This window comes from Saccopteryx leptura, chromosome 3, assembly GCF_036850995.1.
Source record: "Saccopteryx leptura isolate mSacLep1 chromosome 3, mSacLep1_pri_phased_curated, whole genome shotgun sequence".
Lineage (NCBI taxonomy): Eukaryota > Metazoa > Chordata > Mammalia > Chiroptera > Emballonuridae > Saccopteryx > Saccopteryx leptura.
Genome location: NC_089505.1, coordinates 162,014,176 through 162,590,891, shown reverse-complemented (window position 1 = coordinate 162,590,891; position 576,716 = coordinate 162,014,176). Strand labels below are relative to the sequence as shown.

The 576,716-nt window shown below is 40.0% G+C and overlaps 3 protein-coding genes and 2 non-coding genes across 8 annotated transcripts; 1 reads left to right on the top strand and 4 right to left on the bottom strand.

Annotated features, from left to right (window-relative positions):
- Positions 1-178,837: 178,837 nt before the first annotated feature.
- On the bottom strand, positions 178,838-384,459 carry HS2ST1 (heparan sulfate 2-O-sulfotransferase 1). 2 transcript variants are annotated; one of them, XM_066376723.1, is made up of 7 exons: positions 383,937-384,459; positions 215,606-215,844; positions 203,193-203,278; positions 191,522-191,660; positions 185,633-185,730; positions 183,135-183,292; positions 178,838-182,130 (listed from the first exon to the last, which is right to left on the bottom strand). In XM_066376723.1, exons 1-7 carry the CDS (start codon positions 384,058-384,060, stop codon positions 181,901-181,903), a joined length of 1,074 nt encoding a protein of 357 aa, XP_066232820.1. In that variant the 5' UTR covers positions 384,061-384,459; the 3' UTR covers positions 178,838-181,900. The 2 variants fall into 2 exon arrangements, with proteins under 2 accessions (XP_066232820.1, XP_066232821.1); XM_066376724.1 differs by having other exon boundaries at positions 178,838-182,127; positions 383,937-384,456.
- Positions 384,460-384,744: 285 nt separating this feature from the next.
- Positions 384,745-433,347, top strand: SELENOF (selenoprotein F). The gene is made up of 5 exons (XM_066376722.1): positions 384,745-385,087; positions 395,356-395,523; positions 420,810-420,873; positions 431,697-431,746; positions 432,489-433,347. The coding sequence occupies exons 1-5, from the start codon at positions 385,004-385,006 to the stop codon at positions 432,618-432,620; spliced, it is 498 nt and encodes a 165-aa protein (XP_066232819.1). The 5' UTR covers positions 384,745-385,003; the 3' UTR covers positions 432,621-433,347.
- A 67,845-nt stretch (positions 433,348-501,192) lies between these two features.
- Positions 501,193-501,268, bottom strand: TRNAS-AGA (transfer RNA serine (anticodon AGA)). Its single transcript has one exon. It is a non-coding gene; the product is annotated as a tRNA-Ser (tRNA).
- Positions 501,269-509,818: 8,550 nt separating this feature from the next.
- LOC136401634 (small nucleolar RNA SNORA33) lies at positions 509,819-509,948 on the bottom strand. Its single transcript, XR_010750656.1, has one exon. It is a non-coding gene; the product is annotated as a small nucleolar RNA SNORA33 (small nucleolar RNA).
- Positions 509,949-524,035: 14,087 nt separating this feature from the next.
- Positions 524,036-568,106, bottom strand: SH3GLB1 (SH3 domain containing GRB2 like, endophilin B1). 3 transcript variants are annotated; one of them, XM_066376719.1, is made up of 11 exons: positions 567,687-568,106; positions 552,515-552,656; positions 549,689-549,817; positions 546,168-546,301; positions 544,662-544,754; positions 540,838-540,924; positions 538,945-538,968; positions 534,347-534,436; positions 533,861-533,961; positions 529,358-529,583; positions 524,036-528,979 (listed from the first exon to the last, which is right to left on the bottom strand). In XM_066376719.1, exons 1-11 carry the CDS (start codon positions 567,756-567,758, stop codon positions 528,872-528,874), a joined length of 1,206 nt encoding a protein of 401 aa, XP_066232816.1. In that variant the 5' UTR covers positions 567,759-568,106; the 3' UTR covers positions 524,036-528,871. The 3 variants fall into 3 exon arrangements, with proteins under 3 accessions (XP_066232816.1, XP_066232817.1, XP_066232818.1); XM_066376720.1 differs by having other exon boundaries at positions 540,886-540,924; positions 567,687-568,104; XM_066376721.1 differs by lacking the exons at positions 538,945-538,968; positions 540,838-540,924 and having other exon boundaries at positions 567,687-568,094.
- Between the last annotated feature and the right edge of the window lie 8,610 nt (positions 568,107-576,716).

Genomic DNA, 576,716 nt, shown 5'->3' with positions numbered 1-576,716 from the left:
GAGGAGATGGTTTTGCAGTAGAAATTGGAGGTAGGGATTAGAGTAGGAATTAAAGTAGGAATTGAAAGAAATAAAGGTCAGTGCTTGCCCTCAAGAAGCTTGGCACTGTTGGAGTTCCCTTGAGAGGCTCTGGGGGACCGCCTCCCCCAGAACTGAGTAAGTCTCCAGGAGGCCGCCAGGGAGTGGGGGCAGGAGCGGGGGGGAGGGGGGCTATAAGAGGCCGAGCCGGCAGGTGTTCTGCCCAGGCTTCCGCTTCCAGAGCACCACCCGCTTCATCTCGTCTGGAGATTGGCATGTCACATAAAATCAAATTTGTAAAAAAGGTTTTTATTCCTTTAAAAATGTTTGAACATTACAGATATAGTCTAGCTCCCTTGTGCTGTCCCTGGAGCTCCCAACATCCAGGAGCTCTGCCTGGTCCATGCGTTTAAATCTCATGAGATCTAGCTGGCCAAGGCACACCTGGGTCTAGAGACCCCCTCCTGATGCCCAGGCCATGCCACTGTTCTGCCACCAGCCCTGACATCACTTGTATGAAACAGCCAGATAAACTATAACCAAAAGACCACATGTGGGAATTCAGGGAACAGAGGTAATCCTCTTGGATTGTTCAATAACAAGGTGGGTATTGAGTAGCACCTCCCATGGAAAGAGAGAGGGTGGAGGAGGAGAAGGGAGATGAGAGCTAGCAGGGACAGGCCATGCCCCAAGGACTGTGCCAGGTGCCTGACAGGTACAGATGAGCAGGAGCGGGAGTGAGAACAGAGGAGAAAAGAAGGCTGAGGAGAATGGAGCAGAGGTCAGGGGGGAGGAGGGATGCAGAGGCCGCCCCAGCCAGAAGTCCCAAGAATCACACTTACAACTGCTCAGTGTCTTCCTTTGTGTCACAAGTTGGAAGTCCTGAAGTCACTGATTCAACATTTTCTCAGAAAGTCATAATCAGATGCTTAAAAATAAGTTAATCTAACTGCTCATGCTCATACTGTGTGTTGGGCACTGTGCTCAGAGCCAGATGGGACAGAGGAGCCTGAGGGCCTCAGTGCGGTGTCCCTACAGCCAGTATCTTATTAAGGGACAGTCATCTACTGAGGGGGAAAAACTGATTTTCTACTAATATAATTAATATATGTCTTCTTGATGTTAAAAACAGGAGAATTATCTCATGCACTGAAAGATTTTTAACTTAATTAGAATTGCCTTCCATTTCACTTACCTTCATAACTGAATAGTGTTCCTTTCAAAGCACAGAGATAACTTATATTGATAGAGTTGTAAATTTTTATTCAAATTTTGCTTAAAAATCTGATTTCTCTGACTTGCATGTTGATGTTTCCCATGTTTTTGTTTCTGTCTTCTCTTAGAATTCTCTAAATCAAACCACTGCTAAATTATGCTATTTAGATAATAGCATAATTCTCCACAGTACAGCCACAGGCCAGGCACTATTTGGTTTCAGATTTTCGGCTGGCGACAACTGCTGGTCACAGGGTAGGTGGTGGCAACATGAAACCCAGAACACTAGCCAATAGAAACTTTTTCCCCCTCTGAAGGGAGCTGTCTATTCTGTTAGGTCAGGACCAATTCCATCTTGCAGATGCTTTTGAATCATAACCAGCTGAGTTACGGCACTGTGTTTATCATTTATTCCAGAGATTTTCGGCATCCTTAAACACTGACCCCCAAGCAACTGCCCCGTGGCCCAGCTCTTAATCTGGCTTTGACTGTGACAGCTGTTCACCTGCATTTTATTCTTACAACAATGCTAAATAAATTTTAAAAAGTTAAATTATTACCTCCATTTTACAAATGAAGGAATTGAGGCTGAGAGAGATCAAGTAACTTGCCTAAGGAGAAACTAACTGGAGGTCAGTGGAGCCACAGTTAGCCCGGAAATCCAAACCTTGTGTTCCCACAGCATACACCACTCCATACTGACTCCTCTAGAAAAGATAAACACATCTTTCACTTATATTCATATTTTAGAGTTTCTGCCAAAATGGCTATTTTTGACATCAGACCTACAAACTCAGAAGCACTGACCTCAGGTGACTAACTCTTGTGGTCACACCAAGGAAGCAGGGGGGTGGTCCACAAGGAAGAGCACTGATCTAGGAGAACTGGTTTGTGAGCCATGGCACCTGACACATAGTAGGTGCTCAGTAAACACACAAAGAACTGAGAACCGTATGTCATGTATGTACATTTGATTATGCCTTTCTACTGGGAGTTCAAGAAGGCACTTTAATTAGAGATTTCACACCTCATGCCAGCATCACAGGGGCTGTAAAACACTGTAGTATCACATCAAAAGCTTCCACTACTTACTGAAAAATCCATTAAACTTCCTTAATTGTATAGAATTTGGAGGATGAGGAAAATGTAGGAGACTTTTTCTCAAAGTAGCCTCTGCCTCTAACTGCTATTTTGTTCAACTTGTCTTCCCTTCTAACTTTGTCCCAGAAAAATCTCAAGGGAAATAAAATTAAGCTGTTTCCCAGATTTACTTTACAAAATTAGTCTTGGGCTGGCCTTCAACACTGCAAACACATTCTATGTGGTCACAAGGGAGGACCACATTGAATTCTTGGACCAACTGCAAAGCTTTGGGGGCCAAACTGAATGAGCGCAAGAAATAACACACAGGTGGGAGCATTGTATCAATTACTGGCTGCCATGCTGGTTTATCCAGGGCATAGACCTCTTTGTCTTGCCCTTTGGTTTGTCCTCACCCTCTGCTGTGATTGGAAATAATGAGTATTTGCTGCCTCTGCTTGGATTTGGCACTGGGGAAAGTTATTCACAATAACTAAATCAGGTCAAAGTTTTGCACAAGTTCCCAGGGACCATCATGAGCATCACTGCAGTTCCCAATCCAAATGGTCCTCCTCCACAGAGGTGGGAGGTGGCGAGGCTTTACTTGACCCACACGGCTGCCGGCTGTGGTGAGTCACCCTTTCTCAGGACCCATCTGTAAACGTTGGACATTGTCAAGGGCTTGGCTTCTTCATTTTCTTGGGAACGTAGAAATTCACTTTTAAATTGTGCATATTCATCATTCTGGAGAAATAAAGCATGTGAGACTGAAATATTTAATAGTCAACATTTCATAATTCCCCAGTCATATGCGGGACAAGATTTTGTTCTAAGGAACTGTAACACTCATAGACATGTGATTGTATAGGCAGCATTCAAGAAAGCTATCTTTCTTTCCCATAATAGATTTTCTTTCATTCTGTGTGAGTTTTCTACAGATTACTCCCAAGAGGAAAATCCTGCCTACTCTATCTTTTCCTTACAAGTGCTGTGGTGGTGGTGTTTTAAGCATTGCTGAGAATTTCCTTTGTATCTGAGTTGTTCTTGTCTTCTCACCCTTAAAGTCATCTTTTCATTGACATTCTCTCTTAAAAAATGATTTTAAAATGTAAAATATAAGAACTACACTAGATGTAAGTCTCCAACTCAAACTGATCCTGTTTTTTATTAAGTCACAAAAATATTGCATGGGTCCTGGAAAAATGGAATCTACAGGTTTCAACAGGGAGATTAAAGGAGAAAATTTTAGAGTCATATACCAATGTAAGTTTTTGCCAATAAAAATGTGAATTTCACGAAGCCTTCTTTTTAAATGTTAAAAATTGGGGGAGACTTAGAGGGACAGTTTATGGCCAACTTGTACAGATGCTATTCACAAATTCTCTTTATTTTCTATTTCACAAGAAAGTAACAAAATCTAAACCAATTCCTCTTACACAGATATTAGTCAGTGGTAACAAGTCCCAGTATGACGAATCCAGGTTTCCTGTGTCTAATTGTATGACTATTTCCCCAACTGATTCACACTTGCTAATAGAGTGTGACAAGTAAAACACATTTGGCTCAGTATATGGTCCAACATGAAATAAGTTTACAACGATGAAGCTCCTAATCATTTTTCTCCTAATCTACCACTGCTTTGGGGGCTTGTTGTCTTCCCTGTCATGAGTGATTTCATTGCACTGATCAGGGTAGACTTGACAGATTCTTTATCAATGTCAAGTGTCTTTGTGGTTAAGTCCAGTAATGCTAAAACAAAAGGTCTCGTAGATACTAGATATATGTTGGCATTATGGAATTCTCTTGCAGGCAATATTTTTTAGTCAACCTATGAAAAGAAAAAATGGAATGAAGGCTAAAATCAAAGGAAGATGCAGCAGAAATCTTGGCAGTTGTTTCTGCAGAAGTCAGACGATGTGATTGACATGAGGCCAATCACTCTCCCCTCCTCCACTCAAGTTAGAATAGAACAAAGAGAAATTACCAACAAAGGAAGCAATGCAATGATCTGGGGGGAGGGGACTGAATCTCAATAAGTTTTTAATTTCAGGAAACAGAGCTGTTTTGAGGGAAAACGGGACTGCTGTATGGACACACATATATCCATAAGTACCTGCCTACCCTTACCAATTAAACTCAGAAATTTTCCCCAGAGTTTTTCTTTTGACTTCTGAAGTTAATCTCTTAGGCTTCGCTGACATTATCAATTCTCTTAATATCTAATGGTAGTGAAAACTGGCCTAGAAAAAATACAATCCAAGCAGCTCTGAGTAAAACAGAGACTGACTGTTGCTAAGTTTGCTTTTGGTAAAAATAAGCTTGTACTGCCATCAATTTGTGCCTTCCCAAGCAGCCTAGCCATGACAACTTCATCAGGTAGAAGGTTCACTTTTCAATACATAAGAATGGCTATTCCTCAAGGAAATTTTCAAAGACCTCTTGCACAGTGAGACCTGCCTGCCCCCTCTCCCCTCAGATATAGAAAATGTCTCAATCACTTGCTAAATCTGCTGCTCTCATTGTATTAATCCAAGGTTGCAGAATACCACGATCCAGCTAACATGGAATGCAAGAGGCCTCATTGTCTTTTTGATGAGGACAACAAAATCCTCATCAAACCTATAAATGGACAGTGGAAAGAAAGGCTAACTTGAAATTGTTATTGGTTACACTGTCAAATCAGCAAATTAGGAAGAGCAGACGGGACAGCTGCACACTCAGAGACCTCACAGTCAGACGGTTCTCTGCATTTCACAGTTAAAGGTTGAAGCTCTTTCAATATTTGATCTGAGTTCTTTCCTTTTTTTGTACTAATTTAGAAAGTTGATACTTTAATGTAACTCACTGAAGCTAAAAATGTCCAGAACTTTTTAATAAGGTACCTTTCCGTATTAAACTTTGGGGTCTGTTTTCCTCCCGTATAGGCACTTAACTCATATGAACACTAATGGCAGCTGTGCACGAACACTGAGTAGGAAATATGCTTCTCTTTGTCTCTCTGTACTGAGCTCCAAAAGGGAAAAAAGAAAGAAAAAGGAAAAATAACTTTGAGACTGAATAACAGAGGTAGAGTTGTTGATTCATTTACAAAGATGAAATTAATACCTGATGTTCCCAAATTTCAGAGAACATACACCTTTAATAAGTAAGATGAGGAGAAAATTTCTAAATCATTTTGAATAATAACCAACCCATGCTTTCCTGAGAAATCTGTTTTCCATCCATCTCCAGCATATACATTAGACCCATTTTGTACTCGTTATGTACATAATGATTCTAGACAACATAAGACAATTTCATGATTTTTTTCCTTATCATTTTTACTTATCTACCAGTAAGCCAATTTATGTGGCTTAAACCACTGCTAAAGAAGATGCATCCGAAATTGTCTGTAATCATTACAAATAATAGCACAAAATGTTCACAAGAAGCTGTTTTCTTATCATATTTTCATTAAAACATCTTTTCACCTGCTTTGCTTTGCCCATGTCTGAAACCTGCGTTGTAATCAGTCTTATTAACTGAGAACATAAATATGATTTATTATGGTCTGATAATGGAAGCTACGTGGACCCAGAGAAGGGCTATATTGTCCTTTGATAAAATGGCTCTTTTCTCTCAAATGGAGAGCTCTATCATGAGAACATGCAGAATGTAGTGAGTGATTATTTCCTCAGGGTGAGTGATGGCAAAGCCCGACAGAAAATCTTCTTGTTGACCATGACAGCCTCTGAGGGTCCCCAAACCTCCCTGAGTTTGACAACCTGCAGACACTTTTGATGAACTGTATTCTTCTGTCAGAGACAGCCTGTCTGGCAGGAGAAAAGAGACCATTATCATCTGATCGGCTATTATTGTCTTGATCTTTTATAAGCAATCTCCAATGCACATGAATATAATATCCTTTCACACAAGCGCCAAGCATCATAGAAATGTAGTTATAGGACCCTCCCCCAATTATGTTAATGCCCTTTACAACATAATTAAGAGAGATACTTTGTGAGTGATAGGAGGGGAAAAAAAAGTAATCAAACTGTTTTAAGCATTTTCTCCGTATTTTAAAGACTTCAACCCAGAATAAGCAGCATTTATGGTAGATATAGGGAAACAGCTTATTTTGAAGTCTTAGCCTAAAAGGGAAAAAGAATTTTAAACATGGTTTGGTGCTATATTTTTATTAAACATACAAATGGCAGTGAGGTTTTCAGCCAAAAGTGATTATTATGCTGATATGACTTAGAAGAAAATGAGTAAGCCTTTCCAAATACCTGGCTGAGGGTTGCAGCAAGAACAAAGACCTATTAGTAAGAAATGCACTTACACAAATGGGTCCTCCAGTGAAAATCAAGTTCTCTAATAAATTTCCCTCATCCATTTGCAGAAGCCTAAATATGGCAAAAAATATATATTTTTTTTCAACTAGCAAATATATTTGCAGGCAATTCTTGGGCAATTAAATCTACTTCTTACATGGCTCTTGGGAGCCATCTCCATTTCTGAACAATAAAGGACAGCTGAAGATGGTGTGTGCTTGGATTTAGTGACACAATGTTTCTGAGCTTCCAGGTAAAATCCAATCAGACTAAGAGAGCAGACCAGCTCATGGAGGCCAATAGCTTAATGCTCATGCTCAGCTACTGGCAGAAGAAAAAGACATCACCCACCTGAAAACTTTGAATACCCCCAAGCAAAATACAATACTCAATTTTTCATTAACCTTCTGACATCTGGACTCAGAACATCCCGGCACTAATCACTAATGGGTTTTGCATTACCAATTAGTGGACAAAACTCACCAGCACTGGTGCCAAGGGTTAATCATTAGTTTCAGACCACTGGGTGGTCAGAGTTAGAAGGGCAGCCCCTGAACCCAAAAAGAGGATAAAGTGAGGGCCCGGGGTGTGAAGAGAATGCTCCTTATCAAGAAGAGGCATGCGACTGATAAACACTGACCTCCACATCTCTCTCGGCATCTTGCCTGGAAGTGGATTAAAGTATTATACAAGCATGCACGCGCACACATCTATGCACAAGTCTGGGCCCAGAATAGATCATCAACCTTGCCAGCCTTTCCTGAGTCTGTCCCATCAAAGGTAGATGAGACCAGAGGAATTCTCTCTCTCTCAGCACCTCTGTCTATTTGCTTCTCTAAGAATGACTTTCCCATGGGAATGAAAAAAATTTGCCATTTCAGAGGGAGTTGGGTTCTGAGAAGTGTTTGATCTCCCTCAAGGGATACGTCTCTGAAGTTCTGCCAACCCTCGATTATCTGTACAAATGAGGCTAAGAGAAAGTATGGAAAGATTCAATTGACAGATAATCTTCGAACTCCAGTTTGGTCTACATTTTACTTTCTTTCTGAACAAATGGTACCAGAACAATTAACAAACAAAACTGATTGGGTATTTCCTTTCTCCTTTTATGGTCAATTTTGTGGATGTCAGCAGAGTGAGGAAGTTGTCAAAACACTGGCAACAGGAGAGAGGAAAGGCAAGAAACAAAATACCCAGATAGTCTGCAAACTGGATAATCTGCTCCTGAATAATTGAGAAGAGTCTAATTTCAAAGATAATAAAAGCAGGCCCAGAGAGCAATTTCATCTTGAAAATGCACACCCCTTTCCCCCTAACCCCAAAACAGCTAGTAAGAAAGCAAATAAATAAACATAAAGCAAATAAATAAACATTTAAAAAAAAATCAATTTACATTTTCCCTGATCTAATCTACACATGTTCTAAGTTAAATTATATTCGAAAAAGGATCTGGGCAGGGAGGAGAAGGAAGCCCGGAAGACTTCCCTTATGTTCCAGCTAGCTTTGTTGTCAGGTTCTCCGAGCAACAGGTTTGCTTTCAAACTACACTGGCCTGAAACCGCAGAAACTGATCCACCTCATTTCTTTTTTTAAAGAAAAACCAACATCCATCAAAAGGATAATGATGACTCAGCACTCATTCATTTTTGGTCCCCAGTTTTTGATTTCTTATACTAAAAGTGCTCAAGTGCGTGTTAGGCTGAAATGAGAAGCTTTGCTAGCCCCAATTCTCCATGGTGCTTCCACTCAAGGCCAGCATTTAGAATTTTTCACTTCAGGGAAGAAATGCTCTTAATGAGCCTAATTATGCACATTTTTTGGCCTGAGTCATTGACCGACTGCACCTATTTAGTTCTGCTTTAGAAATGAAAATCTAATAAAGTAACTGGCAGTTTAAATGTCACAGAAATTTTCTCCAACATCCCAACTGGAATTATGAAAACAGGCTCAAATTCCTCTAATCTCTCTCTTTCGCCTTCAAATGCCACACTTCTAAACTAAACCATTTCCTAAGAAATTGCAGAACTTAGTTGGGTTCAGAGGTCGGGGCACTGGGTGGGGAGAGGAAGACTCTTTCTTCAAGTTGGAGGGGATTTGCTTTTTTCCTAACACTAAGGTGAGGAGGGCCGGAGTCTTGAGGCTGGGAATGTTCTGCCTCTTGCAAAGGAATTCAAAGGAGCCATTGTGTTTGATACTTTGCTTCCCAATTGGCCTCTGACAGCAACATCAGAAGCAACAGATACTTCAGTTCTACATCTGGAAAGAGGCATTTTTATTTTTTACAAAGAAAAAAAACCCACTCCTGAAGACATTGAAGCCTAATTACTCTACATCCCATAGCCTTGAAGATTGAGATCTCTCTGAGACTGTGCGATAACCCTTGAGGAATCAGAGCAGCTTCGTTAGGACTTGAACAGATAGCATTTCTATATTTTACCCTCAATAAAACTGGTATTCAAAGTACGTATCCTGGCTAAATGCTTTTGTCCCCCCAGCCACTGAATTGTGGTGATCATTCCACAGATTACAACAATACAATTTATTAAGCTACCAAGTGAAAAACAAACTCTTCACTAAAATGTAATATCCAGAAGTAGATGATTATGGGATCAGCTTAGGTTAATCACTGTTCCCCTTGCTTTCCTAGAAGATGTATGGATCAAGTCCTCATATTTATGCCAGGGCCTTTAAGTTCTGAGTGATCTGGATCTTGGCATTATAAGCCCATGCTAAGAGCACAGAAAGTATTCTAAGCAGCATGATCACTATACTTACAAGGTCAGGAGTGCTACACAATATCTTTTAGAAGAAATTTGCCCAATTTCTAGTGCTACTGTGACCAAAACAGAGATGAAGTAGGAAAAAAGAAGAGAAAAAGGCTAAGCATATCACTTTAGGAAGCACTCAGAGGCAGGAGGGAAGGCATTGGGTAGAGAAGGGTTCATAAAATCTTTTTTTTTTTTTTTTTGTATTTTTCTGAAGCTGGAAACGGGGAGACAGTCAGACAGACTCCTGCAAGCGCCTGACCGGGATCCACCCGGCACGCCCACCAGGGGGCGATGCTCTGCCCATCTGGGGCATCGCTCTGTTGCGACCAGAGCCACTCTAGTGCCTGAGGCAGAGGCCACGGAGCCATCCCCAGCGCCTGGACCATCTTTGCTCCAATGGAGCCTCGCCCGCAGGAGGGGAAGAGAGAGACAGAGAGGAAGGAGAGGGGGAAGAGTGGAGAAGCAGATGGGCGCTTCTCCTGTGTGCCCTGGCCGGGAATCGAACCTGGGACTTCTGCATGCCAGGCCGACGCTCTACCACTGAGCCAACCGGCCAGGGCCTGGTTCATAAAAATCTTTAACAGGCATAGTTAAGGGGGAAAAGACAGCCACCGGGACAGCATTCATTTCCCAAACTTTAGTCACATATGAAGAGCCCTAGGTAATTTCAGCTGTTCTGCCAGCCAGGTCAAATCCTGGGCCTCTCAGAAGCCATTAAAAATGTCTCAGGTTTTCTCATTCTGCTATTTTGATGGAAATTAAACTTGTAAATCAATAAGAACAGAACCAACTCCTTATAAAAGCTCTCCTTCTTTATCCTCTATTCCCCAATATACTACATATCTGATTTCCTACCGAAATGATTTAAGATTCACAATTGCAAATGAAAAAATTTCAAGTTTGAGATTTGCTTGTAAAACCACCTAAATCTCAGCTCAAGTCTCCTGTTGAAGGAGTACTTTAAAGTAGACATGGAGAATAAAAGTGTGCAGTCCTCTTATGCAGAAAAGAAATACGGAGGCATATCCATGAAAAGCTCATGAACTAGTCCTCAAAAGTGCCCTAAGTGATTGGCATCTCTGGGGAATCGGGTAAGTCTGTAGAGACAGAAGTGACATTATCAGACTTCTTCCACTTGCCCGTTCACCCTTTATTGGCACTTCTTTCCCTCTGCCCTTCTACGCAACATGTTTTCTCTTCTTTTCTTTTTAACATATGCCATCTGCTATTCAATCCTCTGGAGTTTTATCAGTCAATCCTCTGGAGTTTTATCATTAGTTATTCAACTTTATTTTTCCTATTGCATCTTTCTGTCACGACTTCTTTATTTTTATTATTCTGTGATAAGCATCTTATTCCTTTAGATCAGTGGTCCCCAACCCTTGGGCCGTAGACCAGTACTGGTCTGTGGGCCATTTGGTACCGGTCGGCAGAGAAAGAATAAATAACTTACACTATTTCTGCTTATTTATATTTAAGTCTGAATGATGTTTTATTTTTAAAAAATGACCAGATTCCCTCTGTTACATCCGTCTAAGACTCACTCTTGACGCTTGTCTCGGTCACGTGATACATTTATCCGTCCTACCCTAAAGGCCGGTCCGTGAAAATATTTTCTGACATTAAACTGGTCCGTGGCCCAAAAAAGGTTGGGGACCACTGCTTTAGATCACAGGCACAACACTAAAGGAGTCCTACAACTTAAGATGCTGTCTCCCATTATAGAAACAGCCACTCTTCCCTCCTCTCAGCTGCTTTTTTCACTCCACCAATTAATATTTTCTACATCTGGAGCAAGATGAAGAGATGTGTAACCACTGCTGGCCCATCACTGGTGCAGAAGTGATGGAAGTTGCTGAGAAACCCTAAAACCCAGTCAAAATGAAAGTATGACATTCCCAGGGAAGACCAGAACTAATATTTGTGACAACTGTCATCCAATCCCTGATTTTTAAACCCTAACCTTGAGACCCCAGGGAAACCCAGTGCCTCCACATTTCCAAAAGATGCCAGTCTGGTTCTTGATTATTATTTTTTTAAGTGTGAGGAGGGGAGAGAGAAAGACAAACTCCCACATGCACCCCAAGCAGGATCCACCCAGCAACCGCAGTCTGAGGCCAGCATTCAAATCAACCAAGCTATCCTCAGTGCCTGAGGCCTATGCTCGGACCAATCAGACGAACTGCGCTACCCTCAGCACCAAGCTTGAACCAATCAACCCACTGGCTGTACGAGGGGAACAGATGCAGATGGTCGCTTCTCATGTGGGCCATGACCAGGAATCAAACCAGGGATGTCCACACACCAGGCTGACACTCTATCCACTGAGCAAACCAGCCTGGTTCTTGATTCTTAACTCTACCTCTGGCTACAGAAAATGTAGCCTGAATCTTAATTTGGAGCAATCTCATTTCCAGTGACTTTGCAGTCACTTACACTTTTAAATACTTCTTTGGGTCTTCGCAAAAATCCTGCATTTTTATTCACTCCATTTTAAAGGCTTATTTTTGCTTTAAAGATTTATGCCAATTAAAATTACATTTTGTCATCATCTTGGAGGCTTCACATGGAGGACTGACTATGTGACTCTTCTGACTGGCCAGTGTTCTCACTAAGCCATAATCACAGCCTCAGGAGCACAGTAGACTCAGAACCATCTTTTTGTTTTCACATGAGGAAAACTATTAAATATTTAAGTAAAATATTTTGTAATAGAGCATGTCCTTATGCTAATAATCTGGCTGAAAGTTAAGAAGGTAGAATCCTCATACTTTTGTCAAATGACAAAGATTACAAGAAGAAATGAAAGTAAAAGTATGTAAAGAGCTACTCTCTTCTGGGATTGCCCTTTTTTGTGTGTGCAGACAGGCAGTTCTTGCTGATTCCTGTTAATGGAGGAGACATTGGCCAGATAAAGCCAAACCTTTAGTTTCAACTTCTTCCTTAATTGCTACTGGGACTATTGATAGCAGAAGTCAACCATTTAGAGGTCATTTGTCCCAATATAAAAATGCATGCGTTCTGATAGACACACTAAGCAATTTTCTCAAAACTGGGTGGACAGTAGCAATCCCAACAGTGATAACATGAAACTCAACTCCAACCACATAAACATACAATGGAAAGCTATTGTTCTTGTAACTTGGAAGTCCAAAATGCAGTTTAGCTGCACCCACGGCTCACCCAGCTGCTCAGGTCAGACAGTGTGGTCGGAAATCTGTTTCTTTCTCACCATCTTTTACCTCTACCTTATTTTGTGCTGGTTTTAGTTTGAGGCAAGATTTTTCTACCTGGTGTTAAAGAAAGCCACCAGCAGCTCCAGGCTTACACTGCCCTTTACCAAGTTATCCTGGAAAAAAACTATTTCTCAGAGATTATATCAAATCTCCAAAGGACTCTTAGGGGTATTGTTTGGAACCCTTGCTGATTGGAAAGCCAGACTATTTGATTGACAGCTTTACCAGAGTCATATTGATGTGGGAGGAGAAGATTCAAATAAAGAGGCTTTTATCCGAAGAAGGGAGAAGGGAGGCTGGGCAGTCAAAGGTGGATGTCCTCCAGGCACTGCTCTTCCAGACACTTTGAATCTGACTCACTTGCAGGGGTCTTTGGAATTCATTAGCATCCCTTGGTTCAATGACAAGATAGCATCTCACCTTCCCTCCACATTGTTGCAATGCTTCTTTTGTCTGAGTGGAGACCAGACCTCAGCACCTTATAAGCCCCACCACATGGATGAATCAGACCAGCTCAGCAATCTGCAATGGTTCCTTTATTGCCAATACTAACCATCATGTAAATAAGTAGCTACTGACTTAAGAACTCACAATTTACCCAATAACCCGTGGTGGGAACTGTGATCCCTCCGCACACTGTTAAAGAAGTACATAATTTAAAACTTTTCAAATGTGTATTTCCTCTAGGCATTCGCTCCTTCAAAGCTGTTAGGCTTTTATCATGTGAAGACTCAAGTAGAAAATATTTAGTTCATTCCTCATTGACCTAACAGAGAACAAACTCATTTTTAAGATGGTGCTAGCTTCCTGCCAAGAACATGTGGACAGCTTTGTAAAAAAAGGTCTGGCTTGGGCTGTTTGGGCAGGAAATCAAATTGCTCTTAGATCACACTCACCTCATTTAGTAATTAAATATTGACACTGACTGATCATCAGCAATTGTTTCTTCAGTCCCTCAGGAAGGAAATCTTGTCACACCCTCTTGTCCTGACTTTATTCCTATCTAGCAAGGGTCCTATAAAAGTGAAATGCCACGTGGATCTGCTGGCTTCAACATCTCATTACTGAAGCACAGAGTACAGTTCTCATCTAATGGAGAATAAGTATTTTAGGGGTATTAAATGCATTGGTCCTACTAAGCAAACCACATCCAAGATCAGGAGATTGAGAGATAGATACCTGCTGAGGTAAAGAGCTCAAGAAAATCATGTGATATATAATACAGTTTCATTGTATGTATTGGACATAATCATTATATGCAATGTGTACCACATTATGAAATTTTTTAGCATACCATGTTTGACTGTGTCTCAGGATATATGCTGAAATTTAACCTGACCTGCTTAGTTTAAATCAAGAAACTACCAAGTGTTCACAACTCTGTCAAAGGTACTAGACTAAGTGAAGGAGATACAAAGATAAAAATAATGTTTGTTCTCATAGTTGCTCACCTACACCAGGACATTATTTTTACAAATGCCACGTCTTACATTCCCACCTACTTTCTGTTTAGGCTCCACTACTTTGAACTTCTCCCCAAGTCCCAGAAAATACAGCTCCTTTTCAGCTTTCTACCTTCACAGGAGCTGTTTCTTCTGACTAGAATCTCCCTTCCTTTCTTCTGCCTAGACCTTACTAAAATGGCACCTCCTCAAGGAAGCCTCCTTGATTCATCCAGGCAGAGCTAGCCACACACGATCTCTGTTTATGAAGCATATTCAACAAGCATCTATACTCTACCATAAGCATTTGCACATATATTTTTCTCCCCTATTATTCTGTGAGCTCCTTAAAGGTCAAGATTCTGTCTGATTCATGGCTGTCTCTTTAGGGCCCTTGCCAAGTACTAGGTACCAACAAGATCCTAGTAGGATGTTGAGTCCTTCTGTAGAGAAAAGCTACATTGCTCCCACTGCGTCTCTGCTGCCTGGGTTTCATAGGCTACTGGGAGAGATACATAAATGCATACCCCAGGATTAGACAAACTCATCAATGCTACAATGGAGATTCAAACAATAAGCAATGGGTGGGAAGGGACTCAGAAGTATAGGGGGAAAGGAGAAGGAGGAAAGGGAGATAGAAGTGGAGAGAGAGGGAGCAAGAGAGTTGGAGGTGAGTCATTGCAGGAGGAAAACAGCATGAGCTGAGAGGAAAGTGAATGCAGTGTGTGAAGAAAAGAGAAATACAGGATCTTGGTGAGGAGAGGGAAGGGGATAGTGTGTGGAAGAACTGTGGGAGTAAGACACGAGGATGGCATGTCAGAAAGGAAGGCTGGGGTAGGACTGACCTCTGAGGGTTTGGATTGTCAGGCTGAAGAATGTGCATCTGGACTCTGCAATGATAGAGATTTGAGGAGAGGAGAGAGTGACATGGAGCCATCTGACTCAATCTGGTCTTCGGTTAGACCAGTGGTTCTCAAAGTGTACGCCAGGGTTGCACTGGTGCACCCTAAATTTCCAGGTGCGCCCTATGGTAGTCCAGAGAAATATGTGCCTGTTGGGGACCAAAAAACGAACAGGGTTTTGGGAGTTTAGATTTTTGGGGGACAGAGGTGTGGAGAATTGGCTGAAGCTGACAGTCTGCCCAACCCCTCACCTCACTTGCCTGGTTGCAAAAGGCTGTTAAGCTGTGGTGCTGGATTGTTTACACTACCCCCATGTTCCCCGAAAAGACTAGAGGCAAGTTTCTTCTATCTTTGGTGTAAAGTTAAGATGGTATGTATGGTGGGGGTTTTCTGCACTCAACACAATTAAGAGTAAAAAGAGAGGAATTCTTCAATGTATTGACGAGGAAATGAGAGTTTGCCTTTCAAATATATGCCCAAACATTGAAGAAATTGCTAGGACACATCAGGCTCATGTTTCTCATAAACACAGGAATGAAAAAACAACACATTTGCACCAGGACCTGCCAAATTTACTAAATCTTACAAGGAATGTATATATATATATATATATATATATATATATATATATATATATATATATATATAATATATAGATAAGATTATTTTTATTTTTAACCCCTTTTTTATGAATTCTAAAAAGAATAACTCAAAAAATGTAACATAAAAATGTTTTTTAATGTCAGAATAAATTAAATTTTGTCGTATTTATTTCATTTAATTACCATAAAAGCACGTTTGGACTTTATTTTTTTCTTTAATATTTGACTTAATTATTATAACATATTTCTCAGAAATTTGTATATAATGCACCTACAATTATTTGTAGGATTTTAAATGCACCCCGACTTCAAAAAGTTTGAGAACCACTGGGTTAGACCCATGAACAAGCTATGCAGACCTGGTGTCCAATGCTTCAGAACCAAAAACTCAAAGCACACTTATCAAGAACCTGACCTCTTAGCCCTGGCCGGTTGGCTCAGTGGTAGAGCGTCGGCCTGGCGTGCAGAAGTCCCGGGTTCAATTCCCGGCCAGGGCACACAGGAGAAGCACCCATCTGCTTCTCCACCCCTCCCCCTCTCCTTCCTCTCTGTCTCTCTCTTCCCCTCCCGCAGCCAAGGCTCCATTGGAGCAAAGATGGCCCGGGCGCTGGGGATGGCTCCTTGGCCTCTGCCCAAGGCGATAGAGTGGCTCTGGTCGCAACAGAGCGATGCCCCGGAGGGGCAGAGCATCGCCCCCTGGTGGGCAGAGCGTCGCCCCCTGGTGGGCATGCCGGGTGGATCCCGGTCGGGTGCATGCGGGAGTCTGTCTGTCTCTCCCTGTTTCCAGCTTCAGAAAAAATACAAAAAAAAAAAGAATCTAACCTCTTAGTCAGTTGTAGTGAAACACAGGCCACCCTGTGGGGATTGTAGGAGGGAAGGGGGTGTGGGGAAGGTAGAGGAGGGTAGAGGGAGGATAGATGGTGATGGAGGGAGACTTGACGTTGGGTGGTGAATACACAGTACAATACAAATGATGTATTATAGAATTGAACACCTGAAACCTGTATAATTTTGTTAAAGAACATCACCCCCAATAAATTTAATAAATTATAAAATAATAATTAAAAATAAAATATTAAAATTATGAAAAGAAAAGGAACACAGGCCATCCTGGATGCACCAGATGAGAGAAAAGCTTGCAGGCAACACGCCCTGGCATTCCTTAGTCTCCAGATCCTCCAGCATGTCAGCACTTTCTCCGTCTTCTGCCTGGGACTCACTTCCCCTGGAATTCTCATGGCTGTCTTTCTTTTCATTAAGATCTTGCTCAAATACCATCTTTACAGAAACCATTCCTAACTATGTCAAAAATAACACCTCCATAATTCTACCTGTTTGTCCTGTTTTATTTTCCTTCAAAGCACTTACTGATGTCTATTTGTTTTTTATTTTGTTTTTGTTTATTGGCTTTTTTGTTGTTGTTGCTGTTATATGTATCCTTCACTACAGGCATCATCAAACTTTCTATAAAGAGCCAGGTAATAAATATTTTAGAATTTGTAGACCATATGATCTCTGTTGTAACTAACTACTCAACTCTGCCATTAGAACACGTAAGCAAGATAAACAATGCATAAATAAATGCATGTGGTTGTGTTCCAATAAATTTTTACTTACTATAAAATAGGCTCCAGGCCAGATTTCACCATGGGCCACAGGTTGCTAACCTCTCCTTCACTAGAAAGCTCCATGAGGCCAGACTGTCTGTCTTGCTCACTCTTGGATTTCCAGTGCTTAGCTCATAGTAGGCAGTCAATAAGTAATCTTTAAAGAATGCATGAATGAATGGATTCCTGTGGAAGATAGTTAAGACTGTGTGATTACTACATCTATGTGAATATATATATTCCCTTTATAATGGTTCATTTAATGTGTCAACTTGGCTGAGCCACAGTGCTTTAGGAATGTGACCGAACAGTATTCTGAATGGTTTTAGAGAGAGAGAGGGATACACTGCTCAGCTTATTTATGCATTCATTGGTTGATTCTTGTATGTGCCCTGACTGGTTTTCAAACCCTCAACATTGGCATATTGGGATGATGCTCTGTCCAACTGACTACTTGGCCAGGGCACAGCAAGTTTGCAGTTATACCCTGGTCTTCAGGAATATATTTCTCAACATGGAAGAGCTTTCCAGGCTTGGCTCCCACCCACTTCCACCTCTGTATTCATTCAGCTTGAATGTGCGTACCCTACACAAGAGCCAGACAGTACTGCTCCTCATTCACAGGAGGCCAAGCTCTCCGAAGCTTCTGCACCTCTACCTAAAATGACATGACAGCGACCTTCTCACCTAGCTAATTCCTCTCCATTCTTTAAATCTCCCCCTGGGGTTCCCCACAGGACAGGGCCAGGTGCCCCTCCTGTAAGACATTACCTCGTTATAGCACATGCCCCATGTAAGAGTTGTTCATTTGCTTTTGTCTCCCCCAGCAAGCACCAACATCCCTGAGGGCAGGATTCCCTTTTCATTTCTACTCACCTCTTCCCACCTCCATGTCTGTACCAGACATGCAATAAAAGCACTAATGGGCAATTAGATCAAGAAACAAAAAATTTTAAGAAATTAAACCAAGTATAAGATGGTTTGCTTACTTAAAACTTCTGAGACTACAGCTTAGGATCACCCAAGGAAGATGCAAGGCAAATTTCCAGGGTATCAAGAATCTGCTCTGGGAGCTCTGCTTGGGCAGAATCTCCTGTGACTTGGAGAAAGATTGCTTAGAGTGAGTGCAGAAGGCGGGAAAGTACCACAGATACAAGGGGAACAAAAGTAGATTTACAGCTATTCATATGGAAAATAATGCAATAAATAATAAATAATAATATAAGAATAAATATTGTTTCATGCACTCACAACTGTAAACCTGCTTTGCTCAACCCTGCATACTTTCAGCTTCGCACCATTTTTCTTCTCAACCTTTCAAAACACTAATGAGGTGAGAATGGGGTGGGAGGCAAAATGATCAAAAACCAGCCAGAGCCTGGGCAACCACATTCAGCTCTCCCATTCCAGAATGTTCAGCTCTACCTATGGGAGTCATGTGGGAGCCCATATCTCTAATTTTTCAACAGGTATTCATAGGAAAACAGGATTTTTCTACTGCAATGAACAGACAACTTAGCTGAAGCACCTCTGATTCATAAAGTCAGGCTCACGTGGGCGACAGAGCTCTTACAGCAGCAGCATCCTTAGCAGATGCTACCTAACTCAATAGAATTTACTTCAAACAGATTGTAAGACTGTAGGCTCCCTGGTTCTAACACTGAGTGGCTCTAGAACTTTTATGGTACAGCTTTTATTTCTCAGTGCCTCAGTTTCTGCATCTATAAAAACAGGGTCAACAGTTCCTGCTACCTACCACTCAGGAAGGCAATGTGAATCACAGAGCCAGTGTCTGTAAAGCACTCTGCATTTCCATTACTTTCTCTCTGTGGATCTGAAGTAGGATTATTATTACTGAAAATGTCAGCGATCATCTAAAGGGGTTATTTCAATCAAAAGGCTTTCTTCAGAAACAGTTCATAAAAGAAAAGTGAAAGCGTACACAATCTCCTTGGAACTATCATAATTAGTCCCAGTAACAGTTGGGCCATTTTTTTTTTTCAGTTCATTTACAGTCAGATTCTACAAAATTGAAAACATCCAACATCTGGGCTGAAAACTTGTACAAAGCCAGAAAGCCCCCCAAACGGGCATGTGTGGGCTTCAGTGGCTTAGCAGCCAGATGTACTTTTTTCAACTACTCTTTTCAACCCTTAGAAAAAAAAATTATAATTGAATTTTTACACTTACAAAAACCCTTGATTGGTTTTCTTTCCTAATTTTTTAAAAAGTGTCTCTTGTTCTAATCAGTTGCAAATTTAAGACTCTCTTCAGCAATTAGAAATTTCTAGAAGAGGAATCATGTAAGATTTCATAAAAGCATTTGGGGTTCCATTTGTAACTGTGTAAACTTTTACAAGGACAAATAGTACTTAACATTTACTGTCCCTCCATTATGGATGGGTCCTGTTTAAAGCACTTAAAAGGTATTGTCTCATTCAATCTTTGCATCTAGTCCATGAAAGTGAGTACTGTTATCATCTCTGTTTTACAGGGAAAGAATCCAAGGAACAGAAAGATTAGGGAATTTGCCCAAAGCGCCATTAGTACAGAAAAAAGCAAAGTGTTTGGGTTGCATCTTGAGGTTTGAAGGGAAATTTCACTTAAGTCAACCCTAATACAGCAAGAACCTAAGTCAGTCTTTAATATAATAATGTTATCCCGATGAGGTTAAACCACTCTCTCTCCTGGGAAGAGCAGCATAGAGCCTTTAACACAGCTCTCAGAGATCAGATGGTTTGGCCTTCAGGAAACAATTCAACTCCAAAATTTGCCCCAGTTTCTGCCATCTTCTTTGATATTCTGGAGGAAGAAAACACACACACACACACACACACACACACTCATCCTAACTTACTTAAGCTATGGTGTTTGTGTTTGAGGAGCTGTTTCACTTCCACTGATTTTTAGCATGCCACCCAACAGCATCTAGAAGCTTCCTCAGGGAAGCAGGGGAATTTGCTGGTTGGCCAACCAGCCTTAGAAAATCTGCTGGAGGATCCATTAAAGAGCTCTGTGAACAAGGATAAAGAGAGCACATTAGCGTTGCCTTGTTTCATGAAAAGGGAACACACACAACAAAACCTGATTACAAAATCTCATTTTACAAACTCAAGGTAAGAGGCACTGTCTCAGGCTGGGGCCCAACCCCCACGGGGCTCTCTGCCATGTGCTCTCTGAGTGCTGGACTCTGAGGGCTGGGTTAGATAGAACTGGAAGGGTTTATGTGCACAGCATTTAACTTTAAATATTTCTTCATGGAAATTTACAATGCACATAATTTACATATTCAATACCAGTGACAATTTACTTCTCCCATCTGAACAGGGCTTTCAACTATGCCACTTGAACTAAATTAATAAACAGTAATTACAGAATGTTGTGTGAGCTAGCTGTTGATGTTGAGCAGATTCTAATCAACACCTTCTTTTAAGGGCCAATTAAAGCTGAATGTATGCAATATAAACATCTTCGAGTATTTAGACATGAACCACAGAACAAGGTAAAAAAAATAATCTGAACAATTAGACTAGGAATGAGCCAGTCAAATCTAGAGAGATGGACCCTTTTCAGCCAATCTCTGAAGTCATGTTAATTTCTTCAGATGAGGAGATTTTTGTGAAATGGGGAGGAGTTCCAAGGACTCATTAGACCAAACCTTATCTATTTTGAGATATCTCCAAGTATTTTTATTTTTCATATGCTTTAAGTTTCATGGTATTTTAAAAAAATTGCCTCAAAACACTTTTCTCCATAACTCATGTGCATCTCAGTGAAAACTTAATCTCCATATTTCTGACTTATTTATGTTTGAATCATTTATGTGTTATTTGGTATATAAGAAACCTTTTACTAGACCTCATCTTTGGCCATCCAGGCACTACACAAACACAGAGCATGCCCACACCCCTCTAGGGGTTTATATCCCAAATAAATAGAGCACCTAAATCAATGAGGAAAGGGATTAAAAGCTATAGGAAGAAGAAACCAAACAGCCTCTCAATCACCTATTGATCTCAGAACTAACTGCTTCTGCTTCTTAACATGGCAGTGTCCTGGGCAGGCTTCAGGCTCTGGGAACATGAGTGGAATGGGAGAATTCCTTTCATGTAAAAAGTTCTGGATAACAGAACTTCAATAGCGACTGAATACATGGTATTGGATGGGTTTCTTCAACAGTTGGAAGTAATTGTTAACCACGTTGCTTCCAAAATACACATCACATCTCAAGAGGTTGGAATGGGAGCAAGTTCCCTGAAAATAGCAGTATCTATGGCACAGAGGATGGCATCCCACAAGAAGTCGAGGGTGAGCCTAGCTCGAGCAAGTGCACCAGGACCCATTCACGGCTTTATGACTTGTAAGCCTGTCTTTCCCATTCTACCTTAGTCCCCAATGCTGAACCTTAGCAGTGCCCTCGGGATAATTGACTCCCACTTTTAGAATACACCTTGAACACCTTTCCTTCCTCTTTCCCTCCTTGCTACTCAAACCTCCCTTTTCTCTCTCCTGGGCTTGCTTCTTCGCTGTCTGTCTAACCTACACTCAAGGCTAGCCTCAGGCTTATCATCCCAGTGGTGCTCTCTCTCCTCACTATCTCTCTCCCCGCTCTGTTCTTCTATAATCCATGTTGTTCAAAATTTCACCATCAGTTGCTTTGCAGTAACACTCAGAAAAGCTAACTTTGGTCATTTACCCGTTCCATTCACAGGTATGCTCATCTTCCCCCTTAACTAGAATGCAAATAGTCTGAGGACAGAGATTTTGTACTTACATGGCTTCACCATAGCACCTAGCATAGGCATATGTATGTGAACAGGCACTAAGTGAATATTTGTTGGATGAATATGAATGCAGCTTTCTTTAAAGTCAACAAAATGAAAGTCTCTGTTTGGTTTCAACTATTTCCTTAGTAACATTTAGAAGTATAATAATATACTCTGTGCCAGAGATCAAAACTTTAAGACCATTCTTATTCACTAGTCACATATTAAAGTGAAAGAATTATGGAGCCATGGGGTTCAGAGGCACTGAAGAAATCATTTTATTCTTACTACAGGAAGGAAAAGGCCCTCACTGCTGTCACTCAAGCATGCCCAAGGTCTGGAAGCCAAGTTTCTGTGAGTACAAACTAGGTGTTCATGGACTAGTACTACAAGCGAAGATATCCCAGGCTCATCTGTTATCTTTGATCCACTTGACAGTTCCTTTCTTGTCCTCCATCTCTTCACACTCCATAGCAATACATTCAAGGCCATTCAGAATCTACCCTCAGTTTACTTCCCAGTCTTTTCTCCATCATTTTAGCAGGGTCCTTGCCATTTCCTGATTATGCCATGTGCTTTAGTACCATTAAATATTCATGCATGCTGTTCCCTCTAGAATCTCTCTTACCCCATCCAGCATACACACACACACACCCACAGCCTGGTAAACTTATACAAAACTTTTCTGATACAGGTCAAATCTTAGTTTCTTTTGAAAGCCTTTCCTGAACCACACAGGCCGGTCAGGTGTCTCCCTCTGAGCTTTCAATGGCCCTAATTAATTGTGGTGTCTTGGCCACTTTCCACTCCCATTGTCCCATGGGTCTTATATTTCCTCCTATAATCTTACATCCCTACAGGTTGTATGCTCCTTGAATTCAAATGTATTTCATCTGGGATCCTCTGCCTTTATAAACCCATGCCACAGTCATCCCTCCTGGGACAGCAGAGCATTAACTTTCTAGCCTGGGCTTCAGTATCAGAGAATACAAGTTTCTAGCCTTAGCTTTACTGCATATTAACTGCATGATCTTATGAAAATGCTCAGAAGTCCTGAGCCTTTAAGAGTACCTTCCTTGTATTGTTGTTATAAAGATTAAATGACTTACATGAGGACAGACACATAGGTCAATGGAATAGAATTGAACTGATTTTCTACTAGGATGCTGAGACTGTTCAACAGGAAGGAACAGTCTTTCAACAAAGGGTTCTGAAACAACTAAATATCCACATGCAAAAGAATGAAATTGAGCCCCTACCTCACAGCATATATAAAAATTAACTCAAAATGGATCATACATCTATATATAACAACTAAACTATAAAAGTCTTAGAAGAAAACATGGGAGTAAATTGTTATTACATTGGATTAGACAATCATAGTTTAGATATGACATCAAAAAACACAAGAGACAAAAGAATAGATAAATTAGACTTCATCAAAATGAAAGAATTTGGGGTGTCAAAAGACACTATCAATGTGAAAACACAACCACAGCATAGGAGAAAATATTTGTATATCATATCTCTGATAAGGAATTTATATCCAAAATAATAAAGAATTCTTAAAAGATAAACAATAAAAAGACAATAACAAATAACTCAACTTAAAAATAGGCAAAGGATTTGAATGGATATTTCTCCAAAGAAAATATACAGATGGCGTAAATAAGCATATGAAAAGATGTTCACCATCATTAGTTATTAAATCCAAACCACAAAGGAATACCACTTCACACTCACCAGGATAGCTAAAGTAAAAAAGATAGAAAATGATAGCTTGGCAGTTCCTCAAAATGTTAAATATAGAGTTACCATATGACTCGTAATTTTACTCTTACATAAATATCTGTCAATATCAAAAAACATATGTCCACACAAAAACTTACATACCCATGTTCATAGTAGTATTATTCATAATACAGTAGTCCCCCTTATCCATGGTTTCACTTTCTGCAGTTTCAGTTACCCATGGTCAGCAGTAGCCTGAAAATATTAAATAGAAAGTTCCAAAGATAAACAATTTATCAATTTAAAATTTTGTGGCTTTCTGAATAGTGTGACAAAATCTCTCTCCATCCTGCTCCTTCCCACCTGTGAAACATCACTTTGTCCCATGCATCCACAATATAAATGCTTCTCACCTGTTAGTCACTTAGTAGCCATCTCTGTTATCAAATCAGTTAGATATTTTGAGAGAGAAAAAAGAGAGAGCACATTTATATGACATTTATTATAATAAATTACTATAACTGTTCTTTTATTATTAAGTATTATTGTTAATCTCTTACTGTGCCTAATATATAAATTAAACTTTATCATAGGTATGCATGTATAGCAGAAAACAATATATATATATAGGGTTAGGTATTATCAGCAATTTAAGGCATCCCCAAAGGGTCTTAGAACATATCCCCTATAGATAAGGGGAAACTACTGTAGTCAAAAAAGTAGTAACTACTTATATGTCTATCAAATGCTGAAGAAACAAAACATCTCATCTTCATACAATTGAATATTCTTTGGCAATAAAAGGAAATAAGTACTTATTGCTGCTTCAACATGAATAAACTTTTAAAATATGTTAAGTGAAATAAGTCATATATTGAATTATTCCAATTATGTGAAATGTCCCAAATAAGCAAATCCATAGAGAGAGAAAGTAGATTAGTGGTTTCCAAGGGTTGATGGGCACGTGTTTCTATTTGGGGTGATCAAAATGTTCTGGAAGTAGATAGTGGTGATAGTTGCATAATTCTGTGAGTATACTGAAAGCATTGAATTATATACTTTAAAGGGGTGGATCTTATGGTATGTAAATTATATCTCAATAAAGTTGTTATAAAAATGATTAAAATTAATTTAAAATTTTATAGATTAAATGAGATACTTGGAACATACTACATGCATAATAAATGCTTGTTAATATAATAATGTATGTCGGTTGTTCAAATATTGTTCTTATCCTGCTGTAATGTACAAATTGATTTTTGGAAACTAAAAGATGATTTTCTTGAAGATAGGGACCATGACTTGCTTAGCACCTATGCCTTGTTTATTTCTCTCTCTAGTGCCTGGAGAGACGTTTGGCATAGATAAAACTATACTTAACATAACAATGTACAACATAACAGTAGACAGATTAAAATGAATGAGTGAGCAAGTGAAATTTTTCACAGACATATTTAGCACTTCTGTACTATACTGGTCTTGGGCTTAGACATTTTCAGGAAAACACAGACCAATCTGCATGAATGCTAACAGTTCTAGGCACCCTCCCTAGCTATTTGCAGCCCTGAGTTTGGAGTGGGAGAGAGAAGGGAAAAACAGATGAGTGAATCCCAGTGATTATCTTTGAGGTCTTACTTGGCCTGACCCATTCACTGAATTTCTGTCCTTCTGGGTTAAAATTCTTCAGAAATTAACAAATCCAAAATATCAGAACACAGAAAAGCTCAGAGTTAATCAAAATCCAAAGTTTTAAATACTTTTATTCTAAATCACAACTTTCACACAATAAGCTGCAAACAACCCTTTCTGAGCTCTTAACATATAATTTTGTAATTCCAGTTGTATTTACATAGGACTCCACTCTCCCTTCCTGTCCCCATGAGAAATTGGCTATCAGTGACAGCATATTTCACACTAAGCCTGAGTGTGGCCTCAAAGTCCTTCTCAATATAGTACTCCAAGAAACCACTACTGACTATTTGACTTACCTTTTGCTACATAACACATTGTCCCAAAACTTAGTAGTTTAACAAGCGTTTTGTTATTGCTCATCATTATTTGGGTTGACTGAGCCCAACTAGTTTGTTCTTCTATCCTATGTAATGATGCCTGAAATGGAGTTATCTGAAAGCTTAACTAAGCTAGACTGTCTAAGATGGTTTATGTAGGTGGCTGACAGCTTGTGCTGGCTTTCTGCTGGGACCTCATGGGGCCATAGACTGGGTGGGTAACTTCAGTTCTTCTCTACCTGGCCTCTCTGTATCACTGGGGCTTATCATAGCACAGCAGATGGGCTCCAAGAGGGGAAGCTGCCAGTTCCAGAACATCAGTCATTTCCACTGCATTCTACTGGTCAAAGTCAGTCAAAATGTCAACCCACATTCAAGTAGAAATAACCTCACCTCTTAATGTAAAGAGCAGTTTGTACGTCCTCCTTGAAAAGAAATTGTTAGGAGCCAACTTTTGAGAGCTCCTATAGTCTACTCTCTGATCACAGAAATTCATGGTCCTCTCACATGCAGAATATATTCCCTTCCTCCCTACATTCCCCCAAACTCTCATCGTATCATGGTTATAGCATCAACTCAAAGTCTGAAATTCTATTACCTAAAGCAGGTAGAGTTGTAGATGGTTCTCCTAATTTGTGGTTCCTTGTGTATGGTCTCTCAAGTATAAGGATTTGGGAACTAAAAAGATAAGTCTTTTGTTCCCCACACACCCAACATATAACAATGAGAAAGGGATAGGATGACCACAACAGACACCTCCATTCATAAGTAGAGGAGAGGTATAGGAGGCACATAAAAGTCATTGGTTCATAGCAATTTTGATAACCTCTAACTCTAAAGTCTGGGAACGTTTCTGGAGGAGAACTCAGTTCTGCTCCCTGAAGCAGTTTTCATGTCTGTTGGCTCTGCCTTCTGAGCTCTTGGCTTTCCCTCTGTATCATTCTTTCTTTTCCATTAGAAATGCTTTACGTTTGCAGTAGAATAGATTTCTCAATCTTTTTTCTGACCATTATAGATTGGGACCTCAGAGAATTCTTTTGATTTTGAACTATGTCTGTCCCTTTTCATCCAAGGTGATATAATTATTTTAAAATTTTTGTAGGCTTCTTATATATAAAATTATAATTCAATTCATTAAAAAACAACCCACATCCATAAATATTTCTGAAATAAGTTTCTTTCTACCTTGGGCTGAGGGTTAGGATACTATGAGAAAATGCCATTAAGACACTTAGAAACTCCTTTGTCCAGCTCAGAGGATCTATAAGACACAACCTTACATCTTGCTGAGGTTTCACCAAGGGTCTTACAACCACACCTTTGATCCAATCTTGACCCCCAAGGCCACATTTTACTGGCAGTGTCATGGAATTAATCTCTGCTTCCAGGATTTTGTATAATTTATGAATCTTCTATACACCGGAGAGGTTGGGAATGAGAAATTGTCTTATTTTCCAACTCAGCAGGTCCTGGGTTGGGAATGTTTGCTCCTGCTTCTGTTTGAAAACTAAACAATCCCTTCTCTAATTTATCTCTTTCTATCTGTACCTTATCAGGCACCAACTAAAAGCAATCACTTGGCCCTTCAACATTCTACCTGATAGTCTCCTCAGGAAAATCCACAAGTTCATTAGATATATATTTTACACCATCCGGGTTATTGTAGTGCCGCTTACTGCCACTACATAATTCAGGTCACCTTTCCTCTAGCTTCCAACACAATTTTCTTCCTGTTATTCCAGTTCATTAATGTTCTTTCTCAGGACCCTTTTGGTCTACATTCACTGCCTGGCTCCACGGCTTTGTGTTTTTACTATGGTAACATCTCACTTCTAGGTAAAAATTATTGTTTTAATAGTCTATTAATTTAAAAAATACTACTGCAAAATTTAGTAGCCTAAAACTATTTTTATTGTTTCTCACAGTTCAGTGGGTCAGAAATTTGGCTAGAGCACAGTAGAAATGGTTTATCTTAGTACTTCCTGTCCTGTGCTAGGATAGGAACATCCAGAACAACTTCACTTGTTATGTATGTCTAATGCTTCCATTAAGATGGCTCCCTGGGCTGTGAGATGCCTGGAATGCGTGGCCTGGGCTCATATGTCTGAAGCCTCGACTGATGGCTGGATTTCTGATTCTCCTTCATGGTGTCTCAGGGTCTCTCCCTGTCCACAAGGCCTCTTCACACCGTCTCCCTACCAGCACAGACAGGCTTCTTATATGGCAGTTCAGGGCTACCAAGAGCAAAAAGCACACACTTCCGGGGCTTCTTAAGGCTTAGACCAAAACTGACACAACCCTACTTCTGCTTGGTTAAAGCAAGTCAGAGGAGCAGCCTAAATTTGAGGGAGGTGGTTACACAATAGTGCGAATACCAGGAGGAGTGATTCACTGGGGCACCAATATAACTGACTACCACACAATCTACAGGAGTTGGCAAGGAAGATGAATTCTGTTTGCCATTTCTGACCTTTTGCTAGACCTATTTGTTCTAGTCTGGAGCATATCACATCTTGAAAACAGATGTGCGACATCACATTGTAACATTGCCACATGCCGGCTCTGTGACATCTCACACTAACGTGGCCTCGTCTTCCCCTTCCTTTACCACTAATCCTCACATATCCCTTGACAGACTCATGTAAACCATTAGTATTTGGTTTGCTTCCTTCGCTCATGTGCCCATAGAGCATTTGGAGAAAACTGTTTCAGATAGCCTCAGCCAAACATTTGCTATTAATAGCAGTTCCCATTCTTGGAAGGCCAACTGTTTGCACCAAAAATACAGGACAGAGACACCAGATAACCTGGATGCACAGACAGGGAGCATTGTGTCTCATCTGCTGTGGGGTAAATGGCAACGAAAAGCTCAAGTCTGGGATAAGATGTAAGGAATACTGAGAATGTAACTACTAGAAGTGCCCTTACCACAGAGGTAAGGCATGGACTACAGGAGTTTGTGAACTCTGAAAATTGCATGCAAAATTTTTGATATTTGTGTATCGTTCCTGGGAAAAGGCCTATTAACTTTCATCAGATATTTTTAAAGATTTTTTTATTATTCACTTTTTAGAGAGAGAGAGAGAGAGAGAGAGAAGGGGAGAGGGACAGAAAGCATCAACTCCTATATGTGCCTTGACCAGGCAAGCCCAGGGTTTCAAACCGGTAACTTCAGCATTCCAGGTCGGTGCTTTATCCACTGCGCCACCACAGGTCAGGCTTCATCCGATTTTTAAAAGGGATTCTATTATCCAGAAAAAGCGAAGAACCTGTTTTCACGTAGAATTATGAGACACACTTCTCCATTACTTAAAGACCAACTTGCAACTTGTCTTAAACCACATGTTCCCATGTCAGTGTGCAGAGGTGTAGGCCTAATAAATCATATATCTCAAAGGTAAGAGCCAATATAGCTCTTTTACTCCACTGCATAATCTTTTTGCTCCTCTTTTTCTTTCTTCTTGCCCTTATTTTCTTTCCTTCTCTGTATATTTCCATTTCAGCTCACATCCTAAATATTCCACCTATTTTTGAAAACATGGCAGCTATATCCCTGGGCATGACTTGACCTATTTAACATTTAGTGGCCTGTAACAGATAAGACATTATAGGTGAAAGTTTACCTCATACCCATGGAGTTACTTAATCTGAGATGAAAACTCGTGAACTATAATGAAACACTGGTCCATGTTTCAGTGTACCTTTTGTCTCACCCAGAAATGTGCTCTCCCTTAATGACAATAAGATAGAGTTGACTTACTTTGTAATATATTATTTTAATAAAATTATTCCAGTGATTTCCCATAATCTCACATGTGGAAGTACAGAAAATTTCCCCTTTAATTTACAGTTTTCTGTTTTGTATTGTGTGTATTCCAAATGGGACAGAGGGAGGAACAAGGATTGATTGTGCTATTGTCATGGAGAAGTGGGGTTGCTTTACATGGACGCAGCCACTCACAGATATCATCAACTACTCTTGCTGATTCAATTCCTTGAGTGTCAAATGAACCAGGAGCCCAGCTCGGTTCAGTGGTGAACACAAAGAAGAAGAGTGAAACAGACTGTCTGCCCTTGAGTTGCTTATCCTCTTGTGGGAGAGACAAACAAGAACATATACAAATAAGAATAGGTAGTGGAGCCCTGGCCGGTTGGCTCAGCGGTAGAGCGTCAGCCTGGCGTGCGGGGGACCTGGGTTCAATTCCCGGCCAGGGCACATAGGAGAAGCGCCCATTTGCTTCTCCACCCCCACCCCCTCCTTCCTCTCTGTCTCTCTCTTCCCCTCCTGCAGCCAAGGCTCCACTGGAGCAAAGATGGCCCGGGTGCTGGGGATGGCTCCTTGGCCTATGCCCCAGGCGCTAGAGTGGCTCTGGTCACGACAGAGCGACGCTCCGGAGGGGCAGAGCATCGCCCCCTGGTGGGCAGAGTGTCGCCCCTGGTGGGTGTGCTGGGTGGACCCCGGTCGGGCGCATGCGGGAGTCTGTCTGACTGTCTCTCCCCATTTCCAGCTTCAGAAAAGTACAAAAAAAAAAAAAAGAAAAAAAAAAAGAATAGGTAGTGGAGCATTAAACTGAGATTTTTTTTTTTTATTCAGTGAGAAGAGGGGAGACAGTGAAACAGACTCCCACATGTGCCCCAACCAGGATTCAGCTGGCAAGCCCATTAGGGGGCAATGCTCTGCCTATCTGGGGCATTGCTCCATTGCTCAGCAACTGAGCTCTTCTTAGCACCTGAGGCGGAGGCCATGAAGCCATCCTCAGTACCTGAGGCCAACTCGCTCCAATTGAGCCATAGCTACAGGAGAGGAAGAGAGAGAGAGAGAAAAAGAGAAGCAAGAGAGGGGGTGGAGAAGCAGATGGGCTTCTCCTGTGTGCTCTAACGGGGAATCAAACTGAGACATCCACATGCCAGGTTAATGCTCTGCCACTGAGCCAACCAGCCAGGACATTAGATTAGAGATATAACAGTCTTAGCTCTGCCTTCAATTGATATTTCTCCCTTGTTGTTTTTCCTAAATAAAGAAACCAAAAGAATAAAAGTGAAAGTAGAAGAAAGAGCCTCTCGCTCCCACCTCTTGTCCTGTTTCCCTTTTCTCTCCATGCACTTGTCTTCCTCTTTCTGCTCTTTGGCCTGGTCAGTGGACACTTGCCCCTTTGGGCCTCCCCTGCTCCAGCTTTCTGAACTATAACCCCCTTCCTCCTCCTCTTCCCCCATGGATCTCCTTTCGCCTCATTAGTGTGTGCTAGCCAGCTCACATGTCCACACTCTGTGCTAGGCCCTAGAGACACGGGGATGAATTCAATCATCGCCTAGAGAAAGCTTGTTTACCAAACTCTCCATCTCCCCAGGATCTAGCTCGCCTTCATATTATGCTCCTTTTTTATTTTTCCCACTCTCTTTCCTCAGACTATTTTTATTTCCATCTCAGCTACTGTTAGAGGCCTCCTATGAGAAGGAAATTATCTGTAATGGAACAGGAACATTAAAAGCCTCAGTTTCCTTGAAAATTATTGAACTCAGGAGGGGTTCATATTGGGTTATGGATTTTGGGAACTAAGATATCGAAACTTTGTTTTTCTAACCAGACTATTTTAACACTTGCCCTCTCTAAGTCTTTCTCAGATACAGTTTTTTAAACTTCATGCTGTTAGAATCCTCTATAAGCTCCAATTAATGTCAGATTATGAAGAAATGCCTTTTCAAATTTCTGAATTTAAACTAAGTATGTCCAAGGTAGGAAGTGTGGAAGCAGTCGACGCTCTGTATGGGCAGGCGTGAATGTGCGTGTGGGACAAGGCGTCACTCAAAGGACTCAGTTGGTCTGTGTAATCTACTGGTATGCTTTCCAGGTTCAGGGGCACACTAGTAATAGTTATCAGCTTTTGATCATTCATTTATTTACATAAATATATTCTTAGCACCTACCATGTAGGAGGCACTAAGCTGTGTGTTGGAATTATAATAATGAATAAGACAAACATGGTTCTTGCTTCAGTGGAATTTTCAGTTCAGCTAGGAATATAGGCAATCAAATATGCACCATAATTCTGATAGTGTCCTGCATGTTCTGATATCATTCACTGTATACCAGTCTCTGTGCTGGATGTGCTCTATTCTTATCTCATTTAATGTGCACACACCCCTGTGAGCTAAGCACTGTTATTCTTTTCACTTTACATATGAGGAAACTAAGAAACAGTAATGAAATAACTCACCCAAAATCACAGAGCTCTGCACTCAGTCTGTCAGACCCCATAACCAGAGCTCTTATCCACCACACTACACTGTCTCACACAAAATGGAAAGATAGTGCCCTGCTTGAAACCATAAACTGTTGTCAGGATAGGGGAAAAAATAAAAAGAAGCAACATTAGCAGTACCTTGAGCTACTCATCTGCAGAGAGCTCTCTTCTGAGAATTGGGAATAAGATAACAACATGTTTTTAAAAGGTCATTCTCTCTGACCTCAACCATTTTCTAATTCTAGTAGTGAAAGACTCTTTACAAAATGAATAAAAGTAACAAAAGAATTGTTTTTTTAAAAAATAGATTTTTACTCACTTCACAAAGGCTGTATTCATATTTCTAGGGCTTTGTCAGAAACTCAGGACTAAAAAGAAAAAATAAAATAAAATAAAGACTAGCTCCCCTTCCTAAGAAGAAAAAAGGGAGAAAGAGGAGACTACAGATAAAAGCATAGTTAACAATTCTATATCCAGCCAAGGTCAGTAGACTGACTGCCCAGGTCCAGAAAACCCCAACTGGAACCCAAAGCTTGTAAATGCCCCATATCTCACTCCCTGGGGTGTGATGGGACACATCTCTACAGCTGTTGTTACCATGTAGCAGGGCAGAGGGAAGCTGCTGGTCTTTGACTTTTCCCGGCAAGATTTACATTGCCAACCAAAAAGGACAAAATCTTAACTCTTAAAAAAAGAAGAGATCTCAAGAAAGTGAATCTAAAAAATAGTCTTCTGGCAAAATTTGCTTCATACAGAATTTTCTGCTCCACATTTTGCAGTTTATACATGATGTCTTAAGATAACTACTGCATGGACAGCTTGTTAGAATGGTGGGGCCTGATACCATCATTGCAATAACCAGCAGAGTGAGTTTTTGCAAGTCCTTTCACCTCCCTGGGTCTCAGTTTCCTTTTCTATAAAATGAGAATATTTGGACTTTACAATTATCTTTCCAGTTCTAATAATCTGTGATTATATTCCATGAACCCAAACTGAATAGTTCCTTATCCTGATCATCTTTCCAACAAGTGCATTTCATAGGAAACCAGTCTCTATGAGCATTCATAGCAAGCCATAGTTGTGTCAGAGTGGGTAGGTAGGCCCACTCAGTCTCGACGGCTTTCCTCATGCTGGGAGAAGTATGAGATAGGGCAAACTTCAAGAGAAAACTAGAGTGAGAGATGGTTTATAAAACTTCCTTACCTCGGAAAACAAGGTTCATATCAACTAACTCTAAAGGGAAGGAAATAATATATTATGATCTATGTCACGAAGATAATATTTTCAAAATATTAATCCTCTGCTGACCAGGCAGTGGCGCAGTGGATAGAGTGTCAGACTGGAATGCTGAGGACCCAGATTTGAAGTCCTGAGGTTGGCGGCTTGAACGTGGGGTCACCAGCTTGAGCATGGGGTTACCAGCTTGAGCATGGGATCATAGACATGACCCCTGGTTGCTGGCTTGAGCCCAAAGGTCGCTAGCTTGAAGCCCAAGGTTGCTGACTTGAGCCCAAGGTCACTGGCTTGAGCAAGGGGCACTTGCTCTGCTGTAGCCCCCCAGGTCAAGGCACATATGAGAAAGCAATCAATAAACAATAAAGTGCCACAACAAATAATTGATGCTTCTCATTGCTCTCCCTTCCTGTCTGTCCCTGTCTGTCTCCTCCTCTCTCTATCACTAAAATACAATAAATAAATATAATATTAATCCTCTATTTACTTTTACCTCTTCTAAATTATGTTTCATATCAGCCACTCTACCTTTTGAACACCGATGAAGTAGAAAGAGTGCCACTTCAGGGGGAAGAAAGTAATGATGTGTGTGTATGTGGGGACAGAAGGAGGGCTTCTCCCACCAGACTCAAGAGAAAAATTAAAATCCATTCTTCTAACCCTAGTAGATTGTGGGAAGCATAAAGAAACAGAGAGGAGGGCAGAAATGATGGGACATACATGCTGTGAACCATTTCTCTCAGCCAAAGTTCTTGGGAGTTAATTATTGCTGCATAACTAGCTATCACAAACTTAACAGCTAAAAATAGCATGCATTTATTACCTCACAGGTCCTCTGCTTAGCATCTCACAAGGCTGCAGTGAAGATGTCAGCCCTGCTGTGTTCTCTTCTGGAAGCTTGGTTAGGGAAGAATCCCTTCCGAAATCACTCAGGCTGCCCAGTTTTCATTTCCTTGTGATGGTAGAACTTAGTGCCCTTGTTCCTTATTGGCGAATGGTTGTTGGCCCCTCAGATTCTAGAGGTCATCCACAGTTCCTAAAGGTCATCCACATTTCTTGCCAGATGGGTTTTACCAACATGGCCACTTCATCAAGTCAGCAAGGTAAGTCGAATTTACTGGAACGATGGAATCTTACACAATGCAATGCAATCACAGAACTGATACTCATCCCTTTGCCATATTTTGTTGGGTAGAAGCAATCACAGGTTTCACAGATGTCCAAAAGTAGGAGATTATACAAGGGTATGAAAAACAGGAAGTGGAGATCATAGGGGTCACCCTAAATTCTGTAGGCCACAAATACCAACAGCAAAGAGACCTTTGTCTTTGTCTGAATCTCTGGAGAGAGATTTGCCTTGCAGAGTGCAGCCAGCTACCACCCTCTGATACAGCATGTGGTGGCTGTATCAGAGCAAAACCATGGTTAGCCTGAGAGATGGCCCAAATTGGTCTCCTGGAGTTTCCTTTCCTGTGTGAAAAGTATTCAGGAGCTCCTGGATGCTCTAGGGAAGAAACTGGAAAGTAACTGAATTGCTGGACAGTCAGCTTACAAAAGAGGTCATCACACTAGAGCAAAGCGATATGCAATGGCAGCACAGGCCAGTAAGCAAGTGGGAATCAGACGCAGACCTCAGAAGGCTACACAGCACCAGCTGGGTCAAGAGAGAGGCCCACAAGGCTGTTACCAAACTGAGAGAGAGCTCAAGTTTCCAGCAGCAGATGCCAGCTGGGCGAGCACTAACAATACAGGGGAAGTACAAAATCCAACAGGGCTGGTGAGGACTCAAGAGAACCACCCAGAGCCTGCAGAAAGACCTCTGGGACAACTCCCCATCACCATGGCAACAAAGTAAACTCCCCATCTACCATCTTGAGGGAAAGGATTCTGAAAGCCTGAACATTTACCTGAAAGAGATCATTTTGAACCAAAAGGAGACTGACATATTGTTAATTGGCTCATTTTAAGTTCACATTTGTTTCCCTGCTATCCCCGGGCTGGAGGATCCTGAAGAAAATTCAGTCAGTTATAGAGAAATAGAGAAATTACATTTCTTTGTAAAATTGGATTGTGTGAGTAAATTAGTAATCTTGCTACACCCGCTATGTAACAGGTACTATCCACATATGTTTTCACAGAGTTCTCCCACAATCCTATGAGGTAAGTGTTATTATAGTCCCATTTTACAAATGATGTTGAAACTCGGAGTGGTTAGTAATTTGTGCAAGGTCACACAGCTGGTAACTGGAAAAATTTGTTTAGAACCCAGAATTGCCTGATTCTAATTCTGATGCTCTGTTCACTGTATCCTGTATTAGTCAGAGTAGGCTAACTCCTGTAACAAACATTCCCCAGATCCCAGTGGTCTTGCACAATGAAATTTTATTCTCGCTCATGCCACAGCCCAGTGTAGGTTAGTGGAAGGGAGGTTGCTCTACATAGTCACTGGAAGACACACACTCTTTCTATCCTCTATCTTTACCCTCCTCTAAATCCTTAGAGCCCTCTCCACTCAGGCAGAAATTAAAGGAAGAAAGTCCGTAGAGGACTGTGCAGAGTGATTTTATGAGCCAGCCTAGAAATGATACACTCACTTCTGCCCACAACCATAGGCCAGAACTAAGTGACATGATGTCACCTAACTGCAAAGAAGGCTTGGAAATGTGTTCTGGGTGTGTGCCTAAGAGACAGAGGAGTGGAATATGGTGGACCCGTAGTTACTTTACCACAATCCCATATACTTGTAACCTGAAAGATGTATGTCACACCTTTCCCACCTCCCTCATTCAGAAGAGTCAAATTTTCCTATCATTAGATCTGAAGGTCAAAGTTCAGAAAATTAATCTGATGAAATGGTAAAGATAATAGATGTAACCAGAAAACTTTATGTTTGGCTTCATGATACTTTACATTTTAGCATGAGTTGTCTATGAGCTATTTTGGTTTTATACAGAGGAAGACAGCAGCTGAGGTCCATGACTGGCCTGTCCTCTGGGATCTCTGTAGGAAGAAAGTGAGCTGTGCTTGATTCTAGTTGCGTGGTGAAATTATAGAGTACATATGTTTGTGATGTGTGTAGGACTAGGACAATAGAGTTCTTGCAGGAGGAGAAATATAAGACAGCATGGTTGTTTTACTATTGTCGTCTTGGACTCACCCCAACTGCCTGGGAAGTCACTCAGAATACAGAATAATAATAGTTATATCATAACTTAGGATAGAAGTTACCATGTCATATTGAATTTTGTATTCCCAAGACCAGTAGGCATTGATGTGTGCTTATTGATTTGCTCTTACTAATAAATGTCTTTAATGGTAACTCTAGGAAGATGGGCTTAGAAAATATATTTTTGGAATAAGAGAAGTATGTACTTAAAAAAAACATTGATGTTTTGAAATAAAGTTGTGCTTGGTAAATGCAGAATTGGGACAAATAACTCTCCACTTAGGGATCATTGCCATGTGACTCTGACTTAGGATGAAATCTGTGATATGCCAGCTTGCCAGCTGTGCCTTCTGATACTCTTCAGAATTTGATGGAGGAGCTGAAGAAACATGATTCATGGAAGGGAGGCACAAGAAGGGCACTGGTCCCCTACCCTTATATCAAGCACAGTACTCTGTCTTGATTTCTCATACAATTGGGTTACTATATAAAATCTGAAGAAAGGATACTAACATTAAAGATGTTGGGCCTGACCTGTGGTGGTGCAGTGGATGGAGATTCGACCTGGAATGCTGAGGTCCTGGTTTGAAACCCTGGGCTTGCCCAGTCAAGGCACATATGAGAAGCAACTACGAGTTGATGTTTCCCATACTTCCCCATCCCTCTCTCTCTCCTCTCTAAAATCAATAATTAAAATCTTTAAAAAAATTATTTCTTAAAAAAAAAAAAGATGTTGGTAAACCAATGAACTAAACCACTAGATTTGCTTAGGCATCATATGTGATATAAATAATTTTGCCTATCTCTCTGTGCCTGAGAAAGAAACAACAGAGTCTGTCTTTCTCAAAGGCAATTTGGAGAAAAAAAAGAGCATGAACTCTGAAAACAGACAGACCTGAGATCAAAATATGGATCTTACTAGGTACGTACAGTAATATACTGATCTTATAAGATGGTTACAAAGAAGGAAGATTGCAGACTTAAACTGTAGGTACTTGGACTGCCCGATTCTAGGCTCTACCTCTTACTAGCTGGGTAACCCTGGGCAAGTTAACTCTACTGATCCTCAGTCTCCTCATCTGTACAATGGGTTTAGTAATAGTACTCACCTCATAAGCTTGTTATAAGGATTAAATGAATAAATATCTGTAAAGCACTTAGAATAGTGCCTGGTATATAATTGTACAGTGATGATAATTATTAGAAATAATTATTAATCAAATTCCAAGCATAGATTCAGACACCCAAAAGACATTGAATAAATCACAGCTCTGACAATTTTTACAGAAAATCACTCCTGAGAAAGTGTAAAACTAAAGTGAAGAAAAAAGAAGGGGACATAGATTGCTCATACAGGGTAAAAGAGTGTCTTTCTTTACAGAGTTAAAGATGAGTAGAAAAATAAATGCATAGATAAGCAAAAGAGTGAAGGTTGTTCATGTGCCTAGGGACTATGGATAAATACAACTGGGCCTATTCCATGTTCATAAATAGGCATTACCATGTAAGAGGAAAAGTGAAGAGGCCTGGCATGATGCAGTGGGCCTCATTCCAAAAGCAGGGCAGTGTCTTCAGACTAGCTCAATAAAATGCACATGAAACAGGGGACCCAGTTAATGTGCAACCCCTTTACAGGGTTTCCTAACCCACACACCTGTGCCTGTGTACTGTGGGGGTGACCATCCCGCTCAGGGCCAGACTGAGGCAGGCAGCCGAGCAATACTCAGCTCAGAAACGGAGCAACTCTCTAATTGGGATTTTTGCTTTTCAAACCAGCTCCCACATATTCTTTAAGGGGTAAGTGTCTGGTGTCTAGTTGTGCATTAAATAATAGACAAAGAGAATAGCATATATGTAGCTCCTACCCTCAAACACCTCAGGATCCAAGGCTCATCAGAGAATCCTTTTCCCAAGCAGCTCACCAGGCAATAAGATCAGATGGCAACTTTGCAAACTCCTGTTTTATCTTCTTAATATAAAAGCCAATTCCCTCCAATTATCCATTAGAGGCAAAAGAAGAAGAGAAAAAAGAATACCCTACAGTAACTTCTAAAATCCAAACTGATTAATTTCTCAAATGAATAATTTAGATCTTAGACATGAAATCATTTGGAAAAGAGCTTCTACATTAAGTAATTTCATTCTATACCTTTCAACACCAGCGGATGCCACTATTTCACAACACCTAATGCTTGTCCCATTGGCAACATGACTTCAATACAAGCAGTCAAAGGGAGAAAGCTGAGACTAATGGCAGAGCAGGGTCATCTTCCAGTTCTGAAGAAGAAAAAGCAGGACAAGCGATAGTCAGGACAGTTCCTTTCACCTAAGCAAATAGATCAGGGGTCTCAAACTCAACTCAGCATGTGGGCCGCAGAGCAAGATCACAGCCGTTTGGCGGGCCGCACTAGGTCTACAAAAGGCAACTTACGCAACACTTTTCTCACTGCAGTTGAAAACAAAAAAAAATCAGTACAACAAGCACAATCGTACATGCAGTTTACTCAGTGTCACAAAACGACCAGAAACTGTAGTTTGCATCACAACTGCTGTTAACTAAGCTAATATCTAGCTAGGATGCTAGAGAAATGAAAAATACAAGTAGGCCCCTAGGCTTACTTAATTTTATCCAAAATATTTTGAACTTCGTGGATTAGTCTGCGGGCCGCACAAAATTGTTCGGCGGGCCGCATGCGGCCCGTGGGCCACGAGTTTGAGACCCCTGAAATAGATCCTTATGGATGAACACTAAGGAATTTCTGTATTAATCTAGAAAGATTGTCTGGAGACTAGATGGACTATCTATCTCCAAAACACTTGAGCACAATAGAATGTATCTCCCAACCAAGACTTGGTGATTATATTTTAATCTGTCTTTAGTGATCAAGGTTATAATAAATGTAAATTGATATTACATGGTAGTTGTGTGAAAAATATGTCTATAACAGGTGTGTCAGATAAATGTACAGCATAGAGGTTAGGACTATGGGTTCAAATCCTGACTCCACCATTTACTACCCGAGTGACCTTGACTCATCTCGGAACTTCATGTTACTAATCTATAAAATGAGTATAATAACATCACTTATTTCATAGTGTTGAAGTGAGGATTAAATGAGTAATGTAGTATATATAACTTAATGTAGTATCTAACACATAACATTCTTTCTCAGTTGTTATTATTGTCAAATATTGCAGCATGGGTTGTTTATAAGACCACCATTATCTCCCTTCCATTTCACCTTTATGATTCTTTCCAAACCCTAGAGAAATAAAAAAGTAATTTTGTATAGAAACTGCTATGAACTAGTTTTTTTAAGATCCCAGACTCCACAGCCCACTAGAATTGATCTTAAGTCCAGTTATGCCCGATACTAGTTGCATAACCTCGGGCAAGAAGTTCAATTGCCTTAAATCTCAATTTACTCACCTGTAAAGTAGGTCTAATAATATTAACTTTTCAGAAAGAATTTACGAGGATTAAATGAAGTTCTGTGTTTAGAGCATTCAACACAGTCAACATTATTATTAAAATTAATATTATGAAACTAATAAGCTATACCTCTCTAGCTTCAGGATTTTTTTCTCTAAAATAAAAGTTAGACCAGATTAACTCTAAGATCCTGGTCAGTACTAACATTTTTAAAATTTTCTGAATCTATTGCCACTTTACAGATGCAAAAACTGAGTCACAATTCACAGATAATAAACACAGTGGTTTCCCAGAAAATTACCTTCACAGCTAGGCTCCAAATTCTTTATCCTGCTTTTAATTTACAGGCCTACCAAAAGTCTGGGCCTTTGCAATGTTTAGCTGGAATGTTAATTATGGGAAATTCCAGAATCCGTGGCCAAGAGACAAATTCTCATTTACCCTATTCTCTGGCACAAGGAACCCTCTTGCCTTCCCTTCAGAACACCAACTCACTTTCCAAAGCCCACAGAACCAAGGCCAGATGGCAGTGCCAGCTGGTCTTTGCTGCCTTGGGCCCTCCCAACTCTGCTAGCCTTCAGAGCTCCATCCCTCAGCCTGGGTCTCCTTGACCCACCCCAACTCCAAAGGGGGCTCTAAAGAAAGCCTTCTTTTATGTGACCTCCAGAAATGCATTCCAGACCCCTCTCTGATCCTGAGCCACAACTAACCAGGAAGAACTACAGGGTCCCTTGTTCCTTATCAGCTTTACCCACCATCCGTTTGTTTGAAAGAAATCATTTTTTTGTTTGACAACATTCTACTTTTGCTTTGCTTGCTTCCGTGGCGGTGGCATGTCCCGCCCTGTACCTGAATGAACATTTCGCCAGCTGACTCACTCGTTAGCTTGTTAGATTCCTCTCTGCACAACAGGGCAACACAGGACACTTGCAGGGGATAGTTTGCAGAGCCGGGGCTCCTGGAGGCACCAGCTGAGCTGGGTTCTTGCTTTCCCTGCCCTACCGCCTAGCTTCATGACTTCTCAGGTGAGCACAATTCACAGAAAAGCCATGGCTGCTCCTCGGGGGGAAAACTCTAAACACCTCCTCAGCAGTGTGAGGTTTGGGAAGACTAAGGTGCTGGGTATTCAGAGAGGGGTGAGGACATGGGTGGAAAGGATCTTAAACATCTTCAGAACAGTCACAAGATAAGGGGGGAAAATCCTCAGTATTTTAATTCCCTGACTCACCATATTCTTCTAGGCAATGACCTTCATGCCCCTGGGTAATCTTGAGGGGTAGGATCATTTTCAAGGGCAGTGGCAGTAATTAACCCTGATGGATGGATCAATGGGGAGATGGGCAACCATCAGACCACACTCAGAGAATGAAGAGACAGATAGGTGCATGGTTCTTGCCCCTGAATAAACTGTATGATTTATGCCTTAGAATACCCTCCGGCCTTATATTGTCAGAACAGCACATGACTTTCACAATGCTTTCAATTTACTCTCATTTTACAGAGTAAAAAAATAGCATTCAGGGATCAATGGATTTTCTTTAGGTTGTGTGGCCAGTTCAGCACAAGAAGGGATAGGATGGCTCCAGAGCTCTGTCCAGACGCTTTCCCAGGAAGTCACTGCAGCTGCTCTGCTCAGGACAAAAGTCACCAGGGTTTTGCCTGACATGTTCAAGTGGACCTGCCTTCATTTTCTTTCCTGCAGAGAACCAGTCACCTTGACAAGGGAAAATGAATTTTGCTAGGACACCAACCAGAGTCTTGGAAGCCATCATTTTTCTCCTCCAAGTATTCAACTCCCAGAGAGTCAAGCAATCTGCCTAGTGTAGCAGAAAGCCCTGTCCATTTTTATTTGGAGCTATTTAATACATATTAGCAACATGCTGAGCACTGTTCCATGATCCCCAAGAGCCTCCCTTCCCACTTTGGACTGATTTATGCTAAAACAATTCCACACCCTGGAGCTTCACTCCAATGCTGTCTGTGGAGCCTGCCTCATGGGACCCAGGATCAGTGAGTGTGAGAGCGGCGTCTCCTTGGCATTTCTAAGGTTAGGTGCCTCAGATGAACTCTAAGGCAGATCCGCTTTATGTCTGGTTTGCATGACCCTCGTCAGGTTTGGCTGAGGTTTCAGGGCATCGTGGTAAGAGGTGCTGGGGGAAGCCTAGAAGCTCTCTGCGCTGGAGATTAACCAGCTCTCCTCCCCAGTTCATAGGTGTTCTCTCATCCTTCTGGGGACTCACTGACTGGGCCTCGGCATCTGAGCACAGGGAGCCCTAGTTTGGAGGCGGCGCTCCAGTTAGCCCATGGTTTCTACTCCTACCTTCTGAATGATGTGCCGCTACTTAGACTTTTCATACCAACTCCTGCAGTCAGTTGTGCCATTACTCAGACTCTTTATTCCAAATTTTATTGTTATTAGAATTAAATAAGTTCGGTCAATATTATGTGACCTGGTGAAATGTGGTTTCTGAAAAATAAAAGGGATGTTTCCATAAAAACTAAGTAGAATAATTTGGAAAGAATTGGTGGGGCTAAAAACAATTGGGGATGGGCAAGACAAGTGTGAGGGGCTGGCGTAACAAAGCAAAAATTCAAAATAGTTCTGCATTCAAATGGTTTCACTGGTGTCTTTCAGTTTACCCCTTACATGAAAAGACTCTAAGCTGGAAAACGGAGCTTAAGAGTCATGGGGCAGTTTATGCAAAATGTCTGCAGGAGCCTCATCAGTGCATTCTTACTCAAAGAAAAAGCCTTGGCTCAATATTAAAAATAATAATAATAATAAAACGCTAGTGAATAAAGTAAATTTATTTATGTTAGGACAACATTTTAAAAATTCAGGTACAAATGCATACTTGTCTACGATTCTCTTTAACTGATTTTTTTCGGATAACCAATGACCAGTCTGAAAAGAGAGATTCTACTCTACTAGGAGATAATATGCCAACTTACAAAGTGCCCAGAGAGTGAATTAGACAAAAGAATAATCTGCCCAAACCTGAAGGCTTTCTTTTTTATTGCCCATGGAGTCTCAATTCAATTGTTCATTTACTGAGTTTATCAATATCCTGGAACACCTCCTCTAAAAGGTGCAGTATCAAGGACTTGGAATGTGAGGAGGAGCGAGGTAGATGGCAGCGCCCTTCGGAGGCTCATTTTGCATCTGCAGGCCTGAGCTTCCACTTTCCCCTCCATCTAGCAGCCTAGCCAAACTCCACCCCTAGCCCACTTCTCTGCCTCCATGCCACTGTGGCCCCTTGACTTTGCCTCTAGCTTTCTTTGCCTGGAATCTTCATTCCCATTCTCAGTTTGCCCCAAACCTCCCCATCCCATATGCCACCTCCTCCTTGGAGTCCACCCTGATATCTCCAGGCAGAAATGATCTCTTCCTACTTCAAGTACCACAGCATTGTTTATTGCTCCATTATGGAATTTACAAGTTTTTGCCTTAGATTTAATACCCTTCCTGGTTTTCAAGGCCACCGAGGTCAATGATCGAGACTCACTTATTTTGGCATCTCCACACTGCCTGGTCTGGGATCTTGTTTATAAGCTCTAACTTCTTTGGTCCCTAAAGTATTACATATAGAGACTTAGTAAGCACAAAAGGTAATCAAGAAAAAAAAACCTGTTGATAAATTATGGATATGTCTCCTTATCCCTAAGAAACACTTTTAATTGACTGTGCAAACTTCAAAGCATCTTTTATTCACCAGCTAGTTTGCAAGTAATACAATGAGAACTGCTAAAAGGAAAGTTCTTTTGGAAATTTTATTTGTTTGGAAAACTTACATTCTATGGAGATTTCCTTCCTGCTGGAAAACATCTGGATATAAAATGAAAGAAATTAAGTTTTTCCTCATATTTCTAGAAATATTATTCTTCCAGGGATTTTGTTTATCCTCACAGGCCCAGATGGAGAGGGATGGGACTGTGAAGCACATGATGCCTCTTTGGAAATGTGAGAAATCTAAAAGCATCATTCTTCCAGTTGCATTATAAGAGCTGTGAATCTACCTTGTCACAGTCTAGGCAACTGTAACTGTGAATGACCTAAGGAATTACCCAGGATGGTCATAATTCCAAATAATTGGAGTCCTGTGATCCAAACATAGGCATAGGTTCCCAGTATTGCATGTCTCTGAAACACCATCACTTCCAAAGAAAATAATTGCTCTCAGTAATGCTCTTTATGTTCTTAATGAGAATTGGTTGATCACCATGCCTATCCAGGTTGTGTCTGCACAGCTTTGACTAATGTCCATTGCTCAGTGTGCCACGGAAGTAAATTATGCCTGAGAGGAAGTTAGTTTAGCAGCCTTTGCAAAGTTCTTAGAGGGAAGCAGGGTCCCACAGTAGAAAGCTCATGGGCCAGAGTTCAGCCATCTCAGGCTAACATTCAGCTCTACTCCTTGTGAATTATGTGATTTAAACTGACAAAGCCTTAGTTTCCTCATCTGTTATATAGAGAAAAGAATATATGCTTAACAGGATTGTGATGAGAAATAAGTGAGATACCATAGGTAAAATGCCTTGTATCTAGATCATAATACAATAAATATACTGATAAATTCCTTACTTTGACTCATGTTTGTTGCTTTTAAAGCATTTGCATACTTAACTCATTTGAGTCTCCTAAACTCCCTGTGAGAAAGACAAGGCAAATTCTACAGGTTGAACTGTCTGAAGGGCTACTATTTGACTATTTATTTATTTATTTATGTAAGAGAGAGAGAGACAGACAGACAGACAGACAGAGACAGACAGACAGGAAGGGAGAGAGATGGAGAAGCATCAATTTGTTGCGGCACCTTAGTTGTTCATTGATTGCTTTCTCATATGTGCCTTGATCAGGGGGCTACAGCAGAGTAAGTGACCCCTTGCTCAAGCCAGCGACCTTGGACTCAAGCCAGTGACCTTGAGCTTCAAGCCAGTGATCTTTGGGCTTAAGCCAGCGACCACGGGGTCATGTCTATGATCCCACGCTCAAGCTGGCGACCTCAGGGTTTCAAACATGGGTCCTCAGCATCTGAAGTCAATGCTCTATGCACAATGCCACCACCTGGTCAGGCTTGACTATTTTGACCTACTAGAATGCGTTATGGATCCACCCAATATTTTCCCATTTTCTAGATAAGGAAGCTGCAATAGGTTTATCTTTTGGGTCAGTGTGTTGTATTCTACCAAGTGGTCTGTCACCAAAGGGCTGTTCAAAGTGCAAAGAACAAACACATGGGAAATAACCAGGACATTCCACAGAAGAAACAAAATGGCCAATATATGCAAAAAGAAAAAAATAAGGCGAAAATAAAATACTTTTAGTCCCCTTATCAAATTAGCAACTTTTAAGTGTTACTACTCAGAGTTGAAAAAGGTAGAGAGAAATGTATATGCTTATACATACCTGATGTGAGTACAAAGCAGTATATCTTTTCTGAAATTAACTTAAATATGTATAAAATTCCTAAAATAAGTCAAGAGTTAATGTCCAGGAATTTATCTAAAAATACATTCAAAAATTTGAAAAAAATCAAAAATGGTCTCTGAAAAAAGGTAAAGGACCAATTTTCAGAAATTGACTCAAGAGATAGAGGTAGCATTCATTTGACTCAAAGATGATGGAAAAGGATTTATTCTGCCATGGTCTGCACCATCCTAGAACCTGGTGGGGGAGGGAGCAAGTCTGCAGCTGGAGATGAAGAGGCCTCCACTGGAGGGAGAAAAAGATTGCAGAAGTGAGGAGGCAGACAAGGGCTGACAAACACAAACATGAGCTATGCATGTGAACTTTGCTGGATGGTGGCTATCATCTTTATCATTAGTCAGTTCAACTAAAGAACTGAGCATATACATATGGAAACAACATAAGTGTTCATGGAAAGATTAATGGATAAATAAAATATGACACACACATACACACACACACACAATGGAATGTTATTCAACCATTAAAAAAAGGGAATCCTAAGATTTATGACAACATGGATGAAACTTAAGGGAATAATGCTTAGTGAAATAAGAAAGAAAAAGACAAATACTGTCTGATCTCACTTATGTGTGGAATTAGAAAAAAAAACAAGTTCAAAGAAACAGAGAACAGATCAGTGATTGCCGGAGGTGGGGGGTGGGAAAATGGGTGAAGATGATACAAAAATTCCAGTTATAAGTTTTGGGGCCCTGGCCAGTGGCTCAGTGGATAGAGTGTTGGTCAGGCATATGGACGTCCCAGGATGGATTCCCGGTCAAGGCACACAGAAGAAGTGACCATCAGCTTCTCTCCCCTCCCTCTCCCCTTTCTGTCCCTCTTATCCTCTTGCAGCCTGTGACCCAATTGATCCGAGTGTGTCCCAGGTGCTGACAATGGCTCCCTTGAAGCTCATCAGCCTCAAGGGTTATAAATAGCTCAGTACTCCATCATGGGCCTCAGACAAGTGTTGCCGGGTGGATCCTGGTCTGGGTGCATGCAGGAGTCTGCCTCATTGTCTCCCTTCCTCTTACCTAAAAAAATAAAAATAAATCAATAAAATTTTAAAATGATAACTTTTGGGGGTGTAATATACCACACAGTTACTATAACTATAGTTAACAATACTATATTGTATCATTGTAGATTGCTAAGTGAGTAGATCTTGAAAGTTCTTATGCCCCCCAAATTAAAATTGTGTGAGGTAATAGATGTGTTAACAAAACTTATTGTGATAATTATTTTATAATATATACATCAAATTATTATGTTACACACCTTAAACTTATACAATGTCTTATTTTATCTCAATAAACCTGGAGGGGCTGCAGGTAGAGTTAAGAATATACTGATTCACACAGTGGCAAGCACTGAAGAGGCACTGGGACAAGGAAGATAAATACAGCCTCTCCTTTTGTAATAAAATTACACACAAGGTGCTCTGCCAGCCCAGGGAAGGACCTGAACTTCCCAGGAGACTTCACAAGAGAGTGGTTATTTGGGTTAACTCTTGAGTAGATATTCACATTTGGACAAAGGAGTGGGGCAGGGGGCATTCAAGAGAGAGAACAACAACAGCAGAAGTCTGGAGGTATAAGGAGCATGGTATATGCAGAAAATGGCCAGGACTTCTGTGTGAATGGAACATGATTCCATAGAGTAATGAAGAGTAAGGAGTGTAGTATCCATGAGAAATGGCAAACTTTTCATTACATGAGCTAATATTGTAAAAAAAATTAGGCCAGAAAATTAAGAAGAGGAAAGAACCAAGAGAGCAAACACATGGACAGCACCACCAGGTGTTCATTCAGTCAACAAAGGTATCTTGAGCCCCAGCTCTGTGCCAGGTACTGTTTCAGGTGCTTAGAGGACATCCATGAACAAACCAAAGCTGCCCACCCTAAAGGAGCTCACAGTCTAATGCAAAGACAGGCAGTTAATAATAAACATATTACACTGGGGAACAAAATTTTTGTTGCATCCACAAAAACACTTGTTCTTACCTATTTCGAGTGTGCTGATATCAAATGTGACATTAGTTTTTCTCTGTAAGCTAGAGTTTTTCTGCAATTCAAGATTTTAGGTTTTCATCTTATTGTAAAATTTTTAAAATTTAGTTTAACATAATGAAGTAGAATGTCTTCTTGGGCATCATCTTTGTGAAAATATAATAATTTATATAATGCAGTAAATACACTAATACATTAAAAGATATAATTGCATCAGAATTTGTCTACAATTTTGAAATAGAACATATTGATATTTTCTCTTTATCACTTAGCTTTGGTATTTTAATTATGATGTGTCTTGGTGTCGATTTCTTTGGGTTTCTCTTTAATGGACTTCTCTGTGTTTCTTGAACTTGTGAGATGTTTTCCTGCCTTAATTGAGGGAAGTTTTCAGCTATGATATGTTTGAACAAAGTCTCTATCCCTTGTTCTTTCTCTTCTTCTTCAGGAACTCCTATGATGTGGATGTTATTTCTCTTTATGTTGTCACAGAGCTCTCTTAGAGTTTCCTCAGACTTTTTGAGTCCCTTTTCTTTTTCTGCTCTGCTTCCGTGCCTTTATTTATCTTGTTCTCTAACTTGCTGATTTGATTCTCAGCTTCATCCATCCTGCTTTTAATTCCTTCCATTGTGTTCTTGATTTCTGATATTGTATTTGTCATTTCTAACTGATTCTTTTTTATTATTTCAATGTCCTTTTTTATATTTGCTATCTCTTTATTTAATGTTCATAATGACTATCTATTGTTGTTCCAATATCTTGGAGCATCCTAACAATCATTATTTTAAACTCTGCATTTGGTAATTTGGTTATATCTGACTCATTCAGGTCCTTTTCTGGGGATTTCTCTTGATTCATTCATGTTGCATTTCTCTGCCTTCTCATTTTGTCTGTGTAAAAGAACGTTTTGGCCACTGAAGTCCACTGGGTGTGGCCTCTGTGTTCCATAGGTGTGGTCTGTCTACAGGCCCACCAACCCTCTGCTGTTGCTGCCTAGGGCGTTCAGGTATGGGCATTGCCGGTGCCTGCCCACTGGGGCTGTTGCTGTGGTTTCTGCCTTCCTTCACAGGAGTGGCTGTGATCACGAGCTCGGGTATACAAGCCTCGGTGGCCTTGGCCTTCGCCCCGCCCTCATGGGTGGCATTATGCTTGGCCCTGAGGGCAGGGGTGAGCACCTTTGCTCAGCTGCAGGTCTCTGCCTGATTCCAGGCTTTTGCCCTGCCCTTACAGGAGGAGCCCACTTGTGGGACAGCTGTAAGCCTTAACTCCACAGGCCAGGCAGGACTGCATGCCCATGCTCAGTAGCGGGACTCTGCCTGTTCTGGGCTTTTGGCTCCCAAGTCAGGCCACAAGCCTTGGTTCTGTGGGAGGGTCAGGGCTGTGCTCCTGCACCCTTGCTCAAAGGCAGGTCTCCTCCCCTTCCTGGGCTCCTGCCCTTCCTCCACAGGCTGGATTACAGGCAGCCCACAGCTCGGCTTGACCACTTTTGCACGTCCCTCCTCCCCAGTTGGGCAAGACTGACCTCAAACCTAGGCCTCAGTGGTGGCTAGCCGGCTTCTGTAGTCCCAGAAGCTCCCTCCTTCTAAGCGACTCTGCTCTGAGTGCCACAGGAGAGCTTGTTTGGCTGGTGTCCTGCTTCCTTTTGCTGGTATTGCTGTTTTCAGGGGAAATATTCACTTCAGATTTGGGGAGACATTTGTCCCAGAGGTTAGGGTGGCTGTCTCTCAAAATGTTTCTCCCTGTGCCTCCTAGATTACACTCTCTTCCTGCTACTCCAGTCCTCTCCTCTCTCCCTGTCCCCCAGAGCCTTGGGTGAGTGGTTGTGAGGGAGGTGTTCTGCGCAGTCCCTTTAAGAAGAATCCTGGGTCTGAGAAATCAGTCTCTTTCTCACAAACAGTATCCTGTCTTGTTTCCAGCTAAATACTTTCCATACGCCTCTTCTAGGCTCTGGGGCTGCAGGCTGGGGCTTTGTTCCTGGGACTCAGGACCCTCCCCTCTCTGCTAAACTCACTCTGGCCACACGAGTCTCTCCTGGCTGCCGTTCACTCCGGGGAGCTGGGCAGCCCTCTCTGCGTTTTTGCTTTTCCTACCAGTCTCAGTGTGGCTTCTTTAGTGTTCCTTGATTGAAGAGTCCTCTTAGTTTAGTCCAAAGTTGATTTTTCCAGATGATGGTTCTTAAAATTAGTTTGTAATCCACTCTGGTTCTGGGAGGTAGAAGTGGTACGTCCACCTACTCCAGCACCATCTTGTTTTCTCCGACAAATGCTTCCTGCTGCTGGAGGGTACCAGAACACTTTATTTTACAAAATAGAACATATTAAAACACTTATTTTTAGTCATAAAATTTGCAAAAGCTTATTTAAATTCTATTCAGGCAAAAATTTGTGTTTGTAGCTCTTGCGTTTGTGTACTTGTTGAGGAAAATCTCATTTGATGCTCCAGCAATAGTCTGCTCATCACTAACAGTTCCAAGATTTTCAGGAAACTTATCAAGGTGACTGTTCAGGAAATGAATCTTAATGCTCATGTTACATCCAATGTTGTGGAAAGCCAACAGCATCCTTTGAACCAGAAGTTCATAGTTTTCTGCTTTTTTGTTGCCAAGGAAGTTCTTTGTAACTGCCACAAAAGACAGCCATGCTTCTCTCTCTTCCTTATTCATCTGCCTGGCAAATTCTTTGTCAGGTATGAGGGTTCAAATTTGAGGTTCATTGACTACACCTGCTTTTATCTTCTCAAAAGGCAAGGCAGGAAAAGCAGAAATAATATGTTGAAAGCATTCACTTTCTCTATTCAAAGCCTGAACAAACTGCTTCATTAAGCCAAGTTTGATGTGAAGTGGGGAAAAATGATTCTGTCTTGATTAACTACAGGTTCATTCACAATATTTTGCATTCCTATTTCCAGAGCTTCACGTTTCGGCCACTCTTTCTGTGTCCAGTGTTTCTCCCGAGCTCGGCTGTCCCACAAACACAGAAAGCAAGGATACTTCGTGAAACCTCTCTGTTGTCCTAGCAGGAAATTTACCATTTTAAGATCTACACAAATGATCCAGTTATGCTCCTCATGCTTCAGAAAGTTGAGGACAATTTTTATGTAATTCTTACTAAGTCATTCAATTCGGGGTGGCTAAACTGCTGAGGGGTTAATGACTGCTTGGCATCAGAAGAAGACCCTTTAGATTCTACAACCATTTCCTCATGCATCTTATCAAAATACACTTGTTTACCATGTTCACTTTCTTCATCCTTAGAAGAAATAAAACCATTGAAAACTGGAACCGGGAGTGTCTCAGAGTGTGGGATAGCTCGTATTGCTGAAGGAATATTAGGATATGCGATCATATGCCATTTTTTCTTGCCGATGCCCTTTGTATGGATCAGACAGAAATAACAGTCATTGATGTGGTCCTTAGGTTCATGCCAAACCATGGGAATACCAAAAGGCATTTCTTTGCATTTTCCTTTTGTCCAGTCATGAAGCATTTCCTCACAATTATGACACACAATATGAGGAGCCCAATTCTTGTCTTGATTGCCAAGGGGAACTTGAAAATAGGCAATATATGCACGTGTCACAAATGATGAAATATTGCACCTTTGATGTTGAAGTGTGAACAGCCACATATATAACAGAAGGTGTCAGGACTATTCTTACATTTACGCCTACTCGAAGAAGCCATGATTCAATCTTAAAACAAAATAAGAGAGTGCTTTTATCAGATAATAATTTTTTACATTTAAAAACAACTACAATTATGTAAAAGTGATGTTTGTAAAACATTAATTGCCTTGTGGTTATGTTCAATCCAAGAGTCGTTGCCCTTTAACTCCAATTTAAAAACCAATGCATGCCATTAACTGTAACAAAAGAAAATTAAAATTGCATAAAAACTAGAGCATACACTAAAAAACATATTTCAGATTTGGAATCAGCGATGCAGAAATATATAGAAACAGTTCTAAAACCCCATGCAACAGAAAATGAAAAAATAATTTTTCCCCAATGCTATTAACTGAAAACTATATAATAAGGTAAATGATAAGGAAGATAAAACAAGGAATAAAGCAAGGTAGGGGTTATCAGAAGTCCTGAGGTTGGAAAGAGACATTTTGCTGTTCTAACTAGAGCGACCCTATTGAGACGTGACATTTGAGTAAAAACTTGGAAGTAAGAGACTCAGTCAAGCAGACCTGGATGAAGAGCTTCCAGAAAAGAAATAAAGGTCCTAGGGAAGACCAGCAAGGAGGCCAGGCAGTCTGGAGTAAAGTGAGAAAGGGAAGATATGTAGGAGATGAGGTCAGAGAGCTAATGGGGAACCAGACTACATAGGGCCCTGTGGCCACTATAAGGACTTTGTCTTCCATTCTGAGTGAACCAGGACCATGTGAACAGGAATGCTCCAGTGCAGAGGAAGACTTTGGAGGTGTCAGAGGGAAGGGAGAAGTGCTGTAGTGATCACCTCAAGAAGAAGAGGAGGATACACAGGCAGCGGACTGGCTTAGATGGAGCATGGAAAGTTCATCTGTAGAAATAGGCTGCAAAGCCTATTGTCTGCACAAATAGTAGTTAGGTGGGTGGATATGGGGTGGGCATCTGTGGTCTTACTCTTCTGATAGCTTCAATTTTCCAGTGAAATAAGAAGCAAAGTCATTAGCTGAGAGTGACTATGGGGGTGTAGGGAGGTGGAATTAGTTAACTAAGAGAATGAAAGGACAAGGGACTAATGGAGGAGGATTGCCTGGTAGCATTAAGAACCCACTATAGGTTCATGGTCATGAATTTAAAGTGAGACAACTCTACACGGCTGTGTGTTTTTCTCTAGTCATATTCAGCTGTGTGCATCAAGGAAGAAGAGAGTTGGATTTTAAAAGATTGTGGTTTCACCAAACAACTAAAGAAATGAGAGAGGGGCAAGGGGGTCAAAGTATATATAGCACAATGTTATTATGATTAAGCATGGAATTTAAGCTCAGGAAGAAGAAGAATGAGGACATCAAAGGAGTGAGGAACAGTGAAAATATGGAAGGATCAATAGAGTGTAGTCCTGTTTGCCAAGAGATTGTTCAGGCTGGTGTACTTCAGAGAATGAGCTAGAGAGAAGGGAGGTAAGGGCCAAGAGGAAGTGTCTTAATCTGAGATTATAGAAGAGCTATCATTGCTGGCAATGACAGGGCACAGGAGTGAGAATCAGAGTCAGAGAGTTGGGGAAATCACAGCAGGGTGTGCCATGCTAGAGGCAAAGATTCATGGGTCATGGGTGTCTGAAGCCATGCTGTGACTGAGAAGCCCAGAGAGAGTGTAGAGTGAGGAGACAGAACAGGGCTGAGCCCAGAGTCTGGAGACTATACCTGACAGAGGGGAGGCTGAGCAGGGGCGGGCAATCAGGAAAGACTGGTGTCCCGAAAGCCAACAGAGAAACAATCTGAAAAAGTGAACTTTGCTGGCAGAGTCCAATTCCTTAGAGAGATCAAATAAGGTATGGACAAAACATTTTTTTTTAAAGATGCTATTCATTTATTTTAGAGAGAGAAGAGAGACAGGAGAAAGGCGGAGGTGGTATGGGAGTAGGAAGCATCAACAAGTAGTTGCTTCTCCTATGTACCTTGACCCAGCAAGCCTGGGGTTTTGAACCAGTGATCTCAGCACTCTAGGTTGACGCTATATCCACTGTGACACCACAGGTCAGGCAGGACCAAACATTTTTAATCAGACTTGGCAATAACATATCATCAATGAATTTATTAGCAGGGGGTGGTGTGACGGGGTAAAAAAAATCAAGACAAAAAATGTGGACTCTATTCTTTCAAAGAGTTCAGGAGCAAATCAACCTGATCGGTAGACTATGTCTGATATTCCCCTATGGCTATAAGCTGAGCTTGCTGACAGATCCCTCACTGAAAATGCAAAATGAAAAGAAAAAATACTAAAATGACTTCATCGCTTTAAATCATGGAGATCAGTATGTATGCATCTGTAAAACACTGTTGTCAAGACAACTGACAAAGCCTCACAGACCCATCCCTTGCTTCATTCACTTGTTCTGCACGAATGGGCGCCTACTTCTTTTCTCTGTTGCTGCTATTCAGTTACCTTAATTGACATGAGGACCTGTCCATTTAAGACACAAGTGAAACCATGATCAATTTTGGATTGGATCCTTGCTCATTTGAGGCAGTGATAGTAAAGAGGACCTGAGGTGATGTGCAAGATATAGGGATGACAATGACTCTACAAGCCAGGCAGCCCAACCAAAGTCCTAGTTGGGTCAATGATGAACTGAAGAATTCAGCCATTCCTTAAATTATGTATACAATTTAACAGCCTCTCACTAACTTATTTGAGAAAATAAGAATGACAGTATGAACCATCTACAACAATAAGATTGTTGGAGAATGCATTTTTAGTAACTACAAAGTATGCCAAGGAAAAACAAGGCATGAGGAATGATAGTTTAGTTATTTTAGCTGTTTTGAAACCTTCTTAGGTGCTTACTTGGTTTAAACTATAAATAAGAAAAACTTGTTTCACTGGTGTTACTGACAAAGAATTATAATAATCTGGTGACTTCCAGATGTTTAATAGAATTATCCTCTACATGTTATATGAAACACCATCACTGATATTAGACTATGTCTAGGGTAGCAAGGAATCCCAAGAAACTCAACAGATGAACACACTATCGTGGTATCCAGACTAGTTCTGCCTTGTTTCTACTTGATAGATCAGAAGGTAATGTAAATGGCCCAATATCACACATCTACAAATTCTAGGCCCAGGATTGGAATGTAGGTCTATTTGACTCCAATACTGATGTGAGTGAAATCCAGAAGAGAATTCCATTTGTTCATGTCTCCAAGTCACCACTCCAGACATCCACATGGGAGCTTAAGTACATTCAGAGACTTGAATTAACCAACACAGGTGAGCAAGTACTAAAACTCTAGACATGAATGTCTTCTATTCTAGCGTGTCTTCTGACTACACTAGTAGTCAGCCTCTTCTCTCAAGTGTGTTCAGTTTATGCAATTACAAAAAGGTGCACCAGTAATGCACCTTTTAAAATATTCTCCTCCCTCTATTTATGCCATTATCTGCACTTTCCAACCCTTCCATAATTGCCTTTAGTTGAACAGGTGAAATTTATTTCACTTGTTTTCCACCAGCTCGGCTCTTGGACAGCAGGACAAGTGGAACCTACTCACAGGCACTGTCCCGGCTGACTGGACATGTTGCTTACATTCTCTCCTTTTCACCTCTAGGCATGTGCTTCACAAGGCCTGTGGGGTCATCATGCTCTCCTGAGTCCATGTGTACAGGCCATTTCCTCGGACTTGTTAATTCTCTATGAGCACCCAAATTTTACGCAGAACAGCAACGGTCCATTAGACCAATTACATCTGCAACATTTCAATGGCTTCTGGAAGAGGAGGTGGGGCACAAGCTGTAATTTCAGCTTTTTTTGTGAGGAGTTTCAATCCTGTCAGGAACTAAATCATTTTATTGGTTTTTAATTTCTTTTTTTTTTTTAGTTGTCCCATTAAACTACAGAACTGGAACATACTCATGAATGGTTTCTTCCTGCTTTTACTTGAGGAGTTCCTGACATAACAAAAACTAGTAATTAACTGGCTCAGAGATGTGTACAATAGCCTCTTTAAATAAGTTGCAATGTGGGCACTCGCTTTCCCAGCTCTGCATTGCTGATCTGCCACAACGCACCCTCTATTAAACAAGCTGCTGCTTCACACCGGCAGCCCCTTGCTCTTGGCTACACTGTAGTTCTGCTTGAAAATGCGCTCTTCCCTCCAGTTTCGCTCCAAGCGAAGTCATCCCCTGTATGTGACACACCCCCTTCACAGTCTCAGCCAGGCTCTTCACTCCCCCGAAATTCAGTCTCACCAGGATCAAGGGGACATTAAGGCGGGTGGGGGCCTCTGAGGTCCATTGTAAATGTAAGTGCTCAGTCAAGAGGAAGGTGACCTTGGCATTGGCTCCCAGCGTGAGAGTTTGCTAAACCCCGATCTGTTCCTCCACTTTCTACCACCAGCCTTGGCAAGGACAATATCAGTTTCTTTCTAGAAATAGCATAGTCAGTTTAACAAATTAACTCAAAACCTCCAAACTGGTCTTCCTCCTTCGAAACTTGCCCACTTCTATCCACAGGTTCTTTTGTACAAAGTAGCCAGAGTGTTCTTTGAAAATGTAATTACAGTGCCTCCCCTAGGATTCCTATTGCCTTTAGAATCTAGGTCTAATTCCTAGCCAGGGCACCACCGCCTGCCACGTGCCCCCAGGCCAGGCTCACCACTGTCCTCACACTCACTATGCTCTCCTCCCTCTGCCCCCCAAAGCTCTGGGACCTCCATACCATAACTCCCTCAGCCTGCAATGATGGTTTGCACATGGCTGGTTACTTCTTGCCTTCAAATCTCAGTCGGAAGTCAGCTCTTCTGGGAGCCTTTCCCTGATCACGACACCCACAGTCATTCTAGAACAATCTTACTCTATAATTATAGCACTATCCTTGTAGGAGTGTTACACCCACAGAAGGTAAACCTCTCTTGAGCAGGAACTTCTGTTGCCTTGTTGTCACATCTACTGCATCTGGCACATAATAGATGCTCAGGAAATATTCTCCAATAAAGGTTTTTGCACTAGGCTTTGAAATTATATCCATGACCAAATCCCTGCCCTCTGGATTCCATGGTCTAGAGGAGCAAACAGATGGGAAAATAGCCTTGAACTTCAAGAACACTTTCACAGTGCAGTAGCCATGTGTCATGGCAGAATTCTGAATGGGAGCAGAGCTCTGCCCCCAAGCCAGACCACCATGATACCTCCAGAGCAAGGATGGGTGATCTTATCAGAGGTTTGGTACTGAAACTGAGTGACCGTGCCCTGGAGTTAAACACCAAACACACAAACTGAAAAGAAGGTGGTTCCTGGTTAAATACACCAACCCTGTTACTAACTCACCCTGCTGTGCAAATTTATTAAAGCAGTCTCCAAATAAACAACTCCTAAAACTAATCAGGAAGTGAAAAAACATAAAAATAATCCCCAGCCCACAACACACACCCATGAAAACAAGAAATAAAGAAAAATGTTCCATATAAAACCCGTGGGGCCAAACTCTGTCCTCAATTAGTGGAGCAGGCTGCCAGCTGAAGTCAATGGAGGTTTTCAGTCCAATAATAGAGGCAGGATTGGGGCCCACTATGTATTGCATTCACTTTTAGGTAATAAATCAGGAATGTCAAGTGGGTGTGCGTTGGCCTTGCTGACATAGTAATTAAAGTGAACAGCACTATCTTCCACGTTGAGATCCGCTGGAGCTCATAGCAGCAGCCAAGGAGGGTGTGTGTGTGTGTGTGTGTGTGTGTGTGTGTGTGTGTGTGTGTGTGTGTAGACCGCCCTGCATGGGCTGTATGAGCCATCACTTGGAGGGAGGGAACACTTCCAGCCGGCCTATGCCCTTCCCAGGACTGGATACATAATTCGTGGGGCCCAGGGTAAAATAGAAATGCACCATGTTCAAAAAATAATTAAGAATGTCAAAATGATGAGAGCAGAGCATTAAGGTGAGTCTGCGTGGCTGCACGGGTTGCACACCTATGACACTAGCCCTGAAAGTGGAGTTCTTCTGATAAAGACGCGGGGTTCAGATCTAAAGCTTTCCATCAGCAGCACAGCTGACAGTTTTTGAGTACTTTCTAGGTACCAGGAATTGTTCTGAGTACTTTATATAAAATAACCACATTTATTTTTCACAATAAGTCCATGAGATAAAAAGCCCAATTATCCCCATTTAATGTTGAAGAATCTGAGCTGCCCAAGATCAGGCAGCTTGTAAAATGGCCAAGCTGAGATTCATACGCACGGAGTCCAGCTCTCCTAACCACCTCCTCCCCATGTTAGTGCACATGCCATCCTATGCTTCTCTCTCATTCTGACAAGCCTCTCACCGCTATCTCCTTTTTTGAAAAAAAAAATATTTTTATTGAATTTACTGGGGTGACATTGGTTAATAAAATTATACAGGTTTCAGGTGCACAGTTCTACAATACATCATCTGTATATTGCATTGTGTGTTCACCACCCTAAGTCAAGTCTCCCTCCATCCCCACCTATTCCTCTTCTACCCTCTTCCACATCCCCCAACCCCTCTTCCTCCTGTAGTCCCTACATTGCTGCCTGGGTCTATAAGTGTTTTTTCTTTGCTTAAGCCCTTCACATTTTGGCCCATCCCCCCAACCACCATCCCCTCTGACAGCTGTCAGTATGTTCTCCATATCTATGAGTCTGTTTCTATTTTGTTTGTTAATTTTGTTCATTAAATTCCACATCTAGTGAAATCATATGGTATTGTGTTTCTCTGCCTGGCTTATTCCACTTAGCATAATAATCTCCAGGTCCATCCATGTTGTCGCGATCACCCCTATATTCTGAGACTGAATCCCCTCACAATCGTGGACTGTCGGAATCCAAATATCCACTTTGTGAGTTGCTACTTGTGTGGCCTTAACCAAGTTATTATTTTTGTGAATGTTGAACAGTTTGAGTACATATTTACACATCTGAATAAAAGGGATGAAATATAACTATCTTATAGTGTTGTGAGATCTTATGGAGTTAACTGAAGTGTCAAATGCATAGGAAATACTAATAAATGTTAGCTGTTGCAATTATTATTACCATTATTATTTGCAAACCTTATATAGGTGATTTCAAGCTAATTGCAGCCACTTGCTCTTCTGTTTGATGGAATCCCTAGTAATAAGGAACTATAACCTATTTTATATATTGTTTGGGAATTTACACATTAGCCTGACAATAGCAGTAATAATAGCTACCATGTATTGAAATGTACCATATATCAGGAAACTTACATAGATTATGTAATTTATTCTTTAAAACTTAATGAAGGGTTTCAAGGTAGTTAAACAGGGAAAGAATAGTCTTTTTAACACATGATGTTAGGACAACTGGAAATCCATATATTTATGTACAAAATAAAAAGGTAGACCCCTAACTTACACCATATATAAAAATTTTAAATGTATTAAACACCTAAATGTGAGAGCTAAACTATAAAACTCTTGTAGGAAACATAGGAGTAAATTTTCTTGACCTAAAGTTAAGCAATGGTTTCTTAGATATGACACCAAAAGTATAATCTACAAAAGAAAAGATTAGATAAATTGAATCTCACCAAAAATTAAAAGCTTTTGTGCTTCAAAGATAATATCAAGAAAGTGAAGACAACCCAGAGAATGAAAAAAATATTCACAAATTGTATTTCTGTTAAGAAACATATCCAGAATATATAAAGAACACTTAAAACTCAACAACAAAAGACAAATAACCCAATTAAAAATCAACAAAACATTTTAATAGACATTTCTGCAAAGAAAATATACAGATGGCGAATAAGCACATGAGAAGATGTTCAACATTATTAGTCATTAGGGAAATGCAAATCAAAATTACAATGCAATACCACTTTTATACCCACTAAGATTGCTAAAATCAAAAGGACAAGCAATAACAAGGATTGTTGAGTATGTAAAGAAATTAGAAACTTTATTGTTGGTAGGACTATAAATTGGCACAACTGCTTTGGAAAACAATTAGGCCTGTCCTCAAAGAGTTAAATATAGAGGTTCCATATGATCTAGTAATTTCAGTCCTAGGCATACACCCAAGAGAAATGAAGACATATGTCCATACACAATCTTGTGCACGAATGTTCATAACATTATTCACAATAGCCAAAAATAAAGAAACAATTCAAATGTCTATCACACATGAGATGACTAGATAAACAAAATATGCTGTAATCATACAATGGAAGATTATTTAGCAATAAAAATAAATTAAGTATACTGACACACACCACAAAATGGGTGAATCTTGGGGACATTGTATTAAGTGAAAGAAGATAGTCACAAAAGACCACACATTGTATGATTTCATTTATATGAATTGTTTAAAATAGACAAATCCATAGAGATAGAAAGTAGAATAGTGGTTTCCTGGGGAATGGGAGTGACTGCTAATGGTATGAGTTACTTTTGGAGGTGATGAAAATTGTTCTAGAATTAGATAGCGCTGATGGTTGCACACTGTCACTTTTAAAAAATAAATTTTATGGTATGTAAATTCTATCTCCATGAAGTTTTTATTAAAGACAAAATCTAATAAGATCAGTCTCATTCATGCTTCCTGTTTTGTGGACAAGGGAACTGAGGTTCAGAGTGGGTAAGTAACTTGCTCAGGGTCAAAGAGCAAGACAATCAGAGCGACAAAGTAAACCTCCATGCATCTCATTTGCACCTCTATGCCTTAACTAAACTGCCATCAAAGCTTTGGAAATTAAAAAAAAAAAAATTCCACCTCGAAAGAAGGGGCACCAGCCACAGCTGGCCTAGATCTGCAGTCACTTAATTCAATCCTTATTTTCAATCCCTTTACTGCCAGGGTGATGCTAGGTCCCAGGCAGATGGGCATGTGGTGAGGCACATGGGAAGTCTACTAAAGGTCATAAACCTTATGTCAGTGTGACTACCGACCCAGACTATGGCCCACTGGCTCTGATCAAGAAGTCTATCCCTACAATCAATAGTAATGGCAGAGGTTCAATTTAATTGCTCAAAAATCCCCATCCATCATTAGGACAGCAGAATGACAATACTGGCCTTCCTAGGACCTTGTCTTTCACATTCACAGGCTTAATGCAAGTAGATGGTCTTTTCATCCTTAATGATTCCCCAATGCAGAGCACTGAAGCTTCCCCTGAAGTAGTACCTAAGATATACTCCTTTTATTTATTATACATTGTACTTACTATGTGCTATATTTCATAGTTATCTGCTGACCTTTCTCTATGCCTTCCTTTGTGCAATTCTTTTGTGTGTGTGCAATTCTTTTTTATTATTATTTTTTTATTCAGTGAGAGGTGGGGAGGCAGAGAGACATACTTCCACATATGCCCTGACCGGGATCCACCCTGCAAATCTCCTAGGGGGTGATGCTCTGCCCATCTGGGGCCCTTCCTCCATTGCAACCAGAGTCATTTTTTAGTGCCTGGGGTGGAGGCCATAGAGCCATCCTCAGCACCCAGGGCCAACTCACTCTAATCGAGCCATGTTGCAGGAGGGAAATGTGGGGGGCAGGAGGAGGAGGGGTGGAGAAGCAGATTCCCTGACTGGGACTTGAACCCAGGACATCCACATGCCAGGACAACACTCTACCACTGAGCAAACCGGACAGGGCCTGTGCAATTCTCAAAGGAAAAATAGTGTTCTATTCGCTTTTAAATTTCCCACTCTATGGAAATATCTCCCCACCTATTGACAAAAATTCTTCCATTTTCTGAGTGTGTACTATGTGGTAGGCTCTGGGCTTTATGAGCTTGATTATATTTTGATTCTTCCAACTAACTTCACAGCTAGTAAGTGTTATTAGCCCAATAAATCTCTATGAATTTCTGTGAAAATTATTCTTGGTCAGTGTAAATATTTCTCTCTCACCCTGGCTGATTGGCTCAGTGGTAGAGCATTGGCCAGCATGTGAATGTTCTGGGTTGAATTCCAGTCAGGGCACACAGGAGAAGCAACCATCTGCTTCTCCGACCTCTCCCCCTCCCCCTTCTCTCTCTCCCTCTCTCTTCTGCTCCCACAGCCATGGCTTGATTGGTTCGAGTGCATCACCTCGGGTGCTGAGAATGGCTCCATAGAGCTTCCTCCTCAAATGCTAAGAAAATAGCTCAGTTCTGAGCATGGCCGCAGATGGGCAGAGCTTTGGTCCCAGACAGTGGTTGCTGGGTGAACCCCAGTCAGAGATCATGAGGGAGTCTGTCTATCTCCCCTACTGTCACTTAGAAAAGAAGAAAAAAAAAGAAAAATATTCTTCTTTCTGGCTCTCCCTGGTAAAGACACAGGCTTTGTTTTCACTGATTTAGATCTTGCTTTATACAGCAGGCAGAGATGCCAAGCAGGGCGGTGTCGACTTGACCATAAACACTATCTCTGGGGTCAGCTGCCTAAATTCCGATCTAACCTTTGATAGAGTTTCTATTGCTATTCTAAAGCAAAGTGAGAAAAGGTGTGTTTTTAAATTATGAGTAATTTAGTCGAATGTCTTTCTCTTTCTCTTTGGTAGAGGTTGGAATGTTTTTCCACTATTCAGGGTCATTTTTCTGACTAAGGACTAGAGCATCCACAGTATGACAGTCGGTAACAATTTTTTAGAGTTTAAGAGATCACCTTCAAATAGGACAATTGTTCTAATTGTTCTACTCACAATTAGATGGTTGAAGAATATGAGGTGTTTTACATATACCCCAAGCATTCAATGTTTAAAATCAGCTATCTAGTTCAGAATTCATAAGCCAGGGCTTGAAATCTCCTCAAATTCTTCCTGTGTGATGTCAGCCATGGACAAGATTCTGACACTTTTATCATCTCTCCACTGACAGAAGTCCTTTTAAATGGGCTTTTCAGTTTAAACTTTACAGTCAAGAACAGAATTGAAGACATCAGTTCTCTCTGGCACATACATAAAAGTAACTGGGCAAGGCATAACTCCCCATGGCCACCCCCTGTTGTTTTGCCCAATGCTCCGTCTTAGACTACTATTCGTACCCTGTGCAATCAGGTCACCACAGCTCTGAAGCTCGTGCCTATTCCTACCTCACCTTACCACCATCTGGAAAGCGGAGTTTTCTTGTTGTGGTGATGGGTTTTTGGGGGAGATGAAGTTTGAAGTTTCTATTTTTGTGTCAGTTTGGGCTTATGATATGTGCTTGATTTACTTTATTTCATATGACAGGAGGTATATGAAATGAGACTTCATTTTTCTTTAATAATTGCTCCTTTTTTGTACCTGGTCTCTCTTCCAGGTACATCTTGTGCTCCATCTTTCCTAATCTCTTTGTCCCCCAAGAACTCAGCACCCTCATGCTACTAACTGGCTACCCTGTGCCTACCCATAGCCCACAGAGAAAAAGGGGGAGAAGAATGGTTGATGTTAGTCAAGACCAGAGCAGTCTGGGTTAGTTTGGAGATGCCATGTGCTATTGGAAGCTAGAGTAACCCAGATGCCAGCCATGCTTCCACCAGATCTTTATGGGTAGGAAGAAAATTGTCGCCATAGTTGGTTCTCTCAGTAGTAGAGTGTCAGCCCAGTTTGTGGATGTCCCAGGTTCAATTCTAAGGGCACACAGGAGAAGCACCCATCTGCTTCTCCACCCTCACCCCCCTTCTCTCTCTCTCTCTTTCTCTCTCTCTCTCTCTCTCTTTTTTCCCCTCCTGCAGCCATTGCTCGATTGGTTTGAGCACATGAGCCCTGGACTCGGAGGATGACTCTGTGGAGCCTCTTCTTCAGGCTCTAAAAATAGCTCATTGAGAGATGGCCCCAGATAGGCAGAGCTTTGGCCCCAGATGGGGGTTGCCTGGTAGATCCCAGTCGGGGTACATGCAGGAGTCTGTTTCAGAGTACTTTTGCTTTCCTGAGAACTCATGAGCTGATCTCAACACTTGTGCTCATTCATTATATGTGGAAAATGTGTGGGGTTTGAATATGATTGAGCAATTAACTAGCTATGTGACCATAGGCAATTATTTGAGTCTTAGTTTCTTTGCCAATCAAATAGAGACAGTAACACTTACCTTCCAAGGTTTTTATGAGGACTAGGGACAACCTATAAAAGGCACAGTTTTGACACATGGTGTGCTCAGTAAAGGGTAAATAATTATGTCTATAAATATATATGAATCTTTATGCTTAATTACTACTGCAAACAATAATACATGTGATATGTCTCATTAATTTTGTTGTAGGTTTTGTTGAACTCTGATCAGTGGTGTGTTGATAAATACATACCACTGATTATAGATAATTACAACTGAATTGGGGGAGGGGTAAGAGGGAGCCTGGTTTGTAGCCTGTACTGACTTCCATGTGTCAATGCTCCGCCATGGCCACTTTCAGACTCCCAGTGTGACATGCCTGTGCATGGCATTGAGAAGAGATGGGGCAATCAAAAGCCATATGAGTGTCTCCAGCACATTTCTGACTATCATGCTCAAATCTGTTACAATGTGCTCAGGTGTCACATATTGATGTTCTCAAGTTAGTCACACACAACAACAAAAAAGAGGGAACATTGTATAAGGATCCCACTAAATCTAAAATAGCCTCTTGACAGGAAGCAGGGATTGCTCCTTTAAGTCCCCATATCGCCCCATATCCACACTCTGCCACTTCTTGTCACCATGGGTGTTCCTGATTCTTAAGAAGCAAACCCCTGGGAGTTGCGTGTGTGTGTGTGTGTGTGCCCGCGTGCGCGCCCTAACACGGGCTTTGCCACCCTCTTCTCTATCTACATAAATATGGATTATACTTGAGAATCAGCCTTGACTAAACTAAACTCTTCTAATAGCTTGTAACATCAATTTAATGGTAGATAAAATAAAGGAAAATTACATTCTCCTTCATTTAAACACTGTCCTTTTAATTGTTTTATTAAAAACTAATTTTCCCCTTAATTATCAATATATTCCCATCACCCTAGGAAATAAAAAGACTCTTTTCAGGGACATTTTTAACACCTGTAAATCCCCCAGATGTTAGAATGGGTTTATGAGAGCCAGAGAAGAAAAGCACTTGTTTTATAATCTGGCAGTTTCTTTGTTTGCTTTTTAATTTTTAAATCCTTTCGTTGTATTTTTGATTAGGACTAGATAAATAATGTTTGGATTTAAAACCCCTACTGTATAATTATACTCAGCATTCTTTCTACTAGTTTTTGAGACTCAACATTTAATGAAAATACATATAGGTCTCGCCCTGGCCGCTTGGCTCAGCGGTAGAGCGTCGGCCTAGCGTGCGGAGGACCCGGGTTCGATTCCCGGCCAGGGCACATAGGAGAAGCACCCATTTGCTTCTCCACCCCTCCGCGGCGCCTTCCTCTCTGTCTCTCTCTTCCCCTCCCGCAGCCAAGGCTCCATTGGAGCAAAGATGGCCCGGGCGCTGGGGATGGCTCTGTGGCCTCTGCCCCAGGTGCTAGAGTGGCTCTGGTCGCAACATGGCGACGCCCAGGATGGGCAGAGCGTCGCCCCATGGTGGGCGTGCCGGGTGGATCCCGGTCGGGCGCATGCGGGAGTCTGTCTGACTGTCTCTCCCCATTTCCAGCTTCACAAAAAAAAAAAAAAAAAGAAAAAAAAAAAGAAAATACATATAGGTCTCAATGTAAGAATCAAAGTGGTCATTTATAGAACTGGAGGAGGCCCTGGCAGTCAACTCACTCTAACTTTTACTTTGCAAATGAGCAAAATGAGGTCCAGCATGGAACCATGGTTTGTCCATATGAGACTGTATGGATTTTTATACAACTCTAGACTGCCACAGTCACCCCTGCTCTCCATGCCTTCATCCCTACACACACACATGCACACACACACACACACACACACACACACACACACTGGTATGTACAGTAACAAAATTCAGCAGAAACTAAAACATTGGATATGCCAAAAAATACAAAAGTAATAATATTCGTATTTATTTATTTATTCAAAAATATGTACTGGACACCTTCCTATATGTTGAGTATTGCCATTCTGATACAATATATTTTTAAACTTATGATCACTACTCTTTTTCTTAAGCTCCTACACTGTTAGTGTAACATGCAGTCCTCTCAAATGGAAATAAATATAGCAATTGTGTTCACCAGAAACTTGACCACAAGAGACCATGAGGTTCAGATTTGCATCGATATAAAAATCTGGGAATTTTTCTTTGTTATTTGTTTGTCTAACTCTGGACTTTATAAAGACAACAGAGGTTGAAATGATCAAGCCCTTGCTGTGGAAGAAGAAAGCCCTATCGTTTGCTAGGAAGTGAACTGAAAGATGATTATGAACGATGAATTTTTAAGTTTTTCCCCTTCAGGGGTCCCCAAACTTTTTACACAGGGAGCCAGTTCACTGTCCCTCAGACCGTTGGAGGGCTGCCACATACAGTGCTCCTCTCACTGACCACCAATGAAAGAGATGCCCCTTCCAGAAGTGCGGTGGGGGGCCGGATAAATGGCCTCAGGGGGCCGCATGCGGCCCGCAGGCCGTAGTTTGGGGATGCCTGCCTATGTCATGCCACCAGTGGAAAAAGAATGGTGTCTTGAATTAAACACCTCTAGGAACATGCCCACTTCCAATACTCATATGCTGGGTGAATTTCAACAAGTCATTCCCCTCCTCTGAGCCTCAGTTTCCTCATCTGAAAAAGGGGGGGATAATCCCCTTAGCCAAAGGCTTGCCAGATGATGAAACATAACCACGTATGTAAAGCTCCCAGCACAGCATTCCACAGGATACTCACCTGCACACCTGAGTGTCCTTTTCTTTTATCCCCTGATTCCCAGGTGGGAGGGGAGAAAGAAAATTCAGAGGGATAAACATGGGGAGGGGATGAATACAAAAATAAAGGGGTGAAGAAGTGGGAAAAGAATGGCTTAGATATGGGGCCCAAAGAATAAGAAAGGGAGAAACTGATGGTGAAGAGCAAGTAGTACTCTAAGAGCTCCTCTCTCCAGGTGATGTTAACACTCAGCAATTTTGAAAGAAGGCCCTGGGAATGCTTCAGGCCTTCTCTGACCTAATCTGAAAGATCGCATGGTGTCATTGTATCCTACTGGTTCTAAGCAAGTCATAGAAACAGCCCAAATTCAAAGAATGGGAAATATATTCCTCCTTGAAGTCAGAGCATAAAGCCAAATGTTAGAAGACATGCAATGGGGATATCATTGCAAAATACAGTCTATAATTAAGGACTTGGGACAAAAATTGCTGATTATCTCCCCATGGTAGAGTACCTAAAACATCCAATTACAGCTTGAAGGCCAAATGTGCCTTTGTCAACAGTAAAAGAGTCTTCACCTTGATCTCAAGTTGTTTGTTCACCTAGTTCAATCCCAGCATGCCTACTTTCTGCCATCCCAGTCAGAGGTTAGTAGATGACCTTGGCAAGGCCAGAAGAATAGCAATTTGAAGCACCAATCTATAAAAGGTTCTAATATAACACTTGGGCCTAAAAAAGTCTCTGGAACTGTAACAATATTGAGAAAATTTATCTGAAGTCCTCTAAGGAAGCATACTCTGCATCACTGAAACAAATGACTCAGTAAGGTTCCAGAGGTGGGAAATTATACTCAAAAAGGGGCATGCTTAAGTAACAACAGAGAGTCACTGAAATGCCTCTCAGAAGGATTGGCCAAGCTAACTCAAAACTTTTGCTTTTTTGGGTATATTATGCAAGTTTGGGGCCAGAGCTAATTAGCTTGTGAGACTAGAAAAGAGGAAGGTGTTCCCTCTAGAGCAGCGGTTCTCAACCTGTGGGTCGTGACCCCGGCGGGGTCGCCTAAAGCAATCGGAAAATACATAATGCATATCAGGTATTTACATTCTGAATCATAACTGTAGAAAAATTACAGTTATGAAGTAGCCACCAAAATTATTTTTTGGTTTGGGGTCACCGCAACATGAGGAACTGTATTGCAGGGTCACAGCATTAGAAAGGTTGAGAACCACTGCTCTAGAGGATCTTCACCTCTGCTCATCATTCAGACTCTCTTCCAAGAAAACATTAAACAGATAATTAAAGGTTAATATGCCACTGTCTTGTCTTTGGATTCTATATCCATTATTCTAGGCATCAAATCCCCTACTGAAGTAACTTTGGATCAAAGTTGGAGGATGATCCTGATGCTAGAACAATGGGCTTGAGACTCAGGGCAGCTCTGCCTTCTCAAGGCTTTGTTCCTGGTGTTTGCTCTGAACACTGAACGCTTTTATCCAATCTCAATCTACCTTTCCAATTTTTGAAATAGGGACTATAATAATACTTCTTACCATAGCCTTGTTGTATGAATTAGATTAGACAATGCATGTTAGTGGTCACAGAATACTAGAGATCACGTTATTGCTATTGGCAAAGTCATGGAGTGGTGTTTCCATTCCTCTTTCTGAACATTTGCATGGCTGCCTCACCAGCCACAGGGCAGTTTCAGAATGGCATAGCATTGATCAGTGTCACCTTCACCATTGCAAATCTCTTCCTGTCCACAAAGAGTTTAGCAATAGTTCTCAAATTAAATAAAACACAAAAGATAATCTACCATCTCAGAACACACAGTACTTGATATTGCAGAATAGGGAACTTGCATTCTCTCCCAGAGCCATTTTTTTCTACCTTGGCAACAGAGGCATTGTCAAGTAAATATACATTCTAGTAGGGGCAATGCCAAGCCTCAGTTGCAACAAAGCTACCAGCCAAGCCAATGGAGTTGTTAGGGATGGTCTCTTAAGAAAAGAACTAAATGTTGATTGAATGTAAAAACTATGTCATGCTTGAGCTTCACTTTTAAGTATGATTTTCTTTAGGATTTGGGGCAAGCCACCTTGTCTCAAATGCCTGAATTTTTTGAGAAGTCAAACCACCCAGTTTTCCCCTAGGAAAGATGAGATGGAACAAAGACTCCCCTGAAGTCAGAGAAGATGCCTTCCCTATCCCTGCGTCTCCTGCTTGTTCTCCCCTTTGCAAAAGTAAACATGCCACGAAATGGGGCGATACGTTCACGAACCGACTTTGCAGCTGCTTCATTACTCTGCTGATATCAATATTAATTTCTGCAGGCTTCCTTTCTCAGAGCATCAGGCTAGAGGTGCAATTTATATACACCCTGTTGTTTGGCGACAGAATTTGTGAGCCTACTCTAAGGCACCTCCCCTGCCACTTGCCCTGTGGCACCACACAGAAATCTGGTTCAAGCCCAAGACAGCAGGGAGAGAGGAGGGAAAGCGAAGTCAAGCCACTTCTCGAAGGCCAAATCACAGAGGCTGAAAAACAAGTACCTGGGTATTACGTGCCTGCCTCTCTGGTGTTTCGCTGCCAATTTCCCACTTGGCCACATGTGCACATTTAATTAATGTTCTGCTCATCACCTCCTGCAAGTCATTAATAATAATGCTCTGTAGATACCGGCCCGGCCCACCTCCGCCGAGCCTGCCGGAAGCACGCCACTGCCACCGTCTCCCAGCCCGTCCACCGCCGCCCGCCGCCCACCGCCCACCGGCTGCTCTTGTGGCCTTTCAGCCAGGTTTCATTCCATGAGACAGAGCTTAGAACCGACTCTGCTGAATTCATCTTTCAAGCGAGATTTCTGGATGGATCCATTTCCTTTCCTTCACCCACTAATGTTGTGGAGGTTTTTTGTTTTTTTTTAATTCTATTAAAAAATGCAATTAAATTTGTCTCATGGAATTTGCTCTTTAAAAATCCAGACAGCTGCTTGCTCATGGTGGCATTATGCTCTTGATTCTTACGCATTTTTTTTCTTCATCTCCATTCCATTACTTTACTGAGGATTAAAGAGAGGCTTACCAGATGGCAAATGCCAGGATCTCTTCCCACCCCCACCTCCCACTCGGAAGACTAGGATCATATCGGCCATAATATACAGCCCAGGTCCCTCTCTGCAGCAATTGTTTCATTTAAATTTGTTAGCTAATGCCCAAAACACAATTAAGTGGCAGGAGGTTAGGTATGAGAAAACCTAAGTACTGCTCACAGTAACTTCCTGAGAATATTGTAACAGCCCCCCCTCACCCTTCACCCCCACCCCGCACACCATGCCTTAGTTTCTTCATCTCTTCCATATCACTTGCTTCCTTCACCATTTCTCAGCCATAAAGCATTCATTAGGCTGGGAAGCAAATGAGGTAATGTCTGTGGTGAGATGGTTTGTGCGTTTCCAAAGAAAGACACCATATAAAAAGCATTCTGATTGCTAACAGTCGGGGATGCTGAGGATTTGGCCTGGCTGACTTTATAAACTATTTAACTGCCTGCTTCTTGCAAAAACTATTTTTTATCAGTTAATTACACATTTTTCTTATTAAATAACAATGTCAAAGCATTTCTTGCTATGATTAATATAATCTGCCTCTCTTTATTAAAAGTCCAGTTTGCATCCCTTCCTCTTATCCACCCTGATGAACTATTAAAAGCTTTATGACTGTTCAGTGACTTTGATTAACATTAACCCATTCTACTTCCATTCTATTCTTTTTCCAAAATCCTGAAATAGTCTTTCTCTTGCAGGAATATGTGTCTTGTGTCTAAGGTGCTTCCAAACAGTGCAGAACAGATTTTGCCCCAGAGAATGGCTTCCCTTCTCCTCTCCTTCCCTGGACCCTCCAGCAACAGGCAAATTCACAAGGTAGAGCAGACTTAAAGGCAGCCCTGAGTTATATCCTGCCTAGGGAGGAAACAGGAGGGTCAGAGAGAGTACACAGGTCATGTTAAATTTCAAAACAGGCACACATGATGTGATCGGAACTTGAGAAAAAGAGTAAGACAAGAAAAACCAATGCCAAAGGTATTCACTACAGTGTGGGACTCTTTTCTAATATTATTGATTATTATTAATTATGACTAACAATTAGTATTAATAATATTATTATGATTACATGCTTAACCCCTTGATGTGGAAAGGGGATATAAGGCATTTTATGTGGGTTCATGCTATGCTTGAATCCACAGAGAGAGACTAGAGCTTTGAGAAGAAAAACCACAGTTTTGAAGCAAAGTAGTTAACCACAGCAATTACAGGAATGGTAATAGAAAAAATAATTTCATGTGTTTTCTTTTCTTTTCTTTTTTTTTTTCTACTTTGTCACTTGTGCTAGGTAGGCAGCCTCTAAAATGGTTGCCTTCTGATAGTCAGTCCTTTGTGTAATCCCCTCCCTTTGAGTGTGGGCTGGCCTTTTTGATTCACTTCTAATGAATGGAATACTACATAAATGATGAGATGTCACTTCCAAGACTTAGTTACGAAAACATCTGTCTTCTTTCTTAGATACCCTCTCTCACTTGCTCACTCATAACATGGAGAGCCAGTCACCATGGGTTGAGCTCCCCTATGGTAAGGCCCAGTGAAAAGCACCTGAAATACAGTCAGTGAAAAACTGAAACCCTCAATCCTGCAGTTCATGAGGAACAGAACCCTCCGTTAACCACGAGTGTGCTTGCACGCAGACCCTTCCCCAGCCGAGACTACAGATTAGATTGCAGTCCCAGCAGACAGCTTGATTGCAACCACAGGAGAGATTCTCAGACAGAAGTATCAACTAATCTTCACCCATATTCCCATATCCCACAGACTGTGAGATCGTAAATATTTGTGCTTTTTTAAGCCACTACATTTTGGGATACTTTGCTACCCAGAAAGCAATAACTAATGCATGATGCTTCTCACAGTAAAATTAAAATGACAAGACATACTACAGTGATGGAGAAAGCGCTCTGCTTCCCTATCTTTTGCTTTTGAAGTTATTAATCAACAAAAACCCCTTTACTTGCTTGATGTGATGTCAGCATCTCAGCACAACTCTGTAAGTAGCCATTCTCAATTAAGTGGTTTGGCAAATGAGAGAAAATCTATGTGCCATCCTATGAACAGTGTAAACAAAAGACTTGGAGTTATAAGACCTGATTTCTATTTATAAGCCAACAGACTTTGGGCAAAGCATTTATACTCTTTGAGCTTCATTTTTCTCTTCAATAAAATGAATCTGTTTGGATGTTCTGACGTGCAAGAAACAGAATAATATACTAAATATTCTGAAGTAGACTTCTCTTTTCTCCAGCTGGCCATTTTTAGTATGTTGACATCTCCCCTTATGGCCACAATATGGTTATAGCAGTTCCCAGCATCACATCCTTCCAAAACCATGCCCCTAGATATGAAACGGAAGCATTCTTGTCTTCTAGTCTATGAGTGAGAATAATTTTCAAATAAAATCCCTAGCAATGTTCCCTAGACATCACATTGAAAAGACCTGGCCTATATGCCTACCCCTAAGGTAGTCACCGGCTAGAGGGATCCAGATGACCGTGATCAGCTAAGATCACCCCCATTTCACTCCGGAAGCTGATGGCCATCCAGGGAAAAACTGACAAAATCCGAGCTTCTGGCATATAAAATAAAAAGGGTGACATGGCTGTTGGGTAAAGGTATTGGTCCAGGGAGGCCAGGTTATGCTGGAATATAACATATATAGTGGCCTAACCTAACAAAATCGTATTTCTTGCTCACTCTACACACCCAGCACAAGTCAGCCAGGCCCAGCTGACGACGGCTTCACCTCATCGGCACCAAGGCTCAGCAGCGCCGAAAAGCCGGAGAGGCCTTTCCAGCTAGTTCACTCTCACTCACATTCCTTTGGTCAAAACCAGACAATGACCCCACTTAATGGCATGGGGGCTAGAAAGTGTATTCTTCCATGTACCGAAAGGAGGAAAATGGAACAGGAATGGCTTTGACCCCAGTAGGCAAACAAGACTGTCTGCAATAAAGCCTTATCTCTTCATAATGTTTTATGAGGGTTCAAACAAGCTAATGTATTTATTCATTTCTCACTCGTTAAACACAAAAGCTCTACCAAGCACTAGGCTAGGAGAGATCAATAAGACATAGTCATCACCCTCCTCGCAGATATAAGCCTGAGAAGGTGATCAAACATCCAAATGTCAGAGTTTGTTTGCCCTTTCCTTTCCCTTCCAAGTCCTAAGTGCTCATTTCACATATTTTGTCTTCCTATTATTGGTTTCAAAAATATTTCAATGCTCTCCAGACAGGTCATGATCAGAAAGGACAGAGAACTAATGTGGAGTGCAACGATGTCCAGGGATGCACAGCAATCATCAAGAGAACTCTATAGGCAACTCGGAGATGTCGTGGCTTCGTTGACCTCCCGCAGCTCACAGATTAGAAAAATGAGTTATTATTTTGTTTCTTTCCAAATCCCTTTTTATGTGGCTCAGTTGCCTCATGAAAAAGAAAACATTCCTGCTTGAGTCAATTCTAAAAGTTCCTTCACCTCCTTTGGCCAACATTGTTATTACTGCTTCCATCTCCCTCATGAGTGTCAGCTTCTTAAAGAAGGAGTCGTGATACTGTTAAGGTTGGCTAGCCTGAAGTTAAAGACAGACCCCACAATTTCAGTGGCTTCATGTAAACTGCACAATAGGATTGTCTGTTCAGTTCACGTCTCTACAGAGGGCCTTCTCCACACGGTCATCACAGACCAAGCTGATAGTGGTTTTGCCTTTTCAGCCATGGTTTCCAGGATGTCGCTGGGCATTGACAGCCCCACAAACCAGACAGGAAAGATCACAGACAGTGCATGAGAGAGACTCAGTGGGCTGACCTGAGAATGCATTCCTCGCTCCTGCCCATCTACCACTGTAGAGCCCCCAGGCATGACCACACCTAACTGTGGAGGGGGCTGCAAATGTAACTTAAAAGTATGCCCAGGAAGAAAGAAAAACAGATTTTGGTGCACAGCTCCACACTCAACCACACTGCCTCCTATTTTTTAACTTGGCAAAAGCTAAAATTATGAATTTTTTTTTAAATTATGGAATATTTTTATATAATAATGCACTCTTTAGCCTGCCCAGGCAATGAGCTGGGAGACAATTCATAAACATTATAGTGCAGTCAATGGTCAAAGACCTGACCCATTATCCCTGTGGTATCCCTCCAGCAAAATTCTTGGGCAGGCCCTCCAATTCTAGAAAGATAATCTTGAGAATACAAAGTGATCTAAAAAGTGATCATTTCTAATATAGGAACAAACCAACAAATGCTTCCGTAGCCAAGAGAAAAAGGCTGAGGAGAGAAGTGCTTCTCTAAGCATCTTGCTTTTACTCATTCACTGAACAAACAATTATTGACCATCCAGTGTGTGCCAGGCTGAGTACCCTGTGTGTTCCAGGCACTATGTCAGGTATTGACAGTACACTGATGAACCACACTGAAATGATCTCCTGAACCTTATAGTCTGGGTTTTTAAAAAGTAGACAGGAATATAAGAGTACATAGCATGATAAGTAAGCATAAAGGAAAAAATGGAGCAAAAGCAGAGAATGACAGCAGAGGTGGAAGGGATGACATGAAAAGTGAAGACCAGAAGGATAAAGTACTAGCCATGCAAAGACAGTGGACAAAAAGACAAGTACTCCAAGTACAGGGCACAGCACGTGCAAAAGCCATGAAAAGGGAGAGAGCTTGTCATGACTGAGGAACAGGTAAGTAGCCGGTGTGGCTGAAGATGATGGGGGGAGAGGTGGTGGGAGATGAGACTGGAGCAGTGGGCGGGTGCCAGATCGTGAAGAGTTTTGTCACTCATGATGAGGAATTTGAATTTGATCTAAATAAAACGGAAAGCCATCTGGACCTTTAAGTAATAGGATGTAATTCCACACTGCATTAGTCTGCTAGGACTGCCATGACAAGATCCCCAGACTGAGCGGCTTAAACACAGAAATTTATTGTCTCACAGTTCTGGAGGCTAGGAGTCTGAGCTAAAGGTATCAGTGGGGTTGGTTCTTTATGAGAGCTGGGAGGGAGAATCTGTCCCATGCCTCTCTACTAGCTTCTGAAGGTTTGCTGGCCATCTTTAGCATTCTTTATAAAGGGTGTTCTCCCTGTGTCTTCACACCATCTTCCCTTTGTGTGTCTTTCTTTCTCTTCACATAACATTTTTTCTATGAGGACACCAATCATATTGGATAGGCACCCACCCTACTCCAGTGTGATTTCATCTTAACTAATTACATCTATTTCCTAATAGGATCACATTCTGAGGCACAGGGGGTTAAGACTTCAACATATAAGTGGGGGAGGGCTCACAATTCAAGGCATAACATGCATGTTTTAAGATCACTCTCTGCTCTGTATGAATGGGGAGAAGGAGTGGTTAGAGTAGGGGTTGAAAGGCTGGTGACATTGATGACAAGATGAGAGATGATGTTTACCCAGGTTTGGTGTCCAAGAAGATTTAACATATATTTTGTTGCTAAAACTAGCATGACTGCTGATAACTTTTATTTCATTGGCGATGGACAAAGGAGAATCAAGGATGACTGTTGTGTTTCTGGCTTAAGTGAAAAGTAAAATCCTGATGCAATTTATGAAATAAAGAGGAATGGGGGATTAGAGACATGTCTTAGGGTAGAGCTTCATGGTTTTACTTTGGCTATGCTAAGTATGAAATAAACTTAAGTAGATAGACCACGTAGGCAGTTACATTTAAGAATCTCAAGGGAGAAGTCTGGGCTGAAGATATGAAGGTAGAGTCCTCAGCCTAGAGTATTGAAAATCACTCAGAATGGTTGAAGGATGGAGTTTCCTTCTCCCAGGTCATCTTAGTCCACAGTCAGCTCCAGCAGTGCTTGCCTTATCTTGGTGTCTCCATGGAGCAGTCCACGCCTACAAGAGGTTTTGAACTGAAGGCTCAGAAGCTTTGTTGCTCTCTCTCAAGGGAGGCACAGGGCTGAGAATCTTGACTGTTTAACATGCTAAGCTCTGATTACTCCATCTTGGTCTCTACACAGGTTCTATGGGTCCTTGGCTCCTGGAGAAGCTGAAGACCATGCTCCTTATTCTCTCCCAGGTTTACAAAAAGTGTCTGTTATTTACACCCAGGAACACCCACACAGCCCAGTGCACATATCCACCTAGATCATATGAACATTGGTGAACATGCTTGCACTCACCCCGTCCCTTCAACAGAAATGACCTAAAGTTTGTGAGGTTCGCATGTCCCTGGAGATGATCTCATTTGCCTGCTTCAAAAGCGCTTTGGTCTGCACAGCCTGTAGCAGCAAATTTACACTTCAAAAAGCAGACAGCTTTTTCCACATCTTATTCACTTAATGAGTGAGAATGTAAAATTAGTTCCGTTGCTGATGAGGACCTTGAGCCAAATGAAAAGTGTTCATTTGTCAGCATAGACTTACAGCCTGAGACATGATTATATAGCTAATCCAATAATGGGTTTTGATGCTGAGCATTTATTTATATACAGTATGTCTTGTTATCTGTTGATAATCAGGACCTACAATTTACTCTTTCTTGTGCATGTAGTGTGAAATAGCAACATCTTCCAGACATATTGCGTTTAAGTACCAACATACAAACACGTAGAAAAAGCACCATCATCAGCAAAGTATTTTATTTGCTTTATTTTAAAAAAGAAAAGAGACTCAGTGCTTGCATTCAGGCTTTTATATTTTTAAATATAAATAGTAAATAACATAGGAAGTTTTAGGAGTTCCATTTAAGAGTTTTTTTAAAAAATGAAAACAAGATTTTCTTATCCCCTAAAGCCTCACTCGTCAAGTAACTTCTTCCCAATTCTCCAAAAATTCTATCTTCAGGTTAAATCCCATACATTTTTTTACATATAATGATATAAACCAAAAAGATACATGGTGAAATTCTTCACAATGCCACCACTTCACTCTCTCTGGTTATCTAGATCTTACAAAAACTCCGCTGGTTGCAAAGATGTACATTATCACTGTGTGGGCATAAAAATTACTAATGATCTGAGGCAAAACCTGTCCTTAAGAAATTGTAACTTAAAATTAAATCTAAAACGACCACATTTCTATAAACTCTTTCTGGGACTACGTACTGTTACATTATACTGTCTCTTACCCTGTGGATGAGCGCAAATGTCTATCACTAAAATATAGGGACACTTTCAGCCTAATATAAACATAAAGTGCATAAAATCCAACACTTAAAACAAGAAAGCATTTTTATAGGTATCGTAGAGCATGATGCATTGTAACATTTTCTAGCTATAATAAAGCCTATGGGAAAGAAAAGGCACATCAGGATTAAGTATTCTGTTAATTGCAAATGTGTAGCACACCTGCAAAATCTGTGAAAAATCCTGCAACACTTGGGGAAAGTCAGCGCAAGTTTCTTTTCATGCTACCATCTCTTGGACGGGCCTAGAAAAATCCAGAACAAATGCAAAGAAGCATCAGAGAGCTGTCCCCTCCATGTGCCACTTTTCTCCACATAGTGGTCTCTAATCAAAATGAAGCAGAAAAGGACTGGTCAGTCCCATGATATATGAGAGGGAAGGGTGACAAGTGCACTTTCTAAGCTAAAATTTATTCCACAGTAAATACTTCAGTGTTGGTGCGACATGATGTTTTATTGGATTACACTAGTTTGCTAAAGAAATCACACTGGGAATAGCAAAGCTTGCGGTTTTGTGGGTAATGCGTTTGTAATATGAGGGCTTTACACGGGAAGAGTGTTGGACAAGGATAACAAGGCAAATTTGGAACTGGCTGAACGCATGCAAATCTATATTATGGTAATACTTGGCTGCTTAAGTCCAAGCGGTTTTTGTGGTGGTTGTGGTACCCAGCCTGGATAATTCATTACGTTCTGACTCAGGTGAAGGATAAATGAATATAGCATACATGACATTCTTACTTTCGTCTCAGAAACAAATCTTTCTCGTACCAGCCAGTGTAATCTTCAGAGTTTTCCTTATATAAAACACCTTCAAAAAAATGCACCTCAGTAAGATTTACACTTTATTACTCTAATGATTCGACAAACACTACCACAATGTGATGAAAGACAGAGCAGTCCCAGACTGATTGAGAGCTAATAAAAATCAGTACTGAAAACTGCAAAGAGCACCCTTATCATCTTTCTTTCATTTAGAGCTGATTACTAGGGGATTATAATGCAATCACAGCTATGTGTGAGAGGTAGCTATGGGAACCAGTTTTAACTGTTTATCTAGCCAAAGATCTTAATTTAAGTTTGAACACTCTGATTCATTTATATGTAAGACACCAAGGAGACAAAATGCAGAAGAAACAGATGCGCACTTGTTCTTCCCATTTAACTTCATAAGCTACCAGCCAATTTGTCTTTCAGGGACGAAATTAATTTCTGATGACAATGTGAGCAAGTAATAAACTAGAAGTTCCTGTCCTGGGAAACTTGTTAATGCCATGTAATGTTCTTGTGTTATTTGAGGGGGCGGGCAGATTTGCTCCTGGAGTTACAGGGACTTCTGTAACAGACTTGCCTTTGTCCCAGCTCTTAGTCATGCCTGCAGAGGTTTCTGACACCTTTTTCTAGAGGTTGAATTGGGGAAGTTCAAAAGAAACCATGTTGCTTACCATTTCTTCCTTCTGGAGATTTTTTTAAATTGCTCATTTTCCTTCATACTCTGTCCATGATTCAGATGTGCTGATAGCACAAGCCTCCAGCCTATGGCTTCCCGGCCCTGGAGTCGGGGCAAGGGGACTATTGAGATGGAAACGAACCACAGGACCTCCTTCTTGGAGCCCATGTTGCTAACAGAACGCGGCCCCCAGCACACAAGCATAGTCCATGAGCAGCTCAGTGCCATGCAAACGCTTCACAGAAGAACTTGGGATGTATGCGAGGGTATCCCGGTGATGGGATTAAATGGACACCGAGAGAGAAGAGGGCCAGCATGGTTGACAAAGTGTATACATGTCTACTCTCCGACAGGAACCAGAACTTGGCTACTACCTTAAAACAAGTCCATAAATGTATAGGTGCCCTCGTGTCAGTGATAATAACACTACTAGTACTGCTGCTAATAAAGGCAGCAACAACAACAATAATAAAAAGATAGCATTTATTGAACACTTACTGCATACCAGAGAACAAGGCAAATATGCTACATACATCATCTCATTGAATTAGCACAACAGCTCTCTGTAGAAGTCATTTTTATGGTCATTTTATAGGCTGAAAAACTGAGTCACATAAAAATTAACTTGTCAAGTGCCACAGCTAGCAAGTAGAAAATTCAACAGTTGAACTTAGTCTGTCAGACCCCAAAACATACTTTCAAACACTCTCCTAATCCATACCTTGACAGTCTTCTTTAGGTTGGCCTGTGTTATTTTCCCATCTCATTATGTATCCAGGTTTTTTAATGTCTCTGAACTACGTTCCTCCCTTAAACCATAACTTCTGTGGTCTGTCTTCCCCCTGCCCCCCACCCCCACCCAACCTCCCCAGCCCGTGTTTTTCTGCTTTCTGGGGAAACTCCCTACAGCATAATGGCTGTCCATTAACATGTTTTCCCAACCTCGCTCTCTCCTGTCCTCTGACAGTTTTCATATGCTCCACATGAAGGATCCTTTTCCAGAAATACTTTTGAAGAAAGTCTGAAGTAAGCTGAAAAGTATTACATTTTTCATCTCAACAGGGAAATGGATTTAAGAAAAGGAGAGAAGAGCCTGCAGGTCTTTCAGATTTTAAAAAGAATTCAACACAGTGCTGCATTGGCACCAGAACACATCTATCACAGAAACCAAGAGAGCATCTGCATGTACACGCTGAAACGGTTCCCTCCGTCCTTGATCACGATAATGACTTGGAGTTCCGCTGAGCTTTTCATCCGGAGGGACACCATGGCCCCTGCAGAAGCCAGCCCAGCCAGCGGCTCCCTCCACCACCATGGCCTGTCTCCTCCAAGCGGAAGGGGGAACAAGCTCCACTGGGGGAAAATTGAAAAGGACAAGCAAGTACTGTAAATTTTCTTTCTAAAGGCAACTAAAATAACAGTCCGACTGTCCGTATTTAATTGCCCCATCTGGAACTCAGGCATAACAATGGGGTCCCAAAGAAACCTTCTACGGGGCATCAATAGCAATAGATGAAAGAAGGGAAATGCTTTCAGGGCCTAGAGAAAGCCTTGCTCTGCGAGCACCAGGACATTTTACTAATTGCCCAATTTCCGGTTTCTAAAAACCACATCAGGCAACTGGGGGACATTCCTTAGCACAATTCTCCCAAGCTTTCTCTTGCCCTCAGGAGTCAGTACCACATTTGATGAGACTGAGTAAGAAAGACAGGCACATGCTCATTTGTGGTTTGGGGAAGAATGGGATCTAGCACAGAGCTGCTGCCTCTACCAAGTACAGACAATTGTGTGAAACAACACAGGTGGCGGCCTGCACTCTGTGGGTTCTAGAACCCAGAGTGAAAGTCACCCTCAGCAAGAGGGCACATTTGAAATTGCCTTTCTAGGTGTGTAGTGAATTGGCCCTGAGCTCGCCTCACACTTCACACGTGTTAGGAGGCACTGCTGTCTCTTCTGCCCAGAATTTATCTCTTCTCTTTTCCTCCCTCCTCCTTTCCCTCCAGCAATATTCAACACACATGTCCTCTTCTCCAGGCAGCTTTCTTTGAGCTCCCTGGAGTTAGGTTAACTGTTCCTCTTCTGTATTTCCATAGCATCGTATACTACCTTGGGAACTGTTCTTTCCATGTTGCATGAAAAATCGGCATCATTTATCCAACACATGTACCAATCACTGTGCTAAGTACTTTACACATAGATATCTGTTTTCATTTTTTATAATCATCCAAAATACTATTATCTCCATTTATAGATAAGAAAATTGAGCCTGACCAAGTGGTGGCGCAGTGCATAGAGCGTCAGGCTGGGATGCAGACCCATATTTGAAACCCCGAGGCTGCCGGCTTGAGCGCTGGCTCACCAGCTTGAGAGCAGGTCGCTGGCTTCAGTGTGGGATCATAGACATGGTCGCTGGCTTGAGCCCAAAGTTGCTGGCTTGAAGCCCAAGGTCACTGGCTTGAGCAAGGGATCACTCACTCTGCAGTAGCCCCCTGGTCAAGGCACATATGAAAGCAATCAATGAACAACTAAGGTGCCTCAATGAAGAAATGATACTTCTCACCTCTCTCCCTTCCTGTCTGTCTGTCCCTACCTGCCCCTCTCTCTGTCTCTGTCACAAAGAAGAAAAAAGGAAAAGAAAATTGAGGAGCAACAAGATTAGGATCTCACAACTAGTAAATGACAAAGCTGGGATTTGAAATTAGGACTTTCTGTCTCTCAAGCTCATGTTCATTCCCACTGGGTTCAGCACTTTGACACTGGAATCACAGTGCCCAGTTCAGTATCTTAGCTCCATCTAGTGCATCGTCAGGCATTTCTAAACCCTGACACACACTTATTGAGCCAAATGCCATTGGGGCAATGGTGGGATTCAGCCAGTTCACACCAGTTCGGCAGAACAGATAACTAATTTTTTTAGTTCGGCTAACTGGTTGTTAACATGGCACTTGTAATCAGGGTTCTCTCTAAGGTGGGTGACTGAGAAGCCACTCACCCAATGTAAAAATTAAAAATTTACATTCCTTACTCTTTTTTAACGTTCATCTGCGCAACAGAGTGTTCTAAGCACCCGTAGTAATGTTCATTCCATTCATAGATGAAAAAAATTGCAAGTGAGGACACCAATCAAGAAGCAGTATGAAAATATCTAAATAATAGTTTTAGTGTTTTTTGTCAAGTATTATTTAATATTTTTTCATTAATATTTTAAAACTCTTTCTTATAATGTAATCTAGTTTTTTGTAATCTTTTATTGTTCTTATTTAAGTATTAACTGCATGACATAATAAGCTACCTTTAGGTATATCATTTTTTTATACTTCAAAAGGTCATTAGGACAGAGACCCGGTTGTTAAATTATTTGAATTTCACCATTGCATTGAGGGGGATGTCTAGAGGGTCCAGCTGACCCATGTCAGGGTAACTACAGTAAACTGGCCTCGTTAGCCTGGCATTCTACCAGTTGACTATTCGGATTTGCTTGGGTAACACTACAACTGTTATGTTAGAAAAAAGAAAAATAGAAGCATTTATACAGGGTCCTTGTTGTCATGTTAACACGCTAGAAAATGTGTTGTCTTCCTGAATTCAGGTGTTCTTTTTACTGAATTCAGTCAAGCCAGTTCTGCATATTGACACAGAAGGTGTAACTTATAGCAATTCAGTTGCTGTGCCTCACTGCATAATCACTTCTGTCATCCACTGCTGTCCTTCCCCAGCAAGGCTGCTATTGCTGCTGCTGTGGAGGCAATGGCTGCTTATTCCCCCAAGAATGAGTGTGGCTGAACACTTCGGGTGCAAGGGTCGTGGTGGGCAAGCCCACTCTCTGTGGGGTAACAAGCATCCACTCTGCTAGAGAGTCGGGCAGCCCCGCTCATCCTTCTTCCTTCTCTACATCTAGAAACTCAAGTTCAACTATTTTGTCCTCATAAAACATCTTTCTGTCCTTTCCCATTTGTCCCTGCCACTGTCCTCCCCTAGGCCTTGATCAAGTATGTTTTGCCTTCTGCCTCCAACTACCGGTAGTCCAGATCTTTCTGCATACTACCAGAAAAGCATTCCTTAATGTGACTTGTTTCTCACCCCTCCTTACCTTCAAGTGCAACTGATGGCTCCTCATTGCTTTCATGATAAAATCTAACATTGATAGACATTCAACCTTCACCAACTGGCTAGAACGTACTATTCCAAACTTCTTCTCTCTATTCCCTAACTCAGCCCCCTGAACCACCCAGCTTGTCTTCTTACTGACCCCCGCATCTGTTCAGCCACCCATGCCCTGCCCTTTCTATGAGGCCCAGTCCTAATGTTTCTTGTGTTTGGAATCTCCAGTGACCTTTCTCTTAGGATTTTCATGTGTTTCCTATCCACCTTACAATCACTGATTTGCTGTATCATCTTATTGTGGCTGTATGCTGTGATTTAATTTTGCATGTATTTGTGTCCAGTAGACCCCTTGAGGGAAGAAACCATCTTAAGCTTCTACTTCTGCTTCATGAGGATGTAGAGCAGTTCTTGTTTTAGTGGCCGCTCTGACACTGTTTGGCAAGACTTGTATTTGGCTTTGTGCTGTCTGCATGCTCTTCACTCCAGGCAAACCAGAATCTTTGTAATTCCCCAAATAGATCATTACTGCTTATTTCCAGGTATTCACACAAGAAGTTCCTTCTGCCTGAAACTCTTAAAGCTTTCAAACTCCCCCTTCCTCCAGCTGTAGTTTTCCTGGAGAAGTGGTTGGCCTGACTTGGAATGTTACTTTTTCCAGAAAGTCCTTCATTCTGTAGGACCAGATCAGGCTCGGTCCCCCCAGCAGCTCTGTTAACTCCTCTCAACAATTGTCACACTGTGTGTTAGTTAGAACTTTCTTGGCTATATGTAATGGAAAACCAACTCAAGTTATAGGAAAAGAAGAGAATTTACCATCTCAGATAAGTGCAATGGCTAGCCAGGGTAGAGGTGGCCTCAAAGCACGTGATGAATTTACATTCTCCCCTCATTCTCTTTCTCTATTTCTCTATCTGCTGGTTCTGCTTCACTCTGTGTGGGCCTCATCTTCTATGCAGCAGAAAATAGCAGGTGAAGGTAGAATTGGGGGAGAGCCTGACTGTGGACAGTACTGGGTTTACATCATCCCAATGGCCTTGGAGGAAACAGAGTTGCTTTCTCCAAGCAACTACATATTAACCCCCAAAGAATTGATCTGATTGGTCTGGCTTGAGTTTATAGCTTTATTCCTGAGATAATCACTATGGCCACAGGCCTGGAGGTCAAGTCTGAGTCACCTGCTCCCAACTTCCTATGGTGTCATGGGGGTAGGAGAAAACTACTATGATTGTTGCTCTCCCCAGACCACTTGCAATTGAAAAAGAGGACTTCCATTAAGAAGGAGGAGCCTCTTACAAAAAAGGATGGGTAAGGGGAAGAATGTTGAGTAGACAAAAACAATATATGTTCACTATACAGCATCTTTCTGCCTCCTTCTTTTACTGAAAACTACTTTAGGATGTTATTGTGCCTTGGTCACTATATGTCCTTGAACCTGGCACATGGAGATGCTCAATTGATATTTGATAAATAGATGAATGAATGCTTTGAGTGCCAATGAAATACCGAGAGTTCTGGACAAGGAAACAATGTCATGTTCAAAAGCTCAGGTTTGCATATGGTGACCATTGTTCCTTTGTTTTCCTGGCCGGTGTAATAGTGGCTACAAATGGAGAATCTGCTTTGGCTGGCTGCTCAACAAATTCCTGAAATAGCCAAAGAAGAAGCCAAACCTTACGTGAGCTCTGGCAGGATGTGAGCCGAAGGTCAGACCCCTACCTCCTTAGGCCTGTGACCAGTGTGTACTGGATACACACTATCCACTAGTGTGCATAAAAACAACCAGAGCAGCACATTACAAAGGAAGAGGACAACAGAGGAGATGCTGCAGGAAGATCAACACAAAGACTTCGGCATTTCTAATCAGACGGGAGCAAAGAGAATGGGAAAGTGAATTGCTTATTAGACCACCCTGTTAGTAGTGCATGCTCACACCGTAAGAATAATTCCATTCTGAGATTATAACAAAATTGGCTTATATACCTCTGCTAGACAGTAATTCCTCCAGGAGGAGAATCCTATCTTTATCTCCATGTAACCCCCTCTGGGTAAAGGACCTCGACCCATCCGGACTTTTCACAAACTTAAAATGTATAAAGCCATAGCTGATGACATCTTGGCTTTCAGAAACAGAACCTCTATCTTGACTGACTCATTGCTTTAGAAGAACTTACTTTCTAATGATTGAGTCCTTCTACCTCTTTATAGGCTATGTAACTAAAGTAAACAAAAAGACTTTTAAAATCTATTTAAAAATGTGGCCCTTACCCATTTTCCTGTCATCTGCCAAAAGCCTATAGTATTCTAATAAATGAGCCCCATAACATAATAGCATGGTGACCATACTCACCTGTGCATTGTTAAATAATTCAGACCAAATACACACACACACACACACACACACACACTTTTTTTTTTTTTTTTTTTTTTTTTCATTTTTTTTCTGAAGCTGGAAACGGGGAGAGACAGTCAGACAGACTCCCGCATGCGCCCGACCGGGATCCACCCGGCACGCCCACCATGGGGCGACGCTCTGCCCACCAGGGGGCGATGCTCTGCCCATCCTGGGCGTCGCCATATTGCGACCAGAGCCACTCTAGCGCCTGGGGCAGAGGCCACAGAGCCATCCCCAGCGCCCGGGCCATCTTTGCTCCAATGGAGCCTTGGCTGCGGGAGGGGAAGAGAGAGACAGAGAGGAAAGTGCGGCGGAGGGGTGGAGAAGCAAATGGGCGCTTCTCCTGTGTGCCCTGGCCAGGAATCGAACCCCACACACTTTTTTTTAAAGAATAAGTTTCTTTAGACTCCCTCTCAAATATGACAGGAGAAATCCATACTCCTTAGTCTTAAATGTTCAGGCAGTCACAAGATAACTTTAAGAAAGTTTATTTTAATTTTTTTTCTTAAAGACTTTATTGACTGATTTTAGAGAAGGAAGAGGGCAGGGAACGAGAAGTAGTTGCTTCACTCTAGCTGTTTATTGGCTGCTTGTTGTATGTGCCTTGACCAGGCAAGCCCAGGGTTTCAAACCAGCGACCTCCGCATTCCAGGCCTGCACTCTATCCACTGAGCCACCACAGGCCAGACAAGAAAGTTTATTTTAATTCCTAAATTCCTTTAAATTTTTGATTTATCAATAAGTGAATCTTGCTACTAAATAATTGCTGATATTGTTATCTATTTTACTTCTCAAAGTCTTCTGTTAACATTACAGCCTGAATTGGTAACTTTTTTATTAATACCATTGATATAATTAACTATTAGCTATCTTTCCATCTGGTCAGCACACCATCATCCTCCCCCCATACTTCACAGCTTTGATTCATAAACATTTTTAAACACATTGCAGCCTTCTCAGACACAGCCCTAACCATGTACTCCTCCTTGAAATCTTCTGGCTGGGTTAAAGTTCAAATACTTTAGCCTACATTTCAGAACTTTCACAAGGTCCAAGCCCCCTTGCTAACTAACTTTTTCCCTCCCTGATGCAACATGGACTCTATGTTCACCTGACTGATCCATCCACCAAAGATGGCTCCCAAAGGCCTCCAGCCTCTTGGCCACAATGTCCTCTCTGCCTACATTGTTCAGTCTCTCTGGTCCACTAGTCCAGATCCTACTCTTTCTTCCAAGGTCAGAGTATGCCTCCCAGTCTTGAGCTGCCTTCCATGAAGCAGTGGGCCTACTGAGAGCTCATAGCCTGTGCAATCACAACCCTGGAGCACTGGCCTCTGACTTGGTGCATAGGTTCTGAACTGTGTGACTAGTTTCTGTCACCGCCAAACTTCCCTTGCATCTATTATCAACTCTGCTAGGTAATAAGTACATTGAGGGCAGAAATCTTATGTTATACTTGTTTGTGTTCCCTACAAAATTTAACCCAAAACTTTGATAGTTTCTTAACACAAATTTAATTTTTTTCAATTTCTAACTCTTTTCTTACATATCTGAAGGACTTTAGAACAAACAGTCTTCTATTTTAAACTACTTAACTATTACCTCTTTATTCAGGATAGGTATGAGCTTCAAAAATAGTGAACTAGACATAATCTAATGTGGGAGAAAAGAGCTACAAGAGCATGTACGTAATCTAATTTTTCATACCAGAAAATAAGCAGAAGTCTAAAATCAGAAACTAGAAGTTTTAATATATATTAATTAAAATTACTAAGATGTTCTTTGTAATAACTAAGTGTAACTAACAGAATCTGAGAACTAAAGTGGAGGATGGGAAATGAGCAACATTGCAATTGCACTGAATATTCCATGTTCCAGATCACGGCATCAACAGACACTATGCAAGACTTGGAAATCAATAGGTAGAAGTATACTGTTTAAATTTATAATGCTAACTATGGTAAGAGTTAAAAAGAGACACTTTTAACAGTGATTATCTGTGGGTAACTTGTTATCTTACATTACATTCTTTACAGATGTCTGCATTACTTTTCTAATTTAAAATAATTAGTGTAAAAGCTTTGGGTTATGAGCCCTTCAAAAACCCCTGAATCCCCCCCCCAAAAAAAATGATCTCTTCTGAAATATCTGTTTTTGACAAATTGGTCCATCCACCAAATTGGGATTATTTGCTTTATCTCTAAGGAAACCCCATCCTTGACTGGGGAGCCCGCTTTCACTAGGGTGTGTGGCAGAATGAAAGCTCTTAGAAAGCCCAAACGTTTTACATGGCAAGCTACCATCTACATCTGCCTTCTTTATCAATGTAGTGACAGGGACAATCAGCGTCCACAAAATTGTTTACCTGGTGCGACTCCTCCCTTTCAGGTGCACTGCTTTCTCATGTGGGAATGATCTCACTGGGGTAGATATGGACAAGACTGTAAATCCCACGTTGTGGAGATTAAATGAGGGTATGAGAAATTAAGTAACTTGTCCAGGACTTAAACTGAGATACCCTAACTTCACCACGCTCCCTCATCAGCTCACAGATGGGAGGAAGGAATTTTTACATTTCTCAAGGCAAGGAAATAAAAAGGCTACAGCATTTATTTACTGGATGACAATGAGGTTGATGAGAAAGCCATCATACTCCACCATGCATATATCTGCAAACCATTACTATCCAACTTAACAAAAGTTTAGAAGGAAAGAATATTCCTCCTCCCTAGCTTAATAGTTGGATTTCAAAAAACCATAGCATTCCTCTGTAAGTTGAAGTGACTTTACACAATGTATCTATTATACCCTTCCTCTATTATGCAGAGATATAAAAACATGCTTGATTTATTTGTTTGTTTGTTTGTTTAATTCAGTGAGGAGAGGAGGCAGAGACAGACTCCCGCTTGTGCCTCAACTGGGATTCACCTGGCAAGCCCACTAGGGGGCGATGCTCTGTCCATCTGGGGTGTTGCTTCATTGCTTAGCAACTGAGCTCTTCTTAGCACCTGAGGCAGAGGCCATGGAGCCATCCTCAGCACCCAGAGCCAACTTGCTCCAATTGAGCCATGGCTTGCAGGAGGGGAAGAGAGAGAGAAAGAGAGAGAGAAGGAGGAATGAGAGGAGTGGAGAAGCAGATGGGTGCTTCTCTTGCGTGCCCTTACCAGAAATTGAACCCAGGATATCTACATGCTAGGCTGATGTTCTATCACTGAGCCAACCAGCCAGGGAAAAAACATGCTTTCGACATAACCCATTTATAGTTATTTGTTAACCATTTATGTAGTTGATGCATTATCTAGACTTTATTCTGTTTTTTAGTGTTTTTAATTTTATTCTTTTGCTTTCTACCCTTGCAAACCATTCTCAGTTTCCTCAATCATCATTACTATTCATTTCATTTTAAAAGTTTAACTGAATAAAGTTCACTAAGTTTCTGTTATTTTCTGGGTATTTCATCTCCTTCTGTTATGTTTCTATTCTATTCTATTCTATTCTATTCTATTCTATTCTATTCTATTCTATTCTATTCTATTCCATCCCATCCCATTCCATTCCTTTCTATTCTATTCTATTCTATTCTATTCTATTCTATTCTATTCTATTTCTATTCTGCTCTATTCTATCCTATTCATGATTTTATCATATTTGAATAGTATTAACTTAACTTGAAAATAAATCTTTATCTTTATCAAGGGGACTTTTTTTCTTATTTGAGTGTGAGAAAGTTTTCTTTAATATTTTTATATTGGTTTGGTAATTTAAAAGAGAGATAGAAATGAAAGTATATTACATATACTCTCTAAAACAAAACTGGTACCCCTGAACAAAACAAACAAAAGGTCTGTCTAGAAAAATAAACTCATCAGCCAAGGCATGGTGAGTCATTTTCTGACCCAAGCCTCCCCCATTCTTACCTTCTTTACACTCAGGAGAAGATGGTTGTTTTTCTTAACTGAACACTTGAGGGGCAGCTACAAGGTGGAGCTTGCCCTCCTTCCCAGTTACCCACCACTTTGCAAAAATGAACAGTCTACGGAGGGCTTAAAGGAAAGAATAAGAGTAATCTAGATGCCTGATGGTAAAGCTGATATAGTGACTGGGTGGAAGAAAGTAAAAGCTTCCCTTGGCTTGAGCATGGCTGAATCTTGAGTGATCTATGTTTCCTCCTGAGGTTAAGGGCTTACAAACAAGAAAGGCAGAGGGGCTCTAAGAAGGATGGCTTTCTCCTCACAACTCTCACAGCCCAGCACTCCTCCTCATGGAGCCTGAAATCTGCAGCTAAAATTTTAATTCTTGGGAAAGAGAGCTGTGCCTTATTGAGCCTTCTAAATGTAAATAGCCTTGAAACACTAACAAATAAAGCTATTGTCCATATCCTCTGGGGTGAACTTATTAAATTGTCTTCTCCAAAATAAATTGTAAAAGGAAATGGCTGGACAAGAAAAGGGACATTTTAAAGAGTGGTGAAATTGGAGGGACATGCCTAGAGCTTCAGGCACTGCCCAGGGAAGGGAGGAGGAAGGAATCTGGCATTCACTGAAAGATTATGTCTCCCAGGCACTGTCCTAGGTACTTTGCATACAACCTCCTAGCAACCCCATGAATAGAGATGTGTTTCCATTTTCCGGATAAGAAAATAAAAGCTCAAAGGAATTCTGTACTTGACTGTGTCAAGTACTGTGTAACAAACAACCTCCAAATTTAGTGACTTAAAGTATTAATTTATCATTTTTCACAATTTTATGAGTTAACTGGAGCTCAGCTAGACAGTTTTAATGGTCTCACTTGGGCCTTTTAGATAGCATGTATGTCTGGAATATACAAGCTGCCTCACTTACAGGGCTGATGCCTGGCTGGGAACAGCTACAAGGCCAGGGACAGCTGGGTGCTGGGAAAGCCAGGCCTCTCTCTTTCCATGTAACTTTAGGGCCTGTCTTCCTTTGCATGGTTTCTCCAGCAGAAAACCCAAACTTTATGCCTGATAGCTCAGGGCTTTGAAGAGGAGAAAGCAGTGACCGCCAGCCCACTTAAAAGCAGGCCCAGAACTGACACGAAGTCATGTTCTCTATAATTGCATTGGTCAAAGCCAGTCACAGACCAGTCTAGATGCACCATCACCTCTCAATAAGGAGATGGCAAGGAACTTGCAACAATCTTTAACCTATAATATTGCTCAAGATCACACAGGGCGGTAGACCCAGAATTTTTGACCAGCCTGGCGCTCCTGGACCTGCAGAGTGTGAAGGGGGATAATGCTGTGATGAGGTCTCCAGGCTGTCAAGGAGTTCGGGTTGGGGAAGGACACAGAGCGAGGACAAGAACAATGAACAGCTTGGGGAGAAGCTGCTGAGCGAGTTCCCACGAAGGCTAAGAGTCCACTCTGGCCTGAAGAGATTAATAGAGTGTTATTTGTCTGGACCAAGGCTTCAAGAGCAGACTCAGATCTCCAGAGAAACTGATGGGACGCTGGGCAAGAACTTTGAATTAGTTAAAATGTCCGGTTTCCATCTTAACTTGAGGAGCCATCAGTGGCGGTTGAGGCAGAAAGATACTCACGTGTGTCCGATCCACTTCTGCGGGGTCCAGAAACACTAGATACATTCACAATCACATTTGTTAACCTTCCGCTTCGGAGCAGTCCTTTTTCTCCGTTTTCAACTCACTCATTCATTTATTCATACATGAGACGAGTTATTGGTGGGCATAGACTATGTATTAAACACTGTTCTGTGAGCTACAGATACAGCAGTGAAAAAAAAAAACCCAGAAAATTCTGACCTTTATGGAGCTGACATATTTTAGTGAAAGTGATAAGGTGATACATAAAATAAACAAGTAAATTATATAGTGTCTCATATGGTGCTGCAAATGTAGCTAGAATCTGAGTGTTGAGACAGGGCAATTTTATTTCAAATAGAGTAGTCGGAGGAGGCCTCCCAGAGAAGGTGACATTGAGGAAAGATGAGGGAGTGAGTTCTGTTTGTAACTGGGAGAGAGGCCCCCCTTGATGGGCGGGCAATTGTAGGCAAATTCCTGAGCAGCGGTGTGCCTGACCTACTAATGGGTTGGGAACAGGGAGCAAAGGTAGAAACATTCACTCTTTGATTCATTAACTTCACACTATTCGTTAAACAACTGCTACTCGCCAGCATTCTACTCAACATTGGGTGTACAGAGACTCAGAGGTCGCTACCCTCAAGGAGCTGACAGTCTAGAAAGGGGGACAGGCAGACTGAACTCCGCCCGGCCGGTGTGTGAAAATGTGGTGGCGGGTGTGAGCAGCGCCTCGGCAATCAAGCTGCTCAGCTGAGCCGAAAATGTCTGTTCTCAGTCCATCTGGTGATGGCTCAGAGAGACAAGGGTTGTGTTTTGTGCTTGAAATAGAATCTGCCAATATCTTCCAACATGACAGAATCACAATTTTTATTAAATGCAAATTTTATTTGTACACTTTAAAGCAAAAGTACGGAGTAAACGGCCTAATGTAAATCACCAGATGCCTATCACTTTGAATTAAGATTGCAGATACTTCTAACTACTTAATTATTTATTTTTAAAATATATTCCAATATTTTAATTATGTTCAGTTAAGTGTACTTGAATATTTGTGGCACTCTGCATTATTTATGTTCACAAAAAAGCAGCCTAAATCAACTTGCTCTGGCATTCCATAATTTGTGCTCGCCTATCTCTAAAACAGATTTATACGTAGCTATCAAATGGTTACTTTGGATATGCTATGATTTTAAATTTTTATCTGAATTTGATTTTAATGTACCACAAAAATAAAATTTATTGGTTTCTTTATACTAGTAAGTGTCTTATCCGATTATTCATATTCAATATTTGCAGAATACTAACTAGAGTGGCACATTCTTCAATTAAATACAAATATGTAGATTTCAAGTCACCTGTCCTAACCCTCAGCCCACTCCAGCCTGGCCAAATTCCTGGAAATAGTCTAGATTTGGATGAATTAAATTCTCCAGGGTAAAGAGTGAGGGAAACTGTAACAACTTAGAACAATAGCGTTACAAACAGGGAGAAGGGAGAAATTAGAAACCCTAAGGGAATTCACTATCCAGTAGCAAGAAGTATAGCATATTACTGCTTAAAAGGAAGAATCCAGATGGAAAAGCTTACACAGATGCAGGCTCTGTTATACCTGGCCTGAAAGATAATGAGAGCTGCCCTGCTCATTGGTATCTGTCCAATGTCTTTCCTTGCTTCTAAATTCATTTAAGAATCATTTCTGTATAGAGGATAAAAAATATTAAAGTTACAGTATTTCAATAACCCTCTTTATGTCCTACAAATCCAGTGGACAGACGCCCACTAAAGAGATTACAGCTTGAATACTTAATCCCAATTTGGATGTTTTTAAACAAGGCAAACCTGGTCTTAAATGCAATGTGCACAATTTAGCTAAGTATAAAATATTAATGCACAAACATGACTTTAAATATAGCCAGAGAATCTGGCAGGTGGAAGCCACCCAATAGCCGTCTCTGCACATTACTCTCCCAAATCAAAGGCTGGGTGAATAATGAATGTGCCCATTTCCAGGTCGAAAGTACAGGTGGCTTGTGACAGACCACCTCAAAGCCTGAGCCGGGAGAGCTGCTTAGAATGACACTCACTTCAAAAACTAGTTTAGCAGTTTTATTCAGAGAAGGCTTAGCCTCCCAACCTCTCTTGCTTTCCTCTCTCTCTCTCTCTCTCTCTCTCTCTCTCTCTCTCTCTCTCTCTCGGAAAGCAGTATATTTTCACTGCTCGAGGATGTGGTTCACACCCAGGGTAACATAGAACAGTGTTACAAGCATGAGCTCAGAGTCAGATTGGCTGGGTTCAAATCTCCCCCGCCCCCTTCCATCCCTTATTAGCTGGACCACCTTAGTTAAATTGCTTAATTTTTTTTGCCTCAGTTTCCTCATATGTTCATTTAACATAATAGTCATTATAGGACCCATGATATAAAGTCATTTTGAGAAATAAAAAGCACTTAGAACAATGCCTGGTCCATGAGAAAAAGGTTTAGCTATTATTATCGAGCTTAGGTCTCTAGGTCTGCTCCATGTGGTGGTGGTTTTGGGGGCACCATCTCTCTCTGGTTGGATGCCATTGTTCATTCTCATCTCCCTCCTTTTCCTTGCCCTTTGCCTTCCTCTTTAATCACTGTTCAGAGTAGGTGAGCTCAATAGATAGTTGTTGGGCATATAAATTCCCTGGCTACTAACCGCCTGCTGCAAAACAGCCACCACGTCCTCAGGAGACCGTGGAGTGAAATGCTCCTGACTACTTCGAGCACTGGCCTTGCACATATTTTGGTAGATAAAATTTTACTGAATAAAATACAAAAAAAAGAAAAGAGAAAGAAGAAAGAAATGAAAGGAAGGAGAGAGGTGGGTGGAAGGAAGAAGGGGAGAAAGGAGAGACAGAATATGTCCTCCTGTCCTTGGGGACACTAACAGTAATAATTGCAGTATAGCAATAAAAGGTGGGTAACAAAATAACACTGTCTTTTGTTAAACTCACAATCGAGATCTATTTGCATTTGACTCTGAATATGGCAATAAGATGGTACATTTCACATTTAAAATGTCTTGCTATAAGAACTTCATAATAATAAACACTTCTATTCATCTCTTTTATAAGTGGAAGTAAAATCCTCACAAGAACTAGGAATGCCAGTTAAGTAATTCCCAGGGGTTTTGTTTTTATTCAGGAAACCTCAGTAATTTCATCAAAAATTAGTCCTATTAAAATATCACAGTTTTAGCTTCACAAAAATAAAAATCATTTCTGCTACCTTGAGTTCCTCATTTCACTCTGACAGGGGCCCATTCCAACCCAGAAGGTTGAAGGTATGTTTGATTCTTGCCTCTCCTCCCTCAATAAGGGAATGGGGCACTAGATTGCCACATAGCCAGGATTACTGGATTCTAACCCCAGCTCTATGCTTCCCCAACTCCTTGACAAGTTTTCCTAATTATAAAGTAGAAATAATCTCTATTTGTTAGGTTATTGCAGTTTTTTTAAATTTCATAAAGTACTTTTGCATACATTCTCTCATTCATTGTTTGCTACCCTTTAGGGATAAGTGGTTTGTCTTCCATTTAAAAGTTAAGAAATAGAGACTAAAAACAGTGAAGAAAATGGTCCAAAATAATTTATGCAAATCGGTAGAAAAGTCCAGGTGCAAGTATTGCAAGCATCCATTCCTAGTGCCACTATCACAGTTCAGAATCTTTCACTTAGCCATTTATTTATTTACTTGTTCAACAAATACTTACTGAGTGTCAAATGACTGAAATATATATTGAGAATACAATGGTGAGCAAGAAAGATATAATCTTTTCCTCATGGAGTTTACAGTCCAGTAAGGAAGGCAAACATTAATTAGATAATCATAGAAATAAATGTTTAATTAAAACCACAGTAGTGTACCCGACCTGTGGTGGTGCAGTAGACAGAGCATCAACCCAGAACACTGAGGTTGCTGGTTTGAAACCCCAGGCTGCGGGCTTGCCCAGTCAAAGCACATACGAGAAACAACTACTAATGTATGCTCCTCCTCCCACTCCCCCCCCCCTTTCTCCTCACTCTCTAAAAGGAATTTTTAAAAATGGGAGTGAGAAGCATATAGGACTTGAAAACTCTATTAGCAAGATTTGGCTTAAATTAGAAAAAGAATCAGTGAGTGCTTCCTTGAGAAAATGAGTGTTAGTGAGTCCCAAAGGATGGAAGATGATTAGAAGTCTGCCAGATAGTATTAATGGCATATGCAAAGGCCCTGAGGTAGGAGGAAGCATGACATATGCAAAAGACTCAGAGAAGACTATTGCAGGAGTGAGACCAAAAGCAGGCCACATAAAGACATATGCCTTAATCTTAAGAGTGATGAGAAGATTTTAATTTCAAAATGATCATTACAACTACAGTATCTGAAAGGTGGGGAGGGCAAGACAAGAGAATGGAAATGGACTGATTAGGAAGCTATTGCAGTGTCCAGGTGAGAAAACACCAGCTAAAGTAGAGTGGTCACAGAGAGAAATTAGTGTACCTTAAAGGTATTTGATAGGCTAAGCCAAAAGGGAATAAGAGTGGATTAGGTGTGGGATTATTTTGACAGGCTCCCAACCGTTCTTCCTACAATCACTCTTTTCAGTCTGTGGACCATTCCATGTGCCAATGCAAAACAGTCCATCTTATCCCCAAAGGGTAGCAAAGAATAAATGAGGAAATGTACACGGAAGTGCTTCATAAAATAGAAGGCTCCTTTGGAACTTTGCCTCCTTGTAACCTGCTGTTCTCCCTGCCTATAGATGAGTGTCCAGAGGTAGGCATTTGACCCCAGCTGGGCTGATCAGATTCTCTACTGGCTATTTGGAGTTAGAACAAAGGGAACATTTATTGGACTCTGTAGATATATATACTGCTCACAAAATTTAGGGGATATTTCAAAATGAACATGAAGTGATAAAATATCCCCTAATTTATGTGAGAAGAATTAGGGGATATTTCAAAATAAACATGAAGCTATAAAATGTCCCATAGTTTTTGTGAGCAGTATAACAGAGTGTCTTCATATGATCTGAGAAACAGAGAAACCCATGGGGATGGATGAAGGAAGGGAAAGGAAGAGAGTGAGGAAAGAAGGAGCAGGAGAGATGGCAGATGAATAAATAGGAGCAGAATTGACATGAAGAGATCCCTACTTCTTTTCAATTTCCAGTTCCATTCTGGTCCTCGAGTCTGGTTGCATTCTTACCTTGAGTTCTATGTGATACTTTGAAACTCTTATGACAAATTCTGCCCTTTTCGCCTAATCAAGTTCAAGTTTGTTTCTGTTGCTTACAACCAAAGAACTCTATCCAAAACACTCCTTAAAACAACCAAATGCAGCCTGATCTAGAAGGTCACACATTCATTTATTCTACAAGTATTTGTCAAACCAGGCACTGAAAACATAGGCATAAATTAGTTACGATATTTGACTCCCAAAAGCTCATGTTTTGTTTGGAAAATAGTAAAGTAAATTTGAAAAAAAAATACACAATGCAGGGAAAGGCACAGAACAGGTGGTAGATTCAACGTTGAAGGGATGTGTCATGAACAGTGAGGTCACAAAGCAAAAGGTAGTGAACTTAACCTGAGAAAATCAAGGAAGAATGCTCAAAGAAGGAGATGCTGACAAGAAATATGGAAACATGACTAGTGTGGACAAGGGGGGAAAGCTTATCCCACAGAAGGAAGAGCATACATAAACATGAGAGGGATGAAACCACTCGGTGTGTGCAGGGAACTAGCGAGGGTTCCATGTGTTGAAGCACCTGGTTGAATAAGGTGACCAGGAGACGAGACAGGATTAGAGACATCATGACAAATTTTCAGCTCAGTGTGCTTGTCTCTGAAGAGAGAGAGCTCAGAGGAATGCTCATCTCTCTCGCATCCCAAGGACAGGGTGATGGCACCTGCCTCACTTTTCAGGTAAGAAAAATGGGCTCCAGCCAAAACAGAATTGCAGGACTTGCCCCTGGGATCATCCAGGAACGTGGGACTTGGAGCTCTGAAGTGCCATGACTTCTGTCTGTTCTTGCTCACCATCATAGAAAGCTTTAAAAGAGGACATAAGTTTTTGGGTTACTTTTAAAGTAACCCAAAGTCTGGGGAGTAAAATTGGGTTTCTTGGATATAGGTACAAAATTATTTAAAAGTACATCAAGATTTATCTGAAAAGAAAAATCCTTTTAAACATTTCAATAAATGCTTTTTCAGTTATGTCTGTGTTTGAAGACTAATGGGAAAAACAAACAGGAAAATACTTTGGTAAAAGGATTAAATATAATTAAGAGAATCTCATACAATCATGTGGCTGAAACTCAAGAAGAAAAGAGTAAAAGACAAATTCAGAGACAGCAGAAATATAAGCAATAATGAAAGCAAAGTAAAAAATGAGTTAAGTGTGTGTATATTTGTTCAAGGGGAACAAATATTGAATTTTGAAGAAAAAGTTATACTAGGATTAAATGAGATAGAATCAGATACCCAAAGCAAAATGTAAAAATAAAACTACCTTTTCTAGTTCAACTTTTCACTCAAATGGTTTAGTGGGAAAAAAGAAAGTATTTTCAGAAGGGAAACAGAGAAGGTGGGACTAAGAGTTTCCATTCTTAAATATCCCAAAACATCTATTGATAATTGCCTGACCTAAATTAAATTATTTCATCCTAGAGAACCAGATGGTCCGAGCTATTCTTTTATTTGGAGGATTTAGTGAAGTTCAAACAAACATTGCCACCACACAAAAATGTAATAAGATCAGGAGCAACTAGTACTTTCTCTCAGGCCATGTGAGGAGCTCTATCCTAAGACTCTGGCAGGCCAGCCTCGGTGCCCGGGTCTCGGCGCCCATCCTCGGTGCCCAGCCTCAGTGTCCAGCCTCGGTGCTCATCCTCAGTGCCAGCCTTCAGTGCCCGGCCTCAGTGCCCGGCCTTCTGTCTTTTTATGTTTGTTCTTGATTGCAAAAGAGTTCCAGTTGTTGGAGGACTTATCAACCTTTTCTTATTGGAAGCATGCCAAAAAAACAACAACGAAGCATCCCTCTGGTCATGGTCAGCACAGGGTCAACTAAATCCCACCTTAGAAAGACGTTCTGCACCAAAGAATGCTCAATACGATTCCTCCAACCCACCAAGCCAAGAAAGCTTCCCCCTCCTAAAGTCTTTCTCAGACTTTAGTGTGCATATGAACTACCTGAGGACATTGCTAAAATACAGATCTTCATTAGGTCTGGGGTGGGGCCTGGGACTCTGCATTTCTAACCAGTGCCCCCACAATCTTGATGCTGTGGATCAGACTTTGCATAGAGAGATATCTTAGAGGGTGGGTTCCCAAAGACCAATATCTGAGCAATCATGTACGAAACTTAAAACACGCCTCAGGTCAGGACAGGTGAATCCAAAGCATAATGACCGTGAGATATAGAAACTTTTGTAAAGCTTTTGTATCAGCTGCTACAACAATATCCCCAAAACAGTGACTTTCACAATGTGTCAGCTGGAGGTTGAGATAATCACAGGACTTCAGACGTGGACTTTTCTGCCAGGGCAGATAATCATACCAAAAAGAGGAAGAGAGCCAGAAGTCATTCAAATCTCTGGGTAAATATGACTTGCAGTTTGTTATCATGTGAAAAGCATGAGTGGCAGCAGCATTGTGATTTTTTTTCAGGATATAGAATCATTGATAAGATTGCAGTTGAGCTATCTCCTGCCAGCGCCCCCCCCCCATGCTCTACTCCCGCCCTTTGCAGACCTGGAGGGCTTTACTCATCTTCATCTATCACAGGGGGTCATGTGTGATTACACAAGTTAGATAGAAAGCTTGCAAAAGAATCATGACAGGGCAATGCACCTTTTGTACCACAAGAATAATGCTTGGGACAATGAACAGTTATTATCCCAGATGTAGGGTTCCATTTGGCATCCCTTCGTTCCTGTTTAGAAAAGGAAAGGTCACAGAAAGGCGACAAAGAAGCAGATTCCAGGGGAATGGCTGGGATCCTGAGGCCCAGGTCCTCTTGCCTTCCCATTGATCCTTCCTATGCCTGTAGTATCCTGGGCAACCCCCCACCCCACCCCCTTACCAAGAAAGGTGTCACAGCTCATATCATTAAGAGGCTTGGCTGTCTTCAGGCAATCACTCAGATATTTTTTTTTTTTTACCTTATTACCAATCGGCCTTTCTTAGCAAAGGTCATGAAATGGACAGGGGACGTCTCATCTTCCTTATAATCCACTATTTGAAACATTTCAATTAAGCTTCAGATCAGGCCCCAGAACTGAGGCTGTTTTAACGAGGGGAAGTAATGACCTTCTGTTGCAGGTGGTTTCTGGCACACCATCAGTTTTAATTCTTCTTGATCTTTCTGCACCCTTTGATAGCCGGGATCAAGGGTTCTCTTTATATGCTTCAAGCACATTGGAGGACTTTTAGGGACTCCACTGACACGGTTTTCATCCCTGCAGCCTCAGCCAAGCTGGTTGTCACCTGCAAGTTCTCCACGCTGTTCAATTTACCAAAGATTAAAAGACGGCTGAAAAGACAGGGCCCCTGTGCTAAACTGTGAGTGTCTGTATGTGTTCCCAAAGCAAGTGAACATCAGGAGGATTCCTCCGTGACAGTGGGCTAACCCCTTTGATGCGTGCTCCCCGGGAAGAAGGGGGCCTCGCGGAGGACGCAGAGCAGCAGTGTGGGCATGGTTAGTTTAATGGGGCGCACACTGGGGTGCGTCTGGAATTAAGAGTTTTGAAAGTTGCCCTGGTTTCATATCGGAGGGTCCTAGCTCTTGTGAAATTTCATTTCCTTAACAGAAACATGGATATTTTAAGGAAAGTAATCCTTTTAAAAAGGATTTATCGCATTTCTCAAACTGAATAAAGGGCAGGAAGGACAGATTAAAAAAACCCTCATTCTTTTCCAGTTTTGAAGAATTTTATTCATTTTTCTCATCCTTTAACAATTCTTGGGCCCTACTGTGTACAAGGCTCATTGTTGGGCTGTCACAGGAAGACAGCAATAAATAGGCCAAATGATCTCTGTCTCCAGGATTTACAGTCAATTCTGAGAGACAAATATTCAAAAATAGTTATGCAAATAATTGTTTAAGATGAGACAGGAATGCGCTGTACAGGAGAAGTGCGGGCTGCTATGGAGTGTGAGTGGAGAGAACTGGCCTGGTCTGAACCGTCACAGTTTGGTGCGTGTTCCCCGGAGCAGAGTGAGCTTGTCAGCTGGCGCCATGGTGAGGCCGGGCCTGGGAGAGAAGTGAAGCCATCTGGGCCTCGACAAAGCTCTTAGCAGGTGCTGGTGGGTGTGGATGTCAGCAACAAACAGCCTCGTGAAACTTTCAACATTTATCCCAAGAAATCACAGTTAACTATCCATGTACTTAAAAAAAACAAAACACTTTATTGAGGTTATGATTAAGATGTAAAAAGCTGTACATAGTCCATGTAAAAGCTGTTCATAGTCAATGTAAACAACTCAATACATTTAGAGATCAAATTATACCTGTGAAATCATCATCGCCATCGACATATCCACCAGCTCCCAGTTTTCTCTCACTGATTTTTGTTATTACTGTTGTTGTTGTTATTATTATTAGTGCGTGCTTACATCACAAGAACACTTATGATAATAAGAGCTACCTTCAGCAAATCTGAAGTAGATAGCACAGAATTGTTAGCTATGGGCACTATGCTGGACAGTAGGTCTCCAGAATTTGTCTTGCATAACTGAAATTTTGTTTCCTTTGACCATCACCTCCTCATTTTCTCCTCCCTCGGCCTCTGGTAACCACCATTCTACTCTCTGCTTGTTTGAGATTTCACATGTAATAGTATATACACTTTTGTGACCAGCAAGATAGAATAGCCTCGTAGCTAAATGTCCAGACTCTGGAGCCAGCGTACCTAAGTCTGATATTTAACTTGATCACTCAGTTACTACAATCTTGGGCAAGTCACTTTGCCTCTGTGTGCCTCCACTTTCTGTAATTGTAAAAATAAAACTAATAGGAATACAGACCTCATGAGCCTTATATGAGGATTAAATGAATTAACAAGTATAAAGCTTCCAACTGTATATACATTGTGTCCGTAATGTCATGGTGCACCTTTGACCAGTCACAGGAAAGCAACAAAAGACGGTAGAAATGTGAAATCTGCACCAAATAAAAGGAAAACCCTCCCAGTTTCTGTTGGATGATGTGGCAGCATGTGCGCATGTGCAGATGATGACGTAACACTGTGTATACAGTGGAGCAGCCCACGGCCATGCCAGTCGAGATGTGGACGGTACAGAGGAAAGTTCAGTGTGTTCTGTGGCTCACTAAATTCAAATCCGTGACCAAAGTGCAACGTGAATATCGGCGCGTTTATAACGAAGCGCCACCACATAGGAATAACATTACTCGGTGGGATAAGCAGTTGAAGGAAACCAGCAGTTTGGTGGAGAAACCCCGTTCTGGTAGGCCATCAGTCAGTCAGTGACGAGTCTGTAGAGGCTATACTGGATTGCTACCTAAGGAGCCCTAAAAAAATCTGTGTGTGAGCCCACATCAAACTGCACTGAGTAAGTATGAAACTGGGAGGGTTTTCCTTTTATTTGGTGCAGATTTCACATTTCTATCATCTTTTGTTGCTTTCCTGTGACTGGTCAAAAGTGCACCATGACTTTACGGACACACTGTATAAGTGTTTGCTGTCGTTATGAAGGGGAGCCAGACCTATCTCTTCCTCAAGGTTGCCTCTCAGGTCACTCCTTACCAGTGGTGGCCAGCCTCACGGGGCCCGCAGCCGTGAGCTGTGAGCCGTGAGCCGTGAGCCGTGAGCACAGCTTTGCTGAGACAGCCCCCTTTCCCTGGGCAGAGGACATGTCCTGCCACAGATCTGCTGCCTACTTTCAGCGTGTTCCATCTTCTACCACAAGGACTGTCCTCCCGCCAGGACACTGGGAATGGATCATTTGAAAGAAATGGCTCCCGGGGCTTTTTCATTCCTTAAGCTGTTCTCACTTGCACTAGACGGTTTATCAGGAAGGGTATCAGCAAATACTGTGTGCTTTACTGCCGTTAGACGGCACTGGCATTGAATTGAAAAAGCCTTAAAAACGGCCATCAATCATTTGATATACGTAGGCAGTGATCTATATTGATATGGCTCCAGCTACCATCTGAAATGGTTTGTCTTTCATTGTACCCTTTATATGAGGGTTATTACAGTGCACACCACTTACAACAGACATGGTTATTATGGACAATTGGTTATAGTGGACAAAAACTGATTTCCCAAACCAAACATATTAAATCCAATACATTTTTCATAGGTTATAACCGACAGAAACCTTGGTTTCAGCTGACATTTTCCAGGGACTTTAATTACATTACTATAGGACTCCAAAGAGGGAGAGAAAGGATGGCAGGTATCAAAATGAGGCCAGGGAACACCAGAGGTTTCATTTCCGACAAAATAATTATCCAAGGGTGGGAAACTATTTTGGAGTTAACCCCCAGAGTGCCCCTGCACAGGTGGTCAGGTGTCTGCTAGCAGCTCTCTGCAATGCCCCCACCCCAGTCACGGGCCCCAAGGAACTGGTGGCAAACATAAGTCAAGAAATGCCCAACCTGTCCAGCATAGCCCTTCCAGAAAATAATTGGGCCACAACTGGTCATGACTTGCCCATGAAGGTCACTGAATCAATGGACACTTTTTTCTTAATATACCCAGGCCAACAAACCTCCTTAAAGGTATATTTAAGAGGTTGAACAGAGGCAGAAGGGCAGACCTAATGGCCTCTGTCAACCATCCCTTAAATTCTTTGTTTCTTCCTTAAACCTAAACTGCGCAGTCCCCAAACTCGGCACTCACCAGGTGGTAGGCTGTCTTTTCTGGGAGCCTTCGCTTGCCCCTCAGAGACGTAGGCTCCTGAATCAGCAGTTTACTCGTTAGTTGTCAGAATGCAAGAGAACTGACACCCCGCAATGCAACTGCTCACCATTTACTCAAAGCCCACTCCTAGGCCCCCTTCTGCGCTTCCTAGAAGAGAAAACAGGATGAGTGTCCGTAAGAGGGCCAGATAAATATGACACAGCACTTTGGTCATTTGGAATGTGGGAATGTGGACACTTCCAACAATCAAAGGTTTGGTGTCAAACATGCGTTGGAATTTTTCCTCAACCCCACTATGACCATATCACCTGAGTAAGTGTCCCAACCTCACTGAGATTCAGTTCCCTTCTGAAAATTGGATGATATTGCCTACATCACATGACGTGAGACCGCTCTGAGGTATCACACATGAAGTCTTCTAGAAAGTTCTGGCAAAGAGTTGGCCCCTCCTCTGCCCCCATAGCAAGCTCATAGCATTCCTCTAGCTTACTCTCTTATCACTATTTCCTTATCTCTCTACATATCCCTGTCTTATCTTATAAGAGTCCTATATTCACTCATGAGTTCTGTGTGGACTAAGACTTTGATTCATCTTGGTGTCCCCCAGGCCAGGGGCAGAACAGGTACTTGTTAAAGGTTTGCTGAGCAAACACGTGGATGTTAGTTTCCTTTCCCGCTTAGGTTCCTTCCCTTGGAGGTGGCTAAGAAAGATCTCTGCTTCAGGGAATCTCTCTTGAGGGTTTTATTTCTAGGACTTTGAACATAATGTTTCCCGTTTAATAATGAAGCCCTTACCTCCCTGTTCTGAATTTTTTCCACCTTTTTTTATTCTCCTTCTCCAGTGCCACCTCGAGGAGGTTGGTCATCTGTCTGCTCTGGCATTTCAGCCCTTATGGAGTTTCAACCCTCCACATGCCCCTCTCCATTGCTCAGGCCCTGCTGGCCAGAGAAGGGAAGGCTCTTTGTGAATGCAGGGTAGTGTCACTGAAAGGGAAGCTACCAGGAGGCAGAGCGCTAAGTCTAATCCTGAGATTTATGTCATTAGTCCATTGCCTTTAAACTCCCTCAACTCCCTTTTCTTATCAGTAAAATGCCCTGCTCACCCTGCTGAGTCTGTGGGATCCGGTGATAGAAAGTGTGGGAAACTACTTTGGAAATTGCAGGGCAAGAGACAAGGATTTTAAGACAAAATTACACTTACCCTTTAAGGATGTTATTTGAATCCTTCACTGCTCAAATGACTCTTCGACCAACTGATCTACCAAGGTCATTCTTACATGATTGAAACTGAGCAGCAGAGTGGCTGTTCTTCATTACAGGAGCCTGGCACCTCTCCTCAGGCCCCTAGCTTGGGGCTATGCACCAAATGTAGATATCACAGGCTTTGTCCTGGAGAAGATACGCCCAGATACACTTAGCTGAATGTCCTGTTTGGCCACTTCTGCACCACCAACTCCACAAAATGACTTCCTTAAATAATTTACTCCCATCCTTCTTGCCTGAAGAGGTTTAGACTCTGGGGAAAGACAATGACTTGGGCCATTGCTAGAGGGGTGCTTCTCTAACACCTCCCCTACACATACCCCTCACCCCTTTTTCTCCCCCCCCCTGCCTCCTCCAGAGCCCCCAGGATCCAAGTCATGAGTTGAAAATGACCTTTTCAACTCTGTCACAACACCAGTTGTTAAATATAAAATTTAAACATTTTCTTAGGTTGGTCACAATTCAAAATGATTCAATTTGTGTGAGTTTTACAAACACATTACAAAGAAACATTAGTATTGAGTTCTTAGACATTTTCTCTGGCCCCTCCTGCATCTGTGGTTTTCCCCAGGAGAGACATGGGAGCAGAAATAAAAGTGAAGAGAGGTCTGGAGCGTTGAGTTTTAGGTTCTATTCCACTCTGTCCCTCACTTGCTGGGTAACACGCCTCTCTGTGCCTTGGCTTCTTCATCTGTAAAATGAGAAGGATAATAATAATGGTGCCCAGCTCAAGAGTTGCTTTGACAATTAAATGACTTAATCTGTGTAAAACACTTAGAATAGTGCCTGATATATAGTAAGGTTTAATAAAGTTTCATTATTATTATGATGTGCATTTTGGGAAAAATAATCATTCCTCATTGAGTCCTAGTGAAAATTAAATGAGTTGGATGTTTATAAAGTGTTTACCACAGTTCTTGGCAAAAAGTAAGTGTTCAGGAAATGGAAACCCCTACCCCCACTTTATCAAATCCTACCATAGTAGAAGCCCCAGCTGGAGCCCTGTCCTCCCCTTCCATGAAGACTTTCCTGATTAGCCCAGCTGCAAGGGAGGGTTCTCTCTCCTGGCTCTACATTCACACATGGAAGTTATTATCCTCTGTCATGTAACATAATATTGTGCACACACCATCCTCCACTCTAACTAGAAACTCAGAACAGGGTGTGGATTAAAATTATATGACCCTTACTCATCCTGAGCTCTTGATAGATATTTGGATTTATTAAATAAAAGAATGAACGTTTGCTGAAACTGTGAATTCAATAATTTAATGAAAAGATCATATTTAAGGGTGGGACGTTCTTGAGTTATTTCTTCCGAGCCTCCGTCCATTTGGGTGGTCACAGTTTCCTTTCCCTTAGGCTGAATAGTATGGGGGACTTCATTTTGAAGTCAGAGAAGAAACAAATAAATAAACTATAAGGGATCTGTCCTTCTCAGCCCAGGATGTAGAATCATTAGCACAAGTAGTTATTGAGGGTGAGAATATTTTTTAAAAGAATCAGGAAGTTCTTTCTTTTGGTGAATGAGGAGACACTGATAATAGTTCTAAACATTGAGGCCGATAAAAGCACTTCTTCATCAATTCACTCTCTGTTCGGGGAGAAGACTGTTCTTTTTTGCCTTCATTTTTAAGCTACTCTTTGCTGGGGGCCAGGGATTACCACTGGTTCGTGTGTGCCTCTTCCCAAGCCAGCCCTCTGAGGCCTTTCTTGGCCATGCTATGGGCAGCAGAAGGAAATGAGCAAAGCTCAAGTCAGTTCAGTTCACAGGTAGTAAACTAGGCCCAAGGTTTGGGGGAGAATGAGCTTGAGTGAGGCTACTGACTGAAGCTAGAACTGAGAGGTTACCTGCGGGTTTCACTGGGCCCTGACCTCCCCTGCCCCTCCCCCTGCAGTCCCTGCGGGGACTGAGACCTGGTAGTTCCCCAAGTGGATCCTTGGGACCTGGATGGCCCCAAGCATTTTCCATTACCAACTGCTGGCTTTTCTGGAGCCCCTCTTTCCCTAGTGGAACCTCTTCACAAAAGAGACCCTGGAGATAGGATTCTGATCTAGGCCTTTTTTCAAGCACTTGTGAAATCTGTCCTACACGTCACTTGTGCTCAAATAGACAACATATTTACATTTGATGTTTTGTTTTTTTGTGTTTGAGCATCTTTTGCATGTAGCCCCACACAATCCTAAATGTTTCATAAAGAAACAAATGATTCCTCCTGAATAAATCAGTCACAACTATTCTCAAGATACAGGAAATAAAGGGGTTGCGCTTTGGTTCAGTTATCAGTCCCCCACCACTGTACCCAGCCCAAGCCCAGCCCTCGGGGGAGGGCCTTCAGTTCATGGGTGGGCCAGAGAGAGGATGGGCTTGCTCGCTCAGCTGCAGCCCTCTCTGTCTAATGATACCCAGCGTGAGCTAGAGACACCTTTGTCCAAGGCCACCCTTCAGCCACCTCCGAAGGCTCCTCTGTCACCCTGGAGCACCGGCATCACCTGCAGTGGGTGAAGATGTAGAAAAACTGAGGCAGCGCCCAAAACTCTTGCTTTTCTTCAAGTACAAGCGGCAAAGCCTAGTAATAGAATTGTTTGCTGTAAGTATTGGGCCATACAGTACTTCCTCCTTAAAAGCTTTTAGCCAATCCATCTTCTCCTTAAATTCTGGCTAAAGCATTCCAGCCATAGTGTTTACCACATAGATTCCCTGGGGCCTCAGCATAGACCACCCCAGGAGGCTGGAAAAGCAGCATGATAATTACTTAGTGGAATAGATCAGACTACTCAGTTTTGCCAATTGAAGGGCATATGAATGATCTACCTTCATACAGTTGCATTTACCAACTTATTAATCCATTAAGTGTTCCATAATTTAAAAACTTCCTTGCTTTGTAAGTGGTAAGAATTTCCAGTTAAAGACAATCATTGTAATCCCAACACCCACTCTGTTCCTAATTAGCTCTGTAATTAAATTACCAATTAAAGTGAACTGAAAAAACTCTTCATTGGGTAAAATAAAATGCCTTTAATTATGATGTCATATCCTTGGTGAACAGAAGCAGAAATTTATATACACACACACAGGAAATTAAATATATATGTATCCATCTACAAATGTCATATTTTCATAGACTTCTCCATACCAGAGCTGCACACTCAGGCTACATGCCAGAGTGGTGACTCTCTCCCTGGTGTTTCTCCCAAGCGGGTGGGAGGAAGAGAAGGGACGAAGCAAGACAACTTCATTGGTTTAAGCTTGTCTCATGAAAATAATGATATTGATGAAATTTATGGGTCTTGATTCAAAAGCAAGTTGTACAAGCTACTTCCAAATGAGAGCAATAGAATACAAAGAGGCACTGGAGATGTGAGGCTATTCTCTAAAAGGCTAATTTCTGTCACACAAAAGCAGTTAGGATGGTCTATAAGATACAAGAGGGAGTTGGAGGAAACTTCGGGTATTGTACCTTCATGGGGTCCAAGGCTTGGGCTCTATAAAGCTTCAAGTGCCTTTTTGTGTTTTCCTGACACAGAACACAAGAGAGGAAATAAAGACCACAAGGAACAGGAAGGGAAAGAACTTTCTGTTTTTTCTGTATTTACATTTTACAAAATTTACCATTTTTCCCTGAGGGTGCAGAATCACTAGTGTGTTAATTAAGTTCACAACTGCACATACCAAGTCAGGAAATACCAAAAAAGAAAAGAAAAAAAAGTTTCATGAAGTAAAACTGAGTTGCTGGGATTGCCCATGGCACATAACGAAGTTATACACTGCCCTACTGTTCAAGCATTCCAAATTTTAAATGTGCCAAGTAAATCACTTCTTAATTATTGGGGAGTTTAATTCATTTCCCCAACTCTCCACTGCCTCCTCCATTCCATCCACCGCCGATTATTCTACATATCTGTGCTTTTCAGTGCATTACTTTTTTTCAGTCTTGAAGCTCGATTTTGTCTTGTATACTTCAATCAAAGAGAAAGGAATTTAGCACAAACATTCCAAAGGAAATTCTAGGAGGGCGATGAAACTTAGTGTGGAAATTTTTATCTCAAAGGGGACATGGGTTTGGGAAAGTTCTTATTAAGCAGCAGTTTTCCATAGACTTAAACTGAACTCTTGTCACTGCTACTGTAAGCATAATAAGAGCCACATTTGTAAGTATCCTTTGTATAGCTATATGCTTATAATTTTGAATGAGTTCTAGAAATAGAATCGTAAAGTCAGTTGGGCACTGGCTACTTTAAGGTTGGTGCATAACATGACTAAGTACATGATTCCCTTTTTTGCCTATATTAAAACTAAAACTAAAACAAAACAGTTCCGTGTATGTCTTGGCATTTCCTGGTGAAAACTCTATAAAGCCTAAAAGAGGATGTGGAAGAATAATGCATCCATAGTTTGTAGCTAAAACTCAGACACAATTTCTAGCGGCCAGCGCTTTCCCCTCACAGTTCTTAGAAATGATAGAGGGTCATGGCTCCCATTTTACAAATGAGGAACCTTAAACTATCGGTAAACAGTCACAGAAAACGATGGGTTGTCAGGCCACCCCAAAGATAAGAGCAAAACCAAGATCCAAACCCCTAAACTTGATCAGCCTGAGAAACTTATTAAACTTACTAAAGCCCTTCAGGCAGGGTTAGCTCAAACGTTAGAGAGCCAGCTCCTCTCATCACATCGGAGAGATGGTACATCTCCTCAGAGCATGTGATGTTCTGTTTTTGGCTGAGAAAGCTGTACCCTACATCACACAGCTCCGCAGCACGGCCCCTTCCTACAAACATGCTTGCTTCCCACACGAGCTGCCATATGTCTTACCCTTCATAAGAAGCTGGGTGTGAATCCATTTTTATTTTAGCAAGGACTCTGATTCTGTTCGTCATTAATCTTCCCCCTTTGTCTCATTCCTCATCTCCTGCCAAATGACTCTTCAAGTACTCGCTGAACTTATTTTAAAGGACAAAGCATTCCTGCACTCCCTCTGTGAAGAGATGCCAGGAGAAATGAAGAAAATGGCTGGAGGACTTTTTTTGGTTTACGGAAGGATTTGTGGACAAGCTTTCACATTTTAATAAATGCTTTTCACTAAAGGGAACCCATTAAAAAAATTTAGTGAAAGTGACTCTCGTCATCTTTCAGAGGACACTGGTCCTGTGACTCTCACGCTTTACTGTCCTCACAGATTCTGGGCAATGTTCAAAACGCAGCCTCCTGGGCCCAATCATCCCCATCTGGCCCAGGAATCTGTATTTTTGACAGCTCTTCAGGTAATCCTGGTGCAGGTGGTCCTCAGACCACACCTTGAAAAACATTGACCCGGTGGATATGTACCCACATCTCAAGGATAATTTGCAGCCCTGGCAGGACCAGGACCTGGCTTCAGGATATTGAAATGTTAAGAGGTCAGGGCCGAAGGTCTTGGGCTGAGACAAGGGGGCCAGAGATGTCAAAGGTCACCTGGCCACTTCTTTTCTGAGTCTAAAGAGGAACTTAGGTTTTCTTGTTTTCATGAGTTCCATACTTACCCATTAGCAAAATAAAGAGTGGCCTGTCCAAACTCTTTCTGACTCCTTCACTGGGTCCCTTAGAGCACAAGGCCTGTGTTCTTCCAGGGTTCGCTTTGCTCTTTGTATAGCTGTTTTCTTCCACTCAACTGTCAGTATTCAGCCTATACAAAGCAGTTTTCTTGTTCTGAATCACATTTTTCCTGTGTACCATAACTAATCGAGACTTTGAAAATCAAAATGGGAAGCACAACTTGTGACCTGAATGCAATATTTTTCCCCAATAACTAGAGCTCTTAATATGTAGTTTTGCTTAACAAGCATAGACACGGATTCACACGGATTACAATTTCTGCCCCATTCAATCACACAGAGTAGAATTCTTATAATCTGGCTTTTAATATTTTTATATAAATAATTCTACATTAAAAACACATTAAGATGTTTTATTTCTTAATCAGCTAATTTGACTGGGAAACAAAGATGCCTTTTATTCACATTTTCTTTGAGTCGTGTTACTGTAGTAAAAGTTCCCCACAAGATTTGGCCTTCGCTCACAAGTTTCACGGCTGCCAATTAGTTTCCAGAGTCGCTATTTTACAAAAATGCTTCTCACTTCTAAAAAATGTAATTGAATGTCTGTTCATCACAGAGTTTCTTGTGTTTAAGCCCAGGGTGTTAAACATTTTTCGGGTTGACTTGGGTCAGCTTTGAAAAATTTCAGACAGTGAAACTTGAGAAGGGACCCTGTGCTATAGTGTGTCTCTCACATCCTGTTGGTATTAAGTGGATATTTAAATGGACTTGTTATACCTCAAGACCACCTTAAAGTGAGCCATATAGTTTACAAGACTATTAATTAAAGGAGAGGATTGCAGGGGATGCACACGTATTTTCATAATCATTCGCATTGGCCCAGAGTTGCCCTTTAATTTTCAGACTAATTAAAGTAGCACGCTGAACTGCAAAGGGTGGATGGCTGAATTTCTGCAGAGATGCTAACACTGATGGAAGCGGAATGGTGAATTTTTCTTTCTTTAAAAAGGAGTAGGAGAAGAAAGAATTCTCCTGGGTGGACCTGACTCCGTTCCATTCATGGCTCCCTATTTGTTCCACTTCTGGATCAAGTTTTTAATTTAACAAGGCTGCATTTGGGGGGAGTTTTCTACCCCATCTGTTTGGGGCCAGAGTGTGCCCCACCTGGTGGTGCAATTGATTTTTGAATTAACTGGGCTTTATTTCAGAACAATAGAGTGATTGTTTAGTTGCTTCTAAGCACTAGGATTCTTGGAATCTGATGGGCAAAAAAATAAATCAGACTGCAGCGCGCTGCTCTCTGGGCTGCTAATTGCATTTGACCCATTATCCTCCGCAGTCCTGGTTCAAACTTTGACACGGCTGACTTGGAGTTTGAAATGTAAATGGAAGGGCTGCTTTTGCAGGTCATCGTACTGTGGAAAGTTCATTCCTGGAACACTCTTCAAGGCCTGGAAAAGGGAAGAAACAGATATGAGCAATTATCCCAGGACTGTGCAGCTGCTGGCATTTGGGGCTGGCAGACACAGCTCTGGACCGTCTCCACCAGCACTGCCCAGCGCAAGGAGCGGGACAGAGGGGGTTGGGCTGCCCGAGAGAGCAGCAGCGAAGGTGTCAACCGCCCATGTGTTCATGGCACCTGAGGAGGCTGGGACTGAGGGCTGGCCCCCTCCTTCCTCCCACAGCTCACCCTTAAAAAGCATGCTGCACCGGCATACAGTTAGCAACTCTTTGCTGCCTCTCCAGCTCTCTCACCACGGTGGCTGTGCCTTGCCACCCATAAGGCCTCTTTGAAAAGGGCACAGTGTTTATAAAGCTCCTCTCTTTCTTTACAAAGAAGCGTTCCTCCACTCTGGGGAAGCACGTCCAAAAGCAATAGCTGGTGCTGCTCCCAGCCTGGGTCCAACACAGACTGCGAGTGTTCACCTTCACCCGGGCTCCCCTGGAGCCGCGGCTCTCTCCTACGGGGCGAGCCCAAGTTGGTTTTGCAGTGACTTCAAAAACAGGTCCAGGCCAATGCTTCCAAGGGGTGAGATTGGGCCCGGAGAGAAGAGAAGAAGAAAAAGGGAGAGCACTGGTGAGGCAAGGGTGATTTCCAAGTCAGGAGGGGCACCAGGGCTCCGGCAGAGGAGCTGGATTCCAGCCCAGCTGTCCAGCCTGGGAGGAAACTGGTTCTGTAAAAGAAGGTGATGGAGTCCCCTAGAAGCAGGGCTGCTGTTGTCACAGAGTCACGTGAGCAGGACTGGCCCCCAGCACCGGCGTCTGTGGGAGTCCTGGGCACTGCACCAGGTAGCAGTCTAGAGAGAAGCGTCATTCAGGGTGGCATTCACATTCAAATCTCAGCTTTGCTACTTACTTACTGACCTAGGCCAAGGTACATAACCCTTCTGTCTCAGTGTACTAAGTGCTCACGTGGGCAGTAATAAATAGTAACTACTCAGAGTATGGTTGTGAGGCATTCGGTGCCAAAGCCTGGTGTGAAATAAGTGTTTGATAAGGTCCAGGCGATGTAATCATTAGCACCAAGGTCAGGTCCCATCTTGTTGCCTGAGAAAAGTTCAGGGTCTCCTAAAGAGGAGCACAAGTTCAATAGGCAATGTCAAACAGCACAACATCTAGGGAAGCCTGACTCTGGGCAGACCGAGCTCCCGGCTTGACGGAACTCCCACCCTGCAGAGGAGACAGAAGCAACTACACCCATAAGAGAACAATGGCGCTGGCTTGCTACCTCCTCACAGCCCTCTTGACCTTGTCTGTCCTGCTACACGGAGCTCTCCGCACTGACCGAGTGCTTCCCTGCTCTGCCAAGGCGAAAACAACTCCACGGCAGACTGGGGAGGGTTTCCTGACTGCCAAAGACCTTTGACTTCTTCCAAAGATGGGGCATACAACCCAATGTTGCTATGTGGTTCCTTTTTCTCAGTTTGAAATCAGAAGATAGTGATCTTGTGAGAGTTGAACTCTAGCGCCTGCGCGGCTGAGGAGGTGCGGAAGGCCCCTGCCATTGGCGGGGCTGCAAGTCATCCCACCCATGTTCTCGGCTCAGAGGAGGAGCGATGTGCTGTGTTCCGGGCAGGTCTACGCTGCACCTGGGTCCTTAAATTTGCCAGTAAATAGAAGCACATGGAGTTATTAATTAGCATTTATGAGTTCATTAGCATTCATAAGTAATGTCAACACAAGATGATGAACTAAGCTGGGTTGTTTGGGAAGAGGAGACGAGGGAGAAAACTTGTCTTTCCACTTGGATTCACACTCCTCAAGAATTCACACCCACCTAGGAGGCAGCAGCAATAAACACAAACACACAGGGCAAGTCAGTAAATTCCCTGTGTACGAGGGTGGCCTCTTCAGAGTTTCTGGTTCCCATTACTAATCTACTTCATACTGAAAGGATTTGAGATTCAGTTTAAAGAAAACACAGTAGCAATATTGCCATCCAGGGTGGCCACATGTGATTCTTTGTCATGAAATGTTCAAGGTGAAAGGAAACTCAGAGATCATGACAGCATCCTCCCATGCTTCACGTAAGGAAACCGAGGTCCTCCAGCTGGAAGCAGAGCTGGGTCTGGAAACACCCCTTCTCTGCCTCTTTTTCTCTAACTTGAATGCTATTAAACTGACCCATCAGACTTGGGGCTAATGGTCTGTCTGAGTCCAATGTTGTCACTTTGTTTAAACTGTCCTCTCCACCAAAAAGTCATGCTCTTTTCATCCTAATATCTTTTGGAAACCAGGCAGTGCTCAATTCCCCTTTTGGTCAATCTTTTAGTCCAGCCCAACAAGAATTATTGACAGTTGATGTCTGTACTTCAGTCCCTTCTGGGCAGGGCAACCAAGTGAATCACTTTGAGAAGCCCCTGGCTTCTAATAGAGACAATTATACTGGGCTCAGAGAATCCAGTTTACTAGGGACTGGAAGGGGCTTTTGCAGGGAGAGAGCAGCAACTGGGTGGAGGAGAAAAGAGATACACGATTAGAAATCTAAAGACCCCTGGAGGACTTTCAACTGTCGAATCTTCCAGCTATTAAGAAATCTGACCATTTTTATGCAGATCTACAACATTTGAATTAAATTTAATAGTGGTTTTAAGAGGTGAAAAAGGAGCCACTTTCTAAAGCTTCTCTCATTTTATTTATACCAGGTGTTTTCCTCGAAAAAGCTACTCACAAGAGGATGAGCCCACAGTTAAGGTTTGTAGTACTCACCTTTTGTTGTTGCCTTGTACAATCTTTTCTTCCTCATCTCCCCTTCCCAAGATAAACTTTTATCTAATTTCTAAAGGGTACTCTGTATCTCTCAACTATTATGTCTGATTTCAGACTTGATTTTTCAGTAGTAGCCCATCACAGCCATTCAACTCTGAGTCTCTGTCTCTGTGTGTAGTATGTAGGTTGACACCTTGGGCTATGTTGGAACACATTTCGCATTAGATCTATGTGGACTAGATGGGAAATGAGGGAAGACAAAGTGCTGACCTGGGACACAAACTGTTCAGTTCTTGGAGGTTTCCATGGATCCCTAATTTGGAACAGCTGGCTCAACTGGGATGTTCTGGTGACACTCTGTCTTTTTTAATACCACATGTCTGCAAATAAGCATGGTGTCCATGCTTATAGACTGGCTATAGTTCTTAATCTGATTCCTGATTATTTCCCAAACAATCATTTTGTGTACTGTATGGTTATTAGTGAACAAAACAACCAGGAAGCCAGATGTGACCTCTACCTCATATTTGAACTTTACCTACATAGAATGTTGGATTCTACTGGAATCTAGTGTTGACTTTTATCTTAGTCAGGAGCTTGTTGCCAAAGTAGTTCACATGTCTCCTTGTTTACTAAATACATGGTGGTTTTTCTTGACTTTCTTTACTTTTTCACCTATCAGTTCATCACTGGATACAACATAGTCTGGTCTTTAGAGTTCATTGCCTTCTCCAGGCTTCCTCAGGATACTAAAATCTTGGGTTTTGTGACTAGAATTGGGTGGCAGTCTTGTGTGGACACTCTGTCTTCAGAATTATCATTACTGAGTCATACTGACTCAGTAAGGTGGCACACACCGGTAAAGTTTTTCTAAGTTCCAACAATGTACAGGAGCTTCTAGATCAGCGGTTCTCAACCTCTGGGTCGCGACCCCAGCGGGGTCGCCTAAAGCAATCGGAAAATACATAATGCATATCAGGTATTTACATTCCGAATCATAACTGTAGCAAAATTACAGTTATGAAGTAGCCACCAAAATTATTTTTTGGTTTGGGGTCACCGCAACATGAGGAACTGTATTGCGGGGTCACGGCATTAGAAAGGTTGAGAACCACTGTTCTAGATGGTTAATTCAAAGAACCAAAGTTCTGCTAGAGCTCTAAGCCCACAGTTAATCAGCAACATTCCCTTTGGGCATTGCTGTTTTAAATAATTAGCGAGGAGGGGAGAATGGGGTAATTTTCAGCAATATAGAAAAGGCATCAGCAAATCAAATGCTGTAGACCCTACCAACAGGTAGTGACTTCAAGGATGTCTTTTCAGGAGCCATGTTTCCTAATATCTTCCAGACCTGAGATCTGCTGTTCTGGTAAAATGTTTTTGTAAGGTGTCATGGACAGTGACCCAAAAATACTCAAGAAGCTACATTTCAGGAAACTAAGAGAGGGAGCTTCAAGCAGGAGACAGAAGAAAAAAGACTGATGGACTCATTAGAACCTTATTCCTGACTAAAACCCCATCAACAGCTCCAATGGCTCCACATCACCCCAGCTTTATCCTGTTCCTCAATATGGAATAGAAGAGCCTTCATTTTTCTGAACCCTGCTTTACCTGACCTTATCCTCTCTGCTTCAGCAACAGCCAGCCTCAACATTTCTCACCCCTTACCTTTGCTGTGCCGGGAAAGTTTTTCCACTTCACCTGATCTTTTTCTCAAACTATAAGACTAATCTAACTTTGCATTACCATCCTTCTTCTCTGACCATCAGACTGGATAAGGCATCTTTCTCTATGCTCATTTCTATCACTCCATCTACCAGTGTTTGTAATACTTTAGTTAAGTGTCTTTTTCCTCCACTTGACTGAGTTTCTTAAGGACAAAAGCTATGTCTTATTTCTCTTTTTTTTTTTATTCCTTATACCAAGAACAAAGTCTAGGATGTAGAAGTGTAAATAATGCTTGATAGATGAATAATAGGCTTCAAACAATATAAATGGCCTATGGAGAGATGGTACATGCCATCCAACAGTCTAATCTGGTATATCAGAAATGTATGCACTAATTTTGAGCCAAAAGATCAGGCATTCTAAAAGACAAAGAACCGGAGACCCTTAGGTAAGCAGGAAGCAGTGCCCATCCCCCTTAGCCCCAGCCTTGCAGACACAGCCCCTAGGACTGCAGCCGGGCAAACTATGTCTGCAGTTGGTTTTAGGATTGCAACTGATGTCATTGTCTTCTTCTCATGACCATTTTAGATTCCCTTTATCCTCAGCTCTTCTGGCTTTGTGGCTTAACTGGTGGAATGACCTTGACCCTCATCCTTGAGGGGTCTGAGCCTTTGAGCCTCCTCTCAAGCCATGGTTGTTTCATTCATCCATTTACCATCAAAACTGGGTGAAAGAATATGTAAATATGCTGAAATGGTTCACCTGGGTGGTAAATATAGGTCTCCCTGCTCACATTGTGTAAGTCCAGCCCAATCTTTTCTTGGTTAGGGCCAAATCCTGCAATTTACATGCTAGCCCTTGGCATCTAAAGTCTTAAGTGCCCAACCAGTAGCCATAGCCTAGAGTTCATCTCCTTCTCTAAGCATTGTAGACTCTTGCTATGTCCCCAGTAGAAGTTTTCTCCCTTTGGAAATCAAGACTTCTATGCCTCCAGAGTCCAGAGGTTTGGGGAAGAAAAGTACAAATTCCCTGAGTGGGTTCCTGGGAGTAATGGTAAGCAAAGCCACACTGCTTTCACCCCTTGGTTCCTGGACCCATGTGTTCTTCCTATTGGAGCACAGCTCCATATAATTGATTTAGGATGTATGCTGCACCCTAGAGGACAGTGCCTGATCCTCACAGTTAACAGGCCTAAGGTGGGACCTTGGCTTTGCCTTCAAGAGGTCAGTCCATCGCTCCAGAAAACCAGCTTCTTCTAGGTAGTGCTACATGAGATAGGATAAAGACATCCCGTTGCCATGTGCCCTCTGGTGCACCTCGCTTGCCATAAAGTAGGTCACTTGGTGTGACAGGATGTGATGTGGGATCAAATACACTAAGCCTTTGGATGCAGATGGTGGTGCCAGCTGAGATTGTCCAGGCAGGAAAGATAAATGCTGGAATATTAGTTTTTCAAGGTAAAATGAATTGTTGTTTCTTCTAGCAATGTAGCTAACTTGCCACCAAGTGTCTGGTTGGTGATTTCAAAAGACAATGCCATATTAAAGATTGCTCTCATTTCAGACAGATTGGACATTTGGTAGCAGCAATAGCCATGTCAGTTTGAGGAGTGGGAGCCAAGCTGTGGACACATGTATAGCTTTTAAACCCACCACCATGGCTCCTCCATTTATGCACCCATTGTGCCAGAACTAGGGTGATTGATGGCAATGGTTAGCTGATGTCAACGGAACTAGTTACTCTATCTTCATGTTTGTTTAATGCCTCTTCTATGTTGGATGCTCTCTAGTAGGTGTTCATCTTGCTACAAAGATCTTCACACTGCATGCCCACAGGAATATCTTTTCCTCTGAATTCCTTATATTCCAATCTTTCCTGTCTTTTTTCCTGGTTCCTAATCCTTCAGCCACATCATTTTCCAATCATTTCTATATTTTCTATATGAGTTTTATATATGGTACTTTCATATTTTCCTCTCATTTACATGAGTTTATATATATTGTCTTTTTCAAGTAGATGAGCAAGCACATCATTTAAAGCCATGCTCATAGGTAGAATTTCTTCTATCAGTGACTTCAAGGTCACCCCTGAGTAAGGTTTTAGTGTAATAGCAGTCCATTTTTTGGTCTGCAGCCACATATCAAGTCAACACATTCATGACCCAAGCTCAGACTTTTACATTCTCCATCACCAGGTCCTAAGAGATTCCCATGTGGCCACAGGGATGCACAGAGAAAGAGGCAGTGCAGGGGTGGTGGATGATGACACGGGATCGGGACTACCTGATCAGGCAGTCTACTTGTGCCCTCTGGCCCTGGTCATGCCCAGCCTTGAGTGCATCCCTTCCATCTTGCAATGGATTCTTTCTGATTTTACCCACTCAAACTTATGACTTGTTGGGTCTGACAGAAAACAGTTTATAATGGACAGTTCTAGCCATAACCATTTGATGACTAATAGGCAGAGAACCAGAGCATGCCAGGAGCTGCTTTTCAAAATGTGTGTAGTCTACCCTGTGGGCCATTCCACTGAGCATAGTGAATTGGTGGGATTTCCGACCTCATGTGATATTTCCACTCTCTCATGTCCTTTTCTCTGAGATTTTTCATCCTCCACCAAGTGTCTTGGTAATTCATTTCTACTTAATTCTACATGGATTATAATTTCCTTCAAGTTTCTGAGAGTCATCCTAGCAGAATAGTAACAGCAGCCCAGGACCATTGCCAGATGTCTTGTCTCCCAGAAGAGTGCTCCCATATAAATTCTCTGTTATATAGCATTATATTCTACCCACCTTGATCCAGTACTCTCAGAACCCACTCCCTCAAATAATGTCCCAGATCCTGCCAGTACTTGTTGGCTACATCCTGTAGTTCCTTCAAGGTATAGTACCTGTCTTCCACTAGCAGATCTACCACTTCCCCAGCTGGGCAATGTTGTGATTGAATCCTATTTATTAGTCTAGCTGCCAGGAGAGGAGACAGAAGGGCAGATCTTGGAGGGAGGAAGACACATTTGTGCAAAGCAGAGGCCCCTACACCTTCTTCAAGCAAGAGAGGAATAATGCTATTCTTTTTTTTTCTTTTTTTGTATTTATTATTATTATTAATTTTTTTTTTTGTATTTTTCCAAAGTTAGAAGCAGGGAGGCAGTCAGACAGACTCCCGCATGCACCCGACCGGGATCCACCCGGCATGCCCACCAGGGGGCAATGCTCTGTCCATCTGGGGCATTGCTCTGTTGCAGCCAGAGCCATTCTAGTGCCTGAGGCGGAGGCCATGGAGCCATCCTAAACACCCAGGCCAACTTTGCTCCAATGGAGCCTTGGCTACAGAAGGGAAAGAGGGAAAGAGAAAGGAAGGAGAAGGGGAAGGGTGGAGAAGCAGATGGGCACTTCTCTTGTGTGCCCTGACTGGGAATCGAACCTGGGACTTCCACATGCTGGGCTGACACTCTACCACTGAGCCAACTGGCCAGGGCAATAGTGCTATTCATTAACAAAGTGAAGTGGGCCTCATGTATTGGTTCAAAGAGTTTATGGGAATCTGGACATTCAAGAAGTTTAAATGCATCAGCTTAGATGTCATTATCTCTTATCTCAAAGGCCTGCTCTTTTCAAAACAGAACGCTGCCGCCTCCCTTAGCATACCTACCTAGGATGATCATTCCACCTTCACTGAAACTCCACTAATATTATAGTCAAGTTCTACTCCTGATCTTCAACTTTAACTAAAAGAAATGAGGCCCATATTATATATGTCAGTGGGGCCCTTTGGTTTTCACACCAAGCCTTTTTTTTTTTTTTTCTAAAGATTTTATTTATTCATTTTAGAGAGAGAGGAGAGAGAGAGAGGGAGAAGAGGGAGGAGCAGGAAGCATCAACTCCCATATATGCCTTAACCAGGCAAGCCCAGGGTTTTGAACCGGCGACCTCAGCGTTCCAGGTCGACACTTTATCCACTGCGCCACCACAGGTCAGGCACTCACACCAAGCCTTTAATTGCTAGTTTATTGCTCCTTTTTTCCAAAGCAGCAATTGCCTTCAGCAATAGTCATTCAATGCCATTATTCTTATAATTATTATCTCCCCATATTTCTCAAATGCCTGACACATTCACCCACTAGTGCAGTACCTTCCATCAGCACACTGTTTCAGTTCACCACTGCTGCCTTGTGCCAGGATCTATTGTTGCTCCATCTAATCCTAGAGATGAGGTCCTTGTGACCAGTGGCTAGCAGGTGATCAAGCTCCAGAATCCCTTTTTAGCATCACCTGTCTCGGACCACTCTGGTACCAGCTATTTAGACTGGGTTCTCTAAGAATGCAACTTCCAATAAGAAGTTTATGAACAGGAAGTTTATTAGGGCATGCTTTTGGGAATCACCATTTTCAAAGGGAAAGCAAAGGGAAGGAAAGATGACCAGGCCATGAAGAAGTTAGGCAGTGATGTAGTCACAACAAAGGCCTTGGCGAACCTCACAGAGAATTCAACTGGTTTGCATTTAGAAATTCTCCCAAATTGGGGTGAATAGACAGAACTTTCTGCCCCTGGGAACCAGTCTTTGGATACAGGTTTCCCCAGCAAAGGGATATGACATTGGGTGAAGAGGCTCACATAAGCAAAGGCAATTAGCAGCTGGAGGATTAAGTCCTTCTGTGCTGAAGGGGATCTGGGTGGTATAGCCTATGACCATGACAGAACCCAGCTCTACCTCATATTAACTGTATGACCTTGGGTAAGCCAAAGATGTTCACAGGGTCTTAGTTTCCTGATCTGTAAAACAGAAATAACAATAATGCCAACCCCATAGTGCTGTCATGAAGATGAAATAAAATAATAATGTGATGCATCTTAATATGGAGCCTGGAACACAATGCGCACTGTGGCTTCTTGTAGCTATAGGAAGCTTAGCGTTTAGGTGGGAAGCTAAGGCTCAACTATAGGATACACAGAGTAGCTAAACTGCGGGCAGTGGAAGTGTAGAAGAGGGGAAGATTAAGAAAACAAAAAATGGCAGTAAAGAGGAGATGGTCGATATACATGGAGTTTTGAAAGGTACAACAGAAGAAAACAACTTCCAGGTAGTATAATAACAAGAGCCAAGGCCCAAAAAACAAAACAGGACATTTGGTAATGAAACATGTTGACAGGGGTGGGCAAGAGAGGCAGATGGTGACAGAAGAGAGAGGGCCCTGGAGAAGCAGACATAAAGGAGAGAGCCATGTTAAGGACAGAGGAAGCTGAGAACAAATTGGTGTAAACAGCCAACCCAGAGAGTAAAAGAGAAATGAACAAGAAATGGAGCAGAGCTCTAGGAAATGATGGTCTTCCAATTTTAGAAGCTCTAATACAAAGAGTATAGCTAGTGCTCAACTTGCGACCAGGATTGGTTCCGACAGACTGGTCGTAATATGATTTGGTCGTAACTTGAGTAGGCTATATGTACAGTACTGTGAAATAATGTTATAAAAATCTTTAAGTCAAAGACAAAGACAATTTCCTCTTGGTAGACACCTTGGGAGGGTTTGATGAAAAATATTCAAGACACAAAACACAAATTGCTGTATCGAGTCTGGGATAACAATTGAAATGGTGCACGCAGAGATGGTAGTGCTACCGGAAGCTGGTTCACACTGTCGTGTGCCCAGCTGGGCCATGCTTGCACTGCCAGATGCGGAGGAGTCGTGACTAGCGATTGTGGTCCTAAAGTCGAATGGTCATAAGTCGCATAGGTCGTAAGTCGATCAATACCTGTATTGCAGAAAAGCATAATAATTTAGGCTAGGCCAGCTGTGTTACTTCCTTTGGAAACAGTACAAATTAATGTATTAAGAAGCCCAGTGTTTTGCTATATTGTGAATGGTTCTGAATTAACGTCTGTTCACAAAATGCCTACTTTTCCAACAGGTGCACTATGAAATCATGTGCCCAACAACAACAACAACAAAAAAAACTAAAAGTCACTAACTTCATAAAAAAATATGTAATTGGCTGTTTAGGAACCTAGTTTATTATGATGCTATTTAATAATTTGTACTTATATATTACGTAGGGACATAAAATGAGTTATAAATGTTAACTCTCTAACTTGTACAATAGAAAGACAAGAATCATGATACTCCCCTTTTAACATTTACTGGGCTCCTACCAGCTAGGTATTGTAATAATGCAGACATTTGGCTACATGGAGCTGAATTCATGCTGTTTGAGGGCAGGCACTAACCAAGCAGAAATGATAGCCTTCCAAAATTAGGAACCATGGCTTCTCCTCTTTGAAACCCTGGGCCCAGCACTGCACCTGGAAAAGAAGAACTCTTCCATAAATATGCAGATTTTTAAAAAATTAAATACCCATAATTAACTGTAAGTTTATGTTCTGGTTATTAAAACCATAAACCCAGATACTGTTGATTTCTGAGCCATTACTAGTCTCTGGACCTCACTTCCGGGAGAAACCCCTATCTGGGCTCTTCTGTGTGCTCCTGTAGACCATAGGCATTGACCCATTCTCTGAACATGGTGAACCATGCAATTTCTGTAGCCCTTTGCATTTATTGAAGACAAGGTTGAGGCTAAGGCTGGGCCCCACACTAAGATTTCTTTTTTTTTCTTAAAGATTTTGGCCTCCATGAAGATTTTTATATTGAGCGGAAAAATATAATTCCCGATCCAGAAATCACTCCAAGTCAATATTTTCTTGTTAGCCTGGGTTGGGTGTGGGAAAGCTCCATTTGGCAGTTCTGATTATAATGAGGTCCCAACCACTATCAACTGGCCCACAGAAAATAGGAATAAATTGAGCTCAAGGCTTCTTTGCTCTGAGTCAGGCCTTAGGGTCTCATTGTATGGGTGAGACTACTCTCCAGCGAGATTCTTCACAGGTATCTGTTAATCAACCCCTTCTCACAGGGTTCAAAGCAAAGAACTGGAGATAAAATGAAGTCACCAATTTGCGCCTGAATCTTGTACCTTCTCTCCTTCAACATTCCAATGTGGATACCATTAAAAAGCTGCTTGCTAATATCTGGAAGGCATCTTTTACTCTCAGAACTAAGGCAGTGGTGACACCTGGTCCTAATCATAAAAGCAGAAGGTCTCCAAGCCTGAGGAACAAAATGGAACGAAAATGTCCAAAGTGTTTGACCCCAGTCCTGGCACTATTGCCCTTGGGACAGTCACTGTAGAAGGACCATTTCCACAATTGTTTAGGGTCAAAAATGACCCTAAACACACACTTGGCCAGAATACACCCTAATTAAGTCGTTGACCATTTCAATTACGGAGATTATCATTTCTCTTTACCTTTGCTCCCTAACTTTGCTCAGTGAAAGACTGTATAAACCTCCTGCTCTGTAAAGAGCTTCAAATGATTTCATGTAAACAGGGCACAGAAAGAGGCCTGGAAAAGTCTAAAGAAGGCTTGGCTTACCTCCTCTGAGAAATACGTCCTGTACCACTCAGCTGAAATTTACAGGGGAGAAAAAGAATTTCAGAGTTTCTTTCTTCTGCTTTTTGGAGGAGGGGTTGGCACAGTGTGTCTATGGCTGAGCCCACAGTTGTACATGAAAGTTAATATTTCCAGGGCCCTGAGTGGGATACCTTTCCCAGAATTCATGTTCTCAATGGGAAACTGAAATAGCGCATGAGAGTTACCCTAAGTAGATTTAAATAATTAAATTCAAAAATTCTCAAACCACTTGCTGTTTCAAATTTATTTCTTTAATAACAACTCAGACGCAGCAACAGACTGGATTAAGATTTCATTTATTCGAAATTTAAGGTATCTTCAGCTCTGGGTGTTGTTTTTAAGTATTTAAGGGGAAATTTGTGCATGGTGAAAATGAAGAGACTGCGGCTTTATAAATTCATTTCCTCTATTAGAAGCAGGGCCGTGCCTGCTGCCTCAGCTGTCGGGAGGCAGCCCTGACAGGCTGGAGGGCGTGCCTGGAGCAGACGACCCTTTGTTTCCCCAGGAGGGAGACTGGCCGGCCCCACACCCTCAGCAAGAACTAGTTTCTCAGTGGCGCCAGGCAGTTGGGCAGGATCATCGGGGGTGGTTTTTATGTGGCAAAGCAAAGCACCCTCTGGAATTCCAGGGCGACTTCTAAGGATCCATTTTCATCCGTGACCTCAAACCATGCCTTGTACCAAGCCCCAAAGATGGAAGGCCACTGTGGCCTGAGCCGAGGTCACCGACCTCTGAAATCACCCAGCCTGATACAGTCAGCAAAGCAGAGAGTGACTCCGAAAACAGGTGTTCCATGGCAGGTAACAGCCCCACGGTACTCACTATTCATGCTAACAATTTCACAAACAAGTGAGTTTCTTATACATTCATCGCTACCCCCAGGCATTCATATTCTTTTTAAGTACAGAAACCTTAATTAGATTTTGACCACAGACCCGGATTTGACTTACCCTGACAGGGTTTCCATTAGTGTAATCTGTGGGGGAATTCGCTGTTTTAACATCTGTGTGCCTGAGGCCTATCTCACATTTACTGCAAAACTCTGAAAAGCCTCCCTTGTATGGCTGTATGTTTCTTCATGCTCCCAATTTCACAGAAGTCATTTCAGCACCAAACGGTAATTAGCAAAGGGATGGGCCTCAGCTGACATGAATGCAATTTATTGTTTTCCACGAGGCCCCGAACCAAGCAAACAAAGAACACAGTCTAGCTGTCTGGCATTTTATTAACTTGTATTGTGCAGTGCACCTTACTGAAGGGAGATCTTCGGGAGAAGTGCAGCAGTTTGTGTGTGGCAACACACAGACTTTAGAAGAATATTAATTTCAGTTCAATTAGGCAAGTTTTGTGGTACCTCAGCCTGTAATGTAGGACAGCCACTTTTATAATTATCTTTCATATTAACTTTATCATCACCAGACTTCTGCATAAATGCAACCTTTCATCTTTAAAATGCCAACACTTCTTCCATTTTGGCAACCGTACAGCACTGCTAATTATTTGCTCATTATGTGTGGTTAACTGATGAATCATTAATAAATGAATGAATGGCTAATATATTTTTATGGTAATTGGAGATATAACTGATTGCAGACTTCCTTAGCTTCTCAAAACGGCACTGAATGAGCAGTGGCTGCCTAATTGTTTACAGATGAGATGTGTGCCCCCACCCACCATTCCCACAGTTGTGGTTTATCACTGGCGTGTTCTCATCAGTCCAGGGTGGTGGCTCGCCGAGGGCCAGTCTGGGCAGAGGGTAGTGGGCAGCAGCACCACTATTCTTCCTTTCTTGTGTTTCTGTCACCTCATTTGTCTCAGCTCAACTGACATGTAACCATGTATGGGCCTCAGAGACATTTGCTAGCAATTCGAAGACTCCTCGTGGGCCCTGAATGCCGAGGCACTGGCAGGGCCCCGGCTCTCACGCTTGTGAGACTACTCCGAGTCAAAAACATATAGAAGGTCAGATGCTGACACACCATTCAGCTGCCACTTGTCTTGCCTGGCTTGAGACACACAAAGGAACAGTGGCCAGTGGCCACCCAGCCTGGTGTCTCTGTGGTTGAGGAGCTAATGGACACCCTTCACTGAGTTTGGTTAGAAGCCTGTGTACAGTTTGCACCACTGACAGTTCAAAAAATAAAATCAACCAGAGATCCTTAACTCCATTCACTGACTCACCATTCCATGGCTGGTTAATGGGTTTGGAGAAACTGCTGCCTTATACAGATTACATCAATCATGCTGCCAATCAGTCACCACCTATAGTTTAAAAACAAAAGAGTCTGTATTTGTTGACAGTTCTCATGGAAATGAAAGATAGAATTCTGGCTAAATATAAGGCTTGTTCGGCTTCATACCAACAGACAGAAGATCAAGTTAAAAATGCAAAGGAGATTACCAATTCTTAATTATAATTATTTAACCAGGTGGGTAGCTTCTCCTAATGAACATTTTCATGAAAACAGAATAACTAATGACAGTTTTAAAGAAGCCTTTGTCTTCCCATGTACTAATGATCACAGTTACAAATATGCAGCGAGGCCCCCATGTACATTGCTAATGATAAGTAATTACGCACCAGGCGTGGGAAGCCAGCGAAAAGGGTCATGTTAATGCAAGAAAGAAAATTAAAAATGCAATAAAATAAGTTGCCTAGAAAAAGATTAAATAAACTTCTGCCTTCTCATCCTTCCAGAAGGAGAATGGTCTCCCCACTCTTACAGTGAAGCCAGGTCAAGGCATACGACAGCTGGTTACAAAGTCAGACAGTATGAGCAATCAGCTTGCTCTCTGCTCCCATCTCTATCTTTATCCTATTGGTTTGCAGGCAAGAGAGTGGCTTCAAAGGGCAGTTTGGGTCATTGGGAGAGAAGATAGGCCCCTGGAAAAAGGAAGCAGTCAGTCAACAAGGATGGCTGCCTGTCATTGCCAAATTAAACTGGGCTTTGTTATTGCTGATGTACCACTTGTTTAATAAACCATGTTGACAACTTGGATTTTTTTTTCTCATCTTCTAGATGAAAAAGAGAGGACAAGAGGGGTGCCTCTTCCACTATAATAGAATTACCTCTGTCTCTCTTCCCAGTGTCTGTTTCCCCACCAGGCAGCAAGCTCTTGGAAGGTGGGACTCTGCCTCTGTGTTACTAGACATTCTATCCTTCAAACCTAGCCCTGCACCACATACACTGAGCGCTTCAAAAATGCTGGTTGAGTGAATGAATGAGGGTTCAAAATAGACAACCTCAAAACCACGCAGCATTTTGTCAGAGAGAGCCATTTTATATCACTTCTGATCCCAGCAGCCCCACCAGACAAACACTTGGACCAGGTCAAAAGCCATGAGCCATTTCTCTCTCTCATTCTGGGCCTGAGAAAGGCACCAATTCTTCGATGTACCATCACCAACCAAAGGAACAGTGGGCTGTAAGATTCGTGCTTGGGGCTTCAGTAGGAATCCTGGCATTTCTATGAAGCATTAAAGACACATAGAATGGATAAGTGGCTTCTTGGAGAAAGAAAAGGAACTTGTATTTGGATCTCCAAGGCTCTTAAATAAGGGCAATTTTGATTCTTTTTTAAAAAGTGTCATAGTGAAGCACTTAAACCACTGAAGGTTTTTTTCTTTTAAACATTTCAAACTCGTCAATCTCAAGTCTCTCAAGACCTCACATTCCCTAACTCTCCAAGATGGTTAATCCCTCAGTGAGGGGAATCTAATTTTCTGCAGCTGAAGTCTAGGGTTAACAAGAAGGTGACCTTGATCTGAAGGGGGGAAAAAGCAGCAACACACGAGAATTAAACCTCAGCTGGATAGTTCGGATAGTTTTTCCTTTTTTTTTTCTTTCTTTTCTTTTTCGCCTCTGTTTTCTTAAGCACGTCCTTAGAAACAGTCGTAAGGCAGACCATCCAGGGCTTGGATATTTCTGCCTTGTTTTAAAACTCCTTCTAAATTCAGATGAATCACTTCCTTTTACACAAAATCTTCAACAAGGCCAGGCTTCTTTTGTTATCAGAGTGTTGTCATCTGCAAGCCTGCCTGACTCTCATAAAGCCACTCTGTACCTGACAGCCGAGCTGTGCGGGTGTGGATTTAGATTTGCCTTACAAATTGGGCTGCGAAAGGGCCTCTCCTGACGGCCTGTTCTGGGGACACGGGAGATGTGCACCGCTCAGCTTCTCGGGCAGGCCTCTGGTTTCTTAGGGCTTGCTCATTTTTCCTCTGGAGAAAGTTCTGACAGTAGCAGGGGCACTCTGCAAGCTTATTCTGACCCCCAGTGGCCAGCCCTGTCATCAGACCCACCTGTTCCCACTCTCTCACTGCCTAAGGTTCCCTAGGTCCCAGGGACCCAGGCACCATTGGGTTTTACTGACAAAACAAACTTTGGTTCTCACAAGAATCAACTGAATGAAATTTCGTAAGTGCCAGTTTCACAATTCAATTCCCTCCAAGCAAAGCCGACAGTTTCCCTGAGTTCTGCACTCCACATCTCTTGGTTTGCTGGTTGGAACTGCCCCCTCATGTTTCTCTTCCCACATACAATTGTATTTTAGAGTCAGTCATGGAAACAATTTAATTATGTTTGCGGGTCCCCACCTCATGCCTGCCTTGGTGCTAAGTTTGTGTTTCCAGGGAGCGGGGTGGGAACGGGGAGGGGGGTGCAGGTTCAAGAGCAGAGCTGCGCAGGGACCCCGCCCAGAAGTAGGCATTTATGGAGGCTGCTGTTCTGCCTGTCAGTCAAGCTGTTTCATGTTGTCAGCAACCAAAATCACCTGAAAGCAAGCTTTATGCCCATGAATAGAATGGACTGAGCAAACACCTCTGACCCTGGTGCTAGGGTTCTGGATTTAGCAGGCAAAAATACAGGACGCCATGAGACATATTCACCAAAATATATTTGTCATTTGTCAGAAGTTCACATTTAACTCGGGGTTCTGTCTTTATCTGGTAAGCCCACATGGTGAAGAAAGGAAAGGCTCTGTCTGTGGTCTTACAAATCAGCTTCTGACCAGACCCATGGATGATCCAGGGGCCTCATTGCCCCCTAAACATTAGGCGAGGATTTTTTGATTAAATAGGAAAATGGAAAGAACATGATTTCCGGCTGACCAGATGGTGGCGCAGTGGATAGAGTGTCGGACTAGGATGCAGAGGACCCAGGTTCAAAACCCTGAGGTCGGCGGCTTGAGCGCAGGCTCATCTAGTTTGAGCAAAGCTCACCAGCCTGAGCCCAAGGTCGCTGGCTTGAGTAAGGGGTTACTCGGTCTGCTGGAGCCCCCTGGTCAAGGCACATATGAGAACAAGCAATGAACAACTAAGGTTCTGCAACAAAGAGTTGATGCTTCTCATCTTTCTCCCTTCCTGTCTGTCTGTTCCTCTCTCTGTCTCAATCACAAAAGAAAGAATATGGTTTCTGGTGACTTCTCAGGAGGCTCAGACCTCTCTGGGAATTGGTCCATTTCTCAGACTTTCAGTCCTGTTCCTCCTCCTCTTCTTCCCTATCTCTTCAGAGGGGAGCGGGCCCCTGTCCAGAAGGGTTCCTTTCACACAGTCTTCCTGCCTCAGTGTCCTTGCTCATACAACAAGCTGTTGTCACAACCAAGATAACTATTTTTAGGGGATAAAAGATGACATTGCCTCTGGCTCTTTAAGAGATAGAAGTGGTTACATTCCAAACTGTTTGTATCTAGTGCAATGTAAAAAAGGTCAAAAACCATTTGTATTACTGTTATCTTCCATTAACAACAACAAAAAACAAAACAAAAAAGAAACCAGCTATTGCTTTGGGAATCATGTACATATCTCTTACCGGCAATTCTGCAAACCACCTCTGCAAGCTTGTCAGTTATACCAAATGTTAAATGGAAAATATTTGGCGGGATTTAAAATTAGACCCGCACACATTACTTACAGATGTTTCCATGAAAAACACTTGAAACTGAACCACACCGAGTAATAAACCCCACGATGGTGTATTTTTTATACCCCAAGTTAATTTTTATTATATAAGTAGCCATATGAAGAAGGGATTGCATACTGCTTAAATTAAATACGGAGGAATGAAATCAGCAGTATCCCTTTACAGCATATGGCCCAGCAAATCAAATTACAAAGCTTTCCACATCTCATTAACTGCAATGAGTACAGTGAGTTTTCTAATAAGTCACATCTTTTTCATGTGAGTGGTGAGCAGTGACTTATTGTAAGAATTCACAGGATGACCCTTGTGCTGAAATTAAGAACTAATCTAAAACGGGCAGGGTCATCTGGTCAAGACTGATCATAACATTTCCTCATTATTGTTTTAGTTGGCATTGAAGCATATGTTTTCCTGGTGCCCCAGCTGAAAAATGCCTTTGATAATTTCACTGACTGCAAATAACCCACACACTGCCATTTAATGAGTTCGGGCAGGATTAGCTGACAATAAAGAATATAGTATAAATGTTTTTATGAGAACTGATTTATTTTTTTTAGCTACACAGAAAGAAGAAGAAGTCTCGCGGAAAGGCGGAGCTGACTTCTCGCCTTGCGAGAGCCCTGGCAGGTGGAGGGCAGGGGTCGATAGAGCCGGGGCTGGCCATGACAGTGTCTTCAGGCCGCACATGGTGAAAGGCAAATACCAGCTGGAACCCACACTCAGATGTCGGGTTCCTCCTTTGCACACAAAGAGAAAAATGCTTCTACAATTGCTCATCATGTGGCCTTTGGTTGAGATGAATTACCAATTTACAACCTCTTGTGTTTGGAGAGAAGCAAACTGCGCTCTTTTGAGGCAAGAATCAGGAACCTAAAATCACTCAAGCCTTCTTGTTTATAAGGCCAGAGTGAGGCCAAAAATCCATTTCCCTCTGTACTCTAAGCCCTTTCAATGATGAGTTTCCCACCATCTGCACTAATAAATATGGACTGGTGTGTGTACAACGGTGCACTGAGGAGGAGAGGAGAGTGAAAGGATTTTAAATGGTTGCAAATTGCTCTCCTGCTGAGATAACAGCAGTTTGCATATGAGCCTCAGTTGTTACACATTAAGAATGGGCATTTGGCTTCTTTTCACACAGCTGCGAGAGAAGGGGTGGGTTTCTGAACAACCAGAGAGAAAACGGGCATGTTGTTCTTCGGTAGACAGGCTTGCTAGTGGCATCTTGCCCAGAAGCTCTTTCTTCACAGTTCCAACCATGGGGACTAGAGGCAGGATCCGAAGTCAGTTCCCTGGGCTGGAAACAAAGTGATCACTGGGACCCCGGAGGTGAGCCCTGAGATGAGGGGCAGAAGCCCCAAGGCTCAGCAGACACAGCAGGGATCCCAATTGGAAACAAGGCCAGAAAGTTGATGCAGCCCAGCGTGCAAGACAGTTATCTCTGAGGTTGAGGTGAGTTTCCCTCCCACCACCTGCACTAGTAAGCATGGACTGGTATAGGTATAGCCGGACTCTGAGGAGGAGAGGAGAAGCAAAGGATTTGTAAATGGTTGAAAATTGCAACCAAACTGCAAAGTTTGGGAGGATTCGGAGGTTTAAAACTGGCCCTCAGGCACCAGTGGCCATAGAGAAATTTGTCTTGGGAAGATGCAAAGACCAACCCTAAGAAGGTAGTGGGGGTGTGCAGGGCCTAGCAGGAGCACAGCGTCGGAGACACATGGGTTGTCCCCCCCACCCCCTGCCGCCCCAGGTAGAAAAAAGTAGCTCCTTGTCCTCAGAAGAATGTGATATACAATAGTAGGAGCTTCAGAAAGACTACCCAGTGGACTCCAGAAGAGCCACAGGGGCTGAGGAGCAGCCAGTGGAGGAATGGCCCCTACATCAGAAGTGCACTTTAGTAAACCCTGAGGAGCAGCGATGACCCTCTGGTCCCAGCCCTTCTAAATATATACATGCTCCAGAATGAAAACGTGGAATCCATGTCACCTACCTCCCCCTCAGCTGATTAAAACGTGGGGGAAGAGGGCCCTGGGAAGCTAGGAGGACTCAGAAGCTTTGAGTCCAAGGAAGAGATGAAGAACAAGAACTCAAACGGAAGAAGAGGGTCAGCCCGTGAGCCTGGCAGACAGCGGGAGCAGGTTTGGAAGACAGAGGCCAGAGAGCTCACTGAGGAGGGTTGAGCCCAGGGGACTAGAAGGAGCTACTATGAATGCCAAGCTTTCAGGAACATCCAAGACCAAATGTTGGCATAGGGATGAGGACAGAGTTAAACACATTCCCTGGTATAAAATACAATCCTGCTCACTAATCCCTGGGGAAAAGAAATTAGTAGTTGCCACCAAAGCAACTGTTCGGGAAAATTGCACATGGCTCTCCAGCGTTATTCTAGGTCTTCACAGTGAAACCCGTACTAGAACCTTTATCATCCAATTTCACTCTTCAGTTGTAATTGAACCTGCTGTCATCACACAGAACCTGACTACTTAACTGGAACCTAGACAAAGACAATCCCTGAGTATTGCTAGGTAACAATAACAAACTAATATTTGCACAACAAAGTGTTGCCATAACATTTCTTATTTGCCCTTTATGACTGCTGTGAAGAAGGCAACTTGGCTGTAGCTAGGAAGTCAGAGAGCCAGATCTCAGACTTAAGTCTTGCGATTCCCAGCCTGGTGTAATTTTTATTGCAGCAAGTAGCTTTCATGTACTGTTCAGATAACACCAAGATGCTCTGGCAGTCTGGGGAAATCTGCATGTTCTGCTCTTGAAAGAATGTATTCAAGGCTTGAGGCAAAGTTCTCCAGAAAGATCGTCCTGTCCTAACCTCCCTCCGAGTATGTCTGTATCTGAAGTATATGGGACAGGCCTCTGGCTTCATTCCTCCCTGACTGGTAACGACACAACAGTGTTGCTGAGATGACACTCTTAAAGTGGACGACTTCTAAGATCGCCCCTTGGTAGCCACTCATTGACTGTGCCTGGAATCAGAGCTTCTTATTGGTCTTATCCCAGTACTGTGGCCTGGCAGGTGGTAGGTGGTCAATAAATGTCCGATTACATTCATGCGATGACGGGAATATTTTATGGTTGACAGAGATCTCCACAACCTTTGGACACTATAAATGAAGGTATGATGGTTTTGATTCGTGTTCCTATGTCATTTAAGAAGCAGTTGGAGGACACAATTATAAACTGGTTACAAGCACAGAGAGCAAAGCCAGGGAGAGTGGATTTAAATCTTAACTCCATCACTACCCAGAGAGTGACCTTACATTACTTACCTTCTGTGCCTCTGTTTCATCATCTGTAAAATGGGAATGATAATAATGGCACCTACCTCAGAGGGCTTTTATAAAGATGAAATGAATTATTGTTTGAAAAGTTCTTGACATTTTGTAATTGCTAGCTGCTATCATAATTATCATCACCGCCATTATTGTCACTTGTGAGTAAGCACATAATACAAAGAAGACCTAAAAGTGGAAACAGATGTGTGTCTTTGTTCCTGTAGGAAAATGTCTTGCTGAAAATGCAGAGAATCCGTGGGCTGGCTGGAAGACAGTGCTCACATAAACGTGGGGCTATGCTGTGACAAGTTAGCTGCCATTAATGGACTGTGGGAATATTTGAGGTTCACACAGTCAAGGCCACACTTGAGGGTAAGGTGTTATGGAAGGAGAGTTTTCAGAAGAGTGCCTGATTTGCAAAACGCTAACGGCTGCCTCTCCCACCAGCTCCCTGCTTTCCAATTATGAGGAGAAACACGTGGCCCAGCACTGCTCCTCACACTGGGGTGTGACTGGGACCGCTCTTCTGCCCTCGTCAGCTCCTCCTGGCGTGGATGTTCTCATCATGCTCCAGCTTAAGGAACTTTCAAAACACTAGCATGGTGGTTCTCTTTTTTGCTACTGTGTCTCCAAAGCTGTAGGGGTTTAGAGAAGCCCCGAGACTATGTTGGCTTCGTCATCACCAGACTGCAGGTCAGCAGGGATGTCCAAGAGGGCAGAAACCAGGCCTCTCCCCGGCTCCCCACCCACCTCGGAAGGGAGTAGGAGCAGCAGGACTCGGCTCAGGGAAGACTCGGGGTACTCTGCAGCTGAGGAAACTTTAGGAAAAGGAACCTTAGGTCTCAGAGCAATTAGAGAGCAGGAATAGGATTGAAGTAAGGAATGAGGAGAGCTTTGCAACTTTTGTGATTTCCTCCATTTCACCATAGTGGCTTCCCTCGCTCCTACAGCCCACAGCACTAAAGTGATTTGAAACTCAACACATTTAAGCCACAGATTGATTTTAAAATTATTCATCATTAGCCATCTCACCACTCTTTACCTATCTCAACATCAGATGCTGCCACTATTGTCCAATTCTTTTTTAAGGGGCTGAAATAAAAATCTATTTGTGAATAGAGTTTATCTCACCAGTTGTAAATGTGTACTGTGGTTTGTTATTATAGAGTTTTTTAGGCCAGTATTTGCTTAATCTACCTACCCAGTTTATTATGTGCATTAGCACTTTTTAAAATATTTTATTTATTGATTTTACAGAGGGGGGTAGCGAGAAGCATCAGCTCATAGTTGCTTCCCTCTAGTTCATTGCTTGCTTGTGTACGTGCCTTGACCAGGCAAGCCCAGGGTTTTGAACTGGCGACTTCAGCATTAGAGGTTGCTGCTCTATCCATCATGCCACCACAGGCCAGGCACGTGCGTTAGTTTTTATACTGCACACCCTATGTTAGGTGCAGGAAGAAAATCACAACAGAACCTGGCATGGTTCTATTGCAGTCAATACCTTATCTGTTGTATACATTACCTTTTCTAAAAAAATTATTTATTTATCCATTTTAGAGAGGGGGGAGAGAGAGAGAGAGAGAGAGAGAGAGAGAGAGAGAGAGAGAGAGAAAGGTGGCAGGAGCATCAACTCCCATATGTGCCTTGACCAGACAGGTACAGGGTTTCGAACCAGTGACCTCAGCATTCCAGGTCAACGGTTTATCCTCTGTACCACCACAGATCAGGTGCATACATTACCTCTTAATGTTTTATCCCCACTCCACCCCACCACACACACACACACACACACACACACACACACACACTAAAATAAGTCTCTGAAGATATATCAGGAATAGGACAGTAAATTTACTCAAGACATGGCACTTACATAATACTATTAAACACTGTTGTGCCTGTTTTGTTTAAGTAAGTTCAACATCATGCTAATAAATGAATATTATATCGTTGGGATAGCCGAACCATCGCGTCATCGTTACAACACGAATGCAGACACAGACGCCTGGCTGCCAACAGCAGGTAAAGAACTTAGTAGCAGGGAGACCCTCAGAAAGAACCCAGACACGGTCATTAGATGTCTCACATGATAGAGCAACGTGGAGAGCTTCTCTCCACTCCTTACTTATCTAGTCACATGCAGGTTCCAGCCACATAACATATGTTTTTAAAATGTTTTTAAAGGAATGATGTAATGCAGGTGGGTGAGGCCAGGCAGGTCCACATTGGACTCAGGCCAACGGTAGATGAACTGCGGAGCCGGAAAGTGTTGGGCCATTCCCGTTTATTAGATTCTTGCAACGTTGAATGAGCAAACAGGCAGGGGAGAAACTACTTATCATGGCAGCAGGCAAACAGACAGCAAAATGACCCCTCGCAGTGATGGGCAAGCAATCTGTACCAAAGGAAAGTACCATAGCCTTACATAGGCTATGCACACGTGGCTCTGCCGTGTCCTCACACACTAATCATGCAAAGCACAAGTGAGCAAGCCTAACACGGCTGTTTTCCCAACAACAGATGATGTTCCTCTTTAAATTGTCCAGGCAATGATACAAAGGCTGACGTCAAAATTCCTCATGGCCTTCCCTGAGTGCAAGCACAGTGTTTGGAGAGAAAGGAAAGGGAAGAGGGAGGCCTACCTGCTTGTCTGTGCTGGGGTTGGGGCACAGCTCCTCTGGAACACAAGACAGGCCCAAATCTCTTAAAGCCAGTGGGAGCCCAAGGTAAGCTGCTTCCCAAACACTCAGCAAATAATAAAATGCTTTCAAAAGCACTTAAGCTGAAGGGTTAAGGTGTTAACTCAGGAGAGGCCTCTGTGTGTGAGAACGAAGCAATGCCACCAGGCTGGACAGGGAATGTCGTCAGAGTCATGCCTCACACAGCAAACATACTACAAGGAGGCCTCCTGTGCACAATAGGTGGCCATGTTGAGAACAATAATGATGGGCCCAGGAGAGGTCTGCTTGGTGCAGGATGGCCTTCAGATCACTTGGTTCGAATCAGACTTCTTCATTCATTGTGCTCCGCAGGCCTACTACAGACCAGACCTGCTGAGACAGGGGTCGGGAACCTTTTTGGCTGAGAGAGCCATGAACACCACATATTTTAAAATGTAATTCCGTGAGAGCCATACAATATGTTTAACTCAAAATACAAGTAAATGTGTGCATTTTATGTAAGACCAACACTTTTAAAGAACAATAAGTCTCTGAATTCTTTTTAATAACCTTGTTATGCTGTTGCTAATCAATGATGAATAAAGTACTTCTTACCATTAATGAGACTTCTGGTGCTGCATGGTTTTGCTGATGGATTGTGATGTGGTCTGGTTGATATGTGGTGAGGTTAAGCTTCATGCAGGCATTGAGACTTCCATCCATTAAACGTGATTGTAGGTTGGTCTTAATGTTCTTTAGCTGTGAGAAAGACTGCTCACATGCATACGTAGAGCCAAACATTGTCAGTATGCTGCAGTGTGTGGTATGTGACAGGAAGCGCATTCCAAGTTTTGACAATCAGCTGGTATGCAGGTTGAAGTTTTTTCATTCCTCCCCACTTGTGTTTGCTCAAAAACTCTGCTTGCTGTTGTGCAAGTCTTTCCAAATCTTCATTCAGTGACTTGAACTTATGACATGTCTGAGTCCTTCAGGTCAGCAGCTTGTAGCTCAAAATCTCTGACGGAGACACTGGGGATATAACTCAGGTCAGCGCTGTCCACTGCACACTAGTGTGGATGGGTGATGAACTTAAAAAGACAAGTGTGCTCATGAAATTCTCCAAAGCATGCTTTGAATGACTGCAGGAGATTAGATGTGAAGCCTGCTAACTGCTGGAGATCAAGATGTTGAGCAGGGACACTTGCTGTGCATGCATCTTTAAACTCTCCCAGTTTTTCAAATGACCTGTAGTAAACGACCTGTTTAAATGTCCGCGATGAATATTTCCAGCTTATTTTCAAATGCAAACACTGCTTGTTGAAGGTACAAGACTGTATTTCCAACACCTTCCATTTTCACATTGAGCTGGTTCAGATGTTCAGTCATATCCACAAGATAGTAGAACTTAGGAGCCACTCAGTGTTAGCTAACTCGGGATGCTCAATGTTGTTCATTTCAAGAAAAGTCCGAATTTCACACAGTCAAGCCGTGAAACGGCTGAGCACCTTCCCTCTTGACAACCAATGCACATTGCTGTGCAGAAGCAGACCAGGATAATTATTCCCAACTTCATCCAGCAATGTTTTAAACTGGTGATCATTTAAAGGTCAGGCAACAATAAAGTTGACCACCCGAATGACCAGTGACATTACCTCCCCAAGCTGCTCACCACACATCTGAGCACAAAGCGCCTCCTGATATAGGATGCAGTGAAAACTTAGAATGGGTCTCTTTTCATGTTCACGAAGAAGTGCTACAAATCCTCTGTTTTTCCCGACCATGCACGGAGCACCATCAGTACACACCGAAATAAATTTATCCATTGGTAGATTTTTTTTCTTTAATAAACTCAGTGAAAAACTTGAATAAATCCTCCCCTCTTGTTGTCTCTTTCATAGGCAAAACAGCAAGACTTTCCTCACGTAGTGTGTCACCGACAGCATACCTTGCAATCACGCTGAACTGGGATAAATGGCTTACGTCTGTTGACTCATCCAAAGCAAGAGAAAAGAATGGTGCTGCATTTATGTCCTTCACTTGTGTTGCCTCAATTTGATTTGCCATCATGATGGTACGATAGTGAACAGTTCTTGCCAACAAAGGCATGTCTTTTATTCATTGATTATCTTGTCTTTATCCGAAAAGTCGTCAAAAAGTTCATTGGCAACATCAAGCATGAATGTTTTGGCATACTCCCCATCTATGAATGGCTTTCCATTTCTCACAATTGCTAAAGCACCAGCAAAGCTAGCCGAATTCCAGTCACCTTGTTGGGTCCAAACACGGAGTTGCTGCTGACTAGCTTGCACTCTGCACAGTAGCTCTTGACATGCTTTCTTCCTGCTGTCCCCCGCTGGATATTTCAACACAAATGTAGTATGGCATGTGTCAAAGTGCCACTTTATATTTGACTGTTTCATCAATGCAATGTTATCATTGCATATTAGACAGACTGCAGAACCTGTTCTCTCCACAAAGGCTAATTCCTCTTTCCATTACTGCTGAAAAATACAATACTCCTCATCTTTTTTTCTTTTAGCCATCTTCTTCGTCAAAAGGGTTTCTGCAATTAGCTAGCTGACTATTTGATTAAAAGGAGGGAAGTTTACTTCCTGACCTCACAATGACCCGTGTACTTTACGCATTATCCAATAAAAATTTGGTGTTGTCCTGGAGGACAGATGTGATTGACTCCAGCCACCCACAACCATGAACATGAGTGGTAGGAAATGAACGGATTGTAATACATGAGAATGTTTTATATTTTTAACGTTATTATTTTTTTATTAAAGATTTTTCTGTGAGCCAGATGCAGCCATCAAAAGAGCTACATCTGGCTCATAAGCCATAGGTTCCTGACCTCTGTTCTAGGACCAACTTCTATATCTCACCGTTTGACACTGAGCTCAGGGCCATGCCACGACATTTTGGAGTGTGTGGACTGGGATATGCCTACTGGTATCGCAGGTTTTCATGTTACATCCCCTCAGAACCTCTGACATAGGCAGGCCTTGGAGACATCATCAGGCCCAGGGAGTTCTCCTGTGAGAACAATGACTTTAGTTCTCCATGACTACTCACTTGGTGATCAGTCTTTTTATAGCGTTGTTTTCCGATCAAACAAAGCATTGCCTTTAGTTTGGATTTTAGTCTCCAAACTCCCTGTAACTTCATCATGCCCTGAATGCTCATGTTCTAGCACCTGTGCCATTTGGCAGCGATGCTGGTCCAGGGGCTGTGCACCCAGGGAGACAGCTGGCACATCCTAACATCGTTCAGCACATGGAGGTCTTGTATGGTGCGGACATGGGAGGGGCTGAGTCATCAGCCAGTTAAGTGCCTCCCTGACCCATACTGTTGAGTCATCTGAACAGTATTCAGAACCATTGCTGTTGGCTCAGCAACATTTTAATGCTTTGAAATTTATCCTCCATCAGGAATATCCAGTCACTTCGTCTGAGATTTATAACATTCTTTGAAACAGATTTTATGTGTGTGTGTGTGTGTGTGTGTGTGTGTAAAAAATAAAACAACATAATTATCTAAAGAATGGGCAGACCTCTGCCAACCCAGGTGGACATGATGAGCAGAAGGCTTGATTTTTCTAATTACCCATAGCTCCTGGACAGGGGTGGTTGGAAGGACACGTTATTTCTCTCTCTGTAGTCATGATTGCTCTACTGTAGCTAATAAAACTCTAATTTATTAGGATAAGGAACAGAAGAGAAAAACAAATAATGGCTTCCACCAGCCCTTAAAGCCCTATGGGAATCTCCAATTACATTTGCCACCTGGGCTCTGCTAGAGTGCACGCTCGGTGAGAGTCGAGGCCTCGTGTGGCTGGTTTACCAACATGCCTCCGATGCCCTAGATGAGTGTCTGGTGCACTGTGGTCACTTAATATGTATTTGCTGAATGAAGCAATGAATGGATGGATGGGCAGATGAACAAATGAATGAACAACCAGGCCAGAGCTGTTTAGAGCAGCAGAGGGGCTAATGTCATAGTGGACAGATCGTGCCATCGAAATGAAATGACTTGGGTTGACTTCCAAGTCTTCCGACTGAACAAACTTGGTAAGTTGCTTTACTTCTCCAAGCTATTTCCCTACCATAAAATGGGAGTAACAAAAATATATATCCCTCAGGGCTATTTTGCAGATTATATACTAATATTTGTGTGAAAGTATTTCATAAAGTACAGTACCAGTTGGCCACACTCGAAACCTAAATGTGACCGTGTGGCCCACGGCCTTGCTCACGCTGGGTGCCTCACACTGCCTCTCACTTCCTCTCCAGCGGGGTGGGCCCCCACTGCCCTAACTGCGCTTCTCATGACTCAGGGCCCAGACAGCCCCCTTCCGGACAGGTTCCCTGCCTTTACCTGGCTCCTCTACAGTAACCTGATGCCAATAAGCTTCAGAAGTGACCCTGCACAGGGCCCCACATTTAAGGTTTACTGCTCTATGGTCACCAGCTTGAAATTCTTAATTCTTTAACGTTGTGGAACTGAAGTCCATGGGACAACAGACAATGTGCTTGGGGATGTGGGTCCTTGGCTCATATGGGGCACTGCTTTCACCACCTCCTGCTTCCTGGGACAGGTTCTCAGCTACCTACACACCTGCACTCTAGCATCCTGGGCCCTGCACAGCCTCCCTCCTCCCTAAGCCCTCCCAGTGACTACTGCCAATGTCACCCCTGGCTGAGACTTGGGCACAGGTATAGGAAGGGTTAGGGTGGGCTGAGCATGCCTCAGTGTCTGGGGGTGGGCATGAAAGGGGTTATCTCCATCCTAGGCTGATAGTGCCACAGTGTATCTGGCAGGTGACTTGGTACAGGCAAGCTTTGTGCCCAAACAGACCCAGATAGCTAACACCAACATTGCAATACACTTGTGAAGCACCTGTCTACCAAGGGTTGGGACACCAGGTCTCTAGAAAGGGTAGATGCCTGGCTCCACTTTCCCACCTCCGACTGGGGCACAGCCTATTGGTCCGGCAGCTAATGGGCCACACATATCCCGTGTCTCAGGGTGGGGCCCACTCCTGTGAGGGTCTACGCTTGCACCATGAGTAACCCTGTGCCTGGAGGAAGTGACATTAAATAGCAAATTAAAAACAACAGGAACAAAAACCATGACACGTTCTGCAGTGCGTCCTGGCTCCCAGATGACCTTTTTAAAGCATGACCTTGATCATATCATTTACTGGCGAAACTCCTTCAGTGCTTCCCCGTAACTTGGAGCATAAAATTCAAGCTTCCTGTAGACCCCTCCCCCCAGACCCTTTCTCCTCTGGCATGTGCTGATTTCCTCAGCTTCTTCCCTTCTACTTACCCACCCTTAACCTCTTCGTTGGCCATCTTGATACATTAGCAGCTTCCTGAATGTGCCTTGCTGCTTTCTGTCACATATTCTTCCCTCTATTACCACTCTCCTACCCCCACTTTTATTTCACTATGTCCACTCAAGCCTGACTTCCTTCCATAGCCTTCCCTGGCCACTGCAGACCCCAGGCTGAGTTGGATGCTCCTCCACTGTGCTCCACAGCACAGCCCTTCCCAGCTGATCCTTGTTGTGACCCTTATCACTCTGTCCTATAATCACCGATGTTCTTACCCAGCCTCTCCACCTTACTTACACAACCTGGTCCTGATAACAAGGCTCATGTCTTACATGACTTAGTATTTCTAGCACCAGACATAGAGCCTGGCACTTCTGGGGGCAACTGAATTCAGTACTGAGCTGGACATACTGCCTCACTCTGCCCATTCCCTTCAGTGCCGGCTTAGTGAGATGATCGGAATCAAACAAGTCAGTCACGTCAGCCACTTTCTCCTGAGAGAGGAATCTTGTCAATAACAAAGATGCCCAAGCACCTTTTAAGCTTCTTTCATAGACCTACCACTTTCTGACCACGTGACTTCAAACTCATAAAAACCTTTGGGTTTCAGCCCTGCTAATCACCAAATATCCACCACAGATAGTGGTGATAGAAAACAGTGGACTAATTTTCTTAAGAGACTAAGTCATTTTTTTCTTTTCAGCACTATCATGAAGCTCTAGCAAGTCAACCTCAGTATGTGGATCTTCCCTTCACCACCTTCCTATGGAGATCAATGTCCTGTACAATGGCATTCATGATCTTGGACCTAGAATCTCAACATAAACTATTTGATCATGTGGTCCAGAACCGCCTTACAGTTGCAGGAGGCCAGGTGCCTGCCCCTGATTCTAACCCCTGGGCCCAGGCTCCTTCCTGGCTGCCTACAGTCTCCTGTGCACTGGGAATATTATTTTTTGACTTCTAATCTCTTTTACCCATCTCTCTTTGAAGATACAGGGTCATCCTTGCTTCTGTTTGTTTTGTTGTTGTTGTTTCCTTCAGGATCTCTAGACCACAGTGTTATCCCTTCAATTGTCTGGTGACTCAGAACCTACCCACCATCACCAAACCAACACACGATTCTGTCGTTCTCTATTGTCATTTCTCACCACTGCTTTTTCCCCCTCTGAATGTCTATCAGGTGGCCCAGTGAAAATTGAGAAGGGGAAGGATGAGACTATCGGTAGCCATTAGTGATGAGACAATAGTTTACTTTACTATAGTATGGGGAAGCCAATGATAAAGAAATAATCTCTGTTGACATGCAGTATTGACACAGTAGCCACACAAACCACATTCAATATCTCTCTAAACCAGCTGCTACTTGCTTTTTGGGGCAATGTATTTGCTGCTAGCATGATTGGATAAACAGTGCCCTCCTTATTCCACCTCCATTAATGGATTAGTTAATAAACTAGTATGTTTCTGTTACAGGCAGAGTGCAATCTGCAAATCTGAAGCTTTCCAAATGGACTAGAAATGAGTAGTCACCTTGCTAACAGCCCTCAGGTCCTGGAAATGTCATTAAATGTTCCTTTCAAGGAACATACGAACTCCTAAGTGTGACCCACCTCCTCATCACCCTCTGCAGCAAGTCATCTCTATCCTTAAGGCTCGCTCTAAACTGGAGAAATGTGGCCAGGAGAGAGTTAGGCTGTTTAGTGTGATGCAATACAGCTTGCTCAACTTTTGCATAGCAATTCAGCAAACACAGTTTTAAGCATTCAATTCTACTTCTACAGCTTCTTAAAATTCCCTGCAATATAATTATACTGATGGGAATGCAGAAAGATAATTGCTTTTAGAGGAAAGTTTCTCCTTTGTTCCATGTTCATCTGGCTTCCAGAAATGGAACAAGAGCCCTTGAACAGCAGAAATACGCATCCATGTGTCTCCAGTTATCATTTATTTACAAAGATAGACCTTGACAAATGTAATTTGTTCAATAAAATTAAAAGGATGCACGATAATTCACTTAGACAAAGAGACTTGAAAGGGGACGTCATCGGCAGCAGCGCCGTCCATCATTCCAAATGATCAGCTGACTTTGAAGAAGTGGCAGGTGTTCCCCTTTTGGAATGCAGCATTGAAATAGTATTTAGGAGGGGGGGGGGAAGAAAGGGAGCTAGGGATTGGAGCAATGCTTTATTCAGGCAATAATTATACAAATTAGATCTATGAAAGCCAGAGAATGACTGTGCCTTGAACCCTGTCTGTGTGCATAGAACAATGGAGAAATTAATAATTAAATCTATTACATACGCTCATAATTCAATACAAAAGATACCTCAGTAGTTCAAATACTCCTGTATTTTCATTTGAATAAGGCTTTCACACATTCTTCTCATTATATATGTATTATATTTTAAATTTAACAGCTTATTTTGTTGCCTTTATGTTTGAATTAATAAGGGCACATTTTAATGTACTAATGGGGAATTGCATTAGCTGTCTTTGCAGACATAACTTTGAAAAAAACTCCAGTTTCCCAAGGGTGAAATCAATTTGCCCCATAACGTGTTGTCTCACAGACACATCTGGAATCTGGAAAGAATAGCTCCCCTCTACAAGCTTCTGATTCAGGCCCCCATATCTGCAAGAGGATCCCCACCCACCTCTGCTAAACTGAACAGACCCGTCAAGATTATCTTCTGCAACCTCTTAGCCAGCTAACATAGTTTTCATGCCTGGCCCCTATTATTTTTCCAGAGAACAAAAATCATTTTCTTATGAAAAAGTAAAGATTTATTTTGAATCCAATAATTCATTTTCCTTCTTTTGCTTTCTCACTCCCTCATCCCTCTGGCTTTCTTCAGATCTCTGTTTAACTCTACCTACTATCCCTAAACCATGGAGAGCAGCAAAGAAAAGGAAGTTAGAGAAAAAGAGAAAGTGGAACTTACAGTGGGTGACAGGGAAGAGGGGCCACAATCGCTGAGGTGCCAATTACTAGCTCCAGTATTACTGAGGTTCTGAGACAGGGGAAGAGGGGCTGAACTGGAGCACTGTAATCCAAGGGGGCAAAATGAGTCCACACAGTGGAGGCTCAATTACCTAGAAAATAGAGTAACTATATCACTGGAGGATCTGATTCTACAAATTTAACCAATGGAAAATATCCATCCCTCTGCACCCCCCCCCAAAAAAAAGACAAAGAAGTCAGTAGCTGAGGGAGAAAGAGAGGAAGCTTAACAAAACGAGATCGTGTTTTGGTGCAAAGCGGCTGCCAGCATGCCCGGGCACCCAGGCACGCGGGGAGGCTCTTGCCGCCACTGCCACTGCGGTAAGACAAGTTTCGTGCCTTCGGAGGCATGCCAAATCCGATGATGTTAATTGCATTGCAGATTTTTAGCATCATTAGCAATTCTTAAAATTACATTTACCCTGCTTAAGTTCTCTATTTCCAGCACAGAATACGGAGAGGGCAGGTCTCTGAAGGGAGTATGGGTTACAGAGAAATTCAATTGGACACGTTGGCTTCAGGTGTGCAGGTGGAGGCTGGCCAGCAGGAATTCACAGACCAGGGGAAATGCTTGTTTGTCTTATTTTAAATGCCAATTGCCAGGAGAATAAACAAAGCCCGCAGTTAAATGGGCCTTAAAGGAACGCTGGGAATTTTGGAAAGAAAAAAAAACCATACCGAATACGGTTGGAACTAGCCCTGTGGGTCCTATGGTGACAAGCAACATCCAAACACCCCGAGCGATGCAGTAACTTGAATTTGAAATAGTTGGTGCAGAAATAACCACTTCTCCCTTCTCCTTTTGTTTGTTTGTATTTAAAACAAATGAATAAAATCCAGATGAATTGGTGTTTTGCTTTGTTTGTTTCCTTAAAGGGAACATATTTGCTCATTAGGAAAGCTAGATAGCCAGATCCAGAAACAAAAGCCTAAGTCCATGTCTCTTTCTCCAGGACACTTCTCCCAACATCCCCCACCCCTGCTCGAGCATCGCAACACTTTGGGGAAGGAAAAGGGAGGACGTCCTAATAGGAGAGCAGAGGGCACAACCTGCCTCTCCCCGGCTTGCCTGCTCCTGGCGCTGGGGCAGGGCTCTGGGCAGCTGGGACTTTCACTGGGGGGTCACTGAGAAGCCACCAAAGCCACACCCTCAAGGAGTGGTCTCTACTCTGAATCTAGCAACAGAAAGGGGGCCGGCCCCTGGGTACTTTCTTTATAAATGTGTACCATACGATTAGATTACTTAAATTGCTAAGCACATATGTATATATACACACACATACATATATATGTGTGTGTATATATACAGTTCTATGTATAAACACATACATAGAAGGAATGTATGGCTTTTAATTAGACTGCCTTTTAAAAATAATTAAGCCAGTATTAATGAATTACTATTTAAGGCTGTTGGCAAGCAAAAGGGCCTCTTCCACAGAGCATTAATAAATTGAGTGATTTGCACTATAAGATGACTAGGTGTATATCAGTCACACTCACAGGATTTACTGACAAACGAGCTTAGTTCTCTGCTGAAGTTCCTCCTGCTCGCTGTCACAGGCAGACCTCAGAGCTGTGATAGGTGCAGGGACCTCAGCCGAAGAAAGGTTTGTTTCCTCTTTGACATGATCACAGCAGGAATCCAAGTCCATTTGCTCTGCCCATAGAATGACAAGGGGACCAACTGCAGAGCTGGTGAGATCCTCGGAGCTCTCTGGAGCACCCATGGGTGTGCTGCTCCCAGACTGAGAACACCGCAGACCGGCGTCCCAGTTATGCATCTACGGAGTAAAAGGAGGTATGTGCTCGTCAGCTCCGTAATATCGATAAGATGAAAACACAGATAGCAGTACTCAAATGGAAGGCGTTGACTGTGTTAATATTTAAACTCTTAAAATGAGTAGACACCTTCGACTAATAGTTATATGTCAATTTTATCTCAAAAAAAAAAAACTGGAAGGAAAAAAGAGGGTCATTCTCTAACAGCACATGGAGCATCTCTACAGGAAAAAAACAAGAATTTAAATAGGACTTTGTATTTTCTTTTTGACAGCCAGGGGTATGCAAAGGCCAAGGAATGCTTAGTTTCATTTTTAGGCAAAGGGATGTTTTATACAATCTCATACTGAGAAATCTTTACATACCCTATCGACTTTCACCAAAAGCACAGAGATGGACTTGCTACTGCTCACAGGTCCATTCCATTTGGTGTAACAGAATATTTCTTGAAAGGAAGCAGCCTGTGTGAAATCCCCAGGATACACCTAGGAAGCTGACACATCCCCTCCCCCAACCCCATTACACTACACCGTTTATCCCCAGTGGCTTGGCCACATCACGAATGCTTCCTCAAGAGTCCTAGGAGAAGAAAATAAGCCAGCTATCCTCTCTTTCTTACTATGGAGGAGCGGAGAGCACATTATGACCCATAACACAAAGGAAAATACTAATAATTCAGGGCAAGTCTCCTAATCACAAACACATTGGAAAAAGCAGATATTTGGCTGTCTGTAAAATCAGCTAGTAAAAGACTAGCGCAATGGCTTTGACTGGATCTCTGCTAACAGTTACCATATAGTAACCTTTGTTATTTGCCTGGAGAGCATGTCACGTGCAATGGTTCATAATCCTCACCACACTCCAATGAGATAGGAGTAGTATTCCCGTTTTACAGAACAGGAAACTGAGGCTCAAAAAGTCAAACAACTTACCTACAGTCCCAGAATTTTCAGATACCACAAGGCCTGTCAACATGGGCCCCCTGGTTCCTCTAACCCTTCTGAGTCCTCCCTCTCTCTTTTTCTTCTGCCAGCTCTTCACGCTCTGCCTAGCAGCTCTTTGGCCTCACAGCTGAGGCTAACGTAGTTGAAATTTCCATCAACTTCCCAGGTCTGAACTAGAATGGTGTAAACTTCTGGTGCAGAAAGAGAAACTGCCCTTACTCTCAAATTACTTCCAGATCTGACCGCCCTGGTAAACAGGAAAAGAATACCTGAAGTGTGCGTTCAGCACTAAGAAAGAAGGGACCGAACTTGGCTAAATTCATGATTCTGCAGAATCAGAAGGTGGATAGAAGCCTTGGCGTGGGGGTGGACCCCTGTGTGGCCTAAACTTGTGCCTGCCGGCCAAGCCCAGGAAGGAGTCCCCCTTCTGAGAACTGGTGCGGGGAAGGGGGCAGGGAACTGCACGGTGGGACCGAGGAGACAGTTATCTGGTTGGGGCCACGGGAATAGACGAGGTGTAAAAGGTGATAGAGACGTGGACGTGAGAGGACAGCAACTCACTTTGAAGAAGGAAAACTTTTGCCGCGATAGAGAGGCAATTGGGAATCTCTGCGGGATCCTGAGAGGGAAACAGAGAAGCGGAGGCGGACCCCGGGCGGCGGGGGCACGCGCCCGATGCCGGCTCCCCGGCCTGCCTCCAGGGGGCGCTCGCGGCGCCAGGGCCGGAGGAAAGGCCGGTCCCCTACGCAGCTGGCTGGAGAGCATCGGACCCTCGCCGAGCGCGTGGACAACCCGGGCATCCCGCAAACGCCAACTCCGAGGCGCCCGTCACGCTAGCCGAATTTGTATCGCGTCTGCAGTCTTTTAGAAATAGAAATATAGGGATGTGTTTTTCGCACCCCAAAGCCTTGTATTGCTGCCACTCAAGGAAAAGGAATCGTTAATAACACAGAGGGCGGAAGCGGGAGCGGGGACTGTTGAGGAACAAACTCATTACCCCTTTGGTGTTTAAAATGCTGAATTGGAAAAACCTAACACCAAATGGGTCACGACTACCATCTCTGGGCAAGACAATACCAGGCATCCCCTGGAGAGGAGCCGTGCTTTGATGGGAGGATAGGGTGGCGAGAGGTGGCCCGCGGGAACCTTGACCCGGAGTGAAAGCTGGAGAATTCCTCTCGAGTCCTCCCGGGCTGTGACAGTGCCTGGCTCCGCCACGATGTTCCTGTGGCGCCACCTAGCGTCCGAGGCGCAGACAACGCCCTGGCGAAGGCTGCAAAGATGGGCTGAGATCCCTTGCAAACAGTCCCGGGACCTCAAACTCAGGCCCCGACTTTAAAATGGGGCTGTCATCCTGTGGACTAGTAACACCCTTTAGCTGGGCAAAATGCTTCCCAAGACCCCTGTTTCTGCAGCCACCACACCTAAAGAGAAAATTTACCAGAATGAATGGAATAAATGACTCCTGATGAGACATCCATGAGGTGATGTCTGGTTTTTCCTAAATACAATGGCAAGTCGATTATTAATTCATCCAGAAAAAATATAGATGCTGTCATAGTATAAATATGAGTCTCCAGCAGAAATGAGCCTCAGAACATCTGGAAGGGCCACATCTGAGAAACACTGAACTAGAACTTTGGGTAGGACAAAGAAGAACCTTTACTGGCCCTGACCAAGTTTGGCTCAGTGGTACAGTGTCAGCTGGGTGTGTTGATGTCCCCGGTTCAATTCCCCATCAGGGCATACGGCAGAGGTGATCATCCACTTCTCCACCCTTCCCCCCACCCCTCTCTCACTCACTCTCTTGCTCTCTCTTCCCCTCCCACAGCCATGGCTCGATTTGTTCCAGGAAATTGGCCTCAGGCACTAAGGATGGCTGCCATGGTCTCCGCCTCAGGCGCTAAAAATTGGCTCAGTTGCTGAGCAACAGAGCAGCAGCTCCAGATGAGCAGAGTATCGCTTTCTAGTGGGCTTGCTGGGTGGATCCCAGTAGGGCGCATGTGGGAGTCTACCTCCCCTCCTTTCACTAAAATTAAAAAAAAGAAGAAGAATCTTTACTTTTCATTTAATAGGAAATTGAACACTTCCAGAGAAGAAGATTCCACAGTATAATGGAAAAAATAGAGATCTGGGAGCCAGAATACCACCTGACCTCGATTATCTATGTGACCTTGACCAGGAGCAAACAGTTTTTACTTTTCACAACGATGCTGTGAGGTCTGTATTATTATCTCCACATAATAGATGAAGAAATAGGTGCTCAAGGAGATTACCCAACATCAGACAGCAGGTCAAAGTCATGTCTGCCCAATTCTAAAGAGCACATTGCTGCCTGGCCTGTGGTGGTGCAGTGGATAAAGTGTCAACCTGGAATGCTGAGATCACCAGTTCAAAACCCTGGGTTTGCCTTGTCAAGGCACATACAGGAGTTGATGCTTCCTACTCATGCCCCCTCCTTCTACCTCTCTCGCTTCTCTCTAAAATGACCAAATAAAATCTATAATAAATTTTTTTTTTTTAAAGTATGTTGCTTTCACAAGACATTGAATCCCTCTGTGTTTTGGCTTATCTGTGTACAGTATGAGGGGGCTGTGCCAACTGGTCACTGGTCCCTTCCAGATACAGCAAATTCTTTACTAAGGTCTCCCTGGTCCCTTAAAACCCACTTTTAGTGCTCACAAACCCTGTGGTGATAACAAAAGAGCCTTTAAAAAGGATTTATCTACCTATAAAAACCATTGGATTTTATTTTCAGTTGTGGGCCAAAGAACACCAAAACAAATGTGTTGAAACATCAAACCTCTTTTGAAATTTAGGACCATAGGGGAAGAGGAGAAAATTCACCCGGGGCATGAAGGGAGAACTTACCGATCAGGGGCAGAAACCGGACCTGCAGGGCACTGCTTATCTCTTGAGCCACTGGCCTCCCAGGGGATAATTGCCTTCTGATAATTGTTTGGACTTGATAAATACATGAAATCAGGCAGCCAACAGTTTATCTAGCTACCAGTTCAGATCTGGACAGAACTAGATTAAGGAGTCAGACACATTTGCAATAACCCCAAAGATAAAGCCTTCCTATCTGAAGCGGTTTATCTCCCCTCAAGGGGCATGCTGCCCAGTAACTGCCGCCTCCAGAAGGAGGAGGAGAGACACACCGAAGGGCTCCAATCAGCCTGAAGCCTCTCCTCCTGCTGACCCGCACAGGTCACCTGCTGAGGGCAAGGGGGTGGCACTGTGCCCTTGTCCGGAAAGCCTGCGGAAATATGTTGGCAAGAGGGGAAGTGGGCAAATAGACCCCAAAGCGAAGGTCTGACTCTGAAGTCAGTGTTCTCCTGGGTTATTCCTCTCCCTCAGAGCAGCAAAGAACTTCCAAGTCTGCAGCAAAGACAAGTCCAGGAACTACAGACCTGATCTTTGACCCTGCTGGGCCACTAACTCTCCTTGTGACCAAAGGCAAGTGAAAACTTCTTGGGGCCTCAGTTTCCTCAACTCTAAACTCAGGGCTTGAAGCTAAATAGTCTCTAAGACCCAAATGAGCCATTTTGTGGACCTGAGTCAAACCAGCTGGTACCCTTTAGGGTTTCAAAGAGGCCACAGTGCTCCTTGAGCGGTCATCTTCCTCAGTTACAGCCTTCCTCAGTGCTCCTTGAGCGGTCATCTTCCTCAGTTACAGCCTTCCTCAGCCTTCTCCCAGCCCAGCAGACCTTGCTTGTTCGCGGGTCACATGGGGGTTTCCTCCATCCTCAAGCTCCTCCACTGGTCACAGCCGCCCCCCACCCCCACCCCGGCTGCTGAGGAGCACCAGAAAAGGACTGCTTCTTACGCAGCTCTGCAGGAAGGACCTTCGAGCGCTTTCTCTGGGTTGAGGACACACCTTTTATTTTCCACCTCTCATCAAGAAGTGAGACCAGCTATTGTCATTTCCCTCCTTCCACCTTCCACCTGCAGACTCTTCAGCTTCCACAGTATCCTGTGGGGGATGGCAGGAATCTTCCTCAAACAAGGTCACTTGGGGTCAGATGCTGAGCCAGCCTTCGGCGCTCGGCAGCACCCCTGTTCTCACGCTCCCGCCCTGGAACAGGGGTTCCCATTAGGAAGGCAAAGGACTCAGTGGGCAGCAACCAAAAGTCTTCTTCAGCTACTCTGAATCCCTGGTCTCTTTAGAAAAAAAAAAAAAAAAAAAAGACACCTTCAGGAGCCCTTTGGGACTCCATAATAGAGCTGTATTCCAGAGTGGATAAACTTCTAAAAGAGAGAATAAAATAAAGTACTGTATCTCCAAGGGCCTTCTTTCCCTCAAGGAGCTCCAAGTAAACCAGGAATCTTGCACCTTATTTTCCCTTGGCTGTAGAAGAGGGTAAGGAAAGAGGAGCACCTTCTTCTTCTAGAAGCTGAGGCAGTTCTGCAGTGGTGACAGAACGGTCCGCTTCCTCTGTGTGCCCCCATTGTGCGGGCCTAACAAAAAGCATTTATAGATTCCGATTAATTGAGTGGCTGCAACGTTCTGATGGCTTTATTTGGATTATAAAACTACTATAGACACTGGCAAAAACTGACCATTCCATCCCACCCTCTGACCAGTCATACCCCCACCCCACTCTCTACTTCCCTTCCTGCCCGGCCTCAGACCAAAGCAAAGGGAGAAAGCCAAGATATGCCCAGCAGCCTTGCATGCCTCTGCTTTCTGCCTTCCCTCTTAGCAGTGATTCATGGCAGACACGGGAGGAAACAGCATCTTTCAATTCTTTCTACCACTTGTCTCACAGGATTCTTCTTCTTCTTCTTCTTATTATTATTATTATTTGACAGGGACAGAGAGAGAGTCAGAGAGAAGGACAGATAGGGACAGACAGGAAGGGAGAGAGATGAGAAGCATCAATTCTTTCTTGCAGCACCCTAGTTGTTCATTGATTGCGTTCTCATATGTACCTTGACGGGGGGGGTGGGGGTGGCTACAGCAGTGACCTCTTGCTCAATCCAGCGACCTTGGGCTCAAGCCAGATGAGCCTGCGCTCAAGCCGGCAACCTCGGGGTTCTGAACCTGGGTCTTCTGTGTCCCAGTCCGATGCTCTAGCCACTGTGCCGCTGCCTGGTCAGGCCTACAGGGTTCTTATTAAACAGTGTCTTCAAACGTATGTGATGTCATGCTAGGAAATAGTATTGTCAACTTGCCATTTTCCATGAGCACTGAATTCAGTATAAATAAGAGCCAAATAAAAGCCACGTTGTCTTCATGCAAAATCTACTCTAGGCATGACTGGAAGCCTGGAGAATCACAGAGAGGGTTATGAGCCCCTAAAGATAATCAGATAAGACAACTTTTGCTTACTGGGCAGTCAAAGAGCTCTCCTGCCTCTCCTCCTCTGGAGTGATTAATCCAGGGTATGCTTCAAGAAGCCAACTCAAAAGCAGGGACACAAAATCATGGGGGTTCCCATTGTCAAAGAGCTGAGTCATTACCCTTCACTTTACATTTTTCATTAGTTCCTTTTCGAATGTTTTACAAAACACACAGATACATGACTTTTATCCTTGTTTTCATATTGAAGAGGATTAGGCAGGAAGAAGTGGTGAAGACGAAACTAGCCATGGGACAGGTCAAGTGCCAAGCACTGCGTTGGAAATTTGGCATTCTGCCCAAACCCTGCAGTCTGGCCAGTGGGAATGAGGGATAAGCATCAACTCTTCTTTCCCGTTTGAATAAATGCAATATTTGAAAACTGTCTTGAATTGCAATAACATATGGTGGGGCGTTTCCAAAGGATATCCACGTCTCTGAGAGCATCTCTTTCTTCTAGTCAGATAGACTCCTCTTCATCCTTTATTGCTTTGATCATGTACCTTCAGTGCCTCCACACCCTCCACACCCTCATTCCAAACCCCCTTCCGCTTTGCAAGACATCATTCTCAACAAAGCTTCCCTGATCCTCTCCTGTCTTGGTGGGCACCCGTATGCTTAGATGTCTTGTATGTCATCTGTCACCACTGTGTTGCAGTACTTTTTGCTTATTTGTCTGCTTCCCCATGTTACTGTGAGCTCTTTGAAGAGGGTAAGGAAAGAATACCACCTTTTTATGGAAAGAGAAGTCCCAGACGGTTGAGGCAGTTTCATGATGGTGACAGAATGGTCTGCTTCCTTTAGTGCGCCTCCACTGTGCTGGCCTCAAGAGAAGCATTTATAGGTCCCCTGAACCTACTGGTTGAATTCAGGGTCACTATTTGCCCAAACAATCCCTCAGTGTTCTAAGAAAAAAGATCCCGCTTCTGGAAGAATGAAGGCCCATTCCTCCTACCCTTACCACCCCACCTGTACACTTCTGGCCTCCCAGTAAGTCTTGACCAGAATAAGACTCCCTTGTTCAAATCAGAAAAAAGATATTCCTTCCTCCAGAAGATGCATCTCTACAGCTAGGAGCAAGGCTTGGCAAGGAGTACATGAGCTGCTTTCTGTCTTCACCTGCCCGTCTCCAGGCAACCTGCACAACTGAATTTGGTGGCCATGGTTGAGTCAGTCGCTCAGTAATAAGCATAGTGACCCGCTTCTCCTGACCTTTGGCTCAGTTTCCAAGACCTCAGGCTGCTTCCTACCACTCTCCACCTAATTACAGCCTCACATCAATTGAATAGTCCCTGTGTCTCCAAAGTCACAATGTCCCATGAAACCCAAGCATGTAAGCCAGAGCGGGAGACTGAGGAGGTCTTATTTCTTCCAGGCCCATTGCTGGCCCCTGTTCAGGCCTGGGCACATGGGCTCATTTACATGGCTGGTTTAGAGCCTTTGGCAGACGCAGTGCTCGGATAGTTTTATATGTGTTACTCATCATTAAACCTCCCCTTCAGGGTTTCTTGCTGCCTTTAGTTTGTGTCTCAATCTGGAGCAAATTTAAGCATAGGTTTAGACCTCTGTGTTTCCTTGGTTTAATTAATAATTCATAATAAAAATTTAATCAAGGCATAAGCTTTTGTGGAAGGTTATAAAACAGTTTTATTTGCCCTGGAGATCAGAATGACCACTTTCTAAATCTGTGAAATGATTCCCCCCCCCCCCCAAATGAGGAAATTTTACTCTCAACTGTAAATTTCAGCCGTTTGCCATATGTAACCACAGAGAATCTGTTTATTGACTTAGTATATTAGAAGTAGTTAGGCAGGAAGGAAAATAAACCCAAACTCTAGACAGGAGAAAGTGGGGGAAGGACGGGAGAGCTGGAGTGAGAGTCTAGCAAAATTCTAGCCTCAGAGAGCAGCAGGGAGAGAAGTGATGGAACCGCCTCCCCAGAGCAGAGGACAGGGATAGTAACCAGACAGGAGACAAAGAACTGGGCTGGCTGGGGACCACAACTAGTCAAGATCCTTGGAGAAACACCCCAAGAACCCAGTGAGGGAAGTGGAGCGCTGAAAGGATACCAGACACTGGAAGGGCTCCCCTGGGGCGTGGCACCCTGCTCGTTCAAGTCTGTAACATGGGACAGGCTCCCACCAGCCTGATGTAGCTGAAAGGAGTTCTTGCCTAGTGGTGGAGACAGGGGTTGACGAAGGCTAACACAAATCTCACCAATGGACAAAGCCAAACCACTAAGAAAGCAGCTTAAAAATGCAGATACCGCGGCAACCACGGTAAATGCCTTTCACGGCTTTGTAGGCGACTGCGAAGTGGGACCAGGTTTGGGGACCAGCGGTCCACATGACCTTTCAAGGATCAGCACGAATTCTCTGAGATTATTAAAATCCAGTCAAAAGAGGAAGGATCAAGTTGAGGCCGAAGATCTTGGGCATCTCCATCCATGGGTTCAGGTGACAATGTATAATTAGCTGTTTCCCCTGTGATGATTACCCTCCTAATGACATGTGATTAAGTGTGTGGTTTCCCCCTTCAATCTTAAAACAATCCGGAAAGCAGGGGAGGAGGTGGAGTATCAGAGAGGGGGCGTGGCCCAAAGCCGGGGCCACAGGAGAGCGGCAGGGGTGGGTGTGGCCTCTCCTGACCGCAGCGCCTGTCCTCTACCCTACAGCTTGCTTGGACAAGTCCTTCTCGAAGTTTCCTCCTTCAAGTTAGACAAGGCATGCCAACAGATTTGAAGGCGGAAACAGTTATGAAAGAGAAACCCTGAAGACCCCGACCAGCATGCGTTCAGGCTTATGAGGACAGCCCAGGACAACTAAAAAGAAATGGACTTCTTGGGGCCTAATAGCCACCAATAATTTTCCCATGTAGAAAAGTGACTAGATTGGTAGTATTAGCTTTAAATGAAAAGTCCAGGCCTTTCCTCATTCCAGTTATACCCTTCACCCCCAATTCCAGACTTCCCACACACCCTGGTCAGGTTGGCTAACCCATACCAGCACTTTAGAGAGGAAGTCCTAAGTGGAGTTCCTCAAGGACCTGATGATGTTCCAGGTGTGTGTACATCTGGGTATCAGGGATGTCCCTGGGCTTCTAAACCACAGCCTGAATGCACTGACTTCAGGGTGGAGCGAGTGGTCACCAGACAGATCAGTGATGCTCTGACCAGCGACCTGACTCACGAGGCAGGAGAGCGATCTGCTCCCATGGCTGTGGGAGAGCAGCCTGCCTGTCCTCTGCGTGGGCCTCAGCAGGAAGGACCTTGAATACCACGACCAACACCCAGATTAAAGGAGACTTAGAAAAATTGCCTCTTGACCATCACCAGTTAGCACTGATGTGAGGCTGGTGTCCCCAAGTTCCTGAGACTTCAAGGCCGAACTCTTCCCCTCACTCAGTGTCTAGGCCAGGAAGCTGCAGGAATGCCAGTTTTCAATGTGTCCTTCCCTTCCCAGATGTTTCTGGAACCCCCAAGCAATGCATCCATGTTCCAGAGATCAGGCTTGTGTGTCACTGTAAAACCAGCTGCCAGGGCCAGGGCCACCATCAGAGCAGCTGTAAAGCCAGTATCCACGGCCAAGGCCACCATCACAGCCGCCACCCGGCTCTTGCAGGTTCACATTGGATTCGGACAGTCGGTAAAGAAACAACGGAGCCACAAACTGGTGGGCCATAGTCTTTAATTCTAGCTTGCACCCGGCGGGCAAGTAAAAACATACACTGGGCTCCAAAACCCAGTCACATTCAGTGCTCACAAAGCCACTGACTTATCCGAGTTTCCTAGAATCAAAGGTTTCTAGCTCACCAGCCTTATTCTCCTTAGTTCCCCATCTCCTTCCTTATCCCAGATACAAACTCTACACAAACTGGCATCTCACTCAGCACTCCACCATCTTGGCTGCTTCTCCTGGCCTCCTCCACGTGGCCTTTCTCTGCTCTCCTCTGCTCTCTCTCTCTCTTCTAATGATAATCTCAGGAACCCAGAGCGCAAAAACCCGTTCTGCCCCCATTTTATATTGTAGCTTCACAACCTCTAATCCAATATACAAAGTAGGGAAGTACCTAATACAAAGTCACTTCTCTGAGGCATGATTGGATTGTACCACCCCACATCAAAAAGGGTGGGAAAGGCTTCATCCCAAAACCAAGCCCCAGGCTACAAGGATTCTCAACACACATTAATATCACCTGGGTGACGGCCTCCTCGTGAGCAGCATAATCTTTAACAAAGTGAGCATAATACATTTTATCCGCCCAACAGCAGCCCAGCCCATGCAGGTTCGCATTGGATTCGGACAGTCGGTAAAGAAACAGCGGAGCCAAAAGCAGATGGGCTGTCATCTTTAATTCTAGCTTGCACACGGTGGGCAAGTAAAAACACTCACTGGGCTCCAAAACCCACTCACATTCAGTGCTCACAAAGCTACTGATTTATCCGAGTTTCCTAGAATCAAAGGTTTCTAGCTCACCAGCCTTATTCTCCTCAGTTCCCCATCTCCTTCCTTATCCCAGATACAAACTCTACACAAACTGGCATCTCACTCAGCACTCCGTCATCTTAGCTGCTTCTCCTGGCCTGCTCCACGTGGCCTCCTTCTGCTCTCTGCTCTGTTCTCTCCTCTAATGATAATCTCAGGAACCAAGAGGGCAAACTCTCGTTCTGCCCCCATTTTATATTGTAGCTTCACAATCTCTAATCCAATATACAAAATAGGGAAGTCTCTAATACAAAGTCACTTCTCTGAGGCATGATTGGATTGTACCACCCCACATCAAAAAAGGGTGGGAAAGGCTTAATCCCAAAACCAAGCCCCAGGCTACAAGGATTCTCAACACACAATATCACCTGGGCGACAGCCTCCTCGTGGGCAGCACCGTCTTTAACAAAGTGAGCATAATACATTTTATCTGCCCAACAGTCACTGATCACATTGCCCTGGACCGAGCTCCACTCCCTCTAAGTCTCCTATGGCCCCCCACGGGTTGCTGGCTTCCCCATTGCATAGACACAGGCCCCTCAGCTATTCTCCCAGAACATAATGAAGACTAATCTGTAATAGTGCTCAAGGTGTTCTGAAAGCTTAAAGATAGCAGAAGAAAATTACAAAATAGAGATAAGAAGCTGAAACTCTGGAGATAGGGAGCCCAAGCTGTCCTTGTCTTTAGCCCTTAATTTGCCCCTGCATTTCAGGGGCCGTCTACTTTCCCCCAATTAAATGCTTTGACTGTGGTCCCTCTACTAGAACCTGGGTTCCCTAGGACTTTCAGGGCCCAACGAGAGATAGAAACATCGCAGGCTGGCCTCCACAGCAATGCAGTCATCTCAGAGATACAGTTCTACATCCAGAAAAGTCACCCGTCATGTTATCTCACAGAGCCATTTACCCCTCTGTGTCTCAACTACCGCCATTCCAAGTAGGCTATACTTGAACATGACTGAATGCCCATTACAGCACTTCCTCCCAATAAGGCACCATTTCCCCCAGCAATGAATCATAAAGTTGCAGTGAGTATGTCTTCATGTCCAGCTGTCATGTTTTCAGAATTGTGGGGGGCCACCTGAGTTCCAGCAACCCCCTCTCCCACTTGCAGTGCAGCAGAGCAGGTGGTCCGGCCTTGTTTCTGCTGCCTGGCCTGCTCCTGCTGGCAGTGGGGAGGGTGCTTTTAAATGTTTGTGGCTTGATAATTTTTGGACTCACTTGCAAGGGGAATGTAGTCTGTCTAAAATTAAGGGTCAGTGATATGGGGCGCTAGCTTGGGATTTCTTGTTTGTTTGTTTTAAAGCCATAGTCTAGCTCTTCAAGATTGCTATCGCAGATCTAGAGGGCTCATAGCCTTTACTCCCTGTTTAATCCTCCCCATGAAGCTTGGATGAACTTTGTCCTAATGGAAGGGACCATTGAGATAGGGTGGCTGGCTGGTTGCTGCTGAGTGCTGGGGCCATTAGGCACAAGGCCTGGCTGGAAAGCTGGCCTGGCTTGGGGGCTGGTTTCTGTGCTGGTGTTACTGGTTACAGTCCCCAACGGGGCGGCTCTGGGCTCTGATTCCTGTCAGTGAAGTGCGGTGGTGTAGTGTTTGGTCAACTTCAAAGGCCCATGCAACTTCCTCAGATCTTTATTTCATAGTCAACCCAAGTCTGATCCAAATGTGGGGGCTAGGGGCAGGGAGGGGCAGTGCAGCGTTCAACTTAATTTACTCTTGGCAAAACAGATCTTCCCAAGTCTCGGAGGGTGGGGGGAGCAGCTTAGACAGACGTAAACAGGCTCTGAGGCCCTTTGGACATCAAATAACACTAGCAAAACAACGCTTAGATGAGTTAAGTGTAAATCAATCAGAAACATATGGACTACATTTCCCTGGAAATACACAGGGGTTTACAAATTACAGGCACAGGGGTTTGGCAAAGGCAGTTCAGGTTTTGCCAAACCTAAAATGTTTGGAGAAGATTTAAAGAAAGTAGACTGACCCAAAATGCCTTCAACTCTGCCCATCCCTGACACTGATAATATCCCACACAACCACAAGCATTTAAGTGCGTGGGTTTTAAGAGATTTATATGTTGAATAAATTTAACTACTCACAACAAGCTGAGATTTTTTTCCAGACGAACGTTCGTAGAAAGCTGACACTGCCCGTAGCTGCGCTCCCAGAAGGGAGAAAGCATCTACCTTTCAAGTTTGGCCAAGGAGCTATACCTACATGTTTAAACTTGCAACAAAATGCACTTTTCTGAGCTTTGAAGTCTATAATTGCATATTCATGGAGCACAGGCTCTTCCCCAGGTAAGTCCTTGTACGACTAGTGGAATGAGGGCATTTGTTGTGTGTGGGGAGAATACACGGCTGCACGGTGACACTCCCACATGTGGCAGGGGGCCATGAGGTATCCTGTCTCAAAGGAAGGTTATCCCACTGGGACCAGGGCACCCAAGATCCAAATGTTTAGATTTTGAGACTCAAATTGAAAGCATAAAAGATTTGATGGACCTCACCTTGTGCGAGAACAAGTTCCCGGACTGGCTTGGAGACCATCAGAGCAGAAGAAAAATGGAAAAACTCTGACGTGGGGTCCCTGACAAAGTCCTACTGCCATTGCATCCACCACCCACACTGTGCTGCCTCCTGGAGGGTGGTGGGAATGAGCAGAGAGGAGGGGGGACAGAAGACCGGAGGACACTGCCCTTCTTTCCTATGCCACCAGGACAGCAAACCCGAGGAGGAGCTGGGCCCCGCAGGAGCGGGAGCAGCAGACTGCAAGTGACTCCTGGTTTGGCTGGATGGAGAGACCTGTCACCACCCCACAGAGCTTCCCCAGCCCAGGAGTAGTGTGGGATGGCAGCAGAATTTCCCTCAGCCCGTTCCTCAAAAGGGGCACAATCGCAGTTAGGGAAGAGGCCTTGCAGTGGGGAGAGTGCAGCCCCCGACCTCATGGGCCACCGGCTCAGCATGGGATGGGATCCTGGGGGGCTGGTGTGGACAGAGGACCTGGGTGGGAGGCCCTCGTTCCACTCTCCCCCCGCCACCACCACCATCCATGCTGCCATGGCAGTAATCAGCCATCCACAATGGGGACGCAATCCCCAGGGATATAAAAACCATCCAGTGGTTACTGAAATTGTCAGCCACCAAGCAGAATGGAGATTTGAAATGGAAATGACATTGACTTAAACAAAAAGTAATGTTCCTTGCACATGTGTGCTGTGGTCCGAGATTCTTGCCTTCTCCTCACGTGGGTGAGGTCACAGAGTGGGTCAGAGGTACTGCTCCAGACAAACCCTGAGTTCTAGGGGGCAGTCAAAGCTTCCTTCCACCTCACTCCGCCCTACGGAGGAAAGGAAAGGATGCAGATCTTCACGGAAAGGCTGAGGAGGTGAGCCGGTTGGGAGAGGGTGCAGGTCTCAGGTGAAGGAACAGAGGGGGTGTGAGTGAAACTGGCACACATGGACAATCCCCTTTATTGTTTCTCTCCTATGCAATCCCCAACAACGGGGGTGGGGCCCAGAGAGACAACCTCGTGCACCCCCCCCACACCCCCCGCCCCTCAGAAGGAGCGAAGGCCCAGGCAGGTCTGTCTTCAGGCTTCCTGAGAAGCCGGGCCTGCCTGTCCTGTCACTTCCTGGGGGCTGGACTCTTCCTCCTGACTTCGGAGACTCTCGGGGTTAAGGCTGAACAGGGCCAAGAGGTGAGGAAGCCTTGCAGTTGCCTCCAGTGGGGAGACCCGTGCTGGTGTATCACTAAACAGCACAAGACTTTGGTTTCTAGCCCTGGAAAGTGCAAATGATAGCAATGAAAATATAGAGGATATAAAATTGTTGGGAGCTTTTTCTCTCTTTAAAAATTCTTGCTCCTGCCTGACCAGGCGGTGGCGCAGTGGATAGAGCGTCGGACTGTGATGCGGAGGACCCAGATTCGAGACCCCAAGGTCACCGGCTTGAGCCCAAGGGGTCACTCTGACTGCTGTAGTGCTCCTGTTAAGGCACAGATGAGAAAGCAATCAGTGAACAACTAAGGGGTCGCAACAGAGAATTGATGCTTCTCATCTCTCTCCCTTCCTGTCTGTCTGTCTCTATCCCTCTCTCTGACTCTTTCTGTCTCTGACACACACACTCTTGCTGCTATAGTGAGGATCTCTGAGATGGGGTTATTTTATTTTTATTTTTTTATTTTTTGGCTTAGGTGCAGTTTATTGGTTTTCTTTCAGAGTTCTTCTATAAAAGAGAAAAGTTAAAATCTATATCCCCAGCAAGAGAAAGAACAAGATGGGATTTTTTTATTTTTTATTTTTTTTTTGTATTTTTCTGAAGCTGGAAATGGGGAGAGACAGTCAGACAGACTCCCACATGCGCCCGACCGGGATCCACCCAGCACGCCCACCAGGGGCAACGCTCTGCCCACCAGGGGGCGATGCTCTGCCCCTCCGGGGCGTCGCTCTGCCGCGACCAGAGCCACTCTAGCGCCTGGGGCAAAGGCCAAGGAGCCATCCCCAGCGCCCTGGCCATCTTTGCTTCAATGGAGCCTTGGCTGCAGGAGGGGAAGAGAGAGACAGAGAGGAAGGGGGGGGGGGTGGAGAAGCAAATGGGCGCTTCTCCTATGTGCCCTGGCCGGGAATCGAACCCGGGTCCCCCGCACGCCAGGCCAACACTCTACCGCTGAGCCAACCGGCCAGGGCCAAGATGGGATTTTGATAATTATACATGTTGGTGGCTGACAGTCGCGACAAACAGGCCAGTCCAAAATGAACAGTAAATTGTCTTGCTCTGTCCCTAAAGATAGACACTGGAATTTGTTTTGAGGACAGAAACTTTCTTCCTTCTGAGGCTTCCCTTTAGCGACGCTATTTGTGGGTGTCAGTCACTTGCCTCCTCTAGTCCTGACCTTGGCAAAGCCCTCCACAGGCAAAAAATATAGTTTACAGTGGGGTGTTAGGACCAGAAAGTCATCCTCAGTTAACAATTCTGGGATGTCCATCAATAGGAAACCACTTGAGAGTCAATTTTATTGTAAATAAGAAGGGGTAAAGGCTTTGATTGGGACTTGAATTTGGAAATTAAACCTCAAAACTAGGAAATTAAGCCTCTTAAATCTCATATTTAATACAACTTAAGTTATTATAAATATGCATTAATTTTTAGACCAAAGAAATGAATCATTTATTTTATCTTAGTAGTTTTTAAAAAACATTTATTGATGAATCATTTATTTAGAAATAAAATTTTCTGGGTGTTACGGGGTGGAGGGGAGGAGAGGAAGGGTGTTGGGGGAGGGGAGGGGCACAAAGAAAACCAGTTGGAAGGTGATGGAAGATAATTGGACTTCGGGTGATGGGTATGCAACATAATCAAATGTCAAAATAACCTAGAGATGTTTTCTCTGAATATATGTATCCTGATTTATCAATGTCACCCCATTAAAATTAATTTTTAAAAAAGAAATAAAATTTTCAAAATCTTTTCATAATATTTTGCTTTACATTTTACATTTATAGCCAATCACATGAAGTGACATTTTTATAAAAGTATGCAGGTGCTTTATAAATTTTCCCAAAGTCTTCCATAATTGTTTTTTTACATACATTTTTCTTTTTAACATGCCTCTGGGGTTACTATCTCTGCTGAATTTTTAATTTTTCTATTCTTAACTGACACACCTTTACCACACCCCTATTTTTAACACCTTGCTAGGATTTGAGCAATTCTACAACTTCATTCTCCTCAACACCATAAAATCCTCCATCTTGTGCAAGATCTGGAACTTGATCTTGAAATAGATTTGCATAGTTTTCATTGCGCTGTTAGATGTTTGTAATAATCCACAATCATCAGGAGACGAACCCAGAAGGGATTCATGGCTGGGAGAAGGGTGACGGTGGATGTTGATGAGCAAACAGTTTTGTGTTATCAACACTTTCTCTTTCCTATGCAACCTTGTGACTATAGAGACTCAAACAATGAATATTTGGGTAACATCTATAGTTCTGTTTATTAAAATTGGGGGAAGAAGCAGTATATCTCTACAGGAAAGGTTGTTTTGTGGGGTCCTGTTTTGGGGGCTATTTTTAATTTTTTTTTAAATGTATTCATTTTAGAGAGAGAGAGGAGGGGAGAGGAGCAGGAAGCATCAACTCCCATATGTGCCTTGACCAGACAAACCCAGGGTTTCAAACCAGCGACCTCAGTGTTCCAGGTTGATGCTTCATCCACTGCACCACCACAGGTCAGGCATTGTTTTTGTTTTGTTTTGTTTTAACTCTTCCCATTGCTTTCTCCTTCCTCTGTTGGCCTTTTTGAGGAGGACATCTGGCAATGTCGGCCTCTAGTCGCAGCCTTGAACTTGCAGTTTAGAATACTTCCTGCAAGGCTGCCTGAGGTCCTCGGCAGTTCTCCAGGTGGGAGGTTGAACAATGATTGGAGGCTAGATTTCTGTAGAAAGACTCATCATTTACTTGGGTGTCCACGGAGCCAGAAATAAAAATGGTGGGGACGACAATAGCAATAACATAGCCAGTGTCTATAACAATTAGAAATAAAGACTGTCATCAGAAAATACTTCTGCCTGGCCCTCCCCTGCCGCCCATCCAACCCACCCTGTGGACTAGCGTTCCCTGCATCCCTGGGAAATCTCAGGCACCCTAAAGCTTATCCTTTCAGTCAAGATAATTGACTCTTCTGGTCACTTCTAATCACAGGAACAACCACAGTTCTGGAAGTCACATGTCCAGTTCCATAAAACAATTGAAAGTGCCACTCACGGCTCCTATCCTGCAGCCCGGGCCTGCTTTGGGCTGGACAGTTCTAGAGGGAAGGGCAGGAGTTGGGGGATGGTGGGTGAGCCCAACTTTTCTATTTCCTACTTGTACATTTCTGCTCCTCTCCCTGGTCCTCATGGAATCGGGACTTGGTCACTGGTCACCGGCTCTTTGAGAGCGAAAGGAAGACCGAGAGGAGGGGGCACAAGGATGCCCCAGGTTGCACATGGTCGCCTCGGACCTTGGTGGAGAGCGACTCTGTCGTTTCTGGTCCAAGTTGGGACACTTTTGAGAGTGAAAGTAGATGTGCTTTATAATCACACAAGAACAACAGATGCCAACTAAGGCTGACCTGGGCAAACCCGACAGGAAGTCAACCTATTTAAGATTGCACTTTGGCCCTGGTGGCCCCCTACCCTGGCAGGTGCCCTGGGCAGGCTCTACTCCTACTGTGGGCCTCTGACTGCTAGGTTTCAGGAGGTTGGGTGGGAAAGTAAGTCTGACTCGGAGGAGAAAGAGCAGGAAGACTTGTTTGGTTATAAGTTCATTCTCCAACCCAGCATCTTCCAGCAACAGAGCTGATGTTTCTATCCCTCAACTGGTTCTAAACCTACATACAATGCAGAGGGGTGCGATTAATTGGCCCCAGTGGACCCTTGCTGGATAGCTCGGTTGGTTAGAGCTTCATCCTGAAGCACAGAGGCTGCTGGTTCAATCCCCTGTCAGATGCATAGAGGAACAGATCTATGTTCCTGTCTTTCTCTCTCCCTTTCTGTAATGCAGGTGGCCAACGCCAGGCAGGTTCACACTGGATTCAGGCAGATGGTAGAGAAACTGTGGAGCCAAAAAGCAGTGGGTCATTCCTGTTTAATAGAGTCTCTCAACGATGGACAAGGAGACAGGCAGGGGAAAGCCTCTTTTCACTGCAGCAGGTGAACGAACAGCAAAACGCCCCTGGCAGTGGCGGGCAGGCAGTCCTCAGTCCTCCCTGAGTCAGACCACCCATGGCCTTACAAGGCTATGCACACTCGCCTCTGCCACGTGCTCACACACTAATCATGCAAAGTGCTAGCGAGCAAGCCTAACACAGCTGTTTTCCCAACACTTCCTCTCTTTCTAAAATCAATACATTTATAAAAAAAAAAGGCCCCCATGGTTATCATAAGTAGAATCTCCTGATAGTCAAAATTCTGAATTCTCAAATCATCTATGGTGAGAAAAATAAAAGTGTGACTCTGATCTTTTACCAACTATGTGATTTGCTACAAACTACTTCTCCAAAACTGAGTCTATTTCTCCCTCCAAGTCCCTGTGTCATAGGGTTATTGTTAAGGATTAAATGAGATGGTGGTGTAAGTCCTCAGCATGGTCACTATTTGAAAATAACAGGAAGGAGGACAATGACAGTTGTTATTTTTTTATTGTTAGAGAAGGATGGTAAAGGGAACCCTTTCTGTGGTACTTTCAGCTGAAGTCAGATGGCGAGTGCCCATCTCTTCCGTTTTCACAGTGAGATGCTGGCCACCAGTGCAGGGTGTGCAAAGGGTGAGGCCCAGAACCAGTTTCCAGTGGCTCGCTGCTCGCCAGAAGTCTCAGAGGCCAAAGGAGTGGCAGACATTGGAGAGAAAACTTCTTTCGAAGGAAATGTTGTGTGTGATGTGCCACCCCAGCCCCACCAGCAGAGCTCCTGACTACCTGAGGCCCCAAGGGAGGGTGGCCAGGAGACTCTTCCAGGTCTAAGAGGAGCTCCGGTGGGGCGGTTGGGCCCCGAAGAGACCCGGTGGGGGAGTGAGCTCAGAATTCCCGAGGCAGGAAGGGACTGTGAGCAGCTGGGTGGAGCAGTATGCATCACCTGGGTCATCAGAACTTCAGATGGCAGAACTCAGGCTGGCAGAACTCAGATGGCAGAACTCAGAACTCAGAGGCATGCATGCACAGAGGGGAGAAAAAAGTGGTCCCCTCAGGAGTCAGGCAAATTTCAAAGACAGCTGTGTTGTGCCCTTCCAATACAAATCATGTTCCAGGCGAGGGGCAGACAGGCCAGCCAGCCGCGCCAGCCAGCCACACCCACCTGCTCTGCAGAGGAGGAAGGGCGGGGCTGAGAGCCGGGAGGAGTTCGGAGATATTCGGCGGTGATAGAACCAGGGCTCAGCTTGCAGAGGAGGATGCTGAAGTCGGAGGAAGGGCCTAGGCCCTAGAGGAATTTATGATACAGTAACTTTGGCAAGGGGAGAAACTTGGAATTTTTCATATATATGTCTCTGGCTTTCAGAGGCTGGCCTACAAATGGGATGTTAACTACAAGAGAGGGATCAGCAGAAGCAGAGGAAAATCCAGGTTTTTTCCTGCTTTTGTGGCCTGTAGGATAGTTCCAGGGTCAGCCCACAGTTTCTACTTGGCCCCCATCTTGCCCCTTGGTCAGAATGTCATACCAGGCAGAGGTTGCATCCAGGTTCATGAAAGCATGCAGAGATGTTACACATGGGGCGTATTAGCACAAAATGTCCATTGAAGCTACAATCACCACCCCATCCTCAGGCCCAGAGGTGGATTTAACGGCAGGCACACCGGGCACACGCCCTGGACCCCGACTTCTGAAGGGCCCCACAAAACCCCAACTTTACACTTTTTTTCTAATGACAACAAGTTTGGTTTCATATGTGCAATTTTAACATTAATAGTATTATTTAAAAATATGGTTAACATGTATTTTTATTTTCCCTTCCTCTCTCTTTTTTTTGAGGGGCCCAATATTTTCTTATGTGCCTGGGGCCTCAACTGACCTTAATCTGCCTCTGCCCAGGCTTTATTAGATTTCTATGGCTACTGTAACAATTTCCACAAATTTAGTGACGTACAACAACATAGATTTACTATCTAACAGTTCTTCAGGTCAGAAGCCTGAAATGGATATCTCGAGGTTCAATCAGGGTTGCGTTTTTTTCTGGAATCTGTTTTCTTACCTCTTTCACCTTCTAGAGGTTACCCATATTCCTTGGCTCATTGCCCCTTCCATCTCCAAAGTCAGCAGTGGTCAGCAGAACCTTTTTCACATCACATGGCCTGACGCTAGTTATTCTTCCTCTTTCATCTTTTAAGGAACCTTGAGATTACACAGGGCCCACCTGGATAATCCAGGATAATCTCCCTATTTTAGGGTCAACTGGATAGAAAATTAATTCTGCAACCTTAATTCTCCCTTGTCCTATAACACAACATATTCACAAATTCTAGGGATTAGGACCTCCCTCTAGGGAGGTCATTATTCTGACGAGCACACTCCCCTCAACTCTGCCAAGTGGTGGGGGCAGATGTGCACGCACGCACGCACGCACGCACAAAACCTACCTAAAAAGTCCAAAAGAGGAAATTTGAACAATGAGCTCACTCATATCTAGCAGTTCTGCATCTGTTATATACGGTCCCTCTTCTAAATAAGACTGATTTTTACTTTTTCAGACATCAGAGATTCACAGCTTGCTGGTTTTCAATCTTATATAAAGTTGGAAATGCTTTAACCCAATTAGGAACAGCATGTCGCATTCAGATGTGATCATAAGCCAGTTATCTATTTATTTCCATCAGGCGTCAGCTGAGCAGAGCCTGGATGCCTGTTCTCCCCGAGGTGTGCCGGGGGCTCGCCCAACCCCCACAGCGGCAGCTGCAGGGTCTCCGAGCTGCTTCCTAGCAGTGGAAGTGTTAACTGCATGATTAAAAATCATGAGAAGAAAGAAAGATTTTATATTTTTAAAAACTCCACAGTTATCAATCCTTATTATAAAAAACACATGTGCCTCCCCTTCTGCAGTAGATGTGTTCCTGACTGGGTATATGTAAATCAAATTCTTTATAAATTGAGTCATATTTTAAATGCACTAGGGGAGCTGGCTATTTAAAGGAATCCTGCTGTGAATCTTTTTGTCAAGCCAAGAGGCTGTTTGTGATGCTAATTTTCACCCCTTAATTTGTCTGTTTTGTAGGTGTAGATTTTCATAAAATCCTCCAAATTCACAAACCAAAGCAAGGCACACCTGTATCCTATTATTTCAAGGATATCTTTTTCAGAAGAGCTCAAAGAGCTGTCATGTGGATTATCTCATTTATCTTCCCAACATTCTTCCAACGGAGTTTGGGTTAGTCATTATTATCCTCAAAGGAGGTGTAACTGTCTCCCAAACAGCCACTGCATTGCAGGGGGCCCCATGAAAGGAGAAGTGTGCTCAGCTGAGAACTATTGATTTTCCAATTAACAATAGGCTCTGTCCTGGGAGAAGTGCTTTGCGAAGTTTTCTTTAAAGCCCAGAATATGCATTTTTGCTATTCTTTGACACTGCTGTCCAGATAGAGAAACTGAGGAACAGATAAATTAAGTGTTTACAAAAGTTTTAAATGTTTACTGAATGCCCACTGTGCGCAAGACATGGTTTTGGAGTTGGGTGGGGTAAGTGTCAAGATGGCTGACACCAGCCTTGACCTAGAGCTTGCCACCTAGTGGTGGTGATGGGTATTGACAATACCTGGGATGGAACATTAGGAAACAGGGACTCCTTCAGAAGCTTTCTCACAATTTTCTTCTCCGAAGCTTAGAAAAACAAACTTCTTTAATCCTCACAACACTGTAAGGTAAAGTAGGTTTTGGTTTTACTTGTTGTAGCACAAGGAAACTTAAGAGATTAGTGATTTCCAAAAGTCACATGGCAATTAGATGAAAGAGCCAAGACTTAATTCCAAGCCTGTCTCATTCCACAAGCATGTGCTTTACATGTTGCTATTATTGAACATAGACACAAACAATTGGCTTTGTCGGTGTAGTGGCAGGAACAATATATTCTGACTCTCAAGATTAAATAAACTGTCCCAGAGGGATGCTGTCTGAACCAGGACTTGAAAAATGAGAAGAATTTTTATTGAGAATTGGGAGAATAAAATGGGCAAAGGCATGAAAGAATATATGAGTAGTCCAGTGTGCCCAGGTTACTAAAGAACTATGGTAGTAGACAAGGCTAAAAGGGGATTGAGGGACACATCATAGAAGGTCTAAATGCTTCATTAAAGGAGCAGAAATTCCTTCCCACAGTGGTGGAAGGCCTCTGAGACTTTACGAAGGAGGAAGCAAATTATCTTGGGGAGATGATTCTGTTGTCACTGTGAAGAATGATCTTGAGTCACAATATCAAATATTGATTTTTAAAGTTAGTATTTTCTCCTCTGACAGAAAGTAAACAAAATCTGTTGTACATTACCCAAAACCCCAGGAGAAAGTGGCAATCAGAGCTGGAAGTTATGTTGCCTGATTCCAAGACTAACCTTCGTTCCCTTTTATTAAGCAAAATGGCTGGACCCTTGAATACAAGAAAGGTTCTGGCCAAAGCCATCACTAGCTAGTCCCCTCCTCTGCACCCATCAGTGCCAGACAGAGGACCGGGCTATGGGCTGTATTTCTCTCCACCCTCTGATACCTTCACAGGTGCAGAGGATGGGGATGTGTGGCCAAAATCTAACTCTTGCCTTTTAAGCTGACTGCCCTTTAAGGCATTTGTTGTAAGTCCTTCTTGTTTTCTGTCATAAACCACACAACAACAAGCTGCAGGGCACGACAGGCAAACATAATGATACTGAACTTTATGTCTTCTTCTAAAACACAAGTTCTTCCAAATGGAGTTCCAAGGTCTTTGAGCTGCAAACCCAGAGAAAGAGAAGATGGTGCCAGCTGGAAGAGTCTGAGGCAGGAAGAAAGCTTCATGTCTCTTTACCATCCATACCTACCCACCAAAGTTTGTAAATCATATCCACCCTGCAAAGCAACTATGCAAGGCCATGGAGGAGGAGTAGAATTGAAATAAAGTGTTTATGTTCCCTTAGTTCCTACTTTTTGGCTTGCAGCATAATTCTTGCATTTGATAAAGACCTAGGGGCTGCTGAAAGAAAGGAAATTTAAGTATAAAAGCCATTAAAATCATACTGCTGTTTGCAGTAGTGGGCTTGGCATGCAGCCTGGGCCACCCGGGCTCCAGAGGCCTAAGTGACTGAACGGGAGGCTCAGCCTGACTCAGACAGGTCTGATCTGTCAGTCAGGGCGGGGCTGGGACACCTCCCTGAACACAAAAGGAATGTGGGGGCTGAGGAGAAGGTGAGTTGTACAGGGGGGTGGGGAGAGGCAGTAACAGAGGCTATAACAAATTAGGGGTCTCTGGCGAGTTCAGCACAGGTGCCACCTATGAAGTGATATCTCTGGTGAAAGACTCTTCTCACTTGCCACCGGGCCACCCCTTTGTGCTTGAGGATGCTGGACTCCCAGGCAGAGGTTTATTCCTTTGGCTCCAGGCCTTGTATATACTGCCTTCCACCCTGGGAAGGTTGGACCCACTAATCATGGAAAGCTTTGAACCCTTCTTTGCAGAAAGGCCCACAGTGCATAGAGGAAGAGTGTGCGCACAGTAAGCCACAGAGGGCAATAAGCGGGTAACAGGAAGGAGGGGCAGGAATACTGGGAGACATCGAGACTTTGCTGGGTCCTCCCACTAGATCGGGGCCATGTCTGCTCCATGCAGTGCTTGGGAGGAGACCTAAGTTGCTGAGCACCTCCCGCCACCCTGGAGCAGACCGGACAAACTCCTGCCATGGCGGCTGCTTGCAAAGGCAGAGTGTGCACCCGGGGTCTTCGGTTCCCTGCTAGAACCGAAGAGCCCCAGGAGAATTCAAAAGACGCCTTGGCTGGCCCCAGGGAACCGAGGACTGGGGCTTGGCCTGTGCCCACTCTCAGCTGTACTGAAAAACAGACTCAAGGCACCTACAGTGATTTTCTGAACACCAAAGCTGGGAATCTGGTTACTCTTCAGACAGTAACAACAACAACAAACTACAGTTTATGACCTGAGAATGAAGTATGAAATAATGAGGAAGCATTACAAAAATAAAATGGTCTAAGCATGCCCATCCCAAGCTCCAGTTATAACCCTGGTGGTGGAGGCCCCTGCTGAGTTACAGCCCCAGCTGTGGCCCACATGGGTGAGGGCCACTGTGCCAGGGCCCCACTCCCATTGCCAAGTTCTGCAGGGCTTTGTGAAAGAGGCTGAAACAGACATGTGGCAAGGCTTTCAAAACAAGCCGTCTCCCCTGTCTGTCACAGCTGTCAGAGCCTACGTTGAAGTGATTAACAGCTGGAAATCTGCAGTCAAACATGGACTTGAATCCTGCCTCTGCCACTTCCTAGCTGCGCAACTATGGGAATGTGGGCCTCTGAGAGCCTCATTTTCCTCATCTGTAAAATGGGGCTAATAGTGGTACCTTTCTCGGAAGGTTAAGAGGACGAGATGAGATGACAAGTGTAAAGCACTCAGTACAGTGCCAGCATTCAGCAAGTGCTCTGTTCCATAGGCAAAGGCTTGCCTCTTTCAAAAAGAGTGTGGAGGATGAATGCATTGCACCCAAAGGCTCTGGCTGTGCCTTTGTTGAGCTTCAGAGCCCGTTTTAGGGAGACCTTGCCACACAAGGGGGTTAGTTTTGATTCTCTGGAAACCCCTTGAGCTATGAACTGAGCCTTGGTTTGAGGTCTGGCTTCAGGGAGGAGGGAAAAGAAATACAAGCGGACTTCACGAGAAACAGGAAGGTACTTTTGTTTAGCCCATAGAGCTGAAAGAGCCCACATGTGTGACCACAGGCTATAAATCTCAGCTGAGAAAATACTGACAGTGTGGATGGCACCAGGGATTTCCAAGTGGCTGCTGGTATTCGCACAACGCCTCCCTCTGGAGGAGCTCAGTGGTGCCAAGGTCGGAGCAAAAAGCCCTCTGGGCATTAACTCTGTCACAGTAAAATACCAGGAGTGACCACAGCACTCCAGGCCTGGAAATGTTCTGGGTGAAATGTGCTTACTTTGGATAGCGTTTGGACCCACAGCTATGTTCCTGAATTTCCCTGCCCTGGGCATTCTAGGAGCCACTCTGAGGTCTATCCCCCAAGTCATCAGACCCAGAGTGCAGAACTCATTAGATGGGGCAGAATTTATGCCTTACTCCAGAGGAGTGCACTGAGACATCTTTCTTCTTATTGGCCTCTCCTCTTCCCCAAAGATATTTCAGAGAGGAATTTATCAAGAGTGGAAAACCTAAGGTCGACCGCAGTAAAGAGCCCCCTGTAGAAAACAGATGGTGTTGGAGCCTGACGTGCCTGGGTTCAGAGCCTAGCTCAGTTGCTGTTACGAGGCTTTGGATGGGTCACTCAACCTAGCTGAGCTTCAGTCATCTCTTCTGTCAACTGGTGCTTCAGCCAGTGTTCTTGAACTGAAAGCAGTGTCAGACCACCTGAACATCTTGTTAACACACAATACTGGCCCCACCTAGAAGATCTGGGGCCTAAGAATTTGCTCTTTTTTTATGGTTTTTTTTTTGTTTGGTTGGGGTTTTTTTTTGTATTTTTCTGAAGTTGGAAACGGGGAGGCAGGCAGACAGACTCCCGCATGTGCGTGACCGGGACCCACCCAGCATGCCCACCAGGGGGCGATGCTCTGCCCATCTGGGGTGTCGCTCTGCTGCAACCAGAGCCATTCTAGCACCTGAGGCAGAGGCCAGAGCCATCCTCAGCGCCCGGGCCTACTTTGCTCCAATGGAGCCTTGGCTGCAGGAGGGGAAGAGAGAGACAGAGAGGAAGGAGAGGGGGAGGGGTGGAGAAGCAGATCGGCGCTTCTCCTGTGTGCCCTGGATGGGAATCGAACCCGGGACTCCTGCATGCCAGGCTGACACTCTACCACTGAGCCAACCAGCCAGGGCAGAATTTGCCTTTTAACAAGTTCCAGGTGACACTTATGCTGTTGGTCCAGAGGCAAGACTACACTGTAAGAACCACTGCAAGCATCAACGTGTATGAAAGGCCTGTTCACTTGGACAGGAACGTGGCAGGCAGGGCATTAGTTTGATGGAATAGGATGGTGAGGGCTGGGTTAGCCCACCTTCCTCTTATCAGCTGTCAGTTTTCTCAGTTGTAAGATGAGGATAATGACCCGCTTCCCAAGTGAGAATCTGAGATGGTAAGTGTGAAAGTGCCTTGTAAAGTATAATGTTCCATAAATTGTAAAGAATTGAACATGAGGATTATTCTAAGGAGTTAAAGTTCATAGTACATGGAGAGGTCTGGCACATAATGGGGCTCAATTAAAAAAAAAACCTCAATAACTAAAAATAGCTATTGACTCCATGCCAGAGATGCCTGTCATACATTAAAAGAAAATATGGTAATCAAGTTGCAATACATGAAATTTATATTCCCGTCGTGGGTGGTGGGGAACTCCTTGGCCTCTGATCCAACTCATTATTCAAACCCTCTTACAGTAGAATGCTCTGCCGCTTAATGTGGAACCAACTGAAGATCTTGATAAGAGGAAAAGGCTGGGCTCTGTTTTCACTTTGCTCTTGGCTGTCCTCAGGCCTCCAGTATAACTTTCTTACAAAATGAATAGCGTTGGCTCCCAGAGAGACCAATCTAATTTCATCTTGTCCACTCGGAAGATCGGTATCAAACACTACAGACTGGCTGACGGCAGGAAGGGGCATCTGATTCCATCTGGATTTGGATCAGTGTTTAAATGATCAAGTAGGGAGCCATTAGCATGGCAGAAACAGAGAAGCAAAATATAACTGACCCACTTTTTAAACATTGTTCTTGCCTAAGGTTTTATTTGGAAAGCCCTCATATGAGACCAAGAAAGAGAGACACAGAGCACGAGTGAGAAACAGTAAGAAAAGGGAACTTACAATCAGCCCACCGCTTCCTTTAAACACACGCAAATGAACATCCTGGATATCCACTGTATACGAACATGAACATCTGATCAGATAACCATGCTGTGCCAAGAGGCCTATTTACCAATCCTTTGGAGAATTCCAATTCCTTTTAAGGGGGGGGCCCTCTGTTTACTCTTAGTTGAATAGAATGTCACTAATTTCCAGAAAGGTGCTGCCCACTTCAAATGGAATTACTATTACCTGGAAAAAGTATATTTCAGCCAGTCAGTTTTGAGAGATGCTTAAAACATCAGTTTCTAACACATAAGACTGAAAACGTTCTACTTTTTTTTTACATCCCAACCTGTTATTTATCCAGTACACTGGATACAAAGGAAATGTTATTTCTACAAACACTTGAATAAATCTCTAGGGATGCTACATGCAATACTCTTGATTTAGGGCAAACTGATTCACATTTGTGAAAGAAAACCAAAGTTTAGAAGCCAGGTGACTTGGGGACTGAAGGTCTACTCTTTGCCTGATTTTAACACTCATTTAGATGCTTTAACACTCATAAAGCTTTGATTTGGTACTTTTAGAAAGCACAATCTTTTATTTTTTTTTAAACGCAAGTTTTTAAAAATCCCAAAATAAAGAAGTGTCAGAGTTTCTTTGATGTTAAGTTTCTACCAAGACACTGAATGACTTGTTGGAAAAAAGAAAGAGGAAGAGAGGAAGAGAGAAAGAAGAAAACTGATTCCAGAATCCCAGGATAGTCACTCTTGAATTGCCTCACTCCCAGCCTCCTGATGGGGGTTGCTAGAATTGCTGTCTAGTGGATGGCTCAGGGAGAGGAGTTTATTTTTCCTACAGTTCAAAATATTTGTCTTACCTGTTTAATTGGAGGGTGGAGAAACAGGGGCATCTAGCAACAAAACCTGCGGACAGCTCATCCGTTCCTTTCCCAGCATCATGGACAAGCTGGCAGCCCTAGAAATCTACTTGTCCAAACCTTTGACTGAGACCCTAAAGTAAAAATTGATTCAATTATGTTTTCTGTTTCCCTATAAACTCTCCTAGTGCTAATGACGGGAACCACTTCCAGGCATGACTTGAATTTTGTGAGGCTCCAGTTTTGGGAAGGTCACAGGGATATGCCTGAAGTTGATTGGTACGCTTCACCAGATGCCTTTGTCATCCAAACACAGGGCAGCATGGAGGTTCCTGGGAGGTTCTCTGCCAAACCCTTACTCCAGCCACAAAATCTGAATGAGCAAAAACAGGCCTGGAAATCAAACTGAGACAGTGAATTCTGTCTTTGTGATCCTAGGTTCTCTGGATAAATACTAGCCTGTTTTATAAACATCCACCTGGAAAATAACCATCTTGAGCAAAGGCAAGGATTTTGAACATTCGAACAAATGCAGTGTTTTACAAACCCAAACTATTGTCTCCACTGCCCATTTACCAGTCACATCTCATCTGTTACTAAATGGTGTACTTCTGGCCCTGAGATCTAGCTGCTTCTTATCCCAAGTTCCCTTGAGAACTGCAGTAGCCTCCTTCTCAGAGGTTGCCATGTTCCCAACCTTTAGCCCAAGTTCATTCTATTGCTGCAATTATGTTTGAAAAACTTCCTCTACTTCATCCCCTGCTTTCAACTCCCATCATCCAGAAATCAAAATACAAACTACTTAGTTTAGGATTGAAGACTGAAAGGTCTCCTTGGGGAAAACAGCAAAAACCTCATAGGCCCCAGGAAGGATACAACCCTTAAGAGTCCTCTGCTCTAATGAAGGGATAAATCCATGGTGGGTTGGTCTCACATGTACAATACTGGCTCTAGATAGGTTTCCAACAGAGTTTATTATAAATTCTGAGAACACAATTCATTTGTAAAATTGGAGTACATGTATTGCTTTATTTGTATTTGTTTAAATGACTTTGGAATAAAATTAAAATTATATCTGAATGTCAACAATGCCTCTCATAGCAAAACCTTATTTTAACCCCTGAATCCAATGACTGTCTTTCCCCATGTAGAAGATGCACTTTTTCCTGAAAAAGTTTGGGGTCTAAAAACTGGGTGCATCTTATACAGTAGTTGTTTTTTGTTTTTAATTGCATTTCCTGCTTTTTTGCGCTCATTGTTGAAGACAGTGATTTATCACTAGACACAGATGAGGACAAGCTAATGGATGAGAGTTTTGACAGTGATGAGTTGTATTAAGGTGCGTCTTACACATGGGAGCATCTTATACATGGGGAAATACAGGTAGGTGTCTAGAAAAGTGCGAGGACAGATTCATTTGTCATGAAACTAAGCCAATGATACAGATGAATATAAGGTTTACATTTTAGAGCTAATCAATGGGTTCTAGGTGTCTAGAACATGACCAGAGCTAGGTTAGTGCTTCTATTTTAATGTTAAAACTCAGAGATTAAGTGCATTGAATTAAAAGGTCCAGGAGTGGTGATGGTGATTACTCCTTAACAAAAAATGACAAAGAGGTGGTTTATCAGAAAGGATGAGATTTTTGCAATGCTTTCTATTTCTTCTTCACCTTCCATGCCTTTCATTTATCTTTCATATTCCTCATGCCTGGCACATGTAAGTGGATTATTGAGTGGATATACACTCCAATACAGTATGCCCAAATGGCTGACTCCTCTTTTTCTTTCATAGTTATCATAGAGGGTGATGTTAGTGCTTCTTTAGTGCTTAAGTTACAGGCACTAAGTAAGTACTAAGGTAAGCTTACATATATATTCGTTCACCTAATTCTCAAACTAACTGTTGACATTAGTGTTATTCGCATTTTACAGATAAGGAAACTCAGCCTTAGGAAGGTGAATTTGCTCAAGATCAGACAGCTGGTAAGTGGTAGTGCTCCAGAGCCCATATGCTAATGGCCATATAACATGCCTCTTCTTTTACGGCCACTCCTAGATCTCATTATGCCTTGTAATTGCATCTTTCAAAAGTGACTTTCAGTTGTCCATCAGTGAGAAATCTCCAGGGCAGTGGTCTATGGTGAAGGACTGTGGAAGAAAGAGGAGGTAGCACTAAACCACATGAGAATATGAGAGATCAAACTATGTCTGAGACCTCGATTTTCAAGGTAAAAAGTATATCAAGTTTTTACATCCAAAAAGAAGGTGTGATGATCTCAACAAGCTGGTCATCTGGTTTTGAATAAACACACCAGCCAAAATGTGGGGAGACCACACTAATGACTAGCCAACTCTCAGGGATTATGTTTTCATGAATCCCCATAGTCACTTTTTTTCAAACCAAAAAAGAATCCATTCAAGAGGCTGTATTCTCTCTCACAAAATGAGAGGTAAAAGGCAAAAACAGAAACAAAAACAAGATCCCTCCTATATTTTTCCTGTTGTTTCCCATACTCACAGGTGCTAAGCACTATATAGGTTATCTAGAAGTTCATTATACCTTAAATAGTCCTGGAAATACTTTTAAAACTTTATCTGTTTAGTTGTCATGCTGCAAGTAGAACAAACCACAAAGAGAATAGTGACTGGTTATTCCTGAAGTAGAAAGGGGGAAAAGTGCCTTTTGAAGTCAATTTTATTATTGATGCTGCTTTATTTTTGCTTTGTTGCAAGGTGCTACCCTTGTGCTCTGTGGTGACAAAGGTGAGATGGGTGTGATGAAGGTAAGGGAACAAGTGGGGAGATTCTTCCAGAGAAAAACAAGTGGACAGTGGTCTGAAATTTGCATTTCCTCATTGTTACTATTGGAAGAAAATTCAGAAATTTTAACTCCTGCATTAAAAACTAGCTGGTGATGATAAAAGTACAGTGAAAATATGCGGTCTAGCCCTGGCTGGATAGCGTGGCTGGCTGAGTGCCGTCCCGATGCACAGAGGTTGCCGGTTCCATTCCCGGTCAGGGAACAGACAGAATCAATGGATGCTGCCCTCTCCCTTCCTCTTCCCTAAAATCATAAAATAAAATTAAATAATGTAAGTAACTCTAGGAAACAAATGTCCTCTTTTCTTACCAAGTATGGATTGTTTCCTTTCTCGTAAAAGAACACAAATCATTTTACTCCAGGTTTCCTGAGTTTCATACGTGTGCTACTTGGCAGTCCACACTGCTAAATCATAGTCAGTTCTGGAATAAGCAAGTCCAATCTCCTTGAGGACAATCACCACTGGCTCCACCCCATTTCACACAGGAAATTTGTAGATGAAAATAACAGCAAATATCAGAACCAAGACTACAGACATATCAGTAAGGATGCATTAAGATAACAGGCTGTCAGTAAAAAGTAAAATCTAGTGGCATTCAAAAACATTTATAAAAATATTTTGTAAAAAATGACACATGTACTCTGCAGGGTCAAAAAGGCAGGTCAGCTTTCTAGTGATATTCTGACACAGCATACGAAAGCTATCCATTACCTGGCCAGCACTTTGCATCTATCATGTCCAGCATTTACAATACGGTTCTCTTCATTTACTAGTTACATTTCTAAATGCAGGACTATTTGATCTCCAATCCCTGCTCTGTTCTGCCTCTGTAGCTACAGACCAAATTCTGTTTAGAAAATTTATCACTGAAGTGGTATCTTATTTAACCCCATAGCATAATATAAAAACAATCAATTACTTGCTCAAACAATGAGCCAGTAGCTGAAAACTGGAAATCTATGTAATTGAAAGCTTCTCAAATACAGTGTGTCCGTCAAGTCATGGTGCACTTTTGACTGGTCACAGGAAAGCAACAAAAGACGACAGAAATGTGAAATTTGCACCACATAAAAGGAAAACCCTCCCAGTTTCTGTAAGATGATGTGACAGCATGTGCACATGCGCAGATGATGATGTAACACAGTGTATATAGCGGAGCAGCCCACGGCCATGCCAGTCGAGATGTGGACGGTACAGAGGAAAGTTCAGTGTGTTCTGTGGCTCGCTAAATTTGAATCCGTGACCAAAGTGCAACGTGAATATCAGCACATTTATAACAAAGCGCCACCACATAGGAATAACATTACTCGGTGGGATAAGCAGTTGAAGGAAACCGGAAGTTCGGTGGAGAAACCCCATTCTGGTAGGCCATCAGTCAGTGACAAGTCTGTAGAGGTTATATGGGATAGCTACCTAAGGAGCCCTAAAAAATCTGTGCGTGAGCCCACATCGAACTGCACTGAACAAGTGTGAAACTGGGAGTGTTTTCCTTTTATTTGGTGCAGATTTCACATTTCTATCGTCTTTTGTTTCTTTCCTGTGATTGGTCAAAAGTGCACCATAACTTTACGGACACACTGTATAATTATTAGAAATGTGTATTCTCAAAGAAATGTTATGGACATGTCTAAAACTATGCAATAAATAAATTTAATCAGATTAACTTTTTTCTTCCAAATGTCCTTTTTATTCTAAGTTGTTAGCCCTTTCCTCATTTCCTTGTTCCTTCCTATGAAGTGTATATGCTAGGTATACTTTGTAAATTTTCTATCTGAAATTTCAACACCAGTAATGAAGTACAAAGCAAAAAGCAGCACAAGCAAGCCAGTCTGGATAAAATACTGTCAAAAATTATCCAGAAAACCATTATAGAACAATAATAATGCCTACCTTTCTGGTGCTAATGATTTCTGAGAGTTAAGTTGCTGACACTGAACACTGAGTCCACTTGGAAAATGTCCGCCAGCATCAGGCTCCAGAGGAAAATATGAAAACAGGACATCAGAACATTCCCCCCTTCCCACGGAATGTTTATTTTACAGCTTTTGCATCAGGTAATCAACTGAAACACTTCAACAACAGAAAGCTGGCAGAATGTTAAGGAAAAGGAGTGATTATCTCTCCAGCAGATGTGACAAAATGGTTTCAAGTTGGAAACATTATTGCATAAATGAAGGAGCCCTAAAAAATCTGTGCGTGAGCCCACATCGAACTGCACTGAACAAGTGTGAAACTGGGAGTGTTTTCCTTTTATTTGGTGCAGATTTCACATTTCTATCGTCTTTTGTTTCTTTCCTGTGATTGGTCAAAAGTGCACCATAACTTTACGGACACACTGTATAATTATTAGAAATGTGTATTCTCAAAGAAATGTTATGGACATGTCTAAAACTATGCAATAAATAAATTTAATCAGATTAACTTTTTTCTTCCAAATGTCCTTTTTATTCTAAGTTGTTAGCCCTTTCCTCATTTCCTTGTTCCTTCCTATGAAGTGTATATGCTAGGTATACTTTGTAAATTTTCTATCTGAAATTTCAACACCAGTAATGAAGTACAAAGCAAAAAGCAGCACAAGCAAGCCAGTCTGGATAAAATACTGTCAAAAATTATCCAGAAAACCATTATAGAACAATAATAATGCCTACCTTTCTGGTGCTAATGATTTCTGAGAGTTAAGTTGCTGACACTGAACACTGAGTCCACTTGGAAAATGTCCGCCAGCATCAGGCTCCAGAGGAAAATATGAAAACAGGACATCAGAACATTCCCCCCTTCCCACGGAATGTTTATTTTACAGCTTTTGCATCAGGTAATCAACTGAAACACTTCAACAACAGAAAGCTGGCAGAATGTTAAGGAAAAGGAGTGATTATCTCTCCAGCAGATGTGACAAAATGGTTTCAAGTTGGAAACATTATTGCATAAATGAATCAACCCAATGGGGGAGGGAGGAGAGAAGGGAGAGCAGCAGAGACACAGCATGGGCAGAGCATCTTCCAACTCCGATTGTGAGGGGAAAAGGCACCATTTAGTTGTGTCTTTATAAAATCAAAATCAAAATATACAATTCATGTTTCTCAAAATTACATCCGACTCTGCTTTTAGACACTCACATACCCCTCAATAGAAAGCTACAGAAGCTGTCTATAACATCGGATAGATGGCACCTGTGTCTAAATCACAGGCTTACCAGAAAAATGTTTTAAAAACCATTACCACCCGGGTCCTTTTATAAATAGTACTGCAAAGGTCACAAAGCTGCATGAACTTAAATTACAGGATCAATCTGCCTGGCTGATCACTCATTTCAATCTCTCAAATTCCCACTCCAGGAAATCAGAAAGTAAGCTCCACTCTGGAGGGGCTGAACTGGCAGTGCGGCTGAAACAGGGTTGCTTTTCCCCGAGGAAGGCTGTGAGTAGTTCAGCTGGCATCAGGCAGCAACTCTGCATAGGGTAAATGGATGCAAGAATTTAACAGCAATTGCCCTGTTTCCTCTCAAACTAAACAGCACTAATTTATGAAGAGGCAAGTTTTCAAATCATAAATTAGAAGCACCTGGGCCTCTTAAAAGACAAACTTCCTAAAGGTTACAGTACCGGGTGCTTCTCACACGAAAGGATTTGAGGACCATAGCTGTGTTTGACAATGATCGCTGGGAAAACCCAAATAGATGGCTTACACAGATGTTCTTTATGGAGAATTTAAATATAAATTAAAATACCAACTACACATTTGGGAACCAGCCTTTAGTTAAATTCTCTAGAGCTTTTAGAATTTTTATTTCATTTTATTAGAAAAAGAGAATCATCGTCTACAAACTATTTTTTTTTTCTAACTCTGTAAATACAATGAGCAAATCATCTGAAATATCAAAATATTGTTTATAAATCACTGATGGCACTAACAATTTTAAGGATTTTCAATAGGACACACATAGAGAAACAGTAGATTTCAAATTGTAGGCATTAACTGCATTGAAAGAATAGAAAATAAAATTTCAAGTTTAAAAGTCAGCAAGTTTGAGTTCTCTAATTTTCAATAATTTAAATCCAATCATCAGGAATTCAGAAGCACCCAGTATGTTCAGAGTTGCACAGATGAGGATGAATGACAGAAAAGTAATCCCCATGCAATATTTTAAGTGTTGCTATCAGATATATTTAAGTAATACTTTACAGATTAAAGCTGGTTGAAATAAAAATATATCCTCCCCATCACATTTTAACAGTCACAATAATTTATCAACAGTTGTCATTTCACAGCAATTAGAAAACAGGAGCTGATACAAGTTGAACAAAAAGGTACTTTTTCCTCTTTTAGAAAATAAACATATATAGATATATATATACACACACATACACACATAACATTATCTTTTAAAATTCAAAGTGGTTGATTTGCTTTTGTATTATAAAAAAATTTTTTTTCCGTGATCAAATTACTGAAAAGGCGCAAAAGCTAAAAAAAGAAAAACCACATTTGCCACTTTAAAAAAATACATTATTGTCTGAGTGGTTCTATATATCTGATAATAAAGTTAGGTATCATAAGGACTCTGCGTTTGTCAGACTCCTACGGCTGTACTGGACCAGACGGAATTCAGTCTAAGTCTTTCTCAGTCCCCAGGACGGGTACTCCTAACCCACCCTAAAAGATGACAGAATACGCCCATGTTCTGAACTGTTAAACTGGGAACGAAAGCATGCCCACCTGGAAGCAATCTAAGTCATAAAAGTTTATGAATCTGTGGGAGAGACTGCCTGAATCAGAAAGCTATTCTTTGGATATAAGTTAGGAGCTTTTGGAAGTATACAAACTCTTTTAGAACACTAAAGTAAAAGATTCAAAAATGATTTCTCCATAAATAATGATCCTTTTCAGGGGTCTGTAAACTACAACCCCTGGTCCATATCTGGCATGTCACCATTTTTTGTAATAAAGTTTTACTGGAACACAGTCATGCTCACTCATTTTTGTATTTCTATGGATGCTTTTGTGCTAAAATAGCAGAGTTGAGTAGTTGTGACAGAGACCATATGGCACGCAAAGCCTAAAATATTTACTCTCTGGACCAGGCGTCCCCAAACTACGGCCCGCGGGATCCGGCCCCCTGCCACACTTCCGGAAGGGGCACCTCTTTCATTGGTGGTCAATGAGAGGAGCACTGTATGTGGCGGCCCTCCAACGGTCTGAGGGACAGTGAACTGGCCCCCTGTGAAAAAGTTTGGGGACCCCTGCCTGGACCTTTATAGAAAACATTTGCTGACCCCGGTCTAGTGCACTGCCTGCTACTCCAGTTATCTAGGAGACTGTGGCGGGGACTCCAAGAACAGCTGCACACGGGTCCTCAGCAGACACTGTCCAACGCCCCACCCTGAACTGCTGGTGCTTTCCTTTTGGGCAAGGAAATAATTTGTACATATTTTCAGCAATTATTTTGTAAAAGATAATAAATACACACAAAAAAGAAAGCCAAATCAGAAAAGTATGCCTGTCAATGTTCTCTCAATATTTTCCTATTATTGGGGGAAAGGGTACAAAAAATGATTCTGTCAACTTCCTTTACCTTTTAAAAAAATTTCCTAATAAATGTTTTTGGTAAATAGTACTCCCTCCTCACCTCCCATATAATTAATAACCATGAAAGCAACCTGCCTAAAATGCTTACATAATTTGGTGAGGCCTTCTTTGGGAATATTTATCTAAACTATACATATTAAAGATTATGCTTTTAGAAAAATGTTACTAGAATTCTTTATCTCTGTCACTCTATAAAAGGGAAGAAAGTAAAGAATGCACAGAAAATTAAACTCTGCAAAATATACTTTACAAACCAGAGGTATAAAACAACTACCATTTCTGAATGGTAATGTAAAAACAAATTTCCCCTGACCTGAGTCAGATAATGAAGTCTTTTTCAAACAGGGGACCTCCTGAACTCAAGCAGCTGCTCATGAATCTTTAAGAGTTCACAGGTGTTTCATATTTCAATAGTTGAAACTGGGAAGATAAAACACTGAGAAGATATTTATCAAACACAAATGTATAAAGATTAACTTTTTTCCAACCAGCTTATAAGTGGACTTCCCCTTTCTTTTTTTAAAAAATGAATGGTTTGAAACTATAGGTTAATGATGTTTCCATAATACCTTACATTTATATAGCGCTTTACAATTCTCAAAGTGCTTTCACATGCCATCTCATTTAATCCTCACAACACCCCTGCGAGGTAGGTACAGCAGGTATTATTACCTCATTTGGAGATGAGGGAACTGAGGCAAAGAGAGGTTAAGTGACTGACCTAAAATCATACAGCTGATAAGTGGCAGAGCCTGGACCAGAAATCAATCCGACTCCTTGTCCAGTGCTCTTTCCACTATAACTACTGCCCCCACTTATGAATAATGTATTATGTATCAAAATCGAAAGGGTATTAAAATTAATTTCAGTGACTTCTTAAAGTTCAATGAGAAATACAAGAACAGTAGGTCTGATGGTTTTACTTGACATAATAAAATTGGTGCAAAACCACTTTTGTCTAATTACTTATAACCTTTTGGTCCAAATACATAAAATATGCAATATTTACAGCATTTTTCTTTTTTTCTTTGTAAATGCAATGCTTTAAAACACAATATAAAGCACCTTAGTAAAAATAGTCTACAAGTAAAAGCACAGAAGAAGTAGGAAAACCCTCCCCATATCACAACTCACTGATGGAGTTACAATATGGAGTCACCCATACCTGTGTACAGTTCACAAAGAGCCCATGGAGAAACAGATACTAAGCTGACTTTTTTTATATATAATAATGTGTGGAAGCCTTAACTAAAACTTCAGGCAAGGTCAACATTCTTTGAAGTGTTCCCCAATTTTAGATACTGGGGAAAGAGGAATGAACAATACTGCTTTGACTCTTTTTACAGTATTAGTAATAGTTTAAATTGGTTTTTAACACTAATGACAATTAGTTTTAAAGGACATTAACATGAACTACATAAATACGGGCAATTTCAACTACAGCAGAGACAGTTCTTAGCAAACATGATCAAACATTCCAATAAATTTCATGAGACATGATTCACAAAAACAAAGCGCACACTGCCCAACAGCTAATAACACCACTCAGCGGAGCTGTATAACCAAGTCTCCAGGTGAAGGTGGGGTAGCGAATGGACTCATCTTCGTTCATGGTTAGTTGAAAAAATGCTTTATCAAAAAACAGTATCAGAATTTTTTCTGAAATTGTATTTAGCCTTTTGATTAGAACTGCTATGTGTTTTAGATGATATGTAGGTTTTTCCCAGGCAAAAGGTTATAAGTCCCAGAAAAAAAAAAAAAACTTAAAACTTCTTAGCCCACTGACATCAGCCAGCATCTACTTCCTTGACGTTATTGTCTGTTTCCTACTTCAGCTCAATACAAATAGTAGCACTGAACACTAAGGTGAAGACAGTGTCAAAGTTTTAGTTCAACAATCTAATAGTCACACCATGTACTCAGTTCGATTTCGGATAAATCTTTTCATAAAAGAAATTCTGTGCGAGGATGTAGAGGTCTCCATCTTTTTCTCGTACAGCATGGGCTCTGATGAACTGGAACTGCTCGAGTGCAAATTCATAGAACTCGTTCTCCATTTTCCAAATGTCAGATTGCTGTAGTTTTGCAATGGTTTGTTTAGTGGGGAGTTTCTTCTCTGTGGTTTTCCTAAGATGAGATTTCTTTCCTACTTACAAAGGAAAAAAAGAAAAGGTAAGTAATTCGAGAACATAGAAAAGACCAATGCCTCTTTATTTGAAAAGATGGTTTAAGTTAATATTGAAGGACAGGCAACATTTGTTTTGTATTATCACTCAGGCAAAAAAAACCAGTGCCCTGATCATACTGAAACTGTGATTTATTCCTCAGTAATGTAAATCCTTAACCTGTTAAAGACTAAATGAGTTATCAATCAATGAAGTGTAGGCTGTCACAATACATGCTGTATTCGTAAGTGCTTTGACTAGTACATTTCTGGAAATATGATAAAATATCTATTTCCAACCTTAATACTAATTTCTCATTACCTATGCTCCATATAATTGCATGTTAGAAACTAGGTCATTATGTACCCTAGGAAGAGAGGTCCTATGACTGTATCTTACCAGATAATGGCAAAACAACAAACATACAAAAATCATACAAACAAAAAAGACACAAAAATTAAAAAAAGAAAAGAAATTAAACCACCCAAAGTAGACTGGACCAACACAGTCATGTTCAGATGTGAAAGAGTGTCAAGGCTACCCTACCAACGCACACCTTTAGGGGGACTATACCAGACATAGCACATGATAGTCATTATGAAAATGACAGAGTCTTACTGTCCCACCTCTACTCTAAATGGCATTTAGCAGGTCTGAGGGCAGCACACAGTCATAATGTTAGGTATCCAGAATTATTAAACATTACACATTTGTATGACTGGTTCTATAGTTTGTATTTTTCCACTATTCTAACAATGCCTTCTAATTACCACCTAATACATGTTGATTCATTTTGAAAATATTTACTGAACACCATCTGTGTGCCAGGAATTGTTTTGTATTAAACATGATGAAGAGAAACAGACAATTTATCTGCCTTTCTGGAGTTATTTCTTGTACTTTATTCAAGAAACTTCAAATATACGTATTTTTCAACTTGCAAATGAAGAAATTAGGACAGCTTTGAAAGAACCCATTGTTTATATACCTGTGCGGTAGAGCTCTGTAGCACCCCTGAAGAACCGGGGCAAAGCTGCCTCCAACAACATGATAAAGTCTTCAAGCTCTTCAGTAACTCCCACCAGAAAGTACTCATTAATTAGGTTATACTTGGCTTGATCCATAGCCCACCTGCTTCCCACATTCCTAAAACCAAGACAGAAATCAAGAACCTGGTTGTTCAATCTGCTAAGTATATGTCATGCCTTTCCCACTGTATATTATGGGGAAAAATGGATAAACACATGTCTGCCCAAAGCCTTAATATTCTTTTATTAATTTTTTGAGAGGCACACCTGTTTTTAATTTCCTTTGCATCTATCCCCAGTTTCTGTTCAACTACACAGTGCTAACTCAGACTTAACAGTGAGCTTAATATTAACAAGGTTTAGTTTGAGGGCAGTTAAAAAAAAGTATATATACAACATATACTTCTCTTATCTGATTTAGTGTAAGTGCATTTAATTTTTTTTAAAACTAAACTAACCTTGTTCATTTTAAAAGCTCTCTAGTAAGGTCTAAGTAATTTGTGTGTAGTGCTTATCTTAATTTAATTTGTGGGCTTAGGTTTTTCTGTCATTTCTGAGGAACAGAAGTAGATAGAAATAGCTCTGCTAGGATCTTTCACTATTTATATTGCCAGCTAAAATTCTTTTCAAGTCCTTTTTGGCACCGACATTCCCTAACCCAAATTTCAGCTGTCTTTAAGCAGTGTGATATTAAGCCAGTGACTTTATCTTTCTAACTTTGTTTTCTTAACCATTAAAAAGCTGTGGCAAGGGGTGAGGAAGAATAAATTAGTTTATTTCTAAGGTCCCTCCAAGTTTTGTGAATCTGTAAAACATACTTAAGGAGTTCAATTTTAGTGCTGGCTGGGCAGCTCACAGTGTTGTCCTAATACACCAAGGTTGTGGGCTCAATCTCTGCTCAGGGCACATATAAGAATCAACCAATAAATGCATAAATAAGTGGAACAACAAATTGATGTTTCTCAAATCAATCAATAAATAAATTAATTTAAAAAAAACTTCAATTAAAATCTCCCCTATAATGCCCAATAGAGCAATACTCCATTGTTCTAAGGTAGAGGCTGGCAAAATTTCTATTAAAAGCCAGAAGTAGGTATCTTAGGTTTTGCAGGCTGTATAGTCTTGGTCACAATTACTTAATTCTGCTCTTACAGCATAAAAAGAGCCATTGACAATAAGTAAACAAATGAATGGCTGTGTCCCAGTAAAACTTTGTAAAAACAGGTGATGGGCCAAATTTGGTCTCCAGGTTGTAATTTGCTAATCCCTGTTGTATGATTAGGAACTAAAACATTCTTCCTGTCCTTCTAATTCTTCTTACGCTATTATTCTTTGATATAGTCTATTGTGTAGGACTTTAAAGTTCACAGTAATCAAATAATATATCTCAAATAATGAAGAAAAGAATAGAAGACATTCCTTGCACTTCATATGATTTCAAGAAAGATACTAACCTTCAAAGTGTCCCTGTTTCTTCAACTTCTATTAAAATTACTGATTAGATCAAATGAAGACATACCATTATTTTTACAAACTGAAAACTCAGCACATTCTGAGGAAATAAACTTTATAAAAGATAAAATATCTTGCCTGACCAGGCAGTAGCACAGTGGATAGAGAGTTGAACTGGGACACAGAGGACCCAGGTTGAAACCTCGAGGTCACCGGCTTGAGCATGGGCTCATTTGGCTTGAACATGGGCTCACCAGCTTGAGCACGCGGTCACTGGCTTGAGCGTGGAATCAGAGACGTGACCCCATGGTCACTAGCTTGAGCCCAAAGGTCGCTGGCTTGAACCCCAAGGTCGCTGACTTGAGCAAGGGGTCACTCACTCTACTGTAGCCCCTCAATCAAGGCACATATAAAAAAGCAATCAGTGAACAACTAAGGTGCTGCAATGAAGAATTGATGCTTCTCATCTCTCTCCCTTCCTGTGTCTGTCCCTATCTGTCCCTCTCTGTTTTTGTAAAAAAAAAAAAAAAAAAGATAAAATACATTTTCCACCTCATTATTTATTAGCACACTAAACCACAACCCTAACCTTCTCTCAAAGTCAAAATCAGTTTAATAGTAAAACCAGGTGAATAACTTACCCAGTAGAAAAAAAGTCCTACTTGATCTAACATGAATGGCTAAAACAGTAAGCTTAGGGGAAAATAAGACTTATGAAATGATCCCTGACCTTTAATTAAGAGCTCAGCTGAAATGCAGCAAAACACATAACACTAAAAGCAAACAAAAAATTCAAAAACCAGCATCTGAGAAAACATTGCAAGGACATTATAGAGGAAGAATCTTTTTAATGCACTTAAAGGTAACCACAAACCTAGGTACTATTTAATTACACGCTATTTTTCACTAATTTCCTTACACTTAACCCTTTACTAACACATCTGCACTCCTGAATTACAGGTTCCAGAGATCAAGAAGAAGATCATAAGCTAACGTCTCTCCCTACCAGCATTCCGAGCTGTGGCCGCAGAAGAACGGGATTTGAAGCCAGAGCTTCTCTGGAGCACAGTCGGAGCCGCCCTCAGCTACACACTCATCAAAGGTCTGGAACAAAGACAAAGCAGCATAGGTAAGCCATCAACCCGTCTCACCTACCAAATATCTTCATGTGGTCAGTTATTAAATAAGTAGGTGGCAGTGGGTCTCCATTCACCGAGATACTGAATTAAAGGGATAGGGATGCTATTAATACTTACCTGATATACTGAGGAAAGTTAAACATGGGTTTTTCTTAAGTCTTTGTTTTATGTTAATGTTTATATCAGTTCATTTACTATATGAACGGACACCTCTCAGATAAAAATCTGTCCTTGAAAATAAGTACTGGTTTGTATTAAATTAGTGTACTTATACTTTCTAATCCGTCACTAAATAAAAACAAGGCTAAAGATACTATCATTTCTTTATAATCATTTGTGAAATATAATCATTTGAAAACAATATAAAGTAGGACTACACTTGTCTTTTTTTCCTTTCCTCATTAAAATGAGCAAAAAATCATTGTACAAAGCAGAAATGACCTTAGATACTTATGTCTTGCATGCGTTCCAAGTGCATCTTACTGAGTTAATTACAAGGGAAAGAGACAGCCTACGTATGTAAAATTACTCAATTTCACTTTCTTAAGTACTTACTATCTGTCAGAAGCATTTTAAGTATAGGAATTATCTTTCTGAAATGATATAATATTGAGATACCAGAGAACAAACTTGGGAGCTGTGATTGTTGCAAGACATCTACAAACACCACCCGTTATTTCTGAGAAGAGGAAGTACGTAGATGTAGAAAGAGTATTCCTGTGGAGTCAGGGCTCCTGACTTTGTAGACCCAGGTTCCTTTGTTTCAGAAGCTTAGCATCTACTCTAATTCCTCTGCCAAATGTTTGATTAGACAATAGAAAAGTAGAAATATAGTTTGGGTTTTCACCTCTTTTACAATTCTTTCTTATTATCTGGGGGAGGTGTTTCGCTTCCACCCACTAAAAGAAACAACCTAAACACGACAAGAAAGATGTAAAGAAAAAAAGAAAAACAATTCTGAATAATCAAAAATTTGTGAACATATATCAGCGTGTCAGATCTTATTAACAGAATCGCCCGTTTCTATATAAATATTTGAATACAGTGAACCAAGTATGTCCTAGTAAGAGAAACTAAATTAAGTCAACTCAGTACCTTTTCTACTACACACAACTTGATGAATCAATACACTGAGATCTTAAGATGAACTGCTGTGCTGACTCTAACAGTGACATCAGCAGTTGGGCTTCTCCTATCACAGAAGATGGTCACTCAAATGCCTGGTCACCAAAAATTTCTGTTTTGCTAACTCCTATTAGCCTTCTCCTTACATTTTGGTCACATCCCAGAAATAGGGCTTTCTATAAATAAATAAATATTTTTTCTTATAAAATTTCAAGTCCTCAAAATAAAAAGCAATACAAATGAAATAAAAACACTCCAGACTCTTCCACACTCACAAAAACCACCAGAAAAACCAGTTATGATTAGTTTTTTTCACTTAAAAACCACTTACGGTTTTTAGAAAGAGCAATTCTTTGTGAACTAGACACAAATGTTTTTAAAAGCATGAAATATCAAAATATGCTTAAGACCATTTAGATTATTAGTTTATATATTTAATTCCTAAAAATTGAAGGTTAAAGGAATTAAACAAAATTTGATGCTTGATAGTAATGGCAATTATATTTACATTAAATCCTCTTCTGAAAATGATTTTGCTTCATACTTTATACAGAAAACTGAAGCTAAACGTGAGCTCCCTCAATTTCCTGCTTAGATAGAAGTTTATCTGCATCTGCAGCCCCTACTGACCTCACTGTAAAGAGACATCTCCTTCTCCTATCTTTGAACACCAGCCTCACCCCGAGACTCTGCTCCATCATTTTTCTCCAGGTCCTGTCTGATCGCCCCTTGCTGCCTTCAGAGACATTAATATGTCCACATGTCTGTTATCTTAAAAAAATTTTCCTGATTTTTTTTTGTTCCTTTCAAAGCCAAACTTCTATTTTAGGAGTAGTTTTTCCTCACGGTAGGTCTTCATTTATCTCTCAGTTGCTTCTCAACCCTTTGGATTCCACTTACACTTCTTCCTCAGACATCCCTAATGAACTTGACATTGACAAATCAAAGAGACAGATTTCAATCCTCAATTCACTAACCTCTTTGCAATTGAAAGGATTTTTCTACCCATTTCAAGGACTTGCCAGGTTTGTCTTCTGATTCTCTGACGTCAGTCTCCTTGGCACTCCGCTCTTTAAATGCTGGCATTCCCCAGAGCTACGTATCTGCACCCCCCTTTCTTCTTCCTTTTTCATTTGATCCCCTTTACATACTCTGTGTATTCCAACTGCAATTTCCTTGTTTCAGCTTCCATCTAATGATGATGACTCTCAAATCTATGATTTAGTTGAGACCTATTTTTGAGGTACAAATACAATTTCTAGTGGCTATCTCCATCTATTTCTTTCTTTCTTTCTTTCTTTCTTTATTTATTTAATCTCCATCTATTTATACATGACTAAAAATAATGTCCAATATCATCTCTTTCTTCAACTCTGTTACTACTGACTTTTCCTTCTGTTTTCTCCCATCTATAGTCCAATGAGAAACCTGGGAAGAAGACAGGTCAAGGATGACTCTGAGTTTCACACCTTTTACCGAGGTAGAGAAAACTGGTCTACAATGAAAAGTTACCAAACCTGTAAATATGTCAATTGCAAAGATATTCTATTGCTTTCCTATAGTGCTTCTCACATAGTAGATACTTTCTAAGTAAATAGTAAGTTCTTAAATGCCTTTGTGAAACAGAATAAAATTCATGTTCAATAAGCAAACCATTGTCAAGGAATTGTGAATTGCTAAGGACTATGAAAGCAGTATTTTGTGAGCCAATGGTAAGATCAGGTAGTGCTAAGTATGGATTCCTTTCAACTTTATGTATTATCTTTTATAAATTAATATACAGACAGTCTGAGGTAGTATATATTAAATTCATTATAATTCCTATAGCTGTTGATAAGCCTAGTTAATCTGAAGAAATACAAAGGACCTGGCTGGTTGGATCGGTGGTATAGCATCGACCCAGCGTGTGAAAATCCTGGGTTCAGGTCAGGGCACACAGAAGCGACCATCTTTTTCTCCACCCCTCCCTCTCCCCATACTCTCTTAAACTCTCCACATCCCCTTCCACATCCATGGCTCAATTGGTTACAGTGCACTGGCCCTAGATGGGCAGAGCATTGCCCTGCCAGGGGCTTGCCAGGTAGATTCAGGTTGGGATGCATGTGAGAGTCTGTCTCTCTGTCTCCCCTCCTATCACTTAAAAAAAAAATATACAAAGAGCAATTGAGGTAGAAACTGGGATCACTGGGACCAACGAGTACTTCTTAACATAAATTGATTCTTCTTTAGATTGTTATTTACAGCACGTAGCTACTAACTCTTTCTGTAAGTATAAACCCCTTGATGTGCTATTAATAAAAATAATAAAAAATGTTTAATAATCTATAGGGCAAGACAAAGTTAAAATCATACAAAATAAATATTGACATATTTAGAAAATGTGAGTGATGCGATTTATCAGTGCAGTTAATACTACTTGAAAAACATTAAGAAGGCCTATGCTGAAAGAAAGACTCAGAGATCAACTATGGCTATTCAAACTTAGTATTTGGTAGACATTTTCTCAAAATGAACAAGTATGCCTGCCTGTCACCTGAAAGAAAACAACTGACAGTGTTAGTAGCCCAGTGGTTCTCAATTGGAGCTGCTTTGGCCCTGAGGTGACATCTGGAAATGTTGGAAGACATCTTTAATTCTCACAACTGGGGTGTATGTGGGTAGGATGTTACTGGGTAGAGGTCAGAGATACTGGTAAATATCCTACAACATGGAAGCCCCCCACACAAAGAATTACCTGGCCTAAAACAACAACAGCATCAAGGCTGAGAAACGCTGTGATAGCCAGTGATAAAAGTTAAGCTTTCAAGCAAAAAAATAAAATTTTGGAAAATGTGACCAGCCACTATAAGTTTGATTTTCCCCAATACTTAAAAGAGTTTTCTGATGAGATCAAGTGGTGATATTAATGAATGTGAATTTTTGATACTGTATAATAAAATGTGTCAACATTTAGAATGTCCATATATCATTGATCCAAATAACCAATGCATGATGTTACAAAATTATGCTTAGTTAAAAATCCATTCAAAGTGTAAAATATAGCAATGGATGTTAGTATAACAGAGTATAATGAATTCACTGCTATGGCTTCAGATTCTACAGTTCAACAATTTCAAGAAATGCTTTGCCAAGTTTTAGTGTAGTATTAAAGAAGAATATCCATGGTTTTCTGAAAAGGATACTGAAATCCTTCCCTTTCCAATTACGTATCTGTGTAAAGCTGGATTTTCTTTATACACTTAAACCAAAAGAACTGGTTAAATTAAACTGACTGATTCAGCAGCAGATATGAAAATCCAGCTCTCTTTATTAAGCTAGATGTTTTTAAAATTTGCAAAAATGTAAGATGTCACACTTTTTACATCTTTGGAAATGGTTATTTGCATAAAAATATTTATGTTACCATATGATAGGTTTCTTAGTGTGATTTTTAAGTTAATTAATATTTTAAAAAGTTTTCATTTATCGGTAAGTTTAATGAGATTTACTGATATTGGTAAATATCAGTAAATATACAAAAACAAAAGCTCTTTGGTGGTCCTCAATAATTTTTTAAGAGTAAATGAGTTCTAAGACTAAATATTTGAGGACCATTGATTTATCTACATACCTCTTCAATGCTGACCTTTGGATAATTTAATATCCCTATTTTCCAGGTCCTGGGCAGAGTTAAATACCAGGGAAACAAAGATGAATGAAATAAAGCTCCTGCTTTAGGAAGTTTATAGTCTTTTGGAGAAGACATATCTGCAAACATATAATTCAAATATCACAAAATAAATGCTTAAAAAAGAGATATAAATGGAGCCTTACAGGAGCCTTGAAAGGAACATTCCTAACTGCCTGGGGCACCAGAAAAGATTTGGTGGAAGAGATAACATTTGAGCTGGAATTGATAGGCAGAAGAAGAATTTTCCAGAACGAAGGAAAGACATTCTGAATATAGGGAACAACACAACAGAAATATGAAGTGGTAATTCTGGACGGCAGGGACATTTTACGTGGCTGAAGCGCTGGGTGCCTGAAGGAAACTGGGCAGGTCTCAGACTGTGTCAGATTTGTCTCCTCTGTCTTGGGCAATCCTGTGAGCCATTAGGTTCCAGTAAAGTTGTTCCACCAGGAAAGTTGACAAATCAGTTTGGTTTCTTAGATAAAACAAGCCTGCTGCTCCTTTGGAGGATACACATAAATAGAGAACAGCCCAGTACTGAGCCTGCTAATAAGGGCTCCATTGAGTCACTATTCTCTCCTATTTAAACACACAAAACAGAAGATGCTTTAGCAAAATAGTGTCCCTGATGATCACCAAGACTAAGAGAACCAAAGTACGTACACAGATACATCATATTAATGAATAATTATAATGGTCTCATAGAATATTGTTAATCATATAATGACTATCAATATAATAAAACAAATTTCAGCACTGGGACATAAGTAAAATAAAAAGTTATGTATACTCACTCCAAAATATCAATAAGAGTTTTACTTTTCCTTCTTTATACTTTTGGGCTCTTTTCAAAATTTCAATAATAAGAAAATAGTACATTTATAAGCAACCATACATTTTAAAAGCACACTGTTCATTGCATTTCATAAACAATTAATAAAAATCTTAAAACTAAGTTTACCTTTTTGTCTCCTTGTTTTCGTCTTCTTAACCCTGGTCTATAATCATCTCCAAATCTCAGGAAGTAATAGTAAGAAACTAGCCTCTCAATAGGATCCCTTATGACATTAATGTAAATTGGCTTCTTTTTCACACCAAATCTGAAATAGAACAAAACTTAAAAAAGTGAAATTGACATTTTTACTCTATTTAGGGGTAACCTAAAATTACAAGTTTAAGGTATTGATTCTATATGAAAAGAACATGAATTAATTTAAATAAAATATACTGTGTGAAGATTAGAATAAATAAATAAGAAATAGAAATGTAAAAATCATGGCTGAAGATAGAGAAGGGAAAAATAAAAAAATAATTGAAAATTTTACCAACAAAATTACATAAAACGTTTTAATTTTATGCGGCAATGATTTCTCATTTCTGGTCCACCAAACCAGATAAATATTATTAATGGATACAGCATAAGTCCGTACAAGTGTGACCGTTTGAGTCTGCTTTCTACTATTGCTGATTTTAAAGACAAGACAGAAGTGACAGGCATGTTTTCAGCATCATTTCCTCTTAGAATGCATTGAAGGAATACAGGCTCTTACATTAGCAACCTTAGGATTAGCAGACCCTAGAATTGTCCAGCTGGCTCCCTATTTTGATATCCTCAATTGTCCCAGTCTTGAAACCTTAGTGTTATCTTGACTCTTCACTTTCCTTTATTCTTCATTTAGTACAGTTACCAAGTCCTTTGATCTTTTTTTTTTTCTTTTAGGTTTTCTCAAAGATTTGGCCTTTCTTTGTCGATGATTCCTTTCCCTTTCCCTGTTCTCTCCCCAGGTCACTTGCTTAGATTACTGAAATAACCTAGCTGGTTTTCTTCCATCCAGTCTCTCTCCCTTTCAATCTTCTTTCCATATCAATGCTCAACTGATATTCCTAAAACACCACTTGTTGGGTCACTCTTCTTAGAAACCTGGAAAACCGCTACGGTTTATGTTGACATCAAACCCAAACTCCTTTGCCTGGCTGTTAATAGCTATTTACCTCATGTATTTGGTACCACCTTACTGATCCAAGTTTATTTTCAGATAAGAGACCATCAATCTGTTTAGTTAGGCCCACCTCTTCTACCCCCTTCCTATTACCATCTCATTATATGTATGTCTTCTTACATGCCTTTGCTCATTGCCTTTCTTAACTAGAATGCCATCCTTATTTCTCTGTTATATTATTTCACTCAAAAAATGCTTTTCTGTTTACCTAATATATGCCATGCAATGTTCTAATAGTAGGAATAGAGCAGTAAAAAAAAAAAAAAAAATTCCTTGTCCTCTGGAGCTAACGTTCTGCTTGAGGGAGACAGAATATAAACAAGTAAGGAAATTATGTCAGATGGCAAAAAGTAAAAAGGAGGAAAATAATGCAATGAAAGGGAACAGGGACTGCCAGGAGAGGGGGGGAGAGGACAGGATGGGTTTCTTCAGGAAGCCATCACTGGCGTTATGTGACCAGAAGGAAGCCGTGTAGATATCTGGAGGAAAATGTTCAGGAAGATCAGACTTTCAAGTACAAAGGCCCTGAAGCAGCTAAAGTGCCAGGCTTTTTAAAGGAGTAGCAAGGGGGTCAATCTGGGTGCAGCAGAATCAGAAAGGAGATATGAACAGAACACGAGAATAGCAAATGGGGCAGGGCAGAGAAGAGCAGACCACGTGGGTCTTGTAGGTCACTCTAAGAATCAGGAGGGACACCTGATTGAGTCAGCAGAGTGTCATCATATGGGGCCTATTGTAAAGCATAATGCCTGTAGTTAATAATATTGTACAGTATACTGGCAAGTTGCTATGAGAGTCAATTTTAAATGTTCTCATAACAACAAAAAGGTAACCATGTGAGGTGAAGGATGCCTTAACTAACTTTATTGTGGCAAACATTTCACAATATATATATCTATCAAATCATTACAGTGTACACCTTAAATTTAAACCACGTTATATGACAATTGAATCTCAATAAAGCTGGCAGGGGGAGGCCATTGCCTGCTGTTTTGGAAGAAATGTAGAGGGGACAATAAAGAACTCTCGTGAAGTCTAGAGGCTTTCCTGATGACGCCAGCATCCAGTGCCACCTGCTACCAGGCAATTTCACTCTCAGCTTGTCCTGTTTCTCTTCTAAGTCTTTTCTCCCCAACTTCATTATAAGACATTTGAGAGTAGGCACAGTACTTTATACTTCTTTTATATATTTCAGAGCCTAGTACATTTAATGCAGGGGGTCCTTGAGTTATGACCCAGTTCCGTTCCTACAACAGTGATATAACCCAAATTTTGGTATAAGTCAAAATACCCTAGCCCAAGTCACTTACCTATCCTAACACAGTTGTAAAATCATAATCTAGAACATAAAGACACAACTAAGCCACAGTATTCTTTCATCGCGCAACCCAACTGGTTTGCCCACATAGTCTGTAAGTGTGATGCTAATGGCGTAAGCCAAAACACTCACATCTCAGTTTTTTAAAGCTTTTATGGGAGTGAGCATTATACACTCAAAATTTCATATGTCGAGACTGTCATAACCCAAGGACCCCCTCTACTTACCTACTGATTAGTACTATTTTGAAAAATTTGAAATATTAGCAGTCTCTTAAAATAAGGAACACAATGAGATATGATAAAATTAAGCCTAAATTATAGGGCTCTAAATAAGACAGAGTGAAAATTGCTTCTTCTTTTAACTACTCTTGATATTCTCACTCATCTCTCCACAGAAACTCTTAGTTCATCCAAGAGCTTATAATTTAAATTGTATGTTTGTTTGTTTGTTTGTTTGTTTTTCATTTTTCTGAAGCTGGAAACGGGGAGAGACAGTCAGACTCCCGCATGCGCCCGACCGGGATCCACCCGGCACGCCCACCATGGGGTGACGCTCTACCCACCAGGGGGCGATAATCTGCCCATCCTGGGCGTCGCCATGTTGCGATCAGAGCCACTCTAGCGCCTGAGGCAGAGGCCACAGAGCCATCCCCAGCGCCCGGGCCATCTTTGCTCCAATGGAGCCTTGGCTGCGGGAGGGGAAGAGAGAGACAGAGAGGAAAGCGCGGCGGAGGGGTGGAGAAGCAAATGGGCGCTTCTCCTGTGTGCCCTGGCCGGGAATAGAACCGGGGTCCTCCGCATGCTAGGCCAACGCTCTACCGCTGAGCCAACCGGCCAGGGCTTAAATTGTATGTTTTATACTAAATTCTTAGCAAATGAGTAGTGAAAAGAGACCGCAGAAGAGAAAAAGCAAAGGGCCCAGATAACTTGATTATTTCAGAAAATTATTGAAAATTAACTGAACAGGAAGTTCCTAACTTACAAATAGGTTGTATTCTAAAGGACTGCTTTGTAGGTAAAAGGGGTCAGCTCTCTTAAATTTTAGTCCTTTTCACACCATTAAGTAGCTCTAAGTCAGTAAATTCTTTGTACATACAGAAATATTGAAAACTATAGAGAATCCTTTTGTAAAACATTATTATAACAGTTGTGAACTGGCTGATCAGAACTTGGTGTGCATTTTTTTTCATTGAATAATTCATAAACCTATAAAACCAATAATGCAGTACAATTTTTTCACAATATTGTAAAAGAGGAAACAGTATTTTGCAAATACAAGGCATTGTAATATAGGGTATTTAGAAGTTCTATGAGGTTACGGACTAGTGTTCAGCATGGTGCTAGAGACACACAGGTGTTGATCATTAGTAGAATTAGGCTGAACAGACTATTGTGAGTTAGCCATTTACAAGGCCTTTCTGTGGAGAATACACTTAGCACTGAGAAGAGGGTAGGGAGGCATCAGGAATACCCAGTAGCTATCTTAACTGAGAGAGTTGAGACTTTTATAATAGGACTCTACAAAAAAGGCAATGCACCAGATAATGGGGCAATTACTCCATTCTTAAAATTATGGGATTTCTTGGGAACCACCTTCAACTTCTCCATTAGCCGAGTCGTTTCCCTGTGAAGTACCTTCTCCCAGAAGACCATCTCATCTCTCACCAAGCTTCCTCCTTCCTCCTCTCTGCTAGCTCCTGACATGTGGAACCAACAGGAATTCTTACCTAGTAGCAGTGAAAAGGTAATAAAACACTTGATAAACCTCTTCTTGCTACTGAGGAAATTACTTTCTGGGGCATGGCTTTGGGTGACATTAATATGTATGATTTTAATGAGATAACATGTGTGAACTTATTTTGAAAATGGATAAAAATTATTTGTAAGTTAGGATATGGTTATATAGGCATGGAAGCAAGAGATTATAACTGAAAATAGGCATAATAAAAATAGTATCTGGGCCTTTCAGCTCAGCTGGTTGGGAAACAAGCATCTTTTTGGGTTTATACGTTTAATTCTTTTGCCAACCAGGTAGTTGTGTACAGGGGAAAAAAATATGCTCTAGGATCACAGACCCCACCTTTAAGCTTGGCCAGTCATCTAAGCGTCCCCTCAGGAGGGCTCAGGTAAAAGAGTAGAACACCCATCTTCATTCCAGGAAAATAAACTATTATTGACCTGTTAGAACATGATCTTCCTGGGAAGAGTAGAGCATATTTGGTAGGACCCTGTGATATTACATAAGGATCAAAAGGGAACAATTATAATCTGAGCAGCAGGTTGATAAGAAGACATTTAGGAACCTTGTTTTTACCATGTCGGCATGTGTGGTATGACAAAGCATGGAACACAAACTAGGCTAATTTCTTTACAACTACACTCTTATCTAGCTTGAAGGGATGCGTGAACATCAAGAATGGTTAAAAGAACAAGTACATGCTCAGAACATCTAAAAGGAACCTTGTCAACTGGCTAGACAAACCTAAATAGAAGATGACAAAGCTGTTAGAGGGCTGAATAGCCTTTGGGAAGCATTATGCTTTGAGATTTCTGTTATACACTAGATTTAATATTTCTCATTAAACAGTTATCTCACTGGGGACATGGATATCTTATACATATTTATTCTGGATTCTCTGAGCTCATAAAGGTTCACAGAAACTTCCAAATCCTTCTAGTCTAGTGGAAAGTTTCCATTGTCTTGTTTCAACAACAGTGAATGAAACCTGGCTGGTTCAGTGGATAGAACATTGTCCAGGCATGCTGCGGTCGTGGGTTTGATCCCCAGCCAGGGCATTAGGTGAAGCAATCAATGAGTGCACAACTAAATAGAACTAAGTGAAACAATGAGTTGATGCTTCTCTCTCTCTCAAATCAATGGAAAAATTAAAAAAGAAGAAAAAAGTGAATGACCTGTTGGTATATGTTGATTGCACTGATGATAATGTTGTGACTAAGTGACTTTAATGTAATTATCGCTTAAAATGGATTCCATCTATTGTGCATCTATTACAATGGCACCAATTTTTGTTTGTTTGTTTGTTTTTTGTATTTTTCCAAAGCTGGAAACAGGGAGGCAGTCAGACAGACTCCCGCATGCACCCGACAGGGATCCACCCGGCATGCCTACCAGGGGGCGATGCTCTGCCCATCTGGGGTGTCGCTCTCTTGCGGCCAGAGACATTCTAGTGCCTGAGGCATAGGCCATGGAGCCATACTCAGCGCCCGGGCCATCTTTGCTCCAATAGAGCCTTGGCTGCAGGAGGGGAAGAGAGAAACAGAGAGGAAGTAGAGGGGGAAGGGTGGAGAAGCAGATGAGCGCTTCTCCTGTGTGTCCTGGCCGGGAATCGAACCCGGGACTCCTGCATGCCAGGCCGACACTCTACCACTGAACCAACTGGCCAGGGCCAGAATGGCACCAATTTTTAAAAAAGAAAAAAACAGGCCTAACAATACCACATGCTGGCAAGGATGCACAGCAACTGGAACTCTCTCTCATACACTGTTGATGAAACTGCAAAAAACTACAGCCACTTGGGAAAATAGTTTGGCATTATCTTACAGAAGTACCATATATTCCAGCAATCCCACTCCTAGGTTTTACCAAAGAGAGATTAGAACATATATGTCTACACCAGCGGTTCTCAACCTGTGGGTCACGACCCCACCGGGGTCGCCTAAAGCCATCGGAAAATACATAATGCATATCAGGTATTTACATTCCGAATCATAACTGTAGCAAAATTACAGTTATGAAGTATCCACCAAAATTATATTTTGGTTTGGGGTCACCGCAACATGAGGAACTATATTGCGGGGCCACGGCATTAGAAAGGTTGAGAACTACTGGTCTACACAAAACCTACAAGCAAATGTTTTGCAAGTTTACTAATAATCACCAAAAACTGGAAATAACCCAAGTAGCCAGAAACTACTGAATGGTAGAAATTGTGGTGCAGCCATACAATGGAATACTACCTGGTAACAAACTAATGATACATGCATCAAATTAGATAAATGTCAAAAGTATTATGCAGGTGAAATAAGCCTGACTTAAAAGACTTGGTGACTAATTAGATATATTTAGGGGAAAAGGGCATCCAAGATGACTCTAAAGTTTCTTGCTTGGATGTCTTGGTAAATAAAACCGAGTAGCCTAACCTGTGGTGATGCAGTAGATAAAGCATAGACCAGGAATGCTGAGGTCCTTGGTTTGAGGCCTCGGACTTGCCTGGTCAAGGCACATAGGAGAAGCAACTATGAGTTGACGCTTTCCGCTCCTCCTCCCTTTCTCCTTCTCTCCTCTTCAAAAAAATCAGTAAGTAAAATCTTATGGATAAACTTCTCAAAGAGAATAATGGAGTCAAAGACGAGTCTTAAGCAATGCCTTATTAGGAGTTTGAAATAAGAAAGGCCATAGATTCAAACAAGGAGATGATGAAAACACCAGAAAAACAAAACTTTAATTCTGAAAGACAATTTTAAAAGAACAAAACACAGAGACACAGAGCTAAGTGCTTCTCATATATTATGGTATTTAATCTTCACAACCAGCCATGAAGTAGTTACAGTAATTATCCCCATTTTACAAATGGGGAAACTGAAGATCTTAGGTCATGTGGCTGAGATCATGGAGCTGGTAAAGAATTATGTGGTTTTAACTGCAGCTCTGACGTCAGAGATCGCCCCTACAGCCTACAGGATCAGTGCTGCACAAAGAACTGGCAGGACAAAGTCAGTAAAAACGCAACTCTCATATAGTGCTTGCAATGATTAAAATTATTTTTAAGGCCCTGGCCGGTTGGCTCAGCGGTAGAGCGTCGGCCTAGCGTGCGGAGGACCCGGGTTCGATTCCCGGCCAGGGCACACAGGAGAAGTGCCCATTTGCTTCTCCACCCCTCCGCCGCGCTTTCCTCTCTATCTCTTCCCCTCCCGCAGCCAAGGCTCCATTGGGGCAAAGATGGCCCAGGCGCTGGGGATGGCTCTGTGGCCTCTGCCTCAGGCGCTGGAGTGGCTCTGGTCGCAACATGGCGACGCCCAGGATGGGCAGAGCATCGCCCCCTGGTGGGCAGAGCGTTGCCCCTGGTGGGCGTGCCGGGTGGATCCCGGTCAGGCACGTGTGGGAGTCTGTCTGACTGTCTCTCCCTGTTTCCAGCTTCAGAAAAATGAAAAAAAAAAAAAAAAGAAAGAAAGAAAAAAAAAATTATTTTTAAAATGTTTCTCCAGTGTTGTGACATATTTGTTGAGAATTGCAGCAAATGGTGCAAACATCGACTGGTTCAGCAGAGAAGTAAAAGAGATAATCTCACATATAGCTCTATGCTAACAAACTCATTTTGTCACTTAATTACTCTCTAGGATATTTCAGTCCTAGGGAAGCATTTATTCACTTTAATGCTGATATATCTGCTTTTATTGATTCACCACAACTGTCTGAGAAAGACAGCAGGGGTGACATGGAGAAACCAAAAGGACAGCAATGAGACCCAAGCTCATTCCTGGGCACAACCACAAAGGTACACACCTGACCTAGCCTTGAATAACACTGACTGCTGTAGTAAAAATAATTTCCAAATGTCTTTCTAAAACAGATGCTGATATGTGACCCCCTAGGTTCCTAGATCATTAAAAAAATCTCAACAGTCTAGTCAAACCAGCAAAAACAGTTTTTGTTTAGCTGAGCATTATTCATTATAAAGAAAAATGTTACTGAAAAGGTTTTTAAAAGAGATGTTCTAATTATTTTCTTTTGTATCATTTGAAGAAAGTCAAAGTGAAGGTAACATGCTTTTGATCAATGAATAGTATAAATTTAAAAGGGAAAGTAAGCTATGTTTCACTTTTATAAAGAAACATAATGACCCAGTAATTATAGAAAAAATGAGGTTTTGGTTAACTCTTTGAGGATAAGAGCTGCAACTTATTTAACTTTATATTGCCTGCACTCTAGGACATTTGGAAAATGTCAAACCAATACAATTTTTAACTGAAAAATTTATAAACTTGTGACATTATTATATTTACATTATTTTAAAATTGTGTTGTCTATCAATTAAAAAAACAAAATAGTCATTGAACTCTAAATGGGAAAATGGAAAAGAAGAACTAGAAAAGTCTTTTAAAAAATTAAGAATCAAATTAGGACAAAAATAAATAGGAAAAGAAATACAAATACAAATATTGATCGACTTACGACCTATGCAACTTATGACCATTCGACTTTACGACCACAATCACTAGTCACGACTGCTCCGCGTCTGGCAGTGCAAGCGTTGCCCAACTGGGCGTACGACAGTGCGGACCAGCTTCTGGCAGCACTACCATCTCCGCGTGCACCATTTCAACTGCTATCCCAGACTTGGTACAGCAATTTGTGTTTTGTGTCTTGGATATTTTTCATCAAACCCCTCCCAAGATGTCTACCAAGAGGAAACTGTCTTTGCAAATATTAAACCAGTTGTACTGATAATGCAGTGTTTTACTTAAACCTGACAAATGTAAAAATAAGAAACAAAATGATGTAGAGATGATACAAATGGCATAAAATGAACAAAAAAAATGATATATAACAATAATGAAGGAATAATTATGATAAAATATGACTTAAAGATTTTTATAACATTTCACAGTACTGTACATATAGCCTACTCAACTTACGACCAAATCCTGTTATGACCAGTCTGTTGGAACCAATCATGGTTGTAAGTTGAACACTAGCTGTATGTAACAAGATGTTTTTTGTTATTATGCTAAAGTTCTGAACAAAACCAGATAAACAGAACAAAACATGGTTTGAGCAGAAATAACCTTGCAAATAAAATGTGTGTTTCTTAGCAATCTGTCTAAATGAGAAAGTACTTCTCATTTTTTCTGTCTTATTTCCTGGGTTTCTTAGCTTTATATTCTCTTTAGTGTCTCTGTTAAGGCAATTGAAAAGCTATGTGATTAAATAATTCTTTCTCCAAATTTTACAATTTTTTTCCTGAAGGCAAGTATTTTAATGGACTCCACAAAGTACTATGCCAGTTAAGAATATGTTTTGAAGGCTCTGGCCAGTTGGCTCAGCAGTAGAGCATTGTCCCGGCATGTGAAAGTCCCAGGTTCAATTCTTGGCCAGGGCACACAGGAGAAGCGCCCATCTGCTTCTCCACCCCTCCCCCTCTCCTTCTTCTCTATCTCTCTCTTCCCCTCCTGCAGCCAAGGTTCCATGGGAGCAAAGTTGGCCCAGACACTGAGGATGGTTCCATGGCCTCTGCCTCAGGCACTAGAATGGCTCCAGTTGCAACGGAGCAACGCCCCAGATGGGCAGAGCATCGCCCCTTGGTGGCCATGCTGTGTGGGGATCCCAGTCGGGCACATATGGGAGTCTGTCTTTCTGCCTCCTTGCTTCTCATTTCAGAAAAAAAAAAAAAAAAAAAAGAATATGTTTTGAAGAATAAAGTATTTTAAAAATTGGTCAGATGAAATTTCTTCTTTACTCATTTATGGTTGAGTGTGACTATCAAACTAAGTATTACTTTAAAAGATATTAATTATAGCTACAATAGTTTTTGACTACAAATATAAAAATATTCCATTTCCTCTAGTTGATTTTTTTAGGTATTTGTTTAAAATCATGTAAGAGTCTATTAAAAATTCTTACAATGCTTTTCACTTCCAATAACATGAAACTCATTATGAAAAAAATTCAAACCCTTAAAATGTTCATGTTCATATTTAATAAATGAGATTAATTTTTTAAGAAGCTTTATACTTTTTCAACTGCAAGAACTCTAGCATATACCAGAGCTTTGTCCTAAGTACAAGACTTTAGCCAAAAGCAAAAATACTCAATATATTATTTTAATAATGAAAACGACAAGTATTAGAAACCAAGCTCTGTGTGGAAAAAATAAATCACTTAGGTGAAAGGGTAACAAACATTCAATTGAAGGATAATGCAGCCCTGAGGGGAAATATGCATATGAATGAAGTTTATAGAATTGGTTTAATGCCTCTGTAAAGAAAAAATAATTAGTTTATTTTAAAGCTACCTATAAAATATTTTCAATATTGCAGTATGAATTATTTATAGAAAAACGCAAATCTAACTTTAAAGCTACCATTTTATTGAAGATCTTAAATACTTTGAGAACTAGAAATAATATATTGTTTTGTGTATGTAATACTTGGGAGATTTCTTTTTATCTACATGCTTTGCAGACAAGATCAGGCACGTTTAGGGTGGTATGGCCACAGACTACATATACTTTTCAAAGAAGCTAAGATTTATTATCAATCTGAATAATATTTCATCCAACATTTTCCTTTCAAGTTTAAGAAACTGACAGTGGATTATCAATTTAATTTTCAAATTTCACACAGAATGCTCTTTAAAGTTGACAAATGTATTACTTTGAAGTCATGACTACTAATGAGCGAACATGTCTAAGCTTAAATAATTTTTAAAAAATATTTTTAATGTTTTTGAAGTTGGTACAGAATATTATTAGGGAAAAGATTTTGATTTGGGGTTTTACTATAATGGTACTCTACGTGCTACAAAAAACATTTAAATGGATTCCCAAGCTGCCCATGTTTAGAATATTCCTTTTGACCAGTTTTCTGATTAGTACTTAATGTAGCAGAGACTCTAGGGGGAGCCACACAGTGCTTCGATGCTGTAAGTAGGCCTGTAGTTTCATAAACTTTTCTTGAGAGAATTATGACAGAAATACCCTGATCCCACTCTTCTAAAAAAATATGGAAAATGAGTGTTATTCATCTCTAGTTTCAGTTAAATAACTATAAAGGAAAATCACTACATTTTTTAAAGTCTCCTTTGATACATCACAATTTTAAATCTAAAACAAGGTAGCCCAAGGGAATGTGTATATTTTACTGTGTCTTGGCTGAGCAGCAGACAGGGTGCCAATAACTGAGTGATAGCTTCTTGGCTTTCTCAGCTTGTTGAGGACATGGTAAATCATAATCTGATTGGCCATTGGGTTAAAACATGGGGTCTTCTAAAATAGTTTTATTTGGTTGTACAAGAAACATAAATGTAATAATGACAACTTTAAAGGCTATTACTTCAATTTAATCTACCTCGATTTTCTAAAATTAGTATCAAAATTATCAATTGATGAACACTAGAGGGCAGTAAAACACTAGAAGGTATATTTAAATTACATATCTAAAAGAGGAAAAGGCAACCCAGTACATTTTTGTTTTGTTTTTTTAATCAGAATCATAAAAATTTAGTGAACTTATTCTGATTTAGGTTTCTAAAATACATAGAATTCTTTGGTGTGTCATTTAGGTATAACTTACTTTGCAAAATCCAAATAAGAAACGTGTCCATGATAAAATCCTGGTTTCATTTCTTTCCAGGAAGTAATATTCTTCACAAAGCGCACCTAAAAAAGGAGACCACACTCATTACTTAAGTACAATTTAAAGAAAATGAAAGTAATGATAGCAAAATATTTTCCATGTAGACATTTAAAATCAATCACACCGGTTTGCCAGTTACAGAGCTTAAAACACAGATTTCTAACTAAGGAAAGTATAGTGTGATCTATAACTACTAATTCATCCTAGTGAGAGCTATCACCACAATCAGAAAAGAGTAAAGGTGACCTTAAAAAGGAAAACAAGGCCCTGGCCGGTTGGCTCAGTGGTGGAGCGTCGGCCTGGCGTGCAGGAGTCCCAGGTTCGATTCCCAGCCAGGGCACACAGGAGAAGCGTCCATCTGCTTTTCCACCCCTCTGCCTCTCTTTCCTCTCTGTCTCTCTCTTCCCCTCCTGCAGCCAAGGCTCCATTGGAGCAAAGTTGGCCCAGGTACTGAGGATGGCTCCTTGGCCTCTGCCTCAGGCACTAGAATGGCCCTGGTTGCAACAGAGCAACGCCCTAGATGGGCAGAGCATCTCCCCCTGGTGGGCATGCCGGGTGGATCCTGTTCAGGCGCATGCGGGAGTCTGTCTGTCTGCCTCCCTGTTTCCAACTTCAGAAAAATACAAAAAAGAAAAAAAAAGGAAAACAAACCCTGGCTGGTTGGCTCAGCAGTAGAGCGTCGGCCGGGTGTGTAGAAGTCCCGGGTTTGATTCCCAGCCAGGGCACACAGGAGAAGCGCCCATCTGCTTTTCCACCCTTCCCCCTCTCCTTCCTCTCTGTCTCTCTCTTCCTCTCCTGCAGCCACGGCTCCATTGAAGCAAAGTTGGCCCGGGTGCTGAGGACGGCTCCATGTCCTCTGCCTCAGGCGTTAGAATGGCTCTGGCCTCAATGGAGCAACACCCCAGATGGGCAGAGCATCGCCCCCCAGTGGGCATGCTGGGTGGATCCCAGTCAGGCATATGCGGGAGTCTGTCTGACTGCCTCTCTGCTTTTAACTTTGAAAAAATACAAAAAACAAAAAAACAAAACAACATAATGCAATCATTTACAGTGCTGTCTAGTGCATATATTTGCATAAGGTGAGGGGAGGCAGGCAGCATTACAGTATAGGAATATTATATGCAAATATCATTTTTTCTCAGAGACTTGTTATTCCAAAAAATTCATTTTTATTTACAATTCAACAAATAAAAATAATCATTAAACTAAAATAATTAAAGAAAACATGGTTATCAGAAGACTTTAAAGAGTTAAGAGTAGACATCATAAAGTTTGTTGATAAAAAGATAAATAAAATTAGAGATATAGGTGAAATAAATTTTTTTAAATATCTAAATATTCCTGTTTTAACTTACTAGAATTTAAAGTATACAAAAGATTAGTTAATATGGAAGATTCTTTAAGTGCAAATATATTTTAAAAATTTTATAAACTGTTTAATATAGAACTTAATAAACCTAAGCATCACCAGCTACAAAGCAGTGATACACAATTTCTCAGAAAAATGATACATATTTTTGATAAGCAGATCTCTACATGGTGAACAGCAAGTGGTGAAAACTCTCTTCTGGAGACCAGATACAGTGTGGGGTCAAGGAGGCAGGGATGAGGGGAGGAGTGGGGGTCAGCACCCTATACTGAACTGCAAGCATCTGCAAACTATGACATCAGCCTCTAAAGCCTGGGATTGTCACCAGGAGACTTTTTGACAATTCATCAGTCTTTCATTTACAAGTTAGAACAAAGCTAATTACATGGAGAGATTCTGGCGCACTTTTCAGTAGATTAGTCAATAACAGCAATGAATGACGATGGCCGCCTCCTGGTTGAGGGCTACTGGTAGGGCAGAGTGGGAACACAGAGCAAAAGCAGCTATATGTTGGAGAATGTGAACTAGAAAAAAATAGAAGGTTCTGGAAGTAAAATTTATTTTTTTAGGGAAAGCATTAATTCACATTCTAGAGAAATAATGGAGTTTTTAGAAGGAAAGTTAAATGAACCCTATCTCATTATCATCTTCACATGCTGTAAGGCCAGTAGTCATATCTGTCATGGCCATTCACATGTAGGTTCTCATGGGATTCGGGCGGATGGTAAAGAAACAGTGGAGCCAAAAAAATGGTGGGCCATTCCTTTATTAAAGTGTTGCACCGGCCGATGAGACAGGGAAAACACTTCCCTTTCACTCAGGGCTTCCAAAGCCACTGACACATTCTCTGGTTCCACAACCAGGAGAATCTTCTCCAGTTCCTCCTAGAACCAAGGGCCCAGGAGTCTCAGTGGAGCTTGCAAAGCTCTGGTTCCCCATCTGCACACCTTCTCTTTCCCTGCCAACATGGCTTCTTCTTCGGCACTCTGCATTCTCTCTGCTCTCACTCTCACTCTGCAAACATGGCTTCTTTCTGCTTCTTCTGCTTCTTCTCTCTCTGTAAAACTTTCTGACCCGAAAACATTAGCAAAATAATGGCCCTTCCCAAGCAGGAAGGTAATTTTCAATTTCACAGATCACAAACTGGCACTGCCCAGCCCCCCATGCAACTATAAGAATGCAAACATAAAAATCATATTTTACAAACTAATTTGAGCAACACATGCACATGCACATATCCTTAAAATAAAATCTGAAAATTGAATGTAGGTAAAATTAAGTTGCATTAGAAAATATTTTAGCAGATATTTTCAATTTCCCCTACCAAAACACAGAGCCAAATAAATGTGTGATTTTAGGTTCTCACGTTCTTTCCTATGTGTTCTTCAAGCACTGAACAATGAAAATAACAAATGGCAAATGAAACAGAAAACAAAACATTAGATAACCCCAAAACTGAATCCTTAAAAAATGTTATGTGTTGAATATCAAAAGTCCTTATAACTTCCACTTAATGGTAAATTGTTTCGCATAAGCCTTTTGTTCTGTAAAAATAAGTTCAGGTATTCTGGCCAAAAATGATGGGGAAATAGGAGTCAAAGACGATAGGAATGAGAGTGGTACTTTAAGAGTACTTAACACATATTTAGCAACTCAGCTCTATTTTCTAGAAGCTGATATTTAATATGGATGTTATGGTGTAAGAGGAAAATGAAAGGAGATACTAGATGGACATCTGAGAAGATAGTGTTATATAAAGCAAATGTTAGAATAGTACAAACTTACAGCACACTGCTGTGACTCAGGCAGAAATAAGAATTAGGTATAAGCTTGAAGTATTATTCCTCTATCTTTCCTAAGAAAGGTCAAGATCAAACTAAACCCTCCTAAGAACACACTCCATTCAACCTGTCTACTTCAATGTGAAATCAGGAGCCAGGAAGTAGATAACACCTGGGCTGCTTCAGGGCTTCTCAAGCTTCAATGTGCAAATGACTTATTAAAATGCAGATTCATAGGCCTGGAGTCCAGCCAGAGAGTCTGCATTTCTAAAGAGTCTCCATGTGATGGCCAGGTTCAGGGGCCACACTGAGGCGCAAGACTTCAGCATGTGGAGGCCCAGGAGCTAACCCTTGGTTTAATTAATGTGAGGCCTGTTTTCATAGTGCTTGTAAAAGTAGGGTGAGATCTACAGAAGCTCTTTAGCAAGGATATTCTCTCATATTCACTGTTTTTATAACATGGGGAAAAGTATATACTGAAATAGAGAAAAATCTTCAAGATTATCTTATACGCTACCAGAGTATATAAAACAGTGGGGGGGGGGGGGCAGGGGCAGAATGAACCTTGACTACTTAGTCTCTTCCTTCTACCCCACACAATGATACCTGAAGTACATTAGAACTGAAGTATTCTAAGAAACACAATTTGAAAACAAATGAAATAAGAAAAAGGGTGTGTCTCTAGTTAGATTCAGGGAAGTTTAATAAAGGGAGTGAGCAGAACAAGGCATAAATCTTCCATTGCTATTATCTCAAATGCTCTTATTTAGAATCAGTATTTCAGAGGTAGAAGGGATATAGAATATCCTGTACTCTCTATTTTATACATAAAGAAACCAAAGCCCAAAACCATGTACCCCAGGTTTTGGTCCAATCATCTCACTACACCACTAGCTAATTTCCTTAACTTAATTACTGTCCAATTTATAGGAGGCATAAAAAAAACCAAAGAATTTGAAAGGAAAGAAAAGCAACCATTATTCCTATCATGAGCCTGATTTTAAAACTTGGACATTAAGAATTTCAGGATGCATCCACTAAGGCAGTGGTAGTCAACCTGGTCCCTACCGCCCACTAGTGGGTGTTCCAGCTTTCATGGTGGGCGGTAGCGGAGCAACCAAAGTATAAATAAAAAGATAGATTTAACTATAGTAAGTTGTTTTATAAAGATTTATTCTGCCAAACTTAGCGAAAATCTGACATAAAGTACTTGGTAAGTAATTACTATTATATGCTTTAACTTGCTGTAACTCTGCTTTATAAATTTTATAAAGTAAAGTTACTTCCTTACTTTATAAATCACCATTACTGTGGAACCGATGGGCGGTTAGAAAATTTTACTACCAATAGAGATACAAAAGTGGGTGGCAGTAGATATAAAAAGGTTGACTACCCCTGCACTAAGGAAATCCCTTAAATCCAATCATTAAAATTCCTTGACCTCCAGGATCTCAAAGTTCTACTGAAATCTCTCAATTGGGGAGAGGGGTTGGGGGGAAAGGAATAAGGAGGGATAAATACATGGTGATAGAAAATGACTTGACTTTGGATGATGGGCATACAACACAATCAATAGTTCAAATGCTATAGAAATGTTTACCTGAAACCTATGTACTCTTATTTATGGATGTCACCCAGTTAAATTTATTTTTCTAAATAAAATTTTAAAATAGAAAAAAAAAATCTCTTAATTGTTTATTTTCCTCATTACATTCATTATTATCTCAACTACCAAACTACCTTGTTCACTACTCTTGTATTGGTTAACCATTTTTCAACAATACCACTGTTAGTCTTGCCCTTTTTATTGTCTTGGGTAAACTCAGGGGTTGCTGAAGATTGCCAGTCAAACTAAGAGACACGGTCTAAATATCTAGGTAGGACTTTGAATTTTGTTTCTAAAATTCTGAAGTAAACTCAGGTGGGTTACTTTTAAATTCTCTATATCATTGCTAAAATATCCAAAAACACTCAGAATCTTTCTCTAATCTCCAACTAATAGAATATTGAGGACCTGATGCATAAGTATTTTTTCCCATCTCATCGACATTTAACTAAGGCAATATGTTAGTCTCATTAATAAAACTGGCTGACTTAGAAGTTGCAATAAGTCAAAAGATGCTGAGCTGAGATTCACCTTCCCTCTACAGGAAAGAAAAAAGCGCTAAGCAAACAAATGATGTCAACAAAGGTAAAGTGCCCCTTCAGACTGATCTGGAGAACAGTCTGAGCATCCTGCAGCGTCACGGACATACTACTGAAAGTGTCCCATCCTAATCTCTCCTTTAAAAGTGACTTCCAAGGACATAACCAACTAAATAACACTCTTTGGAGGACAGTATTATTAAGTTTTCTTTTGAAAGTATTAATTTAGCCACTTCTCCTTTCAGCTATGTTTAACATTCATGCTATTAGTTCTCCAGAATTCTCCCTGCCTCTCCTCTTTTCACCTTCATTTCTTCCCTCTAATCAGTCTAGCTGCAGGGTCCTGCTCCGTCACTTTCTGCCTGCTCACCTCTCCTGCACAACTTGCCTTGCCTGTCAGTATTCCTGTTGGTTGTTGGTTTGTTTCCTTTACAGCGGAGCATTCCTGCCCAAGACCTTGAGCTACAGCCCTGGCGTAGAGAGGAGTAAGAGGAAATGGAGAATCAGTGAGCGAGCTTCTACTTGGTTCATCCTATGGATTCTTACTGACTGTATTTGGCACTAATGAAAGTAGAATGATAGGCAAAAAGGAGCAGAACAAATAGTATGAAATAAAGTGACTGAAGACACTGAAAACTCTGGCTTAAGGAGAAAACTTGTCACAATAGTGACTTTATTCAAGGAGAATTTCCATTCTCTGATTGAAATAGGCTATCAAGAAGGATTTTTTAGCAGTAGTAGTTAGATATAGTAGATGAAAAGAGATGTTTTTATGTCTAGCCTAGAGCAGATCCGAAACTGTGATTTTTTTCAGATTTTATAACTGAAGCAGAGTCAGGCTAGCAAGTAATCAGAAAAGACCTTCAGGGAAAACACAAGGAATGTGGGCAGCGGTGCTGTGATTTATTTGCTAGTTGAATCAGACCTGAACCAGAGCTGCAGGAAAAAGCAAGGAAAGCACCATCTCACTAACAGTGAATCTAGACTTATTCTTAATAAAATTAATCACAACATTATGATTATCTGTGATCACAAAAGAACTTGTTTTCACTATCTAAAAGTAAGAATGCCATTCTGAACATCCTGGCGAAATTCCAACTTTGTAATTACTACCTATTAAATGAATACTGCTATTAACTTGGGTAATTACTATATACCAAACTCCTACTCATGCATATACTTAAAGATTCACTGTACAGCGTGGGTAGTTTTATGACTCTAAACTAGAGAAGTTCTCTACACAAAGAGAAAAACTGAGTAATTGTTGGATAAAAATGTAAGAAAGGCTAGCAACAATAGAATATAGTATCTTCACTAAATTTCAGAACTGTGTTATTCAAGCCATTTTTGTTGTTGTTGTTTTGGTGGGAAGGTGGTGGTGGTGGTGGGGGGAGTTGTCCCAAATCACCTGAAGTAAGGATAGATTAAATTACAATCATCACTCAGAGGGGCTCACGCTGCCACTGTTTATCATCATGGTATTATGCTCAACTAAGAATTACTTTCATAATCAAAGTTGATTCACTTTTTCGTTCATTTAACAAAGAAATTATGTAATGTCTACTATGTTGGAGGCACTCTTCTAAGCACAGGGGAGAGAGTGCTGAACAAGACAAGTTCCTGCCCTTATAACAGAGGAAAAGAGACAATAAACAAATAAGTCAGTAAGCAATAGGAAAGATACAAAAAGAAAGATTGTATATAACTTAGAAGAGGTATTTTATATACAGGTATAGATATATTTTATATACATTATATATATGATGACCAAGTAAGGCTTTTCTAGAAGAATGTCATTTAAGCTGAAATCTTAAATGAATAATGTAAAGCAAATCATGAGAAGCCAGGGAGAAGTGCATTCTAAGAAGAAATGCTAAGTACAGAAGCCTTTAAGTGGAAAAGGCTTGGAGTATTTCATGAATCAAAAAGCCAGTATGACTAGGAAATAAGAGGTTCTAGCACAGGACAAGAGCTTGACTAACAATGGCTTGTTGGTCTAGGTAGGGAATTTGGATTTTGTTGGGGAGGTAGGAATATGAATTTAAATATCAGTACCTCACCATTCTGAAGAGATTATAATATACGTTTCCATAACCCGACTGAGAATCATGTTCTAGATCTTTGATGTTCAAACTGTGGTTCACGCCCCAGAAGCATCAGTTTTGACATCAAGTGGAAGCAATTGGGGAAGGTCATACAGAAGACATGATGCTGGTTTGACCCACAAGCTGGGCAGGGGCAATTAGAAGCTCTTCACTCCTTCCCCTGTGCTTAGAATGTGTGCTCCTCGCCTTCCCTGTGTTAGAAATTGCCCAAGGGCCCTGGCTGGTTGGCTCAGTGGTAGAGCGTCGGCCTGGCGTGCAGAAGTCCCGGGTTCGATTCCCGGCCAGAGCACACAGGAGGGGCGCCCATCTGCTTCTCCACCCCTCCCCCTCTCCTTCCTCTCTGTCTCTCTCTTCCCCTCCCACAGCCGAGGCTCCATTGGAGCAAATGATGGCCCGGGCACTGAGGATGGCTCCTTGGCCTCTGCCCCAGGCGCTAGAATGGCTCGGTCGCGACAGAGCGACGCCCTGAATGGGCAGAGCATCGCCCCCTGGTGGGCGTGCCGGGTGGACCACCTCCCCGTTTCCAGCTTCAGAAAAATACAAAAAAAAAAAAAAAAGAAATTGCCCAAGGACACAGACTTGAGATAGAAACGTGGTGATGAGACTACCCGGACTCAACGTGACTAAACACAGTTAAGGCCTCTTGTCTTTCCCTACCCTCCACATATGGAGACCGGTTTCAGATGACCTTCTAAGGAGGTTTCAACCCAACAGAAAATTTTCAGAAATTCAGAATATCAGGCTGTATCTTAGTCCTTCTGAATCAGAATTTACATTTATTTTAGAAGCTGCACTTTAACTGGTGATTAATATACACATTACAGGTTGAGAAACGCATCTAAAGTGCTGTGCTGAAAAAGTGTCCTACAAAGAATGCAAATTCTACATATTTTCAAAGTCTTAAGAGAAAAGGGTTAAATATAGTCACAGATCTAAATATATGAGAGCAGAAAAGAAATAAGAAATATCATAAGCCCTGGCCGGGTAGCACAGTTGATTAGATTGTTGTCCTAATATTCAAGGTTGCAGGTTCCATCCCCAGTCAGAATCAACCAATGAATGCATAAATAAATGGAACAATAAATTAATGTTTCTCTTTCTTTCTCTCCCAGCCCTTCCCTTCCTCTCTTTCTCTAAAATCAATAAAAAAAATTTATAAAATACAGTACTACTTACTATTTGACAGTTACTTTACAGAAAAGATGTTCTCTAGTATAGAGGTATTTTCATGATAGCAGAGTAAACTTCATTTTCCAATTAGAACAGCTGACTGAGTACCAGTCTCCTGCTAATTCCTGTCTATTAACTGAGTAAAGCCCATCTCAAAACCATACCTCTCATGACTGAGTCTGCCTTAATCTCATTATTTAGTAGTCTCATGCCTTATATTAATCTTTAAATCGCAGTGTTGTAACTTTCTCTTATTTTATTCCAACTTCTTAATTTTGAAAAATTCCTTATCTACAGAAAAGTTGAAAGAAGCTATATAGCTATACCTAGATATATGCACACACACAGTTTTCAATGAACCATTTGGAAGCAAGTAGCAGGCACCTTTGATAAATAATCCAATCACAGAGCACCTATTACATTTGGTTTTCATGTCTCTTAGTCTCCTCTAGTCTAGAGAAGACTATCCCTCCCTACCTCAACCCTGATTTTTTTGGTTGTCATGATACACTTTAGAAGAGTTCACACCAGTTATTCTAGACAATGTTCTACAACACCGATTTGTCTGTTTACTCAAGATGAGGTCCAGGTTAAACATTTGGGTAAGAAACATTTTTGGTGAGACATTTTGGTGAGAATAGCATATACTGATGTTTTCTTTAAACAGTTCTCATAGTCCCTGTGTCTATGTTTTATGTTCCCAAGTAAAATATAAATAAGCTCCCTGAAAGATGTGGCCTTGCTTTTTAATTCTAGGTATTTCCCCAAGCCTTAGAAAATCTCTGTATATATTACCTATTCAATAAATGAAAACTTAAAAGTAGAGTAGGCAACTGCCTCCCCGTTTCCAACTTCAGAAAAATACACACACACACACACAAAAATCAAAGTATGTTATGTAAAATAGGGTTCAGGGAATATTTAAAAAATATTTTCAAGGCATCTAATATAACTTAGAAGTTTATATTTCAATAAAGTTTATTGGATTGAATGTGAAATAAAAATGCTATCTACTATGTCATGCAAAGGAGAGGGAAGCGGTAACTATAACATGTTTGAACAACTTCTATACAGAGCAAGAGACTAGTAAATAATTTAGATATGATAGAGAACATCTGGTATGTAAGCCATTCCTAATTAAGAGCAAATTCTCAACACCAGCTGACATTTTGAAGTATGTCAGCTCATGATTAATACTATTTCTCTACCCTCCCCACACAAATATATTTTAAGTGCTGTTCATTATGTAATCCAGTTGCTTTTAAGATAGTGTTTATGCTTCTCTTCTGCTGTTTTTATACATACACACACACACATACATATGACAAGCTATTGAAAGAAAAACAGAAGTTTTCTCTCATCCAAATGCAACTGGGACAATGTACCACTACATGATGCCTATAAATGTCACTTTGGAGTAAGGTTCTATAGATTTACATCTCCTGAAAAAATGGTCGATGTCATTGTCAGGCATCTTGTAGCTACCAGAGGATTCTGTAATGCTAGACACAAAACAACTCTAAAAACTGAACAAGCATACTAACTTTAGCTTTCTAAAAAATACTATTAAAGAAATCTAAAACAGGCCCTGGCCAGTTAACTCAGTGGTAGAGTGTTGGCCCAGCATGTAGAAGTCCCGGGTTTGATTCCCAGCCAGAACACACAGGAGAAGGGCCCATCAGCTTCTCCACCCTTCCTGCTCTCCTTTCTCTCTATCTCTCTCTTTCTCTCCTGCAGCCAAGGCTCCATTGGAGCAAAGTTGGCCCAAGCGCTGAGGATGGCTCCAAGGCCTCTGCCTCAGGCACTAGAATGGTTCCAGTTGCAATGGAGCAATGCTCCAGATGGGCAGAGCATCACTCCCTAGTGGGCTTGCTACATAGATCCCGGTTGGGTGCATGCAGGAGTCTGTCTGCCTCCCTGCTTCTCACTTCAGAAAAATACAAAAAAAAAGAAAAAAAAGAAATCTAAAATTATGAGAATTAAGATATGTTCCTTTTAAACCAAGAAATATTCTGAAAAGCAATCATGCAAATAGATTTAAATGTACCACATGCAGCATAAAAACCAATTATTTAGGATACTTGCCTTTAGATATATATTACATAATGAATAGTTTTTATGACCCACTTAGCTAAATAAGCTCATATTTCTTCTCACTTATAGATGAGTTATTTGGTTTGGCTGACAGAGGTAGATTTTTGGTTCTACAAAAAAGAGTAATTGAGGATGCTGCAGAGAGCCAAGGATTATATGGGCACATGATATGCCATACACTACTGGCCTTTACAAAAAGCTCACTAGCAAGGAGAACTTTAACCTTGTGTATCAATATTAATCTCTTGCTTCAGAGTAAGGATTATAAATATGCTGAATAATGGGATAACAGAGTCTATTCTACAACAATAAAACAAGTTCAGCTGTTTTCAAATAGGTATGTTCAAACTATATAAGTATCACAAATACCTTTCTAATAAGGCTACCCCAAAATGGCATTTAATCCTAGTTAGTATTTAAAATATTATCTTTTCTTCTCATGGGCCCAATACTCACTCTCTTCAATACTAGTAGGGAGAACTTTATTTATTTATAATTAGAGTTAGAACTCCGGGTGTGGAGAAACTGTGTGCTACCAATGTAAAGAAGTGAATAAATTTCATTTCAAGAGATAATTTCCCCTACTTTTCTTAAAACTATTCCATAAAAATTTCATATTCATCTGTCATCTAATGTTTCTTGACAACTAAAAGGCAAGGTGATGCTAAAATATAAACCACAATCCCTGTTTTCCACAAATTTATAGCTAATACTTACATAAATTACTGGTAAAGATAAGATGAAATTCATAAAATTGAGCCATACAGAATAGATATTATAGCCCTGGCCAGATAGCTCAGTTAGAGCATCGTTCCGATATGCCAAGGTTGCGGACTCGACCCCTGTTCAGGGCACATTAAATAATCAATTAAAAATAAACAAAAACAAAATGAAAGAAGAATCAACCAATAAATGCATGAATGAGTGGAACAATGTATTGATGCCTCTCTCTCTCTCAAAATAAATTTTAAAAACTTTCTAAACAACACAGGTATTCATCAAATAAAGATGTCTCTACCATAAGTTGAGACAATACGTTTTTAGTGCACAGTATTCTGCTAATAATATATTTTTAAAAGAATACCATACTGCCTGACCAGGCAGCGGCGCAGTGGGTAGAGCGTCGGACTGGGATGTGGAGGATCCAGGTTCAAGACCCCGAGGTCACCAGCTTGAGCGCGGGTTCATCTGGTTTGAGCAAAGCTCACCAGCTTGGACCCAAGGTCGCTGGCTCGAGCAAGGGGTTACTTGGTCTGCTGAAGGCCCACAGTCAAGGCACATATGAGAAAGCAATCAATGAACAACTAAAGTGTCGCAACGAAAAACTGATAATTGATGCTTCTCATCTCTCTCCTTTCCTGTCTGTCCTTATCTATCTGTCTCTCTGACTCTCTCTCTGTCTCTGTACAAAAAAAAGAATACCATACTGAAGAACATCAATTTCTCATGAAAAATTCAAGCTATTAATTTGTCACAAATATTTGACAAACATACTGTTTGTAAGGAAATGTGCCAAATACTGTGAAGAATGTAAAGTTATAAAAATATGTGGTTGATCTCTTTCCCCAACAGACTTACAGTTCATTGGGATCTGCACACATATCCCTTAAAATCTTTTGTCCCCCTGGAGATATAAAAATGAGTGAGGACGTGTCAGAACACATGCATTCCTTAAGTAGTGTTTACCTGATCTTGTAGTGACATCACTGGATTATTTTTGGTAGTGTTGATGTGAAGAACATGGTATTTATTCTTTGCACACAGGTCATAGGCAATATTGGTAAAAGAGGTGCTTGCAGTTTTGGGGACTCTGTTATAAATGATCACCATGTCCTCTTCTTCATCTAAAGCTGCATCTTGCCGAGGGCCATCCATGGTATGACGTTGCTCAATTTCTCGTACTTCATGTCTTGCAATAGCCCTTTCTGCAAAGAAAAACAGATAAACTTAGTTTTCAAAGAGACTATAAGGAGCCTGACCAGATGGTGGAGCGATGGATAGAGTGTCAACCTGGGACACTAAGGACCCAGGTTTGAAACCCCAAGGTTGCCAGCTTGAATGTGGGCTCATCCGGCTTGAGCGTGGGCTCATCAGGCCTGAGGGATCATAGACATAACCCCACACTTACTTGAGACCAAAGGATGCTGACTTGAAGCCCAAGGTCACAGACTTGAGCAAGGGTTCACTGGCTCAGTTGGAGCCTGCCGGTCAAGGCATGTATGAGAAAGCAATCAATGAACAACTAAAGTGATGCAACTATGAGTGATGCTTCCTACCTTTCTCCCTTCCTATCTGTCTGTCCCTGTCTCTGCCTCTCTCTCTCTCTTGCTTTAAAAAAAAAATGAGAGAGACTATAAAGAAGTTACAGAACACTACAAAGAATTTCCTATATCTGGAATTTAATGTTCCTTTTCAAGAACTGGGTAAGAGCAGTTGAAGAAACTACCTTTGAAGGGTAATACATATAAAACAGAACAAAGAACACCATAGACCAGAGTTCTTCAGTTTAGTTCAAAAGTCACTTTACAGTCTAATAGAATTTCTACAGCCTGCACTAATTCTCAAACACACAAAGGCAGATTATATGGAATACTAAATTTCATAGTAAAAATTGCACTTAGAAAAGAAATCACTTAAAAGCAAAGATTTTGAAATTTGTTAGTTAGAATTTAGTTATATCCTGGTTTATAAAAATGTAGCAGAGCAGTGATGATAAATAATGGTGTGATTTTAGGTAACAAAAGTAGAAACAATACCATCACAAAAGCTTGTTCCTTTCTGGTGTTGCATTATAGATAAGTCATGGCTATGTTTATCCTTAAGTTCTGTGGTTCCTCTAATTTAAATTCCCAGGTGACCATGCAGCTTGAAAAGCAGTTACACATTTTGCTTTCCACTACTCTCTTATTTAACATACATTTTAACTTCAGATATTTTTTAGAATAAGAAAACAAGAAAGACGGAAGAAGAAACAAAGGGGGGAAAATGTCTAACAAGATTGCAAATTTCTTTGCACAGAAACAGCTACTCATACATAGCATGTACCTACTACCACCAGATCTTTGTGTAGGTCATCACATCTGCCTTAAACATTCTTCCACTCCCTCTCTACCTCAGCGCAGCCTGGTGAAGTCCTCAACCTTCACGCTGAATTTAATCATCACTTGCACGGGGAGCATTATCTGCTCTCCCTAACTAGGTCAAATTACACATGTGACATGTATATATGCACAGTGTACCTCATACTACATGTCTTATACTTATCATAATCACCAACTTTACATTATATGTATTGTTTACTGTCTGCCTACCATAATGCCTATGATTTAATAAAGTGACAAGAAAAAGCAGTGTGTTATAATTACAGTAACATGTTCGGGTTTCAAATATTGTAGGACCACGAATCTTAAATTTTGGTTCGGAAAATAAGGTCACCATGTTACAAAGAGTAAACTTTGAGCTGTGGATTTGCATTAAGAAGATTTGAATTAAAATTCCAGGCCTGCTGCTTATTAGCAGTGGGCTTTTCAAAACAAAAGTAGAAGTATCTATATTTTATATGTATATGCGTGCATATGTATCCTTTTTTATTTCCTTGGGAGAGATGGTTGGCAATGTGAAAAGAAGATGAGCTTAATGTTGAATACTGTTGGACTGCCTGAGACATGAGGAGATGTAATGTAGATAACTGGGCAGACAAGCTGAGATGTGGGAATAAGGTTCAAGTAGGAGAAAGACATCTGGGAAAACCATGGGAATGGATGAAATTGCCCAGATAATCTAGAATACGTAGCATGAAAAGAGACCATAGGACAGAATCTTAGGAAATACTAACACTTAAGGGGCAGGCAGAAAAAGAAAATTCATAGACAGAAGCTAAAGAGAAATCGAAAGAAATAAGGAACAAGATACATACCACATTTTAGAAAGCATAATATTTTTCAGATTGACCATGCTTTCCAAATGAACCTATAAATCAAGATAATGTAGGATGCTATAAAGCATTTACAAAGGATTTGGAAGTTGTCTCAAATTAAATTGAGCAAGTATTATGAGAGCCTATGTACATTATTATATAAGTAATTTTAAAAGAATCTTATTTTCCAAACAACCTGAAATTGTCACCATAGCCCAAAACCATTATGGTATTGTTATGTCTATACAGCCTTCTTTTTCTACTCAAAGAAATAAAAGTCCTATCATTCCACTGTTGACAGAAGTTTGAGCTCTTTCTCTAGCAGCCAGATATGCGTGAAATTGCCTTCAAAATTAAGGTTTGTCTACAATTAACAATGCTATTTCGCTTTTCTAAAATCAAGAATTTAGAAAATAAGCATACTTTATGTTATTTCACAAGTGGGTATCTACTTTACCTATAGAAAACGTAGTAACTAAAGAAAAACTACAATATTAATAGTTTCTGTAATTCTTCCTTCTACTTAAAAATTTTATATGTCCAAAAATTGCTTTGAAAATTAGCTAATTAATTTAAAATAATTTTAAAGAAGATATTATTTAGTCTGTGGAACTTTTATTTCATAAGATGCTAAAACTCTAGCTCTATAGATCATGAAACATGTTTTCAAAATTAATAACTGTTCTTGGTTCATTACGTGTATTAAATTCTACAAACAGTATGTTCTACACATTTTTTTAAACATTACTTAAATTATATAAAGGTATAAATATGGGAGTCACTACTTTCCTCACTCAAATAATATATTTATATGCATTTTCTGATTTATATGCATTTTCTATTTTTCAAGTGTTTTTATACTGCTTAAACAAATGAGATAATTATTACCATAGTGTAATGTGTAAAACTACATAAAAGACAGAAATCATGTGGAAAATTAAGAGATTTTTTCTTAGTAACATGTTTATAAAATCATATCTCAGTTAGCTAAACAATAATATATAGCTCACAAAAATTAGGGGATATTTCAAAATGAATATGAAGCTATAAAACATCCCCCAATTTTTTTGTAGTAACTACTATTGATAAACTATGCTTTTCTTCTGTGATAATGCTTAAACCATTAGGACTGTTTGTAATATGGCCATATCTTTACTTACTAAGTATTTAATAGTTCCATTTTCACCCCCCAAAGATGCTCTGCTAATAGTACAGCTTCCTCTGAGACTCTCTAAATCAATGGGGAAGCTTTATTACAACATATTTGTAGTGTACTTAGAGAATGTAGGCTGTATATTTAAACACTTAAGGTGCATTTTGAAGTAATGTTATTTTATGTTGGATTAATGAATTAGATAGACTCTGCTATGTATGCTATTTCAGAATCACCACGAAATACATAACCTACAAATAACATGGCTGCTGTCTGAGAGTCATGAAATTACAGGCAAGCCAGGCAACGCTGGCACGAAATGTGCTCAACACTGAACTCCACGGCAGTTCTAGTTCTTCTGGGTTCCTGCTGAAAGAGGCATGTATCTCAACTTAATAAACTTTCCAAGTGGCAGATGATCAGCAAATTTCAAGTCTTTTAAAAGACCATTCATAATAGCAATAAATACCTATTTCTTCATTGGCAGTGCATTAAGGGCCTCATGTATTGAAAATATAATAAGCTAAGCATAAAAGATTGCATTAAATAGACCAACCTAAATTCTATACAGCATCAAAGTTAGAAAGATATATAAATATATGACTATAGAAAAACTGAAGAGAACTGAAGGAAAGATCTTTTTCTTAAAAAAACAACAACAATGTATCTTTTAATGACTAATCTTTTTTAACATTAAGGTTGTTGTTTGGGGTTAACATTTTTTCTCTTTGAACATTTTTATTTTTGTATTTTTCTAAAGTGAGAAGCAGGGGACGGCAGACAGAATCCTGCACACATCCAACAACACACCCAACAGGGATCCAACCAGCAGGCCCACCAGGGGGCAATGCTCTGCCCATCTGGGGCCTTGCTCCGCTGCAACTGGAGCCATTCTAGTGCCTGAGGCAGAGGCCATGGAGCCGTCCTCAGCACCTGGGCCAACTTTGCTCCTATGGAGCCTTGGTTCTAGGAGGGGAAGAGAGAAACAGAGAAAAAGGAGAGGGGGAAGGGTGGTGAAACAGATGGGCGCTTCTCCTGTGTGCCCTGGCCAGAAATCGAACCCAGGACATTCACACGCCGAGCCGACACTACCGCTGAGCCAACCGGCCAAGGCCCTCTTTGAACATTTAATTAATGTTCCAAGCACTAAATAATTTATAGAGGAAGAAGTTATGTGTTTTACATAAACTGAAAAATACAGGGATATAACCTCCTTAACTCCACCAAAGATCGATTTTGCACTAGTCTCAGCAGAAAATGAACAGTTCATAACTGTTCAAAAAGTACAGTATTTCTGTATTATGGATAACAGTTTAGGACTAGAGGGATAAAAGAAACAACAGAAGAGCAATACAGTAATTTGCTTTTGCCTTCAAATACTGAAATTTCTGCAAAGTAAAGCAAAAAGTATATAATTAGATAATAGGTAAATAAAGGCAAAGAACATTAAGAAAAAAATTACCAAATGTTATTAGTTGTATTATAGGAAGAAAACACAGACATTGACATAACAATTTAAGACTTCAGTAGAAAATAAGCCAAGGTTGTTTGTGAGAGATTTAAACTATATAGATCTGCGCAATGGAACAGAGCAAAAATATGCATTAGTGGCTCATAATGACTTTTGGGTTCATGAACTCCTTTGAGAATATGATAAAGACTATGGAACCCCCCTCTTCAAAAAGGTTGACTTGTGCATTTCAGGACTCACTCTTAAAGCCCAACTATGGGCATGCAGGATAGGAAGGGAGGTGACCCCAGAAACTACTCCTAAAACATAGCTCTTAGTACAGCATGGCCTTATAATATACTGCCAAAAGGCATTAATGTACATATAGAAAAAAACAGGTTCTGTAAGCAAAGGAAATCAGAGGGAACTGGAAGTGTCTACCTGAGAAATGTTAATGGATGAGGGTGTCTTGGCACAAAACTTGACCTGTCAGGACTCCCTGGCAAGTATATCTATTTCAGAGCTAAATAAGCTGGGTTTTAAGAGCTTGGTTCCATCAAATATTTCAACTAAAGTGAATCCTTACCATTTTCTAGGAATTAAATCCTGAGTTGTATGAACCCCCCAATACTGCTATAAAGTATAATTTATGCCCATAAATTTATGACTACAATGAAAAGTAGGAAGCAACAAACCTGTACCAAAAGAAAGCTATTACGAGGCTACTTAACTAATTCTTTCTTCAGCACCACTTACTGTGAATGTATTGCCACCAGCCAACACTATCTCATCCCTACGGAAGTAATATTTTGCAATCATGAATTAAATAAATTGGTTGTCTGATTGAATGCATCATTTTCTTATGAATATTTTTAGCTTGAATAACTCTCCTTGAATTCAATCACCATGGGGACTGACGAAATAAATTTCTATATGGAAGGCTGAATGCTGGACTCTGAACACAGGCCAGTGTTTTCTTGTGTGAGGAGAAGATTCCAGCAAGGAGAGCAAGCGGGCCAAGGTGCTTTGCCCGAGGTTAACAATGCTGGGTACCTGCATGAGCACCAGCATTTTGGGCACTCCCGGCTCCACGATCCTCAACACTGGGCACCAGCATCATTGGGCATTACCAGCTCCACAATCTTCAGTGCTGGGTGCGCACATGGGCCAAGACTCTTCCCCGAGAATGCCCTGGCTGGGTGCCTGAACAGTGGCTGCAACTGTCTGTGTGCAGTCGTGGGAGCTGGACACACACATGGCCTGTTGCGGGCTACCAAGCAGCGCAAGCAGGAAAAGCCCATAGAGATTAAAACTGCGGTGCTCTGAGGCATGGCCAGATAAGCCCACTGGCTCACAGTTTGTGTGTAACAAAAAGGAACTTGGTCCTTGGTCTGTGCCCCGTCCTGCCTGCTCATGCTGACGGCTCTGGTTCCCACTGCCTTCCCCAGAACTGTGCTTTGAGCGGCGTTGGAGGAGGGACCTGGCTGTGCATAGATTCCCTTGCTGTGAGGACAGTAGCTGAGGCAGACCCCACAGCTAAGTTTCCAGGCTGCTAGCTCCCATGGGAGGGATGTGCGGAGAGGCACCTGGAAAACTGAGACTGCCGTAAATAGAGCCAGGTAATTGCAAAGCCCTAACAAGCCCCGCCTGCCAACAGGACTGAGGCCCAGTCTAACTCTGCCCAAGAGCCGCACAGACACAAAACTTGTAGTATAGCGCCACCTGCCGAAAAAAAAGGAAGCCATCTCTCAAAACCAGAAAATAAATTTACACTTTTTAAAATGGTTTTTGTCAGTTTTACTTCTTTCCTTTTCCTTTTTTTATAATTTTCCCTTTGAACTACATTATCCATAGTTGTTACGTTTTTCATTCTTGTTTTTTGTAAGGGTGTCATTTCAGAAACCTTTACTTCTGTTTATTTTCTTTCTCATTTCTTTTCTTTCTCTGTTTTGTATTTTATTTTGTCCTTTTTCTTTATTCTCCCTTCTTGTTTCTTCTCCTTTATCTTTTTTCTTCTTCATCTCTTTTTTCCATTTTTATGCTCTCATCCGATCATTTATCATCAAATTATTATATTTCGAACTCATATTTTTCCTTGTGATATTTCACTTGTTTTTTACTTCATTGTTCTCTATTCTGTCATCTCTCCTCAGTTCCTACTCCTTGTTCTCTATAGTTTTTGTTCCACTTATCATTTTATAATTTTCACTTTTTCACTGTATTTTTTCAACTTTTATTTTACTTTCTTAATTATCTCTTATTAGTGTTATTAATACCACTCTCAAATGCGATTAAGGAAAAATAAATCAAATATGGATACAAAAGACAGAGACGTGCTCAGATAGATGATAAAAAATCTCTAGAAAAAAATTTCAATTATGTAAAAACCTTGGAGTTAAATAACAAGGAATTCAAAATTGAAGTGCTAAAACTACTCAGTGAAATACAAGAAAGCTCTAAAAGGCAATTTAGTGAGCTAAAAAAACAATTTAATGAAAAAGAATATTTCACCAAGGAAAGTGAAACTATAAAAAGGAACCAAACAGAGATGAAAAACTCAATACATGAACTGAAAAATGAGATGACAAGCTTAAGCTAAGAGAACAGGTCAGATAGAAGAGAGAATTAGTGATGTAGAAGACAGGAAACTAGAAATACTACAGAGATAAGAAGAGAGAAACACATGAATTTAAAAAAATAGAGAAAGTCTTACAGGAATTGTCTGACTCCATCAATAAGAGCAATATAAGAATGGGTATATCGGCCCTGGCCGGTTGGCTCAGCGGTAGAGCGTCGGCCTGGCGTGCGGGGGACCTGGGTTCGATTCCTGGCCAGGGCACATAGGAGAAGCGCCCATTTGCTTCTCTACCCCCACCCCCTCCTTCCTCTCTGTCTCTCTCTTCCCTCCCATTGGAGCAAAGATGGATGGCCCGGACGCTGGGGATGGCTCCTTGGCCTCTGCCCCAGGCGCTAGAGTGGCTCTGGTGGCGGCAGAGCGACGCCCCGGAGGGGCAGAGCATCGCCCCTGGTGGGCGTGCTGGGTGGATCCCGGTTGGGCGCGTGCGGGAGTCTGTCTGACTGTCTCTCCCCGTTTCCAGCTTCAGAAAAATACAAAAAATAAAATAAAATAAAAAAATGGGTATATCAGAAGGAGAAGAGAGAGAAAAAAAGGAATGGAGAACATATTCAAACAAATAATCAATAAGAATTTCCCAAGCCTATGGAAAGAATTAGAATCTTGAATCCAAGAAGCAAACAGAACACTAAGTTTCCTAACCAAACAGACCTACTACTCTAAGGCACATAGTAACGAAATAATCACAAATCAATGACAAAGAAAAAATACTTTAGGCAGCCAGGAAAAACAAAACTACAACATATAAAGGAAGGCCCATTAGGTTATCATCAGATTTCTCAGCAAAAATTCTGCAAGCCTGAACAGAGTGGACCCCAATATTTAAAGTACTGAAAGAGAAACTTCCAGCCAAGAATACTATATCCATCAAAGCTTTTCTTCAAATATGAAGGGGAAATAAAAATATTCACAGATATAGAGAAGTTGAAAGATTTTATCACCAGAAAACCCCCACCTCAGGAAATACTAAAAGGGGGTTATCCGACCAGATACAAAATCACAAGTAAAAGCTCCCACAAGAACACAATAAAAACAGGAATAATCTGTGACAACAAAAACAAAAGGGAGAAGACAAAAACTAGCAGGAACAAAGCAGGATGGAGTGTAGAAGCACTCATGAGATAATGAACTACCATGAATATGATATATATTCTTTTAATTACCTAATGGTAACCACCCCTGAAAATACCCCTACTGAAACACATGGCTTAAAAAAAGAAGAAACAGAGGAAAGAAGTATGGAATACAACCAAATAAAAACAAATGACAGAAAAACAAAAGAGAAGAACCAAACAAGAAATACAGTTATTAGAAAGCATTATATAAAATGGCAATAGAAAACCTTCAAGTGTCAATAATTACATTAAACGTAACTGGATTAAGCTCACCAATAAAAAGACACAGAGTAGCAGAATGTATCAAAAAAGAAAATCCAACTGTATGCTGCCTTCAAGAAACACATCTAAGCTACAAGGATATAAACAGACTCCAAGTGAAAGGCTAGAAAACAATTCTCCAAGCAAATAATATCCAAAGAAAAGCAGATGTAGCCATGCTCATATTTAACATTGCTGACTACAAGACAACAAAGGTAATCAGAGGCCAGGGCTCAACTGCTTTCTTAGATGACAAAAATGAAACTTCAGAAAATGAACTAAAAAAAATAACCCCTTTTACGGTTGCAACAAAAAAAATATAAAATACCTTGGAATAAACATAACAAAGAATATAAAGGACCTATATAATGAAAACTACAAAGAATTGTTAAAGGAAATTGAAAAAGACACAATGAAATGGAAAAATATTCCTTGTTTTTGAATAGGAAGAATAAATATAGTTAAAATGGCTATATTACTGAAAGTAATATACAAATTTAATACAATTCCAATCAAAATTCCAATGTCATTTTTAAAATAAATGGAACAAAAAATCATCAGGTTTATATGGAACCATAAAAAACCCTAAGAGCCAAAGTAATCCTAAGGAAAAAATATGAAGCTGGGTGGGTGCCTTACAATATCTGACTTCAAATTATACTACAGAGCCACAATAATCAAAACAGCATGGTACTGGCAGAAAAACAGACACTTAGACCAATGGAACAGAATAGAGAGCCTAGAAATAAAACCACATATATATAGTCAAATCATCTTTGATAAAGGAGCCCAAAACATACAATGGAGGAAAGAAAGCCTTTCAATAAATGATGCTGGGAAAATTGGAAAGCCATGTGAAAAGAATAAAACTTGACTACGGTTTGTCTCCTTGTACAAAAATTAATTGTAAATGGATCAAAGACCTAAATATAACATCTGAAAAATATATTACATAGAATAAAACATAGGTACTAAACTCATGGACCTTGGCCATAGAGAACATTTCATGACTTTGACTCCAAAGGCAAGAGAAGTAAAGGCAAAGATAATTGAATGGGACTACATCAGACTAAGAAGCTTTTGCACAGCAAAAGAAACTGGCAACAGACAGACAGCCAACTAAATGGGAGATGATATTTTGAGCAACAGCTCAGATAAGGGCCTAATATCCAAAATATATAAAGAACTGACAAAACTCAGTAACAAACAAGCAAACAATCCAATAAAAAAATGGGAAGAGGACATGAACGGACACTTCTCCCAAGAAGAAATATAAATGGCCAATAGATATATGAAAAGATGCTCATCTTCAATTAGCTATTAGAGAAATGCCAATCAGAACTACAATGAGATACCACCTCAAACCTGTTAGATAAGCTATTATCAACAAGACAAGTAATAACAAAATAACAAGTGCTGGAGAGGCTGTGGAGAAAAAGGAACTCTCATTCATTGTTGGTGGGAATGTAAAGTAGTACAACCATTATGGAAGAAGGTATGGTGGTTCCTCAAAAAATTAAGAATAGAACTACCATATGACCCAGCAATCCCTCTACTGGGTATATACCCCCAAAACTCAAAAGCATTGGTATGTAAAGACACATGTAGCCCCATGTTCATCGCAGCATTGTTCATGGTGGCCAAGACATGGAAACAACCAAAAAGCCCTTCAATAGAAGATTGGATAAAGAAAATGTATATTACATATATATGTATAAATATATATAAGGTCTACCGGAAAGTTCTGTCCGTTTCTATCACAACAAGTTTCGACACGTATGCACATGTTTATTTGGCGCATGTGTGCCTCTCTATTTTTATCACTTAATGTATACATACTGACGTAGCAAATTAACTAAAACAAAGTTGATTCACGTTAGTCTTGTGTGTGAAGCCATAGTGTACCCATGGCTACTGATAAAGTTCATTTACGCCACTGTAATTTTTACGAATTTCAACAAGAAAGAAATGCTACAGAAGCATGTCTGTCACATCCACCATATTCCCGGACTTAGCACCCTCCGACTATCACTTGTTTTTGTACTTACAAAATTTTTTGGAGGGCAAAAAATTCAAAAATGAAAAAAATATCAAACAAGCACTGGTTCAATTTTTCGCATCAAAAGATAAAACATTTTTCAAAAATGGGATATACAAATTGCCCTCACACTGGCAAGAAATCATTAATAATAATGGCAATTATATTATTTAATAAAGTTCATTGATGGTAAGAAAAATTTGTATTTTGTTTTATTCCAAAAATGAACAGAACTTTCTGGTAGACCTTATACATGTCTATCCATATATATACTATGGAATACTACTCAGCCATAAGAAATGATGACATAGGATCATTTACGACAACATGGATGGACTTTGATAACATTATACTGAGTGAAATAAGTAAATCAGAAAAAACTAAGAACTGTATGATTCCATATATAGGTGGGACCCAAAATTGAGACTCATGGACATAGATAAGAGTACAGTGGTTACCAAGGGGAGGGGAAAGGAGTAGGAAGGGGTGGAGGGAGGGGAAGGGCATAAAGAAAACCAAATGAAGGGTGAAGGAGGATGGTCTGACTTTGGGTGATGGGTATACAACATAATCAAATGTCAAAATGATCTGGAGATGTTTTCCTAAGTCTGTGCTATAGTTGACCAATGTCACCCTGTTTAAGTTGATTGTCTAAATAAAACTATTAAGAAAACAGAACTAAATGGAAATTGTGGAACTCAAAATAAAAATAAAAAGCTCAATGAATAGGTGCAATAGCAGAATGGAAGTGGAGAAAAGTTTAACCTTTGAGTAGTGAGTTTTTCCATGCTCGCTAACCCCTGGAAGTGAGTTGTTTTTTTTCTTCCAAAAATTGAAATTAGTTCCAGTTACAGTTTTATTAACTTAAAATCATGTTTGTTTGATAACCAATTTATGGAAACAAGAACATATATTTGCCTTTTATATATATATATATATTTTATTTTATTTTTTTTCTTTTTCATTTTTCTGAAGCTGGAAACAGGGAGAGACAGTCAGACAGACTCCCGCATGCGCCCGACCGGGATCCACCCGGCGCGCCCACCATGGGGCTACGTTCTGCCCACCAGGGGGCGATGCTCTGCCCATCCTGGGCGTCGCCATGTTGCGACCAGAGCCACTCTAGCGCCTGAGGCAGAGGCCACAGAGCCATCCCCAGCGCCCGGGCCATCTTTGCTCCAATGGAGCCTTGGCTGCGGGAGGGGAAGAGAGAGACAGCGAGGAAAGCACGGCGGAGGGGTGGAGAAGCAAATGGGCGCTTCTCCTGTGTGCCCTGGCCGGGAATCGAACCTGGGTCCTCCGCACGCTAGGCCGACGCTCTACCGCTGAGCCAACTGGCCAGGGCTATATTTGCCTTTTTTAATGTTGCCTTACACAGTTTTAAAATAAAAAGTTTTGTTATCTGGATGGTCAGGAGGCACGAGTATATACCTGAACATTTGTACTACTGAAAGAGTTAGTGAACTGGAAGCTAGAACAGAAGAAACCCAATCAGAACAACAGAGAGAAAATACACTGGGTGTAAAAAACAGGGCCTCAGGGAACTGTGGGATATAACAAAAGATCTCACGTTTGTGTTAAGTCTTAGAAGTAGAGGAGAAAGAAGGCAGGGCTGAAAGAGTACTGAAAGAAATTATGGATGAAAACTTTTACACATTTGGCAAGATATACAAACATAAAGATTCAAGATGCAGAACAAACTCCAAACAAGAAACCCATGACAAGACACAGACACATCATAACTAAACTTGTGAAAACTAAAGAAAAAAAAAAAATCTTGAAAGCAGCCAGAGAGTATGAAATGCTTACTTATAGGAAAAAAGCTGGAATAACAGCAGACTTCATGGAGCCATAAGGAAGTGACACATGCTTTTTCAAGTACCAAAACAAAAGAACCCTATACTTAGAGAAAATAATCTTAAGGAAAGAAGAGGAAAATAAGATATCCTCATATGAAAAAAAATTAAGTTACTGCCAGTAGAGCCATACTAAAAAACTGGCTAAAGGAAATTCTCAAACCAGAGAGAGAAAAATAATAAAAATAAAAAATAAAAGGGAACTTTAACACACCAGGAAAAATTAAGAGTCAAAACATGGGTGATTACAATAAATTTTCTCCCTTCTTGAATTTCAAAAATAGGTTTATCAAAAACTATAACACCATTTGATGTGGTTCTAAAAGTAAACAGAGAAAATATTTAAGACAATTATATTATACATGGCAATAAAGGGATGTAAATGAAGGAAATGTTTCTATACCTCAACTGAATTGGTCAAATGATGACATCAGTAGATTGTGACAAGTGATAATCATATAATGTAGATAAAGAAACCATAATAAAAACATTTTTGTGTGTGTGACAAAGTCAGACCGAGGAACAGATAGGGACAGACAGACAGGAAGGGAGAGAGATGAGAAGCATCAACTCTTTGTTGAGGCACTTAAGTTGTTCATTGACTGATTTCTCATATGTGCCTTGACCGTGGGGCTATAGCAGACTGAGTGGCTCCTTGATCGAGCCAGAGACCTTGGGTTCAAGCTAGTGACCTTTGCTCAAACCAGACGACCCTGCACTCAAGCTGGCGACCTTGGGGTTTCGAACCTGGGTCCTCCGTGTCCCAGTCCGATGCTCTATCCACTGCATCACTGCCTGGTCAGGCATAAAAACTTTTATAAGGAGAGTAAACTTAAAAAAATCTATAGATAATTCTAAAATATATACAAGCAACCCACAATTATCTGGAAAAAGAAAACAGAGAATATTAAAAAAAGAAAAAGAAAAAACAAACAAAAAAGTATCAAGGGAAATTTAAAAAATATATATATTGAAGTGAATGAAAATGAAAATAGCCTGATCAGGCAGTGGCGCAGTGGATAGAACATCGGACTGGGACATGGAGGACCCAGGTTCAAAACCCTGAGGTCAAGGCTTGAGTGTGGGATCACAGACATGACCCCATGGTCTCTGGCTTGAGTCCAGAGGTTGCTGAATTGAAGCCCAAGGTCGCTGGCTTGAGCAAGGGGTCACTCACTCTGCTGTAGCCCCCTGGTCAAGGCACACATAAGAAAGCAATCACTGAACTAAGGAGCTGCTACAAAGAATTGATGCTTCTCATCTCCCTTCCTGTCTGTCCCCGTCTGTCCCGCTCTCTGACTCTCTCTGTCTCTGTCAAAAAAATAATAATAACTAAAAGAAAAAAATAAAACAAAATTTGTAGTATCCAGCTAAGGCAGGACTAAGAGGGAAATTTACAGTATATGTCTATATGTACGACATCAGAAAACAATAGTCTTAACCAACAATCTAAGCTCCCATCTCAAAAACCTTGAAAAAGGCCCTGGCCGTTTGGCTCAGTGGTAGAGTGTCGGCCTGGCATGCAGAAGTCCTGGGTTCGATTCCCAGCCAGGGCACACAGGAGAAGCGCCCATCTGCTTCTCCACCCCTCCCTCTCTCCTTCCTCTCTGTCTCTCTCTTCCCCTCCCACAGCCGAGGCTCCATTGGAGCAAAGATGGCCCGGGCGCTGGGGATGGCTCCTTGGCCTCTGCCCCAGGCGCTAGAGTGGCTCTGGTCGCAACAGAGCGACGCCCCCTGGTGGGCAGAGCGTCGCCCCCTGGTGGGTGTGCCGGGTGGATCCCAGTCAGGCGCATGCGGGAGTCTGTCTGTCTCTCCCCGTTTCCACCTTTAGGAAAAAAAAAAAAAAAAAAAAAACCTTGAAAAAAAGCATATACACTTGAAACAAGAAGAAATGCAATAATAAAGATAAGAGCAAAAAAGTCAATGAAACTGAAAACAGAAAAATAAGAAGAAAAAAATTAATAAAATAATAGCTGGTTCTTTGAATAGGTCAATTAGGAAAACTGACAGAACCAAATTACTAATATCAGAAATGAGATGAGACATTAGTAGAGATCCTGCAGACATCAAAAATAAGAAAATACTACAAACAACACTAAATGCATAATTTTGACAGCTTGATAAAAAGAACTACTTCCTCAAATAACATGAACATACCCAATATATTAATAATTTTAACTCTCAAAAAGTTGTTCTCCAACCACAGATGGTTCACTACAAAATTCCACAATTAAAGTAAGAAGAGGGAGGATAGACAGACTCCCACATGCCACCTGACCAGGATCCACCGGCAACCCGTCTAGGGCAGATGCTCAAATCAACTGAGCTATTTTTAGCACCTGAGGCTGACATGCCTGGACCCACCGAGCTATCCTAAGGACCCAGGGTCGAAGCTCGAACCAATTGAGCCACTGGCTGCGAGAGGGGAAGAGAGAGAAAAAGGGAAGGAGGGAGAGAGAAGCAGATGGCTGGTTCTCATGTGTGCCTTTACTGGGGATTGAATCTGGGATGTCTTCAGGTGGGGCCAAAGCTCTATCCCAGAGGTCCCCAAACTATGGCCCGCGGGCCGCATGCGGCCCCCTGAGACCATTTATTCAGCCCCTGCTGCCCTTCCAGAAGGGGCACCTCTTTCATTGGTGGTCAGTGAGAGGAGCATATTGACCATCTCATTAGCCAAAAGCAGGCCATAGTTCCCATTGAAATACTGGTCAGTTTGTTGATTTAAATTTACTTGTTCTTTATTTTAAATATTGTATTTGTTCCCATTTTGTTTTTTACTTTAAAATAAGATATGTGCAGTGTGCATAGGGATTTGTTCATAGTTTTTTTTATAGTCTGGCCCTCCAACGGTCTGAGGGACAGTGAACTGGGCCTCTGTGTAAAAAGTTTGGGGACCCCTGCTCTATCCACTGAGCTAACCAGACAGGGCCTACAAAATCTTTAAAGGAGAATTATCATGAATTCTACACCTATTACAGAAATAAAAGAGGAAACACTTCCCAATTCATTTTATAAAGCTAATATTACCATGATACAAAGCCAAAGAGGAAAACTACAGAATATTTCTCATGAATAGAGATTACAAAACTAAACTCCTTAACAAAAATATTGCCCAATAGAACTCAGCAATATACAGAAAGAATTTTGGGTTGGCCCTGGCCAGTTGGCTCAGTGGTAGAGCGTCGGCCTGGCGTGTAGAGGTCCCGGGTTTGATTCCCGGCCAGGGCACACAGGAGAAGCGCCCATCTGCTTCTCCACCCCTCCCCCTCTCCTTCCTCTCTGTCTCTCTCTTCCCCTCCCGCAGCCAGCGGAGGCTCCATTGGAGCAGAGATGGCCCGGGTGCTGGGGATGGCTCCTTGGCCTCTGCCCCAGGCGCTAGAGTGGCTCTGGTCACGTCAGAGCCACGCCTCGGAGGGGCAGAGCATCGCCCCCTGGTGGGCAGAGCATCGCCCCTGGTGGGCGTGCCAGGTGGATCCCGGTCGGGCGCATGCGGGAGTCTGTCTGACTGTCTCTCCCCGTTTCTAGCTTCAGAAAAATACCCCCCCCCAAAAAAAGAAAGAAAAGAATTTTGGGTTTATTCTAGTTATGCAAAGAAGGATTACTATTATAAAATCGATTGATGTAATTTGTCATATTAATTGGCTAAAAAAGAAAAACACCCACAAGATCGTATCAATCTATATAGAAAAGGAATATGACAGAATTGAACACATCATAATAAATGCTCTTAGAAAAATAGGAAGGGAAGAGAACTTCCTCTACAAAAACACTCCAGCTACCATTACACTCTATGGTGAAAGACAGAAAGCTTTTCTCCTAAGATCAGAATCAAGGCATGATGGACAGTCTCACTACTCTTATGTTACACAGTGCTGGAAGTTCCAACTAGTAAATTAAAGCAATTAGTAATAATAATTTCACACTGTTTTGTACAGCAACATGTTATACAGGTTTGTAGCCTAGAAGCAACAGGCTATATCATATAGTCTAAGTGTGCAGTAAGGCTATACCACCTAGGTTTGTGTGTGATGTTTGCAGAACAACAAAATTACCTAATGGCACATTTCTCAGAATGCATCCTTGCATATAGTGCATGACTGTATATGTATTATCTCATGTTTTGATTCTTAAAACAAGCCTAAAAGGTACCACATTATGAGAAAATAAGGACTGATGTCAGGATGCCATCCTAGGTCAATCTGACTCCAGAGCCTATGCTCCATATTATACTGGTTGTTCTTATAGTATTAGGAAGAAGAGCCGCACAGTTAAACACAGCATAATATCATAGAATTATACTATATTTTTTGCAAATATCTCTTTTAAAAATATATTCTATTTAAAAATAATTGGTAAGCTGACTTCAAGACTTAACTCGATCACTTGAAGTAAATACTCTCATAGAACATGGGGAGTCCACTTAATATGCTTTTTCCTTAAGTTATACTAAGATATTACATCTCAAAATATTCCTTCTACAAACTTCGCAAGTGATTTATTTCTATTTTCAATTCTCATCTCGTACAAAATAAAATGAATGCCACTGTAATAAAAGCCACAGGAGAGAAGAACAATACACTTCTGGTTTCAAGAATTGGGGAGAAAGCTTCTGGAGAAAGATTCACTGTATTGTTGAGTCCTGAAAGGATGAGGCTAGCTTTAAAAATGTGGAGATGGGTCATGGGGGAAGGCACAGAAGCCTGCATAGTGGCAAAAGTAGATAGATAACAAAGACACCAGTATAATTTGATTATAAAATTATTTAACAACAGCGTGAAACAGCTAAAAAAAAATCTACGATAATTTTAGGTTACACTAACAAACATAGTAACAACTGTTCCACATATTGGGCCTTTACTATGGGCCAGAAAATTGCTGTGTATTTAAATGTACATTATTTCATTTGATTTTTATAATAACTCTATACCTATTACTTATAAGGTAATACTATTAAAAATTTAGATTCTGTTCAGAATCTAAACGCTCAATATGTCTGATACCAAAGTCTATATTGCTAACCAAATGTAGTAATTACTTTTTTAAATCATAGGAAGGCACAATTCCTAACAAATCTGTATTGGCTCACACAGGGATATTATGTATCATTTTAGGAACACACACAAAGATAAAGTACATTCAAACTGGGAATGAGCTGGATGAACCCTGCCACACAAAGTACTGTTTGAAACAACTCAATGCATAAAAATAAGCTACACACCTGAAACTAATACAAAATAATATTTAATGTAAACAATAATTGAAAAAATAAGGGGAAGTCCTTTAATTTCATCAACCTTTTTATAGCTTAATCTCCCAATTCCTAATAAAATCTAATCATTGTTATTTTTTTTAAGTTTAAAAGTATCTCAAAAGTTACTGTGAAAAGTAGGCATTCTTTCTGTACTATTATTATTCCAGAAGATAAGAGAGGTTGTTGCTCAGGAGAGAATGGGCTTTCAAATAATTAGGAGTGCAAAGAAAAGAGACATGCAGTTAGGGCAAAGTAAAGCTATAGTCTCTAGAGACTCTCAGATACTCAGAGACAGAGGCTGCATGAGGACTCGCCCAAAGGATGATGTAAAACGGGACCCTGGAGATAAACCTATTCTTGGAGAGTGTGGTGGTATAACATTATAATAAAAGTTTACACGAGATGTAATGAAGGTCTCCATAATTGGAGAAGTGACTGAGAAAGGAAAGTATCTTCTAAATAGAAAAAGAAAGGCATTCAGGCAAGGCCAGGGAAACATGAGCAATGCCCCTGGAGGAATAATAGTGCATGGTTCATTTTTGCCCTAACGTAGCTCTTGATAAGCTTAGATCATAAAAGAAGGGGAAAAGGCAAGGTAAAACATGGGGTAGACAAGTGGGCAGAGATCAGATCACAGTGGCCTAATCATTATACTGGGAATATGAATGGTATCTTGTAAGTCAGTTCCCAAACTTACTCATCTCAAACCTCAAAAAGCTCAACATAGAACTCCCACGTAACTCAGCAATTCCACTCCTAGATATGCACCCAAATGAACTGAAAAGAGACCCAGATTCTTGTTCACCAATGTTTCTGGCAGAATTATTTACAACAGCCAAAAAATGGAAACAAGTGTCCATCAACAAATGGATAAATTACATATGATATAAACATCAAACTGATTATTATGCAGTCATAAGAAGGAATGAAATACATGCTACAATGTGGAAGAACCTCAAAAACAATGCTCAATGAAAGAAGTCAGTAATGAGAGGTCACACATTATATGATTCTACTTATATGACATGTCAGAATAGGCAAATCCATAGTCAGTATACATTAGCATTTGCTGAGGGCTAGAGGGGATGAAAATATAAGAGTGTGATAAAGGTTCTGGTGTTTCTGTTTGTGGACATGAAGACATTTTAAAATTAACTGTGGTAATGATGGCTGCATAACTTTATGAATATAATACCGAAAACCACTGAATTGAATACTTTAGTCCTGGCTCAGTTGGTTAGAGCATCATCTCATGACACAAGGCTGCAGGTTCAATACCCGGTCAGGGTACATACAAGACTCAAGAATGCGTAAATAAATTGAACAAATGGACGTTTCTCCCTCTCTCAAATCTCTTAATTTTTCCTGGTGTGTTAAGGTTCCTTTTTATTTTTTATTCTTTGTCTTTCTCTAGTTTGAGAATTTCCTTTAGCCAGTCTTTTAGTGTGGCTCTACCGGCAGTAATTTAATTTTTTTTCATATGGGAATATTTTATTTTCCTGTCATTTGGGAAATAGTGGATCATGGAATCATGTAGCTCTTCCAAATGTTAACACATTTAAATTATACAATGTCAAAAAATGAGTTTTAAGTAACAGCCCATGTGGAACTTCCACAATGCAAGATTCTATGAGGCATCATTTGATAGATACCTCGTAGAGTTGAATATTAATGTCCTGAAGACACAGTAAGGATTAAGACCCGAAGGCAAATACAATCAAGGTAAAGCTTGGGGACTGGTAGGAGATAAATTAATGAAATAGAAGCTTGATAAAAAAAGTAGATGACAGAATTGAAAGAGGTTAAAGTACTGTCTCTAAGAAGAAGTAGGAGCCATTAGCTGAGTTTGAAAATTAGGGGCAGAAGGAAGAACAATGGGGACAGGAGAAGAAAAGGAGTTCAGGATATTTGGAAATCTATACTGAAATTCAATAGAGAAATCAAGGCTTTAATTTTTAATTTATATAACAGGTCTAGAATATAGGGTAGAAAAAGCACAACAGCAGAAAACATGTGGACTAGAGAGTATCTAATACAGCATCTGTTTCCTCCCAGATTCATGGATAGCCATGTAGCCATGTGTTTGAGTTTTTGGAGAAAGGGCATACAGGATGATAAAGAGGCTGTCTTAATGAGGATTCTGTAATACACAGGTAGCACTAAGTTAGGGAAACATTTGCTACTAGAATAAATAAAATTTTAATTATTTACTATAACAGAAAGTCAATTCTTGTTTAAGTACCAATGTGTGTGTTCCTGGTTGGTTGGTGGCCTTTTACACAATGATTCAAGGTATCAGGCTCTTTCTTACTTGTAGCTTTGACATTCCCCCAGGACCTCAGTTTTCTGTATCCAGTTAGCAGACATAGGAGGGCAGAGTGGAGAAAACACAACAGTTTTCTAACTATATTGTCAAACAGTAGTTATTTGGCTACACCCAGGTGCAGTGGTTATTGTTAAAAAACTTAAGACTTTGGGCGGGCAGTTGCTTCCTGGTAATAAATACACAGTGAGAAGACCAGTATAAATACATAGTTGGTGTATGTATAGCCGTTTCCTCACACAGACACACAAATCAGAATCACAAGTGATCAGATGGGGGTACATGAGGGTTCTACTACTTTCTGACATTTTCTCATGGGGCAGCAGCAGAGACAATTATACTTGATTAAAGATGGGTTGTCCAGCTAACAAAAATATGACCAAGAAGATGCTTGGAAGTAAAGGGAATTATAATTTTTCTTAAATTTTGTTTATTGATTTTAAAGAGAGGGAAAGAGACACTGACTTGTTTCATTTATACACTCATTGGTTGATTCTTGTATGTGTCCTGACTGGGGACTGAACCTGCAACCTTATTAACGTACTGGGATAATGTTCTAACCAACTGAGCTACCAGGCCAGGGCACTTTTTTTCTTTGTTTTTTGTTTTGTTTTGTTTTTAGAGAGAGAGAGATGGAGGAACAGACAGACAGGAAGGAAGAGAGATGATAAGCATCAACTCATAGTTATGGCACCTTAGTTGTTCATTGATTGTTTTATCAGATGTGCCTTGACTGGGGGGCTGCAGCCAAACCAGCGATCCCTTGAACAAGCGAGCAACCTTTGGTTCAAGCCTGTGACCCCATGCTCAAACTGGCGACCTTGGGGTTTCAAACCTGGGTCCTCAGCATCCCAGGCTTACTCCCTATCCACTGTGCCACCACCTGGTCAGGCTGCTTTTAGTTTCTTTAAACATATGTGAAACATTTCTGGAAGATTTCCAGAATTATCAGAATGTCATTTTGATATTTGAGAATGAGGTCCTGAGTGAACATCTAGATCACTCTATTTCACAAGTGAAACAGAGGCTATTACGTGACTCTTAATTCCATACACACTCACAAGGTTAGTGAAAAAGAAATTTGGATCAACAGTTTTTGGACACAGTGAGTTTTAGGTTCCCCTGGAAATCCAGATAGTAATATGCAGGGTGTTCAAGACAAATCTCAGGAAAAAGTTCAGCACTAAAGATAGAAATTTAGGAGTGACACCGTAAAGGCAGCAGCTGTTGTCAAAGAGAGTAAATGTGATTACGAAGGCAAAGTATAGAATTAAAAATCAAGAACATCAAAGCAGATTTTGACACCAACAGCCTTTGATATCTTTTATGATACTATCTACTTATAACACACATGCAATACAATCAAAAACAATCATGCAACAGCACTGTAAAATCATGTGCTTACCTTACCTACTAATGTATTTTGTGTTCTTAACCACATTGTCCACCTTCAAATGTTCATATTTAGGATACTTCAACATATAAAGCAGTTGTGAGAAACATATCCTTGCTTCAGGTTTATTAATATGCCTTTGGAATGCTTTTTGAGGGCTTGGTAAGTTTTATAATTCACAAAATACATATTTGGGCCTATTACTATAGAATGCATTCAATTAAAATAAATCTGTGCTAGGATTTCTTAAAGTAAAAATAAAGACATAATGTGGAAGATGTGGGGAAGGTGAAAAGTAAATTATTCAGGGAAGAGAAAAACTTTTTTATTAAAATATAAACACTGGAAGAAAAGTACAATGAGGGACCAATTGTATGTAAGGTTTGTAATCTATATACAGTATTAATTTCTATATTAAACTGGCTAGAAGACTCAGAAATTTCCTTAATGTTTAGCAGAAGTCCAAATTGCCATTAAAATAGATGTGCTGTGATTATTGAAATAAATACCATACCAATAAAAGTAAAGCATTTTCAAAGTCAAGAATGAAATGTTAATACTGTTGACAATGCTGAATTATTTTCACACTTCAACAACTGCACCTGTTGCTCAACTGACTAGTAAGCAAAAAGAATAAGGAGTAACTAGGACTCACTCCAGCTGGGTTTGGGGATCATTAACTGAAACCTAATGCAGCAGCTGTTTGAAAATTAGAATTAGCAATGTTGAAAACTTGCCATTATTTCACTAGAGCCTGAAAGACATTATATTCTAGAGCAGTGGTTTTCAACTTGAGCATCCATCAGAATGACTTGCATGCCTGACCTGTGGTGGTGCAGTAGATAAAACGTCAACCTGGAACCCTGAGGTTGCCGGTTTGAAACCCTAGGCTTGCCCGGTCAAGGCACATATGGGAGTTGATGCTTTCTGCTCCTCCCTCTCCTCTTCTCTCTCTCTCTCTCCCCCCACTTCCTCCCTCTCTAAAAAAAAAAAAAAAAAGAATGACTTGCAGGATTTGTTAAAATACAGATTCCTACCTTCCCCCTTTCTCCAGTTTCATAGATAATTTACTCTTAATAGGCAATATCAGTTCTTCTAACTATAATAATGATTAAAAAATTTTAATAATTTTAGAATATCCTATCAAACTTCTTCCTAAATTATACCTGTCTTTAAAACAACTTTATTGTATTTAGACTTATTATTTCCAGTTTATCTTGGAAGGAAGGAAGGAAGGAAGGAAGGAAGGAAGGAAGGAAGGAAGGAAGGAAGGAAGGAAGGGAGGAAGGAAGGAAGGGAAAGGAAAGGAAAGGAGGGAGGGAGGGAGGGAGGGAGGGAAGGAGGGAAGGAGGGAAGGAGGGAGGGAGGGAGCCAAAATTAAGAAACTGGGACTCCATTAGAAACAAAATGGCTTCTAAAGATAAGAAATGATGCCACAGAGAATTATCCCATATGTTAGTTATGAATGAAATGGCAGATGATGTCTACAGGGTCATAAACCAGAGTTAACAAAATGTATCAGACAGGTTACAGTGTTGTTCTAGTATGCTTTGTCATAGCTCCTATTGATTAAGGTGACCAACTTTTTTACAATGAAAAAGAGGACAAAAATAAATCGAAGAAAACAATATTGTAAATAAAAGATACATTTTCTTCATTGCAACAATAATATACTATAATATAAATACATAATAAAAAATTTGTAATATTTTATATTGTAATTATGCTTCCATGCCTATTCATTTTTAATAATTGTAAAAAAAATGTACTCATTTATATACACATACGTCACATCACATGCAACGGATCAACTCTGCATCGATCGAATATGGACATTTACAAATTAGTCTTCCAATATCAAAAAGGAGGACATGTAGGAGGGCACTTTTCGAAGGAGGCCGGAACTTAAAAAGAAGGACTGTCCTCCCTAAAGGAGGATGATTGGTCATCTTACTATTGGTACAGTGTTTAGGTCACGCAGACATAAATTTGAGTCTTCGGTATTGTAAGACTTGGAAATCTCCTTTGGAAGACTTGGAAGTCTTGGGAGTTAGCCGTCCCTCGGGAATGCAAGGTTGGTTTAACATTCAAAAGTCAATGTAATTCACCATTTTATTTTATTTTTTTAAAGAGAGCGAGAGTCAGAGAGAGGGATAGATAGGGACAGACACACAAGAATGCAGAGAGATGAGAAGCATCAATCATCAGATTTTTGTTGTGGCACTTTCGTTGCTTATTGATTGCTTTCTCATATGTGCCTTGACTGTGGGGCTACAGCAGACTGAGTAACCCCGTGCTCAAGCCAGTGACCCTGGGTCCAAGCTGGTGAGCTTTGCTCATATCAGATGAGCCCGCATTCAAGCTGGCGACCTTGGGGTCTCAAACCTGGGTCCTCTGCATCCCAGTCCGCTGCTCTATCCACTGCGCCACCGCCTGGTCAGGCACAATTCACTATTTTAATAAGTTAAAAAAAAACAAACAAACCCACAGATCATCTTGATTCATGCACAGAAAGCATTTGACAAAATCTACATCCATTCACAATAAAAATCTCAGGAAACTAGTAATAGAACTTCCTCAAACTGATAAGAGAATATCTTTGAAATATCTACAGCTAACATCATTGTTTACTGAAAGACCAGAACCTTTTCACCCTAAGATTGGAAGGGAAAAAAATGTCCACTCTCACCACTGTTATGTTGAGTTAAAGAAACCAAACACCACCTCTCCCCACCCAAAAGCAAACATACAATGATAAATAGCAAAGTTGCTAGTTTCATGAAGTTCACCTTTTGGTTAACTGTTTGTTCCCAAGCTAGTTTATACCAGTTATACTTAATATTGTAACTGTATAAGTTAATGAGTGCAAAAACGGGACTGTTGAAAATCAAACTGAACTCTGAGAAGATGAAGCAAAAAATTGGTCCTGAATCAGATATTTACAAGACAACTGCAAAAGAGTTGAGGAAAAAATATCGAAGATCTAGACTGCTCTGTAAAGGTCTTAAATTTTTATTTTTGTTACATTTTACAAGAAGCCCAAAATAGAAAATATAGACTAAGTATTATGGGTGTGTTTTAAAACAAAAATATTGCATAACTCCTGTAATCAGACCCTTACTCAAAGAAAAAATATTTTTTAAATTTTGGGATGTGCATGAATGAATGCACATGTATACTCCAACTTAAAATATTTAAAATACAATTCCTATATGCATCAAACAAAATAGGGGCTTAATCCCATTGGATAAAAAGAGTTCCGACAGTCTTTTTAATTCATTTTTTTCCTACTGTAAAAGCTAATATACTCTGGAAAAAGATGGATTCACAAAACCAGAAGGAAGAGGAAAACTAACAGCTTGCCATCCAAATATAACCACTGTATATATCTGGAGGCATTTCTATACTGTTATTTTTTTCCTATGCTTTTCTTAAACAGTAATCATAACGTATCAACACTGTTGTGTCTCACTTTCCCCTTTAACTTTACAAAAATGTTAGTTCTCCTACAATACCATTGAAAACTGTTATTTCAAATAGTTGCAGCTGGCATAGGCTTTTAAAATTACAAAAGCCACATATATACATATGATGTCTACACTGAGGTATGAAGAGTCATTCATTTCTCTTCTTGAATTGAAAAGTGGATATTACAGATACCATGGATTGACAAGAGCTAAAAATTGGATTCCTGATGAAGACACCATAAGTAATTGCTACTTTTCTTAAAAAAAACCAACTCAGATATGACCTCTTATTTTTCCCCTTTATTCTCATTTATTACCTCAGTGTATTCAAATTGGTAATAGCAACTTCACAGAAAGACTTTAAAAACCAGAAAATTGCTGCTAACTCAAAAAACAACCTGTGGCAAATATCAAAGCACTTCCTACTTCAAAGGAAAACTAAAAACAATTACCTTTGTGGAGTGCTTAAAAGGAGTTTCCAAAACATCCCTCACTTATATGTTTAGACAGAAATTTATCCTAACATTTTATGCTTGGTGTCTAGCTGCTGGTTTCCTATGCTTGCATTCTAGGGAATCAATAAAATAAATATAATAAAAATGACAGGAATGGTAATGGCGTCAACTAGGAAGCCAAGAACAAGTAGAGATTTAATGTCCAAAAATGTGGGTACTGTGTTCTTTATTTAATGGACTCTATTTTCTTATTTTCTAGTTCTATATAACAAAAGTAATGTCACATTTCAAAACTATATGGCTGAATGTGCTATGATTCAGTAGTACAGAATCTTTCTCCTGGTGACTGTTTTGGCATATTGTTTATTTACCTAAGATTTATTCTAAGCCCAACTTTCAATGGTTCTACATATCATATATTTTAAAGTGTTTAACTTTAATTGCTCAGAAAGTCAGAATACAAGGACACTTTCAGTTATCTCTCAAATTTTCTTTTTTTTAAAACTTTTTTTTTAAAGATTTTTATTATTTATTTATTTTTGAGGGAGAGAGAGAAAGAAGAGCAGGAGAGAAGGGGGAGGAGCAGGAAGCATCAATTCTCCTATGTGCCTTGACCAGGCAAGCCCAGGGTTTCGAACCGGCAACCTCAAAATTACAGGTTTACGCTTTATCCACTGCGCCACCACAAGTTAGGCCTCCAAATTTTCTAATATAAACATTATTTTTAGAAACTCCCCCAAAATTTATTCTCACAGAATATATTGATACAATAGCACAAATACAGTCAGCCAGCTAAAACACAAAATATATGTGTCTATACATACATTTTTTTGGCTAAATATATACATTTGTTGGTAAATAACCAAGTTACTAACAGAAACAAAGACTTGATGCATTTAGGAAAGCCCTATTTTAGAATCATCATTATTATTTTTTTTTTTTTTTTTTACAGAGACAGAAAGAGATTCAGAGAGAGGGATAGATAGGGACAGACAGGAACGAAGAGATCTGAGAAGCATCAATCATCAGTTTTTCATTGTGACACCTTAGTTGTTCATTGATTGCTTTCTCATATGTGCCTTGACCGCGGGCCTTCAGCAGACCGAGTAAGCCCTTGCTCAAGCCAGCGACCTTGTGTTCAAGCTGGTGAGCTTTTGCTCAAACCAGATGAGCCCTCGCTCAAGCTGGCGACCTTGGGGTCTCGAACCTGGGTCCTTCTGCATCCCAGTCCGATGCTCTATTAACTGCGCCACCGCCTGGTCAGGCTAGAATCATTATTAATGCACATAAACATATATACATCTTTTTCAACAAAAAGAATGTCATTTTGGTTCCAAATGACCATGCAGAATACGCACAAAAGAGCACAGACTAACCATGCAGAATATAAGACAGAACTGTAACAACAAAGTCTTTATTTACTTTTACTTCTGATATATTAGTAATGTATGTAGTAAACACCAAATCTCCATCAAACGGTTCTTCAAGATAGGAAAAAAAAAATCCAGTAACAGTTCCGCTTTATATTAAATCTAAAATAAAACTTCTGTTGGTTATTAAACCAGTTAATGCAAAGTGAACAGTACCTTAAACAGGTTTATTTGGTCTCTAAAACTGGTTTAATCTAAAGGCTTTATTTAGAGCCACTTATAACCCTATAGACTAGTCCTTATAATGTTCACCTTAAAAGCTTAAGAGTTCTTAAATTAACAAAATTGCTTACTGTCTACCCAAAATTATCAATGGGAAATAGAGTTAATTCTAAAGATACAAATCTAGGCTATTACTCTGTCCCATCAGCCCCCTCTCCCACAAAATAGAACTTAGAACATTATGAAAATCCTGCCTTCTTAATATCACTTCTTTGCCTTATAGCATATTTTGAGTTAGAAAGCACAATAGAATGGTATTCTATATGGAAAGATTTGTTGTATGCATCCCATTACACAAATGTATCTGTCATTCACAGGCAAAATCTAATCTTGAAAGGGTAAAAAAGAGAAAGAACAGAATAACACGGTTCTTATTCACATTCATTTAAAAAGGCCACCATAAAGAGAGCTAGGTTTTAGGCATGCTTTTAGTTTAGTAAGCATGCAGTCATTTAATTTTTTCATGTGGTCTAAAGCTTAAAAAAATTTGAGAAGGAAATTCCAATGAACCATATACATTTTACACAGTATTTCGTTTAACATATTCCCTAACATACAGTATTACAAAATACAGCCAAATATAATCTATTTAATGATGACTATAGAAATATATAATCTCTAATGGTACATTTATTATTTTGGTACTCTGGAAAAACCAAGTAATATATATAAGCTTTTTCCATCAGGAAATTCATGTTTTGAAAGAAAAGGCATATGTGTTTAGGCATATTTGGTGGGCAATGCAAGAAAGTATGTCCTCTATTTAACAGTTAAAGTCTATCCAAAAATATTGAGAGAGGGCGTCATAAAAAGCAAATGGGCTTTTTATTTTTATTTTTAAAATACTAAGTGCTTTAAAAAAGCAATAATAACTCAAAATGAATTAAAGACAAAGGTAAAACTTAAAACTATAAAACTCTTAGAAGAAAACAAAGAAGAAAAGCTTCATGACATTGGTCTTGGCAATAATTTCTTGGATATAACATCATAAGCACAAGCAATAAAAGCAAAAATAGACAAGCAGAACTACATTAAACTAAAAAGTTTCTACAGGGCAAATGAAAAACAATAAAAAAAGCAAAACATGCAATGGAAGATTGTATTTTAAACCATATTATCTGATAAGGGTTATTATCCATAATATATAAAACTCATAATTCAGTATTAAAAACCCAATAAAAAATGGGCAAAGAACTTGAATAGACACTTCTGCAAAGAAGACATCCAAATGACGAACAGATATAGGAAAAGATGCTCAAGAGCACTCAAGAGGAAAATGCAAATCAAAACCATAGTGAGGTAACATTTCACATCCGTTAGGATGACAAAGAAAATAAAAACAACAACAACAAAAACAAGTGTTGATGAAGATATAGAGAAATTGAAATCCATGTGCATTGTTGGTGGGAATGTAAAATGCTAGTGCCATTATGGAAAATGTAATGAGGTTCCTCAGAAAATTCAATATGGAAGTAGCTTATGATTCAGCAATCCCACTTCGAAGCATTTATTCAAAAAAACTGAAATCAGAATCTGGAAAAGATATTTGCATTACCATGTTCACTGCTGTGTGATTCACAATAGCCAAGAGGTAAAAAGAACCAGTGACAATGGATAAAGAACGCGTGGTATATACATGCAATGGGATATTATTTAACCTTGAAAAAAGAAAGAAATCCTTTCATTTGCAACAAGATGGATGAACCTGGATGACCTGAAGTAAATGAAATAAGCCAGTCATATAAGGATAAATACTGCATGATTCCATTCATGTGAGATATCCAAAGTAGTCAAACTGACATAAACACAAATTAGAATGTTGGTTGTTAGGGGATGGGGGACAGGAAATAGAGAGTTGCTATTCAACTAGCAGAGAGTTTCAGTAATAAAAGATTAAAAAGTCTGCTATAAAACTTTCCAGAACATGTGTGACACGCAATATTCTTAGCTTTAGTTTTACAACCTTCAATTCATTTTACTAAACTCACATTCTCATTTAACATTTAATTTTGAAAAATTTTTCATGACAATAAACCTAATAGTAGATGTTAGAAAAACACACAAAAGTAATTTAACTACTTATATATACTGGACATTGAGTTTCAATGATGGAACCTCCAAAACCAAAATAAAATGCATGAAGTGTTAAATATGTCATGTACTTAAAATAACTAATTAGTGGTAGGGATGGGCTTCACTCATCTGTACATTCATTGATACATTGCACTATTTTCCCTAGTAGTAAAGGATTCACAATGAGATAACTGTTGAGTATTAACACAATATATTGTCATAGAATAGACTAAAGCCATCTTGATCAAATGGATGGTCATGACCTAACCAAACATAATTTGATAATTTTTAAACTGTAATATGAAGGGTAATAATTATGTCTAAGGCTATTTGTAACTAAAATACCATTGTACGTACACATATAAGTAATGAATACATAATGCATAAAAATGATAAATATCATGATCTACACTTCAAGTGGAAAACCCAGTCAAGAAGCCACTTGCAAAACTGTCATGAAAGTACATTTCATGGGCATTCAGGAACATCAGAAAATATTCTGGGCCATGGAAGTCTGGATCTCATCTATGTAATATCTCTAAGAGAAAAAAACTAATTTAGAATAGGACTTATCTATTTTCCCTGAGTACATAAAAAGTCAAATAAATCTTTTAAGGAAAGATATATATATATATATATATTTTTTTTTTTTTTTTTTTTTGAGATTTTTATTTTAGAGAGAGGAAATGGAGAAAGGGGTAGGGGGATGAGTGGGAAGCATCAACTTGTAGTAGTTGCTTCTTTTTTTTTTTTTTCCTTAGCTGGAAATGGGGAGGCAATCAGACAGACTCCCGCATGCACCCGACCGGGATCCACCTGGCATGCCCACCAGGGAGTGTTGCTCTGCCGCAATCAGAGCCATTCTGGTGCCTGAGGCAGAGGCCACAGAGCCATCCTCAGTGCCCGGGCAAACTTTGTTCCACTGGAGTCTTGGCTGCAGGAGGGGAAGAGAGAGGCAGAGAGGAAGGAGAGGGGGAGGGGTGGAGAAGCAGATGGGTGCCTCTCCTGTGTGCCCTGGCCGGGAATCGAACCCGGGACTCCTGAACGCCAGGCCAACACTCTACCACTGAGTCAACCGGCCAGGGCCTTATTTTTTTAAAGTTTGTTTAAATACTTTTTAGTATCAATAGGTCAGTACCACTCTTGACAGTTGTTCATTGAGTGTATGTCTGCTATTGGGGCTATAATAAATTATCACAATTTTAGTGGCTTACAAGAACATAAATTTATCTTATAGTTCTGGACATTAGAAGTCCTAAAATCAAGGTTGCGTTACTTCTGGAGGATCTAGGTAAGGTCCATTTCCTCAAAGCTTCTTCCAGCTTCTAAGGGTGATTTGCATTCCTTGGCACAGGGCCTCTACCACCACCTTAAAAAGATAGCATCAGGCCCTGGCCGGCTGGCTCAGTGGTAGAGCGTTGGCCTGGCGTGCAGGAGTCCTGGGTTCGATTCCCGGCCAGGGCACACAGGAGAAGCGCCCATCTGCTTCTCCACTCCTCCTCCTCTCCTTCCTCCTCTCTGTCTCTCTCTTCCCCTCCCGCAGCCAGGGCTCCACTGGAGCAAAGTTTACCCGGGCGCTGAGGATGGCTCTGTGTCCTCTGCCTCAGGCGCTAGAATGGCTCTGATTGCAGCAGAGCGACGCCCCAAGATGGGCAGAGCATCGCCCCCGGTGGGCATGCCGGGTGGATCCCGGTCGGGCGCATGTGGGAGTCTGTCTGACTGCCTCCCGTTTCCAGCTTCGGAAAAATACAAAAAATAAAAAAAAATAAAAAGATAGCATCATAGCATCTTCAAGTCTCACATCTTTTCTGACTCTGACACTCCTGCCCCCTCTTACAAGGACCCTTGGGTTTACTTTGGGATACCTATATAATCCAGCGTAATCTCATTGAAAAACCCCTTTTGTCGTGGAAAATAACATATGCACGGATTCTGGGGAACCATTGTTTAGCCTTTATAATGGGTATTTTTATCTTTTTAATATTGTGAAGATTACTGACACTTTCAGTCTTTGATCTAATTCTTAATAATCTTTTAACAGAAAAGCTTACTACAAATACTTTTAGTAAAATTGGAATGATTTCTTACCTGATAGAATTAAAAAGGTTTTTAAATCTTCAAGATCCTTTCAAAATGAGATTTTGATTTCTTAAAGCCTTATTCTAACCTGACATACTATATTTGCATTTTTGAAAATGTAGTTCATTAAATGGTTACACTTATTAGCATATTTACAACTCAAGGATAATTTTAGTAAATAATTTAAAATGACTAGAATTACAATAGCTTGAAGAATAAACTTGTCAATCCATTTTATTTTCTCCCCTGCAGGATTTGGAAAAACCATACCTAATAGTTAACCTGAAAGCCACAGATCACAAAAATGAAAGGGGAAAAACCTTACTGCTCCAGAATATTGACTTTCCACCATATACTGCACATTGGCTATCTTCCTGTAACAATAATATCTGCAATCTAAAAGAGGTTACATTTTCGTTATGGAATAATAATTTCACTATGACCTTCTTCACTGGTATTTCATTAAGCCATTCTCTCCACTAATTCCATTTTTGTTTTAACACATTGAAACAAATTAAAGGGTAGGTGATGTACTCATTTTTTTAAATCTTTAATCAAGATTAAGAACTATTTCTTTATATTTAAAAATTAATACTTACATATTTGCAAAATATTACTCATTTAATAGGTAATGCAAGCAGTTCAACTATTGTGTCTCAACTGAGAAACCAGTAAAACCAAGTATTTTCCACGTGTGTCACTAGTAAGCTCAAAATTGTGCACTATGGTACTGAATATTATTATTGATATAAGGAATTATAAGTTCACTTAAAATAGAAATGGTATTATGCAAACTAAAATGTTTACAATTTCTAATAAAAATTTGCATTGCAGAATCACGGAAAGAAGATAATGTCAGGGTTTTTCTGTCGAGCTGCTGTGAGGGCATTTTATCCACTGCAGTCTTAGTAATGGTAGTTATTATGTGACAGTTTTTACTCTAGCAGAAAATTCTTATGTCCTTCTACCAAAGATCCTTTATTACCAATTACTTCTGAACATTCAACGGGATTCTTGGACTCCATGTGTCATCAATAATCCTGTTAGGAATATAGATAAAATTATATGATGTCTGAGATATGCTACAGTGGATGGAAGTATAGACAAAATAAGATTCTATGTGAATTGATAAATGTTGTACCTGAGTGATACATACATAGGAATTTGTTTTATTATTCTAGTTATATATACATCTTGGAAACGGTCATAGTAATTTAAAAATACCTATAATCTCAGCTTCTACAATTTATAAAACATTTAAACAATGTCCTTTATAATTATTATTTTTCAATCTAGAGGCTAATCATGATTAAAAGATTGGGTTTACAACATACTAAATGGATTAGGAAAAATCAAAGACTGGGAATTAATAAGATGAAAAGAAGAAAATTATTTTTATAAAGGGCAGTAATCACAGATGGTCAAATTGAACCAGCTGTTCATCTGTAGAAGTTAATCTGGAGCTTACTCAAAACTTTTAATTACATTGGTCTTTCATATACATACATTTTTAAGCCAAGAATATCTGTGATTGGGACTACCTTCACTGCCAAAGTAATTGGGGGGAAAAAAAGCAGTAAAAGAAGGAAAAAAGCAAAATACATTATTATTAAAATCAAAAAATCAGAATAAATAAATATTAACCAAGACAGCAGATAAAGAGGATCCTGATTACTTTGAAAATTAACCACTGATAGTAAAGAGCTGCCAATGCCAATCTAGAATAATCTATCATAACCTATGAATATTGGCTGATACAAAATAATTAAATAATTTCCTATATTAATTTATAAGTCAATCAAAATAATAGAAAAATTTCAAATGTATCAATAACATAAAGTATCCTTAAAATTAGAAATTAGTGGTTCAAATGAGACCTTCCATTAAATTAGAATTTTAGGATATATTTTTGAATTTTAATATATAAAATTATTCAGAGTTGAAAGAGAGAGCCAAAATATTAGTTATTCCAAATAGTTTAATTTTAAGCCAATACTATTTATAATCCTACTACCAATAAATACAAATGAGTTTATAACTTTATAAGGTTTGTATTATACAATCAATTTTAAATCATTTTCTATAATAGTCAAGACTTTCTTATGAACCTGATATTCTCAGTCTATTCATGAAAAATCCTTATGGTTATGAGTTGTTTTCAGAATAATACTTAGTAACTGATACATTTAATAGCAATTATTTTAATTTTCTTTAGCTGTCATTATTAGAGTCCTATTTAATATATTACAGAGTATTTTACATTTTAAAACCTTGCAGAAATTTTTAATAATTATGTAATTCGATTATCTGTTGTGATAATGAAGAAAGAATGGAGCACTAAAGTAGTATATTATGGCATAAAATATTTAAATTATATCACGGTGGTTGAGTGGAATGTTTGCATTTTAAAAGACTGACACCTAAAACTTTTCATTTGTTCTTTGAAAAACTGTCACTCAACATTTGTATTTTTAACTTTTCAAACTTTGCTATTTCTATTATCTAATAATTTTTATTATAATTTTAATTAATATTGCAATAATAAATTCACAAATTTTAAACAACTACATATTAAGTATTCAGTCACAACTAGGAATGAACTAGGAAAGAAAAGAGCCAAAGTGCTCCTTTAAGACCAAATAAGGAATCATATTAAAAAAATCTGTGGAGAGAAATGGCGGAATGAGAGATACTCATCATCTCTCCCCTTAAAATTTCAACAAATTTTACAACTATATGCAGAGAAAAACACCCAGATGAACCTGAAATATACACACACCAGATAGACAAAGGTATGATCGCGATTGCACAAGGCGGGCCAAAGCACAGAAGGAAAATACCAGAGGACTGAGTCTTTCCCCTTCCTCACAGACCTGAGGGAGGGAGGCACTGTTTGTGCAGGCTTTGTCTCAGACCTAGAGGAGCTGAGCCAGTTGGAGAGCCTGGGGGGAAGGAGCAGAGCAAGGGGTGCCCACCAGGGAGCAGGGCCGCTTCCCAGTGTCTGCTGCACCCGTGATTGCAGGGCTGAGCTATTACAGGCATGGGGCACACACAAAGCCAGTGGCAAGCTTCCAAGAACCACTGGTGAATATCTTGTGGAGATCGGCCCACAGGACACTGGGGCACGCTTTATCTGCCCGCCCCACCAGCACAATTTAGCCTTGTGGTGCCAGACGCGCTTGATCTGGGATCTGCGCCCCACCAACTCTGAAGTTCGGGTACCGGCTTGCCAAAGGGAACTTAGCGTGTGTGGACGGGATGCCCAAGCTGCAGTGCCTGACTCAGCTGCTCCCGAAACTCAGGGATACTGGCTTGTGGCACGCATCGTCAGCCCAGCTCAGGGCTGTCCCTGGAGAGTTTAAAGTGATATTGAAGGAGGGACTGGACTCTGGCACCACAACCTCCTGGTTCCTCATTGCTCCCCTTGTTGTGAAAACAGCAGTGGTGGTGGATCCCCCTCCACTAGGTGCTCAGGCTGCTCTCTCCTGTGAGAGGCAGGGGCACCCGGAGACTAGATCTGTTCTGTGGGGACCTGAAGGACTCCTGGTCAGCCAGTGCCAGTATCATAAAGTTGCACAGCCCTAGCAATAAGCCCCTCCTACCAATGAGATGACTCTGCTTTCTTCATTACAAAGGCAACAGCTAGGCCTTAATAGATCACCCAAGAATCTTGCAGAGGCAAATCTTGTAGTGCAGCTCCCCCTGCCATAAAAAGGAATAATTATCTCTGATTGGGGTTATTAACAATATCACCTGCAAATGCCATCAAGGAAAAAAAAATCAAATATGGATATACAAGACAGAGACCTAGCTCAGATAGATGATGAAAAATCCCCAGGGAAAAAATCTCAATTACATGGAAACCTGGGAGCTTAATGACAGAAAATTCAAGATTGAAGCTCTAAGAATACTCAATAAAATATAAGAAAACACTGAAAGGCATTTTAGTGAGCTCAATAAACAACTTAATGAACAAAGAGTACTTCACCAAGGAAATTAAAACTATAAAAAAGAACCAAACAGAGATGAAAAACTCAATACACAAACTGAAAAATGAGGTAACAAGCTTAGCCAATAGAACAAGCCAGATAGAGGAGAGAATCAGTGACACTGAAGACAGGCAACTAAAGATACTATAGAGAGAAGAAGAGAGAGATTCACAAATTTAAAAAAATAAGAAAGCCCTACAAGAATTGTCTGACTCCATCAGGAAGAGCAATATAAGAATAAGGGGTGTAGCCTGACCTGTGGTGGCACAGTGGATAATGCGTCGACCTGGAAATGCTGAGGTCGCCAATTCGAAACCCTGGGCTTGCCTGGTCAAGGCACATATGGGAGTTGATGCTTCCAGCTCCTCCCCCCTTCTCTCTCTCTGTCTCTCTCTCTCTCCCTCTCTCTCTCCTCTCTAAAAATGAATAAAGAAAAAAAGAAAAAAATATATATAAAAAAAAGAATTCTCTCCCTCTCTCTCTCCTCTCTAAAAATGAATAAAGAAAAAAAGAAAAAAAAAAGATAAAAAAAAAAAAAAGAATAAGGGGTGTATTAGAAGAGGAAGAGAGGGAAAAGGGAATGGAGAACATATTGAAACAAATAATCGATGAGAATTTCCCAAGCCTGTCGGGAAAGAGTTAGAGCCTTGAATCCAAGAAGCAAACAGAATGCCGAGTTACCTCAACCCAAACAAATCTACTCCAAGGCATATCATAATGAAATTATCACAAATCAATGACAAAAAAAGAATCCTCAAGGCAGCTAGGGAGAAGAAGGATATAACATATAAAGGAAGGTCCATTAGGCTATCATCAGATTTCTCAGCAGAAACTCTAAAAGCCAGAAGAGAGTGGACCCCAACATATAAAGTACTGAAAAAGAGGAACTATCAACCAAGAATACTATATCCATCAAAGTTATCCTTCAAATATGAAGGGGAAATGAAAACATTTACAGACATACAGAAGCTGAGGGAATTTATCACCAGAAAACCTCTACTACAGGAAATACTAAAGGGGTTTATCCAACCAGATACAAAAAACAAAACAAGACAAAATTACAAGTAAAAATTTTTTTTAACAAAATCACAATAAAAACAAGGATAATCTGTGACAATAACACAAAAGGGAAAGGATAAAGATCAGCAGTAACAAAGGAGGATGAGGTGCAGAAGCACTCATGAGATAATGGACTCTAATAAATATGATAATTTTTCTTCTAGTAACCTAGTGGTAACCACCTCTGAAAATGCCACTACTGAAACACATAGCTTAAAAAAAGGAGAAACAGAAGATAAAAGTATGGAACACCACCAAACAAAAACAAATGACAGAAAAACAAAGAAGAACCACACAAGACACAAAACTATCAGAAAGCTGTATACAAAATGGCAATAGGAAATCCTCAAGTGTCAATAATTACACTAAATGTAAATGGACTGAACTCACCAATAAAGAGGCACAGAGTAGCAGATTGGATAAAGAAGCAAAACCCAACAGTATGCTGCCTTCAAGAGACACATCTAAGCTACAGGGATAAAAATAGATTCAAAGTGAAAGATTGGAAAACGATTCTCCAAGCAAGTAATATTCAAAGAAAAGCAGGAGTAGCTATACTTATATCTGACAATGCTAACTACAAGACAACAAAGGTAACCAGAGACAAGAATGGACATTTCATAATGATAAAGGGGACAATGTATTAAGAAGACATAACACTCCTTAATATATATGCACCAAACCAAGGAGCACCAAAATATATAAGACAACTACTATCTGATCTAAAAGTGCAAACTGAAAAAAACAGAATCATACTTGGAGACTTCAATACACCATTGATGGCTTTAGATCATTCATCCAAACAGAAAATTAATAAAGAAATATTGGCCTTAAATGAAACACTAGAACAAATGGACATAATAGACATCTACAAGATATTTCATCCCAAAATGTCAGAGTATACATTTTTCTCCAGTGTACATGGAGCATTCTCAAGAATTGACCATATGCTGGGCCACAAAACCAACACCAACAAATTAAAAAAGACTGAAATTATACCAAGCATATTCTCTGAACATAAGGCTTTGAAACTAGAATTCAACTGCAAAAAAGAAGTAAACACACCCACAAAAATGTGGAAATTAAACAACATACTTCTAAAAAATGAATGGGTCAAAGAAGAAATAAAAGAAGAGATAAAAAGATAAATACAGTCAAATGAAAATGACAACATGACATATCACAACCTCAGGGATGCAACAGAAGAAGTAATAAGAGGGAAGTTCATATCATTAAATGCTTATATGAAAAAGCAAGAGAGAGCCCAAGTAAACAACCTAACATCACATCTTAAGGAACTAGAAAAAGAAGAACAAAGGCAACCCAAAACCAGCAGAAGAAAGGAAATAATAAAAATTAGAGCAGAAATAAATAAAATAGAGAACAGAAAAACTACACAAAAAATTAATACAACAAAGAGCTGGTTCTTTGAAAAGATCAAGAAAATTGACAAACCCCTGGCAATACTCATTAAAGAATAAAGAGAAAAGACTCATATAAACAAAATCCAAAATGAAAGAGGAGAAATTACCACAGATATCATAGATATAGAAAAGATTATCGCAGAATACTATGAAAAATTATATGCCACCAAATTCAACAATCTAGAAGAAATGGATAAACTCCTAGAACAATACAATCATCCTAGACTTAATTATGAATAAGAAAGCCTAAATAGACCAATAAGCAGGGAGGAAATAGCTACAATTATCAAAAACTTCCACCAAAATAAAAGTCAGGGGCCAGATTGATATACTAGTGAATTCTACCAAATATTCAAAGAAGAATTGGTTCCTATCCTTCTCAAAGTCTTCCAAAAAATGGAAGAAGAAGCAATATTTCCAAACACATTTTATGATGCCAACATATCCCTCATACCAAAACCTGGTAAAGACAACACAAAAAAAGAAAACTGCAGACCAATATCTCTAATGAATACAGATGCAAAAATCCTAAACAAAATAATAGCAAACCGAATACAACACATTAAAATAATAATTCACCATAATCAAGTGTGATTCACCCCAGAAGCACAAGGATAGTTCAACATATACCTAAAACAATTAATGTAATACACCATATCAACAAAACAAAGAACAAAAACCATATGATCCTATCAAGAGATGAAGAAAAGGCATTCAAAAAAATACATCCTTTTATGTTTAAAACACTTAAGAAAATGGGTATAGAAAGAAAATACCTCAACATAATAAAGGCCATTTACAACAAACCATCAGCTAACATCATACTAAATGGTAAAAAACTGAAAACTTTTTCTCTAAAATTAGGAACAAGACAAGGTTGCCCACTCTCTCCCCTCCTATTCAACAGTGCTGGAAGTTCTAGCCAGAGCAATCAGAGAAGAGAAAGAAATAAAAGGCATTCATATTAGGAAAGAAGAAGTATAGGTTTCACTGTTTGCAGATGACATGTTTGCTATAGCAAACCCCAAAGACTCCACAGAAAAGCTATTAGAAACAATAAACCAATACAGTAAGGTTGCAGGATACAAAATAAATATACAGAAGTCTATTGCTTTCTTATATGTCAACAATGAAACCTCAGAAAAAGAATTAAAAAAAAAATAATCCCTTTTACAGTATCATCAACAACAACAAAAAAGTACCTAGAAATAAACATAACAAAGAATGTAAAGGATCTATATACTGAAATCTATTGTACAAAGCATTATTAAAGGAAATTGAAAAAGACACAATGAAATGGAAAAATATTCCTTGTTTGTGGATAGGAAGAATAAATATAGTTAAAATGGCCATACTACCCAAAGCAATATACAAATTTAATACAATTCCAATCAATATTCCAATGTTGCCTGACCAGGTGGTGGCGCAGTGGATAGAGTGTCAGACTGGGATGCGGAGGACCCAGGTTTGAGACCCCGAGGTCACCAGCTTGAGCGTGGGCTCATCTGGTTTGAGCAAAAATTCACCAGCTTGGACCCAAGGTCGCTGGCTCAAGCAAGGGATTGTTCGGTCTGCTGAAGGCCTTCGGTCAAGGCACATATGAGAAAGCAATCAATGAACAACTAAGGTGTTGCAATGCTCAACGAAAAACTAATGATTGATGCTTCTCATCTCTCCGTTCCTGTCTGTCTGTCCCTGTCTATCCCTCACTCTGACTCTCTCTCTGTCTCTGTAAAAAAATAAAATAAAATAAAATAAATAAAAATAATTAAAAAAATATTCTAATGTCATTTTTTTAAAAAATGGAACAAAAAATCATCAGGTTTATATGGAATCATAAAATACCTTGAATAATCAAAGTAACCCTAAGGAAAATAAAAACAAAGCTGGAGGCATTGCAATAAATGACTTCAAATTATATTATAGAGCCACAATAATCAAAACAGCATCTTGGTACTGGCAGAAAAATAGACACACAGACCAATGGAACAGAATAGACCAGAAATAAAATAAAATACATATGGTCAAATCATCTTTGATAAAGGAGCCAAAAACACACAAGGGAGAAAAGAAAGCCTCTTCAATAAATGGTGCTGGGAAAATTGGAAAGCTACATACAAAAGAATAAAATTTGTCTACAGTTTATCTCCTTGCACAAAAATTAATTCAAAATGGATCAAAGAACTAAACATAAGATCTAAAACAATAAATTACATAGAAGAAAACATAGGTACTAAACTCATGGACCTTGGCCATAAAGAACATTTTATGAATTTGACTCCATAGACAAGGGAAGTGAAGGCAAAGATAAATGAATGGATCTACATCAGCCTAAGAAGCTTTTGCCCAGGAAAAGAAACTTGCAACAAAACAGACAGCCAACTAAATGGGAGGTGATATTTTTGAGCAACAGCTCAGATAAGGGGTTAATATAAAAAATACAGTGGTACCATGAGATACGAACAGACCAACATATGAATTTTTAACATACGAGCTGCGACTCGGTTCATATTTTTGTTTGAGATCGAGAAAAATTCCGAGATATGAGTTGATTGACTTACGAGCTTGTTTACAGAACGAATTAAATTCATATCTCAAGGTACCACTGTATATAAAGAACTCACAAAACTCAACAACAAACAAGCAAACAATCCAATAAAAAAATGGGAAGAGGACACGAACAGAAACTTCTCCCAAGAAGAAATACAAATGGCCAACAGATATATGAAAAAAATGCTCATCATCACTAGCTGTTCAAGAAATGCAAATCAAAACTACAATGAGATACCACTTAACATCTGTTAGATTAGCTATTATCAATAAAACAGGTAATAACAAGTGCTGGAGAGGCTGTGGAGAAAAAGGAACCCTCATTCACTATTGATGGGAATGTAAATTAGTGCAACCATTATGGAAGAAAGTATGGTAGTTCCTCAAAAAATTAAGAATAGAACTACCATATCACCCAGTAATCCCTCTACTGGGTATATACCCACAAAACTTGAAAACATGGGTATGTAAAGACACATGCACCCCTATGTTCACTGCAGCATTGTTCACGGTGCCAAGACATGGAAACAGCCAAAATGCCCTTCAATAGAGGATTGGATAAAGATGTGGTACATATATACTATGGAATACTACTCAGCCATAAGAAATGATGACATAGGATCATTTACGACAACATGGATGGACTTTGATAACATTATACTGAATGAAATAAGTATATCAGAGAAAGCTAAGAACTGTATGATTCCATACATAAGTAGGGCAAAAAGTTGAGACTCCTGGACATAGTCAGGGGTGCAGTGATTACCAGGGGGAAGGGAGGGGTGAACAAGAAGGGGGATAGGGGAAGGAGAGGGGCTTAAAGATAAACCAAATATAAGGTGACAGAAGATGATTTGACTTTGGGTGATGCGTATACAACATAATCGACTGTCCAAACGATGTGGAGATGTTTTCTCTAAACCTATGTACTCTTATTGATCAGTATCACCCTGTTAAATTTAATTGTTTAAATTAAAAAAAAATTTTTTTAAAGACCAAATAAGGACCTTGTGCATGAGTGTAAATTAAATTCATTATTTCCTTAATCAGTAAAGGCTTGCTGAAAAAAATAAATCAGGCAAACTAATAAGTACACTAGTGCTTTAGTTGATTGCATTCTTGCACAAGCTCTACATGCCCTCATGAACTTGTAATCAGTTTTGCAGACTGGCAATCAGTCCATGGACCAAATACAGAGTAGTCCCAATTTACAAATCACATGGTTCAGTGGTTCTCAACCCTGGCTCTACATGAGAATCATCTTGGAAACTTTAGAAAACATATAAACGCTTACTTGAGCTTCACTTCAGAGATTCTAATTTAATTGGTCTTGGTCAGGGTGAGGACATAAGTATTTCTGCTGATCTAGGCCATTCCGTTTTGCAGATGAGAACACTAAGGCTTAGAGAACCAAGTAACTCATTCTTAGCTTCTGAGACCCAGGAGTCAAAGAAGTGACTTTCAGTAGAGTAGTCCTCCTTATCCACAATTTTTCTTCCCAGTTTCAGTTACCCAAGTTTCAGTGAACCTCAGTCTGAAAATACTAAATGAATAAGAAATGAACAATTCTTAAGCTGAAATTGTATTCCAGGCCCTGGCCGGTCTTCTCAGTGGTTGGAGTGTCAGCCTGGCATGTGGAGGTCCCTGGTTCAATCCCCAGTAAGGGCACACATGAGAAGTGACCATCTGCTTCTCTTCTCATCTCTCTCTCCCTTCTCTTTCTCTTCCCTTCACACAGTGGCTCCACTGGTTCAAGCATCGCCTAGGGCTCTGAGGATAGCTCTGCTGGTCTGAGTATTGGCCCTGGGCACTGAGGACAGCTTGGTTGATTCCAGCAACTGCCCCAGATGGGGTTGCTGGATGGATCCCAGTTGGGGTGCATGCAGAAATCTGTCTCCCCTCTTCTCACTTAAAAAAACAAACAAACAAACAAATAAATTGTATTCCATTCTGATTAGTGTTATGAAACCTCGTCCTCTGTCCTTCCGCTCTGCCCTGCCTGGGATGAATCGTCTCTTTCTCTAGCATATCTATACTTTTATGCTACCCACTCCTTAGTAGCTGTACTTCTAGAGTAGCCATCTTGGTTATCAGATAAACTGTTTTGGTACCAAAGTTAATTACTTGCATTCTAGTAACCCTTATTATAAAATTGGCTCAAAATGCAATGATAGTGATGCTGACAATTTAAATATGCCAGAGAGAAACTATAAAGTGTACGTGTGTACAATAAAAATTTTGTACACATAGGGTACTTACTATCCACCATTTCAAGCATCTACTAGGGGTCTTAGAGACAATCCTCAGATGATAAGGGCTTTCTACTATATTCTATGTCTAAGATTAGTTACAATTGTTATAACACCATTCTGTATTCAGTATACTAGAAGAAAAGGAAAAGCTGTGAAATTTTTCCTTTCTTATTATTGATGTGAGAGATAATAAAGTATAATGAAAGCATTACATGGTTAAATTTAGGTTACCTGAAGGATTAACAATACCTTCCCCTTAAGGTACAAATAAATAAATTTGTTACTCGTTGGACAAATAAGTTTGTAAAATTTGTGTTACTTGATTTTGCTCACTTTTATTGTTAAAAATGGCTGCTACCCATGTGATGATGCTGTCAGGTGATAATGCTAATTACTTTCCTGCTTAGGAAGGGGCTTGGTTATGCTAATATGTGCTGAAGGAGGGGTTTCACGCCAAAAAGTTTTAAGAGAAAGAGGCCACGTTGTTGCAGAGGAAGCAGGCAGCCAAGATGGTGGGATGCTGAAGGAGAAGTCAATTTGTGTAGAGTTTGTGCAGAGAGAAGGAAATGGGGAACAGAAGTGAATAGGGCAGGTGGGGCCTTTGATTCTAGGAAAACCGGGAGAAAGTCAGTGGCTTTGGGAACCCTGAATGGAAAGGGAAATGTTTCCCTCTGTGTGTATTTACTTGCCCGCCAGTGCGAGGCTAGAATAAAAGATAGCTCACCAGTTTTTGGCTCTGCTGTTTCATTACCATCTATCTGAATTTAATGGGAACATGCACGAGCCAGGTGGCTGTGTTGGCCACGGCTACTAGACATACACTCATGAAAAATCCAAAATAGAAATTACTAAGTTAAATACTTTGTGGTTTATCTTGAAAATATTTATATGGAGGATAAAAAGAATGGGATAGGATTATAAAATGTCTAGAAAGCTAGTTTAAGATTCAGGTAGGCAGCAAGTGAGACACTATATGTATGTTCCAGAACAAAATGTGACAAGGAAAAACATTTTTTAAGATTAGTATGGCAAAACGGTGCACAGCATGGTTACAGGAAGTTACAAAAAACCAAAAAAGCAACTTTAAACCAACATGTGCCCTCGTGACTCATATGTGGCCTAGTATATGAGAACCCTAGAGAAACTAGAGTTGAGGTGGCCTTACAATAGGTATGAACTGAGATTAAAGAACTTATCGAAATCCATAATTTTGTATCAGATGTCAAGGAAGTTATAGAACAATCTCCAGTAGAAAACCTAGGTCAAGACCTCCCTGAATAACGTTTCATTACACAGGCAAGCTTTGTTTTTAATCAACTTCTTTCAAACATCATCCTATTCGATAACCATCAAAATAAAACAAAAATGAAAACAAACAAAAAAAACAAGTAACACCTGCACCACCATCCCCACAATAATAAATTCAATCTAAAGGAAAACACTTGGGAAGGTTTGCTTCTTGTGTCCAAAATAAGGATATCCAGATAGTTCAACGAGAAATACAAGACTAGGGCAAATTTGATTGTGTTTCCTTTGTATGAAATAACCTGATTTCAGCAAAATTTTTTTAAAAAGACTATATGTTTTGGAGGAAACATTTTTCAATAGAAAAATAATACAAGAATGGTGGCAAAAAGCTTTTTAACTTTTTAAATACCAGCTTTCTGTTTTTAAACTATTATTTCTTTCATATAGTCCTTTCAACCACCCAGTCTAAAAATGATGGGCCAGTAATACCTTTAGCCGTGGGGAAAGAAAGGCAATATCTGTCATAGGCTGTTTCACTCAAAGAACCTGCTTTTTAGAAATTCTTTTAAAAATATGTTATCATCCTACCAAAATTAGACTCTGCAGGTGTATATATGTGTGTGTATCCAATATATAGTATATATCCACTGTTTAAATATCAAAAATAAGATGTTTTAATTCATTTTCTAATTTTCTACACTCCTTACAAGATGGCAAATAACACATTGTTTTCAGTTTCATATTAAAGACTTGAGAGCAAAAGTTCTTTAAAAAAAAAAATCCCAAACTGAGTATACCAATCATGAAAGAGAAAATGGCATTACTGTGGGAATGCTCTTCAATGTTTATCCAAATTATGTATTTTTTTTAGATTATTATTTATTACCTTTAGAGGAGAAAGGGGGAGAGAGAGAAGGGGGAGGAACAGGAAGCATCAACTCCCACACGTGCCTTTACCAGGCAAGCCTGGTGTTTTGCATCAGCAACCTCAGCATTCCAGGTCGACACTTTATCCACTGTGCCACCAGAGGCCTGGCCAAATTATATTTTAAAGATAGTGGATTCTTACACCATACACAAGAATAAAGTCAAAATGGGTTAAAGATTTAAATTAGACTCTAAATCATAAAAATCCAAGAAGAAAACATAGGCAGTAAAATCTTGGATATTTCTCATAGCAATATTTTTTTCTAATATATCACCTCAGGCAAGGTAAACAAGAAAAAAAATAAACAAATGGGACTATATCAAACTAAAAATTTTTTACACAGCAAAGGAAACCATCAACAAAATGAAAAGACAACCCACTGAATGGGAGAACATATTTGCCAGTACATCGATAAGGGGTTCATATCCAAAATTTATAAGGAATTTAATAAAACTCAACACCAAATAACCCCTGAACAATCCAATTAAAAATGGGCAAAGGTTTTGCTGAATAGATACTTCTCCAAAGAAGACATACAGATGGCCAATAGACATGAAAAGATGCTCAACATCACTAATCATCAAAGAAATGCAAATTAAAACCACAGTGAGATACAACCTCACACCTGTCAGAATGGCTATCATAAATAAATCAACAACCAAGCATTTTTATTTAATAAAATACTCCCTATTTAACAAAAACTACAACCAAACTATAAATATTAAATAATTTTGTAAAATGCTTGATTAAAACATTTAATAATGTAAAACCTTAACTCCTAAAAAAAAGGTATTAAGGTATTCTAAAGATATTAAGACAATTTACCAACATTTACTTAACTTCTATAAATCACTACAGTGTTCTGTGTGACCAATTCACATAATTCCCCCAATGCTTGCCTTTAGACAACAGAAAAAGTGTTTTTGAAAGCATAGTCCTACCATATTTTTACAAAAGCTGCGTGCTAACACATGCTTTCAGAACAACTACAAATACCTCTCGTTAAAAGACTCATTAAAAGCAAAGGCCAATAAATTCTTTATTTTAAAAATGCAATTGTAAACAAAAAATAAAAATGCAATTGTAATCTGCTGACTCACTTTTGTAAAGAGGGTAGAAACATATTTTTGAACATAATATATTTTAAATCATAAAGACAGACAACTCTGCAAGTCCACCCTGCTCTATCTGCAAGAAACAAAAAAACCTACACTTGTAATTTTACTGATAGAATAGATACATCTTGAGTACAAAAATGAAGTCATATTTCAGGTTACAAGTTTTAATTCATGTTACATTCTGCAAATCTTAATTCCTAAAGAAAATCACATACAATAAAACAGGGAAAAGTTTTTTAGAGACTCATGAAACTTTAGATCAAATTGTTAACAGAGTTGAGGCAGGAGTCAATTGTGTGAAGTTAGGGAGCTCAGTCATCCTCTCTGAAAACACCACATCTCACATCATTGATGTAAAAGGTATGTACAATTAAGTCCCTTCTAGAGAGAAAAGGATTTTAAAAATGCAAGTTTTCAGCATGAAATACATATAAATGTGGTACTAAAAATATGATAGAAATATTTTATAAAGAAGTGTCTGTGCCATTTCTTAAGCTATTGCTTCTTAATTCCAAATTTATCCTTCCAGACTCTGCTCTATGATCCTGGGGCTGGGGATTTACAAACTATTTTTGCATTCATTCAACCCCCAACACCTATGTAACTAATTCCCTTTATTAAATAAATCCCCTCTGTTGAAATGCATAGTGAATTTCTTTTTACGGATGAATTCCAGCTGATATAGTCTCTACTGTGACATCTGTAGTTGTTTAACCTTATGTAATTACCTTAACTGTAAAACGTATCTTTTAATTCTTAAAATATACTTTAAGTATATTTATCACACAATAAAGGCATTTACTAAATAATTTCTCAAAATTCAAAATTAGATTTTTGTTATGATAATTCAATACAGATATATAAAAATGTATCCTTAAAACAACATGTAAAATAAAATTTACCAAATATCAGCTTTAGAATGGATCTTAGAAACCAAACAGTACAACCTGGTATCCAAAAAGGTTCTTATTTCATTAGTAACAGCAGCAATTTATTGAAAGCCTAATACACTGCTCACAAAAATTAGGGGATCAGGGAACGTGCAGATGCTCCAGTACTTTCAGCCTTTTGTATAGTGCATTTTCACCAACGAAATAAAAGTTTGTTTTCCATCTTATTTGCATAATCAAACAATTTCCTTTGACTTGTTTGCTTTTCTGATTTTTTTTTTTTTTTTTCTGACAGAGAAAGAGAATCAGAGAGAGTTAGAGAGAGGGACAGATAGGGGCAGACAGACAAGAAGGGAGAGAGATGAGAATCATCAATTCTTTGTTGTGGCACCTTAGTTGTTCAATGACTGCTTTCTCATATGCGCCTTGACGGAGGGGTGGGGTGGGGGGGCTACAGTAAACCAAGTGACCCGCTGCTCAAGCCAGATGAGCCCGTGCTCAAGCTGGCGACCTTGGGGTTTCGAGCCTAAGTACTCTGTGTTCTAATCTGACACTCTATCCACTGTGCCACCTCCTGGTCAGGCTCTGATGTTCTTGCTTAATAAGAAAAATCAAACACTTCTTTTTTTTATTGCTTCATATTCATTTTGAAATATCTCCTAATTTTTGTGAACAGTATATAATAAGGTGTTGTCTAGTTCATCTTTTCTTAATCCTCACAGCAGTCCTATGAGATACATTTTACCATGTTAAGGAAATTTAAAAAGTTAAGTTTATTACCCAAGGTTATAGTAGTTCCTAAGTGGCACAGCATTCAAAATTGTGATCAGCTTGATTCTAAAAAAAGGACTACATATCTCTCCATTTCACCATTAATCCCTACAGAAATCTCTGTACACACAATTGCCACCAGAAGCCTTTATGACAAAGCTCTTACAATTTTTCATAACTGTTAGAATGCTCTTCTCTATTAGGCTGAAATCAGTTTTCCTGTATCTCCTATATCCTTTAGCCACATTTTTGTCCTTTTGAGAAACACAGACCTTAATACCGTCTAATGACAGCTCTTCAAATATTAAAGACTTAACATGTCTTTTCTTTGTCCTCAAAAATTTTCAATGGCTCTTCATGACTCTAAACTGAATATATGTTCCAGTATCTAAACCCCAAAAAATAAATTTTAAATCCTAAAAAGTTTTAAATATGTAAGGTGAGCAACATTTTTACAATGAAGAGGAAAAAAACAAACTGAAGAAAACAATATCATAAATAAAAGAAACATTTTATTCATTGCAACAATACACTTTAATATGATAAATGCATAATAAAGACATTTGTAATATTTTATATTGTAATTATGCTTACATGCCTATTAATTTTTAATAATAACTGTAAGAAAAAAGTACTCATTTAGTAAAACTAAATATCAAACAAAACCACTAATTTGGAGTGATATTCGGGTGTATTTATCATTTCCTAATTTAAAAAGTCTGCTTATGCAACTATTTAATCAAAATGCATTATTAATAGATATAGTTTGAGATTAAATTTCCACTTTAAAACTCGAATGTCAGGAAAATACTTGTAAACAAAATTATGCGTATTGGAAATTATTAAATAGATAATGAATTAATAAAACATGAATTGTGCTTATCTGTCTATGATTGAATATTCACTGAAAAAGAAATAACCGTGAGTCTACAATGTCATGTGTGCCATGTGGTGTTTCAGTAAGAAGTACACAAAGCCATTTGAGCGCTCCGTCTATCACGTGCTCTCTCAGGGTCTCCTGTACGGAGCGCATGCATCTCATAATTGTGTCTCACCATACCGTAGTGATCCTTGATGAATCATCATGTCAAATACAGATACGTCACACTCAATGGATCGACTCTGCATCGATCAAATACAGACATTTACAGATTAGTATTCCAATATCAAAAAAGGAGGACACTTTTCGAGGGAGGACGGAACTTACAAAAGAAGGACTGTCCTCCCTAAAAGAGGACGATTGGTCACCTTAAAATATAGGGAAAAGCTCACTGCTTGAAAAAAGACAGTAACAATAATACCTTAATGACTCAATCATCCTCAGTGTGTTTTACATTTGGAATTTTGTATATCAAATTTTCTTACAGACATGAATTCAGACGTTCACTGATCCCACTCAAATCCACTAAGTTTTCATCCCATTTCAGATATCCTTCCTTCCACCACTTCACAATAACTCACAAACTGTAACTCTTCCCACACTGACTTACACAAGCAAACTTCAGATCTTTTTCAAGGTCAAGTGCCATATGTATTGTAGTTTAACAATTTAACTTTTTTACAATTTTTATTAGATTCTTACATTTTTCGTGCATGCCAGTAATGAAGTTTTTGAATATTGTTCTCCAACCTCACTTTTCTCAAAGTTCTATTGTTGGGCAAACAAGTTTATAACAAGTGTTTTTTAGGTTGGCTCGCTTGTATTGGGGCAGCACCAGGTGTGTATAGTCTATGGAAGGTTATGGGTGCTTGCCCTCAGGGAGGCAGGTTGCAAATTGCGGATTGCCTTACTGCTTGGGAGAGGCCACTGTTTGCTATTGTTTGCCGAGAAGGGGTATTTCTGCCTAGTCTGTTTTACTTGTGGGGGCAATGAGCCATGGAGAGTTAGTCCAGGGAGTCCTGAGTGCTCAGGAGCTTGGGGCCTGGCCTGTTTGCCTGGGGAGTGCTGAGGCTGGTGAGGACCTGTGAGTCTGGGTGAGTCTGAAGAAAGGGAGGGAAGTGGTCTTTCTTGCCTGTTTGCTTGTCAGCCATTACAAAACTTTAATAAACAGAATGGCCCACCATTTTCTGGCTCCACAGTTCTTTTACCATCTGCCCAAATCCAATGAGCCTGCATGGCCATGGGGGCAGCCACTGGCCTCACACCTGTTTTTTATTGCACAATTTTGCCTAGCACAGTGATTTTGGAACACACGTCAAAATATGGCAAAACTGTACTCTCTCATAATATATGAGGACTTCTGTTTTCCCATACCCATTAAAAGATTGTTGAAAATATTTCATTTTTTAAATTCATTTTAGAGGAGAGGGAAGCTGGAACAGCAGGAAGCATAAACTCCCATACGTGCCTCTACCAGGCAAGCCCAGGGTTTTGAACCGGAAAACTCAGCGTTCCAGGTCGACACTTGATCCACTGTGCCACCACAGGTCAGTGTTGGAACTATTTTAAATGTTATATAATAGGTTGTAAAAAATGTACTTTAGGGTAAACTTGCATTTTGTATCTTCAATATGAAAAGTTTATCTTAAGAAAACATCCATTTTTCAACTTAATAAAACTAATCAATTGTCAAATTAAAATTGTCACTATCAAAAGAGATCTACTGATTCCAGCCATTCTACTTTTCCTTTCTAATATCTCAAAATAATTTAGGAATCCTGAGCCAAAACAGCATACCTAGTTCCTTCACACAAATAAATTGACACAAAGTACAAAGCTGTTAGTCCCAGACTGTTCTGTGATCTTGAACATCACATATTATAACAAGCAGGATATCATTTTCTAATTGGCATAAAATAAATGAGAATAAAACTTTAGGTGGAAATGTACAGCCAAAGTTGCTGGATATGTGATATCACCATTTGTACAAACTATCTGATCAGCTTTATTTTTTGTTTAAAAAATATGAATTTGACAAGCAAAGCTAAATAGCCTAACTTAAAATTCATTTTATTCCAAAAAGGGATTCATTGAAGAGGATGAAATCTTTGTAGGGAAAGCAATTATTGGCTATAAGAAGGAATCAATATCACATGGTCTCTGAACAAGATCTGAATTGTATACCTCCTGCAAATTCAAAAGAAGTATGCTGGAAGGCTGGTGGGCTGGGCCTGCATCCCATACTACCATTTGTATATAATGAAAGAACATGATAATAAAGACAAATCAGTGGAAATCTTCAGGTGAACACACTCCACCTAATAATCCCTTAAATTACCCCTTAACTAACTTTCTAGCCAGTATCTGGGATAGGGAAAAAGGTCACCCTGGATGGGAGGGCAGGTGCACAGAGGATACAGTGTGTCAGGCGAGAGGACTCAGTGTGTCTTTATAGAATGATTCTCAAAACTTTAAGGTCACACTTCATTTTGATGAAGGCTAAGAATCTTGTTATAGGCTGAACTGTATTTACCACAGTTCATGGCCAGAACTCCTAAAAGCCCTGTAATATTCTAAGTGAAAAGAATGAAAGGATCATTTTTTTATCTGTTTCCAAAACAGCTCTAGAACCATAAATTAAAATTTTGTTCTTAGGTTATTCTCATAACAAGCCCATTTTAAACACATCTAAATTTATGTTAATGTGGGGACTTTCAGAAATCTGCTAGATAGCCTCAGGATGAGGGCCAGTTGTCAGGGGAACCAACCATGTGATGAGAAGGTTGGAAGTTGCAGGCAACCTTCTCCCCATAGGAAAAAGGAATGGGATTTAAAGGTTGAGTTAGTCATCCATCAGTGGCTAGTGACTTAATCAATCAATCAATCATACCTTAGGTAACAAAGCCTCCATTTAAAAAAACAAACAAACCAAAAAAGACCCTAGCCAAAGAGGTTTTGGGCAGCTGCTGGATTGGTGAACACATCGAAGTTCATCAGTGCAGGAGGGGCGGCATCCTCGGACAGGGCATGGCAGCTCCACACCCCTTCCCTCATACCTTGTCCTACGTATCTTCCATCTGGTTGTTTCTGAATTGTATCCCTTTATAACAGAGTAGTAATCTATTAGGTAAACCCTTCCTGAGTTCTGTGAACCATTCTAGTAAATTATCAAACTTGAGGAAGGAATTGTGGGAACCTCCAGTTTATAGCTGGTTATTCAGAAGTAAGGTGACAACATAAACTTCCAACTGACATCTACATGGAGGAGTAGACTTGTGGGGACCAAGTCATTAACCTGTGGGTCCTGATGCTAACTCCAGGTAAATTAGTGTCATAATTGAATTTTACAACACCCAGTTGATGCCTGGAGGTTAGAAAATTGGTTGGTGTAGTAAAACTTACATATCTGGTATCTATAGTGTAGTAGAGTTGCAGAATGCAGAAGAGTTGTCCCCTCACACCCACCAAATTCATATGCTAAAATCCTAATCCCCAGTACTTTAGAAATTAACTGGATTTGAAGATAGGGTCTTTAAAGAGGTAATTAAGGTAAAATAAAGTCTGTGGGTGGGCCCCTATCCAATTTGGTGTCTTTATAAAGAGAGATTAGGATACAGACAAACACTATGAAGTCAGAGGGAGAAGACTGCCATGGTGAGAGGCCAGGAAAAAATCAATCCTGCCAACACTTTGATCTCAGACTTTTAGCCTCCAGAACACTAAGAAAATAAATTTCTACTGTTTAAACCACCCAGTCTGTGTTACTTTGTTATGGCAGCCCTAGCATACTAATAGAAACCTAAAGAAAGGAACAATAACAGTTAATTAAGAACTACAGGTATGTAAAATCCGTTTGAAACCCAGGAAACATACTACCACTTGGTGATTAAGAGGACAGCAGAGCTTTAATGGAGGGCAGTGGGTTTTCCTCATTCACCTTGTACTGCATCTAGCATAGGAAACAGGTAAGTCAATGACCGGAGGGCAGCTGAATTCCGAGATGCATCTGAAACAGGCACACACACACTGTGGGAACTAAAAACCTTGGCATTTCTCAATACTTTATGATACTCCAGTGACCATCATTTTTATATCTCCTTTCTTTAACTCCTTCACTCTAGAGCCAAAAAGATTTGAAATGGCTAGAGTTCCATGTGATAAGGGGAACTGTTTTTATTTAGTAAATGCCAACATATTCTCAAGAATAAAATTTAGCAAAAATTATATTACCACATAATTAAAAAAAAACCCTCAAAATAACACTCCCACCCCACTCTCAGAGCTAAGCCACACAATAATGGAAGATAAGCTTCATGGTAAAAGAAAAAAAAATTTTAAGGATATTTAAATTGACTTATACAACCCCTCCACCTGCCTGGCTTCTATTATTAGTATACACATGAGCAAACTAATCAATTTCTATGGGAGTCAGAAAAAGTTTTTATTGTTGACATCACAAACATACACTGTAAAGCAGATGCTGTCATCAAATTGTAGTGCTCAGTTACTCTGCTTTGAAATTAAGTGAAGTACTTGTTTAAAAATGTTTTCTCATTAGAATATACAATGATCACTTTAAATTCTATCTGCTATAACAGGATATTTCTATCACAGTGCAATCTGGACTGTGCCATAAACACTATTGTACTTGAGCAGATGGAAATCATAAAGTGATATTTAGCTACAGATTTCCTGTGACAGAGTTTTGCAAACTGAAAAAGGAGAAATCAACATTTGCAATCAAGTAAAAACAAAATACTATCTAGTAAGCTAAAGTGATGCTAATGTGACATAGGAATATAAATGCCTTCAATTTAATGTACTATAGATTTCAGAGAAAAAGAAAATATGAAAGTGGCAACCTTACAAAGTTTGTAAAGATTGTGATGTGTGTGGATAGGGTTGGGGGAGGGGTCTATCTATGACAGACATGGCTGGCATTGCACATAATAGTTTTAACTGATCAAGTCATATATATTCTACTGAACTTATCATTGAAAGGATAAGAAATGTCCAAGGTTATTAAGGAATACCTCTTGAACTTTAGAGTCTCAATTTCTTCTTATAGAAAATGGGGTGATGATATTTGAAACCTACATCATAAAATTACTAAGGATATTACTAAATTTATGCAGAAACTAAATACTGCAAAGTGATTTTAATTCCAATGGAGGTTTTTTTTTAAATTCATTAGTAGAGAGATGTCTAATCTATTAACCACATGACATAAGATCACATTACTGATGCATATATCTAAAATTCTAGTTCTGAACTTATAGTTTGAAATCAATATAAGTCATCATAACTAACATTATATTCCACAGTCGTGCTAAAGAATGCAATCTAAAGAAGCATCTAAATCAACACTTTATATGTACTAGACTCCATGCATTTTATATACATACAGTGTTTCAGTCAAGGTCCAATCAAGAATTAGAAATCACTCAATTTAAACAGGAAAAGTTTAATATAAAGAATTATTAACTGAAGAGTATTAAAGTAATGAGAGAACAAAGAAGAGAACTTTAAAAATATACAAATAGCAGATATAAGGAGCCACTACTATCCCTAGAACTGAAACAGAGTGAAGCTGAAAGAATCCCATTTCCCACGCTTGGCTGAGAAGCAGGTACTACTGCTGGACAGGTCACAGCGATGGCTCACTGGATGGTAGAGGAGTTGCTGTGAGGCCATGCCAGCAAGCCTCTACGGTTAAGAAAAGCCATGCATGGGGAGGTGTCTCCCATATGAAACCACTGAAAGAAGCTGCTGGTTGCCAAATACTGCAGAAGCCAGATACTGTCACCGCTAGTGCTACAGGCAGCAGGGGTACTCTGCTACAAAACCATGCGGAGTGTGCCTATGAGGGAGTAATAGGGTCAGGAGAAAGCTACTGGGTGTAGGGTATTGCTCATCACTGTGACTGCAGGAAGCAGGGAAACTGCAAGCACTCCGGGGGCGTGAAAGAAGATCGCTTCCTCTTTCAGTGGGACTATTCTAGCACCATCAATTGACAAAATTTGACACTGTACCAAGTGGCAATGTAAATCCACCTAAAAGATTCCCATCAATTTCTCCAGCACAGCCAATGAAGGATGAATATGGAGTTGAGAAGTAATAAATTGATGAGTGGATCATTTGGCTGGAATCCCAAACCAGTATGAGTTTTACCTTGAAAAATAAAAGTAAATATATAAATGAATGAGTCAAGAACAGAAAAACTTTAGATAAATTTCATTCCTTGAACCTCAGTTTACCTAATTTAATAATGTAGAAACAACCATTCCTATTCAAGACTCATTTCAGGGGGACAGATTAATAAAATACAAAATTTAAAAATTCTGATTTGGGGCCTGTTTTCCCTAGAAACTTAGACTAAGTCTGAGGAAAGGGCACACTTGTACAATAAAACAAAATCAAAACAAACACATGCACTTTATATTAGTTACTATGCAAATACTGCTTAACAAGTCTACCTTACTGAGACCTGAGACCTCTGACTGTTCCTCCATTCCCTTTTGCCACCATGCCTGTCAAGCATTGCCAAGGGTGAGTGGCTAATATTTAGAGCATTTCTCCTTTCTAAGTAGGTATGACATATTGATTATAATGGTTAAACTATACTATATAATAAAAATTTTAAAAATCGTAATTTTTAAAAAACAGAAAGAGCAAGAGGCTGCTAGACACAAATTCTATCTTTGTTCCCTTCACTCTTAATTTTTAAAACTTGGCTTGAAAAGTTTTTTCACCCCCATGTTGATAATTAAATCTTCATTTCCAAGCTGACTTCTTTTCTAAATTCCAGACTCTTAAATACAACATACTGTATGAATGACCAAGTACCTAAAACCATGATAAAAATTGACACCCCCCCCCCTCAAAAGGAAGTAAACCTGAAAGAAAAGGTAACCATGAAAGAAACTAAACTGGTAGTCAGAAATCTCCACCATCTTTATACCAACACATACATACCCTATCTGAAAAGGCATCCGATCCAGATCCTTACCAAGTAGCTTTACCAACTCTTGAAAAAGAATCAAATTACAGAAGGAAGAATAAATACCATTTATGAGCATTTAATACCTCACATAAACTTTAATAATAACCTGGACAGTACAGCAAAATAAAAGAATCCTACAGATCAATATCTCTTGTAAGCACAGATGTAAAAATCCTTATTAGCTAATTAAATACTAGTGAAAGCAATAATAGTACATCAAGACTAAGAAGGGTTACAATAACCCTACAAGACTTGGAAACAACCTAAATGTCCACCAATTGATAACATAAATAAAGAAAATATGGGAGGCCCTGGCCGGTTGGCTCAGTGGTAGAGCGTCGGCCTGGCGTGCAGAAGTCCCGGGTTCGATTCCAGGCCAGGGCACACAGGAGAAGCGCCCATCTGCTTCTCCACCCCTCCCCCTCTCCTTCCTCTCTGTCTCTCTCTTCCCCTCCCGCAGCGAGGCTCCATTGGAGCAAAGATGGCCCGGGCACTGGGGATGGCTCCTTGGCCTCTGCCCCAGGCGCTGAAGTGGCTCTGGTCGCAAAAGAGTGACGCCCCGGAGGGGCAGAGCGTCGCCCCCTGGTGGGCGTGCCGGGTGGATCCCAGTCGGGCGCATGTGGGAGTCTGACTGTCTCTCCCCGTTTCCAGCTTCAGAAAAATACAAAACAACAACAACAACAAAAAAACAACAAGAAAATATGGGATACATTTTTATAATAAAATATTCTTCAGCCACAAAAAAGAAGAAAATTCTGACACTGCGACAACATGGATGGTCCTTAAAAGGCATTATATGCTAAGTCACACAAGTCAGACAGATAAATAGTGCATGATCACATGTGGACTAAAAATAAAATAAAAATAAAATAAAAAGTAAAAAAGACAAAAACAAAAAAAAAACCCGAACAAACAAACAAAAAGAACTCAGAAACAGAACAAATTTGTGGTTGCCAGAGGTGAGGTATGGAATGAGAAAAATAAGTAAAAGGTACAAACTTCCAGTAATAAGTTGAATAAGTTCTGGGGATATAATATATAGTATACATATTTAACTGTACATATTGGTAACTGTAGTTGACAATATTATGGTGTATATTTGGAAGTTTCTCTTAGAAGCTTTCATTATCTCTTAAACTTTTTCATCAAAAAAAAGTTTGTAACTACATGAAGTGATGGATGTTAACTAAAATTATTGTGGACATCATTTCACAATATATACATTTATTAAATCATAATGCTGTTAAATCTTAAACTAATACAATGTGTTATATCCTATGCCTTAAAATAATACACTGTCATATCACAATAAAACTGGAAGATTAAGAAGGGTTTAGTTCTAGGAATGATGGATGGTTTATTAAGTGAAAAACTTCTTAGTATTATGTATTACATTAACAAATTAAAGGATAAAGCCAAATTACCATTTCAATGCATATGAAAATTTAGTTTATCTAAAACCAAATTTAGTACCTTTGTCTACAAGTTTATTTCTCCTCCTCTGTTTTTAGGTAATCTTTTCCTTTTCCTTACTTTTCTCTCATCCAATTCCTTTGATCATAGCTCCCGAGTGCCCTGATTACTAGACCAGAAATAAAACAATTCTCTACTTGATTCCTTGCCCTTCAAACAGACATTTATTGTCTCATGCCCAGATTTTTAAAGAGTCTACTAATGAGTCTCTCTGCCTCCAGCTCCTTTACTTTTTATAAATGTTTTCATACACATCCTCTCTTCCCAAAAAGAAAGTTTATTTTAAAAAGACATTCTCAATAAGATTCATAAAAGAAATTTAAAAAAATGTATTGAGAAAAAAAGAAATTATGTCAACCATACGGGTCAACACACCTGCCATAACTGTGAAGCTTTCAAGCACTCAAGGCAAAAATAAAAGTCAACCTTTTACAAAAATTTTCATTACCAAAAATGAGGAAATACACCATTTCCTGAAAGAAGATTAAGATTTCCCATAAAATAAACTCTCTTAGAAACTTTTCATATGTGAAATAATATAACAAACAATGTCCTCAACAATAGTCCTCCAGTAAACAGATAAAGAGAATTCACAAAGCTAGTTCTTCCAAAGACTTTCAAAAAAGTGGAAAGCATAAATCTGAGGTACAGCTTGGTGATTCTGTAGAACACTAGAGTGATTTGGTCCAAGTATATCTCCTCCTCCTAAGCCAAAGATCTAAGGAGAGGATGTAGAGTGCCTAGGGAAGGATGGTTGTTTTTTCTGTAGACGACATATTTATAGAGTCCAAAGAGTTCCCCCCAAATGCTTAAAAGGGGGAGGCAGGTTGGTACAGGGCAAAAACTAAGAGAGGACAAGGTAAGATTCTACTGCCTTTGTAAATCAGAGCCACTTTACTTTTATATATGTATACATGTATTTAAAGCTGTAAGGTATTTTAAGAATTCCCAGGCAAAAACCTTTGTTGTTCAGTCATGCACTAAAAATGATTGGTCTTAGGAGGAAAAACAGGATTGATACAGTCCACTCAAAATCTACACAATTTGAATCAGAAAAATAACAGACTAATAAACAGCAACTCTAAAAGTAGATAACAGGATCTAATTATAATAAGTAATAAATAAGACTCTAATAACACCTCTAATAAAAAGACATGTCAAATTCCTAATAAATAATTACTATAGTAAATATTACAGCATATAGACAGGAAAGGTAGGAGGGGGAAAAAAGAAATTAAGAAAAAATGAGAATTAATTGGTTGACTGACTGACTAACTTGGAAAACAACTGTATTACACTATCTTCCCTAAAACTGACTTCTCCTATCCAGGTTTGTCATGGGAGATGAAGTTATGACCTCAAGATGAAATATCACTAATGATAAGCTAAGATTCCTAGAAGCTATGGTATTTCTGTCTTTACCTGGGTCTATCCAAAGTGGGCTGGCACATTTGGCTTTAAATGCTGGCTAAATGAAGATAAAACAACTAGAAAAACCTTTTATTTTTATTGAGAAAAAGAGCTAAATTATTTTTCATTGGCTTTAATTTCCGGCTCTATGATAAAAATCCAAAACTGTATCACTCCAATCAGAAAGTTTACCTTAGGGTAAATAAGCCACCTTATGGCATTTCCTTCCAGATACCCGTCTTGAAAACACTTGACAAAAACATTGAGTGGTGTCATGTTACAAAACTATTCCAAAATATTATTCCGTGAAATTAATGTTGATAGTGATAGAAAATCTGTGATTTGGATACAAGCACCAGTAAACATGTGACATACTGATGGGGAAGAAATCCTCAAATGAAGAAAAAGGGTGGAAAACTTCTAAGCACTATTACCAATTTCTGTTCTCTAAAAGCAGTGTTAGACAATATTGTGAAAAAAACAGAAACAAAAATAACAAAAAGACAATAATGTGAAGAAGTATGAATCAAATAGCTATAAGTAAATGCACTGTACATAAACTGAAGGAACACTTTTAATCAGATGTTACTATGCAGATACAAAAAAAATGAATTGAGCAAGAATTCAAGATAACCTTCCAGGGCCACTAAAAAAGTAAAAATAAATTCGTATGTCCAATGTATGTGACTTGCATCTTCAAAATCATGCATAAATTACAGCATCAATTTCTCAAAGCACATACCTGAGACCTAAATCTGTCCTTTTGACAAACTACCTTAGGCTTTACCAGGGGTCTCAAACTTGCGGCCCGCCCACCAATTTTGTGCGGCCGCAGACTGGCCCGCAGACTAATCCACGAAGTTTGATTAGTCTGCGGGCCGCACAAAATTGGTGGGCGGACCGCGAGTTTGAGACCCCTGCTTTAGACTATATTATTACCATATAAAAAAATTCTTGTCTATCCTAATAGAGGTGATTAATATGATATTAAGATTTAAATTACACTTATTTTTCTAGTAAAACTGATGGCTGTCCTATAAAATATAATACACAATGCCCTAATCCTATTATTGATGAGTAAATTGAGGAATGAAAAGGAAAGAGAACAAGTTTACAGAATGAAACCTTTCAAATGCTACTAAGAATACTGTGGATTCAATTTTGGTAAAAAGTAAATGTGAATAACTAAACAAAAATATAACAGAACTGGTGTACCATTGACATGACAAAAAGTTCAGGATCTCTATTTTATGTTCACAGTGATTTTCTGTTCATTAATAAGAATATTTCAGCCTGACTGGGCAGTGGTGCAGTGGGTAGAGCGTTGGACTGGGATGCAGAAGACCCAGGTTCGAGACCCCGAGGTCGCCAGCTTGAGCGAGGGCTCATCTGGTTTGAGCAAAAGCTCACCAGCTTGAGCCCAAGGTCGCTGGCTCGAGCAAGGGGTTACTCGGTCTGCTGAAGGCCCGTGGTCAAGGCACATATGAGAAAGCAATCAATGAACAACTAAGGTGTTGCAATGCGCAACGAAAAACTAATGATTGATGCTTCTCAGCTCTCCGTTCCTGTCTGTCTGTCCCTGTCTATCCCTCTCTCTGACTCTCTGTCTCTGTAAAAATAATAATAATAATAATAATATTTCACTATAATAGATTTAAAGAAGCCTGAAAAAATACTTAAATTATAAAATGTCAGTATTGCCACACATCCTAATATATTTTGAACCAGCGACCTCAGCATTCCAGGCTGATGCTCTATCCACTGCACCACAGGCCAGGCTACATCCTAATATATTTTAAGGCAGGGTAAATTTTTAAATCTCACTTGGTTATCACCAGAACACTACCCTGCCTAAAAATTTCCTCAAAAATCTTAACAACAATGCTACAGTGAGACTATTCTTTACAGATGACATTCAGAAATTTGTTCAAGATGTCAAAGCTGGTAAGGAACAGTGCTGAGATATAAGCCTAAAATGAAAGTTTATGCTTTCTATCCATCCCATTTTCCTGTGTAATTAATAGCAATTGCAGTTAATTTTCTAAGTGAGTAGATAATGTTAGTTAAATGCAATTTCTTCATGAAAACAAATTATGAATTACAAGTAACAAATTTTATAGAACAAAGCCTTTTTTTGTACATTGGGAACTCTTTCCGTATCTCATCACATCTACTCTCTTGGATGTAATAATAATGTGGGGAATAAAAACATAGGTAGATGTATCAAAGGAAGGTTAAAGAGCAGAACCAGGTGGGATGGCATTAATAGTATCATAAATGCTCTTGAGCTTAGCTGGCACAGAATTCAATTCAGTTTTGTTCAAATATTTACTAATTCACAGCTCAGCTTTTTTTTTTTTCATTTTGAAGATTTACAAAACTTAAGAATTAGGGAAAATAAAAGAAATTTGAATTTTCTCTAATGTTTTATCTTTGATTTCTTAAAATCTCTACTTGTTACTTTGTTGCTTTCTTATCCTCCATTTTATTGCCCCTATTAATCTTCTATGGCCCTATAAATTACCGTTTCATCATCTCTCTTGCTTTCTACTCTCACTTGCTTATAAATTCTTGGCTTTATCCTAGAAATCTTTGTCAGATCCTATCTTTCCATTTATAAGGCCACTGTCATAGTCTCACTTATTTTTCTTCTCTAACTTGGATGATGCAACTGGTTCCCCTAAATGCAGCAACTCTAAACTGTTCATGTTCCACAGGGAGATAAAATTTTAGATCAGGAGGGAGGGGAGGAGCTTGGTACCATAAATCCAAACTCTTTCAGTTGACAAGCCCCAAACAATCATTCTCAGTATCTATTCCCATTTCCTTACCCTTCAGCACATTTCTCCCTATTCCCTGTGTAAGACAGTCTTATATTGTTCCCTCCACCCTTATTACTGTCCCTTTTCCCTAGAATGTCTATCTAAACCTCAATCTTCAAAGTCCAGCTCAAATCCTGCCTTCCTTAAAGACTACCTTCCCCTAGACATTAAGTTACAATAATTTATTACCATCTGATAGCAGAACACATTTTATAGTTATTCACCTTGTGCCTGTCTTCTAAACCAGAGGAGGTCATTAAGGATAACAAGCATGTTTACTTCATGTTTATAACCCAAACTTCTAATCCAGAGCCTGGCATATAGTAGGTACTTGATTAGTGTTCACTGTTTATAGGATTAAGAGTACATGCCTGACCAGGCAGTGGCACAATGAATAGAGCGTTGGCCTGGAATGCTGAGGACCCAGGTTCGAAACCCCAAAGTTGCCAGCTTGAGCATGGGATCATACACATGACTCCACGGTAACTGGCTTGAGCCCAAGGTTTCTGGCTTGAGCAAGAGATCACTGGCTTGCCTGCAGCTCCCCAAGTCAAGGCACATATGAGAAAGCAATCAATGAACAACTAAGGTGCCACAACTATGAGTTAATGCTTGTCATCTCTCTCCCTTCCTGTCTGCCCCCCACAAAAGAAAATAAAATAGTACAACGTTGGAGTAACATTAGCAAGATGGTAGAATAAGAACCCCCAGCCCTCATTTTCCCATAGAAACAGCAATTTAGTAACAACATTAGGACCAAAAGACCTTTATAAAATTTCCAAATTCCAGGTAAGAAGTCGCAGTGCCCCAGCTGAGCACAAAACCAAGAGCACCCATACTGACATAGGTAAGAAGAAAACTACACGGTACCCAACTCAATCCCTCCTTTAAGCCAGGACAGATTAGCACCAGGAGAGCACCCCTGGTTGGAACTTTTCCCTCAGTGGAGGAAGAAAATAATGCATGCATTCAAGGCTCTGACTTTTCAGAAGGAATTCCTGAAGGCCTAATTTTTTGTCTCATCCAACTCTTATACAAAGAGGCAAAAGACTTGTACACCAAAAACTACAAAACACTGTTGAAAGAAATTAAAGAAAACACAAATATATAGAAAGATACCCATGTTCATGGACTGGAAGACTTAATACGGTTATAATGTCCATACTCCCCCACAAGTGATCTAAAGTTTTAATGCAATTCCTATCACAATCCCAATGGCATTTTTTACAGAAACAGAAAAACAATCCTAAAATTCATTTGAACCACAGAGGATTGAAAATACCCAAAATAATTTTGAGAAAAAAGAATAAAGGTGGATGGCACATACTTCCTTATTTGGAAAGTTATTACAAAACTACAGTACTTAGAGCAGTATAGTACTGGCATAATGAGAGACATATGAACCAATAAAATCAATGAATAGAGAGCACAGAAACAACCCCTGCATGTAGTCAGATGATCTCTGGCAAGGGTGCCAGGACTACATAATGGGGAAAGAACAGTCTATTTAACAAATCGTGCTTGGAAACTAAAATCCACATGCAAAAGACTGAAATTAGACCTTTATCTTACACCATACAAAATAATCAACTCAAAATGGATTAAAGACTTAAATGTGAAACCTGAAACTGCTGAGGACCAAATAAATAAACAGGGTATTTTTGCAATCTGGATGGAGGTGCTGGGCCCAACCCCCACCTCACCTGCCTAGTTAACAAAGAGCTACACCTGATTCTCATTTGTCTCACCTATGTTCTCCAAAAGAGGCTGGAAGCTGGTTTCTTATTGGTGTAAAGTTAGATTTGAATGGTATGGTGAGGGTTGTCTTTGAGTTGTCTTGGAAACTTAGTTGAACTGATAATGAAACACGTTTTTTTTCCATAAATAAAGGTGGATGCGCTTTTGGGACACATTACATATGGCTCAGGAACAGTAGAGACTGTTTGCCATGCCATCCTCCCGAACCCATCTGTATGTATATATCTTTAAGTCTCTGTCTATCATTTATTCAATTTCATACCTTTTCCTGTTCGAGACTCCGTAATAGACCCGTCGCGGCTGGACCGCAACATGAAACTATACTATTCCTAAAAGAAAACATAGGAAATAAAAGCTTCATGACATTGATCTTGGCAGTAATTTCTTGGATATGATACCAAAAGCACAGGCAACAAAATAAAAAATAGACAGGACAACATCAAACCAAAAAGCTTTTGAATGACAAATGAAACAATTGACAAAGTGGAAAGGCAACCTACAGAATTAGGAAAATATCTGTAAACCATATACCTGATAAGGGGTTAATATACAAAATATAAAAAGATCTAACATAATAGCAAAAACACAATTTAAAAATGGGCAGAAGGGGCCCTGGCCGGTTGGCTCAGCGGTAGAGCGTCGGCCTGGCGTGCGGGGGACCCGGTTCGATTCCCGGCCAGGGCACATAGGAGAAGCACCCATTTGCTTCCCCAACCCCCCCCCCCCTTCCTCTCTGTCTCTCTCTTCCCCTCCCGCAGCCAAGGCTCCATTGGAGCAAAGGTGGCCAGGGCGCTGGGGATGGCTCCTTGGCCTCTGCCCCAGGCACTAGAGTGGCTCTGGTCGCGGCAGAGCAACACCCCAGAGGGGCAGAGCATCGCCCCCTGGTGGGCAGAGCATCGCCCCTGGTGGGCGTGCCGGGTGGATCCCAGTCGGGCGCATGCGGGAGTCTGTCTGACTGTCTCTCCCCGTTTCCGGCTTCAGAGAAATACAAAAAAAAAAAAAAAAAAAATACAAAAAAAAAAAAATGGGCAGAAGACTAAAAATACACAATTCTCAAAAAAACACATACAAATGGCATACAAAAGACATATAAATATCAGAAAAGATATTAAACATCCCTTATCAACAGGGAAACACAAATCAAAACCACAGTAAGATAGATATTACCTCATACCTGTTAGGATGGCTGTTAAAAAACAAACAAAACAAATGCTGGTGAAGACATAGAGAAACTGCAAACCTTGTGCACTGTTGGCGAGAATATAAAATGATGCAGAATCTATGGAAAAACAATATGGAGGGTCCTCCAAAATTAAATATAAAAGTCCCATATGTTCCAACAAGCCTACATCTGGGTATGTATCCAAAAGAATTGAAATCAGGATTTTGAAGAGATATTTGCTCTCCCATTTTCACTGCAGAATGATTCACAATGGCTAAGATGTAGAAACAACCTACACGTCCAGCGATGGATGAATGGATAAAGAAAATGTGATATGTACATAAAACTGAAATATTACTTAACTTTAAAATAGGAAATCCTGTCATATGTAACAATATGAATGAACCTGGAGGACATCATACAAAATGAAATAAGCCTGTCACAGAGGGGTAAATATTGCATGATTCCAGTTATATGAGGTGTCTGAAGCAAACAGATTCACAGAAGCAGAAAGTAGAAAGGTGGTCTCTAGGGGCCAAGGGGAGGAGGAAGTAGGGAGTTACTCTTCAGTGGGGGGATAGCAATCCAATTAAGATACTTCTAAAAGTTTTAGAGATAGAACACTGTGCTTACAGTTATAAATATTGTGCTGTATACTTAAAAGTTTGTTAAGAGGGTAGAGCTCTCATGTTGTATATTTTGTATCACCAAAACAACAAAAACAAAAACTACAATTTTGATATATCTGTCAGAGTTCTATAAACTACCTTGGGAAAAAGCAAAGACTTGAGATTTTGTGATCTTTGGCTTCCCTAGCACATAAATAAAAAGATTTACCAAGTATTTAGTTTGTGAATCTTGTCAAGATTCCCACAATGATTGACTCAGGTCTCTGGGTATTATAAAGAGTACACAGAAGTTAATACTCAAGCACTGTGAGACTTATACTAGTGCCCATACACTGCCATCATAGCAAGGATAGAGAACTTAGGATGAAAGAATTTCTCATCTGTTATTTGCCATTCAAAAAATTATTTTTTCACCTAAAAGTACTTGGCACTCCTCTGACATTTCCAGTGAGACACAGCTATACTGTTTTTTCCATTCTAAGCTTACTCCACAATACATGGCTTTGCAGTATTTTTAAACAGTACGTTATAGTGTCATATAGTTTGTCATTTATGTACAGTGTTAATTCATAATACTACCCTCTCTTGGATCCCATATCTGTCTCTTTTTCATTTAAACATAATGGCACAGAATCCTCCTTTAAATGCTATAATATAAGTTTTTGTGTTCTCCTGTGTATTTTTATTTTTCTCTTAAACTGTCAATCTCAACTGTGTTATCTTTTCAGTAAAATAAAATTGTACTTATTCTACCTTCTAAACTTATTTGTAAAATTAATCTAAAAGTAAACATTGCTTCTTTAAATTGTAGCATATAACAGCGAGAGAAAGTGCTCAGATTTCTGAGTTCTGGAGAAAAGAAAAATAAAACTGTATTAGAAAGAAAATTACGGCCCTGGCTGGTTGGCTGAGTGGTGGAGCGTCGGCCTGGCGTGTGGAAGTCCTGGGTTCGATTCCCAGCCAGGGCACACAGGAGAAGCACCCATCTGTTTCTCCACCCCTCCCCCTCTCCTTCCTCTCTGTCTCTCTCTTCCCCTCCCGCAGCCAAGGCTCCATTGGAGCAAAGACGGCCCGGGCACTGGGGATGGCTCCATGGCCTTTGCCATGGCTAGAATGGCTCTGGTGTCAACAGAGCTACGCCCCGGATGGGCAGAGCATCACCCCCTAGTGTGCATGCCGGGAGGATCCTGGTCAGGCGCATACGGGAGTCTGTCTGACTGCCTCCCCATTTCCAGCTTCACAAAGATACCAAAAAAAAAGAAAGAAAATTACTTCAATTGGGCATTCTTGAACACTGCTATAGGTCAAGTCTTTCTGGCCCGTTGTTTAAATTGAGTGTGACCTCTGTTAAATTTCAGAGAAGTTAACTTACTTAAGTCTTCCCTAGACAGAATCTACACATATGGAGTGACTATAAAATAATTAGACAAGTTCAACAAGTCTTACACGTAATCTGTCTCATTATTTTCACAATGCATGCTCTTAGGGCAAAATAATGTATGAATGTTGAAGGACAGATACCATTAGTTAACAGTTCATATTTGAAATTTGATAATTAAATTATATCTAGTACTTAAGCAAAATAAAGACTGATTGCTTGTGCCATGTTTTTTTTTTGTTTGTTTGTTTTTTTAGTTATTCATTTTAGAGAGGAGAGGGAGAGAGAGAGAGAGAGGAGAGACAGAGAGAGAGAAGGGGGAGGAGCTGGAAGCATCAACTCCCCTATGTGCCTTGACCAGGCAAGCCCAGGGTTTTGAACCGGCGACCTCAGCATTTCCAGGTCGACGCTTTATCCACTGCGCCACCACAGGTCACTTGTGCCATGTTTTGACAAAGCATGTATATATTAATATTTTGAAATATAAATGCTGAGCAATAAAGATATATAAATGCCTTAATTGCATTTACTCCCTCATCAGTTATTTAAAAGCTTCAGCACAGTTCTTTGGTGAACTTTCTAAATTCAGTAGTAACCTTTTAGTCCAGTGCATAAATTAATGTTTCCACAAGCCTTTTAAAATGGCAAGTAGGTGAATTTATTAGGAAACAATTCAGAGCAAAATTATAAAGTCTGTGGATAAGTGAATGACTGTTTATATTTGGCTGGCCTTAAGAAGGTTAGGCAAGCCCCATTACATTAAGATCCCTTATAGCTAATATTTAAATCTAGCTGCTAATTCTATAGCTACCCAAATGCAAAATTCAAAAGGAGTTTGAGATTAGAAAATTGTTGTGTTCAATATTGCTAATGTCCAGCTGGCTGCTGCTTCCTCTGTTGTATGTAATGTGTTATGTGTTTACCTTCCCACATGTCCTTGCTCTGTGTGTAATAAAATACGTATGATTATTGATCTCCTGTAGTCTTTGGAAAGTAGTAGAAAGAAAAGGTAATCAGGATAAAATTAAATAAAATGCAATAGGGCCATCAGACTGACATCCAAGTAAGGGAACTGGCCTTGTTATAGTAATCTCTTGACATTCAACTAGGATAATACTTATGGACACAGAAATGGGCTTTATATTGAACAGTTGCCATGAATATGTACCCTTTGACTATTTAATGTCTGCAGAATATTGGGCATCTTTCTCACTTGACTTAGACATGGTGTATGAGGTAGCTTTTCTAAAACTGTGATAGCGAACTCCAAAAGCCCAGTGGCTTATTTATTCTCACTTTATGTACATTTTGTGGCTCTGCTCTATGCTCTCTTCCTTCTGAAACCTAGCCACAGGTGGCTCTTAATGTTTCTGCTTGGAACTGGCACTTGTCACTTCCACATTTCATGGGCAAAAGCAGGTCAAATTAAAGCAGGAACTATAATTCTCAGGAAATATAGGAATGGGCCCAATAAAGGAGGGGTAGTTAATATTAGGACAGTAATAAAATCTATCACATTATTGTTAACATCTGTCTCAACCACTACCCTGCTCTTAAAAAGTACAGAATTTTTTTTCTAGCTTTGAAATGATTATTGGTTTTTTTCTGAATTACTATTTACATATTGTAGTGGGATGTGACAGTAAAATCAGTGACAACGGCGAATACAGAGAGATTAGTTGATAGAGCATACTGTCATGCATATCCTTACTGGTGACTCCTGAGTTACTCCAAGAGAAAGTTGACAATAATGTAGAAAAAAAATCTTTTATTCACTTTTCTTTTTGATAGAGTGAGTTCCTTTCATGGGATTAAAGGACCAATAGAGAAATTTAGAATAACAAATTTATATCTGTTAGTTTTTTTTGCAAGTAGACTAAATGCAATGTTCTGGTCTTGTATTCATATGAATGGATATAAAAGTCCCAAAGTTTTTAAAGTAAGGCTTCTTATTTAAAATGCAATAAAAGCACATAAAATAGAATTCTATGCTTTCACTTTGATAAAAGTAGTATGCATTTTCTTATTTTTATTGTTAGGTATTTATTTGTTTGTATTACTCTCCATAAACTAACCTGCATTCTGCTTAATACTTGATTATTACTCTAGAAATGTTGTGGTGATGTGAACTAACTTCAGGTATTCAGTATTGCAAGCATTATCTTAATGAAATATTCTGCCTGGTCCTGATTAGAAAAGGGATATATACACATAATGTCAATCAAGCCTTTGATGTTACTATTTGGAAAGACTGTAATTTTAGTAGGTACATGTATCAGTCACACAAAATTAGCAACCAACTGCTTGAAATATGAATCACTATACCCTAGAATTTTTGAGGTTTATTATAAGTCTTGTTGTCTTTTTTTTAAGCATTCCTTATGCGGTACATCTTAATATATTTTGGGTCCTACTTTATTTTTAGATTGTGGAATTGTGTTTTTTAGTATACCTGAATAGTTGTCGGCATTCTTTGTTCCATCATTTTCTGAATCTAGTTTGGATACCTTGAATTTTTTTTTATTTAAAAAATTAGTTTTGAATTTTTCTTGGTTACATCTATTTGGCTTAAAACTAACTAGCACATTTTAGAAGGCAGAATCTTTCAGTTTTGTTTTTTTTATTTTTATTTTTTACAGAGACAGAGTCAGAGAGAGGGATAGACAGGGACAGATAGACAGGAACAAAGAGAGATGAGAAGCATCAATCATCAGTTTTTCGTTGTGCGTTGCGACACCTTAGTTGTTCATTGATTGCTTTCTCATATGTGCCTTGACCGTGGGCCTTTAGCAGACCAAGTAACCCCTTGCTGGAGCCAGCGACCTTGGGCTCAAGCTGGTGAGCTTTGCTCAAACCAGATGAGCCCGCGCTCAAGCTGGTGACCTCGGGGTCTCAAACCTGGGTCCTTTCTCATCCCAGTCCGATGCTCTATCCACTGCGCCACCGCCTGGTCAGGCAGAATCTTTCAGTTCTTTAAAAAGCAAAACCATGAATGCTGATGAACAGAAGACGCCAAATCTTCTTCTCCTGCAAACTTCTACCTTCTTTTATTTGATCCAGCTAATAACACTGTTTTGTCTTTTTCCAAATAGCTCCAGATATACAGAAAAGGTTTATATAGGCGAATGGGGATCCTCAAACCCCTCAGCGAGATCTTCTGAGCATGGCCTTTAAGATTCCAAGAGGCAGAAAAAGCCCAATAGAGATCAGGTGAACTACCAGCTTTTAGGATATGCCCTTAAAGGCTCCAACGCCCCAAAGGAATCCATCTGGGTCCTGCTTCAATAGTGAAAAGGAAGGTCATTGAGCTAAAGCCTGCCAGGCTTACATGCTTTTGCTGTAAGGAAAAAGGGACACTGAAAGGTAGGTTTCCCTCTCGCTCCTCTAAGGGAGGGTTCAGTCTCTTCCAGCCCTGCTCCAGCCACCTATGACCTAACCTTGCCCAGAATGCTGGGGTTTGCCACTGAAGGCTGAAGGTGCCCAGGGCCGTCGGCCCCACCTACGACACTGTGGACACTGTGGACAAGCCTAGGGTATTTCTTCCAAGAAGCAGGTAAACTGATCTCATTTGCACAAGGGCCACTTAACTATGTCTTGCCTGAATAGTCAGGTTTTTTATTCTTCCCTCGAAGATCTCTGTTGTGGGTGTTGATAGTCCTATTTTCTGCTGCTTTGTTTTATAGTGTTTCCTTTATTCCTCCTACCTCAATGCCCCACTCATATTTCAGGCTGGGATCTACTCCTAATTTAGAGCTCTCTCTCCCCCTTTTGCCAACTTCTATCGTGAATTTACCTTTGTCACCCAGCTTAGTGTATCCCAAGGTTCTCTTTACCACGCCACAGTTGCAGAGCTCCAGGGAAAAGCACCCTAGTCTCATCTCTCCAGGCAGAGGAGAACAGAAGCTCCATCTCCACACATGCTACAAATGGCTTTTCCAGTCTACCTGAATCATTACCAGCTAGAAGCAGCGGTCATTGGGACTTGGACGTGAGCTGCAAAGTATAGAATTGTAACAACAATTCCAGTGCCATGCAGACTTTTCCTGGATGTGTACTTTTTCTGGACTCCTGCTCCTTGTGATAGCTCCTAACGGACTGAACTGGGGTTGGGTTGCATTCGCAGGAATTTGGAATGGTGTTGGTGCCAACTTGGACTTGGTGAACATGTTAAGGACACTACTTTTTTATTGATTCTTGCTGTATTGGCCAAGAGTTTGCTTAAAAGCTTTAATCACTAGCCCTGGCCGGTTGGCTCAGTGGTAGAGTGTCGGCCTGGTGTGCAGAAGTCTGGGGTTTGATTCCCGGCCAGGGCACACAGGAGAAGCGCCCATCTGCTTCTCCACCCCTCCCCCTCTCCTTCCTCTCTGTCTCTCTCTTCCCCTCCCGCAGCCGAGGCTCCACTGGAGCAAAGATGGCCGGGCGCTGGGGATGGCTCCTTGGCCTCTGCCCCAGGCACTAGAGTGGCTCTGGTCACAACAGAGTGACGCCCCGGAAGGGCAGAGCATCGCCCCTGGTGGGCAGAGCGTTGCCCCCTGGTGGGCGTGTCAGGTGGATCCCGGTCGGGCGCATGCGGAAGTCTGTCTGACTGTCTCTCCCCGTTTCCAGCTTCAGAAAAATACAAAAAAAAAAAAAGCTTTAATCACTATAAAAAAATATATATATAGAAGGCTGGATAAAGAAGATGTGGCACATATACACTATGGTATACTACTCAGCCATAAGAAATGATGACATCGGACCATTTACAACAAAATGGTGGGATCTTGATAACTATACAGAGTGAAATAAGCAAATCAGAAAAAAACAAGAACTGCATGATTCCATACATTGGTGGGACATAAAAATGAGACTAAGAGACATGGACAAGAGTGTGGTGGAGGGAGAGGGGGGGGGCACAAAGAAAACTAGATAGAAGGTGACGGAGGACAATCTGACTTTGGGTGATGGGTATGCAACATAATTGAATGACAAGATAACCTGGACATGTTTTCTTTGAATATATGTACCCTGATTTATTGATGTCACCCCATTAAAATTAATAAAAATTTATTCATTAAAAAAAAAGCAAAACCACTCATTAATTCAGCAGACTAGTGACTGATTACAATCCTTTAAGTCACGGGTTATTCTAAAAAAAAACTGTTAATAAACAATGTCACTCCTATAATGGAAGCTTGTACTTGTTCTTTTGTGTATTATAAAAACCTGTTTTCATTTCAGTTGTTTAATCTGTTTTTGAGATTTGATAAGATTTACAAGGGTCTTTTGCATGGGCTTCTTGAGACCCACTTCTTAGAGACTACAGTCCTCTCCCTTATCTGTAGTTTCAGTTACCTGCAGTCAACCTCAGAATAAAAGCAGTACTGTATTTCTCCATGTATAAGACGTACATTTTTTCGAAAAACTTCGGGTTTAAAAACTGGGTGTGTCTTATACAGTGGTTGTAGTTGTTTCTTACTTGCATTTCCCACTTTTTCACACTTGTTTTTGCGCTCATTGCTGAAGACAGTGATTTGTCATCAGACACAGATGAGGACAAGCTAATGGATGGGAGTTTTGACAGTGATGAGGAGTTGTACGAATTTTATGATGAATAAAACTTGAGTTCAATTACATTATGTAATACTTTTTTTTTCAAATTTTGGGCCCCCAAATTAAGGTGCATCCTATACATGGGAGCATCTTATACATGGGGAAATAAAGTATATGGAAAATTTCAGAGGTAAACAGTAAGTTTTACCATAAATTGCATGCCATTCCAAGTAGCATGAGGAAATCTCCCTCTGTCCAGCTCAGCACTGCCCAGGGTGAATCATCCTGGTGTCCAGCTTATTTACATTGTACAGTAGTACCTTGACACATGAGTCTAATTCATTCCATGGCCGAGATCATGACTCAGTCTGCTCGTGTATCAAATTGAGTTTCTCCATATAAATTAATGGGAATGCAATTAATCCATTCCAGCCCCCAAAAACCACATGAATTTTTGTTTTATATGCTTTTAAGCAAGAAAATGTATTTTATAAATAACAAACACACACACACACAAAGAGAGAATGTAAAGAAATAAACTGGTTTATGAAGTCTATTTACCTTCAAGGTCAGGCAAAGATGCTAGGGGGTACATTAGCATAACAATGGTCCTCCCCAAGCAGGAAGGTAATTAGCAATTTCACAGCCAGCCGCCCAGCGCCATTTTTAACAATAAAAGTGAGCAAACTTAAGAAATACAAATTTTAAATACTTATTGCCCAACAATCATTTTCTTCACTGATTTTTGGCCATTTTGTCACGCTTTCCTCGCTTTCACTTAGAGGCCATTTCAACAAAAACCTTTCCCTGGAAGATTGTTTCTTTCTCCCCTTCAGAACGTTCGGCAGGCCATCTAGTGGAGGGTGGCGAAGCTCGTGATTCAAATATCTGCTCGTGACTTAAAGCAAAAAATCCTGAGAGTGGCTGCTTGTCTCTGAAATTGCTCATGATTTAAAGTGCTTGTGTCAAGGTACCGCCGTAGCTCTGCCAGTAATAGGTGATTCAGGTTGCTGGAACTGAAATGTGTAATTTTACCAAAGACAAAAATTGTAAAAAGACACAACTTCCAAAGTGAGAATACTAACGAGAAAAAAGAATGTGTCAAGTTACTATTAAGGGTAAGTTAGGTTATGTAAGCATAAAGAAACCTACTTAAAATTTGAGCAGAGAGAAACTGAGAAAGAAAAGAAACTATATTCTGATCAATAGGGCTATACACTTGAGAGGAACTTGAGGCTCATTTTCACTGTGCAAAACCACAAATAAAGGCACCATAAATAAAGCAAGGGTAAAGGGGAGACACGGGAGGCATGAGATAGGAAATAATATCCTAGATTCTGGATGCTATTTAAAAAAGAGTCAAAGTTCTCTGTGGAATTCTTAGAAACAAATATTACTTTAGTATCTAAGACAAGTATTATGAAGGAATTTGATTTATTGAGAAGAGTGTAACCTATCATCAAGCTTGAGAATATCAACTCAAGTGCTCACATGTTTTCTCATTAAGAAAGAAATATAAGTAACTTGGGACCATACACTAGACCAGGGGTCCCCAAACTACGGCCTGTGGGTCGCATGCAGTCCCCTGAGGCCATTTATCCAGCCCTCACCGCACTTCCGGAAGGGGCACCTCTTTCATTGGTGGTCAGTGAGAGGAGCATAGTTCCCATTGAAATACTGGTCAGTTTGTTGATTTAAATTTACTTGTTCTTTATTTTAAATATTGTATTTGTTCCCGTTTTGTTTTTTACTTTAAAATAAGATATGTGCAGTGTGCATAGGGATTTGTTCATAGTTTTTTTAAAGTCTGGCCCTCCAACGGTCTGAGGGACAGTGAACTGGCCCCCTGTGTAAAAAGTTTGGGGACCCCTGCACTAGACAATCAAACTCTACCCTAAATTCAATATTATCTTAAATAAGACAATATATATAAAAGCATACTATTATAAGTCAGAGATAAGTTATTTATAGTTATATAAATTTATATAGTTACATATTATTAATAGTTTACTAACATTTATATATTATAGTCATATAGCAATATTCATATACTGCTAATTTCTACTGTAATATGAATTTCATTATTTTATGACACAGGTAATCTCAGCCATCTGGATAGTTTTAGTATCACACATAAAATATTAGTACAATTATAGTTATTTTGTTTGCTTAATAGTAAAGGTGAAACTTACCAGTCTTTAGTGCTGCTCACAAAAGTGAGGGGATATTTTATCAGTTCATATTCATTTTGAAATATCCCCTCACTTTTGTGAGCAGTATATATTATATTCTAGTTACACTAACATTTATCTAATAGGTCATTATTTTTGTTATATAGCATTAATCTTCTGTACCAAACCTCCTTACATAGAGCAGCTAACATAACACTAAGAACATAATACAACACAGACACTAAGGAAAAAAACCTCTCATTATCTGACATCATTTAGTAACATTATACTCCAGAATCCAAAGTCCCTTGCATTCATTAGGGGACAAATATTTGTTAATGATGTTTCTAATTTTAAACAGAAAATTAAGCATTTTAATAATAATGTTAAAAAAGGATATGGTGCCTGACCAGGCAGTGGCACAGTGCATAGAGCATTGGACTGGGATGCAGAGGACCCAAGTTCAAGACACCGAGGTTGCCAGCTTGAGCGTGGGCTCATCTGGTTTGAGCTTGGACCCAAGGTTGCTGGCTTGAGCAAGGGGCTGCTCGGTCTGCTGTAGCCCCAAGGTCAAGGCACATATGAGAAAGCAATCAATGAACAACTAAAGTGCCACAATGGAAAAAAAAAATTGATGCTTCTCATCTCTCTCCATTCCTGTCTGTCCTATCTATCCATCGCTTTGACTCTGACTCTCTCTGTCTCTGTCAAAAAACAAAAAAAAATTAAGAAAAGGATACAGCAACAGGTTTACAGTAGTGAGTATGTTAAAGTTTATTGTATTATTTTCCATATGAACATACTGTAAGCGTACTTTTGCCCCACCTCTACATAGTACATAACATTTAACATTAATATAAAAGTCACTTAAAATTTTTCTAGCCTTTTTATTTTCTTAAAATATTTTTATCTGTAACAAAAAAAATGTAGTTTCAGAATTTACAGATGCATTGTATTTCCATTGATTTTCATCTCTTATTCTAATATATTTGTTCTAGTCCAGATTGCCTTTTTATCCCAGTAAGTTGCCTCAAATTCTCTGTGCATTCAGGCCCAGGCCTGTTGGTTCAGTGGTAGAGCGTCAGCCCAGTGGAAGTCCTGAGTTCGATTCCCAGCCAGGGCACAAAGGAGAAGCGCCCACCTGCTTCTCCACCCTTCCCCCTCTCCTTTCTCTCTAACTCTCTCTTCCCCTCCCGCAGCCAAGGCTCCACTGGAGCAAAGTTGACCCGGGTGCTGAGGATGGCTCCATGGTCTCCGCCTCAGGTGCTGGAATGGCTCCAGTTGCAACTGAGCAATGCTCCAGATGGGCAGAGTATAGCACCCTGGTGGGCATGCCAGTCAGGTGCATGCGGGAGTCTGTCTGCCTCCCTGCTTCTTACTTTGGAAAAATTAAAAATAAAATTCTCTGTGCATTCAGGAATTATAAATAATTAATTTAAAAAGTAAACCAGTTAAATAGAATTATTCAAAAAATTTAATTTCCACAAATATGTTAGATAAACAGGATGATATTCTTCAGTGATGCAAAATTTAGTGATTAAGTAGGATTTAGTGATTTAAATTTAGAAAAATTGCATCATCAACCAAAGTTGTTTTAATTACTAGTAACTAAACAGTATTTATTATTACAATCATAACATTTGAAATGTGTTAACAACTTTTTAACTGAAAATAAGGATGGAGGAGAAGCTATCTATATACAGTGTGGCTTATTAAGGTTTATTCTGACTACCCCAATTTTATTTTCTGTCTATATCTAATATCTTGAGGCCAACTTTTTTCTCTAGTCTTAGGGAACTGCCTGAAAGACTAATTTTAAGAGGCATAAGCACAGTTTCTGTTTTAATGAAAGATGGGCAGAAGAAGAGTCTAGAATACATCAATATCAAGTCTCAGTTGCTTCATATGGAAGGAGTAGCCTTCAGGCTTTCTTGGACTTTGTTCAAATGGGATAACTTCAGCTCAACATCCACATTAATCTGTGCAAATAGGAGAAGCACTTTTTCAATTTACACTAGGGATGGAAATATACTCAAAATTGTTAGAATACTGTTTCAGATCTGGTGTTGGTAAGATCTTAAGTGAGGTACAGTGGTCATTCCTTATCAGTAAGTTATACATTTCAAGATGCCCAGCAGATACTTGAAAACCATGGATAGTCCTGAACCCCATACGTACTATGTATCTTCCTACACATACATGCACTTTACAATCTCTCTTTGGCATAGTCGAATTGTCAGCATCACTACTCTTACACTTTGGAGACATTATTAAGTAAAATAAGAGTTACTTAACACAAGCACAGTGATATTGAAACAATCTGATATCCAAAACGGCTACCAAGTGACCAACGGGTGGGGAGCATATACTGTAGATCAGTGGTCCCCAAATTTTTTTGGGCCATGGACCGGTTTAATGTCAGAAAATATTTTCATGGACCAGCCTTTAGGGTGGGATGGATAAATGTATCACGTGACCGAGACAAGTGTCAAGAGTGAGTCTTAGACAGATGTAACAGAGGGAATCTGGTCATTTTTAAAAAATAAAACATTGGCCCTGGCCGGTTGGCTCAGTGGTAGAGCGTTGGCCTGGCGTGCGGAAGTCCCAGGTTCGATTCCCGGCCAGGGCACACAGGAGAGGCGCCCATCTGCTTCTCCACCCCTCCCCCTCTCCTTCCTCTGTGTCTCTCTTCCCCTCCCGCAGCCGAGGCTCCATTGGAGCAAGGATGGCCCGGGCGCTGGGGATGGCTCCTTGGCCTCTGCCTCAGGTGCTAGAGTGGCTCTGGTCGCAACAGAGCGACGCCCTGGAGGGGCAGAGCATCGCCCCCTGGTGGGCAGAGCTTCGCCCCTGGTGGGCGTGGCTGGGTGGATCCCGGTCGGGCGCATGCAGGAGTCTGTCTGACTGCCTCCCCGTTTCCAGCTTCAGAAAAATACAAAAAATAAAATAAATAAAATAAAACATTGTTCAGACTTAAATATAAATAAAATGGAAAGAATGTAAGTTATTTATTCTTTTTCTGTGGACCAGTACCAAATGGCCCACAGACTGGTACCGGTCCACAGCCCGGGGGTTGGGGACCACTGCTATAGACAGACAGATGCACACATATACAGTGTGTCCGTAAAGTCATGGTGCACTTTTGACCAGTCACAGGAAAGCAACAAAAGACGATAGAAATGTGAAATCTGCACCAAATAAAAGGAAAACCCTCCCAGTTTCTGTAGGATGATGTGGCAGCATGTGCGCATGCGCAGATGACGTAACACCGTGTATACAGAAGAGCAGCCCACGGCCATGCCAGTCGAGATGTGGACGGTACAGAGGAAAGTTCAGTGTGTTCTGTGGCTCACTAAATTCAAATCCATGACTAAAGTGCAACGTGAATATCGGCGTGTTTATAATGAAGTGCCACCACATAGGAATAACATTACTCGGTGGGATAAGCAGTTGAAGGAAACCGGCAGTTTGGTGGAGAATCCCAGTTCTGGTAGGCCATCAGTCAGTGACGAGTCTGTAGAAGCTATACGAGATAGCTACCTAAGGAGCCTTAAAAAATCTGTGCATGAGCCCACATCGGACTGCACTGAATAGGTATGAAACTGGGAGAGTTTCCTTTTTTATTTGGTGCAGATTTCACATTTCTATCGTCTTTTGTTGCTTTCCCGTGACCGGTCAAAAGTGCACCATGACCTTACGGACACACTGTATATATATATCTCTTAGAATTTTATATGAATGTATGTGTGTGAGGGTACATATATGAAAGTGTTTTCTAGAGTGCAGCTTTTTTTTTTTTAAGGCCAAAACATATAGTTTCATAAACTCTGATAACTTGAGTTCCTAAATTACTTCCATCAACTTATGGTGTGACCAAGGGGCTGAAGGAAAGAGATTAAGAAGTTATTTAGGGCCTGACCAGGCAGTGGCACAGTGGATAGAGTGTCGGACTGGGACACAGAGGATCCAGGTTCGAAACCCTGAGATCGCCAGCTTGAACGCGGGATCATCTGGTTGCTTGAGCGCAGGTTCATCTGGCTTGAGCAAGGCTCACCAGCTTGAGCCCAAAGTTGCTGGCAAGGGGTCAGTCTGCTGTAGCCCCCTAGTCAAGGCACATATGAGAAAGCAATCAATGAACAACTAAGGTGCCACAAGGAAGAACTGATGCTTCTCATCTCTCTCCCTTCCTGTCTATCTGTCCCTATCTGTCCCTCTCTGTCATACACAAAAAAGAAGTTATTTAGGTATATTCCATACAGAATTTATTGAAAATAATTTCAACAAGCTCTTATATTATTGTTAGAAAAGAATTTGAGCCCTGTCTGGATATTTGAGCCCTGTCCTGAGCTCTGTGCTTCAGGACAATGCTCTAAACTGAGCATTGTCCTGAAGCACAGAGGTTGCTGGTTCAATCCCCAGTTAGGGCACATACAGAATGAAATTGATGTTCCTGTCTCTCTCTCACTCTCTCCTTTCCTCTAAAATCAATAAAATAGATATTAAAAAAATTTTTGAGTCATCTTCCTATTGCAATGAACAAGATTACCTACTTTGTTGAAAAGCACCACCATAAAATGCTTCCTCTTATATAAGATTACTATTTCACTCAATCTACACTACAGAGGAAAAAAGTTAAGTTGAAAAATACTAGTAATCATATAATTAAAGTACTAGAAAAATTATACACTTAATGCTATTAATGACATGTCTTTAATTCAGCAGCTGCTAGTGAACAAAAATTATTGTTAATAAAGTGATTAAGCTAATATTTTATATGTTAGGAAGTATTTGAAGATTTATTTCAGATTATTCACAATATGTTAATATTTAGAGAATTGATTACAATTATTCAAACTTTAGTTAGAATACTGGTAGCATGACAACTTTAAGTAGCAATCTTAAACTTTAATTTCAAGTAGATTAAGTCAATATGATAATTCAATCTATTTCATTCAGAATTTACTTGACCACCCTAATTAATTAAAATCTATAATTATGCTTGACCAGGCGGTGGTGCAGTGGATAGAGCATCAGACTGGGATGCAGAGGACCCAGGTTCGAGACCCCGAGGTCGCCAGCTTGAGCACAAGCTCATCTGGTTTGAGCAAGGCTCACCAGCTTGAGCTCAAGGTTGCTGGCTTGAGCAAGGGGTCACTCGGTCTGCTGGAGCCCCCCAGTCAAGGCATATGTGAGAAAGCAATCAATGAACAACTAAGGTCCCGCAACGAAGAATTGATGCTTCCCATCTCTCTCCCTTCCTGTCCCTATCTGTCCCTCTCTCTGACTCTCTGTCACTGTCACAAAAAAAAAAAAAAAAAAGGCCTGACCTGTGGTGGCACAGTGGATAAAGCATCGACATGGAAATGCTGAGGTCGCCGGTTTGAAACCCTGGGCTTGCCTGGTCAAGGCACATATGGGAGTTGATGCTTCCAGCTCCTCCCCACTTCTCTTTCCCTGTCTCTCTCTCTCCCTCTCTCTCTCCTCTCTAAAAATAAATAAATAAAATTTAAAAAAAATCTATAGTCATTTGGCTATTAATCATTTGTGCATAGAATTACTGGTGTTGTTTTCAGTAACTACACTCTTGTGGTAATAGGCATCATCAATCATTAGGTAGGCATTGCCTATATAAGCAAACCAAACCCTGCAGACTACTAAGCATTCTGTGTGCATTATTTATTTTGATGCCCTTTATTTAAGGATTCCCTGTATATTTGGGTAGTGCTAAAATAGTGAACTAGCTCAGCAACTCCTAAGGCTCACATTACTAAATGTCTTCTGGATATTTTAGCAGCAAAAAAATAAACTTAGAGGATTATGTCAATGCTAAAATTTTTTATTAATTCACTACTATCCCTAGGCATTAGTGGTGCATTTTAAGATAATGGAAAACATTATAAGAAAAACAGTAAGCATTTCCTCAAATCTCACTAGGACACTAAATAGCCTATTATAAAACTTGCCAGCATGTTTCAAGAATTTCATAAAAATATTTATCTAAAATTCTGTTTTCATAGTAACAGATTGGACAAGTATTTTTCCGGTTCTACCTTATATTTAAAATAATATGAAAAACCCTATTTTATATAAAAATAATATGGCTCTAGGAATATATTTTTCTCACCAATTAAAAATGTAATCTTTACAAAGAAGTAGAGGCAAAGGTAATATACTATTCCACAGCTCACAGCATAGCTAATAGGAATCCACTCTTCTGAAATTATCCTCATCTTAAAAAAAATAATGAAAAGCTATTTTACTAAAAGAGAATTCTTTCAAATTATACTAAGTGTTGGTAATGTGATTAAAGGAGAAAAAGGATAAACATCTTGTGCTATCTCATTAGTTACAATTTAGGAGCATCTTACTTCTAGCAAGAGAATCTTTTAAACATGCCACCAAAGCAATATATATACTCAGGTATACAATAAGTAATGATTTATAATGGAAGAATATAAAGTATCTCACTCTTGCTGTACAATCTATAATTAAGTTTGTTGGAAAAACATCAGAGGCAAATGTATAAAACTCCGCCCAATTAATATTGCTACTATATATTTTTCTTAAGATTCTTCTCGGAGGATGACGTCACAGTGATGGCGCGGTAGGAAGCGATACCGAAAATCTCCCCATAAACTCAACAAGTTCTTCAACCAGAAACAGAAAAACCTATCCTTGGAGTCTTCAGATGCTTCACAACACACCCGAAGGTAGGATCGAGCGAAAGATTGGCTAAATATATGGTCAAACCCCGGGGGAAATAAGGAGTAAGAAATGCTCGGCCTTCCTCTCTAATCCAAACAGGATGGCTTTCACTGAGAACTGAGAATATAGAAACTAAGGCGGGCATAGGGAGTGAATAGGTCCAGACCGCGGTACAAACAGCCAAACCAGGCTGTGGCACGGAGATCCAAGCCGTGGAAAAACCTGGGCAATTCAAGCTAACACGCGCGCCAAACCCAGACAAAGAAAGACAAGTGGGACAGCCATTTTCCACATCTCCTGGCTGGCGCGCGCGGGGTTAGTGGGCAAGAGATTCCCACGAACACTTCAGGGGTGGGCGCAGCCTGTGCTAACCCACAGAGAAGCAGAGTCAGAGGCCTCTGTGAGGGCAAAAAGCAGCATCTCCTAGGAGCCCCAGCGCCCTGAGGGGACCGGGCACGGGGAGGGAGCTGGAGCCAACTCCAAAGGCGAAACTTTTCTGTGTGGGAGGAGGGCTTTCTCGGAGCGAGAGGCGTCCTGCCTGAGACTCAGAATCGGGTCAGCGCCCACGCACGGAGAGTGTGCAGGAGATTCCTCCGAACTCCTCAGGGGTGGGCGCCCATGTTTTCCCACAGAGGAGCAGAGTCAGAGGCCAGTAAGCGGGCCAGGAGCGGAAGCCCCAGCGCCTTGGGAAAGCCGCACGGGGACAGAGGAAAGCCAATTCCAACCCAGAAACTTTTCTGTGTGGGAGGAGGGCTTTCTCGGAGCGAGAGGCGTCCCGCCTGAGACTCAGAATCGGGTCAGCGCCCACGCATGGAGAGTGTGCAGGAGATTCCTCCGAACTCCTCAGGGGTGGGCGCCCGTGTTTTCCCTCAGAGGAGCAGAATCAGAGGTCTGCGAGCGGGCCAGGAGCGGAATCTCAGGCAGCCCTAGCCCCTTGGGAAAGCCGCATGGGGATAGAGCGAAAGCCAATTCCAAAGCTCGATCTTCTCCGTGTGGGTAGGGATTTCACTCGAAGTGTGACCTGTCTGGTCTGACATCCTGGTGGGTGCGCACGGAGAGTGGGCAAGAGATTCCACCGAACGCCTCAGGAGTGGGCACTCGAGTTATCCCACAGAGGGGCAGAACCAGAGGTCTTTGAGTGGGAGGAAGCCACGCCTGATTATGCTAGCAGCTCTGACTGACTGAGCCTTACTCAGAGCCCTGTGCTGAGTGGGAATAGAGTGGGGAGTTGCCCGCTCTTTGAGACTCTTACTATCCAGGCAGAGGCAGCAGCAACCCCATAGCTGGATTACCAGGCTTCTAATTGTGGAAGGAAAAGACTAGAAGAGAGGCTCCAGGAACACTCTCACAGTGAGAGATCCTCTCACTGTTGGAGCCTATAAACACTAATAAGCCTCGACTACCAACGAGACTGAAGCCCAATACATGACATCACCATAGAGAATTATCAACTGCAAACCTCTTCCAGAGCGTGCCACAGGGGCAGAACCCGGGGTACAAAGTCACCGACCAGAAAGACAGAAAAGAAAAAGCAAGACGACAACCTCTCAAAATCAAGAATAATCTGCAGACTTTATAACCTATCCTATTTTATTATATTTGTTCGTCTGTGTCTCTTTTCTTTATACTTGATTTCTTTTTTTTATTCCAATTTGGTCATTTAATTCTCTTTCAGTCTCACTCTCGCCTCTCTTTGAACTACACTACCCATAAGTGTTACATCTCCCATTATCTTTTCTTTCCTTCTCCTTCCTCTCTATGAGGGTTGCAATCCAAAACCCCTAACTCTCTCTCTTTCTCTCTCCTCCTTTTTCTTTTTTCTTCTTTAACTGGTTCCATCTTTTCTCTCTCTCTCTCTCTCTCTCTCTCTCTCTTTTCTCCCTCTATATTAGCCTCTTCCTCTCTCCTTTACGTCTTCTCTCATTCAAACCTTAATAACGAACAAATTATCTTATCTGGGACTCAAACTTAAGTTTGTGACATTTTGGATGGTTTTTACTTCACCTTTTTAACACATTAGCAGTGCTCCCATCCCTGGCTCTCCATTTTATCTAGTTCTTGTTCCACTAAATACAATAGTAATTTTTTAATTTTCCACCCCTTTTTCCTGTTTCCCTCTTATTCCTCTCATCATAACTCTGAGTCAGCCAACACCTAAAAGCAAATCATTTTATTCTTGACCCAAATTTTTTCCTAATTTGCTTTTTGTGGGTCTATACTGCTCCCCCCCTTTTTTATATATAAATATTTTTTTCTTTTATTTTATTTTTTTTCTTTTTTGTCTTTTTCCTTTACCCCTATATTACTTCTCCCCAATTCAGGCCCTCCGCCACAGGTATTGTTTGTTCTATCTAGTACAATATAATTCACAGTTCATCACAAGATTTTCTCAAAAAAGAGGGGAGAGGAGAGGAGAGGAAAAAAGGAGGGGAAAGAATTATTCCTTTTTTTTCCTCAAATTTTTATCTTATTTTATTTTTCTTTCTTTAATGATTAATTTAAAAAAAAACACGCAATTTTTTATTTTTATTTTTATTTTTTTATCCTTTTATTCCTTTTAAAATCTCATTAATACTATCAAGAAAACCACCCTCAGGTGCCATTAAAGAAGAGAAAATCGATTATCATGGATACAAAAGAAAGAGAGGTAACACAGAGAGATGAGGAAAAATCTATGGAGAAAAAATTTAAGATATTGGAAACCTTGGAGTTAAACGACAGAGAATTTAAAATAGAAATCCTAAAAATACTCAGAGATATACAAGAAAACACAGAAAGGCAATTTAGGGAGCTCAGAAAACAACTCGATGAACACAAAGAGTATATCTCCAAGGAAATTGAAACTATAAAAACAAATCAATCAGAGATGAAAAACTCAATTCATGAGCTGAAAAATGAGGTAACAAGCTTAGCTAATAGAACAGGCCAGATAGAAGAGAGGATTAGCGAAATAGAAGACAAGCAACTTGAGGCTCAACAAAGAGAAGAAGAAAGAGATTTAAAAATTAAAAAAAATGAGATAGCCCTACAGGAATTATCTGACTCCATCAAAAAGAATAACATAAGAATAATAGGTATATCAGAGGGAGAAGAGAGAGAAAATGGAATGGAGAACATACTCAAACAAATAATAGATGAGAACTTCCCAAGCCTGTGGAAAGAACTAAAACCTCAAATTCTAGAAGCAAACAGAACTCCAAGTTTTCTTAACCCCAACAAACCTACTTCAAGGCACATCATAATAAAATTGGCACAAACCAACTGCAAAGAAAAAATTCTCAAGGCAGCCAGGGAAAAGAAGAATACAACATATAAAGGAAGGCCCATTAGATTATCATCAGATTTCTCAACAGAAACTCTACAAGCTAGAAGAGAGTGGACCCCAATATTTAAAGTCTTGAAAGAGAGGAACTTTCAGCCACGAATACTATACCCATCAAAGCTATCCTTCAAATATGAAGGAGAAATAAAAACATTCACAGATATAGAAAAGATGAGAGAATTTATCACCAGAAAACCCCCACTCCAGGAAATACTAAAGGGGGTTCTCCAATCAGATACAAAGAATAAAAAAACAACAACAACAAAGCCACAAGTGAAAGCTCCAAGAAGAACATAACAAAACCAACTTTAAACTGTGACAACAATAAGAAAGGGGGGAGAGGATGAAGATTAACAGTAGCAAAGGGCGATGGAGCGCAAAAGTACTCACAAAATAGTGCACTACAATGAACAGGGTAGGAACCCTTTTCAGTACTTAATGGTAACCATCACTGAAAAAAACACCACAGAAGCACATGATTTAAAAAAGATAGCAACAGAGGAAAGATGTATGGAACACAACCAAATAAAAACAAAAGATAAAAAAATGAAAGAGAAGAATCAAACAAGGCACAAAACTAACAGAAAGCAATCTATAAAATGGCAATGAGGAACTCACAAGTGTCAATAATTACACTAAATGTAAACAGATTAAACTCACCAATAAAAAGGCACAGAGTAGCCGAATGGATCAAAAAAGAAAATCCAACTGTATGCTGCCTACAAGAAACTCATCTAAGTAACAAGGATAAAAACAAATTCAAAGTGAAAGGCTGGAAAACAATACTCCAAGCAAATAACATCCACAAAAAAGCAGGCGTAGCAATACTCATATCTGATGATGCTGACTACAAGACAGCAAAAGTACTCAGAGACAAAAATGGCCATTTCATAATGGCTAAGGGGACACTGAATCAAGAAGACATAACAATTCTTAATATATATGCACCAAACCAAGGAGCACCAAAATATATAAGACAGCTACTTATTGACCTTAAAACAAAAACTGACAAAAATACAATCATACTTGGAGACCTCAATACACCGCTGACGGCTCTAGATCGGTCATCCAAACAGAGAATCAACAAAGACATAGTGGCCTTAAACAAAACACTAGAGCACCTGGATATGATAGACATCTACAGGACATTTCATCCCAAAGTGACTGAGTATACATTTTTCTCCAGTGTACATGGATCATTCTCAAGAATTGACCATATGTTGGGCCACAAAAACAACATCAGCAAATTCAGAAAAATTGAAGTTGTACCAAGCATATTTTCTGATCATAAAGCCTTGAAACTAGAATTCAACAGCAAAAAAGAGGGAAAAAATCCCACAAAAATGTGGAAACTAAACAACATACTTTTAAAGAATGAATGGGTCAAAGAAGAAATAAGTGCAGAGATCAAAAGATATATACAGACAAATGAAAATGATAATACGACATATCAGAATCTATGGGACGCAGCAAAAGCTGTGATAAGAGGGAAGTTCATATCACTTCAGGCATATATGAACAAACAAGAGAGAGCCCAAGTAAACCACTTAACTTCACACCTTAAGGAACTAGAAAATGAAGAACAAAGACAACCCAAAACCAGCCGAAGAAAGGAGATAATAAAAATCAGAGCAGAAATAAATGAAATAGAGAACAGAAAAACTATAGAAAAAATTAATAGAACAAGGAGCTGGTTCTTTGAAAAAATCAACAAAATTGACAAACCCTTGGCAAGACTTACCAAGGAAAAAAGAGAAAGAACTCATATAAACAAAATCCAAAATGAAAGAGGAGAAATCACCACAGACATCGTAGATATACAAAGAATTATTGTAGAATACTATGAAAAACGTTATGCCACTAAATTCAACAACCTAGAAGAAATGGATAAATTCCTAGAACAATACAACCTTCCTAGACTGAGTCATGAAGAAGCAGAAAGCCTAAACAGACCTATTAGTAGAGAAGAAATAGAAAAAACCATTAAAAACCTCCCCAAAAATAAAAGTCCAGGCCCAGACGGCTATACCAGCGAATTTTATCAAACCTTCAAAGAAGACTTGGTTCTTATTCTACAGAAAGTCTTCCAAAAAAATTGAAGAAGAAGCAATACTTCCAAACACATTTTATGAGGCAAACATAACCCTTATACCAAAACCAGGCAAGGATGGCACAAAAAAAGAAAACTACAGACCAATATCTCTAATGAATACAGATGCTAAAATACTAAACAAAATACTAGCAAATTGAATACAACAACATATTAAAAAAATAATACATCATGATCAAGTGGGATTCATCCCAGAATCTCAAGGATGGTTCAACATACGTAAAACGGTCAACATAATACACCATATCAACAAAACAAAGAACAAGAATCACATGATATTATCAATAGATGCAGAAAAGGCTTTTGATAAAATACAACACAATTTTATGTTTAAGACTCTCAACAAAATGGGTATAGAAGGAAAATATCTCAACATGATAAAGGCCATATATGATAAACCATCAGCTAACATCATACTAAATGGCACAAAACTGAAGGCTTTCCCCCTTAAATCAGGAACAAGACAGGGTTGTCCACTCTCTCCACTCTTATTTAATGTGGTACTAGAGGTTCTTGCCACAGCAATCAGACAAGACAAAGAAATAAAAGGCATCCATATCGGAAAAGAAGAAGTAAAGGTATCACTTTTTGCAGATGATATGATCCTATACATCGAAAACCCCAAAGAATCCACAAAAATACTTCTAGAAAAAATAAGCCAATACAGTAAGGTCGCAGGATACAAAATCAACATACAGAAGTCAATAGCCTTTCTATATGCCAACAATGAAACATTTGAGAATGAACTCAAAAGAATAATCCCCTTCACGATTGCAACAAAAAAAATAAAATACCTAGGAATAAACATAACAAAGAATGTAAAAGACTTAGACAATGAAAACTATAAACCATTGTTAAGAGAAATCGAAAAAGACATTATGAGATGGAAGAATATTCCTTGTTCTTGGTTAGGTAGAATAAATATAATTAAGATGGCCATATTACCCAAAGCTATATACAAATTTAATGCAATTCCCATCAAAATTCCAATGACATTTTTTAAAGAAATGGAGCAAAAAATCATCAGATTTATATGGAACTATAAAAAGCCCCGAATAGCCAAAGCAATCCTAAAGAAAAAGAACGAAGCTGGGGGCATTACAATACCTGACTTCAAACTCTATTATAGGGCCACGACAATCAAAACAGCATGGTATTGGCATAAAAATAGACACTCGGACCAATGGAACAGAATAGAAAGCCCAGAAATAAAATCACATATATATAGTCAAATAATTTTTGACAAAGGGGCCAACAACACACAATGGAGAAAAGAAAGCCTCTTCAACAAATGGTGCTGGGAAAACTGGAAAGCCACATGCAAAAGAATGAAGCTGGACTACAGTTTGTCCCCCTGTACTAAAATTAACTCAAAATGGATCAAAGATCTAAACATAAGACCTGAAACAATAAAGTACATAGAAGAAGACATAGGTACCAAACTCATGGACCTGGGCTTTAAAGAGCATTTTATGAATTTGACTCCACAGGCAAGAGAAGTGAAAGCAAAAATACATCAGACTAAGAAGTTTTTGTTCAGCAAGAGAAATTGATAACAAGATAAACAGACAGCCAACTAATTGGGAAATGATATTTTTAAGCACCTGCTCAGATAAGGGCCTAATATCCAAAATATACAAAGAACTCATAAAACTCAACGACAAACAATCAATCCAATAAAAAAATGGGAAGAGGATATGAACAGACACTTCTCCCAGGAAGAAACACAGATGGCCAACAGATATATGAAAAGATGCTCATCTTCTTTAGTTATTAGAGAAATGCAAATCAAAACTGCAATGAGATACCACCTCACACCTGTTAGATTAGCTATTATTAACAAGACAGGTAATAGCAAATGTTGGAGAGGTTGTGGAGAAAAAGGAACCCTCATCCACTGTTGGTGGGAATGTAAAGTAGTACAACCATTATGGAAGAAAGTATGGTGGTTCCTCAAAAAACTGAAAATAGAACTACCTTATGACCCAGCAATCCCTCTACTGGGTATATACCCCAAAAACTCAGAAACATTGACTTGTAAAGACACATGCAGCCCCATGTTCATTGCAGCATTGTTCACAGTGGCCAGGACATGGAAACAACCAAAAAGCCTATCAATAGATGACTGGATAAAGAAGATGTGGCACATATACACCATGGAATACTACTCAGCCATAAGAAATGATGACATCAGATCATTTATAGCAAAATGGTGGGACCTTGACAACATTATACGGAGTGAAATAAGTAAATCAGAAAAAACCAGGAACTGCATTTTTCCATACATAGATGGGACATAAAAGTGAGACCAAGAGACATTGATAAGAGTGTGGTGGTTACGGGGGGAGGGAGGAGAGGGAGAGGGAAGGGGGAGGGGGAGGGGCACAGAGAGAACTAGATAGAGGGTGACAGGTCAATCTGACTTTGGGTGATGGGTATGCAACATAATTGAACTTTAAGATAACCTGGACATGTTGTCTTTGAATATATGTATCTTGATTTACTGATGTCATCCCATTAAAAATAAATAAAAGAAAAAAAAGAAAGAAAAAAATGAAATAAAAAAAAAAAAAAAGATTCTTCTCTTTATAGCTACAATTCACCTTCTGGAATCATTTTTTCTCCCTAGTTTTCTCCATTAATGTAGGCTAACAAAATAACATACACTCATTTTATCATTAATTATTGAATCCGGGAATGCCACAGAGAGATCATTACACAGTGTTGTTATATATTGCCAATTGTGTAAATCACTAACATCTATTTAAACACAGAACTTCTAATATCCCTCAGTTTGGGCTTTTAGTGTACTTAATTTTTAAAGAACTATACTTTAATATTCACATCATTAAATATAATGATTCTTAAGAGTTACTTTTTTAAAATACATTAAAATAAATCAAAATATTTTCTTTACCAGCACCGATTTATTTGAACAATTAGGAAAATTACAGAATCAGGTACCCCCCAAACGTTCTCAAGCTATGAAGGCATAAAACATGAAAGACTCAAGAAAAATAACAGAGTGACAATATAAAGAGAATTCTGCCACTAACTGGGCAAAAGAAAATTCATGCACCACAAATAATTCTTCTGAACTTGAGTTAGGAAAAGATATATACTAGGTATTTAACAACAACAACAACAAAAACTTATCGGAGGAATGTAACTTTCTTCAATCATGTGAGAAGCCAGATTAGATTAGATTTAAATTGTTAACTCCAGAAATTTCTTTATAAAAACTTTTAAACAATATTTGCTCTATAATGCACTCTGATGGAGAAGAATCTTCTTAGTAAATAATGACATATAATCAGAGTTTAGGTTCTAAAGTTAAATGTTTGAAATGTATGGCTGGCTTTCATTACATATTTTTTAAAATAAATGAACAAAAAGTACTTGGAAACTATGTTTAATGTCATAAGCAAACATTTTCCTTGGCCACATACTAAGAATCCATTACTAAAAGACATTCATTACTACACTAAGTTGCTGCCTCAAAACCACACAACTGCATATTGAACAGTGCCTATAAAGCAGCGGTTCTCAACCTTGGAGTCGCGACCCACAGGTTGAGAACCGCTGCTATAAAGGAAACAGCATCAAGAGAAACTCAAGACAAGCTTAAAATAAATTACAAAAATTGCTAACTTAAAATTTTTTTCATTTATTCATTTTAGAGAGGGCGAAGGTAAGGATGAAGGGAGGTAGGGAGGGAGAGAAGAGAGAGAGAAAAAGAGAAAACATTGTTTTGTTGCTCCATTCACTCATTGGTTGACTCTTGTATGTGCCCTGACTGGGGATCAAATCCAAAACCTTGACATGTCGAGACGATACAAGTCTAACCAACTGAGCAACCTGGCCAGGGCAAAAACTATTTTTGTTCTAACACAAACTCAGAATATGAACTCCTAAGCACATCTGATTAAATAAGTCAGTAGTAGTGTAAACACTTAATTTTATAATGTTATTTCATGAAAAAAGAATAAAAAACTTGATAGCTTTTGTTCATGAATACCATATCCATTCAAAACTTATCTTTTAACTTTTATTAAATGCATATAAAATCCCATCTAGTATGAATACTAACAATAAATTTATAAGCCAACTTCAAGACCGTGTAAATATTATTCTATTTTTTCCCCTTGGAGGTTATCCTCAACTAATGTACCACCTAACACAAACAGATGTAAAACATCTTAAACAGCTTCTGGTTTAACCCTAGGTCCTAACTTACGAGGCAGCAACACTTTGCTTTCCTCTTTTCAAAGATCTTCTACATTTACTAAAAAATTCATTCTTATAGTCTGGACTAAGATCCGTGGAGTTCTGGGAATTGAGTTACATACTCCCCCTTGCTCCTACAAGTACTTAGGGCTCAAACCCTACTTCTCCACCTACTTCAAAAGAACAATGATACATTTTTGTGTCTTACATTTATACATGTTAAGCTTCTCTGAGATTTTAATTAGAGTTCCATGGCTAAAAAGTTTGAAGAGCCACTGCTCTAATTTATATTCTACACTAAAAGCAATGATTTCCAAAAGGTCTTAGATGACCCCCAAAAGGTCCAATCAGGAGTAAAACCAGGATTTTCAGGATTGTGAGCAAAAGGTGGCCTATCCAAAGAATTCAGTGGAAAAGGAAAAGGAAGTATTTTGTTTAAAGGGCAAGGAAAAAAAGAATTCTGTGTAATAAAAAAAATACATTGAGATTATGTAAGATATTCAGGCTTACCAGTTAAGAGTCTGAATAGTAGCTATACACAAAGCTGTCACCAAAATATTTTGAAGTATTATTTAATAAAAATACAATAGGAATGAATATCAAAATAAAAACTTTTCTAATTCTTTTTAAAGTTCTTTATGCTAAGCTCTAAAGGTCTAAAATACTCTCTTACTTTTCAGGGCATAACTGTTTGTATTTTTTTTAACCATTTAAAAATAAATATCTGAAGTTACATTAAATTTAGATTCCAAATGCCCACCTTTGCACATAGCCAACATAGATAAGGACAGGGCAAGAAAATTTGTTAAACAACCATTAAAATAGACATTTCTAAAAAAGGAAAGGAGCCCTGGCCGGTTGGCTCAGTGGTAGAGCGTCGGCCAGGCGTGCAGGAGTCCTGGGTTTGATTCCCGGCCAGGGCACACAGGAGGGGCACCCATCTGCTTCTCCGCCCCTCCCCCTCTCCTTCCTCTCTGTCTCTCTCTTCCCCTCCCACAGCCAAGGCTCCACTGGAGCAAAGTTGGCCCGGGCACTGAGGATGGCTCTGTGGCCTCTGCCTCAGGAGCTAGAATGTCTCTGGTTGCAACAGAGCGACACCCCAGATGGGCAGAGCATCGCCCCCTGGCGGGCATGCCGGGTGGATCCTGGTAGGGCACATGCGGGAGTCTGTCTGACTGCCTTCTCGTTTCCAACTTCAGAAAAATACAATACAATACAATACAATACAATACAATACAATACAATACAATACAATAAAATAAAATAAAATAAAATAAAATAAAATAGGAAAGGATTTGAATCTCATGATATTAACAAAATTTAATCCACAGATTAAATAAATGTTATGAAAACAAGAACTTGTTCAAGAAAATAAACAAAAGATTATGAGAAACAGCCTATTAACAGGTATTTGTATATACAATAGCACCTCTCTTTTGCTAAATGTCCCCAACAAACATTTTAGCATTTTAGGAAATATGTCTTAAAAATAAAATTTTACTCTAGTTTTTTCTATTTTTCCTATTTCCCTAATTACTATAGTAAGATTATTAGGATTATGCTCATTTGAATACAAAAGATTTCCCCCAGCTCACTAGGTACCCCTCATGGCCCTGCCTCTCTATCTGCCTGAGAGGAGGGATGGTATGGGATACCAGGGAATGAAGAACACCTAGGTGATGATGTCAGAGCAGGAGTTACTGTAGCTTGGGCCCCTTCTGAATTTGTGGTCATGCTGCTTGCTGGAACTGAAGTTCGTCTTCACATTAGCCCTGGCCTATGTGGCATCCCTCCAACCCACCCACTCACTAATAAAGACAGAGCCACTTCCTCAACAAAAAAACAATGAAAATAAACTCTGGAAACCAATACTGGTATCTTAAATGTATTTGAAATGGTAGGAGCATTGGGCTACTCTTCAATAAAAGCACCTGAAGGTAAAATTGTTAAAATTGTTTTAGTAGTCAAAACTGAAAAAAATTTTCCCAAGTGCAAAGTTGAACATGTTCCTCCTGTACTATACAGCTGAAACACACAAAAGCTATAAAAGGTAAAATGTTTGCTATGCTTTAAAAAGAAAGACAGTTGAAAAAATACATAGAGTAAAATTTAGTGAAATCTTATTAGCCTTTCAACATTCAATTCTAGATGTCCCCAACAATCCATCAACCACAAACTATCAGTACATCGCACTTTTTAGGATCATTTTTTAGAACATATTTTAGATCTTTAGTGTTACAGCTACTCACAAGCACAGTCTGATGCCAAAGGACACTTAATACAAGTTCTAACCTTTCGCTCCATATTAAAAATGAACATAATTTGGAAATTTTACATCTTCAAGCTTCTGACTGCCTGACCTGTGGTGGCACAGTGGATAAAGTGTTGACCCAGAACACTGAGGTCACCGGTTCAAAACCCTGGGCTTGCATGGTCAAGGTACATATGGGAATTGATGTTTCCTGCTCCTCCTCCCCTTTTCTCTTTCTCTCTCTCTCTTCTCTGTCTCTAAAAATGAATGAATAAAATCTAAAGAAATAAATTTAAAAAAGCTTCTGGACTTTAGACTACAAATCAAAAGCTGAGAGAGGTGCTCTACACAGACCATTTTGACATGACATAGAACCATTTAACTGCTCTCAGTTTCTTTCTCTGTTAAGGGGAGAAGGATCTTTAAAATTCTTGTGTTCTAAATTATATATTTTAAGTGAGTATTCATTAGTTTCCACTTATATAATCCAATTCAGCCTTAAGAAATAACTACCTATTCATTTATGCTCAACAACCAAATGTAAATGTAAATTCTTCTTCCTATGTACCTAAGGGTGACAGCACTGATTATTTGCCGTATCAAAAATCACTTTACAAAGGAAAGAAAGTGCCCCGTCCACCGGAGGCTCCCCTACCCTAGCTAGAACAAAGGCACTAGAGCCAGGTGCCGTGTAAGGGACACAAATAGGGAGTGCAGAGGTCTAAGCTACACCACCCACTGCACTGCTGAGTGCTCGCCCAGGGAAGGCAGGCTGGAGGCAGCAGGGCGTGGCTGGGGAGGTTGGAGTGAGCACGTGCAAGCCCTCCCAAAGAGCTAGGACCCGCTGTCGCCGCTGGGAAAGCCTAGACTTACACACAGCTCTGCTCGCTGAGTGGCCTGCCCTTGACGGGTATGGAGGCCCAAAAATCAGCAGACGGGAAATGCGCGGGCCCACATGAGCCCGCCAGCAAGGGGAGAAGTCGCAGGGGCTGCTGCAGGGATCCAGGCCAGCACGCAAGGCCGGAGAAGGCACGCACCTACCCGGTCCGCCCCCCTCCACAGGATCAGAGCCGACGGAGGCAGTGGTCCAAATGGGCGCGCAGGCACGCTAGAGACCAACCAGGGCAGCAGCGGGCTGGAGCCAGCAGGACCTGAGCCTAAAAGTCCCAGGCAGCAACAGCAGAGGTGGCCTGGTAGACAGACCACACAACGGGAGCACAGGGCCACACTCACTGGACCACTGAAACTACACCTTACTGAGTGCTGAAAAAGAACAAAATAGCAAAATAAAGGAAAGAAGTAAATAAAATGTCTGTATAGAATGACACTCAAGGCTAAGGAGTAGGCCACATCTAATACCGTACCTATTGAATTATAGTACTGAGCCCAACAAGTAGCCAACAATAAGAGACAACAGAAAGCGGATATTACTGGAACTTGAACTTTTAAAGAAATGCTCCCAGACCAAGAATAGATAAAAGCAAGCGCAGGAGCGCAGCTGATTATTTACAATGGCACCTGGACCCAGCAGAGGCAGCCACAAGATCCGGATAACCTGTAGCTCCCAAAAGGTGAATAAGAACCAGTCATAGGCAGTGATCCCCACTGATCTGTACCAGGCCATGGCCAGGAAAGTCCAGGGCAACACAGACAAAATAGGAAAACAGAGAAGTACAATCCAAATGAGTCAACAAGAGAAACCCCAGGAAATGAACTAAGACAGAAATAAGCAAACTACTGGATGCAGAGTTTAAAATAATATTAGAATGCTGAAAGATCTTAGAACAACAGTGGATCGACACAGTGAGCACATAAAAAAAGAGATAACAGCCTGACCAGGCAGTGGCACAGTGGATAGAGCACTGGGCTGGGACGCGGAGGACCCAGGTTTGAGACCCTGAGGTTGCCAGCCTGAGTGCGGGCTCATCTGGTTTAACCAAGGCTCATCAGCTTGAGCCCAAGGTCGCTGGCTCGAATAAGGGGTCACTCAGTCTGCTGTAGCCCCCGGGTCAAGACACATATGAGAAATCAATCAATGAATAACTAAGGAACCGCCCTGGCCGGTTGGCTCAGCGGTAGAGCGTCGGCCTAGCGTGCGGAGGACCCGGGTTCGATTCCCGGCCAGGGCACACAGGAGAAGCGCACATTTGCTTCTCCACCCCTCCGCCGCGCTTTCCTCTCTGTCTCTCTCTTCCCCTCCTGCAGCCAAGGCTCCATTGGAGCATAGATGGCCCGGGCGCTGGGGATGGCTCTGTGGCCTCTGCCTCAGGCGCTAGAGTGGCTCTGGTCGCAACATGGCGACGCCCAGGATGGGCAGAGCATCGCCCCCTGGTGGGCAGAGCGTCGCCCCATGGTGGGCGTGCCGGGTGGATCCCGGTCGGGCGCATGCGGGAGTCTGTCTGACTGTCTCTCCCTGTTTCCAGCTTCAGAAAAATGCAAAAAAAAAACAAAAAAAAAAAAAACAAAAAAAAAAAACTAAGGAACCATAATGAAGAATTGATGTTTCTCCTCTCTCTCCCTTGCTGTCTGTCTGTCTGTCCCTACCTGTACCTCTCCTGACTCTGTCTCTGCCACAAAATAAAAAGAGATAACAAGCATCAAAAAGGACATTGAAATAATAGAGAAGAACCAGTCAGAAATGACAAATCCAATATCAGAAATGAAGACTACACTAGAAATAATTACAAGCAGACTGGATGAAGCTGAGGATCAAGTCAGCGATTTAGAAGACAAGATAAATAAAAACACGAAAGCAGAGCAGCAAAAAGAGACTGAAAAATTTTGAGGAAACTCTAAGACAGCTCTGTGACAACCTAAAGAGAAACAACATCCGCATCATAGCAGTTCCTAAACAAGAAGAGAAAGAACAAGGGATAGAGACCTTATTCAATCAAATCATAGCCGAAAAACTTCCCTAAATTGATGCAGGAAAAAGTCACACAAGTTCAAGCAGCACAGAGAATTCCATTAAAAAGAAATCCACACCAAGATACATCATAATTAAAATACCAACGCTAAGAGATAAAGAGAAAACATTAAAAGCTGCTAGAGAAAAAAAGACTATCACATACAAAGGAGCCCCATCAGGATAACATCCTACTTCTCAACAGAAACACTTGAGGCAAAAAGGGAATGGCAAGAAACATTCCAAGTAATTCAGAACAAGAGCCTAAAACCAAGACTACTTTATCCGGCAAGGCTATCATTTAAAATTGAAGGAGAAATAAAAAGCTTCCCAGACAAAAAACAAAAGGAATTCATTACAACCAAACCAATGCTGCAAGAAATGTTAAGGGGCTTGTTGTAAACAGAACAAAGGGGGAAAAGAATATAGTAAAAGAGGAATATAGCTTTAAAGAATAAAATGGCAATAAACAACTATATAGCAATAATAACCTTAAATGTAAATGGATTAAATGATCCAATCAAAAGACATAGGGGCCTGACCAGGTTGTGGCGCAATAGATAAGAGCGTCAACTGGGATGCAGAGAACCCAGGTTAGAGACCCCGAGGTTGCCAGCTTGAGCGAAGGCTCATCTGGTTTGAGCAAAAGCTCACCAGCTTAGACCCAAGATCACTGGCTCGAGCAAGGGGTTACTTGGTGTGCTGAAGGCCCGCGGTCAAGGCACATATGAGAAAGAAATCAATGAATAATTAAGGTGTTGCCACGCACAATGAAAAACTAATGATTGATGCTTCTCATCTCTCTGTTCCTGTCTGTCCCTGTCTATCCTTCTCTCTGACTCTCTCTCTGTAAAAAAAAAAAAAAAAAGAGACATAAGGTAGCTGCATGGATAGGAAAACACGGCCAATACATATGCTGTCTACAAGAGACACACCTCAAAACAAAAGATACACACAGACTAAAGGTAAAAGAATGGTAAAAAATATTTCATGCAAATGGAAATGATAAGAAAGCTGGGGTAGCAATACTTATATCAGACAAAATGCATTTTAAAACAAAGGCTATAGTAAGAGATAAAGAAGGTCACTACATAATGATAAAGGGGGCAATCCAACAGGAAGATAAAACCATTATAAATATCTACGCACCTCATATAAAGCAGACTTTGATGGATATAAAGGGCGAAATCAACAGCAATACTATAATAGTAGGGCATTTCAATACCCCACTAACATCACTAGATAGATCCTCAAGAAAGAAAATTAACAAAGAAACAGCAGACTTAAAGGACACACTAGATCACCTCGATTTAACAGATATCTTCAGAACCTTACACCCTAAAGCAGCAGAATATACATTCTTTTCAAGTGCTCATGGTACATTCTCTAGGATAGACCACATGTTAGGGCACAAAAGTGGTCTCAACAAATTTAAGAAGATTGAAATCATATCAAGCATTTTCTCTGATCACAATGGCATGAAACTAGAAATCAACCACAACAGAAAAACTGAAAAATACGCAAACACATGGAAACGCATGTTATTTAATAACAAATGGGTTAACAATTAGATCAAAGATGAAATAAAAAAAATCATAGAAACGAATGATAATAAGCATACAACATCTCAAAATTTATGGGACACAGCAAAAGCTGTCCTGAGAGGGAAGTTCCTAGCACGACAGGCATACCTTAAGAAGCTAGAAAAAGCTCAAATAAACAACAAACCCTGAATCAAAAAGAACTAGAAAAAGAACAGCAAGTAAAGCCCAGAGGAAGTAGAAGGAAGGAAATAATAAAGATCAGAACGGAAATAAATGACATAAAGGCTAAAAAAAATACAGAGGATCAATGAAACCAAGAGCTGGTTCTTTAAAAGGGTAAACAAGATTGATGAATCTTTAATCAGACTCACCAAAAAAAAAAAAAAAAAAGAGAGATAGAGGACTCAAATAAATAAAATAAGAGAATGGAGAAATAACAACTGACACAACAGAAATACAAAATATTGTAAGAAAATACTATGAAGAACTGTATGCAAAAAATTAAACAACCTCGGTGAAATGGACAAATTCCTTGAAACATATAATCTTCCAAAAATCAATCTAGAAGAATCAGAAAACCTAAACAGACCGATTACAACAAATGAGATTGACACAGTTATCAAAAAACTCCCAACAAACAAAAGCCCTGGGCCAGCTGGCTTCACTGGTGCATTCCACCAAATATTCAAGAAGAACTAACTCCTATCCTTCTCAAGCTATTTCAAAAAATTCAAAAGGAAGGAAGACTTTCAAGCTCCTTTTATGAGGCAAGCATAATTCTAATTCCAAAACCAGGCAAAGACAACACAAAGAAAGAAAATTATAGGCCAATTACCCTGATGAATTTAGACGTTAAAATCCTCAACAAAATATTAGTAAACCGGATCCAGCAATACATAAAAAAAGATCATACAGCATGATCAAGTGGGATTTATTCTGAGGAAGCAAGGATGGTACAATATTTGTAAATCAATCAATGTGATTCATCACATAAACAAAAGGAAGAAGAAAAACCACATGATAATTTCAATAGATACAGAAAAAGCATGTGATAAAATCCAGCACCCATTTATGATCAAAACTCTCAGCAAAGTGGGAATACAGGGAATTCAACGTGATAAAAGCCATCTATGACAAACCCACAGCCAACATCATAATTAATGGCAAAAATTAAAAGCAATCCCCTTAAGATCAGGAACAAGGCAGCGGTGCCCCCTATCACCACTCTTATTCAACATAGTTCTGGAAGTCCTAGCCACAGCAATCAGACAAGAAGAAATAAAAGGCATCCAAATTGGAAAAGAAGAAGTAAAACTATCATTATTTGTAGATGATATAATACTGTACATAGAAAACCCTAAAGTCTCAGTGAAAAGACTACTGGACCTGATAAATAAATTTAGCAAGGTGGCAGGATATAAAATTAATATTCAGAAATCAGAGGCATTTTTATACACCAACAATGAACTGTCAGTAAAAGAAATTAAGAAAACAATCCCCTTCACTATTGCAACCAAAAAAGTAAAGTACCTAGGAGTAAATTTAACCAAGGAGGTTAAAGACTTGTACTCAGAAAATTATAAAACATTGATAAAAGAAATCAGGGAAGATACAAACAAGTGCAAGCATATATCGTGCTCATGGTTAGGAAGAATAAATATCATTAAACTGTCTATATTACCCAAAGCAATTTATAAATTTAATGCAATACCAATTAAAATACCAATGACTTACTTCAAAGATATAGAACTCATATTCCAAAAATTTATATGGAACCAAAAAAGAACACGAATAGCCTCAGAAATCTTGAAAAAGAAGAATAAAGTGGGAGGTATCACACTTCCTGATATCAAGTTATACTACAAGGCCATTGTACTCAAAACAGCTTGGTACTGGCATAAGAACAGGCATATAGATCAATGGAACAGAATGGAGAACCTAGAAATAAACCCACATCTCTATGGACAACTGATATTTGACAAAGGAGGTAAGACAATACAATGGAGTAAAGACAGTCTCTTTAACAAATGGTGTTGGGAAAATTGGACAGCTACCCTTAAAAAAAATGAAACTAGACCACCAACTTACACTGTTCACAAAATAAACTCAAAATGGATAAAAGATTTAAATGTCAACCATGAAACCATAGCATCTTAGAAGAAAACAGGCAGTAAACTCACTGACATTTCTCGCAGCAATATATTTGCTGATTTACCTCCACGCGCAAGTAAAAAAAAAAAAAAAAGACAAGATAAACAAATGGAAATATATCAAACTAAAATGCTTTTGCACAGCTAAAGACAAAATGAACAGAATTAAAAGACAAACCACACAATGGGTGAACATACTGGACAATACATCTGATAAGTGTTTTATAACCAAAATCTATAAAGAACTTGTAAAACTCAACATCAGGAAGACAAACAATCTAATCAAAAAATGGGCAAAAAATGAATAGACACTTCTCCAAAGAGGACATACAGATGGCCAAGATAGATGAAAAAATGTTCAACATCACTAATCATTAGAGAAATGCAAATTAAAACCACAATGAGATACCACCTCACACCTGTCAGAATGGTGCTCATTGACAAAACAACACATGATAAGTGCTAGCCAGGATGTGGAGAAAGGGGAACCCTCCAGCACTGCTGGTAGGAATGCAGACTGGTGCAGCCACTGTGGATAACAGTATGGAGATTCCTCAAAAAATTAAAAATGGAACTGCCTTTTGACCCAGCCATCTCACTTATAGGAATATATCCCAAGAACACCGTATCACTGACTCAAAAAAAGAAATGCATCCCCCATGTTTATGGCAGCATTGTTCACAATAGTGAAGATCTGGAAACAGCCCAAGTGTCCGTCAGTGGACGAGTGGATTAAAAAGCAGTGCTAGATATACACAATGGAATACTATGGGGCCATGAAAAAGAAGGAAATCTTACCTTTTGCAACAACATGGATGGACCTGGAAACTATTATGCTAAGTGAAATAAGCCAGGCAGAGAAAGAAAAATATCATATGACCTCACTCATCTGAGGAATCCAAGGAACAATGTGAACTCAGGAAAGGAATTAAACCTGAAGGGAAGGGGGGAGGAAGCTGTGGGGAGGGGGAAGGGAGAAGTTGAAGGGAATACAGGGGAGGGGGGATGCATTTGGGGAGACATTAGAATCTATGTAAACACAATAAATTTTTAAAAATCACTTTACTGTTGGGGTTTTCATTTAGTTTTTATTTTCTGATAAGTCAAAACATGAGTTGGTTACTGCATTAACATGAAAACCTTGTTAAGTGTAAAAAACAAAAACTTAAAAATTAATGTTCATAGTCAACTAATTAGCAATGTGTACTTTCTGGAATACTATTTTCAACCTAATAATTTAGAGTAATTTTTAATTTAAAAGATGTATTCCAAAGACCCTTTTCTGTCAGAAACTTTATAGAGTAGAAGTAATGTGGAAATAGGGAGTTGTGTTAAAGATATGAACTCCATCTGTTATAGAAGGGATAAAAGGAGTCACAGGAATAAAGAAAGGGGGAGTCATGTAGACAAGAAAAATTGTAACAAGATTCAGATCATGAGATTTTACTGGGCCTCAAAGAGATTTATAATTAACAAAAGGAAGTTAGGAAGGAAAGCACAGTTTGATAACCATGATGACATATTCTATTTGGGTATGATGAATTTCAGAAATATAAAAGCTGCATGACCAGGTGGTGGCGCAGTGGATAGAGCATTGGCCTGGAATGCGGAGGACCTAGGTTCGAAACACCGAGGTCTTCGGCTTGAATGTGGGCTCACCAGCTTGAGCTTGGGATCATAGAAAAATGATCCATAGTCGCTGGCTTTGAAGCCCAAGGTCACTGGCTCGAGTCCAAGGTCACTGGCTTGAGCAAGGGGTCACTGGCTCAGCTGCAGTACATATAAGAAATCAATCAATGAACTAAAGTGCCTCACTTATGAATTGGTGCTTCTCATCTCTCTCTCTGTCGGTTGGTCTGTCTGTCTGTCTCTCTCTCTCAAAAAAGAGCCCAGGTGAAGAACTTAGGACTTATACTGGTTTAAAAAGTCTACAGCAGCCTGACCTGTGGTGGCGCAGTGGATAAAGCGTCGACCTGGAAATGCTGAGGTCCCTGGTTCAAAACCCTGGGCTTGCCTGGTCAAGGCACATATGGGAGTTGATGCTTCCAGCTCCTCCCCCCTCCTCTCTCTCTGTCTCTCCTCTCTCTCTCTCTCTCTCTCTCTCTCTCTGTCTCTCCCTCTCCTCTCTAAAATGAATTAAAAAAAAATTAAAAAGTCTACAGCAAAGAGCTGAGAGCTAAAAGTGTGAGACTAAGTTTGACAAGCAGAAAGAAAGGAAGGAGATATAACAAAAGACAGAAAATCACTAAGAACAAAATATTATTTCCAAAGAGTATATACCAGCCTCTAAGATAGTCTTTGAAAACTTTAAAATACCTAGTGAACATTAATTTTTAAGTTTCTGTGTTTTATCGTTAATAAGGTTACCATGTTATGCAGTGACCAACTCTTTTTGATTGTGCTTTGCAATATTTTCTGAAGGCACTTAAAGGGAAAGAGGTCTTTCCATTTAAGGGTTAGTAGATTAGATATAAGCACTAAGAAGCGGACTTTTAGATCAGTGCTTCTCAAACTTGAGTGTGTATAGAACTCACTTGAATATATTAAAATGCAAATGAGTCAGTAAACCTTGGGTGGGGCCCAAGATTCTACATTTCTAATAAGCTCCTAAGTGAAGGCCAAAGAATTCTATTCCAAGGACCAAAGTCTGAGTAGCATGTTTTTAGATAAATTCCTAAAAACTGGCCATGAAATTTGATTTCAGGAGGGAAATTAGCATAATATACTTAGTGAATTTCACTGAAAAGTTCAATACAAGATGCCTGAACCATGGCAAAAATATATAAATTCTATCAAAAGAACTCTTTTTAAAAAGCCAATTGAAATATGTGTGTGCATGTGTATAAAAAGAAAATGAAGAAAATTCAAGACCTGAAGACCAAATAAAATCAATCTTGTATAAAAAAAACAAACTAGTAATTCCGACTAAAATGAAAATGGGAATGACATTTGTTATTTGAAGTAAAATTATTGTGAAAAGTAAGTAAAATAATATTATTTCACTTGAGAGGACAATTTGTTTTGTGTTTTGCTTTATGTATTGCCTGGAAACTTCCTAGTGTAAAAGACTTACTGATTTAGACAAGCATATTTGAGAAGGTACTTTAAAAATAATTCACAGCAATAGCTCTGTAGAAAATCCACTGACCTGTAAAGCACATGCTCCTGAGTGCTGTATGTTACTGGGGATGCTGAATGCATCTGGTCATGCATTAACTGTGTTGGTCAATCTTGAGGACATTCTAATGCTTACATCAAATTTCCCTAAGCATTTAAAAGTCAGTTGTATATGAGAGCAAAGATAAACTGGAAACTTAGCTAGATTTAAAAAAATAAAAAGACTTAAAGAATTATGTATAGATCAATAAAGGATAGCCCTGACCTGTAAGTACGTTCTGCCTCCTGTAGCAATTGGGTAGAGCAAATGAATAGTAAGGATCATATATTACTTTATTCTATAATGTACAGTTATGACCCAAAGATACTTTAGCTTAATCTTTAAAAACTCAAGCAATATTTGCATTTAAGACATAGCCTCACTATTCTATATTTTATAAAAGATCAGTGTCTGGCCTCCCTTCCCCCTTCCCCCTTCCCCACCTTTCCCTTCCCTCCCCTCCTTCCTCCTTTTCCTTCCTCCCTTCCCTTCCCTTCCCTCCTTCCTCCCTTCCCTTCCTTACCCTTCCCTCCCCTCCTTCCTCCCTTCCTTCCTCCTTTTCCTTCCTCCCTTCCCTTCCCTCCTTCCTACTTTTCCTTCCTCCCTTCCCTTCCCTCCTTCCTCCCTTCCTTTTTCCTTTTCCTTCCTCCCTTCCCTTCCTTTCCCTTCCCTCCCTCCTTTCCTTTCCCTCCCCTTCTCTCCTCTTCCCTCCTTCCCTTCCTTTCCCTCTCCTTCTTCTTTTCTTTTTTTTTTTTGAGAGGCAGGAAGAGAGAAAGAGAAAGGAACATCAAGCTACTCCTGTATGTGCCCTGACTGGGAAATCGAACCAGCAACCTCCATGCTCTGGATCATGCTCCAACCAACTGAGCTATCTGGCCAGGGCTTAATTTTCTATTTTTCCCAGAGACAGAGAGATGAAAGGAGTGAGAGAGAGGGGGAATGGAAGCATCCATTAGTTGTTCTACTCAGTCATGCATTCTTTAATGGCTTCACATGTGTTCCGTGACCCAGGTTCGAATCTGCAACATTGTTACTTCAGGACAATGCTCTTAACCGACTGAGCTAATCTGCCAGAATTTATTAATTTCTTTAAACAGATTTTTCCTTCATCTTTAAAAGCTCTTAAAAACAAAGTCACTATACAGGTGAATATATCAACAGCTATAAATATTTTTTAGATCATGGCTTAAGTTTGCCAAGTACTAGATTGTGATGGCCTTGAACTCTAATCTGTATCTCCTAAGGTTGACAAAATTTCTGCTCAGCTCTTGAGCTTCAAAGTCAGTGTTGTCTGATTGGCTTTCCAAGTCCAGCCCTGGGCCTTGTACTTACCAAACTACCATACTTGAGGAAGAGTATATATGTGATATATTATAATCACATGTAGATATTATATATAGAATATTCAATTATCTGCATTTCTCTCCTCTTTGGGATTTGGCCTCAGTTCCCAGCTTCCTCGGACCCTTAGCCCAATAACACTGCTGCTTTTTGCTTGAGCTCAATTTGGCCTTGAGAATTGAAAAATTCCCTTGAGAAAAAAGTTGAATAGATATTAAGATCGGCCTGACCTGTGGTGGCAGAGTGGATAAAGTGTCGACCTGGAACACTGAGGTCGCCAGTTCAAAACCCTGCACTTGTCTGGTCAAAGCACATATGGGAATTGATGCTTCCTGCTCCTCCACCCCCCTTTCTCTCTCTCTCTCTCTTCCTCCCTCCCTCCCCTCTAAAATGAATTAAAAAAAAAAAAAAAAGATGTGCAGGGGACCCCCAGGTGGGCAAGTGGCAGGCACATCAGAGCCAACTTTAAAAAAAAAAAAAAAAAAAAGAGCCTGACCTGTGGTGGCGCAGTGGATAAAGCGTCAACCTGGAAACGCTGAGATCACCAGTTCAAAACCCTGGGCTTGCCTGGTCAAGGCACATATGGGAGTTGATGCTTCCTGCTCCTCCCCCTTCTCTCTCACTCTCTCTCCCCTCTCTATAATGAATAAATAAAATCTTTAAAAAAAAAAAAAAAAGAAAAACATATTAAAATCACTTCATGAGCTTTCCCCACTCTAAGAATCATAGCATCAAAACCAGGCTGTTAATAAAAAAACTGATTATTTTTTCAGAGATTAAGTATTTTAAAGCATTTAAAATCTTTCTATCAAATATATTTTTTTAATTTTGGTGAAAAAGTTGATCAGAATAATTTAGCTTACCATTTTAAGAAACCAGACACCACTGTTGTTCTCTCATCATCTTAAAGATCACCTTTTCTGGAAGACCATCCCTGAGAACTGAATCTAATATAGCTCTCCCAATCCTTCTTTATCACTCTGTCTTCTATTGTTTCCTTCATAGCACTTAGAACTCTCTGAAATTATCTTGTTTACTTCTTTTCTGCTATCCCTAAATAGAATGTAAGCTCCAATGAATCAGGAAACTTGTCTACTGTGTTTAGTAGCATATCCCCAGAATTTACCTACCACAGTTACTGACACAGTGTATTTGTTCCAATATATGTTAAAGGAATATATTAAATCAGTGGTTTTCAACTGCCAGTCTGCAGACCCGTGCCAGTTCGCCAGATGATTCATCCTGGTCCGCAAAAGAGTTAACCACCCTGATGCTGTATGAAGATTACAGAAACACCTTTGGGTTAAAATTTTCAATCTCACATTACAGCTGTTATAAAAAGTACTTTGGTATCCTAGAATTAGCCAACAGTTGATTGGAGTTGTTTTTACTATGAGACATAGCAAGCTGTAACCAAGCAAAGCAATTTTGTTGCGCATAATGAAGTTAAGAGAAAACATGCACCTCATCCAATTTCTTTACACATCACACACATACACTCTTTGGGAAACACTGAAAAACAAAATGTATAAAATTGCATATTCTGTGGATATTACTTTGCCTCTATATAAACATCAGTTTACCAAATTGCATAAAGAGAAAATGCAATCATAGTGAATAAATTATATGATTTATGAAATGATTATATTAAGTTTTCCCTCTTGGTGTAATTTGGCAAATGTGAATTTATGTAAATGTGCAATGATGCTTCTTAAGAAATGCAATTCACACAGAAATGGGACGAAGGTCCTGTATTAACATATTTCTTCAGACACTACATTTATAAACTGCTATGTATCAATATTGTTGTATTCTTCTAAAATACTGTTAAGATACAAAGATATGACCTATATAGAATCTAAATGGGTCAAATAATAAGCATATACATATATTTTAGTAATATGACTGCACTTATAAGCTCCTAAGAGACAAAAAACTGTCTGAAATAAAAACAAAAAACTGTAAAATAACATGCTCTAACAGACATGTAAATAGAGCAAAAATACCAATGCTGTCTTTTGTCAAAGGAAAAACAATTTTGATTTAAGTACTATATAAGTGTGTGTAGTAGACATAGGCCAATTTCCCACTGCCTCAAATATTTCTCTCAGTTTTCAGATTTCTAAGTATGGTTGCATAAATTACCAAGAGGACCTTTTATCACAGAGTAAAAAGGCCAGTAACTACAAAGGAACACAAAATTATTACAGAACTCCAAGTAACTTTCAGAGTATGAATTACTCAAAAGAGGAAAGTTTTCCAGATAGTTAAAATATAATCTCTTTGAGACTCCAAGTATATTTAAAATTTTTTGGTTACTAAAATGAATCTTCCTTCTAAAAGTATTTTGCACTTATTTCATCCTCTCGATACTGAAATGTAGCAGAATAAATATGCTTCCAAAATATGGCTGGGAGTTCAGGATGTGCCCCCCCCCCCAATATGCTGCCTGAATTATTTTGAACTGTAGGCACCTACCTAAAGGCAAATCCTCCAAAAGGTATTCAACTGTCATAAATGTCCTTACCAGGAGTTTCATTAACCAGGGAGAACTGACTTTTACCACAGGAGAGGGAACCAGAAGTCTATACAATACCCAAATTTTGGCACAAATTATCATACCTCCCATCTCTTCTTCTAAGGGCCCGTTCATCTTTCCTAAAAACCATTTACTTTCTTCTAAGAGGTCTGCATCCCCTCAACCCTTTTCCCTATTAACATGGTAGTTAGGTCTAATTATAAGCTATCTCAGTGAATTACTCATTTTCCCCTGGGTATCTTCCATGTATACATGAGGCATATATGCTAATAAGCTTCTGTTTGTTTTTCTCTTATTAATCTGCCTTTTATTACAGAGCTCTCAGCTAAGAATTCATATGGCTAAAATTACTTTTCTCCTCACATTACATTAATATAGGCATCAAAGAGCTGGATAAACTATGCTGGTTATTTTTAGACATTTCCTCCTTTAATCCATATAACAACTCCGACACAGGTCTTATTATTTTGCAGATAAGAAAAAACGTTAAATTTCTTGAGAAAGGAAATAGCACACTTGGGATTTACATTTAAGTATGTTTAACTCCAATTACAAGTTCTTTTTCAAATAAGTTCTTCACCCTATTATAAAAAAAACCCTATTAACATGGTTTTTATCTATTCAATAACGTGCATATATACACTTTCAGTAGCAAAAGTAGGCTCACTATGTACTAAGAGTCAAAATCTTTTTTTTTGTTTGTTTGTTTTTACAGAAACAGAGACAGAGAGAGAGTCAGAGAGAGAAACAGACAGGGACAGACAGACAGGAACAATGACAGATGAGAAGCAACAATCATCAGTTTTTCATTGTGGTCCTTTAGTTGTTCATTGATTGCTTTCTCATATGTGCCTTTACTGTAGGGCTGCAGCAGACCGAGTAACCCTTTGCTCGAGCCAGCGACCTTGGGTCCAAGCTGGTGAGCCTTGCTCAAACCAGATGAGCCCGCGCTCAAGCTGGAGACCTTGGGGTCTCGAACCTGGGTCCTCCGCATCCCAGTCCAATGCTCTATCCACTGCGCCACCGCCTGGTCAGGCAAGAGTCAAAATCTTGAAAGAAGTCAAGGACAAATGTTATGTTACAGTCTAAAGTTTGCTTACATTTCTTAGTGTAAACAAAAAGTAAAATATATATTTGTGACATAAAATAAATAGCAAGTATCTTTAACACAATGGACCATGTCCTTCTGAATCCCCCACAGAGAGAATTAGGATTGATCTATATTAACTTGATTAGAGAACAAAATAAAGAGAACCACTTGGATCTAGAAAACTGGGGAAAAGATAAAAGTGGGAAATAAATAAAGAGCATAAAAGGGAAAGATGAGCCTGACCTGTGGTGGTGCAGTGGATAAAGCGTCAACCTGGAAATGCTGAGGTCACTGGTTCAAAACCCTGGGCTTGCCTGGTCAAGGCACATATGGGAGTTGATGCTTCCTGCTCCTCCCTCCCCCTTTCTCTCTCTCTCTCTCTCTCTCTCTCTCTCTCTCTCATTCTTTCTCCTCTCTAAAAAAAAAAAAAAATTCATAAAAAAAATTTTTTTTAAAAAGCAAAGAATTAAAAAAATCTTTGAAAAGAAAAAAAGGAAAGATGACAAAATTCAAAGGCATAGAAAAATGAATTATTTTTTTTTAAAAGGAGACTTTTTATAAGTGCTAAAAAGCCAAAGCCAAAGGAGGGGGAACCTCTTACATGAAGAAATAAACATCCTAGAGGTTAATGCCAGAAAAACAAATAAATAAAAAGATCCCATAAAGGAAATATCAATACAACACAAAGAGGAAAGCAGAGACTAAATACTTCCCGAGATGTGTTAGGCTGGCATTAGCATTCTGGTCTTTTGAAATGCTTGCTTGAGAATTGACCTAAAATTTCTTTTTCACACAGAAATATTTAAGGCAACAAGAGTCCTGAACAGCCACAATGAATCTCCTATCAATCCAGCCACCATCCTTCTTCACCTTTGCTTCTACTCAGTTAGAAGATTTAGAAGACTATTTTTCTTACTTTCTATCTTCTTGATGTGACCTCAGAAGGAAAACCTTTGACCTTCACTCAAGACTTTCATCACTGCAAATGAAACTGAAGTGAGAGACTAGCAACCCTTATTTCGATCAGCAGGGGATGTAGGGATGTCTTTCTTATCCTGGAAATCTGAATTGTAATAGTGGGAGGGGGGGGGAGGCCCCGTGGCCAAAGGCCCAAAAAAGCAAAAAGGAGATGGTAGGAGTTAGCAAAAAGCAAAGGAACAATGCTATAAACTTGAAAGAGGTGGATGTGTGTGTTTATCTGATTATGTGACTTCTCTTAAAAATTAATTAATTGTTACTATACAGCAGTTATATGCATTTATTCTTGAGCACAATCTTAAAACTTGGTAGAAGAGAATTCTGAGTAGTATGAAAATCTTCCAGAGAAAAAGAATGACTTTAACGGTCTCAGAAGAGAAGAAGAAACTATATATACAAATGTCAACAGGTACTCTTAAATGTTAAACGTAAACAACATCTGCTCTTAAAAAAACATCTGTTCTGGTCCCTGGCTGGATAGTTCAGTGGTAGAGCGTCGGCCCAGCATGTGGAAGTCCCAGGTTTGATTCCCGGCCAGGGCACACAGGAGAAGCGCCCATCTGCTTCTCCATCCTTCCCCTTCTCCTTTCTCTCTGTCTCTCTCTTCAGCTCCTGCAGATAAGGCTCCATTGAAGCAAAGTTGGCCCAGGCGCTGAGGATGGCTCCATGGCCTCTGCCCCAGGCGCTAGAATGGTTCCAGCCTCAATGGAGCAACGCCCCAGATGGGCAGAGCATCGCCCCCTGGTGGACATGCCAGGTGGATCCCAGTCGGGCTCATGCGGGAGTCTGTCTGACTGCCTCCCCACTTCTAACTTTGGAAAAATACAAAAAAAAAACCCAAAAAACATCTGTTCTATAAAATTTCTGTTCTGTTTGAGAATGTCTGGGAAAATTAAGGAAAGCAAGGTTAGTGTATGGACTGAAAGTAATATGAAGTAGGTATATTAATTTTGAATATTTTACAAATGATGTCTGAAATCCACTATGATCCTTCACAGGAGTCTTGATGCAAACAAATCATGGTTTAAGCTTTCTTAACAATATATCCACCATCAGCCACACCTACAAAGGAAATAATCTTGAGATTAATATCATCTAGCTTTGAAAAGACAATGATGGGTTCTGGCCGGGTAGTTCCATTGGTTAGAGGATCATCCCAATACACAAAAGTTGCAGGTTCGATCCACAGTCAGGACACACAAAAAAAACAATCAGTGAATGCATAAATAAGTGGAACAACAAATCGATGTTTCTCTTTCTCTCTCTCCTTTCCTCTCTCTGAAATCAATCAATAAAGAATTAAAAAAACAGACAAACAGTGATGGGAGCAAGGGAAAGAAGAGTTAGTGTTCTTTCCTTTTCCGACTAGTGTGGGAAATAATAGCTCTTGATATTGAATGCTTAACTTTTTGTCCATGTGGAAAGACCTGGAATAAACCTGGTTACTACCATTAATTTAGGTTTACACAGATTAACATCACTTACAGAGCAAACAACATTTAGGAAAAGAAATAGCATAAAACAGTGTTCCTTATTATAGTAGAGAGAATATATACAAAGGGCAAAGAGCTAAGAGAATTTTAACATGAAACTAAGGAGAAAGCATAAGTAAGAATTTCTTGCAACCTACTCACTCATCTATGATAACAGAGTTCAATATAGTTAACAAATTGAAATACAGATAAACAAAACCCTCTAATTCTGGCCATTATGTACTAAATGAGCAATCATAAATTTCCTTCAGTTGTCATTAAGTTACAAAACTGATTTTTGTTTTACTACCATTCACTACTAACCTCTTGAATATTAATAACCACATAACGACAGGTAATAAGAAAGAGGTTCAATTTTTTAATATTTTACATTTTTTATTTCATATGTCTACTATGAAATGAATGTCAGTATTGATTATTTTTTCCTCCAGGGTAAGCAAACACATTATTCTTCATCTAATAATAATGGTCCTTTTGCAAAATCAAAAATAAAGGTACTTTTTGAAATTTATGTTCAACTGCTCTACTATATTTTTAGATAAATTATGTCACTACAGAGTCCTGTTCTACCCCAGAATTTATATACTAGTGAAAAGTTGTGTGCAAAGGTTGAGAAGTGAACCCATATTCTGTGAGATTGAAGATTTAGATGTGTATGGCACATGGCAGTAAATATAGTAGTAAAACTGAAAGTAATTTCCTCTAGCAAAAAAGAACACTCTGGTAAGCTATTTATATTTCACAATAATCATGTAATCTAGATATTAAAGATTACTACAGCCGCACTCAATGGAATTCTTATTTAGACTCAAAGAACCTCAAGAGACTAAAAACAAGGTCTTGAAGTCTTTCCAATTCTTGAGAAACCAAAGCATTTTCAGGAATATGTGCTCATTTCTTCAAAAAATCTTTACTAAGCACTCATGATAATTCAGCACTGTTATAGGCACTAGAGATATATCAACAAAGAAAAACAACTGCTCTAATAGAATGAAGCAGGTGATATGTAGAAAAGGTCTTTTAATGCAGTAGTGTTACTTAACCAAAGAGTTCAAGATGAGTTAGTAAATCATTGGGTATCCGAGTAAAGGGTTTCAGCTGGTAAGCACAGGAAATGTAAATAAATGCTCTGTAGCAGGAACAGGCCAAAATAGGGACAAAGTAACAGGAAATAAGGTGAAAAAGGTAAAGGTAGAGTCAGATACTTTATGGCAATGTAGATCACAGTAAGACTTAGGTCATGGCAAAAGTAAAATGATCTGGAGCCAGCAGGTATGGTAGCAGCTTCCTGATTCTGTGGCTTCCAGATCAAAGCAGCGGCAGCAGCTCCTTGGTCGGTTTAGTTTTATAGTGTGGTTTCAAGAACCCTTCCTGGAAGCCTCAGCCTTTTCTTTAGTCCTCTCAACAATTCTCTATGCTATGAAACCTTTTAAAAATCCTACTGTGCTAAAGCTAGCTACAGTGGATGCTTTGGTCTGTGAGTAAGAACCCCTCACCAATACAATCCTAATAATGGAGGAGTTCTGTAGTCAGCAGGAAAAAACCAGTCCCAGGTTGAATAGGGAGTATTTTTCTAGGCCTAGTGTGAGTTACATAAAGCAAAGGTCATGATGTTAGGTGGTGTACCATTCATCTATGGATATCTTAAATTATATATAATGATGTATGTTAAAAGTTATTAGTAATATAAATTAAGGCAGAAGTAGGGGGAACATACAGGTAATATAATATTGCAAAAGGTTTAGAAGCTTTTGCCCTTCAAAATATGTTTAGCTAGTAGATAAAATCACCCTAAGTCCTAGAGTGTCAGATATTTGGTCAAGCAAACAATGTGGAATATTTGTTTTTTGAGGAAATTAACCTCAAACACATTACAAAAATCAACTGTAGATATGTACCAAGATTGAAATTGGGACTATTCTGTTAGGAATATACGTACTTTTAGAAACTACTTGCAACGGCCCTGGCCGGTTGGCTCAGTGGTAGAGCATCGGCCTGGCGTGCGGAAGTCCCGGGTTCGATTTCCAGCCAGGGCACACAGGAGAGGCACCCATCTGCTTCTCCAACCCTCCCCCTCTCCTTCCTCTCTGTCTCTCTCTTCCCCTTCCGCAGCCAAGGCTCCATTGGAGCAGGGTTGGCCTGGGCGCTGAGGATGGCTCTGTGGCCTCTGCCTCAGGCGCTAGAGTGACTCTGGTCGCAACAGAGCGACGCCCCAGATGGGCAGAGCATCGCCCCCTGGTGGGTGTGCTGGGTGGATCCCGGTTGGGCACATGCAGGAGTCTGTCTGACTGCCTCCCCGTTTCCAGCTTTGGAAAAATCAAAAAAAAAAAAAAAAAAAAAAAAATCCCCCCCCCCCCAAAAGAAAGAAACTACTTGCAAATACTAGAAGCAATACTGGAATATAATTTAAATTAAATTCCAACACTTTTATCTTAACAACAAAAACATTATTGGCTTAAAATTAACCAAGAACTGGCTTTACATAGATTTATAAACAACTCTGAGGAACTCATTCACATAAAAAAAAAAAAAACAACCACAGAGTCCCTGATTTATAAATCAGAATGCCAATTTACAGTACTCAATAATGGACAAAGCTAAGAAAGGTAAGTCTCTATTCCTTTCAATGACCATTTCAACAGGCATCTCCATAATATGTGTGTGTGTGTGTGTGTATGTATGTGGATATGTGTGTATTATATACATATATGTATAAAATGTATTTAACTAGTAATCAGTGGATACTAGTAATTAAAGTAATTAAAAAATAAAACATAATGAATAGGTAGATAGTAACATTTAGGGAACTGAGGGAATTTTCAGTATCTTTTAATTTCCTAAAAATGCTAATAGGATACTTATTAGCACACATAGTGAATAGTTTGCACACATTGTGAATCTACTTAATGCCACTGAACTGTACTCTTAAAAATAGTTAAAATGGTAAAACTTTTGTTATGTACATTTTATCACAATAAAAAATACAAAATTAAATTAGGATAAAGATTCCTAGTTAAAACAAAAATCCTTAGGAATCAGTGTTTTCTAGTTAAGAGTTCACCTTTTAGGTAAAGCACTATTAAAAGGAACTGAGGTTCAATATCTATTTCATCACTATCAATATACTGTATTCTCAATTAAAAATAATTAGTCTCTATTATTGTACATGTATATTCAGTTAGAAATGTAATTATTACAAAATATATCGATATTCTCAATGTTTAAATTGTAAGATGTCAAATTACACAACTAGAGATTTACTAAACATTCAATACAGTATCATCTGATAATTTAGATGCTAGTCTTTTTAAATGCAGTTAGTCTGACTCTTTGCCATACAGAATTATGAATGTAGAATGCAAAGAAATAACATCTTTCAGGATTTCAAAATAGATATTCTAGACCTAAAAAACAATAGAAAACTGCCTTTTTAAAAACTGCTTTTTAATATTAGGTATTCCCTACCTTTTAGAGTAAAACTTGCTAGTACAGATACATTTTAATTTGCTCTACCTTTTGGCAATGCTCAATATTACTTATTGCCTAGAATATGCAAGGTACATAATAGTCGATAAATTCTTAAAATTTTCTAAAAACTTTAAAATATTTAGCATTCTCTAAGATTTTTATTAGCTTTTATATGTATTTTAACAACACACAGATCAATGTTCTGAACTTTTTTGTCAGTAACTTTTTAATTTCTGGTGTACACTGCTACATTTCTGCATGACTCAAAATAAGAACATAAGCATTACTTTCAGCTAATGTACTCATTCTCTCAAGTAATTAGCCTTAAAAACAGTACCAAATAGCCAACATCAATTGATAAACTGATGACACTGTCTTGCTTTCTCTGGGGCTTGAGATTAAAGGCTTTTCTTATTTGAAAGGCTATTTAAGTAGTGAATTAAGTATCCTCATTTAAATATGACTGTTGATATTTTATTAGATGGTCTTTCACATGGTCAGATGACTGAGGAATCAATTCTGCCTCTAAATATCACAATAGCTGCATTAGCTCGGGACATGATATTAAAAATGTACAGTATATCTTAGAGCTGTGAAACCAGTATGATACAAAATACCTCAAAATTAATCAAAGAAATGTTTGTTGGCCTTATAATACACTTCAATACTACACATACCGTATTTTCCAATGTATAAGACACAGCCTTTTCAGAAAAATTTGGGGTCTATAAACTGAGTGCGTCTTATACAGTGGTTGTAGTTTTCTTTTTAACTTGCATTTCCCGCTTCTTCACGCTTGTTTTTGTGCTCATTGGTGATTTTTTATTTGCATTTCCCGCTTTTTCATGCATGTTGTCTTTGAGCTTATTGTACCTGGATGAAAAGATCCTGGGATAATATCAAGATTGAGATCGTTGTCAAGTTATTTAAGAGTGGGGCATTTCAAATGCCATAGATGGAACTGAGGACAAGGCAATAGATGAAGACAGTGACTCGTCATCAGACATAGATGAGGACAAGGTAATGAATGGGAGTTTTGACAGTGATGAGGGGTTGTATGAATTTTATGATGAATAAAACTTGAGTTCAATAACTTTATGTAATACTTTTTTTTTTTCAAATTTAGGGCCCCAAAATTAAGGTGTGTCTTATACATGGGAGCGTTGTATACGTGAACAAATATGGTATATTGAGTCAGAATCACACAAAGTGAGGGTAACAGTACATAATAAAACAGTTGTATGGCAACAAAGGCCTACCAAATAAAATAATGTTACTTTTAGAGGCACATACAATGGAGTAAGAAGATTCTTCCCAGTAATTCATCTGGTAACAAAAAAACAAGAAAAGACTAAGGCCCTGGCCAGCTGGCTCAGTGGCAGAGCATCGGCCCAGTGTGTAGAAGTTCCAAGTTCAATTACCGGCCAGGGCACACAGGAGAAGCGCCCATCTGCTTCCCCATCCTTCCTCCTCTCCTTCCTCTCTATCTCACTCTTGCCCTCCCGCAGCCAAGGTTCCATTGGAGCAAAGTTAGCCCAGGCACTGAGGATGGCTCCATGGCCTCCGCCTCAGGCGCTAAAATTGCTCTGGTTGCAACAGAGCAATGCCCCAGATAGGCAGAGCATTGCTCCCTGGTGGGCATGCCGAGTGAATCCAAGTCAAGCACATGCAGAAGTCTGTTTCTCTACCTCCCAGCTTCTCACTTCAGAAAAACACAAAAAAAACCCCAAATTTTAGTTTAGAATTAAATGTCCATCACGTATATAATTATTAGTCTGAGAAGAGTTGAATTACTATTCCTTCTACTAAAAATAAGTTAATGTAAAACAAAATATTCAATTAGTCTTCAAAAACCACTTATTCCAACCAGATTATGATGTCATGGTTTTTAAGAAAAGTAGAAAAATTAGGAGCCATGGGGCACAGAAGGCACTGGTATGTTACTTTCTTTTAAAAATTTGAATATATAATTTTACAAAGAAAAGATCATTTTATACATTGTCTCGACTCAGAAATAATACTCAAAAGTAAACTCTTTTCATAAATAATTTAGATGTTATTCACTGAATTAGTCAAAAGTAATGTTAAATCAGGCTGTTTCTTCTTTAAAAATGTTCTAGCTTTATCTTGTCTGTTTTTAATTGAGAAGAATCAATTCTAATTATACCCTACCAAAGCCAATGGTTTCAGAAAGCTTTAAGTCTCTTTTAACTAAGTTCCATTAGAAGGCATTCAGCATTGACCTAATGAAAGCTTTCCAACAGCACAGTTCATTCTTCCCACTCACGGGAATAAGCCGCCAAATAGAGCAGTTCAATGGCAAAGATAAAAGATGAGATAGTAAGTTACTTTGCTATGGTAACAATTTTTTAAATTCTAAACAGATCACTTTTATTTAAAATATAGAGGCAGTCTAAGGCAGCTGCTAGAACAACTGACAAGTTCTCAATCAAAATCTATCACCATGAAGGTTTCCAACTTAGAATGTAACGTGTAATAGTACCTGATACTGAACAGAAACAAAAGCTTAAAATGTATCATTCCAAACTATATTTCAGCTACAGATATCTACATTTCAGCACTTGAGACTAATCTTTGCCAGGTGTTAAATAAAAATGTATGTTGGTTTTATTCTAGAGAATTAGGATTTAAAAAATCTTAAGGATGCATTTGCCTCGGCATTTTAAGTTTGGTTTTGTAAAGCTGGATCTCTTAAGAGCTATTTTTTTTTTTTCATTTTTCTGAAGCTGGAAACAGGGAGAGACAGTCAGACAGACTCCCGCATGCGCCCGACCGGGATCCACCCGGCACGCCCACCAGGGGGCGATGCTCTGCCCATTCTGGGCGTCGCCATGTTGCGACCAGAGCCACTCTAGCGCCTGAGGCAGAGGCCACAGAGCCATCCCCAGTGCTCGGGCCATCTTTGCTCCAATGGAGCCTTGGCTGCGGGAGGGGAAGAGAGAGACAGAGAGGAAAGCGCGGCAGAGGGGTGGAGAAGCAAATGGGTGCTTCTCCTGTGTGCCCTGGCCGGGAATTGAACCCGGGTCCTCTGCACGCTAGGCCGACGCTCTACCGCTGAGCCAACCGGCCAGGGCCTTAAGAGCTATTTAAGTCCTTGAAAGGATTTGGTCAAAATATATAGCCTGCAAAAATATTAAATAAGAGATGATATTTTTAGGGATTAGCCTTTGTACCTCACACTAAAATAGTTATGTGGTAAGCAGTTAAACAGACAGGAGTAGAGCAAGGACTATAGGCCAGGAACAGAGGTCACCGGGGAAGAAAACCCTAGATGCCAATCAATGGGCAAAACTACGAAACAAGGACCTGTGCCCATGGTAACCTTTCCTCTCCTAGCATATCATGGGTCATGAGATTTAGACCCCTGACCTTTCACACCACTGGTCATGTGGTTCGACTCCCCCCTGACATTTCCTCCCCCTACATGTCACTAATCATGCAGTAGACTCCTTGGAGGAGGAACAAGTGGCTGATAAGGGGCCTCATGCGTCTGCCATGCAGACACTTACCCGACCACACCCTTAAGCATTAGCACCTAGGGATAACATCCAAGCCTCAGTTGTGTTTCAGCTTCTGGCCCAGAAAAGAGGCAAAATCAGACAAGTGACACTACGGATGACATCAGGACCAGCAGCGTTGACTGATAACCCCCTGCTCTGGCACTAAGCAATCAGGAGCGATCACAACCCTGAAAGGAGACACCTGGAAAGTTGATGAATATTCTACTGAGATGGTCCCCTGGGATCTCTCCTAAAATTCCCATCCTTAATAGCCCTTGGACAGGACCCAATGCAGCTATTCCAAGTGTACACCGGTACTTTTCCTCTCCCTACTCTCCCCTCCAAGTTGTGTTACCATGACCTTTCACTCTCCCAGCTTCAAGGGCCCTTCTTCAGCCTCGGCAACTCATTCCCTGGGCCCATTTCTTCTACAGCTCACTTCTACCTCCGTGACTTTCTAAATGAACTTTCTCTTATAGTTTGAGTCTTGCCTCTGAATTCTTTCTTAGCCAGAGCTCAAGTACTGTGGTTGCTAAACCAAGGTCTGGTCTGACTCCGCCATCTAACACCTGGTACCATTTTCACTACTGCCAACCGTTATGTTCCCAAAGGACCATAATTGAGAACAACACTTATAAGACTTCTCTATCAATAATGCTTTTAAATATATATAAAGGTTATATACATTTATATATTTTAAATATGTATAAAGATTGTAGATAGACTTACTTAATGTCATCAGTTAGATTTAAATGAGTAACATTTGGCAGAAGGAATGAAAGGAACAGTAGCTTAAATTGAACCTAAATCTGAGGCAAAAATTCAATCCTTGTTTTTTATTTTAGATTTATTTCTTTTTAATTCAGATATTAAATTTAATGGGGTGGCATTGGTTCATAAGAACACACAGGTTCAGGTTTGCTTCAGATTTAAATAGAAAACATATTTGTGGTTGATCCAGCACAGTTCAAGGTCATCTTAATATCACCATCAAAATTTATTAAACACCAACCACCTGTGAGTTAAAAGCTCTGCCCTTGCATTTAAAAAAATATATTTTTCCATTGATTTGAGAGAGAGGGAGACAGAAAGAGAGAGGGGGGGGGGGAGAAGGGTAAAGGAGAAACAGAGAAACATCAATTTGTTATTCTACTTAGTTCCATTTAGTTGGACAATCACTGGTGGCTTCTCTTATGTGCCTTGACCAGGGATTGAACCTGCGACCTTAGGGTGCCGGGACAATGTTCTATCCACTCAGCAAACTGGCCAGGGCCTCTGCCGTTGCCATTAAGCAGTCCAGTCATCTAGTAGCTTATCTACAGATTCAGAATTTCTATTTAAATATATTACTATCTAAAAAGCTATGCAATTGTTTACGCTCATCCATTCAGCCTTTGATATTTCTAGGGAGAGCACTACCAACTAAATTTACTTTAATCATAGAAAAACAAAACTAAACTAATTTTATGCTGTCAGCATTTTGTGTTCTACAACCCTCAACAGCACTTCTTCCTTTGCCTATCATCAAAATAAGAAAAGGCAGAATTATAAAACACCAGTACCCTATCCACAGAATATGACTTTTAAATTTCATGGAGAATAACAAGTGGATAAAGCATCAACCTGGAACGCTGAGGTCGCTGGTTCATTATCTGGTCAAGGCACAAATGGGAGTTGATGCTTCCTTGCTTCCTGCTCCCTCCCCTCATTTTTTCTCTTTCTCCCCTCTCTAAAGTGAATAAAATCTTTTAAAAAATAAAATAAAATAAAATAGACACATAAAAATTATTTCTCAACCATAGAAGTTTATAACCAGTCACTCCAAGATATACATCTCTCTATTTTGAGCTAAAGGCAACTGAGACCCTGCAGGCTCACAAGAAACTTTAGCTCTCCCTTAAAGAATATAAATTAGGGACATGCCCATAATATTAGTTAATACCAAAAATAACTTTTTTTGACCTAGCTACATGGCAAGGCAAACTACTAATTACTGAACATTTGTTCTTATCATCATGCAATAATCTTCCTCCTCTTTGTAGTCCCAACACATCTCATCCCATCATTAGCTCAGAATGTCACATATGCCTCATTTTCCCTATCTTTGACCCTTTCCTGTATGTGGGATTCCCGTGCATAGGTATGTAATTAAATCAGGTTATTATCTCTTGTTAATCTGTCTCATGTAGACTTATTAGACCAGCCAAAAGAGCCTAGGAGGGTAAAGTTTCTTCCTCCCCCACACTACCAAAGTCCTTAAGTACTCGGGGAAAGAATAAATTAAATGTAATATATATATACAGCCATATATACCCATACAAGGATATGCCAACAAATCAATCCTAGAAACTAGATTACTAAATATGAACTTCCAGGGACATGTCAGGATCCAGCCAGTTCAGGAGTTGTAAAGTGAAAGATAAAATTCTGTACTCAAGAGTCCTAAGAAATTGCAATCAGTTAAATTTGACCACCTAATCATTTCTCCCTACCATAATCAATTTAAAAGGTTCTAAGAAGAGCAAACACTTTGGACTTTAAGGTGATCAAAGAAGGCCCTAAGGGTTTGAAGTCCACTGAAGAAACAGAGTAACTTCCGAGTCTCAGACCTAAGACATGCTGAAATGTGAAAACTAGGGACCTCAACTTAGATTGATCTGTAAAAGCTAAGGTGCCAGTCACAAGGCTCCTCTGAACGAAGGGAAAGCTAGATGACTTTCGAAATCCAAAGACTTTTATGGATTCCAAATAATCATATTCCACACCATTAAATAGAAAGCTGAGTTCAAGAAGAATAAATTTGGTTTTTAAATTAATTTCACTTAGGCCCTGGCCAGTTGGCTCAGCGGTAGAGCGTCGGCTTGGCGTGTGGGGGACCCGGGTTCGATTCCCAGCCAGGGCACACAGGAGAAGCGCCCATTTGCTTCTCCACCCCCCACCCCCTCCTTCCTCTCTGTCTCTCTCTTCCCCTCCCGCAGCCAAGGCTCCATTGGAGCAAAGATGGCCCAGGCGCTGGGGATGGCTCCTTGGCCTCTGCCCCAGGAGCTAGAGTGGCTCTGGTCGCAGCAGAGCGACGCCCCGGAGGGGCAGAGCATCGCCCCTGGTAGGCGTGCCGGGTGGATCCCGGTCGGGCGCATGCGGGAGTCTGTCTGACTGTCTCTCCCCGTTCCCAGCTTCAGAAAAATACAAAAAAATTAAAAAAAAAATTAATTAATTTCACTGAGGTATAATTTACATATTAAAATATGTAAATTTAAAATGTACAGTATACGTTTTGGAATAATAATTAAGATGGAGGATATTTCCATCATCTCCAAAAGCTCCCTCAGCCCCCTTGAAGTCAACTTGCCATCCCTGGCTCCACCCAACCAATGATACTATCATTACAAATTAGTTTGCCATTTCTAGATTTCATATTTATTCCTCATTAATAATTCTGTGAGACTCATTGACAATGAGCAACTTGCACAATTTCAGATAACTCCAAGAATTTAGGAACTGAAATCAGGTCCATCTGATGCCAAACCCTATTATGTGACATTACAGGATTTGGGTCTTGATCAATTTTACATTCCTAATATTTTGCATACATGGCTCTGAACAATAAATTGAATTTAAGGACACTAATTGAATTGGGTGGAACCCCAAAAAAGATCCATTTTGAATGATAAATCAGTATGTGATTTTCATTAAAGGAAATTTAAAAAAAGGGGGTCCCAGGATGTTATCTGCATAGTCTCACAGTATCTCCCAACTAACTTATAAACTACACAGGGAAAGACAGTAGCTTACCAGTGGAGAAAGCTAGCAAAAACTACCTTAATCAAGTGATTAAAATCAACATCAGTAGTAAATAAGACATATTGACTCTTCATGATAAAAGATACAAGTTATTTCTATGGTCAAATACGCATAACTTTAATCATGAGGAAAGACTGGTCAAATCCATATTAGGGTCATGAAAGATGAAGTATAAAGAATTATTATGACTGTAGGAGAAAAATATGAAATAGCAGCTAAATCAAACTGGATCATGATTTTAAAAGGGCCATACTGGAAAAACAGTTGAAACTCAAATAAGACCTGCAGTTTAGTTAATAGTACTGTACCAACATTAATTTTCTACTTTTGATAACTGTCCAACAGTTATGCAAGATGTTAACATTACATGAAGCTGGTAAGAGATATATAAAAACTACTATTTTTGCAAATTTTTTAAAGTCTGAAATTAGTTCAAAATTAACAAGTTTTAAAAAGGGGAGACTTGAGATATTTTTATGCAACTCAATGTATTTCATAATCTTGCAATAATAACCAAACTTATGATAAAACTATGTATGGTCAATTTTTTAAAATTTAAATCATATAAAAATTTATTGAACATCATCTCTATATAAGTTAGTACAGAATGTGGTGACATGGTCACTGTCTTCAAGCTATTTATAAGTTAGCTATGACAAATACAAAAAGTTGAAGGTCAACATCTTAAAAGAGCTAGTTCAAAACACAAAACCAGTTATTGTGAAAAGCAATAGTTTTCATATCTTCTGAGACCAGAATATTTTTACTTTTTTAGTCTTTTAAGAATGAAGAATTCTACTTCAGACAAACTAATAAATATAAGCACTTGGCTCTTCTCCTTGCACCAAATTCCTACAATTTCTTAATAAAAACACGAGACAACAAAGAACAAAATTTCAAAGCCCTGGCCTGACCTGTGGTGGCACAGTGGATAAAAGGTTGACTTGGAATGCTGAGGATACCGGTTTGAAACCCGGGCTTGCCTGGTCAAGGCATATATAGGAGTTGATGCTTCCTGCTCCTCCCCCCTTCTCTCTCTCTGTCTCCTCTCTGGAAAATGAATACAGTAAATAAAAATTTTTAAAAATTTTTTTCAAAATCCTAACAAAATATAACATATGTTATAGGTATATACTGTAGAGTCATTGCTTTCTTTTGTAGAGAAAAAAAAATGGCTCAACTTTCCAACTGTGAATAATCATTTTCCTATTCTAAAATTGTGATTATACAGAAGATACCATTTGTATTCAAGTTCCACATCTTCATGGCCATGCTATTTGTCACATCTAAGGGTAGACATCTGAACTAAGCTCAGTCCACCATAAATCCCCATTCCAGGTTCAATTTATTTATATATTAGTTAAGCTCTATTGGTTTAAAATAAATTGAAATTAAAAATAAGGGACGCAGTCAGCTTTATTGAAAAAGTTGGAAAGATACTGGGGTAGCTCACAGAACTGAGGAAAGAATTAAATCATCAGGCTTTAGATGGCAGAACCAAGGATTTCTGTAGACTTTAACAGAATACATTTATAAGCCTTCCCTCTGATGGCCACCATGTATGTCAAGCCACAATTCATTTGTTTCAGGAGGGCAGGAAATTCATTTTATCTCTTTTCCATCACTGCATCTCTACCAATTAAAACAATGTGTATCATATAAGAAATAGGCCCTCAATAAGAATTTGCCTACTGGCCCTGGCTGGTTGGCTCAGTGGTAAAGCATTGGCCTGGTGTGTGGATGTCCCAGGTTCGATTCCTGGTCAGGGCAATCAGTGCCCATCTGCTTCTCCATCCCTCCCCCTCTCGCTTCTCTCTCTCTCTTCCCCTCCTGCAGCCATGGTTTGACTGGAGTGAGTTGGCCCCAGGCACTGAGGGTGTCCATAGCCTCCGCCTCAGGCGCTAAGAAGAGTTTGGTTGATGAGCAACAGAGAAAAACCCCAGATGGGCAGAGCATCGCCCCCTAGTGGGCTTGCCAGGCGAATCCTGGTCGGGGTGCATGCAGGAGTTTGTCTCTGCCTACCCTCCTCACACTGAATTAAAAAAAAAAAAAAAAAAAGTTTAAAAGAATTTCCCAACTAAATAAACTATTAAAATTAATGAACAAAGTAATTCCTGGGTAAGAAAATGCAATTGACCCAGTTTATTTCAGAAATTTATCCCTCTATCAATCAACTGATCTAGGATCAGTAGAAGCCACCTGGGGCTTTTTCCATAAAAGAAACACTTATAAAATGATGCTAATGGGCAACTATAAGATATACAAACATTAAAATATTTGAGCTGTAAATTATATACATACTAGCCTCCCTATGTCTCAGCTTTCTCATCTATAAGCACCGCATAGGTTTGCTGTAAGTATCAATGTAATAATATACACAAATGGCTTGTATTAATATACGCACACAGTCTTCAATAGAAGCTGGGTTTTTATTTTAATTGGTAGATAAGTGGAAAAGACACTGTTGTGATATTTTTCTAAGGACCAATTAGTTGTCCCCACAAAGAGCTCAAATCTGGATTAACAATAACCACACCAACCTAACAAAATAATCCTCATAGGAGGTAGTTCTAAGCTCCTTTTAACCCTAATTTTTCTAATAAAAATTGATGAACAAATACCACTTCTAGGAATTGAAGAGATTTATTTAAAAATATGTAAATGGCTGTTTATCATAGCATTGTTTGTAATATTGGAAAACTAGAAAGAATAAAAGTGTCTAATAACAGAGGACTGGGTAAAAATAATAATTAATGATCATTACCACCCCTACCACCAAAATCATCATGGTTAACAATTTTCAAATGATTACTAACTTGCTGGCACAGTTCTAAGTGTTCTCTATATATTAATTCATTTAATCCACAACTCTATAAAGGAAGTAATTTTAATTTCTCCATTTGAGAGACAAAGTAAAAAAAAAAATCTCACCCTAAATTAAGTGGCTGGAGAGGTAAGGAATCAAGATTTGAGCCTATGTAATTCCAGGACCAATGCAAACAATCCAATAAAGTGTAGGTTTACTACTTTCATTGGATCGGGCTATATCTTATATCTTCAATACTTTTGGAGAGCTTTCGTTTTGTTTTTAACCTTAGCTTGCAACATCTATTGTAAATATTCACTAAAAAGAAAAAAAGTGTAATGATTTTTTAATAAAAAAAGTGTAAAGAAAGTATACTGAAGTTTTTCATAGAACTTGGATATGGCCAACAAAAGTTATAATAATTGTTAAGTCAGTAGTTATTAATCTTGAATAAAGATTACAAATCATCTGCAAAGGTTTTAAAACACACCAATTACCAGGCCCCAACCTGAGTTCCAATTTAACAGCCATCTTTATCCTGGTCCACTTAAATCAGAATGTCTGAGAATGGGACTTGTGTATATACAATTTTTTAATTCTTCAGGTAATTATACGTGAATACACGGTTAAGAATCATAGCTTTAAACTGTGAAGGCTGCAGATCAGGAGAGATAATTTACATGACTGTTCAGCAGTTCCTGTCAGCAACCAAGAATCATATTAGTAAACATATTTGGTAAAGGAAAACCAAAAAAACAAATTAATAATCTACTAAAACAAATAATCCAAATTAATCCAATTGTACCATGGGTTAAAATGTAAAATGAAAAGTAGTTCCAATATTATTCTTAAAAAAGAATGAACAGGAAGTATTATTTAAAATATGATTACAAGTGTTATTTAACAACAAATTTTATTTAAGAAGCTCATGATAAAGATAAATATCCCATCAGGTTTCTAATCCAACAAGAAATAGTATTATTGACCCCAAAGGTAAGGGAAGTAAAAGCAAAAATAAATGAATGGGACTATATCAAACTAAAAAGCTTCTGCACAGCAAAAGAAACTGACAACAAAACAAACGAGCAGACAAATAAATGGGAGATGATATTTGCAAACGACAGCTCTGATAAGGGGTTAATATCCAAAATATATAAAGAACTCATAAAACTCAGCAACAAACATGCAAACAATCCAATTAAAAAATGGGGAGAGGACCTGAACAGATACATCTCGCTAGAAGACACACAAATGGCCAACAAATATATAAAAAGATACTCATCTTCACTAGCTATTAGAGAAATGCAATCAAAACTATAGTGAGATACCACCTCACAACTGTTAGATTGGCTATTATCAACAAGACAGGTAATAAGTATCAGAGAGGCTGTGGAGAAAAGGGAACTTTCATTCACTGCTGGTGGGAATGCACATTAGTACAAGCATTATGGAAAACAGTGGTTCCCCACAGAATTAAAAATAGAACTACCATATGATCCAGCAATCCCTCTACTGGGTATCTACCAAAAAAACTAAAAAATATTGGTATGTAAAGACACATGCAGCCCCATGTTCACATGTTATTCACAGTGGCCAAGACCTGGAGACAAACTGTCCTTCAACAGAGGAATGGATAAAAAAGATGTGGTACATGTATACAATGGAATACTACTCAGCCATAAGAAATAATAATATAGTGACATTTATAACAACATGGATGGACCTTGAGGGTATTATACTGAGTGAAGTAAGTAAATCAGAAAAAGTTAAAACTATATAATTTCACACATAGGTGGAATATAAAACAGACTCATGGACATAGATAAAAGTGAAGTGGTTACCAGGGGGATGCGGGATGGGGAATGGGGGGACAGTGTAAAGAAATATACAGTGACGGAAAATGTCTTGACTTTGGGTGATGGTTATACAACATAATCAACAGTTCAAATGCTACAGAAACGTTTGCCTGAAACATATGTACTCTTATTGATCAATGTCACCCTGTTAAATTTAATTTTCTACATAAAATTTTTATTTATTTATTTATTTTTGTATTTTTCTGAAGTTGGAAACGGGGAGAGACAGTCAGACAGACTCCCGCATGCACCCAACCGGGATTCACCCGGCACGCCCACCAGGGGCGAAGCTCTGCCCACCAGGGGGCGATGCTCTGCCCCTCCTCCGGAGCGACGCTCTGCCGCAACCAGAGCCACTCTAGCGCCTGGGGCAGAGGCCAAGTAGCCATCCCCAGTGCCCGGGCCATCCTTGCTCCAATGGAGCCTCAGCTGCGGGAGGGGAAGAGAGAGACAGAGAGAAAGGAGGGGGGGATGGAGAAGTAAATGGGCGCCTCCCCTATGTGCCCTGGCCGGGAATCGAACCCGGGTCCCCTGCACGCCAGGCGAACGCTCTACCGCTGAGCCAACCGGCCAGGGCCTACATAAAATTTTTTAAAAAGAAATATTAGTATAAGTGTTCCCCCTATATTCATTAGTATAAGTATTTCCCAATGATCAAATCCAGGAAGAAGCCTATGGGGTCAGCCTCTGAGACAGAAGGAAGCGAAAGTTGAGAAATGAATCTAAACACAAACAAGTGAATGATGATAGAGAGTATACCCAAAAAATCTCTTCAGGTATTAGGTATTTTATAGATCTTATATTTTATCATTTATTTATATCATATCCTTGTTTCTACTAGACCTTTCCTGAAGATGGTAGAAAAGTCCTATATTCTTTACCCTAGTGTTACTTTTGATACTTAAAAATATGAAGACTATATCTAAGTAGCTCTAGCTCTACAGCAGGAGTCGGGAACCTTTTTGGCTGAGAGAGCCATGAACGCCACATATTTTAAAATGTAATTCCATGAGAGCCATACAATGACCCGTATACTTTACGCACTATCCCATAAAAATTTGGTGTTGTCCCGGAGGACAGCTGTGATTGGCTCCAGCCACCTGCAACCATAAACATGAGCGGTAGGAAATGAATGGATTGTATACATGAGAATGTTTTATATTTTTAACGTTATTTTTTTTTTTATTAAAGATTTGACTGTGAGCCAGAGGCAGCCATCAAAAGAGCCACATCTGGCTCGCAAGCCATAGGTTCCGACCCTTGCTCTACAGGATTCCAAGGGACATCTATTTTGGTGTTAGGATTTTAATCACCAGCTTGAGATTTTAATCACCTAAGGAGTTAAAAAACAAACAAACAAAAAAAACCCCTGCACACTCTCCCTCAACCCTCCCCCTAAATCAATTACATCAGAATCCTCAAGAGAAGCCCAGTCACAGGTAGTTTTTTTTAAATGTCCCAAAGTGGTTCTAATGTGCAACAAGGCTTGAAAACCACTAGTCTACCCAAAATATTAAAGACCAAAATATGCTCAATGACACCCTAATATCACTACCAGAAGAGGGCAGCAAAGAGCTATTCTGAAAAGCCACATATGGAAAAATACTGTGCTAATAAGTAAGAGGTTGTCCAACGAGAAAGACCCTGCAGAGATCTGAGTGATCTGGGAGAAAAGCCATTCCTCAAGAAGGGATTAATGAATGAAAGAAACCAAACAGATAAACCAGCAAAGAGCTGAAGAAAAAAGAGAGAGCCAGAAAGTGTCAAAAAAGTGCCTAGTATAAAAAAAGTTCACTCAATAGATGAAGAGTCCAGTATTAGAGTCATTAGCAAGCAGAAGGTAATTCTCCTAAACAGGAAGGCAGGAGTTAGAACAGTTTCTTGAAGCCTCCATCTTCCACAATAATAATCCCAGCTGAACTAGAAAAACAGTATGAATCTTGAAAGGTGGATTTGGAATTCAAAAAATACTTTAGCATAAAATAGTCTTTAAAAATCTCAAACAGCATAATACAAAGTATAAACAATATGAAATGTCACAATGATATACGATAAATAATGTTAAAACTGAAACTATAGAACTTAACTACCTTTAGCAATGGGTTTAGGACTTCATATTCCTCTTCTACAAAATACTTGAGAAAAAAAAGCTAGATTTTCCATTTCAGGCAATTATCAGCAACTATTTTTATAAACAATATGTATCTTGGCAAAAAGATTTTAAAAATCACATCTCTTATTTTACAGTTTAATCCCTCTTTTCATTGGCCATTGGCAAATCAAAACTTGAGTCAGTCTTTGTGTATTAATATAACTTGAATAGTCATCTTGCTTGTACTCATTTTCCAGTCATCCTGATTTCCTTAGCTATTTCCTTTGTCTTACTGCATCACAGAAAAATGCAGAAAATCTTCTTTTAAATGAAGCTGAGGTTAAGAAATCAATTCAAAAACAACCCAGACTCATCTATTCTTTGTTATCATATCACTTAGTACTTTGTAAGCACTATCAGTAATACTACAAACACATGATGTTCCAGAAGGGTCGAGTGTGAGTTTAAATCCATCATGTGTTCTAAGCATGTGGGAGTTTCTGTCATTAATATATATATATCTGCTACTAACCATATAATAATAAAAACAGTAAATGGAACTCAATAATATACCTTTAACACTCAAACTGGCACTGAACCATCACTTATCATTTTTCAAAACATTACAAAGAAAGAATTATTTTGGTTAGAGTATTTTAGCATTAATATTTAATTAACACATTTTTTTTGTGACTTTTTGTCAGAAAAATACAGAAGATACCCAAAATTTCCCAGGACTTTGTTTTAAGCTAAAAATTTAGCCTTTTTCTGGTCCTATTTCATTAGCCTGGACTTCCAGAAGAATGTAGAAAAGGAGTAGTAGTCAGAAGGGAAATTGTCATCTTTTTTCAGAATCTTAACAGGAAAGAGTTTACTTTCTCACCATTAAGCATGATGCTTGCTATAAGTTTTTGTAGTTGTTGTTTGTTTTTGAGGATACAGATAAGGAGAGAGAAAAACAGGAACATCAAGTTTCTCCTGTATGTTCCCTAACAAGGGAATTGAACTGGCAACCTCCACACGCTCCAACCAACCAAGCTATCTGGCCAGGGCTTGCCATAAGTTTTTTTGTAGATGTACTGTATCAAGTTGAGGAAGTTTCCCTTATTTCTAGCTTCCTGAGTTTTTTTTATCATATATGGGGGCTAGAATTTGTCAAATTAAGTTTCTGCCTCTAAAACATGATCATATAATAATATAAGAGAAATTATATTATTACCAGTTATTAGTAATGAATTACACTGTTTTTTTAAATGCTGAGTCAACCTTGCACTCCTGGACTAAATTCCACTTGGTGGTATATTATTCTTTTTATACATTTTTTATTCAATTTGCAAATATTGAGGATTTTGAATTTATGTTCATAATTGACATTAGTCTATAGTTTTCTTTTCTTCTATTATCTTTAGTTTGATATTAGGGTAACAGTGGCCCTAGAGTACGAGTAAGTATTCCCTCTGCTTCTGTTTTCTAGAAAAAATTGTAGCCTGACTGGTGGTGGCGCAGTGGATAGAGCACCAACCTGGGACACTGAGGTCCCCAGTTTGAAACCCCGAGATTGACAGCTTGAGTGCAGGATCATTAATATGATCTCAAGCACTAGCTTGAGCCCAAAAGTCAATGGCTTGAGCAAGCGGACAGTGGCTAGGCTTGAGACCCCTGGTCAAGGCATGTGTAAGAAGAAATCAATGAATAATTAAAGTGATGCAACTATAAGTTGATGCTTCTCATCTCTCTCCTCCATCTCTCCCTTTCTCTCTTTCACTCTAAGAAAAAATATATAGATAATTGGCATATTTTTTCCTTAAATGCTTAATAAAATCATGAGCATATAAAAATATAAAACATGTAGTGTTTCAGGTAGAAATGTGGAGGCAATAGTGGTTGCATATTTGTAAACCCCTATTATCCTCCAGGCATTGGTTCTAATACTTAAAAATTAGTATCTTTGTAATCTTTTCAACAAACTTTTGAGTTATCAACTAACTTCCTTATTACAATTTTCTTTAAAAGAGAGTTCAAATAAGTACCTTGCCCATGGTCACACAGCTAGTATATATAGATTTGGTGTTTTAACCCAAGTATATTTAATTTCACACTTCTTCTCTTTTCTCTAGATTTTATTATTATTAGAACAGGAAGAAACTGGGAGTTAGAAAACAAAAAGAGAAGTAAAGGAAGAAAGAGCAAATATCTTGGCAATTCAGCTTTAGGAACAGAATGGGAGGTAACATGTCACAATATTGTTCATTGTATAGATTTTGAGAAGCATAACATAGTGGTTAAGAGTCAGATTGACCAGGTTTAAATCCTAATTCCACCACTTCTGAGAAGTGTGACTGTGGGCCATCTTTCCTATGGGAGTCATGTTTCCCTCTCTGTAAAATAGGATGATTGCTTCCTTACCCTTCAGTGTTTTTTGTAAGGATTAAATAATCAAATTAAATAGTCTACTCTATCTAAATAACAAGTAAAACTCAGATATATATTTTAAAATAATTTGCCATTGCTCTTTAAGATGACAAAAAAATTTATTAAAAATACTTAGACTCTAACTGTTCAAAAATTTGCTCATTACCTAAAAATTTACTTTGTATATTGTGACAATTTGGAGTCCACAACTCCCTTGCTAATTTAGGTTAATATATCCCCCCTTCCTAACATAAGGAACAAAATGTGGTAGATCTTTCCACATTACCATCTGTAATTTCAAATGACAAAACTGTAAATTGTTTTAATGTTAAATACAATGCATTTTTACTGCCCAAAGATTCAGAAGAAAAGTTCTATTTTACAATTTCTGAATATACTTCCAAATTCCTTAAATTCAACTAGCGAGGATCTGTATATAATTAACAAGAAAATGTTATTCAAAGTTTAAAGAGAGAAAATCATGTAGCAGTACGAACCTTACTAAATGCAAAATAATTTACAATAGAGCTGTACCAAGCACCATAACGCAAGGTGGTATATTTTCCTGGTGGAAAAATCTTAGTGGCACTCTTCAAAGATGCCAATCCTTTCTACGTAAACTATAGGCTTTCAGAAACTGACTGGAAATAAAGGCATCACAGAGAAATAATCTCAAGGGGAAAAAATTTCTTTTACCATCAGTTCCTTTAGGGCAAGTTCACATTGTTCAAAATCAGATTTTAATGGGAACATTACGGATATTTTTCTATAGCCACAGGGTCAACTGAGAATATTTGTTCAAAATTATGTCTCAGTTAAATTATTGTAGGCCGTGTTATGTTTTAAAGAACTTGGAAGAGTTGACTGATTCCTTTTCAGCACTGAGTCAGACTGTTCCTTCAGTAAATTCTGGCTTTTCCTGTAGGGTCTCTGCTGGCCTAATTCCCTCTGAATGTGGAGCAGCCTTGTATTCAAATAGCTTTTTTTTTAATCTTGAATCTTCAGGACAGAAAATTATTACTTAAGGAAATAGATTCATTCCTAGTTCTTAACCCAAAATATGTGCTGCTAAAGCCCTTTCTCTGCCTAATTTTTATCAAGAGATTTAAAGAAATTCCATAGACATATATAATATATATAATACTACACATGAATTTGTATACAAACATGTATTTATACATATGTAATATATATATATATATTTTTTTGTATTTTTCTGAAGTTGGAAACAGGGAGGCAGTCAGACAGACTCCCGCACGAACCCGACCAGGATCCACCTGGCACGCCCACCAGGGGGCGATGCTCTGCCCATCTGGGGTGTCGCTCTATTGCAACCAGAGCCATTCTAGCGCCTGAGGCAGAGGCCATGGAGCCATCCTCAGCACCCGGGCCAACTTTGCTCCAATGGAGCCTTGGCTGTGGGAGGGGAAGAGAGAGACAGAGAGGAAGGAGAGGGGGAGGAGTAGAGAAGCAGATGGGTGCTTCTCCTGTGTGCCCTGGCCGGGAATTGAACCCGGGACTCCTGCACGCCAGGCCGACGCTCTACCACTGAGCCAATGGGCCAGGGCCTATAGGTATATTTTTATATAAAGATTACTTATTTAGTTCCCTAGCCTTAACTCCTAATAAAAATTACACCTCAGCTTTCACTACTGATACTGTAGGAAAACACTTTGTGAAATCCACTATAACATTCAATGCTCTCTACATGAGGCCCCATTCATGAACTTGCTTTCAGAAATTACACTAGGAAGTTTTGCCCCCTCCAAGGAACTGGTGTGTTTTATTTTTGGCCTTAGACAGAAGGAAGCTCTCAGAACCAAATTCCCAGCTCAAATTCATTAAGCTGTACACTACAGATTTACACATTTTACTGTGAGTAAATTATAACTCAATAAAAAAAATTTTCAGCTCACCCTTGGTAAAATGAACTCTAAAATAGCATATGTTCTCACCGTTTCTGCAGTCTTGATATTCTATTCTAATTTATACCTTTTACCCTGATCCTAAAATTTTCTTTCTTTCTTATATTCTGTTTTCCACTGAAATGCTCAGAGAAAACTTAAAAATGCTCTGTAACATACACGAGAAAAAAAAGCAGTACAAAACAGACTAGAGATTTGACATAGCCAATCCTGACTAGTGAATTATCAGTTTCCTAGAGAGAAAAAAAATAGAATTCAAACTGTCTGCTTAGAGTATACAAGATATTTATAATTGGTTGAATAATATATAATTAAATAATTTGATCAGCCTATAAACCATGCATTAATAAGGTACATGGTGATATTATCAAATAAATCTTTATAAAATTTCAATTTAACAATCTTAAAAAGATATTATTTGCTATAAATATATGACTCTAGGTGGTCACCAAAATGTTAAAAGGGCAGAAACAGGCAATCCCTAATTGAGTCTATCTGTGTTCCCTATCTGTTGAGATACTCACAGTACCTGTTAGTGGGAAATGCTATTCAGAGAACTGATATATTCAAATACTTCTACCATGCATTCCAATTTGCCATAAAAATAAGGAATGGGCCCTGACCAGGTGGCTCAGTGGATAGAGTGTCAGCCTGGCATGCAGACATTCTGGGTTCGATTCCCAGTCAGGGCGCTCAAGAGAAGCAACCATCTGTTTCTGTTTCTCTTCCCCTCCCTCTGCCCTTCTCTCCCTCCTCCACTTCAGTAGCCAGTGGCTGGATTGGTTCTGGCCTTGGACCCAGATAGCTTGGTTGATTAGAGAGCATCAGCTTCAAACTGGGTTTGCCAAGTGGATCCTGGCTGGGGTGCATGTGGGAGTCTAACTGTCTCATTTCCTCTCACTTAAAAGTAAAAAATAAAAAAAGAACAACTCTGAATAATCTACAGTAAATAAATTCTTGCCAAAACAAATATTAAATCACATAAACTACTAAAATGCTTCTACTTATGTTGTTGTTTCCTTGCCTGAAATGCCTGTCTTCCTACTATGTAGTTTGTTCAGTCTTTTACAAGTCCTTATCCAAGGTTCAGTTCAACACCACCTTTTCTTAAAAGGGCAATAGAAATTTGACAAATCATTCCATTGCAATGATATAGCATGAAGGTGAAGGGGCACCTCCTGGAATTGTCTGCTAAGCAGACAGAATAAGGAACCCATCTTATAGGCCAACTTTTTTTTTAATTAAATTTAATAGGGTGACATTGATCAATAAGAGTATATAGGTTTCAGGTAAACATTTCTATAGCATTTGAACTGTTGATTATGTTGTGTGTCCATCACCCAAAGTCAAATTATTTTATTGAGAAAATTTTCAAACTTTAAAAAAAAAGATGAAAGAAAGTACAGTGGTACCTTGAGATATGGGTTTAATTCGTTCTGTAACCAAGCTCGTAAGTCAGTCAACTCGTATATAAACAAATTTCTCCCATTTAAAATAACTGAAATAGATTTAATCTGTTCCACCCTGTGAAACATCCCCAAACCATTCTAAATTATGAAAAAAGATGTTTTTAATTAAGAAACACACATGTATACTTTACCAATATATAACAAAATATATGAAATAAAAAAGTGTTATTTAGTACTGTACTGTATTCTTACCTTGGAGACAGACGAGTGAGGCTAATGGATGTGAATGGCGGAGGAAAGGATGCAGGTACTGTAGACACGTAAACTAAAACTGCACTTTCTTAACACTAAATGTAAACTAAAACCGCATTTTCTTTAAACAAAACTAAAACTGCACTTTCTTTACTTAAAATGACACCACAAAAACTTAATTGTAAAAAAAAATGCACTTTCTTAACTTTAAACTTAACCTAAGCTTAACATTAGGTATTTTTCATTTAATCATCACCTGTTTTTGCCTTTTTGGCTGTACTTTCGGCACTTTCACTTGCAGGATTTTTGAATAAAAATCTATCCAAACAGGTTTGCTTTTGCCTGCCTTTTAAAATTTTACAGAAATATGACACCTGTCATTAAAAAGTGCTGAAGCACAACCAGTTGAAACTTTTTCTGGGTGTTTCTTTTCAATGAAACTTGAAAGCTTCTCCCATATCGCCACCATGTCTTTAATTTCACTTGTAGAAATCACTTCCTCCAACTCTACCTCCTTCTCACTACTAATCTCTTGAGGAAGCTCTGTATGTTGCATCATCTGTAGCTCCTTCAACTCCTCAGTTGAGAGTTCCTCCTCATGTTCCTCAACGAGCTTGTTTACGTCACCCTCATCTACCTCCAGACCCATCGACTATCCGAGGAACACAATCTCCTCCAACGCTTCTACCTCGGTTTTGGTCTCTGGTTTGAATCCTTCGAAGTCCCTGTCTGCAGCAACATCAGGACATAACTTTTTTCATGCTGAGTTCAAGGTTCTTCTTGTAACCTCTTGCCATGCCAACTCAATAATGTGTAAACATATCACGATGTTGTAGTGATCTTTCCAAAACTCTCAAAGGGTTAGATTTGTATTCTCAGTCACCTCAAAGCAGTGGCAGAACTAGTGCTTTGTGTAAAGCTTTTTAAAGTTGGAAATGACCTGCTGATCCATAGGTTGCAAGACTGAAGTCGTGTTGGGTGGGAGGTAGAGGACTTTCACGAATTTGAACTCATCAGGTGGGTGGGCTGGAGCATTTTCAAGGATTAGTAATGCTTTCATCGGGAGTTTATTTTCTTGAGGATATTTCTTCACTGCAGGACCAAAGACGAAATTTACCCATTCAATAAAATACTGCCGCGTAACCCATGCCCTAGGCATTGGTGTGCCACATAACCTGCAGTTTTTCTGTAAGAATCTTGTGAGTCTTAAAGGCTAGAGGATTTTCAGAATGATACACCAGCAGTGGCTTTACTTTACAGTCACCACTAGCATTTGCACACAATGTAAGAGTCAGATGGTCCTTCATGGGTTTTTATGGCCTGGCAGTTTCTTCTCCTCTGCGGTGATGAAATATCTCCAGGGTATTTTTTTCCAAAACAATCCTGTTTCATCACAGTTGAACACTTGTTGGGGGATGTAGCCTTCCTTTGCGATAAGCGCAGCAAAACATGCAATGTACTCCTCAGCTGCCTTAACATCAGCACTCGCAGCTTCACCATGTCTCACCACTGAGTGGATGCCAGATCTCTTCTTGAAATTTTCAAATCAGCTGTGACTTACCGTAAACGTATCTTCTGCTGCCTCTTTTGAGGTTGATGGTTCTTTCTTCTTCAAGTCTCCGTAAATAATACGTGCCTTTTCGCATATTACAGTCTCCATTACTGTATCTCCTGCCAGCTCTTTCTCTTTCACCCACACCAGCAAAAGATTCTCCATTTCTTCATGGACATTGGTCCTTAATTGGGACAGATTGTAGTTCCTTTCACTGGATTTGCGCTTTTGATGGCATCCTTTTGTTTAAGGATGGTACAAATTGTAGATGTATTGCGGTCGTACAGCCTTGCCAGTTCAATCACTCGTACACCACGCTCATGTTTTTCTATTATTTCTTGTTTTACTTCTATCGACATCCTTCTCTTCTTCTTCTCACAGCCCCATGATAGCACACAAAAAAAGTAAAAAATGCAAAAATGATGCAAGAATGCAAGATTCGACTTGATTCTGTGGGTAACACGTGAGAAAGACAAGATGCTGGTGTTGTGCTGCCTATACTGGACCTGTGCACCAACTAGCGGTACCTTCCTGAATTACGACTCATATCTCGGAATTTCACTTGTATTTCTAACAAAATTACAGAGTAGCAGCTCATATCTTAAAAATTCATATGTTGGTCTGCTCGTATCTCAAGGGACCACTGTACAACAAAAACACTCATCTAGCTCATTCCATTGGTTCTTGGAGGGGAATGAAAAAACCTTAAAACATTCCAAAAAAATAAGAAACCTAAACTGACCAATTGTTAATAGTTTGCCACGTTTGCTTTCTCTCTTTACACACATACCACATTTTTTTTTTGATTGAAGCATTTGAAAGTTACTTGCAGCATCATGACATTTGATTTCTAAATATATCAACGTTTCCACTGAAGAGCCTGGGTATTTTCCTCATGAGGCACAGTACAATTAGCACACTCAGAAAATCTATTTTCCATTATTATTATATATTTTCCATGTTCCATTACTCCAGTCATTCCAATAATGCCATTTTTAGGTTTCACTCTCCAATCTAAGACCCAATGAAAATTCAGACAATTGCCATGTCTCTTAGTCTCCTTTAATTTCTCCATTTACTTAGTCTTTCATGATACCAATATTTTTTAAGGTTCCAAGCCAACTGTTTTGTAGATTTTCTATTTGACTTTGTCTAATTCTTTTTTTATATATATAATTTTTCCTTTGATGTCTGAGAGAGAGAGGAAGGGAGAAAGAGAGAAGTACCAACTCATTGTTCCCCTTAGTTTTTCCATTTAATTGTGCACTCTGATTGTTTCTCTTATGTGGCCTGACCAAGGATCAAACCCGTGAACTCAGCACGGTAAGATGATTATCTACTGAGCCACATGGCCAGGGCTGCCTCATTGTTTCTTCATTAAATTATCATCTTTAAAAAACTGACAGAAGAACAACATAAGTGAAGTTGTACTATTCTTTGTAATGCATCACATAAAGAAATATTAGTTCATCCTATAATGTTAAGTTTGATCATTTGGATAAACTAGTGAGATTTCTCCATAACCTGTTTCAAATCTTTGACCCAATGGTTTCAGCATCTTATCTCAAGGAATTTCTGTGGTGCTTACACTATTTATAGATATTTCTATAATTCTTTCTAAATTTATCATTGATTTAAAAAAAAAGAGTACTGACCACTTCCCAACTTTGGATAAGGCCCTGTGTCTGGGGGCCATAGGAAGGGTAAGTGGAGTAATTCTTAAACCTCCTGAGCTGTGCATCTGACTACCTTCTATATGGGATTCAGCTTAAAATTTCTTGACTAAAGGTTTCTACTAATTGAGAGATAAATATTAAAAACCACCACCTTGAACATCATTATCCACTATAACTTTCTGCAACAATGAAAACATTCTATAGCATCACAACAGTTGCTGCTAGCCACATGCAGCCATTAAGCACTTGAAATGTGGCTAGCAGGACCAAGAAACAGAAATCTTAATTTTAATTTAAATACTCACATGTGGCTAAAGGTACTGTATTGATCAGTGTAGGCTTACAGAATCATATTTAAAATTTTTATAATCACTTTTGGACATAGTCTGCCACTTAAATGCACACACATGTAACAAATTTATGATCATGGTATCTCCCTTGCCAATTAAGTATACATGTTAACAAATTTAAACAGCTTTTAAAAATAATATGGCAAGAAGAATAAAAATAATATGGCAAGAGGAGTAACAAACATCATTTGAGAACTTTCTATGTGCCAACTATTTATTAGGTGTTGTACATGTACTCTCATTTAACCCTCACTGTGACCCTATAAACAAAGTTTCCTTTTTTGAAAAATGTTTTGTAATGAAATTACCCACATAATTAGAGCAGAGTTCTAATTCTAACAAAATACATTTGGAAAAACTGCGGTAAATTAAACTGTTAATTGAACCAGTATTTTAAGATGCTAAAAATTTAATACCAAAGTAAAAGTATTAGTTGGAGGTAACCAAAAGTTAATAAAACTCTCTAAAAGTTAGGCATTTTTAAAAAATTAGTAACACCTTTACTATTCTAATTAAAAACAAGTGGCACAGGGAAAACTTTAATTTCTAAGTTTTTCAAAGGAAAAACAACACAGTTCTGGTCAACAGGAAAACACAAAAGTTTGGTTAAATAAAGCTATTTTGAAACCCACTATTGGAAAAACTATACAAGAATAAAAACAGTGCTTTAAACCACAAATGTGTAAGAAATCTCACCAAAAATGATACCTTTTATACTGAAACTAAAAGACATATACTGAAATATTTCTCCCCCTTTTGTTCCCTCAGCAAAAAAAAAAAAAAAAAGAAATTTAAAAAGTCTACATAGAAGATTTAATGTATGATAAGCACAACCACAACATAAATAAAATCAGACCTTCACTCCCTGATATGGTATAATCTGCAAAAAAGCCCCAACAGTTTAAATTTCAAACTTTAGTTTAAAAACTAGGTTAATATTAGTATCATGAAGTACTCAGAATTCTATATTCTTTTTCTCCTCTGGACCTTCACATGGTACACTGCTTTCCTTGGAAGGTCCTTCTTTGTCTACCCCATCTTCTCCCAATCCTTTGTACATGCTGTTCACTCTACCAGGAACACCCTTTAAGCCTTCAGCCTACCCTGTCTCCTTCCCCCAAATGGCACAGAATTGGTGTGTGGATTAAATCATCAAAATGCCTAGCATATAACAACTCTGAATATGGGATATAACATCTTTCATATCTATATACCCAGCTAGCATAAGGGATCTGGTTCAGGACAGGCACAAAATAAAAACAACACAAAGGAAAATGTTTTAAGGTAAAAAGAGGGAGGGAGATAAAAGACTAGGGTGTTTTATGGCATAAAGGAATCTGATTATTTTTTTTTAATTCTATTAACTAGAACAGCCTTCATCAAAACTAAGCAAGTTAACTTTCATGTTACTATACTTAGAGAGGCATGTATGCAAACAACAGTTTTGTTTTTTTTTTCAAAATAAAAACAAAGGGCACACTCCTGACACCATTTGTTTTTTAACATGTTTCCTTTAGATCAGGGGTCGGGAACCTTTTTGGCTGAGAGAGCCATGAACACCACATATTTTAAAATGTAATTTCATGAGAGCCATACAACGACGCGTGTACATCACGCATTATCCAATAAAAATTTGGCATTGTCCTGGAGGACAGCTATGATTGGCTCCAGCCACCCACAACCATAAACATGAGCAGTATAAATGTTTTATATTTTTAACGTTATTATTATATTTTTATTAAAGATTTGTTGCCTGATCTGTGGTGGCGCAGTGGATAACGTGTCGACCTGGGAACACTGAGGTTGCCGGTTCGAGACCCTGGGCTTGCCTGGTCAAGGCACATATGAGAGTTGATGCTTTCTGCTCCTCTCCCTTCTCTCTCTCTGTGTCTCTCTCCAAAAAAAAAAAAACTAAATAAAGTTAAAAATAAAATATTTTTTAAAAAATCATCACAAAGATTCCTTTAAAAAAAAAAAGATTTGTCTGCGAGCCAGATGCAGACATCAAAAGAGCCACATCTGGCTCACGAGCCATAGGTTCCCGACCCCTGTTTTAGATTGAGAATAAACAATAGCTTAGTTTGCTTAATATGATACCTATAGGGAGACAATTCTCCATTGGCCTCTCATATTTCTGCATGCCCTGTACAGAGCAGAAGTACTGACTGTTCTTTACTCCAGACCTTTCTCTTCAAAAGGAGTTGTAAAAACAATATAGCCTCAGAAGAAAGAAACAGTATCTTCCTCTAGAGCAAAAATGTGTGCTCCCTAAACCCAGGTCTCCTCTTCAGTAACACATCCCACTAGGTCTGTAGGTATCATCCAGGCCACTATGTGTGCCCTTATAGTAGGTAAAGCTCAGGTAATTGGTGCAAAAATACTAATAAATCATGTCTTCTTAGCAATACCCATGAAACAATGGCAGGCTAATTTGTTGGTTTGCAATAAATTCTCAAACTCTGCACATCAATCAAAATAATAATCATGGAAAATAAGGTCTTACAAGTGTAATATTTTTACTTAAGGTTTTCAGAACATAGATGATAAACCAATCAAATGTCTTTTGTGAGCACTGGGAAGGTTAACTTTGTGATATCCATCTGCAGTGAAATCTTTAATTAGCTTATTAAGCTACCTGTTTTCTACACACCTGTTTCCAAAAGGCAAAATACTTTGCATGTTTTCTAGCCACAGCGCCTATGCTTACTGATTAAAGATGCTCTTGATATGAAAGGCTATTTTAGCCAAGTGGTTTTTGGTATATGTATATATTTTGTGAAAGTCCCTTAGATTCTGCTTTAGGAGTCCAGCCTCATAACCAGCAAGTGACTTCTACTGTTATGGTGGTGGTCTACACATACCTTCTGATTAAACACTGGAGGTATTCAATTTGGTAAAATGAGTTCTAGACCTGGTTGTAGTTCTAACAGCCTTAAATGAATAAAGAACTGCAGCCATGTCATCTATTCCATGCTTCATTTGCCTTACCTGTACAAGAAGACAATGACTAAGATCCCTTCAACTCCGAAATTCTTAAATTCACTTGTTACCAGTTACTAAAATTGCTGTGGTTCAATGGAAGACATTCACCTTCTACAACAATAGCAAATATATTGACATTCCTTCAAGACAAACAACGAGCTAGAAAAAAACTAAAGGACATAAGAATGAGATTCTAGCCTGACTGGTTGTGGTGCAGTGGATAGAGCATCAACCTGGGAGGCTGAGGTGCCAGGTCTGAAACCCCGAGGTTGCTGGCTTCAGCACAGGATCATCGATGTAATCTCAAGCAATGGCTTGAGCCCAAAGGTCACTGGCTTGAGATCAAGGTTGCTGGCCTGAGCAAGGGGTCACTAGCTCAACTGGAACCCCCTTGTCAAGGCACATACAAGAAGCAATCAACGAACAACTAAAGGGACACAACTATGAGTTGGTGCTTTTCATCTCTCTCCCTTCCTGTCTCTCCCCACCTCCCCAAAAACGGTTCTAAACTCAAGGAGCCAAAAGGTAGGTAACCATATTTAGTAAAACCAGATTTTTTTTTTTTTACTGATACCTAAACTCTCAAATACTTATGGACTAGACAGAATGACAAAGATCTCCCTTAACATACAGCTTTGGGCATCTGGCCCAGAGGCTTTCTATGTTTTTTAAAAGGCCTCAGATATTGGGAAGTTATTTTGTTATCCAAAATAAACAGTCTTCTTTTGTGGGCCACTAGTTTATGTTCCTGTAATAATGCATTTATAATTGAAGTTATTCTAAAACTTGGTACACTAGTAATCATGGTTCTTCCCTCAGTCCAATAAAACAATAATCACCCAGTCTATGAAGCAAGTTGAAGATCGTTACAAATTTCTTTTATAAAATCTATAGGTCACTGCAAAGCAACTTCAATTAGCTATGATGGCAACATATTTTAAAGGAGATGTAGATTCATATCTAACTTATTAGCTTTTTGAGTCTTATCAACCTATTTAACCTCCCTCAGCCCCAGTTTCTTCATAAGGTATTATCTGACACACAGAACTACTGTTAGTAAGAACTAAATGAGATTATTTCATACAGGATCTAACAAAGACTTGGGACACCCAGCAAGCACTTAATAAATGGTAGATAATATTACTAAATGACCTGGAACTCATTCAGTTCCATAATATTTTCCCTATCTTCCCAATGGTATTATCCCCCACTACATCCTAACAATGTTGTACATTTTTACCATACCATATCATACTTCATATGTTCAATATACTTAATGGACCTGCATTTTCATACCTTTGATCATGTTGTACTCTCAGCCTGAATCCTCCCTGTCAAATTCTTACCCAGTTTCAAAATCCTTGATCAAATTCCATTCTCCTTCAAGAGAACTTCAAACATGTATTCCTTTCAGAAAGTCAGACCCCTGGTGCTTGCAGCTGGTGCTCATGGGAGACAAATTATTAACTCTCATGTAAATGTAGAAGGCTATAAGAGATAACAGGTGCTGACTTCATAGAAAGTAGAAGTTAGCAGTTTTAACACTGGAAATAGGCCAAAGAAATAAGTCTTCATTTTGAAGCGATACTAGTAATGAAAGCAAGGCAAAGACAGCACACTGTCCACTTTACACAGGAGTTGCTTCATGACTATTTTTGAGTTAATGACTGTAAGAAAAAAAAAATGGGTGGAGAGTTTAAAATGTTACTTTTCATGGTTCTATGCAGATTCAGGAACTTAAATAGCTATGTAGAGACAAAGGCTCAGCATAGCCTTTATAGCCTACAAGCAAATATGCTTTCCATCATTAAAAAAAATAATAATCTAAATATCAAGAAACCATTTAGGGCCCTGGCTGGTTGGCTCAGTGGTAGAGCGTTGGCCTGGCATGCAGAAGTCCCGGGTTTGATTCCCGGCCAGGGCACACAGGAGAAGCGCCCATCTGCTTCTCCACCCCTCCCCCTCTCCTTCCTCTCTGTCTCTCTCTTCCCCTCCCGCAGCCAAGGCTCCACTGCAGCAAAGATGGCCCGGGCGCTGGGGATGGCTCCTCGGCCTCTGCCCCAGGCGCTAGGATGGCTCTGGTTGCAACAGAGCAACGCCCCGGAGGGGCAGAGCATCGCCCCCTGGTGGGCGTGCCGGGTGGATCCCGGTCGGGCACATGCGGGAGTCTGTCTGACTGTCTCTCCCCATTTCCGGCTTCAGAAAAATACAGAAAAAAAAAAAAAAGAAACCATTTAGAAAAACACATCAAATTTTACCAGTGCTTAACTTTTTAAATCACTAGGTCAAAAAATTTTATATCATTCTGCCATTTAACATTTTTTGATTTATATACTCAAACTTACCACTCACTTTACCTCAAATGTTAAATCCTCAAAAGTTATCTGTCCTCAAGACTTTGTTTATGCTTCCTATCCAGTCTCCCAAACATCCTTTTCCACTATCAAATATTTTTCTTAATTTTATAGTATTTGCATAATACCAAGCTATAGGGTCTCTATAATTTATGATCCCCAAAGGAGAAAAATAACAGAAAATCATTCAAAGTAACTTTTGAAATTCTAAGAAGCCGTCTATGAATTAAATTGTTTATCTTTGGGGACCAGGTTCAGGAGCTGGAGGATCCCACTTGCCCAGATGGTGGTTGCTAAATTCTCTTCTTTCTTCAGTAAGAACCCAAAGGTTTTTTCAGAAAAAAAAGATGCAGAGCTCAGTATGAGACATTTAAACAACATCAATAAATATTCAATGATTCATATGTAATATTAATACTAAATACCACACTAAATGCAAAGTTCTAAATGTTTTTTTCTGAACTTTTAGGGTCCTTTTAGTTAGATAAATCTGATCAGTTCTTTTTGTTAAAAATTTATTAATATTCCTTCAAAAAAATATTCCTTCAACAAGTCTTTAACACTATATTTAATTATAGATCTTAAAGATCATCATAGTATTTTAAAGCTAAAAGATAACTTGAACACCTCATATTTGTTATAAAATGTAAAGCTTAGCTTTTCTTCCCTCGCTGCTTGAAGATCAGCCACCTTCATGAATGACATAGTAACTATCCAGACCAGGAAGTTCATGACCAACAAGACTACTGCAGCGGAAACAAATGGTCACTGACGTCCTTCACCCTGGGAAGGCAACAGTACCCAGGACAGAAATTTTTTGGGGAAAAAAAAAAGCCAATGTGAATAAGACCACACAAGATGTCATCTTTATGTTTTGACTCAGAAACCATTTTGGTGGTGGCAAGACAACTGGCTTTGCAGTGATTTATAATTACTTAGATTACACACAAAAAAATGAAGACCTGCCTGACCGGGCGGTGGTGCAGTGGATAGAGCGTCGGACTGGGATGCGGAAGACCTAGATTCGAGACCCCGAGGTCGCCAGCTTGAGCGAGGGCTCATCTGGTTTTAGCAAAAGCTCACCAGCTTGAGCCCAAGGTCGCTGGCTTCAGCAAGGGGTTACTCGGTCTGCTGAAGGCCTGCAGTCAAGGCACGTATGAGAAGGCAATCAATGAACAATTAAGGTGTTGCAACGCGCAAACGAAAAACTAATGATTGATGCTTCTCATCTCTCCGTTCCTGTCTGTCTGTTCCTGTCTATCCCTCTGTCTCTGTAAAAAAAAAAAAAAAAAAAAAAAGACCTGTGAGACATGGACCATATGAGAAGACAATGACCTCAAAAACGGACCTCAAGAACATAAGAGCAGACTGAAGAAAGTCAGGGGGACTGCAAAGGCAGACGCTGGTGCTGGCAAAAAGATGGAGTAAGGATTCTCCAGTGACTTTATCTGTGGTGATTATACAGATTTTTCATGAGAGGATTAACAAACTAAGAACTTTTCCAAAAATGTAAAGTTTAAAATAAGCCTAGAAGAAACAAAAAGGCAGAACCTAGAAAGTCTGGTGATTGACTCTATATGAAGGAAAAAATGAATCAAGGATGACTCCTAGAATTTTCAAATCTAACAGATACTAAAACATTAAGGAATTATTGATAGAGGTAAAGATCAGAGGGAAACTAATTTGAGGGCAGAAGAGTAGAGTAAGAAAAAGGTTGTTTTATTGCTGTTGTTTTAAAAATACTGAGCATAATGCTAACACCTTACCTTATCAATGAAGAAAAGCTTATTTCTTCTTAAAGAGATGGGAAGTTAGGGGTGGGAGGCAAACAGGATACTAACTTAACTGCCTTAGCTTCAAGTAGAAACCTTTGTCTCTACTTCATACACAGATTCTTTTCATTTTCCACAGATAAATAACTAAATTACTGCCCAAGAAGAACAGTCCTCCAAAATCTTAATATTTTTAGAAATAATACAAAATATTTTCATTACTTCTGAAATAATTTTCTTTATATTTTTGAACTCTAAAATGATTTATCAATTACAATCTTTGTACCACCCTCTTCAGCATTACTTAAGCTCTTTTCATGTGATCCAAATACCATAAAGAAAAACAAAAATCTGATCAATGATAAGCTATTTTAACTGTGCATTCTAAATTAAAGTCTACCTGAATTCTATTCATTATCTAAAATGTAAAGTGATTGATCTCTTATTTGACAGGGTATTTACTAAAGATAGAAGAGCTGGCTGGTTGCAGTGGTGTTGGTACTGCTCATTGTTCCAGCCAACAACCTAGTCTCATCAACACTGAATTCTGCTCATCCAATGGTTCCTTGTCAACAAGCCATAATCACATTTTGACACACTTTAGTAGACTTTAACAAAGCAGAAGTAATCCTTTGTGTTCCCTTATAGCCTGGGTTTTCCAGCTTTTACAGTTTTTAACAGGAATGTCTTTAAACAATCAGTACTGAACACTCAGATACAAAAGGATGAAAAAAATCTAGATGCAGAACTGGTTTTATCACTATTAATACTAAGTGGAGTATCCAGTTTCTGTTCATAAACATTTCCTTCCTCAATTTCACTCATTTTGATTTATTACTTAAAAGATTGATTTGGTTCATGGAAATATTCCTGGAAAAGATAACCTCCATACAGCAGTTGCTTATGCAGAGAAAAGGAGGGAAATGAATCCAGTTGGAAGTGTCAGAAGCTTTCAAATAGCTGTGTTGTGATAAATGTGGAATATTAATATATATTAATAAAGCCAGGTGGTAGGTACACAAACTAATATATGGTAAGTATACAGTTAGGGGGAAAGGGTATAAACTGCTTTGTCAGTCTCTTGTTCCACCATCACCACACTCTACTCCAATGAAAACTCTATGGAGAAGAAAAATTGTGGGCAAGAGGAGAAAAAAATTGTTTGGAAATATACATTTCATAGGAAGGTAAATCCAGGTACTTTATAGAAGGTAAATGAGAGAAACAGTGTCATAGCACAAGAGACAGAGCAGGAAAGATTCCAGAAAACAGGCCTGCACCAAATACAAACTGATTATGACTTTGCCAAAAATCAGCCTGAATCAGTAACTGTCCATGGAGATGCTTCTAAAATTAACCTTCATATCATTTTTTTCAGTTCTACAGCTGATTACAAATGCTGGGGTCACAACCTCTGGTTAGAGCGTGAGCAGCTTTTCTACCTTACAATGTGTTTTTAATAGTCATACAAGAATTTTGGTTTAATTTTCAAAAGCCCTAATATGCTAAAATATGTAGGTAGCAGCCAGCCTGTCTCCAAGTGACATCAATTACAATGAGTAGAATATTAATTACCAGTTTAAATATAACTGGACTTCCTATCGTAGCCTACAGAATTTAAAAATAACATGTGAAGTCACCTAAAGAAACTATTAAAGATGCAGCTTTAGTAAACAATAATTATTAGAGTAATGAATCAATTTCAATAATATTTGCACATACAACCTCAAAAACCTCTGTTCCTGCCTGGCCTGTGGTGGCGCAGTGGATAAGGCGTCGACTTGGAATGCTGAGGTCGCCGGTTTGAAACCCTGCACTTACCCTGTCAGGCACATATAAGAAGCAACTGCTAGGAACTGATGCTTCCCGCTCCCCACCCCCTTTCTTTCTCTCTATCCACTCTTTAAAATCAATGAATAAAATCTTTTAAAAAAAAAATCTCTGTTCCAGTTATAAGAATGAGAGAAAAGTGAATACAATGCAAATGGTGAATTTTCAAAACATCATTCCCTTGAATTATATGTTATATAGCTAACCAAGAAAACAGTATTTCTCTACCTATCCTGTAAGCCTTTCAAAATATAATAGTATTAACAATGCTCATTTTACAGTGACCATGGTGCACATAATCTAAAATATTTATGATATATTAGTCTTGTAACTATCATAAGAACTTTTAGGAGCTAATAAAGAACGTTACTGTGACTGGAACTGAAGTAGGTTCAGTCGGAGTCTCTGGAAGACAGACTTTCAACCTAAGCTGTACAAGAGAATCACTAGGGAACTGAGGCCCAAGTCACACCCCCAATCAATCAAATCAATCTAGGGACCAATCAAATCAATCTTGAGCGGATGGGATCCAGGTACTGTACTAGCCTTTTTGAAAACTTTGGAGTGATTCCAACAAGTAATTAAGACTGAGAACCATGGCTCTGAAGATCCTAATTGTATAAATCCAATTCAGCATTCCAAAAAGAAAAAACAAACACATACATGGTATAGAGTCAGTAAATAAATAAATAAATAACTTACGTAGTCTTACTTTTTTTTTTTTTTTGTATTTTTCTGAAGCTAGAAACAGGGAGAAACAGTCAGACAGACTCCCGCATGCGCCTCACCGGGATCCACCGGCACGCCCACCAGGGGGCGACGCTCTGCCCACCAGGGGGCGATGCTCTGCCCCTCCAGGGCGTCGCTCTGTTGCGACCAGAGCCACTCTAGCGCCTGGGGCAGAAGCCAAGGAGCCATCCCCAGCGCCCGGGCCATCTTTGCTCCAGTGGAGCCTTGGCTGCGGGAGGGGAAGAGAGAGACAGAGAGGAAGGAGAGGGGGAGGGGTGGAGAAGCAGATGGGCGCTTCTCCTGTGTGCCCTGACCGGAATCGAACCCGGGACTTCTGCACGCCAGGCTGACGCTCTACCACTGAACCAACTGGCCAGGGCCAGTAGTCTTACTTTTTTTGTGGGAGAACATACTGTAACTCTCTTCTAAATCATCTTAACATACATCAGTCCAAACAAATTAATTCCCCTACATAAAAACAAGCTTACAGTAAATTGATCAGGTAAAAGAGATAGGCCACAGAACTGGTAGGAATGGAAACACCTTTCCACAACTAATTATTGTGCATAGCTGCAACTACCCTGTACCCTAAATAAGCGGGGGAGAAAATATTTATTTTTCCTAAAGACTTACATTTAACCATTGTCCTCAGTGAAAATAAATGTCCAAATGGTAATGACAAAAATTGTTCATCCCTACCAATAAGAAAACACCAAGTCTGTAAGCAAACCTCAAGAAGCCCTCCTACACATTTTATATGGCAAAAAAAAATTTAAATTGAATTAATCTGCATAAACACTTCACAACTATATTTAAAAAAAAACAAAACAAGTTTTACATATGTTCAAGTACTAATTAGTATTCAGAATGAAAGACCATAGAGAAACTCAAATCCAGTCTTTCCCTTATAGGAAGTTTCTCCAACCAGCTGAATTACTTTCTTTTTCAAAGCAGCTTTTAGTTTATCATAATAGTAACTTGCATTTATACTGTCTTGACATTTCATAGACTAAGAATCAATTAATCCATAAAACACTTATGTGAGGTGGATACTAATCAGTTACCCATACATTATTCTCAACTCCTTAGTTCTAAGATTGCAAAAAACTTACTCATAAGCAGTTGCTGAATTAGCCAAATTGAACACTTGCCAAAATTCAATGGGGTTTTTTGGGGGTTTTCTTGTTTGTTTTTTTACTAATTCACCCCACCCCAGTCAATAAAAGAAAGCAATAACATGTGAATATTTATCCCACTGTTTTTCATAACTGGGCTATCACAAAGCTACGTAGGAAGTTCTCATCTTCTAAAACACACACACAAAAACACTGTCAAAGAAAGCAAGTATAAAAATCTCAATTGGGAAGAGAATAAAAAAGCTGAAAAGAAATGAGCAGGAGGAATTATTCACAGCAACTTAATTAAAAGTGATTGATATTTTAAGTATTGGGAAAGAAGAGTCTAATTAAAATAGTAAGTAACAATGCTTTAATTGAGTCAAGAAAATATCTCCATTTCCATACAGAAAAAAAGTCTGTGTACACTTTAATTTCAAATTTTCAAGCTCTTTACCTCTGTGAGAAAATAAGCTCACCCAACTTCTCATTAACTTAGGACAAAACTCCTGAAAAAAGATGTCTCTAAATACAATCCAACTTAAAACATAAAAAGGAATATGCTTTTTATATCATTCTACCAATGCATCTTTCCTTTGACCAGAAGAAATCAACCTTGCCTTTCCTTCCAGAGGATTTCAGAGTATTAACATTACAGTAATGGCACAATGCAAGACATGCAAGCTAAAAACATTTAACAAGTATTCTAGTTAGATATTACTAAATGATTGTTGTTTGAGTATACATGTAATAAAGAACAAAGACAACAAAAATAAAACACATTTTAAAGGAATTATTACATAGTTAAGATCTATAAGCATAAGTGTGGTTTTACAACTTTTCCCTCAGTGAGTTACTGAAATAAGTGTAAGACAGATGGAAAAGAAGGTTCCAATGAATGCCAATGCAAAATTTAAAGGTACCTAAAAGAAACAATATAGCTACACTAAAATGACTGACTCAGATCTGAAAGGGATATATATACACAAGATAGAAAGAAAGGCAATCTGACAAGAAATGTGTAAGAGTGATGCCGAGTTAGGAAAACTATTAAAAACTGTAGCTAGGAATAAAAAATAAATCCTTTCTCCACAAATAACATGCTAAAAATTGTCAGAGGAAAGCACTCCTACACTGGGAGGAAACCTAAGTAAAATAATCTTCAACACTCCTTTCAATTAAAGATTCTATTATTTATGATTCATTTACTCTAAGTCACAGTAAAACTGACATCATCTTAAAGTTATCAAAGTCATCAGAAATAAGAAAGAATGCATACTAAACTTAAACTGCAGAGCAGTTAACATTTGACATTTTCCAGAAAGTTAACTATATCTTGTTCTTCATAATTAAACTTCTGTGTACTCTCACAACTAATTGCATATACATCTATCTAAAGGTTTTTTTGATACATTTAGATACTCAATAATGACTGTATCTCCCAACAAATACCTATGGAAATAAAAAAGGAAGGAGGGAAGGGAGGTGCAGGCTTAACACTGCCATCCTTTAAAAACAAATATACAGTTTTGCTAAGTCTACTTTACTGACATACCAGTTTGCAAAAAGTGATTAAAAAAAGAATTTTGTGAAATTAATTTATTCAATTTTAGAAGGACACTTCCATGGTACACATTCAGGCCCTAGAATCAAATTCATCTGAGCAGCTTAAAAATCACCTTTTCTCTTACTATAAGAGGTAATATAAAAGAAAGCTTAAAAACAAAATGAATAAAAAATGAACTTAGGTTTAAGCTGTTTCCTAAACTATGTGGCCTTAAGCAAGCAAATTATTTAACCTAAGCCAATTTATTATTTACCTATAAAAACAGCACACATTGATAGTTCTCTTAGGAGGTTATGAGGATTAAATGAAATGGTTCAGTTAAATCATGCTGGCCAGATGGTTCAGTAGATAGAGCATCATCCCGCCTCTGAAGAAGCAATCAATGTTTGCACAACTACAGGGAACTAAGTGGAACAATGAGTTTATGCTTTTCTCCCTCTCCCTCCCCCCCCCTCCCTTCACCCATGCCCTCTTTCTCTTCCTCTCTCTCAAACCAATGGAAAATTTTTTAAAAAAATAAAAGTAATTGGAATTCCTAAAACATGGTAAGAACACTCATTAGATTTCAATAATTACTTTTGATACCAAGTATACAGAAATCAACTAATAATATATATCCGTAGCTAACTTACCTCTTAATAGTGAAGCCCAACATGTAAAAATCAGGCACAAAATAAGCATAATTTTGAAATCTAACCAATACAATATGACATAGTATAAAAGAAACAAAAATAATATTAGCAAATGAGATTACTTTTGTAAAAATTTCAACAAAAGCACCTGAAAATCTTTTAGATTTTAAAATCTACTGGCAAAGCAGCTCTGGAAAATTGAGAGCATTCTCACTCTAGAACAGAAAGAGGTGGATATAGGAAGTAGGTAAGAGGAGAAAGGTACATAGTGGAAGGATTTCCAATAATAATATCAGATATATATGTATATATTTAAAGAGATTTAAAGACTACATGTTAAAACTGGGAAATCCAAATAAATTAGTCAATAGTATTATACCAATATTAATTTCCTGGCTTTGATCATTGTATTATAGTTTTGTAAAGTGTTATAATTAGAGGAAGCTGTGTAAAGGGTACACTGGAACTTTCTGTACCATATTTGTGCAACTTCATCTGAATCTAAAACTATTCCAAAATAGATTTTAAAATTTCAGAAAATTCATCTCACAAGAAATTTGGGTAACTGAGACAAAGTAAATTATAAATTTCCAAAATGTAAAAGACCCAAATAAAGGGAAATATGTCTCCTGATGGGGAAGTCCAAACATAACACTACCATTCTAATCATATTATTACTATTAAGCAGTTCAATTTATAATCCTAATGCCTTTTTTTAATTTAACAAAATGATTCTGGGGTTCAAGTGAAATAAATACAGAAGTAAAGCAAAGTGTGATACAGGAAGGATTATCCCTACCAAGTAAGGAAGGATAAGAATTCAAAGCAGGGCCCTGGCCAGTGGCTCAGTGGATAGCACATCAGCCTAGCATGTAGACATCCTGTGTCAAGTCCTGGTCAGGGCACACATAAGAAGTGACCATCTGCTTCTCTCCCTCTTGTCCTTCTCTCCCTCTTCTCTTCCCGCAGCCAGTAGCTCAACCTGTTTGAGTGTGGGCCCGGGCACTAAGGATAACTGGGTTGGTCTGAGTGTCAACCTCATGTGCTGAGGATAGCTTGGTTGATCCAAGCATCAGCTGCAGATGGGGGTTGCCAGGTGGATCCTAGTTGGGGCACATGCAGGAATCTATCTCACTATCTCCCTTCCTCTCCCTTACTAAAAAAAATTGAGAGTAGTATATGCTAACACAAGAATTGTTAGATAAAACAGTGTAGCAGGATGGCCCAGAAACATACCCTATTGCCCCTAAACCATCAATAAGTCTCCTATATAACAACAGGGTACAGCTGAAAAAACTACAAGCTTTAGGAACTAGCTAGGAAAATTCAAAGACAACAAAGACACTATAGAACTTTTTAGCCTCTGACAGCACAGTTACAACAATTAGTAAACAGCCCAACTTCTAGCCAAATAACATAAAAACTTCACACTAAAGGTCTATTTGCCTAAGTTCCATTTATTCAATACATCATGTCCAACTATCAACAAAATAATTACAAAGTATGCTAAAAGGCTAAAAATAGTCTAAAGAGATAAAGCAAGCATCAGAACCAGACTCATATATGACAAAAAATTTTAGAATTACCACACTGAAAATTTAATGACTAAAGTGGATACCATGCAATAACAGGTGGATAATGTAAGCAATGTAAGCATAGACATGGAAACCCTAAGAAAGAATCAAAAGAAAATTACAAAAATCAGTAACACTGCAACAGAAATGAAGAATGCTTTTGATGGATTCATCAGTGGACTGAACACTGTGGAGAAAAACTCAGTGATCTTGAAGGTATGTCAATAGAAACTTCTCAAATTGAAAAGCAGAGGAAAAAAAAAAAAAAGAAAGAAAAGGCCCTGGCCAGTTGGCTCAGCGGTAGAGCGTCGGCCTGGCACCCGGGTTCGATTCCCGGCCAGGGCACATAGGAGAAGCGCCCATTTGCTTCTCCACCCCCCCCCTCCTTCCTCTCTGTCTCTCTCTTCCCCTCCCGCAGCCAAGGCTCCACTGGAGCAAAGATGGCCTGGGCGCTGGGGATGGCTCCTTGGCCTCTGCCACAGGCGCTAGAGTGGCTCTGGTCGTGGCAAGAGCGACGCCCCGGAGGGGCAGAGCATCGCCCCTTGGTGGGCAGAGCTTCCCCCCTGGTGGGCGTGCCGGGTGGATCCCGGTTGGGCGCATGCGGGAGTCTGTCTGACTGTCTCTCCCCGTTTCCAGCTTCAGAAAAATACAAAAAAAAAGAAAAAGATCCAAAAACTGCATGATAATTACAAAAGGTTCAGCATGTGTCTATGTATATAATGGGAATATCAGAAGGAAAAGAATTGAAGAAATATGTAAAGTAATAATGATTGAAAAATTTCCAAAATAAAATGAGACGCACCAAACCACAGATCCATGAAGCTCAGAAACCATCAAACAAGATATCTACTGAAATAATCTACACTTGGGCATATCATATAAAGGCTGCAGAAAAATCAATGGAAGAGAAAGTCTCAAAAGAAGCCAGAGAAAAGGATATCTTATATAAGAAGAACACTGATATGAATTACATAGAACTTCACTTCAGAAACTGTGCCAACAAGAAAGCACTGAAAGGAAAGAGTATACTTTAAGTGTTGAAAGGGGGAAAAAAAATCTAGAATTCTGTATCCAGCAAAATGATCCTTTAAAGGTGGAAGACAGCCCTGGCCGGTTGGCTCAGCGGTAGAGCGTCGGCCTAGCGTGCTGAGGATCCAGGTTCGATTCCCAGCCCAGGGCACATAGGAGAAGCGCCCATTTGCTTCTCCACCCCTCCGCCGTGCTTTCCTCTCTGTCTCTCTCTTCCCCTCCCGCAGCCAAGGCTCCATTGGAGCAAAGATGGCCCGGGCGCTGGGGATGGCTCCTTGGCCTCTGGTCACAACAGAGCGACGCCCCGGAGGGGCAGAGCATCGCCCCCTGGTGGGCAGAGCGTCACCCCATGGTGGGCGTGCCGGGTGGATCCCGGTCGGGTGCATGCGGGAGTCTGTCTGACTGTCTCTCTCTGTTTCCAGCTTCAGAAAAATGAAAAAAAAAAAAAAAAAAAAAAAGGTGGAAGACAAATCAAGATTTTCTCAGAAAAACAAATATTGAAGGAATCTGTCACCAGTAGACTTGCCCTGCAAGAAATGTTAAAGCAAATTTTTCAGAGAGATGGAAATGATGTATTTCAGAAATTAGATTTATAAAAAGAAAGGAACACCCATATGGAAGTAAATGAAGGTAAAATACCATTAAACATATATACATTTATAAAATTATGTGTGTAAAAAAATAAAATTATGTGTGTGTGCATATAAACATATTTATCTTTATTTAAATATGTATTTTTACCAAAAGCAAAAAGCCTAAAAGATGAATGACTTTGTATCAAAAGCTAAATGTATTGCCATAGATAAAAATACCATAAGCGAAACTGAAAAGCCAGCTAATATCTAGGAAAAAATTGACAAATACTTAATAGTCTTAATACATTGTATTTTTTTTAAAAATCATCCATAGTTTGGGGAGTGGTAAAGGGTTAACTTCTCTGACTAGTAAATTTGGGAAATGAAACCAGGTATGATTTGTTCAGTGTCTCATAGATTCTTTTTTATTTTATTGTATTATTTTATTTTATTTGTGTGTGCGTGTATGTGTGTTTCATGATCTTAGAGAAAGAGAGAAAGAAATTGAGAGAGAGAGACACACAGGAACATCAATCTGTTCCTGTATGTGCCCTGACCGAGAATGGAACCAACAACCTCTGCACTTTGGAACAATGCTCTAACCAACTGAACTATCCGGCCAGGGTTGTGTCTTATAGATTCTTTTTCATTTAGAGCTAGTCTTATCTGCAGATGCCCAAAATTTCTGCTGCTCTCTGCTGTCTGCTTAAAAGACCACATTCTGGCCCTGTAAAGAGGCCTGCAGTTGTCCAGAGTAGTGACTGACTAGGTAAATCTTAAACAGAGATGAAATATTGGGAAGGCTATTGTGGCTGCACATCTAAGCCAATTGCAAATCTTTTTTTTTTTTTTTAGTGAAGAGACAGAGACAGAGAGAGAAACAGAGAGAGGGACAGATAGGGACAGACAGGCAGAAAGAGAGAGAGATGAGAAGCATCAATTCTTCATTGTGTCTCCTTAGCTGTGGCTCCTTAGTTGTTAATTGATTGCTTTCTCATATGTGCCTTGACTGTGGGGCTACAGCAGAATGAGTGACCCCTTGCTCAAGCCAGCAACCTTGCACTCAAGCCAGTAATCTTGGGCTTCAAGCCAGTGACCTTTGGGCTTAAGCCAGTGACCATGGGGTCATGTCTATGATGCCAAGCTCAAGCCAGCAACCCTGTGCTCAAGCTGGTGAGCCCGTGCTCAAGTCAATGACCTGAGGGATCTGAACTTGGGTCAGCAGCATCCCAGTCCAATGTTCTATCCACTGCGCCACCATCTGGTTAGGCCAATTGCAAACATTTAACTACACTGATCATCATTTAAGTAAAAAATCTCAAAACCAGCTATAATATACATCACATAGAACTCCATTTATAGAGACTATAAAATAACCTACTATTTTTACTAAGTAGTTTTTAAAACTACCTCTTATCTCAAAGAACATTATTTGTGGAGACAGGAACAATATTTCCCTCCATTAAAACTGTTTGGTCATACCCCAAAAGCATTAGAATTATTCCTGGAATAATTCTAATTTGTAGTTTGTAAACTACAAATTTTATTTTTACCATTGTCTTTAATGTTTGAAAAATAACTCTCTTCCTTACCTCTTTGTCTCATCTCTCTTTACCATTTCTCCTGTAAGAGCAAATATTACTATAAGCATGTAAATAGATAGAATAGTCAATTTTGGGTATTTAGGCGAGTGTCAATTCACGTAAAAACATACCTGGTTAGGCAGGCAGGTGAAAGTTTTCAAATTAAATTGGTAATTAAGGTGGACAGTGGGAAAGAATGGTGTCCTAAGATATTGCTTAAATGGAAAACAAACCAAAGAAAAAATAAATCCCACTCTTCCAATGTTATTATAAATTCAGGATAATACACACTTAGAAAATTATAGGGTCCCTTGATAATTTTCTTCTAGATGGTAATTCTCCAAGGCCCAGAATAACATATGCTTAAAATTTGGAACCCAAATGAAAATTGAGACATAGTCTCCACTTATGGGGTACTTACACTTCAGAAAAGTTAGATAAAATATAAAAGATTCATGGAGTTCTTTAATTCTGTCATCCTCAATTCTGATTTGGTAAACTCACTAAGAAATGAATTAAGAAAAGTCTTAAAGTTACAATTGAAATGCAAGTAAATAGAGTTTCCAATAAATCCAGCAACTCATTCATAATGTTTTTACTGCTAATTAGGAAAATCAAGGGCTATCCACAGACATAAAAGTTATTATGATATGTAAATCAAATCACTGCTCTATTCATGAAACTGTATAGCAACTTTAACAAGGTTGACCACTGCTTAAAAGTAATACTATATTGCGGAAATAATGAAATAACAATAATGCATGATGAAAGAGGTGATCAAACCACAGTTTATCTCCCATAGACTCTATCATTCTGGACTACCAAATTTTCTGATTGCAAAATAGCAAGTAACTGTTGACCTGATTAAAAAGCCTTTGAAGCAGTGTTGAGTCAAGAACTCTGTTCTCTGGGATTCTCATAATTCCAGAAATAATTCTAAAGGTACAACTTATTCTATTCAATAGCTGAGTGAATAAAATGTTTTAAAGTAAAAATTCCTAAATTAAAATGCAGGATACAGAACACATTTTCCCCATTTGAGAATATGATAATGACTCACTGTAGGAAAACTGACAGTAACAGAACTATCACATAAAACTTTTTCCATAGTGAAAAAATAGGCTTGGGTTCCTCTTGCTTCACTAATTTGAACATCATTAGTGTTTTAAAAAAATATATTTAGAATATTTAGAATGACAGAGTACATAAATGTCATTACAAGTATAATACAGTGTGTCCATAAAGTCATGGTGCGCTTTTGACCAGTCACAGGAAAGCAACAAAAGACGATAGAAATGTGAAATCTGCACCAAATAAAAGGAAAACCCTCCCAGTTTCTGTAGGATGATGTGGCAGCATGTGCACACGCGCAGATGATGATGTAACACCGTGTATACAGCGGAGCAGCCCACGGCCATGCCAGTCGAGATGTGGACAGTACAGAGGAAAGTTCAGTGTGTTCTGTGGCTCGCTAAATTCGAATCCGTGACCAAAGCACAACGTGAATATCGGCGCTTTTATAACGAAGCGCCACCACATAGGAATAACATTACTCGGTGGGATAAGCAGTTGAAGGAAACCAGCAGTTTGGTGGAGAAACCCCGTTCTGGTAGGCCATCAGTCAGTGATGAGTCTGTAGAGGCTATACGGGATAGCTACCTAAGGAGCCCTAAAAAATCTGTGCGTGAGCCCACATCGAACTGCACTGAATAGGTATGAAACTGGGAGGGTTTTCCTTTTATTTGGCGCAGATTTCACATTTCTATCGTCTTTTGTTGCTTTCCTGTGACCGGTCAAAACTGCATCATGACTTTACGGACACACTGTAGATAATTATAAACAGCTATAGTGAACCATGATTATCAAGTCCATCTATAAGGACATCCCTCAAAAGTGTTCTTTCTGAAAGACAGTGTTTGAATATTCATTATTATTTCAATTTCACTAAGTGCCAAAAAGCTATTGAAAGGCTCAAAAGATTGGTAGAAAGACATCCCGGGATTACCATAATTGAGATCAACTGTTTCAGGCAACTACTCCATAGCACTAGATATTCTATCCAGGACTCCTAAGTGAGGCACCAATGAGCAATTCTAGAATAACTGCATTCCAAGGACCCAAAGTCCTCTAAACAGTCACTTGTAAGGTTCCCAAACAATTTCAAAAGAAGAAAAATCTATTATTCTAGTGAACATTTTAGAGGTATTGTGTGGTTTCAGGCACTTGTGAAAACTACCAAATTGCAAAGAGTTGTCTCAACCTCGGCCCTGGAATTGTCAGTTCATTAGTTTAGCAAGGTTTTAAGAACAACGGGTAACATAATTTTCACCAATAAAAATGGCTACATAATCCATTCCATTCTGAATTACTTTCGTTGCTGAAAAGATTATGTCCTAAAGCATTTATAAACTTATATAGTGATATTTTTAAAATGTGAATAACAAATATTACTTAAAATTTGTAGGCCTTATAGAAAATAAAATTATCAAGCAAATAATTCTAACATGTATGTAACAAAGGTTTCACTGCATTGTTCCAATAGTCAGCAATAGAAACAAATGTGTTCCTGAAATTCAGAAAGAACTCCTTTGTAAAAAAGCAACAAATTCTGACATACAGTTTTAAGTACACAGTTAAGTAACTGTCCTTATTGACTCTATGTCATCTTCCATATTTCATTAGGAAAATTAAGTATACATTTTAATAAAGTTTTTCAATGTAACACCCAAAGCAATTTTTTCATAACTAATATGCTATATCATAAATGTAACTCAGGCCCTGGCCGGTTGGCTCAGTGGTAGAGCGTAGACCTGGCGTGCAGGAGTCCCGGGTTCGATTCCCGGCCAGGGCACACAGGAAAAGCGCCCATCTTGGAGTCTGTCTGACTGCCTCCCCGTTTCCAACTTTAGAAAAATACAAAAAAAAAAAAAAAAAATGTAACTCACAAGCTGTATATGTTGTATATTTTATTAAAAAACAAACACACTCACTCCATTAAATATAAACCATCTACTACAAATCAGTGATTCCTACTATTAACAGGATCTCATATTCCTTTGCAAATATGATGAAAGCTGTACATTTAAGTTCAGAGAATTCATGGATGCCGTGAAGCCTATCTATGGGTCCCTGACACTTAAAGAACCTCTGATTAGTGGTAAAAAATGGAGTCCAAAACTGATCTAAGAACATACAAAAAGTTAATACTATATAAATAAAAGAAGAACTGTAATATACAGTGAGAAAAATGGGTTATTTATGAACATAATATCTGCCATAAGTGGCTATTTACTGACAGATGTTTTAATAAGCTAAATGTAAAAAAAAAAATTATGAAATACTATGAATGTACATAATCTCAACTGGGGGAAGTCTTCTTAAAACAACTTAAAAAAATCTACTTGCCTTAGCCTGAATAGGTAGTGGTGAAGTGGATAGAGACTGGGACATGGAGGACCCAGGTTCAAAACCCCAAGGTCACCAGCTTGAGTATGGGTTTATCTGGTTTGAGCAAGGCTCACCAGCTTGAGCCCAAGATCGCTGGCTTGACCAAGGGGTCACTCGGTCTGCTGTAGCCCTACCCCACCCCCACTCCCGGGTCAAGGCACATATGAGAAAGCAATCAAATGAGAAACCAAGGTGCTGCAACAAAGAATTGATGCTTCTCATCTCTCTCCCTTTTGGTCTGTCTGTCCCTATCTGTACCTCTCTCTGTCTCTGTCACACACACACACACACACAAAAGAAATCTACTTGCCTAAATTTATATGTTTGTGTAAATGTTATAACTTCTATATAAGTAAAATGCACCATTATGTCAAAGGGCAAATAAGAGATTTGTAGAGAACCATGTAAAATATATACAGATAATTACTTTTTTTTTTTTTTTTTTGTAGCAGAGACAGAGAGAGTCAGAGAGAGGGACAGATAGGAACAGACAGACAGGAAGGGAGAGAGATGAGAAACATCAATTCTTCATTGCAGCTCCTTAGTTGTTCATTGATTGATTTCTCATATGTGCCTTGGCCAGGGGTCTACAGCAGACTGAGTGACCCCTTTGTCAAGCCAGCGACCTTGGGCTCAAGCTGGTGAGCCTTGCTCAAACCAGATGAGCCTGCGCTCAAGCTCGTGACCTCGGGGTCTCGAACGTGGGTCCTCCACGTTCCAGTCCAACGTTCTATCCACTGCACCACCGCCTGGTCAGGCAGAATTACCGATTCTAACATTTAAAACAAAAACCTGATAAAATAAACCAACAAATGAAAATGAACAAATAAATGATGTTCACCCCAATAAGAAGCTGAGGAAATGTAAGTTAATGCAACTATATATCATTTCACAGCTTCATAATGGCAAAAATTAAACGCTTACAGCATTCAGTGTTTGTGAGTTTGTGTTGGCAGTGTAAGATTACTGTAACCTTTTGGAAAACAAGTTTTTTTTGGAAAGGACCAAATTTTTAAATCTCTTAATTATAAAACACATATTCTTTGTCCCAGCAATCCCATAGATAGGAGAATTTATCCTGGTGCAAAGGATACCAACACACAAGGAGTAAAATGGAAATAGAAAGATATCTCTTATAACACTGTTTATAATCCCCAAAAATGATAAAAAAGTAAAAAAGGTGTGGGGGATTGAATGTTTATAATTGGCATAATGGTTTAATAATCTACGACACATATAAACTATGCAATATTATCCAGCTATTAGAACAAGTCAAATTTGTATATAATGGACCTGGAAAGTTGTCTATGGTAGTAAGTGGGGGTGGGGGCAAAATACAGAGTAATATGTATACCATGATCCCATATTCATTTAAAAAAAAAACTGTATTATATTGGGTTTTTTTAGAAATTCCTGTTTATGTACTTAATTTCACAAGTAGTCAATGAATACACCTAAGTTTTGAACACATCTTTGCTCTATTAGGGATCTCACTATCAAATACTCTCAAATCAAGTGCATAAGAGATCATCAGACAATACAATCCTCTGAAATCTTCTGCAACTGGAAAGATAAAACACTAAAAACTACCTTTAAGGGCAAAAATGTTTAATAGTTTTTCTAATGCCAAAATAAAAATGCTTTTTAATATTGTGATTTTACACTTACAGAAACAACCACAGATTATTTTTTTTCCTGTAGCAGAAACAAACTATTTCAGTTGTTTCATTGGGTAATATAATTATGTTCATTATACAGACATAAACAAGGGCCAGACATTATACTAAACTAATTCCTTCGTGTCAGAAATTGGATTTTCTCAGAATGATCTTCACTCTTTGCAATAAATGCAATTAACATGGTATTACAGTTTAAAAATTCTATTCAACTGCTAAACCTTAGGGGAATGTTTATTATATAAAGTTCCAAGCACCCTGGTATAATTAAGGAAATATTTGACTTAAAATTAAGACATACCTGGGTTCCAACACTGGTTCTGACACACACTAGCTATGTGGTAAAGTTATATAATCTTTGAGCCTGTTCCTACATCTGTAAAAATGGCTTTCTCTAGTGTTCTTGGAAGGTTAAATAAGAATATCCATATAAAAATGCATAGTATAGAGCCTGATTGTCAAACTATGCCTTCTGCCCTCCTTTCCTAAGGAAGATGACTAACTGGTAACATCTATTTTAATACAGCCTTTATAAACTTTATTTTTTAATCAAAAGATTGCTGATATAAAATAATACATTTTATTTGCCATGTTTTTGCATCTCCAGAGTATTAGTTCCTTCAAGTGTTTTGTAGAAGAGGCTCCTTTATTTGGCTCATTTTTGAGAATTAGGCTCATTTTTGAGAATTATTTAGTTTGATTCATATTTATTATTTATGGTGGAATTTGAAGGTTTCTTTCTTGTAAAAAAAAAATTATAAAACAAACAAAAAAACCCACATTACTTTCCACCTGTGGCTTTCTAAATCTTCAGATGACTCTCTTTTTAAAATCATTCACATTTTGTCTATAAAAACCACTTTCAGATATTATGAAAAAAAATGTTAGGCAAGGAAAGGGAAGCAAAAATTGAAGTTATCATAATACGTCTAAGAAATCCATATAGCGGAGTGACGTCAGAGAAATGGTGCCATGAGGAGCGCTCTCGATATCTCTCCCCAAAATTTCAACAAGTTCTTCAACCAGTGACAGAAAAATCTATCCTTGGAGCATCTGGAAGTCCCACATGCTGAACACGAAGTGCTATCAACAAAACCACCCTCAGATGCCATTAAGGAAAAGGAAATCGAATATCATGGATACAAAAGACAGAGATGTAGCACAGATAGATGAGGAAAATTCTATGAAGAAAAAATTTAATATATTGGAAACCTTGGAGCTAAATGACAGAGAATTTAAAATAGAAATCCTAAAAATACTCAGAGATATACAAGAAAACACAGAAAGGCAATTTAGGGAGCTCAAAAAACAACTCAACAAACACAAAGAATATATTACCAGGGAAATTGAAACTATAAAAACAAATCAAACAAAGATGAAAAACTCAATTCATGAACTAAAAAACGAGGTAACAAGCATAGCTAATAGAACAGGCCAGATAGAAGGCAGGATTAGTGACATAGAAGACAAGCCATTTGAGGCACAACAGAGAGAAGAAGAAAGAGACTCAAAAATTTTAAAAAATGAGAAAGCCCTACAGGAATTGTCTGACTCCATCAAAAATAACATAAGAATGATAGGTATATCAGAAGAAGAATAGAGAGAAAATAAAATGGAGAACATATTCAAACAAATAATAGACGAGAACTTCCCAAGCCTGTGGAAAGAACTAAAGCCTCAAATTCAAGAAGCAACAGAACACCGAGTTTTCTTAACCCCAACAAACCTACTCCAAGATATATCGTAATGAAATTGGAACAAAACAACGACAAAGAAAAAATTCTCAAGGCAGCCAGGGAAAAGAATACAACATATAAAAAAAGGCCTATTAGATTATCATCGGATTTCTCAGCAGAAACTCTACAAGATAGAAGAGTGTGGACCCCAACATTTAAAATTCTGAAAGAGCCTGACCAGGCGGTGGCGCAGTGGACAGAGCATTGGACTGGGATGTGGAGGACCCAGGTTCGAGACCTCGAGGTTGCCAGCTTGAGCACGGGCTCATCTGGTTTGAGCAAGGTTCACCAGCTTGAGCCCAGGGTCACTGGCTCGAGCAAAGGGTCACTCCGTCTGCTATAGCCCCCCGGTCAAGGCACATATGAGAAATCAATCAATGAACAATGAAGGAACCGCAGCGAAGAATTGATGTTTCTCATCTCTCTCCCTTCCTATCTATCTGTCCCTCTCTCTGACTCTGTCTCTGCCACACACACACAAAAATAATTAAAAAATAAAAAAAATTCTGAAAGAGAGGAACTTTCAACCAAGAATACTATACCCATCAAAGCTATCCTTCAAATACAAAGGAGAAATAAAACATTCACAGATACAGAAAAGTTGAGGGAACTTATCATCCGAAAACGTCCACTCCAGGAAATACTAAAGGGGGTTTTCAAACCAGATACAAAGAAAAAAAAAAATAAAACAAAACCACCAGTAAATGCTCCACCAAGAACACAATAAAACCAAATTTAAACTGTGAAAACAAAAACAAAAAAAGGAGGGGGGGAGAAGACGGAGATTAACAGTAGCAAAGGACGATGGAGTGCAGAAGCACTCATAAGATAGTGTACTACAATGAACATGGTAGGTACCCTTTTCATTACTTAATGCTAACCACCCCTGAAAAAACCACCACAGAAGACATGACTTAAAAAAGGTAGCAACAAAGGAAAGAAGTATGGAATACAAACAAACAAAAACAAATGATAGAAAAACAAAAGAGAAGAATCAACAAGATACAAAACTAACAGAAAGCAATTTATTAAATGGCAATAGGGAACCCACAAGTGTCAATAATTACACTAAATGTAAATGGATTAAACTCACCAATAAAAAGACACAGAGTAGCAAAATGGATGAAAAAAGAAAACCCAACTGTATGCTGCCTACAAGAACCACATCTAAGCAACAAGGATAAAAACAAATTCAAAGTGAAAGGCTGGAAAACAATACTCCAAGCAAATAACATCCAAAAAAAAGCAGGCGTAGCAATACTCATATCTAATAATGCTGACTACAAGACAGCAAAAGTAATCAGAGACAAAAATGGTCATTTCATAATGATTAAGGGGATAATGAACCAAGAAGACATAACAATTCTTAATAAATATGCACCAAACCAAGGAGCACCAAAATATATAAGACAGCTACTTATTGACCTAAAAACAAAAACTGACAAAAATACAAGTATGATTATACTTGGAGACCTCGATATACCGCTGACGGCTCTAGATCGTTCATCCAAACAGAAAATCAGTAAAGATATATTGGCCTTAAACAAAACACTAGAGCACCTGGATATGATAGACATCTACAGGACATTTCATCCCAAAGCAACAGAGTATACATTTTTCTCCAGTGTACATGGAACATTCTCAAGAATTGACCATATATTAGGCCACAAAAATAACATTAGCAAATTCAGAAAAACTGAAATTGTACCAAGCATATGCCTTGAAACTACAATTCAACTGCAAAAAAAGAGGGACAAAAACCCCACAAAAATGTGGAAACTAGACAACATACTTTTAAAAAATGAATGGTCAAAGAAGAAATAAGTGCAGAGATCAAAAGATATATACAGACAGGCCCTGGCCAGTTGGCTCAGCGGTAGAGCGTCGGCCTGGCATGCGGGGGACCCGGGTTCGATTCCCGGCCAGGGCACATAGGAGAAGCGCCCATCTGCTTCTACACTCCCCCTTTCCTCTCTGTCTCCCTCTTCCCCTCCCACAGCCAAGGCTCCATTGGAGCAAAGATGGCCCGGGCACTGGGGATGGCTCCTTGGCCTCTGCCCCAGGCACTAGAGTGGCTCTGGTCGCGGCAGAGCATCACCCCCTGGTGGGCAGAGCGTCGCCCCTGGTGGGCGTGCCAGGTGGATCCCGGTCGGGCGCATGCAGGAGTCTGGCTGACTGTCTCTCCCCGTTTCCAGCTTCAGAAAAATACAAAAAAAAAAAAAAAAAAAAAAAAAAAAAGATATATACAGACAAATGAAAATGACAATACAACATATCTCTGGGATGCAGCAAAAGCAGTAGTAAGAGGGAAGTTCGTATCACTTCAGGCCTATATGAATAAACAAAAGAGAGCCCAAGTAAACCACTTAACTTCACACCTTAAGGAACTAGAAAAAGAAGAACAAAGACAAATGGATAAATTCCTAGAACAATACAACCTTCCTAGATTGAGTCATGAAGAAGCAGAAAGCCTAAACAGACCAATTAGCAGGGAGGAAATAAAAAACACTATTAAAAACCTCCCCCAAAATAAAAGTCCAGGCCCAGACGGTTACACTAGTGAATTCTATCAAACATTCAAAGAAGACTTGGTTCCTATTCTACTCAAAGTCTTCCAAAAAACTGAAGAAGAAGCAATACTTCCAAACATATTTTATGAGGCCAACATAACCCTCATACCGAAACCTGGCAAGGACGGCACAAAAAAAGAAAACTACAGACCAATATCTCTAATGAATACAGATGCTAAAATACTAAACAAAATACTAGCAAATCGAATACAACAACATATTAAAAAAATAATACATCATGATCAAGTGGGATTCATCCCAGAATCTCAAGGATGGTTCAACACACATAAAACGGTTAACGTAATTCACCATATCAACAAAACAAAGAACAAAAATCACATGATCTTATAAATAGATGCAGAAAAGGCAGTTGATAAAATACAACACAACTTTATGTTTAAGACACTCAATAAAGTGGGTATAGAAGGAAAATATCTCAACATGATAAAGGCCATATATGATAAACCATCAGCCAACATCATATTAAATGGCATAAAACTGAGGACTTGCCCCCTTAAATCAGGAACAGGACAGGGTTGATCACTCTCTCCACTCTTATTTAACGTGGTGCTAGAAGTTCTAGCCCAAGCAATCAGACAAGATAAAGAAATAAAAGGCATCCATATCAGAAAAGAAGAAGTAAAGGTATCACTTTTTGCAAATGATATGATCCTATACATCGAAAACCCCAAAGACTCCACAAAAAGATTACTAGAAACAATAAACCAATATAGTCAGGTCGCAGGACACAAAATTAATATACAAAAGTCCATAGCCTTTCTATATGCCAACAATGAAACATTAGAAAATGAACTCAAAAAAATAATCCCCTTCACGATTGCAACAACAACAAAAACATACCTAGGAATAAACATAACAAAGAATGTAAAGGACCTATATAACGAAAACTACAAAGCATTGTTAAGGGAAATCAAAAAAGATACAATGAGTTGGAAAAATATTCCTTGTTCTTGGATAGGAAGAATAAATATAATCAAAATGGCTATATTACCCAAAGCAATATACAATTTTTTGTGCAATATACAAATTTAATGCAATTCCCATCAAAATTCCAATGACATTTTTAAAAGAAATGGAACAAAAAATCATCAGATTTATATGAAACTATAAAAACCCCGAATAGCCAAAGCAATCCCAAAGAAAAAGAATGAAGCTGGGGGCATTACAATACCTGACTTCAAACTATATTATAGAGTCATGACAATCAAAACAGCATGATATTGGCAGAAAAATAGACACTCAGACCAATGGAACAGAATAGAACGTCCAGAAATAAAACCACATATATATGGTCAAATAATTTTCGATAAAGAGGCCAACAACACACAATGGAGAAAAGAAAGCCTCTTCAACAAATGGTGCTGGGAAAACTGGAAGGCCACATGCAAAAGAATGAAACTCGACTACAGTTTGTCCCCTTGTACTAAAATTAATTCAAAATGGATCAAAGACCTAAATATAAGACCTGAAAACAATAAAGTACATAGAAGAAAACATAGGTACTAAACTCATGGACCTTGGTTTTAAAGAGCATTTTATGAATTTGACTCCAAAGGCAAGAGAAGTGAAGGCAAAAATTAATGAATGGGACTACATCAGACTAAGTTTTGGCTCAGCAAGAGAAACTGACAACAAAATAAACAGACAGCCAACTAAATGGGAGATGATATTTTCAAACAACAGCTCAGATAAGGGCCCAATATCCAAAATATAGAAAGAACTCATAAAACTCAACAACAAACAAACAATGCAATTAAAAAATGGGAAGAGGACATGAACAGACACTTCTCCCAGGAAGAAATACAAGTGGCCAAAAGATATATGAAAAGATGCTCATCATCATTAGTTATTAGAGAAATGCAAATCAAAACTACAATGAGATACCACCTCACACCTGTTAGATTAGCTATTATCAACAAGACAGGTAATAGCAAGTGTTGGAGAGGCTGTAGAGAAAAAGGAACCCTCATTCACTGTTGGTGGGAATGTAAAGTAGTACAACCATTATGGAAGAAAGTATGGTGGTTCCTAAAAAAACTGAAAATAGAACTACCTTATGACCCAGCAATCCCTCTACTGGGTATATACCCCAAAAACTCAAAGACATTGATACGTAATGGCACCTGTAGCCCCATGTTCATTGCAGCATTGTTCACAGTGGCCAAGACATGGAAACAACCAAAAAGCCCTTTAATAGATGACTGGATAAAGAAGATGTGGCACATATACACTATGGAATACTACTACTCAGCCATAAGAAATGATGACATCAGATTATTTACAACAAAATGGATGGATCTTAATAACATTATACAGAGTGAAATAAGTAAATCAGAAAAAACTAAGAACTGCATGATTCCAACATAGGTGGGGCATAAAAACAAGACTAAGAGACATGGACAAGAGTGTGTTGGTTGGGGGGGGGGGGAGAAGGAGAGGGGGAAGGGGGAGGGGGAGGGGCACAAAGAAAACCAGATAGAAGGTGAGGAAGGACAATCTGACTTTGGGTGATGGGTATGCAACATAATTGAATGACAAGATAACCTGGAGATGTTTTCTTTGAACATATGTACCCTGATTTATTGATGTCACCTCATTAAAATTAATAAAAATTTATTTAAAAAAAAGAAATCCATACAGCAATACAACAAAGAATAGTACAAATTTTAATTTAAAAAAACTCAAATTTCTCTAAGAGTCATTTTTATTTTTATAAAGCTGGTTCGTCAATAAAGCCAGAATACAACCCTGGGTGCTGCTAAATGGATCCAAACAAATAGAAAAAGTGTAATGACCAACCTTCAATATTTAAAGTGAATATTTTTTCATCACACAAGACTCATTAATTAAATCATAGTAAATAAACTTGACGCCCCTTCAAAACTGCACGGGGTCGGTTTTACAGAGTTTAGGACTAGAATTAGCCTTCAACTTTAGTTGCACTTCAATTAGATTTAATGCTCTTTCAGGGACTTCTCTTTAAAATACCTCCATGGCTTTTTGCAAAGTCTACCAAAACAACAAACCAGGTACTACTGGTAACATTACAATTACTTGCTGATACATTTCATTTGTCCTAAATACTAATCATTACCCACAGCAGCATCTACTATAGCTTGTTACATCTTAGTCTAAATTATACTGTTGCTTGTATTTTATTGCTTGCTTTTCAAAAAGTATTTAAAATGATGCTGAGGTGAAAATGCAGGCATAAAGACACTTCACATTACTTTCCCATATTCAAAGTATGGCCTCGAGCTAGTTTTTAAGTGCCAAGTGCATTTTTAAATCAAAATGTATAGCTGACATTCTATAAACACCCCTCCCCATCCCAAGTTCCTAATAAATGCCAAAGTTCCCTACTACTCTGAAAGTACTTATTAAATCTGTACATTTTTCTGGTCTTTCACAATTTTGCTGTCCTACGTAAGATCTCTTCACCCATTAAGTAAGCACTGTTAACTCCTTAAGGTAATTAACCATATGGTTAACTTTTTGCATAATCTTACTTTTCCCTTCACAAACTTAAAGCTCAATATAATTCCTGTTCAGCGTTTTCTCGTCTTCTAAAGTCACAACACTGCCAAGAGACAATGTACATATATACATATCGCTGTTCAAAATATTAACCAGTTTAGCACCACTAGAAATCTATTTAAAAGCCAGGATCCCTCGTTTCAGTACCTTGTTGAAGCGTTTTACTTGTTTTCCTCACCTACCTGGGCAGCCCATTTCTCCCGTCAGTTGTGTGGTCCCTTGCTGCCCCCAGCACAGTAGTGAAACTCACTCCAGTGTATTTCTTTTACTCACCATCATACTCAGTACCTCCCTCCGTTTCTGCGCAACTAGCCCTTGGTGAGCTGTTCATCCTCAAAAGATTCCGTATCCAGGTGTCTATATCTCAAATTAAAATCCCCCTCGCCTGACACTGCCAGGGCTTTCGAGACGACTTTTAAGAGAACAACACTCCAGCTGCGTGTTTCTATTTCCTCCGGCAGTACCCGCTCCCTCCCAGCCGAGTTCGGTCTCCTCTCGCCCTCTCCTCGCGGAATGCCTACTTCGAGGTAACCTTTTGGCTCCGGGAAGCCCAAGCTTGCAACCTGTCCCGTGACCTCGCGAACCCAGCACAACACTCAAGCTCAATTCACATCATTCTTTGGAACTTGTGCTCTCGATGTGCCCAGTCCCAGCTCTCTTTGCAGCCTCTGTCAGCCTCCTGCCTCCAAGACAGACCCCAGGTTAGACGAACGCCCACTTGCTCGGGTTGCAACGCCTCCCGGTCCCGGCCCCTTCCACACCACTCACTCAGCCCGAAGTGACTCTTCTCCTCACCTAGCTTCGATCGGGACTCCTCCAGTTTCTGGATTTGGTTCTCCAAGAAGAGCATCGCCACCGCGAAGGCCACCACCGCCAGCAGCTGCAACTTGGGCGGCATCATAATCCTGAGGAGCCCCATGAAACCCGCTGCTCGGGATCAAGACATACCGCGGGGGGCGGGGAGCGGGGCCCCGGAGGCGAAGGAGACACCGGGAGGAGCCCACCGAGCTGGCAGAAAGGCTAGGAGAGCGAGGCAGCGAGAGAACCACTGCAGCGACCCCCCTGCCTGCCTCCCTAGTCCCCCGCCCCCAGGCGCCAGCACCAACGCCGCCGGTGCCCGCTTCGTCTCGGACTCGACGGCCGCCCTCTCCAAAAGCCCGCGCTGCAACACAGCGCGAAGCGGCTGCCGGGCTCTCGCCTCCCTCTACTGCCTCAGTCACCGAGCCCCGCGCCCGCCTGCCTGCCTACCCCGCTCTCTTCCTTCCTTCCCTCCCTCCTCTGCTCCCGGCCGCGCGCTCCTCGGCCAGCGCTGCGGCTGCGGCTGCGCCGCCCCCGGCCCCGCCCCCGCCCATCCCCCTCCACCACCACGCGCACGCACCCACGTACGCTGCTCGGCAACCAGAGGCTCCACCCCCTGCTGTTGGTCGGTTGTGCTTATTAGATCCAAGCAACCCAGCGTTTCGCTCTCGGCTTGTGTAACTATTGGTTTCTTTTGCTATAGGCGTCACCAAAGCGGCATTCGATTGGGTAAATTTGGAGAAGGAGGCTGGCCAAAACTGACTAAGGTGGGGCTTCTTCGCTGCTTGACGAAATGTCGTGAATGAAAGGAAGGAACCCAGAGTAGCGCAAATTTGGGGAGTTTAGGAAAGTGCCTGACATGGGTTATCAAAAGGACCCACGACTTTACATTTATATCAAATGCAAAGACCTTTGATCACCTATAAATTGCCGTATGCCCTTGGGTCAACCCTCTCTGCAGACTAACAGATTCGATGGCAACTGCCCTTTAGCAGCCTGTTTAAAATCAGGCTCTGGAGTGGACTCCCCTAGCGTGGGGTCTTTTGAACAGAGACCTACAGAAGATGGTAACGATGGCAGGTGAGACAGCTAGATGGCTGGGACCGGTGTTTGGGCTCAGGTTGCTGCTGGCGACCGTGCTTCAATCGGTGAGTGGAGATCACCTTCGCGGTAGCCCCAGAGCGTGCGAGAGGGATTGTGCTGAGGAAAACGGGTCATTCGGTCCCATTTGGGACCGGGTTTCCTTCGCCACTGCTGCGGCCAGAATGCGACGTGGCTTATTTCCTGGTTTGATGCTTATCCTCCCCGCGGGAGGTTTCTAACGGTGCTTTCTCCTGGCTTCAGACTATCTTGAGTACTTATCTTCTCCTGCAGAGCTCCAGCTAAAAACAACCTCTAAATCACACGGTCGAGGGGAAAGGCAATACATTTTGGAAAGAAGTAAAAATTGTTTTCTAACAGGAAGAAATAAAACCATTTGTTATGACATGGTTCCGAAACCTTAAAGGAAAGCCCTTAAGCGTTTGGTCCAGGGCACTTTCTATTTACTTGTTTTCGATTATTAGTGCCCCCTTAATTCACTGTTAGCCTTTTACCTCCGTTCTCTGGCATTCACATAGCTGGGCTGCACTTCTGTGTTATTTGTGGTTTTTAACAACGTTGTTGCAATGAAAGAAGATAATTATACTTTTTTAAAATTGATTTTCTAAAAATGATAGTTTTTATCTCGTTTAAAATTGGGCGCTGTTAATCACGTTTTGTTTTTTTGTTTGTTTTTGTTTTAATTTTTTTCTTCAGCAACAGAGAGATGCGTTTTTAATCTTTGAATGGAGAATGGCTAATTTTGACTTATTTTTCTATTCACCCATAAACCACTTAATATTTATGAATTCCTCCTAAAAAGTTTGCAGTCCATGTTTTCTATGTGAATACAATTTTTTCATAATAGGTACTGTGCTGTGGTCACGTGTATTTTTTTTTAATTTAATTTAATTTTTTTTATTTTTTTTTTTGCAGAGACAATGAGTCAGAGGGATAGACAGGGACAGACAGACAGGAACGGAGAGAGATGAGAAGCATCAATCATTAGTTTTTCATTGCGCGTTGCAACACCTTAGTTGTTCATTGATTGCTTTCTCTTATGTGCCTTGACCGCGGGCCTTCAGCAGACGGAACAACCCCTTGCTGGAGCCAGTAACCTTGAGTTCAAGCTGGTGGGCTTTTGCTCAAACCAGATGAGCCGCGCTCAAGCCGGAGACCTCGGGGTCTCGAACCTGGGTCCTCTGCATCCCAGTCCAAGGCTCTATCCACTGCGCCACCGCCTGGTCAGGTCACACGTATCTTTTATCAGCTTAATTCTTCAGGTATTCTCCTTACTGAGAGCCTGATAAAAAGTTTTCTCCTAGGAGATCTACTTAACGGATTTATACAAGATTTGGTGGAGTTACTCCAAAGGCCTCTATAAATACCTCTACTTTTATCAAGGAGTTTGAAGACCTTGCCTGTTTGCTTTTGCAACCATAGATAGAGTTGGATTCTTTATTTCTCTAGTTAGCATTACATTATTCAGGTATTTGGTGCCTTAGAAATTACTGGAAGAACCCCTCTCTAAACTTTCAAATATTATGTGATTTGAGTTCAAGAGATAAAAAGGAATAACATTTCAAATTGCCTTCCCTATGTCTAATTGTTTCATTATCTATGACTGTATGACCAACCCAAAACTTTTTTATATATCATATTTTTTTATTGATTGATTTTTGGAGAGAGGGGAGAGCGAGAGAGAAAGAGGGAGAGAGAGAAAGGAGGAGAAGCAGTAAGCATCTATTCACAGTAGTTGCTTCCTGCATATGCCTTGATTGGGCAGGCCCAGAGATTCAAACCCGCTACCTCAGCTTTCCAAGTTGATGCTTTATCCACTGTGTCACCACAGATCAGGTTTAACCAACCCAAAACTTAATGGCTTAAAATAATGATTTCTCATGATTCTGTGGGTCTGCTAAGCAGTTTCTTCATTGATTTCCTCTGGCCTCAGTTATGCATCTGTGTTGTGCTAGTAGGTCAGCTGGACTGAAAGGTGTAAAATGGCTTCATAGTGCTTACTGTCAGTTAAGACCCTTTGGTTCTCCTCCACGTGACTGCTCATCCTCCAGAAAGCCAGACCAAATTTTTTTCATGCAGTCTCAGGGCAGCTCTCCTAAAGATCAAAGGCTACAGTACCCTCATAAGCACTTCCATTTCACAGTATTTGTCAAAGCAGATGACAAGACCAATCTAGATTTCAAGAATGGGAAAATAGACTCCATCTCTGTATGGGACGAGTGACATAGTCACAGTGAAGAAAAGTATATGTACCAGAAAAAAATGAATTTATGGCCATTAAGTAATCTACTACAGTGAACATCCGCAGAATTTAAGCCAGAAATTTGACTCCTTTCTTTCCATACATACCTCACATCCAGGCAATTACCAAGTCTTAACTGATTTTACTTACTAAATTTCTCTTAAAACTATCATTTACTGTCAATCCCTCATTCAGGCCACCAACATCACCCTCCTTAGAAATAGCCTTTTGGTTCACCCTTTGAATTACTAGAATCTAAATGTTTGGTTTTGCCAGCTTCCCCATTGCCTAAACCAAAAATTACTCATTTTTTACCACCTCACACCTGTTAGATTAGCTGTTATCAACAAGACAGGTAATAACAAGTGTTGGAGAGGCTGTGGAGAAAAAGAAACCCTCATTCACTGTTGGTGGGAATGTAAAGTAGTACAACCATTATGGAAGAAAGTATGGTGGTTCCTCAAAAAATTAAGAATAGAACTACCATATGACCCAGCAATCCCTCTAGTGGGTATATACCCCCAAAACTCAAAAGCATTGGTACTTAAAAGACACATGCAGCCCCATGTTTATCGCAGCATTGTACACTGTGGCCAAGACATGGAAACAACCAAAAAGCCCTTCAATAGAAGACTGGATAAAGAAGATGTGGTACATATACACTATGGAATACTACTCAGCCATAAGAAATGATGACATAGGATCATTTACGACAACATGAAACTTGATAACATTATACTGAATGAAATAAGTAAATCAGAAAAAACTAAGAACTGTATGATTCCATACATAGGTGCGGACACAAAATTGAGACTCATTGACATAGATAAGAGTACAGTAGCTACCAGGGGGAAGAGAAGGGAAGAGTGGGAGGGGGTTGAGAGAGGGGAGGGACAAAGAAAACCAAATGAAGGGTGAAGGAGGATGGTTTGACTTTGGGTGATGGGTATACAACATAAAATGATCTGGAGATTTTTTTCTCTAAATCTGTGCTATGCCTGACCAGGCAGTGGCGCAGTGGATAGAGCATTGGACTGGGATGCCAAGGACCCAGGTTCGAGATCCCGAGGTCGCCAGCTTGAGCGTGGGCTCATCTGGTTTGAGCAAAAAAACTCACCAGCTTGGACCCAGGGTCACTGGCTCAAGCAAGGGGTTACTCGGTCTACTGAAGGCCTGCAGTCTGCAGTCAATGCATATATGAGAAAGCAATCAATGAACAACTAGGGTGTCGCAATGCAGAACAAATGCTTCTCATCTCTCCATTCCTGTCTGTCTGTCCCTGTCTACCCCTCTCTCTGACTCTCTCTGTCTCTGTAAAAAAATAAAAATTAAAAAAAAAAATCTGTGCTATAGTTAAGTGGTCCCCAACCCCCAGGCCACGGACCGGTAGTGGTCCGTGGGCCATTTGGTACCGGTCCGCAGAGAAAAAATAAATAACTTACATTATTTCCGTTTTATTTATATTTAAGTCTGAATAATGTTTTATTTTTAAAAAATGACCAGATTCCCTCTGTTACATTCGTCTAAGACTCACTCTTGATGTTTGTCTCGTAAGTTCGACAATTATATTTAAAAATACCACAGTTTTTATGCCAGTTGCATAATTTTATTTTGTGCATTTATCCGTCCCACCCTAAAGGCCCATCCGTGAAAATATTTTCTGACATTAAACCAGTCCGTGGCCCAAAAAAGGTTGGGGACCACTGCTATAGTTGACCAATGTCACCCTGTTTAAGTTGATTGTCTAAATAAAACTATTTAAAAAAATTACTCATTTAAAATTCTTCTCTTTTTTCTTACTCTCTGAATCCAATTAGTCATCAAACCCTTAAAAATTCCCCAAGCTAACCCACAATCCTTTCTCTACTTAGGTGGTACCTAAATTCAAGTCTTCATCTTTGCTTGTCTGGTGTTAGCACACCAGCTTCCTTAACTAGTCTCCGCATCCATCTCTTTTTCCCCTTTCCTAATCCACTTAGAAGTTTTAAAAAATTTATATTTCGGTTAGACTGAGGGGGTGGAGAAAACCAGATATAATAAGTAATAAACCAAATTTCTGGAACCTGACATTGAATACAAAGAGAAAATGAGAAAAATTCCTCAGCTTCTTGACATTGGGCTACTGGTATGAATAGAGAACTGAGCTCCTACTTTAATTCACACCTCTGGGCCAGTCCTTAGACTAAACAAGTTGAGTTTTTATCACTGTCTATGCCTCTGAATAGCTCTAATTTAAAGTTAATAACAATGCCTAGTTATCAACATTCCAGTCAGGTGACAACTGGGAGGATATAAAGTGATTTAATCTGAAAACACATTCTGAGTATGAGTAAGCATTAGAAAAGTAATATTTTAGTATGACATAAGGGAGCTGTTTTCAGGTATTCAAGTCTTCATTCAGCTCATACATAATTTTCTTGATTCAGAAGGGCACTATACTGACAGCAGTGTAGATGATACTGTGTAGTATTGATTATGACACAACCCCCACCCCCGCAGCCCCTTTTCTTCACAGGTTAACATCTGCATCAGCCTTATTTCAGTGGGTGGCACAATTATAATTGTCAGTGTTTTTGTTGTTCTTTGCGGTACATGCAATAATGATGCATCATGGATTCTGTGAAACATGGTAGTTAGTAACAGTGGTTAAGGGTTTTGCGGACAGGCCAGGATTAGAATCTTGATGCTACCACCTATTTGTTTGCTGTGTTGTCTTAGACAGATTACTTTAACTATCCCTAAGCCTCTGTTTACTTCTCTGTGAAATGGAGATAATAAAACCTTCTTCATTGGGTAGTTAAGATTAAGTAAAACAATATAAAGTGCATAGAAGAATATATGATATGAGAGCTTGATGTAATGGCCATGTTTCTTGTATTCATTTTCATGGGGTTCATCTATAAACCCCCGTCTATCAATATTTAATTTTTTCTCAGATTGTGAAATCTTCAAAATTATATGAGAAAAAAAATTATGTGAGAAGCCTATTAGTTTTCTGAGAATAAGGACCAATTAAGAAATAGCTAACCGCCTGATCAGGCGGTGGCTCAGTGGATAGAGCGTCAGACTGGGATGTGGAGGACCCAGGTTTGAGACCCCGAGATTGCCAGCCTGAGCTCGGGCTCATCTGGTTTGAGCAAGGTTCACCAGCTTGGACCCAAGGTTGCTGGCTCAAGCAAGGAGTCAGTCGGTCTGGTCTGCTGTAGTGTCCCCCCCCCCCCCCCCGCCAAAGCACGTGTGAGAAATGAATCAATGAACAACTAAGGAGCCACAACGAAGAATTGATGTTTCTCATCTCTCACCCTTCCTGTCTGTCCCTCTCTCTGACTCTCTCTGTCTCTGCCAAAAAAAAGAAATAGCTAACCATATGTATGTTTAAGTATAAAATGTATAGCGATATCAGATGTTTGCTTGAAAAGGTAATGTTACAGTTTAAGTTAATCCAGTTTACCTGCTAAAAACCCTCATCTTCAAGGAACTCAACTTGTTTTCAACCAGAAAAAAAAAACTATCAATGAATAATGCATTGAGAGAATGGAGTCTCTTCACTTGTCAGTCCTACTTTGAATTGGGGAAAGTTAAACCCTTGTACTTAGAATGTGTCTTTTTTTTTTTTTTTTTTTTTACAAATGTGGCTTCTTATTTTAAAATTGAATATTTGACTTTAATGTGCACATTTAAATACTATTCAATTACTTTTTGGTAATAAAAAAGATGGGCAAGCATGAACTCCTGTATTATTTAGCATTTAGTGTTTATCTGTGAAGTGCTTAAAAATATGTGCTAATATCCTTAGACTCAAAGCCTGAGTCTGCCAAACCAATGATAGAAGAACTAGCAAAAAGAGACAAAGTATCATGAATCTCACGATACCTTGTATCACCCATATACTGATTCTCTATCCCATGTGTAAACAATGATTAAAACCTAAGTAGTATCCCGTAATTTTTAAGTGAAATACTTTCACAGTAGAAGGTGGGGATATTGCTAACATTTATTAAGTACCCAGTGTGGACTGGGTAGGATTCTAGATGCTTTGTGTGCTTTCTCTCTTCAAAATTCTGTGAGATAAGTGTTATTTCTATTCAGAAACTCAAAAGTAAAGTTGCTGTGTCTTGGCATTTGAATCAAGATGTCATCAGACTTCAACACAGGTTTTGTACAATATATTCATACCAACTATCAGTTGCTCAATAAACGCCAGAATAAAACCAAGTAGGACGATCACATAATTATCATTTGAGGTTCTTGTTTTTTAAACATGCTTTGGTAGCAGCTTCTTATATTTGTTAAGCAGATCACAGTTTCAAAGTGATTTCACTTTTATTACCTGTTTCTGTTACCATAGCTACAAGATAATTCACCCTAAAATTTATGGTATAAAACAATTGTTTATTTTGCTTTGGGGTTTTTTTTGTTTGTTTGTTTTTTAAAGAGTCCATTTATTTTATTTTTATTTTTGTAGAGACAGAGAGTCAGAGAGAGGGACAGATAGGGGCAGACGGACAGGAAGGGAGAGAGATGAGAAACATCAAAATTTCGTTGCGGTTCCTTAGTTGTTCATTGATTGATTTTTCATATGTGCCTAGACCAGGGGGCTACAGCAGACCGAGTAACCCCTTGCTCAAGCCAGCGACCTTAGGCTCAAGCTGGTGAGTCTTGCTCAAACCCAATGAGCCTGTGCTCAAGCTGGTGACCTCGGCGTCTCGAACCTGGGTCCTTTGCGTCCCAGTCTGACTCTCTATCCACTGTGCCACTGTCTGGTCAGGCTATTTTGCTTTTGGATCCTATGGGCCCAGCAGGATGGTCTGTGTGTTCCATGGTGTCTCGGACCTCAGCTGAAATACTGGGGCCTGAAATGGAAAGGCTCTTGACTCATGTCTAACTAATTTAGTCACTGATGCTGAGGCCTCAGTTGCTCTTTATGTGGTCCTCCTCATGTTGGCTCTCTAGTTTAAGCTACCTTACAACATTTCCAAAGCTGCATGTCCTGAGACAGAGACAGCAAGCACCAGCCTAGCAGAGGATTTTTTTTTTTTAGTGACATACCTTCAGAAATCACATAATATTCCTTCCTTTACACCCTATTGGTCAGAATAGTCACAAGCCCCTGCCCAGATTCAAGGGGAGGGACCATAGATCTCCACTTCGCAGTGGAGGACTGCCAGTCACATTGTAAGATGATGTGTATATCACTGCTCACAAAAATTAGGGGATAATTCAAAATAATATGAAGCAGTAAAAAAGGAAGCATTTGATTTTTTTTTATTAAACAAGAACATCAGAAAAGCAAATGACAAGTTAAAGAAAGTTGTTCAATTATGCAAAGGAGATGCAAAACCAACTTTTATTTCATTGGTAAAAATGCACTACACAAAAGGCTGAAAGTACTGGAGTATCTGCACGTTCCCTGATCCCCTAATTTTTATGAACAGCTATCTTTGGAAACTACAAGTTATTCTGTGAACTGGATCAAGCAGATTGCTTTGATAGAGAAATTACTCAAGTGAAATAAGTAAATCAGATAAAGCTAAGAACTGTATGATTTCACACATGAGTGGCATATAAAACTGAGACTCATGGACATAGATGAAAGTGAAGTGGTTCCCAGGGGGAAGGGAACGTGGGGAGGGGGAAGGGGACTTGAATGAGTCGGGAAGGGGGCGGGGGTGGGGACAAGGGTGTATAGAGGGACAAATATAAGGTGATGGAAAATGATTTGACTTTGGATGATGGGTATACAACATAATCAACAGTTCGAAAGCTATAGAAATGTTTACCTGAAACTTGTGTACTCATTGATCAATGTCACCCTCTTAATTTTCTAAGTAAAATTTAAAAATTGAAAAAAATTACTCAAAGTACTAATATAGTAGCAAGTCTCTTAGCCTTCCCACTAGACTGGGATCTTTGATCTATTTTGAAGATTATGCACATTCCACATTATTCCCAAGATAGGTAGAAGACGTATAAAGTATCAAATTACGGTGTTGAGTAATATAAGACCAATGGGATGATCACTATTATGGAGGAGCAATACTTAAAGTTTTTTACATTGAAAAATGCCATTGGGTTTTAACTGCCTGCTTAGTCTAGAACCCGGGTCAGCAAACTGCGGCTCATGAGCCACATACGGCTCTTTGGCCCCTGGAGTGTGGCTCTTCCACAAAATACCACGTGCGGGCACTACCTCAATAAGGAATGTACCTACCTATATAGTTTAAGTTTTAAAAATTTGGCTCTCAAAAGAAATTTCAGTTGTTGTACTGTTGATATTTGGCTCCGTTGACTAATGAGTTTGTGGACCACTGATCTAGAAGAAAGCTGACACACTACATACAGCTAGTGAGCCAAATCCAGCCAGCCCTATTTTTGTAAATAAAGTTTTAATTTTAATTTTTTTTTTTTTTTGTATTTTTCTGAAGCTGGAAACGGGGAGAGACAGTCAGACAGACTCCCGCATGCGCCCGACCGGGATCCACCCGGCACGCCCACCAGGGGCGATGCTCTGCCCACCAGGGGGTGATGCTCTGCCCCTCTGGGGCGTCGCTCTGCCGCGACCAGAGCCACTCTAGAGCCTGGGGCAGAGGCCAAGGAGCCATTCCCAGCGCCCGGGCCATCTTTGCTCCAATGGAGCCTTGGCTGCGGGAGGGGAAGAGAGAGACAGAGAGGAAGGGGGGGGTGGAGAAGCAAATGGGCGCTTCTCCTATGTGCCCTGACCGGGAATCGAACCCGGGTCCCCTGCACGCCAGGCCGACGCTCTACCGCTGAGCCAATCGGCCAGGGCCTGTAAATAAAGTTTTATTGGAACAGACACCCATTCATTTATGACTGCTCTTGTGCTACAATAACTGATTTGAGTGGTTGCAACAAAAACCACATAGCCGCCAAAGCCTTACATAATTATCATCTAGCCCATTACATAAAGTTTGCAGACCCTTGATCTGGAAGATCAACCAATTGCAATTAAACAACCTGAAATTTCCCCTACTTGAAGCTGTGGTTTTTACCAATTTACTTACTCAACACACATGACAACTGGCACAGTGCTGGAGATATAGCGAAACAACTTAATTCGATCCTCAAGAGTTTGCAGTATTGTTGGGGAACCCTAGAATTGTCTGCAATCCTAGATTTACAGAGAGCAGTGTCGTGAGTGATGCTAATATACAGCTATGCACAAATTTCTTTCTTGGGAAAGTACTATAGCTAAATATTGGGATCTGATTTTTTTCCCCCAAGAAAAGGCTTCCTAGAAAACTGACACTGATTCGTGGAAGTAAGTAGGAATTAACAAGGGGAAAAAGTGAAAAAAGAGCCTTAGATGTAGGGAAAGTGTGAGCAAATATATGTTGGCGTAGGGGTTTTATACTTCCAGCTACTATAGTATAAGAACTCATTATAGGTGAAAAGTAAAATGAGATTAGAGAAGTAATTATTAGAGATATGACTTCAGTGACCATTGAAGCCATTGAGGCAGGGAAAGATTTGAGAGCCTTTTAAGAGACAGAATTATCAAAACTGTTAACTAATTGGTTGAAAGAATGGTGAAAAGTATGGAATCTAGAATGACTGACCTGACAACTTTGTGGTCAGGAAAAGTGGTACCATTTTTACTGAAATACTACATTGAGGAGGAATAAATTTAAGGAGAAAAAAGTTTCACTTTTGGAGGTTTTTTGGGTTTTTTTAATTGATTGATTGGGGGGGGAGGGTGTACAGAAACATTGATCTGTTCCTGTATGTGCCCTGACCAGGGAAGCGAACCTGCAACCTTTGTGTATCAGGACGATGCTCTGACCAACTGAGCTATCCCACGAGGGCTCACTGATGGAAAATTTGAATTTAGAAAACCTTATGCAGCATCTAAATGAGACATCAGTTAGGCTGTTGGCTTTGGAAGCTTGACATTCAAGAAAAAGACTTGAGAGTTTCAGTGAATCAGTATTTTGAAGCCATGGAAAAGATGCAATCATCTTTTAGTGTTAGACTTTGACAACCCTGGTTTCTCCCTTTTTGGAAGCTTCAGGATGTAAACATGGAATTAAATTTTATTCCTATTTTTATTTTCAGGTGTCTGCCTTTGGAGCAGAGTTGTCATCAGAGGCTTGCAGAGAACTAGGCTTCTCCAGCAACTTGCTCTGCAGCTCCTGCGATCTGCTTGGACAGTTCAGCCTGCTTCAGCTGGATCCTGACTGCAGAGGCTGCTGTCAGGAGGAAGCACAATTTGAAACTAAAAAGGTGTTGTTTTCTAATAGTATCTCTCTTCCATTAGATGGTTTAGTTGAGATAAGGTAAAGTACTAAATTGCTTAATAACCTTAAATATAAAGAAGTCTTCAGCTTTTACATTTTGTATACTTAGAAATTCAAACTGATTTCTTGCTTGGCCCATTAAATCGAAGCAAATGGGAAGGAAAAGTATGGTTATATAGCAGGACCCCATGCTACCATGATCATCCTGCAGAGAGGGAGCAAAATTCTATAGCATACATTAATCCTAAAGCTCCCAGTCCTTCTTAATTGTGGCCACATGAAGTCAAAGAATAATTAACTAGATGCTTAATTCATTTATAATAACACACTTTTACAGTGAAATTTGGGATGAAAATAAAGCACCCATTACTTGACACAAAATTGTAGACAATAAATTATAACTTTTAATCTGGTTAACAAAGAGTACAGCCTTAATTTGCACACATTGCTAACACTATATTTCTAGGCACCTAACCTCACCTTTAACACCTGAAAACGGCCAAGACTAGGTCACTCTAACTAAAATCTGCAGTTTGACCCACTGTTGAAATTAATAGTAAACTTTCTTAATAACTGCACACCATTTTCTTCTGTGGTTGTGCTTTAGTGCTTTACAAATTTCTAAACTACTTTGCAATATACAGGTTCGCAATAAGAATGTTATGCATACAACAATATATACAGAAAACCTTATGCATATATGGTTTCTGCATAATGCATGAAACAATCCTATAGGATTGTTCTTGTTAAATGTACATATAGAGAACCTGACACAGTAGTATTGTGCACTAAAAGCCACCCCATACAGCAGGATGTCCCACTATAGAAAAACAGGTGTACAAGATCATCTAGCATTCAGATTAGCACTCCAGTTATTCAATATGACATCCTCATGAGGTATGCCCAGTTAATGTTTCCAGACAAGACATTAACTCTTACTCTATACTAAATCATTAGTTCAACAGCCTAGTCATTGAAAAAATGCTGTAAACTTAAAATATTTCTCAGTACATGAATAAATTTCCTTAATTTTTACATCTTTTTACTGAAGTCCTTAGCCTTCTTTAAATTGTAATGTAGCCTGCCTGACCAGGCGGTGGTGCAGTGGATAGAGCGTCGGACTGGGATGCGGAAGACCCAGGTTCGAGACCCCGAGGTCACCAGCTTGAGCGCAGGCTCATCTGGTTTGAGCAAGGCTCACCAGCTTGAGCCCAAGGTCGCTCGCTCGAGCAAGGGGTTACTTGGTCTGCTGAAGGCCCATGGTCAAGGCACATATGAGAAAGCAATCAATGAACAACTAAGGTGTTGCAGTGCGCAACGAAAAACTAATGATTGATGCTTCTCATCTCTCCGTTCCTGTCTGTCTATCCCTGTCTATCCCTCTCTCTGACTCTCTGTCTCTGTAAAAAATAAAAATAAAAAAAATAAAAAAATTGTAATGTAGCCTGAAAAGATAATTTATATTATTTAAATAAAACTGAATTAGTGAGATCTCTGTGTTTGGGGTGAGAAAAAAAAAATGGTGGCATCGCTCTGTTATGGTTTTTCTAGGGTTTTTTGTTGTTGTTGTTGTTTTATTTTTGTATTTTTCTGAAGCTGGAAACGGGGAGAAACAGTCAGACAGACTCCCGCATGTGCCCGACCGGGATCCACCCGGCACGCCCACCAGGGGCGACGCTCTGCCCACCAGGGGGTGATGCTCTGCCCCTCCAGGGTGTCACTCTGCCGCGACCAGAGCCACTCTAGCGCCTGGGGCAGCGGCCAAGGAGCCATCCCCAGCGCCCGGGCCATCTTTGCTCCAATGGAGCCTTGCTGCGGGAGGGGAAGAGAGAGACAGAGAGGAAGGAGGGGGTGGGGGTGGAGAAGCAAATGGGTGCTTCTCCCAGGTGCCCTGGCCGGGAATCGAACCCTGGTCCCCCGCACGCCAGGCCGACGCTCTACCACTGAGCCAACCGGCCAGGGCTATTTTTTTTTTTAATATTGTTTTGCTTATACCTACTGAGGTGTTAACATACATTTGAGGTGTTACAGTTTGTAAAGCTTTCAGACAGAAATTGTAGTTCTCATTCACGGGTAGTAGGAGTTTATTTTCAACACTGAGTACAGTTTTATCACTCCAACAGAAAAACAAGCAGACAAGCTTTAATAATGTTAGCGTTTGGTGCTCCTCACTCCCGGGAGCACACCCGCTCCTTTCTTCCCTCGCAGGTATGCATCTCTGAAACTCTTAAGTGTCCCCAAGAGACTTGGAACCAGGGAAGCAATAGGCGGCAGCAGCTCCTCCTGGACTAACCCCCAAACCTGTCTCCAAGGCTCCCTTTTCTCTGACTTGCCAGTTAGCCAAAGCAGCCCTGCCTGGTCTCTCTCCTGTTGCTTATTCTGTCCTAAGTGCTTCCTTGTGTCACTCTACCAGCTTTAATAAACGTATTCTCAAAATCAACCAGTCAAGTGTATAAAATAAAGTTGTTAGTATTTAACCATAATTTACTACTTGATTTCTCAGTTGTGATCCTGAAATTTCCAGTGTCCCAAAATTGACTTTCAAGTCGTCTATGTTTCTCATTTTCTTGGTTCACATGTACTAATAACATAGTTTAATGTTTAGAAGATTCCCATATATATGTTAGTCTTTTTGCCTGTAAATGAAATCTAAACACTATTACATAGGACTGACCTAATTTAGTAGGACCTTTGCCCCTTGGTTTTTGTTTTGTTTTTCTATTTGTTTTTGTTGGGATAAACTGCTAAAGGAATATGTATGAGTCATCCTCTCATCTTTAAACCATAATTCTATTAACCTCCATGGTTAGTACATTATTCAACCAACAGTTTTTATTTCCTGAGACACAAAACTTCAAGGATTGAATAACAAGGGGTATTTTATAATAAACAATCTTTGTCACACAAACACCCTTATAGTTAAGTCATTTGAAAGGTTCTACCATTTGAAGTCAAACTAAAGTGTATACAAAAGCTATGTTTACTTATTGCCCTTTCTCAGTAATTCTTTATAATATATCACTTTTCTTGTATATTTTTAGTGCAACCAAACTTGGATCACACACTTTTCAAATTTATTCATGTTCACAGTTTTCATGATTAAATGAGCAGTGTTGGTATCTTGACACCTTTCAAGCAGTTATAGCTCAACAGTAACAGTAGGCAAGTAGTCTTCCAGTTAATATGTGCCTAACTAATTATAGGCTGAAATGATTATTGTATCTAAGTACAAGTACGTCTGTATCCTAATATACCTCTTATGCTGTATCCATTGTTCTTTCTCTTTTTTTTACTCCCAATCCCTAATCTCTAAATGTCTAGTTCTAATTAAGCATTTGCCTAGCACACCATTTCACAAAATTGATTAATGATTTTCCTTAATAAGCTGAGTGGAAACAAACAGCAAAAACACTAAGAAATATAAAAATATGACATGTTGACCTGCCTCTATTTAGCTGCAAACCACTTTCAGGTATAGAATGTGTGGGTACTGCTCTCTGGGTTACTGCTACATGATCATAAGTAACAGTATATACAGTATATTTTTCTATCTCATCTCTGGCTTAAGGCTTAATTTTGAAATCATAGTTTAATTTAGTCCTAGGTTAATAAAAGTCAAAATATGCAGTATGGAGACTAGTGTCTTACATCAAAAACATTAAAAATCCTTGAATATGATCATGTGTGTAAATCATTATGACTATAAATTCTTTTTTGTGTGTGTGGCAGAGACAGAGTCAGAGAGAGGGACAGATAGAGACAGATAGGAAAGGAGAGAGATGAGAAACATCAATTCTTCGTTGTGGTTCCTTAGTTGTTCATTGATTGATTTCTCATATGTGCCTTGACAGGGGGTGGGGGGCCTACAGCAGACTGAGTGACCCCTTGCTCAAGCCAGTGACCTTGGGCTTAAGCTGGTGAGCCTTGCTCAAACCAGATGAGCCCGCACTCAAACTGGCGACCTTGGGATCTCAAACCTGGGTCCTCCATGTCCCAGTCCGACGCTCTATCCACTGCGCCACCGCCTGGTCAGGCATCATTGTGACTATAAATTCTTTAGAAGAAAACAGTTGTATCATATATAAAGGAATGTTTTAGCAATTTATATATAATAAAGAAATGTTATCAGAACACTCATTTGGTTCTTGCCTCCTGCATGCTTTATAAGTCTGTCCAGGGATGAGGCTAATCATTTTTAGGAATGCTTGATCATTTAACAGGCTGAATTTAGCCTTTGCTAGCAGAAGCATATTTGCTTTAAAAAAACAAAATTATTCACAATTAAAGCAGAAATTGTTTGAAATTCTTTATCATTCTCCAAATAGATATTATTCTCTTTTTCTGCTCTTGTGTTTTCCCCCATTTTGTTCATGAAGGACCTGCTAAGTATCACAAATGCTAGCTAGACTGAGATTTTTTAGTAAGCTATTTAACTACTGTCTTAACTACATAGTTGTGCTCATCTTTATTATATGCGGCTTAAGTGTCTGTTTGTAGCCGATAGCTTATTGGTTGCTTGCATAACTGTACTAGCCAATGGGGTGAAGTTGCCACAGCTGAACGCAAATTGAGTGGATCAGGGGGAAGGTGAACATTTGTTTGCATTGGCAATCATCTGTTTTACATAAAAACTACGTCTTAACGTAATTTCTTTTAAGAATGCCTCCTAGAAAATATAGCACTGAAGAGGAGAGAAAAGGAGCTAAAGCTGCACAAAAACGGCTTTCTTGACAAAAAGAAACCACTGAGCAGAGAAAGACAAGGCTTGCTTCAGTCACAGAGCAAATACATCTTTCTCGGCAAAATGAGACTGATGAGCATAGAGAAACAAGGCTTGCCTTAGATGCAAGACAAAAAAGCCTGTCTCGACAAAATGAGTCCCTTGAACAAAGGCAGGGGTCTTTGCAATGGTACAAGACTAGAGGTTCTCCAATTGAAAACTAATGTCATAATAGCTAAGTCTTTGACTGGCTCCTCTAAAGGTGAAATACATGTCATTCCAAGAATTGATTTGGCTCCATCTCAAACAGGGTTGCCGTTTCAATTGAGACGTAGACAGTTTCCTGTAAAACTTGCCCCTGCTATGACCATCAATAAGTCTCAAGGCCAAACGCTTAAACGTGTTGGCATTTTTTTCCTGAGCCTGCATTTGGACACGGTCAACTTTATGTTGCCTGTTCAAGAGTTCGTGAAAGAACGAACGTAAAATTAAAAATAATTGATGGTCCTCTGCAAGGCGAGCTTAAAAATAAGGGAAAGATCTACACAAGAAATGTTGTGTACTAAGAGATCTTTGACATGTGAATTAACATTTTATTATTTAAATCACCTTTATTTATTGAGCTGGCAGTGGCTCTGAAGAAATGTACCGCCAGTGGTTTCCTTCATTGCACTCTACTTTAAGCAATTAAGCAAGTAGAAGGGGGAAACCCCGTGGGGCACTAAGCAAAGGGGCATCCTCGCCGCCTGCCCTGGGTAATTCAGTTTGAATTAGCAGACACCTTTGCACAAATCATTTTAATTACAATTTATAATATCTAGAACAGCGGTCATTTCGTATGACCGCCGGGCTTTCTAGTACCTATATATTTATGTACAGTTTACAAACATTAGTAAGGAAGTTGACTTAATAGTGAAGTACTGGTTTGTTACTTGAGGAAAAAACAAACTAATGAGAAAAGATATATTTAAATTTTGATACTATTTTTATAAGATTAGTATTACCAAGTAGCATAGTGACTTCAGCTCTAAATATTAGAATCTTAACAGTGGAAGGAAAGGGACCATTCTTTTATTCACTACTGACTCGATTTTCCCTTGTAGTAAGAAAACACAGTAACTGCCAGTTTCTGAGTGTTGTATCTTTATAGCCTTTCCCACTAGAAAAGGACTAATTCATCCTCATTTACATTTTTTTAAATTGATTTTTAGAGAGGGAGGGAGGGAGAGACACAGAAAGAGAGACACATCGATTTGTTGCTCCTCTTATTCATGCCATCATTGGTTGATTCTGTGTGTGCCCTGACTAGGGATGGAACCCACAACCTCAGCATTTTGGGATGACACTAACCAACAGAGCTACCCAGCCATGGCCTCTCATTTACATTTTTTAACAAGGAATGTTACTAGCTTAAGTTGGGTTACTACCAATTATTAGCAGGATTATGGAATAATGTAAGAGCCATTATCTGCAGAATAGCTATGTGGAATGTTTCATCAGGGAGCAGACAGCTGAAGTAGCTCTCAGGCAAACAGTAGGTTAGGTACTAGGTAAGCAATCTCATAAATATCTATTATTTTATTTTTTAATTCCTAGAGTAAACTATTTCTACTTGAGCTGTTTTTAAGGACTTAGCTGGTGTCTCCTCTTCCAGGCAGTCTTCCCTAATTTCCCCCCATATTCACCATCACTACCACTCCTAAGTTATGTTAGCTATATACCTCTGTATTCCCAAAGCACTTGAGGAGACCTTGACTTGCCTATATTGTATCTGTTGTTTTATTTCTTTGCCTCCCAGTAAATTATGAAGTCTGGGCTGGTTTTTGTTTATGAATCCCTAGCCTTTAGTATACAGTATTTCATAAGTTGTTGTCCTTGCATAGGCTGTTTTTACTAAGAACAAGTTAGAAAAGTTGATATTTTTAATGTTGAAAATATACTTGAACTCTGTAGATGCTTATTATATACCTTTTTCGTTTCACTTATGTACCCTAAATATAAAATGAAAATTTGTCTCTGTCTCCATGTTGGCAGTTATCCATTAGTAATACTTTGGTTATAATTTTTTATATAACTATAAATCTAGAGCTCTCTTTTCTATTTTTTTCATATAGGGATATCATAAGCATCCCAAATCTATTTTTTTAATTCCTGTGATTTTCCTGAAGATAAATGTAAATAAAAAAATTCTTATTAAGAATTTTTTAAATTCTGTTTCTAAGATTTGTAAGATTAAATGTATTTCAATTGAGTTATTTTTCTCATATTTTTATATTCTTTCTAGTTCTTTGAATTTGAATTTCATTATGACAGCTAGATGGGGTTTTTTCCTGTCTCATTCATTTAAGGTTTTCATATCTTAATAACACTAATTTCAGCTTCTTCCAGACATTATGGAACTTTTGTATTTCTCCTTAATTATATGCCCTAATTGCTTAGTTAGCACCTTTTCTTTTTAAGATTTTGGGTCACCAAGATCCTTGTAGTCCCACTGTTTTCTTTTGTCTTCTTCTTAAGAAATAATTTAATTGGTTTTCAGTATTTTCTATTCTTTTGTGTTTAAACCTACCATATCTCTGAATTGCTGTTCTAAAGGTTTGGCTAGTTACCAAACCAGAGGACCTTGTGGGAGAAAAGAATCCACTTAGCTGACTTACTCTTATAACAATTAGCAAATTATTTCAACTTAATTTATTGTTCATTTGGTCTTGATTGTATCAGGAGAAGTTTAGTGTAATGGTTAAGAGCACAGGCTCTGGAAGCAGAGGTTCAGTTTGCTACTCAGCTGATGATCTTAGACAGATTACTTGATCACTCCGTGCCCGTTTATTCATTTATTAATTGGGGCTGATAACAGTTGCTATTTCATAGGGTGATGATGAAGATTAAAGAATTAATATATGTACTGCTTAGAATAGCGCCTGGCATATTATAATAAGTACTAGGTAAGTACTTGGGGCTGGTGGTAATGACAGTAGCAATAGTATAGTACTATCTGATTTGCTGATGGAAAAAAATATTTTTTGAGGGGAAAACTTAGAGAATAGCATAATAATGATTGCTGTTGGCAAAGTAGGGTAAAAGAAAATAAATAAGAACTATAACATGAACTATTATATTTGCCAGTGATAAAAAATTGAAAAAATCTTCTGTTACTACATTTTTAAGCTGCTGGGTCAATTGAATAAAGAAGAAACATTTTATGATAACTGAATCAGTAATAAGAAGACTTTTACCATTTGCAACTGCTTGTTTATGTGGAAGAAAAGATGGAAATAAATTATGTCAAACATTTATATTGCAAATGTTTCAGTCCTGCTGACAGGCACATTTTAATAAGGAAAACACTACAAATTTGAACTTTCAAAGTTTGTGCTATTTTGATCATTTTAAAATGCATTATGAAAGATTACTTTAAGGAGAGAAGATTTTGCTACTAAAAAAGATAGAAGTGGGCCCTGGCCGGTTGGCTCAGTGGTAGAGCGTCGGCCTGGCGTGCAGAAGTCCCGGGTTCTATTCCGGCCAGGGCACACAGGAGAGGCGCCCATCTGCTTCTCCACCCTTCCCCCTCTCCTTCCTCTCTGTCTCTCTCTTCCCCTCCCGCAGCTGAGGCTCCATTGGAGCAAAAGATGGCCCAGGCGCTGGGGATGGCTCCTTGGCCTCTCCCCCAGGCGCTAGAGTGGCTCCTGGTCGCAACAGAGCGATGCCCCGGATGGGCAGAGCATCGCCCCCTGGTGGGCGTGCCGGGTGGATCCCGGTGGGGCGCATGTGGGAGTCTGTCTGACTGCCTCCCCGTTTCCAGCTTCAGAAAAATACAAAAAAAAAAAAAAAAAGATAGAAGTGGCCCTGGCAGGGTGGCTCAATTGGTTGAAGTGTCGACCAGAGGTGCCGAGGTTGCCCGTTCAATCCCTGTTCAGGGCATGTGCCGGGGCAGCTCGGGTTCCTGTCTCTCTCTCTGTCTCTCTCCAAAAAAAAAAAACAACCCAAAAAGACCATTGATAAAGTGGAGTTCGGTTTTCTTAGGACAGGCCTATTCTGAAAATTGTGTGCAACCCATGTTTTAAAGTCTATTAGAATATAATGTATTACTGGCTTTCAAACTTTTTCAGATGGCAGATCAAGTGGAAATTATGATATTCTTTGAAACCAGAAATAAGATTGTAACAAAGTAAATTAAATTATATTTGCAATATAAAAATAATCACTGTGGTAAAAGTAAACTATTAAATGAATCACATTTTCTAGTTTTCCTACTCTTTATATTTTTAATCTAATACATGGTAACAAATTTCAAAGATTTAAGAAAATTTTGAAATTTAACAGTGATTCTTTTTTTAACTCTACAGATTGAGAAAAAAATTCTTTTATTTGAATTTTGGAACATCTTGGTCTCATTCACAGAATACTGATAGAAGTCTAGACTGCAGATCACCAAATTATACTATTATTGGTACTGGAAAACAGCTCAATAGTTCAGTTGTTTGATGTAGGGCTTTTTATTCCCTTTCTCACTTAAAAAATCTACTTTTAGATAATACTAAAACAAAATAGAAATATTTTTCTTCAATAATTATTATAATTTACTAGATTTGAATAAATGGACCTAAATATATAGTGCATAAAATAATTTTAAGAATATAGTTAGAGCCTGACTGGTGGTGGCACAGTGGATAGTGTCACCCTGGGATGCTGAGGTCCCAGATTCAAAACCCCATGTCTCCTGTTTGAACCCAAAGGTCACTGGCTTGAAGTCCAAGGTTGCTGGCCTGAGCAAGGGGTCACTGACTCAGCTGGAGCCCCTCCACCCCCAGTCAAGGCACATATGAGAAGCAGTCAATGATCAACTAAAAAGCTGCAGCCTGACCTGTGGTGGTGCAGTGGATAAAGCGTCGACCTGGAAATGCTGAGGTCGCCGGTTTGAAACCCTGGGCTTACCTGGTCAAGGCACATATGGGAGTTGATGCTTCCACCTCCTCCCCCCTTCTCTCTCTCTCTCTGTCTCTCCCTCTCCTCTCTAAAATGATTTAAAAAAAAAAGATAATAAAACTTTTTTAAAAAATGTTGCAACTCTACAAGTTGATGCTTCTCATCTCACTTCTTCCTTTCCCCACCCCTCTCTCACAAAAATAAATAAAAGGGAATATAGTTAGATCCCCTCTATGTCTCACTCCATTACCTAGATGGAATTAAACTAATGTTAATTGGTCAACTTTATATAGTAGATTCCTATTTTCTAGGTGTATAACATTCTGCCTTCACATTTACCTGCACTCCAAGAAAGCGAGTACAGAGGTAATATGTACATATTTCAGTGGAAGTTTAGCCCTTTTCTCTTTTTATGGGTTTTTGAAAAAGTTGAATTTTCATCTCAGCTCTATTGCTTACTTAGTTTTGTGACTTCTAGCCAGCAAGTTATTCCAAGATTTTCAGTTTTGTTGTAATAATTACATTGTCTTTTACCTTGGGTATATGCTGAAGTGTTTTACAGCGTTAACTACTTAATCCTCACAATAACTCTATAATGTAAATATACTGCTCTCAAAAATTAGGGGATAATTCAAAATGAATATGAAGCAATAAAAAAAGAAGTATTTGATTTTTTTTATTAAGAACATCAGAAAATCAAACAAGTCAAAGTTGCTTGATTATACAAATGAGATGCAAAACCAACTATTTCATTGGTGAAAATGCACTATACAAAAGGCTGAAAGTACTGGAGTATCTGCATGTTCCCTGATCCTCTAATTTATGTGAGCAGTGTACTATTATTTCTATTTAACAGAAGAGAAAACTAGGGTGTAATTTGCCCAGTGTTAACCAGCAACTGGGTGCCACAGTTTGGCTTCATCTCAAATCTGTTTTACTCCAGAGAGCTCCAGAGTTTTAAACCTGCGCACTATTTTGCTTCTCATCTTGAAAATGTTAATAGTAATGCCTACCTCACAGAGTTAGAAGAAAATGAATGAGTTAAATGTAAAGTACCAGATTGGCTTTCTTTATAGTTATCAATTTAATTAACATTTATAGTTAACAGTTTTATTAACACAATTCCTTCACTACTTATTTCAAATTATCACATCTTTATTCCTCAGTTTACCAGACTTTAATGATTCCCATTACTTGGTGTTTTTCAAGAGTATATTAGCAAATTTGGCTTTGAGGCCCAACCAACCCAACTTATTTAACTTATTTTAAATAAGTCATGTAATTTCTTAATTCTGGTAAAAGAATCAAAACACCTAGTTACTTGCAGTTTACTTGGATATTCTATAGTCAGTTTCAGAGTAATTTAGAAGTCAGCTTAAACAGCACTCACTATTCAAGACAGTGACAAATTTTATCAGAATAGAATGTTACTGGTGTATAAAACATAGGAGGATGAAATGGAGGTTAAGCTAACTATGCGTGAAATTGTAGCCACTAAAAAAATTTCACAGTTGCTTAAAATAGCTTCACTTTTTTTGTATTGTCTGTAACATCAATACATGAAGTAATTTCTTCAAAGAAAACTAAATATACATATCTTCAACAGATTAATAATAAAAACATTCACAAAGAAGCTTTTTTTAAAGATCTACATAATGTTTAGCAACAGTTCAGATTCAGTATAAGAATCACTAAGGCTCGTGAGTAGCAGCAGTGTTATAAAATGACACAAATGTTTACTTAATAAGAACCACTAGTATCCATTAAGTTCTGTTATATGAAGGTGCTATTCTAAGCACTTTATATGAATTAATTTCTATAATTCTTATAGCAACTCTGTAAGTGCCATTATTATTTCTGTTTCATAGTTGAGTGAGTCAAAGAGATCTTGCCTCAACTCATACAGCTAGTAAGTGGCTATAAATGTATGTAATATATATTTGTGTGACAGAAGTTTTAAAGTTTATTTTGTATAGTTATTTAATTGAACTGAAAAAATTATTTAAATTTTTTATGTTTTCTAAATGTAGCATTTCATCTGGCTTTAATATGAACATAAATGTGGTTTTTTAGGTATTTACAAATTAGGACCAGCTTCTATGTAAATATATTAAACCATTCTGTCCCATTTGTATATTATAATATTTTTAAAGGATATAAGCCCTTAAAGTAATTCATTATCTATCCTTGGGTTACTTTACAGCTACATTCCTAGACATACCTATTCAGAGTCAAACTAAAGTTTTCACTTATATACTAAATATATCATCTTGGTATAGCCGCTGAGAATACCAAAATAAAACAGTAGTCACTGTCCTTGAAAAGCAGAAGGAATAGACATGGAAATTGGACTGCTAGAATGTTGTTAGTAGCATGTTCTATTGAGCTAAAACCTAATATCCAGTGTTATATAGGTAACCAAATAAAGAATCAGAAATAAATGTTGGAAGAAGGAGAGAATCAATAACTTTCTTAAGTTGATATATTGAGAACTATAGATATAACCCTGTTAATCATTATGGAGTAACCAACAGAAGAACTAAAACACTTTAAAAGTTATGAGTGAGGACTGGGAAGCAAAAGAAAATTTTTACTTATTTTATACTTTCTGTACCTTTTTTTATATATACATTGATTTCTTTAAAGAATTCAGTGAGATGTGCACTGTAAACAAAAAAATACTTGTGCTATGAAAACACACAGAAGGCCGGATATCACCATTTTCCAGTTCAGGTAAATATTACCACCAGCTTATATAGGAGTTGGTGCCTATACTAAGTTGGAGAATGATTGGGGGAAGATCATCTCTGACAGAAAGAAAGCTAATAAGAAGGCAGAGTCATGAGAAAGATGGCCATCTAAGCTAAATCAGATAGCCTGGCTGTGATGAAAGATGATGCCTAAAAGTAAGGCCTGTGTGCCTTGCTTGATAAGAAGTTTGAATTCTTTCCTTTAGGCAGGGAGAAAATTGAAGAATTTTAAATAATGAACTAGCATCAGATTTTTAACTTAATAACTTTTGTTGGTGGTGTAAACTGTAGTTGGTAGGGCAGAGGGGAATACTGTTGCCAGAAAAAATAACATATAACAAGGTTCAGGGGCTTAAGCCAGCACATTGGTAGTGAAAAGGAAGAAGGGACAGATCTGAAGAAGACTTATGGAGTAAAACATACAGGATTTATTGACTGAACTGGATTGAAGGGGGAGGGATGAGTGATCATTCTTCCCAGTGTTCTTGGTAAACTGGTCACCCCAACGCAAGAAAGCTATAATGGACTTCAGCTAGTTGCAGGGCAGCGCTTAGAGCAGTGGTGGAGGGGAGAAAGGGCAGCCACAGAGGGTAACTTAATAAAGCATGCCCCTTAGCAACAAATGGCTTTTCAGTTTACTTTCTGAAGAAATGTGTTAAAAGTTTTAATTTAGAAGTCCATGAATTTTACCTGTGTACTATAATGAATTCTAAAATAATAGTATACTTGTTGAACGGTGGGCAAATAAATAAAAATGTGGCCTGGTCTTTTGTTCCAATTTTATATTCTTAAGTTTTGAATAATACTATTTAAGCTTTTGGATTATTATAGGTTTATTTTTTAATCTGTTCTTAAACTTAGACTATTTTAAGTGATTATTTTCTGTAGATTGAGAGAAACCATAATTTGTGCCAGCTGTGTTTTTTGTTATTTTAGATATTTGTACTGTTTTGTAAAGATGATCAAAATTGCCTCTTTTTTATGACATATTTTTCAGTAATGTGGTAATAGCAACAGTAACACAAAGAAATGTATTCTTTTTAAAAGTAGCTTTGCTGCCATATGTAGAACCTTCATGTTCTGTTGTTGAGGTATTGAAAGTTTGAATGTTGAACCATATTTTGTCTGGATGTCAGTTTTTCAAGTTAACAGAAAATAGGCTTTATTTTTTAAAACATTTAGGAGCAAAACAGCATTGGATTTTTATTCTTGAGTACTCTGTGCTAGTGTGCCATTTTCTAAAATACTTTTACTATTATTACTAAGAGGCCCAGTAGTTTTATTAAAAACTGCTTACTATGACATTTAAGCTCAGACTCATTTTTACCGATTCTTTGGAAAATTGGACTCAGTGATGTTGTGTCAAGTTATTTCCTTTCATTATATATTTCCTAAGTATCTTTAGAATTGAATGCATTGTTCCTGATGGCTCTGGATTATGCATATTTGCAGCTAAAGTATGTGTGGAGATTTGTCTTTACTTGGGTTATATTAGTTTCTAGGTAAAAATCTAATCATTCTTACCTCTTGCTGATGAAATTCTCATTGTTTTAGGTGCATATACAAATTCTATTCCACTTCATAGTATTGGGGAAAAAAACCACCACTCTTTTCTCTCAGATTTCAGAGTTGGACTCTTCTAATTTAGAATGGGGTAATAGCAAAGAAACGTTTTTATTTTATTTTTATTCATTTTTATTGAGCTTTCATGCGGGAGTCTGTGGAACAGTGATTGCATCTTTATGAAATGATTTCCCTGGAGCATTCTTTCCTTTTTTAGAGCCTTCTTAGAGTTAGGTAAATGTTACCTTGCTTGTTTTGTAGCTTTCTCAATCTTAAGACAAATTAAAGCTACAAAAAGCAGTAGTAGTGTCATAGAATAAGTTTTAAATTTAAGGAGCTTCCTTAAGCATAGTGATTCATTGCTTTGTATCTTTTCAGAGTTCAGTAAAAGGTATCTAAAAATGAATAGTGTAATCTCAGGAGTATAATGTTAGAGAATTTTACTTTCCAGGTTGGTTTGCTAAAATTGTAAAAGTTAAATTTTATTTTCCTAATTTTCCACATTCATTCATTGTTCCTATTCAAGAATGCCGTCAGAATGTACATACATGGAAGTGTCAACAGATGTACCATTTGTCTTACATAACTGTTGCTTCAGTAGCTTAAAGGGAAATCTTGACAAAAGCTTAGTATTAGAGCACAAAAAATTTCATCCCCTAATTATTTATCCATGTGTAATTATAGCTTATTGTTTCTAGCACTCCAGGCATTTTTTAAAATATCAGAAAATATGGAATGATTTGATAATGATAAATGAATTAAAACATTAGCACATCACTAACCATGTGTTGTTTTTTTAAAGATTTTATTAATTTTTTAGAGAGAGAGGAGAGAGGGGTGGGGGAACAAGAAGTATCAACTCATAGCTGCTTCACTTTAGTTGTTCATTGATCTCTTGTCATATGTGCCTTGACTGGGCAAGCCCAGGGCTTTGAACCAGCAACTTCAGCTTTTCAGATCAATGCCTTTACCCACTGGGCAACCACAGGCCAGGCTCCATGTGGTTTTGGTTGAAAGCATTTTCTCTGAAAATTAACTGGCCAGATTTTGCTAAATTTAACTTGTGCATTCTTGGAAAGAGTAAAGTTGATTTTGAGAAATTACACTGGATGCAATTAATGTTTGGAAGAATGGTTCACTTCTATATTTGAGTGTATCATAATTGTTTTTTATTTAAGATCTCTAAATAACTTAATATTTAATTTTCATCATATTATAGCCATATATTCTTATTTTTTAAATTCCTACATTTTAGGCCCTGGCCGATTAGCTCAGTGGTAGAGCGTCGGCCTGGTGTGCAGAAGTCCCAGGTTCGATTCCCGGCCAGGGCACACAGGAGAAGCACTCATCTGCTTCTCCACCCCTCCCCCTCTCCTTCCTCTCTGTCTCTCTCTTCCCCTCCTGCAGCGAGGCTCCATTGGAGCAAAGATGGCCCTGGCGCTGGGGATGGCTCCTTGGCCTCTGCCCCAGGCGCTCGAGTGGCTCTGGTCACGACAGAGCGATGCCCTGGAGGGGCAGAGCATCGCCCCCTGCTGGGCAGAGCGTCGCCCCCTGGTGGGAGTGCAGGGTGGATCCCAGTCGGGCGCATGCGGGAGTCTGTCTGTCTGACTGTCCCCGTTTCCAGCTTCAGAAAAATACAAAAAAAAAAAAAATTCCTGCATTTTGTTTAAGGGCAAGCCTTCAGTAGACCTATAAAATAAAACAGTTACTCCTCAGATCAGAATTCTGTTCAGTTAAAATTTTCCTTTTATTTCACCTAATTAGAGCATTTTCTTCATATTGCTACTTAATTTTCAATGTTTCCAGTTTTTTCTAATGTACTACTGAATTTTAGTAATACTAAAGTTTTGCCTTTAAATAAAAGAGGATTTCAAAAATAACAGTAGTGTGGCATTTGTCTTGCTTTAGTCAGTCTTTACCTGTCTTACCTTTTAGAATTTTGTGTCGTCTGTGGAGCAAAAGCCTCCTGTTTGATTGTTTTGTAATTTTTCCTCGTAAAGTAATAACAGTAATTAAAATACTTATGCTTGACCTGACCAGGCTGAGGCACAGTGGATAGAGCATCGGACTGGGACATGGAGGACCCAGGTTCAAGACCCCAAGGTTGCCAACTTAAGCCCAAGGTCGCTGGCTCGAGCAAGTCTGTCTGTCCCTGTCTGTCCCTCTCTCTGATTCTCTCTGTCTCTGTCACAAAAAAAAACTCCCAAAAATACTGATGCCTGGATCTCATCCTCAAATGTACATTTAATTTAGTTGGACTGGAGTAGGTTCCAGGGATCAGTAATTTTCAAAATCTTTCCAGCTAATTCAAGTGTACAGTCAAGGTTGAAAACACTTCTGTAATTTGAATTTGAAAGCTTGAGAAATTTTTGGAGTGGCCATTGTAATTACAGAACAATGAATGATAGCCTTGAATAGTCCAGAATGGAAAGCTCTATTAACTATGAAACTGGGTTTTAAATATACGACTTCAACTTAACCAATACTATGAAAGTATTTTTTTCTTTTTTTCCCTCATTAGTCACCCCATGTAATTGTACATTTTCTAGCAGCCATGATTTTAAAAAGGAAAAATAAACAGGTGACATTAATTTTCATATTTTTTATTTAAACCAGTATATCCAAAATACTGTCACTGCAACGTGTAATGATATAAAACAATTATCAATGAACTGCTGTCCAGACATTCTTCATTTTCAAATCTAGTGTGCACCCTAGGGTGCACTTCAGTTCAGACTTCAAATTTTTATCAGGAATCTTTGTTCATAGGGTGACATTGATCAATAAGAGTACATAAGTTTCAGATAAACGTCTCTATAGCATTTGAACGGTTGATGTGTTGTATGCCCATCACCCAAAGTCAAATCGCTTTCCATTATGAATATATGTCTCTCTTCACTCCTCTCATGAAAGTATTATCATAATAGCTACTGTTGTTATTGAGCATATAAAGAATCCAGGCTTTTTGCATTTTTGTTAACTCCTTATAGCAACTGTGGGAGGTAGGGAAAATCTTTTTTTTTTTTTTTTTTGTATTTTTCTGAAGCTGGAAACGGGGAGAGACAGTCAGACAGACTCCCGCATGCGCCCGACCGGGATCCACCCGGCACACCCACCAGGGGCAACGCTCTGCCCACCAGGGGGCGATGCTCTGCCCCTCCGGGGCATAGCTCTGCCGCGACCAGAGCCACTCTAGCGCCTGGGGCAGCGGCCAAGGAGCCACCCCCAGCGCCCGGGCCAGCGGCCAAGGAGCCACCCCCAGCGCCCGGGCCATCTTTGCTCCAATGGAGCCTTGCTGCAGGAGGGGAAGAGAGAGACAGAGAGGAAGGAGGGTGGGGGATGGAGAAGCAGATGAGCGCTTCTCCTGTGTGCCCTGGCCGGGAATCGAACCCGGGACTTCTGCACGCCAGGCCGACGCTCTACCGCTGAGCCAACCGGCCAGGGCCGGGAAAATCTTTTGTTCAAACAGTAAACTGAAGCTCAGAGAGTGACTCATTCAGGAGGACATGCTGCTTATAAATGGAGGAGCCATAATTGCACTACATACAAATTTGATTTTATAACTTGAGATCTTTTCACCTGACCAGGTGGTGGTGCAATGGATAGAGCATTGGACTGGGATGCGGAAGACCCAGGTTTGCGACCCCAAGGCCGCCAGCTTGAGCGTGGGCTCATCTGATTTGAGCACAAGCTCACCAGCTTGGACCCAAGGTCGCTGGCTTGAGCAAGGGGTTACTCGGTCTGCTGTATGCCCCCCCCCCCCCCACGGTCAAGGCACATATGAGAAAGCAATCAATGAACAACTAAGGTGTCACAACAAAAAACTAATAATTGGCCCTGGCCGGTTGGCTCAGTGGTAGAGTGTTGGCCTGGCGTGCAGGAGTCCCGGGGTTTGATTCCCGACCAGGGTACACAGGAGAAGCGCCCATCTGCTTCTCCACCCCTCACCCTCTCCTTCCTCTCTGTCTCTCTCTTCCCCTCCCGCAGCCAAGGCTCCATTGGAGCAAAAGATGGCCCAGGCGCTGGGGATGGCTCCTTGGCCTCTGCCCCAGGCGCTAGAGTGGCTCTGGTCACGACAGAGCGACACCCCGGATGGGCAGAGCATCGCCCCCTGGTAGGCGTGCCAGGTGGATCCCGGTCGGGCACATGCGGGAGTCTGTCTGGCTGCCTCCCTGTTTCCAGCTTCAGAAAAATACAAAAAAAAAAAAATTTAAAAAACAACAACAAAAAAATCTAATAATTGATGCTTCTCATCTCTCTGTTCCTTTCAGCCCATTTCTATATATCCCTCTTTCTTACTCTCTCTCTGTCTCTGTTAAAAAATAAATAAAATGAAATAACTTGAGATCTTTTCACTGTACTATTAAAAGATAAACTGAGACATATTAAAATTTTTAGCAATTTTAACAGAAATCAATTCAAATCCAGCAGCATCGGGTCCTGTCCGGTTGGCTCAGTGGTAGAGCATCAGCCTGGCATGCAGGAGTCCCAGGTTCGATTCCCGGCCAGGGCACACAGGAGAAGCGCCCATCTGCTTCTCCACCCCGCCCCCTCTCCTTCCTCTCTGTCTCTCTCTTCCCCTCCCTCAGCCAAGGCTCCATTGGAGCAAAGTTGGCCCGGGTGCTGAGGATGGCTCTGTGGCCTCTGCCTCAGGTGCTAGAATGGCTCTGGTTGCAACAGAGCGGTGCCCCAGATGGGCAGAGCATCACCCCCTGGTGGGCATGCCAGGTGGATCCCGGTCAGGCACATGCGGGAGTCTGTCTGACTGCCTCCCCATTTCCAACTTAAGAAAAATACAAAAAAAAAAAAAAAAATCCAGCAGCATCAGATGGAACTAGGAACATCCCACTGACAGAAGTTAGGCACAAGACTTTTATAGAGAAGATGCAGAAGCAAAGCAAGGAAATTATTTGATTGGCTATTGCTTAAACAGTGCCTTATTTGGGAAATCCCAAATAAGTTGAATGATTTTGATTGTCTTTCGGTTTTGATTTCTTAGCTTTGAAGCATTTACAGGCTTAAGGTTTGGGTTGTTTACATAGGCTGCTAATTTCTTAGAACCAAGCCAGTCCAGTGGCCTCCTTGTTTAATTCAACAGTACCATGCTGCATGAAAATTTGATAGTTTGGTTTAATTTTAAAGTTTTTCTTACTATCATGTTTTTGTTGTTGTTGTTTTGTATTTTTCTGAAGTGAGAAGCAAGGAGGCAGAGAGAAGACTCCCGCATGCGCCCAACTGGGATCACCCGGCATGTCCACCAGGGGGTGATGCTCTGCCCATCTGGGGCATTAACTCCTTGCAGCCAGAGCCATTTTAGCACCTGAGGCAGAGGCCATCGAGCCATCCTCAGCACCCAGGCCAACTTTGTTCCAATGGAGCCTTGGCTGTGGGAGGGGAAGAGAGAGACAGAGGGAATGGAGAGGGAGAGGGGTGGGGAAGCAGATGGGCGCTTCTTCTGTGTGCCCTGGCCAGGAGTCGAACCTGGGACTTCCTCGCTCCGGGCCGACGCTCTACCACTGAGCCAACCAGCCGTGGCTACTATTATGTTTCTTTAGAGCCATGAATATCACCACCAACAAAAATATATTGAGCGTTTAGTATTGGAAAGTAGTAGAATATTTCTGACTTGGACCAGGTTTATAGATTTGTGTTAGTGATGTGATAATGGCAGTAAAAGTTAACAAATGCAATACTTTGAAAAATTCAGAAAATTTATGTAACTCACAAGTGCTCTCTTTGTTCAGTGTTATGAATTAACTTATTTTGGAATCGAGCTATGAGAAATAGTATAGACATTTTTGTGTCTTACTGTTAATATGAACTGTTTTGTATCAACACAGTTATACTTTACTTACAGCAAAGTTACCAAAAAATAAAGATTTTTGGCTTTTTCCTATACATGAAAACCTCATTATAAGCCAGTGGTCCCCAACCTTTTTTGGGCCACAGACCAGTTTAATGGCAGAAAATATTTTCGCGGACCGGCCTTTAGGGTGGGACGGATAAATGTATCATGTGACCTAGACAAGCGTCAAGAGTGAGTCTTAGATGGATGTAACAGAGGGAATCTGGTCATTTTTTAAAAATAAAACATCATTCAGACTTAAATATAAATAAAACGGAAATAATGTAAGTTATTTATTCTTTCTCTGCAGACCGGTACCAAATGGCCCACGGACCGGTACCGGTCCAAGGCCCAGGGGTTGGGGACCACTGTTATAAGCCATTAAATTTTATAACAAGACGTTGGTCATATGGGTATGAGGGGTCATTATATTACAACAGTAATACATCAGGGAAGTGTTTCTACAGTGAAAGGACTACGTCATCCCCCCAAATTACAAAGTCTACGAAATGTACAGAATCTAAAATTTATATATATATATATATATATATATATATATATATATATATATATATACACAAATAAAACTTTATTATGCTTAAAATATATTTATTTAAATTGGGAAAAAGTTAGCCAACCACAAAGCTGAAATTTGTTTTAAGAATAATAAATAAAAATTACATTTTTATTTATTTATTTATTTATTTTTTTTTTTTTCCATTTTTCTGAAGCTGGAAACAGGGAGAGACAGTCAGACAGACTCCCGCATGCGCCCGACCGGGATCCACCCGGCACGCCCACCATGGGGCGGCGCTCTGCCCACCAGGGGGCGATGCTCTGCCCATCCTGGGCGTCGCCATATTGCGACCAGAGCCACTCTAGCGCCTGGGGCAGAGGCCGAGGAGCCATCCCCAGCGCCCGGGCCATCTTTGCTCCAATGGAGCCTTGGCTGCGGGAGGGGAAGAGAGAGACAGAGAGGAAAGCGCGGCGGAGGGGTGGAGAAGCAAATGGGCGCTTCTCCTGTGTGCCCTGGCCGGGAATCGAACCCGGGTCCTCCGCACGCTAGGCCGACGCTCTACCGCTGAGCCAACCGGCCAGGGCAAAAATTACATTTTTAAATGAGGGGAAAATCAGTACATACAAACATCCTGTTACAAATAAGGTGAATTATAGAGCTGAAGTAGTTACATAGTTCTACTTCCTACCTGGAGAATGGTATCAGAAATTTAGGAAAACCTAGCAATTGTAAATAATCTGGAAATAGGATTTTCTCCTTTGGACTCCAAAGGAGAAAAAGTGCAATTTGAGTATCATTTTTGTATTTTTCTAAAGGTGTCTATATATTTCCATTTACATTATTTGGGCTAGTTCTATAGAAGCCTAGTGAGATAGTGATCTATAGTGCCTAGAGTTAGATTTTCTCTACCAATAAGCCGCCTCTAATGTATATAAAAAAGAGGCCTACCGGCTTGCTATAAAAAACATAAGCTTGTGTATAAAGTTACATAATTTGCTTTTTTTGATTTCTCTTCTGGTATTTTCGCCTACATGCTTGACAGTCAGCATTTCTGTATGCCAGTGATGTTACTTTAAAAGGTAAAATTGATAAGGGTGAAAATCAAAGAATTGAAAGTTTTAACCTTTTTTAAACTTTTCATATTTTAGGCCCCTGAGAGTTCCTATTATATATAGTATGTATTTCCTTATGTGTGAATTTGTGTGATGTCAAAGATGTTTATGATTACTTTATATAAGGCATTGAAAATTTACCACAATTTATAGTTAACTTATTTATTTGCCATGAAAAATAAATGTTTTCCTATAAACACTACAAATTCTTAAGTAAAATGACAACCTAGCATCACAAATTAAATCTTTCAGGATTTGACTTTAATAATGTTATGCAGCTTTGATTTACATTTTCCTTTTGTTTACCCTGGACTGGAACAAAGCACAGTCTCCTTTACAGACTATGTCAAGGAACCTGAAATATTTTGAAAGTTACATGATGAAAAAAGAAATGGTTAATTCTGTTAAATGAATAATTCTCTCCATTCAGCACACATAACATTGAGCAGCTTTGTGTGCAGTTCTGGGGGAATTATGATAAATAAGACATTTCCTGTCCACAGTGAAGTTATAGGCTATATATAGTACATTATGATGAGAACAGAATCCTGTGGAATGTCCCCAGCTGAGAGTAGGAGACCCAACAAAAGTTTTTCTGGAGAAGGTCACATATGAGCTCGCTGTTCATTCAAGAATGTGTTTCAAATATTTTTTATCAGTTGGTGTTTTCTGGTACAAAGAAGTGCTTTCCATGAATGGCTTACAAGTATGCTAGGATACCGAGTCCTTCAGTCCTTAGGACAACCAAACGGGACTAAGTGAGCAGGAGCCTTGTTTAAGCAGCTTCCTCCTTTTATCCCCGTGCTCCACACGGCTGTTAACTCTTTCCTTACAACAATATGAAGAATATTGGGAAAATGGTGTAGAGAAATGCCATTATATGAGGTAAGGGAATCTCCACAAGAGTTTCCAAGGGATCACAAATTTGCAAATAAAAAATAAATAATCAAATTTTAAAATGTCCTTATTTTTTTATTTTTTTTATTTTTATTTTTTTTTACAAAGACAGAGTTAGAGAGAGGGATAGATAGGGACAAACAGGAATGGAGAGATGAGAAGCATCAATCATTAGTTTTTTGTTGCGACACCTTAGTTGTTCATTGATTGTTTTCTCATACGTGACTTGACCGTGGGCCTTCAGCAGACCAAGTAACCCCTTGCTCGAGCCAGCGACCTTGGGTCCAAGCTGGTGAGCTTTGCTCAAACTAGATGAGCCCATGCTCAAGTTGGTGAGCTCGGGGTCTCAAACCTGGGTCCTCCTCGTCCCAGTCCAATGCTCTACCCACTGCGCCACCACCTGGTCAGGCTTTTTATTAATTCTGATAAAATACACATAAAACACCATTTTAACGTGTACAGTTCAGTGACATTAAATAGATTCATATCGTTGTGCAACATCATCACCATCTATCAACAGAACTTTTTCATCTTCCCATACTGAAACTCTACATTTGATTAAGCAATAACCGTTTCCCCCTCCTGGTTTTTCCTTTCCCCAGCCCCTGGCAACCACCATTCTACTTCTGTCTCTGAACTTGACTACTCTTAAGTACTTCATAAAAGTGGGATCACTCATATGGTATTTATCCTTTTGTAACTGCCTTATTTCACTTAGCTTAATGTCTTCAAGATTCATCCAGGTTAAGAGTATGTGTCATAATGTCCTTCCTTTTTAAGGCTGAATAATATTCCATTATATGTATAATACCACATTTTATTTATCTGTACATCTGTCGATAAGACATTTGGGTTAGCTTCATCATAAGTATTAATATGAATGATAATTGATATACAAATATCTGTTTACACCTCTGCTTTCAGTTCTTTTGGATATATATACCTAGAAGTGAAATTCCTGGATCATAAAAATGTATTTTTAATTTGCTAAGGAACTACCATTCTATTTTTTGTAGTGACTGCACCATACATATATGTATGTATGGATATATATATATATCCATCCCCATCCTAATGACTGCACCATACATAGATGGATGTGTGTGTGTGTGTGTGTGTGTGTGTGTGTGTGTGTGTGTGTAAAAGGTCTACTGGAAAGTTCTGTCCATTTTTGGAATAAAACAAAATACAAATTTTTCTTACCGTCAATAAACTTTATTAAGTAATATAATTGCCATTATTATTAATGGTTTCTTGCCAGCGTGAGGGCAACTTGTATATCCCATTTTTGAAAAATATTTTATCTTTTGATGCGAAAAACTGAACCAGTGCTTGTTTGATATCTTCTTCATTTTTGAATTTTTTGCCCTTCAAAAAATTTTTTAAGGACAAAAACAAGTGATAGTCAGAGGGTGCTAAGTCCAGGGAATATAGTGGATGCGACAGACATGCTTCTGTAGCATTTCTTCCTTGTTGAAATTTGTAAAAATTACAGTGGCGTAAATGAACTTTATCAGTACCCATGGGTATACTATCGCTTCACACATAAGACTAACATGAATCAACTTTGTTTTAGTTAATTTGCTACGTCAGTATGTATACATTAAGTGATAAAAATAGAGAGGCACACATGCGCCAAATAAACATGTGCTTACGTGTCGAAACTTGTTGTGATAGAAACAGACAGAACTTTCCGGTAGACCAGATAGATAGATAGATATAGATATAGATATAGATGATATAGATATAGATATAGATATAGATATATCCATCCCCATCCTAATGAGGATGAAGTGGTATCTCATTGTGTATTGAACCATGACACAGAATATCTGGTCTCTGGTCTTTGTATTGGGTTTAATGAAGACAAGATTGGAATTTTTCTATGGCAGGACAGATAGAGATGAGACACTGGGTACCTGTGGGCAGCCTTCCATTTCAACTCCATCAAATCTCACAAAGCCACAATCTCCCATACCTGAGTCCTATGGAATGCTTTCCTGTGGCTCCATAAAAGAACAGCATTTCCACCAGCAACAGTACCTGAAATAACCATGCAACTTTTATGCTATATTAGAACTTAAAAGGTAAAATCCATCTTTAGCTCTTGAATGTGCAATTACAAAATGAGTCTAAAAGCTAAGAAGAAGTAAAATGCATATAGCACATTCTTACCATTGCCTGCCTTCTCTGCGAGTCACAACATTTCCAAGACACTACTAAAAGAATGGGCAGGTTCTACAGTGAAAAAAAAAATATATATATATATTTAAATAAATAGTGTTTACCTTTGAATCCATTGCAACTGAATAATTGCAATAAAATATTTGAGTTTTTTAGAATAAGCTTTTAGTATAAAGAGAATGCAGGTGCTATAGCTAGAAAAGAAATATTTACCACTGAATTCATCTCAACTTAAATTCATTAAAGGAAAATGTTTGCATTTAAGTTTTTTATAATGAGATTTTACTGATTTTCCTATAATATCTTTATATAGTACATACTGTATTTGCTTTTTAAAGGTATTGTGGGGTTTTTTTATTTAATTTAAAACGATCACAATTTTAAAAGCAACCTTAAAGAATTCTCATTAAGTATATCTATTTTGGATAGATGGATACATACCTTTGTTCAATTTAGTATCATTAAAAATTGTAGGAAATCTTTTAAGATTATGTGGAGAACTTTCTAGGATATCTTACCTATTCAAATTCATTGTCAGGTCTCCATAGCTTCTTCAATTTTTTTAATTTTTTAGTATCTTTGGGCTTCTATTTCCTGTTCTAATGGACTGTAACCTAGGTAGTTCTTTCCAACTCTAGAATTTGTTTGATCTATATATCTGTTTAACTATGTTTATGCTGTGATATTTTATATTTATTTTATAGTTACATGTTTAAATTTATACCAGTTTTTTAAATTTCTGGTTTTGTCTTATGCAGCTGTATGCAGGAGCTATTCTTGAAGTCTGTGGATGAAAATTGGGGAGGTTCCCACAAGTCCAAGGTATGTAAAATTAACTCTAGCGAATTTTTAGTTATTAATTTAAGAATGACATTTCACAAGAACAGTTTTATTAAATATCCCCACAGATAAAAATTTTTAGGATTATACTTTATCAACAGCATGTGAATTTTTTTCATATCTTTTTTCATGGAGATGGAGGTTTATGGTAATTGTTGAATACTAGGTTACTTTAAGCAAGGATAATACATGAAATTTAGATTTAGGTACAGCATATGATGAAGTGATTATTTTTTGAAAGGATAGCCTTTTCTTTACTAAGAATGAATTTTATGAGAACCTTTCTTTTACCAGATGTAAATGTCATCCCTTTAAAGAGCATTTTATTATAGTATATTTTAAATGTAAATTAATTTATATAAAACTCCTAAGGAACATTTGCATTAGTGAGACTAGACCTGTGCTAATGACAAATCGTTAAGAATAGAATTACCATAAAACATGAGGTGCAGAAAAGAGGAAGTCATACATTTGTATATTTCCACAGGAAATTTTAAAGTTAAATATGTAAAAGGATAACTGGGAAAGTATATTTATTCTTTTGGTTGATATCAAACAGTAATGGAGCTTAGCAGCTTTAGAAATACTTGGGCAAAGGCTTTTTCCTATTTTGTCCTTAAGTGTCACTTAAAAATCAAGCTTTATGAAACTAAACTTGTCTGAAGGTACCAGTGCAACGCCAAGAGGAATCCTCAGTTAGGGGTGCGGTGAAGTAGGAAACTTTATTCAGTGCAAACAAGTCAATTGTGATATAGCACAGCTGTGGAACAGCACAGCTATGGAGCAGCTCAGTAGTAGTGTTACCGCTCAATTATGAAGCAGCATGGCTGTGGAACAGCATAACTGGGAGGTGGCCCTCTCAGCTCTGCTCCACTTTGCCCTGCTCTGGTTCACTCTACTCCACGTGCTCTACTCCAGATACTGCACTCGACATACTCCACTCTACCTGCCTTGTCCGTCAAAATGTCTTCAGTGTTTCAGCTCCAATGGGGGAAAAGCAGACTTCATGCTCCAGCCACAGGGGAGCTATAAAGAGAAGGGCTTACCATGCACTGGTGCCTCATTGGTTCATCCTCTTGCGAACGAAGACTACAAATCTTCAGTTTAATTGGTCCAAAATGCACTGCCTGATTGGTCAGAATAGAGCCACTCTGATTGGTCAGTGAGGATGTTAATGGGGTTATAACTGCACAGCCTCAATTGGACAGGGACAGTTCTCAGTCCTGTCGGTTAAAAAAGGAGTCTAGAAACTCCTTCACAAGGTTTGGCTCAGTTGGCAGGAATGTTGTGCAAGCAGGTAGGTTAGAGCAGGGGAGGTAGGCAGCTTAGTGCAGGCTTCTCCCTCAAGCATGGTTTGCATGAGAGGTTCATTTAGAAATGGCACTAGGTTCTGTTTTTATATATGAGCCATGTTATGCCATCAGGATCCCTTTATAATAAATATCTCTCAGGATCAATAAAGGTAATAAAGTTTTTTGGGTTTTTTTAACTGAAATACTCTATTTATATGCCTCATTCCATTTTTGTTTCTGCTGGCTTTCCCATGATTTCTTGACTTGTTTACTTAATGGCCTGAGAATTATTAGGATTTAGTATTTTATAAAATTGCCTGTATTAGCATTTGCCCTTTATTGCTGACCTAGAATTTTTTATAATAAAATACTGCTAATTTTGGCAAAGAAATGCAATATAATAATTTGACTTGGAACATTTTATATGAGGGCCAACACAGATACACATCTAATTAAACACCTCTTTTTTAAAATAAGAACAATTTCTAATATAGCATGGAAAATAACATCTACATATGCTTAGGGAAATTTTTTTATTAAGATTTCATTTATTGCCTGACCTGTGGTGGCGCAGTAGATAAAGCATCGACCTGGAAATTCTGAGGTTGCTGGTTCAAAACCCTGGGCTTACGTGGTCAAGGCACATATGGGAGTTGATGCTTCCAGCTCCTCCCCCTTCTCTCTCTCTGTTTTTCTCCTTCTCTCTCTTCTCTCTAAAAATGAATAAATAAAATTTTTTAAAAATGTGTTAAAAAAAAAAGAAAACATTGATTGAAAAGAGTCTATTTAAAAAAAAAAAGATTTCATTTATTGATTTGAGAGAGAGAGAGAGAGAAAGGGAGGGGAGAATGGGAAGCATCCACTTGTAATAGTTGCTTCTTGTGCTTTGGGAAATCCCAGGGCCTCAACCCAGCAACCTCAGCATCCCAGGTCTACGCCCTATTCACTGTGCCACTAGAAGTCAAGCAGAAAAAAATTTCTTACTCTTTTTTTCCTCAAACACCTAAATTCAGAATTGTACCATAGTTGTTTTTATGTAAGTTCTCTGAATGATACTATAATCATTCTTATTCCTAGAAAGTTTGGCGGTTGCTTTTTTTAAAATTGAATTTTTAGGATACAAGTTTCCAGTGTACAACTAAATAAAATATCATCTCCACAGTGTATCGTGTGCCCATCGCTCCAAGCAAAGTCTCTCTCCATCCCCATTTGCCCTGTCTTTGCCCACCTCCACCTACCCTTCACCCCCCTTTTTCTCTAGCTATCCTCACAGTGTTGTCTGTGTCTAAGTGTTAAATATATATATGTTTTTGGCTGAATTGCTTCACCTTCTTTAATCCAGTCCCCCAAACCACCTCCCCATGGACTGCCCAGTCTGTCCCATGTATCCATGTCTGTTCCTACTTTGTTTCTTAGTTTATTTTGTTCATTAGATTCTACATATAAGTGAGAGTATATAATATTTGTCTTTCTCTGCCTGGCTTATTTCACTGAGCATAATAATCTCTAGATCCATCCACACTGTCACAAAAGCTAAGATTTCCTTTGTTTGTTTGTTTATTTGTTTGTTTTTATAGCCAAGTAGTATTTCATTGTGTAAATGTTCCACAGCTTTGTTGATGGGGATATAGACTGGTACAGCCACTGTGGAACAGTATGGAGTTTCCCAGAGTTAAAAATGGAACTGTCTTTTGACCCAGCAATCTCACTTCTGTGAATATATCTTAAGAAACCTGAAACACTTAATTCAAAAGAATGTATACACCCTTACGTTTATTGCAGTGTTAATTACAATAACCAAGATCTGGAAACAGCCCAAGCACCCATCAGTTAAAAGAGTGACAGTTGCTTTTTAATTGCATTGGTCATTCATATTTACTGACTTGTTTTATTAATAATCTTGTGTGACTTCATTTTTTATGAAGTTGAGTAGCTTTGATACTATAATTATCCCTTCCACTTGTGATATCAGATTTTATTATGCCTATGGAAATAATTTGCACAGTTTGTAGTCTCGTTTTTTTTTGTTGTTGTTTTTTGTTTTTTGTATTTTTCCGAAGTGAGAAGCAGGAGGCGGTGTCAGACTCCCACATGCACCAGACCAGAATCCACCTGGCATGCCCACCAGGGGGCGATACTCTGCCCATCTGAGCCATTGCTCCGCTGCAACCAGAGCCATTCTAGTGCCTGAGGCAGAGGCCATGGAGCCATCTTCAGCACCCAGGCCAACTTTGCTCCCATGGAGCCTTGGCTGTGAGAGGAGAAGAGAGAGATAGAGAGAAAGGAGAGGGGGAAGGGCGTCTTCTGTGTGCCCTGGCCAGGAATCAAACCTGGGACTTCTACACACTGGGCCTGAGCCAGTCAGCCAGGGCCTAGTTACGTCTTTAAAAACTTGTGTATAGTTTCTCGCCTGACCTGTGGTGGCGCAGTGGATAAAGTGTCGACCTGGAAATGCTGAGGTTGCCGGTTCGAAACCCTGGGCTTGCCTGGTCAAGGCACATATGGGAGTTGATGCTTCCAGCTCCTCCCCCCCTTCTCTCTCTCTGTCTCTCCTCTCTCTCTCTTTGTTTCTCTCCCTTTCCTCTCTAAAATGAATAAATAAATAAATAAAATTTAAAAGCTTGTGTATAGTTTCTCAAATCTTTGTAGTTGAACTTAGTTATATCTATTTCTTTTTTTAATATCTTTTTATAATCTATTTCTTATGTATAAATTATCAAACTTTTTTGTATATATAGTCATACTGTCTTTTCCTTTTGAAAATAATTGGAGTTCCCTGGCCGGTTTGCTCAGCGGTAGAGCGTCGGCCTAGCGTGCGGAGGACCCGGGTTCGATTCCCGGCCAGGGCACACAGGAGAAGCACCCATTTGCTTCTCCACCCCTGCGCCGCGCTTTCCTCTCTGTCTCTCTCTTCCCCTCCCGCAGCCAAGGCTCCATTGGAGCAAGGATGGCCCGGGCGCTGGGGATGGCTCTGTGGCCTCTGCCTCAGGCGCTAGAGTGGCTCTGGTCGCAACATGGCGATGCCCAGGATGGGCAGAGCATCGCCCCTGGTGGGCAGAGCATCGCCCCATGGTGGGCGTGCCGGGTGGATCCCGGTCGGGCGCATGCGGGAGTCTGTCTGACTGTCTCTCCCTGTTTCCAGCTTCAGAAAAATGAAAAAAAAAAAATAAATAAAAAATAATTGGAGTTCAATTCTATGTGAATATTTAATTAGTACAGGAATGCTTAAAATGAAAATGTTTAATTACATAATCCATAACCATATTTAATATAAGTATGTATAATAATATTTTCTGAGCACATGAATAGCTGATATATTTTTAATATAACCATTCCCACTCTCAAACTCATTACCTTGGAGATATTCTGGAATAGGGAATGAAGGAAATGAAGGAAAATTACCAGTGTTCACAATAATTACAAATACCAAACTAATTTTCATGTCATTGTTTCAAATTCTTTGTCATCAACATCAGGTAGCTTCTGCAGTTAGCATAACTCATTATACTTTAACTTACAATACGTTATATTTTTAAAATTTACTTAAATTATTCTATCAGAAAATAGAAGAGTAAATTAATTTTAAGTTTTTTCAGAAGAAAGGGGCATTTAAATTTTAAAATGTTTTATCCACATTAAACAAGTATTTGTGTTGGAAGTGGCGGGGTTTCCCAGATCATATATTTAGCCAATTCCAAGTATGTCTCCTACAGCAGATGTATAATTTCTCTTAGTAGGTTGGACCTAGTATTTTATCACTTGTGGTGATATCAAAAGTAAAGATGTAAATAAGCATGTTTTCCTTCTCAAGCAGCATGAGTTTGCCATGTTAAGTATATGTCTCTCTGTCCAGAACAGTGTGAAGTTTCCCCAGTTTTTTTAGGTTGTGGTAAACTTTCTCTATAAAAGGCTAGATAGTAAAAATTTTCACCTTTTTAAACAAATAGGATTATTACTTGTTATCTGATCTACCTGACTCTGTTTCCTTTCCTTCTATTAACTCTTCTATACAAAAAGACCTTTTCCATAAGGTAGATTTGATTATGTGGCCTCTTGCTTAAAATCTTCATTTTCCCATCACATACAGAATAAGTATCAAAATCAGTACTGTCATATACAAAACCCTCACAGCATGGTTTCTTTTCTCAGGTTCATGTGCACACTATGTACAGCCCTCTGAATCCTGAGCTCTTAGTCTTTATACACACTACTTGGACCTCCTGACTTGTGCCCCTTCCTAATTCTTGTGGCAAACTCCTATTCATACAGAGTTTAGTTCAGTCATTAATTTTGGGTGGCCTTTGGACAGAATTTTTTATTCTTTTTCTGTTCCTAGCAACTCTCACATCATATAATGTATTTTTTTGGCTTACTGGCCTTGTGTCTCTACCAAACTAGGAACTCCTTAAAGCCCAGAATGTTTTTTTATTTTATTGTTAATATACCGAGAATCTACCTACCATTTTACCTCTTGCTAAGTGGAATTCAAATATTATGAATGGAATTACTAAAGTTGTCTCATGAAAGTTACCCTCACTTTTGACAGAATGGAATCTGGTGAAAAGCTTTTGTGTTCATTGGTTTTATACTCTTGATGAATTTATAGTCTTCACACATTCCTTTTCTTGCTTTATTATTCTGACTGAGAAGTCATAATCCTTTTAGTTTTTTTTCCTTCATATTGTAGCTTAAATCTCCCTAAATTCTCTAATTCTTTAAATTGCCCTTTTCTGAATGTTTTTAGCTGCTTTTAAATTGTCTTGTTGGTCAGACCCAAATGACTTAGAATTTTGCACTCTAGATCATTTGTATACAATAATAAATTTTTCTATTTTAGAAATACCCTTTTAGATACCCAGTATCTTTCATTAAGCACAATTGAGAATTCAATTCTATTGTCTTTGTTGTTCTCTTTTTATTGTTCTTTCTGGGTATGATATAATTGATATTTTTACTAGGAATTTGTTCTGTTTCAACTATATTTACTTTCATTCAACAGGAAAACATCTAATTATCATTTCATGTAATTTTTTTTTTGACAGACAGAGAGAGGGACAGACAGACAGGAAGGGAGAGAGATGAGAAGCATCAATTCTTCATTGTGGCACCTTAGTTGTTCATTGACTGCTTTCTCATATGTGCCTTGACCAGGGGGCTACAGCAGAGCAAGTGACTCCTTGTTCAAGCCAGCAACCTTGGGCTTCAAGCCAGTGACCATGGGGTCATGTCTATGATCCCACATTCAAGCCAGAGACCCTGCACTCTCAAGCTAGCAACCCCACACTCGAGCCGGATGAGCCCGCTCTCAAGCCAGATGAGCCCATGCTCAAGCCCTCGACTTCAGGGTTTCAACCAGGATCTTCCACATCCCAGTTTGACGCTCTATCCAATGCACCACCACCTGGTCAGGCTCATTTCATGTAATTTTATGTGACAGTTCACAAGTCTTAATCATACCCATCAGAAGCCCGCCCTTATAATCAAACTGTCTGAAAACCGATAGAGTACATTATAGGACTACTTATTATATGATTAATATTATTAGATCTAGCTGAGTATATTTTATTTATATTCTCGTTATGATTTTGAAAATAACTTAATTCAAACCACTTCTATTAGCCGCTCATACATTTTTATCTTCTTTTTTGTAACAATGAGGAGGATTGATTTTTTTTTTTATTTCTCTTTATAGTTAACTCTGAAGAGTCTCTGAATTGTAGGCCAAGTCCCACCACTTTCCAACCAGTATCAATAGCAGCACTGAATTTTCCCCAGGGGGCTGCACAGATGACATGCGGATAAGAATCCCAAGGGAAAGGCTGAAACATTTAACCTGTTCTTTAATCACTTCTATATTTTTCATTACTTTGAAATGTTAATAACAAAACTGTGTTTCTAACTGACAAATTAAATTGGCATAAAAATATTTTCTAGGAATAGAGTGACTAGATTAATTTCTGTAAGTATCTCTACACTAATTTCTTTGTGCAATTTTTGAATAGCAGAAACTAAGTTACTCTGACATCTCTTTGCAAGTCTCTTAATATAGCCTATCCTAGTGCCATGTGTATGTTTATAATAAGTACTCACATATGTGTTAAATAATTTATTTTCTGCCTACAAAATATGATTTGCTGCTACAGGGCATTTAACAGATATTCTCGTTTAAAATCAGGAGGCTTATGGATCTAGGCTTAGCATAGAGCAGAGAAAAGAATGAATGAAATAGTCATCAGTGACTCATCTTAATATTTCTTTTAAATTTGTTCTCTCATTCCAGCCTGTTAAAAATCTATTGAATGAATGAAAGTTATTAAATGTGCTAAGCTCTGTTGTGGGTGGATAACAGCAGGTATAATAATAGTCTTCCCCCAGAGAGGGAACCCCCTGTGTGTATAATGTTGTTTTGCACAGGTGTGCATATAATCAAAGGAATAGTAAACATGCACCAGCATATCATAAGATCATTTTTGTTTGGGAATTCAGGAACCTACAGAATATCTGGACAAATCCTAAAGGGTAAAATTAATAGGGATGATATTCTAATAAGCCAGAATAATATAATCAGCTTTATATTGAACTAAATTTTATAGGGAAATTTTAGACCAAATATATAACTCTTTTCTAGCAAGTCTTCAAAACCTTAAAAGAAAAAGAAAAGCCATTTACTACTCTTTGTGCTGTTATACTAAATGCAAATATAGAAAGAGCTTCATAGTGGAACATGTCTATTGTGCTATTGCCAATTAATTCTAAATTTACAAAATAAATTTGTGAAAAAAGCATGTGTCATTATAAAATCAAGTCACATTTTTTTAACTTGGACTGTTGGGCATAATCATTACTAAAAAAATTGGTAAAATGTAAATCAGCAACCCCAAAAAGGAAAAATACCCATTTAAAACTTTCCCAAATCCTATGCTCCAGTGTAACTCCCTATTAAAATAATAATAGTTAACATATTCTGTTATGTTTATTGTGCTGAGTATTTTTCTCACTTAATTTTTAAAAGACTTTGTTTAATACTACTGTGTATTCTTTTTAAATGTATATTTAGAAATAAATATAAATATGAACATATATATATATAAATGTTTATCCTTTTTTTTAAACAACCATAGGAAACAAACTGATTTATAACCAGCTTTTTATATATGTGTTTGCTTCTATATCATTAAGTATAGATTAGTATAATTTTAAATGATTGGATATGCATTCAGTAGTGTGGTTCATGTTAATTTAGTTACCCAGTAGCCTTCACACATTTAGATTATTTCCAAATTTCTACTTGGTTAGCAGGACCTTATATAACATATCTTTGCATTATTATGTAATCATTTCTTCAGAATAAAGAAATTCCTAGAAGAGGATCTGCAGGTTTAAAGAGTATGTGCATTTAAAGACTTTTGGTTCATTTTGCTGAATACTCTTCAGGAAAGATGTGTCAATTCATATCTTTCCCCAACTAACCTCCAGCAAAATTCTCTCTATCCTTAAATGTTCTTTTAAATTTTTGTTACTCTGAATGAAGATACCTCATTGTTTTATTTGACACTTATTCAGTTATTAGGCTGAACATTGATTTCAAATGTTTGTTGACCATTTATATAGTTGTACATAACATGTTCCTGCCCTTAGTTCATTTCTCTGCCTAGTATTTATTTTTTCTTAATAATTTTTAAGAGTAGTCTTATATATTATGTGTTAGAGATGCTTTTCCCACCATATGTTCTTTTTACTTTTAATATTGTTTACTGTGCTGTTTTGCTGTCCTGACGTTCCCATTTTCTTATAGACATATCTACAGAGCATTGTTTTAAGTTATGCTTAGAAGAAGAACTTTATATTCCAAATTCAAGTTGTCTGCGTTAAATTCTATGGTAGTATTCTGAACCTCTCTTTCTATTAAACCTTTTAACTAAAAGCAATAGTTGTGTGATTACTTGGTTAGTGTCTTTCTTCCCTTCCAGACTATAAACTCCTTAAGATAAGAAATCCTGTCTGTTTTACATAGTTGTATGTGTCTGTTGTGCAACATACAGTAGGTATTCAGTCAATTTTTGTTGAATGAGCCTGACCTGTGGTGGCTTGGTAGATGGAGCATTGATCTGGAGCACTGCGGTCTTCGGTTCGAAGCCTCTCTCTCTCTCTTTCTCTCCCTCTCCTTCTCCTCTCTCTAAATTCAATAAATAAAATTTTTTTTTTTTTTTTTTTTTTTTTTTTACAGAGACAGAGAGTGAGTCAGAGAGAGGGATAGACAGGGACAGACAGACAGGAACGGAGAGAGATAAGAAGCATCAATCATTAGTTTTTCATTGCGCGTTGCAACACCTTAGTTGTTCATTGATTGCTTTCTCATATGTGCCTTGACCGCGGGCCTTCAGCAGACCGAGTAGCCCCTTGCTGGAGCCAGCGACCTTGGGTTCAAGCTGGTGAGCTTTTGCTCAAACCAGATGAGCCCGCGCTCAAGCTGGTGACCTCGGGGTCTCGAACCTGGGTCCTCTGCATCCCAGTCCGACGCTCTATCCACTGTGCCACTGCCTGGTCAGGCAAATAAAATATTTTTAAAATAATTAAAGCCTAACTGGTGGTGATGCAGTGGATAAAGCGTTGACCTGGGACACTGAGGTTCCAGTTTCAAATCTTCAAGGTCGCCAGCTTGAGTGAGGAGCTGCCAGCTTGAGTGTGGGATCATCAACATCCCAAGGTCACTGGCTTGAACCCAAGGCCGCTGGTTTGAGCAAGGGGTCAGTGGGTCAGCTTGAGCTCCCTGGTCAGGGCACATACGAGAAACAATCAACTAAAGTGATGCAACTATGAGTTTATGCTTTTTATCTATCTCCCCTTCTGTCTCTCTCTGCAAAAAAATATATAAAAGAATTAAAAATGTATATTTGTTGAATGAACTTAATATGTTAATTCATCTGGAATTTATTTAGATATATGGTATAGGCACCTATTTTTTCCCCCTAAAATACTTTGGCAGTTTTCTCAAAAGTACATATTGAATAATTTACTCAGACACCTCAGACATACACATATATAATCAATGTCTCCCTATCTCTGATTTGATAGCTTTACCATATTAAAAAATTCCTGCAGATATTTGTATCTCTTTAAATTTCCTAATATGTTTTCTTTATCTATTCTGGTGTCAGTATCATATGTTAAAAAGCAATTGAACAAATATTGCTTCCATATTTTACTTTTTCTAAATGTGACTATCCTCATACATTGGTTCTTTTAGCTGAGCTATACTGTCATTTTGTCAAGCCTTCAGAATTCCATTGGAATTTGGGATTTTGACTAATTTAAAACAATTACTATCTTAAAATATTTTATTTTCCCCATTGCACAGTATGATTTGTTTCCATTTACATGTATGTGTTTGAATCGCCTTAGTTTTTCCGTGTAAGATCTAATGTTTTATTGTTTGTTTTTATTCTTTTTATATCTTTTTATTTACATTGGATTTAGAAGTGAACAATCTGAATCTTTCTCTTTTCTATTAAGCTTTTGTCAGAAGTGATAAACCCAAACTGTTCAGAGGACTACAAATCAAGGTAAGGTGATTTTAATGGAATCCTTTATTCCAGCATTAATAAATTTTTTGAAGATTCATCTGTTAAGGAATGAGGTCATGTTTGCTGTCACATTTACCCAGAGTTACGATTTCTCAGAGCTCTCTGGTGAAACTAGTGGGTCAGAAGTTTCAGGACTCCAGTGTAATTATAAACAAATTACCGCATAATTGTTAAGTTTCTTAAACCAAAGAAAATTTAAAGTCCATTGCAGAATTCTGTCTGATAATTTGTATACATGGCCTATTTTAAAATTGCTCTTATACACTCATTTCTGCCTTAGATTTTAAGCTTTTTTGAGAGTTTGAGAATATCATGTATACAATACATATTTGTTAGTCAATAATCCCAAATAAGCTGTGTTGATTCTAACAAGTAGTTTTCTCTTGAGAGGTAAACTAATTTTTTAAATTGTCATTTTATATTAAATTGCATTCAATTACTTCCCAAAAGACTTCCTTTAAGATGTTGTGATGTTATGTCCAAAAGCTTTTCTGTGTTACTAATTTTTTATTTAACAAGTGAATTGTATTTCTACCCCCTCATTTTTAAACTGTCACATTGGCCTTCACCTTTTTCACTGAGTCCCCAAACCCCTGTGCCCTTTGACAGCTGTAAGTCTGTTAAATTTAGTTAAACTGGATTGCATTGGTTTGGATTTTGGCTGAAGCTGAGAAGGCTCTTCTAAGCAGATAATAATAATGATGTTCCTCTTTTTTCGTAGTATGTCCGCGGTTCAGATCCTGTACTAAAGCTTTTGGATGACAATGGGAACATTGCTGAAGAACTAAGCATCCTCAAATGGAACACAGACAGTGTAGAAGAATTTCTGAGTGAAAAGTTGGAACGCATATAAATCTTGATGAAATTGTGTCCTATCCTTTTGTTACCTTATCAAATGAAATATTGTAGCACCTAGAAAATAATTTAGTTTTGCTTCCATCCTTCCATCAATCTTTTACTGTGAGGCATATCTAATTAAAAATTGAAGTGTTAGCACAACACATGGTATCTAAGGAGCTGGCAAGTTTAATAAAACTCTTTTAGAAATTTCTGCCCTCTTACATTTGTACCACTGACAAAGTGCTTTGTAATAGACTTGTGATTAATTATGCAAATGATAGTTTCTGGTAATTGGTCCAGTTTTACAAACAACAGATTTTTAAATTAGGAATGTTAATAAGGGAGATGATTACTATGCCTCATGTGCTATGTGCTGTTTGAAAGTAATGACGGTAAACTATAAAGCAAATAAGATGTACCTAGCCTCAACAGATTGATCCTCAGATTCTCCCTATTTTTTTATTGCCCAGCTTTCCTTTTAGTAGAAACGCTATAGTATATAATGTATGAACTGCACAAAAATTTTATGGCTTTGTTGTGAAACAGATTCAAGATCTACTGTAAGAATGAAATATTCACAGAGATTCGCGTTAATGAAGACTACACAGGAAGCCTTTCTGAGGATTTGTGTGGATCTGATATTTAGCAAATCCTTGTGCTTTATGTTCTTATACAGAATTCAGTTTGAAAGTGTTCCATTTTAAGACCAAAATAGAAATAAAAAGTTCCAAAAATCTGAATTTGAAATTCTTTTGATTTGTCCTTTTATGTTTAAAAATGTCACATTTCTCAGTTCACTTTTATTTATTTATTTTTTATATAAGCCTTTATTTTCTTTTTTTTTTAATTTTTATTTTATTTATTCATTTTAGAGAGGAGAGAGAGGGAGAGAGGGGGGGGGGGAGGAGCTGGAAGCATCAACCCCCATATGTGCCTTGACCAGGCAAGCCCAGGGTTTCAAACCGGTGACCTCAGCATTTCCAGGTCGACGCTTTATCCACTGCGCCACCACAGGTCAGGCAAGCTTTTATTTTCTTAAGCCAAAATGTTAAAATGCTGCACTGTTTAAAACATATAACTTCTTATTGTGGGTAATAGTGCTTTATATATGTCTAGCGATTTTTTTATTTTTCAAAGTGCTTTCATTTTATGAACACATTTTTATTATTATATAAGGAATAGCTCTTAAAATATAGAATTTTCATGAGCTATTGAAAATATAGATTTTTTATGAGCTATTAAAAATGATTTTTCAGAAACACTTCAGGTCTTGTGCTCTGACATATGTCGTCAGTTTGGCTCAAATAAACTCTTATGAAAGAAAAGTATTTTTTTAATGATGATTTTTCTTTGCTTAACCTTTTATCTGGTAAAACTGACTTCACTTCATAAAAGATAGATAGTTCGTTAAGAACAACATTCATCCAGATTTAGGTAATTTCAGCTGCTTACTAAAAATTGGTCAAAAATCCTGTTATGTTAACTTAATATTAGGATTAATTCTTATAATCTGGAGACTTTCATAATTTTGAATTAAACCATCTTAATGAAGGATATTTAGAAGTCTTTAAAGACAACTCTATCAAAAAATGTTTATAAAAATTTTTTTAATAGAGATCAGTTATTAATCTTTACCAATATTGTGTGTCATGTTATATTTAAAATTAAGAAGTTTGTTTTTAAAGCCAGCTAGAGAATGGTGAAACCCTGGGCAATTTGGTTAGTTAAGATCAAATGCGATGAGAAACTCTGGCAAACAGATTATGGTCTACTTTTTATCATCTGGAATAGTAATGAGAGGGCCATCATTTTGATAATACAGGCCCTGGAAAAATTGGCACTAATCCTTCCCTAACAGTGGTTATTCAGGACAAGAGGGAAAATGAAGCCAATCATGGACAATGGAAAAATACCAAGAGGAGATGCCACCACATATGGAGAATAGTGGGATGGAAGTGATAAGAATGCAGACTTGAAGGGATTGGCATAGAAAACTAATTGGACTGACTGGTCTCTAGGCAGGAAGAGCTTGTTAAATGAGTATCTGGCAACGTGAAGAAAAGCCTACAATATATTCAATTTGTTATGAGAGATCAAAGAGGCTGGAGAACCCCACAGTATCTTAGAGCTTGAAATTCTTGATGAATAAATGTGTATCTACCAAGCTTTATGATTTTAATTGGGAGGCTTGAGTGAATCAGCCAATTCCAACCTTTTCACCATTTCAATCAAAGAACAGCTAAAAGCTTTTTAAAGAAACAAATCTTGATTACCAAGACAGGGAGGGGTATAAATACTGATCCAAAAAGTTCCATTTTGTAGCCAAAGTCTGACATTTGATTATGCTTTTTCAAGTTCACAAATGTAGATATATAATAGTCACTTGATATTTATAAATGTGCTCCCCCTGCCAAAATTGTTACTTATAGCCTAAAACAGTTAATTTATCTCTAAATTCTGAATTTGGCAAAAGCCTCTTACAAGAAACTATGAGCAAGAACTGACATTTCCTGTTTTGAGAGGATTTGAGGCTTGAAAACTAGTCTAAAATTAATAAAGTGCAGAAAATACTTTTAAAGCAAATACTGCAAAACTTTGGGAATTAAAATTGGCTGTAGCTAGTATGTGAAAGCATGTCTACAAATACATGGGAAGTAGGAGTACAGATTCCAGATATGAGCATAATTAAGTATTTCTTTTACCTGAAAAGTAAAGTGGCTTTTAATTAAATTCTGTGGTGACTGAAAACTTTTTCTTGAAGGAAAGAGCTTGTTTTGTGCTCAGAAGTTCAAAGCAGACCTTTGCTGATTAAAATACAAACATTTTATCTTCAAAGTGGCCTTTGGCCCAAGAATCAGTAGCATGAAATATTTATTTAGAAATATTGAGGGAATTAAACTAAGAATAATTATGTGAAGCCTCTAAAACTTTCCTTTATTCTTTTCTATTAACCACTCTTGAAGCATACTTAAGTACAGCATTTTAGCCATTCAGCATTATGACAATGTTAAAGTTTAGACCTTGAAATTCAAAACATTTTAATTATTGATTTTAGAGAAGAAGGGAGAGAGAAACATCTATTTCTTGTTCCATTTATGCATTCACTGGTTGATTCCTATATGTGCCCTGACCAGGGATTGAACCCACAACCTTTGTGCATCTGGACAACACTCTTAACCACTTGAGCTACCCAGCCAGGGCTTTTCAAAACATTTTTAAAAACCTTTTTGGTAGAAAAACTTACAGCTTATCCTTATTGATGAATTCCATATTTACATATTCATTCATCCACTGAACCATTGTATTTTCCCTACGAGCAGTGTTCATTATTTGCTAATTCAGTATTTGCAGCGACTTTATAGAACATAATTAACTACCCTGAGTACTGAGAATTGGCTATAACTTTTTTTTATGGAGATACAACTTACAGTTAGAATTCACCCCCTTAGAGTATGCAACTCAATAGTTTTTTAGCATATTCACAGAGTTGTGCCACTAAAACCACAGTCTAAATATATAACCTTTTCATCACCCCAAAAATAAATCCTTTACCCATTGGCAGTCCCTTACACACCTCCTACTCCCAGCCCTAGACAACCACTAATCTGTAATCTGGATTTGCCTTTTCTGAACATTTATTTAAATGGAATCGTACAGTATGTGGCCTTTTGTGTCTGGCTTCTTTTACCTTGCATGTCTTCAAGGTTCATTCATATTATAGCATATATCAGTACTTTATTCCTTTGTGTGGCTGAATAATACACCTTTTTATGAATATACCACATTTTATTCATTATTTTCTAGGCATTTGGGTTACTTCTACTTTTATAAATAACACATTCATGTACAGATTTTTTTGTGGAAGCGTTTTTTGTTTTTTGTTGTTTTTCTGAAGTGAGAAGCGGGGAGGCAGAGACAGACTCCCACATGCGCCTGACCGGGATCCTCCCGGCATGCCCACCAGGGGCGATGCTCCGCCCATCTGCGGTGTTGCTCTGGAGCAACCGGAGCCATTCTAGCACCTAAGACCGAGGCCACGGAGCCATCCTCAGCACCTGGGCCAACTTTATTCCATTGAAGCCTTGGCTGTGAGAGGGGAAGAGAGAGATGGAGAAGAAGAAGAGGGGGAAGGGTGGAGAAGCAGATGGGCGCTTCTCCTGTGTGCCCTGGCCAGGAATCAAACCCAGGACTTCCACACGCCAGGCTGATGCTCAACCTCTGAGCCAACTGTCCACAGCTTGTGGAAATGTTTTTGATTCTCTTAGGTACAGTGGTACCTTGAGATACGAACAGACCAAGATACAAATTTTTTTAAGATACGAGCTGCGACTCGGTCCGTATTTTTGTTTGAGGTACGAGTCATGATTCAGGAAGCTGCCGCTAGTTGACACGTTGGCGCATGGGTCCATTACCAGCAGTTTGATATACGAGTTGACTGACTTACAAGTTCGGTTAAAGAATGAATTAAATTCGTATCTCAAGGTACCACTTGTATATGTCTAGAAATGGGATTGCTTAGTTATATACTATGTTTAACTTTCTGAGAAATGTGAGTTCTCATTTCTGCACATCCTGAACATTCTGATCTCATTAAAAGTACTAATTTTACAGTCTTATCATCACCCTCCACTAAGTGGTCTTCAGGCTTCAATTCTTTTTTAATTCTTTAGATTGCACATTTTATTCTCAGTTTCACTGCCTCTTCTGCCTTCTGTCACTTCATTGGTATTTTAACTCATTCTTCTCTACCGCAGCCTTAGTCATGAATAAAAACCATAACTGTGCCCTGGCCGGTTGGCTCAGTGGTAGAGCATTGGCCTGGTGTGCAGGAGTTCCGGGTTTGATTCCTGGCCAGGGCACACAGGAGAAGCACCCATCTGCTTCTCCACCCCTCCCTCTCTCCTTCCTCTGTGTCTCTCTCTTCCCCTCCCGCAGCGAAGCTCCATTGGAGCAGAGTTGGCCCAGGCGCTGAGGATGGCTCCATGGCCTCTGCCTCAGGCGCTAGAATGGCTCTGGTTGCAGCAGAGCAACACCCCAGATGGGCAGAGCATCGCCCCCTGGTGGGCATGTGGGTGGATCCTGGTCGGGCGCATGCAGGAGTCTGTCTGACTGCCTCCCCGTTTCCAGCTTCGGAAAAATACAAAAAAACAAAAAAAAAACCCATAACTGTAATGTCTCCACATCTGACAGAAATTACATGCTAGTGAGACGGACAACCATTACACAAAAGTACAAATATATAATTGCAATTGTAAATGCAATGGTAAGAAAGAGTTACTAGAAGAGAATTACAAAGGAGACTGAAGAGTTCAGGAATCCCTGAAGGAGGTGACAAACTGCAGCCTAAAATAGAAACAGAAGCTATGAGGAAAAGTGAATTGAAATGCCTTCCAGTCAGAGGGAAGAGCATGTGCCAAGAGTCTGACATAGTAGAAAGTCTGGACCCTTCATGTACCTGAAAGACCATGTGTGTGGAAATTAGCCTAAGGGAAGAATAGTAAGAAACGAGGTTGGAAAGGTAGGCAGGGAGGATTGGGTTCGTGCCATCTTAAGGCTAGCTATAATCTAAATTTCTACTGGCGTAAAACCAGAGAAGAAAAAAAGCGTAAGCAGGAAGAGGACAAAATCCAATAATTTCTACTCTAAAGATCATGAGCAGTTAGCAAGTATTCAATAATACCTGTGCAAACACTACAGGCTTTATCTAGTGTTTTCACTAATGATTTAATAACCTCTTTAGGAGCCTATAGTATACTATTAGCTTTTCTTTTTTTATTTTCAGAAAGTCAGAGAGAGGGACAGACAGAAAGAGAGGTGAGAAGCATCAATTCTTCATTGCGGCACCTTAGTTGTTCATTGATTGCTTTCTCATACGTGCCTTGATGCGGGGGGGCTACAGCAGACCGAGTGACCCCTTGCTCAAGCCAGCAACCTTGGGCTTCAAGCCAGCAACCTTTGGGCTCAAGCCAGCGACCATGAGGTCATGCCTATGATCCCATACTCAAGCCAGCGACCCTGAGCTCAAGCTGGTGAACCCCTGCTCAAGCCAGATGAGCCCGCACTCAAGCCGGCAACATTGAGGATTGAACCTGGGTCCTCTGCATCCCAGTCTGGGGTTTTATCTACTGCACCACCGCCTGGTCATGCTACTGTTTGCTTTTTAAAGGTACTCATCAACTTACTTTGAGAACTAAAAAGCCAAGCCTAAGTATAAATGTTAAATGAGATTCCAATGTTTGTTTGTACATATAGTCAAAGGCTTGTTTGAATATTCACTAATTTTGTGAACTAATGGAAGTGCATTAGTTCATACTACACTCCAGTGTGCCTCCTTGCCCTGTCTTTGAGCTGAGCACTAATCTCAGTTGTAGCTCCAGTGAATGATCATGGAGTTCCAATTAGACCCCATCTCCATAACACTTCTTTTTGCCACTGCCATGGTTAACTAGTACTTGTTTTACCTCCTCCTACACTCAAGCTTTTGACCTAAGTCCCTGGTTCCTATTGCCTCATTTCCCACATCATGAATGACCACATGACCTAGTAGACTACCCTATTTGCCATTCCAGATTTTGAAGTCTATTCCCCTGACCTGAATTGTGTTTCCATTTCCTCCTTCCTTGCTTGACCTATAGCCCAAATGCTCTGGTCTGATTTCTATGCTTTCCTAGCTAACCTGATCCTATGAACAGTGAGTGACTAACACATCTACTTTAAATCTATATATTTTGTCTCTTTGTCTTAGTCCTAAAATACAAGTCTCTTAAGTTCTCCCCCACATAGAATGAAATCCCTGTCCGCTTACCCCTTGTCTAACTCCTTGGTATCAGCGAATCCTCCTTACCCTACAGGCCCAGCCCAGATCCCGGCCAGGCATCTTCTGGTCTAGTTTTATCACTGCATAACAAAGCAGCCCAAAACTTAATCATCATTGTTTTAAACATAAACCATTCATTTGCCACAAATGTGTACTTTGGACAGGGCTCAGTGACGACAGCTCATCTCTGCTCTCTAGGTGTCAGCTGGACCAGCCCAACGAGGGCACGAGGATCCAAGGTGGATTGTTTTCACAGCCGGCAAACGGGCCCTGGCTGTCAATCCTCTCCATCAGGCAGCTTACGCGTCCTTAGAGCGTGGTACCTGGATTTCCAAAGCAAGCTACTAACTAGCAGAAAGTGGAAACTGCTCATTTCTTAAGGCCTACACCTAGGAATGACACAACATCACTTGCACTAATATTCTATTGGTCAGAGTCCAGAAGCACAGAAAGACAGAAACTCAATGAAGAGTGTTAAAAAAATTATAGAGCCATGTCCATGTTTTAAAACACACCTATTCATTTGTAGCCCAATGCAAATGGGTGATATTCATTTTTTTAAGTATGTTTTCCTTTTATCTTACTAGACATTTTTCTTCAAGTTTGCTTTTACTATTGTTTGAGAAATTTTTAGTTGCTACATGGAGCTCTCGGTCTATCCATTGGTCAGGCATTCCCAGTGATTTAATAGCAATAAAAACTTGCCTTTCAGACTTCTTCCTTTTTTTTTTTTTTTTTTTTATACAGGGACAGAGATAGAGTCAGAGAGAGTCATAGATAGGGACAGACAGGAACAGAGAGAGATGAGAAGCATCAATCATCAGTTTTTTGTTTTGACACCTTAGTTGTTCATTGATTGCTTTCTCATATGTGCCTTGACCGCGGGCCTTCAGCAGACCGAGTAACCCCTTGTTCGAGCCAGAGACCTTGGGTCCAAGCTGGTGAGCTTTTTGCTGAAGCCAGATGAGCCTGCGCTCAAGCTGGCGACCTCAGGGTCTTGAACCTGGGTCCTCCGCATCCCAGTTCGACGCTCTATTCACTGCGCCACCACCTGGTCGGGCGCCTTTCAGACTTCTAATAGAGCAAAGCAACTTCATCAGTTTTGTACTGTTAATTTCAAAGCAACGTTAACATCTCTAAGATTCATATTAGACCCTCTTAACTTTAAAGCAGAGCTGATGTAGGACATCTGCCCACTCTCCCAACACAAGTCAATAATTCTGTATATCTGGTCTTCTTATTTGTAATTGATATAAATAAACATATTTATGAGTACAATGATTGATTGTTTTAAATAGTTAATATTCCCTTTGTGATGTGTCAAGTTAGCTAGGCTCTAGTACCCAGCTGTCTAGTCAAACACCAATCTAGATGTTGTAACGGTACTTTTTAGATATGGTTAGCAGTTATAATGAACAGACTCTAAGAAAAGTAGATTATCTCCTTAATATGGATGGGCCTCATCCAATCAGTTGATGGCCTTAAGAACAAAGATTGAGGTTTCCTGAGTTCAAAGGAATTATGCCTCGAGAGAGCTACACAGAAACCTTGCCTGCGTTTCCAGTCTGCTGACCTCCCTTATGAGTTTTAGACTCAAGACAGCAACATCAACTCTTCCCCGAATTTCCAGCCAGCTTTGCTGCCCCACAGATTTCAGACTTCTCAGACTGCACAATCTCATGATCCAGTTCCTTAAAATGCATAGATTACAGATAGAAGATAGATAGGTAGATACTAGATAGATAAATAGAGATAGATAGATAGATAGATAGATAGATAGATAGATAGATAGATAGATAGATAGATGATAGATAATCTAAATATTTATATTCTCTATACAAACACTATGGAGAGATCCTATTCTGTTTCTCTAGAAAACCTAAAAATATACCTCTTGCAATATTCTGTGCATTACCTTTCACTTAGAAAGATTTGTAAGAAAAGGATCAATGTAAGTCTAGACTATTAAAAGGCTCTTTATACAATCTATGTTCAGAGATGGTCAGATTTCAGTTTTAAAAGAATTTTGACAGGCTTCTCCTCATAGTCACTTAGCCAAAGTGTCTTTGTCAAGTGGTAGTGTTTTCTCTATCAGCAGTAACATATGGGATTGTGTTTATGTTTGACTGTATACAGTGTATATCATCAAAGCTGATTAAATGAGTTGTTTAACATTGTTTACAAGAAAAGACTTAACAGATGTAAAAAATGAAAAAAAGTCATCTTTTGAGTATAAACAATGATGTCAATTGGTTTAGAAGTTTCTGAAAGGCAGAACAATAGTGGAAAATAAATGTATCATGATTGACTTGCAAACAGAAGTGGAAAAGTTACTAGTATAGCTCTGGAAGAAATACCTCTTGTCAAATTAATGTAATTATTTTTGGCAGAGTAATTCGCCTGTTTAAACGAGGAGAAATGATGGATGTAATCTCTACTTGGTATAGCAAGATATTCTGTCCTGTCTGACATTACATAGTTATGTGTAAACTAGAAAAAAAATAAAAATAAAACAAGATGTTAACATCTCAGTTCTTAAGTGGGTACATTTGAGAATGCTGATGTATTTGTTCTCAGTTATTTTCAATAGATCAGTACCAACACAGAGCAAAGGAAATGGCATCTTCAGGTTTCTATCATGCTGTCTGTGACTTGCTAGAATCATGGGAGTTGGAAGTGAGTAACCAAGGGTTGGAGGGAGTGACCGACAATAGGGGATTCTCTTACTCCCTGTTATTTCTCCATTGGCATTTGACTTTTATGGTTTCCTCTCCCCGTGATTTCTCTTGGAAGAGACCACATATTTGCTTCAATCTCACACTCCCAGGTGCCAGCCTTCTATGAAGGTAGTCCTCCTGCTCTCTTCATATTTGGCACCACATTGATTCTTCTCATGAACGTTGACTGCATTAGAGCGCTGTCTCTCTGTGCTCTCATCATATTCTGAGGCTCTGAGGGTTAGGATTTTTTTGTGTGTGTGAGAGAGAAGGGGAGATAGTGAAAGACTTCTGCATGCAGCCCAACCAGGATCCACCTGGAAACCCCTATCTGGGGCCAATACTCAGACCAGCTGAGCTATCCTCAGCACCTGGGGCTGATGCTCATACCAACTGAGCCACTGGCTTTGAAAAAGGAAGAGGAAAGAAGGGGGAGAAGGAGGAGAAGAGAAGCAGATGGTCGCTTTTCTTGTGCACCCTGACCGGAAATCGAACCCAGGACATCCATATGCCAGGCCAACGCTCTATCCACTGAGCAAACTGGCCAGGGCCAGGTTAGGACTTCAATATGTGAATAGGGGGTATACAATTCAGCTTATAGCACTACTAGAAACCTGACTTCAGGATGTAAGGAGAGAAGTAAGTTGAAGAGGATTTGGGAAGTAGAAGAACCTGTTTGGAGAAATTGAATAAGACAGAAAAGAGTTAGACTGGATTTGAGAGTTAAAGGAGTTTTTCAGTCTGAGAGAAACTTGAGGGTGTTTATAAGCAAAGGAGAACATGCCAGTGAAGAAGGAAGAGTAAAATGATGGAGACAGGCTGTGGGACCAAATACATGTGTGGAGAGACTTGGCTTCATCCAGAAGGGAGAGCCTGGTAGACAAGTGGCAATGACCGGCCAGAGCACACAGACCACATGGCAGGAAGATAATATGGAAAGTTTAGGGACCTCAGCTTTCTCAGCGAGCTAGGAGACGGGTCATTCATTAGCGTTTGAGAAAGCAGACAAAGGACTGAGTAATGGGTATGTGAAGATCCGGACTAGTTGCTGAGGAAAGAGAAGGGGAAGTAGATGGAAGACAGATCTCAAGTAGCTCTGATCTTTCTGGTTGGAGTCAAACCCCCGTCTTCACTAACCTACTATGTGACTTGGGCTAAATTATCTAATTATCCCTTTTATTTTCATATTTTTCTCATTGATTAAGCAGGGTTAATAAAAGCTTCCATGAACATTCCACATTACTATAAAGATTAAATAAGAAAATGGTTAAATTTTCAGTGACATTATTAGTAGCGTTCTGGTTCTTCTATTACTGAACACTGACACCCTTGTTTAGCAAACTAGCTACCCTTTTTAACTTCTCTAACTTACCCTTGTTTAACTTCTCATTTTTCTTTATTCAAGCTTCTCCTGAGCCATTTATCAAGGGCTGATTTGTCTGATTATATAGACTTATATCGGTACTCCCATTTCCCTTTGAAAAGTTAAGCCTGAAGGTGTTACTTTGTCAATTTACTGTTAACTATTTCCAGAACATCCCAAATAAAGCCTGTTTTCTCTCAACGGAAAGAAAACATACACATACCAAAACATTTCAAATTAAAATAGGCACTGAACAGACATATTTCTGCCAAGAACAATCTCTGCTCTACTCAAAACTGGTTTACAGGGTTGTAAATTGAGACCAGCCTTTGCTTTTTTACTTGACAGGGGCAGTGAGTCAGGATTTCCTGAAATTAAGCAATCATGTAAAATGCATTAGTGGCTTTTAGAAAACCTCATGCTTCCCTGTGCCAAGCAATTGACCTGTTTTCTTCTTGGAGTCTTTTTCATATACCCCAGTGATCTTAGTTAAGGTCCTCCCATCAGTCTCAGGGTCAGCATGACAGTGCAGCTAAGATTCATCAATCAAAGTTTATTTTTTCTAGAAACATATAAACCTGGTGATGATTGCTACATATCAGTGAGAAGGATGAATTCCAAGACTGACCATGATTTTTGTTTTTAGTCAAATCTATACTAGGTAGGCAATCTATACTACCTAGTGCAATGCCTTGCATTGCTTACCCAATTATAATCTGGTTTTGGTCCCACCTTGGAACAGTAATTAGCAATCTCCTAATTGCTAATCCCTTGTCTCATTCTGTTTGAACTTTCTATATGAACTTCTCTCCTGTTTTGGGATATCTTTTGATTCCACCACACCACTTTTTCTGAGTTCTCTTCTGTCCTTCATTGGTTATTTTTCCCTTGCCAACCCCACAGACATTGCAAGTTGTCCCTCATTGCCCCTCATTCCCCTGCTCTCTCTGTCAAGTATCAGATATTTAAATAGCATCAGGGGCCAGGCCAGGCAGATAACATGAAGGTCAGATATAAATGAATAAGGAGAGATAAGAACTCTGGCAAAGTTAAAATACATATTCAACATTTTAAAGGCACCACAATTGAACATTTTTAAACCGCCCTTGTGACTGAAAGCCCTTCCACTGACTGGACTGGACTGTACAGCTGTTTAGTGAGAGGCTATTCTCAGAATCCAGGTCTTCCTGCCCAGGACTCTGAGCACAGGACCCATTAATAGGCTGCTTTATGTACCACTTAAGTCCTGCAAAATAAGCAACAATCACTTCTGACTTTGAATACAGAAGCCTTGGGTAAGTCACCTGATTTATTCTTGATCTTTAAAACGGGCTTCCCTAGAGAGGTTCACTTAATTTGTTTTTCAACATGAGGCAAACAACATTTTACTAAATGGAAGGCATATCACACATCATTTATATCTTAAATGTTTCCAAAGGGCCCTTTCTATTTCTCTAACTTAAAAGTGTCACCTCCATGTATCCTGAGGGTTCTTCCATCTGTGTCACCCACCCAGCATTTCCTTACACTGTCATGTCTGACACTGAGCAGATCTCATGAGGGATCAGCACAGTTTACAAGAAGAGAAATCACCTTCCTCATCCCCAGATCTTAGTTTTCTATACTCTGCCAATACAGTCTTGGGAGATTCTATTCTCCCAAAAATGTGTTTGTTTAACATCCTTTCTTATTGAAGCTCAATTTTAATGAGGTTTGTTTCAAAAAAGAATCTGAATGGGAACCCCATCTGAAGATGCTTTTCCTTGCACATTCAGAGTAGACATTTTAAAAGAACTATAGGAAGCAATCTTTTTGAGAAATTTCTTAAAATTTCTTAAAACTATTCTCACAGAGTAGCTTTCATGTTTGCTGAAGCTGCTGCAAAGACACCAAAGGAATTGCTCTTGGGGGCGGAGTCTAAAAAAAGACCACAGTTTCTCCATGATGTGGTATCACTAGCTCAGCGGGTGATTAACATTATATGTTAAGATACTAAGTTCAGTTTGGCTCCAGAACCACTAGTCCTCATTTTGCAAGGTTCTGAACAAGTGAAACAGTCCCTGCCCTTAGTTCGAAATAAAAGAGGACCCCGATTGTAGGGGTATCAGACAAAAAAAGACACAGGAAGAAACACAAGACTGGAGTTCAGGCTTCCCACCATCCTCCCACATTTGCTTGGCGTCCATCCCCAATTCCCTCTACCTCAGTATCCTCTGTTTAACATAGATTAAAATACCATGTATTTTCATCAAGTCCTCCCTTAAAGCACTTACTTCATTTCCATCCTCCCCCAGCTCATCTGGCCTGCCCTTTCTCTCTAACTTTGCATATAACAATGGATACAAATAAATTCTGTCTTCTTATACTGGTGTCCCCTGCATACTCTGCTAGACTATAAGTGCCACAAGACAGAGACCCTGTTCTTCTTATTGCCATTGTGTTCATGCGGCTGAGTCCAGTGTCTGACACAAAAATGTTTCATAAATACTGTTAAACAAATGGAATGTTCATCCACAGTGCCACATCTTTATCCCAATACTTGTCTGTACCTGGAATGTCCTCACTTTCGATCTCCAAATTTTCATGCCCACATTAATCTTTGTTATAAATTAAATGTCTCTTCAGCATTATATGTGAAGATACTAACCTTCTCAATGTAACAGTATTAGGAGGTGAAGACTTTGGGAAGTGATCAGGTCATTGGGAGCCCTCACAATGAGATAAATGCCCTTTTAAAAAGACTCTTAGATTGCCTCTCACACCTTTCAACCATGTGAAAACACAGCAAGAACATGGCCACCTATGGAATGGAATCTATGAATTGTTCAGTCTGTGATTAGAAGCAAGCTTGCACCAGATACACAATCGGCTGGTGCCTTGATTTTGGACTTCCCAGCATCCAGAACTGTGAGATATAAATTTATGTTGTTTATAAGTCACCCAGTCTATGATACTTTGTAATAGAAACCCAAAGTGACTAAGACAATCTCATTCTTCTAATGGGGATGGCATTTCAAGTTTGCTCTGTATAATTCAGCATTTAACTCTATCCCACGCTGGTGATACTTTTCAATTTCCAGGTAAAGACATGGTCGACTAAGTTGCTTGCTGCTAACACATTTGGTTGCACAATGGACACTGAAACTCCTTAAGTAGACACTAACAGTACTTATAATATTTGCCACCTGCCAGAAAGAGCTCCATGTATACTTTGATCAGGAATGCGGTGTTCAGCCTGGCCTGTGGTGGTGCAGTGGATAAAGCATTGACTTGGAATGCTGAGGTCGCCAGTTCAAAACCTTGGGCTTGCCTGGTCAAGGCGCGTACCACAAGCAATCAATGAACAACTAAAGTGAAGCAACTATGACTTGATACTTCTTGTTCTCCGTCCTTCTCTCTCTGTAAAACCAATAAATAAAAAATCTTAAAAACAAACAAAAAAAAGGAATGCAGTGTTCAGCTTTCAAATAAATTAGCTTAATTCCAGGAAAGTCTGAGTAGCTGCAAGAAATTAGTCAGAAAGGATAGAACAAGCAGCCCTGATCCAAGGAACATGAGATCCTCCTTATAGCAAAATCATTTCCTAAGGCGAGCAGTAAATTCCCTTGACAGGAACTTTTGGGGCTGACTTTTCTAAAGATCCAATTGTCCCTGGCCACACAACGCATCCTCACTTCCATTTTTATGTGAACTCAATAAGAACTCTTCCATGCAGTTCTTTTAGTTTTTACTTTAAATAATTTTTTGCTTTTTAATTACAGTTGACAACCATATTATATTAGTTTCATATTTGGAGGTGATGGCCTCTATGATCATTTCGTCCTGCATGCAGTCATTCAGGTGAGTATTTCGGTCTCTTGTCAATGTCTTGCCCTAAGGCGAAGACTCATGGGGATACCTGTTTCTCCTTTGTGACAAGAAGGAGATAAACACCAGTAAAAATCCACCTTTGATAGCAGAGACACATGACCACAGACAACTACAGGATGGACTTAGAGAAGGAATTTTATCCCCCTCAAAGTTCCCATTTGATGATAGAAATGGTCAATTTTTCTTCTATTAGGCAATCTGTGACACCCTAGACTCATTAAGTTCATATTTATCAGCCCTGGCTGGTTGGCTTAGTGGCAAAGCGTTGCCCCAGCGTGTCGATGTCCTGGGTTCAATTCCCAGTCAGGGCACACAGTAGAAGCACCCATCTGCTTCTTCACCCCTTCTCCTCTCACTTCTCTCTCTTTTTCTCGTTCTCTGTCTCATCTTCTTCTCTCCTGTAGCCATGGCTTGATTGGAGCGAGTTGGCCCCAGGCACTGAAGATGGTTCCAAGGCCTCCACCGCAGGTGCTTAAAAAAAATAGCTTCAGCTGCAACCAAGCAAAGGTCCAAGATGGGCAGAGCATCTCCCCCTAGTGGGCTTTCTCAGTGGATCCTGGTTGGGGAGCATGTGGGAGTCTGTATCAGCCTCCTCATCCTCTCACTAAGTAAATTTTTTAAAAAGTTTATATTTGGCCCTGGCCGGTTGGCTCAGCGGTAGAGCCTCAGCCTGGCATGCGGGGGACCCGGGTTCGATTCCCGGCCAGGGCACGTAGGAGAGGCGCCCATTTGCTTCTCCACCCCCCCCTCCTTCCTCTCTGTCTCTCTCTTCCCCTCCCACAGCCAGGGCTCCATTGGAGCAAGGATGGCCCAGGCGCTGGGGATGGCTCCTTGGCCTCTGCCCCAGGCGCTAGAGTGGCTCTGGTCGCAGCAGAACGACGCCCCGGAGGGGCAGAGCATCGCCCTCTGGTAGGCAGAGCGTCACTCCTGGTGGGCGTGCCAGGTGGATCCCGGTCAGGCGCATGCGGGAATCTGTCTGACTGTCTCTCCCTGTTTCCAGCTTAAGAAAAATACAAAAAAAAAAAAAAAAAAGTTTATATTTATCAAATGGAAATTTGTACCAGGACTCTTCCCATTGAAAAGATATAAAGTTAACTTGAACCAGCCTAAACCAAAAAGAGAATTTAGTGGCAAACCTAACTAAAAAGTTCCAAGGTTGGTCTGGCTTTAGGCCTAGCCAAGGGCAGAGGTTGGCAAACTATAGTCTGTTGCCTGCTTTTGTAAAATAAATTTGATAAGCATATAACCATAATTGTTATTTTACATATTGTCTACAGCTGCTTTTATTTTATTTTATTTTATTTTTATTTATTATTTTTACAGAGGCAGAGAGAGAGTCAGAGAGAGGGATAGATAGGGACAGACAGACAGGAACTGAGAGAGATGAGAAGCATCAATCATCAGTTTTTCATTGCGACACCTTAGTTGTTCATTGATTGCTTTCTCATATGTGCCTTGACTGGGAGGCTACAGCAGACCGAGTAACCCCTTGCTTGAGCCAGCAACCTTGGGTTCAAGCTGGTGAGCTTTTTGCTCAAGCCAGATGAGCCCGCGCTCAAGCTGGTGAGCTTGGAGTCTCGAACCTGGGTCCTCCACATCCCAGTTCAACGCTCTATCCACTGTGCCACCACCTGGCCAGGCTGCTTTAATTTTTTAATTTTTTTTTTTTTACAGGGACAGAGAGAGAGAGAGTCAGAGAGAGGGATAGATAGGGACAGACAGACAGGAACTGAGAGAGATGAGAAGCATCAATCATCAGTTTTTCATTGCGCGTTGCAACACCTTAGTTGTTCATTGATTGTTTTCTCATATGTGCCTTGACCGCGGGCCTTCAGCAGACCGAGTAACCCCTTGTTTGAGCCAGCGACCTTGGGTCTAAGCTGGTGAGCATTTTTTATTTTACTCAAGCCAGATAGATGAGCCTGCGCTCAAGCTGGCGACCTTGGGGTCTCGAACCTGGGTCCTCGGCATCCCAGTCCAACGCTCTATCCACTGTGCCACTGCCCGGTCAGGCTATTTTTTAATTTTTAAAGTTGATTTTAGAGAGAGGAAAGGAGAGAGAGGAGGTAGGGGAGAGAGAGAGAGAGAGAGAGAGAGAGAGATCTATTTGCTGTTCCACTTATTTATGCATTCATTGGTTGATTCTTATATGCGCCCTGACTGAGGATCTAACCCTCAACCTTGGAATATCGGGAAAGTGCTGCTCTAACCAACTGAGCTACCCCACCAGGGCTTACCTATAGCTGCTTTCAAGCTACAACAATAGTATCAAGTACTTGCAAGAGAGAAGTTATAGTCAGCAAAATCTAACACATTACTATGTGGCCCTTTCCAGAAAAACGTTTGCCAGCCTCTGACCTAAGGGCTCCAGTGATGTCATCAGTATTCTCTATCTCTTGGTCCTTCTCTGTAATGGCTTCACTTTTGGGCTTCCTATGTTTCACCAGCATGTTTATGCTGATATCATTCCTTTATTGTAACAGTCCTGGTTCAGAAGAGCATGTCTTTTCCAGTAACTTGTGAAAGTCCTAGGATTTACTGTAAATTGACAATTCAGGTGATGTACCCATCCTTGGATCGATGCCTTATGACCGGGAGGGTGGAGTTATGACTAAAAGTATGGGGTTATACTGATTGCATCAGCCTCCCCCGAGCCACAGGGACTGGGAATTTGGGAGAGTTTCTTCAACGGGAAGGATGCTAGGAAGGCTAAAGCTATAAATGTCCATTATAAAACTTGTCACTTCACTTTGTAGTTGGACACATTCTGGTCCTGGACATTTCTCAAGGCATGTCAATGAGACTTTTATAAAATTTCTGAGACCTTTGAGGAGTTACTATTAATAACAACAAATAGTTGTTACTGAGACGGTTTCAGAGCCAGATACTATTCTAAGCACTTTATAAATATTACTTTGTTTATCCTTCCAACAGCTCTAACAACTAGGTATTTTTTAATTTTTATTTTACTAATGAGACAACTAAGAATGAGAGTTTATAATAACTTGTCCTAAAAAGCCCCAGAGTCAGGAATGAACCTAGATCTAACTCCAAACTTGAACTATGCTGCTCTGTCTCCCCAACCAAGTTATGGTCTCACGTTTCTGGAAATTCCCTACCGCCCACTCAGTGCCTAGGTAGTGCTTGAGCACTGAACTGGTGACCAAGACCCTGAGTTCCAGGGAACCTCTCTGCCACTAACTCACTGGGTAACTTTTAACAAGGTACTTAATCAATTTTTGGAATCTCAGTTTTCTCATCTCTAAAATGAATAGTTTAAACTACCAGCGAATTCAAGCTATGTTCCACAGATCACAGGGGCTTCTGTGGCAGTGCCATAGAGAGCAAGGGGATGCCCAACAGCTGCTCCCTCCACACTCATTCCGTCACATCAATTCTATTGCTTTCTGTTGTGCTTATTCCTAAGTCTAATATATAAAGAATAAAGGTTTCTGTTATAATAATAATAATAATAATAACAACAACAACAACAACAACCATGGGACAAGAAGCTCTTCAAGATCTTTGTCAATATTTTCAGCTTGTTTTTGTATCTCTCTTTGCCTGATCTGTGTCCTTGGAGGCTGACCTGTATGGATGGGCCACATCTCTGTGCTCAGGCTTTCTGTTGCATTTAGCCAATAGGAGAGAATAGCAGAAAAAGAAAGGAAGGAAGGAGAGAGAGGCTGGGGTATTGATTCCCCTGGCTCAGTGGCTAGATACAAAGACCACAGCTCCTGTTGGTGGCCTGCTCCTTCAGCTCTCTTTGGGTTTAGGAAACTGTTTCATTACCTCGTCCAATCCTGCCTACAGGTAGTAGTAACGGCTCACTGCTGGGGTTCATCACTATTCCTTGAAATATTGTCACAATGAAAATGTGTCTGGTCTATGTAAACATCTTTGTAAATAGTCCCTTCTTTAAATACTCTTCCCTTACCCATTTTGAGTAGATCATCAGAACTCTGTATAATCTATTAGGACTTTAGGATCTGTGTTTCCACTCATAGTAAACTTAGGTTCACTCATCTTCTTTGATACCTATTCCTACACCACCTGAATGTCTGCTAAGTGCCAGGCACAGTTGACAGTGAATAGTTCCTATGGCACTAAAATTCTTTCAGCTTATGACTCAAAACCCCTCACAGAAATTATTTAGTGCTCTTTTTTTTTTTATTAAAGCAGTAGTCAAAAGATAGAAAAATAAACTGATGCGGGGATTTCTTTCAAAAAACATTTAAAAGAGTAAGCATGCCCTGCCCAGTAGCTCAGTTGGCTAGAGCATCATCTTGATAAGTCAAGGTTGCAAGTTCGATTCCAGGCAGGAAACATACAAGAATCAACAAATGAATACACAAATAAGTGGAACAACAAATCAATGTTTCTCTCTCTCTCAAACCAATAAATTAAAAAAGAAAATAAAAGAGTAAGCACTACTTTTCCCAAGCATTGCTTTTATCCTTTGATTCCTCTATTTAACAAATATCTATGGAGTACCTGTTATGTTTTAGGCATTGCCTTGGCCCTGGAAGTACAGATCCAGTACAAATGTCAATGATTTCACAGACCTTTGAGGAAAATATAATAAAATGAGAGATTTATGTACCACACTCACTGTAATGGGAATACCATGCCAGAATGATTCAATCTCAGACATTGAGATATCCTGCAGAATTAATGATGGCTCAGTAACAATCTTTCTTTCTTTTTTTTTTTTTTATAAATTTATTTATTTATTTATTCATTTTTTTTTAGAGAGGAGAGGGAGAGAGAGAGGGAGGAGGGGGGGAGGAGCTGGAAGCATCAACTCCCATATGTGCCTTGACCAGGCCAGCCCAGGGTTTCGAACCAGCGACCTCAGCATTTCCAGGTCGACGCTTTATCCACTGCACCACCACAGGTCAGGCCAGTAACAATCTTTCAATAAGGGTTGCAATGGAAATATGTCTGGTTAACTTAACTTTAGTTAATATAAAATAACTTTACTGTTCAAATGTAATCTGTTGCCTAATACAATACATTCTCATTCTTTGGGATTCTACTGACTCAGATTTTCAAGTTAATTCATTAAAGTATTTACTCTCACTACTGATTAACATTTCTAAATATGGTAAGTTCTTCCTCTGCAAAGCCTTTTTCATTAACACAGGAATTCAATACAAAATTTAATGTTAGTTAAGTTAAAATAAATATATAAATAACTAAAACATAGTGGAAAGACAGGAGATATGAGAAGCTCTGATGCTTAGTAAAAGAAGGGCAGTAGGAGGTAATATCTGAATTGTGAAGGCCAAGGAAGATTGTTCTGTAGTGCTTGGAAAAAGGAGATCAAGTGTTCTGGGTCAAGAGAAGAGCATGTCCATAGCCAGCCAGAAGGAAGTCACAGGACATGCTTCAGAAATGACAAATGGTTCAATTTGACTATAATAAGGTGTGGGAGAGATCTATTGTTTTTGTCACTCAACAACCACAACCATTCATCATTCATCTAGTAAAAATGATATCCCTTATTGTACTTGGAGAATATTCCCTCCTTGGTGTTATCCATTAGGTATGAGAGATATTGACAACCTTCAGTTCAAAAGGTAGGCCCCAACTGATTTCAGTTTATCAGCATAATCTAACCCTGTGGCCAAAGTGATTGGTTCAATGATGGGCATCTAACCCAATTTAGACCAATTAGAATCAGAATCAGGACTTATGTTTGAATGTGGCAGAGTTTTAGTCAGAATTCAACTGCAAACATTCTCTTTCCACCGGATTTGAAGTTAAGAAGATGTAGAGGTAAGAGAAGCTGCAGCCAGTTTGTGACCATGAGAGGAAAGTCTGACTAATAATGGAGTCAACATAGAGGAAGGTATTCTAAGGACAGAGAGAGAGGAATTGGGTTCTCATCAATCTATTCCTGAAGCTGAAATAATCCTTGAGTATTCCATTAACCAAACAATTATTATACTAATCAATAAATTCCCTTTAATTTTCTAAGCCAGTTTTAGTTAGGATTTCATATCTACTTATAAACATATATAAGAGTGTTAATATTGAAAAGATAGTTTGGAACCAGACTTGAATAGGCCCTGGCCGGATAGCTCGGTTGGTTAGAGCATTTTCCAAAGCACAGAGATTGCAGGTTTGATCCCTGGTTAGGGCACATACAGGAAAGGATGTTCCTGTCTTTCTCCTGCTCTCTCCCTTCCTCTCTCTAAAATCAATAAAATAAACATTAAAATAAAAAAAAGACCTTGAGCCCTGGCTGGTTGGCTCAGCGGTAGAGCGTCGGCCTAGCGTGCGGAGGACCCGGGTTCGATTCCCGGCCAGGGCACATAGGAGAAGCGCCCATTTGCTTCTCCACCCCTCCGCCGCGCTTTCCTCTCTGTCTCTCTCTTCCCCTCCCGCAGCCAAGGCTCCATTGGAGCAAAGATGGCCCGGGCGCTGGGGATGGCTCTGTGGCCTCTGCCTCAGGCGCTAGAGTGGCTCTGGTCGCAATATGGCGACGCCCAGGATGGGCAGAGCATCGCCCCCTGGGGGGCAGAGCGTTGCCCCTGGTGGGCGTGCCGGGTGGATCCCGGTCGGGCGCATGCGGGATTCTGTCTGACTGTCTCTCCCTGTTTCCAGCTTCAGAAAAATGAAAAAAAAGAAAAGAAAGAAAAAAAGAAAAAAAAAAAGACCTTGAATAGCATGTTTTGAACTAGATTTTCAGCAAGGATTGACATAATTCTTATATTTCCCTTTAAGGAGTACAAAGCAATTTCACATAAATTACCTCATTGAATCTTTGTGTGTGTGTGGAGGGGGTAGGGAGAAAAAGAGACAGGAAGGGAGAGAGATAAGAAACATCAACCCATAGTTGTATCAGTTTTGTTGTTTATTGATTGCTTCTCATATGTGCCTTGACTGGGGGGCTCAAGCCAAGCCAGTGACCCCTTGCTCAAGCCAGTGACCTTGGGCTCAAGCCGGCAACCATGGGATCAGGTCAATGATCCCATACTCAAACTGGTGACCCTGAGCTCAAACCTTGAGATTTTGAAACTAGGACCTCAGCATGCCAGGTTGATGCTCTGTCCACTGCACCAGCACTGGTCAGGCTCTCATGAATCTTTATGGTTATCCAATGCAGTACATGTTGCTATCTGTAATTCACAAACAAGGAAATGGAGCCCCAGAAAGGTTAAGCGACTTGCCTAAAGCCATATAGCTCATAAAAAAGCAAAGTCTCAATCTTGGATCTTTTGATTCTGAACCCATGATGAGAATACAGTGGTTCTCAAAGTGTGCACCAGGGTGCACTGGTGCGCCCTAGAAGATTTTCAGGTGTGCCCTATGGTATTCCAGAGAAATATGTGCCTGTTGGGGACCAAAAAATCAATGGGTTTTTGGAGTTTAGATTTTGGGGGGACAGAGGTGTGGGGAATTGGCTGTAAGCTGAGTGTCTGCCCAACCCCCCACCTCACTTGCCTGATTAGGTTGCAAAAGGCTGTTAAGCTGTGGTGCTGGATTGTTTATACTACCCCCCCCCCCATGTTCCCTGGAAAGACAGGAGGCAAGTTTCTTCTATCCTTTGTTTGGTGTAAAGTTAAGATGATATGTATGGTGGAGATTTTCTGCACTCAACACAATTAAGAGTAAAAAGAGAGGAATTATTCAATGAATTGATGAGGGAATGAGAGTTTGCCTTTCAAATATAATATATGCCCAAACATTAAAGAAATTGCTAGGACACATCAGGCTCATATTTCTCATAAACACAAGAATAAAAAAACCTTAACACATTCGAGCTGGGACCTGCCGAATTCACTAAATCTTACTAAGAATGTATCTATCTATATATATATATATAAAGATAACTTTTTGTCATTTTTTATTTTTTAACCCCTTTTTTACAAATTCTAAAAAGCATAACTCAAAAAATGTAACATAAAAATGTTTTTTGCCTGACCAGGCGGTGGCGCAGTGGATAGAGCATTGGAATACAGAGGACCCGGGTTCAAGACCCCGAGGTCGCCAGCTTGAGTGTGGGCTCATCTGGTTTGAGGAAAAACCCACCAGCTTGAACCCAAGGTCGCTGGCTCCAGCAAGGGGTTACTCGGTCTGCTGAAGGCTCGCGGTCAAGGCACATATGAGAAAACAATCAATGAACAACTAAGGTGTTGCAACGCGCAATGAAAAACTAATGATTGGCTTTTGAAGATGGCAGCAGAGTAGGCGGACGCACAGACGCCCAGCTCTCAACACCAAACTGGAATACAAATCAATTTAGGAAAAATCAGCATGAAAAACCAACACTGAACTGCAAGAACAGCTCTCAAAAACCAAGGAGCAAAGAGGAAGCCACAATAATCCTGGTAAGGAGTGCCTGAATCTCCTCTGCTTACAGGAATGGAAAAGGGGGGGTGAGGCTGAGAGCCCAGAGAGGATTTCACAGAGGAAAAAGAGCAGAAACTACTGCTCACAGCCACTTACCTGACGACCAGGGAGCAAGGTGGGTTGAAAAGACCAGCTTATCTCCCAAGTGGAAAGGACAAGCAGAGGGACAGACTGTGAGGGGCTAAGGTATGCAAGAAACGAAATAAAAAAGCTGACTCATTTGTGCTGGAGGCGGCCATAGCTGGGGGAGGGACTGAACCTTTCACAAGACAGAGCTGAAGTGCTTCCGGATCAGAGATCTCCGGACATCTATCCAGCTCCAATCAGCACAACAAGACACAGCTGAAAACAAGAAGTGGGGAGGAGGGGCAGTAACTCAGGTCTCCATGGAGATCTGAGATACACCTCCCCCTACTGAAGCTGAGAAAATCCCTGCCCCCAGTGAGATTAGTTGGTGGAAGAGACCTTCAGCGTCTCAGGTTACATCCACAGCATTCCTGGTTACAGTTTCAAGGAAGCCCCCTGCTGAGATCAGTTAACAAGACTATCACCTGTTAAGAAAACAAACAAATCAAGACTTCAAAGCTGCCCAAATCCGAAAGTGGATTACAAATAATAGCTGATACCAACCCAAGAAGACCTAGAAATAACACAACTGAAAACTGGAGGCAGACAACACCAAGCCTAGACTCAACCAACTCTACAAATAAAACACCATTATGAGAAGACAAAGGAGTGCAACCCAAATGAAACCACAAGAGACACCTTTGAGAGATGAGCTGAGTGATATGGAAATAATCAAACTTCCAGATGCGGAGTTCAAAATAATGATTGTAAGGATGCTTAGGGATCTTAGAACAACAATGGAGGGGCAGTTTGAAAACCTAAATAAAGAAATAGCAAGTATAAAAAAGGATATTGAAATATTAAAAAAGAATCAGTCAGAGATGACAAATACAATATCAGAAATGAAGACCACAATGGAAGGAATTAAAAACAGGATGGATACAGCTGAGGATCGAATCAGCGAGTTGGAGGACAACTGGAATGAAGGCATGAAAGCAGAGAAGAAAAGAGAAAAGAGACTCAAAAAGTCAGAGGAAACACTTAGAGAGCTCTGTGACAACATGAAGAGAAATAACATCCGCATCATAGGGGTTCCTGAAGAAGAAGAAAAAGAACAAGGGATAGAGACTTTGTTCAATCATATCATAACTGAAAACTTCCCTAAATTAATGCAAGAGAAACTCTCACAAGTCCAAGAAGCACAGAGAACTCCATTAAAGAGAAACCCAAAGAAACCTACACCAAGACACATCATAATTAAAATACCAAAGCTAAGCGATAAAGAGAAAATATTAAAAGCTGCAAGAGAAAAAAAAGTTATCACCTACAAAGGAGCCCCCATAAGGATGACATCAGACTTCTCAACAGAAACACTTGAGGCCAGAAGGGAATGGCAAGAAATATTCAAAGTAATGCAGAACAAGAACCTACAACCAAGACTACTTTATCCAGCAAGGCTATCGTTTAAAATCGAAGGAGAAATAAAAAGCTTCTCAGACAAAAAACAACTCAAGGAATTCATTACAACCAAACCAACGCTGCAAGAAATGTTAAGGGGCCTGTTGTAAACAGATCAAAGTAGGAAAAGAATATAGCAAAAAAAGGAATACACCTTTAAAGAAGAAAATGGCAATAAACAACTACATATCAATAATAACCTTAAATGTAAATGGATTAAATGATCCAATCAAAAGACATAGGGTAGCTGCATGGATAAGAAAACAGGACCCATACATATGTTGTCTACAAGAGACACACCTTAGAACAAAAGACACACATAGATTGAAGGTAAAAGGATGGAAAAAAACATTTCATGCAAACGGAAATGAAAAAAAAGCTGGGGTAGCAATACTTATATCAGACAAATTAGACTTTAAAACAAAGGATATAGTAAGAGATAAAGAAGGCCACTACATAATGATAAAGGGAGTAATCCAACAGGAAGATATAACTATTATAAATATCTCTGCACCTAATAAAGGAGCACCCAAATATATAAAACAGACTTTGATGGATTTAAAGGGCGAGATCAACAGCAATACTATAATAGTAGGGGATTTCAATACCCCACTAACATCACTAGATAGATCCTCAAGAAAGAAAATTAACAAAGAAACAGCAGACTTATTGGAAACACTAGATCAACTCGATTTAATAGATATCTTCAGATCCTTTCACCCTAAAGCAGCAGAAAAGAAACATTCTTTTCAAGTGCTCATGGTACAGTCTCTAGGATAGACCACATGTTAGGGCACAAAAGTGCTCTCAACAAATTTAAGAAGACTGAAATCATATCAAGCACTTTCTCCGATCACAACGGCATGAAACTAGAAATGAATCACAGCAGAAAAGCTCAAAAATTCTCAAACACATGGAAACTAAATAGCAGGGTGTTAAATAATGAATGGATTAAGAATGAGATCAAAGAAGAAATAAAAAAATTCCTAGAAACAAATGACAATGAGCATACAACAACTCAAAATTTATGGGACACAGCGAAAGCAGTGCTGAGAAGGAAGTTCATAGCACTACAGGCACACTTTCAGAAGCTAGAAAAAGCTCAAATAAACAACTTAACCCTGCATCTAAAAGAATTAGAAAAAGAACAGCAAGTAAAGCCCAAATGTAGTAGAAGGAAGGAAATAATAAAGATCAGAGAAGAAATAAATGACATAGAGGCTAAAGAAACAATACAGAGGATCAATGAAACTAGGAGCTGGTTGTTTGAAAAGGTAAACAAGATTGATGAACCTTTAAGTAGACTCACCAAGAAAAAGAGAGAGAGGACTCAAATAAATAAAATTAGAAATGAGAGAGGAGAAATAACAACTGACACAACAGAAATACAAAATATTGTAAGAAAATACTATGAAGAACTGTATGCCAAAAAACTAGACAACCTAGATGAAATGGACAAATTCCTTGAAACATACAATCTTCCAAAAATCAATCTGGAAGAATCAGAAAACCTAAACAGACCGATTACACCAAATGAGATCGAAACAGTTATCAAAAAACTCCCAACAAAGAAAAGTCCAGGGCCCGATGGCTTCACAACAGAATTCTACCAAATATTCAAAGAAGAACTAACTCCTATCCTTCTCAAACTATTTCAAAAAATTCAAGAGGAAGGAAGACTTCCAAGCTCCTTTTATGAGGCGAGCATAATTCTGATTCCAAAACCAGGCAAAGACAACACAAAGAAAGAAAATTATAGGCCAATATCTCTGATGAATATAGATGCTAAAATCCTCAACAAAATATTAGCAAACCGGATCCAACAATATATGGAAAAAATCATACACCATGATCAAGTGGGATTTATTCTGGGGAGGCAAGGCTGGTACAATATTTGTAAATCAATCAATGTGATTCATCACATAAACAAAAAGAAGGAGAAAAACCATATGATAATTTCAATAGATGCAGAAAAAGCATTTGATAAAATCCAGCACCCATTCATGATCAAAACTCTCAGCAAAGTGGGAATACAGGGAACAAACCTCAACATGATAAAAGCCATCTATGAGAAACCCACAGCCAACATCATACTCAATGGGAAAAAATTAAAAGCAATACCCTTAAGATCAGGAACAAGGCAGGGGTGCCCCCTTTCACCACTCTTATTTAACATAGTCCTGGAAGTCTTAGCCACAGCAATCAGACAAGAAGAAGAAATAAAAGGCATTCAAGTTGGAAAAGAAGAAGTAAAACTATCATTATTTGCAGATGATATGATATTGTATATAGAAAACCCTAAAGTCTCAGTCAAAAAACTACTGGACCTGATAAATAAATTCAGCAAAGTGGCAGGATATAAAATCAATACTCAGAAATCAGAAGCATTTTTATACACCAACAATGAACAGTCAGAAAGAGAAATTAAGGAAACAATCCCCTTCACAATTACAACCAAAAAAATAAAGTACCTAGGAGTAAACTTAACCAAGGAGACTAAAGACTTGTACTCGGAAAATTACAAAGCATTGATTGATAAAAGAAATCAAGGAAGATACAAACAAGTGGAAGCATATACCGTGCTCATGGTTAGGAAGAATAAACATCATTAAAATGTCTATATTACCCAAAGCAATCTATAAATTCAATGCAATACCAATTAAAATACCAATGACATACTTCAAAAATATAGAACACATATTCCAAAAATTTATATGGAACCAAAAGAGGACATGAATAGCCTCAGCAATCTTAAAAAAGAAGAATAAAGTGGGAGGTATCACACTTCCTAATATCAAGTTATACTACAAGGCTGTTGTACTCAAAACGGCCTGGTACTGGCATAAGAACAGGCATATAGATCAATGGAACAGAACAGAGAACCCAGAAATAAACCCACAGTTCTATGGACAACTGATATTTGACAAAGGAGGTAAAGAAATACAATGGAGTAAAGACAGCCTCTTTAACAAATGGTGTTGGGAAAATTGGACAGCTACCTGCAAAAAAATGAAACTAGATCACCAGCTTACACCACTCACAAAAATAAACTCAAAATGGATAAAAGACTTAAATGTAGGCCGTGAAACCATAAGCATCTTAGAAGAAAACATAGGCAGTAAGCTCTCGGACATCTCTCGGAGCAATATATTTGCTGATTTATCTCCACGGGGAAGTGAAATAAAAGACAGGATAAACAAATGGGACTATATCAAACTAAAAAGCTTTTGCACAGCTAAAGACAACAAGAACAGAATAAAAAGACAAACTACACAATGGGAGAACATATTTGACAATACGTCTGATAAGGGGTTAATAACCAAAATTTATAAAGAACTTGTAAAACTCAACACCAGGAAGACAAACAACCCAATCCAAAAATGGGCAAAAGAGATGAATAGACACTTCTCCAAAGAGGACATACAGATGGCCAATAGGCATATGAAAAAATGCTCAACATCATTAATCATTAGAGAAATGCAAATTAAAACCACAATGAGATATCACCTCACACCAGTCAGAATGGCGCTTATCAACAAAACAACACAGAATAAGTGCTGGCGAGGATGTGGAGAAAAGGGAACCCTCCTGCACTGCTGGTGGGAATGCAGACTGGTGCAGCCACTGTGGAAAACAGTATGGAGATTCCTCAAAAATCTGAAAATCGAACTGCCTTTTGACCCAGCTATCCCACTTTTAGGAATATACCCCAAGGACACCATAGAACGGCTCGAAAAGGAGAAATGCACCCGCATGTTTGTGGCAGCATTGTTCACAATAGCGAAGATCTGGAAACAGCCCAAGTGTCCGTCAGAGGACGAGTGGATTAAAAAGCTTTGGTACATATATACTATAGAATACTACTCAGCCATAAGAAATGATGACATCGGATCATTTACAATAACATGGATGGACCTTAACATTATACGGAGTGAAATAAGTAAATCAGAAAAAAAAAAAAAACTAAGATGAATCCATACATAGAAGGGACATAAAAATGAGACTCAGAGACATGAACAAGAATGTGATGGCAACAGGGGCGGGAGGTTGGGGGAGGGGGGAGGGGGTGAAGAAGGAGAGAGGGGTTAGGGGAGGGGAGGGGCACAAAGAAAACTAGATAGAAGGTGACAGAAGACAATTTAACTTTGGGGGAGGGGTATACAGCACAATCAAATGTCAAAATAATCTAGAGATATTTTCTCTCAACATATGTACCCTGATTTATCAATGTCACTGCATTAAATTTAATAAAAAAAAAAAAAAGAAAAACTAATGATTGATGCTTCTCATCTCTCTCCATTCCTGTCTGTCTGTCCTTGTCTATCCCTCTCTCTGACTCACTCTCTGTCTCTGTAAAAAATAAATAAATAAAAATTTAAAAAAATGTTTTTTAATGTCAGAATAAATTTAATTTTGTTGTATTTCTTTTATTTAATTACCATAAAAGCATGCTTGGACTTTAGATATTTTTTCTTTAATATTTGACTTAATTATTATAACATATTTCTCAGAAATTTGTATATAGTGCACCTACAATTATTTGTAGGATTTTAAATGTGCCCCGACTTCAAAAAGTTTGAGAACTGCCCTGGCCGGTTGGCTCAGTGGTAGAGCGTCGGCCTGGCGTGCAGGAGTCCTGGGTTCGATTCCCGGCCAGGGCACACAGGAGAAGCGCCCATCTGCTTCTCCACCCCTCCCCTTCTCCTTCCTCTCTGTCTCTCTCTTCCCCTCCCGCAGCCGACGCTCCATTGGAGCAAAGTTGGCCCAGGTGCTGAGGATGGCTCCATGGCCTCTGCCTCAGGTGCTAGAATGGCCCTGGTTGCAACAGAGCAATGCCCCAGAGCATCGCCTCCTGGTGGGCATGCTGGGTGGATCCCAGTCGAGCGCATGTGGGAGTCTGTGTGACTGCGTCCCCGTTTCCAACTTCAGAAAAATACCAAAAAAAAAAAAAAAAAAATGTTTGAGAACCACTGTGCTTGTATCACTACTATCTCATCATCACACACAAAGTGCTGAATCTGCAGATCTCAGGGGATTCTTACCATCCAGGTGCCTTTCTCATTTCATGACCTATTGGTGTAGTAATGGATGTAACTTTTGGACAGAATGAGGTGATGTTTGTGCAGGTCTCTTCTGATTCTAAGATGCAGTGAGAGGACATTTTCATGGAAAGACCATGGGCTTCAAACCCATGAAGCCCTTGACTACTCCCTATCAGCACAGCCCTGAGGCAGATCACTTCATATTTCCTCACTTGTAAAATAGTGATAACAATTATTCCTACCTCACTGGGTCCAAAACTAAATATATCAAGTTCCTGGCACATAATAAGCGTTCTGTAAGTTAGTTCTTCTTATTATGGAAGGCAGTAGAAGCAAGGTTTCTGAATCTGACAGACCCGGGTTCAAATGCTGACTCTGCTCCTGACTAGCTAATATGGTGCCCAGGAGGGCAAGAACCATATCTGTCCTTATCACTGCCAATTGCCCTCATAGTGGCCCTAGGAGGCAGTCAGTACAGTTTAAATAAATTTAAGCAAATGACTTAAATTTTCTAAGCTTGAATCTAAAAAAAAAAAAAAAGAGAGAGACAACATATAGGATACACTTATTGTAAGAAATAAAGTGTACAACACACATAAAAGTTAGTTTGATACCTAGCCCAGGTGCTTGCTCAGTGAACAATAATAATTGCAGCTCATTTCTATTGAATGCTTACCACTGTTTTTATTCACCTACTTCTCACCCCCCAACCCCCATCCCTATTTCACAGATAAATCAATCCAGGCCCTATTTTTAGTAGCTAAATACTTGATGCCACTTTAGGCCCCATAACTTGTGAGTCCAACTCTTTCTTCTTCAAGTTTGAGACCCTTAAGGCATCTAATTCACAGTCCCTTAAATGGCTTCTCTTTTTTCTCCTTTGCATTATTAGGAAGAAATAAAAGCTTCTTTCTTTCAAAACACAATAAAGACTTTTCTCTTGGTCCTCCTCCTTCTTCCCCCATTATTCCCACAGTGAGGTTTGACTGCCTGAGGTTTTGTCTGGCAAGAGCCCTTTAATTCAAAGACTGCCAACAACTCAATGAGCCAGCCAGGCTTTTGCCCTCTCCTGGCTGACGCTAAAGCAGCAGCAGCAGACCTCCCAGTTCGGGCTGTCCCTCATTCTTCCCTGAATTGCCTGCTGCCATCTGCTGGCCACTTAAGTTAAAATCACCACATTGATGTTTTCCAAGTTGCCAACTAAGGCTCAGACTGTTGCTCAGCACTGCTTCCTGGGGCATCTTCAGGAGCGGCTCCAGAGGTAGTATAAAGCAGATAGACCAACCTGGCAAATTTTGAGGGCTCGGTTCAAAGCTAAGGTGCTCGGGCAAAAACAGCCAGCACTTGACTGCCAGTCAGGAACATGGAGTTGACTTTTCATCTCATTGTACTGGTGAAATTAGGGGACTTCTCAAACCATTATACCCACATACACCTCCTCCTTCCCCACCTCCCACCAACCTCTCTGACATTCTTTCACCCACACTAACAACCTGTACAACACTGGTCTTACCATGATGATCATCTACTGAGTGGTTTGTTTATTTGCAAAGAGGGTTTTAAAAAGTTACAAGAATAGTACAGAGAAGTCCCCTGTATCCTTCTCCCTCAGACCCCATTCAAGTTTTTCCAATTGTCTTTCCTTTATAGCAAAGGGTTCTATCCAGGATCACATGTTGCTCCAGTTGTCATATTTTTCTTTTTTTCTTTTCTTTTCTTTTCTTTTCTTTTTAGTGAGAGGGCGGGAGCCAAAGGCACAGACTCCTGCATGTGCCTGGACCAGGATCCACCGGGCAAGCCCACTAGGGGGTGATGCTCTGTCCATCTGGGGCCCTTGCTCTGTTGCAACAGGAGCCATTTTTTAGTACCTGAAACAGAGGCCACAAACCTATCCTCAGTGCCTGAGGCCAGCTCACTCAAGTCAATCAAGCCATGGCTGCAGGAGGGGAAGAGAGGTGGGAGAAGAGGGGTAAGAAGCAGATGGTCACTTCTACTGTGTGCCCTGACCAGGAATTGAACCCAGGATATCCACATGCTGGGCTGATGCTTTTCCACTGAGCCAACTGGCCAGGGTGTCATGTTTTTCTAAGTATCTTTCAGTCTGAAACAGTCTTCACTCATTCCTTGACTTTCCTTTTTTTCCCCTTGGTTATGAAAGTTATTTTGCAGAATGTCTCTCCCTCAGTTTGGGTTTGTCTCATGTTTTCTTGAAAAAATATAGTTTCTGCATTTTTGGCTAAACTGGAACAGGCACTATGTTGTTGGTTTTTTTTACTGTATCCTCTCTACTGGTATGTAGTGTCTACTTGTCTGTTTCTGATACCGTTAATTTTTATCATTTTCATTAATATAGCATCTGTCATGATTCTCTACTGTGCAGAGTTACTTTTTTTGCCTTTTGTAATTGTAGTAGTTTCCTATTACTTTTATAACAAATTACCACAAACTAAGTGACTTAAAACAACACAGATTTATTATTATTAATTTATTGATTGATTTTAGAGAGAGGGGAAGGGACAGATATACAGAAGCAGCCACCTGTTTCAGTATGTGCCCTGACCAGGGACTGAATAGGAAACCTTTGCATATTGGGAAGATGCTCTAACCAATTGAGCTCTCTGGCCAGGGCAAAACAACACAAATGTATTTTCTTACAGTTGTGGAAGTCAGATGTTTAATGAGTTTCATGGATCTAAAATCAGAGTGTTGGCAGGGCTGTGTCACGTCTGACTCCAGGGGAGGAACTGTTTCCTTGCTGTTTGCAACCTCTGAGGGCCGCATGCATTCCTTGGCTGTGGCCCTTCTTCAACGCCATCCACATAGTATCTTCAACTCTTTCTCTGACTCTGAGCCCTGCTTCCATCACCACATCTTCTCTGACTTTCCTGCCTCTCTCTCTCTCTCTCACTAATGAGAAACCTGTGATTCCATTGCACCCGCCTGGATCATTTCCCTATGTCAAGGTCATTAACTTACTCACATCTGCAAAGTCCCTTTCACCATGAAAGGAAACACATTCACAGGCTCAGGGATAAGATGTGGATATATTTTAAGGGCCATTACACTGCCTATCACAGAAATTAATAAATATTTTGAGACTGTGGAAATTACTAGTACTTATCCCACGTTCACCTATGAATTTTAGCATCCATTGATGGTTCCTGCCTGATTATTACTGTACTTATTACTAATGCCAAATGGTGATTTTCTATCGTTCTGTTTACATTAGTTATTTTTCTACTGTAAGGAGGAGCTTTCTCTTTTCTCCATTTATTTGTCTATTTATTTATTTATATCAATGTAGATTCACGAGTTCCTTATTTTGTTCAACAGACTATAATTTAAGCATTTAAGACCTGGGTAGTACCTGTGCTCGTTGCTAGTGGGGTGTCACTGTTCCTAATCCCTTTTAGTCAGAGCTAGAAAATAAAGGTAGGTACACGCATACGTCTCTAGTTCCTTATCAGTTTATATTGAAAACCAAGGATCCATGATACTTACAATCCTAGTTTATCATCACAGGGTTTATTTTAAGGTTTTATTTTTTCCTTCTTTGTTTTTATTCATTCCCTCATTCGTTCATTCATTTCATTTTGTTTGCACCCCTCCTGCACTGGCGCCAGCTCTGCTCCCGCTCCCCACCCCACAGCCTGTCCCCCTGCCTTGCCCACCTGGGCTCCCACCTCCTTAGCTGTAGCCCACAACCTCTTCTTTCCTTAATTGTGCTGCCTCTGGCAGAAACCCACCCAAGGTTTATCTGCAGCCCATTTACTATTTGCTCACTCGTCTGGTGTGTATTCGATCTCTCGACCCTGCTGCAAGCAGTCCTCTTCTAGTGCAGGCTGCGGTCCCAGCCCAGGCCCACCTCCTGCGCCCAGCTGCCTGCCATCTTGGGCTTGCCTCAGAGCTTTTTCAGGAAGGAAGGAAGGGAGAGAAGGGAATCAATTAAGCAATACTTTTTTAAGGGAAGGAAAGGAAGAACAGATAGTCATGTACATTTTTAATGGACCTTTTTACCACTATTGGAATGAATTATTTGTTTAATAGTTATTTTCTCCATAAAGACAATGACCATGCCTGCCCTGCTCATTGTGATGGGATCCCCAGGGCCTGGCACACTGTAGTACTTACCGGTTTTGAAGAAATGATTGTCACGTAAAGCAACGATAGCAAAATTATAACTATTGAACGGTTTATAATACAACCAAGTGTTTACCACCTAAACAATCACCAGTGTCTACACAGCCAGAGTCATCTATGATCTTTTTCAATCAGCAACTAAATAAATAAACTTGTTCTTTTTTTCCCTCCAAGGCTGGGTGCCCTGAGGTAAAGAGATCTTCTCATTTATTGAGCTTTTGTTGTTACTAAACGTTTGTTTGGTTTTAGACACTAATGTTTCAAACAGATTTTTTGAACTAAGAATTCCAACACAAAGCTGTATTTCAAGACAAATTCAAACAGCCGAACAGTGATGAATTGATGATAGCCACATAAGCAAGACAATGTAGAGTTCCAGAGTTTTCTTGTAAGAAATAACTTATCATACCTAACAGCACACCAACAAAATACCATCTTCCTTTATGGCAGGCCTGCCCCATCACTCTTCTACAAGCATTTTTTCTAATAGGTGTAATTATTTGCCCCTTGCTTCTACCAGCAAATGTCAAAGATAGTCTTACTATTTGTATGCCTTTCATCTACCCTCTCTGTTTTCCTCTCAGCAACAAAATCCTAACGCATGTGTGCTTTTCCCAAGTAGAAGTGTCCTCAGCGATGGTGGGCTCCTCCAGAAGGCTCTGGGAAGTGAGGGATATGCTGGGACAGAGCTGCTGCAAGGGCTGGAAGTGGCCATTTGGCACAAAGGCCCACAACTTCACGCATAAAGAGCTACACTTTCCCTGTCTCAGAAAACCTGCCTTCAGGGCTCACTCTGGCTCAGTGGACTATAGGCAGAGGTGGTGCTGCTTCCCGAAAGTTTGGCATCAGCCAGGAGCAGAAAGGGGCCCAGTGAAAGGATGCAGGAAGCATGTGTATTGGGGGGGATGTGAACACACAATATGGTGTACAGAGATGTGTTGTAGAATTGGGCACCTAACCCCTGTGTAATTATGTTAACCAGTGTCACCCCAATAAATTCAATTAAAAAATAAAATAAAAGAACAAATTAAAAAAAATTTTAAATAAAAAAGAAAATGTAGGATGCATTGGTGCCAGAACCTCTCAACTTCTCTCTGGTCTCTTTGGTGAGGCCTAGAATGCCACACCAGCATGCCCAGCTATAGCCATGGCTTCCTGGCTGTGTAGATGCAGAAAAGGTTAAAGATTTGAAATCCCAAGAGTGACTTCTGACTCCAGACCCTGGGGAAAGCAAAAAACTGACCTTCCAATTTTAATTGTCTCTTCTGCAACCAGACTTCCTCACCCAGTGGATCTCAGCCCTGGCTGCCAAGAATCACTTTATTAAAATCCCAGTGCCCAGGAACCACCACCAGGGATTCTGACTTAGTGGTTTAGGTAGGGCACAGGCACAAGTCCATTCAGAAGTGGCCCAGTGATTCCTCTGTGCAGCCATCGCTGAGAACACTGTCCCTCACCCTTGGTCCTAAGCAGTTCAGGTGAAACCAAGAACAATCTGCCTAAGCTTTCCTTCAGGGATAGTTTTCTACCTTGATACATGTTACAATCATCTAGGAATCTTTTAAAAGATACCAGTACTGTCTGAATGGTGGTGGTGCAGTAGATAGAGGATGACCTGGGACTCTGAGTTCCCAGGTTGGAAATCCTGAGTCATTGACTTGAATGTGGGTTCACCAGTCTGAGTGCAGGGTCACCAACTTGAGCATGAGATCATAGACACGGTCAGTAATGAGAGTCAAATAATTTAACAACTGGTTCTCTGCCCTAATAAGCGTCTTAAGTATGAAAAAACAATATACCAAAAGGTAGTTTATTATTTCATGCATTTAATATTTAAATGAGAACAATAAAAGAGGTACACAAAACTTGATTATAAGAGAGAGTTTTGGCACTGGCTAGTTAGCTCAGTGGTAGAGTGTTGGCTGGCATATGGATGTCCGGGTTTAATTCCTGATCAGGGTACACAGGAGAAGCAACCATTTGCTTCTCTACCCCTCTACCTTCTCTCTTTCCATCTCTCTCTTCTTTTCCTGTAGCTATGGCTCAGTTGTAGCAAGTTGGCACCAGGCACTGAGGATAGTTAAAGTGCCTGCCTTGGGCACTTAAATAGCTCAGTTGCCGATCAACAGAGCAACAGACCCAAATGGGCAGAGCATTGCCCCATAGGGGGCTTGCTGGGTGGATCTCAGTTGGGGTGCATTGCAGGGGTCTAGCTTTCTGCCTTCCCACTTCTCACTTAAGAAAAATTAAAAAGAGAGAGAAAGAGAAAAAGAGTTTTAAAATATTAACAAAAAATATTAAATAATACTTAATAAATAAAAACAATACAAGTTGTCACCCCCTGTTTGGCACTTTTTCTCTTTATGTTATATGTTTGTTTACTGAAGAAACAAACATGAGGGAAATAAAATGTAGTATTTCCTCAAAGGTATAATGAGTTTTATGAAATGAATAAATAAATATTACAAGCATAGTTCCATCAAATTTTCTTTTCACCTATAAACGGAATGAACATTACTACAAGCACCTAGAATATGCTGTTGTGCAGACGAATGTTAAAAAAGCGTAAGGAGCCCTGGCCGGTTGGCTCAGCGGTAGAGCATCGGCCTGGCGTGTGGGGGACCTGGGTTCGATTCCCGGCCAGGGCACATAGGAGAAGCACCCATTTGCTTCTCCAACCCCCCCCCCTCCTTCCTCTCTGTCTCTCTCTTCCCCTCCCGCAGCCAAGGCTCCATTGGAGCAAAGATGGCCCGGGCGCTGGGGATGGCTCCTTGGCCTCTGCCCCAGGCGCTAGAGTGGCTCTGGTCGCGGCAGAGTGATGCCCCGGAGGGGCAGAGCATTGCCCCCTGGTGGGCAGAGCGTCGCCCCTGGTGGGCGTGCCGGGTGGATCCCAGTCGGGCGCATGCGGGAGTCTGTCTGACTGTCTCTCCCCGTTTCCAGCTTCAGAAAAATACAAAACAACAACAACAACAAAAAAAAGTAAGGAATATAAATTCGCAATTTCCACATTGGGCAGCTGGCCAGGCACCCACCTTAGAAAGAACCCTGATTACAAGTGCCATTTTAACAACCGGTTCACTGAACTCAACAAAAAATTAGGTATCTGTTCTGCCAAACTGGTGTGAACAAGCTGAATCCCCCCACTGCACATGATGACCTCATGGTCTCCGGCTTGAAGTTCAAGGTCTCTGGCTTGAGCAAGGTATCACTGGCTTGGCATGAGCCCCTGGATCAAGGCATGTATGAGAAGCAATCAGTGAACAATAAAGTGACACAGTTATGAGTTGATGCTTCTCATCTCTCTCCTTACTCTAGCTGTCTCTCTCTCTTTTGCCAAAAAATAAAAAATAAATAAATAAAATAAAACGTCTCAGGGATGTAAAGTACAGTCAATAATATTGTAGCCTGACGAGGTGGTGGCACAGTGGATAGAGCATCGGACTGGGACATGGAGGACCTAGGTTCGAAACCCCAAGGCCACTGGCTTGAGCATGGGCTCACCAGCTTGAGCGTGGGGTCGCTGACTTGAACATGAGATCATAGACATGACCCCATGGTCACTGGCTTGAGCCCAAAGGTTGCTGGCTTGAAGCTCAAGGTCACTGGCTTGAGCAAGGGATCACTTGCTCTGCTGTAGCCCCCCAGTCAAGGCACATATGAGAAAGCAATCAATGAACAACTAAAGGAGCCACAATGAAGAACTGATGTTTCTCATCTCTCTCCATTCCTGCCTGTCACTATCTGTCCCTCTCTCTGTGTCACAAAAGAAAATTAAAAAAAATTGTAATAACTATATATGGTGATAAGTGGGTACTGGAAATATTGGGAGTGGGGCAGGGAACACTATGATTGTCTAACCAATAATAGTGATTGTCAAATGTAATTGAAATATAAATAAGTAAATAAATGAAAAATATCAGGTCCGGCCCTGGCCATTTGGCTCAGTGGTAGAGCATTGACCTGGTGTGTGGATGTCCTGGGTTTCATTCCTGGTCAGGGCACAAAGGAGAAGCGCCCTTTGTGCTTCTCCACCCTTCCCCTTCTCCTTCCTCTCTGTCTCTCTCTTCCCCTCCTGCAGCCATGGCTCCATTGGAGTGAGTTGACCTTGGGTGCTGAGGGGGGCTCCATGGCCTCTGTCTCAGGCAGTAGGAAGAGCTCCGTTTTTAAGCAACAGAACAATGCCCCAGATGGGCAGATCAGGCAGGGTGGGCACAACAGGGGAAGAGAGGCCAGGAAATAGGGTGTGCAGGCAATCTGAGGAAGATGTGGTATATTGGTGCCCAACCTGGGGAGGGTCAGTGGACAGGAGTGGGCAGATCCAAACATATTTAGGAGAGCTGACAGGAGATGACTCCAGATATCACTGAGTGGCTGCTAATGCCCATCACTGAGATTGGAGCCACAGATGATGAGGCACAGCTGAGTATGGGCAATGCAGGGAAATCATTCTGCAGAGATGTGCCTCTCTTTTCAGTGAGTCTGCATGCTTCGTAAGACTGAGAATAAATCATTATAAACAGATTACACTTCATATAAGTGTAGTAGGGCTTCTTGGGTAACAGGGTGAATGTGTCCCATCCTACAGGACTGGGAAACAGCAACTGAAATAGAACAGGTTTTGTTATCTCAGAGCCTCTCGGAGACCTTAATAGCTTGGGGCCCTTCCTGTCCTAAACTCGTAATATAACCCCACCGTGCAATATGTATTTATAGTACCTGTAATGGTGTTCCTCAGAACACTTTTTTCAAAGTGTGGCCCACGGACCAGCACTGGTTCACAACTGTTAATAGTCTAGAAGGACAGAAATCAAGACTGTTCAAAACTTTTAACAGCAATTTTGTGTCTCTGAATCTAACAATTAAAATATCTAGGCTTATGTGTCTGTTTTCAGTGATTTATTTTATGGAAGTATCAATCAGCAAAGATAAAAAAAATATGGTAGTTTGAGAAGCACCATATCGGGACACACAGGAAATACATGAGCTTGGTGGCTCTCAATCTCAGATCCTGAGTCCCACTCTCAGAGATTGTGATATAATTAACCTGGGAAGCACCCTGAGAACTGATATATATATATATATATATATATATATATATATATATATATATTTTTTTTTTTTTTTTTTTTTTTTTTTTTTTTTTTTTTTAATTTTTTTTCAGTGATTCAGTGAGAGGAGGGGAGGAAGAAAGACAGACTCCCGCATGCATCCAACTGGGATCCAACTGTCATGTCCACTAGGGGGTGATGCTCTCCCATCTGGGGCATTGCTCTATTGCAACCAGAGCCATTCTAGCGCCTGAGGCCGAGGCCAAGGAGCCATCCTCAGCGCCCAGGCCAACTTTGCTCCAGTGGAGCCTTGGCTGCTGGAGGGGAAGAGAGAGACAGAGAGGAAGGAGAGGGGGAGGGGTGGAGAAGCAGATGGGCACTTCTCCTGTGTGCGCTGGCTGGGAATCGAACCTGGGACATCCATATGCCAGGCCAATGCTCTACCACTGAGCCAACTGGCCAGGGTGGGTTTTGCATTTTTGAAGCTGCCTCTTGATCATCCTCAGACTCATAGTCCACATTCAAAGAATCATCTGGAGTCCTCAATTCCTGAGCCTTCGGCAACTTGGGGGTTCTATTGCTAGGCCTCTGTACCTACTTACTACTGTCCCCTAGGCCAGGCCTGGGAGCAGTTTTCAAGACTTGTGGTTACTCTGTTTGCCGCTCCGTACTCATTCTCTACTCTTTTGTGTCCTGCTCCATGCTTCATGTTGGCTTCTTTGCCTAATGGGTTTCTGCTGGATTTAGCTCACATGAGGCTAAAAGGTTGAACACTGAGAGGAGAGAGAAATCTGGAATGTGTTCCTTTGCTCCTTCCTTTGCTGATCTGGGCTTTTGGCTGTGCCTGAATTCCTCCATGACCACAGCTCCTGTGGGCTGGCTCTGTCCCGGGGCTCCCGCTCCCACCGCTTCTAGTAATATCACTCTCTCCCCTTGCGCCGTTCAGGCTGAGGGTGGCAGCGCTGCCTGCTGAGACAAGTCCCTGAATGCTTCACTGTCTCTTGTTGACTCACATCGTCCTGCCCCACCTCTGCAAATAATCTCTTGATGAAACTCCTTAATTCACCCTTGAGTGTACTGCCTGTGTCTCGCTGGGACCCAGTCTGGTGAGACCCTCTTCTAGGACAATACAGCACCTTCATTTCACAGCAACTAGAATGAACATCTCCTGGACTGTCCAGTGCTTTCTTGTCCCACTGTCATTGCCCCTTTGCTCTAGATTCTAGACTGTAAATATTAAACCAATAATAATAGGGAGGGGGTGAACACACAATACAGTGTACAGATGGGTAGTACAATTTTGCACCTGAAAACTGTATAATCTTGTTAACCAGTGTCACCCCAGTGAATTTAATGAAAAAACATAAATAATAATAATAATAACAACAACAACAAAAATAATAATAGTCATTATTCGAGTGTTTCTTATATGCCAAGCACTGTGCTGAGCGTTCTACATGAATGATCTCATTTAATCCTTATAGCAAGCCCGTGAAGTAATCCCGTGAGGCAGGTGTTTTTTTTGTTTGTTTGTTTGTTTTTTCATTTAAAAAATGAAACATCTGAATCTTAGAAAGATTAATAGTCTGGAAGACGCCATGCACAAGTAAACAGCAGAGTGGGGACTTTTGTCTGACTGCTGGACTCCAGTGCTAGCACTTTTACAACTACTAAGGCATTTACTCTTGGGACGACCCTATCACACCATTGACTCTCTGAGCTCGCTGTTGACCTAAACCCTATCAAATGATAGATGTGGTCTGTCTGGGGCCTGCTGGGAAATCAGCTTGAGGGGAAAACCAGCCCAGGAAACAGCATTGAGATGAGATAGTTCTGCTTGAACAAAGGGGTTGGCAAAGAGTCAGAGTTTACAAGGCAATGGTGGCATCTTAGCCAAAGAAAGGGCAGAACAGGCTGCAGGTGACAAAACTGTGGGCAGTTGACATCACACTCCTGAAAGTGACCACCTCCATGCACAGAAGTCTAAGTAATGAGAGTCCTGGAGTTCCCAGAGAGTCAGACTTATGCTTGGATTTTAAACAGCAAGGCTGCAGACTTGACTACGCTATCTGCTGGGAGCCATTGCTGGGCACCCAGGCAGTGTCAAAGTAAACACTGTCTGTTCACAACTGGCATCTCTGGGGGAGGAAGGAAAGCATGTGGCTCTGAACACAGAAAGACCAAATTTCTCTCTCGCATTCCTCTGTTCTCAAATGGCCCCAAAGTGATCCAAATGAGTCCTTTATTTCACCACTCCCTCGTGATATAAGAGTAAGAAACCTGAGTTCTACACACTTTTTTTTTTTTTTTTTTTTTTTTTTTTTTTAAAGAGGCAGAGATAGACAGGGACAGACAGACAGGAATGGAGAGAGATGAGAAGCATCAACCATCAGCTTCTCGTTGCGCGTTGCGACTTCTTAGTTGTTCATTGATTGCTCGCCTTGACCGTGGGCCTTCAGCAGACCAAGCAACCCCCTGCTGGGGCCAGTGACCTTGGGTCCAAGCTGGTGAGCTCTTTGCTCAAGCCAGATGAGCCCACGCTCAAGCTGGCGACCTCGGGGTTTCGAACCTGGGTCTTCCGCATCCCAGTCCGACGCTCTATCCACTGCGCCACCACCTGGTCAGGCTTCTACACACTTTTGAGCTTCCTTATATATATGTTTAAAGAATTATTTTTTTCTCTTTGTAAAAATTAATTCTTTAATTTTTTAATTTTTGTGGAAATTAAAAAACAAAACAAAACAGAGCCTGACCTGTCATGGCTCAGTGGATAGAATGTCGACCTGGAATGCTGATGTCTCTGATTTGAAACCCTGGGTTTGCCCAGTCAAGGCACACAAGACAAGCAATCAATGAATAGCTAGAGTGAAGCAACTACTTCTTGTACGCCCCCCCCTTTCTGTAAAATCAAATGAAATCTTTAAAAGAAAAAAAAGAGAACAAATGAAATAAAACCGCCTTTATCTTACTATGCATAGATAACTACTGATTGCATTTTGATATGTAATATCGTTTTTGAACTGCTCTGGAGATGGAATTGTCTAGTCCTCAGCACTCAAGAGAACACATAGTGTTCCAGTCCCCACCCCCCTTTAATTTCCTCTAGGATTTAGGATTCTGTATATGATTTTTATTTTATTTTTTACAGAGACAGAGACAGAGTCAGAGAGAGGGACAGACAGGCAGGAATGGAGAGAGATGAGAAGCATCATTCATCAGTTTTTCATTGCAACACCTTAGTTGTTCATTGATTGCTTTCTCATATGTTCCTTGACCGTGGGCCTTCAGCAGACCAAGTAAGCCCTTGCTCGAGCTAGCGACCTTGGACCTAAGGTCCAAACTGGTGAGCTTTGCTCAAACCAGATGAGCCCGCGCTCAAACTGGCAACCTTGGGTCTCGAACCTGGGTCCTCCGTATCCTAGTCCGATGCTCTATCCACTGCGCCACTGCCCGGTCAGGCTGAATCAGATTTTTGAATAGAGTAACAAAGCTGCTTTAAAAAGGCATGAAGACAACTATCTGCATCTCCATTTTTAGTGACTTTATAGAATATAGATAGGCCATAATTTGTTAAACCATTTACCCAAAATGAACAAGCTTTGTCTTCAGAGAGGTATCAGAGAAGAAACTAACAGACAATCCCTTTGAGGGAGTTTCAAACATCTCCCAGTCACTATGGCATTTATTTTAATAGAACTAAATTTAAAACTCTCCAGTTCTTAAAGGCTCCTTAATACTATTGGACCTGTTAATGCCTCAGTTTTCTTCTCCATCAAATATTTGATTAAAGTCACCTTCACAAAGAACTATTTGAGGGGGAAAATATTATGACATATAAACGAACACAGCAGATCCTCGAGTGACATCATTTTGTTCAATGTCATTTACCTACAACATTGATGAAATGCCTAGGAACTTAATGTTTGTTTATATCAATTAGCCTAAAAAAAACACCTCATTTTATTTTAGGTTGTTTTGCTTAAAGTCACAGAACCTACTGATGACATTAAGCAAGGACTTACCCTTTCTGCCATTTTGCTCCTCTAGATGAATTCAGAACTGAGAATGAACCCCTGTGTTCAAAGATAAACTCCTCTGAGATGTTTTCCTATGAAACATGGGAGTTTTTTCTCTGTTCTAAATAAAATGAGGTTCTTTGTGTCAGTGATATTTCTATACTGTAGGTTAATTACAGATGAAGAAAATGCGTCCCCTGTGTTATAACTACTTTACCAAGCTCATTTCATTATATGTTCTCTGAAGAGTGAAGTTATCGAGCACGTACCATCATGAGTGCTTTTCAATGGAGAACTATGATTTCAAAAGCACTACATTTATGAGGTGGTAATTTTGGAAAACAATATTAAATATATGATGAAGGACTGAATCATCATGCCTGTGAGAAGCCGTGAATGCTTTCAATGGAAAGTGCACTTCTAGAAGTAAGAAAAAGGCTCAGGGGCCAGGGGAAGAGAAAGAGAAAGAAAAAGAGAAAGAGAAAGAGAAAGAGAAAGAGAAAGAGAAAGAGAAAGAGAAAGAGAAAGAGAAAGAGAAAGAGAAAGAGAAAGAGAAAGAGACCATGGTAGCCGGTCAAGATGCTGGCCCCTTTCTTTTGTATAAATCATGGCACTTTTTATTGAGACTCAGCCTGCATTTTCTATTAACACTTCCTGTTAGAATTTAGACACCACCCCCCTACTTTGCCCCCGGGCCCATCCCAGTTAAGAGGGTTAAGAACATTTCATTTGGGGAGGGATAACTTTCAGATCTACCGCTTTATTTTTTTATTTTTTTAATATATAATAGTGTTGACTTATTTTATTTTATTTTATTTTATTTATTCATTTAGAAAGGAGAGAGAGAGAGACAGAGAGAGAGAGAGAGAGGGACAGACAAGCAGGAATGGAGAGAGATGAGAAGCATTATTCATCAGTTTTTCATTGCAACACCTTAGTTGTTCAAGACAGAGAGAGAAGGTGGGGAGGAGCAGGAAGCATCAACTCCCATATGTACCTTGACCAGGCAAGCCCAGGGTTTCGAACCTGCGACCTCAGCATTTCCAGGTCGACGCTTTATCCACTGCGCCACTACAGGTCAGGCCGCTTTATTTTTTGAGGTAGCAATTTCCCAATTCATAATTCCAATTATAGCAGTTTTGCTTCCACTTATAATTGCGTAGAGACATTTTAAAGCTTTAATTCATTTTGCAATACTAAATAGTTCCCCTTTAATCGTCATGTCAGACACCTATTAACATTTCTTTAAAATTTATAAAACAACTTTGAGCTGTCAGAAAAGAAAAGACCTCTTTAAAATTCAGATTATTAACTTGCTGCCTGGTCTCCATGTTAATGTATTTTCTGTCAGTCACTGGTGTCAAAACTATTTGAACAAGGCTTAATATTCAGAAAGTAATTTTATATACTTACACATGGGAAAAGTTTTTCTACACTCCCCTAGTCTTAAATATGCTGCCTGTCAACCTTTTCTATTGGTTACATTTTGCTTTATCTTTGAACCTTCTTGATGACTTTCACCTCAGGCTGATGACCACTGCCTGGGGGAGACGAGGCAGCTGTACGAGTGGTTAAGAGCATGGCTTTGGGACCAGACAGCATGGCCTCTTCCTAACTACGCAACCTGGAGTAAGTTAAAATCTTGAGCCTCAGGTTCTGCAACTGTTAAACCATAGTAACTGCTTTATAAATTGTAGCCACACACACACACACACACACACACACACACACACACACACACACACACACACACTCTCACTGTATGTCTGTTGACATTGTGGCAGTTACTGTCTGTCCTTCCTTTTCAGGGTGAGACAGTTGAGAACCATTTCTATCAATTGCAGAAACAACTGGAATGAAGGCTTAAAAGAAGGCAGAAATTGGAGATGGATGTCATCCAGGTTTGTTATCTTCATCTGTGGCGTCAGAAATAGTCTAGGTTGGCCACAATGGATTCTTCCCTCAAATTGATCCCTAGAACAGCTAGACAATACTGTCTGTTCCAGGACACCAACTACAGAGAGAACTGTGGTCACATCTTTCCTTTTCTCCAGAGAGCAAAAGAAATGAGAGGGGAAAAATAGCCACATATACCCTTTTGAAAGCTTGACATTTACCAGCCCCAACACATGTTAGCAGGGCTATCAACAACTGCAGTCAGAACCACACAGGCACGGCAGAAGCAGGTGTCTCCGCCCCCCCCCCCCCCCCCCCCCCCCCCCCCCCCCCCCGTGTCCTGCGGGTCGATCCCAGCGTTGGGAGGGGGCAGGGGAAACAGGAAGCTGATTCTCTTGGAGACTCCAGGATTCCCAGTATGAAGGCTTCCTAGAGGCTGCTGCACAGGGCTAGCAGGTGGTAAAGAAACACAAAACACTGCCACTTGGAACAGCTGAAGGGAAGAGAACCTCGGTCTTCAAATGTGAAAAGGATTGTTATACGAAAGAGCTGTCTGATGTGTTCTAAATGAACTTGGTCCAGGGGGGTGGGTCTAGATTCGGATCTCTGTGTACTAAAAGGCTGAAATGTTCAAAGTAAAGAAAGGGACTTTTCCGGAGTCTAGTTTGCTTGGGTCTTGGTTGCCCCCAGCTCAAAATAACCCACACGCCAAAGTAGTGTATTTTGGGTGGCATGTTCTGAATTCCTTTAGTTCCATTCCCTGTGTCACTTCCCCACTGCCCCCCTCCCCCAGCCCTTGCAACTCCAAAATTAGCCACAGTCCTCAAATCCTTGTCTTAGGGTCTACTTCTGGAGAACCCAAATGAAGACAGGTATATTTGTTAAATAATGAAATCATTCTGCCCTGGCCGGTTGGCTCAGTGGTAGAGCGTCGGCCTGGCGTGCAGGGGACCCGGGTTCGATTCCCGGCCAGGGCACATAGGAGAAGCGCCCATTTGCTTCTCCACTCCCCCCCCCCCCTTCCTCTCTGTCTCTCTCTTCCCCTCCCGCAGCCAAGGCTCCATTGGAGCAAAGATGGCCCGGGCGCTGGGGATGGCTACTTGGCCTCTGCCCCAGGCGCTGGAGTGGCTCTGATCGCGGCAGAGTGACGCCCCGGAGGGGCAGAGCGTCACCCCCTGGTGGGTGTGCCAGGTGGATCCCGGTCGGGCACATGCGGGAGTCTGTCTGACTGTCTCTCCCTGTTTCCAGCTTCAGAAAAATACAAAAAAAAAAAAAAAAAGGAATCATTCTTTTTGTTAAATGCTGGTTGAATGTATATCATTAATAGAAAAAGCAGTGCTGAAATAAAATTGCTAGATTATATGTAAAACTGGTTAATGTCCTGCAGGGCAACAACAACATAACCTTTGAGTTATATTACCTCTTAGAGGAACAAATATCATAACCTATCAGCTTTCTATAGAGATAAACATTTATATTATAGACTTTTAAAGGGTTTGGGCCTCTGATCAATTTGTAATAGTCAAATAACTACCCACAATTATATGGGCTTATTAGAAAATATCCTTGCATGATCAAGAGGCCACCCAATTGTTCTTTCACTTATTTCCAAGTTTGGAATCATTATTCTGAACAACAGGAGAATTTTAAGATGGTTTGTAAGTAATCTATGGCCTAATAAATACAACATTCTTAGTGGTAGATCAGTAATCTGTGAAATGTGTGTGTGTTTTTAATGTATTTTAAAATATTAATTTTACCTGTTTGGCACCAAAATGAGTTTTGAAGCTGTAAAGCCAGTGGCCACAGCCACTATCACAGCTGCCTGGCCCATGCAGGTTCACATTAGATTCAGACAGTTGGTAATGAAACAATGGAGCCAAGAACTGGTGGGCCATCATCTTTAATCCTAGCTTGCACCCGGTGGGCAGGTAAAAACACACACTGGGCTCCAAAACCCACTCATTCAGTGCTCACAAAGCCACTGACTTATCCAAGTTTCCTAGAATCAAAGGTTTCTAGCTCACCAGCCTTATTCACCTCTGTTCCCCATCTCCTTCTCTCTGCACAAACTCGGCACAAACTGGCTTTTCCTTTAACACTCCACCATCTTGGCTGCTTCTCCTGGCCTCCTCCACATGGCCTTTCTCTGCTCTCCTCTCTAATGCTAATCTCAGGACCTGAGAGAGAGGAAGCTCCTGGTCTGCCCCACTTTATAGTGTAGAAACCAAACGCTTTAATCCAATATACAAATAAGGAAGTCTCTGATACAAAGTCACTTATCTGAGGCATAATGGGATTCCTCATGAGAGTGCACCACCCTATATCAAAAAGAGTGGGAAAGGCTTAGTCCTAAAACTAAGCCTTAGGCTATAAGAATCCTGCCTGCTTACAGCCTGTTCCCCCACATCCAATACAAACTATAAGGGAGCGAACATATATATCATATTAAAAAACTTATCTGATCAACATAAGCCATTTTAAAAAATGAGACATGTTAAGGCCCTGGCTGGTTGGCTAAGTGCTAGAGCGTCTGCCTGACATATGGACTTCCCAGGTTTGATTCCTGGTCAGGGCACATAAGAGAAGTGACCATCTGTTTCTCTCTACATTCTCTCCCTCTTCCCTTCCACAGCCTGTGGCTTGATTGGTTTGAGCATATCCCTGGGCCCTGAGGATAGCTCAGCTGGGCCAAGCAGTCAGCTTCAGGCACTAAAAATAGCTCAACTGATTTGAACATTGGTCCCAGACAGGAGTTGCTAGGTGAATCCCAGTCAGGGTACATGAGAGAGTCTGTCTCTCTATCTCCCTTCCACTCACTTACTAAATAAATAAATAAACAAATAGTGAGACATGTTGTACATTTTAATGTAAAATAAATAACTGTGACATAGCTTATCAAAAACAAACTTTCCTTCAGGTGTTTTGTTTTTTTCTGCTTTAATATTTTTTGTGTGTAAATAGCATTTAAAAATTTTTTTGCATGTGTGTATTTTTCTGAAGTGGGAAGCGAGGAGGGAGAGAAACAGACTCCCACATGCACCCAACTGGGATCCACCAGGCATGCCCACCAGGGGGCGATGCTCTGCCCATCTGGGCTGCTGCTCTGCTGCAACCAGAGCCATTCTAGCTCCTGAGGCAGAGGTCATGGAGTTGTCCTCAGTGCCCGGGGCCAACTTTGCTCCAATGGAGCCTCAGCTGTGGGAGGGGAAGAGAGAGAGAGAGAGAGAGAGAGAGAGAGAGAGAGAGAGAGAAAGGCAAGGGGAAAGGTGGAGAAGCAGATGGGCGCTTCTCCTGTGTGCCCTGGCCAGAAATAAAACCTGGGACTTCCATGCACCAGGCCAATGCTCTACCGCTGAGCCAACTGGCCAGGGCCCTAAAATTTTTATTTATTTATTACTTGACTGCTGGTGGTATATGGATAGAACATCGACTTGGGATGCTGAGATCCCAGATTTGAAACCCCCAGGTCATGGGCTTGAACACATGCTCACCAGTTTGAACATGGGGTGGCCAGATTAAGCTTGGGATCATCAACATGATCCCATTGTTGCTTGCTTCAGCCCGAGGTCATTGACTTGACCAAGGGGTCACTAGCTTGGTTTGAGCTCCCAGTCAAGGTACATATGAGAAGCAACCAGAGAACAACTAAAGTGATGCAACTACGAGTTGATGCTTCTCATCTTCCCTCCTGTCTCTCTCTCTCTCATTAAAAAATATCGTTTTATTTATTAATCTTAGAGAGAGAGGAAAACATCAGTTTGTTGTTTCACTCTATCCATGCATTCATTGGTTGACTCTTGTATGTGCTCTGACCAGGGATAGAACCCACTTCTTTGACATATTGGGAGGAGAGACTTAGTGAGCTACTTTGCCAGGGCCTCTAGCATTTTTGTAGAATTATCTGTAAGTTCTAAATCTGGAAACTAATTACAAATGTATTATCTCCAGATTTTCCTTACTGACCAAGGGTCTTTGAGAAAACGAATTATACTAGTGTTAACATAAGACAACAGGCCTCGAATGGAATCACTTATGCTTAGCCCCACATCACTAAACTATGACTTAATTACAGTTTCAGCTCCCCTAGAAACAAAACCTTAAACCAGCCAACCAGGAATCAGCTGATAAGCATTAATTAGGTAATCTGCCTATAGGCTACTGCCTTCCTCCCCAAAAAGTGACTGTAAAACCAGTAGCCACGGCCACCATCACAGTAGCCTGGCCCATGCAGGTTCGCATTAGATTCAGACAGATAGTAATGAAACAATGGAGCCAAGAACTGGTGGGCCACAAGGGCCACTTAACTATGTCATGCCTGAATAGTCAGGTTTTTTATTCTTCCCTCGAAGATCTCTGTTGTGGGTGTTGATAGTCCTATTTTCTGCTGCTTTGCTTAATATATAGTGTTTCTTTTATTCCTCCTACCTCAATGCCCCACTCATATTTCAGGCTGGGACCTACTCCTAATTTAGAGCTCTCTTTCCCTCTTTTGCCAACTTCTATTATGAATCTACCTTTGCCACCCAGCTTAGTGTATCCCAAGGTTCTTTTTACCAAGCCACAGTCACAGAGCTCCAGGGAAAAGCAACCTGGTCTCATCTCTCCAGGCAGAGGAGAACAGAAGCTCCATCTCCACACATGCTGCAGATGGCTTTTCCAGTCTACCTGAATCATTACCAGCTAGAAGCAGCGGTCATTGGGACTTGGACATAAGCTGCAAAGTATAGAATTGTAATAATTCCAGTGCCATGCAAACTTTTCCTGGATGTGGACTTTTCCTGGAGTCCTGCTCCTTGTGACAGCTCATAACAGACTGAACTGGGGTTGGGTTGCATTTTTCAGGGATTTGGCATGGTGTTGGGGCCAACTTGGACTTGGTGAACATGTTAAGGACACTACTCTTTTATGGATTCTTGCTGTATTGGCCAAGAGTTTGCTTAAAGGCTTTAATCACTGTAAAAAAAAAAAAAAAGAAGACTGGATAAAGAAGATGTGGCACATATACACCATGGTATACTATTCAGCCATAAGAAATGATGACATCAGATCACTTACAACAAAATGGTGGGATCTTGATAACATTATACGGAGTGAAATAAGTAAATCAGAAAAAAACAAGATCTGCAGGATTCCATACATTAGTGGGACATAAAAATGAGACTAAATGACATGGACAAGAGTGTGGTGGTTACGGGGGGTGGGGGGAGGGAAGGAGGGAGAGGGGGAGGGGGTGGGGGAGGGGCACAAAGAAAACTAGATAGAAGGTGACAGAGGACAATCTGACTTTGGGTGATGGGTATGCAACAGAATTGAATGACATGATAACCTGGACATGTTTTCTTTGAATGTATGTACCCTGATTTATTGATGTCACCCCATTAAAATAAAAATTTATTTATAAAAAAAAAAAAAAAAAAAGAACTGGTGGGCCATTAGCTCTAATCTTAGCTTGCACCCGGCCGGCGGGCAAGTAAAAACACACACTAGGCTCTTGGAGCCCACAAAACTTATCTGAGTTTCCTAGAATCAAAGGTTTCTAGCTCACCAGCCTTATTCACCTCTGTTCCCCATCTCCTTTTCTCTGCATAAACTCTGCACATACTGGCCTCTCCCTCAGCACTCCATCATCTTGGCTGCTTCTCCTGGCCTCCTCCACGTGGCCTCTCTCTGCTCTCCTCTCTGCTCTCTCCTCTAATGCTAATCTCAGGAACTGAGAGGGCAAGCTCCCCGTCTGCCCATTTTATAGTGTAGAAATCAAAAGCTTTAATCCAATATACAAATAAGGAAGTCTCTGATACAAAGTCACTTAACTGAGGCATAATGGGATTCCTCATGAGAGTGCACCACCCCACATCAAAAAGAGTGGGAAAGGCTTAGTCCTAAAACCAAGCCCCAGGCTACAAGGATCCTGCCTGCCCACAGCCCGCCCCAACACACATTAATATAATCACGCCCATTCCAAGCAAGAAGGGCAACTAATATCACCTGGGCGACGCCATCTTCAACAAAGTGAGCATAATATATTTATCTGCCCAACAGTGACCTTGCAATAATCCATTCATTTTTTTGCCTAGTATAACTCCCTTGTTTCTGCTACTTTCTGTCTTTTATTTCATACAGCTCCTTAGAGGTCCTTTCTTTCTGCTAGCTTGGATGCTGCCTGTTTCATGAATCACTGAATAAAGTCAATAAAAAATCTTTATATTGGCCTTAAAAAATAAATAACATGGGGCCTACATCACCATCTGAATGGACTTCTATAAGACTACAATATTTTTTTCTTCCTCATGTCACTTTGTGACTAATGATGTCAAAAGATAAAGATAATAAATTTCTCCCTTCCATTGTACTTTGTTAGAGAACCCTGAAGGGTTGTCCTTATCAGCTAATGAGACCCACTGGCCCACTGCAGTCTGGTTCAACACTCAGTTTGAAAACTCAGAAAAGGTAAGTGAGTAGCAGCCCCTGCTCTCTGACACCAGGCAATGTGGAGGGAAAAAGCTTTGCATATTGCCAGGAATTAAGTGGAGGTAGTTTAACAGATACTCTCAAAACTGGAGTTCAAATAGGCTTTTCTCTTCCTTAATTTCCTTGAAAACGGCAACTGCTGAACACTGGTAGGAGAAGGGAGCATTCTCTCTTTGTGAATTGAATGACCTGATTTTTATTTCTAGTGGATTCCAGAAGGAAGCATGATGTCATTTCAACCACTGGCCAGAAAACTTCTTGCTTAATGAGCACTTTGAGCTTACTGGCAGGCCTTTGTTTACTGTGCTTAGAAACAGAGGTCAAAGATCCTTTTTCTCTGGCTTTAAGGAACAAAGGAAAGGCTTGCTAACCAGCCCTTGTTCTGGGAGCAAGTTTCAGAGAATGGCAGACAGATAAACACAACAGGCTCCCCCAATCCCTATAAAGGCTAAGAGGTCAAGAGGACAGGAGAGAGGAGGAGCTGAAATGCCCTCGAAGGTAAGTTTTCTGCCTCCTTATTATGGTGCATAAATCATCTCTATTTGGCCCCACATGGGGGCTACATTTCAGCCCAGCGTCCTGTGGCAGGTGTGTGCCAGTCTCCCTGCCCCCAGCTCTCACTAACTCCAGTTTCCCTCAGCTGTTTGAGCAGTTGCTGACTGGCTTGGATGACCTCCACCCACTGGCAGCTGTTAAGATGAATTCTGAGGGTGGAAGCAGATCTCTAGAACTCTGGTCACTAAGTTCTGAGGGCAATGCCAGCAATAGAAGGAGAGGGAAAGTGCAGTTGATTGATTTCTACTTGTGGTGCATTAAAAATTATATATTAGGCAAAAGAGGATGAGTGTTCGGGAAAACACAGTCAAGCCCGTTCTCCAACAGAAATAGTGTAAGTGATAGTTCTTGTTAAAATACAGTTTTATTGAGCTATAGTTGACATACTATAAACTGCAGATGGTTAAAGGGGACAATTTTACGTTTTGACATATGCAAATGTTTGTGAAAGTCCATCAGCACCATCAGGATCACGGCCCTCACAACTATACTTCTTCTCTCTGAAGCTTTCCTTTTCATGGCCAGAGACGTTCCCACACCTCCCTCCCCCTACTCCTCCATCCCTAGGTGACCACCTGCTTACTGTCACTAAAATTTAGTTTGGATTTCTTTGAGTGTTATGTAACTGGAATCATACATGATATGCCTTTTCCCCCATCTGGCTTCTTTCACTCAGCTTATCGTCCACGTTGTGCTGTATATCAGGGCACATGCTTTCATTTCTCGTGAGCACATACCTAGGAATGACATGGTTGGGCCACATGATATGGGTGTATTTCACTTTTAAAGAAACTGCCAAGGCCCTGGCCGGTTGGCTCAGTGGTAGAGCGTCGGCCTGGCGTGCGGGGGACCAGGGTTCGATTCCCGGCCAGGGCACATAGGAGAGGCGCCCATTTGCTTCTCCATCCCCCCCTCCTTCCTCTCTGTCTCTCTCTTTCCCTCCCGCAGCCAAGGCTCCATTGGAGCAAAGATGGCCCGGGCGCTGGGGATGGCTCCTTGGCCTCTGCCCCAGGCGCTGGAGTGGCTCTGGTCGCTGCAGAGCGACGCCCCGGAGGGGCAGAGCATCGCCCCCTGGTGGGCAGAGCGTTGCCCCTGGTGGGCGTGCCAGGTGGATCCCGGTCGAGCGCATGCGGGAGTCTGTCTGACTGTCTCTCCCCGTTTCCAGCTTCAGAAAAATACCAAAAAAAAATAATAATAAATAAATAAATAAATAAATAAACTGCCAAGCTGCTTTCTAAAGGGGGTGTACTATTTTACATTCCCACCAGCAGTGTTTCAGTGTTCTAATCTTTTTAATTTTGAACAGTCTAATTAATAGATAGGTAGTAGTGCTACACTGTGGTTTTAATGTGCGTTTTCCTAATGACTCATGACAATGAGCATCTTTTCTTGTGTTTATTTGCCATTTGCATGTCTTCTTTTTTTTGTGGCAGAGACAGAGAGAGTCAGAGAGAGGGACAGATAGGGACAGACAGACAGGAAGAGAGAGAGATGAGAAACATCAATTCTTCCTTGCGGCTCCTTAGATGTTCATTGATTGCTTTCTCATATGTGCCTTGACCAGGGGGCTACAGCAGAGCGAGTGACCCCTTGCTCAAGCCAGTGACCTTGGGCTCAAGCTGGTGAGCTTTGCTTAAACCAGATGAGTCCATGCTCAAGCTGGCGACCTCAGGGTCTCGAACCTGGGTCCTCCACATGCCAGTCCGACGCTCTATCCACTGGTCAGGCTACATGTCTTTTTGGTGATGTGTTTATTCAAATCCTTTGTTCATTTTTAAAATTGGGTTGTTCATTTTTTTAGTATAAGTTTTGACAGTACTTTATATATTCTGGATACAAAGCCTTTATCAGATATACTGTGCAAATATTTCCTCTCAGTCTGTCTTCTCTTTTTATTCCATTAATGGTGTCTCCTGAAGAGAAGGAATTCTTAGTTGATGAATTCCACTTTATCAAAATTTCTGGTAATATTTCTAAAAGGTTAGAGCACTAGACAATAAGAGGCACTTGTAATTTTAAGTGCCTTTTCAGATTTATGACTTGATTTTTTTTTTTTTAACAGAGACAGAGCGAGAGTCAGAGAGAGGGATAGATAGGGACAGACAGACAGGAATGGAGAGAGATGAGAAGCATCAATCACCAGTTTTTCATTGTGGCACTTTAGTTGTTCATTGATTGCTTTCTCATATGTGCCTTGACCAGGGGGCTACAGCAGACCGAGTAATCCCTTGCTCAAGCCAGTGACCTTGGGTCCAAGCTGGTGAGCTTGGCTCAAACCAGATGAGCCCGCACTCAAGCTGGCGACCTTGGGTTCTTGAACCTGGGTCCTCCGCATCCCAATCCGACGCTCTATCCACTGTGCCACCGCCTGGTCAGGCTTGACTTGATTTTTAAATATGGCTCACCAAGAATTTTCCTGGTCAAATTTCATTACCAAAACAATCAAATAGCTACAAGATAGCCAGGTTCTAGCACATACCTACTCACCTCAAGAAAAATTTGATGGAGTAACTTTCGGTATTGGGAGGTAATCTCACCTGAAGCGAAAAGGGGTGCTGGTGATATTTGTATAAATGCAGCTCCAAGAAAACATAAGGCTGCCAAGCTTCCGGGCTATGGGAAGGGCAGCTTTGTCTTCAACCCCAAGGGATAATAAGGGCCAAGATTAGGCCCAACTCATCAATGAACAGTGATGAAAAGATTCCAGTTCTGTCACTGGGGAAGAAGTGAGTATTGGCTGCCTCTACATTTTGGCAGGGAAGAGTCGCCATATACTTTCATAGGAAGCTAGAGCCTTACTATTTTAAATTATTTATAATTTAGATAAAGGACCATGATAAGATCCAAATAATAAAAATAATAGTTGTTGGTCAAATAAGTTTGTAAATATGATATATAGGTTTGCTCATTTATAGTTTGCATTGTGTGTGTGGGACAGGCTGTAAGCAGGCCAGGTCGTTATAGCCGGAGGCTTAGTTTTAAGACTAAACTTTTCCCCACACCCTTGACTGATTGCATGATGTGGGGTGGTGCACTCTCATGAGGAATCCCATTATGCCTCAGATAAATGACTTTGTATCAGAGACTTCCTTATTTGCATATTGGATTAAAGCTTTTGGTTTCTACACTATAAAGTGGGGCAGACCAGGAGCTTGCTCTCTCTCAGTTCCTGAGATTAGCATTAGAGAGGAGAGCACAGAAAGGCCATGTGGAGGAGGTCAGGAGAAGCAGCCAAGATGGTGGAGTGTTAAAAGAAAAGCCAGTTCATGCAGAGTTTGTGCAGAGAGAAGGAGATGGGGAACAGAGGTGAATAAGACTGGTGAGCTAGAAACCTTTGATTCTAGGAAACGCGGATAAGTCAGTGGCTTTGTAAGCACTGAATGAGTGGGTTTTGGAGCCCAGTGTGTGTTTTTACTTGCCCGCCGGGTGCAAGCTAGGATGAAAGGTAATGGCCCACCAGTTTTTGGCTTTGTTGTTTCATTACCGTCTGTCTGAATCTAATGTGAACCTGTATGGGCCAGGCGGTTGTGATGGTGGCCGTGGCTACTGGCTTTACAATAGTTAACACAGCTAGTGCTTAAGCTTGCTTGAGGTCAAGTTTTATCATAGTATCTCATGTAATCTCTCAACAACCCTGTGAGGGGGGTACTGTTACATCACATTTTAGAGATAAGGATACTGAAGCACAGAAAGGTTGGGTAAGCAGTAAAGCCAGATAGTTCTGACTTCAAGGTCTACGCTCTTCCTGCTTATGCTTCACTGCTGCTTTTTCCTGTCACCTACACAATTTGACTCTTTTTCCCCCATGAGTAGTCTTTTCGTCAATTGTATCTTGTTTATTTTAGTCTATTTTCTATTTGAGTGAACTCACCTTAATTAGGCAAGAGAAAGAGGTCACACAGGATGAATATGAGCAAAATGCTGAGCCTTAAAGGGGGTGGCTGATGCTTTTTGCCTGGTGCCCTTCCTGTGTCCCCACTCCCGTCCCCCAGTGGGGCACAGTGAACTGTCCTCAGCATTTGCACTCTAGTGGGAGGACCCAGTTAGCAGAATGTGGATCTGCTGGACTGGAAGCCCCTGAGGGTAGGGACTATCTTATTAGTGCCAGTGCTTAGTCCATTCTGCTAACTTGGGGTTTAGTTTCTTTTCCTTTTTCTTTTTCTAGTTCTTTGAGGTATAAAGATAGATTGTTGATTTGAGATTTTTCTTTGCCTTACTGAAGTCCTTTATGACTCTAAACTTTCTTCCTGGTATTGCTTGTTCTGCATCCCATAGGTTTTGATATGTAGTGTTTTTGTTTTCATTTGTCTCAAAACATTTTCTAATTTTCCTTGTGATTTCTTCTTTGACCCCCTGGTTGTTTTAGTATATGTTGTTCAACTTCCACATATTTATGGATTTTCACGTTTTCTTTCTGCTGTTGATTTCTAGTTCCATTCCACTGTGGTCAGAAAAAATACTTGGTACAGTTTCAATCTTCCTAAGTTTGGTAAGACTTGGTTTGTGGCCTAATATGTGATTCTTCCTGGAGAATGTTCCTTGTGCAATGGAAAAGAATGCGTAGTTTGCTGATGTTGGGCAGTGTTATGTCTGTTAAGTTCAACTGCTATTTTGGGTTGTTCACGTCTTCTATTTCCTTTTTGACCTTCTCTCTGGTTAATCTATCCATACAGAAAATGGGGTATTGAAATCTCCTTCAATTGCATACAAACCTCAAATATTTTACATCTCCCCCAATTTTATGTTATCAATGTCATAAATTATATCTTTTAAAAATTTGCATCAATTAACTAATGTTATACTTATGGTTATTTTTATGCTTTTATCTTTTAAATTCTTTAGCTGATTTATTGCAGTATTATAATAGTCTATATTTGTCTACATATTTACTTTTACCAGAGAGCTTTATATTTTCATATGCTTTCATATTGCTGTCTAGCACCCTTTTGTTTCAACTTGAAGGACTCCATTTAGCAATTCTTGTAAAGGGTTGTGAGGGACGACCAAGGACCCTGAGAAGACGGTGCTGTGAGTGCTGTTAAATTGTTCCTTCACATGCCCTGTTCTGACTGCCCATAGGCTGCCGTCTTCTGTTTGAACACGAGTGAGAGTAAGACTGGGATGAGCAGGTAAGTGTGTGGAGTGATGTGATTAGGCCCATCTGTGATGTTGGGGAAAACAAATAAAGCAAAGTAAAAAAAAAATCTCAGAAAAGCCTGACCTCCATTATGTAAAGCCTAGAAGTAAAGCTAGTTCTTTAAAAATAATTCTTAACTATTTATGGATATTAGGTTACGTATCAGTTTGGAGAACTCTAGTGTGATTATTAAGCAGATGTTTTGTAAAGACTAAGAAAAGAAAGTGGCACCTCTTGGAGCCAGAAAGAACATAGTAGGAACAAATGACGCATTTATTTACAAAGGCTGGTTGCTTAATTAGAGACTACGGGAAATTACATACCCGGTAGACCTGGATTTCAGAGAGCTGGACAAAACTTCTTGACGAATGGGGGAGAGAAATGGGTTGGGTACAATGGTTTGCTAGACGCTGAGCTCGATGAGCGGCAGGGAAAGGTGAGTAAGCACAGTTCTTCCCCTCAAGGAGTTCCCGATTCAGTGGATTTTTGTTTTCATTAATCTTAAGCAGTTAGCCCTGGCTGGTTGGCTCAGTGGTAGAGCATTGGCCTGCCGTGTGGGAGTCCTGGGTTCAATTCCTGGCCAGGGCACACAGGAGAAGCGCCCATCTGCTTCTCCACCCCTCCCCCTCTCCTTCTCTGTCTCTCTCTTCCCCTACCACAGCCAAGGCTCCATTGGAGTAAAGTTGGCCCAGGCGCTGAGGATGGCAACATGGCCTCTGCCTCAGGCGCTAGAATGGCTTTGGTTGCAACAGAGCAACGCCCCAGATGGGCAGAACATTGTCCCCTGGTAGGCATGCCAGGTGGATCCCGGTCGGGCGCATGCGGGAGTCTGTCTGACTGCCTCCCCGTTTCCAACTTCAGAAAAATACAAAAAAAAAAAAAAATCTTAAGCAGTTAAACAAAAATACCACAAGGTGGGTAGATTAATAAGTAAACTGAATTTCTATTTCTAGTGTAGTGCTATTTGACTTTTAAAAAATCAAAAGTATGGAGACACAGAAGGCACAACAATTGAATTTCAGGTGACAAAAACCTGGGAGGGGTAACTAAAAGGTTGGGTATCTGAATCGATACTTTTGAAAAATTCTAGCAGATTAGACTCATTAGGTCCAAATAGAATTTTAACTTAGTTTCAAAATAATTGATGAGGCAAGTGTACTGTGAAATAACCTCTGACTTAGTTTAAGTTAAAAAAAAAGTAATGTGGCCTGACCAGGCGGTGGCGCAGTGGGTAAAGCGTCGGACTGGGATGTGGAAGACCCAGGTTCGAGACCCCGAGGTCGCTGGCTTGAGCGCGGGCTCATCTGGTTTGAGCAAAAAGCTCACCAGCTTGAGCCCAAGGTTGCTGGCTCAAGCAAGGGGTTACTCGGTTTGCTGAAGGCCCATGGTCAAGGCACATATGAGAAAGCAATCAATGAACAACTAAGGTGTTGCAATGCGCAATGAAAAACTAATGATTGATGCTTCTCATCTCTCCTTTCCTGCCTGTCTATCCCTCTCTCTTACTCTCTCTCTCTCTCTGTCGCTGTAAAAGAAAAAAAAAAAAAAAAAAAAGTAATGTGGTTTTAGTCAACCACAGACTCAGTCTGAGCCAGGAGCAACATGGGGTGGCTATGAAAGTGAATGTAACCAAAGGAGGAAATAAAAGTATCACATCTGGAACAAGGGAAGCTGTATCACCACTGTTCACTGTTCTGGTCTAATCTTGCTGGGAAAAAATAGTGTATGGTTTTGAATATGACATTTTAAGATGACTATATTCATAAGTTCCCTAGTCCTCCATAAATTGTGTCTTTTATTGTTGATAAATAGACTGTTGAAAATTTAATGAGAATTTTGATAATCACGGTACCAAAAAAGTTTTAATGACTCAAAATTAAGACCCAGAAACTGCCTGACCAGTGGTGGTGCAGTGGATAGAGCATCAAGCTGAGATGCTGGAGGTCCCAGGTTCAAAACTCCAAGGTCACTGGAGAACAGGTTTATCCAACTTGAGCACAGGCTTGCCAGCTTGAACATGGGGTTGCAGCCTTGAGCATGGGACCATCAATATAATCCCAAGGTTGCTGGCTTGATCCCAAGGTCACTGGCTTGAGCTCAAAGGTCACTGGCTTGAAACCCAAGGTCACTGGCTTGAAGGAGTCACTGGCTCGGCTTGAGCCTCTCTCTCCCCTGCTGTCAAGGCACATATGAGAAGCAATCAATGAACAATTAAAGTGATGCAACTATGAGTTAATGCTTCTCATCTCTCTCCCTTCCAGTCTCTCTCTTAAAAAAAAAATTCAATACTACTCAGCCATAAGAAATGATGACATCGGATCATTTACAGCAAAATGGTGGGATCTTGATAACATTATATGAAGTGAAATAAGTAAATCAGAAAAAACCAGGAACTGCATTATTCCATACGTAGGTGGGATATAAAAGCGAGACTAAGAGACATTGATAAGAGTGTGGTGGTTACGGGGGGGTGGGGGGAGAGGGAGAGGGAAAGGGGGAGGGGGAGGGGCACAAAGAAAACTAGATAGAAGGTGACAGAGGACAATCTGACTTTGGGTGATGGGTATGCAACATAATTGAATGACAAGATAACCTGGACAGCCCTGGCCGGTTGGCTCAGTGGTAGAGTGTCGGCCTGGCATGCAGAAGTCCCGGGTTCGATTCCTGGCTGGGGCACACAGGAGAAGCGCCCATCTGCTTCTCCACCCCTCCCCCTCTCCTTCCTCTCTGTCTCTCTCTTCCCCTCCCGCAGCCGAGGCTCCATTGGAGCAGGGTTGGCCCGGGCGCTGGGGATGGCTCCTTGGCCTATGCCCCAGGCGCTAGAGTGGCTCTGGTCACAACAGAGCAACTCCCCGGAGGGGCAGAGCATTGCCCCCTGGTGGGCAGAGCGTCGCCCCCTGGTGGGCGTGCTGGGTGGATCCCGGTCAGGCACATGCAGGAGTCTGTCTGTCTCTCCCCGTTTCCAGCTTCAGAAAAATACACACACACACACACACACACACACACACACACACACACACACACACACACAAAGATAACCTGAACATGTTTTCTTTGAATCTATGTACCCTAATTTATTGATGTCACCCCATTAAAAAAATAAAATTAAAAAAAAATTCAAGAAATGCAAATCAAAACTACAATGAGATATCAACCCACACCTGTTAGATTGCTATTAACAACAAGACAGATGATAACAAGTGTTGGAGAGTCTGTGAAGAAAAAGGAACCCTCATTCACTGCTGGTGGAATGCAAATTAGTACAACAGTTATAAAAGAAAGTATGGTGGTTCCTCAAGAAATTAAGAATAGAACTACCAGATGATCCAGCAATCCCTCTACTGGGTATATACCCACAAAACTCAAAAACATTGATACTTAAAGACACATGCACCCCTATGTTCATGACAGCATTATTCAAAGTGGTCAAGACATGGAAACAACCAAGTGTCCCTCAATAGAGGATTGGATAAAGAAGAAGTGGTATATATATACAATGGAACACTACTCAGCCATAAGAAATGATGTCATAGTGCCATTTACAATAACATGGATGGACAATGAGAACATTGTACTGAATGAAATAAGTAAATCAGAAAAGCTAAGAACTGTATGATTTCACATACAGGTGGGATATAAAGCTGAGTGAGATTCATGGACATAGAGAAAAGTGAAGTGATGCGGGAGGGGGAGGGGTGTGGGGGAAGGATATAAAGAGGGATAACTATAAGGTGATAGATAATGATTTGACTTTGGGTGATGGTTATACAACATAATCAACAATTCAAATGCTATAGAAACGTTTACCTGAAACCTATATACTTTTATTGATCAATGTCACCCTGCTAAATTTAATTTTCTAAATAAAATAAAATACCCAAAATACTCATGGATATAGATTAGTCTTTGTACACTCCATAGATTTCACTACTCTCTTCTTGAATTGCCCCTTGCCACACTGTTCTCTTTAGTCTTTTCTCTAAGCTCATGATTGCCCCTTTGACAAAGACTCTCCTGATGATACATTAGTTTCCTCTGAGCCCTCTTCTCAACAAGGCCTTGTTCTTGGGGCCTGTCTTGAACCTGCCTAGTCCAGTTGTAGCAAGAATCCTCCTAAATCAGTTTAGTGAGAATTCCTCCTGCCCTCTCCTCACCCCCCACCCCCTTGATCACTTTGGTTTGCCTTCAGGAAGAATCCTAAGCTAGTTTAGCAAGGATCCCTCTTCCCTTGATATCTCCTTTGAGCACTTTCCATCCACAGACCCCCACATTTAGAGCTGCCTGCAGCTGCCTTTACTGTATTTAGACTTGCTGTGCTGCCTCTCTCCTATTGTGACAGCTGTGACCCCCACTGCGTGGTCCTGAAAAAAATCTTTACACTTTAACAAGTGTTGGAATTTTTTTTTTTCTTTAACACCATCCCTGTAATTATGGGCACTTAAAAAAAAAGTCATCAGGCCCTGGTTGGTTGGCTCAGCGGTAGAGGGTTGGCCTGGAGTGTGAAAGTCCCTGTTCAATTCCCGGTCAGGGCACACAGGAGGCGAGACTATCTGCTTCTCTACCCTCCCTTTCCTCCTTCTCTCCCTCTCTCTTTACCTCTTGCAGCCATGGTTCAATTGATTTGAACATGTCAGTCCCGGGTGCTGAGTATGGCTCCATGGAGACTCCATTGCAAGTGCTAAAAAAATAGCTCTGTTGCAAGCATGGCCCCAGTTGGGCAGAGCATCAGCTCCAGACGGGGGTTGCTGGGTGGATCTTGTCAGGGTGCATGCAGGGGTCTGTCTCTATATCTCCTCTCCTCTCACTTAAAAAAATGTTGTCATCAGACTCTTTCTCTTCTCTTTCTTCCTGAGAATTTATCTACTCCTGTGCTATATGACTTTTTTTACTTTTTCAATAACCTAGAAATCTGCAATTGAATCTGGGTCTTTCCTTGAACTCCAATGCTGTGTTCCAACCGTTGAAAGGGTAAAGGGGCACAGGATAAGAAAAATTTCTGTAGCAGTGCTTTGCCTATGTTATCTCATTTAATTCCCATAATAACCCTGTTCTATTCAGCTGTTATCGTAACTATTTTTTATATGTGGACACTGAGGCTCAGAGGCCCCAAATCAGACTTTTATAGAATGACAGGTGATGATTTACACCTAGGTCTGTGGTTCCTATTTTAGGACTTTTCCAACCATAGCATGACTGCCTCTCTTTTAGAACTTACGGTCTGTATTTGGCATTTATTTATTCACTCCAACCATTTCCTAATGCACAAACATTGCACACCTACTGTGTTTCAGGAGCGCAACTAGAGACTGGGGATAAATAAATGAATGGGACACAGTTTTTCTTTTTGAAGCTAATAGTCTGGTAGGGGGCGCTGAAAAAGCAGATGATAGTAGAAGGTAATAAAGGCTTTGATCAGCTATGGAATGAACCTTAGATACCAAAGAAGGCAGTCGGTAAAGGGCTTTGGTAGGGTCTTGGATTAGGAATAGAAATTTGACTTCCTATTCTTTCCTAGACGGATAGCTTGGTTGGTTAGACTACTAGAGCATCGCCCTAAAGCACAGAATTTGCTGGTTAGATCCCTGGTCAGGGCACATACAGGAACAGATCTGTGTTCCTGTCTGTCTCACTCTCTGTTCCTTCTTCTCTCACTAAAATCAATAAATAAAAATTTAAAAAAAATTGACTTCCCATTCAACTATAACTATGTCTTTTATTTCACTTTTATGTTTCTATGTCTTATCTCGCTTCCCACTACGTGTATGCATGTAGTAAGCCCTCAAATTGTGGAATGAAAGCTTTGAATGAGATTGTGGCTGTAATGTTATAAAGTATCCATACTTAATTCTTACATAAAAAATTCAGTACATTCAACAGATGGTTACTTATTACCTATACCAGAATACATGTCAGTGTAATATGTTTGCTCCCTATTTTGAAAGGGAAGAAATTATGTGGCAGTGAAGCCTAGTGACTCATGTAAGGTCACACAGCACTCAGTGTCAAAAACCTGGGCAGGGTATGCTCCTGGGAGCACACCTTTGTAGCCATCAACATCTGAATGTGCCCATCTCTTCAAAGAACAGCTGGGGATAGAGCCTGAGCTGGAACAGACATAAATTATATCACTGTTGGTGAGAGAAGGGTCCACAAAAGTGCATCCAAGATAGAGATGCTAATAGCTTATTAGGATCTTGCAATTCAGCCAATTTCTTACCACCTGGATGTTAATGGCTGCAATTAGTTATCCACCTTGGTCTGACCCTGGTAAAACCTGCCAGGTGCTGTCCTGTCCTATAAAAACCACTTTGCTGCGAAGGAGATAAAGGCTGCCCCCTCCCCCTGCCACTGAATTTATAGAAGAGGGGTAAGCAGTTCTTTCTAATAGGTCTGGAACCTGAAGTCTCATAAAAGGCACCTTATCTCCCTGGCTTTCTCATATGTCTTCATCTGTTCCATTGACTCCCTCTGATGGAATGTACCAGCAGGTGCTGCAAAGTGCTTTTTAATACTTTAGTAAACAGTTGGGAAAGGAACCTCATTACAGATAAAGTGAGAAGTGAAGTCAGACAGCCCATTTGTCTTACTCAAGATGAAATAAAGGCTATTGTTCAATTAGGCTAAAATAAAGTCTCTCATGTTTCCCTCCTAATGTCTTGTTCTGGGGGCAGAGGAAAGGAGGTGGGGGAAGTGAGTGGCAGGATGAGCAAGCTTCCGAAATATTGCCCAAGAATGTGACAACAGAAAAATATCCTCTTTCGAGGAGGGACTATGGGCATTGAGGGAGGGAATGGGCCTTGGCAGCTGCTCCTACAGAAGTTGCTTTGCATTGATTTCTGCTGACATGTTCAATTAGGAAGCAGGGGCTTGAGATAGTTAAGGGACCCATCAGAGAAAGCCAGCTCAAGTCCTTCTTCAGTCCTGACCTGGAACTTGAATTAGCATGCCTGGAAAAGGAATGGGAAGAAGGGAGGCAGGTCACAAAGGATTATCATTGGGCTTTAGGAAGAGGAGTTGAGAGGAGTCAATTTGATCCAAACCCAAAATATATGAGGATTGTACATCTGCTCTGCTTCTTTGGCCATTAATCATAGCGACGTTTTTCTTTTTTCTATTTTTTTTCTGATTTTTAATGGGGATAGAGCGGGGTAGAGTGTTGGGGTGGAGGGTGGGGTGCAGGAGTTGGGAAAGAATAGTGGTGGGGAGAAAATAAAACTTGTCTTGTGGCCAAAGCTTGCACCTGGCTTCTTCGCAGCTGCTGTGCTGGCAAAGAGAACGCTTCATTTTTTTCTCCCTTGGATACACATGTATTCTCAAAAACTGGGAGAGCTCTGGATGGGTGGCTCTGCTGGAGTGTCTTCCCAATACACCAAGTTGTGGCTTCAATCTCCGGTCAGGCCACATACAAGAAGCAACCAGTGAATGCATTAATAAGTGGAACAAATAGATGTTTGTCTCTCTCCCCTTTCTCTCTCTAAAATCCATCAATAAATAAATAAATGGGGGAAAATCTCATTTTTGTTTCCAGACTGATAATCTGGTGGAAAGTTAAGATCTTTTCTGGGTTATACACCCCCCCCCCCGACTTTCCACTGTGCTTTAATCAGATCAAATTTAGCCAAAGATATTTAATACATTAAAAAAAAAAGCCAGAGCCCTGGCCAGTTGGCTCAGTGGTAGAGCGTCGGCCTGGCGTGCGGGGGACCTGGGTTTGATTCCCGGCCAGGGCACATAGGAGAAGCGCCCATTTGCTTCTCCACCCCCCACCCCCTCTGTTGGGCAGATAAAATATATTATGCTCACTTTGTTAAAGATGGTGCTGCCCATGTGAGGCCGTCGCCCAGGTGATATTAATATGTGTTGAGAATCCTTGTAGCCTGGGACTTGGTTTTGGGATTAAGCCTTTCCCACCCTTTTTGATGTGGGGCAGTACAATCCAATCATGCCTCAGAGAAGTGACTTTGTATTAGAGACTTCCCTCTTTTGTATATTGGATTAAAGGTTTGGATTTCTATACTATAAAATGGGGGCAGAACGGGAGCTTGCCCTCTTGGTTCCTGAGATTATCATTTAGAGGAGAGAGCAGAGCAGAGAGCAGAAGGAGGCCACGTGGAGTAGGCCAGGAGAAGCAGCCAAGATGGTGAGTGTTGAGTGAAAGGCCAGTTTGTGCAGTTTATGCAGGGAGACGGAAGGAGATGGGGAACAGAGGTGAATAAGTCTGGTGAGCTAGAAACCTTTGATTCTAGGAAACTCGGATAAGTCAGTTGCTTTGTGAGCACTGAATGTGAATGGGTTTTGGAGCCCAGTCTGTGTTTTTACTTGCCCGCCGGGTGCAAGCTAGGATTAAAAATAATGGCCCACCAGTTCTTGGCTCCATTGTTTCTTTACCGACTGTCCGAATCCAATGCGAACCTGCATGGGCCAGGCTGCTTTGATAGTGGCAGCCGTGGCTCCTGGCTTTACACCCTCCTTCCTCTCTGTCTCTCTCTTCCCCTCCCGCAGCCAAGGCTCCATTGGAGCAAAGATGGCCCGGGCGCTGGGGATGGCTCCTTGGCCTCTGCCCCAGGCGCTAGAGTGGCTCTGGTCGTGGCAGAGCTATGCCCCGGAGGGGCAGAGCATCGCCCCCTGGTGGGCAGAGCGTCGCCCCTGGTGGGCATGCCGGGTGGATCCCCGTCGGGCGCATGCGGGAGTCTGTCTGGCTGTCTCTCCCTGTTTCCAGCTTCAGAAAAATACAAAAATACAAAAAAAAAAAAAAAAAAAAAAAAAGCCAGAATAAAGCCTAAGTTCTGGCTTGCTCACTTGCTGTTCCAGACCTCTCAGGTACAACTGTCCCTTCCTGACCTTACTAGTAATCTTGATGTTATCTAGGGTCATAAGTACTTTCATTCTGCACTTGAACTATGACTCCAGTATTTTTAAAGAAATTTATTTAGATAGGAAATGCAAACTATTCAGCTGTTTCATCAAAACATTTTTGTTAGCCTTAGACTCTAAGGCTTAGAGAATCACACATGAAGGTATTGCCAACTGTTTTCTGAATCGGTTCCTGATTAGGTTCTTAAAATAGGAGAATTTTACTTTCTCAAAACTTCCTCCTTTTCAAAAGATAACTGGGTGCCCATTGGGAGGGATAGCAATCTTCCTGTCAGCTGGGCCAAACAATAGTGAAAACTGTAGCAACTGTCACTACATAAAGGCCTAAGTCTGGAAGCACCTGCCTATCCCAGATGCTCCAGCTTCATGCCCCAAAGCAGATGTGCTCAAGTCCTCAGGAAAGACAAAACACTGCAGAAATAAAAATAGTATCTTGTTATCAGAATATAGTGTTTTGGGATGAACTTACCAGGACTGTGTCATGAAGCAACACTAAAGAGAAACTGGGAGGTTCTTCATGAAATTATTCACTTTTGAAGGAAGGATTGCACTTGGATACTTATTTGTGGGAGTGGGGGAGGGAGGGTAGAACTGGGCAAGAACCAGACAGTGGAGCCAAGTGGCCAACTTCTAACGCCTCTTGAAAACCACTTTTAAGCAGTTCTTGGGTAGGTGGTTAGAGTAGTAACCATTATAACTGCAATTCTATGTATAAACCTTGGCTTCATCCATAATCTCTGAGGTCCTTAAGAGCAGAAATTCTGTCTCTTTCATTTTATTAGTAGATACATACAGAGCGTATAAATGTGGCTGAACAGAATTAAACATGGTTGACAGCTTGACATGTCCCACTACTGTAGACCACAGCAAATACAGTGTTTCTTTTGTGTGTTTGTTTGTTTTGAGGGCATGATCTTTAATGTTTAGTTTATTGATTTTAGAAGGAGAGGCAAGTGGATAGAGAGAGAGAGAGACAGACAGACAGACAGACAGACAAAAACATTGATCCATTCCTGTACATACCCTGCCCAGATGGAACTGGCGACTTCTGCGCTTTAGGATGACACTCCGACCACCGAACTATCCAGCCGAGGCAAAGGCAGCATTTTATACTATTCTAGTAAGTCCAGTAGGAAATCTTCGTAAAACAGAAGACTGAAATGTCCCTGGAACAAGAAGCATATTTTCCCACACGCGTTTCTTTCTCTACGGAGGGGTGTGTGGCCCGGTTAGGGCAGGGGGGCTCCTCAGACTGTTTCCCAGATGCGTTGGATGTCAGACCCATCAGTTGTTTAACTACCTGTCATAAGTAAGACCAGCCAACTCCAAATCCAGTTTCTATGTTCACCAACCCAGCCTTCAATTACCAAGGTAGTTTTCCAGATAAATTTCAGCCAAAAAAGAGATGCCTCAGCCAACATTTTCTTTTCAGAGGAAAGGAGAAGAGGAGCTAAAACAAGTTTTCACAGCCTCTTCATTCAAGGACTTGAACTTCCAGTCAGGAAACAAAATGAAAATAAGTCACAGTTAGTGGGCAACAGAAAACTTAGAGGAGTTAAGTATATAACCACGAGAGAGTTTCTTAAAACTAAGGTATGGATCAGAAACTTGTCAAGCTCTACTGCTCTAAAACATCCACATCCATGTGTGGAGTTAGATTTTGAGCCTTCTCCTGGGACCTCAGGCTGGTGGTGTACAGAACCCAGGGAACACCCACTCACTGGAGAACAAGTGAACCTTTCAAATAATTTTAAGGGAATCACTTTCTAGACCCTCAATTTTCAATTATGCTCTTTCCTGCCAAGTCTATCTAGCGTCTGCTGGTTCTTTCCTCCCCCATTTTTTAAATCTTTATAAATGAAAGACAAATCTCTCACGAATCCTAAGTCTTATGAATGTGATTGACCCAGAGCACCAAACAAAGGAGCAGTTCCAGGATGCCTTGCTCCCTGTTAGAGCCAGTAGAAAATCCTGAATAGAGCAGTGCCTTATTTCATCCAAGAGAAAACTCTTGTTAAGACTCTAAGGACTTGTTTATCCATCCATCCATCCATCCATCCATCCATCCATCCATCCATTTATCTTCTAGTTAGAATTCATTAGTGAGATGGTTGTCACAGGAGGAGGCATTAACATATTTATTTGAATTGAAAAATGAGGTAAGACTTTTTAAAAGTGACAGAAAGTGATTCTCATGGAGCTGATTGACTTGACAATGAGAACTGGGTTTGCTAAGTTATATGGTAGATATGTCTATAATTTGAACAAACTAAGTATGTAGCTCCAAGATTTTGATAAAAATCCATTCAGAGCTTATAGGCATCATAGAATATTTTGGAAATTAAACATAGGATGAAAAATTTTTTTGTCAGTTTAAAATTATGTAGAATGCACATAGATTATTATTTTCTTTTTTTTTTTTTTTTCATTTTTCTGAAGCTGGAAACAGGGAGAGACAGTCAGACAGACTCCCACATGCGCCCGACCGGGATCCACCTGGCACGCCCACCATGGGGCGATGCTCTGCCCACCATGGGGCGATGCTCTGCCCACCAGGGGCGATGCTCTGCCCATCCTGGGCATCGCCATGTTGCGACCAGAGCCACTCTAGCGCCTGAGGCAGAGGCCACAGAGCCATCCCCAGCGCCCGGGCCATCTTTGCTCCAATGGAGCCTTGGCTGCGGGAGGGGAAGAGAGAGACAGAGAGGAAAGCGCGGCGGAGGGGTGGAGAAGCAAATGGGCGCTTCTCCTGTGTGCCCTGGCCGGGAATCGAACCCGGGTCCTCCGCACTCTAGGCCGACGCTCTACCGCTGAGCCAACCGGCCAGGGCTAGATTATTATTTTCAATTGTAAAGGACTAGGCAAGAACATATGAAGACAACTATTCTGGGGCTTCAATGGGAACCAGGTGAGCCTGGAGCAGTCTGGAGTGACTTGTTGCAGGAGACTGGGCTAGGCGCTGCAGTAGCCAGGAAGGCTCAAAGTGAGAAGGTGGGAAAAAGCCATCTGGTCGTTTGTTCAATGTTGACAGCATGTTCAAGGACTGCGAGATTGTACCAAACATGTCCACTGGCAGAATGTCAGTGAGATAAGCCTCACCTTAGGACAGGAATCAATGGAGTGATAGGGACAATGACATTGGCCACCTCTTTCAATCTGAAAAGATCTGATATCTTTCTTGCTGGGGAACAGATGGAGGGCAGATTGGACAATGGGGAAGGTTGGAAAGACTTTGAAAGTCCCATGGATTTTAAGCCACATGAACAAAGCAGGATTTAATCAGTGTTAATCTCCCACCTCTTCTAATTCCCATAAAGTTATTTCGGTTTTTCTATTATGGGGTGTTTCTCATGCCATAGCAATTATTTGCTTATATGCTGGTCTCTTCCATTATTAGTCAGTTAGCTCTTCTATAACATGAATTTCTTTTTACATATCTTTTTAACACTAGTGCTTAGCACATCTTCTCTCAAGTGACAGTATCATAATTACTTTTTTTAAAAAAAAATAATAAAAGAAATTCAAAAGGAAGGCAAAGAAGGATGAGATAGGGAAAGAGGGCTAATACTGAACTAGTCCTATGTATCTGGGACTGTGCGAGTCCCCCAATCCCCCCAGCTGGAAATGAGACGCCTTCCTCTGACTGACCAGCTACTGGGCTTTGTCCATAGCTTTACCCTTTCAATTTGGTGTATAATCACTTATTTGTCACTAATTTCCATTCTGTTGTTAGGTATGAGAAATCTGATTTATGTAACTTACATGTAGATGATATGCTGTAGTAAAAAACTACACCTGAGGAAAACAATTAAGTTTAAAAAATTATTTTTCCTGTAACAATTAGACATAGAACATCCTGAAAATGCAAGCCTAGAAAAATAATTTAAGTTTTCTTTTTTTATTTATTACTTAAATTATTTTCATTTTGAAACTCTGTTCTCTCTATGAAATCCTTCATAACGGACACTACTGTTTCCTTGCTTCATTGCAATGACAAACTTGATTGTCATTTCTGTTATCTACCCTGTTTGACTTCGAGAACTACCTCCCCAGCTCCTAGGATAGATCCTATAGGTGTAAGCTAATTGTGCAAATTCCATTCCCCTTGCAAATGCTTGGCTTAGAAATGGCCAGAGAACCTTGAACAGAAGCATCCTTGTAGTAGGGAACTTAACTGCAGAAAAAAACCCAATCTCTTCAGCCTAAATACAATTTTAAGGAAAGGAAGATTCTCTTTAGGACATTGACCAGACATTAGGTAAGAGCAGAGAATTTTTTTTCCAAGCTGGTGAGGTCAGCAAGGATCTTAATTTATTTCTCATGCTTTGCTTAGACAAGATAATGCACTTAGTACTGCTTGGTTGGTCTCAAACGCTTGGCCTACTCTCAAAGAGCATTTGATTTGGGGAAAGGATAGAACAGGGCGTTCCCAGCCAGCCTTATCAGGACCAGACAGTACTTAGAGCTGCAGCCTCAATTGTGTTTGCTTTTTTGTGAAATCTTTAAAAGGCTGGATCTGCTTACAGAGCCATTAACTACAGGGGTCCCAAAAGTCACCTTACAGGGGTGGTTGAGCCACTCTCTCCTAAGTGAACACCAATCATTAAGCAGAAACCTTTCACTCTTAACTATTTCCAACCCAATACATTCTTTATTTTATTTTATTTTTATTTTACTTTTATTTTATTTTTTCTGAAGCTGGAAACGGGGAGAGACAGCCAGACAGACTCCCACATGCGCCCGACCAGGATCCACCCGGCACGCCCACCAGGGGCGACGCTCTGCCCACCAGGGGGCGATGCTCTGCCCCTCTGGGGCGTCGCTGTGTTGCGACCAGAGCCACTCTAGCGCCTGAGGCAGAGACCAAGGAGCCATCCCCAGCGCCCGGGCCATCTTTGCTCCAATGGAGCCTCGGCTGCGGGAGGGGAAGAGAGAGACAGAGAGGAAGGAGAGGGGGAGGGGTGGAGAAACAGATGGGCGCTTCTCCTGTGTGCCCTGGCCGGGAATTGAATCCGGGACTTCTGCACGCCAGGCTGACGCTCTACCACTGAGCCAACCGGCCAGGGCCCCAATACATTCTTAATAGATGCAGGGAGAGTTACTAAATCTGTGCAGAAATAAAAACCTTTGTTAATCCTGTTAACATATTAACTGACTCTGTAATGGGATGGCCAGAGAAGGCAGCTTGGAAGAAGTGAGACTTTCATCCATTTGTTCACGTATGAACTCAGCCTTTCTCAACATGAGTTCCTCATGTAAACCACAGCACACAGAAGGTGATTTGATTGGCTATTCTCTCCTTATAAGAATGGGACATAGTTAGTGCCATTCTTGAGACATGAGACAGAAGTTAATACATTTGGTGGGTGATAGGCATTATGACCAAATTCTCTCATGAAACTATAGTTTGTTTATTTAATATATTTACTGAATGTCTACTATGTGTCAGACCCCCCTTATAGGTACTGGTTATACAGCAGTGAATGAAACAGATTCCTGCCCTCATGGAGCTTACACTCTAGTGAAGAATTCAGATTCAGGATGAAGACATACATACACACACACACACACACACACACACACACACACACGACCCCTGAGAAATGCAGCTGTTAAGGGCGCTGTCCTGGCAGTTGAAAATCTGTGTGTAACTCAAGTCAACCCTCCTCATACTCAGATTCCCAACCACCAGTTGACCTCAAGCAGCATGTTTGAACTATGCAGGTCAATTGTAAATATTGCCATATAAGTGAACCCGCACAGTTTATACCCATGTTCAAGGGTCAGATGTATAAACAGTATGTATATTATATACCTGGGTCTTTTTTTCCATTTTTTTTTTTTTTAGTTATAGCTGACATAAATATGATATTAGTTTCAGGTGTACTATACCTGATTCTTAGAGAAAGAGATGGAAAATGGATAGTAGAAGGGAAGGGGTGGGCATTTAACATGGCCTGGGAAAGTCAGGCTGTATGGAAGTAGATCCAGGATCCGGCTGGTTTCTGCTTGTTTCCCTCAACGAGAAGGGCTTACCCATCTCTAACCACTGAACCTCACAGTCCCTAAGAGCATGCCTCTTTGTCCACAGGGCTAAGATCAGGCTGCACTTTTAGGGGGCAAATGGTCCTGGCGTTAGGTGTCACTTAGGATGAGACCAGGAATTTTTTGACAAAGCTGGGCATCTTGAGCCACTGGAAGGGTGGATACCCTCCTACATGGTGTGACAGAGCTCCTGAAGGGGTCCTTCTCCCCACAAATACTTCTCCCCAGGGCTTGCTAAGGTTGTTCAAATGTTACCCTTACCTACTTCTTTGGCCTAAGGCAGAATTTACCCAACTTTCTCAGTTCATGGGCTATTTTTTTCATTGATCTTCTAGGACAAAAGAAATATCTAACAATTCTGTTTATTAAGAAATCAAGTCCAAATATGGTAATTTAATTTGTAGTACTTTGTGCAGAGTTTGACAGATGTTTCTGTGTATCCTTCTAAATTTTAAAATATCCCACAGTCCCTTTATGAATTCACTATGGAGAGCTTGTCATATGCTTGTCATTGTAGACTTAAGGCATAGAAATTCTCGATCAAACCTGACCTGTGTTGGTGCAGTGGACGGGGTGTTGACCTGGAACGCTGAGGTCACCTGTTTGAAACCGGGCTTGCCAGGTCAAGGCACAGACAAGAAGCAACTGTGGGTTTATGCTTCTTGCTCCTCCCTACTGCCTTTCTCTTTTTCTCTCTTCTCTCTAAAATCAGTCAATAAAATTTTATTTTTTTAAGATTTTGTTTTTGTTCACTTTAGAGAGGGTAGAGACGGGGGAGAGGGAGAGAGAGAACAGAGGAAGGAGCTGGAAGCATCAACTCCCATCTGTGCCTTGACCAGGCAAGCCCAGGGTGTGGAACTGGAGACCTCAGTGTTTCAGGTTGACGCTTTATCCACTGCGCCACCATAGGTCAGGCAATAAATAAAATCTAAAAAAAAAGAAAAAAAAGAAAAAGTCCCTATTAAGGTATAAATGGTTCTTATCTCTCTGAAAGCCAGATGCAGTTATCCAGTTTATTGCAAAGTTGCTCTAAGCGTAAAGAGATGGGACAAAGGGTGGCTAAGATTAGAAGGAGGGAAAGGTCATGTTATAAAGTGCTCTGGAAGTCAGATTAACCTGTGAGGGGAAAAAGCTGCCTAATAGGAGGAAAACCAGACAACACCAAGAGTCCTGCATGGGAGCAACTCAGAGCTACAAGAAGTCAATGAAGGCAAGCAGGTCGGCAATGAAACGGATACAATAATCTATCTCCTGGGTGGTTTGCATTCTTTTAAGCCACTCAATTTTGGCATAATTTGTTATACAGCAGTGTCCACTCAGTAATCTGTCTCAACCTCTCAGGTCAATTCTGACAAAGTGATCAAGGATCTCTAGCCCACCACTGTGCACTGGCTGAGGTCTGGCCCTGCACATTCAAACTCCTTAATAGAAGGGCTCCGTGTGCATCAAGTAGCTATTGCCACACCCCCATCAGAGTGTTTGGTATAGTTTTTTTTTTTTTAAGATGCTCACTGACTTTAAAGATTATATTTATTAATCAAGATGAGGGGAGGAGCAGAAAGCATCAGCCTGGGGCTTCAAAACGGCGGCCTCAGCATTCCAGGTTGATGCTCTATCCACTATGCCACAGCAGGTCAGGCAGTGTAGTTCATTCTGCAGATATTTCCTAAGGACTGTCTATATGCTAGGACTGTGCTCAAGACTTTTTGCTCTCAAGGAATGCAACCAAGTGGAAACAAAAAACAATAAACAAATTGTGGTACAGTCAATGAAGTACAGTAATAGAACCAGGTGTTTTTACATAGAATTAACAGAGGGGGCATAATTTAGACAGAAGGAGAGTCAGGGCAGGAGTCTCTGAAAAGGTGACTTTGAGTTGAGAGGTATTAGCCTTCTATTGGAAGAATACAGGCAAGAGTAATGCAGGCATAGGAGATAGCACTTGTGAAAGCCTTGAAGCCCCAAAGAACTCGCTATGTATAATATACTCAGTAATGTGATCTGCAGGGGCTTGCTCAGAGCTACAGGTTCACCGTCTCTCGACCTGTTTGAACTAGTGCTACCAGGGCAGGCTCTTCTCATGGTGCTGGCACGAGCCCAAGAAGGCAAGCCCATTTGTGTGAACATATTACAAGCCTCTGCTTATGTGCCTGCTAGCTTCCATTAGACAAAGCAGCTCACATGGCCAAGCTCAACATTAATGGGGATATGGGGATGGAGCAGTCCATGGAGGTGAGGATAAGGGGTCCTCTACAACTGTCAGACACCCTGAGTACTCAACTCTTGTGACTATTTCCTGGGTTCCCCCCTTTTACCTCTGCTAACACCTTTGCAGACTGTACTCACACCATCTAGACTGTTCTTCCTGACCCTTCCAGCTGAGTTATGCTCTCTCACCTGGCCCTTCAACCATCCCTGCTCGCCCACCTCAATGCCTGTGCGAGTCTCCGTCCTCATCACTCGGCCCCACCATGCAGCACTTCCCTGCTTGTGCCTACTGAATCCCTGTAAGACAAAAAACCTGATGAAAATGTAAGGTGCTGGTAAAATCATTTCATAAAGATAAATTAAAATAAAATTGTCTAGGCTGATTAAAATGCTAAAGAAGGATTGAATTGGAGCAGGTTAATAAGACCTACTTATCTTATAGAGATGTCATAGAATTATCTAGTTAGTATTCATGGGTTGAACACAAAAGAAAAATTGTTATTGATTTTCATATAATGTCTCTGTCTTGTCTTCCAAAAGCCTCTTTAGCTAATATATAACAGGGAAGGCAACATCAAATGTTAAGTTTAAGAGCCATTCATCATGGCTCTACTTTTTTTTCCCCACCAATCAAAGAATAAGATCAGTGGCAAGGATAGCAATGCTTCTCTTGGCAGCAGAATGAAAGCCAGCACAGAGACTGGCTTTGGACCTAGACATTTCTTTTTGAACATTATAAATTTATTGTTGAGTACTATGAAAAGCAACCTGAGGCTGCCTGGGCAATAAAAGTTGAGCTTGAGCCTGACCAGACGGTGGTGCAGTAGATAGAGCATCGGAAGGACCCAGGTTTGAGACCCGAGGTCGCCAGCTTGAGTGCGGGCTCATCTGATTTGAACAAAAAGCTTACCAATTTGGACCCAAGGTCGCTGGCTCCAGCAAGGGGTTACCTGGTCTGCTGAAGGCCCGCGATCAAGGCACATATGAGAAAGCAATCAATGAACAACTGAGGTGTTGCCACGAAAAACTGATGATTGATGCTTCTCATCTCTCTCTGTTCCTGTCTGTCTGTACCTATCTATCCCTCTCTCTGACTTTCTCTCTGTCTCTGTTAAAAAAAAGAAAAAGTTGAACTTGAACTTCATAAAGAGATGGTGAGTCTTCTTTCAACAAAAATGGAGGGATGTGGAACCAAGATGGCCCTGACTTAATAATCCTCATTTTTAATGAAAGAAAATGTGCAGTATTGAAGAGATTCATCCCCCTTTGTCAAATGGTCCCAATTCCATTGTGATTCTTAACTTTTATACTCAGATGAGTGTAGTTTAAACTTGAGATACAGTTAGACCAATTGAGTCTTTAGTAGGACCTTAATCACATCAAAATAATTGATAATTTACATCTAACTTTGTAAATTGCCTTGCTAAACTGACATGTGCTTGGTATTTTAGATTGCTTTTTTTCTATTTAAATTTATATTTTTCCTGCCTCATTTTCTAAATGTAGGTTCTTCATTGTCTAGTATTTGATAAATTCTTTTCTTTTTTAAATTGATTTTATAGAGAGAGGAAGGGAGAATGAGAGAGACAGGGACATTGATCTGTTCCTGTATGTGCCCTAACTGGGGATTGAACTTGCAACCTCTACACTTCGGGATGATGTCCTAACCTACCAAACTAACTGGCCAGGCTTGATGGATTCTTTAGGAGAAAAAATGCTGGGTAATATACCTGGTAGACCATCTATTATTATACTAAAATTGTAAAAGTAACTTCCTTTAGTTATTCTTTCCAAATGTTTACTTTTCTAAATTCCTAAAGAAATGTTTTCTTTTTGAAAATATTTAAAGAACTAACTTATGTTGTAAAGTATTGTAGAACAGTTTGTCTTATTTAAATTTTTTTTATTTTTAAATTATTTGTATTTATTCATTTTACAGAAGAGAGACAGAGAGAGAGAGAGACAGAGAGAGAGAAGGGAGGGAGCTGCAGGGAGCATCACCTTCCACATGTGCCTTGACCAGGCAAGTCCAGGGTTTTGAACCGGCAACCTCAGCATTCTAGGTTGACGCTTGATCCACTGTGCCACCACAGGTCAGGCAGTTTGTCTTACTTATAGTGGGGAAAAAGACTTGTTGGAAATATAATAATTTGACTTGTTTCACTAATAAAAGCTTCCATTTACTCTTTTGTTTTCTTATAAGAACTGATTTTTGATGCTTCAAACGTATTTCCTTATTTGAAGCCAGAGAATGTTTCTTCAGTAATAGTGCACAGATAGAAAACATTAAAATCTCATTTATTGAATAAATATTTGTTGAGATACTACCATGTGCCAGAAAAATCTTAATTGGCTGCAGTTCTCATCAGAGTATCCTGGTATATTTATAAACCTTTAAGCACTGTTGGAAAAGGAAATGTATTTCATAATAACATTATTAGTACCCATTAGTCATTTTAAGAAATGCAGAATTGAAATGGAGTCTCTTTCCAGTGCAAAAATCAAGATCAATTGTAAGATCTGATACAGAGAATAGCTCTACATTTTTGCTTGCCTATGAATTTGCTTTGGAAAGCTTAGGACTAGGTCACCTGTAAGATTCTGTAATATTTATAATGTGTGATAAACATCTTGCTTTTCCTTTGAGATCAATCTGTCAGGAAAAAAAAAATCTTTGAATATAACAGCAGTGTGTCATTCATTTACTATTTACTATTTATTAAATGTCTACCGTGGGTCAAGCACTGATCTCACTTTTCTAAGTGTAACGGTTACAGTGGATGAACAAGATAAACAAGGTCCTGCTCTCCTGGAAGAAGTAGACAAGTAAGCAAGAGGGATTTCAGGTTGTGAGTGCTATTCAGAAAGACACCAGAGTGGAAAAAAAGAAAAAGAAAGAAAGGAACCAGAGTGATACGGTAAACATGCAATGGGAAAGGGTGCTTCTTTGGCCACAGTGATCTGGAAAAGCCTCTGAAAAGGGGGGTTTGACACTGAGCTGAGAACTAGATGCAACAAAAAGGCAGCAAAGATAAGAATTTTTGGTTGAGTATTTCAGAGAATGCTAGGCCCTCAGGCTGCAACAGGCTTTGGAAGGCACGGGGCATTTTCTTTATTTTTTATTTTTTCTTATAGGCATTTTCAGGTACCTTAATGATGTCAATGTCTTTAAGGCTCATAACGTGGCTTGAGTGTTGCCAGTTTTCTCTCAATTTCTACAGAAACATATCCAGGTACGCAGCCTCCTTGGCTGGCTCTGGACCAAGACATTTTAAAGCAGAGTAGATCATAAAACACCATCGCATTCATGAAGTATGGTTCATTAGATTTTGCTGAAAAACTTCAAGGGGCATCTGTTTTCCCTTTCTGTTCTCCTCCCCTTACCCTGTATCGTTAGAGGCCATTTGGAGTAAATTACGGCCTGATTATTCTGGATCTGCTCGGCTTGACTGCCTTCTTCCTGCTGCCAACCTGTGATCTTCCATCTCAAAGCTTCTTAACCTTATCCTGAGAACACAGAGGCAGGAATAAAGACGGGGGACTCAAGCCAATTCACTGTGAGGCTTGTTGGTGGTGCTGGTAAGAGGTTTGCTGGAAAAGGAGACAGTAATTATGGTCCACATGGGCTGAGGCAACTGAGGGTGGGTCCTGTCACTGCCATTCAGCACCACATTCACATTCTAGTTTAGGGGCAAAACTTCCTTCCCCTGAAGCGTGCCTTAGCCATGCCCATTGAGAGGGGCTCTCCAGTGGGGTTTGGCTTTTTTCAGAGTCAAATGATATCATACTGTAATGATAATGGCCAAACATTAAGAGGACATGTCCAGTGAATGGTGCAGAGTACTTCAGGTCAATTATCCCATTCTATTCCCACAGGGATCTGCAAGGTGACAACTGTGGTGGTGCTTATTTTACAGAGTGCCAGTTGACTTGCCCAAAGCCAAGGCTCAGAGCAGTAGAAACCATGAAAAGAAGAGCATCCTGTTCTCCAGTACAAGCAACTCCATCCTCATCCTCTCATGGGGCTGCCTGCAGATGCCCTCCTCTCCCCCAAGCACAGAGCCCTGTGTGGATGTCACATTCTTCCCACCACTGTGGAGGGATTCACCACAGGGCTCCCTTCCAGCCACCTCCTACCTGCTTGTTTATGCAATTTCCCTGCTGGTATCAGGTATCTGTGTCTGGCAGCTGCCTGCGTAAGGGAGGCTCTGAGCATCCTTTCCCCTGACCGTCACACTGAGGTAATAATACAGCACCCTGGTTAGTCTCATGGTTTTGAATCCAGCCTGCCTGGGCTTTGTTTTGATCTCTCTTGCTGATCCCCTCTGTGACCTTGCAAAGGCATTTAACTTCTTTGTGCCTCAGTTTCTTGAGATTGATCGTGCCCACTCTCTAGAGCTGCTGTGAAGGTCAAATGCGTATAGAACACGGTCAAGCACTGGCAAAAGCTCAATGAATACTAGCTGTAATTATTTTCTCCTACATCTTTTTTTTCTAAATTTTTATTTATTTATTTATTTTTTACAGAGACAGAGAGAGAGTCAGAGAGAGGGATAGACAGGAACAGACAGACAGGAACGGAGAGAGATGAGAAGCATCAATCATTAGTTTTTCATTGCTCGTTGCAACACCTTAGTTGTTCATTGATTGCTTTCTCATATGTGCCTTGACCGTGGGCCTTCAGCAGACCGAGTAACCCCTTGCTGGAGCCAGCGACCTTGGGCTCAAGCTGGTGGGCTTTTTTTGCTCAAACCAGATGAGCCCACGCTCAGCTGGCGACCTCAGGGTCTCGAACCTGGGTCCTCTGTATCCCAGTCTGATGCTCTATCCACTGCGCCACCACTTGGTCAGGCTTTCTCCTACATCTTGTCACTCTCCTGGGACTGAAGGGGCATGACACAGCCTGAGCTCAGAGAAATTCGGGGGTCTTCAGCAGCCCTTCATTCTTCCAGGCTGCTCTTGCAATTAATATGATCTCAGGCATGTTACAGTTACATGGATTTTGGTGCACTGACTTGGGAGTCTCCTCACCATTTTTAACATAGAAATGTGTGCTGAGCTTCAAGCAAATGACTTTCAGAAGACCCCTTGGACAGCTCAGTGACTGAGAGGAGCTGAGTAGACTGGAGACACTAATGAGGAGCCTAGCCCGGGTGCCTGCTGGTCCTGAGAGAGGGGCTTTTTCAGCCTTGGAGGGACCAACACAAGTGGGCTCCCCATGGGGTCAAGAGACAAAAAGAAAGGGAAATCATTCCTTGGAATAGCATCCACTGGGCAGGAACCGTCAAACTGGTTTAGCTGCTCTTGAGAAGCCGTACTCCATCTTGGTTATATAAAGAGTCTCTGCTCCTTTTTGGTTTTTTAATCTTTTGTTTTGGTTTTTGTTTCTTCCTATTTGTTTCAAACACTGTTTAGGCTGAATGGTATAATAGTTCATTGGAAGAACCCTCAGTGTAAAAATCAAGAGCAAGAAAGGCTTTGGAATTAGGGAGCTCGGGGTGAAAGCCCAGGCTGTGCTCCCCTGTTAGCCGTGTGCCTTACGAGCCTTCATTTCCCTTTCTGTGAAACAAAGGTCAGAGTGGTACCCATCTCACAGGTTGTTAGAATGAGATAATGGGTGTAAATTACTTTTAGTACAGTTTCTGGCATGCAGGCAGCACTTAAATCATTCTAACTATTATTTCATTTTTCCTCCTAAAATTACAAAGTCTCTGTTGATAGGACTTTTGTGAGAAAGGGAGCTGGGAAAGGGGTAGGGAAGACCGACAAAGGAATCCCTGCCCATCACCTCCCGAGACCGTGGTTTCTGGGATCAGGGATGTGAAGCTGTTACAGAGCAGAAAGAGTTCATCCACTGTCTCTAGCAGAGGCAAATACTAGACACTGAGAATTGTGGTGGAGAAATATTGGTTATTTTATTATGAATGGTGCCACTCAGGAGAATGGGAAGCTGATACTCAAAAGCCCAAACCCTCCAATGGCATGTAGGCTACAGATTACCTAGGAAAAATCACAGGACACCATGGATTAGGGGTTTGGGTTGTGCTGGGAAGCTGGTTGGTTAAAGGTGCGTAACCTAATGAATCATTTCCTCAGGTCTTGAGGACAGCTCTAACATCTGTTCCAGTGTGCCTCTGTTCTGGTTTCATGGGAAAGTAGCCAGGGGGGGTGCTCCATCTTATGACTTGGGAGCTGAAACATAACTTAGTGCAAGATGTTATCTGTAGCCTGCCGGAGGTCCAGATTGTATGACCATTAGTCAGGTCTGGGCTATTGTCTTCTGCTGCCTTGAAGGTCGCTGATTATCTGTGGGGGAAAGCTAGGCCTCTGAGGGATATAGACTGAGAGAGAGAGATTATTTCTAGAGCTTGGATTTAAAACTAAATTTAATCCGAGCCATGAGGACCCTCAGTTTCAAAGCTATCGCAGATAAAGTAAGTGACCACAAATGGAAGGGGCTCTCTTTCCTGCAACCAGGTGGGTTCCTGAGGTAGACATGTGGCTGCTAAAAGCTCAACAAGTTTCTGGGGAAATACTGCAATATTTGTCCATTTCCAAACTAAGGGGATTCTTTATTTTATTTTACACTTTAGCTTTGGAATGCATGCACTGTTGGTGGATATGTATGTGTTCTTTAATTCTCTAATTTAGGAAAATACAGATATGACCAGTGGTTCTTCCAACTTAAAAAATTTTTAATTGAATTTATTGGGGTGACACTAGTTAATACCTCTATAACACATCAGCTGCACGTGCACTGTGTATTTATCATCTCAAGTCGAGTCTCCTTTTGTCACCATTTATCCCCTCTTTATCCCCCACCCCCTTTTTCTCCTGTAATCCCTGGGTTCTTCCAACTTTGGAGTAGTGAGCAGACAATTGTTGTGCTATGTGTTCCAGCAAACTCAAGTGTAGCATTGTCATAGTAGTAAAGAAGTCACTATTCTAACAAAACAAGACACGAAGTTATTCCATCCCATTTAACAATTTGCTGTATGGTAGTGAAGTAGATACGGTAAGCTGTTTATAACAATGACCACACTTTCTGTGAGTTCCGTATTGACCAATCATATTCTCAGTTGTCGTTCTCTTTGCTGGTTGTTTAATATCTCTTTGTTCCGCGTCACTGTTGACATATTTGCCCACACTCCATGAAGCCGTGCCTCCTGCTGCTATTGTGGTTCTTCTTTCCTTCCCCTTCCAGGAGACATTCCTTGTCCCAGCCTTCCTGGGTACTTGAGTCTCAGCAGCCCTTCTGGATCAGCTATCTAGGACAGGGGTCCCCAAACTTTTTACACAGGGGGCCAGTTCACCATCCCTCAGACCGTTGGAGGGCCGGACTACAAAAAAACTATGAACAAATCCCTATGCACACTGCACATATCTTATTTTAAAGTAAAAAAACAAAACGGGAAGAAATACAATATTTAAAATAACAAACAAGTAAATTTAAATCAACAAACTGACCAGTATTTCAATGGGAACTAGGCTCCTCTCACTGACCACCAATGAAAGAGGTGCCCCTTCCAGAAGTGCGGAGGGGCCGGATAAATGGCCACAGGGGGCCGCATGTGGCCCGCGGGCCATAGTTTGGGGACCCCTGATCTAGGAGTTGGAAGGCTAGAGTTCGTAGAAACTGAACTTAAAATTAGAAATTGGACAATGGGCTTCATGTAGGGAGGTAAAGAACAAGTGGGAATGGGTTGGAAGGAAACTGGGAGCACTGGCTTCCAGTGCCTGACAGTCGTAAAGGGATTGGCAGGGTTAGTGTTAGAGCAGCAGTTCTCAACCTGTGGGTCGCGACCCCGGCAGGGGTCGAACGACCAAAACACAGGGGTTGCCTAAAGCCATTGGAAATACATATTTATTATACAATACATTTTTAAATAAAATACGTAATTCCGATTACGTATTTTACGTATTTTACGCCGGGGTCGCGACCCACAGGTTGAGAACTGCTGTGTTAGAGAAAGGAGAGGAAAGCTTAGAGAATTTTTCATCTTGCAAGAATCTGAGACCTTGAAATGAGGAGAGAAGGGTCTTCCTTTAATGTTTTTTTTTTTTTTTTTTTAATGTTTTTATCTAAGCTTCAGTTGTCTCATCTGCAGAGTAAGGACACCAATCTCGACCTGCTAGTGCTGTTGTAAGAATGAAATAGGCTCTTCTCCCCAGAGAAGTGCCCGGCAGGGTTCCTTTCTTCCTTTCAATAAAGCCTATTAATCTAGTCTTTTCGGACTCCCATGGATTCCAAACTGGGGGCAAGGTACTAACTGCCTGGACGATCCCTCTTTGCAGTCCAAACTTACAACCAGGGAAGCAATGGGAAGCAGCAGCTCGTCCCAGGGTTACTCCATGATTCTGTTTGGACATGTAATTGTAGGTTGATTGGCCGGCAGTCTAACCCTGTTCTGAACTCCTGCTGGACCAGAAAGTTTCTTACAGAACCGCATGCAGACCTTCGCCAATCAGAAAATTGGAAAAATCTACCTAACCCTACACACCAACCCTGAAACCTGCCCTTGCAAAACAGAAAAATCTGGAACCCTATAAATACACCCCTACTCCAAACAATGGTGTAAAAACCCCTTATTCTCGATGCTAGCACCAATTATAGGACCAATCCTAATTTTGTACTTAATTTTAATGCTTGCCTCTTTCTTTATCAAGTTCCTGCAGGCTCGAATGAGAGAAATCTCGAGGATTACCTACAATCCAATGCTTTTACAACCCCTACTCCAACTGCCCCAGGGAGAGGTTCACGAAGGAGGTCCCCAATAAGGATAACAGCAGGAAGTAGCTCCAGAAGATAGCCGGTTCGAAACAAACCTCCTTCCTGAACCTCATACCCTTTCCTTCCCCTCATCTCTTTTCCTTTTTATCATACCACAGAGTTGAGAAATGATAGATATATGAATTTACCAGGAACTCCAAACTGCCCTTATTTTGTCCCACCTGGCTGCCTGACCTCACCCGTACTTACTGGATAATCGCCCCTGAGGCAGAAGAGTTCCAGAAAGTTGATCAACCTCTAAAGGAGGAGCATTCCAGGAAGCTGAAATCCTAAAACCGTAGAAGGGAACATACCAGAACTTCTGACTCAGTACCCCCTCAGGATCTCCCAAACGCTATAAAATTCGCCCCTAGTCTGTAACCAGTGCCTTCTCCCCGGAGAAGTGCCCGGCAGGGTTCCTTTCTTCCTTTCAATAAAGCCTGTTACTCTGGTCTAAAAAAAAAAAAAAAAAAAGAATGAAATAGCCTGATCGGTGGTGGCACAATGGAGTGAGTGTCGGCCTGGGACACTGAAGGCCTTGTTTCAAAATCCTGAGTTTGCTGGTTAGAGCAGGGGTCCCCAAACTTTTTACACATGGGGCCAGTTCACTGTCCCTCAGACCGTTGGAGGGCTGGACTATAAAAAAAACTATGAACAAATCCCTATGCACACTGCACATATCTTATTTTAAAGTAAAAAACAACAATAACAAAAAAAAACGGGAACAAATACAATATTTAAAATAAAGAACAAGTAAATTTAAATCAACAAACTGACCAGTATTTCAATGGGAACTATGGGCCTACTTTTGGCTAATGAGATGGTCAATGTGCTCTCACTGACCATCAATGAAAGAGGTGCCCCTTCCGGAAGTGCGGTGGGGGCCGGATAAATGGCCTCCGGGGGCTGCATGCGGCCTGCGGGCCGTAGTTTGGGGACCCCTGGGTTAGAGCATGGGCTCGTTGGCTTGAGCATGGATTTGCCAGCTTGAGCACAGGGTCACTGGCTTGAGTGCAGGATCATCAACATGATCCCAAGGTTGCTGGCTTGAGCAAGGGGTCACTGGCTCGTCTTGAGCTCCCGGGGTCAAGGCATATATGAGATGCAATCAATAAACATTACTGAAGTGAAGCAACGATGAGTTGATACTTCTCATTTCTCTCCTCCTTCTCTTTTACCCTTAAAAAGATAGAAAAGAAAAGAAAGAATGAAATAGAGGATATGTGTAAAGTACTCCATACAGTGACTGGAGTCCAGTAAATGCCAATGAATGGCACCTATTTTTTTAATGGTGTTCTCTTGTTCTACCAAACAGGGCATATAAACCCCTCAGTGAAAACTAAAACTCTGACTAGAAAGAACAATAAAAATTATTATCAATTTGTTAGCTTTAAAAGAGACAAATTTATAGAGCATATATTCCTTTATGGCCAAATTTTGAAATAAACTCTTCTAATCTATAGACTCTTTTCCTTGTTGCTGGCAAAATTATATTCTAAGCATTTTCACTTGCTCACCAAATTGCTCATTAATAATGACCTATTTAATTAGTAGAATTAGTAAAATGGTATAATGGTATTACAGTTTAGCTTAATAGCTTGCAACAATATTTTGGGGCCTGTCATTGTCTCTTATTGTTTATGTAGGTAAGCTTTCAAGTGAAAGACAAAAAGGTAGTTATAGTCTCTGTTTTTTTTTTTTTTTTTTTTTTTTTTAAGATTTTACTTATTCATTATAGAGAGGAGAGAGAGAGAGAGAGAGAGAAGGGGGAGGAGCAGGAAGCATCAACTCCCATATGTGCCTTGACCAGGCAAGCCCAGGGTTTCGAACTGGCAACCTCAGCATTTCCAGGTCGACGCTTTATCCACTGCGCTATCACAGGTCAGGCCAGTCTCTCTGTTTTTTAATTATTGAATAATTTATTATTATAGTTAGAGGATTGCTCCTATATTTTGGAGACATATAGAAAAAATTGGTGTCTGTGTTAGACACATTAAGAGCTTGGGCTTTGAAACTGGGCAAAGAATGAAACCTAGCTCTGCCACCTCTGGCCCTCTGACTCTCTAAACTGTTTCCTCATCTGTATAATGGGGTCAAGGACGCTTACCTTCTTGCCAGGTTTAAAGAAGGTAATGCACATAAACTGCTTAATCGATGTTAGCAATTTTTTTCAAGGAGATATAAAGGCTCAGTAATGTCTAACACTGTAAGTGCCACTGTTCACGCTCATTAGACCCTTTAGAAAATCTGAGCAGAGTGGCTCCCTAGGGTCTAGGGCCATTGGGCTTTGTCAGTCCAGGTAGAGAAGGGATTTCCAAAGGAGCCTCACACGCTATCACTCAGTCTTTTCTAGAAAACTTAGACTGAAGAATTTTGTCATCTGAAATTAAATATAAAGAAAAAAGTCCCATCAACTACCTGCTAAATGGTACATGCTCTTTGAGTTAATTAATAACTTAGGGTTTAGCATTTGTTATGATTAAAACATGCATAACTTTGCCTTGTTTTAAAGCGTCTTAGGATGCGAGTGTTAGAAAAACCTTAGAGAGCATCTGCTTTAACCCTCTCACTTTACAGATGAGAAATCGGTGGGCCTTAGCGATTAAGTGAATAATTTGCCTGAGGGTACATATCCACTAATTTAATTTCTACTGGACTTGCTATCTAAATGTTCTGTGAAGGAATGGCTTATGATGAACTATTCTAAAACCACAATTACTTTAGTCTCCTGCAACATGTAATTGGTTTATATCCTGCTGGTCAAATAAGTTTGTAAATATGATATATATGTTTGCTCGCTTATAGTTTGCATTGGGTGTGGGGGACAGGCTGTAAGCAGGCAGGGTCGTTATAGCCTAAGGCTTATTTTTAAGACTAAGATTTTCCTCATACCCTTGACTGTTGCATAATAGGGGGTGGTGCAGTCTCATGAGGAATCCCATTATGCCTCAGATAAGTGACTTTGTATCAGAGACTTCCTTGTTTGTATATTGGATTAAAGGTTTTGATTTCTACACTATAAAATGGGGCAGAGGAGCCCATGCTAGAAGAGAGCAGAGAAAAGCCATGTGGAGGAGGCCAGGAGAAGCAGCCAAGATGGCGGAGTGCTGAAGGAGAAGCCAGTTTGTGCAGAGTTTGTGCAGGGAGAAGGAGATGGGGAACAGAGGTGAATAAGGCTGGTGAAGTGGAAAATTTTGATTCTAGGAAACTCAAATAAGTCAGTGGCTTTGGGATCCCTGAATAGAAAGGGAAGTGTTTTCCCACTGTGTGTATTTCTTGCCCGCCGGGTGCAATCTAGGATAAAGATGATGGCCCACCAGTTTTTGGCTCCGTAGTTTCATTACCATCTGTCCGAATCAAATGTGATCCTGCATGGGCCAGGAGGCTGTGATGGTGGCCGTGGCTACTGGCTTTACAATCCAAACACCCTATGTCAAGGTAAATTTATTTAGTTTTCCAGGGTTACATTATGAAACAAATTTATCTAGAGGCATTCATTAGGAAGTTACATGGAGCAAAGTTAGCTGTTTTATGAGTGCATGATTAAAATGTTTTATAACCACAACACACGACTGGTAACATGCTGTGAAAAATTTTAGGTCAAGATGATCATTCGTGTATTCTGTGGCGCAGAACTTTGAAATCTGAGTGTCTCATTTTTCCATGGGTACAAGCACACTATGCACTTTTCTGAGAAAAATCTTGACCCTTTTTGAAGAAATAGAATGACTGTCTATACAGAATTAAGTTGGTTAATTTTTGGTAAAAATTATTTCAATTCATTTTCCACATGATTGGTTAAAGTGTAAGGATTTATACCTCATATTCTCATCAGAGAACTCCAAACCTTCAGCTGCCAAACTCTTACGAAAAGAGTGGTGATGAGAAATATATATGGAACTTTGCTTGAAGGGTGTGTAGTTCATTCATCATTTTAGAAATTCTGATAGTGACAATAATAGGAATTGTTAAATGTTTATGATGTGCTAGTTACTGAGTCAAGCCCTTTCATGCATTGTTTCATTTCATCCTCACAATCCCCAAGTTCCACATGCATCAAATTACCTGAGGACTTGTCAGACACAAATTGTTTTTGATTCACTAGGTGTCTGAGAGTCTGCATGTCTAATAAATTCCTAAGTCATGCTGATACTGCTAGTTGGGGGACCAGGTTTTGAGAGCTGCTTGCCACAACCTAGGAGGCAGGTTTTTTTTTTTTTAAATATTTTATTTATTGATTTTTAGAGAGAGAGAAGTGAGAGAGGAAGAGAGAGAGAAAGGGGAAGAGCAGGAAGCATCAACTCCCATATGTGCTTTGACCAGGCAAGCCCAAGGTTTCGAACCGGCAACCTCAGTGTTCCAGGTCGATGCTTTATCCCACTGCACCACCACAGGTCAGGCAGGAGGCAGGTATTTTAACCTGTATTTTACAGGTGAAGGAGCAGGAATTGAGGTTATGTAACCTGCTCAATCCACAGCTAATAATTGGCAGAGCTGGGATTTGAAAATTTGTTTCTTTGACTTTAAAATAGATTTTCGTGCTAGGTGGGTTTGCAATCAGATTCTGTCTGGGCAGAAGAATAAGAGTAATATTTTACAGCCTAGCAACAGGGTAGGACTCTTTATGGGTTCAAATATAATAAAAAAAATGTGGATGTTATGAAATGGTTTTAATCAAAGCCAGACTGTTGGATAGAATAATATGGCCCCTCAGAGAGGACTTAACGTGAAGGCAGAAATAGACCAAACATGAGCAGCTTCCCCTCACCAGAGGCTGTGGGGTGAAGGGGAGTGTTGGTTTCAAGTCTGCACAGTGTCCAGAAGTGGAATTTGTCATCCACCTCTGTCCTTATTGGGACTTGTCCTGGAAAGAACTGGCTGTGTGTGTGTAAACTGGGGGAGTTCCTGCACCTAGAGGGTCGTGTTTTGAGAGGCCCTCAACTGAACACAGTGGGGAGGAAGCAATGCCCTCTCATCATGCTGTAGCGCTCTCACTTCCATCTCTGTCCAAGGGAGCAGTGAGCCAGGCGTTGGGGCTGTAGACGGCATTGAAGAGGGGCTGACTTAGGGTTTAGCAAGAAGCTCAGGGGTGTGGGTAAGATCCGTCACCAAGATTGCTGAGGCAGTGGGTCTCCATGAGTTGTGCAGGAGAGGAAGAATTCTGTCATGTCACCATCTTAAGACTTTGAGTCATAACCAGTGACTTTACTGCTTGTAGTTAAACTACATTAATTAAAACAGCATTCCTTACCCACTCTTGTAGAATGCTGCACCGGAGGCCAGCAGTGACCTTCTGATTTTAACCAATTTACAGTCTGCTAAACCCAGAGTCACTGGCAGTGGCCACAGAAAGTCTGCGAGGCAGCTGGGATTGGAGTGTGAGATGGGGTGGAAGCCAAAGCTGTCCTGGAATGAGGCAGGAGTGACCCTTGAGTCCCTTCTCCATCAGCAGGTAGAAAGAAGGAGGATTGGTTTGTGGATGTCAAATATCCCTGGAGATTGTTAGGAATCTATAGTGCAGGGGAATCCTCCACTTTCTTATGATCCTGACAGGTAAAGTTGCAGTCATTGTATTTCAGGATGTTAAAGTGAGGCATTTTATGCTAATTTGTAGCCTCAAGTTAATGAAAACTGCAATACAGCAGTCATGTGACATTTAATTCTGAATCAGGGAAGAGCTCTGGTCTCTTAAGTTAAATCTGCTTTGGTGCTTGATGTCTCAGTGTCCTCCCCAGTGAGTTCTCCTGAGCACAGCATGGTTCTCTCAGTGAGCACTTTGCCACACTTCCTTCTTTGCTTCGGCTGCTGGGATCTGAGTCAGATTTGTCACTCATGCATAACAACTGAGCAATATCTAGCGTGCATTTTTAAAAATTAGTTTATCATTTTCCCTTTGAGCATTTTTACCTTTTCCCAGTTATGTGGTAAACATTTTCCAAACCATCTAACTTTTTTGAAAGAAGAGAGAGGATGTATGTACAGAAATGTAAAAGCCCTGGCCAAGTAGCTCAGCCTGTTAGAGCACTGTCCTGATACACCATGGTTGTGGGTTCCACCCCCAGTCAGGGCACATACAAGAATCAGTAAGTGGGAAAAATCGATGTTTCTCTTTCTCTCTCTCTCTCCTCCCCTTCCTGTTTCTCTAAAATGAGTAATAATATAAAAAAGTAGTATGAATTACTTTAAAAAATGTGAGAAAGGCAGGCTGGAAAAGAGATACAGAGGAGAAGGAAAGGAAAGTTAACTCATTTTACAGAAGACATTTACACAGAAAAGCTTAATAATGTAATCAACTCAATCCTTACTTAATAAAGGTAACTGATTCTAAATTAACTTGAAGTATAGATATAACCAGCAAAAACGTCCATTCCCTAATAAATTGAAAAATACAAGTCAGTGGTAAGCACAGTGTAAAAAGAACCAGAGTCAATGGGAAGTCATAATGACAGATTCTGAGGTTTACTTTCAAAGAGAAGTTAATATGTATTTTCTGTGATACTAATGTCTAAAAGCGGCAATGTTTCTTTGGGCAAACATACAAGTCTGAATTATTAGTAGATCATTGGTAGAAATTAGAATACTGCAAGCAGCTATGGGGATTGCCAAAATTCTGCTTTAAGTAGGCTAGTAGTTAAAGGAGTTCCTCTCCTTTAGGTCTGCTAGGTTAGCAATTGAGATTCCAGGCTATAAATGCCATAGTTACATTTATGAATAATTAATGTATATATATCTACATTTATGAATAATTAATTCTGCTCCAGGGGTCCAGAATATCTTCATGGAGTAGGGAGCCTTTGAGCTTACTCTTAAATAAAGGTCTCGGGGTGGAGCTGAAGAGAGAGGAAACTATTATATATACAGAAGTCAAGCAGGCATCAAAGTAGGTGGATATTGGGGACTACCTACTATAGCTCAAGTTTTATTATAACATGGAACTAGGCAGAAACATATCTTAAACCATAGTGCATCAGGCTTCCAGAAAAGTTGCTTATGATAGTAGCTCATTCTTTCACCTCATGATTAATTTTAGTCCAAAAAATCTGAAGCCTTCCTGTATAGGTTTCCTTATTTTTACCCCTTTTAAGTCCTCCTACTATTCACTTTTTTTTTGACTGAGTAGTTCTAAGTTATAATCAACAAACCAGAGGCTTATATAAATTTACTGGCATTCATCTATCTAAATGTGAAAATTGTTTGGTATCTGAGGCTTTGTCTGCTATGATTACTTAGCTGTTAACCCTAAATACCTATATTTAGGAAGTATTGCTGAGCACATTTTAGAATTCAGATACTTCTCTAAATAGTTCTATCATACTGGACTAATCAATTCTGTTCTTAGTTCTGGATGTGCTATTGGGACTTAGCTGGTTGGTATTGCCTTTGAGCTGAGCCCCGTGTCAGGTTCTCACAGGTGGAGGACAAGCCCTTCAAAGTACAACGACCAGCTGTGGGCCAAGGTGGGCACTTTGGAAGGGGACACGCCCAGCTCATCACTTTAGAATAATGACTATCACTGCCACTAAAGCACAGTAGTTGAAGTCTCCCATTAGACACCTTGTCGGGGAGTTGTATCTGATTAGGTTACTTGAATACTGGTGTGGAAAAATTGGACAAAATCTTTCAGAACTAGATTTTGTAGTACAGTAAGATATGCAAGGCAATGTCCAATTATTGTGACTGCTTTCAGGGCAGATTTTATTTGGCAATGGCAGTGGTATTTACTTCACAGAGGTTAATAGCAACTGCTCTAACAGACTCACTAGAAAGCCTAACAAGTTATTATTTACCAGGTGCCAGGCACTTTGTTCATAATATGGCTAAACCTTTCAGCACTACAAGGTAGGCTTATAATATTCTTTCCTTTTTCTTTTATTTGCCTTCATTTTTTTTATTTTGAAAATTAAAAAGAATTATTTTGAAATTAAATTTAATGGGGTGACATTGATCAGTAAGAGTACACAAACAAATGATTCAAAGAGGTTGACTGACACAAAGCCAGGCAACCAAGTGGGAGAGCCAGTGTTCTGCCTACCTTCCAAGGCTTCTCCTTTCCCTATTATAGCCACGCTCCCTAAAACCAACAGTAAGCCTGCATTAAAATGGCAAGCTTCCAGTCTACTTAAGATTGTGCTCCTACCATTTCAGCAAAAGTCAGAAAGGTGATAGTGCTTCTAGGAGACTGAATAAAAGCAAGAGGCAAGCTAATACTGCAAACATTCCCAAAGTATGACAAAATACATAATAGAAGGTAGAACAGTAAATGATGTAATGTCAGAATAATTTGACTAATCTTGGTTTTAATTTTGCAAGGTCTTTTTATCTTCCTCTTACCCTTTATTTTTAAACTGAAGGTTCTAAAAACATTTAGTTGTAAGCCCTTCAAAAAAAAAAAACCCCAAAAAACAATGTCCTACACTGCTGATAAAAAAGTGTAAATTGATAAGTTTTCTAGGGGTCAAAGTGACAGTAACAAAAGCTTTTAAAAACTGGCATACTCTCTCTACTAGCAATTCTACTTCCAAGTACTGATCTTAAGGAAATATTACAAATACATAAAAGATTAGTAACACAATATTCTTTAAAGCAGTTTATTAAGGAAAATTAGAAACAACCTAAAAATCCACAGTAGCTTAATAAAATGTGGCATATACGATAGAATACCATGCAGCCATTCAAAAAGATGTAGTAATACATTTGACACAGCAGGAGAGTCATGGTATTATCAAGTGAAAAAGTTACAAAACAGTGTGTACAAGTTGATCTCATTTAAAAAAATCTATAAAAGCACGAAAGAGTCTGGAAGGCTATACACCTAAATAACAGTTCTCCCTGGACGGTGGTATTGCGACTTATCTTTTAAACTATATTTTCACTTTTTACCAACACATCTGACTTATATTATTAAGCATTGAAAATTCTTAAAGTCTCCTATGAAGTGGAAATGAGAACAGTTTAGCAACCTGAGTCACAGGAATGTACGTGTTAGTCCGATAGCACTTCAGTGTTTGTCAGGGTGCTTGGATGTCAGATTGACCCCTGTGCTGAGTGGAAATGTGGGTGGAGTAGTGCTAACCCTTCTTCAGACTAAGAAGTCTATTTCTGGTGGCCCCTTGAGCAACCAAACAGTATTTCCCTTACTGAGTTAAGCATCCCCTCCATCTTCACACCCACTTCTAGTACTGCCCAACAGGGTGTCTCTACACTTAAGACAGCACTGTTGGTGCAGGCACAGGAGGCGGGGATTTCTCCAGTGAGGCCAGATAAGAGGCCTGAAGGGGAGAGGCAAGTTCTTTGTTCTACTGAAGTGGTTCTCTACCTTCACAGTGGAACAATCACGGGTTGGCTTGTAAAAACAGATTGCGAGGTCCTCCCCCCAGAGTTTAATTCGGAAGATCTTGGATGAGGCTTAGGAATTGCATTTTTTTCCTTTCATTAAACAATTATTTGTTGAGTACACATTATGTGCTAGGTCTTGTAATAACTGTGATCAAAAAGAATTATGGTCTCTATCTTAGGAAGCCTATATTCTGAAGTGATTGATATATACTACATAAATTATAAAAGTAACTATATAATTTTGATTAGTGCTACAACAGATAGTTTTTGTTATAAAATTTTAAATATGTTACATGAAGAACCAAGACTAGTTCTATAGCCCCTTGAAAACAAAACAAAATCAGAACACTAAAGGCAAACAGTATACTTGGAAATATGAATCAGCATCTTTAACAGGTTCCTAGGTGATGCTGGTATTGTCCATTTTGGGCTCTCACATTGAGAACCACTGCCCCACGGAGTAGACCTTCTAATCTTCTGATTAAGACAGTGTGGGGACAAAGGAAGGTATGTTCTTAAAAATTCCTCCTCCTCTTTTGAGCGTCATGATGTAAGAGCCACTTACTCATCTGAAGAAGTGGTTGAGACAAAGCTGGCTGTCAGTCGACTGCAAAGCCATCTATCTATTACGACTCCTCACCCAGGCTTGAAATGCTACATACCAGGGCAACCTATTTCAAAATTTCAGGCATTTGGGAGGAACATTAGAGATTTTTGAGTAATCCTGTCAACAAAGCATGGAGGTAAACTGAGCCGAAGTAAACAAAACTGTTGCTAATTGTCCTGCACTCCATCATCTTCCTCTCAGAAGTGTTATCCCAACACCAGCTCCTACATTCCCGTTCTGTTCATTCTGGTGGAGAGGAACAGCAGACTGAGGTTGGACTCTGACCCATGGATTTCAGGTTTCTTATTCTCATGTTACCCAGAGTGAGGCACATTCCCATTTCTGGGGTCTAATCTCTCATGATATGAATTCTAATTAGCACCATAAAAAATGATTTAACACCAAGGCCTTTTAGGTTAGCACTTTGAGGACAAATGTAGAAACAATCCAATCACTTATTTTTCTGTCTGTAAAAAAAACTTCAATTATTTCCAACTTTACTATTTTATTTATATGTGTATCCTTCACATGTTACTACACCTAAGCTCAGGAGCACTGAGTTTATTTAAATAATTCTGAATTGCACCATGAATTAACAGGCTCCCCAAGCTTTCTTTCATGCCTAAGAAATTTTATGGGTCTTTACCTGAGTAAAAAACCTATGAGTTTAAAAAAATAAGTCAAAACCAAAATAAACAAACCAAAAATATTCCCTAAACAACCAATCACACAAAACCCCATTAAAATAAAAGGCAATAAACAGAGAAGTCCACATGTTATGGTTGATTTGTGGTAGCCAAAGGAACAAGAAGCCTTTGAACCTTAACATTATTGAAGGCTAATGTACATTCCTGGTTACTATAATCAATATTCAGTTAATGGAAAGCAGAAAGTTCTGATAAAAGTTTACACTGACCGTGGTGAGGCTAAGCCTAGACCTGAGTCTGAAAGAGGGTGGAGGATAGGACAGGAGTAGAACAGATCAGGTCATGTATATAAAGAGGTATCTCTGGTACAGTCATAAATGTGCCCTACTACCTTGTAGGTTAGGAAGTATAAGGGCTAACAAGGGGAAACTGATATTTAGAGAATGTTTCTATTATGTGCCAAAACTTTCCCCAAAATTGCTTAACATACAATATAATGATAACCATGGCATAATTATCCCTATGTTGTTAATAAGGAAACAGCAGTTTATACATCATCTGAGTACATATGTGAGGAAGACTGGATTCAAATCCAGGACCACTCCATTCCAGTGTCCCTACTCTTTCCCCTTTACTACTCTACCTCCTATAAATCTTATTTATTTATTTATTTTTTTGTATTTTTCTGAAGCTGGAAACAGGGAGGCAGCCAGACAGACTCCCGCATGCACCCGACTGGGATCCACCCGGCATGCCCACCAGGGGGCGATGCTCTGCCCATCCCGGGCGACGCTCTGTCGTGACCAGAGCCACTCTAGAGCCTGGGGCAGAGGCCAAGGAGCCATCCCCAGCGCCCTGGCCATCTTTGCTCCAATGGAGCTTCGGCTGCGGGAGGGGAAGAGAGAGACAGAGAGGAAGGAGAGGGGGAGGGGTGGAGAAGCAGATGGGCACCTCTCCTGTGTGCCCTGGCCGGGAATCGAACCCAGGACTTCCACACACCAGGCCGACGCTCTACCACTGAGCCAACCGGTCAGGGCCTATAAATCTTATTTATAGTTGTTAAGTTGATCTGAGTTTTTTTGTGTTATCTTTTAAAGCCTAAATCTGAATTTATATAACTTAATAATACTCCAGGGCTGTCTGCAGAACTTCCTTTCTGGGGAAAAAGAGCGTTGCTCATTTGGTTGTATAGCTAACTAACAAGCCCGAGCAGCTCTGGGGTGAACAGAATGGTGATAAACAGTGTGAATCAAAGCCTCATGTACAACTATAAAATTGCGGAATTTGTCTCATAAACCAAAATAAAAGGGTAACCACTGTTAAAAGTCTGGACTGTGAACTAAATTATCAACATGGTTACCAAGCTCTGATTAGGAATTCTTAAACACCATTTTCAAATATCCATTTGTGTTAGTGTTTATCATTTTTTTTTAGTGTTTATCATTTTTAAAAGTACCAAAAAACAGAATTCTGATACATTAAGATTCCCTGAAGAAATGAGCTACACCTTTGCATTTCATGTGTAAGTTAGACTGAACTGTTGTTAGTTGTCAGAATGTATGACATTCTTTTGGCTCCAGGTCTGGGACATCTTTTTTTCTCTGAAACACTTCCTCTCCAAATCATCTCACCCTCACCAACTCTGAATTAGGTGACTCCCATAGCTCCCAAACACAGGGCCCTATATTTCTTCTATCACAACATTGACACGGATTCTGCACCTTGTTCAGGGGAGTATCTGGTTGATCAACATAGTATCCAGACCTCAACAAATGCTTAATGAATGAAATGAATGACTGACAGCAGAAGTCCTGACATGCAAACAATCTGATTCAGAGCAATGGCCCAAATAATAATTTTCTGACTCAAAATATGTCATTAATCACTTCATTTGTGTATGTTTCATAACTAGAGATCTGGATAAAGATAACCTAAGTTCATTAATAGATTTTCAAAATTTTATTAGTAGGCTCAGAGTAACCAAAAGTAGACTGTCTGTAAACCATTTACTCTATGATGAATGTAGCTGTGTGAGTCTGCAAACTCGCTGTTCCGTACAGCAATATATTCTTAACAAATGTAATTCTGATCATGCATGAAACTGTGCACCAATTGAACAATCTTAAAATATTGTTTAGTGAACTGAACTTGTCTTATATGTTTTAGAACCTTCACTGAAAATACACCAGAGGAATATGGTAATACTTTTCAAAGACTAGTTCTTAAATTTAAAAGAAATCAGTAGTGTTTAATAAAATAACCCCCCCAGATAACCCATTGAAATGTAGTACTGAAATCATTCGATTTCTCTTGGAAAACAAGGTAAACATAGTATAAAAGCATTTCTGTTCATGGAAACTCAGAAACATATTCTTTACAAAAGAGGCTTATATCCTAGATCTCTTTTCAAACAGTTAAAAACAATTTTTAATTTTATTCTTTGGCTATATCTAATAAATGAGTCAGTGATATCAATTCACAATAAATTTATTTTACATAAAAGAAATAGCTTGTCATTAATGAAAAATTCAGTAGAAAACAGTTCTGCTTTAAGTTGGGGCTCAAAAGTGTAAGTTGCTTATTAGTGAAACCTCAGTAGAAAGAGAATTTTGTAAGAAAACATTCTTGGCATGAAAGCACTAACATAAATTCTGTAATGAAATAGTTACCATGCAGTTCTATTGGCAGAAAGCCGGTTTCTGGTATTTTCTTTTCAGTTTCTTAAAACATTAACATAGAAGATACTAAACCTGCTTTATTTAGAGTTAATTGTATATAAATATGGTGTCATGATGGATAATTTTTCCATAGTCCACCTATTTAATTGAGCAGCTCTAAGTAGGTAATTGGCACCCTGCCCTTCTGATTGCCCCTTTCCCCCATTAGCCAGTCTGAATCCATTCCAACGACACTGAACACAGTGATCACCTACAAAATAAAAATACTTCCAGTTACTATGTTAAAAAATGAACATATGGAAAACAAGTCAGATTTGTATTTAATTTGTTTATGCACTCCCAAATAACTTTAAACATTACTGTCAATTTTGCTGAAAGTTAAAGAAATTTTTAAGAGGTAGTGTTAGAAGTCTTCCAGTTATTTAGCAGTTAAAAACTTTATTTCTGTAATGTTCTAGTTTGTTAAATAGTGGTTAAAATTCTATAAGATGTTATAGGCATCTGAAATCTATGAAAGCATTTATGATAAAACTACTTCCAAATAAGTAGAGAAGAATTTGCATTTTGTTATAATACTAGACAATATGTCAATCCACTATAATTTTCTTCTTATGCCCACATTCCTCACCTCATCTGCCAGAAGTGATAATTCACTGCTGTTTGCAGCATCATAATCATACAGAACTCTGGCCTTCCTGCTGCCACCGCACTCCTTAAGGTCAGTAAGATTGGAAGGAGAGGTCATTACTAGGCCACTTGTTGAGGTCAAGGCAGAAGAACCAATCACATTTGATGAAGCAGATGGTGCAGGTGTCGAAGTCTGATTGTTGTTACAATGATAATTGGATGGAAAACTGTTGAAAAGAAAATGGCTAATTACCTATTTCCAAGTGACCAAAGCTCCTGAATACTACCACTTGATGGCAGTGTTTGCTTTCTACCAACCTCCACTGTAGATAAAGATTTATGGATATTAATAATATTTTAATAAAGTATCCTGCCTAGCTTATCCCTCTTACAGTAATTCTTGACTCCTCTGGGCCTCATATACATAGAATCTGTCAACAAATCTTGCTGGCTCTACTTTCAAAATAAACACCCAGGGTTTGACCACTTCCATCACATCTACCACAATCACCCTGACCTAAGCCACCATCATCTCCTAAATGACTAAGTCATTCCAATAAGTTCCAAACAGGTCTGTCAGCTACCACCCCATGCCTACTAACATCTATCCTCAACAGAGCAGCAAGAACAATCCTAAAAAAGGCTAAGATCAAATCACATCACTCCTCAGCTTAGAATCCTCCAAAGGCTTCTCATCTCTGAGTAAAGGTCAAAGTCCAAACAGTGACTTCCAAAGCCCTGTGTTCCAGCTCCATCTCTCAGACTTGTCCACAACCTTGCCATCCCTTGCTGTTGCTTGCTCGCTTTAGGGTTTTGTACTTGCTGTAGCCCTCCCAGAGCATCTTCTCTCAGATGCCTGCCTCCTTCGCTTCCTTATATCTCCTAAGTCTCTGTCTTCTCTGAGTACTGTAAATCTCTACCCCTAACCAAGGTACTCTCTGCTGTATTTCTCTCTATGGCACTTACCACTTTTAATCTACATTAATTCACATATACACTGATTTCCTACTCCCTCGTACTGCCATATAGAATGTAGGTTCCATGAAGGCAGGAATTTGGTCTGTTTGGTTTACACTGTATCCTTTATGCTTAGAATAGTGCATTTTAAAAAATTAAAAGCAAATGTTTCTCTGATGGATAAAAGGGTTCTAATGATAAAAAGAATGAATTTCTAATTCTGGTTTCACTCTGAAGAACACATTTCTTTTGTTCTTTTTCCTTTTCTCATCAAATGAGAGGCAGGGAGGCAGAGAGACAGACTCCCACATGTGCCCTGACTGGGGCTGATGGTCTGCTCATCAGAGGCTGCTGCTCCGTTGCTCAGCAACTGAGTCGCTTTAGCGCCTGAGGGGAGGCCATAGAGCCATCCTCAGTGCCTGGGGCCAACTTGCTCATTCAAGTCAATGCTGCTGTTGAGGGAGAGAAGGGGGGGAGAAAGAGAGAAAGAGAGAGAGAAAGAGAGAGAGAAAGAGAGAGAGAGAGAGAGAGAGAGAGAGAGTGTGTGTGTGTAAGGGGGAGGAGGAGGGGTGGAGATGCAGATGGTCGCTTCTCCTGTGTGCCTTGACCAGAAATTGAACCCAGGACATCCACATGCTGGGCTGACACTTTACGGCTGAGCTAACCGGCCAGGGCCCACAACACATTTCTTAGCATCCCTTCCTGAGTGTACTCAGTTCTCAGAAGTGATTCAATATGCATATTTCTGAAAAGTAAGAAAAAGCTCTCTCTCCCCACATATGGGTTTTTTTAAGTCTCTACCCTGGAACTTTACTTTCAAATTGACTAGTATATCTAGCTTTTGTTTAACCACTAAGGTTTACCTATATCAACTTTGGGGAATAGTTAAAAACAAACAAACACCAACCCACTAACCAATCAACTAACCAAACAAAAACCCTGAAAGGCCATTTTCACCTGCCAAGAACTTTTACTGACACATTTACAAAACTAGAGACTTCCTGGTGTAACCTGATGTTAAAACCTAAGAATTATTTAAGAGTAAAATACATTTATTAATCTTGGACTAGTGCTTCTGTTTTCTCATCTGTAAAACATGGATAATAGTACCTACTTCACTTGTGTGAGGATTGTAATATTATCATACATGAGGTATCTAAAAGATTGCATGGGGACACCCAAGCCTTTCCTAAGTGATTGCTGTTATTCAGTTACTATTACTAACAACACTACTACTATGGCTATTAACGTTACAACTTGGTTCAGAAATAGCTTTAAATTTCCTAGTGTGGCTCTGGATGATTTTTAACTTCTGCATTTGAATATTTCTATATACTGTCTTAGAAATCATAACCTGCAACAAATTAAATGCCTAAAATTTCTTCCACTTTCTATCACTGGTCATTACCAGTAATATAATTCTTTGAGGGCAGAGAGACAAGCTAGATATTCTTTCCTAGAATAATAGCACTAGCAAAAAAAAAAAAAAAAAAAAAATAGCACTAGCTTCATTTTGAAATTTTTGAGTTTACTGAAAAGTACAGCAATAACTATAATTTGTGTGAATGGCTGAGTTCAAGGCAGAAAGCAAGTATGAATGGTAACAATACCAGCCCCCTTTTGCTGCATTCCCACAGAGTATTAGGATAAAGTAGAAAGGAAGGACTAAGGCTTCTTGGGCTTAAAATAGTTGTAATGATACGAGGAAGAAAGTAGCAGGTATTCTGCTTTCAGATATTAATACCATCAACATAACAAAACTTCAAATATAATAGACGTATAAATCCTTCTGTAAATTCTATTAGACTAACTAGTGGTATTAGGTTATACTCATTTTTAAAATCTAAAATTGGTTTTGTAAATTTGACTAATTTTGTTCTAGTCTAGTTTTGAAAGATTGATATGCAGAAAGGAATACTAAGGTGATGAGAGCATTTTTTGCCTTACTCCTTGAAATAACTTCTCTTGATATTCCACATTCAAATGTTACACATCATTCCTCCGCTTTCGTATTTCCTTACTATATAAATCTTAAAACTCTACCATTACCTGCTTTAAAGGGCCTTCATGACATGATGCTGCTTCACTCTTCTAGCCTCATCTCTACCATCCCATTAACTTGAACATCATGCTCCAAACAGAATAAACAACTGTTGGTTTCCCAAACTTGCCACATTGTTTCCTCTGGCCCTTTTATATACATACAGCTGTGGGGCAAAAATAGGTTTACAGTTGTGAGTATATGAAAGTTTATTCTTGTATTATTATTTATTAATTATTGTATTACTTTCCATACAAACTGTAAACCTACTTTTGCCTGACCCTGTATTCTTTCTTTGCCTAGATTAGAATATACACCCCTGCCCCTTTGTTCATCTATATTCCTAAAACAATATCATCTGTGAAGCTTTGCTAGAGCCACCTGAGTCACAGTTAGATGACCCTCACAGTAACCTGCACATCTACCTTGCCACTTATCACATAGCCTGACCACCCCCATCCTGTGTTGTGAGAGCAGAAACCATGTTTGTCCTGTACATTATTTTATTTCCAGTGTTACCTTACAACATAAGGAGCTGCATAAGGGTAAGCCAGAATAGTCCAATAATATTTGAACTTTAAATACTGAATAAATATTTGTTCAAGAAATATTTGAACAAATGACTGAGCTTTATGTTTTATATTCTAGCATTCTGTGTTAAAGTATATCATTACACTAGAAATAATAAATAACATTGATGGGCTTGAAGTTTTATATAATATTCTAAAATCCTTTTTTTTAAACAGTGAATGAGTAATGAGCAAGTATAAGTTTGTTTATTTCTAGGGGCAGCTATGTGTCAATTTATCTTCCTCAACCAACTGCAAAACTATTCAAGAGAAAAGTGAACTTCAAACACTTTTTTTTTTTTTGGTATTTTTCTGAAGCTGGAAATGGGGAGGCAGTCAGACTCCTGCATGCGCCCGACTGGGATCCACCCGGCATGCCCACCAGGGGGGGCTGCTCTGCCCATCTGGGGCGTCGCTCTGTTGCGACCAGAGCCACTCCAGCGCCTGAGGCAGAGGCCATGGAGCTATCCCCAGCGCCCGGGCCATCCCTTGCTCCAATGGAGCCTTGGCTGCGGGAGGGGAAGAGAGAGACAGAGAGGAAGGAGAGGGGGAGGGGTGGAGAAGCAGATGGGTGCTTCTCCTGTGTGCCCTGGCCGGGAATCGAACCCGGGACTTCCACATGCCAGGCCGACGCTCCACCACTGAGCCAACCGGCCAGGGCCAATTTCAAACACTTTTAAAGCTTTCTTTATATAGCACTAAGAAAGTATTCACTTAAATTACCTTCTCATCCCTGTTAACATTCTTCTGTGCCAGAAAAACTCAAAATGTTTTTGTAACCTCAGAAGTCTGATACTTACTTTCCTTTAAAAAATATGATTTTAAGCAAGCTAATACAAGTCTTTAATTTTTCTAATCTTCACCTCTATTACTTATAAGCAAAAATCTGAATGTCTTCTCTTATCAGGAATTTCATATGTGAAAAGGAAATGACTACCTTCCCAGTTGTTTCTGGAGGTCTAACATGTACTGGTAACACTGTGCATAGTAAGTCATCTGGGCTTCTACAAAGTCATTCAGACAGCGCAGGTGATGAGCCTGTAAAGGAAAGTTACAGTCAATCCTTTGCTCTGAAACCTACCTAAAGTGCTAAATCATAAGAGGAAACAGATTACAACACTGTACTCAGGGAAAATAGTATCTAGCATTTTATTGCAAGGCTTATTAACACTAACCTTGGTCAACAGTGTAATAACAAACTGTTTAGCCAACAAAAACCAACAACTGGTTGATTATGATGGGAGAATTAGATGATGAAGTACAAAAAAAATTTAAAATATTTCTTCATATATCTTAAAAAGTACTAGAGTTTAAATTTCCCTGACAACTGACTAAAAGAAAAGTTCAGGTTTTCTTCCCCAAATTGCCTTAGGACTATAAAAATCTTTCGTTCCAAAGGAATATCCAATAAATGAACACTCACATGTGTACTGCTGATTCCCTCTAGCAGAAGTCTGGTAATCTCGGCCTGACGATCGAATTCACTTTGAGTTATTCTTAATTCCTGTTCAGACTTAAAATTGGAACATAGTTTAGAATCTCATTAAGAAGATCTAGTCCGTTTTACATATATTTGTGTAGACTCTTAAAAAAAAATCCTCCAAACAAATCCCAAATGATAATCTGGCAATTCCCTGATTCTGCTTTGAATCTACCTGGGTCCTGGTTGTTTCTAGATCTTAGATTTTCTACATTACTTGATCTAGATAGAACTAATTCCTTACTAGTACTTGACTCAAAAGAATCTATTAATGTCAAAGCTTAATGACATATACATAAAACCCTTGAAAAACTATTATGGGACAATCAATATATTTTCAAGTATCATTTTACAAAATCTTAGAATCACTGGTTTATATATATAAAATACCATTTCAAAAAATTCTCAATTATTACTATAGTTACTTTACTTTGAAGTTAAAGATAACCTTTAATCTCAAACAAAATACTTCAGAATGAAACCATAGGATTTTAACCTCTTGTGTTACCATCATACTTGTTTCTAGGAACATAATTTTCAGGTTTTCCTACATAATGATTCTTTTTCTTTCTTTTTTTTTTTTCATTTTTCCTAAGCTGGAAACGGGGGAGGCAGTCAGACAGACTCCCGCATGCGCCCGACCGGGATCCACCAGGCATGCCCACCAGGGGGCCTCGCTCTGTTGCATCCAGAGCCATTCTAGCACCTGAGGCAGAGGCCAAGGAGCCATCCCCAGCGCCCGGGGCCATCTCTGCTCCAATGGAGCCCTGGCTGCAGGAGGGGAAGAGAGAGACAGAGAGGAAGGAGAGTGGGAGGGTTGGAGAAGCAGATGGGCGCTTCTCCTGTGTGCCCTGGCCGGGAATCAAACCCGGGACTCCTACACGCCAGTCCGACGCTCTACCGCTGAGCCAACTGGCCAGGGCCTGCTTCTTTTTCTTACATAAATGTTTTACCTTTTAGTTTTTTTTCCAAAATTTGCATGACATACATTTTAAGCAGAACTATTGTAAGAGATGCTGGAGATTTTCTGCCAGTTACGGGTGACTTTAATCAGTGGTGCGCTGGGGTAAACTGGCTGCCTAGCGGGAAAAGCACTACTAAGTTGATTTTCATGGCGTAATACTCTCACCACAGTTGATTTCTCTCACAGGGTGAATTCCTGAACTTGGAGCTGGAAAGAGGTCTATGTGTAACAGTATACCACTACCAGCTTCAACCCTGATACAGGCTTAGTGCTGGGATATAACAGTTCACTATAAAATCAACATGATGTACAAATAGTAAATACTGGCAAAAACCATTTCTCAAACCTTTAGCGAGAACTGGTTGGTAGTCACACTCAGAATAGTTAGCTTTCCCTCAATGGGAATCATCATTGGTAATGTCAGTATGATGATATTTTCTACCTCTCCAGAATAACTCCCCCCTACAGCCAAATAATTATAATATTTCCAAGACTGTATAAAAGTATAGTAAATATAAAAAGAAGTTAAATATAAAAACAAGGTCAGAACTTTTTCCTTTCACACCCCATCCATTGCCCTCTTGTTCACCCCTGGTGGTGGCATCAGTTGACCTAGTGAACCAGTCAACAAGGAAGTAAAGCAAAATAGATAATCAGTTGCTATAATTATTCTCATTTCACTGGCAACAGGTTTGGCAGAGGGGACTAGAATTGACCACTAGATAGGACTTACAAAAATAAGCTTTAATTACTCAGTAAGTCAAGTATTAAATTTACTTGACAGAATGAATACATGGTGCCTTAATAATGGGGCTGAACTAAACTTCATCTGTAAGCTAGTAAGAAGTAAAAAAAGTCCCAGGAGAAAAAAAAAATTATTTCTAAGAAAAATGCTAAGGAAAACCAATCACCTCAGTGTTACATTTGCTCTATTTCCTGTTCTGCTTGCTTGAATACAAAATGTTTTCATTAACAACGGTAACCATAACAAACCCAAAACAAGAAAATGAGGCTAGTTCCATATATACCTTTGATTGTGCAGTACAACTTGATTTAACAGCCTTTAGTTGACATGGCAGAAAAGACGTCTAAATGGCAATATATCTGCTAGGTAGCAGACTAAAAGTGACCTGGAAGCTTGAGTATGAGTTGGAAATAATGTTTCAAGTTAAAACACTGAATTAAAAATATATAAAATGATCTTAAGAACAAGGGATCAATCTTCATGTTTGAACAAAATTTAATTATTTAATTGTGAAAAAAGGCACCGTGTTACAAAGTTTAGGAAGTTATTCTTCTGTACAATCTAGACTACATATTTAGAAAATGCAAATGATAGGAAGGAAACACGAATTTCATTCTTTTTAAAACAAGTTTCATTTTATGACTTGTGTAGCTGCAAACAGAGGAAAGTCCCAGATCATGTCTACTTTGACACATATAATATCATAATAATACAAGAAGCTGAAGTGAACTCAGGTTCAGCATAATCAAATTACTTATGAAGAAAATGATCTAAGGCCCTGGCAAGTTGGCTCAGTGGTAGAGCGTCAGCCTGGCATGTGGAAATCCCGGGTTTGATTCCCAGTCAGGGCACACAGGAGAAGCGACCATCTGCTTCTCCACCCCTCTCCCTTCTCTCTCTCTTCCCCTCCTGCAGCCATTGCTGAAATGGTTCTAGCAAGTTAGCCCTGGGTGCTGAAGATGGCTCCACGGCCTTGCCTTAGGCATGAAAACAGCTCGGTTGCTGAGCAATGGAGCATCACCCCATAGGGGGCTGGCCAGGTGGATCCTGGTTGGGACGTATGCAGGAGCCTATCTGCCTTCCCACTTCTCACTTAATTAAAAATAAAGAAAGAAATAAAATAATCTATATTATTAGACAGATAAAAAGGGTTTAAAGAAAGACAATAAATTTAAAAGGTTTTTATTGTCTCCCAGAAGCTCTTATTCCTTGATTTAATTTTACAATTATGATGTAGAGTTCTAGGGAAAAAACCTACTACTTAAAATAATTGTTACTGGGTTAAACTGATGGAGAGTATATACAGTAGCATAATTTGGATTGGGAAAGCAAGAAGAGTTTTCTTAAGCTGTAACTTGGGAAAATGGCAAGAATTTGTTGGTCTGTGATTTCAGAAATGTGATTATCAGCTATAAACTTAGATCATGTATTTGCTGTGACAAATTTGGTGAGTGGTATTTTTCCCATGAGCTTAAATCTAAAAATATTTCAGAAATATAAACTTTTAAAATTAAACATTTTAAAATTATGACAAAAGTGAGATTTACAGAACACTCCTCAAATCAATTTTGACATATTTTCTTAAGTTCCTCTCATATATACATAAGTAATATAAATATTTGTTTCATGAATTTCTTCCTATTATATCAACTATTTCTCAAACTTGTAGAGACTGCCGAATCAAGTCAGAATTTTTTCGGTCTATCTGTATGCTAACTAAAGTGGAGGAGACTCTGGTTTTCTTGTTTAACCTATATTCCCTTCCATATTATTATGCCATCTTTTCATGCTAGAGGTTCAGGAAGAAATCAGAGGCCAGGGTGAAACTAATTAAGTTGATGAACAGTTTCCACAAAGGGGGACGAGAGCATTAACTCAAGAATTCCACAATGAATTTTTAAGTCAGACTCAACAGCTCCATAACCTATTCATGGAACAGACTGTATAGTTAGCAATCCTACAAAGTCAGAAAATAAAAAGTTAAAGTGTGTAAAACTGGTAATAGTTAGGAGCCACAATACCACTTGCCCACAATCCCCAGAACTGTCTTTATCTGGAGGTCTGACTTTGGTAGGCTTCAACACAAAAAGTAAATGAAAATGCTTCTGAAGACTTCCAATAACATTTGAATCAAATCTGCACTAAAGTCATAACTTTATTAAATTCCTGCTTAGTTATTTGACTTCTCAGCCCAGAAAGATTAGAATTGGTAACACAGACTAGTAGCAGCCATATGGACAGCTTCTAAAAATGAAAGTTTGACACTGAGGGAGAAGACAACATACTTCAAAACAAACAACAGATTCAACTGTCACACAGTATAATAATGGATAGTCCTAATAAAGACCCAAACTTTAAGTAAAATTAAATGCATGCTATCCTGTATTTAATATAGCAGTAAAATATTTTTTTTTTACAAATGTTTTAAACTAAAATGACAAAATATTAGCTTTGGTATGGGCAAGAACAAGCTTCAGTTAGCTAGAAAATTCTTTTGTGTGACATATAACACTTAGTTTTCTAAAGATACAGGACATGGTGCTAACTATCATTTACATAACTGCCATATGAATAAAACAAGTATTTCCTGCCTTCTGCCAAGCACTGTGAAGATCACCACTCAATCAAACAGGTATCAACAGTGTGTACAAACAGTATCTTGGAAGCATTGTTCTATTGCTTTGTGAACTTAAGTGTTCCATAATCATTTTCAGATTTTATAAGATAGAGTAACAAAGACTGTGACTGGCCCATGGTTACTGTCAAGTATTTTCTGGATGAATGACAATTAAATTTTTGTTTCATAATTCTGTAGTTTAACAATTTACTTACTTTTGTCACTTCCTCTGCCCAAATCTGGCCAGCATTAAAAATTAGAGAAAATACACAGCATAAAAGTTGGAATTTAACATTTTTTGCAACTTTGTAGAGAAAGATGTAAATATTTTAATTCAAACGGCATACTTCTTTTCCAGATCACATTAGATTAAATACAGTAATAACTGAATTAGTAAAACTTAATATACTGTGAAAGTATGTCTTCATATGTACAAACTATCAATTTTTGAAACTTTTAATTTTATAAATTAAGAATAGTAACAGTTTTTTAAAATTGGGATTATTTAACCTTAGTTTTAGTTTTCCCATCAGTAAAATGAAAAGTTTGAAAGAAGTGATTTCTACCTAATTTTAGCCTAAAATTCTAGAATTTTAGAAAATTAAAATTAAGCAAGGTTAAATGGACACTGAACATGATAGATCCATGGGAGGGGAGTGTCTAAACTAGATATAATGAATTTAAAGTGACCAGAGTTATATATATCTTTATTATAAGTAGATGCTATTAGTAATAAAACCAGAGTCTAATAAATGAAACAATCTTGCTAATTGTTTAGGATAATTTTATAAAAGAAAACCTATGCCTGACTAGTCGGTGGCGCAGTGGACAGAGCATTGGACTGGGACTAGGAGGACCCAGGTTCAAAACCCCGAGGTTGCCAGCTTGAGCAGGGGCTCACCCGGCTTGAGCGTGGGATTGCCAGCTTGAGCATGGGATCATAGACATGACCCTGGTTGCTGGCTTGAGCCCAAGGTCTCTGGCTTGAGTAAGGGGTCACTTGCTCTGCTGCAACCCCCTAGTCAGGGCACATATGAGAGAGCAATCAATGAACAACTAAGGAGCCACAACGAAGAATTGATGTTTCTCATCTCTCTCCCTTCCTGTCTGTCCCTATCTGTCCCTCTCTTTGTCACACACACAAAAATAAACAAATAAAAGAAAACAAAAGAAAACCTATGATTTATATACTAAATTACCAATGACTGAAACACTCTTACACTTTTTATTTACTTATAGATAGAACAATGAAAATAAATAAATGCATTCTCTTGCTATCTAAGGAAAGCCCTAAATTAGCTAGGGCTTCATAAATTTCACCTTCTGTTTTTAGTTTAATGCTAATATTAGGAATAAAAGCAATCAGTTAATTGCCAATTTACTATTGACTGTACTGCAGTGTCCATGCCTCTTCTATGGAAGCAATGTACCAGGAGCATAATGCCAAATACTCATAAATCTTTATTGGCCAAGTAACATTTATAAGATTTGGGCAATGTTCAGATTTTCTGAATTTCTATTTTTGTTAAAAAATCAAAAATTTTCTAACATCTCTAAAATTTCCTCAAAGCAATTCTCACTCTCAGTTCTTGCCCAATTATCACTATTCTGCAACCTTCTTAACTAAATTAGCATTATATGGGGAATGGGCGTTACTACTACAGAAATACCTAACTACTGGGGTTTGTCTTGGTCTGGAATTGCAAAAGAAATTAATTCTATGTTGGGTTTGGTGAAAATTAAAAGACATCAAAGGTATGGAGAAATAGTAAATTTATATACCTTAAGCTTTTCTCTAAGTAAATTCTGTTAATTTTCTTTGCCAAAAATGAACATATAAAGTGACAGCTAAATTAACATCTTTTATATAAAGGTACAATAAATTTATGAAAATTCAGATTCTAAAATCTGAATGGGGCATAGCTAATATATTTGGCAATTAGAACACATACTTTATTTGCTTTTAGCTCCAATATTACTTTGGCTAGTATTACTGATATATTTTGTAAATTAATGCATGGCTTTGAGTATCTTAGACCTGTACATGTAGGTAATAGCAAGAGAAGGCACTTTATTCAAGATGCAGAAAACACAGTAGGCCAACAAACCTTTAGCCATTTTACATGCAGGAAGTTGAGCATGTAAGAAAAATTTACCATAATGTTATCTCCTTCAAGGCGAGTTGAGTTTAGTTGCTTAAATACATAGGCAAGAGACAAAGAATACATTATACCAATAAACACAGTGAAACAAGTTATTTCTGTACAGTAAAGAACATACAAACAGGCATTAAGACAACTGATAAAATAATTTTCTACTTAAAAGAAAACAACCATATTATTATATGGAATTTCACAGAGTGGTGTCTATTACAATTCCAAAAGATTAAAAATTTCAAAGACAAAAAATATGGTTGATGCTCGATTTTAAATTAGCATCATTTAGGGAAAATACATCACTTTAAAAACTGCCATCAATATCTGTAATTTTTATTAAATTTTCACCTATGAAAGCCCTTCTGCCTACCCACAGTGTTCCTATTCAAAGATCATTTTTATTTTATTGAATGTATGATGCCTTCAACCACATTCTCTTTCAATCAGCCTAGCCAGGTCTTGGCATAGTCTGAATAAATATGAAAGGCATATCAATCCTTGTATTTTTAATAAACTTTAAATTCTAATATGTGTACCTTAAAGTTAAGATTATATGATGATGCTATAAATTTACTTATTTCACAGATTAAAGAATTTAGAGGGCTGTGGAAATGCTTAAGTGGGCAGAGGGACATAATAACTGTTATTATGTTACTTGAAGACACATTTTTCATCATATTTGCATACCCAAAAGTAACTGAGGTCTAAACCTCTAAATGTTAGAGAGCTTTGAAACTAGATGAGTTTTTTCTTTCCATTAACAAAATTCTAAAGGAATTTTTAAATAAATTTATATAAGACTAAGGCCAGATTAATAAATGTCAGTGGCTTAAAATTTAAATATAAAAAATTATACTTGTCTTTGCTTCTCTGACATATTTTTTATACTATTTTTCTTTTTTCTTTTTTTTGTATTTTTCTGAAGCTGGAAATGGGGAGAGACAGCCAGACAGACTCCCGCATGCGCCCGACCGGGATCCATCCGGCACGCCCACCAGGGGGCGACGCTCTGCCCACCAGGGGGCGATGCTCTGCCCATCCGGGGCATCGCTCTGTTGCGACCAGAGCCACTCCAGCGCCTGGGGCAGAGGCCAAGGAGCCATCCCCAGCGCCTGGGCCATCTTTGCTCCAGTGGAGCCTCGGCTGCGGGGGAAGAGAGAGACAGAGAGGAAGGAGAGGGGGAGGGGTGGAGAAGCAAATGGGCGCCTCTCCTGTGTGCCCTGGCCGGGAATCGAACCTGGGACTTCTGCACGCCAGGCCGACACTCTACCACTGAGCCCACCGGCCAGGGCTACACTATTTTTCAAAACTGTATTTTTGTTCATTGTGAAACATTTAAGTAGGTTTTTTCTCTTCTGCTGAATTGGTATATTTCTGAACTGCTTTTAATGTAGCTTTACTATTTTTTATTAGTATTTAGAAACCATTAGTTACTAATGCTAACTAATAAAACAGTAAAGTAGCAATATTGGAAACAAGCATAAATATTTCACTGATAGGGCTAAACTGTCAGAAACTTCAGACAATTGTATGAGACTGTGTACCAAGGGTAGTAGAGATGTTGCATTATTAATCTATGAATACTTCTCCTCAGCAAAGCACCTTGTACAAAATTAGTACCCAGTAAATATAGAATTAAAAAAAAAGATACAAGAATTTAGTAAATAAATTTTTTTAAAAATACTGGTATGCACCATACCAACTCTTACTTGCAAAGGAATAACTAGTCACAAAACAATCCATGGAAATTTATAAATAAGTGAAATCAAAAAAAGTATGGGGTTAGTATCACCTCTTCAGCTGTCAACTATGAACCAGATATGTGTCCAAGAAGAAAAAGAAAAGCAAACCCAAACTAATAGAGCTTTTTATTTTTCTGTCATCTTTAAGAATATGAAAGAGAAATACAGAAAAAACCCCACAAAATAAAGGCATGCTTCAAGTCTTTAGTAACAAACTAAAGGACTTTTCCTTTCCAAAGTATGTCAAACTTCTATAAAGTTTGGAGAAAATGAATTGGTTATTTAGGGAGAAAGAAGACAACTAAAATCAGGAAATATAAATTTTTGTCTCAATTAATATTTTAAGTAGTTGGCTACAGTTAAATTTTGTTTTATGCAATATATAAATTTGAGAAAATTGGTGTATACATGAAATTGTTTAACAAACTCATTTGCATAATCTTTCATTTTTATTTTAAGTGTAAATCCTCATGGAAACAATTTTGTCCTCAACAATACACAGCAGAGGAAAACTAACAAGGTCTTCTCTGGATATATCAAAAGGCAACATCTCTCACAATCTGTCTAGTATTCTTATTCCATGATCATCACTAGGCATATGTAGGCATTTTGAATAAATCTTGTTGTAATTCAAACATTTATTTTCAATAATCCTTATTTAACATGTTTTTCCTGTTTAGGAAATTAGTATTTTAAAAACCAATTTATACTTTACTATACAAATTTATTAGCAACTAGAAATGAATACCCAGAGTCTCTTAATAAACGCAGTGTTCATTTTTAAAGTTCTGATTCTGCAAAAAGTCTGCTTAAAGAAATTAGGCTATTCTTGATGATGATGTCAGGATAATTCTAAGGTGAAATAGACAGTGAATCTAGAATTAATGTCTTGTTAAAGATAATCTCCTGCAGTAAGTACTGCAGAATCTCTAAATGGGGGACCATCTAGGAGAAAATTTATTTTGCTCATATAAGTTACTGGGGTAATCTTAGACATCACTGTCCAACACCAAATTAGCAATTTTAAATTTCATTACAAACCAAGTCTCAAGCTTTTCTTTCTCAGAACAACAAAGCCACAAGAGACTTTTACCAGGATTGTGGTAGCATGTTCCTTTAAGACAACGATTCTTGATGGTGGTGGTGGTGGTAGTGAATTGGGAATAGAAGGCAGTAGGAATGTCACGCTCTTAACAAAACATCTCTTAGCCAAATTAACAATTAACTTATTAGCTTCCTCTAATAAATTCAGACTTATTTATATTGTACTATCTTAAAGGTATACCAATCCAAATCTGATGAATCTCTTCAAACTTTTGAATAAAGATTTAAACAGTATAAGTGTTAGATTAAATAAGAAGCTTATAAATAAAACCTTAAAAGTTATATATATTTTATATATGTGTATAATATACTGTATATAAATTAATATATACAAAATCAATGAATTACTATATTTAATATATACCCCCTCAGTTGTATCTGAGGTTGTTTTTATGAAAAAAATCTCAGAACTTACCCAAATAGGTTTCCTTCCCTTTAAAATAGCCACCTGTCAGTCTGTGCTGCCACTGTTTGAATGTTTTTGGAACTATTCTTGGTGACAACTCCTTTTAGTCAGTTTGAATCCCATGTACGAAGAGAGTCATATCTACTTTTTAAGTCACACACAAGCATTCTCAAATTTGATTCATTTTTATCCTAATTACTATTCTGTCTTTTCTATTTCAATATAATAAATCTCTCTCCAAAAAACTTTTTTGCCATCACCATGTGACATGGCTTGAAGGCTCATAATTTTAGTTTCTTAGTAACAAGGTATCACTGAAATAAGAATATTGCCTCTTCATATGACTACTGTGCATTGATTGATTTGGATGTATTAAGTTCTGATAAATTTGTTTAAAAACACAAAAACAATACCCTAAATTCATATCTAGTCTTAATGACAGATTGTTGCTTGTATGATATATGAGTAAAACAAGTCTAAGTTATTAACTTAAAATGTTTTTTAAAATTAAAAAGATTACTTACTGAAGCTCTAGCTTCTGCAGCTTTTGCCTTTTTTAATCTGGTTTTTGCAGCATCCAAATCCAGTCTCTTATTTTGTAACAGTTTCCTTTCTTTCTATAAATTAAGGAAAGAAAAATATAAAGTATAAAGATGTTAAAATCCAGTAAAAGCATACATATTTAAAGTATGATTTTCCACTGAATATATTAATCAGCCTGACTGGTGGTGGTACAGTGGATAGAGTACTGACCTGGGACAGTGAAGTCCCAGGTTTGAAACCACAAGGTTGCCGCCTTGAGCGTGGGCTCACCAGCTTGAGTGCAGGGTCACTGGCTATAAAGTGACCATTTCGAGTATCTGACTTCCTTTGCTTACTGTTTTCAATTTTAAAATATAGAGATATTTTAGATATGTGGGAAAGATGGCAGGTGATCCTATTGACAACCTAGTATCTTTCAAATCATTTTTCAACTTGGTGATTTTTCCTTTATCTCAGGCCAAATACTTTTACCCAGAGACAAATTCACTATAAACATATTTTCTGTAATATATTGTAATAAGAAATCTGCAAATTAAAGTTTGACTTAGTATTTAAAATAGAGCAGTCTTGTAATAATCTTAGAAAAAAATATCCACCTAAGTCTCCATTCTCCATTACTTAAAAAACAAATTAAACTAAAAAATAATAGACTAATAAATTAGGTTTAGGAAAGCGATAATATGTACTAATGCTTCAGCAGTAAAATATAGAAATAGGAAAATAAGATAAAAGACTTCTAGCAATGCAAAAAGACAGGAAGTGTAATAGCCAGAAATATAGCTTCTGATAATGAGGTGTCTGGCTCCTGTTTTAAATGAACAGTTAGATGGCTGTGGTGATATTTTGTGCCAAATTTTTTATAATCATTCTGGGAACCTCTTTCTATAGATTTTAGTGCTGGTAATAAACAAGAAAGATGTAAGGACATCTCAATAACACTATAGGGATATAAAAATGGAGTCCATATCATCAATAGTCCTTTATTTCAGTTGATTTTGTGTCCTGCTGAATATACACCAAGCTAGATTAAACCTGTGTTATATACATAGTCATAAATATGGCAAATTATTCATTAAAAACTGTATGTAGGGGGGCCTTGGGTTATAATAGTCTCGACATTTGACATTTCGAGTTTAAGACGCTCACTTCCATAAAAAATTTAAAAAAACTGAGATGTGTTTCGATTTATGCTGTTAGCGTCGTACTTACAAAATGTGTGGGCAAACTAGTCTGGTTGTGTGCGGCAGAAGAATATGCAGTCTTCTTTTTCTGTGGCTTAGTTGTGTTGTTATGTTCTAGATTATGATTTTACAACTGTGTTAGGATAGGTAAGTGACTTAGGCTAGAGTGTGGTTTGACTTACACCAAAATTTGGGTTATGTCACTGTTATAGGAATGGAACTATGTTGTAACCCGAGGACCCCATGCATATATGTATGTGTGTGTGTATAAATGTTTTACTAAAAATGGAAATCTTTTCAACTCACAGCAATTGTTTTATAATCTCCTTCTATAAAGTTTCTTAAAGGAGTGAGAAAATTTAAAGCTGATGTTTGAATTAGCTCTCTGTCTGCGGTTCCAATTCGTTTTTGTGTTTCTCCACATTTAATAAGAGCATTACCTGCAAAGAAAAAAAAAGTTTTTTTTTAACCATTGTCTGGTAATGTCAGAAAGCAGAATCATGTTAAGATAAATCAGCAATTTGATCTGCTTTATAGTTGTCACTTGTTTACTTGAGTAAAAAAATCAAACAGAATTAACTATAATTAAGGCAGTTTTATTTTAAAAGTTAATTAAAGATTATAAATATCTAAATAAAAATGACATAAACCTGTATCATAGTTAACTGTACTAATTCTATCAATGGGACAAAAGAGGATGGATACACTAAAAAGTATGTACGGTCACAGCTCAAATAAGCTTTTATAATAATGCTTAAAATATTTTAATAAGTAGATCAAGTCAAAATTTGACTTCTGTTTTTATATTTATGCACTTATCTCAAGTACCAGTATCTACAAATAACAGCATATATCTGTATTTTAAGTTAAAGAAAAATCCATGTTTTGAAAGACAAGTACTGTGGAAAATAAGAGTGAAAGAAAGAGAACCACAAGGCCATCTCTAATAAGTGTTCTGTGAATTTTATTCCTTCATGTAAGGATGAGATAACATGTGATTGGTGATAATATAACATAGTAGTTATAAGAGCTCAATTTCCAAATATAGACTCACATTTGAAGTACTGCTGTGTGATCATGGATGAATTATGTAACCTCTCTAAGACTGTTTCCTTATCTTTAAAATGGATAACAATTTACATATGTGTAGGATATAAAGTAAGGATTTACTGAAATAATGCTTATATTGTATAGTGCTTAGTCCAATGCCTGGAATACTCAATTGTTAGCTATTATCAATTAATAGTATAGATTCACAAAGCCCAATTCCAATAACCAGGGTACAGTCAATGGACTTATTAGAGATACAAACAGATGAAATAAATTGAAAAAGGAAAGAATTTGAAGGTTTTTAAATGTTCACCCTCCTCTGGGCCTATAATTGCTGAAGGAAAGGGTGGGGTCTCTTTTTTATACCTTTATGACTCCAGCATCTAACTCTGTCTAGCACTAACTAGCAGGCAATAAAAAAATGTTTAATGTTAAAGTTTTTCTAAAGTTAATAGTTAAAATTTAGAAATAGAACCATAGAAATTTTAAGTATTTTCCAACTTCTGAAAAAAGTAATATTCTGAAGAACACAATGTAAAAATTTTAAAGTTGCACATCTAAAAGCCAGTCAACGGATTAAGTGGCATTCATTACATAATGTATAGGTTATTTCCTTCTGACATAAAAAGAACAACTAAAGGTTAAGTTCATTTAGTTCCAAGATTTATGAGCTATTTTATAAATTGGGACTACATATAGAAAATCATTTAATTTACCTATCATTTCATATCCATTTGAGGACCAATTTCATGTAGAAGTCTTAATAAAGAGAATTATTAGACATAAACAAAAGGAAAAAAGCTACAGAAATTAAAATAGTCTTATGTTCAGAGAAAATTAGATTTGAAGGATGATGGTGTATAACTTTGAGCTTTTTTTTTTTTTCTGAAGCTGGAAACGGGGAGAGACAGTCAGACGGACTCCCGCATGCGCCCAACCGGGATCCACCCGGCACGCCCACCAGGGGGCGACGCTCTGCCCACTAGGGGGCGATGCTCTGCCCTCCGGGGCGTCACTCTGTTGCGACCAGAGCCACTCTAGCACCTGGGGCAGAGGCCAAGGAGCCATCCCCAGCCTCGGGGCCATCTTTGCTCCAATGGAGCCTCGCTGCGGGAAGGGAAGAGAGAGAGAGAGGAAGGAGAGGGGGAAGGGTGGAGAGGCAGATGGGCGCCTCTCCTGTGTGCCCTGGCCGGGAATCGAACCCGGGACTTCTGCACGCCAGGCCGACGCTCTACCACTGAGCCAACCGGCCAGGGCCAACTTTGAGCTTTAAAGCTAAACATTTAAAGTCTGTACAACTAACAAATGGGAGAAACTGTAAAATACAATAATTTAAATTAAACTATGAAGAAAACAGAAATGAAATACAACCTAAACATCCAGAGACAACCATTTTTAACATTTTTGTTTTTGTTTTTGTTTTTGTTTTTTTTTCATTTTTCTGAAGCTGGAAACAGGGAGATACAGTCAGACAGTCTCCCGCATGCGCCCGACCGGGATCCACCCGGCACGCCCACCATGGGGCGACGCTCTGCCCACCAGGGGGCGATGCTCTGCCCATCCTGGGCGTCGCCATGTTGCGACCAGAGCCACTCTAGCGCCTGGGGCAGAGGCCAAGGAGCCATCCCCAGCGCCCGGGCCATCTTTGCTCCAATGGAGCCTTGGCTGCGGGAGGGGAAGAGAGAGACAGAGAGGAAGGTGCGGCAGAGGGGTGGAGAAGCAAATGGGCGCTTCTCCTGTGTGCCCTGGCCAGGAATCGAACTCGGGTCCTCCGCACACTAGGCCGACGCTCTACCGCTGAGCCAACCGGCCAGGGCATCATTTTTGTATTAATGAAATTATTGTGTAATGAAAGCACTAGTGATTTGTTCAAACACTATGTGCCAGATTTTCTATAGAAATAAATAAGGCCTCAGAAAGCTTAAAAAATATATACATAGAGAGAGGAATGCTGGTTGGGTAGCTCAGCTGGTTAAAGCGTTGTCTGATACGCCAAGGTTGCAGGTTTAATTCCCCATCAGTGGACAATACAAGAATCAACATTTATGTATCAATGAATACATAAATAAGTGAAAAAACAAACTCATGTTTCTCTTTCTCCTTCTCTCTCTCTAAAATTAATAAATTAAATAAAAAATTTTAAATAGAGGAGACATATCCACAAAAACTGCTATATATTGTAAATACCACAATAGAGATGTTTTAAGATTCAATGGGAGTGCAAGTGAGGAATTCATTTAACTTTAAAAAAATTTTTTTCCATTGATTTGAGAGAGAGAGAGAGGAAGGAAGAGGAAGGGAAAGAGGAAGTGAGAGGGAGAGGAGGTGTATGGGAGGGGGGCAGGGAGAGGGAGGAGGGGAGAGAGAGGGAGAGAGGGGGAGAGACAGACAGAGAAGCATGGACACACTTGTTTCACTTAGCTGTTTCATTTAGTTATGCACTCATCAGTCACTTCCTGTGCGTGTCCCAACCTTGGTGTGCAGGGATAAAACTCTACTGTGCTACCTGGCCACGGCTCATTTAAATTTTTAGACATAGAAAGATCTTATAAAATTTCAGAACAATGTATGCTTAAATATATTAAATATTAAATTGACCTGTACATACTTATTTGTAACAGATAATTCTCACTTTATGTTAAATTCAAAAATTTAATATAAAAGTGTTGAAGTTAAAAGTGATTTCATTTATATTAGGTAAATGTTAATAATGTCTCTAAGTAGTAAAAATCTAAAAGTAAAGATATTTGTTAATAGACCTTTTGCTTTCTACTTACCATAAGCAGTTCCTGGGCCGAACTCAGTCCCTGCATCGATCATATACTGTCCCAAAAGTTCTGGGTTGTTTACACGACTTGGAGCTTTTCTATCTAGTTTCTCATAAACAAATTCTTCTATCCTGGCATCTATGAGAAAGGTTTAAAATGACCAATTCTTTCAAAAAAGCAAAACTATTTAGTTGACTGTTTTGTTTCGCTACTAGCCATTTATCACCTTGTCAAGTTAACATGAAATTAGCAAGCTTTCAAGTCCTTATCTTAATATACAATTTTTATTTATATTTGAGTATTACATAGCTCTTAAGAAACTATTTTTAAAATATAAAAAATATTTTAAAATAAAGTAAATCTATTATATGAGCATTTTATTGGATTTTAAGTTCCAAAAAAGAGTTGGAATTCATTTACTATTTAATGAAGTTTCCTTTGCACCATTCATATAATTCCTAACTTTCACCTCTGAATGTTTATAATTCCAAAATCAGGGATTTTCAACTATGAAACTATAGATACAAGGTACCTAGAAGAATCAAAGAATCACATACTTCTGATACCCTTTTGGGCTTTTGTTTGTTTAAAAAGCTCTCACTCCCTCATAGAGTCTAAATATAGGCATGGGAGTTTAAGGGTAGAGTAATCCAGGCTTGGAATAGTCTACAGACACAGATCAGCAATATATGCCTTAATTTATTTAATTATACTGAAGGTATATAGATACTACTGAACATGTATTCACTCAAAAGATTTCACCATTAAAAATATCATTAAAATACAAGACATATTATAGAACATTAGTATAAACAGGAAGGAAAACAATATGAATGAATGAATATTTTAGTGTAATATTTAAGAAATTTACTTTTACACAGCTGCCAAATCACTGTGGAATTTCAAAAATGAGCTAAACCAATACAGAAATACTTAAACAGTTGGCAAAATGTTAATTATAAACACATAAAATAGGCTGTTGGAATAATACTTGCTTTTGTGGTGGACATTGATGCAGCATCAGAAGAGTTTTTAAGTAGGAATTTATAAACTACTGAGTTAGTTAAAATCAGAATGAGTCAGTTTAAAACTAATTATTTAAAAGATGTTACTTAAATTTCAGAATTTCATTTTCTGACTGTGAGAGTAATTCTTAGCTTTGCTGCTTTCTACCTATTTGGTCAAAAGTATAAATCCCCATGTTGATTTCAATCGGTTAATAAAACATTTGGTATATTTTAAATAAATGTTTTATTTCAGCAAGTCTTAAAGAATATGTAGACAATTTTGCTACAATTCAAAATATATTTTTGAAAAACTCTAGGTTCTGAAAAATCATATACTTAAATGACAGGGCTTATAGAAAAGGAGTTGGATTTGGCCACTTATAAAAGCTAAGTAACTTTACAAGCAGAGCACAAAAAAAGAATTCTGTTACTACTTCAGACTTAATACACTAATGCAAAATTGTATTTATGAGCCATTGTGACTTCTTCATGCTGATATCATTCCTGTTTACCAGACATGCATGACTATTTGCCATTCTGGAAAACATGTTTTAGAACAGACTATATATATGTGAAGAACTCAAGAGAACAAGGAACAAGAGGAAAAACATCTACTACTTTTTCTTTTCTTTTTTATAGCTGCTATTGCATATAATTTAAGTAGTCTTAAACAAATAAGAAACACCACATGGTATTGAAAGACCAGGCCTCATTTAAAGTGTAAAAGGCTTAGTTTAAAAAGTCACTACAATTTAGCCTGACTGGTGGTGGTACAGTAGAGCATCCACCTGGGTCACTGAGGACCCAGGTTTGAAACCCGAGGTTGCTGGCTTGAGCCCAAAGGTCAATGGCTTGAAGCCCAAGGTCACTAGCTTGAGCAAGGGGTTACTTACTGGCTTGCTGGAACCTTCCAGTCAAGGCATATATGAGAAGCAATCAATGAACAACTAAAGTGATGTAGTTATGAGGTGATGCTTCTCATCTCTCTCCCTTTCTGTCTGTCTCTCTCGTAAAAAAAGTCACCATAATTTAAATAAAATGAACAGAATTCCTAATAGTTTGTACAGTACTTGACTTTCATATAATAGCAACAAAGTTGGAATTTTTAGTTAGTAACTAAAGTATGTTTATGGAGTTCACAACACGGTCACAATAATGATGGGGAAAAGGAGAAGGAAAGTGTGCACTGTTGCCTTTGTCTTTCAGTTTTGATATATAAAGCTCAGTGAAAAGCCTAAGTGTCAATAACTTGGGATTTAGTTCCAAGTTCTTCTAATTAGCTATGCTCCATTGGACAAAAGGCTAAATTGTGAGTTTCAATTCATAAACAATTATTGTACATCTTATTTGCAAGCTTATTTAGTTGGGTGGTCTGAAAAACCTTAGAGTTGTCAGAAAATTAAATGAAATAATGTATGTAAAAATAAACATAAACATAAATAACTGGTAACTAATTAGCTTTCTATATAATTTTCCCTTAATTATTTAGGGATAATTCTCCCCTGGCTAAAAAAATAAATTATTTATTTTCACAGTCCTTCATAATTCTTAAAATTCAAAGTCACTGCCTAAAATTGAGTTTTCAAGAGGATTCTACTAAGTCCTGAAAAACATTATTTGTCAATATGTTAGAGGATACACAAGTGTTTATCACCCTCTTTTTTATCAAGGCACACACACAAAAAAACATAAGCCTCAAAGCCACAAACCAAAGAATTCTCTTCTCCAACAGCAATTAAAACTTTTTTTTTTAACATTAAAAATCTACTAACAGTACCTTTTAATAAGATCAGTCAATGAGACAGACAAAAGGTAAAAAGTTTCTTACTTGGGTTTGGCTGCAATAACACTTCAGTTTGTTTCATTATTTTTTCTGTCCATATTTTCGTACATTCAGCTTTGCTAAGAAGGTTCTCTAAGTGAGCATCCAATTCTGTCTTCTCTGCTTGGCCAAGCTTTTCTTCTGTGAACTGTTATTGGTTATTAAAAAATATATATCAAATATACCTCAAATACATTTTAGGAACTTATATAAATAATTAATAACTAAAATCTAAGCAATCCAAAACAAACAATTATTTGTAAACCACTGCATATGAACGTTTTTCTTTTTACTCTATGGTAATTCTGCCCTAATCTAGTATATAAATATTTCTGATTTATAAAGATAGGATAACATAGTGGTAAGGAAGAAGAGCTTTGAGTCAGTTGGGTCTGAATCCATATCCTGGATGCAATGCTGTGTGACCTGAGCAAGCTTTTGAATATTTTTTTCTTATGTATTATCTATCATAAAAGAGACAATATATATCTTACAGTAATCTGAGAATTAATTAAGAGTATGTATATAGCCCTGGCCGGTGGGCTCAGTGGTAGAGCGTCGGCCTGGCGTGCAGGAGTCCCGGGTTTGATTCCTGGCCAGGGCACACAGGAGAAGCGCCCATATGCTTCTCCACCCCTCCCCCTCTCCTTCCTCTCTGTCTCTCTCTTCCCCTCCCACAGCCAAGGCTCCATTGGAGCAAAAGTTGGCCTGGGCGCTGAGGATGGCTCTGTGGCCTCTGCCTCAGGTGCTAGAATGGCTCTGATTGCGGCAGAACGACGTGGGCAGAGCATTGCCCCCTGGTGGGCGTGCCAGGTGGATCCCGGTCGGGCGCAGGCCGGAGTCCATCTGACTGTCTCCGTTTCCAATCTCAGAAAAATACAAAAAAAAAAAAAAAAAAAAAAAGAGTATGTATATATATCGCTTTGTTCAATGCATGGTAACTATTATTTTAACTTTAAAAATGGCTGTTTATGTTAAATGTAATTTTGTTTTATTGGCACTTCAATCACACCTAGTTAGATAGGTTTTTATGAGATGTTATGGGAAACTATCAGTTAAATTGCTTCTTTAGGATATGCTGCAGCAGTTGATTTATAAACTAACTTTTAGAATATGTCCCATTCATACTACAGAGGCATCTTTTCAAGATCATAAAATGTTATTAAAAACATTCAATGTAGACCTGACCTGTGGTGGTGCAGTGGATAAAGTGCCGACCTGGAATGCTGAGGTCACTGGTTTGAAATCCTGGGTTTGCCTGGTCAAGGCACCTATGGGAGTTGATGCTTCCTGCCACTCCCTCCCCCCCACTTCTCTTTCTCTTTCTCCCTCCTCTAAAATGAATAAATAAAATATTTAAAAAAATTAAAAAAAAGACATTCAGTGTATACTATCTTGTGTTGGTTTTTGAGGAAAGGCAGCTCCCATACAGTAACAAAGAAATAAAAAGATTTCTGTGTAGATTTCATGGATATTTCTGGATATTTTTAAATACTGGAAGTGATAACTCAGGCTGCTTATCATGAATACTTTTTTTCTATGTGGCTTTCCTCCATCATAATACAAGTATTTCTCTAGCACTAATTCTATGCTCATTAGTCATGACTCATTTCTGGCTAACAAAAAGAATGTTCACCTTACTCTTTCTTTCCCCTCTCATTTCTTAAAATATCTTCCGCTTTTCTGAGTTTTATTATATTTCTTCAGGCATCCTTGTTTTTGGTCTAATACTTTCAACTGATTATCACTCAGTACTTTTAGCTGAAATGTAGTCTAAAATGTTATTTTTAGACTTCTGATTGCAATCTCCATCAAAGGTCTTGTTTAAGGGCTAAAAATAACAGCTTTAATAGTTTTTGTAAGGTCGTATTAGGTCTTTTTGAGACTGGTTTGTAGCCAAGCCCTGACCCAATGGGTGGGACTGAGAAAAGCAGTTCCAAAGCTATTGCCTAAACTCATAAACTTGCAGTGTACTGTAACTGAGGACAGGAGAGGCATTGGGCAAAAGATCAAAACCCTGATTCAAAGGTCAGTTGGGTAAGTAAGCAATCTCTTAGAGAGAACTCTAGTCTTCAATGATCCCTGAGATTCTAAGCAAGAGACCTTTTATAGAAGTATAGATCAGAATATTACATGTTCGAAGTCTACTTCTAAGGGTTAAACAGATTATCTCTCAGACATTGCAACCAATAAGAGGGAGAGAAAGGGAATACACCCAGGTGAACATAATCTATAGAGGATGATTTACCAGTAGAGCAAAATTCTTCACTTAGCACCTTAATAAGCAAGTATATCTGTTTGTTTATTGCATTCATTCCTTCAACAAATAATATTTATTTAAAAACCATATATATGCTAGGCACTATTCTAAGCACATAGGTTTCAGCAGCCCCAAAATAGACAAGATTTCTGCTCTTAGGAAGCTTACATTTTAATTGGGAAGACAGACAATAAACAAATAAATATTTAGATAATAAGGTACAAAGATAAAAAGAAGGTGGAAGGAGGACCAACATAGGTGGTCCTACTGTTTCTTGAGTGAATTATTGAGTGATTAACTGCTTGAATTAATGAATTCAAGTGTTCAGGATGGAATAATTCATTCTGCAGGGAGAAGGGGGAACAGAATTGAAAGGCTTCAAAAGTGGGGTGGGGATAAAGAAACTGAAGTTTGAGGATTGCCAGATGTGCACAGAAAGAAAAATAGCCTCTTTGAGCAAGTAACAACTAAGCTGAGATTGAATGGTAAGAAATGAGCTATGGAAGAGCAGAGCCCTCTAATGATTTATGTTCCAGTTGTATTTCTAGAGGATCATTAGCACCATCTTTATGCATACTAAATATGATTTTTTGGTAGAAGTCTAATTTATATTTAATAACCAAGAACAGATTAATACAACAATCAACAGATCCATAATTTAAAAATCAGTATCTATTAGGTCAGGTTTTTTTTTTAAATTTTATTTATTCATTTTAGAGAGGAGAGAGAGAGACAGAGAGAGAGGAGAGAGAGACAGGGGGGAGGAGTTGGAAGCATCAACTCCCATATGTGCCTTGACCAGGCAAGCCCAGGGTTTCGAACTGGCGACCTCAGCATTTCCAGGTCGACGCTATATCCACTGCGCCACCACAGGTCAGGCTAGGTCAGTTTTTGTGCCAGGTACTCTGCTAAGAACTACAAGACATGGTCTCTGTAATAAGAGAGCTATATAAAAAATATTATCCAAACAGTATAAACATGCAGGCCTATTTTTTTTCAGTACATAAAATCATGTTAAACTTTAATAGATGTTTTTAGAAACACACTAGAGTTAAACAAGTAGTGGGTTGAAAATTACTAAAAATGTTTACAAATAGTGATTAAGAAATAGTCTTAGAGTTTATCTGATATAGGTTAGGTTTCAGGGCAAAATTTTTCCCAATAATATTTCAGAGAATCAACAATTAGGAAGTTAATTATCTGAAAAACAAAATATATTTTTTAAAACAAAATATTTCAATCTTTAGGTCCAGAAGTCTGTCTGCTTAATTATTTAATATTTTCTTTGTGATGCTCACTACACTACCTTTAAGGTATCTCTCATTAAATACATATATATATATAATATATATATTATATTTATATTTTACTGTGAAAGTATAATAAAGCAAAGATGAATATTTATCGGTATGAGTCTGAGCAAGAAAAAAAAAGAAAATATGTAAGCCAACTTACAAAATTAGATTCTACAAACAGTGAGTAGGTTTTCTACTATTTTAGTTCAGAAAGGTAAAAAACAAAAACAAAAAACAATATAAGATCCCTTAAGGAATGAGTGAAATACACTTTGATTATAGAAAAACTGTATATAAAATAGCAGTTCTGGAGAGAGGCCCACATGAGCAATGTATTTAAGTATCAGTAATACAGTCTATCTAATGTTTATTTACATTTATGTATTTTTACTCCAACTACATCTGCTTCAGATGTTAGCTGTGATATATGGTCATTTTATCCTCTAATTTGTTTTAAAATATATTTTTTTCCTTAATAAGATCACTTACAGGATCTTATTTATACTTGTTTTAAAATATATTTTTTTCCTCAATAAGATCACTTACAGGATCTTATTTATACTTCTGTATGCTTAACAGTATCAGGGCTTAGTATGTTAGAAGATGCCATATACTAAACTGTGCATTTTATGTCAAACACTCAAAAAAAGAATTATTTAGGTAAGAATCATAATTTCAGTGATGAAGAAACTGACGTCAGAACTGTTTAACATTGTGCCCAAGGTGTCAAGTGTTGAGATTCGATCTCAGATCTGTTTGAATCAGAGTCGTATTATACTACACTACATTATCATAAATACTTGCTGTCAAAAAAACCAATACTTCTTATTAATACTTTCTATTACCATTATACAAACATATTCTGTGTTTCCTTGCCCCTGTGTTTTTGTTCACAGCACTCTGATTAGTTGTATCCTACTCTGATTCCTACATGATTGTCAATAACCATCAGATTAAGGGTAACCTTAATCCTATGTAGAATAAACAAATAAAGAAACAAACAAAAGGGTGGAAGGAGACATAAGAATGTTGCTAATGTTACAATATTTAAGTTGAAATTATAGATTTAAATTATTTAAATGTGCAAAAGCTTAATAATTCCTATGATTTTATAAATGTGGGGGCTTATGGATTTTTCCCACTGGTAATCAGAAGGTATGAAATATTAAGATAACAAAATAGGGCCCTGGCCAATTGGCTCAGTGGATAGAGCACTGGCCCAGCATATGTACATCCCGATTCGATTAGCAGCCAGGGCACACGGAAGAAGTGACCACCTGCTTCTTACTTTCCCTCTCCCCCCCCACAGCCAGTGGCTCCATTGGTTTGAGTGTGGCCTGAGTGCTGAGGATGGTTCGGCTGGTCCAAGGGTCAGTCTCAGGCACTAAAAATAGCTCCACTGATTTGAGCATCAGCCCCAGACAGGGGTTGCCGGGTGGATTCTGGTTGGGGTGCATGTGGGAGTCTGTCTATTTCCCCTCCTTTCACTTAAGAAAAATAAAAGATAGCAAAATAGTATAAGTATTTAATACACATATTTTTCTCTGAAATATTTCAAATGCATTTACTGCAGATAATGAGTTATAGCAAATAAATGAGATATTTAAATTATTAATAAAAATATTTATGGAGCCCTGGCCGGTTGGCTCAGCGGTAGAGCGTCGGCTTGGCTTGCGGGGAACCCGGGTTCGATTCTCGGCCAGGGCACATAGGAGAAGCACCCATTTGCTTCTCCCCCCCCCTCCTCTCTGTCTCTCTCTTCCCCTCCCGCAGCCAAGGCTCCATTGGAGCAAAGATGGCCCGGGCGCTGGGGATGGCTCCTTGGCCTCTGCCCCAGGTGCTAGAGTGGCTCTGGTCGTGGCAGAGCGACGCCCCGGAGGGGCAGAGCATCGCCCCCGGTGGGTGTGCCGGGTGGATCCCGGTCGGGCGCATGCGGGAGTCTGTCTGACTGTCTCTCCCCGTTTCCAGCTTCAGAAAAATACAAAAAAAAAAAAAAAAAAAAAAAAAATTTATGGAGAACATAGTATATATTTTCTTCTATTGTATATGAGATGTATAATGAACATATAACACAATTCTTGTACTCAAAGCTTTCATGATCTTAATAATGCTGCCTAAAGACAAACATAAAATTATAATGGTACCCTTTTTAGAAGGACTAAATACCTATTCTTTGTTTTTTAAAAAAAGATTCCTTTTTTAATAATCAATTTTAAACTTTACCCTTAAAAATTTTAGTTTTCAACATCTTTCAGTCCAAAATCATTACTGAATTTGTTGTCTCTTGATAATGCTTGTTAATTAGAAACTACAGTTGATTTTAAGCATGTATTTTAATGATTATGTAGCAGCACCACTTCATAATTAAATTTTTGTGAAAACCTATATTGAAAGTTAGAATGTAACTAAATCATAAAAATACAAACCCAGTGTTCTCCAAAACATAATCTGATGTATAGTTCTTTCATAATATTTTATTACTAATATAGTAAAATGACATGAGAACAGAAAGTTTAATCCTCTCTCTTTATATATTTTCTCTACACATTGTTTTAAGGAAAGGATTTTCTTTATAGAGTCAACCATATTTTGCCAGACACATTATCCTTCCTTTACTACAGGACAGGAATGTACCCTATAATATGACATAAGGAGTCTGGATTCCCTATCCTGTTTTATTAGAAAGAAAAAAGGACTACAAGTAAAAAGGCTGTGTAATAAAAAACATCTATAAACTCTAAGCATCAATTCTTTGGGTAAAATATTTCAAAAGTAACAAGCTTCTTGGGGGAAAGTGCATAACAAATTCTGATTATATATTAGTAAACTAAACTGTAAAGTAGATTTTTATTTTTATTTTTCAGAGACAGAGAGAAAGTCAGAGAGAGGGATAGATAGGGACAGACAGGAACGGAGAGAGATGAGAAGCATCAATCATCAGTTTTTCGTCGCAACACCTTAGTTGTTCATTGATTGCTTTCTCATATGTGCCTTGACCGTGTGCCTTCAGCAGACTGAGTAACCCCTTGCTCAAGCCAGCAATCTTGGGTCCAAGCTGGTGAGCTTTGCTCAAACCAGATGAGCCGCACTCAAGCTGGCGACCTCAGGGTCTCGAACCTGGGTCCTTGGCATCCCAGTCCGACTCTCTATCCACTGTGCCACTGCCTGGTCAGGCTCAACTGGTTCTTAATTTTAACTGCTCTTCGGAATTACTTGGGGGAACTTTCAAAAACACTGATGGCCTAATCCAATCCCAAGGATTCTAATTTAATTGGACTATGGTGTGGCCCATAAAGATTCCTCAGGTAATTTTAAGTGCAGCTAAGACTGAGAACCACTGTTTTAAGCTCATACATAATTATTTTAATATCAGGTTAAAAACCATTTTCTGGGCATATATTATAATCCAGTGGTCCCCAACCCCCGGGCCGCCAACTGGTATCGGTTTGTGGGCCATTTGGTACCAGTCCGCAAAGAAAGAATAAATAACTTACATTATTTCCGTTTTATTTATATTTAAGTCTGAATGATGTTTTATTTTTAAAAAATGACCAGATTCCCTCTGTTACATCCGTCTAAGACTCACTCTTGATGCTTGTCTCATAAGTTCGACAATTATATTTAAAAATACCATAATTTTTACACCGGTTGCATAATTTTATTTTGTGCATTTATCTGTCCCACCCTAAAGGCCGGTCCGTGAAAATATTTTCTGACATTAAACTAGTCCATGGCCCAAAAAAGGTTGGGGACCACTGTTATAATCAACAGTTCAAATGCTATAGAAATGTTTACTGAAACCTATGTATTCTTTTTTTTTTTTTTCTGAAGCTGGAAACGGGGAGAGACAGTCAGACAGACTCCCGCATGGGTCCAACCGGGATCCACCTGGCACGCCCACCAAGGGGCGATGCTCTGCTCCTCCCGGGCGTTGCTCTGTTGCGACCAGAGCCACTCTAGCGCCTGGGGCAGAGGCCAAGGAGCCATCCCCAGCGCCTGGGCCATCTTTGCTCCAATGGAGCCTCAGCTGTGGGAGGAGAACAGAGAGACAGAGAGGAAGGAGAGAGGGCGGGGTGGAGAAGCAGATGGGCGCTTCTCCTGTGTGCCCTGGCCGGGAATCGAACCTGGGACTTCTGCACGCCAGGCTGATGCTCTACCACTGAGCCAACCGGCCAGGGCCATAACCTATGTATTCTTATTGATCAATGTCACCCCATTAAATTTAATTTTCTAAATAAATTATAAAAAATAAAAACAAACAAACCATCTTCTATGTTGTAGTCTATTAAGTTAATGCTATAGCACCAAAGGATGTGAACATAGTTTTGGGTAACACAAAGTACCAAGAGTTCTTACATAATGAATAAATGCAGGGACTCTAAATGTGACATGCATTATTTATTAGAATTTGAGAGACATGGTAAAGTTATTTGCAGTTTAAATTCTATAAATAAAATGGAATTTTAGAAGGACTATAGAGAAAGTATTTGACCAAGTTGGAATTCTATCCAAATAGCATCTGACAGGAGCTAGGTGAGGGCAGCAGTATCATAATTGTATTTACATCTCCAGTTTAGATAAGCATTAAGACTTGCTAAATTAAGTGGGAGTTCAAGGCCAAGCTTACAACTAAATTTTATAGATTTTATTTCCCTCCCTCAGAAAATAGCTGCCAGTCATAAAATTTATAGTGTAACTTTAAGTAGTCAGTTCTAAGAAAATGTTAGAAAATTACAATAAACTCCCTCCTTAAGTAATTTAGTTTGAGAATTTTTTTGGGGGAAGTATACACTCATTTTAAAGATGGTGAGCAAAGTCTTGCTTCAATATTAATTCTGAATTTAAAATGTGACCACTTGAAAAATTTATTAAACCAAGTAGGAGAACAGTAATTCACAAAATGGATCTTTACTACAAAGAGTAAAATATTTAATTATGACAAATTGGAACTAGACTATGAAGTCCTTGAGGGCAGCAACTAGGTCTTATTCATCTTTGTATTTTTCAAAGACAAACACTCTTGGAGGTACTCAATAAATATAAGTAGAATTAAACAGTTTAATATTATAGACTGGCATTAATTAACTTTAAGGTCAGCAGATACAACATTAGAAAAATAGTAAGAGTAAATGTTACTTATGGTTACTACCTTACTTGGTGGAAATGATATACATATAAAAGTTTAAAAGGACCAAAACTGGATGTTGTGAAAAGAAAGTGTTAAAGATATGAAAGCCATAGAGTAATAGAATTTTAGAGCCCCAAGAGACCTTATATAACAGTTCATTAGGAGAAAAATGACCCATATGGGATTAATAAATGACACAGGATTTCACACCATGCGCCTGTGGTCTGAGATGGACTTGAAGTTGTAACTTGAGAGTAAGAAAGACTACACAGAGAGGCAGGGGAATTCAAGATGAGTACAGCTTATGAACAAGTCTAGAATTAGAAAAGTACAAGGTATTTTTGAAATTAAAAATAATTTGATAGGAACAGTGTTTATACAGTGTCCGTAAAGTCATGGTGCACTTCTGACTGGTTACAGAAAAGCAACAAAAGACATTAGAAATGTGAAATCTGCACCAAATAAAAGGAAAACCCTTCCAGTTTCTGTAGGATGATGTGGCAGCATGTGCGCATGCGCAGATGATGAAGTTACACTGTATACAGCGGAGCAGCCCACGGCATGCCAGTCGAGATGTGGACAGTACAGAGGAAAGTTCAGTGTGTTCTGTGGCTCACTAAATTCGAATTCGTGACCAAAGTGCTACGTAAATATCGGCGTGTTTATAACAAAGTGCCACCACATAGGAATAACATTACTCGGTAGGATAAGCAGTTGAAGGAAACCGGCAGTTTGGTGGAGAAACCCCGTTCTGGTATGCCATCAGTCAGTGACGAGTCTGTAGAGGCTATACGGGATAGCTACCTAAGGAGCCCTAAATAATCTGTGTGTGAGCCCACATCAAACTGCACTGAATAGGTATGAAACTGGGAGAGTTTTCCCAGTATGAAACTGGGAGAGTTTTTTATTTGATGCAGATTTCACATTTCTATCGTCTTTTGTTGCTTTCCTGTGACCAGTCAAAAGTGCACCATGACTTTACGGACACACTGTATATGAGAGAAAGGATAAGCTGGAAGGGAGTATTTAATGCTCAATTAAGAAGTTGGGCTGACAAGACAGATCCCATGACCTAACAAATGATTTTTAGGACACTAATAAAGTAACAATTGATCGAAGATAAATAACTTGATGCTCTTGTATTCTATTGTCTTGAGGGAGTTAACAACAACAAAAGCATCTAAATGAATTATTAAGGAACGAATATTCCTATTCATTTATACATTTTACCTTAACATACCTTTTTTATGTATTTTTTTTTTTTTTGTATTTTTCTGAAGCTGGAAACGGGGAGAGACAGTCAGACTCCCGCATGCGCCCGACCGGGATCCACCCGGCACGCCCACCAGGGGGCGATGCTCTGCCCATCCGGGGCGTCGCTCTGCCGCGACCAGAGCCACTCTAGCGCCTGGGGCAGCGGCCAAGGAGCCATCCCCAGCGCCGGGGCCATCTTTGCTCCAATGGAGCCTTGGCTGCGGGAGGGGAAGAGAGAGACAGAGAGGAAGGGGGGGGGTGGAGAAGCAAATGGGTGCTTCTCCTATGTGCCCTGGCCGGGAATCGAACCCGGGTCCCCCGCACGCCAGGCCGACGCTCTACCGCTGAGCCAACCGGCCAGGGCCACATACCTTTTTTAAAGTACCAAGGCACATAAACAAAATTTAAACGGTGAGAATGGAGTGATGAGACCAGTGGTGGGATTCAGCTGGTTAACCACACCAGTTTGGTAGAACTGATATTTAATTTTTTGTCAAGTTTGGTGAACTGGTTGTTAAAATGGCACTTGTAATCAGGGTTCTCTGTAAGGTGGGAGCTTGGACAGCGCCTAATGTGGAAACAACAAATTTATATTTCTTATTCTTTTTTTAACATTCATCTGCACAACAGCGAATTCTAAGCACCCATAGTAATATTCATTCCGTCCATAGGTGAAAATAATTGCAAGTGAGGATGCCAATCAAGAAGCAATATGGGCCTTGGCTGGTTGGTTCAGTGGTAAAACTTCAGCCTGGTGTGTGGATGTCCCTGGTTCAATTCCTGGTCAGGGTCACAGGAGAGGTGCATATCTACTTCTCTACCTCTTGCCCTTTCACTTCTCTTTCTCTTCCTCTCCTGCAGCCATGGCTCAATTGAAGCAAGTTGGCCCCAGGCCTGAGGAGGGCTCCCTGGCCTCTGCTTCAGGCTAGGAAGAGCTCCATTGATAAGCAACAGAGCAACGTCCCAGATGGGCAGAGCATCCACCCCTAGTGGGCTTGTCAGGTGGATCTGGTTGGGGCACATGCAGATGTTTGTCTCTGCTTCCCCTCCTCTCACTGAATTAAAAAAGAAAAAAAAGCAGCAATATAGAAATATCTTAAAATAAGTTTCATTGTTTTTTGTCAGGTATTATTTAATATTTTTCCATTAATACTTTAAAATGCTTATAACAATCTAGTTTTGTATACTTCTTTTATTATTCTTATTTAAGTATAAAATGCATGAAATAATAAACTACCTTTCCATATATAGCTTTTTATACTTAAAACGGTCATTAGGGCTGAGATGAGACCGGTTGTTAAATTATTTGAATCCCAACACTGATTCCGTCCATAGGTGAAAAAAATTTGATGGAACTATGCTTGTAATATTTATTTATTCATTTCATAAAACTCATTATATCTTTAAAAAAATACCACCTTTTAATTCCCTCACATATGTTACTTCAGTAGGAAGTGAGGACGCCAATCAAGAAGCAATATAAAAATATCTCAAATAACAGTTTTATTGTTTTTTGTCAGATATTATTTAATATTTTTTCATTAATATTTTAAAACTTATAATCTAGTTTTGTGTACCTTTTATTGTTATCATTTAAATATAAAGGCATAAAATCATAAACTACCTTTCAGTACAGTATATTGTTCTTCTTATACTTAAAATGGTATTAGGGCAGAGAATTGGCTGTTAAATTATTTAAATCCCACCACTGGATGAGATCCATTTATATGCTTTAACAGTCTGATTTTACTTTTTACAAAACTGGGGATATATTAAAATTTTAATTAAAAATTTTTTTAAAGTAAAATGAAAAATGTAAGGCAGTTGGCCAACCAGAAAATGGCTTATATCTTAAGGTATAAATGTTTATGCTGAATTCTGTTCCTACTACTTTTATTACTTATAATGAGTAATGGCATAGATAGCTCTTACTCTATTCTTAGCATGAAGCTTGGCACTTTGGCACTATTCTGATGTCAACTCAATTTAGAATATAAACGCAGTTATTGACTAAACATTAAAATAAAAAAATAAAAGAATTTTATTCTTTAAAAATATTGTAGAAAACGTCAAACATATACAAAAGCATAATAGTATAATGACCCCACTTCAAACTATCAACGTGTTGCCAGCGTTGTTTTAATTACAACTTTTTTCCTTCTGAAATAGTTTAAAGCAACTCTCAAATATGATATAATTTATACATAAATATTTCAGAATGTATCTCAAATACATACATACTTAATAAGAAGACACATTAAAGAAGCTTGCTCCTCGGCCCTGGCTGGATGGCTCAGTGGTAGAGCGTCAGCCTGGCGTGCAGAAGTCCCGGGTTTGATTCCTGGCCAGGGCACACAGGAGAGGCGCCCATCTGCTTCTCCACCCCTCCCCCTCTCCTTCCTCTCTGTCTCTCTCTTTCCCTCCCGCAGCCGAGGCTCCATTGGAGCAAGGATGGCCCGGGCACTGGGGATGGCTCCATAGCCTCTGCCTCAGGCGCTGGAGTGGCTCTGGTTGCAACAGAAGCAATGCCCCGGATGGGCAGAGCATCGCCCCCTGGTGGGCGTGCCAGGTGGATCCCGGTCGGGCGCATGCAGGAGTCCGTCTGACTGCCTCCCTGTTTCCAGCTTCAGAAAAATACAAAAAAAAAAAAAAAAAAAAAGAAGAAGCTTGCTCCTCTTGAAATATTTCCTTTCTTAATAAATGGCTCAAGCCAAAATATCAGTCATCTTTGACTTATTTTTCTCTCATAGCACAAAGCCAATCTAACAAGCAACAGTGGATTCTGAACCTCCCCTCCTATCACTCTTAAGTCACATCCCCTTTTACTCTTTGCCTGTCCTATGTCCACAGCTCCCTAACTAGTCTCCCTAATACACCCTGCAAACTCAGTCTCTGCACTTGTTCCTTATGACTAAAATGCTTTTCCTTAAAAACAAAAGCAAAACAAAACAAAAAAACTGCAAACTATCATTTTCTTGAAGCCTTTTCGAATTTGATCCTATAAGAAAAGGGATGTCCTGACCATCTTATCTATACAACATGGCAACAGCCACCATTTCTGCCATTAATCTATCCTTGCTGGCCTTTTTCTCCATCACCACCTGATGTTTTTTACTAGTTTGTCCTCTCCTGCTGGACTGGAAGCTCTGGGATAGCAGACGTTTTCCTGATTTTATTCACTGCTGCATCACCGATGTCGAAATAGTAATGAGAGATTCATGGAGTAGGAACTTAAGTATTTAATACTGAAAACTATTTGATAGCCCACAGATTAGAAAAGAATTTAAAAACTCCTAAAAAATTTAAAATAATCAGTACTTAAAATACATTTGGATAGTAATACATCTTTTGAGACCTTTGACAGATTCTTTAAATTGAGTCTACTGACGATTTAAATCAAATTCTAGTATGTGTTCTATTTAAACAGTGTGATCGTGTACCTGAAAATACATCTAACTGCATTTAAGAGTGTCATTATACAGTGTCCAATCTGCATTCAGCATCTAGACTCATAAGGGATCAGTACCAAAACCTCAGCCTCTTTTGCAGTCAACATTAAGTTTCATAAATCAAAATTCATTTCAGATCATCACTCATTCTTCTTGCACCTTGTCTTTGAACTACTTATATTAGAAGTAGGCTAATTTAAATAAAAGTTATTTTAACTATAAGGTCCAGTGTCTTTACAATATACCTCATATTTCGGTGGAGGATGTGGGGGAGACGTTAAGGCAGCTCGCCTATTACTCACTATGCAGATTTTGTAACTTGGAAATTAAGACCTAGAAGGAATTTCCCATCTATTAAGTGATACTTGCCTAAGTGTTATTGAAATGCTTAGATTGTACTGGATGATCTTTAAACCCTCTCTTGACTGTAATATTCTATTATTCTATATATCCTAAACCTGCAATGCTTATCCAGGAAGAGGGAAGCATTTTGTAATAAGTAGTAGGTCAGACAGCACTTGCTATTTTCTAGCCATGCGAGTTAAGCAAGTTACTCACCTCTCTGAAGCTGCTTCCTCATATATAAAGGGGGTTAACAACATCTATCTGGCAAAGTTACAGAAAGGACTGGGAGCTCATCTGTCTAACGCCTAGCGAAATGTTTGACACAGTTTTTTCACAATTTAGTAAGATATTATCTTGTTCTAATTCTACTTTTTCTTTTTTGCCCAAGAACAGGGCAATGTAAGATCGACTATGCCAATAAAACTGGGGCAAAGAAAAGCAGTAAAGCAATCGAACTGCTTTACATTTCAGTATCTATTTTGTATGCATATTAGGAAACGATTCTTGTTTTATCTTTACAAAAGAGCATGCTGTTGCTGTGACTATGTCATTAATGTTAACACCAGATTGTGTATGAACCATGCTGTGGTGAAATTCACGTCTGTTCACAAATTTCACTGAGTTGGCATAATGTTGGTGATGACTGTAGAAAACTGTCCCAATTTCCCTAGCTCTGACACTTCCCCGACCGCGCAGTAAGTAGCACGAGATGGTTAACTTTTCCCTTTACAGTGCATCTGAAACACACTACTGTGGCCACTGGCACAGGGGCGTCTCTCCCCTGTCTCTTCCTGCCCTGCGGAGCTCCCCATTTTGACAATGTGCGGGAAGCCCCACGCTCCCGGATTCCCGCAGCCGTGGCTGAGTCGGGACCGGCTCCACTTCTCCCGCGGACTGGACTGCCAAGCCCACCGCCCGTCCTCTCTCGGGAGAGGGGGGCTGGAGGGAACAGTGCTGGCAGCTCCCGGGCTGAGCAGCAGGAAGAGGAAACTTCCTTCCAAGACTGGGCGGGGAGGGTGACAGAGGAGAGGAGAGGGTGGGGGTGGTGCAAGAAGAGTCCGTCTCTGTCACCCAGCGGCTCGCCAGGCCGCCGCCGCCCCGGGAGGGAGGGAGGTCAAAGGAGCACCGCGTGGTGGGGTCAGAAAGGCGGGCACCTCGGCTCGAGGCCGAACTCAAGGTGTCCTCCAGGGGCCGTCCCGACCCCCCGCACTTCCCAGGGAGCGGCCGGAGGGCAGGAGCGAGATGCAGAAAGGCCGCCCGGCCAGGAGGGGCACCAGGCCGCGCCCATTGCCCGGGCCTGGGCCTCGGGCCGCAGCAGGCCTGCTGGGCGGTGGGCGGTGGGCGGTGGGCGCTGCCGGGAGCCAGGCGCCGCCGCCTCGGGCTGGGCGCTGCAGCATCCCCCTCCTCGGTCCTCGGGGCGCCGCCACCCTTCCCCCCACCGTGGTACCTGCACCGCACGACTGAGGAAAGTGCCCGCGTCCGCCGCCAACTTCTTCACGTTGAAGTCCATTATGTTCATCCTGGGCGGCTGCCGGGCGGAGCTGCCGGCTGACCTAGCGGGTAGGCAGAGGCGCCGCGGCCGGGCTGGGGCGCCGGGCGGGAGTGGCGGGGGCAGACGTGGTAGGTGGAGGGAGGCGGCGCCAGCCCCGCGGCCGCAGCTGTCGTTTCCGTCAAGGGGGAGCGAGAGGGTGGGGCGAGCGGAGAGAACGAGCGCCTCCTAGCGGTCCACGCGTCCCAGCGGCCGCGGCTGAGGCGCAGGGCCTGTCGGACCGGGAGCGGCCGCTAGCGTCGGCACTGCACTGGCCGCAGCGGGCGAACAGCAAGTGGACTGGCGTTCTGGCCCTAAGGCCCGGGTCCCCAACGGAGGAAACGAATGCCGCCGCGGGGCGGAGCCTTTCTGCAGGTTATCGCGGGAACAGCGACCCCTTCAGGATCGCCGCGGCGGCGCGCCGGGAGCGTGCTCAGCTCCGCTCAAGCGGAGGTCGCCTTCTGTGCGATGACAGGTTTCGGCCCCTGAAAGTGAAGAACAGAGACAACTTAAACTCCCATTGTTGTTTTGAGAAAAAATATGGAAATTGTTGCCTAGAATTTCAGTATCTGTGAAATGAGAATCAGCAGCTCTCTGTCATCCTGTAGTACCCCCGCGCCCTCTGGTCTCTGACGCCTGGATAGCACTTGGCAATGTTGCGGAACAAGGTTGAATTTAATGCTCCCACCCAGCTAGTTTTCATTCATTCAGCATTACTGAGTATCTACTGAATAGATTAGATTCAGAACTGATATCCAATAGATTGGATTAGAACTGAAACAGGAGCCGGAGAAACCATGGAGAAAAACACTCCCTTTGCCTTAAAAAACTCTCAGTTCTTTTACTTGACAACTTAAGGGACTTCATCCCCAGTAGAAGCTCTTGTCACTTGGCTGCCGCAAGGACTTTGTGACTGCCTTAAAGCAGCCTGCACACGGTTGTTTACAGGATCAAGCCTAGGTGCCCACTGTGTGCAAATTGCGATGCCTGGGGACACGAAGTGCCAAGGGGAGGAGACAAAGACGTATACAAATGGTGAGTGAGATAGAATAATCCTTTAAGATTCAGCATGGCAAATTTTAATAACAAAGTGAGAATATGACGTGAAATCTATTGGAAACCTCATAATTCCAAGTAACTTCTTAAGCAGTCTTCATGATACCGCCTATGTCTGAACTCAGTTAAAACATGTGAAAGCAGGGAGAGAGGTTAGTATTTCAAGAAAACGCTGTTTTTGTGTGTGTTTGTATGGGCTGTGCCTTAGGAAAACTCAGGCCCCCACAGACAGTGAAGTGAGCTCACCACATTCATGCTTCAGTGTTGTACTGAAATAGTAGTAACAATAAGGTGACCAATCATCCTCCTGTTGGGAGGACAGTCCTTCTTTTGTAAGTTTTGTCCTCCCTGGAAAAGTGTCCGCCTACATGTCCTCCTTTTTTTTTTTCTTTTTTTTTTTTTTTGGTATTTTTCTGAAGCTGGAAACGGGGAGAGACCAGTCAGACAGACTCCCGCATGCACCCGACTGGGATCCACCTGGCACGCCCACCAGGGGCGACGCTCTGCCCACCAGGGGGCGATGCTCTGCCCCTCCCGGGCGTCTCTCTGTTGCGACCAGAGCCACTCTAGCGCCTGGGGCAGAGGCCAAAGAGCCATCCCCAGCGCCTGGGCCATCTTTGCTCCAATGGAGCCTCGCTGGGGGAGGGGAAGAGAGAGACAGAGGAAGGAGAGGGGGAGGGGTGGAGAAGCAGATGGGCACTTCTCCTGTGTGCCCTGGCCGGGAGTTGAACCCAGGACTTCCGCACGCCAGGCCGACGCTCTACCACTGAGCCAACCGGCCAGGGCCCATGTCCTCCTTTTTGATATTGGAAGACTAATCTGTAAATGTCCGTATTCGATCGATGTAGAGTCCATCCGTTGCGTGTGATGTGACGTATTTGTATGTAAATGAGTGCTGTTTCCTTACAACTATTATTAAAAATTAATAGGCATGTAAGCATAATTACAATATAAAATATTAGAAATGTTTTTATTATGCATTTATATTATAGTGTATTGTTGCAATGAATAAAATGTTTATTTTATTTATGATATTGCTTTCTTCAATTAATTTTTGTCCTTTTTATTGTAAAAAAGTTGATCACCTTAAGTAACAGAAGTAGTGGCTGTTGTTAAAGGTTGAAAGGTTACTTCCAAAAGGCATTTTAAGGAACAGCAGATAAAATAAAGACTTGTGTTCTTTCATTCTTTGTGGTGGTGACAGAAACAATCACTTCTTTTTAGGATAACTCCGATAGAATGAATCTCCTAGACCAAAAATACTCCACGCATCTTTCATCTAAATCTATTTTTTTCCAGAAGTATGGAAAAGGGCCTTGTAGGGCCACTGGCAGTGGCCGTGCAGATTCAGGTTCACATTGGATTCGGGCAGATGGTAAAGAAACAGTGGAGCCAGAAAATTGTGGGCCATTCCGTTTACTCAAGTCTCAAGGGTGGACAAGCAAACAGGCAGGGAAGACCACTTCCCTTTCACTCAGGGCTCCCAAAGCCCCAAGTTGGTCTCCGGTTCCACAACACAGACTCATTTTCCAGACTCATTTCCTGACTCAGAGTAAACAGGCCCCTACCAGCCTCAGCGGCAGCGCTGCCAAGCCCCTCTGCGCTCCCTTTCTCTCTCTCTCTCTCTGTACTCTCCAGCAAAATAGGCTGGGGGGAGAAACCCCTTCTCCAGCAAACCACTGACGCTCTACCACTGAGCCAATCGGCCAGGGCCCATGTCCTCCTTTTTGATATTGGAAGACTAATCTGTAAATGTCCGTATTCGATCGATGTAGAGTCCATCCGTTGCGTGTGATGTGACGTATTTGTATGTAAATGAGTGCTGTTTCCTTACAACTATTATTAAAAATTAATAGGCATGTAAGCATAATTACAATATAAAATATTAGAAATGTTTTTATTATGCATTTATATTATAGTGTATTGTTGCAATGAATAAAATGTTTATTTTATTTATGATATTGCTTTCTTCAATTAATTTTTGTCCTTTTTATTGCAAGCCATCCGCAATTTCACAGTCTTTCACAGACTACATACACATGGTGGGGCCCTGATACAAGTGAGCAAACCTACAACATTTGTTTACCCAACAGACCTATTTAATTAGGAATCTTGTTTTTCACTTATTGTCCATATTTAGATTTTTAAAAGCACTTACTATCTTTGTAAATGTCATACTTCACAATAAGTATATTTGCCACAATCTATGTTCATTTCTACAACAGGATCACACTACGTTCAACATTGGAGGAAAGAACTCTGAATCCTCTTTGTCAAAGGTGTAGATCTACCTGACTTGAAAATAATCTTCACTTCTCCCTGTTGAGCCCTCTATAGCTATAATACTGTTTCTCTTGTTTCACTGACAAATTAATAAGACTTGTGTATTGATTTTGTTTTCTTACCATCAGTTTCCTGCCTAATTCCATGCAGTTGACTTCTATAGCTATACCTAAACAGCCTTTTAAAAAAATTTATTCATTTTAGAGAGGAGAGGGAGAGACAGAGAGAGAGACAGAGAGAGAGAAGGGGGGAGGAGCTGGAAGCATCAACTCCCATATGTGCCTTGACCAGGCAAGCCCAGGGTTTCGAACTGGCAACCTCAGCATTTCCAGGTCGATGCTTTATCCACTGCGCCACCACAGGTCAGGCCAGCCTTTTCTTTTTGAAACAGAGAGAGGAAAGAGAGAGAGAGAGAGAGGCATCAACTTGTTCTGCAATCATTGATTGCCCTCAGGGTCCAGCCAGCTCCCTTAGGGTGGATCCCTGACCAGGGCTCGAACCAGAGACCCCAGGATCAAGCCCACAACCCCAGGATCAAGCCAGTGACCTTGGTGCTCTGAGACGATGCTCAATCCACTAGCCCTGGCCAGAGCCTAAACAGCGTTTTTGAGGCTGCCAAATTATCTTCAATGATTAAGTTTCAATGTCAAGTTTCAAGTGTACAATATATTGAGTCACTATTTGTATACATTGGCAAATGAACATCATAATACGTCTAGTTAACCCCTGTTACCTTATGTTATTCAAAAGTAATTTTTTTTTTTTTTACAGGGACAGAGAGAGAGTCAGAGAGAGGGATAGAAAGGGACAGACAGACAGGAACAGAGAGAGATGAGAAGCATCAATCATCAGTTTGTTTGTTTTTTGTTGCGACACCTTAGTTGTTCATTGATTGCTTTCTCGTATGTGCCTTGACTGTGGGCCTTCAGCAGACTGAGTAACCCCTTGCTTGAGCCAGAGACCTTGGGTCAAGCTGGTGAGCTTTCTGCTCAAGCCAGATGAGCCTACGCTTAAGCTGGCGACCTTGGGGTCTCGAACCTGGATCCTCTAGCATCCCAGTCCGAGGCTCTATCCACTGCGCCACCGCCTGGTCAGGCTCAAAAGTAATTTTTTATGAGAACTTTTAAAAGTTACTCTTAGCAACTTTCAAATATGCAATACAATATTATTAACTATAGTCACAATGATATGCATTACATTCCTATGACTTTTTAAAACAATAAATGGGTGTTTACTTTTTGATCCCCTTCACCCACTTCTTTTATCTTATATCCCACTCCCATTTCTGGCAACCACTATTTAGTTATCTGTATCTATGAAGTGGCTTTTTTTTTATTTGTTTGTATTTAGATTCCACATATAAACGAAATCATACAGTGTTTGTTTTTCTCTGTTGACTGTTTCACTTAGGAAATACCCTCAAGATCCATGTTGTCTCAAATGGCAAGATTTTATTCTTTTTATGACTGAATAATATTCCTCTGTGTGTGTGTATCACATTTTTTTATTCATTCATCAGTGTTTTCTTAGGTTTCTTAATTAATTAATTAATTTATTTATTTATTACAGGGACAGAGAAAGTCAGAGAGAGCGATAGATAGCGACAGACAGACAGGAACGGAGAGAGATGAGAAGCATCAATCATCAGTTTTTCGTTGCGACACCTTAGTTGTTCATTGATTGCTTTCTCATATGAGCCTTGACCGTGGGCCTTCAGCAGACCGAATAACCCCTTGCTTGAGCGAGTGACCCTGGGTCCAAGCTGGTGAACTTTTTGCTGAAGCCAGATGAGCCTGCGCTCAAGCTGGTGATCTCGGGGTCTCAAACCTGGGTCCTCCACATCCCAGTCCGACGCTCTATCCACTGCACCATTGCCTGGCCAGGCTAGGTTGTTTATTCTATATCTTGTTTGTTACAAATAATGCTGCAATAAATGTGGAAGTGTATATATGCTTTTGAGTTAGTGTTTTAGTTCAGTGGTTTTCAACCTTTTCACACTTGGGGACCAGTGAAAATTGGAGAATTAACTTTTTTGTGGCTTGGCATAGTTTCTGGTGGACTGGTCCACAGACTGGCAGTTGAGAAACACTGTTTTAATTTACTTTGCATAAGTATCCAGAGGTGGAATTACTGTGTCATATGGTAGTTCCATTTTGGATTTTTTAAGGAGTCTCTATACTGTTTTCCAGAGTGGCTGTACTAATTTATGGTGCCACCCAAAATATACAGTTTCCTTTTGCTTTTCTCTACACCCTAACCACCACTTGTTAATTCTTGTCTTTCTTATAATAGTCATCCATTCTAACAGATGTGAGGGATATCTTATTGTGGTTTTGATTTTCATTTCTCTGATGATTAGTGAGGTTGAACATCTTTTTCTGTACATTAGGCCATCTGTATGTCTTCTTTGGGAAAAAAATGTCTATTCAGATTTCTGCCTATTTTTAAAAATTGGTGTTTTTTTTTTTTGCTGTTGTGTTGTATGAGTTCTTCTTTTTTTAAGTGAGATGAGGGGAGATAGTGAGATAGACTCCTGCATGCACCCTGACCAGGATCCACCTGGCAACCCCATCTGGGGCTGATGCTCAATCAACCAAGCTATTTTCAGTGTCTGAGGCTGATGTGCTTTGACCAACGGAGCTATCCTCAGCGCCCGGGGCCAATGCTCAAACCAGTTGAGCCTCTGATTGCAGGGGGGAGGAAGAGAGGGAGAAGGGAGAGAGGTAGGGGGAAGAGAAACAGATGGTTGCTTATTCTGTGTGCCCTGGTGGGGAATCAAACTCAGGCCGGCTGGGCTGGCATTCTATCCACTGAGCCAACTGGCCAGGGCCTGTTAACTTCTTTATATGTATATATTTTTGGAATTTCCCTCTTATCAGATCTATGATTTACAAATATTGTCTTCCATTCAGTAGGTTAACTTTTCATTTTGTTGATGGTTTCTTTTGTGGTTCAGAAGCTCTTTAGTTTGACATAGTTCTACTTGTTTATTTTTGCTTTGTTGCTTTTGCTTTTGGTGTCAGATTTTAAAAATCATCACCAAAATCTCTGTCAAAGATTTACCACCTGTGTTTTTTTCTAGGAGTGTTATGGTTTGAGGTCTTACATTCAAGTCTTTTTTTCCTCGTACCATCAATATCTACTCCGCCTTTACCCTCTTTTATCTTCCTCTGCCCCTTTCTCTTTTGTAATCCTCATACTTTTGTCTGTGACTGTGAGTTATTTTCTTTTTTTAAAGATTTGATTTATTCATTTTAGAGAAGGGGGAGAGAGAGGAGGGGGAGGAGCAGGAAGCATCAACTCCCATATGTGCCTTGACTGGGCAAGCCCAGGGTTTCGAACCGGCGACCTCAGCGTTCCAGGTCGATGCTTTATCCACTGCGCCACCACAGGTCAGGTTATTTTCTTTTTTTGAGTTAATACTTGTTTATGGTGTGAAATAGTGTTCCAGATTCATTCTTTTGCATGTGGCTGCCCAATTATCCCAACACCATTTATTTTAGAAACCATCATTTCCTCATTGTATATTCTTGGCTCTTTTGCCATAAGTTAATTAATTGACCATATATACATGGATTTATTTCTGGACTCTCAATTCTGTTCCATTGATCTGTGTATCTGTTTTTATGCCTATATCATACTGTATTACTCTAACTTTGTCATATAGTTTGAAATCAGGGAGTATAATGCCTCCAGATTTGTGCTTCCTTCTCAAGATTGTTTTGGTAATTTAAGGTCTTTTGTGGTTTCATACAAATTTTAAGGCTTTTTGTCCTATTTCTGTGAAAAATGCCATTGGACTTTTAATAGGGATTACATTGAATCTGTGGATTGCTTTAGGTAGTATGGACATTTTAGTGGTATTGATTCTTTCAGTCAATGAGCATGGAATATCTTTCTATTTATCAGCGTCTTTTAAAGTATATATATATATATACACACACGCACACACACACACACACACACACACACACACACACACTCATGACCTCAGGCAACTGCACAAGACTATGAGCCACGTGAACTGGAGTTGTTCTCTGAGTAGTAGTCATAGAAATAGGGGCTCCAGACAAATGTATAAGCTTTTATTTTTCTTCTTTGTTTAAATCTGAGAGATACTGGTGAGCTATAGCAAGGTAGAGGGAAAGTATAAAGGTGGTATCCATTGGCCTGTTTCCTGAGAGTAGCGCCAGAGGCCCCATTGTGTGTCAATCCTGACATCTTCCCCTCAGACTGAAGCTCCAGGACAGGTAAACAGGCCTCTCTTATAGAAATACTAGGACTGTGTTTCAGTCTGTTGTCTTTGCAGTGCCCTGGGGATAAAGGCCTGATTGTTATAGTACTGTGGGACTCAGGAATACAAACCCCCATGACCACCGGTGCAAAAGCTGCACACCAGATATTAAAAAACAGAGCACCAAGAATGCATAAGTGTTCCTGTCCAGGAGAGCATGCTAGAGGGAGAGCATAAAGAAAATGTTTGCTGTCTGAGGTTTATAGAAAGGATTATAGTCAGTCCTCAGATTTGTGTTTCATTATCTGCCTGCTTCCCAGTGTACATCTAAGATGATTAGCTAATAGGCCTCTTTCATAGAGAGACTGAGCTCCTCAGCCTGTTGCCTCTTGCTATGCCCTGGGGGTGATAACTGTGTAAGTACTCCTTTTCCATTGGTTATACAGTCCTGCAGAATACGTGAGCGTAAATATAATACTAATGGCCACCAGAGCCAGGCCATGATGAGGTGTCTCCTAGTAGCAGTAGCAAAAATCAGGACACCAGATAAGGGATAAGGGTATCTTCATTTGGAGATGTTGGCAAGCTGGAGTGAGGCAGAAGGAGAGTACAAAGATGGTGCCCATTGGCCTCTGTTCCCTTGGAACACTTTCTTAGGCCTATACATATATGTTAAACCACAAGCCTGACTGACCTTCAAGTCAAAGCTTCTGGACCAGCAAAGGGGCCTATTTCACAGAAAGAATGGAGGCGTGTTTCAGTCTGTTGTAGGTACTCAGGAGTGGTAACTTGCCAGGAACTTCCTAATTGTTGCAGTCCCAGGAATACAAGCTCCCCCCTGCTTCTTCAGAGCTAGGCAATCAAGGGGCATCCCCTGGGTGATGGCTAGAGATGATTAAAATCTTCCTTCTAGAAAATACCGTGCTCTGTAGTGCAGCAGAGGGACATGACAAACATGGTGCCTGCTGGCTGCAGCAAGGCAAAGGTGGAGTGTAGAGATGGCATTCACTAGAAAAAGAGAAAAATGCCTGTTCATGCTAGCTAGAGCAAGGCAGAGGAAGAGCCAAAGATGACATCTACTAGCTAGAACAAGGCAGAGGCAGAGCATAAGATGGCATCCACAGGAAAAAAAGAAATAAAGATGGTGCCCTCAGGCAAAAAGCAAGGCAGAGGGAGAACATGAAGATGGTATCCACAAATCTCTGGCCCTTAAGAGTGTTCCAACAGTCTCTTAGATATGTGTATTAAATTAGATGCCTACCCCTCAGGTCAGTGCTTTAACATAAGCAGGTAAGCCTCTTCCACTTAGAGCGCTATTGGCTGTCTCTGAGCAGGGCCCTGGGTGGGTAAGTCCAAGCAAGAAAGCCATTTAAGAG

Excerpts from the sequence above, each read along its gene's own strand:
- HS2ST1 (XM_066376723.1), bottom strand. The coding sequence starts at position 384,060 with ATGGGGCTCCTCAGGATTATGATGCCGCCCAAGTTGCAGCTGCTGGCG. Across the intron at positions 215,845-383,936 it reads GGAGTCCCGATCGAAGCTAG|AAAGGGCTATTGCAAGACAT; the intron begins GTGAGGAGAAGA and ends TTTTCTTTGCAG. Across the intron at positions 182,131-183,134 it reads TACAGAGCTCTACCGCACAG|TAGGAAAGAAATCTCATCTT; the intron begins GTATATAAACAA and ends TTCCTTTGTAAG.
- SH3GLB1 (XM_066376719.1), bottom strand. The coding sequence starts at position 567,758 with ATGAACATAATGGACTTCAACGTGAAGAAGTTGGCGGCGGACGCGGGC. Across the intron at positions 540,925-544,661 it reads CTGCAGAAGCTAGAGCTTCA|CAACTAAACTCAACTCGCCT; the intron begins GTAAGTAATCTT and ends TATGTATTTAAG. Across the intron at positions 533,962-534,346 it reads AGGGAATCAGCAGTACACAT|GCTCATCACCTGCGCTGTCT; the intron begins GTGAGTGTTCAT and ends TTTCCTTTACAG.